General features: G+C 41.1%; 3 protein-coding genes and 1 long non-coding RNA gene across 9 annotated transcripts; 3 read left to right on the forward strand and 1 right to left on the reverse strand.

Moving 5' to 3' along the window:
* The first annotated feature begins 85,067 nt into the window (after positions 1 to 85,067).
* LOC126077479 (uncharacterized) lies at positions 85,068 to 87,721 on the forward strand. Its single transcript, XR_007517760.1, has 3 exons — positions 85,068 to 85,182; positions 85,309 to 85,408; positions 87,608 to 87,721. It is a non-coding gene; the product is annotated as an uncharacterized LOC126077479 (long non-coding RNA).
* A 99,972-nt stretch (positions 87,722 to 187,693) lies between these two features.
* On the forward strand, positions 187,694 to 334,188 carry TBC1D9 (TBC1 domain family member 9). The gene is made up of 21 exons (XM_049885237.1): positions 187,694 to 187,920; positions 251,174 to 251,284; positions 270,550 to 270,668; positions 278,414 to 278,642; positions 279,073 to 279,334; positions 281,523 to 281,730; positions 289,910 to 290,116; positions 291,165 to 291,335; positions 292,099 to 292,249; positions 297,977 to 298,191; positions 300,857 to 300,974; positions 302,984 to 303,269; positions 303,555 to 303,684; positions 313,711 to 313,809; positions 313,987 to 314,055; positions 320,481 to 320,721; positions 323,579 to 323,644; positions 328,337 to 328,423; positions 330,542 to 330,616; positions 330,710 to 330,813; positions 332,041 to 334,188. Exons 1-21 carry the CDS (start codon positions 187,791 to 187,793, stop codon positions 332,749 to 332,751), a joined length of 3,789 nt encoding a protein of 1,262 aa, XP_049741194.1. The 5' UTR covers positions 187,694 to 187,790; the 3' UTR covers positions 332,752 to 334,188.
* Positions 334,189 to 372,658: 38,470 nt separating this feature from the next.
* Positions 372,659 to 390,272, forward strand: UCP1 (uncoupling protein 1). Its single transcript, XM_049887039.1, is given in 9 exon segments — positions 372,659 to 372,714; positions 372,800 to 373,010; positions 373,123 to 373,263; positions 374,031 to 374,229; positions 375,864 to 375,923; positions 375,926 to 376,057; positions 383,643 to 383,742; positions 387,702 to 387,884; positions 390,048 to 390,272. Coding segments are annotated over 9 exon segments (1,197 nt in total). The 3' UTR covers positions 390,163 to 390,272.
* ELMOD2 (ELMO domain containing 2) lies at positions 383,986 to 433,721 on the reverse strand. 6 transcript variants are annotated; one of them, XR_007517580.1, is made up of 11 exons: positions 433,607 to 433,721; positions 432,299 to 432,445; positions 429,992 to 430,020; positions 426,404 to 426,501; positions 421,639 to 421,768; positions 406,963 to 407,096; positions 403,393 to 403,461; positions 402,529 to 402,662; positions 393,090 to 395,123; positions 387,679 to 387,920; positions 383,986 to 384,167 (listed from the first exon to the last, which is right to left on the reverse strand). XR_007517580.1 is itself a non-coding variant. In XM_049885239.1 (9 exons), the coding sequence occupies exons 2-9, from the start codon at positions 432,438 to 432,440 to the stop codon at positions 394,978 to 394,980; spliced, it is 882 nt and encodes a 293-aa protein (XP_049741196.1). In that variant the 5' UTR covers positions 432,441 to 432,445; positions 433,671 to 433,721; the 3' UTR covers positions 391,578 to 394,977. The 6 variants fall into 6 exon arrangements, 2 of the variants coding, with proteins under 2 accessions (XP_049741196.1, XP_049741195.1); XR_007517581.1 differs by lacking the exon at positions 383,986 to 384,167 and having other exon boundaries at positions 384,825 to 387,920; XR_007517582.1 differs by lacking the exons at positions 383,986 to 384,167; positions 387,679 to 387,920 and having other exon boundaries at positions 391,581 to 393,174; positions 394,699 to 395,123.
* Between the last annotated feature and the right edge of the window lie 18,811 nt (positions 433,722 to 452,532).

Raw genomic sequence — 452,532 nt, forward strand, 5'->3', positions numbered from 1 at the left:
GTACTAGTTCAGGCCACTACTTAAGGCAAGAGTACTAGTTAAGGCTACTATTGGATGCAAGTTTACAAGTTGATACTTCTAGTTAAGGCCGGGGTACTACTTAAGGCAACTGGTTAAGGCAAGGGTACTAGTTAAGGCAAGGCTACTAGTTAGGGGTAGTAGTTAAGGCTTGGCTACTAGTTAAGGGTACTAGTAAGGCAAGGGCAGACGTTAAGACGATTACTTAAAGCAAGGCTACTAGTTCAGGGGACTAATTCAGACAAGGCTACTAGTTCAGGCTACTCGTTATGGCCGCTGTACTAGCTAAGAGTACTAGTTAAGGCACAGGTACTAGATAACGATACTAGTTAAGGCAAGGTACAAGTGAAGGCTACTACTGAAGGCAAGACGACTAGTTTAGGTGACCAGTGGATTCAAGGGTAGAAGTCAATACTACTAGTTAAGACCAGGGTACCAGTTAAGGCAGCTGGTTAAGGCCAGGGTAGGACTTATGGGGACTGAGAAGGCCAGGTACTAGTTAAGAGTACTAGCTCATGCTAGGGTGTTAGTTAAGGGTACTAGTTGAGGCAAGGCTACTAGTGAAGGCCAGGGTACTAGTTAAGGCTACTGGTGAAGGCCAGGGTACTAGTTAAGGCAGGGCTACTAGTTCAGGGTACTAGTAAGGCAAGGGTAGACATTAAGACTATTACTTAAGGCAAGGCTACTAGTTAAGGGTACTAGTTCAGACAAGGCTACTAGTTCAGGATACTAGTTAAGGCAAGGGGAGTAGTTCAGATTCAGAATTTAGGGTACTTGTCAAGGCAAGGGTACTCTCCAAGGCTAGTTGTCTAGCCTACTGATCTATACCACTAGTCTGACTAGTCCAGCTGTCTTGTCTAGGCTACTACTCTAGACTTCGCTTGTCTACTCTACTCTAGTCTACTTTCGTCTACCCTAGTCTACCCTATCCAAAACCACCCTACCCTAACCTTTTCGAATCTATTCAATTGGATTCGAGTCAAAGCATTTCAATGTGATTGGACGCGATGATGCTTGAATCGCCTCATTCGGCACCATCAGCTCGATTCAGCTCGATTTGGCTTGAATCGCTTCGATTCAGCTTGTTTCAACTCAATTCGACTTGGTTCAGCCTTATTCGGCTCGATTCGACTCTTTTCTACTCTAGTTTTCTCTATGCAACTCCATTCGACTCGATTCTGCTCTATTCTGTTCTACTCTACCCTACTCTAATCTATTCTAATGGATTCGATTGGACGCTATTCGACGCGATTCATCACGTTTTGTTTCCTTTGGGCTCGATTCGGCTAGAATTGGCTCTATTCAGCTCTATTCTGCACTAGTTCACTCTATTCGACTCTACTCTTCTCTACTTTACTCTGCTCTGCTCTACCGTACTGTGCTATATTCTGTTCCTTCTATTATGTACTGTTCTATTCTGTTCTGTTCTACCCTCCCAGCCGCTCCCCTCCCCTTCTCTAATCTTTGATTCTGTTCGAGTCATCGCATTTTCACGCCATTCGACCCGATTAGGCTTGAATCAGATCAATTCGCTTCGAATCGGTTCGATTGGGCTCCATTTGGCTCCATTCAGCTCCAATGGCATCGATTCTGCTGGATTCTGCTCGATTAGGCCTTCTTTGGCCCTATTCGGCCCAACTATGCTCTATTCGACTCTTTTCTACTCTAGTCGTCTCTAGTCGGCTCCGTTCTAATCCATTCCACACCATTCTGCACTATTCTCCTCTATTCTCGTCTACCCTTCCCTACCCTAATCTATTCGAATGGATTCGATTTGACCCGATTCGAAGCGCTTCAACGCGATTCATCTTGTTTTGTCTCCATTCGCCTCAATTCGGCTATGCTCTGCACTATCTGACTCTTTTCTACTCTATTCTATTCTGCTGGATTCTTTCTGTTCTCTTCTGTTCTCTCCTATTCTGTTGGACTCTGTTCTATCCTACCCTACCCAACCCTACTGCACCCCACCCAAACCCACCCTACTTGAATCGATTTGATTCAATTCGATTCACTTCGACGCGATTGGACAGGATTCGACGGGATTCGACAAGGTCCGAAGGCATTTGACGGGATTCAAAGAGATTAGACGAGATTCCATACGATTCGACGTGATTCAGCAGAATTCTAGGAGATTGGACGCAGTTCGAAGTTATTGGACGTGATGGGGCGTGATTCGTCGTGATTCGACGACATTCGATGCAATCCGATGCGATACGAAGCGATTCGACCCGGTCCGACACAAAACGATGTGATTTGATGCGATTCGACGTGATTCGATGTGATTCGACGCTACTCAGTGACAGTCGGCGTGATTCTGCTTGATTCAGCTCGATGAGGTTCGAATCGGCTCTATATGGCTCCTCTACGTCTCTACTCGGCTCCATTCAGCTCTGTTTTCTCTATTCGTCTCTATTCGACTCTATTCGACCCTACTCTTTTCTACTCTATTCTATTCCTTCTATTCTGTCCTAATCTCTTCTAGTCTACTCTACTCTATTCTATTCCACCCTCCCCTCCCCTCCCCTTCTCTAATCTAGACGTTTGGATTGGATTGGATGCGTTGAACGGGATTCGACGTGATTCGGCTTGAATCAGCTCGATTCGATTCGATTTGGCTCTATTCGGCTCGTTTTGGCTTGAATTGCTTCGATTCTGCTCAATTCGGCCTTTTCGGCCCTATTCTGCTCTATTTGACTCTTCTCTACTCTTTTCGTCTCTATTTGACTCCATTCTACTCCATTCTATTTATTCCACACCATTCTACACTATTCTGCTCTACTCTATCCTACACCACTCTAATTTACTCGAATCCATTAGACGTGATTCCTCTCATTTCGACTCCATTCGGCTCTACTCAGCCGTATTCGAGTCTACCCTATTATACACTAGCCTACTCTATCGTACTCTAGTCTACTCTTCTCTATTTTCTTTATTCTTCCTAGTCTGTTCTGTTCTATTCTACTCTATTCTACCCTACCCTATGCTACCCAACTCTACTCTACTCTAATCCATTGGATTGGATTGGCTTCAACCCATTTGGACACGATTCGGCTCAGTTTGGCTCTATTTAGCTCTGTTCGAATCTATTCTACTCTACTCTGTTTCCCTCTACGCTACTCTAGCCTACTGTTTTCTGTATTCGTTCTGTACTGTTCTGTTCTCTTCTCTTCTGTTTTATTCTATGCTACTCTACTCTATTCCACCCTGCCATACCCGAACCTCCCCTACTCTAATCTGTTCAATTCGATTCCATGAATTTGGACACGATTCAGGTCGAATTGGTTCGATTCATGTCCATTCGGCTCCATTTGGCTCGAAGAGTGTCGATTCAGCTGGATTCGGCTCCATTCGGCTCCATTAGGCTCGATTTGCTGGATTTGGCTCAATTCTGCTCGATTCGGCCCTCTTCGGCCCTCTTCAGCACTATTCGGCTCTTTTCGACTCCATTCGATTGCGTTGCACAGCATTCTACTCCACTCAACGCTATTTTACTCTACCCTACCCTAATTGACTGGAATTGGTTCGAGGGGATTCAACGCGATTTGCCTTGTTTCTTCTCCATTTGGCTCGATTCGACTCTATTCGACTCTGTTCTACTCTACACTATTCTGCTCTGCTCTAACCTTTTGGACTCGATTCTCTTGTATTCTTTTTATTCTCTTTTACTGTGTTCAATTCTCTTCTACTCTATTTTAACCAACCCTACTCTAATCTATTCCACTGGATTCGATTCCACGCATTTCGATGCGATTCGGCTCCAATCGGCTCCGTTGCACTCCATTCATCCCTCTTGGGCTCCAATCGGTTCGATTCAGTTCTAATCGGCTCCATTTCGCCCTGGTCAGCTCTATTCAGCTTGAACAGGCTCTGTTCAACTCTATATGGCTCTACGAGTCTACTCAACTCTATTATCTCTTTTCAACTCCATTCTACACCATTCTACTCCATCCGACTGTATTCTTCTCTAGTCTATTGTCTTGTACTCTACCCTTCTCTAGTCTATTCTAATCGATTCGATTGGATTGGACTCGAATGGATGGGATTCAATGCAATTCAACGGGCTTCGACGCGATCCAGCATGATTCCGCGGGATTCGGCGCCATTCATCTTGATTTCTATCACGTTGGGTCTTTTGGGCTCTATTTTGCTCTAGTCGGCAATATTCAACTCTATTCTTCTAGACTCTGCACTACTCGACCCTATTCTATTCTTTCAGTTCTCTTCGATCCTGTTCTGTTCTACTGCATTTGGTTCTATCCTACTCTACTCTAACTTAGCCTACTGTAATCTGTTCTATTCTATTCAACAGACTTGAACGGGATTCGGCCTGATTCAGGTCCTATCGGCTCGAATCAGCTCCTTTTTGTGCGAATTCAACTCGATTCGGTTGGACTTGGCCCTTTTCCTCTCTATTCGGCTCTTTTCGGCAGGATTTGACTCTATTTGACTCTAGTCTACTCGTCTCTATTCTTTCTGTTCTATTCTAATCTATTCTTTTCTACCCTACCCTACCCTCATCTTACCTGCCCTACACTAAACGATTGGATTGGATTCGACACGTTTCAACGCGATATCGACATGATTCTTCTCGATTCACCTCGAATTTGGTGGATTCGGCTGCATTCAGCTCTGTTTGGCTCTATTCAACTCTATTGGACTCTATTCTACTGTACTCGTCTCTACTTCATTCTATTCGATTCTTTCTCTTGGGTTCTGTTCCCTTCTAGTCTAACCCCTCCTACTCTACCCTCCTCTACTCTAATCGATTCGATTCGATTCAATGCCTTTCAAGGCGATTCCATGGGATTTAGGCTCGAATTGGCTTGATTTAGCTCGATTTGGCTTGAATCGGGTCAATTTGGCTCGATTCTGCTCGATTCAGCATCATTAGGCTCGATCCAAACTTATCCGGCCCTGTTCAGCTCTATTCAACTCTTTTCTACTTTATTCGTCTCTATTTGGCTCCATTCGACTCCATTCCACACCATTCTACTCTGTTCGACTCCATTCTACACTATTCTATTCTCTTCTCCCCCACCCTACTCTACTCTAATCTATTCGATTCATGGAGATTTGTCTCATTTCCTCTCCATTCGACTCGATTCAGCTCGAATTGGATCTATTCATCTCTATTCTGCACTACTCGACTCTGACTATTCTACTCTACTCCACTCTACTCCATTCTACTCTTTGTATTCTCTTCTCTTCTACTCTATGCTTCTCTAGTCTATTCCTCTCTGCCCTACCCTATTGAATCCCAGCCTAACCTACACTACTCTAAGCTGTTCTATTGAATTCGATTGCATTCAATTCGACCCGATTTGACACAATTGGACGGGATTCGGTGAGATTTCATGAGATTCGATGGGTTTTGGTGGGATTGGATGGACTTCGACGAGATTCGATGCCATAGCATGCGATTAGGTGCGATTTGGCTCGATCTAGCTTGGCTCATTTTCTGTGTCTCTATTTGGCTCATTCCAGCTCCATTGGGCTCCATTCAGCTCGAATCTGGTCGATTGGACTTGATTGGGCTCGGTTGGGCTCGATTGGGCTCGACTCAGCCCTAGATGTCCCTATTCGGTGCTATTCGGCTCTATTCAACTCTTTCCTAGTCTATTCATCTCGGTTTGACTGCATTTGACTCCATTCCACACCATTCTACGCTCTTCTATTCGACAGAACCCTATCCCGCCCTAGTCTTTCCTCATCTAGTCTCTTCTTTTCCATTCTGTTGTATTGGATTCTCGTGTTCTCTTTTCTCTATTCCATCCTATGCTACTCTACCACACCCTACACGAAACTAACCTATCCTGACTCATCCTCTTCTATTCTATTGGATTCTGTTTTCTCTGTTCTACCGTATGCTACCCTACCTCATGACACCCTACTGTACCATACCCTACTCCATAGGGGTACTCAAGAAGGGTACTAGTTTGGAAAAGGGACTACCTAAGGCAAGGGGACTAGTTCAGGCTACTAGTTAGGGCCACTGTACTAGTTAAGAGTACTAGTTCATGGACGGGTACTAGTTAAGGCTACTAGGAAGGCAAGGTACAAGTGAAGGCTACGACTTCAGGCAAGCGTATTAGTTTAGGCTACTAGTTGATGCAAGGGTACAAGTTCATACTACTCATTAAGGCCAGGGTACTAGTTAAGGCAACTGGTCAAGGCAAGGGTAGTAGTTATGGGTAGCGATAAGGCCAGGGTACTAGTTAAGACTACTAGTTAAGGCCAGGGTACTAGTTGAGGCAAGGGTACTAGTGACGGCCAGGGTACTAGTTAAGGCTGGGCTACTCGTCCATGCAAGGCTACTACTTCAGGGTACTAGTTAAGGCTTGGCTACTTGTTAAGAGGACTAGTAAGGCAAGGGTAGACGTTAAGACTGTTCCCTAAGGCAAGGCGACTAGTTAAGGGTACTACTTACCACAAGGCTTCTAGTTCAGAATACTAGTTAGGGCCACTGTACTAGTTCAGAGTACTAGTTAAGGCTACTAGTAAGGCAAGGAACGTGTTAAGGCCACTACTTCAGGCAAGAGTCCTACTTAAGTCTACTAGTCGATGCAAGGGTACATGTTAATACTACTGGCTAAGTCCAGGTTGCTAGGTAAGGCAACTGGTTAAGGCAAGGGTAGTAGTTATGGGTACTGACAAGGCCAGGCTACCAGTTAAGACTACTAATTAATGCAAGGGTACTAGTTAAGGGTACTTGTTGAGGCCAGGGTAGCCATTAAGACTATTCCTTAAGGCAAGGCTCCTAGTTAAGGGTACTACTTAGGACAAGGCTACCAGTTCAGGATACTAGTTAGGGGCACTGTACTAGTTAAGAGTATGAGTAAAGGCACGGGTGCTAGTTAAGGCTGCTAGTTAAGGCAAGGTACAAATACAGGCCGCTGCTTAAGGGAAGAGTACTAGTTAAGGCTACTAGTTGATGCAAATATACAAGTGAATACTACTAGTTAAGGCCGGGGTACTAGTTAAGGAAACTGGTTACAGCAAGGGTAGTAGTTCTGGGTACTGATACGGCCAGGGTACTAGTTCAGACTACTAGTTAATGCGAGGGTACTAGTTAAGGGTACTAGTTAAGGCTACCAGTGAAGGCCAGGGTCTTAGTTAAGGCTACTGGAGAAGGCCAGGGTACTAGTGAAGGCAAGGCTACTAGTTAAGGGTACTAGTTTAGAGAAGGCTACTAGTTCAGGATACTAGTTAGAGGCACTGTACTAGTTCAGAGTACTAGCTAAGGCACGAGTACTAGTTCAGGCCACTACTTAAGGCAAGAGTACTAGTTAAGGCTACTATTGGATGCAAGTTTACAAGTTGATACTTCTAGTTAAGGCCGGGGTACTACTTAAGGCAACTGGTTAAGGCAAGGGTACTAGTTAAGGCAAGGCTACTAGTTAGGGGTAGTAGTTAAGGCTTGGCTACTAGTTAAGGGTACTAGTAAGGCAAGGGCAGACGTTAAGACGATTACTTAAAGCAAGGCTACTAGTTCAGGGGACTAATTCAGACAAGGCTACTAGTTCAGGCTACTCGTTATGGCCGCTGTACTAGCTAAGAGTACTAGTTAAGGCACAGGTACTAGATAACGATACTAGTTAAGGCAAGGTACAAGTGAAGGCTACTACTGAAGGCAAGACGACTAGTTTAGGCGACCAGTGGATTCAAGGGTAGAAGTCAATACTACTAGTTAAGACCAGGGTACCAGTTAAGGCAGCTGGTTAAGGCCAGGGTAGGACTTATGGGGACTGAGAAGGCCAGGTACTAGTTAAGAGTACTAGCTCATGCTAGGGTGTTAGTTAAGGGTACTAGTTGAGGCAAGGCTACTAGTGAAGGCCAGGGTACTAGTTAAGGCTACTGGTGAAGGCCAGGGTACTAGTTAAGGCAGGGCTACTAGTTCAGGGTACTAGTAAGGCAAGGGTAGACATTAAGACTATTACTTAAGGCAAGGCTACTAGTTAAGGGTACTAGTTCAGACAAGGCTACTAGTTCAGGATACTAGTTAAGGCAAGGGGAGTAGTTCAGATTCAGAATTTAGGGTACTTGTCAAGGCAAGGGTACTCTCCAAGGCTAGTTGTCTAGCCTACTGATCTATACCACTAGTCTGACTAGTCCAGCTGTCTTGTCTAGGCTACTACTCTAGACTTCGCTTGTCTACTCTACTCTAGTCTACTTTCGTCTACCCTAGTCTACCCTATCCAAAACCACCCTACCCTAACCTTTTCGAATCTATTCAATTGGATTCGAGTCAAAGCATTTCAATGTGATTGGACGCGATGATGCTTGAATCGGCTCATTCGGCACCATCAGCTCGATTCAGCTCGATTTGGCTTGAATCGCTTCGATTCAGCTTGTTCCAACTCAATTCGACTTGGTTCAGCCTTATTCGGCTCGATTCGACTCTTTTCTACTCTAGTTTTCTCTATGCAACTCCATTCGACTCGATTCTGCTCTATTCTGTTCTACTCTACCCTACTCTAATCTATTCTAATGGATTCGATTGGACGCTATTCGACGCGATTCATCACGTTTTGTTTCCTTTGGGCTCGATTCGGCTAGAATTGGCTCTATTCAGCTCTATTCTGCACTAGTTCACTCTATTCGACTCTACTCTTCTCTACTTTACTCTGCTCTGCTCTACCGTACTGTGCTATATTCTGTTCCTTCTATTATGTACTGTTCTATTCTGTTCTGTTCTACCCTCCCAGCCGCTCCCCTCCCCTTCTCTAATCTTTGATTCTGTTCGAGTCATCGCATTTTCACGCCATTCGACCCGATTAGGCTTGAATCAGATCAATTCGCTTCGAATCGGTTCGATTGGGCTCCATTTGGCTCCATTCAGCTCCAATGGCATCGATTCTGCTGGATTCTGCTCGATTAGGCCTTCTTTGGCCCTATTCGGCCCAACTATGCTCTATTCGACTCTTTTCTACTCTAGTCGTCTCTAGTCGGCTCCGTTCTAATCCATTCCACACCATTCTGCACTATTCTCCTCTATTCTCGTCTACCCTTCCCTACCCTAATCTATTCGAATGGATTCGATTTGACCCGATTCGAAGCGCTTCAACGCGATTCATCTTGTTTTGTCTCCATTCGCCTCAATTCGGCTATGCTCTGCACTATCTGACTCTTTTCTACTCTATTCTATTCTGCTGGATTCTTTCTGTTCTCTTCTGTTCTCTCCTATTCTGTTGGACTCTGTTCTATCCTACCCTACCCAACCCTACTGCACCCCACCCAAACCCACCCTACTTGAATCGATTTGATTCAATTCGATTCACTTCGACGCGATTGGACAGGATTCGACGGGATTCGACAAGGTCCGAAGGCATTTGACGGGATTCAAAGAGATTAGACGAGATTCCATACGATTCGACGTGATTCAGCAGAATTCTAGGAGATTGGACGCAGTTCGAAGTTATTGGACGTGATGGGGCGTGATTCGTCGTGATTCGACGACATTCGATGCAATCCGATGCGATACGAAGCGATTCGACCCGGTCCGACACAAAACGATGTGATTTGATGCGATTCGACGTGATTCGATGTGATTCGACGCTACTCAGTGACAGTCGGCGTGATTCTGCTTGATTCAGCTCGATGAGGTTCGAATCGGCTCTATATGGCTCCTCTTCGTCTCTACTTGGCTCCATTCAGCTCTGTTTTCTCTATTCGTCTCTATTCGACTCTATTCGAGTCTATTCGACCCTACTCTTTTCTACTCTATTCTATTCCTTCTATTCTGTCCTAATCTCTTCCAGTCTACTCTACTCTATTCTATTCCACCCTCCCCTCCCCTTCTCTAATCTAGACGTTTGGATTGGATTGGATGCACTGAACGGGATTCGACGTGATTCGGCTTGAATCAGCTCGATTCGATTCGATTTGGCTCTATTCGGCTCGTTTTGGCTTGAATTGCTTCGATTCTGCTCCATTCGGCCTCTTTCGGCCCTATTCTGCTCTATTCGACTCCTCTCTACTCTTTTCGTCTCTATTTGACTCCATTCTACTCCACTCTATTTATTCCACACCATTCTACACTATTCTGCTCTACTCTATCCTACACCACTCTAATTTACTCGAATCGATTAGACGTGATTCCTCTCATTTTGACTCCATTCGGCTCTATCCAGCTGTATTCGAGTCTACCCTATTATACACTAGCCTACTCTATCGTACTCTCATCTACCCTTCTCTATTTTCTTTATTCTTCCTATTCTGTTCTGTTCTATTCTACTCTATTCTACCCTACCCTATGCTACCCAACTCTACTCTATTCTAATCCATTTGATTGCATTGGATTCAACCCATTTGGACACGATTCGGCTCAGTTTGGCTCTATTTAGCTCTGTTCGAATCTATTCTACTCTACTCTGTTTCCCTCTACGCTACTCTAGCCTACTGTTTTCTGTATTCGTTCTGTATTGTTCTGTTCTCTTCTATTCTCTTCTGTTTTATTCTATGCTACTCTACTCTAGTCCACCCTGCCATACCCGAACCTCCCCTACTCTAATCTGTTCAATTCGATTCCATGAATTTGGACACGATTCAGGTCGAATTGGTTCGACTCATGTCCATTCGGCTCCATTTGGCTCGAAGAGTGTCGATTCAGCTGGATGAGGCTCCATTGGGCTCCATTAGGCTCGATTTGCTGGATTTGGCTCAATTCTGCTCGATTCGGCCCTCTTCGGCCCTCTTCAGCACTATTCGGCTCTTTTCGACTCCATTCGATTGCGTTGCACAGCATTCTACTCCACTCAACGCTATTTTACTCTACCCTACCCTAATTGACTGGAATTGGTTCGAGGGGATTCAACGCGATTTGCCTTGTTTCTTCTCCATTTGGCTCGATTCGACTCTATTCGACTCTGTTCTACTCTACACTATTCTGCTCTGCTCTAACCTTTTGGACTCGATTCTCTTGTATTCTTTTTATTCTCTTTTACTGTGTTCAATTCTATTCTACTCTATTTTAACCAACCCTACTCTAATCTATTCCACTGGATTCGATTCCACGCATTTCGATGCGATTCGGCTCCAATCGGCTCCGTTGCACTCCATTCATCCCTCTTGGGCTCCAATCGGCTCGATTCAGTTCTAATCGGCTCCATTTCGCCCTGGTCAGCTCTATTCAGCTTGAACAGGCTCTGTTCAACTCTATATGGCTCTACGAGTCTACTCAACTCTATTATCTCTTTTCAACTCCATTCTACACCATTCTACTCCATCCGACTGTATTCTTCTCTAGTCTATTGTCTTGTACTCTACCCTTCTCTAGTCTATTCTAATCGATTCGATTGGATTGGACTCGAATGGATGGGATTCAATGCAATTCAACGGGCTTCGACGCGATCCAGCATGATTCCGCGGGATTCGGCGCCATTCATCTTGATTTCTATCACGTTGGGTCTTTTGGGCTCTATTTTGCTCTAGTCGGCAATATTCAACTCTATTCTTCTAGACTCTGCACTACTCGACCCTATTCTATTCTTTCAGTTCTCTTCGATCCTGTTCTGTTCTACTGCATTTGGTTCTATCCTACTCTACTCTAACTTAGCCTACTGTAATCTGTTCTATTCTATTCAACAGACTTGAACGGGATTCGGCCTGATTCAGGTCCTATCGGCTCGAATCAGCTCCTTTTTGTGCGAATTCAACTCGATTCGGTTGGACTTGGCCCTTTTCCTCTCTATTCGGCTCTTTTCGGCAGGATTTGACTCTATTTGACTCTAGTCTACTCGTCTCTATTCTTTCTGTTCTATTCTAATCTATTCTTTTCTACCCTACCCTACCCTCATCTTACCTGCCCTACACTAAACGATTGGATTGGATTCGACACGTTTCAACGCGATATCGACATGATTCTTCTCGATTCACCTCGAATTTGGTGGATTCGGCTGCATTCAGCTCTGTTTGGCTCTATTCAACTCTATTGGACTCTATTCTACTGTACTCGTCTCTACTTCATTCTATTCGATTCTTTCTCTTGGGTTCTGTTCCCTTCTAGTCTAACCCCTCCTACTCTACCCTCCTCTACTCTAATCGATTCGATTCGATTCAATGCCTTTCAAGGCGATTCCATGGGATTTAGGCTCGAATTGGCTTGATTTAGCTCGATTTGGCTTGAATCGGGTCAATTTGGCTCGATTCTGCTCGATTCAGCATCATTAGGCTCGATCCAAACTTATCCGGCCCTGTTCAGCTCTATTCAACTCTTTTCTACTTTATTCGTCTCTATTTGGCTCCATTCGACTCCATTCCACACCATTCTACTCTGTTCGACTCCATTCTACACTATTCTATTCTCTTCTCCCCCACCCTACTCTACTCTAATCTATTCGATTCATGGAGATTTGTCTCATTTCCTCTCCATTCGACTCGATTCAGCTCGAATTGGATCTATTCATCTCTATTCTGCACTACTCGACTCTGACTATTCTACTCTACTCCACTCTACTCCATTCTACTCTTTGTATTCTCTTCTCTTCTACTCTATGCTTCTCTAGTCTATTCCTCTCTGCCCTACCCTATTGAATCCCAGCCTAACCTACACTACTCTAAGCTGTTCTATTGAATTCGATTGCATTCAATTCGACCCGATTTGACACAATTGGACGGGATTCGGTGAGATTTCATGAGATTCGATGGGTTTTGGTGGGATTGGATGGACTTCGACGAGATTCGATGCCATAGCATGCGATTAGGTGCGATTTGGCTCGATCTAGCTTGGCTCATTTTCTGTGTCTCTATTTGGCTCATTCCAGCTCCATTGGGCTCCATTCAGCTCGAATCTGGTCGATTGGACTTGATTGGGCTCGGTTGGGCTCGATTGGGCTCGACTCAGCCCTAGATGTCCCTATTCGGTGCTATTCGGCTCTATTCAACTCTTTCCTAGTCTATTCATCTCGGTTTGACTGCATTTGACTCCATTCCACACCATTCTACGCTCTTCTATTCGACAGAACCCTATCCCGCCCTAGTCTTTCCTCATCTAGTCTCTTCTTTTCCATTCTGTTGTATTGGATTCTCGTGTTCTCTTTTCTCTATTCCATCCTATGCTACTCTACCACACCCTACACGAAACTAACCTATCCTGACTCATCCTCTTCTATTCTATTGGATTCTGTTTTCTCTGTTCTACCGTATGCTACCCTACCTCATGACACCCTACTGTACCATACCCTACTCCATAGGGGTACTCAAGAAGGGTACTAGTTTGGAAAAGGGACTACCTAAGGCAAGGGGACTAGTTCAGGCTACTAGTTAGGGCCACTGTACTAGTTAAGAGTACTAGTTCATGGACGGGTACTAGTTAAGGCTACTAGGAAGGCAAGGTACAAGTGAAGGCTACGACTTCAGGCAAGCGTATTAGTTTAGGCTACTAGTTGATGCAAGGGTACAAGTTCATACTACTCATTAAGGCCAGGGTACTAGTTAAGGCAACTGGTCAAGGCAAGGGTAGTAGTTATGGGTAGCGATAAGGCCAGGGTACTAGTTAAGACTACTAGTTAAGGCCAGGGTACTAGTTGAGGCAAGGGTACTAGTGACGGCCAGGGTACTAGTTAAGGCTGGGCTACTCGTCCATGCAAGGCTACTACTTCAGGGTACTAGTTAAGGCTTGGCTACTTGTTAAGAGGACTAGTAAGGCAAGGGTAGACGTTAAGACTGTTCCCTAAGGCAAGGCGACTAGTTAAGGGTACTACTTACCACAAGGCTTCTAGTTCAGAATACTAGTTAGGGCCACTGTACTAGTTCAGAGTACTAGTTAAGGCTACTAGTAAGGCAAGGAACGTGTTAAGGCCACTACTTCAGGCAAGAGTCCTACTTAAGTCTACTAGTCGATGCAAGGGTACATGTTAATACTACTGGCTAAGTCCAGGTTGCTAGGTAAGGCAACTGGTTAAGGCAAGGGTAGTAGTTATGGGTACTGACAAGGCCAGGCTACCAGTTAAGACTACTAATTAATGCAAGGGTACTAGTTAAGGGTACTTGTTGAGGCCAGGGTAGCCATTAAGACTATTCCTTAAGGCAAGGCTCCTAGTTAAGGGTACTACTTAGGACAAGGCTACCAGTTCAGGATACTAGTTAGGGGCACTGTACTAGTTAAGAGTATGAGTAAAGGCACGGGTGCTAGTTAAGGCTGCTAGTTAAGGCAAGGTACAAATACAGGCCGCTGCTTAAGGGAAGAGTACTAGTTAAGGCTACTAGTTGATGCAAATATACAAGTGAATACTACTAGTTAAGGCCGGGGTACTAGTTAAGGAAACTGGTTACGGCAAGGGTAGTAGTTCTGGGCACTGATACGGCCAGGGTACTAGTTCAGACTACTAGTTAATGCGAGGGTACTAGTTAAGGGTACTAGTTAAGGCTACCAGTGAAGGCCAGGGTCTTAGTTAAGGCTACTGGAGAAGGCCAGGGTACTAGTGAAGGCAAGGCTACTAGTTAAGGGTACTAGTTTAGAGAAGGCTACTAGTTCAGGATACTAGTTAGAGGCACTGTACTAGTTCAGAGTACTAGCTAAGGCACGAGTACTAGTTCAGGCCACTACTTAAGGCAAGAGTACTAGTTAAGGCTACTATTGGATGCAAGTTTACAAGTTGATACTTCTAGTTAAGGCCGGGGTACTACTTAAGGCAACTGGTTAAGGCAAGGGTACTAGTTAAGGCAAGGCTACTAGTTAGGGGTAGTAGTTAAGGCTTGGCTACTAGTTAAGGGTACTAGTAAGGCAAGGGCAGACGTTAAGACGATTACTTAAAGCAAGGCTACTAGTTCAGGGGACTAATTCAGACAAGGCTACTAGTTCAGGCTACTCGTTATGGCCGCTGTACTAGCTAAGAGTACTAGTTAAGGCACAGGTACTAGATAACGATACTAGTTAAGGCAAGGTACAAGTGAAGGCTACTACTGAAGGCAAGACGACTAGTTTAGGTGACCAGTGGATTCAAGGGTAGAAGTCAATACTACTAGTTAAGACCAGGGTACCAGTTAAGGCAGCTGGTTAAGGCCAGGGTAGGACTTATGGGGACTGAGAAGGCCAGGTACTAGTTAAGAGTACTAGCTCATGTTAGGGTGTTAGTTAAGGGTACTAGTTGAGGCAAGGCTACTAGTGAAGGCCAGGGTACTAGTTAAGGCTACTGGTGAAGGCCAGGGTACTAGTTAAGGCAGGGCTACTAGTTCAGGGTACTAGTAAGGCAAGGGTAGACATTAAGACTATTACTTAAGGCAAGGCTACTAGTTAAGGGTACTAGTTCAGACAAGGCTACTAGTTCAGGATACTAGTTAAGGCAAGGGGAGTAGTTCAGATTCAGAATTTAGGGTACTTGTCAAGGCAAGGGTACTCTCCAAGGCTAGTTGTCTAGCCTACTGATCTATACCACTAGTCTGACTAGTCCAGCTGTCTTGTCTAGGCTACTACTCTAGACTTCGCTTGTCTACTCTACTCTAGTCTACTTTCGTCTACCCTAGTCTACCCTATCCAAAACCACCCTACCCTAACCTTTTCGAATCTATTCAATTGGATTCGAGTCAAAGCATTTCAATGTGATTGGACGCGATGATGCTTGAATCGCCTCATTCGGCACCATCAGCTCGATTCAGCTCGATTTGGCTTGAATCGCTTCGATTCAGCTTGTTTCAACTCAATTCGACTTGGTTCAGCCTTATTCGGCTCGATTCGACTCTTTTCTACTCTAGTTTTCTCTATGCAACTCCATTCGACTCGATTCTGCTCTATTCTGTTCTACTCTACCCTACTCTAATCTATTCTAATGGATTCGATTGGACGCTATTCGACGCGATTCATCACGTTTTGTTTCCTTTGGGCTCGATTCGGCTAGAATTGGCTCTATTCAGCTCTATTCTGCACTAGTTCACTCTATTCGACTCTACTCTTCTCTACTTTACTCTGCTCTGCTCTACCGTACTGTGCTATATTCTGTTCCTTCTATTATGTACTGTTCTATTCTGTTCTGTTCTACCCTCCCAGCCGCTCCCCTCCCCTTCTCTAATCTTTGATTCTGTTCGAGTCATCGCATTTTCACGCCATTCGACCCGATTAGGCTTGAATCAGATCAATTCGCTTCGAATCGGTTCGATTGGGCTCCATTTGGCTCCATTCAGCTCCAATGGCATCGATTCTGCTGGATTCTGCTCGATTAGGCCTTCTTTGGCCCTATTCGGCCCAACTATGCTCTATTCGACTCTTTTCTACTCTAGTCGTCTCTAGTCGGCTCCGTTCTAATCCATTCCACACCATTCTGCACTATTCTCCTCTATTCTCGTCTACCCTTCCCTACCCTAATCTATTCGAATGGATTCGATTTGACCCGATTCGAAGCGCTTCAACGCGATTCATCTTGTTTTGTCTCCATTCGCCTCAATTCGGCTATGCTCTGCACTATCTGACTCTTTTCTACTCTATTCTATTCTGCTGGATTCTTTCTGTTCTCTTCTGTTCTCTCCTATTCTGTTGGACTCTGTTCTATCCTACCCTACCCAACCCTACTGCACCCCACCCAAACCCACCCTACTTGAATCGATTTGATTCAATTCGATTCACTTCGACGCGATTGGACAGGATTCGACGGGATTCGACAAGGTCCGAAGGCATTTGACGGGATTCAAAGAGATTAGACGAGATTCCATACGATTCGACGTGATTCAGCAGAATTCTAGGAGATTGGACGCAGTTCAAAGTTATTGGACGTGATGGGGCGTGATTCGTCGTGATTCGACGACATTCGATGCAATCCGATGCGATACGAAGCGATTCGACCCGGTCCGACACAAAACGATGTGATTTGATGCGATTCGACGTGATTCGATGTGATTCGACGCTACTCAGTGACAGTCGGCGTGATTCTGCTTGATTCAGCTCGATGAGGTTCGAATCGGCTCTATATGGCTCCTCTACGTCTCTACTCGGCTCCATTCAGCTCTGTTTTCTCTATTCGTCTCTATTCGACTCTATTCGAGTCTATTCGACCCTACTCTTTTCTACTCTATTCTATTCCTTCTATTCTGTCCTAATCTCTTCTAGTCTACTCTACTCTATTCTATTCCACCCTCCCCTCCCCTCCCCTTCTCTAATCTAGACGTTTGGATTGGATTGGATGCGTTGAACGGGATTCGACGTGATTCGGCTTGAATCAGCTCGATTCGATTCGATTTGGCTCTATTCGGCTCGTTTTGGCTTGAATTGCTTCGATTCTGCTCAATTCGGCCTTTTCGGCCCTATTCTGCTCTATTTGACTCTTCTCTACTCTTTTCGTCTCTATTTGACTCCATTCTACTCCATTCTATTTATTCCACACCATTCTACACTATTCTGCTCTACTCTATCCTACACCACTCTAATTTACTCGAATCCATTAGACGTGATTCCTCTCATTTCGACTCCATTCGGCTCTACTCAGCCGTATTCGAGTCTACCCTATTATACACTAGCCTACTCTATCGTACTCTAGTCTACTCTTCTCTATTTTCTTTATTCTTCCTAGTCTGTTCTGTTCTATTCTACTCTATTCTACCCTACCCTATGCTACCCAACTCTACTCTACTCTAATCCATTGGATTGGATTGGCTTCAACCCATTTGGACACGATTCGGCTCAGTTTGGCTCTATTTAGCTCTGTTCGAATCTATTCTACTCTACTCTGTTTCCCTCTACGCTACTCTAGCCTACTGTTTTCTGTATTCGTTCTGTACTGTTCTGTTCTCTTCTCTTCTGTTTTATTCTATGCTACTCTACTCTATTCCACCCTGCCATACCCGAACCTCCCCTACTCTAATCTGTTCAATTCGATTCCATGAATTTGGACACGATTCAGGTCGAATTGGTTCGATTCATGTCCATTCGGCTCCATTTGGCTCGAAGAGTGTCGATTCAGCTGGATTCGGCTCCATTCGGCTCCATTAGGCTCGATTTGCTGGATTTGGCTCAATTCTGCTCGATTCGGCCCTCTTCGGCCCTCTTCAGCACTATTCGGCTCTTTTCGACTCCATTCGATTGCGTTGCACAGCATTCTACTCCACTCAACGCTATTTTACTCTACCCTACCCTAATTGACTGGAATTGGTTCGAGGGGATTCAACGCGATTTGCCTTGTTTCTTCTCCATTTGGCTCGATTCGACTCTATTCGACTCTGTTCTACTCTACACTATTCTGCTCTGCTCTAACCTTTTGGACTCGATTCTCTTGTATTCTTTTTATTCTCTTTTACTGTGTTCAATTCTATTCTACTCTATTTTAACCAACCCTACTCTAATCTATTCCACTGGATTCGATTCCACGCATTTCGATGCGATTCGGCTCCAATCGGCTCCGTTGCACTCCATTCATCCCTCTTGGGCTCCAATCGGTTCGATTCAGTTCTAATCGGCTCCATTTCGCCCTGGTCAGCTCTATTCAGCTTGAACAGGCTCTGTTCAACTCTATATGGCTCTACGAGTCTACTCAACTCTATTATCTCTTTTCAACTCCATTCTACACCATTCTACTCCATCCGACTGTATTCTTCTCTAGTCTATTGTCTTGTACTCTACCCTTCTCTAGTCTATTCTAATCGATTCGATTGGATTGGACTCGAATGGATGGGATTCAATGCAATTCAATGGGCTTCGACGCGATCCAGCATGATTCCGCGGGATTCGGCGCCATTCATCTTGATTTCTATCACGTTGGGTCTTTTGGGCTCTATTTTGCTCTAGTCGGCAATATTCAACTCTATTCTTCTAGACTCTGCACTACTCGACCCTATTCTATTCTTTCAGTTCTCTTCGATCCTGTTCTGTTCTACTGCATTTGGTTCTATCCTACTCTACTCTAACTTAGCCTACTGTAATCTGTTCTATTCTATTCAACAGACTTGAACGGGATTCGGCCTGATTCAGGTCCTATCGGCTCGAATCAGCTCCTTTTTGTGCGAATTCAACTCGATTCGGTTGGACTTGGCCCTTTTCCTCTCTATTCGGCTCTTTTCGGCAGGATTTGACTCTATTTGACTCTAGTCTACTCGTCTCTATTCTTTCTGTTCTATTCTAATCTATTCTTTTCTACCCTACCCTACCCTCATCTTACCTGCCCTACACTAAACGATTGGATTGGATTCGACACGTTTCAACGCGATATCGACATGATTCTTCTCGATTCACCTCGAATTTGGTGGATTCGGCTGCATTCAGCTCTGTTTGGCTCTATTCAACTCTATTGGACTCTATTCTACTGTACTCGTCTCTACTTCATTCTATTCGATTCTTTCTCTTGGGTTCTGTTCCCTTCTAGTCTAACCCCTCCTACTCTACCCTCCTCTGCTCTAATCGATTCGATTCGATTCAATGCCTTTCAAGGCGATTCCATGGGATTTAGGCTCGAATTGGCTTGATTTAGCTCGATTTGGCTTGAATCGGGTCAATTTGGCTCGATTCTGCTCGATTCAGCATCATTAGGCTCGATCCAAACTTATCCGGCCCTGTTCAGCTCTATTCAACTCTTTTCTACTTTATTCGTCTCTATTTGGCTCCATTCGACTCCATTCCACACCATTCTACTCTGTTCGACTCCATTCTACACTATTCTATTCTCTTCTCCCCCACCCTACTCTACTCTAATCTATTCGATTCATGGAGATTTGTCTCATTTCCTCTCCATTCGACTCGATTCAGCTCGAATTGGATCTATTCATCTCTATTCTGCACTACTCGACTCTGACTATTCTACTCTACTCCACTCTACTCCATTCTACTCTTTGTATTCTCTTCTCTTCTACTCTATGCTTCTCTAGTCTATTCCTCTCTGCCCTACCCTATTGAATCCCAGCCTAACCTACACTACTCTAAGCTGTTCTATTGAATTCGATTGCATTCAATTCGACCCGATTTGACACAATTGGACGGGATTCGGTGAGATTTCATGAGATTCGATGGGTTTTGGTGGGATTGGATGGACTTCGACGAGATTCGATGCCATAGCATGCGATTAGGTGCGATTTGGCTCGATCTAGCTTGGCTCATTTTCTGTGTCTCTATTTGGCTCATTCCAGCTCCATTGGGCTCCATTCAGCTCGAATCTGGTCGATTGGACTTGATTGGGCTCGGTTGGGCTCGATTGGGCTCGACTCAGCCCTAGATGTCCCTATTCGGTGCTATTCGGCTCTATTCAACTCTTTCCTAGTCTATTCATCTCGGTTTGACTGCATTTGACTCCATTCCACACCATTCTACGCTCTTCTATTCGACAGAACCCTATCCCGCCCTAGTCTTTCCTCATCTAGTCTCTTCTTTTCGATTCTGTTGTACTGGATTCTCGTTTTCTCTTTTCTCTATTCCATCCTATGCTACTCTACCACACCCTACACGAAACTAACCTATCCTGACTCATCCTCTTCTATTCTATTGGATTCTGTTTTCTCTGTTCTACCGTATGCTACCCTACCTCATGACACCCTACTGTACCATACCCTACTCCATAGGGGTACTCAAGAAGGGTACTAGTTTGGAAAAGGGACTACCTAAGGCAAGGGGACTAGTTCAGGCTACTAGTTAGGGCCACTGTACTAGTTAAGAGTACTAGTTCATGGACGGGTACTAGTTAAGGCTACTAGGAAGGCAAGGTACAAGTGAAGGCTACGACTTCAGGCAAGCGTATTAGTTTAGGCTACTAGTTGATGCAAGGGTACAAGTTCATACTACTCATTAAGGCCAGGGTACTAGTTAAGGCAACTGGTCAAGGCAAGGGTAGTAGTTATGGGTAGCGATAAGGCCAGGGTACTAGTTAAGACTACTAGTTAAGGCCAGGGTACTAGTTGAGGCAAGGGTACTAGTGACGGCCAGGGTACTAGTTAAGGCTGGGCTACTCGTCCATGCAAGGCTACTACTTCAGGGTACTAGTTAAGGCTTGGCTACTTGTTAAGAGGACTAGTAAGGCAAGGGTAGACGTTAAGACTGTTCCCTAAGGCAAGGCGACTAGTTAAGGGTACTAGTTACCACAAGGCTTCTAGTTCAGAATACTAGTTAGGGCCACTGTACTAGTTCAGAGTACTAGTTAAGGCTACTAGTAAGGCAAGGAACGTGTTAAGGCCACTACTTCAGGCAAGAGTCCTACTTAAGTCTACTAGTCGATGCAAGGGTACATGTTAATACTACTGGCTAAGTCCAGGTTGCTAGGTAAGGCAACTGGTTAAGGCAAGGGTAGTAGTTATGGGTACTGACAAGGCCAGGCTACCAGTTAAGACTACTAATTAATGCAAGGGTACTAGTTAAGGGTACTTGTTGAGGCCAGGGTAGCCATTAAGACTATTCCTTAAGGCAAGGCTCCTAGTTAAGGGTACTACTTAGGACAAGGCTACCAGTTCAGGATACTAGTTAGGGGCACTGTACTAGTTAAGAGTATGAGTAAAGGCACGGGTGCTAGTTAAGGCTGCTAGTTAAGGCAAGGTACAAATACAGGCCGCTGCTTAAGGGAAGAGTACTAGTTAAGGCTACTAGTTGATGCAAATATACAAGTGAATACTACTAGTTAAGGCCGGGGTACTAGTTAAGGAAACTGGTTACGGCAAGGGTAGTAGTTCTGGGCACTGATACGGCCAGGGTACTAGTTCAGACTACTAGTTAATGCGAGGGTACTAGTTAAGGGTACTAGTTAAGGCTACCAGTGAAGGCCAGGGTCTTAGTTAAGGCTACTGGAGAAGGCCAGGGTACTAGTGAAGGCAAGGCTACTAGTTAAGGGTACTAGTTTAGAGAAGGCTACTAGTTCAGGATACTAGTTAGAGGCACTGTACTAGTTCAGAGTACTAGCTAAGGCACGAGTACTAGTTCAGGCCACTACTTAAGGCAAGAGTACTAGTTAAGGCTACTATTGGATGCAAGTTTACAAGTTGATACTTCTAGTTAAGGCCGGGGTACTACTTAAGGCAACTGGTTAAGGCAAGGGTACTAGTTAAGGCAAGGCTACTAGTTAGGGGTAGTAGTTAAGGCTTGGCTACTAGTTAAGGGTACTAGTAAGGCAAGGGCAGACGTTAAGACGATTACTTAAAGCAAGGCTACTAGTTCAGGGGACTAATTCAGACAAGGCTACTAGTTCAGGCTACTCGTTATGGCCGCTGTACTAGCTAAGAGTACTAGTTAAGGCACAGGTACTAGATAACGATACTAGTTAAGGCAAGGTACAAGTGAAGGCTACTACTGAAGGCAAGACGACTAGTTTAGGCGACCAGTGGATTCAAGGGTAGAAGTCAATACTACTAGTTAAGACCAGGGTACCAGTTAAGGCAGCTGGTTAAGGCCAGGGTAGGACTTATGGGGACTGAGAAGGCCAGGTACTAGTTAAGAGTACTAGCTCATGCTAGGGTGTTAGTTAAGGGTACTAGTTGAGGCAAGGCTACTAGTGAAGGCCAGGGTACTAGTTAAGGCTACTGGTGAAGGCCAGGGTACTAGTTAAGGCAGGGCTACTAGTTCAGGGTACTAGTAAGGCAAGGGTAGACATTAAGACTATTACTTAAGGCAAGGCTACTAGTTAAGGGTACTAGTTCAGACAAGGCTACTAGTTCAGGATACTAGTTAAGGCAAGGGGAGTAGTTCAGATTCAGAATTTAGGGTACTTGTCAAGGCAAGGGTACTCTCCAAGGCTAGTTGTCTAGCCTACTGATCTATACCACTAGTCTGACTAGTCCAGCTGTCTTGTCTAGGCTACTACTCTAGACTTCGCTTGTCTACTCTACTCTAGTCTACTTTCGTCTACCCTAGTCTACCCTATCCAAAACCACCCTACCCTAACCTTTTCGAATCTATTCAATTGGATTCGAGTCAAAGCATTTCAATGTGATTGGACGCGATGATGCTTGAATCGGCTCATTCGGCACCATCAGCTCGATTCAGCTCGATTTGGCTTGAATCGCTTCGATTCAGCTTGTTTCAACTCAATTCGACTTGGTTCAACCTTATTCGGCTCGATTCGACTCTTTTCTACTCTAGTTTTCTCTATGCAACTCCATTCGACTCGATTCTGCTCTATTCTGTTCTACTCTACCCTACTCTAATCTATTCTAATGGATTCGATTGGACGCTATTCGACGCGATTCATCACGTTTTGTTTCCTTTGGGCTCGATTCGGCTAGAATTGGCTCTATTCAGCTCTATTCTGCACTAGTTCACTCTATTCGACTCTACTCTTCTCTACTTTACTCTGCTCTGCTCTACCGTACTGTGCTATATTCTGTTCCTTCTATTATGTACTGTTCTATTCTGTTCTGTTCTACCCTCCCAGCCGCTCCCCTCCCCTTCTCTAATCTTTGATTCTGTTCGAGTCATCGCATTTTCACGCCATTCGACCCGATTAGGCTTGAATCAGATCAATTCGCTTCGAATCGGTTCGATTGGGCTCCATTTGGCTCCATTCAGCTCCAATGGCATCGATTCTGCTGGATTCTGCTCGATTAGGCCTTCTTTGGCCCTATTCGGCCCAACTATGCTCTATTCGACTCTTTTCTACTCTAGTCGTCTCTAGTCGGCTCCGTTCTAATCCATTCCACACCATTCTGCACTATTCTCCTCTATTCTCGTCTACCCTTCCCTACCCTAATCTATTCGAATGGATTCGATTTGACCCGATTCGAAGCGCTTCAACGCGATTCATCTTGTTTTGTCTCCATTCGCCTCAATTCGGCTATGCTCTGCACTATCTGACTCTTTTCTACTCTATTCTATTCTGCTGGATTCTTTCTGTTCTCTTCTGGTCTCTCCTATTCTGTTGGACTCTGTTCTATCCTACCCTACCCAACCCTACTGCACCCCACCCAAACCCACCCTACTTGAATCGATTTGATTCAATTCGATTCACTTCGACGCGATTGGACAGGATTCGACGGGATTCGACAAGGTCCGAAGGCATTTGACGGGATTCAAAGAGATTAGACGAGATTCCATACGATTCGACGTGATTCAGCAGAATTCTAGGAGATTGGACGCAGTTCGAAGTTATTGGACGTGATGGGGCGTGATTCGTCGTGATTCGACGACATTCGATGCAATCCGATGCGATACGAAGCGATTCGACCCGGTCCGACACAAAACGATGTGATTTGATGCGATTCGACGTGATTCGATGTGATTCGACGCTACTCAGTGACAGTCGGCGTGATTCTGCTTGATTCAGCTCGATGAGGTTCGAATCGGCTCTATATGGCTCCTCTACGTCTCTACTCGGCTCCATTCAGCTCTGTTTTCTCTATTCGTCTCTATTCGAGTCTATTCGACCCTACTCTTTTCTACTCTATTCTATTCCTTCTATTCTGTCCTAATCTCTTCTAGTCTACTCTATTCTATTCCACCCTCCCCTCCCCTCCCCTTCTCTAATCTAGACGTTTGGATTGGATTGGATGCGTTGAACGGGATTCGACGTGATTCGGCTTGAATCAGCTCGATTCGATTCGATTTGGCTCTATTCGGCTCGTTTTGGCTTGAATTGCTTCGATTCTGCTCAATTCGGCCTTTTCGGCCCTATTCTGCTCTATTTGACTCTTCTCTACTCTTTTCGTCTCTATTTGACTCCATTCTACTCCATTCTATTTATTCCACACCATTCTACACTATTCTGCTCTACTCTATCCTACACCACTCTAATTTACTCGAATCCATTAGACGTGATTCCTCTCATTTCGACTCCATTCGGCTCTACTCAGCCGTATTCGAGTCTACCCTATTATACACTAGCCTACTCTATCGTACTCTAGTCTACTCTTCTCTATTTTCTTTATTCTTCCTAGTCTGTTCTGTTCTATTCTACTCTATTCTACCCTACCCTATGCTACCCAACTCTACTCTACTCTAATCCAATGGATTGGATTGGCTTCAACCCATTTGGACACGATTCGGCTCAGTTTGGCTCTATTTAGCTCTGTTCGAATCTATTCTACTCTACTCTGTTTCCCTCTACGCTACTCTAGCCTACTGTTTTCTGTATTCGTTCTGTACTGTTCTGTTCTCTTCTCTTCTGTTTTATTCTATGCTACTCTACTCTATTCCACCCTGCCATACCCGAACCTCCCCTACTCTAATCTGTTCAATTCGATTCCATGAATTTGGACACGATTCAGGTCGAATTGGTTCGATTCATGTCCATTCGGCTCCATTTGGCTCGAAGAGTGTCGATTCAGCTGGATTCGGCTCCATTCGGCTCCATTAGGCTCGATTTGCTGGATTTGGCTCAATTCTGCTCGATTCAGCCCTCTTCGGCCCTCTTCAGCACTATTCGGCTCTTTTCGACTCCATTCGATTGCGTTGCACAGCATTCTACTCCACTCAACGCTATTTTACTCTACCCTACCCTAATTGACTGGAATTGGTTCGAGGGGATTCAACGCGATTTGCCTTGTTTCTTCTCCATTTGGCTCGATTCGACTCTATTCGACTCTGTTCTACTCTACACTATTCTGCTCTGCTCTAACCTTTTGGACTCGATTCTCTTGTATTCTTTTTATTCTCTTTTACTGTGTTCAATTCTATTCTACTCTATTTTAACCAACCCTACTCTAATCTATTCCACTGGATTCGATTCCACGCATTTCGATGCGATTCGGCTCCAATCGGCTCCGTTGCACTCCATTCATCCCTCTTGGGCTCCAATCGGCTCGATTCAGTTCTAATCGGCTCCATTTCGCCCTGGTCAGCTCTATTCAGCTTGAACAGGCTCTGTTCAACTCTATATGGCTCTATGAGTCTACTCAACTCTATTATCTCTTTTCAACTCCATTCTACACCATTCTACTCCATCCGACTGTATTCTTCTCTAGTCTATTGTCTTGTACTCTACCCTTCTCTAGTCTATTCTAATCGATTCGATTGGATTGGACTCGAATGGATGGGATTCAATGCAATTCAACGGGCTTCGACGCGATCCAGCATGATTCCGCGGGATTCGGCGCCATTCATCTTGATTTCTATCACGTTGGGTCTTTTGGGCTCTATTTTGCTCTAGTCGGCAATATTCAACTCTATTCTTCTAGACTCTGCACTACTCGACCCTATTCTATTCTTTCAGTTCTCTTCGATCCTGTTCTGTTCTACTGCATTTGGTTCTATCCTACTCTACTCTAACTTAGCCTACTGTAATCTGTTCTATTCTATTCAACAGACTTGAACGGGATTCGGCCTGATTCAGGTCCTATCGGCTCGAATCAGCTCCTTTTTGTGCGAATTCAACTCGATTCGGTTGGACTTGGCCCTTTTCCTCTCTATTCGGCTCTTTTCGGCAGGATTTGACTCTATTTGACTCTAGTCTACTCGTCTCTATTCTTTCTGTTCTATTCTAATCTATTCTTTTCTACCCTACCCTACCCTCATCTTACCTGCCCTACACTAAACGATTGGATTGGATTCGACACGTTTCAACGCGATATCGACATGATTCTTCTCGATTCACCTCGAATTTGGTGGATTCGGCTGCATTCAGCTCTGTTTGGCTCTATTCAACTCTATTGGACTCTATTCTACTGTACTCGTCTCTACTTCATTCTATTCGATTCTTTCTCTTGGGTTCTGTTCCCTTCTAGTCTAACCCCTCCTACTCTACCCTCCTCTGCTCTAATCGATTCGATTCGATTCAATGCCTTTCAAGGCGATTCCATGGGATTTAGGCTCGAATTGGCTTGATTTAGCTCGATTTGGCTTGAATCGGGTCAATTTGGCTCGATTCTGCTCGATTCAGCATCATTAGGCTCGATCCAAACTTATCCGGCCCTGTTCAGCTCTATTCAACTCTTTTCTACTTTATTCGTCTCTATTTGGCTCCATTCGACTCCATTCCACACCATTCTACTCTGTTCGACTCCATTCTACACTATTCTATTCTCTTCTCCCCCACCCTACTCTACTCTAATCTATTCGATTCATGGAGATTTGTCTCATTTCCTCTCCATTCGACTCGATTCAGCTCGAATTGGATCTATTCATCTCTATTCTGCACTACTCGACTCTGACTATTCTACTCTACTCCACTCTACTCCATTCTACTCTTTGTATTCTCTTCTCTTCTACTCTATGCTTCTCTAGTCTATTCCTCTCTGCCCTACCCTATTGAATCCCAGCCTAACCTACACTACTCTAAGCTGTTCTATTGAATTCGATTGCATTCAATTCGACCCGATTTGACACAATTGGACGGGATTCGGTGAGATTTCATGAGATTCGATGGGTTTTGGTGGGATTGGATGGACTTCGACGAGATTCGATGCCATAGGATGCGATTAGGTGCGATTTGGCTCGATCTAGCTTGGCTCATTTTCTGTGTCTCTATTTGGCTCATTCCAGCTCCATTGGGCTCCATTCAGCTCGAATCTGGTCGATTGGACTTGATTGGGCTCGGTTGGGCTCGATTGGGCTCGACTCAGCCCTAGATGTCCCTATTCGGTGCTATTCGGCTCTATTCAACTCTTTCCTAGTCTATTCATCTCGGTTTGACTGCATTTGACTCCATTCCACACCATTCTACGCTCTTCTATTCGACAGAACCCTATCCCGCCCTAGTCTTTCCTCATCTAGTCTCTTCTTTTCCATTCTGTTGTATTGGATTCTCGTGTTCTCTTTTCTCTATTCCATCCTATGCTACTCTACCACACCCTACACGAAACTAACCTATCCTGACTCATCCTCTTCTATTCTATTGGATTCTGTTTTCTCTGTTCTACCGTATGCTACCCTACCTCATGACACCCTACTGTACCATACCCTACTCCATAGGGGTACTCAAGAAGGGTACTAGTTTGGAAAAGGGACTACCTAAGGCAAGGGGACTAGTTCAGGCTACTAGTTAGGGCCACTGTACTAGTTAAGAGTACTAGTTCATGGACGGGTACTAGTTAAGGCTACTAGGAAGGCAAGGTACAAGTGAAGGCTACGACTTCAGGCAAGCGTATTAGTTTAGGCTACTAGTTGATGCAAGGGTACAAGTTCATACTACTCATTAAGGCCAGGGTACTAGTTAAGGCAACTGGTCAAGGCAAGGGTAGTAGTTATGGGTAGCGATAAGGCCAGGGTACTAGTTAAGACTACTAGTTAAGGCCAGGGTACTAGTTGAGGCAAGGGTACTAGTGACGGCCAGGGTACTAGTTAAGGCTGGGCTACTCGTCCATGCAAGGCTACTACTTCAGGGTACTAGTTAAGGCTTGGCTACTTGTTAAGAGGACTAGTAAGGCAAGGGTAGACGTTAAGACTGTTCCCTAAGGCAAGGCGACTAGTTAAGGGTACTACTTACCACAAGGCTTCTAGTTCAGAATACTAGTTAGGGCCACTGTACTAGTTCAGAGTACTAGTTAAGGCTACTAGTAAGGCAAGGAACGTGTTAAGGCCACTACTTCAGGCAAGAGTCCTACTTAAGTCTACTAGTCGATGCAAGGGTACATGTTAATACTACTGGCTAAGTCCAGGTTGCTAGGTAAGGCAACTGGTTAAGGCAAGGGTAGTAGTTATGGGTACTGACAAGGCCAGGCTACCAGTTAAGACTACTAATTAATGCAAGGGTACTAGTTAAGGGTACTTGTTGAGGCCAGGGTAGCCATTAAGACTATTCCTTAAGGCAAGGCTCCTAGTTAAGGGTACTACTTAGGACAAGGCTACCAGTTCAGGATACTAGTTAGGGGCACTGTACTAGTTAAGAGTATGAGTAAAGGCACGGGTGCTAGTTAAGGCTGTTAGTTAAGGCAAGGTACAAATACAGGCCGCTGCTTAAGGGAAGAGTACTAGTTAAGGCTACTAGTTGATGCAAATATACAAGTGAATACTACTAGTTAAGGCCGGGGTACTAGTTAAGGAAACTGGTTACGGCAAGGGTAGTAGTTCTGGGTACTGATACGGCCAGGGTACTAGTTCAGACTACTAGTTAATGCGAGGGTACTAGTTAAGGGTACTAGTTAAGGCTACCAGTGAAGGCCAGGGTCTTAGTTAAGGCTACTGGAGAAGGCCAGGGTACTAGTGAAGGCAAGGCTACTAGTTAAGGGTACTAGTTTAGAGAAGGCTACTAGTTCAGGATACTAGTTAGAGGCACTGTACTAGTTCAGAGTACTAGCTAAGGCACGAGTACTAGTTCAGGCCACTACTTAAGGCAAGAGTACTAGTTAAGGCTACTATTGGATGCAAGTTTACAAGTTGATACTTCTAGTTAAGGCCGGGGTACTACTTAAGGCAACTGGTTAAGGCAAGGGTACTAGTTAAGGCAAGGCTACTAGTTAGGGGTAGTAGTTAAGGCTTGGCTACTAGTTAAGGGTACTAGTAAGGCAAGGGCAGACGTTAAGACGATTACTTAAAGCAAGGCTACTAGTTCAGGGGACTAATTCAGACAAGGCTACTAGTTCAGGCTACTCGTTATGGCCGCTGTACTAGCTAAGAGTACTAGTTAAGGCACAGGTACTAGATAACGATACTAGTTAAGGCAAGGTACAAGTGAAGGCTACTACTGAAGGCAAGACGACTAGTTTAGGCGACCAGTGGATTCAAGGGTAGAAGTCAATACTACTAGTTAAGACCAGGGTACCAGTTAAGGCAGCTGGTTAAGGCCAGGGTAGGACTTATGGGGACTGAGAAGGCCAGGTACTAGTTAAGAGTACTAGCTCATGCTAGGGTGTTAGTTAAGGGTACTAGTTGAGGCAAGGCTACTAGTGAAGGCCAGGGTACTAGTTAAGGCTACTGGTGAAGGCCAGGGTACTAGTTAAGGCAGGGCTACTAGTTCAGGGTACTAGTAAGGCAAGGGTAGACATTAAGACTATTACTTAAGGCAAGGCTACTAGTTAAGGGTACTAGTTCAGACAAGGCTACTAGTTCAGGATACTAGTTAAGGCAAGGGGAGTAGTTCAGATTCAGAATTTAGGGTACTTGTCAAGGCAAGGGTACTCTCCAAGGCTAGTTGTCTAGCCTACTGATCTATACCACTAGTCTGACTAGTCCAGCTGTCTTGTCTAGGCTACTACTCTAGACTTCGCTTGTCTACTCTACTCTAGTCTACTTTCGTCTACCCTAGTCTACCCTATCCAAAACCACCCTACCCTAACCTTTTCGAATCTATTCAATTGGATTCGAGTCAAAGCATTTCAATGTGATTGGACGCGATGATGCTTGAATCGCCTCATTCGGCACCATCAGCTCGATTCAGCTCGATTTGGCTTGAATCGCTTCGATTCAGCTTGTTTCAACTCAATTCGACTTGGTTCAGCCTTATTCGGCTCGATTCGACTCTTTTCTACTCTAGTTTTCTCTATGCAACTCCATTCGACTCGATTCTGCTCTATTCTGTTCTACTCTACCCTACTCTAATCTATTCTAATGGATTCGATTGGACGCTATTCGACGCGATTCATCACGTTTTGTTTCCTTTGGGCTCGATTCGGCTAGAATTGGCTCTATTCAGCTCTATTCTGCACTAGTTCACTCTATTCGACTCTACTCTTCTCTACTTTACTCTGCTCTGCTCTACCGTACTGTGCTATATTCTGTTCCTTCTATTATGTACTGTTCTATTCTGTTCTGTTCTACCCTCCCAGCCGCTCCCCTCCCCTTCTCTAATCTTTGATTCTGTTCGAGTCATCGCATTTTCACGCCATTCGACCCGATTAGGCTTGAATCAGATCAATTCGCTTCGAATCGGTTCGATTGGGCTCCATTTGGCTCCATTCAGCTCCAATGGCATCGATTCTGCTGGATTCTGCTCGATTAGGCCTTCTTTGGCCCTATTCGGCCCAACTATGCTCTATTCGACTCTTTTCTACTCTAGTCGTCTCTAGTCGGCTCCGTTCTAATCCATTCCACACCATTCTGCACTATTCTCCTCTATTCTCGTCTACCCTTCCCTACCCTAATCTATTCGAATGGATTCGATTTGACCCGATTCGAAGCGCTTCAACGCGATTCATCTTGTTTTGTCTCCATTCGCCTCAATTCGGCTATGCTCTGCACTATCTGACTCTTTTCTACTCTATTCTATTCTGCTGGATTCTTTCTGTTCTCTTCTGTTCTCTCCTATTCTGTTGGACTCTGTTCTATCCTACCCTACCCAACCCTACTGCACCCCACCCAAACCCACCCTACTTGAATCGATTTGATTCAATTCGATTCACTTCGACGCGATTGGACAGGATTCGACGGGATTCGACAAGGTCCGAAGGCATTTGACGGGATTCAAAGAGATTAGACGAGATTCCATACGATTCGACGTGATTCAGCAGAATTCTAGGAGATTGGACGCAGTTCGAAGTTATTGGACGTGATGGGGCGTGATTCGTCGTGATTCGACGACATTCGATGCAATCCGATGCGATACGAAGCGATTCGACCCGGTCCGACACAAAACGATGTGATTTGATGCGATTCGACGTGATTCGATGTGATTCGACGCTACTCAGTGACAGTCGGCGTGATTCTGCTTGATTCAGCTCGATGAGGTTCGAATCGGCTCTATATGGCTCCTCTACGTCTCTACTCGGCTCCATTCAGCTCTGTTTTCTCTATTCGTCTCTATTCGACTCTATTCGAGTCTATTCGACCCTACTCTTTTCTACTCTATTCTATTCCTTCTATTCTGTCCTAATCTCTTCTAGTCTACTCTACTCTATTCTAGTCCACCCTCCCCTCCCCTTCTCTAATCTAGACGTTTGGATTGGATTGGATGCACTGAACGGGATTCGACGTGATTCGGCTTGAATCAGCTCGATTCGATTCGATTTGGCTCTATTCGGCTCGTTTTGGCTTGAATTGCTTCGATTCTGCTCAATTCGGCCTTTTCGGCCCTATTCTGCTCTATTTGACTCTTCTCTACTCTTTTCGTCTCTATTTGACTCCATTCTACTCCATTCTATTTATTCCACACCATTCTACACTATTCTGCTCTACTCTATCCTACACCACTCTAATTTACTCGAATCCATTAGACGTGATTCCTCTCATTTCGACTCCATTCGGCTCTACTCAGCCGTATTCGAGTCTACCCTATTATACACTAGCCTACTCTATCGTACTCTAGTCTACTCTTCTCTATTTTCTTTATTCTTCCTAGTCTGTTCTGTTCTATTCTACTCTATTCTACCCTACCCTATGCTACCCAACTCTACTCTACTCTAATCCATTGGATTGGATTGGCTTCAACCCATTTGGACACGATTCGGCTCAGTTTGGCTCTATTTAGCTCTGTTCGCATCTATTCTACTCTACTCTGTTTCCCTCTACGCTACTCTAGCCTACTGTTTTCTGTATTCGTTCTGTACTGTTCTGTTCTCTTCTCTTCTGTTTTATTCTATGCTACTCTACTCTATTCCACCCTGCCATACCCGAACCTCCCCTACTCTAATCTGTTCAATTCGATTCCATGAATTTGGACACGATTCAGGTCGAATTGGTTCGATTCATGTCCATTCGGCTCCATTTGGCTCGAAGAGTGTCGATTCAGCTGGATTCGGCTCCATTCGGCTCCATTAGGCTCGATTTGCTGGATTTGGCTCAATTCTGCTCGATTCAGCCCTCTTCGGCCCTCTTCAGCACTATTCGGCTCTTTTCGACTCCATTCGATTGCGTTGCACAGCATTCTACTCCACTCAACGCTATTTTACTCTACCCTACCCTAATTGACTGGAATTGGTTCGAGGGGATTCAACGCGATTTGCCTTGTTTCTTCTCCATTTGGCTCGATTCGACTCTATTCGACTCTGTTCTACTCTACACTATTCTGCTCTGCTCTAACCTTTTGGACTCGATTCTCTTGTATTCTTTTTATTCTCTTTTACTGTGTTCAATTCTATTCTACTCTATTTTAACCAACCCTACTCTAATCTATTCCACTGGATTCGATTCCACGCATTTCGATGCGATTCGGCTCCAATCGGCTCCGTTGCACTCCATTCATCCCTCTTGGGCTCCAATCGGCTCGATTCAGTTCTAATCGGCTCCATTTCGCCCTGGTCAGCTCTATTCAGCTTGAACAGGCTCTGTTCAACTCTATATGGCTCTATGAGTCTACTCAACTCTATTATCTCTTTTCAACTCCATTCTACACCATTCTACTCCATCCGACTGTATTCTTCTCTAGTCTATTGTCTTGTACTCTACCCTTCTCTAGTCTATTCTAATCGATTCGATTGGATTGGACTCGAATGGATGGGATTCAATGCAATTCAACGGGGCTTCGACGCGATCCAGCATGATTCCGCGGGATTCGGCGCCATTCATCTTGATTTCTATCACGTTGGGTCTTTTGGGCTCTATTTTGCTCTAGTCGGCAATATTCAACTCTATTCTTCTAGACTCTGCACTACTCGACCCTATTCTATTCTTTCAGTTCTCTTCGATCCTGTTCTGTTCTACTGCATTTGGTTCTATCCTACTCTACTCTAACTTAGCCTACTGTAATCTGTTCTATTCTATTCAACAGACTTGAACGGGATTCGGCCTGATTCAGGTCCTATCGGCTCGAATCAGCTCCTTTTTGTGCGAATTCAACTCGATTCGGTTGGACTTGGCCCTTTTCCTCTCTATTCGGCTCTTTTCGGCAGGATTTGACTCTATTTGACTCTAGTCTACTCGTCTCTATTCTTTCTGTTCTATTCTAATCTATTCTTTTCTACCCTACCCTACCCTCATCTTACCTGCCCTACACTAAACGATTGGATTGGATTCGACACGTTTCAACGCGATTCGACATGATTCTTCTCGATTCACCTCGAATTTGGTGGATTCGGCTGCATTCAGCTCTGTTTGGCTCTATTCAACTCTATTGGACTCTATTCTACTGTACTCGTCTCTACTTCATTCTATTCGATTCTTTCTCTTGGGTTCTGTTCCCTTCTAGTCTAACCCCTCCTACTCTACCCTCCTCTACTCTAATCGATTCGATTCGATTCAATGCCTTTCAAGGCGATTCCATGGGATTTAGGTTTGAATTGGCTTGATTTAGCTCGATTTGGCTTGAATCGGGTCAATTTGGCTCGATTCTGCTCGATTCAGCATCATAAGGCTCGATCCAAACTTATCCGGCCCTGTTCAGCTCTATTCAACTCTTTTCTACTTTATTCGTCTCTATTTGGCTCCATTCGACTCCATTCCACACCATTCTACTCTGTTCGACTCCATTCTACACTATTCTATTCTCTTCTCCCCCACCCTACTCTACTCTAATCTATTCGATTCATGGAGATTTGTCTCATTTCCTCTCCATTCGACTCGATTCAGCTCGAATTGGATCTATTCATCTCTATTCTGCACTACTCGACTCTGACTATTCTACTCTACTCCACTCTACTCCATTCTACTCTTTGTATTCTCTTCTCTTCTACTCTATGCTTCTCTAGTCTATTCCTCTCTGCCCTACCCTGTTGAATCCCAGCCTAACCTACACTACTCTAAGCTGTTCTATTGAATTCGATTGCATTCAATTCGACCCGATTTGACACAATTGGACGGGATTCGGTGAGATTTCATGAGATTCGATGGGTTTTGGTGGGATTGGATGGACTTCGACGAGATTCGATGCCATAGGATGTGATTAGGTGCGATTTGGCTCGATCTAGCTTGGCTCATTTTCTGTGTCTCTATTTGGCTCATTCCAGCTCCATTGGGCTCCATTCAGCTCGAATCTGGTCGATTGGACTTGATTGGGCTCGGTTGGGCTCGATTGGGCTCGACTCAGCCCTAGATGTCCCTATTCGGTGCTATTCGGCTCTATTCAACTCTTTCCTAGTCTATTCATCTCGGTTTGACTGCATTTGACTCCATTCCACACCATTCTACGCTCTTCTATTCGACAGAACCCTATCCCGCCCTAGTCTTTCCTCATCTAGTCTCTTCTTTTCCATTCTGTTGTATTGGATTCTCGTGTTCTCTTTTCTCTATTCCATCCGATGCTACTCTACCACACCCTACACGAAACTAACCTATCCTGACTCATCCTCTTCTATTCTATTGGATTCTGTTTTCTCTGTTCTACCGTATGCTACCCTACCTCATGACACCCTACTGTACCATACCCTACTCCATAGGGGTACTCAAGAAGGGTACTAGTTTGGAAAAGGGACTACCTAAGGCAAGGGGACTAGTTCAGGCTACTAGTTAGGGCCACTGTACTAGTTAAGAGCACTAGTTCATGGACGGGTACTAGTTAAGGCTACTAGGAAGGCAAGGTACAAGTGAAGGCTACGACTTCAGGCAAGCGTATTAGTTTAGGCTACTAGTTGATGCAAGGGTACAAGTTCATACTACTCATTAAGGCCAGGGTACTAGTTAAGGCAACTGGTCAAGGCAAGGGTAGTAGTTATGGGTAGCGATAAGGCCAGGGTACTAGTTAAGACTACTAGTTAATGCCAGGGTACTAGTTGAGGCAAGGGTACTAGTGACGGCCAGGGTACTAGTTAAGGCCGGGCTACTCGTCCATGCAAGGCTACTACTTCAGGGTACTAGTTAAGGCTTGGCTACTTGTTAAGAGGACTAGTAAGGCAAGGGTAGACGTTAAGACTGTTCCCTAAGGCAAGGCGACTAGTTAAGGGTACTAGTTACCACAAGGCTTCTAGTTCAGAATACTAGTTAGGGCCACTGTACTAGTTCAGAGTACTAGTTAAGGCTACTAGTAAGGCAAGGAACGTGTTAAGGCCACTACTTCAGGCAAGAGTCCTACTTAAGTCTACTAGTCGATGCAAGGGTACATGTTAATACTACTGGCTAAGTCCAGGTTGCTAGGTAAGGCAACTGGTTAAGGCAAGGGTAGTAGTTATGGGTACTGACAAGGCCAGGCTACCAGTTAAGACTACTAATTAATGCAAGGGTACTAGTTAAGGGTACTTGTTGAGGCCAGGGTAGCCATTAAGACTATTCCTTAAGGCAAGGCTCCTAGTTAAGGGTACTACTTAGGACAAGGCTACCAGTTCAGGATACTAGTTAGGGGCACTGTACTAGTTAAGAGTATGAGTAAAGGCACGGGTGCTAGTTAAGGCTGCTAGTTAAGGCAAGGTACAAATACAGGCCGCTGCTTAAGGGAAGAGTACTAGTTAAGGCTACTAGTTGATGCAAATATACAAGTGAATACTACTAGTTAAGGCCAGGGTACTAGTTAAGGAAACTGGTTACGGCAAGGGTAGTAGTTCTGGGTACTGATACGGCCAGGGTACTAGTTAATGCGAGGGTACTAGTTAAGGGTACTAGTTGAGGCAAGGCTACTAGTGAAGGCCAGGGTCTTAGTTAAGGCTACTGGAGAAGGCCAGGGTACTAGTGAAGGCAAGGCAACTAGTTAAGGGTACTAATTTAGAGAAGGCTACTCGTTCAAGATACTAGTCAGGGGCACTGTACTAGTTCAGAGTACTAGCTAAGGCACGAGTACTAGTTCAGGCCACTCCTTAAGGCAAGAGTACTAGTTAAGTCTACTAGTTGATGCAAAAATAAAAGTGAATACTACTAGTGAAGGCCGGGGTACTAGTTTAGGCAACTGGTTACCGCAAGGGTAGTAGTTCTGGGCACTGATACGGCCAGGGTACTAGTTCAGATTACTAGTTAATGCGAGGGTACTAGTTAAGGGTACTAGTTAAGGCTACCAGTGAAGGCCAGGGTCTTAGTTAAGGCTACTGGAGAAGGCCAGGGTACTAGTGAAGGCAAGGCTACTAGTTAAGGGTACTAGTTTAGAGAAGGCTACTAGTTCAGGATACTAGTTAGAGGCACTGTACTAGTTCAGAGTACTAGCTAAGGCACGAGTACTAGTTCAGGCCACTACTTAAGGCAAGAGTACTAGTTAAGGCTACTATTGGATGCAAGTTTACAAGTTGATACTTCTAGTTAAGGCCGGGGTACTACTTAAGGCAACTCGTTAAGGCAAGGGTACTAGTTAAGGCAAGGCTACTAGTTAGGGGTAGTAGTTAAGGCTTGGCTACTAGTTAAGGGTACTAGTAAGGCAAGGGCAGACGTTAAGACGATTACTTAAAGCAAGGCTACTAGTTCAGGGGACTAATTCAGACAAGGCTACTAGTTCAGGCTACTCGTTATGGCCGCTGTACTAGCTAAGAGTACTAGTTAAGGCACAGGTACTAGATAACGATACTAGTTAAGGCAAGGTACAAGTGAAGGCTACTACTGAAGGCAAGACGACTAGTTTAGGCGACCAGTGGATTCAAGGGTAGAAGTCAATACTACTAGTTAAGACCAGGGTACCAGTTAAGGCAGCTGGTTAAGGCCAGGGTAGGACTTATGGGGACTGAGAAGGCCAGGTACTAGTTAAGAGTACTAGCTCATGCTAGGGTGTTAGTTAAGGGTACTAGTTGAGGCAAGGCTACTAGTGAAGGCCAGGGTACTAGTTAAGGCTACTGGTGAAGGCCAGGGTACTAGTTAAGGCAGGGCTACTAGTTCAGGGTACTAGTAAGGCAAGGGTAGACATTAAGACTATTACTTAAGGCAAGGCTACTAGTTAAGGGTACTAGTTCAGACAAGGCTACTAGTTCAGGATACTAGTTAAGGCAAGGGGAGTAGTTCAGATTCAGAATTTAGGGTACTTGTCAAGGCAAGGGTACTCTCCAAGGCTAGTTGTCTAGCCTACTGATCTATACCACTAGTCTGACTAGTCCAGCTGTCTTGTCTAGGCTACTACTCTAGACTTCGCTTGTCTACTCTACTCTAGTCTACTTTCGTCTACCCTAGTCTACCCTATCCAAAACCACCCTACCCTAACCTTTTCGAATCTATTCAATTGGATTCGAGTCAAAGCATTTCAATGTGATTGGACGCGATGATGCTTGAATCGGCTCATTCGGCACCATCAGCTCGATTCAGCTCGATTTGGCTTGAATCGCTTCGATTCAGCTTGTTTCAACTCAATTCGACTTGGTTCAACCTTATTCGGCTCGATTCGACTCTTTTCTACTCTAGTTTTCTCTATGCAACTCCATTCGACTCGATTCTGCTCTATTCTGTTCTACTCTACCCTACTCTAATCTATTCTAATGGATTCGATTGGACGCTATTCGACGCGATTCATCACGTTTTGTTTCCTTTGGGCTCGATTCGGCTAGAATTGGCTCTATTCAGCTCTATTCTGCACTAGTTCACTCTATTCGACTCTACTCTTCTCTACTTTACTCTGCTCTGCTCTACCGTACTGTGCTATATTCTGTTCCTTCTATTATGTACTGTTCTATTCTGTTCTGTTCTACCCTCCCAGCCGCTCCCCTCCCCTTCTCTAATCTTTGATTCTGTTCGAGTCATCGCATTTTCACGCCATTCGACCCGATTAGGCTTGAATCAGATCAATTCGCTTCGAATCGGTTCGATTGGGCTCCATTTGGCTCCATTCAGCTCCAATGGCATCGATTCTGCTGGATTCTGCTCGATTAGGCCTTCTTTGGCCCTATTCGGCCCAACTATGCTCTATTCGACTCTTTTCTACTCTAGTCGTCTCTAGTCGGCTCCGTTCTAATCCATTCCACACCATTCTGCACTATTCTCCTCTATTCTCGTCTACCCTTCCCTACCCTAATCTATTCGAATGGATTCGATTTGACCCGATTCGAAGCGCTTCAACGCGATTCATCTTGTTTTGTCTCCATTCGCCTCAATTCGGCTATGCTCTGCACTATCTGACTCTTTTCTACTCTATTCTATTCTGCTGGATTCTTTCTGTTCTCTTCTGTTCTCTCCTATTCTGTTGGACTCTGTTCTATCCTACCCTACCCAACCCTACTGCACCCCACCCAAACCCACCCTACTTGAATCGATTTGATTCAATTCGATTCACTTCGACGCGATTGGACAGGATTCGACGGGATTCGACAAGGTCCGAAGGCATTTGACGGGATTCAAAGAGATTAGACGAGATTCCATACGATTCGACGTGATTCAGCAGAATTCTAGGAGATTGGACGCAGTTCGAAGTTATTGGACGTGATGGGGCGTGATTCGTCGTGATTCGACGACATTCGATGCAATCCGATGCGATACGAAGCGATTCGACCCGGTCCGACACAAAACGATGTGATTTGATGCGATTCGACGTGATTCGATGTGATTCGACGCTACTCAGTGACAGTCGGCGTGATTCTGCTTGATTCAGCTCGATGAGGTTCGAATCGGCTCTATATGGCTCCTCTTCGTCTCTACTTGGCTCCATTCAGCTCTGTTTTCTCTATTCGTCTCTATTCGACTCTATTCGAGTCTATTCGACCCTACTCTTTTCTACTCTATTCTATTCCTTCTATTCTGTCCTAATCTCTTCCAGTCTACTCTACTCTATTCTATTCCACCCTCCCCTCCCCTTCTCTAATCTAGACGTTTGGATTGGATTGGATGCACTGAACGGGATTCGACGTGATTCGGCTTGAATCAGCTCGATTCGATTCGATTTGGCTCTATTCGGCTCGTTTTGGCTTGAATTGCTTCGATTCTGCTCCATTCGGCCTCTTTCGGCCCTATTCTGCTCTATTCGACTCCTCTCTACTCTTTTCGTCTCTATTTGACTCCATTCTACTCCACTCTATTTATTCCACACCATTCTACACTATTCTGCTCTACTCTATCCTACACCACTCTAATTTACTCGAATCGATTAGACGTGATTCCTCTCATTTTGACTCCATTCGGCTCTATCCAGCTGTATTCGAGTCTACCCTATTATACACTAGCCTACTCTATCGTACTCTCGTCTACCCTTCTCTATTTTCTTTATTCTTCCTATTCTGTTCTGTTCTATTCTACTCTATTCTACCCTACCCTATGCTACCCAACTCTACTCTATTCTAATCCATTTGATTGCATTGGATTCAACCCATTTGGACACGATTCGGCTCAGTTTGGCTCTATTTAGCTCTGTTCGAATCTATTCTACTCTACTCTGTTTCCCTCTACGCTACTCTAGCCTACTGTTTTCTGTATTCGTTCTGTATTGTTCTGTTCTCTTCTATTCTCTTCTGTTTTATTCTATGCTACTCTACTCTATTCCACCCTGCCATACCCGAACCTCCCCTACTCTAATCTGTTCAATTCGATTCCATGAATTTGGACACGATTCAGGTCGAATTGGTTCGACTCATGTCCATTCGGCTCCATTTGGCTCGAAGAGTGTCGATTCAGCTGGATGAGGCTCAATTGGGCTCCATTAGGCTCGATTTGCTGGATTTGGCTCAATTCAGCTCGATTCGGCCCTCTTGGGCCCTCTTCAGCACCATTCGGCTCTATTCGGCTCTTTTCGACTCTTTTCGACTCCATTCGATTGCGTTGCACAGCATTCTACTCCACTCAACGCTATTTTACTCTACCCTACCCTAATTGACTGGAATTGGTTCGAGGGGATTCAACGCGATTTGCCTTGTTTCTTCTCCATTTGGCTCGATTCGACTCTATTCGACTCTGTTCTACTCTACACTATTCTGCTCTGCTCTAACCTTTTGGACTCGATTCTCTTGCATTCTTTTTATTCTCTTTTACTGTGTTCAATTCTCTTCTACTCTATTTTAACCAACCCTACTCTAATCTATTCCACTGGATTCGATTCCACGCATTTCGATGCGATTCGGCTCCAATCGGCTCCCTTGCACTCCATTCATCCCTCTTGGGCTCCAATCGGTTCGATTCAGTTCTAATCGGCCCCATTTCGCCCTGGTCAGCTCTATTCAGCTTGAACAGGCTCTATTCAACTCTATATGGCTCTACGAGTCTACTCAACTCTATTATCTCTTTTCAACTCCATTCTACACCATTCTACTCCATCCGACTGTATTCTTCTCTAGTCTATTGTCTTGTACTCTACCCTTCTCTAGTCTATTCTAATCGATTCGATTGGATTGGACTCGAATGGATGGGATTCAATGCAATTCAACGGGCTTCGACGCGATCCAGCATGATTCCGCGGGATTCGGCGCCATTCATCTTGATTTCTATCACGTTGGGTCTTTTGGGCTCTATTTTGCTCTAGTCGGCAATATTCAACTCTATTCTTCTAGACTCTGCACTACTCGACCCTATTCTATTCTTTCAGTTCTCTTCGATCCTGTTCTGTTCTACTGCATTTGGTTCTATCCTACTCTACTCTAACTTAGCCTACTGTAATCTGTTCTATTCTATTCAACAGACTTGAACGGGATTCGGCCTGATTCAGGTCCTATCGGCTCGAATCAGCTCCTTTTTGTGCGAATTCAACTCGATTCGGTTGGACTTGGCCCTTTTCCTCTCTATTCGGCTCTTTTCGGCAGGATTTGACTCTATTTGACTCTAGTCTACTCGTCTCTATTCTTTCTGTTCTATTCTAATCTATTCTTTTCTACCCTACCCTACCCTCATCTTACCTGCCCTACACTAAACGATTGGATTGGATTCGACACGTTTCAACGCGATATCGACATGATTCTTCTCGATTCACCTCGAATTTGGTGGATTCGGCTGCATTCAGCTCTGTTTGGCTCTATTCAACTCTATTGGACTCTATTCTACTGTACTCGTCTCTACTTCATTCTATTCGATTCTTTCTCTTGGGTTCTGTTCCCTTCTAGTCTAACCCCTCCTACTCTACCCTCCTCTACTCTAATCGATTCGATTCGATTCAATGCCTTTCAAGGCGATTCCATGGGATTTAGGTTTGAATTGGCTTGATTTAGCTCGATTTGGCTTGAATCGGGTCAATTTGGCTCGATTCTGCTCGATTCAGCATCATTAGGCTCGATCCAAACTTATCCGGCCCTGTTCAGCTCTATTCAACTCTTTTCTACTTTATTCGTCTCTATTTGGCTCCATTCGACTCCATTCCACACCATTCTACTCTGTTCGACTCCATTCTACACTATTCTATTCTCTTCTCCCCCACCCTACTCTACTCTAATCTATTCGATTCATGGAGATTTGTCCATTTCCTCTCCATTCGACTCGATTCAGCTCGAATTGGATCTATTCATCTCTATTCTGCACTACTCGACTCTGACTATTCTACTCTACTCCACTCTACTCCATTCTACTCTTTGTATTCTCTTCTCTTCTACTCTATGCTTCTCTAGTCTATTCCTCTCTGCCCTACCCTGTTGAATCCCAGCCTAACCTACACTACTCTAAGCTGTTCTATTGAATTCGATTGCATTCAATTCGACCCGATTTGACACAATTGGACGGGATTCGGTGAGATTTCATGAGATTCGATGGGTTTTGGTGGGATTGGATGGACTTCGACGAGATTCGATGCCATAGGATGCGATTAGGTGCGATTTGGCTCGATCTAGCTTGGCTCATTTTCTGTGTCTCTATTTGGCTCATTCCAGCTCCATTGGGCTCCATTCAGCTCGAATCTGGTCGATTGGACTTGATTGGGCTCGGTTGGGCTCGATTGGGCTCGACTCAGCCCTAGATGTCCCTATTCGGTGCTATTCGGCTCTATTCAACTCTTTCCTAGTCTATTCATCTCGGTTTGACTGCATTTGACTCCATTCCACACCATTCTACGCTCTTCTATTCGACAGAACCCTATCCCGCCCTAGTCTTTCCTCATCTAGTCTCTTCTTTTCCATTCTGTTGTATTGGATTCTCGTGTTCTCTTTTCTCTATTCCATCCGATGCTACTCTACCACACCCTACACGAAACTAACCTATCCTGACTCATCCTCTTCTATTCTATTGGATTCTGTTTTCTCTGTTCTACCGTATGCTACCCTACCTCATGACACCCTACTGTACCATACCCTACTCCATAGGGGTACTCAAGAAGGGTACTAGTTTGGAAAAGGGACTACCTAAGGCAAGGGGACTAGTTCAGGCTACTAGTTAGGGCCACTGTACTAGTTAAGAGCACTAGTTCATGGACGGGTACTAGTTAAGGCTACTAGGAAGGCAAGGTACAAGTGAAGGCTACGACTTCAGGCAAGCGTATTAGTTTAGGCTACTAGTTGATGCAAGGGTACAAGTTCATACTACTCATTAAGGCCAGGGTACTAGTTAAGGCAACTGGTCAAGGCAAGGGTAGTAGTTATGGGTAGCGATAAGGCCAGGGTACTAGTTAAGACTACTAGTTAATGCCAGGGTACTAGTTGAGGCAAGGGTACTAGTGACGGCCAGGGTACTAGTTAAGGCTGGGCTACTCGTCCATGCAAGGCTACTACTTCAGGGTACTAGTTAAGGCTTGGCTACTTGTTAAGAGGACTAGTAAGGCAAGGGTAGACGTTAAGACTGTTCCCTAAGGCAAGGCGACTAGTTAAGGGTACTAGTTACCACAAGGCTTCTAGTTCAGAATACTAGTTAGGGCCACTGTACTAGTTCAGAGTACTAGTTAAGGTTACTAGTAAGGCAAGGAACGTGTTAAGGCCACTACTTCAGGCAAGAGTCCTACTTAAGTCTACTAGTCGATGCAAGGGTACATGTTAATACTACTGGCTAAGTCCAGGTTGCTAGGTAAGGCAACTGGTTAAGGCAAGGGTAGTAGTTATGGGTACTGACAAGGCCAGGCTACTAGTTAAGACTACTAATTAATGCAAGGGTACTAGTTAAGGGTACTTGTTGAGGCCAGGGTAGCCATTAAGACTATTCCTTAAGGCAAGGCTCCTAGTTAAGGGTACTACTTAGGACAAGGCTACCAGTTCAGGATACTAGTTAGGGGCACTGTACTAGTTAAGAGTATGAGTAAAGGCACGGGTGCTAGTTAAGGCTGCTAGTTAAGGCAAGGTACAAATACAGGCCGCTGCTTAAGGGAAGAGTACTAGTTAAGGCTACTAGTTGATGCAAATATACAAGTGAATACTACTAGTTAAGGCCAGGGTACTAGTTAAGGAAACTGGTTACGGCAAGGGTAGTAGTTCTGGGTACTGATACGGCCAGGGTACTAGTTCAGACTACTAGTTAATGCGAGGGTACTAGTTAAGGGTACTAGTTGAGGCAAGGCTACTAGTGAAGGCCAGGGTCTTAGTTAAGGCTACTGGAGAAGGCCAGGGTACTAGTGAAGGCAAGGCAACTAGTTAAGGGTACTAGTTTAGAGAAGGCTACTCGTTCAGGATACTAGTTAGGGGCACTGTACTAGTTCAGAGTACTAGCTAAGGCACGAGTACTAGTTCAGGCCACTACTTAAGGCAAGAGTACTAGTTAAGGCTACTAGTTGATGCAAAAATAAAAGTGAATACTACTAGTGAAGGCCGGGGTACTAGTTTAGGCAACTGGTTACCGCAAGGGTAGTAGTTCTGGGCACTGATACGGCCAGGGTACTAGTTCAGATTACTAGTTAATGCGAGGGTACTAGTTAAGGGTACTAGTTAAGGCTACCAGTGAAGGCCAGGGTCTTAGTTAAGGCTACTGGAGAAGGCCAGGGTACTAGTGAAGGCAAGGCTACTAGTTAAGGGTACTAGTTTAGAGAAGGCTACTAGTTCAGGATACTAGTTAGAGGCACTGTACTAGTTCAGAGTACTAGCTAAGGCACGAGTACTAGTTCAGGCCACTACTTAAGGCAAGAGTACTAGTTAAGGCTACTATTGGATGCAAGTTTACAAGTTGATACTTCTAGTTAAGGCCGGGGTACTACTTAAGGCAACTGGTTAAGGCAAGGGTACTAGTTAAGGCAAGGCTACTAGTTAGGGGTAGTAGTTAAGGCTTGGCTACTAGTTAAGGGTACTAGTAAGGCAAGGGCAGACGTTAAGACGATTACTTAAAGCAAGGCTACTAGTTCAGGGGACTAATTCAGACAAGGCTACTAGTTCAGGCTACTCGTTATGGCCGCTGTACTAGCTAAGAGTACTAGTTAAGGCACAGGTACTAGATAACGATACTAGTTAAGGCAAGGTACAAGTGAAGGCTACTACTGAAGGCAAGACGACTAGTTTAGGCGACCAGTGGATTCAAGGGTAGAAGTCAATACTACTAGTTAAGACCAGGGTACCAGTTAAGGCAGCTGGTTAAGGCCAGGGTAGGACTTATGGGGACTGAGAAGGCCAGGTACTAGTTAAGAGTACTAGCTCATGCTAGGGTGTTAGTTAAGGGTACTAGTTGAGGCAAGGCTACTAGTGAAGGCCAGGGTACTAGTTAAGGCTACTGGTGAAGGCCAGGGTACTAGTTAAGGCAGGGCTACTAGTTCAGGGTACTAGTAAGGCAAGGGTAGACATTAAGACTATTACTTAAGGCAAGGCTACTAGTTAAGGGTAGTAGTTCAGACAAGGCTACTAGTTCAGGATACTAGTTAAGGCAAGGGGAGTAGTTCAGATTCAGAATTTAGGGTACTTGTCAAGGCAAGGGTACTCTCCAAGGCTAGTTGTCTAGCCTACTGATCTATACCACTAGTCTGACTAGTCCAGCTGTCTTGTCTAGGCTACTACTCTAGACTTCGCTTGTCTACTCTACTCTAGTCTACTTTCGTCTACCCTAGTCTACCCTATCCAAAACCACCCTACCCTAACCTTTTCGAATCTATTCAATTGGATTCGAGTCAAAGCATTTCAATGTGATTGGACGCGATGATGCTTGAATCGCCTCATTCGGCACCATCAGCTCGATTCAGCTCGATTTGGCTTGAATCGCTTCGATTCAGCTTGTTTCAACTCAATTCGACTTGGTTCAGCCTTATTCGGCTCGATTCGACTCTTTTCTACTCTAGTTTTCTCTATGCAACTCCATTCGACTCGATTCTGCTCTATTCTGTTCTACTCTACCCTACTCTAATCTATTCTAATGGATTCGATTGGACGCTATTCGACGCGATTCATCACGTTTTGTTTCCTTTGGGCTCGATTCGGCTAGAATTGGCTCTATTCAGCTCTATTCTGCACTAGTTCACTCTATTCGACTCTACTCTTCTCTACTTTACTCTGCTCTGCTCTACCGTACTGTGCTATATTCTGTTCCTTCTATTATGTACTGTTCTATTCTGTTCTGTTCTACCCTCCCAGCCGCTCCCCTCCCCTTCTCTAATCTTTGATTCTGTTCGAGTCATCGCATTTTCACGCCATTCGACCCGATTAGGCTTGAATCAGATCAATTCGCTTCGAATCGGTTCGATTGGGCTCCATTTGGCTCCATTCAGCTCCAATGGCATCGATTCTGCTGGATTCTGCTCGATTAGGCCTTCTTTGGCCCTATTCGGCCCAACTATGCTCTATTCGACTCTTTTCTACTCTAGTCGTCTCTAGTCGGCTCCGTTCTAATCCATTCCACACCATTCTGCACTATTCTCCTCTATTCTCGTCTACCCTTCCCTACCCTAATCTATTCGAATGGATTCGATTTGACCCGATTTGAAGCGCTTCAACGCGATTCATCTTGTTTTGTCTCCATTCGCCTCAATTCGGCTATGCTCTGCACTATCTGACTCTTTTCTACTCTATTCTATTCTGCTGGATTCTTTCTGTTCTCTTCTGTTCTCTCCTATTCTGTTGGACTCTGTTCTATCCTACCCTACCCAACCCTACTGCACCCCACCCAAACCCACCCTACTTGAATCGATTTGATTCAATTCGATTCACTTCGACGCGATTGGACAGGATTCGACGGGATTCGACAAGGTCCGAAGGCATTTGACGGGATTCAAAGAGATTAGACGAGATTCCATACGATTCGACGTGATTCAGCAGAATTCTAGGAGATTGGACGCAGTTCGAAGTTATTGGACGTGATGGGGCGTGATTCGTCGTGATTCGACGACATTCGATGCAATCCGATGCGATACGAAGCGATTCGACCCGGTCCGACACAAAACGATATGATTTGATGCGATTCGACGTGATTCGATGTGATTCGACGCTACTCAGTGACAGTCGGCGTGATTCTGCTTGATTCAGCTCGATGAGGTTCGAATCGGCTCTATATGGCTCCTCTACATCTCTACTCGGCTCCATTCAGCTCTGTTTTCTCTATTCGTCTCTATTCGACTCTATTCGAGTCTATTCGACCCTACTCTTTTCTACTCTATTCTATTCCTTCTATTCTGTCCTAATCTCTTCTAGTCTACTCTACTCTATTCTATTCCACCCTCCCCTCCCCTTCTCTAATCTAGACGTTTGGATTGGATTGGATGCACTGAACGGGATTCGACGTGATTCGGCTTGAATCAGCTCGATTCGATTCGATTTGGCTCTATTCGGCTCGTTTTGGCTTGAATTGCTTCGATTCTGCTCCATTCGGCCTCTTTCGGCCCTATTCTGCTCTATTCGACTCCTCTCTACTCTTTTCGTCTCTATTTGACTCCATTCTACTCCATTCTATTTATTCCACACCATTCTACACTATTCTGCTCTACTCTATCCTACACCACTCTAATTTACTCGAATCGATTAGACGTGATTCCTCTCATTTTGACTCCATTCGGCTCTATCCAGCTGTATTCGAGTCTACCCTATTATACACTAGCCTACTCTATCGTACTCTCGTCTACCCTTCTCTATTTTCTTTATTCTTCCTATTTTGTTCTGTTCTATTCTACTCTATTCTACCCTACCCTATGCTACCCAACTCTACTCTATTCTAATCCATTTGATTGCATTGGATTCAACCCATTTGGACACGATTCGGCTCAGTTTGGCTCTATTTAGCTCTGTTCGAATCTATTCTACTCTACTCTGTTTCCCTCTACGCTACTCTAGCCTACTGTTTTCTGTATTCGTTCTGTATTGTTCTGTTCTCTTCTATTCTCTTCTGTTTTATTCTATGCTACTCTACTCTATTCCACCCTGCCATACCCGAACCTCCCCTACTCTAATCTGTTCAATTCGATTCCATGAATTTGGACACGATTCAGGTCGAATTGGTTCGACTCATGTCCATTCGGCTCCATTTGGCTCGAAGAGTGTCGATTCAGCTGGATGAGGCTCAATTGGGCTCCATTAGGCTCGATTTGCTGGATTTGGCTCAATTCAGCTCGATTCGGCCCTCTTGGGCCCTCTTCAGCACCATTCGGCTCTATTCGGCTCTTTTCGACTCTTTTCGACTCCATTCGATTGCGTTGCACAGCATTCTACTCCACTCAACGCTATTTTACTCTACCCTACCCTAATTGACTGGAATTGGTTCGAGGGGATTCAACGCGATTTGCCTTGTTTCTTCTCCATTTGGCTCGATTCGACTCTATTCGACTCTGTTCTACTCTACACTATTCTGCTCTGCTCTAACCTTTTGGACTCGATTCTCTTGTATTCTTTTTATTCTCTTTTACTGTGTTCAATTCTCTTCTACTCTATTTTAACCAACCCTACTCTAATCTATTCCACTGGATTCGATTCCACGCATTTCGATGCGATTCGGCTCCAATCGGCTCCCTTGCACTCCATTCATCCCTCTTGGGCTCCAATCGGTTCGATTCAGTTCTAATCGGCCCCATTCCGCCCTGGTCAGCTCTATTCAGCTTGAACAGGCTCTATTCAACTCTATATGGCTCTACGAGTCTACTCAACTCTATTATCTCTTTTCAACTCCATTCTACACCATTCTACTCCATCCGACTGTATTCTTCTCTATTCTATTGTCTTGTACTCTACCCTTCTCTAGTCTATTCTAATCGATTCGATTCGATTGGACTGGAATTGGTGGGATTCAATGCAATTCAACGGGCTTCGACGCGATCCAGCATGATTCCGCGGGATTCGGCGCCATTCATCTTGATTTCTATCACGTTGGGTCTTTGGGGCTCTATTTTGCTCTAGTCGGCAATATTCAACTCTATTCTTCTAGACTCTGCACTACTCGACCCTATTCTATTCTTTCAGTTCTCTTCGATCCTGTTCTGTTCTACTGCATTTGGTTCTATCCTACCCTACTCTAACTTAGCCTACTGTAATCTGTTCTATTCTTTCAACAGACTTGAACGGGATTCGACCTGATTCAGGTCATATCGGCTCCAATCAGCTCCTTTTTGTGGGAATTCAACTCGATTCGGTTTGACTTGGCCCTTTTCCTCTCTATTCGGCTCTTTTCGGCAGTATTTGACTCTATTTGATGCTAGTCTACTGTTCTCTATTCTTTCTGCTCTATTCTAATCTATTCTTTTCCACCCTACCCTACCCTAATCTTACCTGCCCTACACTAAACTATTTGATTTGATTCGACACATTTCAACGCGATTCGACAGGGTTCTTCTCGATTCACCTCAGATTTGGTTGATTCGGCTGCATTCAGCTCTGTTTGGCTCTATTCAACTCTATTTGACTCTATTCTACTGTATTCGTCTCTACGTAATTCTATTCGATTCTTTCTCTTGTGTTCTTTTCTGTTCGAGTCTAACCCCTCCTGCTCTACGCTCCTCCACTCTGATCGATTCGATTCGATTCAATGCCTTTCAACGCGATTCCATGTCATTAGGCTTGAATTGGCTTGATTTAGCTCTATTTGGCTTGAATCAGGTCAATTTGGCTCGATTCTGCTCGATTCAGCATAATTAGGCTCGATCCAAACTTATCCGGCCCTGTTCAGCTCTATTCAACTCTTTTCTACTTCATTCGTCTCCATCTGGCTCCATTCGACTCCATTCCACACCATTCTACTCTGTTCGACTCCATTCTACACTAGTCTATTCTGTTCTCCCCTACCCTACTCTAATCTATTCGATTCATTGAGATTTGTCTCATTTCCTCTCCATTTGACTCGATTCCGCTCGAATTGGATTTATTCATCTCTATTCTGCACTACTCGACTCTGACTATTCTACTCTACTCCACTCTACTCCATTCTGCTCTTTGTATTCTCTTCTGTTCTACTCTATGCTTCTCTATTCTATTCCTTCTCTGCCCTACCCTATTGAATCCCAACCTAACCTACACTACTCTAAGCTGTTCTATTGAATTCGATTGCATTCAATTCGACCCGGTTTGACACAATTGGACGGGATTCGGTGAGATTCCATGAGATTCGATGGGTTTTGGTGGGATTTGATGAATTCGACGAGATTCGCTGCAATAGGATGCGATTAGGTGCGATTTGGCTCGATCTAGCTTGGCTCATTTTCTTTGTCTCTGTTTGGCTCATTCCAGCTCCAATCGGCTCCATTCAGCTCGAATCTGGTCGATTTGACTTGATCTGGCTCGATTGGGCTTGATTGGGCTCGATTCAGCCCTATATGTCCCTATTCGGTGCTATTGTGCCCTATTCAACTCTTTTCTAGTCTATTCATCTCTGTTTGACTGCATTTGACTCCATTCCACACCATTCTATGCTATTCTATTCTACAGAACCCTATCCCGCCCTAGTCTTTCCTAATCTAGTCTGTTATTTTCTATTCTGCTGTATTTGACTCTCATTTTCTATTTTCTCTCTTCCATCCTATGCTACTCTACCATACCCTACACTCAACTAACCTATCCTGACTTATCCTGTTCTATTCGATTTGATTCTGTTTTCTCTGTTCTACCGTATGCTACCCTACCTTATGACACGCTACTGTACCATACCCTACTACATAGGGGTACTCAATAAGGGTACTAGTTTGGAAAAGGGGACTACCTAAGGCAAGGGTACTAGCTCAGGCTACTAGTTAGGGCCACTGTACTAGTGAAGAGTACTAGTTAAGGCACGGTACAAGTTAAGGCTACTACTTAAGGCAAGAGTACAAGTTCAGACTACTAGTTGATGCAAGGGTACAAGTTAATACTACTAGTTAAGGCCAGGGTACTGGTTAAGGCAACTGGTTAAGGCAAGGGTAGTAGTTATGGGTACTGATACAGCCAGGGTGCTAGTTAAGACTACTAGTTAATGCGAGGGTACTAGTTAAGGGTACTAGTGAAGGCCAGGGTAGTAATTAAGGCTACTGGTTAAGGCCACGGTACTAGTTAATGCAGGGCTGCTAGTTAAGGCAAGGTTACTAGTTAAGGGTACTAGTGAAAGCTTGGCTACTAGTTAAGGGTACTAGTAAGGCATGGGTAGACATTAAGACTATTACTTAAGGGAAGGCTACTAGTTAAAGGTACTAGTTCAGACAAGGCTACTAGTTCAGGATACTAGTTAAGGCAAGGGTAGTAAAGTTAGGGTTAAAGTTAGGTTAGGGTTAGATTTAGGATTAGGTTTAGGGTTAGGTTTAGGGTCAGAGTTATTGTAAGTGTTAGTGTTAAGGTTATATGTGGGCTACGGTTAGCGTTAGGGTATGGTTAGGGTTATGTTTAGTGTTTGGTTTAGGGGTAGGGTTAGATTTAAAGTTAGGGTTAGTTTTAGGGTTAGATATAGGGTGAAGCTTAAGATACGGTGAGGGTTAGCATTAGGGTTATGGCTTGGGTTTGGGTTAGTGTTCAGGTTAGTGTTAAGGTTATGTTTAGGGTTAGGGTTAAGTTTAAGGGGTATGTTTAGTTTTAGGGTTAGGGCTAGATTTTAGGTTAGAATTAAGTTTAGTGTTAAGGTTAGGGTTAGGGTTATTGCTTGTGTTAGGCGTTGTGGTTGGGTTAGGGTTAGGGTTAGGGTCAGGTTGAGGGTTAGGTTTAGTGTTAGGGTTGGGTAGGTTTAGGATTATGGTTAGGGTAAGGTGTTAGGGGTTAGAGGTGTAGTTTAGGGTTAGGGTTTGGGTGAGGGTTCCATTTAGGCATTGTGGTTCTGGTCATGGTTAGGTTTGGTTTAGGGTTAGGGTTAGGTTTGTGATTAGGTTTCGGGTTAGTGTTTGAGTTAGGTTTTTAGTTAGGGTTAAGGTTTGGGTTAGGCTTTGGTGTTAAGGGTTAGGGTTTGGGTTAGGGTTAGGGTTATCATTAGGGCTTAGGGGTTCAGGCCACTGTTAGCGTTAGGTTTAGGGATAGCATTAGGGTTAGGGTTTGGGATGCGGTTAGGGGTTAGGGTGAGGGTTACGGTTAGTTTTACAGTTAAGGTGAGGGTTTAGGGTAAGTGTTATGATTAGGGTTAGAGTTAGAGTTAGGGTTAGGTTTAGGGTTAGGGTTAGGTGTAGCGTAAGATTTAGGTTTAGGTTTAGGTTCAGGTTTAGGGTTAGAGTTAGTGTTCTATTTAGGGTCAACGTTAGAGTTTGGGTTACGGTTAGTATTAGGATTGGGATTAGGTTTAGGGTTAGGTTCAGCGCTATTGTAAGGGTTAGGTTTAGGGTTACAGGTGGACTAGCATATGGTTAGAGTTAGGTTTAAGATTAGGGTTTGGGTTAGGTTTAGGGTTAAAGTTAGGGTTAGGGTTTGGATGAAGTTTAGGATAGGGTGAGGATTAGTTTTAAGTTTAGGGCTAGAATTTGGGTTTGTGTTCAGGTTAGTGTTAAGGTTAGTTTTAGGGTTCGGGTTAGGTTTAGGGTTTATGTTTAGAGTTAGGGTTAGGTTTAGGTTTAGGGTTAGTGTGAAGTTTAGGTTAAGGTTGAGGGTTAGGATAAAGGTTAGGATTATAGTTAGTGTTAGAGGTTAGGTTTAGGATGTTAGGGTTAGGTTTATTGTTAGGGTCAGGTTAATTTTAGCGTTAATGTTAGGGTTAGGGTTAGATTAGGGTTACTGTTCGTGTTAGGGTTAGGGTTAGGGATAATGTGAGGAATAGATTGTGTTAGGTTTAGGGTTGGGGATATGGTTAAGGGTTAGGGTGAGGGTTAGGGTTAGGTTTACATTTAAGGTGAGGGTCTAGGGTAATTGTTATGGTTAGGGTTAGAGTTAGAGTTAGGCTTAGGGTGAGGGTGAAGTTTCAGTTAATAGTCAGGGTTAGGGTTAAGGTTAGAGTAGGGTTAAGGTTAGTGTTAGGGTTAGGTTTAGGATTAGTTTTAAGGTACGGGTAAGGTTAGGTTTAAGGGTAGGTTCACGGTAAAGGGTAGGGCTAGGTTAGGGTTAGGGTTAGGTTTAGAGTTAGAGTTAGTGCTAGGGTTTAGGTTTAGGGTTAGGGTCAGGTTTAGAGTTATTGTTAGGTTTAGGGTTAGAGTAAGGGTTAAGGTTAAGTTTAGGGTTAGGGTAATGGTTAGGTTTAGGTCAGGGTTAGGGTTAGGATTAGGGTTAGGGTTAGGGAAAGGGTTAGGGGTTCGTGTGAGGGTTAGTGTTAGGTTTACAGTTAAGCTGATGTTTTAGGGTGTTATGGTCAGGGTTGGAGTTAGAGTTAGGGTTAAGTTTCGGGTTAGAGCTAGAGTTATTGGATAGTTTACAGTTAGGTTTGGTTTTCGGTTTAGGGTTAGGGTTAGGTTTAGGGTGAAGTTTAGGTTAAGTTTGATGGTGAGGGTTAGGGTTAGGGTTAGTGTTAGGGTTAGGTGTTTGGATTAAGGTTAGGGTTGGGTTAGGGTTAGGTTTAGGGTTAGGGTTAGTGTTAGGGTTTGGGTTAGAGTTAGGTGTTTGGGTTAATGTTAGGGTCAGGTTTAGGGTTAAGTTTAGAGGTAGGGTTTGGTTTAGGGTTAGGGTCACAGTGAAGTTTAAGTTAAGGGTGAGGGTTGAGCTTAGGGTTAGGGTTAAGGTTAGGATTAGGTTTAGGGTTTAGGTTAGGTTTAGGGTTAGGTTTAGGGTAAATGTTAGGTTTAAGTCATGGTTAGGGTTAGGGCTAGGTTAAGGTTAGAGACAGGGTTAGGTTAAGAGCTGTGGTTAGGTTTAGATGTTAGGGCGAGGATGAGTGCTAGGTTTCCATTTAAGCTGAGTGTTTAGGGCAGATTTTAGGATTAGGGTTGGAGTTAGAGTTAGGGTCAGGGTTAGGGTTAAGTTTAGGGTTAGGTTAATGGTTAGGATTATGTTTAGGGTCAGGGCTAGTGGGAGATTTAGTGTTATATTTAGTTTTATGTTTAGGGTTAGGGTGAAGTTTATGTTAAGCATGAGGTTTAGGGTTAAGGGTTAGTGTTCAGGTTAGGGTCAGGGTTAGGTTTAGGTTTAGGGTTAGGGTTATGTTTAGGGTTAGTTTTAGTTTTGTTTAGGGTTAGGGTTTGAATGAAGTTAGGGTAGGTTTAGGGTTATGGTTACGGTGAAATTTTGGTTAAGGGTGAGGGTTCGTTTTAGGGTTATGTTTAGGGTTAGAGTTAGGGTTAGTGCTTAGGGTTACGTTTAGGGTTAAGGTTAGGTTTAGGCTAAGGATTAGAGTTAGAGTTAGGTTTGGGATTAGTGTTTCGGTTAGGTTTAGGGTACGGTTATATTTAGTGTTAAGTTTAGGGCTAGGGTAAGAGTTAGAGTTATGTTTAGAGTTAAGGTGAGGGTTTTGGGTAAGTGTTATGGTTAGGTTTAGGGCTCGGGTTAGGGTTAGAGTTAGGGTTAGGGGTTAGTGTTAGGTTTAAGTTTATGGTAGGGGTAGGGTTTGGGTTAAGTTAGGTTAGGGTTAGGATTAGGTTTAGGGTGAGGGTTAGGGTCAGAGTTATTGTAAGGGTTAGGCTTAGGGTTACAGGTGGGCCAAGGTTAAGGTTAGGGTTAGGTTTAGAGCTAGGGTTAGGGTTAGCTTTAGGTTAGGAATAGGGTGAAGTTTAAGATAGGGTGAGGGTTAGGGTTAGGGTTATTGTATGGTTAGGGTATGTTTAGTTTTCAGGTTAGTGTTAAGGTTATGTTTAGCGTTAGGGTTAAGTTTAAGGGGTTTTGTTTAGTTTTAGGGTTTGGGTTAGATTTTCGGTTAGGGTTAAGTTTAGTGTTGAGGTAGAAGTTAGTGTTAGGGTTAAGGTTACTGTTAGGGTAAGTGTTAGGGTTAGGGGTAGGGTTAGGGATGAGGTAAGGCTTAGGGTTAGGGTTAGGGTGAAGTTTAGGTTAAGGGTGAAGGTTAGGGTTAGGTTTAGGGGCTAGTGTTAGGGTTAAGGGTAGTGTTAGGGTTATGGTTTGGGTTAGAGTTAGTGTAGGGTTAATGTTAGGGTTAGGGTTAGGGTTAGGGTTACGGTTAAGGTTAGGTTTAGGATTAGGGTTAGGGATAGGGTTAGGGTTAGGGCTATGCATAACGTTAGATTCTTTCTGATTTTTAAATTTTGCTTATATGGAAATGAATTTATTTTTCAAGTAATCCCCACCATCTTTGCTCTGCCATTCATAACTATTGAAATGGAATTTAATGATGCATTGAATTTGTCGCCTTTAGTGAAAGCAACACAATTTCATTAAGTCAAAGCTCTCAGAAAATTTGGGATAAAGAGTTACCTCTCTATGGAGAAGTGTCCACCATCTGTGGGACTAAGGCCACTGAGGACAGTCTCTGGTAGCATCTTTAACATTCTGTCACTTAAATTTCTTTCCCTTTTTTTCTGTGTTTCTGCTTCTCTCTAGTTCTGTTTTTCTTTAACTGCCTGCCTCTTGTTCTTCTCATAGTTCCTCTCCTCCTTTTTTTCCTTATTTCTTTATTTTCTCTTCTTGCAAGAAACTCTCAAGTAGCATTCAGGACAAATAAAAAGCGGGTGGCTCTGCGGAGATATTTTCATAATTATGGTGACTGTTGTTTCTCTTGATATTTTTCTTCTTTTTATTGTGTGGCCATTTTTGTAACTCTGGTGAAGAAAACCAGATTAGTATAAAGGAAAATTAAGTTTTCACCCACTTGCATGTCACTATATTTCAGACCACCTATGAGTCTTTTTTTTTTTTAAGTCTTGCCTGTTTTTTTAGTTGTCCTTGCCAGAAAAGTCCCTGAGGCAAAGAATGGCAAAGTAATAATTCCCAATGCTCTATGATTCATCCTGTCCCACCCCCAGTGGTTGTAACGTTCTGAGTTCACCACATATCCCAGGGCTAGGGGTTCTGGAATACCTTGTGGGCCACATGGGACCCCACGTGCATTCAAACTTCTTGACATTGAGCAGAAGAGTTTGCTCTTTGTAAGTATCTAAGAGGCCAGCGGCTTCTTCCTCAAAACTGAACAAGAGGCACAAAGGGTCTGTCCTGTAAGGCACAGCTCCTTGTGCAGTGCTCTGAGCGCAGAAGACCCCTGATGGATATTGTTGCCCCGCTGGAACTGATGAGCACGTTTGATGAGGGCAATTAAAAGTGGGTAGGAACACCACCCTGCAGGAAATCAGAACAGAGATTGGCTGGTGGCCCAGTCAGGGTGCTGGTCCAGCATGGCAGGAAGGCTTCAACGATTAACAGAACACAGATGCTGTTCCTGAGTAAACGCTTATGTCTGAGGTTTAGAACTACCTGGGTTTTTTTTTGTTTTTGCTTTTTGAGGAGTTGAACACTTATGAATGGCACAGCAAAGAAGGTTAGGATTGCCTAAAAAATAAACCCATTCTGAGAAGCAGGAATCAGCTTCTCATCATCGCTTACCTCTTCCCTTTACCTGCTTTTCTCCCCATCTCACACCCCCGGGCTCTTTGCAATAGTAAGTGTCTTTTTGAAAGGCACATAGGTCAGTAGTCACACTCTTCTACTTTGAGCTTTTTGAGGACACTGCATTATCCCCCTGGTAGCATAGTGGTTAAGTGCCATGGCTGCTAACCAAAAGGTCAGCAGTTCAAATCCACCAGGTGCTCCTTGGGAACTCTACCAGGTAGTTTTACCCTGTTGTTGTAGGGTCACTGAGTCAGAATCAACTCAATGGCAATGTTTTTTTTTTTTTTTTTTTGGCATTATCATCCCAAATGAACTGATTCTGTATCCTAGGTGTGGCTTCTTAATTACCAAGCCATTTCATTGCGAAACCAGCTGCTTCTACAAAGAACAGGCTGAGATCAGTCACATGTCTCTTTAGCACCCTCTGAAGGGTGCCTGTCTGAAGTGCTTCATAATCAAGTGGCTTCTTCAGGAATAGCAGTGATCAAAGACCTTCTAATGCTTGTGTTTACTATTGAAGTTTGCCCTTCCTACACAGCCATTTGCTGTATGCCTACTTGATAAATATTTGTTGATGATAATGATAAGGCAAGAATATACATCTCTTAACAGGTCTACTGGACTGAACAGCTTGAGGGGGGAAACCTGTGGAAAGGTAGCTCAACCTGAGTTACCCAGAGTCACTGCTTGGCAGAGTGTCTGTAGCTTAGTCATCCTTACTGAAGTGAAGGGCTTGTAGGAGCAGGGAAAAGATGGAGACCATGTGTGCTATTTAAACCAAAGACCGATCACCGTCCAAGGGGACACATGTTTCTTCCATTGACTAATTTAATTTTCTCCAAATGTTCTCATAAGTGAAAGTGAAGATGGGTGGATGATTTTATGAAGATGTAAAACTTGAGAGGGTTTTCTCTTGCAGGCTGGCCACAGAATGTTACAAAACCCAGAATTCTAAAATGTGCAGCTACCTTAGTGCCATGCCATCTTTAAAGTTTAGTGCTTAGACCCTTTCTCCCTTAAAAGTTCCAGACAAGTCTAGCGCTTTATTGAACTCAGAATATTGTTCTCTTTGAGAATGTGAAAATTGTAAATAGCCAAAGAATTTCTACATGTAAGAGCTAGCTGATTCCGGTATATCCCGCCCTGTTGAAGAAAATACCAAACGGCTGCCTGTAGTGATAGATAGTTGAGCAGTTGAAGAAGGACTAACACATGGACTTTTCAGCCTGAATGTGCGTTGGCAGAGACCGTACTTAGAGTTCAGCGTAGTGTTATTTCAAGGGGAGGGGTGCCCTCTGCTGGAATAATCTCCATTGTCCTTTCAGCAAATTAATTTCCTCAGCAACTGGTTAATTTGCCTTTCATCACGTGGTTTCCTTAGTTGAGAATTTGGTCCCAGTCTATAAAAAGAGGAAAGTATGACGTGGGCTCTGAAAAGCTGAGGGCGATGCCCACAGAAGATTTTGTCACCGTCAGTAGCCCCTTCTTCTGCAAAATGTTGAGCTGTATTATTCCCTCTGTTTTCAAAGAAGACGCATCTGGCTGGAATGTTTGTACAGGGTTGTAAGGCAAGGGCCTGATTCTTTTGTAAGTTATCTCGACTTTATTCTTGTGAAATTGCAAAGAAAAATCAATAAACAGGCTTCTTTCATATGCATGTAAATGGTGTGAAATACTGACGTGTTTTGTACATGTACGTAATAATACATTTCCTTCCAGCTTTCACATTACTAATCTGAGATGGTTGTACAGTTTTATAATTAGATATGTAGGGTTGGGGGAGGGTGGTTATTTTTATAGTGGGATGTCCCTTATATTTAGAAAACTTGGAATAATTTTGTACTTGTGAAAATGTACTTTCCATCCATTTCCTAAAAGAAAAAGGGTATTGTTCTTTAAAATATTTATGAGTTAGAAGGGAGATGATTCTTCTGCTCTCTAAGGAGCCTCCCAAGCAGTACATATGTGACACCCAATTTTGTAGACTGCAAACAATTACCAGCAATTGTCTCTTCTAAAATGTGAAAAAAAAAATTCATATACCTATTTTAACCCCTTTGTATAGCACGTTATTTCTCACTGGAGAACCATCTACTGCAAAGAAGTATATTACGTGGCATCAGTAACTGATGTTTAATACCAAAAGGAAAGGCCAGTGGATTTATTTTTCCTTCCTAACCCCAAATTGTATGCTTCTATAAAATGGATGATGTCACAGGTAGCATTTTAGTGTGCTTCTCCATGGGGTCTTTCTGGCCAGTTCTACAGATCGTACATTTGGTGGTCCCATCACAGCCATTACCTGTCATCTGCAGATCCAGGTCATGAGACAAAGCATCCTTGAATTACCTGCCACATGGCTCAAAAATCACCAAGGTTACTCCTGATGTCATTTGCGTGGGAAGTTTTTAATTTGAACTGGTTAGCTCTCCATTACCAAAATAACATGGTAGTTGATTATGAAGCCATTTTACCCAAAGGTCATTTTTTTGTATAAAGTCACTGGCACTTTAAAATAATTAGCTAAAGTGGTATATAGTTTGTTCTGTTTTTTTTCTGTGTAAATCTCCATCTCTTCTTGCCCACCTCAGACACCTACCCTACTCCTTCCAAAGCACTTTATTTCTCATGAAATACGCAGAAATCAAAAAAAAAAAGGTCCTTAAAGGAATTTGTCTTCTATTAGGAGACGCAGACTTTTATTTTGCTTTTTCTGTTCTCTATGTCCTTGGAAAGCATAAACAGATTGTCTCATACCAGGCTGGTGATGAAATAATATTACAGCTGATCGTTGGAAACATTCAATCATACAGTGTGGCTATTTTTATTATCTAGAAGATTATAATGTAAATAAGTGCAGTTGTGTTATGTACTGGTAAAAAATATATATATTGCAACTATAAAAGTTTTAAGACAAGGATTGTGAAGTCCAGGAAATTTCATTGCAAAATTTGTTTGGTTTTGCTACTGTGTCTGTATCATCCATCTTTCCCGACTCAGCTGCCTAGGACCGAGTTCCAGAGGTGGGGCGTGGATTTGGGAAAGCCGATATTTATTGCTGAATTGTGATCGTGTTAAAAGATAGCAATTTTAATAACGTCTTAGTTCCCTCAAGTAAATCAAGTGCCAGGCAAGAACCCTCTTCTTAGCTCTGTTTTTGTGACTGCATTGATTTAAAAAAAATGAACAATTCAGTTTCAAATGACTGCTAAATTCTCTTGAGGGGACTTTAGGTGGGGACTGAGCACTATTGTATGTGCCTGCCAGGTGGGGCCGACCAAAACTAAAGCCAAATCCATTGCCATCCAGTCGATTTCAACTCATAGTTCTATAGGACAGAGTAGAACTGTTCCATAGGGTTTCCAAGGAGCGCCTAGTGGATTCAAACTGCCAACCTTTGGTTAGCAGCGGAGCTCTTAAGAACTGCGCCACCAGGGCTCTCCAGGTGGGGCAGCCAGGTCTTTTTTATATGTACTTGTAAGTTTCTAAAGCATTTAGTTTAACTTGAACTGTAAACTTTTAGTTAAGCATGATAAATTTTTTTTTTTAATTTAGCATTCCTAAAGAATTGCTAAAAATTTTTCATGGGAAAGCTAAGGAAATGGAAAAGAAAAGGAATGTGGAAAAAGAAGGTAGGGAAGGGGGAGGACCATGCATTGTTATCACCTACTATGAAACAGGCGTGCCCCTTGGTATGGCTTATATAACCCAGAGTGTCCAGCCAGCCACGATTCCTGGAGATGTCCCAGGAAGAGCAGGCACGGTTGGGCATGCCAAGTGTAGTTCAGCCTATGACTAGACCCTTACACCCTGCCAGGTACCACTCAAGGAGCTTTGAGTTCCACAGAACCCACTGGCAAAAAAAATCTACCTGTATTGAGCCCTGTGGTCCCCTGGAGCTCTTCCCTACCTGAATCAACTACTGTATAGATAACAGACAACATTAATGCCTTGGAGGCTTAGCTCTGAGGGGCTAGTTCATGCTTAATTTGTAACCAACCCGTTGCCATAGAGTCATCTCTGACTCATGGCAACCCCATGTGTGTCAAAGTAGAACTGTGCTTCATAGGATTTTCAATGGCTACCTTTTTGGAAATAGATCAGCCAGTCCCTTATTTCAAGCACCTGTGGGTTGCTAAGAAGGAAGATATTCAAAGGGCTGTTTTATTAACAATAATGATTGTGCCACATGATAAAGTACTTTGTTTATGCTTCCATTGTTTCTCTTTTTATCTGCCCAGAAACTGATTGCCAGCAAGGAAGCTGACACCTGGGAGTGTTAAGCTCTTACCCAGGACCTAGAAACCATCCCTCCGACTAACAACCTCTACAGTCTCACTACTAGGCCAGTGGTTTCCAAACTGGAAAATGTGTTCTGTGGGACACATTTTGGGACATACTAGAAAGTATAGTGCAGAGTCCCAGGGGCAACTAGGTTGGGACAAGTCTTCATACAATGTATAAAAAAAATTTTTTTTTATATTAGCTATTAAAAGCTTTTGAGAATGCCTTCATTAAAGTAGCCTATTCAACTTTGTATAACTCAGCTTTTCCTGAACCTGATTGATGATAGAATCCTCTTTTTCAAGTATCATAGTCTTCAACACTGCCCTGAAATAGACCACTGGTGTGGAACATACTGGTACTCAGACCAGAAAAAAGTTGCTAGACTATTTCCCACCTCTCTGTCTCATGTGACCCACCGACTCTGGCCTCTCTTCTTCCATATTCCCAGTTTATTAGGTAAAAGTCAAGTCATGCAAGGTTTGCACAGCCAACCTGGCACCTGTTTCACCGTGAGTGGAAATGTCCCAGGAAATAGGTCCCTCGGCACAGCTCACAGTCACATGCAGTGCTGGGCAGCTTCTTAGCTTAGGTCACATTTTTCCCAGGGAAGTAGAGGCCCTACAGGCCCTGAAAACCCCACTGTGTGCTTTTGCTTGGAGAAGCCATTCAACATACTTGTCTCTTTGAAAATGGAAAAATAAAAACTCCCCAGAGCTTTGTAAAAAGCCAGCTAGGCCAATTTTTCCACTTGATTTCTATAACTGTTCACAGGTGTATTTAGAGTACTCTCGACTAAACCACTAAAAGCTTCCTAGATGGTACAAACAGTTAAGCACTTGACTACTAGCTGAAAGGTTGGTGGGTGCAACCCACTCAGAGGCACTTGGAAGACAGGCCTGGATCTGCTTCTGAAAGGTCACATCCTATGGAGCAGTTCTACTCTGACACGTGCGGTCGCCATGAGTCAGAATCAACCTGAGAACAACTAACAACATCAACAATAAGCTAAACCACTACCCTATTCAAAAAGTTCAAAAATGCCTTCAGTTCTAAGTCTAATAATTCCTTTTGAATTGATGTTTGTATTACAGGCAGTCCCCAGGTTATGAATATCCAACTTTTGGACAACTCATACTTCAGAATGGACTGCCATAGAATCAAATCAAACCCATTGCTGTCAGGGAGAACTGCCCCATGGGGTTTCCAAGGAGCAGCTGGTGGATTTGAACTGCCAACCTTTTGGTTAGCAGCCAAGCTCTTAACCACTGCACCACCAGGCCTCCAGTCATAAATCCTATTATACTAAAAATTTGAATTAAATACATACAGTGCTTCATAAAAACGAATGCACCCACTACTTTGCGATGCCATGAACACTGCACAGTTTGGAAGTGTTTCTAAGTGTTTTATATGCATACTATATACTAAGACAAACATTTAGCTAACTGCTAAATAAGAACCATATGTACCTGTTCCAACTTACCTACAGATTCGACTTAAAGAGATTTGGGAATGGATCTCATTTGTAACCCCAGGGACTTTCCTGGGTGGAGAAATGCTTTTCACCGGATTGGAAATAGGGAGGAAAAGGTGAATTATTTATGCTTTAAGATAGATCATTACTCTCTGTGGCAGAGTGCAACTCACAGTGCAACTCAATTCAGGTGGATTGAGAAAGGTTTCATATTTATGAGGCTTTCCAGAATAATAGCTCCATCTCCCATAGCAACCCAAGAACAGAAATTATTTTCTGTCTTACTTCATCACACTATTTGTATTGAGTCTCTCAAGTCTCACTGTGACTCTTCTTGTCTCTGAGAAGGAAAAGGGACAGTGACTTTCCCGATGGATCATCAGAGACCAGGGAGCCTTCTGCTCACTGTAATTAGATCTCCATGTGCTGATTTCCAGTCCCTGGGCCAAAGCCCAGATGTGGGATACAGCCCCCCATCTCCAGCCGCTGGAGACCTGGATCTACTGGCACAGTGGGAGGTTTAAGTGAGACTTCTCACCCTACTGAGACCTTTCTGTCATGGCAGACATTCCCTACCCTCTCCTGTGGAGACATCAGAAGTTCTGATCATTGTCAGGACCCCTAACCTAATCACTCCCTGTGTGCCTCCATCTCGCATTCCTACCTTCTTCATACTTAAGAATCATTTACTAAATAGTCAAGGGAGAAGCCAGAGCCAGTTTTCATTGGCAAGCAACTGCACTTGGTTGCTATGAGAGCTGTATACACAACACTGCTGTCATTGATATTATAGATCTAATAGGAGCCACGGGTCTCAAATCTCTTAAGAAAAAATAAACACCTCCCCCCCCAAAAAAACCCACATACAATTCAGAGCTTTGGAAATGGCATCAACATATACAAATAAATGTGAGAGCTAAGAAGTAACTATAGAATGTAAGCAAACAATGGAGTTAGACCTAAGAATAAGATTGGATCACACCGGGCCTAGGCCTGATGTTTTTTATCACCAGCAAAACTCCCAGTCAGTCTAATACCAGGGGACCTATGCCTAGGTAAAAAAAAAAAAAAAAAAAAGCCTAGGTAGGGTGTATAATTCCAGGACCTAAATGTATCTCTGACAGACTGTGGTGCAATGAATTACTTAATATGGCCCTTCCAGCCATACTTTCTGTGACTCACACACGATGAGTGGGACTATGCAAATAAGGTGTATGGAACCTGTGATGGTTGGGGTTATGTGTTAATCTGGCTAGGCCATGATTCCCAGTACTGTGTAGTTGTCCTCCATTTTGCAATCAGATGTAATTATCCTAACTATACTCCATTTTACGTGTTGTAAACCTTAACTTCGGTACGTTAATGAGGCAGGAATGGTGTGCGTGTATCTGGAGTCACAGCCTTGCAGGAGGGCATAACTCAAGTCCCACCCTTACTCATGGCACGCCCTTCCCTGGGGTGTGGCCTGCAGCCAAGGTACATATATGGGTGCTTTCTCAGGGCTCTCTCTCTCTGCATCTGGTTCCTACATCCAGTTCGTCACTGTCTGACCTTCATTTCCTGGGACTTGGGCCAGCAGTCTGTCATCTGACCTGCCAATTCTGGGATTCACTGGCATTCGCAGCCCCGTGGGCTGGCAGCCTATCATCTAACCTGATTCCCCAGCTTCTGCAGCCTTGTGAGCCACAGCCTGTGGTCTGATCTGCTGGTTTGGGTTCGTCAGCCCCTGTAGCCACATGGGTAGGGAGAAGCCTATGCCTGATCCACGGATTTGAGACTTACCAGCTTCCACAACCATGTGAGCTATTTCCTTGATATGGTTCATGAGTTCTGTGGAACGTTGCAGTGAATTACGGAACCCAAAGACAGGAGGGAGAGCACTGAAGGGAGAGGGAATAGTTGATGTTAGAGATGATGGAGTGGTACAGCAGTTTGGAAAAGTTGGACATTTGGGACAACTTTAAACTTCACCTCATAAAAATCAGCTTTGTGTTAATCCTGATAAAAGAAATTATTCATTTACAGACTTTTCTTTCAGTATGAAAAATTAAAAAAATGGGTCTTTTGCCTCTTCCTGCTTTCTATTTTCCTTTTCCTTATTCCCTCTGTTTGAAAAGAAGAAAGGAAAGAATGTACCTTAATTAGGGCCAGAACTTGGGTTCCCAGACCCTGATGTCAGAGTTTTTGGGACAGGCATCTCCAGACTGTTTAAATCTCAAGAAGGGAAAGCAAGCAAAACTGAAAGTTGGATTTTATTGTATTGATAGGTAGATAATTTTATAGTCAGGAAACACTCCTTGAGCAGGAACTGTTCAAATGTGGAAGCAGAATCAAATGGATGCAACCATAGTATCTAAGTAGAGACATGTACACATACACACACACCCCCCACATCGCCCACAAGATGAGTCCCAGTGTGTGTTGTTTAATTTTAGCTATGTAAGAAAACTGATTGCTTCAAGATCTCAATGTGTGTTATGACTTTCTTGACTCACCCCTTCAAAATAAAATCAGTCATTACATTGTGCTTTCCAGAACTAACTCACAGGCAACAGCCTGGCCTTCTTACAGCCCCTACTTTGGTACTGAGACTTGCTTGACAGGAAGAGAAGAAAGAGAACTTTTTTCATGCATTATAAGGGACTAGATATCCAGGAGTCCTGGTGGTGCAATTGTTAAGCATTCAGCTTCTAACCAAAGGGTCGGCGGTTCTAACCCACAAGCAGCTCAGAGGGAGAAAACACCTGGTGATCTGCTCCCATAAAGATTACAGCCAAAGAGGGCAGGGAGGGCGGGAAAGGGGGATTCACTAACTACGCCAGGTCTTTGCACATTTGCTCTACGCTTAAGAGCAAGCTTCAGAGTCTCTCCTGATATCCATTTTGGCTCTTCTTTCTTTCCTTTCTTTTTAATGACCTTTTGCTTACTCCTCTGGTCTTTTTCCATTAATATTCAGTGAGTCAAACCTATTCTTGAGATGGTCTCCAAATTCAGGAAACACGTGGAAAAAGACCAGAGGAGTAAGCAAAAGGTCATTAAAAAGAAAGGAAAGAAAGAAGAGCCAAAATGGATATCAGGAGAGACTGAAGCTTGCTCTTAAGCGTAGAGCAGCTAAAGTGAATAGAAGAAATAATGAAGTAAAAGAGCTGAACAGAAGATTGACTCAGGAAGACAAAGTAACGTATTATAATGAAATGTGCAAAGACCTGGCGTTAGAAAAGGGAAGAACATGCTTGGCATTTCTTAAGCTGAAGGAACTGAAGAAAAATTTTAAGCTTTGAGTTGTAATACTGAAAGATTCTGTGGGCAAAATATTGAAAAACACAAGAAGCATTAAAAGAAGATGGAAGAAATACACATACTCACTGTACCAAAAAGAATTGGTCAATGTTCAGTCATTTCAGGAGGTAGCATATGATCAAGAACCAATGGTACTGAAGGAAGAAGTCCAAGCTGCACTGAAGACATTGGCAAAAAACAAGGCTTCAGAAATTGACGGAATACCAATTGAGATGTTTCAACAAATGGATGCAGTGCTAGAAGTGCTCACTTGTCTATGCCAAGAAGTTTGGAAAAGGGCTACCTAGCCAACTGACTGGAAGAGACCCATATTTGTATCCATTCCAAAGAAAGTTATCTCATAGAATGCGGAAATTGTCAAACAATATCATTAATATCACACGCAAGCAAAATTTTGCTGAAGATTATTCAAAATCAACTGCATCAACAGGTAACTGCCATGAACTCAAGCCGGATTCAGAAGAGAACATGGAATGAGAGATGTCATTGCTGATGTCTGATGGATCTTGGCTGAAAGCAAAGGATATCAGAAAGATATTTACCTGTGTTTTATTGACTATTCAAAGACATTTGACTGGGTGGATCATAAAAAATTATGGATAAGAGTTCAAAGAATGGGAATTCCAGGACACTTAATTGTTTTCATGAGGAACCTGTACATATACCAATAGGCAGTTTTTCAAACAGAATAAGGGGATACTGAATGGTTTAAAATCAAGAAAGGTCTGCATCAGTGTGGTATCCTTTTGTCATACTTAATTCGATATGTATGCTGAGCAAATAATCTGAGAAGCTGGAGTACATGAAAAAAAATGAAGCATCAGGATTGGAGGAAAAGTCATTAACAAACTTTGATATGCTGATGACACAACCTTGCTTGCTGAAAGTGAAGAGGACTTGAAGAACTAACTGATGAAGATCAGACTACAGCCTTCTGCGTGGATTACACCTCAACAGAAAGAAAACAAAAACCCTCACAATTGGACCAATAAGCGACATCATGATAAACAGAGAAAAGATTGAAGCTGTCAAGGATTCCATTTTACTTGGATCCACAGTCAACACCCAATACATATTGTATTGGGCAAATCTGCTGCAAAAGACATCTTTAAAGTGTTAAAAAGCAAAAATGTCACTTTGAGGATTAAGGTGCGCATGACCCAAGCCATAGTGTTTTAAATCACCTCATATTCATGCGAAAGTTGGACAATTAATAAGGAAGACCAAAGAAGAATTGACGCCTTTGAATTATGGTGTTGGTGAAGAATATTGAAAATACCATGGGCTGCCAAAAGAACAAACAAATCTGTCTTGGAAGAAGTACAGCCAGAATGCTCCTTAGAAGCAAGGATGGTGAGACTTCATCTCACATACGCTGGACACATTATCAGGAGGTACTAGTCCCTGGGAAAGGACATAATGATTGGTAGAGGGTCAGCAAAAGAGAGAAAGAACCTTAACAAGATAGATTAACACAGCAGCTGCAACGGGCTCAAAGCATAGCAAGGATTGTGAGGATGGCACAGGACTGGCAATGTTTTGTTCTGTTGTACATAGGATTGCTCTGAGTCACAACCAATTCAATGGCACCAAACAAAACAATAATAGCAAACACTTAAGTTCTTGCTATATTTTTTTAGACTAAGTGCTTCATATGGATTGTACCATTTGTTCCTCATAATAACCTTTTTAGCATGTCCATTTTACAAATACTGACACTGAAGCTTAGAAATTAAATCGCCCAAGATCACACAGCTAGTAAGGGTCAAAACTGCTCACAAACCCAAGTCTTTCTGTCTCCTAAGAGCTGTTTCTCTACCACATTACTCTGCCTTCAGTCTTCTGGAAGGAAAGCTGACAACTTATGTCTTTACCTCTGTAGAACAAGAGGAAAGAGATTGAAACTAAAACAAAGTATTATAAAACCAATAACAATAAAAAAAAAAAAAAGTAACTTTACAGTGGACAAAACTGACAAACACTACCCAAGTCAGGAATCAAATTTAACATCAGCGATAACAAGTCATGTTGATAGCATGTATCCTTGGTAGTATGTGATAAAAATGGCACTTTTTTTTTGTGGTCTTCCTCTCCAAAATGCATAACTCCCATCTAACCATAAAAAAAGCATCAGATACACCCGAGTTGAGGGACATGCTACAAAATACCTCAAAACTGTCGAGATCATCAAAAACAAGCAAAGTCAAAGAAACTGTCACAGAGCAGAGGAGCCTAAAGAGACATGAGGACTAAATGTAATGCTGTATCCTGGATGGGATCCTGAAACAGAAAAAGGACTTTAAGGGAAAACTGATGACATTTGAATGAACTCTGGAGTTTAGTTGATAACAAAGTACAAATGTTGGTTCCTTGGTTGTGACAAATGTACCATGGTGATGTTGTTGTTGTTACCTCATAGCTACCTTATGTATAACAGAACGAAATGTTGCCTAATCCTGCACCATCCTCACGATCATTGCTATGTTTGAGCCCATCATTGCAGCCACTGTATCAATCCACCTCATTGAGGGCCTCCCTCTTTTTCACTGACCCTCTACTTTACCGAGTATGATGTCCTTCTTCAGTGATTGCTCTCTCTTGATGATGTGTCCAAATTAAGTGAGACAAAGTCTCGCCATCCTTGCTTCTAAAGAGCATTTCTGACTGTACTTCCTCCAATAGAGATTTGTTCGTTCGTCTGGCAGTTCACAATATATTCAATATTCTTTACCAATACCACAGTTTGAATGTGCCGATTCTTCTTCAGTCTTCCTTTTTTATAGTCCAACTTTTGCATGCATATTAGGTGGTTGAAAAATACCATGACTTGGGTCAGGTGTGCCTTAGTCATCAAAGTGAAATGTTAGATGCTAACAATAGTGGGAACTAAGGGAGGAGTTTACATGAACTCTCTGTACTATCTTTATAACTTTCTGTAAACCTAAAATAATTTTATTTAAAAGACATTTTATCAAATATAAGAACTCATTGAATTACTAGAAACAGAAATTAGTTTTTGCTGATATCACGGAGTGTCCTTCCCTGAAAATTTTAGTAATAGAATAGAAAACTCAGCTGTGAATAGTTTAGATCTTCTTTTCAAAACACTGGACCAAATTATTTCTCAATACCAATTTCAGCTTTTTTTTTAAGCTATATATATTTGTATTAATTGTTAAAATGACTTACCAATCAAGAATAACTGGAAAATTTACTAAATGAGAAAGTAATCATTTTTAATTAAATGTCAAAATTACTGCAAGGGTAGTGGATAGATTTCTTAGCTGGTGCACAGTAATTACACGTAGTATTGAACAGTTAACCCATATACCCACAAAGGTAGTAAATGTTAGAGATCATGCCCTTTATATTGGTATTTATGTCGTTGAGTTATTTCTCCCAGTAGGGAGCGCTGTTGACCATCAAATCAAAAGGCATCGGGGATTAGAGATGGATGAATTCTATTTTGAAGGGAGTTTGTAGAGTAACTTTGAGGAAGAATAAGCGTTCAGAAATCTTCTCCAGTAAACTTGTTCAATAAGAAAGGGGAATTAGACAACGCCAATCAACACGGTTGGGGCGAGGATGTTTCACAGAATGAAAACAGGAAACAGAACCCTTGGGGAAGTTCTTGGGCGGGTGCATTCCTGAAACAGTGTATCTTCAGTTGGAAAGAGTGACAAAATTAGAAGTGCTTTATCTCATGCCAGTCCTGTGTTCCTGAAAAGGAATGTGAGAGTAAACTTGTTTTTATAATGCTCTTAGAGTATCATTTTTCATATACTCTCTTATTAACCACAAGTGTCTTGCTCCACATAGCATTTACTCAGTTCTTTATCTAAATGCAGTGGCAAGAGCAGCCTTTATGCACGCTCACACACGTGCGCAATGACCCAATTAAAATACTTTAATGACCTCCCGTTGCTCTTCAGTCCAAGTACAAAATTCTTAGCATGACTTCTTCATAACTTTCCTTCTTATTGGCCGGAAAATGTGGGCAGGGATGCCAGACCTAGGGCTGCCGATATGCAGGCTAACCTTCTGACGTCTCTGATGGATGTGCCATGGTCTCTTCATTATCACTATGGCAACAGAGACTTCATGCTTTACAGTCCACGTCCCTGGGTTCCAGTCATGCCACTACTTATTACTGCTTTGAATAGGTGGAAATTTGCACCTTGCTCCTAGATTTCCTTACCTCTTGCCTGGATTGAATACTCGCTCCGTTCATCACCTGATTTTATTCCAAAGTATGTCTATATTCTTCTTGTCTGATCAGGCCACAATTGTTATCGATAGTTAAATGATGTATGATTAGATTCTATATATTACTTAAGTTCTGCCAGTCACAACGCTGGAGCCATGACAATGACACGTACCGAATTTACTTAATTCTTTGCCTATTATTAGGCATTTAAGTTGTTTCACATTTTGCATGATTTTGTAAAGGGCCATGTGATAAACATTTTTGAATATAAAGACCATTGTCCTTTCCTAGCTTTTTTCTTAGTTAAATTTGCTAGAATTGGAATTTGATCAAAAATGTCGATATTTGTGAAACTTTATATGTATCATACTTCAGAATCTATAAGGTTCACTTCCATGATAATGCCTCAGCCGTTTTGCTGCTTTGTCCAGCCTCATGCTGTGTGAAATCAAATCTCAAATCTCACAGACCTCTTAGAACAAATAAAACTTAGTCCACTTGGAGTTCCTTGGATAAAATATGATCTGAAGAACTTTTCAAAGAAAAAAATCCAGAAATCTGAAATGTACCAAGGGCAAGACAATCAAGTCGGAGAAGAAAAAATGTCAAAAACTAATAAACTTATGAAAATGTGCTCAGTCTCATAAATAATTATGCAAATTTAAATGATGGCATATAATTTTTTCATCTATCATTTTAACTGAGATTTCAGGTTGATTATATCCAATGTTAATAAGGATGTGGGGCAACACTTTTGACAGAAATATTTAAATGAGTTCAATTTTTCTGGGGGATGATCTGAAAATATCCAAATTTTACATGCATATCCTTGACCTATCAATTTTACTTCTGGAAATTTATTTTAAGGAGATAACCATGTAAGTGTGCAAAAAAAGTATGCATCTACTAGGATATTAATTACAGCAATATTTATCATTGTAAAAACTGGAAGCAATCAAGAGTTCAATAATAGCGGGTTTGTTCAATTTAATTATGCCCACCTTTAGGTTTTTTTTTTTTTTTAGCAGCCGTAGCACTTAACCACTATGCCACTAGGGTGTCCATTTCTTTGCTTTGTTTTGTTTATATGCATACAAAGAAGTACTAAGGATTCCCCTTTTACAATGATGTAGATTCATATTACTAACTTGAAAATATGCCCTATGCATCAAATGTTGAATAAAAAAGAGGTTATAGGACAAAACTTGTATCATTTTCCTTCCTTCCTTTGTATTTCTTTCTTTCTTCTATCTGTGTTTAAAACTCTGAGAGTATAGGCACCGAATTTACTAATGATTATCTCTGGGAAAAGATACTATGTCAGAAATTTCTATACACTGATGAATTTCTGATTTTTTACAATGATCTTGCATGGCTTCATAATTAACAAATGTATCAAAGATTATTTCCATTTATAAAAAGAAAGAGCATTCCTTGATTGATTTATTCATTACTGTATTTTTACACAAATAACGTGTACCTTCTGCTTTTTTTTGCCTGCCTACACCCACCACCCTGGAGGTATTTTCATAAACATGCTAAGCTAATTTTTTTTCTTTTACAGCAACATGTGAAAAAGGCATGGCAGCACTTGTGAGGGTGCGGGGGTGGGGGGAGAGGTGTGGCCTGCAAACAAATGCAGAAAGCATGCATTATTTGTGTAAAAATGCAGTATACATCATTGAGGGCATGCCCTGTGCCAGGCTCCCTCCTAGATAATGAAGGACAAGATGAATAAGAAGTGCTCAGAATCTAGAAGGAAAAACAAAGAATTGCAGTGTTACGTGATCTGGCTGGATTTGTACACATACTAATAAATGAGCTTTGCAAATAAAATGGAAAATCCATTCAGAACCCCATGGATTTCTGAGGGCCTTCACCGGTGGACATAATCTGCTATCCTTGAACAGGCCTGTGTAAGTAAGGGATTGAGCATAGAGAAAGAGAAGAAAGTATGACCGAGGTCATTCTTCTGGTGCACAGGGAACCTGGCGGTCAGACCTCTAGCTTGAGGCAGGGGCAAGCACCCTCACTGTCAGAACTGTGACAGTTTCCCAGGCTGAGGAGGAAGTGCTTAGAGGCATGTGTGATAACTTCCATTGATGTAGGAGCCATCTGTTCTTCTTGGAAGATTTATTATTTTCTGGATACGGTTATGCCAATGTCACATGGAAGGACAAGCATTTTTTTAAAAAAAGGTTTTATCCTTTCCATGAACTCTGTGTAACTGTCACACCATCATGGATTGAATTGTGTCCCCCAAAATATCCATCAACTTGGCTGGGCCATGATTTCCAGTACTGTGTGATTATCTACCATTTTGTCATCTGATGTAATTTTCCTGTATGTTGTAAATCCTGTCTTTCTGATGTTAATGAGATGGGATTAACAGCAATTATGTTAACTGTCTTAAGCCAATCTCTTTTGAGATATAAAAGAGTGAAGCAAGCAGAGAGACATGGGGGACCTCATACCACCAAGAAACAAGAGCCAGGAGAATAGTGCATCCTTTGGACTCAGGGTCCCTGCGCTGAGAAGCTCCTTGACAGGGAAAGATTGATGACAAAGACCTTCCCCCAGAGCCAACAGAAAGGGAAAGCTTTCCCCTGGAGCTGGCGCCCTGAATTCAGTCTTCTAGCCTCCTAGACTGTGAGAGAGTAAATTTGTTTTTTAAAGCCATCCACTCGTGGTATTTCTGTTATAGCAGCACTAGATAACTAAGTCACACACCGATTTCTTTGTATACAGTCAGTTGTATAGAGGAGGGCAGCTCCAGAGCTCAGAAGGCCTGGCTTCAGGCATTGAAAAACACAAGCTCTGGTTTTTGACTTCAGATGACAATCCTCGAGTTTGTTCATTTGAGAAACATGCTACAATCAATAAACCTTCTCAATGCAACTCAGCCAGTTTCATTTTTCAGGCCAAAAGATCAAAAGGAAATTTAGTCATGTTTCTATGATGCTATGTACTATGAGGAAACCCTGGTGGCATAGTGGTTAAGTGCTATGGCTGCTAACCAAAACGTCAGCAGTTCAAATCCACCAGGCACTCTTTGGAAACTCTATGGGGTAGTCTACTTTGTCCTCTAGGGTAGCTATGAGTTGTAATCAACTCGATGGCAATGGCTTTGGTTTCGTTTTTTTATGTACTGTGAGGTATGTGTATGTATGTGCATGTGTGCATTATTTTGCAATACAATGTTTTAAGATGGTAACTAAGGTTTCCTTTCCCAGTCTTTCTCTATGCCCATTCATCCTTGCCCCTCACCCCCACCCCCCCAGCAGCACAGCTTTCTGTACACGCTGCCTGAGGGGGTTGAGAAGTTATAACCAAGGATGAAGAAGTCAACTGAGTTATTAAATAGACTTTTGAAAATTCCATAGCAGATTTTTCAATAGCTTTGCGGGTAAAGTGACAAAGTATTCTTTTGGTCACTTGGTCTGAAAAATGGAACTGGCTGAGTTGTGTGATAACTGAGGGGTGTGTACTGTGTTTGCATGGGGCCCTACATGATATATATCCCAAAACACGTTACTGTCGAGTTGATTCCAACTCATAGTGACCCTATAGGACAAAGTAGAACTGTTCCATAATGCTTCCAGGGAGCAGCTGGTGGATTCGAACTGCTGACCTTTTGTTAGAAGCCGAGCTCTTAACCACTGTGCCACCAGGGCTCCCATGATATGTATAAAACTCACTGCTGTTTACAAATATGTGAGTTCCTTGCAACAGCATTGTGAACAGGCAGAAGGGATACCCACCTTCGTATTATAGATGAGGAAACTGAGTCTTGGAAAATTACTGTCCCACCCAAGTTCACATAGCTACAAAGTGGGAAGAATCGGGACCAGAATCCAGTTGATCTGATTCTTAGCCCTCTACAGCCAGGAATTCTGTTTTCCTCTTCTTTATGGCACAGTTGTGCGTTTTCAACAATTTCCCATTTTTAGAAGGCAATCTACACACAGAGAGAACTTTGTTTTGACTTCTTGTTGTTCTGGCACCAGGAGGGCTTGCTTTCTTCTAGAAACTAATTGATGCTAATTACTATAATTTCTTACGCTCAGCCAGCTTTGCAAGGTAAAAAATGTGCTGCTTACTGCAGATTCTTGCAGAGCTCAGCCTGCCCTGGTTTACACACTGAAAAACTCTCAAAATCCTAAAGGAAACTTAAAATGTAAGCACACCCAGAACGTTGTCTCAACAGGCCTTTCTTCATTATGAAAGTCGTAGCATGAATCAGGACCTTGCTCAGACACAATGTATCAAAATACTATACACGGTGATGGTTGAGCAATGCGAGGAGACCAGCATGTGAAGATTATAGAAATGGCAAATACTTTGTTACCACAATTTTTTAAAAAAAGCTAAAGGGAAAAAATACTATAGATTCCTGTCCTACTATGAGGGTGGTGGTCCCTGTACATCTGTACAACTGGCCAGATGCTGAAACAGCCCTCTACCAGATCCCAGGACTGACTCAGGGGAGCCTGAAAATGATGAGCAGCAGAAAGTCGGCCAACCCCTAGTAGAGAATATGGCTATTGGTAAGTCCTGGGTGGTGCGTATGGTTAACGCCCTTGTCTGCTAACTTAAAGGTGGTGGGTTCAAGTCCACTCAGAGGGACCTTGGAAGAAAGGCCTGGTGACCTACTTTTGAAAAAATCAGTCATTGAAAGCCCCAAGGAGCACAGTCCAATTCTGACACACAAGAGGTTGCCGTGAGTCAGAGTCAACTTGGCAGCAACTGGGGTTGGTAAGCAAGCCGTGTCTCAAATATTTCCTGAACAATTTTGCAGACATTGAAAATAAAGTGCATGAAAAGTTTGTAAAAAATGGGAAAATGTTTCACGGTATGGGAAAACAAGAAAACACAAAATTGTAGGTACCGTATAGTTGCAATTACATGAAGAAAAATATTTTAAAAGGCACTAGAAAGAAGTATAACAAAATGTTAACATTATTTATCTTTGAGTGCTGCAGAATATGCGTGATTTTAATATTTTCCTCTTTCTACTTTTGTATTTTCCCTCAATTTATTTTCATCAGCATATTTCACTTTAAAGCATAAAAATAAATATCAATTTAAAAATTGAAACTAAAAAATGAGCCTACTGTGCCCTAGGTTTTCACATACTCTTGGAGTAAGTGTATGACTCTGTGTCATCACATAACGTCTTCACCAAGTCCTTCCGGCTGCCTAAAGAGAGCTCCTACCCACTACAGTTAAAGATTTTATTTCCATTCAGGTTTACATGGCTGGAGGGGTATTTCTTTTTTTTCACCGTCTTCTTGTAAAAAGGCACAAGACTACCTTCTTTCTGGCCCTGCCCCATTCTTTAAAAAAAAAAAAAAAAAAAGAAAGAAATCCTTGATAAGGCAAAACAAAACAAAAACCAAACCCTTTGCTGTAGAGTCCAACTCCTAGTGACCCTATAAAACAGAGTAAAACTGTCCCATAGGGTTTCCAAGGAGCCCCTGATGGATCCGAACTGCCGAGTCTTTGGTTAGCAGTCATAGCTCTTAACCACTACACCACCGAGGTTTCCTGATGAGGCAAAGGAAAGGCAAAAAGCCTAAAGTTGTGCTAACCCGTTGCTGTTAAGTCAATTCGGACTCACGGGGACCCTATGTGTGTCAGGGTAGAACTGTGCTGCATAGGGTTTTCGGTGACTAATTTTTTAGAAGTTAACCTTCGGGCCTCTCTACCAAGGTGCCTCTGGGTGGACTCCAGTCTTCCGGTTAGCAGCTGAGTACATTCACTGTTTACGCCACCCAGGACCTCTGGAGGTGCGCTTTCTGTTGTTGGTTTCCATGGAGTTACCTCCGACTCAGATCCAAATGAAATGCTGCCCAGTCCCGTGCCACGTGCTAAGGTGTGGTTAATTGTACCAGTGGCAAGTGTGGATATCAAAGGGCCCCTCTCTTTCCATTCCATTTATTATCTGCGTGCGACACGAAGTCACTTCCGAGGGTAAAACCAGATGAATCAAAAAAGATAAATGCAAGCTACATCAGAGATGTAGATCTTGACAGTAGACAGAGAAGAGATGAGGAAACAAAAGCGGATGGCTCCCCTACTTCCTTCTGCAGTGGACTCTATGAGGACTAAAGCTACAGCAGGAGAAAAGCAGAGATCTGTTTTCCACCATCTTCTGAATGTGTGTGTGTGTGGACGCAGTCCAATAAAGAAGTTAAGCTTTGCAACGGCCTCCCACCCTCCAACTGTTAGGGGCTTAGTTAAAGGATTATGCTTAATTCAAAATCTTCAAGCAGAGCAATTAAGACACAAATGAGAACAAAGTTAAACCCAATAGTGAGGTCAGCCAGAGTAACTTCACTTCCTATAATCACTTCCTATTATCTGCAAGGCCTGAAATAATTGCAGAATTTAACATTGTGAACTGCTTGGGAAATGTAATTGTTGCTTCCCAGCATCGCCTCATTCTTGGGGGATAAAGGGTAAGGGATGCTGATTCTGTTCCAATTAGACACAACTCTCTCCAGGTTACCAGGCAACCATAGATTTTCATTGTCCAGCCTGCTCAATTTGTGTGTGCAAAGACCCAATAAGGCAAAGTGAAAACCAGACAGCTGTGGCATTGACTACATGGAGGAAAGTGAGTAGAAGGAAATCATGGGCACACATCCATATTTTTAACAGTTTGGTATTGGTCTAATCACATCTCGTTTTTCAGCCCTATGAACAAATTAAATCTAATTCCCTTTTTTGGAACCAACAAAAGAGAGAAAAAAAAGCCCAAACCTGTTGACATTGAGTTGATTTTGACTCATAGCAACCCTATACAACAGCGTAGAACTGCCCCAGAGGGTTTCCAAGGAGCAGCTGGTGGATTCAAACTACTGACCTTGGGGTTAGAGCTGAACACTTAACCACTGCACCACCAGAGCTCCAACAAAAGAACAGCCAAAACTAAAAGTATTGCAGATTATTTCTACACCTGTTTCTTCATGAAAATGTTCCTAAACTACAAAATGGGGCCTCAAAAGGAAGCCTGACCTTAAGGGACTCAGCTCATTCATTCAACAAATATTTGGTGAGCACCTACTATGTGCCAGGCACTGTTCTAGGCTTCGGGAATACAGCCAGAGAAGAAAATAGATGAAGATTCCTACCCTTGTGGAGTTTAGATTCAAGCAGAGGGGAAATAAAAAAAAAATGGAAATAGGCACCAAATAATAAAGATAACAAGTAAATTTTAAGTGTATTGGAAGGCAATAAGTGATAGGAGAGGATAAGAGGGATTGGGAATGGGTGGATGAAGGATCCCTTTGCATTATTAAATAGGATGATCAGGATAGGCCTCAATTAGTTGGTGAGCCAGGACTTGAAGAAGGTGAGGGAATGAGAAAAGCAGCAGCCCTCCTGTTGACAGCTATTATCTTTTCAGGTATTTCCCCAGGACCTCCATAATAAAACCATGAGGGTACAATAGAGTCTGGGTTCTTTCTCCCACAAACCAATAGAGAAGTTATTTCAAGCCCAAGAAGAAATGAATCCCTACAATGTAGGCTCCACGAGAGCAGGGACATTCTTTTCTTTACTGTATCCATAGGGCCTGGCTCAAATTAGTCTTTGTTGAATGAATAAGTTATCACCTGCTCTATGTCAGAAAGTGCACAGCTCAAGATAGGCAATGGCTGGAAAGACGTTGGAGCAATGTCCTGGATGGGTTGTGTTTCCTTCCTTAGCTGACCCCCACTTTCTGCTCTGCTCATCAGGGGATCAGGGTGCCTAGCATGCAAGTGTGAATCCCTGGCACAGGGAGATAGAAAGGAACTTGGGAAAACTTTCTCCAGGGGCAGCGTTTGTTCTACCTCAGAGGTGACAGCAGCTCTGTTCTATTTAAATCAATTCAATAACCATGTACACTTTGGGCTAAGCCCTATGGGGCATCAAAGTAACACGCTGGGGAAGGCACTCTCTAAGATGGTCGCAATGATCCCTGCCTCCTCATATTCGTGTCCTGTGTAGTCTTCTCCCCTTGAGTGTTGGCTGGACCTAGTGACTTGATGCTAACAGATATAGAATATAGCAAAAATGATGGAGTGTCACTTCTAAGATTAGGTTACAAAAAGACTATAACTTCCATATTGCTCACAGTCTGTACTCTCTCTCTCTCTATGTCTCTCTTTACTTTCTCTCTCAGAGCTCTCACTCTGGGGGAAGCAAGTCACCATGTTATTAGTAGCCCTACGAAGAGCTCCACATGGCAAGAGATTCTGAGAGCTGCCAACAGCTAAGCAAGTGAGATCGGAAGCAGATATTTTCACAGCTGAGCCTTGAGGTGAGTGACCTCAACCCCAACCAACACCTAATTTAAATGTTATATAGACAGCAAGCTTAGAGTTGGAGAATATAAGGTACTTGTAAGAGCCTCAGATAAATGGAGAGTGAAAGAGAATAAAGAAGTATTGAGAGGCCATATGAAAAGTAATGGCTGTACACTCTAAGCAAACAGGGAGACAGAGCTTGTATTTGAGCATCTTCTCCTGGTCCCCAGTCTGTGGCACACATTTTCAGAAGGAATAAATTAATAAAGACCGAAAAAGTATATTACCTACAGACCCTCACTAAATTAACTTTATAAAGACAGTCCCATTGAAACCAAACCTGTTGCTGTCAAGTCGATTCTCATAGTAAAAAAAAAAAAAGACAGTCCCATTGAAACCAAACCTGTTGCTGTCAAGTCGATTCTCATAGTAGAAGTGTGTAAATTGGAAGAGAAGAGATCAAAGTTAAAATGTTCAAAGTTGATTTATTTCAGATAAAAGGAAAAATATGCATTAACTTTATCCTCAGTTAAGATAATTATGTTAAGTTAATTTTGCACAATAAAATTTCGAGGTAATCCTATGATGTCCAAACTTAGACCTCAAGGGGAATTAGACCCAAATACAAGCTCCTCATTTTTCTCTGTTCCTCTTTGTTAATTCTCTGCTTCTCCCTGTAGTTGTTGTTCTTAGTGCTGTCAAGTCAGTTCCAACTCGTATCAACCCAAAGTATGACCGAATGAAACACTGCCCGGTCCTGCACCATCTGCTTCTCCCTAGAACTAGAGAATTCTTAGGCCCATGAGAGCCACTCACTACGTAAGAGGATCGATAACTACATGAAAATAACAACCTCAATAACAACTGCAGATTCAGATTTAGCAGAAACAACATTGGAATTGTCCTCTTAGGCTACCACAAAGTCCTGGAGATGGAGAAGTTTCCTTATGCTCCAACTGCATTGGCCTGCATTCCCTATGCTCCAGCTGCGTTGGTCTACTTGCTATTTCTCTAACACACCATGCTTTTCCATGACTCCATGGCTTTCTCCATGCTGTTCCCTCTAGGGATGCCTTTGCCCTTTACTTACCTGAACACATTCTACTCATTCATCAAAGTCTAGTTCAAACCTGACCCCTGAGAAACTTTCCTCACCCCGAGGCAGAGTTAGTCCTTCCTTCTTTAATATTTCTGTAGTGCCTAATTTATATCACCCTTATAACACTAACCCTATTTCTGGGGTCATGGCTTTCCATCTCTTTTCCAGAAACCATGAGTTCTCAATAGTCAAAGTGGCTGGTACATAATAGGTATAAAAAAACAAATGCTGGAAGTTGGTGGATAGGTGGATGGATGGATGGATGGATGGATGGATGGATGGATGGATGGATGGATGGATGGATGGATGGATGGATGGATGGATGGATGGATGGATGGATGGATGGATGGATGGATGGATGGATGGATGGATGGATGGATGGATGGACTGTAGATGAATGGATGGATGGATGGATGGATGGATGGATGGATGGATGGATGGATGGATGGATGGATGGATGGATGGATGAATGGACTGTAGATGAATGGATAGATGGATGGATAGATAATGGCAGAGAATGGGTAGGTAGTCAACAAACCCATTTTCTCTTTTTCCTGGGCATGCTTTTAGACCGTATTTCCCAGTCCCTTCTGTTTCGAAGAGATCATGTGACTTAGTCATGGCCAATAAAACACAAGCAGAAATGAGTGCCATTTCCAGACTGGTCCTCTAAAATCTCCCACACAACCTTCCACATCTTCTTCCCTTCCTTGTTTACCAGCTAGATGCAGAGGATTCGGTGGAAAACCCTAAGGCCACTGGCAGAGAACCCAAATGGAAGAAGCCTGGGTCACTGAACAACCACACAGAACAAAGGCCCCTGTTCTGCACTGGACAATAACAAAAACAGGAAACAAACCTTGACTGTGTAAATCCACTAGGATTTGGGGGCTGTTTGTTAAAGCAGTAGCCTATCCTGACTGTACATGAATGAATCTAAGAAATAGTATCAATGAGTGGGGCTTCCGGTATTCTAAGAAACATCATTAGCTCCATGACAGTCTAGATGGCCCACGTCTATATTTTGAGATTTCTGGCATTGACATTGCCTTAATTAAACTAAACCCTTGCAGGCAATGGTGAGTTCCAACCTTAGGATTGTGAGGACACATTCTCAACTTTTTACAGAGCTGTCACTAGTATACTGCACACTACAGCAAGTTATGTCACTGAGAACGGTGACTTGGAGAGGACCTCATAAACTAGAGGGAGCTGGCTCTGCCTGCTAGTTCTACAAAAAAAGGATTTGCAGCTCCCAGCCAATCCAGACACCATCCGCATGTCTCCAGTGATTGGTCTGAGGCCGTGGGCACCTAACCAGTCAGGGACAGTCAGAGTCTCCTCATGAAACTGTATACTTTGAGAGTCTACCTTTATATAGGATTGGGACATGCCCATACCTTATAACCCTGGGGTGAAAATCTTCCCACACCTTAGAGGGAGCCCATTGAAGAATGAAGAGTAGACAGAAAAAAAAAAAAAAAAAAAAGAGGTAAGGAATGAAGAGAAACATGCAGCTGTTCTCTAAGCTCCACCTAACTAACACCTTTCAGGACTCTGAACTAGTAAATGCTGTTTTGCTGAAGCCACTTTGAGTTGGTTTTCTGTTGCTCACAATAAAAGGGCTCTGACTGATAGAAATGTATGTGCTCAGAACCCAAAGTCCTGCCTAGGGTTTAATTTCATAACACCACTCCTTTCTTTCTGATAAATGATGTTCAATATGTATTTCTTTAAAAAAAGAGTAATTAAACTTGCTTTTGTTTTGAGAATGTCATGACTTGAGATAATTGTCTATAAAACCTTAAGCACTGCAGACTATCTTAGGAATCACTGTTTTTTATTGGACAGTCTTGGAGAAATCTAGGTGTGTGAGAAAGGAAATAGAGAAGAGTAATATCAATAAAGAGTGAGCTTAAAAAGAGACAGATACAAGTAGTTTTCACTATGAAGAGATATTTTGATATAATGGAGAGAACTGGATTTATAGCCAGAAAACCTCAGTTATCTTTGAGCAAACCACTTACTTGTGATACAGTAAAAAGACCCTGAGATTTGGAGCCAGGTGTTCCTGAGTTTGTCTCCAGATCTGGCACTTTCTAATTATGTAGTTTTGAGGCAAATAAAAACCTAGCAAGCATCAGATTCTTTATGAAATGGGGCTAAAGATACCACTTGGCTGGATTGATATACAAATCAGTAGAGCAGCTGTTACTGGAATAAGGTTCTTGCCTCTCACTGGTCAAGAATGAGCAGGTAAGGTAAGTAGAGTTTTCCACGTGAGCAAAGCATTATTGAAGAGGCTTGCAAATGGAGATGAGGAGGGCCTAAGCAACACCCCCTTCTCACAGAACAAAAGACTTGCCTGGGTTTTTAAAAGTCCTTGGGTGGGAAAAGATTCATGTTTATTCATAGGCATAGGCAGGGATATGTTAACTATGGTGCACGCAGCAGCTTTCTGAGATGGCTCCTGTCCCAGAGGCCTCCGGGATTTGTAGCAGGACTTATTATGGGGTGTCACTCCTGCATGGTCTCTCGCTCCCTGAGTTCGATTCCCCTGCTGCGGCTACAGCACCTCGTTGCCTGTGGTGCAAGGTCACACAGCTGTCACAGGTGGATGCTCTGCGCATGTCCCTGGGACTGGTTTCATCAGGCTGCTTCTGAAAGACAACTTTAAAGAAGTTTGTGGGCTGTTTTCTGATACCCTGCCCGTTGTTCTGGGGAATGGCTTTGTGTCTGTGCCCTGGCCCATTTCCTGTTACTTTATTTACAGATTTGGGGGCCCCTCTGTTCCCTGTCTTACAGCTACTATCACACCTGACACATGGTAGGTACTCAATAGATGGTAGCAGCAAGTCACCTTTTTTCTTGTTGTTATTATTTATTCCTGGGATCCTCAGTTTCTCCATCTGTGAATTCTAGGTAATAACTCTTGCTGATAACGGTATTCTTATGTAGACTGAAAAGAATTATGCAACTTGAAAGTACTTCATAAAATGCATATCAGATACAAATATAAAGAATTGCTATTAATATAAGACAAGTGATTAGAAAGTTCATTGAATTCTTGTGTTTTAGCTTCTTAATGCTGCTATAACAGAAATACCACAAGTGAGTGGCTTTAAAAAACAGAAATTTATTTTCTTACAATTTAGGAGGCTAGAAGCCAGAATTCAGGGCCAGCTCTAGTGGAAGCCTCTCACTCTGTCGGCTCTGGGAAAAAACCCGTGTCTCAGCTTCTGTAGCTGCCGTCCTTGGAATTCCTGGGCTTGGAGACTAGACTGCCTCCATAGTCTTCAGAAAGCACTGGTATTCCCCCTGTGTCTACCTTCTTTGGTGCCTAATCTGCTCTCATTATTTCTCAAAAGTGATTGGTTTAAGACACACCTCACATTGATACAGCCTTGTTAACAAAGAAAATCCTCTTCCCAAATAGAATTACATCCACAGGTATGTCGTTGTGTGACATCAAGTTGATTCTGACTCATAGCATCTCTGTAGGACAGAGTAGAACTGCCCCATAGCATTTCCGTAGGGTCATTATGAGTCAAAATCAACTTGATGGCAACGGGTTTGGTTTGGTTTTTGGTAACCTTCACAGGAGCAGATCACCAGGTCTTTTCTTCCACAGAGCCACTGGTGGGTTTGAACTGCCAAGCACTTAGCCATTAACCCATTGAGCCACCAGGGCTCCTTATCCACAGGTATAGGGGTTAAGATTTATGACACATGTTTTGTGGACACAATTCAATCCAGAACCCCTTATTTTTATGGTTTAATAGTCTCATTAGCACCAGCTTTGTGTGAAGGGACCAGCCCCTCCTAAGAAAGCAGGAAGCAGCTCCAGGGTGAAGACAAGTGTAGGTCCTGCCCATCAGGTCAAAGCCATGGGCAGGGTTCCAGCCTCCAGCTCAATATCAGGCATGCTCTGCACAAACTGGAATCCAATTAGGAGAACTGAGCCAACCACAGTCAGAAACACAGCAGGAGCTCTAAACACGAAACATAAGTTGTTCCTGCTTTTTATGTTGGAAACTGAAAACAGCATCGTCGATACTGAAATGATGTGTGCAGGAAAATTGCACCTAGACTCGCTTGCTAAACGTCTTAAATTATGCCTGGTCACCAACTCCCCCCCCCCCAAAAAAAAAACAACTAACTGGTAGGAAAGTCTCCTCCTTTTCACTGTGCCTTGCTGTTTGTCTCCCAGGAGTTCTCATCTATCACTGAACTGAGAGCCTGAGTCAGCCCTCCAAAAATAGCAAAGGAGAAGTTAGCTTGTGGAAGTTCAGAAGTGATCAGTAACCAGATGCCATGGTATCAAACACTTTAACCCACATTAATCATATGAGCTTTTCACCTTGAGACAAAACAGAGGTCAAGTGGTTATTGTTTTGTTTTCTTAAAACAATTTACTCTAGAAGAAACATGCAAGATCTGTCATCAACCGAGAGAAAAGATATTTGTTTTTGTGTCTAAATGGGGCAAATGAAATCATGTGGCTATGCCTTAACATTTTTAGAGGAGTGACATCTGGCTGAAGTGAACACGCCAAAAGGTGTTGAAGGGAAAAAGAAATCGAAAGAAGCAGAGTTTTGAGGGTGGTTGAGGGTGAGGGGTGGGCCATGCCCTCTTTACCATGTGATGTTTTACAGGGCAATGGCTTGTGATGTTTAACAGTTTCAGGTGTGTGGTTGTTTCCATACCAGATGACCCAGCAACCCTATCTTTGGCTTCCCTGAGCCATGTCCAGATTTCAGATGAGGAGGGGAGGGGCAAAAGAAAACAACCAGGTTATGCCAAGAGGGAGCAAGCCCAATGCTGTGTACTCTACATGGGATATCAGGGCACCAAGGGAGAGAAATGGAGCCTTGGTGGCACAGTGTTAAGAGCTCAGCTGCTAACCAAAAGGTCAGCAGTTTGAAGCCACCAGCCACTCCTTGGACACCCTGTGGGAACAGCTCTACTCTGTCTTATAGGGTTGCTATGAGTTGGAAGAAGAAGAAAGAGGCAGCGGGATTGAAGGAAGACTCATTAATAACCTGTATTGTGCAGATGACACAACCTTGCTTGCTGAAAATGAAGAAGACTTGAAACACTTACTGATGAAGATCAAAGACCACAGCCTTCAGTGTGGATTACACCTCAACATAAAGAAAACAAAAATCCTCACAACTGGACCAATGAGCAACATCATGATAAACAGAGAAAAGATTGAAGTTGTCAAGGATTTCATTTTCCTTGGATCCACAATCAACAGCCATGGAAGCAGCAGTCAAGAAATCAAAAGACGTGTTGCATTGGACAAATCCGCTGGAAAGGACCTCATTAAAGTGTTGAAGAGCAAAGATGTCACCTTGAAGACTAAGGTGCACCTGACCCAAGCCATGATATTTTCAATTGCCTCATATGCATGTGAAAGCTGGACAATGAATAAGGAAGACCAAAGAAGAATTGACACTTTTGAATTGTGGTGTTGAATAAGAATATTGAGTATATCATGTACTGCCAGAAGAACAAACAAATCTGTCTTGGAGGAAGTACAACCAGAAAGCTTCTTAGAAGCAAGGATGGCGAGACTGCATCTTACATACTTTGGACATGTTTTCAGGAGGGATCAGTCCCTGGAGAAGGACATCATGCTTGGCAGAGTACAGGGTCAGCGGAAAAGACGGAGACCCTCGACAAGCTGGATTGACACAGTGGTCACAACAATGGGTTCAAGCATAACAATGATTATAAGGATGGCGCAGCACCAGGCAGTGTTTTGTTCTGTGGTATGCAGGGTCGCTATGAGCTAGAACCAACTCGAAGGCACCTAACAACAACAACGACATGAGTTAGAATCGACTTGATGGCAATGGGATTTTTTTTTAAGCAAGAGAAGGACTGCACACACTACAACATTGTATTGGCAAGCTCAAGTTCCACCTGAGAAACGTACACCAAAATTATAGCCTGGATTTCCTCAGGATCTTTCTTCTTGCTGGCTTCCCTTTGGTCTATTTTCTCAACTACATCAAAGAGAGAGGAAATCTGTATTTTTTTTTTTTTTTTTTTTGGCCAGCTCATCAACTTGGTTGATATAATCTGGGTAAAACTACATTTTAGCAATGATTTGTGAATAAATCTTCCTGGTAGTCCAATATCCTTCCAAATAGTGGAGAGAATGAAGGTTTAAAACCAGAAGGCTCGGGTCTAGGCAGCTTCTGTTCCATTAGCAGCTAGTCCTTGAAGAAGATACTTGAGTCTTGGTTTCCTCATCCATAAAATGTGGCAACACATGCTGACTCCTACCTTCTTGTGAGAAGGAAATACAATAAAGCGTTAGGTCAATGTGCTCTGTGAACTGAAGAGCATTACAAAAATGTACAGTTATTCATAATAGCAAGAAAGAATGCTTGGTAATTTTGGACAGTGATTCCTGAGAAGTCCAGATGACAGCAGATGCACAGCTAAGATACACATAGCTGATCTCAAGGTATGACAGTGACCTTCCTAATAAGGAAAAAAAAAAAAAGTGGACTCTAATAAATCTGAAGTTCCTCTTTTAACAGCTTTGTCTCTGGAAGAACACTCAGGAGAAAAGTAAAATGCGTCTTTGCAGTCTTTTCTAGGAAGAGCAAATTTACAGTGGCATGAGGGAGCTTTGTTGATACCTCACAGGATTATGTCAAATGAAATCTGCAAGCCTACAAATTCAATTGGTAAGAGAACAGCAGTCTCTGAATCATGTAATGACTCTGGATGGCACTAATCGAAGAGTATGTGGGTGTGAGACAAAGAACTTGGTTTGGCCCTTTGACTGTAAAAACAACCCGTTGCTGTTGAGTCAATTCCAACTCACAGCAACACTATAGAACAGAGTAGAACTGCCCCATAGGGTTTCCAAGGAGTGGCTGGTGGATTCGAAGTGCCGACCTTTTGGTTAACTGTCGACCTTTACAGTTAACTGCTGACCTTTTGGTTAGCAGCTGAGCTCTTAACCACTGTGCCACCAGACCCTAGTTTCTGAAAATATTTCAAGAAATCAAGATGCCTCTGTGTTCCAAAATAGCCAAGCAAGTAGGGACTACATAGGTCCCACGCCTGGAGAACTAACTTCAGGAAGAGGGTAGTCCGAATGCAGCCATGTATATTTATTGATCAAATCTATAACTATGCATTAAGGCCCAAGTCATGCATATTCATTGAGGCCCCAATGACTAGGGGACTGGGGGACCAGAGCCTTGGAGCACTCTCTGTGGTTCTTCCTGGATTGGCGAGAAGATCCATGGACAGGGGACAGAGAGGCAAGTCCCTGGGGACAGTGGAGGCCCTGGGCCGGGAACTCTCCCAGGCCTTGCCTGATGCATCTCTAAGTTTGTATCCTTACTGGTTATACTAAATGGGTAAGTATAGGTCATAGTTTCCAGGATATCTCATTCTAGAGAATTATCAAACTCACTGGCGACAGTGAGAACCAGCAGAGAGGCTGGTGTTGCATGTTTGGCGACAACTGAAAGGACAGAGTCCTAACTTGTGGAGCCCCATCTCTGGGTCAGAGAGAGAAAGTGCCATGTGGGTGACTGATAGCAGAATGATGAAGTCGAAAAGTGGGGATATAAGTTATCTTCACATTTTGAAAATTAGCCTTACGTTATTTTATTTATTTATTTTGATCCTAAATACAAATGTATTTGACATAATACATTTTTCTGGTTCACCCTTCACCACTTGGGTCAGACCTCCTGTGGGATCTCTTCCCTGTAGCTTTCTTGGGGGAGGGAGAGAATCCCCAAACAAACACTTTTGCTACCTCTGGACATTTGCTTTTTCCTTTTCTTCTGCTCTGGCTCCTTCCACAATATTGCTATCAAAGCCCAGTTAGGATGTCTCTCCTTCACCACCAGAGCTGGCCATCAAAGTCACAGAGAGCCAGGACAGACCTGCTTTAAAACTGCTCTGCCACCGTGAGTAGAATGATTTCCCAGCATCCTGTATGGTCATGACTCTGAGGAGCCTAGTCATTCGTGTACGCAAAACCACTCTTCGCATCTCTGCTCATCTTTCTTCCCACGCAAGAATCAAACACAAGTCCATGGGACTGACAGGTGAACCAAGCTCTCAGGCAGCACTGTCCTCCAGACCCTCACCCCCTCTATCCTATTCCTCTATCCCATCTGTTTTTTCATACCTTCTGACCAGCTGTACCAAGGCCTTGTTTCCACTTGCTCCATAATCAGCCCGCTCTAATAAGGTTTTGTGTTTCACTATGAAGCTTTCACTACGAAGAGAGTTGCTAAATATTTACTAACACATTCATCCGCTCTAATATGATGGTGCATTAAAGTGGCAGCCTGGCGGACAGAGGACGTGTGTGTTGAGTGATAGGGAGGGTGCCTGCCCGGGTTCTAGCCCTTGTCTTCACTTTCTAGCAAAACTGAGACAATTCCACCATATGTGTAAGATTCACATTACTTGTTGGATTTTCTTCCAGTGTGTCTCCTCCTGGTGCTAACACCCCTAAATGAGCCACGGTTCACTGATGTCTTGAAACATTTCTCTGCATGCTCTTAACCAGAGCTGAGTAAGCACAGCTTTCTCAATTCTCTTTCCTCAACCAAAAATATTAAGTTCTGCAAACCAAAATGCCACTGGCATTAGAATAATGCCCTGAATGGTCTGAGCGAATTCTTTTGTGACAACAATTTAGATGCATGCGTTTCATTATGACCAAAAGATAAAGTAAGTGTTAGGAAAGAGCGCGCCTATGTGGAGAGTTTCCATTGGCCCTGTAGGCAGTTCTGTCATAACCAGATGTCTAAGGAGACTTCACGCGTTTGTAACATAAGCTACTTTCATGATTCCCTGGATATCTGTCAAGTGCTCGATCATCATTTTCTCCTGCTGCTCATCCCCAACAGAGCTGCTCTGTGGGAGCCATCTTCTGCCCAGGTAAATGCTGAGTCTGTTGCCTTCTGGAAGAACTAGTTACTGTCGAGAAGAGGAGAAGCTTATCAGGTGGAAAAAGCAGCAGTATCCAAGGCAAACGAAGGTGGGCACAAAGGATTCGCTTAGTTTGCACTTTCAGAGCTGCCCACTTGCTGCCCCTGGTAGCTGCCAGTGTGGTCTAAGCCCAGCACCAGTCCAGCCTGCTCAAATACTGATTTTAGTAACCCTTTAAAGTAAGCTTCTCAAAGGTAGAGACGAGAGTTATGTTTGGTTTTGTTTTACATTGTTTTCCATTTAGCATAGAGCCTCAGAAAGCCTAGCACGGTAGCTCTTCTAAAAAACTACCAGTTCCCGTCAAGTCCGTTCCAACTCCTGACAACTGCATGTGCTTCAGAGTAGGATTGTACTTCATTGGGTTTTCAAGGCTGTGACTTTTCAGAAGCAGATTGCCAGGTCTTTCCTCCATGGTGACTCTGAGTTGATTTAAACCACCAGCCTTTTGGTTAGTTATTGAGCACTTAACCATCTGCATCACCCAAGGACTCTTGTTGCATGCTGTGGAGTCAATTCTGACTCATAGCAACCCTACAGGACAAAATAGAGCAGCCCTATTGGGTTTCCTAGGCTGTAGTCTTTAAAGGTGAGAGAAAGATGTGGTTTTGTAAAGATTTACAGCCTTGGAAGCCCTATGGGGCAGTTCTACTCTGTTCTATAGGGTGGCTATGGGTCGGAATTGACTGGACAGCAGTGGGTTTGGTTTTGGTTTTTAATCTTTAAGAGAGCAGATCGCCAGCTCTCTTCTCCAGATGAGTGGCTGGTGGGTTTGAACTGCCAACCTTTCGATTAGCAGCCGAGCAATTACCCGTTGTACCACCAGGGCTCTTGGGGCTCTGATAGAGCCTCACTGTTATTGTTAGCTGAAATGATGCATTCCATACCCAGTTCTCGGTTGGAGAAACTGAGGCTCTGTGAGGTAAAGGAGTTTGCCTGAAGTTAAATGGTCAGAACAACAAAGTTTGGATTTGTAAACTCTTCCTAATATCCATAGCCATTTATACTTTCTCTCCAAGGATGATCCAAGGTATGTACCACAATGCAGATCTATCCCTCCAAAAGATATGCTCTGTCAATGAGACAGAAAATGCTGGTCGCTCCTGTCTCCTTACCTTTCACAGCATGTACAAGAATTCTTACATATTACAGGTAGAGGAAACAACACGAAGAAAGATACAGACAGAGGACTTTATAAAGCACTTTGGGGAAATGGCAATAAATGGTTAGACTGTGGGCTGGATAACAGATAATAGTCAGGAATGAGATTTCGAAGAATGAGCCAGAGTGTAATGAATATTAAGTCTCTTGTCTAGGGGTTTACACAGTATCCTAATGGCCATGGAAAGTGATAACATGTTTTTCTAATAGTGAAGTAACAATCTCAGATGTGTGTTTTAGGAAGCAGATGGATAAAGACTATAACCAGTAACATGCTACTGCCAGAAATGATTGAAAAAAAAAAAAAAAAACCTTGTGGTACTGTCTTAGTCTCCTAATGCTACTATAATACAAATACCTTAAAGAAGATACATTTATTATCTCACAGTTCTGGAGGCTAAAAGTCCAAATCAGGGTCTCAGCCATGTCCATTCCTTTCTTGTCAGTAACCCCAGACATTCCTTGGTTCCTTGACTTGTAGATGATCCTCACATGGCATCTGTTTCCCCAGTGTGTACTTGCGTCTCTGTGTCTACTCTGCTCTTTTTAAAATTCAGAAGTGAGTAGATTTAGGACCCACCCTACTTGGGTATGACCTAATCAACATAGCAAAGAAACTCCTCTTTCCAAACAAGATTACATCCACAAGTATAAGGATTAGGATTCCAACACATATTTTGGGGGGACACAATCACTCCATAGCAAGGAGTGATAGAAGGAGTGGAGATGAGGGAATGGAGTCAAAAGACATCGCAGAGTTAGAAATGATAGGCATTGGTAACCAATTTTAGATTCTGGTTAGGAGGAGGATAAGAGTAGGAATGAGTAGACCCAGCTACAAACTCTCTAGCTTGAAGCGTAGTATGGATGATAATGCTCTTAACTGAGACACATAATACAGAAGAAGGAGCAGATTGACAGGTCAGATAACAACCTCAGTTTTAGGCACATTGTGTGGGAGCTATCTGTAGGACCCTCAGGTGGAGATATCTGAAGGGCAAGTGGAAATTTTAAGCTGGAATTCAAGAGCAAGTATGTGTCTGGTATAGAAAATGTGTGAGATTAAAGCCATAACAATGAATGAGACCGCCTAGAAAGAGTGTTTAAAGTAAGAAAAAGAGAAGATGAATGATAAAATGTTGTATACTACTGAAAAATTTTGTTGGGAAACTGAAAAAGGATAGTCAGAGACATAGCTAGAAGCCAGGGACACACAAACACAAGGAGAGCATCTCCTAGTACTGTATTAGGGACAGAAGGAAAATACATGATTAATTTTATTGCTGGCCTACTTTAAAAATAATTTTCTATAAAATATCACTTTTAAAATTTTTACTTATCCTTAAAAAAGAATTAATATTTTTCATATCACGTCCTTTTTTAAAGTGTTTCATAATTCTTAATTTTTCTTTTCTAATCAAATTGGTTTATTCTCTTGGGCACACCTCTCATATTTTATATTGAAATTAAACCAGAAAAATGTTATTTACTTTATAGACAACATAGTTAGAAGGCATCTTTAAAAAAAAAAAAAAAGGATTCCTGAGAAAAGTAGTAATAATGGATACTTGGAGTCCCTAGTGGTGCAAACAGTTAACGCACTCAGCTGCTAAAAAAGGCTGGTGGTTTGAGTCCTCCCAGAAGTGGCTTGGAAGAAAGGCCTGGAGATTTACTTCTGAAAAATCGGCCACTTATACAACTATTGGTCTTTAGTCATTTGGAACAAAAGAGAAAGAAGGAAATCCAAGACTCAGAGAAGAAACCAGTCTACAGGATTGTCTACACAAACTACAGCCTCATCTGCTCTGAGACCAGAACTAGATGGTGCCTGGCTACTGATCATTCTGATCAGGGCCACATTAGATGGACACTTATAGAATGGGAGAAAAGTGTGGAACAAAACCTCAAATTCTGCAAAATCCAAACTTCTTAGACTGGTTAAGACTAGAGGACTCCCCAAGACTACTACCCTGAGAGGCTCTTTAAACCTGAAGTGAAACGATCACCTTTTGGCTAAATAACAGATTGACTCACAAAATAAAGAATTTCACCTGTGAGTACTGCATTCCTATAAAAGTCATCTATATGGGATCAAATCATCAACAATTACTTTAAAACAAAGGTGAGACGGTAAGGGGATAAGGAAACTAAAAAAAAAAAGGAAACTAGATTACTGGAAATGGAACAACCAGAATGGAAATAATGAGAATGTTCACGCATTGTGAAGAATGTAACCAATGTCGCTGAATAATTTGTGTCGCAATTTTGAATGGGAACCTGTGTAAACTTTTACCGATGACACAATATTATTTAAAACAAAAACAAAAAAGTTAGCCACTGAAAACCCTAGGGAGCACCGTTCTCCTCCGACACACATGGGGTCACCAGGAGTTGGAGTTGACTCAGTGGCAACTGGTTACTGGCTTAGAGTATAACAATATTAGCATTATGTTACATGCAGTTAAGTCCAAGTGTTTATTAAACCAACCAGCAAAAATTCACTTATGCCTTGGCTCTTTAGATATGAGAGGAACTGAAGCGATAAGAGACATCTCTGCCTTGAAGGGCCATATAGTATAATTACAGTAGTAAGATAGTGGATGACACAATGGCTTTGTTTTTAAACCACGCAGTGATAATACCAGAGCTACAGTGCCAACTGCTTATTGTTACCACTTCCACCCCACCCCACCCATTCTCTCCTTCTTCCGTGATAACAGAGCTCTGGCTTACAAGAGGTAGACAATCTAGAGACTGTATCCCTCAGCCTCCTGGCAGTTAGGTGTGGCCATGTGATCAAGTTCTTACCAACAAAGAAGGAAATTATATAATAATATCCACATGACTTGTGTAAGTGACAGTCACTTACCCTGGATTTTCTCTTTCTTCTCCTGACAGCTTAGAACATGGACCCTGCAGCAACTCCACTTCACCTGTGCAGATGAGGACAACACCTCAGAATGGCAGAGAGCAAGGGAAAGGACCTGAAATGCCAACTGACCTTGTGACATAGAGCTGCCCCATCAGCCTGAGAGATAAACCTCTTTCTTCTATGAGAAGCCACTGTGTCTTAGGGTACCTTTATTACCCTTTACTCTAACTGACAAAGTTCTCACTCATTGAATGATAAATATGTTTTTCATACATTAGCTCAATAAGTCTTTACACAAGATAGGTATTTTCTAACCCCATTTTACTGATCAAAAAAAAAAAAAAAGAGAGACACAGACAGGCTGATTAAGTAATTTACCCCAGATCAAAAAGTTAGTAGGTGTTGGAGCCAGGAACCTATGCCTGTGTGACTCCAAAACTCATGATTTTAACCCAATATTCTTATTATTAATGTCTTATTTAAAATAAGAATAGTTCTATTTTAATAAACCTTATTAAATTAGAATAATTTTATTTATTAAATTCTTGTTCATAATATTCTTAATAATTATTAAAGTAATCATAAATTAATAGTTGTTATTCACTAAATAACAATGATCACCAAATCTTATTAAAATATTAATAAAAACCAAAAACCAAACCCGTTGCCATCGAGCTGATTCCAACACATAGCAACCTTATACGACAGAGTAGAACTGCCCTGTAGTGTATCCAAGAGGCGCCTGGTAGATTCGAACTGCCAACCTTTGGATTAGCAGCTATACCTCGTAACCACTATGCCACCAGGTTTTCCAAAAATATTAATGCTGTTGTTGTTAGGTGCCGCCGAGTTGGTTCCGACTCATAGCGACCCTATGCACAACAGAACGAAACACTGCCCAGTCCTGCGCCATCCTCACAATTGTTGTTATGCTTAAGCTCATTGTTGCAGCCACTGTGTCAATCCACCTTGTTGAGGGTCTTCCTCTTTTCCGCTGACCCTGTTCTCTGCCAAGCATGATATCCTTCTCCAGGGACTGATCCCTCCTGACAACATGTCCAAAGTATGTAAGATGCAGCCTCACCATCCTTGCCTGTAAGGAGCATTCTGGCCGCACTTCTTCCAAGACAGATTTGTTTGTTCTTTTGGCAGTCCGTGGTATATTCAATATTCTTTGCCAACACCACAATTCAAAGGCGTCAACTCTTCTTCGGTCTTCCTTATTCATTGTCTAGCTTTCACATGCATATGATGTGATTGACAATACCACGGCGTGGATCAGGCGCACCTTAGTCTTCAGGGTGACATCTTTGCTCTTCAACACTTTGAAGAAGTCCTTTGCAGCAGATTTGCCCAATGCAGTGCATCTTTTGATTTCCTGACTGCTGCTTCCACGGCTGTTGATAGTGGATTTCATTTTACTTGGATTCAAAAATATTAATAGCACAAGATTGTTTTAAAATATTATTAAAATATTGATATATTGTTAATTAATTATTAAAATAGTGTTTATTGAACAATAGTTATATTAATCATTCTTCTTATTAAATAAGAATGATTCTTAATTAATATTAATTCTTAATATTGAAATAAAAAAAATTTAAATAAAAAAAAATATTGAAATAGCTACTGCTTATTGAATCAGAGCCCTGGTGCCGAAGTGGTTAAGAGCTCTGCTGCTAATCAAAAAGGTTGGCAGAATCCCCCAGCCAATGCTTGGAAACCCTGTGGGGCAGTTCTACTCTGTCCTATAGGGTTGCTATGAGTTGGAATGGACTTGATGGCAACTTTTTTTTTTTAATTGAATGATTAATATCTGTCAGGCTCTGTGCTAATTGTTGCTAGTTACCAACCAATCAGCTTTGGCTCATGGTGACCTCTGCAACCTAAAAACAGAAGAAAACATTGGCTGGTCCTGCATCCTCTTCATGATTGTTGGTATATTCCAGTTCATTGCTGTGGCTATTGTGTCAATCCATCTCATCGAGGGTTTCCCTCATTTTCACTGACCCTTTACTTTACCAACCATGAAGTCCTTTCCTAGCAATTAATGTTTCCCAAGGATGTGTTCAAAGTAAGTGAGCCAAAGCCTTGCCATCCTCACTTCTAAGAAGCATTCCAGTTGTATTTCTTCTAAGTCTAATTTGTTTGTTCTCTGGCAGTCCATGGTATATTCAGTATTCTTCACCAACACCATAGTTTGAATGAGTCAATTTTTCTGTGTCCTTTTTCACTGTCCAGCTTTTGCATGCATGTGAGGCAACTGAAAAAGACCAAGGCTTGAGGCAGACACCTTAGTCATCAAAATGTCATCTTTGCTTTTTAAGACTTTAAAGAGGTCTTTTGCAGCAGATTTGCCATCATTTGATTTCCTGACTACTGCTTCCGTGGACGTTGATTGTTGATCCAAGTAGAATAAAATAGTTAACAACTTCAATGTTTTCTCCGTTTATCATGATGTTGTTTATTGGTCCAGTTGTAAGACTTTTTACTTCACATTCAAGTGTACAAGGGAAGAACACCATCAGCATTTCTCAAGCTGAAAGAACTGAGAGAATACTCAAGACTCTAGCTGCATTACTGGAGAATTCTATGGGCAAACATTCGATGACAAAAAAAAGCATCAAAAGAAGATGGAAGGAATACACCCAAGAGTCACTGTACCAAAAAGAATCGGTCAACATTCAACTGTTTCAGGAGGTAGCATATGATCAAAAACTGGTGGTACCAAAGGAAGAAGTTAAAGGTGGACTGAAAGCACTGGTAAAAAATGTGGCTCCAGGAATTGATAGAACACCAATTGAAATGCTTCAGCAAACAAATGCAATGACAGAAGTGCTCAATGGTCTATGCCAAGAAATTTGGAAGACAGCTACCTGGCCAAGAGACTAGAATAGATATTGTTCCATATTTGTTCACATCCCAAAGAAAAGCAATAAAACAGGATGTGGTAATTATCCAACAATATCATTGATACCACCTGAGAGCAAAATCTTGCTGAAGGTAATTAAAAAAAAATTGCAGCTGTAGATTGACAGGGAACTGCCAGAAGTTCAAGCTGAATTCAGAAGAGGATGTGGAACAAAAGATTTCCTTTCTGATGTCAGATGGATCTTGGCCAAAGATAGAAAATACTAGAAAGATATCTACCTATGTATTATCAACTACTGGAAGCCATTTAACTGTGTGAATTGCTTTACGTACATTAACTCATTTCATCTTGACGAAAGTATGATGGGATAGTTATTATTATCATTTCCATTTTGCAAGCGAGGAAACTGAGTGGGTTAGTAACTTGATCAAGGTCACACAGTAGGTAGATAAGGTCTGGTGAAGTGAGGCACAGCATAGTTAAAAATAAGTACTGCAATAATTTCAAGGCTTCACTGGATCCCTGGGCTCAGCCCCTAACCAAAAAGTTGGTAGTTTGAGCTCGCCCAGGGGTACCTCAGAAGAACAGCCTGGTGATCTACTTCTATAAGATTGCAGGCACCGAAAACCCCTTGGAGCAGAGTTCGGCTCCAATACACATCGGGTCATTATAAGTCAGAATTGACACAAAGGCCAACTGGTAGAGGCTTTATGGTGAAGGTGGACATTGAGCAGAGCCTTAAAGAAGAGTAAAAATATGCTCCAAGATGAGAATGATCCTGCAAGGGATGGAGAAGGAAAGCCCAGAAAGCACTGTCTCTCAGAGCAATGTGAAGGAGACAGCTGGGGGGCTACAGGGTGCAAGCCAACCCTCTACCCCAAGCCTGCTTCTTTGGTGTGATGCCCATAGGAAGGAGAGCCCTGCCCAAGGGACCTCTTACAGGCCAGCAGCAGGCCACCACAAGAGCTGCCCAGCTGGGGCCGAGGGCACACAGGCGGCTGTAAACAGTCCAGTCATGCGCAGAGCTGCCTTGCCCTCCCTCAGCAGCTGTCTCCGGGAACCTAGGCCTCCAGAGGGAGGTGCCTTATGTTCTCACCAGGCAGTTTTCCCATCTGTTCACCTTCCGGTGAAAATTGACAGCGAGGACCTGCATGGCACCTCCCCCCATTTGACTTTTTCCCATTTAGAGAATTCCGTTTATTTTATTTATTTATTTTCTAGTCTTATAAGGAAGCATTTCTAAGAGGCTTGTCCACTAAAGCCTTTATTTGTCAGTCAATCCAGCAGCTTCCGAAACTCCCCTATTTGAAAGGGAATGTCTTCCCCTCTCCCCTCTCTCTCCTTACCCTCCCCTGTTCCAAATACTCCTCTCTGTTTATAAGGTCTAGAAGGATAACATTTAAGGTCCTGATATGAAAGTTAAAATAAGATCTGAGCCAGCATGGTGTTCAGCCTCTGAATGATTTCTCATCACCCTGGCACAGAGGGATGACGTGAGAGGAAAGGCACTCTCATTCCTGGTGCTTCTTCCCCAATCACCAAGTCATTTTGAGCACCTGGTTGGGGCCCAGCACTGCACTGACACATTACAGAGTGCGGAGTGTAAACTACAGTGAACCTATTTCACTTAAGTCTTCTTGTGGAGACAAGACTTATCACATGAAATGACTGAAAGAAAAAGAATCCCTTTCTCTTGTGTGATAGACGATGGGTGTGGGACAAACTATGAGAGTAATATAGTTCGGAGAAAGGAGGGAAGAAGCCCCCTTGGGCTGGACTGGCAGAGGCCGCTTTCTTAGAAGAGCTGGCACAGAGCTGCGCCTTGAACAATGGGTTGAATTTGTACATGTGGTTAAGAGCCGGGGGGGATCTTTGCTTGGTCAGTGTGAAAAGGGGTGTGGTGTTAACAAGAGCTCTAAAATGCCTACCTGGCAGGCAGCACAAAGTGTCAGGTAGACCTTGTCTTACATTTTATTTGATTTTAAAATTAATTTCTGCTTTGGGGACACTGAGCTTCTTGCAAGAGTGATGGAAAATTCAGGAACAATTAATGGTGATGGCTGAACAACATGATAAACATAATAACATCACTGCACTATAAGTGCGAAGATCATTGAGATAGCAAATGTTTTCTTACCTATATATTTGCCACCATAACAAAAATGGATTCCAATTTCCTATCCTGGAGCTCATGTAAAATAGTGTTCCATTTGCAAACTCAGAGGGAACATTGATCCTAAGTCAAGATGCGTAGCTATATGAAGTCTGCCCACAGTACAAATCCTCCTTAAGAACAAAAAGCAGCTGAATAAAAAGTACCTATCTTCCTATCCTTCTAAGATCACTTTTCTCTTCACAGGCAATCAGAGGTTTAAATAGGCACATTGAAACCATGATAGAAAAGACCTTTAGGTACATCACAGTAGCTTCTTCTCATTTTCCCTTTGAAATGCCATGGTAGTATTATACACTTCTGCCCCGACCCTCTAACCTTAGCCCCCAGCTCTGGCACCTCAGGGCTGGAAAACACCTAAGATTGCCTTTATTTTGTGACCTTCCCTACCGTCCTGCACCATCTCCAGAACCTGAATCCTATAGTATTCCTCTGTCTCCTGGCTTTATTCTCTGACTCCTGGTATTAAATCTGCCTCAAGCCCTTATTTTCTGTCCTACTGGCTTCACTGCCAGTTTTCCCTCCACTCGGTTTGTGACTTTGGGTGCTACTTTAGTTTTTTTGTCCCTGGAGTTCTGAATAAGAGACAGCTACCTTCCAATTAAGAAGCCCCGGTGACAAAGTGGTTAAGCACTCGACTGCTAATCAAAAGCTCATCAGTTTGAACCCACCAGCTGCTCCACGGGGGAAAGATGTGACAGTCTGCTTCTGTAAAGGTTTATAGCCTTGGAAACCCTATGCAGCAGCTCTACTCTGGCCTATAGGTTCTCTCTGAGTCAGAATTGACTCAATGGTGTTTTTTTTTTTTTGATTGGCAAACAGAAGCTGGAAATACCCTACACTTATTTTTAATTCTGTGTACCTTCCCCTCAACCATAGAATTTAAGTTCACCTTCCTGTAAATTTTGAGTCATTCCTATGACAGATGAAGGGAAGGAATAGTGGTGTTTCAGTGACAGAATGATAGAACTCTTGCCTTCCAAGCAGGATAAAAAAAAAAACAAACCTGAGTTCACTTCCTGGTCAATGCACCTTATGTGCACTCACCACTCACCTGCCGGCGGAGGCTTGTAGGTCACTACATGCTGAAATCGACAAAGTTTCCACACAGCGACGGGCTGGGGAGACCGGCCTGGCCATCTGCTGTCAAAAATCAGCCAGTGAAAACCCTAAGGATCACAACAGTTTGATGTGCGACTGAGCGTGGAGATGGTGCAGGACTGGGCAGCATTTCATTTCTGTTCATGGGATAGCCATGAGTCAGGGGCTGACTGAACCGCAGCTAACAAAAACTATGGCAGATAATGAGAAAATCGGAGTTAGGTGCCAAGATGATAGCAATGAAATAAAGTGAATGGTAGAGTTGGAGACATCTGCAGCACAGCTTTGGTTTATATTTGTTTATTTTTATTCTGATTTAGGTGAAAGTTTACAGAGCAAATTAGTTTCTCACTAACCAGTTAATACACAAATTGCTTTGTGACATTGGTTGCCAATCCCAAGATGTGTCAACACTCTCCCCTTCTTCACCCCAGGCTCCCTGTTTCCATTTGTCCAGTTTTCCTGTCACTTCCTGCCTTCTCATCTTTGCTTTTGGGCCGGTGTGCCCATTAGTTTTGTATACATGATTGAACTATGAAGCACAACCCTCACGTATGTTATTGTTGGCCCTATAGATCTGTCTAATCTTTGGCTGAAAGGTGGACCTCAGAAGTGATTTCAATACTAAGTTAAAAGGGTATCCAGGGGCCATATTCTTGGGGTTTCTCCAGTCTCTGTCAGACCAACAAATCTGGTCTTCTTTTGTGTGTGTGTGTGTATGTGTGTGAATTTTGTTCTACATTTTTCTCCCATTCTGTTGGGGACCCTCTATTGTGATTCCTGCCAGAGCAGTCAGTTGTGGTAACTGGGCACCAGCTAGTTGTTCTGGGCTTAATCTGGTGGAGGTTGTGACAGTTGTGGTCCATTAGTCTTTTGAACTAATCTTTCCCTTGTATCTTTGGCCTTCTTCATTGTCCTCTGCTCCTGCTGGAACGGGACCAGTAGAAGTATCTTAGATGGCCACTCATAGGCTTTTAAGACCCCAGTTACTACTCACTACAGTTGAATGCAGAACTTTTTCTTTATAGACTACGTTATGTCAATTGAGCTAAATGTTCCCTAAGACCATGGACCCCAGACCTCAGCCCAGTATCTCGGTCTCTCAGGGCTTTTGGATGTGTCGGTGAAGCTTCTATGACTTTGCCTTGGTCAAGTTGTGCTGACTTCCTGTCTTAGTCACCTGTGCTGCTATAACAGAAATACCACAAGTGGATGGCTTTAACAAAGAGAAATTTATTTTCTCACAGTCTAGTAGGCTAGAAGTCCAAATTCAGGGCATCGGCTCCAAGGGAAGGCTTTCTCTCTCTGTCCACTCTGGAGGAAGGTCCTTCTCCTCAATCTTCCCCTGAAGTAGGAGCTTCTCCACCAAATAACCCCAGATCCAAAAGACACACTCTGCTCCTGGTACTTCTTTTTTGGTGGTATAAAGTCCCCACTCTCTGCTTGCTTCCCTTTCCTTTTATCTCTTGTAAGATAAAAGGTAGTGTAGGGCACACTCCAGGAAAACTCCCTTTACATTTGATCAAGGATGTGTCCTTAGTAAAGGTGTTACAATTCCATCCTAATCCTCTTTAATGTAAAATTACAATCACAAAATGGAGGACAACCACACAATACTGGGAATCATGGCCTAGCCAAGTTGACACATATTTTGGGGGGACACAATTCAATCCATGATACTTCCCCAGTATTGTGTACTGTCTTAGCCTTCACTATAGTTACCACTTATCTACTATCTAGTTAGTGTTTTTCCTTCCCCACTCCTCTCCTCCCTCATAACCATCAAAGATTGTTTCTATGTGGAAACTGTTTCATGTGTTTTTATAATAGTTGTCTCATACAGTATTTGTCCTTTTGTGATTGACTTATTTCACTCGGCATAATGCCCTCTAGATTCATCCAAGTTGTGAGATGTTTCAGATTCATCATTGTTCTTTATTGAGTAATATTCCATTTTGCATAGGTTCTATAGTTTGTACATCCACTCATCTGTTGATGGGCATTTAGGTTGATTCCGTATTTTTGCAATTATGAATAATGCTGCACTGAACATGAGTGTGCATATGTCTATTCATGTGATGGCTCTTATTTCTCTAGGATATATTCCCAGGAGTAGAATAGTTCATATGGTATTTCTATTTCTAGCTTTTTAATGAACTGCCATATTGTTTTCCAAAATTCCCACCAGCAGTGCATAAGAATTCCAATCTCTTCACAGCCTCTTTCAACAAATATTATTTTATGGGTTTTTTTTTATTAGTACCAGTAATGTAGGGATCAGATAATATCTCACTGTAGTTTTGATTTGCATTTCTTTAATGGCCAGAGATCATGAGCTTTTCCTCATGTGTCTGTTAGCCACCTGAATGTCCTCTTTGGTGAAGTGTCTCCTCATATCCTTTGCCCATTTTTTAATTGGATCATTTGTCTTTTTATTGTAGAGGTGTTGCATTTTCCTATAGATTTTACAGATCAGTACTTTGTTAGATATGTCATAACCAAACATTTTTTCCCTGTCCGTAGATTCTCTTTTCACTCTTTCAGAGAAGTTTTTGATGAGTGCAGTACAGCTTTGGGAGACATAACATCACCAAAGTGGAGGCATGCCCTTCCTGCTGGTCCCCTACGGCTCATCCTATTTGTACTTTCTGTGATTTAGTTGTTTCTTCAAAACTCTGAGACACTGACGACTCGTGTCCAACCTCTTCCAGGGATCCTAAACCAGTCAGGTGAAAACAGGGGCATCAGGGGGCACTGAAGGAAACAGAGAAAGAAAGATAAAAGGACAAACCATGGCTTTTAAAGAGGTTTAGCGCTGAGAAATTATCAAGAAGCTGCAGAAGGGAAGGTTGTTTTTTTTTTTTTTTTAACTTTTTTATTGTGGTAAATTCTGTATTATTTTTAACTGATTAATTATCGAGAAATAAAGCACGGCTGGCCCATCAAAATGGAAAATGACTGAAGGACAGTGAGTATTGTGCTGACCAAGTGACACAGATCTGTACAAGCATCAGCAAGAACAACAGCTCCTGTGGGTGAGTGGGGAGAAATGGGGCAGGTAAGGATGGTGCAGCTGAAGTGATATTGTGAAGTAAGTTATACCAGAAGGCATTTTTTTTTAAATAGGCATTTTCCATGTTGTTGACAAAATGTGTACTTTAAAAAAAAATTCTGAAACAGAAGAAATAGTACTGTGACTTGTTTCACACTTTCCATAGCTGACTTCTTACATGACCAGGTCGCCAATAATGGAATCTCCCTTCTCCTGGGAAGTTGTTGTGGAAGATCCCAAAGTTCCTATATTCCTTCCTTTCCTCTCTGGTGATGGTAAGCTTGTGCCAAACCAAACCAAACCCAACCCAGTGCCAATGAGTCAATTCTGACTCATAACAACCCTATAGGACAGAGTAGAACTGCCCCATAGAGTTTCCAAGGAGTGCCTGGCAGATTCGAACTGCCGACCCTTTGGTTAGCAGCCATAGCACTTAACCTCTACACCACCAGGGTTTCCAAGCTTGTGCCAGATTGTATAAATGAACCTGTAGGCAAGTAAACGTGGCCTCAGATCTTGCTGCTTTTTGGAGCAGTGCTTCTGATTTAGGGCCTTTGGGTCAGCCCAACCTGGGTTCAGATCTTCAGCTACCACTGACCTTGAGCAAATGTTCTAGGTTAAGAGTCATTTTCCCCAACTGTGAAATGGTGATAACAATATCTGCCTCCCAGTGTTATTATTGTAAGGATAAATGGCACAATATGGGTAAAACTCTGAGTCCAGTGCTTGACACATAGAAAATGTTCAACAAATGTGTATTGTATTACATTATTATCAGTTATCTGCAGGAGAATAGAACTGAAATCTTTAAGAGGAACTGACAGAGCCAGGTTGCAGTGCTCTGCGATCTGGAAGCTGCATGAAGTTTTCATGACCCTGTGCATAAGGAGAAGGGTTTGAGATTCACTCAGCTACACAAATGTCCCTTCACAAGCAGCCAAGTTACTCTAAGAAGCAGGAAAAAACAACTCCAAAATCAGAAAGAACTGGACACTTGAGGGGAAAGCCAGATCCTAGATCAAAAATGTGTCTTAGAAGGCAAATACACTTTGTCTGCATTGTCTACAAATGAATGTACGGCAATCTCAATGAAACACAGGAGAAGTCCTGCAAAGTGCCTAGTAAGCAGGAGATGGTACCTGGAGATTAATTGTCCAGGCTGAGTTTAATGTCACCAGTAGTCTAGTTAGTTGGTGTGCCCTCCATCAACTGAGTTTAGAAAGTGTAATAATATCCACGAGGTTTTACAAACGTGATTCCTCTGTCCTACTTTTCCAATAAGGTCTTAAGTTACCCAACCACAGAATTTCTTAGGATGGTGTTTTTTGGGAAAATAACCTGTTTTAACTTTGGGGAAGGAATGCTGTTTTATCATTGGTTACTATCAAAGTGATGGTTCATTCCCAGTGTGTTTAATTTGACTGCCATGAGTTACGCTTGAGGAATAAGGGAACTGTTTTCAACCTATAAACTTCCCTTTGATTATATCAAACGATACCTGGTCTTCAGCTTTTGCTGCTATGCTAATGACTCTCAGCTCCACCCTTTGCCTTTAAATACTCAATAGCCCCCCCATTTCTACTTACCTGCTCTAACAGTTGCAGACGGATGGATATTCTCCCTACACGTCAACCACACCATAACCCAAACTGAATCCACCAGTCTCTTTCCTAACCAGCCCATCTTCTATGCTGGCTAATTCTCCAGTTTCCAGGTGGGTAGCCAGGACCACCACCTACAACTGATGGCTGCACAGGGGCATCTGGTAGAGGGGCTGCTTGAGGGCTGTCATCCAGCCTGTGCTCAGCTTGCCGAGCCCTATGTCCAGAAGGGTGACTTTATCCAGTACTCACAAATGCACTGAACGGTTAGCAGAGGGCCTAGTGGATAATCTCAGAGACCTGTATCTATGAAGCCTCTCTTTCCTTCCAGATCAATCAGTTGCGAAGTCCTGTAGGTTATATGTTCTTATTAGTTCCCACATCCATAAAAATCAAACAAACAGAAAACCATGCCCTTTCCTGTCGAGTCGATTCCTACTCATAGCAATTCTATGTGTTACGGAGAAGAACTGCTCCACAGGGTTTTCCTCGGCTGTAATCTTAACAGAAGCAGATTGCCAAGCCTTTGTTCTAAAGAGCCACTGACTGGGTTTGGAATGCCAAACTTCAGGTTAGTAGTCAGTCATAAACCACTTGCACCACCCAGGTGCCTCCCACATCTGTAGTCTCAGCCAAAGCCATATTTAGTTCCCCAGCACTTCCTGCCCTATTTACAGAGTTCTTAATCAAAGGGTATCAAAATCACCTTTGGATGTTATAAAATGCCCACCTTCAAGTCCCACCTCTGGAGATTGTGATTCAGTAGATGGAGATGGGGCCCTAGCATCTACGTATTTAAAGAGCTGTACAGGTGATTCTGATGCACAAAATGACAAAGTCCAGTCTCTGGCCCACCAGCTCTTCTCCCCTTGGTTGACCATTTAAACAATGCTTACGAATTAATCTTCATTCTAGAGATGATACTCATCTCTTGACTTTTAGGATAGAGTTGAGAATCATATCTTCCCCCCACTGACCTTTCTTTTAGACTTCCTTCACATCATATTTTATCATAGGGCTTCTTTAATGCCTTTTTTTCCGATTAGACTGTAAATTTCCTGAGGGCAGGGACTATGCATAGGTTGATCACCATGAGAGCCCCAGCTGGAGCCCTGGTGGTGTTGTGGTTAAAAGCTTAGCTGCTAACCAAAAGGTCAGCAGTTTGAATCCATCAGCCACTTCTTGGAAATCCTATGGGGCAGTTCTACTCTGTCCTATAGGGTTGCTATGAGTCAGAATAGATGCAACGGGTTTGGTTTTTTTGGATAGCCCCAGTGCTTGGCACAAGATTAGTGTTAGATACATATCTACTGAAATAATAAATGCTGAGGCCAGTGGAGCAGTAAAACTATTCTCTATTGAGAAGTAATGAAAGGGAAAGTGTTACATACACTGAGCTATTACTATGTGCCAGACATTTTTCTAGAACCCTGTAAAGCAAAAGAATAAGGTACATCCTCTGATCTCATGGAGTTCACAGACTAACAGAGGAAACTGATGGGTAAATGGATAATTATAATTTAATTCCAGTGTGACTTAGTAGAGGTCATGAAAAGTGTTTATAATTTTAGATATCAACTCTGGAAAAAACAGTGGTCTAAATACTGAAAACAACTCTTCAAATTTGGCCCAAACTATTCCATAGCCTTCCGTTTTTATTCCTTAAGCCCTGCCTGGGTTCCCCTCTGTCTTAAGCTGAGTTTTCCAGAGAAGCAAAACTAGTAAAACATGTACAGAGAGAGAGAGAGATTTATCTCAAGGAAATGGCTCATGCAGTTGTAGAGGCCGGGAAGTCCCAAGTCTGTAGGTCAGGTGTCAGGCTACAGGCTTCTTCTGACTCACACAGCCACAGGTGCTGAAGAACCCAAGATCAGCAGGTAAGTGCTAGCTCAAGTCCCAGGAACCAGAGGTCAGATGATGACTAAACAGACTAACTAGAGGAAGGCCACACCCCCAAAGAAACTCCATTTCAACCAATTGGCTACTCATCATGGAGTTGATTACATCATTACATAACTGCCAAAACACATCGCCACATAACTGCCCAACTACATCATAACTGCCATCCACTGAGAATCCTGGCCTAGCCAAGTTGTCACACAACCCTAACCACCACACCCTCGCAGCTACATTACTTTTTAGGTGTGTAAGTGTGAACAAATTACTTAACTTCTCTGTACCTCAGATTCATAGAGGAGCCCTGGCGGTGCAGTGATTAAAAGCTCAGCTGCTAACCAAAAGGTTAGCACCAGCCACTCCTAAGAAATCCAAGGAGTGGTTCTACTCTGTCCTACAAGGTTGCTATGAGTTGAAATCGACTTGACAGCAAAGGGTTTGGTTTTGGGTTTTTCTCTTTATTAGTATGAGGATAAAGAAATTAATGTGTTAGATGAAAAAAATTGGAAACAGATAATGGTGGTAGTTGTACAACATGATGAACACAATTCATGTCATTGAATCATACATTTGAAAAGGTTGAAACAGCAAGTGTTTCATTAAATATGTATTTATCACAATAAAAAATTAATACTTTAAAGTTTTCACCATAGTACTTGGCGCATAAGGCTCAAAAGGCTTAGAAAATGTGAGTTATTTTTTAAAATGTGGGTTATCATCATCATTACTATTATAACTGGCTAGTGATAGTAAGTCTGCAAGAATTAATAAACTTTGGTTTTTGAAGTGAAATTTTAGCATATTCTAGAGTTGACAAAGGACTGTGATTCCATATTCTATGTAGAAGACGGAGTCCTAAGCAATGCTTGTTAATATTTCAAAATTTCTCATGTACATGCACCCTCGGGCAAGGCTGGAATTCCTGCAGTTTTCAGAAGCACACTTTGTCATGAACGATATGAGATCGCTGTGTTTCCTATGGCTCTTTTTGTTCTTTTTCATATCAATTCAAGTTAGATTAGCTTCACTGTTGTCCACTGAGTCTGTTGTTGGCTGTCTGACTTACTTGCATCGATGCCATTTTTTGGTTTAAAACTCCAATGTAATGAATTACTTAATATGGCCCTTCTAGCCATGGTCTTTGTGACTCATGCACAGTGACTGAGTGGGACTATGCAAATAAAGTATATGGAACCTGTGATGGTTAGGGTTATGTGTCAACTTGGCTAGGCCATGATTCCCAGTATTGTGTGGTTGTCTTCCATTTTATGTGTTGTGGATCCTGATCTCTACATGCTGATGAGGCAGAATTGATGTAGGGTGTGTCTTGGGTCTCAGCCTTAGTCAAGATACACCCTTTCCTGGGGTGTGGACTGCATCTAAGTTATACGTGTGATGACTCAGTGGGGCTCTCTGTCTCTGCTTCTGGATCCCGCATCTAGTTCGTGATAAATTGACCTCTGGTTCTTGGGACTTGAGCCAGAGGCCTGCTGTCTGACCTGCTGATTCTGGGATTCACCAGCCTCCACAGCCCCATGGGCCGGTGGCCTACTGTCTGACCTGATTCACAGCCTTGTGAGCCAGCAGCCAGTGGTCTGAACTACTGGTTTGGATTTGTCAGCCCCGGCAGCCATGTGGGTCTGGAGAAGCCTACACCTGACCCACAGATTTGGAACTTGCCAACATCCACAGTCACGTGAGGTGAGCCATTTACTTCATAAGCTTCGTGAGTTTCGTGAGATGTTGCAGCCAAAGACAGGAGGGAGAGTACTGAGGGGAGAGGAAGTAGTTGATGTTAGAGATGATGGAGTGGTACAGCAGTTTGGAAAAGCTGGACATCTGGAACGTCTGTAACCTTTGCCTCATAGGAACCAGCTTTGTGCTGATCCTCATAATGGAAATATTCATTTAATAACTTTCTACTAATAACATTTTAAGATAGTTGTGCTTTACAGTTTAAATTTAAATTACCATACTCCAATTGGAAACACAAATGGATAGACAATCCTTCCATTTCCCTCTTCACTCTCAATTGCTGTTATAATAACGCATCATAGTTGTTAATGAAACCACTACATTGTTTTACCAGTGGGAAATCGAAGTGAGTGGTACAGGTGGGCCAAAGGGTCTCTTGTACCACCTACATGGACCTGAGTCAAAACTCCTCAGAGTAAAAAGTAAATGATCGAAACACACACATGCAAACATGCTTAATGCAGTGTCTGGGACATAGAATGAACTATGTACGTGTTGTTTTGTTATCATTATCTAGTGTAACCATTTTCAAGCTTTTTTAAAGAAATTTTCTTTCTTTAAATTAAATCCTACTTGAGAGGCTGTTTTAAATTATTATACTTTATTATGTCTTAACAACGACAATCACAAAAATTTTTAAAAATTAATAGAAGCAAGGCTGGGCTGTGGAAAGCTCAGAACAAACTGAACTGAAAGTTCAGTCCCAAACTGGCAAAACTTCTTTCTATTTCTCTATAAAGTTCCTAGAGACCTCCTGGGGATGGGGGAGGGGGAGTTAAATTACAGTCAAATATCTTTGGAGGAATCATGGTGGAGGAGAGCAACGTAACTTCTTACTTCAAGTAACATGCATTTGTCCTTTAGGATTAAATTAGGAAATAAGAATAGTTTACACACCAAAGAAGAACTTACTGGAATATAAGTGTTACTTTCTCTCGTATACTACTTTTGTTTAAATAGAAGTGAAATTTGGAGGGTTAGGGCCATGGTTTCATGGGACATCCCAGTTAATTGGCCTAATAGCATGTTTAGTGCTCCTCTTCTACCTCCTAGTTCCTTGCATACTGCCTGGGGTCTTAAGAGCTTGAAGTAGCCATCCAAGGCACAATGATTAGTCTTTCATCACCTGAAGCACCACAGGAAGAAGCAGAGTCAAGAATAGGAGTAGGTGTTCATTGCAGCATTATTCACAGTAGGAAAAAAATGGAAACAACCTACGTGGGCATCAACAGATGAATGGATAAACAAACTGTAGTACATACACACAATGTAATGCTACGAAAAATACAGACCAATGATGAATCTGTGAAATATCTCACAACATGGATGACTCTGGAGGGCGTTATGCTGAGTGAAATAAGTCAAAAGGACAAATATTTATGAGACCATTACTGTAAAAACTCATGAGAAGGTTTACACACAAAAAGAAACAATCTTTGATGGTAAGGAGGGAGGGGAGGGGTGGGAATGGAAAAACACTCAGCAGACAACAGATAAGTGGTAACTTTGGTGAAGGGTAAAACAGTACACAGTACTGGGGAAGCCAGCACAATTTGTCCAAGACAAGGTCATGGAAGCTCCACAGATACATCCAAAGTCCCTGAGGGGCCGAATTACTGGGCTCAGGGCTGTGGGAACCACGGCCTTGGAGAAGATCTAGCTCAATTGGCATAACGTAGTTTATAAAGAAAATGTTTACATTCTACTTTGGCAAGTAGCTCCTGGAGTCTTACAAGCTTGTAAGCGGCCATCTAAGATACTCCACTGGTCTCACCCCATCTGGAGCAAAAGGGAATGAAGAAAACCAAAGACACAAGGGAAAGATTAGTCCAAAGGACTAACGGACCACATCTACCACAGCCTCCACCAAACTGAGTCCAGCACAATCAGATGGTAAAGCCCAGACTTACTGGCTTGACAGAGACTGGAGAAACCCTGAGAGTATGGCCCCTGGACACCCTTTCAGCTCAGCAATGAAGTCACTCCTGAGGTTCACCCTTCAGCCAAAGATTAGACAAGCCCATAAAACAAAACAAGACTAAATGGGCACACCAGCCCAGGGGCAAGGACTAGAAGGCAGGAGGGGACAGGAAAGCTGGTAATGGGTAAACCAAGGTCGAGGAGGGGAAAGTATTGACATGTCATCGGGTTGGCAACCAATGCCGCAAAACAACATGTATATTAATTGTTTAATGAGAAATTAGTTTGTTCTGTAAACCTTCCTCTAAAGTACAATAAAAAAATTTTTTTTTAAGAAAAAGAAGTCTATCTATATGGAATCAAATTGACAACAATAATTTGAAAGATTAGATAAGAGTTCTTAGGGGCATCATGGAGTTTATGTTAATGGGAAGGAACTATTCAGAAAAGGAGGGTGAGAACAGTTGCACAACGCAAAGAAGGTAATCAATGTCACTGAACTGTACATGTAGCAACTTGAATGGGTGTATGTTTTTGCTGAGTATATTCTCAATGAAAAAAAAAACAAATTATTTTAATAATACAAGTGAAAATGTTATATACTCTACTATCTTTAAAGTTCTAGTGCACCTTGTTCTCTCAGTTGAGCCTCACAACACTGGGCAGAGCATTTGATGCACCTATTTTACAGATAAGGAACCCATTTTTACCAAAAGAAAAAAAAGTGATGTGACTTCCTGCCCTAATCAACCAACATTGCTGTAATGGAAATATTACAAGTGGGTGGTTTTAAAGAACAGAAATTAATTTTCCTACAGTTCCGGAGGCTAAAAGTTTAAGTAGAGTCTAAGTAGAGTTTAAGTAGAGTAGACTCTATCCTTGATGGTAGCCCTGGACGTTCCTTGCTTCCTTCACTTGTAGAGAATTCTCACATTGTGTCTATGCTGCTCTTTATATAACACAAAAGTGATTAGGTTTAGGACCTCCCCTACACTGGTATGACCTTAACTGATTGATTACATTACATTGTATTATGGAAGGTTATTATGTTACATTGGGTAAGATTACATCCACAGGTATAGAGGTTAGGATTCCAAACATAGATTTTGTGGGGAGCACAATTCAATCTCTAACACTTTCCTAGGCTCACAAAACTAGCAAAAGATGTGGCTGGAAGTCTGCTGCTGAAACACTCAAGAAGAACATGCCAAAAAAGAAAAAAAAATGTCCTTCAGCTGAGAATCCTTTCCAGAGAGCAAGAGCACCGGTTCTTACTATAAAGAGGAAGGAAGTAGAAGCCCCTGGGGGAGATGGATTTTCACTTCTACATTCTGATGTTTGATGTAAGTGAGAAAGACAGCCTACAGAGCAAGCACACTGCTCTTCTGTAAAGCAAAATGAAGATGTTCAGCTGGGCCTTGGCAGAAGAGCCACCCACCCCCCAAGACCTTGCCTTCTCTACCTGCAGCCTCAGCTCGAAGCTGAACTAATTTGTGCATTTTCTTTGTCCTAATAGAGAAAAGGGAACTAACCTTTATCGTCTGCACCCTCTGTGACAGGGCATGGCGTGAGTTTTCTTACTTAGTTCCGGAAGGCCAGGCCTCAGCACAGCAGGTATTTGAAAATTCACGTCTGGAATATGAAATACTGGATTTGGTACCCGTTAACATAAAAGAAAAAATAAAGCTATTCAACTTCCTTTAAGAGGAAAAAGCAATCCATTGTTGGTGGGAATGAAAAATGATACAGCCATTGTGGAAATAGTGTGACAGTTCCCCAAAAAACTAAAAATAGAACTACCGTACCAAAAAAACCAAACCTATTGCCGTCGAGTCGATTCCGACTCATAGTCACCCTATAGGACAGAGTAGAACTGCCCCATACAGTTTCCGAGGAGCACCTGGTGGATTCAAACCACTGACCTTTTGGTTAGCAGCTATAGCTCTTAACCACTATGGTTTCCAGAACTACCATATGGCACAGCAATTCCACTCCTAGGTATATACCCAAAAGACTTGAAAGCAGACACTCAAACAGAGACTTGTACACCAGTGTTCACTGCAGCAGTATTCACAACAGCCAAAATGTGGAAACAACCTAAATGCCCATCAACAGATGAATGGATAAACAAAATCTGATACATACATACAATGGAATACTACTCAGTAAGTAGGAGAAATAAAGTCTTGATGTGGATGCAGCTTGAAGAGATTACTCTGAGTGAAATAAGTCAGTCACAGAAGGATAAATATTGTGTGACCTCACTTACATAAAAAGATAAAAACAGACAAACGTATAGAGGCCAAAGTTTATTAGTGGTTACCAATGGCAGAAGGGAGAAAGAAAGGGGACGTTATTGCTTATAGAGTACTGAGTTTTGGTTTATGGTGATGGAAAAATTGCATCGATTAAGGATAGGGTTGCACAGCTGACTATTGTAAGTGTTGTCAGTAAGTTGTAACTCTGTTAAAAAATTGAATCGGCAAAATTTGTGTGATACACATATTTACAACAATGACAAAAACAAGAGTAGTTACTGAGGCTGCTTATGTACAATCAAATACTTAATGGGGTTTGGTTCCTTGGTTTGGAGGTTTGGGGTCATGGTTTCATGGGACATCCAAGTTAACTGGCCTAATAACATGTTTAAATCCACTGTTGTCGAGTCGATTCCAACTCACAGCGACCCTACAGGACAGATTAGGACTACCCCATAGGGTATCCAAGGCTGTAAATCTTTAAAGAACCAAACTGCCACTTTTGTCTCCCATGGAGTGGCCGGTGGTTTCAAACCATTGACCTTTTGGTTAGCAGCTGAACATTTTAACCACTGTACCACCAGGGCTCCATCAATAACATGTTTAGTCCTTTTATTCCACCCTCTAGTTCCTTGCGTGGTGCCTAGGGTCTTAAAAGCTTGCAAAGGGCCGTCTAAGGCACAACAATTAGTCTCTATTCACCTGGAGCAACAGAGGAAGAAGAGTCAGGGTTAGGAGGAGGAAATGGAATGTGTGGCTAACTGCTTCCATGAACAACTGTCTCCTTTGCCATGAGATCAGGAGAACTGGATGATGCCTGGCTACCATTACTGAACATTTTGATCAGATTCTGTAGAAGAATCCGGATTAAAAGGGGGAAGATGCAGAACAGAATTTCAAATCCTCATAGACTCCAGACACTTTGGTTCATTGAGGTTGAACGAACCCCTGAAACTATTGCCTTTATCGCCCTGAGATAGTTTTTAAACCTTAAACCAAAAATATCCCCTGAAGTCTTCTTAAAACCAAGCAAAAGTTTAGCTGAACTAATGAATAATGTCTGCCTTGAACATTAAGCTCTTTTAATAAGAACTATTTATATGGAACGAAACCTGGTAGCACAGCTGTTAAAGCAGACAACTGCTAACCAAAAGGTTGGTGGTTCAAACCCATCACTCACTCCTTGGGAGAGAGATGTGGCAGTCTGCTTCCATGAAGATTTACAGCCTTGGAAACCCTAAAGGGTTGCTATGAGTTGGAATCAACTCAACAGAAGTGGGTATCTACATTGGATTGACAACAGCAACTTGAAAGTTTAGATGAGAACCTTAGGGGGCAGGGAGTTTATGTTAATAGGGGAGTAACAACTCAGAAACATGAGGGTGAGAATGGTTGTACAGTTCGAAGACTGTCATCAATGGCGCTGAATTGTACATGTAGAAACTGTTGAATTAGTGTATGCTTTTGCTGTGTATATTCTCAACAATGATGACAAAATAAATAAAAAAATTTTTTTAAAAGCAGGTAAATATGGTGTCAAATTGCTACCAAAAAACCCAACCAAAATCATTGCCATTGAGTGAATTCTGACCCATACAGACCCTATAGGACAGAGTGAAATTGCCCTGTAGGCTTTTTTACGGAAGTAGATTGCCTCATGTTTCTCCCCAAATTGCTACAGCGCAGCTAAAAAGAAAAAGAAAAAACACAGTGATTGGGAAATCTCAGGGGATTTTGAGTGTATAATGAAATTGTAGGGACCTAAAGTCCATCTTCCCCACATGTCTGACAGTTTGTCATACTGTGGAGGCTTGCATGCTGCTGAGATGCTGGAAGCTATGCCACCGATATTTAAATATCAGCAGGATCATCCATGGTGGACAGAATAGGGAGAAGGATCTGGCAGTCTACTTCTGAAAAGAATTAGCCAGTGAAAACCTTATAATAGTAGTGGAACACTATTCTGATAAAGTGCCAAAAGATGAGCTCAGGTTGGAAGGCACTCAAAAGACGACTGGGGAAGAGCTGCCTCCTCAAAATAGAGTCAACTTTAATGATGTGGACGGAGTCAAGCTTTCGGGACCTTCATTTGCTGATATGGCACGACTCAAAATGAGAAGAAACAGCTGAAAACATCCGCTAAGAATTGAAACATGTAATGTATGAAGTATGAACCTAAGAAAATTGGAAATCGTCAAAAGTGAAATGGAATGCATAAACATCGATATCCTAGGCATTAAAAAAATTAGTGAGCTGAAATGCACTGGTATTGGCCATTTTGATTCAGATAATCACATGGTCTACTATGCCGGGAATGACAAATTAAAGAGGAATGCATTGCAGTCATCGTCGAAAAGGACATTTCAAGGTTTATCCTGAAGTACAAGGCTGTCAGTGATAGAACAATATGCTTGCCTACAAGGAAGACCAGTAAATCTATTATTCGAATTTACACACCAACCACTAAGGCCAAAGAGGAAGAAATTGAAGATTTTTAGCAACTCCTGCAGTCTGAAATTGATCGACCATGCAGTCAGGATGCATTGATAATTACTGGTGATTGAAGTGCAAAAGTTGGAAACAAAGAAGGATCAGTAAGTAGTTGGAAAATATGGCCTTGGTGATAGAAACGATGCTGGAGATTGAATGATACGATTTTGCAAGACCAATGACTTCTTCTTTGCAAATAACTTTTTTCAACAACATGAACAGTGAGTACACATGTGGACCTCGCCGAACGGAGTATACAGGAATCAAATAGTCTACATCTGTGGAAAGAGACGATGGAAAACTCAATATCATCAGTCAGAACAAGGCCAGGGGCCAACTGCAGAACAGGCCTTCAATTGCTCACATGCAAGTTCAAGTTGAAGCTGAAGAAAATCAGAACAAGTCCACAAGAGTTAAAGTATGACTTTGAGTATATTCCACTTGAACTTAGAGACTATCTCAAGAATCGATTTGATGCATTGAACAATGATGACCGAAGACCAGACGAGTTGTGGAATGACATCAAGAATATCAAACATGAAGAAAGCAAGAGGTCATTAAAAAGAAAGAAAAGACCAAAATGGATGTCAAAAGAGACTCTGAAACTTGCTCTTGAAAGTCGAGTAGCAACATGATGATAAACAGATAAAAGATTGAAGTTGTCAAGGATTTCATTTTATTTGTATCCATGATCAATGCCCATGGAAGCAGCAGTCAAAAAATCAAATGACATATTGCATTGGGATAATCTGCTGCAAAAGACCTCTTTAAAGTTTTGAAAAGTAAAGATGTCACTTTAAAGACTAAGGTGTGCCTGACCCAAGCCATGGTGTTTTTGATCATCTTATATGCGTGTGAAAGCTAGGCAAATGGATAAGGAAGACTGAAGAAGGATTGATTCCTTTGAATTATGGTGTTGTCGAAGAATACTGAATATATATCATGGACTGCTAAAAGAACGAACAAATCTCTTTTGGGAGAAGTACACCCAGAATGCTCCTTAGATGCGAGGATGGTGAAACTTCATCTCACATATTTTGGACATGTTATCAGGAGAGGGACCAGTCCCTGAAGAAGGACATCATGCTTGGTAAAGAAGAAGGACAGTGAAAAAGAATAAAACCCTCAATGAGATGGGTTGACACAGTGGCTGCAACAATGGGCTCAAGGATAACAATGATTGTGAGGATGGTGCAGGACCGGGGCATGTTTCTTTCTGTTGTACATAGGGCCTCTATGAGTTGGAACTGACCTGACAGTACGTAACAACAAACAACAATGTCCATCTAATAGTATGGTGTGTAGTGGGTTAAGAACATAGGCTTTGAAGTCAGAAAGTCTGTGTTCGACTATATATTTATTAATTCAATAAGTATTTTTTAGGTACCTATTATATGCCTGTCTCTGTATTCATGGTGCTTACATTCTAGTGGAGAAAGATAGATAATAAATGTATAAATAAATAGATCTATAATAAGTGCCATTGATTGATTCATTCTTTCAATAAACATTGCAATTATCAGTTCCAGCTATCAGGAGATGAGGTCAGAGAATACAGGGTCTGGTAGCTCATTCTGAGGGCTTTAACTTTCACTCTGAGCGAGATAGGAGCCTACTGGAGGATTTTGAGCAGAAGACTGATGTAATGTGAGTAATATGTTATGAAGTTGACTTGAGCTGTTGTGTGGAGAATGAACTGAAGAGACCTGAGCTGAAACAGCATGAGCAGTAAGAAAACTATTGCAATAATCTTGTGCCGAGGTAATGGTGACCATAGACCAGGGCAGTAGCGGTAGAAGTGGTGAGAAGTGATTGGAGTCAGAATCTAGACTGAAAGTCGAGAACATTATTTGCTGATGGATTTGGCGGGAGGTGAGAATAGAAAATGGATCAAGTTTGGATTGGGAGAGAAGAGTTGCCATTAATTGATGTGAAGAAGATTTCAGGTACAAGAGGAGGAGGTGGAGAGGAAAGAGGGACATCTGAAGCTCGCTTTTTGATGGTCACCAGTGAGTCTGAGGAGTCTTATAGACAGCCTAGTGGAGATGTCAGGTTGGCAATTGGTTGTACTAGCCTGGAGTTCAAGGTAGAGGCCCAGGCTGAAAATATAATTGCTAAAAGGAAAAATGAAACCGGGTATTAGAGTAAAGATTGTCAAGTGGAAGCTATCCTAGACTGGAGAGTTAAGAAGACCTTATTGAGGAGGCAATATTTGAACTGAGACTTGCATGGAGTGAGGGAGAAACCCATGTGGTTATCTAAGGAGAGAACAGTCCACACAGAGGAAACGGCATGTGCTCAGGTCTTGAGGCAAAGTGTGCTTGGCCATTAGAGAAAAGCCAGAGGCTGAATGGGGTGAGCAAGAGATATAACATTAGAGAGGTAGGGAAGGGATCAGATGATGAGTTCAAGTCTCTATTCTGCCACTTAAGCCTACGCGCTTAGGTAAATTACTTCTTTCAGCTCCATTTTCTTTATAATAGGGATAATAATGGATGCTAAAAGGAGCTCTGGTGGCACAACAGTTAAGTGTTCAGCTCCTAAATGAAAGGTCGAACCTACCAGTCACTTAGCAGTAGAAAAGACCTGGCAATCAGCTCCTGTAAAGATGACAACTTTAGGAAACCATAGGGGCAGTTCTACTGTGTCACATTGGGTTGCTATGAGTTGGAATTGGGCACACGACAACAACAATGGATGCTATCTATTTAAGAGGTTGAGAGCTTTAAATGGGATAATATTTTCACAAAGCATTTAACAAGTACCTGCACCATAGTTGACCTTTACTGGGTGTTTATTATATACTTTTTGTTGTTGTTGTTGTTGTTGTTGTTGTTGTTAGCTGCCTTAATTAGGCCCCCAAGTCATGGCAAAACCATGCACAGTGGAACGTTTTGATCCATAGGGTTTTCATTGTCTGGTTTTTGAAAGTAGGTCACCAGGCCTTTCTTTCTAGTCTGTCTTAGCCTGGAAGCTCAGCTACAACCTCGTCAGCATCATTGCAACATACAAGCTTCCACTGATAGATGGGTGATGGCTGTACATGAGGTGCATTGGCCAAGAATTCTACCACTGAAACATCGTTGCCTCATAGGCCTTTTTAAATGTCCTAAAGTATTTCTTACTTATGGTTTCTGAATGAAGAATTTTGTCCCCCCTGGAAGTGTAGGTTTCGTTGTTGATGTTACATTCCTTAATCTCTGTTTTACTGGTCCTTGATACCCACAGCTCCTCGTGGGCCCATTAAGGGTCGGCAGGAAAATCTGAAAGATCCACAGTCACTGACTTGAATTTTAGATGGGGTGACTGGATATTCACCCAAACTCTTCAGCTTCTCAGCAATAATACTGGATCCCCATTCTGCAAGAGGCCATTCCAGAATGGGCAAGACATCCAATCAAGTCATCCCACCCCGATACTGTTCTCAATAGTAGCCCAACCACCTCTGGCCTTGACTGACAATACTGATCTTCACCCTGAATCTCAAGTGGAGTGATGTCCACGAAAGTTTCTGCACTGTGCCTTCCTTCAGTTTTCCTGAACTGGTCTGGAAAGAAGAAGATAAGAGCCTAGAAGGATTGCTCTAGTTAGACAGAGCAATATTGGAGAATCCATTTCATTTCATACATTAACTATAATTTTAAAACCCCCAAAGTAAATCCTGGATAAACTCTGAAGCAAAGAGGATGAGCAGGAAGAACAGAAAGGGTTAAGGAAAAAAGAAAAAATAAGAGTATAAAGAAAACGAATTTTTATTAAGTCTTAAAATCTTAACTAGCATTTGAGTCAACAATTCAGAAAATAAAAAATCAGGTAATATGCTAGTAATTGCAACCAAGTGAAGGCGAAGTGCTCAGCACACACGCTCTGTTGTGCTTCGGTGTAAACATGTTTATCCTTTGTCGGGGGAGTCCGACAACTGCACATCCCTTAGTCAATGGAAATGAAATTTGAAAACGTGGGCAAGGGCAAGGGTGAGATCAAGCCAAGGTTCTGTGGAGATCAGGGAAAGCTGCACGTAAACAGTGCTCTGACCCAGTGCAGTTTCCAAAGGCCTTGATTTAATCTCTTCGGGCCTATAATTTTATTCATGAGCTTCAGGTGGAAGACAAATAGCAAAAGGATGGGAAAATAAGAAGTGAGAATAAGAGCAACCAGCAAAAAAGGCCCTAGAATAACAGGCTGGCCCTGCAGTGAGTATGAATTCAGTTCTGACTAAACTATGAAGCCTTGGCTTCTCCCCACAGCCTTTCCAATCGAGTCTGCCTTGGGGCTCTTTCAACCTTTCTCCCTACAAGGGTAAAACAGACTATAAGTCAGACAGATGAGTGGGGGTAAGGGGCGAGGTTCAGTGTCTTCAAGTGACCCCAACACAGATCCTCTGTCTAGGGTGGTCATCAGTGTCCCTCCTAGATAGTTGTAGTTCCTTCTGTTGCTCCCTACTTCCACAGAATAAGAGAACTCCATAAATATCAAATTCCCTTCATGAGCTGACAGAAGATGGGGGCATTGCCCAGGTTAAGGTCCCCAGAAGCCAGGGTGGGATGTGGCAATGAACTGGAGTTTGTCTGAGGCTGATAGATTATAAGAAGGGAGTGAGCAAGAAGCCCACTCAAAAGAAACGTTGGGTAAAGAAAGCAAGTAAGAAAGAATAGGCAGCTTGGGAAAGCTGGAAAGACCCCCCCCGGGATGGCTGTGTTGTAGGAGGAGGCATCTCACCTTCAGTGGGCACAGGGGCTGGGGAGGAAGCTTCTGAAAGTGCCTAAAACCAGTTGCCAAGTGGTTTCCCACTGGTGGTGACCCCATGCTTGACAGAGTAGAACTGTGCTCCATAGGGTTTTTAAAGGCTGATTTTTTTTTTTTTTTTTGGTAAATAGATCACCAGGCCTTTCTTCAAAGGCACCTCTGTGTGGACCTGGACCTCCAAACTTTGAGCCCATTAACAATAAGTACCACTTAGGGTCTGGCCAGTTCTAAAAGTAAGCACAATCACAAAATAAAAACCCAAAGGGGTTGAAAAAGGACAAGTAAAGTATATTACCCAGTAAGCCTTCTGAGTGACACAATTTAGTCCTGCATGATTTTTTTTTTTTTTAACTCTGGGCACAGATTACAGTTTTCATCCTCACTAAAATACATAAAAGGTCAACACAAACCAGTCTAGTCCTTCTGGATCACACTGTTTCTCAAACTGGATTTCATGGAACTCTAGTTAAATTGATCACATCTAGCTACTGCAGGCAGGAGAAAGAAGTGGTAGTCTGCTTCTGTAAAGATTTACAGCCTTGGAAACCCTATGGGGCAGTTCTACTCTGTCCTGTAGGGTCACTAAGAGTTGGAATCAATGCAACGGTAATGGGTTTGGTCTAGGCATGGTGAGCTACCTCCCAGTTACCTCCCCAAATACCATTTATTGGTTTTCTTACTGCTCTGGTTACAAGGTGCTAGATTTCAAATGGTCTGCCCCACCTCAGTGTTTTTTCATAGGCTCTATTATTTTTAGCAATCATTTTTGCAGAAAACGAGATTCCTCAGAAATGCCTGTATCTACTACTACTACTACAGACACAAGAACACACAGATTCCTATCCTACTAAAAGTTTAACTGTATATTGTATATGACCAGTACATCTATTGTTCAGAATCAATCTTTGAAAAATACTCATTTGACCCTTATCCATTGCTAGTGGGAATGCAAAATGGCACAGCCATTGTGGAAAATAGGGTGGCAGTTCCCCCAAAAACTAAAAATAAAACTGCCATATGACCCAGAAATTCCACTCCTAGGTATATACCCAAAAGACTTGAAAGCAGAGGCTCAAACAAAGTCTTGTACACCAGTGTTCATTGCAGCACTGTGCACAACAGCCAAAAGGTGGAAACAACCTAAATGCCCATTAACAAGTGAATGGATAAACAAAATGTGGTATATACCTGCAATGGAATACTACTCAGCCAGTAGAGAAATGAAGTCTTGGTACATGCTACAGTATTGATGGAGCTTGAAGACATTATGCTGAAGGAAATAAGCCAATCACAAAAGGACAAATACTGTATGACCTCACTTACATAAAAAGAAAAGTTAAAAGTATAAAAAAATATATATATAGTATATTAAAAAATATATTAAAATTTTAATATATTAAAATTAAAATTCTATTCAAATTAAAATTAAAAAAATATATAGTATATTAAAAGTATAGAGACCAAAATTTATTAGTGGCTACTGGGGTGGGAGGTGAAGGAAAAACAGGGGTTAATGGTAATGGAAAAATTGCATTGATTTAGTGTTGCACAGCCGAGTTTTTGTAATTGCTGTCAATAAATTGCACAACTGTCAAAAGCTGAATTGGCAAAAGTTGTGTGACAAATATATTTACAACAAAAAGAGAAGCTGCTGAAACTGCTTATGTACAATCAAACCAAACACTGCATAGGATTTGGTTACTTGATTTGGAGGCTTAGGGTCATCGTTTCATGGGACATCCCAGTCAACTGGTGTAACAAAGTGTTTAGTGCTTCTGTCCTACCTTCTAGTTCATTGTGCTGTGCCTTGGGTCTTAAAAGCTTGCAAATGGCCATCCAAGTCACAACAATTGGTCTCTAGTCGCCCAGAGCAACAAAAGTGGAAGGAGAGTCAGGAACTGAAGGAGGATATGGAATGCGTGCCTGATTGTCTCCATGAATAACTGCCTCCTTTGCCATGATATCAGAAGAGCTGGATGATACTCGGCTACCGTTTTTGAACATTTTGATCAAAGATTCCACAGAAGAATCCTGATCAAAGGGGTAAAAATGCAGAACAGAATTTCAAATTCTCCTGGACTCTAAACTTTCTGAACACCTAAAACTATTGCCATTACATAATCTTGAAACCTTAAACCAAAAATACCCCCCTAAAGTCTTCTTAAAACTAAACAATAGTTTAACTAGTAAAAAAGGTTTGCCTTGAGCATTATACTCTTTTAAGAACTATCTATACGGGATCAAATTGACAACATACATATATACATACATACATACATACATACATACATACATACATACATACATACATACATACATATGGACTTGCTGCCGTCAAGTTGATTCTGACTCATAGCGACCCTATAGGACAGAGCAGAACTGTTCCATACAGTTTCCAAGGTGCGCCTGGTGGATTCGAACTGCCATCCTTTTGGTTAGCAGTCGTGGCTCTTAACCACTATGCCACCAGGGTTTCCGAAATTGACAACAGCAACTCAAAACATTAGATAAGAACCTTAGGGGACAGTGAGTTTATGTTAATGAGGGAGGAACAATTCGAAAAAGGAGGGTGGGAATGGTCGCACAACTAGAATATAATCAATGTCACTAAATTGTGTATGTAGAAACTGTTGAATTGATATGTTTCACTGTATATATTCTCAACAACAACAAAAAAAGAAAGAAAGAAAACCCCATGGAGCACAGTTCTACTCTGACACACATGGGGTCGCCGTAAGTCAGAATCAACTTGACAAAAAAAAATACTCCTACGTCTGCATAAAGAGATATGTATAAAAATGGTTATTGGATATTGTTTTAAAGAATGTAAAATAGGGTATCTTAGTTATCAAATGCTGCTATAACAGAAATGCCACAGATGGGGGCTTTAACAAACAGAAGTTTGTTCTCTCACAGTTTAGAAGAAGTCTGAATTCAGGGTGCCAACTCCACTGGAAGACTTTCTGCCTATGTTTGTTCTGGGGGGAAGGTCCTTTCATCAGTCTTCCCCGGTCAGAGACCCCAGGTCCAAAGGATGTGTGTGCTCCTGGCTCTTCTTGCTTGGTGGTAATGAGGCCCTCGCCTCTCTGCTCGCTTCTCTCTTCCTAATCTTGTAGAGTAAATCCTGCCTCATTAACATAACTGCCACTAATTCTGCTTCATTAACATCGTAGAGGTTAGGATTTACAACATATCAGATCACAAAATGGTGGACAACGACACAATACTGGGAATCAAGGCCTAGCCAAGTTGACACACATTTTAGGGGGACACAATTCAATCCATAATAGGGGGAAAAAAACCTAAAGGTAGTGCAATTCCCTTTGGGAATGTTGTAAATACACTTCAGTTTCTTTTTCACCATAGCATGCTGGGGATTTTTTTCTGTCCCAAGAATGAATGGCAGTGGCCTTAAGGGAGCATCTGCAAATGCCCAAGGAAGCAAAAGAATTCAGCACTTTCCCTATCTTTAAGCCTCTGGATCCTCAGGAAGGGGGAGGGAAAGGCAGAGCTCCCTCATGGGCTGCCTACACACACCACAGCTTTATCCCAGGGAGGAGGAAAGGCCGCTCCCTGTGCCTCTTCTCCCACTCAAATCTCAAACCGTCTGGAGGGAGGAGAGAGGGCAGCAGAGAAGGCTTCTCTGTAAGCTGCCATTCACACAGAACTGGAGCTAACCTGTGCTTCTCAAATCCTGCTCTCTCTTCATGTGTTGTGATGTGTGGCCTTTCTCGCCATGGTCTTGCAACTCCCAGGCAATTGTGGCCCAGCAAGGGGATTGGTCAGCTTTGCCATCCCTCTAGGTTTAAAAAGAGAGCCAATTCCAGAACAAAGAGAGCATCTCACCACCACCAAGGAAGAAAGGCCAAGAGAGGACCCGGAATCTCTGCGCTAAGAAACTCCTAGAACCAGGAAGAGACCGAGACAGAAAGAGGAACAGAGAGAGAAGTTTAAAGCTGAAGATAGCAAGAAGCAGTGGCAGAGAAATGGTGGCAAGAAAGACCTGCTGGAGATGGTGTGGTGGGCTTCCCGGCCCACACAGCGAGAAAGATGAGTGCCTTTGGGCAGGAGGCTTGCTGTCAGAATAGGGTGCCTCCAGGCAATTGGTGGAGCTAGGTTTGCTGACCCTTGGGGCTCTGACTTCCTGGCATAGTGGAGTGCCTCTAGGCACTTATCAGCAGAGCTAAAAGAGCTTTGCAGCACTTGCCTGAGCAAGGCATAGGCCTGCCTGACAGCAGAGCTGAGAAGAGCTGTCCTGGGGGAAGAATTGTGTCCTGAGCGTTCCTCAACCTGAATTGTAAACTATTTCTTCCCTAATAAACCCCATAATCTTGAGTATTGTCTGTGAGTTCTGTGTGGCCATTGCAATGAAGTATCAAATTCAGCAGAGAAGTAGAAAGTGCCATGAGAGGGACAGCTGGTATCAGAATTGGTAAAGATGACAGACAGGGGAGGCATATCTGACCTCTGTCTCATCAAAATCAGCCTTGGACTATTGATCTTGATTCTCCCTTCCCCTTGTGAAGTTAGAAGAGGTCAGACACTACCTCATGAGAGGCAGGATGGGATACTGAGACTGAGAGTGGACAGTCATCTGTAGATCCTGCTTCTTCCCTTCTCAGAGCATCCACATGGTGGACAGAAACTAGCCCTTACCAGAAGCCATTTACTTTAATCCTGTATCCTTTTTTTTCCCCCTGACCTTTAGGAATAATCTCACTCTATTAGACATAATTTTCATTTGTTATCTTTAATATCTATAAAAAAAATTTTTTTTAATATTCTTTTAGCTAATTTTGAGTTTAAAAATACTATTAAGTTGATTTTAAGTATTATTTCATTTCCTTTTTACTGGTTATTCTTTCATTTTTGCACACACTATTTGATCATTTTTATTGGCTTATTTAAAATTTTTGTTTATCTGTTGTTATGTTGGAAAAAGAAAGTGATGTCTTTCAAAAGGAGCATATTAATGCCTACACCTCAAACCTGGGGATGGGGGTGTGCCTTCTCTATACTGTTTGGCCTTAAATGAGACTTTTTTTTTTTTTTAGTATCGAAACAAACTACCATACTGACCTCATTGAAGACCTAATTATAATCAGATAGGAGACGCTGAATGCTCCCTCTTGAACCCTTCATGTTACTTAGGAGATGTTCAAATCAAATATTCCTAGAGAAAAGCCATGAAACCATTCAAATGAAGTTGCCATTTTGTTCCCAAGATCATTCAATCTTTGTTTTGGAGATTGTTCTGTGTAACTAGGCCAAACATATCATAACAGGCTAAAGGTTAGAGCAGAAGCAGGGGTGGCTGAGGAACAGAAAGAAATAAGGATGACATCGAGACAGAAACAACAGGATATCCATTCCTGATAATGAGTCTCTAGCAGCATATTGGATTTGGGCTGTGCTGAGCCTCTGCCAAGTCAAAGACCTCACTCCTCAGATTCCTGGGAAATATCTCTAGCATCCACTTCCCATCATAGTTGACAGTGCTCAGACAGCTCCTTCAAAATAAAATAGCCTTTCAAAGAGTAGTGACTCAAAAGGAGAACCATGAATGCATTTCTTTATGTTCCACCAAAGAACAAAAAAGAAAAACTGTCCTTTTACCGGCTGCCTTCTTTTATGAGTCTTCAGTGCTTTGATAATTTAAAAATTAAAGATCATTTTGTTAAAAATCTAAAAACTGGTATTGAAAATGAGCTTAAGAATAAATCCAATTTCTCACTTTATTGGGACCAAAAAATAGAACATAAATTTCTCATTTTAAAAGTGAGAGTTTCATCTTTCCAAACTAGTCTTTTTGGCTTGTTCACAAATCTTGAGTCAAAGATTCCTCTAAGTATTATAAAATAGTGCTGTCTATTTGTTTAACAGATACTATCACTGGAAACCCTGGTGGCATAGTGGTTAAGAGCTACGGCTGCTAACCAAAAGGTCAGCAGTTCGAATCCAGCAGGCACTTCTTGGAAGCCCTATGGGGCAGTTCTACTCTGTCCTATAGGGTCGCCATGAGTCGGAATCGACTCGATGGCGACAGGTTTGGTTATCACTGGCCGTCAAAGTTGTGGAGCACTAATAGAGTCTCCCAAACCGAATTCTGAATTAATGAGGTTTATTTCTGGTTGGATGTGCTACATGTTACAGGCACTCCATTATTAGGATGCTGGTGGCCTTTTGGCTTGGGCATGCCATAGCACTCTATGACATCTATTACTGACATCCTTGACTCACATTTGAGATGGATCACAGGGTGTGGCACCATTCCCCTTTCTTCTCATACTCACCCTAACCTCAAAAGGGAACTGAAAGAGGAACATGTAACCTTGGTGGAGTAGAGACTGAACCAGAGAGGTTATGCACAGTCCTAAGTACTCACATACAAAATACCTGTGTATGCTGCACATGTACTGGCCTCAAACCAGTGGCCAAAGGCATGATATGTGTTTTGTCTCTTGATTATTTAAGACCAAGTTGTAAATGCACTTCACAAATAGGGGTACCTGCTTTTTCAGAGTCGTGATAATAGCTGACATTTACTGAGCTCTTCCTACGTGCCAAGCACTGTTCAAAGTACACTAGGCATGTCTCAAGAAAGATTAAATAATTTGCCTAAGCAGGCACAGCTAATCAGTGATCTACCCGGGATGTGAACACCAGCAGTATTACTCCAGATCACAAATGTTTTTCATCTTTATACATTCCCTCTCCCTCAACTTCTTCCAACATAAAATGAAGATAATAATAGCGCCTTACTTATTGCTAACCAAAAGATTGGCAATCTGCCAGCTGCTCCTTGGAAACCCCATGAGGCAGTTCTACTCTGTCCTATAGGGTGGCTATGAATCAGAATCAACTGGACAGCAATGGGTTTTATAAGAATGTTACGAGCATTTAAAATAAACAAATACATAAAACATTGGCACAGTGCCTAGTACAGGGTAAAAGCTCTATGACTGCTCACAAGTAACCAGTTGCCATCGAGTCGACTCCAACTATGGTGATTCCATGTGTGTCAGAGTAGAACTGTGCTCCGTAGGGTTTTCAATGGCTGATTTTTCAGAAGCAGATTACCAGGATTTTCTTCCCAGGTGCCTCTAGGGAGACTCGAACCTCCAACCATTTGGTTAGCAGCAGAGTGCGTTAACTGCTTACACCACCTAGGGACTCCTAATGAATGTTGGTTGCTATCAATACTTGTCCAAATTAACATTTTTTTAAGTAGCTGAACCACAGCTCAAACCCAGGAAGCCTACTTCCAGAGTCCCACTCTTCACACTCCTCCCTCCTGTTGCTCTGAGTCAGTGGCCCCATGAATAAGGGGCTCAACACAGTGACTGACACAAAATGAGCCCTCAGGAAATGCCAGTCTTGCTCTTCTCCAGTCTCCTTCCTTGTCCACGCTGAGGGACAAATCAAGGCACACTAACCCCTTGCTGTCGAGTCAATTATGACTCATTGTGACACTATAGTACAGAGTAGAACTGCCCCATAGAGTTTCCAAGGAGCAGCTGGTGGATTCAAATTGCCATCCTTCTGGTTAGCAGCCAAACGCTTAACCACGGTGCCACCAGGACCCCCAAGGCATAGTAATGTCTGCTTATTGAAGATAATGACCAACTCTGAAAAGAGAAGCCTGACTCAAATTCTGTCTCATCCTAACACATGAAATAAAAAGTGAAGTCCATGAAATAGAAGACACGGTTTTTTAAAATATATCCTTATTTTTGACTTCATCTTCTTCTGCCATTGTCATCTTGCCCCATCCTATTAAAACTTGCAGTGCGGAATATATTCCTAGTCATGATGCAACATCTGCCTTGTGCCAAACATAATGCCTAGATTACTCACATTCTCACAGTGAGATAGGTTAGCCACACTGCAGATTCAGTTGTGCAATGATAGCATTTGCTGTAAGAATTGGACATTCCAGTTTCAGTTTTGAAGGAAGCTGTCAATCACCTGATTTGCCTCCAGCAATGTAATAGTGCACTTCTAAGTTTTTCTCCTTAAGAAATTCTGTAGTGTACATATTGGGGAAGACAATCACCTGATCTCGACCAGAAACCAGTCGTCCACAGTTTATTTCCTCTCATTTTCTCCACTGCTATGAAGTCATCTTTAAAATCATGAGAAGATCATTCTGGCCCTCTCGGCCTATCTGGAATACGAGTCAAAACTGACATATACCCACAGAAAATTTTTAGAAGCTCACATTCTTTTCAGGGGAAAGATAAATAAAAAAATAATACATGACTCCATTTCTTCACTCTTTATTCTTCCATTGTCACCTTCCTGTGTCAGGCCCAAAACATCTGTGGAGTTGTAACTATCTTCTGGGCGTCCACCATCCCCATTAACCCTGAGCACTCCTTGCTATGAGGAGGATATTTTTAAAACATGGATCTGTTGTAAAACATTTCATCTGGTTTTACATCTTAGTACCCAAAATACTTTGTTTCACTTGTAGCTTATAGATCCATCTCTACTGTAGACTCTGACCTCTTGAGAGTGGAGACCATCTGACACATCTTTCCATACACAGCTGCATACTGGCCTAGCACATGGCAAACATATACGAAGTGTTGCTGAATAAAGAAATGAATTATGTACCCAGAACCCATGTACCTCAGTATTGGAATCAGGTTAAGAAACACAATCCAATTGCTAGAAGTAATTAAAAATAAAATGCATTCTTTACTCAAATATCTTGAAGGACATTAAAACAAATCCAAACACATACTTTACACCAACACCTATTAAAACCTCTTTTCTTCCTATTCACTTTTTTTTTACACCCAGGACTGCTCCAACTCAATCCTTTTTAAACCCCCATTGCAGAAAAAAAAAGAACACCACTTTCTCCACCCTCAATGTGTTAAGCTTGTTTCCTTTTCTTATTCCCTCTTCCTGTCTGTCTCAATAATTTGTTATGTAGATGAACTTAGCTCCTGTCCTAGCTGGAAGAAATCCTTCCTTTTTTGAAGGAGAGGTCAGAGAAATTGAGCTGAAAGTGATATGATTCTCATTAGGGGCCAAGAGAAGACAAGAAGTACGTGAACACACCCACATTCATGGTTTTATCTCATCACGGTTATAACAATAATAACGCATTTGACCATCTAGTAAACCAGTGAAGACCTTGTTTTGTGTTTGCCTGTGAATGTGTTCAACAGCTCCAAATAAATGACTCTTTTAAAAATTTTGTTGATGCGTAATCTATTTTCTTGGAGGACAAACGCTATTTCAATCCTTCCCAAAGGGGACTTTTCTAGAGGTGGGAACGTTCAAGTTGATTCTGGTAAATTGAGTTCCACGTAAACGTTACCAAGAAAAAGAAAATTGCTTTGTTCATCAAGAAATAAGCCATCATCTCCTACTTGCCTACTCTACTCTTTGAGTATTTATTCAACTGGGATCATTACCACAACATCATTATTGGATAGGCCTTTTGGCTAAAATGGAATAAGTTGAAGGGGCTGAGGGGAGCCTAAGAATCTAGAAGCAATTTTTCAGCCTTGGCAGTAGGTGAGGATAGGGAATGTTAGGTCCCCGTGTATTAGAATTGATATATCTGAAATTCCCTCAAAGAAAATACCTTCAAACAGCATAAAAGTAGTCATGCTTATAAGAATTTTCTCTGAGAGAATCTCTTAGATTTTAGTAAATTTATGTCTGAAAATTCCAGTACACTGAGCTAAACCCTTCAACTGAGTTAATGGGAAGTAGAAGAAGGCAATATTTTGCCTCCGTTTGGACCAAGAAGAAAATGAGAAGTGCTGGTATCTGGGGAACTTGTGAGGCCTTGGGTGTAGAGTTAAAAGTGATATATATATAGAGAGACATACACATACAAACACACATACACACACACACAATGAGAGAAAAAGAGAGAAGAAAAATTAGAGAAAAGGTTTTCAAACACCAACTCTCCCCAGAATTTTTCTAGTGAGATGAGCCTTTAGCTCCAACTTTGTTCATTTGCATAAGCCTCAGTCAATGCTCTACTTCTTTATATGAGTTTCCTATTGTTGTCATAGCAAATTACCAGGAATTTCAGGACTTAAAACAACAAAATTATTATTATCTTACATTTCTGGAGGTCAGAAGTTCAAAATGGCTCTCACCGGGCTAAAATCAAGGTGTCACCTTCCTTCTGGAGGGCATAGGAGATAATTCATTCCCTCGCGTTTTCCAGCTTCCACCTGCATTCCTTAGCTTGTGGTCCCTTCCTTTGTCTTCAAAGCCAACATCGTAGTGTCTTCAAATCTCTCTCTGACTCTGACATCTCTGTCTCCCTATTTTACTTTTATAAGGATCCTTGTGATGAGATTAGGTCCAGCTGGATAATGACCCCATCTCACTGTTTTATAGATATGATTAAGTATAATCAGTCTTCTTTCTCCACCAACTTGCCGTGCTTCTGAGCATCAGAACTCTGAGTGAGCACCCTTTCCTGACTACTGCATAATCTCTTCTACTTGCAAATGCTTTTCCTCCTGCCTTGAGCATCTTCCCTTTCCTTTACCCTTCACCTTCATCTTTAGACATCTAATTTTTTCAATCCCAAATCAAATCATATCTCCTCCATGGAAATTTGCCAGATCCTCCTAACCATGAATCAGGAATTCTCTCTCCTTTGAAATCCCACCACATTCTTTTACCATTTAGATACATAAATAACATACATCTTGTATCTATGTATGTTTATGTATATATGTATGAGATCTACACATGTGTATGTTTGATCATATGATAAGTTTTTGTAGGGTTCTCTACATACAATGTTCTTTCATGTGTCTTTTTTTTTTCAATCTTTACAAAGACGTAATGTATTATTAGCCAATTTTAGATATAAACCAAAAAAACCAAATCTGTTGCCTTGGAGTTGATTCTGACTCATAGAGGCCCTATAGGACAGAGTAAAACTGTCCCATAGAGCTTCCAAGGAGCACCTGGTGGATTCAAACTGCTGATCTTTTGGTTAGCAGTGGTAGCTCTTAACCACTATGCCCCACCAGGGTTTCCATTTCAGATACAGAAGTACAAAAATAAAGATAGTAAGTTGGCAAAGCCAAAGTCATATCTTTAATTCCAATGTCCTTTCATCTATACCATAGTACTTGTGGTTTTCTTTTAATTGGTATGCTTGTTTTAACCCTCCCTGCTAAACTGAAAAAGGAGCCCTGGTAGTGGGTGCAGTTGTTAAGTGCTCGGCTGCTAACAGAAAGGTCAGCAGTTCGAACCCATTGTCCACTCTGCAGGAGGAAGATGTGGCATTCTGTTTCCTTAAAGATTACAGCCTTGGAAATATTTCTCGAGTTGTTAAATATAATTAAGCCTCCATGATTTTGTGTGCAATCATGCAGTGTACCTGCCCACTGAAATACTGAATGTACCCTGTTAATTCACTTTGAAGCGGATTAATATCTCTGCAGAAATAGAGAATAGAGTGTTGGAGATGAAAGAGGTCATCTCAGCAAAGAGTTAAGAAAGTTAGTTATGGGCTGCTAGCTGAATAAACCTCTAAAATGTTCTGAATTATTAGTAAAATTGATCGATTTCTTAATTGATGAGAAGTAGCTCCACAATGCCAGAAAAGTATTGGCATTTAATAGATTCTTTAAAAAAACCAAAAGTTGACTTAATTAATGAACTTCTTTAGTTGTGACTACTAAATACCAAAACAAGATTAATTTGGCCAAATGCTTTAAGTAATCATTCAACTCAGTGGAAGATATCAGTCAAGCCAGTTATTCATTTGAATCAATTTGTTGTTAGATTGACAAGAAAGAGTCCATCGGTCAAAACAGCTGATCCAAATATCAACTCAAAAATTGCTCGAAAAAGATTCACTTGTTCACACCAAATTCCATAAGTTGTTGAGAAATTTTCAGGGTAAACATGAGGTTTACTGAAATGTACACGTCAAGCTTTATTGTAAGGCATGAAGTTGACAACATCCAGTTTCGGGAGTAAAATTTTATTTTATAAAGTATTAATTTCTAAAAAAAAAACAAGAAAATCAGATTTACCGTTTGAATTATTCATGGCTCTGACCACCCAGATCGCATTCACTTGGTCAGCCTAACCTTTAGGTTCTACCGAATGCAAAGTCTACCAACAAAGAATGTTTTTAAAGCCAAGAGAGTATATTAGAATGAACTCAGTACTGTACTATCCAAGTTCACAGGATGTTCTAGGGGAAAAACAGCTATGATGGATTTAAATGTAAAGAGTAGAATTTACCAACGCTTGTGCTGCCCTTTCTTATTCTTAAAGTCTGGAAGTATTGCCAGTTCTTGAACACTTAAAATATTACCCTCTCTGAAGAATGCCCACCAGGGTCGGGAATAGTCTGCTTTTTTTTTTTGTTTGTTTGTTTGAGGAGCCCCGATGACACAGCAGTTAAGAGCTGTGCAGTTTGAATCCACCAGCAGCAGCTTGAAAACCCTATGGGGCAGTTCTGTCCTATAGGGTTGCTATGAGTGGGAATCGACTCGGCATCCACAGGTTGGGGTTTTTTGTTTTGTTTTGTTTTGGTTCAGACACAAATTACATTTGTCCAAGAAAAAAAATCTAACTTCCACAATTTAAAATTATGAACGATTTTCTAAATCATTACGACTCAAACTCAATATTTAATTTTCTGTACACTCATAAATTGTCTTGTTGTTCTTAGTTGCCATAGAGTCAGTTCCGATTCATGGCAACCCAACGTATGTAGAGCAGAACTGCTCCATAGGGTCCTTTCTTCAGAGGCGTATCTGGGTGGGTTTGAACTGCTAACCTTTCGGCTGGTAGCCCAGGGCTTAACTCTTTGCAGTACCCAGGGACTTTGTTCTTATGGTGTGGTAGGTCAGAAGGCTTTTTTTTTTTTTCTTAAGGTGAAAAGTAATGCCCTTATCTGTTCTTTATTTAAATAGAAATACTCTCAGTTATGCTTTGCTTAAGGCAAGGTATGTCATTGAAGGTAGAGACTGCTCTGCCCTTGTCATTGAGAAAAATTTTAAACAGAGAAGTCCCTGGAGGATTGGCCCAGGTATCTTCCCCTTAATTTCACTGCTCTCAGCACTGGCTGCCAAGAGACCTATTTTTTTTTTTTTTCTCCAACTGCACCCTGGAGTTTTCCAGGTACTAGAGCCTGCTAGAATAGTCAGGCTGGATTACAATTTTTATTCTTTAGCGTTAAGGATGTGTTTCTTGATGGGGGTATGCCTAGATTTTAGGGCTAGATGGCTAATGTTCACACTCTGAGGAAAAAAGTTCCCTCTTTAAGAGCCAGTGTTTGCAATTCTAAGTCCTGTTAGAAACCTGATCTTCTTAGACAAAGTAGAGGAAAGTTTTTCATGTGGAAAATAGGATCTTTGCTATTTTCTTTATAACACCTTTACTACTGCTCTACTCCTTCCCCACGGACAGCCGAGTTGATTCCAACTCATAGCGACCCTGTAGGGTTTCTGAGGCTGTGAATCTCTGTGGAAGCAGACTGCCACATCTTTCTCTTTCGGAGCCACTGGTGGTTTCCAACCGCCAACCTTTAGGTTAGCAGTCCATCGCTTCAACCACCGCACCAGCAGGGCTCCTTCCTTCTTTTTTTTTTAGAGTAATTATAGAGAGAGGTTCCAAATCTCCTTCGCAAATCCCCAAATTGTTAACAAATTACCATAGAATATATTTTCCTTATGAAAATGCACTATAGTAGAAATTTTAATATACCACTCTCTGGCACTTCTTAAGAGTTACGGCAGTTTCAATTTTGAGAAGAGAATAATAAAGTCGAAGCCAATATAGGCTTAGAAATCAGGCCTTGCTAGCTAAAAGTCTATTACCTCCCACACTGAGGGCTCACAGTGAAGGCCATTCAAATCAGGGACTCGGCAGAAAGACAATTCATACCCACAATGTGCCTCCCGGTCAAAACAGTGAACTTTAAATGCCTGAAGAGAAGGATCAACTGTGTTTGTTTACACATCTATTAGCCCAAACAAGATAGCCAGTTCAAGTGTAGCAAGGTCTTCCTTATTTTCTAAAACCTAACTAGAACCTAACCCCAAGCATCTGTCAGTTTGTCCTACTGTGGGAGCTTCTGTGTTGCTGTGATGCTGGAAGCTATGCCATGGGTATTCAAATACCAGCAGGGTGACCCATGACAGACAGGTTTCAGCTGAGCCTCCAGACTAAGACAGAATAGGAAGAAGGACCTGGCAGTCTACTTCTGAAAAGAATTAGCCAATGAAAACCCTATGAATAGCAGTGAAACATTGTCTGATAGTGCCAGAAGATGAGCCCCTCAGGTTGGAAGGCACTCAAAATATTGCTGGGGAAGACATGCCTCCTGAAAGTAGAGTTAACCTTAATGACATGGATGGAGTCAAGCTTTCAGGACCTTCATTTGCTAATGTGGCACGACCCAAAATGAGAAGAAACAGCTGCAAACATCCATTAATAATCGGAACAGGGAATGTACAAAGTATGAATCTAGGAAAATTGGAAATCATCAAAAATGAAATAGAATGCATAAAGATCAATATCCTAGGCATTTGTGACCAAAAATAGACTAGTTTTGGTCATTTCTAATCAGACAATCATATGGTCTACTATGCTGGAAATGACAACTTGAAGAGGAATGGCGTTGCATTCATTGCCAAAAAGGACATTTCAAGATCTATCCTGAAGTACAATGCTTTCAGTGGTAGGGTAATATCCATATGCCTACAAGGAAGACCAGTTAATACAATTATTATTCAAATTTACCCACTAACCACTAAGGCCAAAGATGAAGATTTTTACCAACTTCTACAGTCTGAAAGTGACCAAACATGCATTCAGGATGCACTGCTAATTTCTGGTGATTGAAATGCAAAAGTTGGAAACAAAGAAGAAAGATTGGTAGCTGGAAAACATGGCCTTGGTGATAGAAATGATGCCGGAGATTGCATGACTGAATTTTGTGAGACCGATGACTTCTTCATTGCAAATACATTTTTTCACCAACATAAACAGTGACTATACATGTGGACCTTATGAGATGGAACACAAAGGAACCAAATCAACTACATCTGTGGAAAAAACAATGGAAAAGCTCAATATCATTAGTCAGAACAAGGCCAGAGGCTGATTGCAGATCAGAGTATCAATTACTCATACTCAAGTTCAAATTGAAACTGAAGAAAACTAGAACAAGTCCAGGAGAGCCAAAGTACGACCTTCAGTATATCCCACCTGAGTTTAGAGACCACCTCAAGAACAGATTTGACTCTTTGAACACTAATGACTAAAGACCAGATGAGTTGTGGAATGACATCAAAAATATCATGCATGAGGAAAGCAAGAGGTCATTAAAAAGACAGGTGAGAAAGAAAAGACCTAAATGGATGCCAGAAGAGACTCTGAAACTTGCCCTTGAACATCAAGTAGCTAAAGTAAAAGGAAAAAATGATGAAGTAGAAGAGCTGAACAGAAGATTTCAAAGGGCAGCTCGAGAAGACAAAGTAAAGTATTATGATAACATGTGCAAAGACCTGGAGATAGAAAACCAAAAGGAAAGAACACACTCGGCACTTCTCAAACTGAAAGAGCTGAAAAAGATTTTGAGCCTCGAGTTGCAATAGTGAATGACTCTACAGGAAAAATATTAAACAACACAGGAAGTATCAAAAGAAGATGGAAGGAATACACAGAGTCACTATACCAAAAAGAATTAGCCGACATTCAATCATTTCAATAGGTAACATATGATCAGGAACCGATAGTACTGAAGGAAGAAGTCCAAGCTGCTCTGAAGGCATTGGTGAAAAACAAGGCTCCAGGAACTGATGAATTACCAATCGAGATGTTTTGACAAACGGATGTAGCAATGGTAGTGCTCACTCTTCTATGCCAAGAACTTTGGAAGACAGTGACCTGGTCAACCGACTGGAAGAGATCCATATTTATGCCTATTCCAAAGAAAGATGATCCAACAGAATGTGGAAATTATCAGACAATAGCAGTAACATCACATGCAAGCAAAATTTTGCTGAAGATCATTCAAAAGCAGCTGCAGCAGTATATCGACAGGGAACCTCCAGAAGTTCAAGCCAGATTTAGAAGAGGACATGGAACCAGGGATACCATTGCTAATGTCAGATGGATCCTAGCTGAAAGCAAAGAATACCAGAAAGATGTCTACCCGTGTTTTATTGACCATGCTAAGGCACTCGACTGTGTGGATCATAACAAATTATGGATAACATTGCAGAGAATGGAAATTCCAGAACACTTAATTGAGTTCATGAGGAATTGGTGCATGGATCAAGAGGAAGCTGTTCAAACAGAACAAGGGGATGCTTCATGGTTTAAAGTCAGGAAAGGTATGCATCAGGATTGTGTATTTCACCACACCTATTCAATCTGTACGCTGAGCAAATAGTCCGAGAAACTGGGCTATGTGAAGAAGAGCATGGCATCAGGATTGGAGGAAGATTCATTAACAACCTGCATTATGCAGATGACACAACCTTGCTTGCTGACATTGAAGAGGACGTGAAGCACTTATTGATGAAGACCAAAGACCACAGCTTTCAGTATGGATTACACGTCAACATAAAGAAAACAAAAATGCTCCCAACTGGACCAATAAGCAACATCTTAACAAACAGAGAAAAGATTGACGTTTTCAAGGATTTCATTTTACTTGAATCCACAATCAACACCCATGGAAACAGCAGTCAAGAAATCAAAAGATGTGTGACATTGGGCAAATTGGCTGCAAGAGATTTCTTTAAAGTGTTAAAAAGCAAAGATGTCATCTTGAGGACTAAGGTGCACCTGACCCAAGCTGTGGTATTTTCAGCCACCTCATGTACATACGAAAGCTGGACAACGAATAAGGAAGACTGAAGAAGAATTGATGCCTTTGAATTGTGGTGTTGGCGAAGAATATTGAATATACCATAGACTGCCAAAAGAACGAACAAATCTGTCTTGAAGGAAGTACAACCAGAGTGCTCCTTGGAAGCAAGCATGGCGAGACTTCATCTCACGTACTTTGGACATGTTATCAGGAGGGATCAGTCCTTGGAGAAGGACATCATGCTTGGTAAAGTAGACGGTCAGCGAAAAGGAGGAAGGCCATCAACAAGATGGATTGACACAGCGCCTGCAAAATAGGCTCAAGCATAGCAAGGATTGTGAGGATGGCGCAGGACCGGGCAGTGTTTCGTTCTGTTGTGCATAGGATCACTATGAGTTGGAACTGACTTGATGGTACCTAACAACAACAACTAGAATGAATGAATGAATGAATAAGCCAGGGTTTGCCCAGATCCTGGGTTAAAGAGATCTTGGCTTTCATTTGTTCTCTTACTGCTTATTTTGTGATGTGTTTCCCTAGTTCTATTTCCAGAAGGCAAGCAGGCAGGTACCTTTGCACACTGAGTTCTTAATGAGAAATAAAGCAATATAGAGAAAATCCCTCTCTAGTTCCAAATCCAGTCTTTTCCAAAAACAGAGTTTAACTCAGAGAAAATTTCTTGATTGCTGTGAGCAGCTATCAGACTCGTTTGGAAATTCATGATTAATGTTGAACTTTTGAAATGATGATATCAATTCAAATGCATTTATTAAATGCCAGGCACTGTGCTGGTTGTTTGGGAGACCAAAGTACATTATATTCATCAGGTAGATAGACAGGTAGACAGATAGATGGTAATTGGTCAAAGCCGAGGAGGCACAGAAGAGAGGTATTCAGCTTGTGGATCTAAAAAACACTTCTCAAAGGTGATAAGGCTTGCACTGAATATAGAGAGGTCCAGGCAAAGAAATGCAGAGGTAATTTTAGGCTGGGGAAACAGCTTGGAAAGAGGCAAGGAATCTTGTGTCAGTATGAAGGATAGCATGAGTGCAGCATCATGTTGTCAGAGCTTGTAGTGTAAAGGTGTTGCTGGGAACTCTAGGTTCTGCTCAGAGCAACTCCATCCAGACCAAAAGACAGAGAGTTGGGGAGAATGAAAGGCAACTTTATTAGCTGGCCAAGCAAGGAGACAGTCAGCGCTTTCTGCCATCCAAGACTGCCTCGAAGACAGCTTGTTAAGACTGGTTTATACGGGCAGGATTAGTTTCAGAATACAAAATGGCGCAAGCACAGGCACAGAGCGTTTTAGAGTGAGTAAACATTTCTAAGGCCCTGATTCGATTCCCCTTCCAGGAGAAAGTTAGCCATTTTTGTTCAATAGCATGTTAGCTTTCCACCCAAGGACGGAGAAATTACCATACGTAAAGCAGTCAATGAGCTAAAGATCATCTGGAGGGCCAAGATGGAAGGCAGGACCTGTTTCTTTTGTCACCTAGTTCAAGGAAGTCCACGCAAAGAAAATAACTTCAGAAAATAGGGTAGAGACAGAGTAGGAGCTATCTTGTGAGCCCTGTCTTAAAGGCATGGGGCTGAGAGAGACACGAGAGCCAGATTGTGGAGGCCCTTGTAGGCCAAGCTAAGACTATGGACTTTATTTGGAGAACTGAGGCGAACTAGTAAAGGACTACAAGCAGGGCAAACCGCGCCCGTCTGGGTGCCAGTGTGGCTGGGGCTCTTCCCAAGCCTCGGAGGACGATCCAGCCTGGCCAAGCTGGTTTTGCATGGAAGGCCTCCAGCCAGTGTGGCCGGGGCTCTTTCCAAGCCTCGGAGGACGATCCAGCCTGGCCAAGCTGGTTTTGCATGGAAGGCCTCCAGCCTGGCTTTTCTGCTGAGTTGGCACTATTGACCTCTGGCTGCACCGTCAGCCTCGGAGTCAGTTACGATTTCTGAGACCTAGGGTGGCCTACACACTGTGACAATGGGTCCTGTTGCCACCGAGTCCACGCCAACCCGTGGTGACCCCGTGAGCGCCAGGGCAGCACTGTGCTCCACAGGGTGTTCAAGGGCTGATTTTTGGGAAGTAGATCACCAGGCCTTTCTTCTGAGGCACCTGTGGGTGGACTTGAATCTCCAACCTTTTGGTTAGTAGTCGAGCGCACTAACTGTTGGCGCTACCCAGGGACTCCTGTTCTCCTATGAGCCCTCAAATGCCAATGATTCATTTCCACTTTCTGAGCTAATTACAGCGAGCTTCCGGTTACAAAAATTCCACATATTTTTCTGGTAACTCGCATCCCCAGCCTGGGTTTTCTGCTGAGCTGTCACGTGACCTCTGGCTCCCCCTTCCACCTCTCTTTGTCCTCGTCCTTCACCTCTGTGCATTTCTCATGCATGCGGGGTGTCCTTTTCCATGCTTTGGAAAGCTTTGTAAGGAAAAACACTACCAGCTTAGGTAAGCAGGTCTTCTTTCTCCCCCAGAGGCTTTTAAAATTATTATATGGGACAAGACCACTGACCAATACATTATGGGACACAGATCCAAATGCTGTGATAAAACTAACGACGTTCAGTCTTCTTGAGCACTGTGCTCTTTGAAAGTTCGATCTTTATGGGATTAAATTGACAATAGCAACCTGAAAGGTTAAATTGGAAGCTTAGTGAGTTTATGTGAATAGGGGAGGAACAACTCACAAAAGGAGGGTGAGAATGGTTGCACAACTTGAAGAATGTAATCAATGTCAAGGAATTGTACATGTAGAAACTGCTGAACTGGTGTATGTTCTGCCGTGTATACTTTCAACAACAAAAAAAGATAAAATAAATTTCTTTTAAAACAGGATATTGAGGTGGAAGACGTTGAAGCCCTCAGCCATTAGATTAAATTTTTATGTCAGACAATTGTCTTAAACCCACTAAGATCCAAAGTGGAGGGAAAAAAAAGGAAGTTCACTCAAGTCAAGAAGTTAGCCCCTTCAGGACACTGATTTTTGTAATCACTTACCTTGTCTTAGATAATCCTGCACATTCTGGAAGAAGTGGAATCAGAGGTGACTTGTGACTATATATCTTCAGGTGATTAACTTTAGACCTATTGGTGATAGAACATGAAGACCACAGCAATATCAGCTGCAGAGTTAGCTGCGAACTCCTTCCCCTCCCTCCCAACTCCTTCCTGCTCCAGTACTTACCTTATCACTTGCTTCTGTTTGTGATAAAAGGAACACAATCTGAGGGCTTTTAGGTATAGTAGAAGACCAGGATGATTTTAAAACATGCTGGTGCTCTGAAAGTCACTCACCAGGGTTATCAGTATGTTTAATGTAACTTCCGCTTTGCAGAATTCATGGCCCTGCCCATGCCGGAGTAGGCCAGTGGTATACACAATCAGGCTGTTTTTCTTTAACGACCGACAAACCAGCAAACCCTTTTTCATTAACAATATAAGAAACATGCATGTGCAGTACTTGTACATGTACACAATACACAAGGCATTTGAGGAAGTTTGTCTCCCTCTCACTCCAGACTCTCACTCCTGCAGTGTTTCTTCCCACAGAGAACCAAGGGCAAGTTTTTTATGACTTTATTAATATATTAGAGTATATGCAGATAAAAAATCTAGTAAGATAGATGGATAAATATAGACAAGCCCCTTTTTATGAGAACATTCTGCATAGACTGTTCTGAACCTTGCTTTTTTGCTTATTAATCTGTCATATAAACTAAACATTAGGTATACGTGTAAAGCAGGCTTATCTCTTTAAAGCTGTCTGCTATCTCATTTGTAAGGACATAGCACAATTTATATAAGCCGTCTTCTATTGAAAGGACGTTTAGGTTTTTTTGATCTTCGCGTTTCAATACAAATGAATTTGCAATAAAATAGATTGACATTCATGTTTGGCACATGTACAAGTATTTGTGCAAGATATATTCTGAAACATGAGGTTTCTGATTTAAGAGGCATTTGTAAATAAAATGTTGCCAAATGCAGGCATCCTTCCAACTTTGAAGGACATCAGAGACCGTTTAGTTGGCTTTGCTATATGGCTACACATCTCCATGGTGTCATTATCAAAAATCTTTCCTAAACAACTTCCATATCTTTCAAGGCCGTATGACTAACCTCTTCCTCAATGTTCTTCTAAGTTGGCCTAGGGAACAATGCTGAAATGCTGGGTCACCAGAGAAGTCATCTGATTCAATGAGCAAACGTTCTTTTCCTCTCTCATTACACATGCTCCTGGAATCCTTTTCCTCTTCCGCCCACTGCCACTGGACCTGTTTCCATACCTCAGAACTGGTTTTGACTCACTTTTTCAAATTCTTCTTAGTTTTTACTTAGGAACACAAGAGGAAAGCAGTAGAAATTAAGGACTGTATATTCCTACCAGACATTAGTGAACGTTTAGATTTCTTTAACAAGCCTTGGGAAAAAGGGATTATTTTCCAGAGGAAAAATGTTCTGTGTCTTCGCTGACACTTTGAACAGGGCTGGACTAATTCAGAGGATGACATCAGCTTTTTCCAGGTGATTCAGTGATACTTTAGCTCATTTTCTTTGGTTCCTTAGTGGAGGGAGGAAGTAATAAGAAACTTTAGCACTCCTAAACTCTGTCAGAGGGCCAGAGAGTATGAAGATTTTCCCAACTCTAGCTGGATATTTTTCCTAACAAAAGAAAATTCACTGGGCAGGTGAGAAATAAACTGTGATCAATTCTCACTAGCTTTATATAAATATTTTAAACTATTGGAGACTTGATTTGGAGGCTCAAAGTAAAGGAGTGTCAGGGGATTAATACATTGCTAGAATACCGTTTATAAGGTTTCATATGAACAGTAGAGTAGCGGGTCAGCGAAAAAGAGAAAGACCCTCAATAAGATGGATTTGCACAGTGGCTGCAACAATGGACTCAAGCATAACAAGGACTGTGAGGATGCAGCAGGACCGGGCAGTGTTTCGTTCTGTTGTACTTAGGGTCACTATGAGTCGGAACCGACTCCTCGGCACCTAACAAGAACAACAATAGAATACCATAGGAGGAGGCGGAGCCAAGATGGCGGACTGGGCAGACGCTACCTCGGATCCCTCTTACAACAAAGACACAGAAAAACAAGTGAATCGATCACATACATAACAATCTACGAACTCTGAACAACAAACACAGATTTAGAGATGGAGAACGAACTAATACGGGGAAGCAGTGATTGTTTCCAGAGCCTGGAGCCAGCGTACCAGTCAGGTACGGCACAAGCACAGAGAGCTGCTCCACCCCCCTGAACTAAACCCCGGGAGGGGGACCAGCCGGTTCCACAGGCGGCGTGGGACGCAGCCGGTAGGAGAAGTCCCCAGGAGACAGTGACTGGTCTTGGAGCAGAAAGAGCAACGTCCGAGCGGGGGAACCGTCCTGCAGGGATTTGGACTGGACGCAGGTACGGCATAAACACGGAGAGTTGCTCCACCCCCCTGAACTAATCCCGGGAAGGGGCCCAGCCGGGTCGCGCCGGCAGCGTGGGACGCAGCCAGTAGAAGTCCCCGGGAGGCAGCGACTGGTATTGGAGCGGGGAGAACAGCGTCCCAGCCAGGACACTCGGTCACGGCACAAGCACGGGGAGCTGCTCCACCCATCTGAACTAACCCCGGGAGGAGGCCGAACTGGTTCTCGGGGGCGGTACGGCCACGTGGCTGGAAGGACGAGAAGTCCCCGGGAGGCAGCGACTGATTTTGGAGTCGAGAGTGCACCGTCCCAGTAGGGGAGCCTTGATGCTGGGTGTGGGGCTGGAAGCGGTGGATCTGATTGTGACTCCAGGGGGCCAGACCCCCCGGGGGCAATCTCCACACAGCCAGCACAGATAGGCGACGCGCCCACGGGAATCTCAGATATAATAGTCATTCCAAGCAAGACAAGCAACTCTGGCTATATTCTGAGGTGCTACTCTCCTATCTCTCTGTTCCCTCCCCCACCCTCCCCAGGCGGCTTCATTAACATCTGAATAGCCTGAGCCAGAGGGAGAACTCTGATAGGGATCTGACTGCATTTTTTTTTTTTAGCGGATTTTCTGGAAAAACTAGTTTCCCAGTGATGGCTCGGAGACAACAATCCATATCAAACCACTTAAAGAAGCAGACCATGACAGCTTCTCCAACCCCCCAAACAAAAGAATCAAAATCTTTCCCAAATGAAGATACAATCTTGGAATTATCAGATACAGAATATAAAAAACTACTTTACAGAATGCTTAATGATATCACAAATGAAATTAGGATAACTGCAGAAAAAGCCAAGGAACACACTGATAAAACTGTTGAAGAACTCAAAAAGATTATTCAAGAACATAGTGGAAAAATTAATAAGTTGCAAGAATCCATAGAGAGACAACATGTAGAAATCCAAAAGATTAACAATAAAATTACAGAATTAGACAACGCAATAGGAAGTCAGAGGAGCAGACTCGAGCAATTAGAATGCAGACTGGGACATCTGGAGGACCAGGGAATCAACTCCAACATAGCTGAAAAAAAATCAGATAAAAGAATTAAAAAAAAATGAAGAAACCCTAAGAATTATGTGGGACTCTATCAAGAAGGATAACCTGCGGATGATTGGAGTCCCAGAACAGGGAGGGGGGACAGAAAACACAGAGAAAATAGTTGAAGAACTCCTGACACAAAACTTCCCTGACATCATGAAAGATGAAAGGATATCTATCCAAGATGCTCATCGAACCCCATTTAAGATTGATCCAAAAAGAAAAACACCAAGACATATTATCATCAAACTCACCAAAACCAAAGATAAACAGAAAATTTTAAAAGCAGCCAGGGAGAAAAGAAAGGTTTCCTTCAAGGGAGAATCAATAAGAATATGTTCTGACTACTCAGCAGAAACCATGCAGGCAAGAAGGGAATGGGACGACATATACAGAACACTGAAGGAGAAAAACTGCCAGCCAAGGATCATATATCCAGCAAAACTCTCTCTGAAATATGAAGGCGAAATTAAGATATTTACAGACAAACACAAGTTTAGAGAATTTGCAAAAACCAAACCAAAGCTACAAGAAATACTAAAGGATATTGTTCGGTCAGAGAACCAATAATATCAGATAGCAGCACAACACAAGGTCACAAAACAGAACGTCCTGATATCAACTCAAATAGGGAAATCACAAAAACAAACAAATTAAGATTAATTAAAAAAAAAATACACATAACAGGGAATCATGGAAGTCAATAGGTAAAAGATCACAATAATCAAAAAGAGGGACTAAATACAGGAGGCATTGAACTGCCATATGGAGAGTGATACAAGGCGATACAGAACAATACAAGTTAGGTTTTTACTTAGAAAAATAGGGGTAAATAATAAGGTAACCACAAAAAGGTATAACAACTCTATAACTCAAGATAAAAGCCAAGAAAAACGTAACGACTCAACTAACATAAAGTCAAGCACTATGAAAATGAGGATCTCACAATTTACTAAGAAAAACGCCTCAGCACAAAAAAGTATGTGGAAAAATGAAATTGTCAACAACACACATAAAAAGGCATCAAAATGGCAGCACTAAAAACTTATTTATCTATAATTACCCTGAATGTAAATGGACTAAATGCACCAACAAAGAGACAGAGAGTCACAGACTGCATAAAGAAACACGATCCATCTATATGCTGCCTACAAGAGACACACCTTAGACTTAGAGACACAAACAAACTAAAACTCAAAGGATGGAAAAAAGTATATCAAGCAAACAATAAGCAAAAAAGAAGAGGAGTAGCAATATTAATTTCTGACAAAATAGACTTTAGACTTAAATCCACCACAAAGGATAAAGAAGGACACTATATAATGATAAAAGGGACAATTGATCAGGAAGACATAACCATATTAAATATTTATGCACCCAATGACAGGGCTGCAAGATACATAAATCAAATTTTAACAGAACTGAAAAGCGAGATAGATACCTCCACAATTATAGTAGGAGACTTCAACACACCACTTTGGGAGAAGGACAGGACATCCAGTAAGAAGCTCAACAGAGACACAGAAGATCTAATTACAACAATCAACCAACTTGACCTCATTGACTTATACAGAACTCTCCACCCAACTGCTGCAAAATATACTTTTTTTTCTAGCGCACATGGAACATTCTCTAGAATAGACCACATATTAGGTCATAAAACAAACCTTTGCAGAGTCCAAAACATCGAAATATTACAAAGCATCTTCTCAGACCACAAGGCAATAAAACTAGAGATCAATAACAGAAAAACTAGGGAAAAGAAATCAAATACTTGGAAACTGAACAATACCCTCCTGAAAAAAGACTGGGTTATAGAAGACATCAAGGAGGGAATAAGAAAATTCATAGAAAGCAACGAGAATGAAAATACTTCCTATCAAAACCTCTGGGACACAGCAAAAGCAGTGCTCAGAGGCCAATTTATATCAATAAATGCACACATACAAAAAGAAGAAAGAGCCAAAATCAGAGAACTGTCCCTACAACTTGAACAAATAGAAAGTGAGCAACAAAAGAATCCATCAGGCACCAGAAGAAAACAAATAATAAAAATTAGAGCTGAACTAAATGAATTAGAGAACAGAAAAACAATTGAAAGAATTAACAAAGCCAAAAGCTGGTTCTTTGAAAAAATTAACAAAATTGATAAACCATTGGCTAGACTGACTAAAGAAATACAGGAAAGGAAACAAATAACCCGAATAAGAAATGAGAAGGACCACATCACAACAGAACCAAATGAAATTAAAAGAATCATTTCAGATTATTATGAAAAATTGTACTCTAACAAATTTGCAAACCTAGAAGAAATGGATGAATTCCTGGAAAAACACTACCTACCTAAACTAACACATTCAGAAGTAGAACAACTAAATAGACCCATAACAAAAAAAGAGATTGAAAAGGTAATCAAAAAACTCCCAATAAAAAAAAGCCCTGGCCCGGACGGCTTCACTGCAGAGTTCTACCAAACTTTCAGAGAAGAGTTAACACCACTACTACTAAAGGTATTCCAAAGCATAGAAAATGATGGAATACTACCCAACTCATTCTATGAAACCACCATCTCCCTGATACCAAAACCAGGTAAAGACATTCCAAAAAAAGAAAATTATAGACCTATACCCCTCATGAACATTGATGCAAAAATCCTCAACAAAATTCTAGCCAATAGAATCCAACAACACATCAAAAAAATAATTCACCCTGATCAAGTGGGATTTATACCAGGTATGCAAGGCTGGTTTAATATCAGAAAAACCATTAATGTAATCCATCACATAAATAAAACAAAAGACAAAAACCACATGATCTTATCAATTGATGCAGAAAAGGCATTTGACAAAGTCCAACACCCATTCATGATAAAAATTCTTACCAAAATAGGAATTGAAGGAAAATTCCTCAACATAATAAAGGGCATCTATGCAAAGCCAACAGCCAGTATCACTCTAAATGGAGAGAACCTGAAAGCATTTCCCTTGAGAACGGGAACCAGACAAGGATGCCCTTTATCACCGCTCTTATTCAACATCGTGCTAGAAGTCCTAGCCAGGGCAATTAGGCTAGACAAAGAAATAAAAGGTATCCGGATTGGCAAGGAAGAAGTAAAGTTATCACTATTTGCAGATGACGTGATTATATACACAGAAAACCCTAAGGAATCCTCCAGAAAACTACTGAAACTAATAGAAGAGTTTGGCAGAGTCTCAGGTTATAAAATAAACATACAAAAATCACTTGGATTCCTCTACATCAACAAAAAGAACACCGAAGAGGAAATAACCAAATCAATACCATTCACAGTAGCCCCCAAGAAAATAAGATACTTAGGAATAAATCTTACCAAGGATGTAAAAGACCTATACAAAGAAAACTACAAAGCTCTACTACAAGAAATTCAAAAGGACATACTTAAGTGGAAAAACATACCCTGCTCATGGATAGGAAGACTTAACATAGTAAAAATGTCTATTCTACCAAAAGCCATCTATACATTTAACGCACTTCCGATCCAAATTCCAATGTCATATTTTAAGGGGATAGAGAAACAAATCACCAATTTCATATGGAAGGGAAAGAAGCCCCGGATAAGCAAAGCACTACTGAAAAAGAAGAAGAAAGTGGGAGGCCTCACCCTACCTGACTTCAGAACCTACTATACAGCCACAGTAGTCAAAACAGCCTGGTATTGGTACAACAACAGACACATAGACCAATGGAACAGAATTGAGAACCCAGACATAGATCCATCCACGTATGAGCAGCTGATATTTGACAAAGGACCAGTGTCAATTAACTGGGGAAAAGATAGCCTTTTTAACAAATGGTGCTGGCATAACTGGATATCCATTTGCAAAAAAATGAAACAGGACCCATACCTCACACCATGCACAAAAACTAACTCCAAGTGGATCAAAGACCTAAACATAAAGACTAAAACGATAAAGATCATGGAAGAAAAAATTGGGACAACACTAGGAGCCCTAATACAAGGTATAAACAGAACACAAAACATTACCAAAAATGATGAAGAGAAACCCGATAACTGGGAGCTCCTAAAAATCAAACACCTATGCTCATCTAAAGACTTCTCCAAAAGAGTAAAAAGACCATCTACAGACTGGGAAAGAATTTTCAGCTATGACATCTCTGACCAGCGCCTGATCTCTAAAATCTACATGATTCTGTCAAAACTCAACCACAAAAAGACAAACAACCCAATCAAGAAGTGGGCAAAGGATATGAACACACATTTCTCTAAAGAAGATATTCAGGCAGCCAACAGATACATGAGAAAATGCTCTCGATCATTAGCCATTAGAGAAATGCAAATTAAAACTACGATGAGATTCCATCTCACACCAGCAAGGCTGGCATTAATCCAAAAAACACAAAATAATAAATGTTGGAGAGGCTGCGGAGAGATTGGAACTCTCATACACTGCTGGTGGGAATGTAAAATGGTACAACCACTTTGGAAATCCATCTGGCGTTATCTTAAACAGTTAGAAATAGAACTACCATACAACCCAGAAATCCCACTCCTGGGAATATACCCTAGAGATACAAGAGCCTCCATACAAACAGATATATGCACACCCATGTTTATTGCAGCTCAGTTTACAATAGCAAAATGTTGGAAGCAACCAAGGTGTCCATCAACGGATGAATGGTTAAATAAATTGTGGTATATTCACACAATGGAATACTACGCATCGATAAAGAACAGGGACGAATCTGTGAAACATTTCATAACATGGAGGAACCTGGAAGGCATTATGCTGAGCGAAATTAGTCAGAGGCAAAAGGACAAATATTGTATAAGACCACTATTATAAGAGATCTTGAGAAATAGTAAACCTGAGAAGAACACATACTTTTGTGGTTACGAGGGGGGGGAGGGAGGGAGGGTGGGAGAGGGTTTTTTATTGATTAATCAGTAGATAAGAACTGCTTTAGGTGAAGGGAAAGACAACACTCAATACATGGAAGGTCAGCTCAATTGGACTGGACCAAAAGCAAAGAAGTTTCCGGGATAAAATGAGTGCTTCAAAGGTCAGCGGAGCAAGTGCGGGGGTCTGGGGAACATGGTTTGCGGGACTTCTAAGTCAATTGGCAAAATAATTCTATTATGAAATCATTCTGCATCCCACTTTGAAATGTGGCGTCTGGGGTCTTAAATGCTAACAAGCGGCCATCTAAGATGCATCAATTGGTCTCAACCCACCTGGAGCAAAGGAAAATGAAGAACACCAAGGCCACACGACAACTAAGAGCCCAAGAGACAGAAAGGGCCACATGAACCAGAGACCTACATCATCCTGAGACCAGAAGAACTAGTTGGTGCCCGGCCACAATCGATGACTGCCCTGACAGGGAGCACAGCAGAGGACCCCTGAGGGAGCAGGAGATCAGTGGGATACAGACCCCAAATTCTCATAAAAAGACCAAACTTAATGGTCTGACTGAGACTGGAGGAATCCCGACGGCCATGCTCCCCAGACCCTCAGTTGACACAGGACAGGAACCATCCCCGAAGACAACTCATCAGAAATGAAAGGGACTGGTTAGCGGGTGGGAGAGAGACGCTGATGAAGAGTGAGCTAATGATATTAGGTGGACACTCGAGATTGTGTTGGCAACTCTTGTCTGGAGGGGGGATGGGAGGATAGAGAGAGAGGGAAGCCGGCAAAATTGTCAAGAAAGGAGAGACTGAAAGGGCTGACTCAAGAGGGGGAGAGCAAGTGGGAGTAGGGAGTGAGATGTATGTAAACTTATATGTGACAGACTGATTGGATTTGTAAACGTTCACTTGAAGCTTAATAAAAGTTATTAAAAAAAAAAAAAAAAAGAATACCATAGGAGCCCTGGTGGTACAGTGGTTAACAGCTTGGCTGCTAACCAAAAGGTCAGCAGTTCCAATCCACTGGCCACTCTTTGGAGACCCTATGGGGCAGCTCTACTTTGCCCTATAGGATCACTATGAATTGGAATCAACTTGACGGTTTGGTTTTTGGTTTGATTTTAGAATACCATACATCCTAGTCCATTCAACAATCCACAGTGACTCTGTGTGCTTTTCGTGCTGTGGCTGAACATTTCTGCTCATGCTAACATTATTTGACAAAAAACAAAACAAAACCCACTGCCTTCAAATCAATTTGAGTTTCCAAGGCTATATAGCTTTACAGAAGCAGACTGTCAGCTGGTGGTTTCAAACCACCAACCTTTCAGTTAGCAGTTGTGTGATTAGCCACTGCTTCACCATGCTATTTGAAATATCTTTTAGGTTTTTTTTTTTTTCTCATCCTTCATCCTTCTCAGCTTAAGTATCACTTCTGGGAAGCATTTCTCTCCTGACCATGACCAAATCAAACCTCCTAGTTTGAGATTGCAGAGTACCATGTCCTTCTCAGCACTTCCTGTAGTTGTTCGCTGCTGTGAGCTGGTCCCAGACTCAGGGCACCCCCACGCACAATGGAACAAAAGGCCGCCTGGTCCTGTACTCTCCCCATGATCACTCACAAGGGTTTCTTTGACTGATTTTTGCAAGTATGTCACCAGGCCTTTCTTCCTAGATTGTCTTAGTCTGGAAGCTTCACTGAAACTCCCTCAGCATCATAACATCACACAAGCCTCCCTGGACAGACAGGTGGTAGCTGCATCTGAGGTGCATTGGCTGGGAATCGAACTCAGGTCTCCTGCATGGAAGGCAAGAATTCTCCCCCGGAACCACCAGTGCCTCTTCTTAGCACTTGTTGTTGTTATTGTTAAGTGCCTTTAAATCAGTTCAGACTCATAACATGTACAACAGAAGGAAACACTGCCTGGTCCTGTGCCATCCTCACAGTTGCTGCTATGTTTGAGCACATTGTTGCAGCCACCATGTCAATCTCTCTTGCAGAGGGCCTTCTTCTTTTTCCCGATCCTCTGCTTTACCAAGCGTGATTTCCTTCTCCAGGAACCAGTTCCTCCTCATAACATGTCCAAAGTACATGAGATGAAGTCTCGCTATCCTTGCTTCTAAGGAACCTTCCGGTTGTACTTCTTTCAAGACAGATTTGTTTGTTTTCCTGGCAGTCCATGGTATAATCAATATTCTTCACCAACACCATAATTCAAATTCATCAACTTTTCTTTAGTCTTCCTTATTCATTGTCCAGCTTTCCCATGCACATGAGGCGACTGAAAATACCATGGCTTAGATCAGGCACACCTGAGTCCTAAAGCGACATCTTTGCTTTTTAACACTTTAAAGAGGTCTTTTGCAGCAGATTTGCCCAATGCAACATGCCATTTGATTTCGTGACTGCTGCTTCCATGGATGTTGAATGGATTCAAGTAAATAAAATCCCTGACAACTTCAATATTTTCTCCATTTATCATGAACTTTGTGAGGATTTGTGTTTTCTTTATGTTGAGATGTAATCAATACTGAAGGCTGTGGTCTTTGATCTTCATCAGTAAGTGCTTTAAAATCCTTTCCTGGGCATTGGCACAGCTACATTTTCTGCCCCTGGAGGTTTAACGGAAGGCATGAGAGCAACTTTTGTACCTTCTGACCTCGTGGTGGGTAATAGTGCAGCTGCCTCAGAAACAAGGAAGTTGGTCTGTGTCACATTTGAATGTTGACAGCCATTTGCACGAGGGGATGTTTCTTGGAGGAGTGATTGTGTGAAACTTTTGTGTCTTTTGGCTTCTGTACAACAAGATAAGTTTTGCAAGTATGTTTACTCTTTCCTTTGTGTTATTGGGAAGGTACTGTTACCAGTATTTGGAAATATTCAAGTAAATGAGTTAATTTGTTGTGAAAAACAGTTTCTGACGTACTTCCTGGGCCATGGTATTGATATGTACCACATGTGTGATGTGCTTCATGACACATGGTACCAATGTGGCCCATTTATATTAGTTACCTCAGTGATGACAACTTTTATAAAGTGCTTACCTCCTTGACGAGGTCTTTTATACACTTCCTGGGCTGTGGTACGGATATGTACCACATTTGTGATATACTTCATGGAACATGGTACCAATATGACCTGCTTGCAATTGTCACCATTATTTTTTTCAAATAATAAAAATTGTCAACAATGATTTAGCATCCATTTCTTTAGTGAAAAAACATGGAATCACCAAAAAATTCCAAAAATAATTGCAATTCACCGATTAAAAATTTGAGTTGTCTTTGCTTTCAGCAAGTAAGGTTGTGTCACCTGCCTATCACAGGTTGTTAATGAATCTTCCTTCAATCCTGATGCTGAGTTCTTCTTCATATAGTCCAGTCCAGTTTCTCAGAGTACTTGTTCAGCATACAGATTAAGTGTGGTGAAAGGATACGACCCTGACACACACTTTTCCCAAGTTTAAACCGCACAGTATCCCTTTATTCTGTTTGAACAAAAGCCTCTTGGTCTATGTACAAGTTCCGCATGATCTTAGCATTCATCAGAGTTGAATTTTACATTTCCTTCATTTGTTGATTAATATTTGACTTCCTACCTGCTATAGGGTTCATGGGTATACAATCACATTTGGTTTTCTACAACAGGGCATCTCCAAGCATCTAACACAGAGCCAGGGATCTAATAGGCATTCACTATTTAATGGGTTAATGTATTGGCTCTCTGTAGAATCCAACAAATGAATACGGCACCCAGTAGTAATTTGATGCCGAATGTAGAACTGAAATGTGAGTTCAGATTATTTGATTATATTAGAGGCTGGAACCATGGGATAAATTAACCCATAGCTGGAGGTCCAAGACCTAGATCTCAGACATATATTTAAGTAAATCCATTATCTAAATAGTACAGTGATCACTAAGGTTGTGGGTCAACTTGGCTGGACCATGATTCTCAATGGTTTGGCAGTTATGATGTAGTTTGGCAGTTGTATGATGATGTGATAACTTCCATGATGAATTTGATACAATGTGATTACCTCCCTGATGGGATCTGCTGTGAGTAGCCAATCAGTTGAAAGGGAGTTTCCTTGGGGGTGTGGCCTATATCCAATACAGGTAAACTTTCTGGCAAGGCTCTCGGGCTGTTGCTCACTCTGGTTCCTGTTCATTTGACCTTCAGTTCTTGGGACTTGAGCTAGAAGCTTACCCTGCCATCTTATCTGCAGATCTTTGGATTCATTGACCTTCACAGCCTTTGAGCAAGAGCAAGAGCCCTTTTGTATGACCTGCCCATCTTGGGTTCACCAGCCCATATGGCTATGTGAATCAGAAGAAGCCTCCAGCCTGACCCACGGACTTGGGACATTCCAGCCTCTACAACTGCATGAGCCTTTTATTTGATATGAACCTCTCTGTTTATTTATATACTTATATGCTTTACTGGTTTTTCTTCTCTAGAGAACCCAGCCTGAGACATATAGCCCTCAGCTGAAGCACTCTTTTTTGACCTACACCAGTCATTCTTTGGAAGTGTAGTTCTTGGATCACCAGCATCAACATCACCTGGAAATCTGTTGAAAATGTACATTCTCAGGCCTCTGCCAAACCTACTGAACTAGAAATTCAGGGAGTGCGATACAGTAATCTGTTTTAACAAGCTTTCCATGTGGCTCTGGTGCACAATAACATTTGAGAATCACTGACCTACACAAACCTTATCACTTTCAAATGATGGAAAAGGAAGACCAATGACAAAAAGGAGTCCAAGGTTCTTTGTGGAAATGTGAATAGAAAATGAAGGAACAATTGCAGGTCAGAGTCTGCACAAGATTTCTTAGCTGTGTTCAGTAAGTTTCTGGCTGAAAGTCCCTTAGAGAGAATAGCCACCTCCTCCAATTGCCATTCTTACAATCATTTCTTTGTTTTTATAGAACCTCATTTAGAGCTACGCTATAGACAAATCTCTAAAAGTCCCTCGTAGACCAAAGATGGTCTGAGGATAATTCCATTACTTAATGAAGTTTATTAAGCAGTAATATTGAGAAGCAATAATACAAAAAATATTAATAGACAACATTTATAGGAAAAAAATAGTATAAGGATTAATGGTGCAGTTCAGGTTTAGGGTACCTGATTTTGAATTTTGACTCTACCACTTCCTAGTTGTATGGCTTTGGGAAAGTTATTTATTTATTTATTTTAACTTAGCTTCCTCATTTATACATGGAGTTCAATAATAGTGTAGTACCTACCTCGTAGGGTTGCTCTGGGGGGTTAAATAAAATGATATATACATATATCCTCTGCACATAGTTCAAGCTCAATAAATATAATCTGCAGAATATGCGTATAATATGCAGAATGTGTCTATATATACATACACACACACATACATAAATCATCTTGACTTAACCCTCCTCAGGCTGAATCCCAGGTCCCAGGAACGGTTGGTGAGTGCAGGAACTCTGTTTAAAGTTTAAGATAGAATGGTAAAGAGGACTTGGGCCCCTCTTGCCTAGGAGAAACCATATAGCTCAAAGAGAAGATCCCCACCCCTGTACACACACACACACACACACCATCATGTTGAGGCAGCTGTAACCTAGAACCGGAGGTGTGTTATACAGGACAGGAGAGGGCTAACCTCCTAACTGGAGAGAGGCAGACATCGGTCCAAAACCTCTGTGTCTTGCCTTTCCCTACTCCACAGTAGGGGGTATAAGTTAGCTGCAGGCCTAGAAGGGTTCTATTGATTGGGAGAAGGGGAAGTCTCATCAGAAGAATGTGGTGTGGCTGACTGGCTAGGATTGGGTATGAATATAGCTACATTTCAGGGGATCGCCAACGCCAAGAAGTCAAGAAGAAGCTGAATTAGCCCTGGAAGAAAGCCTGGCTGCCACTTGAGGGACTTTCCTACATTTCAGGGGTCAAGATGAGAGACGTTACATCTGGAACAGGAAGCCAGTGACCAAGACGAAGACCTAGAAGACAACACATCACCACCACCACCAGGCTGACATTTTAAGAAACCTGCTGTCCATCTCCTTTCACTTGCCATTAATCCTAGGGAAAATAAGGGACCAGTTCTGAATTGCCTGAGATGTAAGCCTGAAATGACTAATAAATCACTGAATTTTACCTGTACGTGACTTCCTTAAGTGTTCTACATCAGACATAATGAGTGATCAGGCACAATGAGTTGGAAATAGAATTGCTTTATAGAAAATAAAGTGTTATTTCCTGCACACTCAATTTTGTCACCAAGAAAATTTTAAACAGGAAATTGAAATACTAATATCCATATTTTGGGAAGAAGATTCTGGTCCGAGTTGAAATGATGAAATAGGGAAGAAGGAATAGATTCAAGGAAAATAAATTATGGTAATAGTCCAGGAAAGAGAAGATGCTCCCTGAGCTAGAGTAATCCATGGGAAATAAAGAGGAAGAGAGCAATTCAGGAGGAAAGCAGAGTCACCTGTACTCAGGAATTGTTTGAATGTTGGGGAAGATGGAGAATTCGGACAGCACCAATGTTTCTAGATGGCTGCATGGTTGACAAATCTATATAGGAAAAGGAGCAAGTCTGGGTAAGTAAAGAAAATGATTTTGGTTTGAGGTAGATAGTTTCAGGTCTTCTGGAAATTAGTTGGAGATCTTCAGTGGGAAATAATGGGTCTTGATTCGGGCAAAGAAGGTGGGGCTGGAGGTAGAATTTGGGAATCTCTGGAATATGGTTGTCAGATTTAGTGAATTAAAATGTAGGATACAGAGTTAAACTTGAATTTTAGGTAAACAATGAATTTTTTTAGTACAATTATGTTTCGTGCAATATCTGTTATTAATTTGAAATTCAAATTTAATTAGGCATCCTGTATTTTATCTGGGTACTCTGTATAAACCTGGAGGTTAGGAGGTTTAACAGATAGGTAGTAATGGAAGTACCTGGGGGATGCAAACGACTAACATGCTCAGTTACTATCTGAAAGCTTGGAGGTTGAATCCACCCAGAGGTGTATCGGAAGAAATGCCTGGCAATTCTCTTTTTAAGACTTCTTTTCAAATCTATGTATAATGCCCACCCTGAAATACATTCTGCAATCTTGTATCTCTTTTCACATTTTCATCCCTACAGAATATTACAGACTTTTGAAGCTTCTATATAACTGTTTAAAGGATTTTGATCAAGTATGTAGTCTGCTGACCTGGAATATTCAAGAGAAATAGGGTACATAATCTAAGAGTGATTGACCACGGCTGGGGCTGAATTTGGCTGTTGAGAATTTCATGTGTGGTACTGAAAGAAAGCAAGAAGAAAAGAATTCAATAAGAAATGTTTCAGAAGCTGTGATTAAACATGATATTGAATATTCAAGGTTCTTGATTACAAACAGAAACTGACTCTATTTAAGTAGGAAAGAAATTTATTATGAGAGTATTGGATAACTCAAAAGAAGTTTCCAAAAACCAGGTTTAGAGGAGTTCTTTGTCAGTGCCAAGATCTTGCCACAAGATCTTGGGATGTCCCATTGGGTACCATCAGTATGAACACCCTCTGCCACACTGCAGAAGTCTTCCACTTCAGCTTATGAATTCTCCCTCCACCTAAGTTGCTCACTCCTCTGAGGTTCAAAGTCCCAGTCAGAAGCCTCTGATTGGATCTACTCAAGTCATGGGCGTATGTTCTAGTTACCAGGTGGCCCAGAGTGGAACTATCCGCCTCTCCTCAACTTTGGTTTTGGTAACGGAAGACACTCACCTATTTTGGGGTTTACAGAGAAGAAGGATATTAAGATGAAGAGCAGCCAAAAATACTAATGTTCACTCTGAATATGGTGTACAGTAATCCCTCGAGAATGGTGGGCAATCAATTCCCACAAAAGTACGATGGTTGGCAAAACCACGTTTGACAAGATAAAGCTATCAGGAAAAAAAAAATTAAAATGGCCTTAAATACCTGTATTTTTAACTGTATAAAGTTCTAGAAGCCAGTTTTCAAAACAAGTTAGATTCATCAAAACATGGTGAAACAGCTGTTCTAGTAGGTGACTCCTTTGCTGAGTGAAACATTCCCCACTGCTTAGAGAACATTGAGTCTTCATTGCAGCTGCTGAGGGGAGCCTACCACAAGTTTTATATAGGCACCCTGCCTCTCTTTTAAAGGGGGAAATTTAGTGTCATTTGCATTTCCCCATTTCCTTTTCAAGTTTGAGGAAGATGCTGAGGTAATCACCAAACTTTTCAAGTATTACCATGATTCTTTACAGGGCCTAGTCTGCACATACAATGAGAAAGTGGAGGGTGAAAAGAAGACACAGCTCTTAGGGACTCTGAGCTTCTGTTAAGCATGACGGAAAAATTCAGGAACAGTTAATGGTAATGGTTGAACAACATAATGAACATATTTATCTCTTTATTTTTATTGTACTTTAGGTGAAGGTTTACAGAGCAAATTAGTTTCTCATTCAGCAATCAATACACATACCATTTTGTGACATTGGTTGCCAACTCCAAGACATGCCAACACTCTCTCCTTCTCAACCTTGGATTCCCCATTACCAGCTTTCCTGCCACCTCCTGCCTTCTCGGCCTTGCCCCTGGGCTAGCGTGCCCATTTAGCCTTGTTTTGTTTTATGTGCCTGTCTAATCTTTGGCTGAAGGGTGAATCTCAGGAGTGACTTCAGTACTGAGTTAAGAGAATGTCTGGGGGACGTACTCTATGGGTTTCTCCACGCTCTGTCAGACAAGTAAATCTGATCTTTGTGTGTGTGTGTGTCTGTGTGAGTTAGAATTTTGTCCACATTTTTCTCCAGCACTGTCTAAGTCCCTCTATTGTGATCCCTGACAGAACAGTCAGTGGTGGTAGCCAGGCACCAACTAGTTGTGCTGGACTCAGTTTGGTGGAGGCTGTGGTGGTTGTGCTCCATTAGTTCTTTGGATTAATCTTGCCCTGTGTCTCTGGTATTCTTCATTCTCCTTTGCCCCAGATGGGGTGAGACAAGTGGAGTATCTTAGATGGCCACTCAAAAGCTTTAAAGACCCAAGACGCTACTCACCAAAGTAGGATGTAGAACATTTTCTTTATAAACTGTGTTATACCAATTGAACTAGACAATCTACTCAACAGCACTGGGTTCTAGGTCTGCGTTCCCTGAGACTATGGTCCCAGTCCTCAGCCCAGTGATTTTGGTCCCTCAGGGAGTTTGGATGTGTCTATGGAGCTTCCATGACCGTGCCTTGGTCAAGTTGTGCTGGTTTCCCCAGTATTGTGTACTGTCTTATCCTTCACCAAAGTTGCCACCGATGTATTGTCTGTTTAGTGTTTTTCCCTCCCTATCCTTCCTCTCCCACATAGCCACCAAAGATTGTTTCTTTTTGAATGTAAAACTTTTCATGAGTTTTTATAACAGTGGTCTCATACAATATTTGTCCTTTTGTGATTGACTTATTTCACTCAGCATAATGTCCTCCAGGTTCATCCATGTTATGAGATGCTTCTCAGATTCATCGTTGTTCTTTATTGTTGCGTAGTACTCCATTGTATGTATCACAGTTTGTTCATTCATCTGTTGATGGGATCTAGGTCGTTTCCATCTTTTTACTTTTGTGAACAATGCTTCAATGACCATGGGTATACTTATGTCTATTTTTGTGACAACTCTTATTTCTCTAAGATATATCCCTAGGAGTGGGATTGTTGGATCATATGGTATTTCTATCTCTAGCTTTTTAAGGAAGACCATATCATTTTCCAAAATGGCTGTACCACCTTGCATTCCCATTAGCAGTGCATAAGAGTTCCAATCTCCTCGCAATCTCTCCAACATTTATTATTTTCTCTTTTTTTTTTTTTGATTCATGCCAGTAATGTCAGAGTGAAGTGGTATCTCATTGTGGTTTTGATATGCATTTCCCTAATGGCTAGTGATCTAGAGCATTTCCTCATGTGTCTGTTGGCAGCTTGAATGTCTTCTTCAGTGAAGTGTCTGTTCATTGCCTTTGCCCATTTTTTAACTGGATTAATTGTCTTTTCATTGTAGGGGTGTTTGGTTTTCCTATAGATTTTAGAGATGAGACTTTCGTCTGATTTGTAACGGCCAAAATTTTTTCCCAGTCTGTAGGTTCTCTTTTTACTCTTTTGGTGAAGTCATTTGATGAGCATAGGTGTTTAATTTTTAGAAGATCCCAGATATCTGGCTTATATTCTGTTGTTTCTGTATTGTTAGTTATGGTGTGTATCTTCTTTATGCCGTGTATTATGGGCTCTAGAGTTAATCCTGTTTTTTCTTCTATGATCTTTATTGTTTTTTATTTTATTTTTAGGTCTTTAATCCATTTTGAATTAGTTTTTGTGTATGGTGTGAGGTATGGGTCCCATTTCATTTTTTTGCAGATGGACATCCAGTTTTGGCAGCACCATTTGTTGAAGACTATCTTCTCCCCATTTGATGGAATTTGGACCTTGTCAAAGATCAGGTGACTGTAGGTGGATGAATTTACATCTGGGTTCTCAATTCTGTTCCATTGGTCAATGTGTGTCTTTGTACCAGTACCAGGCTGTTTTGACTACCATAGCTGTTCTGAGGTCAGGTAGTGCCAGTCCTCCTACTTTGTTCTTCTTCGTCAACAGTGCTGTATTTTTCTGGGGCCTCTTCTTTTTTTCCATATAAAGTTAATGATTAGTTTTTCCATCTCTTTAAAGAATGCTCTTGGTATTTGCATCAGGATTGCATTGAATTTGTTGATTACTTTGGGCAGAATTGACATTTTCACAATGTTCAGTCTATCTGTCCATGTGCATGGTATGTTTTTCCATTTATGTAGATCTCTTTTGGTTTCTTGCAGTAGTGTTTTGTAGTTTTCTTTGAATAGGTCTTTTACATCCTTGGTTAGATTTATTCTTAAGTATTTTAATTTTTTAGGGGCTATTAGAAATGATATTGTTTTCCTGATTTCCTTTTTGTCATTATCTTTATTGGTGTGTAGGAATCCAACTGATTTTTGTACATTTATCTTTTATCCTGCTATTCTGCTGAATCTTTCTATTAGTTCTGGTAGTTTTCTCATGGAATCTTTTGGGTTTTTTATGTATACTGTCATATCATCTGCAAATAGGGACAGTTTTACTTCTTTCTTACCAATTTGGGTGCCCTTTATTTCTGTTTCTTGCCTTATTGCTCTAGCTAGGATTTCCAGCATAATGTTAAATAAGAGTGGTGATAAAGGCCACCCTTGTCTTGTTCTTGTTCTCAAGGGGAATGTTTTTAGCCTCTCTCCATTAAGAATGATGTTGGCTGCTGGTTTTGTAAAGATGCCCTTTACTATGTTGAGGAATTTCCCTTCTATGCCTATTTTATTGAAAGTTTTTATCAGGAATGGGTTTTGGACTTTGTTGAATGCCTTTTCTGAGTTGGTTGAGATGATCAAGTGATTCTTTTATTTATCCATTTATTTTTTATGTGATGGATTACATTGATTGATTTTCTAATGTTGAACCATCCTTGCATACCTGGTATGAATCCCACTTGGTTGTGGGGTTTTTTTTTTTTTAAATATAATGCTGAACTCTATTGGATAGAATTTTGTTGAGAATATTACATCTGTATTCATGAGAGCTATTGGTCTGTAATTTTCTTTTTTTGTGTGTGATGTCTTTGCCTGGTTTTGGTATCAGGGTGATGCTGGCTTCGTAGAATGAATTCAGAAGTATTCCTTCCTTTTCTGTGTTCTGAAATAGCTTGAGCAGTACTGGGATAAGCTCTTCTCTGAATATTTGGTAGAATTCTCCAGTGAATCCATCTGGGCCAGGGATTTTTTTTTTTTTGGTTAGGATTTTTGTTTTTGTTTTTTATTACCTTTTCAATCTCTTCTCTTGTTATGGGTCTGTTCAGATTTTCAATATCATTTTGTGTTAGTTTGAGTAGGTAGTGTGTATCTAGAAATTTGTCCATTTAATCTAGGTTTTCAAATTTATTGGAGTATCGTTTTTCATAGTACTCTGTTATGATGCTTTTTATTTCTGTCGGGTCTGTTGTAATGGCCCCCATTTCATTTCCTATTTGAGTTATTTGCATCTTCTCCTGTTTTTCTTCTGTCATTTTGGCTAATGGTTTGTCAGTTTTGTTGACACTTTTAAAGAACCAACTTTTGGTTTTGTTGACTTTCTATTCTTTTTACATTCTCTATTTCAATTATTTTTGCTCTGATCTTTATTATTTCCTTTCTTCTCATGGCTGTGTGCTTTGCTTGCTGTTCTCTTTCTATTTGTTTGACTTGTGTTGCTAACATTTAGATATTGTCCCTTTCTTCCTTTTTTATGTGAGCACCTATTGCTATAAGTTGACTTCTGAGCACTGCCTCTGCTGTGTCCCATAGGTTTTGGTATGATGTGTCTTTATTCTCATTTGATTTTAGAAAATTTTTTATTCCATCTTTGATTTCTTCTATTATCCAGTGGTTTTTAAGCAGAGTGTCATTCAGTTTCCATGTATTTGATTTTTTTTTTTTTTCTTTGCACTTCCTATTATTAATTTCTACTTTTCTGGCTTTGTGATCAGAGAAGATGCTTTGTATTATCTCAGTGTTTTGCATTTTGTTGAGGGTTGCTTTGTGGCCTAAGATGTGGTTTATTCTGGAGAGTGTTCCATGTGCTTTGGAAAAGAATGTGTACTCTGCAGCTGTTGAGTGGAGTGTTCTATATATGTCTGTGAGGTCGAGTTGGTTGATTGTGGCCTTTAGATCTTCTTTACCTTTGTTGGGTTTCTTTCTAGATGTTCCATCCTTTACCAAGAGTCGTGTGTTGAAGGTTCCTATTATTGTCATGGAACTGTCAGTTTCTCTTCAGTGTTGTTAGAGTTTGTTTTACATGTTTAGGAGCCCTGTCTTTGGGTGCATAGGTACTTATTATGGTTATGTCTTCATGGTGGATTGCTCTTTTAATGATTATATAGTGTCTTTCCTTGTTTTTTATGGTGGATTTTGTTTTACAGTCTGTTTTACCTGAGATTGGTATTGCCACTTCTAGTTGGTTGCTGTTTGCTTGATATAATTTTTTTCCTCCTTTGATTTTTCACGTATTTATGTCTTTGTTTCTAAGGTGTGTCTCTTGTAGACAGCATATGGATGGGTCTTGTCTTTTTATCCAATCTGTCACTCTCTGTCTTTTTATGGATGCATTTAAGCCATTTATGTTCAGCGTGATTATTGATAGGTGTGAATTTATTGCTGTCATTTTGTAATGCTTTTTTTTTGTGGTGCTGACGTTGTCTTCATTCTTCTTACCCTCCTTTGCTGAATTCCTTCTGTTTGTGGATTTCTTTTTCATTTATTGTTTTTGTAGACTTTGTGTTTACTGAGACTTTATGTTTTTCTTCATTTTGATGAGCAGGTTTATTAACTTTCTTTGTGGTTACCTTAAAATTTACCCCCATTTTCCTAAGTTTTAACCAGTCTTTTATTACTTGATATTGCCTTGACTTCCTCTCCATTTGAAATTCTATACCTACACCATTTATTCTCTCTTTTATTATTCTGACATTGCTGTCATTTACAGATTGACCTCTCTGGATCCCTGTTGTAAACCTTTTAGTTTTGTTTTATCCTTGAGAGTTCATTACCTAGACTGTATCTGACTGATGTGGTCTTGCATCCCAGATTCAGGCTGTTGTCTGATGTTGCTGGTTCTCTAATTGAAGGACTCCCTTTAATAAGTAGCTGGTGGGGGACCTCCAAAACCAAACCCGTTGCCATTGAGTCAATTACAACTCATAGCAACACTATAGGACATAGTAGAACTGCCCCAAAGGCTTTCCAAGGAGTGGCTGGTGGATTTGAACTGCTGACTTTTTGGTTAGCAGCTAATCTCTTAACTGCTGCACCACCAGAGTTCTTCACTGCAAATACATAAACATAAGTGGTTACTATACACGGATACCCCTCCAGATGGAATACACAGGAATCAAATGGACTACATCTGTGGAAAGAGACAATGGAGAAGCTCAAAATCATCAGTCAGAACAAGGCCATCATAGCTCATATGCAAGCTCAAGTCAAAACTGAAGAAAATTAGAACAAGTGCATGAAAGCCAAATTATGACCTTAAGTATATCCCACTTGAATTTAGAGACCATCTCAAGAGTAGATTTGATATGTTGAACCCTAATGACCAAAGACCAGACAAGTTGTGGAATGACATCAAGGACATTATGCACGAAGAAAGCAAGATATCATTGGAAAGAAAGAAAAGACCAAAGTGGAAGTCAGAAGAGACTCTGAAACTTGCTTTTGAATGTTGAGTGGCTAAAGCAAAAGGAAGAAATGATGAAGTAACAGAGCTGAACAGGAGATTTCAAAGGGAGCCTCCAGAAGACAAAGTAGAGTCTTATAACAACACATGCAAATGGATTTAGAAAACCAAAAGGGAAGAACACACTCAGCGTTTCTCAAGATGAAAGACCTGAAGAAAAAATTGAAGCCTTGAGTTACAATATTGAAGGATTCTATGGGGGAATATATTAAATGACACAGGAATCATCAAAAGAAGATGGAAAGAATACACAGAGTCACTATAGCAAAAACAATTGGTGGACATTCAACCACTTCAGAAGGCAGCATATGATGAGGAACCAATGGTACAGAAGGAAGTAGTCCAAGCTGCACTGAAGGCATTGGAAAAAAACAAGGCTGTAGGAATTGGCAGAATACCAACTGAGATGTTTCAACAAATGGATGCAGCTCTGGAAGTGCTCACTCATCTATGCCAAGAAATTTGGAAAACAGCTACCTGGCCAACCGATTGGAAGAGATCCATATTTATGCCTATTTCAAAGAAAAGTGATCCAACCTAATGTGGAAATTATTGAATAATATCATTAAAATTATGCACAAGTAAAATTTTGCTGAAGATCATTCAAAAGTGGCTGCAGCAGTGTATTGACATGGAACTGCCAGAAATTCAAGCCAGATTCAGAAGAGGACGTGGAACCAGGGATATTACTGATGATATCTGATGGACCCTGGCTAAAAGCAGAGAATATTGCAATGATGTTTACCTGTGTTTTATTGATTATGCTAAGGTATTGGACTCTACACGTCATAACAACTTATGGATAACATTGCAGAGAACGGGAATTTCCAAACACTTCATTGTGCTCATAAGGAATATGTACATAGATCAAGAGGCAGTAGTTCCAAAAAAGAAAGGGGATATTGTGCAGTTTAAGGTCAGGAAAGGTGCACATCAGGGTTGTATCCTTTCATCACACCTATTCAATCTGTAAGCTGAGCAAACAATTTGAGAAGTTGGACTATATGAAGAACAGGGTATCAGGGTTGGAGGATGCAGATGACACAACCTTGCTTGCTGAAAGTGAAGAGGACTTGAAACACTTACTGATGATGATGAAAGACCACGGGCTTCAGTATGGATTACAACTCAACATAAAGAAAACAAAAATCCTCACAACAAGACCATCTGAAGAATAGATTTGATGCATTGAACACTAATGGCCAAAGACCAGACGAGTTGTCCAAGGACATCATGCACGAAGAAAACAAGAGGTTATTGAAAAGACAGTGAAGAAAGAAAAGACCAAGATTGATTTCAGAGGAGACTCTGAAACTTGCCCTCTAATGGCAAGCAGCTAAAGCAAAAAAGAAGAAATGATGAAGTAAAAGAACTGAACAGAAGATTTCAAAGGGCAGCTCAAAAAGACAAAGTATTATAATGACATGTGCAAAGACCTGGAGATAGAAAAACAAAAGGGAAGAACACGCTCAGCATTTCTCAAGCTGAAAGAACTGAAGAAAAAATTCAAGCCTCAAGTTACAATAGTGAAGGATTCTATAGGGGAAAATAATCAATGATGCAGTAAGCAGCAAAAGAAAATGGAAGGAATACACACAGTCATACCAAAAAGAATTAGTCAATGTTCAACCATTTCAAGAAGTAGCATATGATCAGGAACCAATGGTACTGAACAAAGAAGTCAAGCTACACTGAAGGCATTAGTGAGAAACAAGCCTCCAGGAATTGATGGAATATCAATTGAGATGTTTCAACAAATGGATGCAATGCTGGAAGTACTCATTCATCTATGCCAAGAGATTTGGAAGACAGCTACTTGGCTAACCAACTGGAAGAGGGCCATATTTATGCCTATTCCTAAGAAAGGTGATCCAAACCAATGTAGAAATTATCGAACAATATCCTTAATGTCACATGCAAGCAAAATTTTGCTGAAAATCATTACAAAGCGGCTGCCTCAGTATATCGACAGAGAAATACCCAAAATTCAGGCCGGATTCAGAAGAGGATGTGAAACAAGGGATATCATTGCTGATGTCAGATGGATCCTGGCTGAAAGCAGAGAATAACAGAAGGATGTCTACCAGAAGGATGCCTTTGACTATGCAAAGGCATTGGACTGTGTGGATCATAACAAATTATGGATAACATTGCAAAGAATGGGAATTCCAGAACACTTAATTGTGCTCATGAGGAACCTGTGCATAGATCAAGGGGCAGTTGTTCGAGCAAAACAAGGGGATACTGATTGGTTTAAAGTCAGGAAAGGTGTGCGTCAGGGTTGTATTCTTTCACCATACCTATTCAATCTGTATGCTGAGCAAATAATCTGAGGAGCTGAAATATATGAAGAAGAACAGGGCATCAGGATAGGCGGGAGACTCATTAACAACCTGCTTTATGCGGATGACACAACCTGGCGTCCTAAAAGTGAAGACGACTTGAAGCACTTACTGATGAAGATCAGAGACCACAGCCTTCAGTATGGACTACGCCTCAACATAAAGAAAACAAAAATCCTCCCAACTGGACCAATAAGCCACATCATGATAAAGGAAGAAAAGATTGGAGCTGTCAAGTATTTCATTTTACTTGGATCCACAATGAACAGCCATGGAAGCAGCAGTCAAGAAATCAAAAGACGCATTGCATTGGGCAAATCTGCTGCAAAGGACCTCTTTAAAGTGTTGAACAGCAAAGATTTCACCTTGAAGACTAAGGTGTGCCTGACCCAAGCCATGGTGTTTTCAGTCACTTCATATGTGTGCAAAAGCTGGAGGATGAATAAGGAAACCCAAAGAATTGATGCACTTGAATTGTGGTGTTGGTGAAGAAAATTGAATATACTGTGGACTGCTAAAAGAACAAACAAATCTGTCTGGGAAGAAATACAGCCAAAACGGTCCTTAGAAGCAAGGAGAGTAAGACTTCATCTTATATACTTTGGACATGTTATCAGGAGGGACCAGTCCCTGGAGAAGGACATCATGCTTGGTAAGGTAGACCAGACCAGAACAGATCCATTGCTGTCACATTGATTCTGACTCATAACCACCCTATAGGACAGAGTCGGCAAGGGTTTTTTTTTTTTTTTAGGACAGAGTAGAACTGCCCCATAGGGCTTCCGAGGAGCAGCTGGTGGATATGAACTACCGACCTTTTAGTTACCAGCTAAACTCATAACCACTGTACCACCAGTACTCCACTGATAAGTTAGAGAATCTGAAAAAGAGGAATTCCCTCAATGAGATGGATTGATACAGTGGCTGCAACAAAGGTTTGAAGCATATCAACAATTGTGAGGATGGCGGGACCAGGCAGCGTTTCGTTCAGCAATGAGTTGGAACTGCCTGGATGGCACCTAACCACACAAAAGGGGACCTCCACTCCATAGCTCTCCTCTGTGCTCCGTCAGTTTCGTATTGCATTTGGTGCCTGGTTGAGTTCTTTATCCCTTCATTTGATGCTTAGGGTTCCAGAAATGATGTTTGTATCTATTTTACTTAGTTTTTCAGGCCTTTGCTGTAGAGAGACGACATAGTGCTTTTGTCTATAGCCCCATGTTGGCTCCGCCTCTTGATGAGCATATTTAAGGTCACCGAACTATACATGTAAAGATTGTTTAAATGGCAAATGTTTTTGTTACCTATATATTTACCATGACAATATATATGTATATTATTGTGTTTTAGAAGAAAGTTTATAAATCAAGTTAGTTTTTCATTAAACAAGTAATACACATATTGTTTTGTGTCATCAGTGACCAAGCCCACTACGTGTCAAAACTTTCCCCTTCTCAACCTTGGGTTCCCCATTACCAGCTTTCCTGTCCCCGCCTGCCTTCCTGTCCTTGCCCCTGGGCTGGTGTGTCCATTGAGCCTCGTTTTGTTTTATGGGCCTGTCTAATCCTTGGCTGAAGATAAAAAACATTTTTTAAAAGAAAGTGGAACATAAACAGAATTCCTCCCTCTGCCCAATTCCCATGGATTTGCCCACAAGTGCTATGAGAGGAAGCCGCTGTAATTACAGTCCTTTAACTTTGAACATTCAAAAAAATCAAAGAAATCCTTGAAACACAGATGCAAATCCATATTATCACAAAATAGCACTTAGCAAGAAATAAAGACTCTTTCCATATGTGTTATTATGCACGGGTTGATATTTGGAAGGATAGTCATCAAAAAGCCAGTTGTTATGTCTACATGGTGATATTTTGAGAATATTTTACTTTCTCTCTTATACTTTCCTATCATGTTCATTTTTTATAATAATTGTTATTTATATAATCTAAAAAATGAAGCTCTTTTAATCCTGGAAAAAATATTATTATGTTCATTGAAAGTCCTAAAATGTAATAAAAATGTTGACTCACACTGTCATGTGACTTAAAACAGTGAAAGACATTTTCATGGTAACTTATTAGAGGAGGTTGTGGAGAAATAGGTGCTGTTACATGCGGCAGGAGGAAAGGATTGGTTACAATGTCTCTGGGGGCTAATTTGACAATGTGCATCAAGAAAACCAAACCAAACCCGTTGCCATTGAGTCGATGCCAACCCATAGCAACCCTATAGGGTAGAACTGCCCCACAGTTTCTAAGGAGTGCCTTGTGGATTCAAACTGGTGACCTTTTGGTTAGCAGCCGTAGCACTTAACCACTATGCCACCAGGGTTTCCTCTGTGTCAAGAGCATTAATTAAAAAGATGCTTAGTAGATAGCCCAGCAATTGTACTTTTAGGAGTCTATCCTAAGAAAATAATTAGATAAATGTACAAAGACATGCAGTTAAACATGTTCATCATAGATTCGTTTAAATATTTTAAAGATGCAAGTCATTATGGCAGATGAGTTAAATAAAGGTACATCATACAATTAAACAATAAACAGGCAACACAAATAATGATTTAAGTGTACATTTAAAAAATCTGGAAATGTGTTCACAATGTTGTTATGTAATAAAAACAAGTTAGAAAAGTTTATGGGTCATATGAATTCATTACTGTTTGAAAAGAAACACACACATGTCTATTTGGAATCTTTTCTTTTTGCTTATCTGCTTTTTCTGATTTTTCAACAATCAACATGATTCATTAGTGTGATTAAAAATTAAGCATCAGAACGAATATTAATTGGAATTATTTAAATTTGAAAAATATTTCATATGTCACCCTACCTTCCTACTTCGTGTAATATTAGTGGTTACCTGTTCCCTGTTCTGATAAAGGATATTCTTTGTGTATATGAAAGGCCTGGTGATCTACTTCCAAAAATCAGGCAGTGAAAACCTTATGGATCACAATGGTCTGATCCACAAACTTTGCAACCAATTGTATGAATGGCACCAAAGCTGGGGATGACACAGGACCAGGCAATGTTTTGTTGCATTGTGCATTTGGTTGCCAAGAATCAAGGGTCCAACTCAATGGCAGCTAACAACAATATACATATGTCCTAGCACCAGCTTCAAAGGGTGCCATTGCAGCCTTAAAAGTGGCCACACAGGGCGGGGCCAAGATGGCTGACTAGGTAGAAGCTACCTCGGATCCCTCTTGCAACAAAGACTCAGAAAAACAAGTGAATCGATCACATGCATGACAATCTACAAACCCTGACCATCAAACACAGATCTAAAGAGTTGACCTGAGTGACAGAGACTCAGCCAGCACAAGCAGGCTGCACACTGATGCGGCTAACGAAAGAGCAACCACGGGGAAGCAACGACTGTTTTCAGAGCATGGAGTCAGCATCCCAGTCAGAAAACCTTGGCGCCTGGCTTTGGACTTGGCGCAGGGGAGCTGAGCACGGCTTCCTGAGACGGCCCAACATGGGACGCAGTCCTAGCCCCCAGAAGTGACCTCGGGGGAAGCCCAGCCAGTGCAGGCAGGCAGCGCAGCCACGTGGCTGACAGAAGGAGAAGTCACTGGGAGGCAGTGACTGGTTTTGGAGCCTGGAGTGTGGCGTCCCAGCTGGGGAACCTTGGTTCTGGGCTTTGGACTGGGAGCAGAGGAACTGACCACAGCTTCTGAGTCAGCACAAGCACAGGACACGGGCCTGACCCTCGGGGATAATCTCGACCCAGCCAGCCAACCCACACAGGCTATACACCCCTTGGGAATCTCAGATAAAACAGTCATCACCAAGCAAGATAAGTAACTTTGTCTATATTCCTTGGTGCTACTCTCTCCTATCTATCTGATCTCTCCCTTCCCCTTCCCAGGGCTTCATTAACATTGGAATTTCCTGGACCAGAGAGTTTTTCTTTTTTTGTCTTTTTCTAACCCATTCTCCTGGCCTGAGAGAAGCAGCTACAAAAAACGCGGGGACCAAAAATCCTTCCCTGACTTCCCGAAATTGGACTAAAAATACAGAACCAGCTCCAGCCAAGCATATGAGATCCACAGTCTTGAGCTTTCATCCCTACAGGGAGCAAGGTGGTTATTATAATGCAAAGGCAATTTTGATAGTGATCTGACTGTAATTGTTTTAGGGGATTACTGGAAAGACAAGTTTCCCAGGTCTGATATCTCTACCTATTAAACAGAGCCCTCACTGACCCACAACAAGGAACTGAGGGCTGAAGCTCCACCCAAACCACCTAGCCTCCTGCCATAGGAGTCTGAGGATAGTGACGCCTAACAATCTGTAGAGGTACATGCATTGGTTGCCCAAGGTACACCTGCAGAGCCCACCCACTGAAGTGCTTCAGGAAAAGAGACACACCTATCTCACTGGCACTTGGGGGAAGCCTGTCAGCACCCTGCCTCCCCTGGAGTGTGACCCCCTGCTGCTACTAGAATCTGGTGCACACAACTATCACCATTACTCCTCTAAGTGAATAGGTGACAGTCTACACCACACACTTGGTGACCCGAAATCAGATTCTACTCAAGAATAGTGAATGGACTCTTAGGCTCATATATCTGGTAACAGCCCAAGCCAGCTGGTAATAGGACATAAGTGATTCAAGGGCTGCAACAATCAAGACAGCACAATCTAGTAGCTCATCTATGTATATTGAAAGAAAACAAAACAAAATAAGACTCAGTGAGCAAATATAAAATAAATCATTACAATATCATATAGATGGCCCGGAGACAGCAGTCGATATCAAACCGCATAAAGAATCAGACCATGATTGCTTCTACAACTCCCCAAATTAAAGAATCAAAATCTTTCCCAAATGAAGATACAATCCTGGAATTGCCAGACACAGAATATAAAAAACTAATTTACAGAATGCTTCAAGACATCAGGGATGACCTCAAAAATGAAATAAGGCAATCTACAGAAAAAGCCAAGGAACACACTGATAAAGCAGTTGAAGAAAATGAAAAGACTATTCAAGAACATAGTGGAAAAATTAATAAGCTGCAAGAATCCATAGAGAGACAGCATTCAGAAATCCGAAAGATTGACAGTAAAATTACAGAATTAGACAACTCAACAGGAAGTCAGAGGAGCAGAATCGAGCAATTGGAAAGTAGAGTTGGGGACTTGGAGGATAAGGCAACTGACAGCAATATAGTTGAAGAAAAATCAAATAAAAGAATTAAAAAAAAATGAAGAAACCCTGAGAATCATGTGGGACTCTATCAAGAAGTATAACTTGCGTGTGATTGGAGTTCCAGAACAGGGAGGGATAACAGAAAATACAGAGAGAATAGTTGAAGATCTGTTGGCAGAAAACTTCCCTGACATCCTGAAAGATGAAAGGATATCCATCCAAGATGCTCATCGAACCCCATATAAGATTGATCCAAAAAGAAAATCACCAAGACAAATTATCATCAAACTTGCCAAAACCAAAGATAAAAAGAAAATTTTAAAAGCAGCCAGGGATAAAAGGAAGGTCTCCTACAAAGAAGAATCAATAAGAATAAGTTCAGACTACTCAGCAGAAACCATGCAGTCAAGAAGCAATGGGATGACATATATAGGGCACTAAAGGAGAAAAACTGCCAGGCAAGGGTCATATATCCAGAAAAACTCTCTCTCAAGTATGAAGGTGAAATTAAAACATTTACAGATAAACACAAGCTTAGAGAATTTGCAAAAACCAAACCAAAGCTACAAGAAATACTAAAGAAAATTGGTCAGAAAATCAATAATATCAGATACCAACACAACACAAGGTCACAGAACAGAACATCCTGATATCAACTCAAATAGGGAAACCACAAAAACAAATTAAGACTAATTTTAAAAAGAAAAAATGCTCAAAAGAGGGAATCATTGAAGTCATTATGAAAAAGATCACAATAATCAAAAAGAGGGAGGGAATACAGGAGACATAGAACTACCATACGGAGAAGAAAACAAGGCGATATAGGACAATACAAGTTAGGTTTTTACTTAGAAAAATAGGGGTAAATATTAAGGTAACCACAAAGAGGTCTAACAATTCCATAACTCAAAATAAAAACCAAGAAAAACATAAAGACTCAGCAAACATAAATTCGACTACTATGAAAATGAGGAACACACGGTTTACAAAGAAAAACTTCTCAGCACAAAAAAGTAAGTGGAAAAATGAAATTGTCAACAACACACACAAAAAGGCATCAAAATGACAACACTAAACACATACTTATCTATAATTACGCTGGATGTAAATGGACTAAATGCACCAATAAAGAGACAGAGAGTCTCAGACTGGATAAAGAAACACGATCTGTTTACATGCTGCCTACAAGAGACACACCTTAGACTTAGAGACACAAACTAAAACTCGAAGGATGGAAAAAAAATATATCAAGCAAACAACAAGCAAAAAAGAAGAGGAGTAGCAATATTAATTTCTGACAAAATAGACTTTGAAGTTAAATCCACCACAAAGGATAAAGAAGGACACTACGTAATGATTAAAGAGACAATTGACCAGGAAGATATAACCATATTAAATATTTATGCACCCAATGACAGGGCTGCAAGATACATAAAACAAACTTTAACAGAACTGAAAAGTGAGATAGACACCTCCACAATTATAGTAGGAGACTTCAACACACCACTTTCGGAGAAGGACAGGACATCCAGTAAGAAGCTCAATAGAGACATGGAAGACCTAAATGCTACAATCAAAGACTTATACAGAACACTCCACCCAACAGCTGCAAAGTATACCTTTTTTTCTAGTGCACATGGAACATTCTCTAGAACAGATCACATATTAGGTCATAAAACAAACCTTTGCAGAATCCAAAACATTGAAATATTACAAAGCATCTTCTCAGACCACAAGGCCATAAAAGTGGAAATCAATAACAGAAAATTCAGGGAAAAGGAATCAAATACTTGGAAACTGAACAATACCCTGCTCAAAAAAGACTGGGTTATAGAAGACATTAAGGAGGGAATAAAGAAATCCATAGAATGCAATGAGAATGAAAACACTTCCTATCAAAACCTCTGGGACACAGCAAAAGCAGCGCTCAGAGGTCAATTTATATCGATAAATGCACACATACATAAAGAAGAAAGAGCCAAAATCAGAGAACTGTCCCTACAACTTGAACAAATAGAAAGCCAGCAAACAAAAGAATCCATCAGGCACCAGAAGAAAACAAATAATAAAAATTAGAGCTGAACTAAATGAATTAGAGAACAGAAAAACAATTGAAAGAACTAACAAAGCCAAAGCTGGTTCTTTGAAAAAATTAACAAAATTGATAAACTATTGGCCAGACTGACTAAAGAAATACAGGAAACAACCCGAATAAGAAACAAGATGGGCCGTATCACAACAGACCCAACTGAAATTAAAAGAATCATATCAGATTATTACGAAAAATTGTACTCTAACAAATTTGCAAACCTAGAAAAAATAGATGAATTCCTAGAAAAACAACACCTACCTAAACTAACACAATCAGAAGTGGAACAATTAAGTAGACCCATAGCAAAAAAAGAGATTGAAAAGGTAATCACAAAACTCCCAACAAAAAAAAAAGCCCTGGCCCGGACGGCTTCACTGCAGTGAAGCCCTGGACGGCTTCACTGCTGAGTTCTACCAAACTTTCAGAGAAGAGTTAACACCACTACTACTAAAGGTATTTCAGACCATAGAAAATGATGGAATACTACCTAACTCATTCTACGAAGCCACCATCTCCCTGATACCAAAACCAGGTAAAGACACCACAAAAAAAGAAAATTACAGACCTATATCCCTCATGAACATAGATGCAAAAATCCTCAACAAAATTCTAGCCAATAGAATACAACAATATATCAAAAAAATAATCCACCACGACCAAGTGGGATTTATACCAGGTATGCAAGGTTGGTTTAATATTAGAAAAACCATTAATGTAATCCACCATATAAATAAAACAAAAGACAAAAACCACATGATCTTATCAATTGATGCAGAAAAGGCATTTGACAAAGTCCAACACCTATTCATGATAAAAACTCTCAGCAAAATAGGAATTGAAGGAAAATTCCTCCACATAATAAAGGGCATCTGTACAAAGCCAACAGCCAACATCACTCTAAATGGAGAGAGCCTGAAAGCATTTTCCTTGAGAACGGGAACCAGACAAGGATGCCCTTTATCACCGCTCTTGTTCAACATTGTGCTAGAGGTCCTAGACAGAGCAATTAGGCTAGACAAAGAAATAAAGGGCATCCGGATTGGCAAGGAAGAAGTAAAATTATCTCTATTTGCAGATGACATGATCTTATATGCAGAAAACCCTAAGGAATCCTCCAGAAAACTACTGAAACCAATAGAAAGGTTTGGCAGAGTCTCAGGTTACAAGATAAACATACAAAAATCACTTGGATTCCTCTACATCAACAAAAAGAACATCGAAGAAGAAATAACCAAATCAATACCACTCACAGTAGCCCCCAAGGAGATAAAATACTTAGGAATAAGTCTTACCAAAGATGTAAAAGACCTATGCAAAGAAAACTACAAAGTACTAGTGCAAGAAACTAAAAGGGACTTACATAAGTGGAAAAACATACCTTGCTCATGGATAGGAAGAGTTAACATAATAAAAATGTCTATTCTACCAAAAACCATCTATACATACAACACACTTCCGATCCAAATTCCAATGACATTTTTTAATGTGATGGAGAAACAAATCACCAGCTTCATATGGAAGGGAAAGAAGCCCCGGATAAGTAAAGCATTACTGAAAAAGAAGAAGGAAGTGTGAGGTCTCACTCTACCTGATTTTAGCACATATTATACAGCCACAGCCACAGTAGTCAAAACAGCCTGGGAGTGGTACAACAACGGGCACACAGGCCAATGGAACAGAATTGAGAACCCAGATATAAATCCATCCACATATGAGCAGCTGATATTTGACAAAGGCCCAGTGTCAGTTAATTAGGGAAAAGATAGTCTTTTTAACAAATGGTGCTGGCATAACTGGATATCCATCTGCAAAAAAATGAAACAGGACCCATACCTCACACCATGCACAAAAACTAACTCCAAGTGGATCAAACACCTAAACATAAAGACTAAAACGATAAAGATCATGGAAGAAAAAGTAGGGACAAAGTTAGGAGCCTTAATACAAGGCATAAACAGAATACAAAACATTACCAAAAATGACAAAGAGAAACCAGATAACTGGGAGCTCCTAAAAATCAAACACCTATGCTCATCTAAAGACTTCACCAAAAGAGTAAAAAGACCACGTACACATTGGGAAAGAATTTTCAGCTATGACATCTCCGACCAGCGCCTGATCTCTAAAATCTATATGATTCTGTTAAAACTCAACTACAAAAAAACAAACAACCCAATCAAAAAGTGGGCAAAGGATATGAACATGCACTTCAGTAAAGAAGATACTCAGGCACCTAACAGATACATGAGAAAATGTTCCCGATCATTAGCCATTAGAGAAATGCAAATTAAAACTACAATGAGATTCTATCTCACTTCAACAAGGCTGGCATTAATCCAAAAAACACAAAATAATAAATGTTGGAGAGGCTGCGGAGACATTGGAACTCTTATACACTGCTGGTGGGAGTGTAAAATGGTACAACCACTTTGGAAATCTATCTGGCGTTTTCTTAAAAAGTTAGAAATAGAGCTACCAACCCAGAAATCCCACTCCTCGGAATATACCCTAGAGAAATAAGAGCCTTTACACGAACACATATGCACTGTTTACAATAGCAAAAAGCTGGAAGCAACCAAGGTGTCCATCAACGGATGAATGGGTAAATAAATTGTGGTATATTCACACAATGGAATACTACTCATCGATAAAGAACAGTGACGAATCTGTGAAGCATTTCATAACATGGAGGAACCTGGAAGGCATTGTGCTAAGTGAAATTAGTCAGAGGCAAAAGGACAAATATTGTATAAGACCACTATTATAAGATCTTGAGAAATAGTATAAACTGAGAAGAACACATTCTTTTGTGGTTACGAGACAGGGGAGGGAGGGAGGGTGGGAGAGGGTTATTTACTGATTAGTTAGTAGATAAGAACTACTTTAGGTGAAGGGAAGGACAATACTCAATACACGGAAGGTCAGCTCAACTGGACTGGACCAAAAGCAAAGAAGTTTCCGGGGTAAACTGAAGGTCAGCGGAGCAAGGGCGGGGGTGTGGGGACTATGGCTTAAGGGGACTTCTAAGTCAATTGGCAAAATAAATTCTATTATGAAAACATTCTGCATCCCACTTTGAAGTGTGGCGTCTGGGGTCTTAAACGTTAACAAGCGGCCATCTAAGATGCATCAATTGGTCTCAACCCACCTGGATCAAAGGAGAATGAAGAACACCGAGGTCACACAATAACTATGAGCCTAAGAGACGGAAAGGGCCACATGAGCTAGAGACTTACATCATCCTGAGACCAGAAGAACTAGATGGTGCCTGGCCACAACCGATGACTGCCCTGACAGGGAGCACAACAGAGAACCCCTGTGGGAGCAGGAGATCAGTGGGATGCAGACCCCAAATTCTCATAAAAAGACCAGACTTAACGATCTGACTGAGACTAGAAGAATTCCGGTGGTCATGGTCCCCAGACCTTCTGTTGGCCCAGGACAGGAACCATTCCCGAAGACAACTCATCAGACATGGAAGGGAGTGGACAATGGGCTAGAGAGAGATGCTGATGAAGAGTGAGCTACTTGTATCAGGTGGACACTTGACACTGTGTTTGTATCTCCTGTCTGGAGGGGAGATGGGAGGGTAGAGAGGGTTAGAAATTGGCAAATGGTCACAAAAGGAGAGACTGGAACGAGGGAGTGGGCTGACTCTTTAGGGGGAGAGTAAATGGTAGTATGTAGTAAGGTGCATATAGGCTTATATGTGACAGACTGACTTGATTTGTAAAATTTCACTTAAAGCACAATAAAAATTTAAAAAAATGGCTACACAGAGTTGATTTAATAAAATGTAAGCTCAGCTCTCATACAAGGGGGCACTGGTGGTTCAGTGGTAGAACACTTGCCTTCCATACGGGAACCCCAGTTCGATTCCTGGCCAATGTACGTCAAATGCAGTCACCACTGTCTGTGAGTGCGCGGTTGCATGTTGACATGATGCTGAACAGTTTTCAGCACAGCTTCCAGGCTAATAAGACAGTAGAAAGAAAGGCCTGGAAATCTACTTAGAAAAATCAGCCAATGAAAGCCCTATGAATTTCAAAAGTCCAATATGCTCTACATGGGGACCCCATGAGCGTGGATCCTATTTGATATTAGCTGCTATTTGATAGCAGCTAATACTTTATGCAGTCTCTTTTGTTTAACCACCAATCAGCTATCTTTAAGCATTCTAGAATTCTGTGATCTTCTATTGGCACAGGAGAAATAGATTTTTTTAATTTCTTTCTTAACTGAGATTTCATGTTCAAACTCAAGGGCCATAGTCAATAGAGAAAAATGCATGTAATGGCTATTTATTTTTGTTTTTCAAATGTGCCTTCCTCTTCATTTTGTTTTTCACTTTTTTAAAATTGTATTTTAGATGAGGGTTTACAGAGGAAATTAATTTCTCATTAAACAATTAATATACATTGTTTTGTAACATTTGTTGCTAACCTCTTGCAACATGTCAAAAATCTCCCTTTCTCAACCTTGGATTCCCCATTACCAGCTTTCCTGTTGCCTCCTGTCTTCTCGTCCTTGCTCCTGGGCTGGCGTACCCATTTAGTCTGGTTTTGTTTTATGGGCCTGTCTAATCTTTGGCTGAATTGTGAACATCAGGAGTGACTTTAGTACTGAGTTAAAAGAGAGTCTGCGTGCCATACTCTCCAGGATTTCTCCAGTCTGTGTCAGACTAGCAAGTCTGGTCTTTTTTTAAATTTTTTTTGTGTGAGTTAGAATTTTGTTGTACATTTTTCTCCAGTTCTGTCTGGGACCCTCTATTGTGATCCCTGTCAGGGCAGTCATTGGTGGTAACCAGGCACCATCTAGTTGTGCTGGACATAGTCTGGTTGGAGGCTGTGGTAGCTGTGGTCCATTAGTCCTTTGGACTAATCTGGTATCTTGTGTCTTTGGTTTTCTTCATTCTCCCTTGCTCCAGATGCAGTGAGACCAGTGGAGTATCTTAGATGGCCACTCACAAACTTTTAAGACCCCAGACGCTACTCACCAAGGCAGGGTGTAGAACATTTTCTTTATAAACTATGTTATCAGCATTCTTTAGGTGAGTGAGGGTTGGCTTTTTGTAACGGAAGAAAGAAGTTATGTTTTTAAAAAGTTTCATTCAGTGACGGAATGTCTAAACTTCCAATCTGAATTGACTGAGTCATTGCCACCAAAAGCAAACTGTAATTTTCATTGAAATGGAAATCAGTGTGATTTAACACATTCCCTTTTTATGGAAGATTGCTTTTCACAACCTATAAGAAGATCTCAAGTGACAAAAAAGCAAAATTCTCACCAGTACAATTTTATGATGACAGTGTCTGTTTAGGTCTGTATTTTACAGAAGAAATAAAAGACGTCATCAGAGGGCAATATACTCTATTAAAATTCTGCGATAAATGCCTAAAAAGAGAGTATTGAGGGTTTCAGGGACAAATAAAAACTTGAGTCATTTTTTGTCTTTGTCAATTCTGATATATAAGATAACCCAGCAGGCAATTCTCAGGCTTTTCCTTTGGAAGTTATCTGAACTTTGATATTTCTCCTTTAATGCAGTGAGTAAAATAGTTTTCTCAATTTTTTATATCTAAAGTTTTTCAAAGATTTTGAAGTCTTCAGATCACTTTCTGGTCCACAATCTGTCATCTTGTTTGGAAGCTCCGAGAGGCCGGTAATCAATAGGTAACAGGAGGTAAAGATGATGAATTAGAGGGTTGGGTGGTTTGTGTCGGTATTGATACCTAGATATTCCTCTTCCCTTTGAATCATTTAATCAAAAACAATAAAAGTATTTTAAAATTTGAGATTCAATAAAGGAACTGTCGAGACTGTCATCCTGAGATACCCTTTAAACTTTCAACTGAAACCACTCCCAGAGGTCGTTTCAGTTAAATAACAAATTGGCTCATTAACTCTTTCTCTCTGTATATATGAGTACTGAGCTTCTTTAAAGAAAAAAAATTTTTTTAAATCATCTATACGAGACTAAGTGGTCAACATTTACGCTAAAGCAAAGGCTATTTCACGATTGTCAGAGCCTACAACTCTACACCATATTAAAGATATTTGTCTTTATTGATATGGCTGATTGGCTTGTGTAAAACAGGGTAGACTTCAGACATTTTCCAACTACTAGAGTAGTTGAAGGGCAAGTAATAGGTCAACTATCTGAATGGCTAATTTCATAATAAAAGCTTTTAGTAAGACTTTTTGAAGTATCCGTTTTCAAGCTAAGGTCTTTATACATTATCAATTTAAATTATCACAATCCCATGAAGTAGTTATTATTATTTATAAAGGAATTAAAAACAAAGACCATTGCCATTAAGTCGATTTCAATTCATAGCAACCCTAAGGATAGAGCAGAACTGCACCATAGGGTTTCCAAGGAATGGCTGATGGTTAGAACTGCTGACGTTTTGGTTAGGAGCCCAGCAACCACTGGGCCACCGGGACTCCACAGAGGAATGAGGGAGATTAATACTTTATCCCAAATGCTAGTAGGCACAGGGCTGAGATTCCTACTCAGGTCTTTCCTGCTCCAAAGCCACTTTTCCTAAGTACTCAACATTCACTAATGCTTAACCCAAGACTTTGGTACTATCACACTGATTAGTGAGGACAACAATGTTTAAAAAAGAATATTAAATTTCTTTAAATTAATCCATTGAAAGAAAATTTCTTGCCAAACTTACTGAAGACTAAAATCAGAACCAATACAGTATTTGTGATTCTCACAAGTGTGCTTTAGATTTTTTTATGCATCCTTGACACCTATTCACCTTATGTTAAACAGATAATATATTAAGGCATGGAATGTTGAAAGATAAAACTCATGCAGACTTTATATATTTTGTACTGTATACACAGTTCCTACTTAGGTTCATCCTAGCAGCTTCGCCAACCAGCAGAAGTAAAACCAGTGATGACCAAGAAGGCTGGGGGATAATTTGCAAGATGGTCAGGGAAAGGAAGCAGGACTATTCATATATGTTTCTGCTCTTTGATTGTTGACTGTATTTTTCTACACTTAGTTTAAATTTAAAAATATGTACAGTAAAATTCACTCTTTTTGTGTACAGTTCTCTGAGCTTTGGCAAATGCAGAGTTGCGTAACTATCACAACAATCAAGATACTGAACAGTCCCATCACCACCCCCAAATTGCCTCTTGTGACTATCCCTTCCCCCGCTCTTAATCCCTGGCAACCACCAAGCTGCTTTCTAACCCTTGGATTATTATTATTTTTAAAAATTTTATTGTGTTTTAGGTGAAAGTTTACAGCGCAAATTAGTTTTTCAATCAAAAATTTATACACAAATTGTTTTGTGACATTGGTTGCAATCCCCACATTGTGTCAGCACTCTCCCCTTTCCTTTTCACTCTGGGTTCTGTGTCCATTCATCCAGGTTTCCTGTCCCTTCCTGCCATCTCATCTTTGCTTTTGTGTAGGTGTTAACACACTTGGTCTCGTATCCATGATTGAACTAATAAGCACAGTTCCTCATGTGTGTTATTATTTGTCTTACAGGCCTGTCTAATCTTTGGCTAAAGGTGAACTTCAGGTGTTGCTTCAGCTCTGACTTAGCAGAGTATCGGGGGCCCACAGTCTTGGGGGATGTTCCAGTCTGTCAGACTAGTCTGATCTTTTTTTTTTTATGAGTTTGAATTTTGTTCTACATTTTTCTTCAGCTCTCTCTGGGACCCTCTATTGTGATCCTTGTCAGAGCACTCGGTGGTGGTAGCAGGCACTGTCTAGTTCTTCTGGGCTCAGGCTGGTGGAGGCTGTGGTTCATGTGGTTCATTAGCTCTTTGGACTAATATTTTCCTTTGCTCTGCAAAAAAAAAAAAAAATTTTTTTTTTTTCTGAATGTGATGGGTCCAATAGATTTATCTTAGATGGCTACTCTCAAGCTTTTAAGACCCCAGACACTACTCACCAAAGTTGGATGTAGAACATTTTCCTTATGAACTATGTTATACCAATTGACCTAGATGTCCCATGAGACCATGATCCCCAGCCTTCAGCCCCAGTAACTCAGTCCCTTAATGTGTTCAGATGTGTCTAGGAAGCGTCTACGACTTTGCCTTGGTCAAGCTGTGCTAACTTCCCCTATATTGGGTGTTGTCTTTCGCCTCACCAAGATTGACACTTGCCTACTGTCTAATTAGTGTTTTTCCCTTCCCAGGCCTTTCCTCCCTAGTAACCATCAAAGATTGTTTCTTTCTGTGCATAAACCTTTTCTCGGCTTTTTATAACAGTGGTCTCGGACAGTATTTGTCCTTTTGTGATTGACTTACTTCACTTAGCACTCCCTCTGGATTAATCCATGTGAGATGTTTCTTGGATTCATCATTGTTCTTTACCGTTGCGTATGTACGTGTGTATGTACCACAATTTGTTTCTCCATTCATCTGTTGATGGTCACTTAGGTTGTTTCCATCTTTTTGTTATTGTGAATAATGTTGCAACAACATGGGTATGCATATGTCTATTTGTGTGACAGCTCTTATTTCTCTAGGATATATTCCTAGGCGTGGGATTGCTGGATTTTGTGGTATTTCTATTTCTAGTTTTTTAAGGAGGTGCCATATCGTTTTCCATAGAAGTTGTGCCATTTTACATTCCCACTAGCAGTGCATAAGAATTCCAATTTCCCCGCAGTCTCACCAACATTTGTTATTTTGTTTTTTTTATTCATGCCAGTAATGTTGGCTTGAGATGATATCTCGTTGTAGTTTTGATTTGCATTTCTCTAATGGTTGGGGGCATGGAGTGTGGGGCACAGGCAGGTGGCTCCCCTACCCGCCCCCCCGCCCAAGGCACACCACCAGAATGGCTTCTGGCCAATGGGCGGGATTCCAGGCTCTGCCCCCGCTGAGCCTGCCATGGGAAAACATGGACCCCTTCAGGTCTCTCCACAGTGGTTTTCACCCCACCCTTCATACTATGAGGGCAGCAGAAAACAAGCTGGCCAGAGAGGTTGAGGCCTTGTCACAGGTAGGGGAGGGACTGTCACAGAAGGTCTCCTCAAGCACTGAGCGTCTTCGCACATGGGCATGAGCATTTCCTCATGTGACCCTTGGATTATTTTTGAGATATTAATTTATCTTGCTTCCCCTGTGTTTTCCTCACATGCATGAAGCTAACGAACCAGTTGCCATCAAGTTGATTCCTACTCATGGCAATCCCATGTGTGTCACAGTAGAACTGTGTTTAATAGCGGTTTCAATGGCTCATTTTCTGGAAGTAGATCACCAGGCCTTTCTTCCAAGGTATCGTCCCTTTGTGGACTCAAACCTCCAATCTTTCAGTTAACAGCCAAGTGTTTTAACCATTTATACCTAGACCTTGGATATTTTCTTGACTCATGGATTTTCACCTGGTGGAAGCTGAAACTGCTTGAAGGCACCTTTTCTTCCAGTTTTGCTTTTTTAATAAAATTTGACCTCACTGAAGAGATAAGGCTGAATGTCCTGATCAGAGAGGAGAGAGTGAAAAGGAAGGAGTGACTATCAAGGAAGCAGAGTAGTTTCCTTGTGAAGAAGACACCCAGCCAAAAAAATTCCATTGCCATCCATTTGATTCCACCTCATATCTGCCCTGTAGGACAGAACAGAACTGCACCATAGGGTTTCCAAGGAGCAGCTGGTAGATTCGAGCTGGCAACCTTTTGGTTAACAGTGAAGCTCTTAACCACTGCACGACCAGGGCTCCAGATTACAGTATAAATACCAGATTTTATGAAAATTTACTCTTTTAATTCTCACTGAAAGTTAGTTTTTGTTATAAAATTAGCCATTTAGAGAATTAACCAGTTACTTGGCCTTCAACTACTCTTGTTGCTGTTAGGTGCCCTTGAATGGGTTCCGACTCATACAGACCCTGTACACAACAAAACAAAACACTCCCCGGTCCTGCACCATCCTCACGATCGCTGCTATGCTTGAGTCCATCGTTGTAGCCACTGTGTCAATCCATCTCATTGAGGGTCTTCCTCTTTTTCGCTGATCTTCTATGTTACGAAGCATGATGTCCTTCTCCAGGGACTGGTCCCTCCTGATAACAACTTCAAAGTACGAGAGGCAAAGTCTCACCGTCCTCACTTCTAAGGAGCTGTAACTCTTCCAAGACAGACTTGTTTATTCTTCTGGTAGTCTGTGGTATATTGAATATTCTTTCCCAACACCATAATTCAAAGACATAAATTCTTCTTCGGTCTTCCTTATTCTTTGCCCAGCTTTCACACGTATATGACGTGATTGAAAATATCATGGCTTGGGTCAGGTTTTCCAACTTTAGAGAGGTCTTTTGCAGCAGATTTGCTCAATGCAATACATCATTTCATTTCTTGACTGATGTGATGTTTCCATGGGCGTTGATTGTGGATCCAAGTAAAATGAAATCCTTGACAACTTTAATATTTCTCCATTTATCATGATGTACCTTATTGGTCCAGTCATAAGGATTTTTGTTTTCTTTATGTTGAGGTGTAATCCATAATGAAGTGAAGGCTGTACTCTTTGATCGTCATCAGTAAGCAATTCAAGTCCTCTTCACTTTCAGCAAGCAGGATTGTGCCATCTGCATACCAGAGGTTGTTAATGAGCTTTCCTCCAATCCTGATGCCTTAATCTGAGAAGCTGGACTATATGAAGAAGAATAAGAATTTGCTTATAAAGATTGAATAAATGTGGTGAAATGATGCAACCCTACACACACCTTTCATGATTTTAAACCACAGAGAATCCCCTTGTTCTATTCAAATGACTGTCTTTTGGTCTATGTACAGGTTCCTCATGAGCACAATTAAGTGCTCTGGAATTCCCATTCTTCGAGATGTTATCCATAATTTGTTATGATCCACACAGTCGAATGCCTTAGCACAGTCGATAAAACACAGGTAAACATCTTCATGGTATTCTCTGCTTTTAGCCAAGATCCATGTGACATCAGCAATGATATTCCTCATTCCGTCCTGCTCTGAATCTGGATTGAATTTCTGCGTTCCCTGTTGATGTACAGCTGCAACCACTTTTGAATTATCTGCAGCAAAATTTTACTTGCCTGTGATATTAATGATAATTGTACCATAACTTCCACTTTCTGTTGGATCACCTTTCTTTGGAATGGGCACAGATATGAATCTCTTCCAGTCAGTTGGCCAAGTAGCTCTCTTCCAAATTTCTTGGCAGATGAGTGAGCACTCCCAGTGCTGCATCTGTTTGTTGAAACATTTCAGTTGGTATTCCGTCAATTCCTGGAGCCTTGTTTTTCGCCAGTGCCTTCAACGCAGCTTGGACTTCTTCCTTCAGTACCAGGGGTTCTTGATCATATGCTACTTCCTAAAATGGCTGAACGTTGACCAATTATTTTTGGTACAGTTACTCTGTATTCCTTCCATCTTCTTTTGATGCTTTCTGCATCATTCTCTTCCCCGTGGAATCCTTCAGTATCGCAACTCAAATCTTGAATTTTTCTTCAGTTCTTTCAACTTGAGAAATACTGAGTGTGTTCTTCCCTTTTGGTTTCCTACTCCAGGTCTTTGCACATTTCATTATAATACTTTCCTTAGTCTTCTTGAGCTGCCTTTTGAAATCTTTGGTTCAGCTTTTTCACTTCATCTTTTCTTCCATTCACTTTAGTTGCTCTACGTTCAAGAGCAAGTTTCTGGCATCCAATTTGGTGTTTCCTGTTGTTTTAATGACCTTTTGCTTTCTTCTTGTATATCCTTGATGTCATTCCACAACTCGTCTGGTCTTCAGTCATTAGTGTTTGGTGTGTCAAATCTGTTCTGGAGATGGTCTCTAAATTCAGGTAGGATACACTCAAGTTCATATTTTGGCTCTCATGGACTTATTTTAATTTTCTTCAGCTTCAATTTCCTTAGCACATAAGCAATTGATGGTCCGTCCTGCATTCGGCCCCTTGGCCTTGTTCTGACTAATAATATGGAGTTTCTCCATCATCTCTTTCCACAGACGTAGTCAATTTGACTCCTGTGTATTTTATTTGAGGAGGTCCAGGTGTATAGTCACCATTTATGTTGTTGAAAAAAGGTATTTGCGATGAAGAAGTTGTTGGTCTTGCAAAATTCTATCATGCAATCTCTGGCATCATTTCTATCATCAAGGCTGTATTTTCAACTACTGATCCTCCTTCTTTGTTTCCAACTTTGGAATTCCTATCACCAGTAATTTTCAATGCATCTTGATTGCATGTTTGATCAATTTCAGACTGCAGAAGTTGGTAAAAATCTTCAATTTCTTCATCTTTGGCCTTAGTGGTTGGTGTGTAAATTTGAATAATAGTCATATTAACTATACTTCCTTGCAGGTGTAGGGATATTATCCCATCACTGGCAGTATTGTACTTTAGCATAGATCTTGAAATGTTCTTTTTGAAGATGATTGTGACATCATTTCTCTTCAATTTGTCATTCCTGTCATGGTATAACATATGATTTTCTGATTAAAAATGACCAGTATCAGTCCATTTCAGCTCACTAATGCCTAGGATATCGATCTTTGTGTGCTCCATTTCATTTTTGAAGACTTTCAATTTTCTTAGATTCATACCTTGTACATTACATGTGCCAATTATTAAATGGATGTTTGCAGGTGTTTCTTCTCATTTTGAGTAGTAATGTCATCAGTCAGAACAAGGCCAGGGACTGACTGCAGGACAGACCATCAAGTGCTTATATGCCAGTAAGAAGAGCAAATGACGGGTCCAAAAGCTTTACTCCATCCATGTCATTAAGGTTGAGCCTACTTTGAGGAGGAAGACCTTTCCCAGTCGTATTTTGAGTACCTTCCAACCTGAGGGGCTTATTTTCTGGCACCATATCAGACAATGTTCTCTGTTATTCATAAAGTTTCCACTGACCGACTTTTCAGAAGTAGACAGCCATATCCTTCTTCTTAGTCTGTCTTAGCCTGGATGCTCCGCTGAAACCTGTTCACTATGGGTGATGCTTCTGATATTTGAAATAGCAAAATTCTAGTGGCATAGCTTCCAGCATCACAGCAACATGCAAGCTACCACAATACTACAAACTGACAGATGAGTGCTGGTCAACTACTCTATTAGCTGGGAAATGTCTGAAGTCTGCCCTGATTTACACAAAGCAAATAGCCCTATCTAAAAGGCAAATACTCTGCCCCACTCCACGGCAAGGCCCGAGGAGGTGCCTAGGCACTAGCCCCCAGGCTCATCAGCCTCTCATAAGGTCCCTGTGCCCAAATATGGCAGCAAAGCAGCAGAGACATTTCAGGACCTTGAGGAAATACGCCAAGTGGGCATGTGTGCATGTGACCGATATGACTAGCGGTACCTCTGTCAAATAAGAATTCACACTATAGCATAACCTGGGTGATGGTGGCGGATGAGTCTCAATAAATATGAAGATTAAATTTCTTGCTCTTCTTACAGTAAAGAGGCTTGGGATTTCTTTTTTTTTTAATTAAGAAATGCTAACTTTGCTTTGCTTTCTGAGTTTGTGCATTGAGAATTTACTCACTAAACAACAAACTGCACAATCATTTATGGAGGTCTACTATGTGCTAGAAGCCCTGGTGGCACAGTGGTAAAGTGTTCAGCCACTAACCCAAAAGGTCAGCAGTTCAAATCTACCAGCAGCTCCTTGAAAACCCTATGGAGCAGTGCTTCTCTGTCCTATAGGGTTCCTATGAGTTGGAATCAACTTGGCAGCAATGGTTTTGGGTTTTTTTTTTTTTTTTTTAATATGCGCTAGGGAGTCAGTCCCTGGGTGGTGCAGTTAATAAGCTCAGCTGTTAAAAAAAAAAAATTGTCAGTGATTGGCTGTGAGAGGACCTCTGTTGTGTAGCCTTCCCCAGCAACCCTTTTGCCTCTTCCTGGTAACCAAAAAAAGTCATCAAGTCGATTCCAACTCACAGTGACCCTATAGGGCAGAGTAGAACTGCCACATAGGGTTTCCAAGGAGTGACTGGTGGATTCAAACTGCCAACCTTTTCGTTAGCAGCCCAGCTCTTAACCACTTTGCCACCAGGGCTACTTTTTGGTGATGAAAACCAAAAGCCAAACCCATTGCCGTCAAATTGATTCTGACTCATAGTGACCCTATAGGACACAGTATAACTACCCCTTGGGATTTCTAAGGAGTGGCTGGTGGATTTGAACAGCTGACCTTTTGGTTAGCATCCAAGCTCTTAACCACTATCCCACCAGGGTTCCTTCTTGGTTACAGTTCTCCAATTTTCTTTTGGGAAATTATCCCCCACCCACTGTTAGTATGACAGGGTGAGGTTGACCCCTCCTTTTACCCCAACCTGCTCCAGAGCAGCCATGTAACTCAGATCTGGCCAATCAGTTATCCCAAGCCCAAATCACCTTGAAAGGCTTACATAAATATGAACTATTTTTATTTTTGAGAAGTGTGACAATTACCATATGGAAAAAAAAAGAAAAAGAAAGTTGTAGTTAGGATTTGGGGCCATAACAGTCTTCCAGATAGTAAGATCGATTTTCAACTCTGCTATGAATTATCCAAGTGACCCTAGTCAAGTCCCCTCTCTATTTAGGGCTTTAGTTTCCTAATACATCAAATGAGATCAGTGGTTCTTAAGGCCCTGACTTCCTAAATCCCTAAAGCTAATTTAGGTTTAGAAATTCAGCAATCACTTCTTTGTTCAGGATTTACATTTGCTAAACCTGAGAATACAACAATAACTGAAGAATATCTTGGCCCTTTTGGAACTTGAAGTAGATAACTTTGATGAAGCCAAAGTGTCCTCCGCCCTACCCTGTACTCCAAAGTCTATACCTTATTATAGCCCCTTCCCACTGTTGAAATTTACCTTCTTCAATGACAAATAGTTAATCTGAAAACTAATCTCTGCTAATACTTTGCTTGTTCCCCCCCCCCCCACCCCCGCCTCCCAGGTTGCTGTCTTCTTTTCTTCTTTCATTCCTGAAACACGGATGCAACTGACAGAGATCATCTGGCCACCTGGAGAGAAACCATGATTTATTCATTTTTCTTTTCTGGAGCATCTCAGAATTCAAACGGTGCAGTGACTGAATGAGAGATAAGTGAATGGATGTAAGGTAGTACATTGCAGGTCAGAACTGTTTTGAGGGATCTTTCTCCTCAAATCACATCATACATAAGGATTGTCGAGGCTGCAGATCTATTTAGCCGCTTAAAACTGAAAGAGCCAAATTGTGGCTTCTGTAACATCTATTAGCTTTATTACTTGCAGAGTTGACATGGTGGTGACTGGTAGATCTAGTTTTTCCAGATGTTTTAGCAACTCCATCCACTGTGAACGTCTGTATATCAGATATCAAAACTACTGCAAAGTCTTGGATTTTTAAAACAATATTACTCATCCCTACCCTAATTGGCCACCATTCTTCAACCTCCTTAGACACTGTTGTTGTTGTTAGAGGCCGTCAGGTTGGTTCCAACTTATAGGGACCCTATGCACACCAGATAGAAACATTGCCCTGTCCTGCACCATCCTCACAATCATTGCTATGCTTGAGCCCACAGCTGCAGCAACTGTGTCAATCCATCTTGTTGAGAGTCTTACTATTTTTTGCTGACCCTCTACTTTATCAAGTATGATGTCCTTCTCCAGGGACTGGTCCCTCCTGATAACCCGTCCGAAGTATCTGAGATGAAATCTTTCCATCTTTGCTTCTGAGGAGACAGATGGCTGTACTTAGTTCAAGACAGGTTTGTTTTTTCTCCTGGCAGTCCATGGTATATTCAATATTCTTCACCAACGCCGTAATTCAAAACCTTCAATTGTTCTTCGGTTTTCCTTATTCATCGTCCAGCTTTCACATGCATATGATGTGATTGAAAATACCACACCTTGGGTCAGGTGCACCTTAGTCCTCAAAGTCACATCTTTGCTTTTTAACACTTTAAAGGGGTCTTTTGCAGCAGCAGATTTGCCCAATGGAATACATCATTTGATTTCTTGACTGATGCTTTCATGGGAATTGATTGTAGATCCAAGTAAAATGAAATCCTTGACAACTTCATTATTTTCTCCCTTTATTGTGATGTTGCTTATTGGTCCAGTTGTGATTTTTGTTTTCTTTACGTTGAAGTGTAATCCATGCTGAAGACTATAGTCTTTGATCCTCATCAGTAAGTGCTTCAAGTCTTCACTTTCAGCAAGCAAGGTTGTGTCATCTGCATAATGCGGGTTGTTAATGAGCCTTCCTCCAATCCTGGTGCCCCGTTCTTCTTCATATAGTCCAACTTCTTGGATTATTTGCTCAGCATACAGGTTGAATAAGTATGGTGAAAGGATACAACCCGCACACGCACCTTTCTTGATTTTAAACCACTCAGTATCCCCTTGTTCTTTCTAACAACTGCCTCTTGGTCTATGTACAGCTTCCACATGAGCACAATTAAGTGTTCTGGAATTCTCATTCTTCGCAATGTTTTCCACAATTTGTTATGATCCACACAGTGGAATGCCTTTTCATAGTCAAAAAAGCACAGGTAAACATCTTTCTGGTATTCTCTTCTTTCAGCCAAGATCTATCTGGGAAGAAGGGCTTTTTTTTTTTTTTTTTTTTTTTTGCATTTGGAGCTATCCCCAGGTCTTCTGGGTGTAAAAAGGGGTGAAAAAAGATCATCACATATGTAGGCAGATGAGCTGTGATCCCCATAAGAGACTCACAGAAGAATATGTGTAAAGTAGAGCTGTCTAGGGATAAATCAGGTCTGGTTTGTGATTCTCTGCTTTCACTGATTTTTTTTTAATTAGTATTTAATCCATTTATTAAGTGTGGGTAAGTTCCTGAATTCTGCCATGCCGGTCCTGGAAGCTCCAAATACCTGACATATGAACAGCTGTGGTGTGAATTAGTTGGTCTAAGCTTTTGGGCCGCTTCCAACTACGCTATTGCTTCTGCCCTACAGGTCAAGCAAAGAAGTGACGTAATGCACTTAGCTGGGCCACTTTAATTTCAAGGGAATGGAGAAGGGGGATGGGTCACAGGCGGTGACAAATTTAGCGCATGACTTGCCCTAGGGATGCAGGAAACAAAACATCGGCAACCATTGGCTGCGCGGAACTCAGATCTGGTGTCTAGCTCCAGGTCTGGAACCTTGAAACCTACATTTCCTGGGAAGAGGGGAGGAGCTATTCCACGGAGCGTCAACCTTAAACACACACCCAGCACACACACGCCCACGCAGGCTGGCAACGTCCTCTCTGCTAGGGTGGGCGTGGGGCCCAATGCTTGGCACACGGTCTCCAGAAGGTTTGCGCAAAGCCAGCCAACAACGGCCTGGTTCGGAACGCAGAGCCCGTGGAGGACCTGCGCCCGCGGAAACTGGTGCCACCCAGGCTGGCTCCCAGTGAGCTGAGCTGTCGTCATTCATTCGCAGTGTTCAGAGTGTCCTTCCAGCCCCGAGCCCGGCTTCGTTGCGGGTGCTGGGGCCGGGACGCGGAGTCGTAAAGTGCGGTGAGCTCAGAAGCGCTGAGACTTCAGCGCCCCAGGCGGCTCCGGAACTCCAGCAGGCACCGCGGGCCCAGCCGCGCCCCAGCCCAGCTCGGCCCTGACTGCTGGGCCGAACCAGCTCGCGTCGCCCGCAGCCCTGCCCGCCGCGGATCCGGATCCCGGGACTGAGCCACACACTTCCTCCTCCTCCTCCTCCTCCGGCTTCCTCCTCCCCCTCCTTCTGCTCCTCCCGCCGCGGTGGGACGGGAGCGGGACTGAGGCGCCCCAGGCAGCGGCCTGAGCGTCTGCGGCCGCGGGCTCGCGGTGGGCGCCGGCGCCGCGGGAAGGATGCTCCTCGCCGTGCCCGCGTCCTCGCCGTCCTCCCCGGCCGCCCGCTGGGGCTTTGTTGTGGCCCGGACGCCGCGGGCCGCCCCCTGGTGAAGTCGCTTTCCGCCGCCGCACCTAGCGGGCGGGCGACGAGCGCGCGTGTGCCCGGGAGTGCGCGCCTGTGCGCGCCTGTGTGTGCAAGACCCGAACGGCGGCCCCATTGTGCGTCCGCCGGCGGCGGCAGGGAACATGTGGGTGAACCCCGAAGAGGTGCTGCTGGCCAACGCGCTGTGGATCACCGAGAGGGCCAATCCGTACTTCATTCTGCAGCGGAGGAAGGGACACGCGGGCGATGGAGGCGGCGGCGGCGGACTGGCGGGTAAGGACCAGCGGCTGGTCCCTGCCGAGGGGGCCGGGAGCACTGCGGCGCCGCCCGCGGGCCTTGGGCTTCGGGCACCCGAGACACCGCCCGGTCCCCTGGGGCTGGGCGACCGCCCTGCCTGGGTGCGTGCTGGACTTCGGGGATCGTGATTTTCAGACTAGGAGAGAAAGGCTTCTTTTCTAATCCTGGCGGGGAATGGGGCCCTTCAAGTGTTGGGTGATGTCGACGAGAATGGAGATGAGTGAGTCTGGGATTGGGGGGAATATTAGCCCTTAGGAATTGACTGCGGTAGCTAACCCCGCGCCCCGGTGTGTGTGTGTGTGTTCGTGTGTATGTTTGATTAATCTCTTTCTATACGGGTAGGAGGGATGGAGGAAGGTTAATTTTTACTTCACTCTTACTGGCAATAGCAAATGAGGTATAAAATGCTCTTTTGTTTCCACGGAAGCAATCTGTAAGGAGCTGGTGTGGTCATTTCCCATATTAGTTATGACCCAAGAGAATGAATACGGAAAAAGGAATTCTTGGGTTGTACATAAAACAAAGCAGATTATCTGCCTCTGAATGTAGAAAAGGATTAGCTGTTTAACTGCATTTTAACTATTTTAATTCCATCACTCCATCTCCCTCCTCCTCACAAGGTATTATTAATACGGCAGCTGTCACTGAAGCAGTATCATGTCATTGAGGATTATGGATCAGTGAAACCTATATCCCAGGAAGTGTGACATTACAAACCAAAACAAACCAACGAATGAAAAACCAAACCTGTTGTCGTTGAGTTGGTTGGGACTCAGCGACCCTACAGGGCAGAGCAGAACTGCCCATAGGGTTTCCAAGGAGCAGCTAGTGGATGCGAACCGCCGGCCAGCTGCATTCAGCTGCTTAACCATTGTACTGTGAGGGCTCCAAATTGTTTGCATGATGGGAGGTTACAGATAATCTTGAACTCGTACCATACTGGAGACATTGGACCTTCCTCTCTCCCTGTTAGTTAGTATGTACAGAACAGGAATACTTCTTACGGTGGAAAAGTTAGCAGAAAAAATAGGAGAAGTTTAACCAGGAAAGAGATTGCAGAAGAAATGGACTTTGACCTCTTAAGAGCTCAAAACGTGTCAGCCTTCAGGAGTTTGCATGATAGGGAAATTGTTGCCTTCAAAATGCTCTCCTCTCCAAAAAAAAAAAAAAAAAAATCTGAATGTAGTATGTATTTAGATGTGTGATGATGAATTATAAACTAATTTGATCAAGATTAAAATTCAGGTGTCATGTGTTACATCATACACTGGTATACATTTGAAAGATCTTTCTAGTGCTTGGGACGGTCTGTAGATAAACAGCTTTTCCACACTTTTTCAACCATAAAGGAGCAAGGACTTTGCAGGGCTCCAGACCCTGTCTGGAAATTCTGATTAGTGGCTTGGAATCAGGATTTTCATTTATTTTGGAGGAGTTGTCTAATCATATATGTTAATATGTAGCTTGCATATCTAATTTTGGGATCACAATGTTCTTTTTTAATCCTGGGACAATAATGTTAAATAGATAATTTACTGTGGTAACAAAAAGCAGTCCTGGCCTGGAGTTACCCTCCTGTACCATGTAATACTATTTATTTTCCCAGATCATTTGCAAGAGGTTTTGAGAAATGCAGAGCCTTCCTTTTCTACTTAAGATTTTTATTGTGTTTCTACTGACTCTTAGAGCTCTAAGTGACTAGTCTACTTGGAATCTGAATGTTAGTGGCTTATTTCAGGTTGTAAAGATAGCTTTTTAGCTTAGAAATCATCATTATTGCACTTATTGCTAGAATAATTGAAATTATTCCCATGAGTAAAAATATTTTTGCTAACAAAGGCCGTTTTCAATCAGCAGAAGTAGAATGTTTGCTCTGACAGATCCGTGCCACATCAAACGTAGCAGGAGCATTTTAAGCAATCGTTGCAGTATGTATTAAAAATAAAACTCAGTTGCCACTGAGTGGATTCTGACTTATGGTGACCCCGTATGTGTCAGAGTAGAACTGTGCGCCATAGTGTTTCCATTGGCTGATTCTTTGGAAGTAGACTGCCAGGCCTTTCTTTTGAGGTGCCTCTGGGTAGACTCGAACCTCCAACCTTTCAGTTAGTAGCGGAGCTTGTTGGCTGTTTGAACCACCGTATATTCTAATTTTAATATAAGTTTGTTCATTAACTCACTCAGTCATTTAACAAATATTTATTGACAACTTCCTGAGTTCCAGTGTCATGAAGCTCACAGCCTAGTGGGAGAAGACATGTTGATGAAATAGTCACAAAAATTAATGTAAAATTGCCACTCCCCACAGAGTCCCAGCAGAAAACAGAGTCCAACCTAGTTCAAATGAAGAGAGTTTAATGAAAGGGCTACTTAGATGGAAGCAGGGTTACCAGAACCAATAAGAGATACTGAGACACAGCAGTGGGTCTGAAGACTAAGAGGCAGGAACAATGTTACTGGAGTCCGTGAGAGCTGGAGCCTTGGAGGGAGAGCTCTGGCCTGGAGAGAAGAAACCACTCCTGGAAATGCAGAGAAAGAAGGAGTGGGGAGGGCACACCCTGACCCCTCTCTTCTCCCACGCTCCCATCTTCTGCCATTGCCTCCCATCAGTGGAACCCAATGGAAGCCAACTTCACAGGGAGTCCTGGTGATGTAGTCCTGGGGTCCCAGGGCAGAGGATGGATTTGGGGACCTAGAATTCTTTTCCAAATATTTGTGTTTATTTTACTGCAGTCAGAATTCACATTTTGTGTGATTTCCATGTTTTGAAATTAATTGACTTGTTTTATGCTCTGTCAATGGACAATTTTTGTAAATGTTACACGTGCTTGAGAAGAACATATGTATTACAGGTACTGAATAAATGCTCTCTTTATATTCATATACATGCGGGTACATATGTTGCTTATATTGTTCAAATCTTCCATATCTTAACCGATATATTCTTTTTTTTGGTAATCCTCTGTCAGTTACAGAGAGAGGTGTGTTCAGTTCTTCCACTATAAGGTGGTTTTGACTATTTCTTCTTGCAGCATTTGATTTTTGTTTTATATGTTTTGAGGTTATACCATTAGGTATGTATACATTTGTAATTATAATATATTCCTAGTGAATTGAAACATTTATCATTATTAAATATTTCTCTGTATCTCCAGAATTTCTTTTTGCCTTAGAGTCTACTTTGCTTCATTTTTTATAGTTACAACAAAATTATTTGGCTAGTGTTTGTATGGTATACCTTTTCTCATACTTCCATTTTTATCCTTTCTGTATCCCCATATTTAAATGTGTCTTTTATAAAACATAAAACCAAAACCAAACCCACTGCCGTCGAGTCGATTCCGAATCATAGTGACCCTATAGGACAGAGTAGAACCGCCCCATAGAGTTTCCAAGGAGCACCTGGCAGATTCGAACTGCCGACCTTTTGGTTAGCAGCCATAGCACTTAACCACTATGCCACCAGGGTTTATAAAAAATAGGTAGTTGATTTTTCCCCCTAATTTAGTCTGAAAAATCTTTGCCTCCTAATTGCATTTTTTTTTTTTTTTTTTGGTCAAGGTATATGTGATTTCCTATTTGAATAGTGCTTTCAACTTTTTCTACCTGCCCTATGTTTTTTTTTTTTTTTCCATTCCTTGCCTTTAGGTGAGAAACGGGTTTTTTTTTTTTTTCCACTCTCTACTAGCTAGAAGTTTTATACTCATCTCACCATTCATTTAGTGCTTACACACGTATTCTTGACTAATCAAAGTCTGTTGTTGATTGGTACTTTTATTTTTTAATTTTTTATCAGTACTTTTTTTCTTTTCCCAGGTAACACAAGGACCTCGGAATACTTACCTCCAATTTATATGCAATTGTCGTAACGTATTTTAATTCCTAATGTATTTTTAACCTAAGAACATATAATTTCTACTATATTTTTTAAAGTCTCTTCAGTACACGAGCCCTGGTGGCAGAGTGGATAAGAGCTTGGCTGCTGACCAAAAGGTCACAGTGCAAATCTACCAGCTGCTCCTTGGAAACCCTACAGGACAGTTCTAATCTGTCCTGTAGGGCTGCTATGAGTTGGAATCGACTCTGTGGTAATGGGTTTGGTTTGGTATTCAGCACATATTTTCCATTTTTGTTGTACTTTCTCCCTTCTTCTCTGACCTTTCATCAGGAATTGTTTTTTCACCACCTGGAAAACATCCTTTACTCTTTGCTTTAGTGAGACCATGATGGTGACACATTTTCTCAGCTTTCGAATGCTTGAAAAATTGTCTTCACTTCACCTTCATTCCTGATGGATAATTTTGTTTTGCATGTTTGGCAGTTTATTTTAGCATGGTTCCATCGTTTTCTATTTGTATTATTTCTTTTAAGGAGATGCATTGGCTGAGAATTGAACCCAAGTCTCCTACATGGAAGTCTAGAATTCTACTACTGAACTACCACTGCCCATTCCATTGTAAGATTTGGTGTTATTATCATCCCCATTTTATAGAAAAGGAAACTAAAATTTTAGAGAAATTGAATGACTTGCCATGGATCATGTAACTAATAAGTGGGGATCTGTTTGACTTTATATTTATTTGTTATTCTTTACAAGACTAATTATAACAGCATATCTTAACCTTCTTTTCCTCTTACAACCCCCTTTGAAAATCTAATAAAAGCTATGGATTCTACCTCTAGAAAAATAACCACCCAGAAAGTTGACACACAATTTTAGGAGCTTTATGTACCCCAGGTGAATTAGAACATAGAACAAAGTTAGAGAAAGTCACAATTTCTTATTATGCAAAATCAAAAGCGTGATTTCCTCAGCAACCTGTTCTGTCAGAAATGTACTTGATGACCAACTGTGTTTAGAGTGCTGAATTTTACAAAAAAGTAAAAGAAAGAAAAGACACATTTGTATTGCTGAGCAATTACTAACTTAGTACTCAAACTTGGATTAATACATTTGGTAGAGTCAAGAATGTTGGCATGGAGACAATATGAGCACAGACTAAATTAAGTCTGTATTGAATTGTCTTGAGATAGAACTGTCTAGGAGATTGACTTTTGCACCACACGGAGACCTTCACAACTGGGAGCCTCTCCAATTGATAATCAGATAATCCAAGAATTCCCAATGATGAGAGGGAAATAACAAAGCAATTCTCTTAAAGACCTGATTGGTTAACAGGTGTTTGTTTTAGGGCAAATATTTTCATCTTGTTAACCTGTAAGCATTACCTAAGTTGCTACTAGTTGTACTTAATGGTTAATGTTTTTCTTTGTAGTTTTATTTGTATATAACAGCAGTGGAAATTTGTATAAGTTCCTAACGGAGCTTAGCGTCAAAACTAGTGACTTCTTTGTGTGTTGGGATGGGTGGTATTCTATAGCTGTATATAGGACTGACTTATAATATTTACATATAAGCAAATGCTGCTTGCAAGAAGAGCCTGGTTAGGCAAAAGCAAAATTTCCTTGCTTTTCCATGAATATCTCTCCCTCTGGTTGTAATCATCAGCCTCAGGAGAATTTTGTCCATAGAACGATTTAGTTACCCATCCCAATTTGTCTTGAGACTTTACCTTATTCTACAAAGGAAAGGAAGTATAAATGTATAGAATTTATGTAGGATTTAAGATGGCTCTTGAGGTCTTCTGAGTGTTTGTAAACTGGGCTCAAACAGTAGGCAAGAGAAAATCTACTCCCACTTTTAGAAATTGAGGGTTTGAGGCAGACATCCTGCTCTAAGGGCCACTGCATATATCCTTTTTGCTGTCATCATGTACAGAGAGGACCCGGTTATGAAGAAGTCAGGATGTAAATTGTGGTGTGTTTCCCAGGCCAATACATAAAAACCTGTTTTGTACCAGTGTACTAATCAGGAATTTGGAATTCCTCCAGCTGCTGTTGAGTTGACCATGGCTCATGGTGACCTCCATCCATGCACAGTGGAATGAAATGTCTGGCCCTTCACTATCCCCATGATCAGTTGTGGATTAGACTGTTGCAATCCATAGGGTTTTCATTGAATGATTTTCAGAAGTAGATGGCCAGTCCTTTCTTTCTAGCTCATCTTAGTTTGGAAGCTCTTCTGAAACCTGTTCAGTGTTAGAGCAACACACAAGCCTACACTGACAGGTGGGAGAGCTATGCATGAGGTGCATTGGCTAGATATTGTACCTGGGTCACCCTCATGGAAGGTGAGAACCCTACCTCTGAACCACGAATGCTCCCCACCGTTTGGTACTAGGTATGTTGTAATGCCAACAGCCGTAGTAGGTTCCACTTTGAGTTCTGGGTCTTAGAGCTTTCAGCTTGGAAGAGTGGAGTGGCGTGCAGGGAATGCTGTAGGCAAAATTGGAAAACAAGGAGAGTTGCTATTTGCTCACCCTTTTTGTGTTTTCCATCACCCTCCCAAGGCTTTCCTCTTCCTCAGTCGTTTCATAGTAAGCAGACAACTGGATTCAAATCCCAGCCCCACTTGTTAGCAGACTTGTGATCTGGGAGTTTTCTCAGCATTTCTGAGTTTCATTCTGATATAAAATTATTAATCTTTTAGCGCCCTTGTGAAGATTCTACGAGATGTTATGTAAAATGCAGAAAACATAAAGTACCATTCCTCGACAATGGCCACATCACTGGTTTCTCCTTGCACATGACCTAATGTAGATGTTGGGTGGCAACTGGTTCTAACTGATTCATGCCAGTGTGAGTAACAGATGAATTCTGCAGTTTACAGAGACGGTGCATTTTTTGAAGGATGCTGTTAAAGCAAATGGATATCTGATGTCAGGTATTGAGGCAGTTTAACAAATTTAAGTCAAATATTCAGACTTTTTTGGAGAAGGTAATTTTTGGTCAGTGTAAAAATGGTTTGTTGGTGTCAGACCTCCATCTAACTTCACAAGTGTGAGGAGAGAAAACCAAGATCAGCATCAGCCCAAGGCTGATTCTTATGAGCTGGAGGTCAGACATATCTCCTCTCTCCAAACTTTTTACCAATTCTGACACCAGCTGTCCCTCTCATGGCACTCTCTACTCCTCTGCTGGGTTCGATAATTTCTTGCAGTGACCACACAGAACTCACAGACTATATGCACTGTTATGGGGTTTATTAGGGAAGTTGTTGTCATTGTTAGGGGCCATCAAGTTGGCTCCGACTCATAGCGACCCTGTGTGCAACAGAAGAAAACACTGTCCAGTCCTGCACTGTCCTCACAATCGTTGCTACGCTTCAGCCCACTGTTGCAGCCACTTTGTCAGTCCATCTCATTGAGGGCCCACCTCTTTTTCGGTGACCTTCTGCTTTACCAATAATGATGTCCTTTTCCAGGGACTGGTCCATCCTGACAACATGTCCAAAGTACATGAGAGGAAATCTTACCAGCCTTGCTTCTAATGACTGTTCTTGCTGTACTTCTTCCGAGATAGATTTGTTTGTTCTTCTGGCAGTCCATGGTGTAGTCAGTATTCTTTGCCAACACCACAATTCAAATGCATCAATTCTTCTTTGGTCTTATTTATTCATTGTCCAGCTTTCACATGCATTTGAGGCAATTGAAAATACCATGGGTTGGGTCAGGCACACCTTAGTCCTCAAAGTGACATCTTTGCTTTCTGACACTTTAAAGAGGTCTTTTGCAGCAGATTTGCCCAATGCAATATAAATTGTTTGATTTCTTGACCGCAGCTTCTTTGGGCATTGACTGTGGATCCAAGTAAAATGAAATCCTTGACAACTTCAGTATTTTCTGTATCAGTTAGATAATCTGAATTCAACAGGCCCACCTTGTTCTGGTTCTTGATTTTGATTGTCTTTTGTGCAGTATGTCAGTGTTGTTGTTGGTGTTGAGTGCCAGTCAGTCCATTCCAACTCATGGCAACCCCATGTGTTACAGAATAGAACTTCCGCATAAGGTTTTCTTGGCTGTAATCTTTATGGAAACAGGTCATTAGGACTTTCTTCCATGGAGCTGCTTAGTGGGTTTGAACCACTAGCCTTTAAGTTAATAGTTGAGAGCAAACTGTTTGCACAACAAATCAAATGGAGAGTAGAATTGAGTTAGGGATATTTCAAAATAAGAAATGGACAAGGGAGGTGGAGAATGACTCAGAGATGGATTCAGAGGCTTGAATTTTTTTTTCCTCTGTTCTGTCAGCTAAAAAAATGTGAGTGTGTTCTTCCCTTTTGATTTTCTAAGCCCAGGTCTTTGCACATTTCGTTATTGTACTTTGTCTTGTACTTTGCCGTTTGAAATCTCCTGTTCAGTTCTTTTACCTCATCATATTTCCCTTTCACTTTAACTGCTGTACGTTCAAGAACAATTTCAGAGTCTCTCCCGACATCCATTTTGATCTTTTCTTTCTTCCCTGTCTTTTTAATAACCTTTTGCTTTCTTCACATGTGATATCCTTGATGTCATCCCACAATTTGTCTGGTCTTTGGTCATTTAGTGTACAATGCATCAGATGTATTCTTGAGATGGTCTCCAAATTCAGGTGGGATGTGCTTTGGCTCTCAAGATCCTGCTTTGGCTCTCAAGATCCTACTTTGGCTCCATTGGCTTGTTTAATTTTCTTCAGCCTCAACTTGAACTTGCATATGAAAAATCAATGGTCTAATCCAAAGTTGACCCCTGGCCTTGTTCTGACTGATGATATTGAGCCTTTTCCACCATCTCTTCCCACAGATACAGTTGATTTGATTCCTCTGTATTCCATCTGGTGAGGTCCATGTGTACAGTCTCTGTTTATGTTGTTGAAAAAAAGGTATATTCAATGAAGAAGTCATTGGTCTTGCAAAATTCTGTCATGTAATCCCCTGCATTATTTCTATCACCAAGGCCATATTTTTTAACTACTGATGCTTCTTTGTTTCCAACTTTCAAATTCCAATCACTGGTAATTATCAATCCGTCTTGATTGCATGTTTGATCACTTTCAGAATGCAGAAGTTGGTAAAATCTTCAATTTCTTTATCTTTGGCATTAGTGGTTGGTGTGTAAAATTGAAATAATATTTGTGTTAACTGGTCTTCCTTGTAGGTGTAGGGTTATTTTCCTGTTACTAACAGCATTATACTTCAGGATAGATCTTGAAATGTTCTTTTTGACAATGAATGCAATGCCATTCCTCTTTGAGTTGTCATTCCCGGCATAGTAGACCATATGACTGTCTGAATCAAAATGGCCAATACCAGTCCATTTTTATTATTAGGGAAGTAACAGGTTAAAATTCAGGATGAGAAATGACTCAGAATATAGTTTATTGGCCAGGACAGATTCTCAGCCATGCTTGCAGGGAGGCTCTTCTCTTGGCTTTTGGCCCCTCGCCCCTCAGCGTGGTCTTCTGCCCTGCGTGGGCAAGTGTTACAAAGCTCTTTAGCTCTTCCAGTAAGTGCCTAGAGCTTGTTCTAATTTTCTGCAGTTTCAACTTGAACTTACATATGAGCAATTGATGGCGTGTTCCACAGTCAGTCCCTGGCTTTGTTCTGACTGATGATATCGAGCTTTTCTGTAGTCTGTTCTCACAGATGTATGTAGTCAGTTTGATTCCTGTGTATTCCATCTGGCGAGGTCCATGTGTATAGTTGCTGTTTATGTTGGTGAAGAAAGATATTTGCAAATCATTAGTCTTGAAAAATTCTATCATGCGATCCCTGGCATTGTTCCTGTCAATCACCAATGCCATATTTTCAAACTGCCGACCCTTCTTTGTTCCCAACTTTCGTATTCTAATCACCAGTAATTATCAATGCATCCTGATTGCATCTTCAGTCAACTTCAGACTGCAGAGGTTGGTGAAAATCTTCAGTTTCCTCATCTTTGGCATTAGTGGTTGGTGGGTAGATTTGAATGATAGTCATATTAACTGGTTCTCCTTGGAGGCATATGGATATTTTCCTATCATTGACACGTTGCACTTCAGGATAGATCTTGAAATGTTCTTTTTGACAATGAATGAAACACCATTCCTCTTCAAGTTGTCATTCCTGGCATAGTAGACCTTATGATTGTCCGATTCCAAAATGGGCAGTACCAGTCCGTTTCAGCTCACTAATGCCTAGGATATTGATGTTTATGTGTTCCATTTCATTTTTGATGATTTCCAATTTTCCTAGATTCGTACTTTGTACATTCCATGTTCCGATTATTAATGGATGTTTGCAACTTTTTCTTCTCATTTTGAGTCATACCACACCTGCAAATGAGGCTCCCGAAAGCTTGACTCCATCTGTGTCATTAAGGTTGACTCTACTTTGAGGAGGCAGCTCTTCCCCAGTCGTATTTTGAGTGCCTTCCAACCTGAGAGGCTCATCTTCTGGCACTATATCGGACAGTGTTCTGCTGCTATTCATGAGATTCTCATAGGCTAATTCTTTTCAGAAGTAGGCCGCCGGGTCTTTCTTTCTAGTCTGTTTTAGTCTGGAAGCTCTGTTGAAACCTGTCCACCATGGGACCCTGGTGTTGTTTGAAGTGGCATAGCTTCCACCATCACAGCAACATGAAAGCCCCCACAGTAAGATAAACTGACAGAAATGTTCCAATCCTCTCAGTGGGCCACAAACACCTTATTTGCATAGTCCTACCCAATCATTTTGTGGGAATCACAAACATACCATGACTAGAAGGGCCAGGGACCTATTAGAGTAGTTCACCAAACCGAAGTCAGCAACATTAAATTGTTCTCCCCTTCCTTCCTTCCTGGATATGCACATTTTGAAAGCTCTGCTAGTACACACACAAACATAATGTCTCTCTGTCTGTCTCCCTCCCTTCCCTTCCTCCCTCCCTTATTCCCCTCCCTCCCTCCCTCTTTTTCTCTCTCTTGTATTTCTGAACAGTAGCTCTCCCTGGCAGTGGCAGAAGACCTGGTAGCCCAGTGGTTAGGTGCTCCTCTGCTAACTGAAAGGTTAGTGGTTAAAACCCACCCAGCGGATCTGCAGGAAAAAAGTCCCACTGATCTGCTCCCATAAAGATTTCAGCTTAGGAAACGCTATGGAGTTGTTCCCTTCTGTCTTATAGGGTCTCTCTGAGTCAGAATCAACTCCACAACAGCTGGCAGTGGCAAAGTGCGACTACCAGGGAGAGGGAACTGACGTGGGGAACTAGAAGACCACCTTTTCTCTTCGTACGTAGGATTAATTCCACCACCACAGTTAGTCAATCAGAAATTTGTGACTTGGAAACATGCTTTAATAGTTGAACTAGAGAACTATGAAGAAGTCATTAGCCCATTTCCCCCTTTTCTTTTCTGTCAGGTGCGTATTCCAATGCTCGTGGAGCTCATAAGATTGACCAGTCACTTTTTAAGGTGCTCGATGCTTGCCACTGGCTTCTAGTTTGTTTCAAATGACATTTCGCTGTTAGGTTATTTATACATCTTTTTAGGGAGTGCTGGACTGCTAAGTTTCCTAAACTGGGATTCATTGAGGAGATCCATTCAGGCTCTTCTAACACTCCACTGGAGATCGGGATTGGAAACTTTCATATAGATGAATCAACTCTTCTCCTTTCTATCTGAATCCAGGGAACACAAAGGTGGTGAATAGCTGTCTAGTCCATGAGGTGAGGTCTGTGAAATGCCACCTGTAACTGCACTTCCACTCCTACCTGTCTGTTCCCATTATTCTAAGGCTTGCTTGAGTGAAGGTCAAGCAGAACATTAAAGATTTCATCTCTGTTTACACTTTAAACACAAAGTGAACTCTTTATCTAATTCAGTTTCTTTCTAGATTACTTGCCTGTAATGCTCCTTAATAAGGACAACGCTTTGCTTTTCAGTAGTACAAATTAAAGTTTAAAATCTTCCTGTTAACCAAGGAACCAAGGTCAGTCTTTAATAAAAATAAGTGGGACCAAACAGATTTATATTTGGACTCTTTAATTGAAGCATAAAAAGAAGAAATCATTAATTCATTTATTTTATCATTCTTTTGGCATTTTATAATACTTACATATCTTTTACTAAAATGAATGGGAACCCTGACGGCACAGTGGTTAAGAGCTTGGCCGCTAACCAAAAGTTCTGCGGTTCGAATCCACCAGCCGTTCCTTGGAAACCCTGTGGGGCAGTTCTGCTCTGTCCTGTAGGGTCACCATGAATTGGAATCAGCTCAATGGCGACACATTTGGGTTACGATAATGAATATGTGATATACGTTATTTCTAAAAGACATCTTTGTAATGGGTTTTTAAATCTTTGTAGTCTAAAGCTAATTTTCAAAATGTCATTTATTGTGGTTATATTAATCCTTTATTACATATTTTTATTAATTTTACAATTAGCATGGAGTATAAAGGCAGAACTGTGTTCCATAGGGTTTTCGGTGGCTAATTTTTTGGAAGTAGGCTTTCAAGCCTTCCTTCCAAGGCTCTTCTGGGAGGACTTGAACCTCCCACCTTTTGGTTAGCAGCTGACCATGTAAGTTACAACATGTAAGTTACATAGGGTCACCATGAGTTGGAGTCAACCCGGTGACTTCTGAAATCTTTCTGTAGTTCAGGCATTCTGCTGAGAACTTTTCATACATTTGCCTCTTTTCATAACAACCTTATAGGTTAGATAATACTCTCACTGTTACAGATGACGAAACTGAGTGTTTGCAGAAGTCAAGTGTCATACTTGAGGGGACCGTGAAAGTAACAGGTGGAGCTGGGATTTGTACTCGACTGAATTTGAAAAGAGAAAAGGGATAAAGAGAGAGGGAAAGAAAAAGGAGAGAAGAAGATGATCTTTGAATGAATCCTTTGGAAAGCTAAAAGAAACTGAGGCGAAGTGAGTCCCTGTCTTAGAACTGCATTCTTGAGTCTGGAGATGAGGGAACTAAGAGACCGAGACTGTGCCTTCTCCCATGGTTTGATGGCATTGACTAGCATCCCTCATGGGCCAGTTATATTACTCTGCACTCCAGGAACAGCGGCTGAGAACTATCTCTGGATTTTCCCAGAAAACCTTTCCTGAACTTTCCCCACTTTGAGTCTTCTAGTTAAGCTGTCCTTAGGCCTGCAATATGAATTCAATCCAGTGTCCATTCAACGTGCATTAAAAAGGCATTGAAAGTTTGGATGGCAAACTAGACAAAGGAATAGGCTGTTTGTGTGGCTGTTCAATAAGGAAAACAAATATTTATGTTCATTGTGAGAGAGGTAAATCTTTAAAAGTTTATAGCTATCAAAGGAGGAAAAACATAAATTTGGCATGAAATATTGATTTTTATTAATGTAATTTGTGTCATATGTCTAAAAGATTTTCTGTATTCAGTATCTGCATAGTTCCTCTTTGTGGACCTAAAAATATTATTGAGCTTACTATTATTTTCATTATAACCTTGGCCCCCAAACTAATTTTTCTTTTAGAAATACTTAAGCCTGACTTGATTTCAGGAGGTCCTTGAACAACCTGAAATTGTGGAAAAATTTACAGAATTAATTGTGAATGTATATCTTTCTGGAGCTAAGGCTCCACCACTTTCATCAGCTCCTTAAAGTAGATGGTGAATCAAAAAAATTAAGAACCAATACCCTGAAATCTTATATTCCTCAACACTAAATTTTCTACCAAAGCAGTTTGGTGAGGAAGAACATTAAGAATTTGATCTCCATTTACACTTTAAGGAGAAAAGTGAACTCTTTGTTTATCTATTTCAGTTTTTTTCTAGATTACTTGCTGATAATGCTCCTTGATCCAGAAAACCCTTTGCATATGAGCAGTAGAAATGAATTTCTAAAATCTTTGTTTTAACCTAGGCACCAAGGTCAGTCTCTAATAAAATAAGCAGGACCAAACATATTTACATTTGGACTCTTTAAGTAGAGCATTAATGAATTAAAATTAAAGCATTACATCAATTGGTCTCAACCCACCTGGATCAAAGGAAAATGAAGAACACCAAGGTCACAGGATAACTATGAGCCTGTGACAGAAAGGGCCACATGAACCAGAGACTTACATCACCCTGAGACCAGAAGAACTAGCTAGTGCCCAGCCACAACTGATGACTGCCCTGACAGGGAGCACAACAGAGAACCCCTGAGGGAGCAGGAGAACAGTGGGATGCAGACCTCAAGCTCTCATAAAAAGACCAGACTTAATGGTATGACTGAGACTAGAAGAATCCCGGTGGTCATGGTCCCCAAACCTTCTGTTGGCCCAGGACAGGAACCATTCCTGAAGACTACTCATCAGACATGGAAGGGACCGGACAATGGGTTGGAGAGAGATGCTGACGAAGAGTGAGCTACTTGTATCAGGTGGACACTTGAGACTGTATTGACATCTCCTGTCTGGAGGGGAGATGGGAGGGTAGAGAGGGTTAGAAACTGGCAAAACGGTTACGAAAGGAGAGACTGGAAGAAGGGAGTGGGCTGACTCATTAGGGGGAGAGTAAAAGGGAGTATGTAGTAAGGTGTATATAAGCTTATATGTGACAGACTGACTTGATTTGTAAACTTTCACTTAAAGCACAATAAAAATTATTAAAAAAAAATTAAAGCATTAATTTTCAGGAACATACTGTTGTGCTTTCCTCAGGATTACTATGTTGTTGTTAGGTGCCATCCAGTCAGTTCCGACTCACAGCGACCCTGTGTACAACAGAATGAAACACGGCCTGATCCTGCACCATCTTCCTAATCGTTGCTATGTTTGAGCCCATTTCCAGCCACGGTGTCAGTCTATCTCATTGAGCATCTGTAGGACTACTAGAAAGTGTAACAAATCTTATAGCATTTCCATATAATTCTGTTAGGCTTCCAAACAGTTAAAAATGTTCAGTTTACTATGCATTGTTTAAACAATATCAGCTGTCTTTGAATACAATGATTAAATGCTACTGTATCTCTTTCACTCTTACACTGATACCCAGATGTGCGTCTATTTAATTACAATTCCCAGTTTCTCATTCTGCTGAAGACCCTAGGGATGTTTTGTGTGTGTGTGTGTGTGTGTGTGTGTGTGTAAGAGACAGAGTGAGAGAAGAGGGAGAGGTAGGATGGGAGGAGCAGCACACGGAGCAGTCAAATGGAGGGTCTCTCAGGGTGAGGGGCTGATATTGCCCTGGCTGGGGCCTCCTATCCAGAGCACATGACTCTCACAAGGAACTTCCGTGGCTTCCCCTTGTTAATTCTCTTTTCCAGAGGGGAAATGGACAGAAGAGTAGGGTCCAAATACAGATGAGTGAGTTGGCACTTCCTTTTTGCACGCTAAAATTCTTCCACCAGCCTAATCACTGTGCAGTTCTGATTGGAAAGCGTGGCTAGTAATTATAGACCATACACCCAACTTAGAACTGTTAGGATGCTAATCTTCAGGCTAAGGACTTTAAACCTCCCCTTCTTCCTATTCTCTACTTCTCCTATTCCTAGTCTCCCTCTGCTTCCTGGACCACCTGTAGTTTTCAAATGTCTCCCTGCTTGGGTAACCTGTGGAAAACCTGGTGGCGTAGTGGTTAAGAGCTATGACTGCTAACCAAAAGGTTGGCAGTTCAAATCCACCAGGCACTTCTTAGAAACCCTATGGGGGCAGTTCTACTCTGTTCTTTAGGGTCGCTATGAGTCGAAATCGACTCGACGGCACATGGGTTTGGTTTTTGGGGGGAGGGGGAGGGTAACCTTTCATATTTAGTAAGAAGGTGGCATATACCCTCTGACTTTTGCCTATTTATCTGCTCTCATCTGTTTAGCTGAGTCATGTGTCTCCATCCCCATCACCCTCTCCCTGATACAGCTCAGTTTTCTTCTGACCACCCCCCCCACCCCAGATTCATGGAAAAATCCATGGCATCTTCATGAAGACTTGATTTAGCTTCATTTTTATAAAAAAATCATAAATATCTAGGCCATTCTTTTCAGAAACTGCTAATCTTGTCAGTACATCCCCAGTTTCAGTGTGTGCCTTTGCCCAAGCAAGCACTCCATGACATTTTCACAATGTAAATAACCTAGGTTGTATCCTTAATGGGAATAAGCTATAATGAGTTGTTACCTGTCCCCCTTTCTTAGTGCTGATGTAAACGTTGGTTGGCTAGCAAAGGACACGTCTTATTCTCTCGTTTTTATACTTATTTCAGTTTGTCACAGAGATTGTGTACATTTGGATGTTACAACCGTACAGAACTTTAATCTGTGTTTTTAAAGGTCACTTGCAGATTTTTTTTTTGTCTTCTGTTGTGCTTAGGGTAGCTTTTATGAATGTTTAGAAGAGCACTGGATTTTATAAAGTCATTATGATTTTTTTTTTCCTTGATTCTTACCTACCAACTACAGCTTTGTCTTAGACAGCTGATAATGCTTATGCAGAACGGAAGAAGATTTTTCAGCAAGTTTATCAAATTTAGGTAGTTTCTTTGGGCATAATCACTTTTGAAAGGGCCCTGGGGATGGCCTTCAAACAGAATATAAATGTCAGAGAGAATCTCTCTTTATGATAGGTAGGGAAACCCTGGTGGCGTAGTGGTTAAGTGCTATGGCTGCTAACCAAAAGGTCGGCCGTTCGAATCCACCAGGTGCTCCTTGGAAACTCTATGGGGCAGTTCTGCTCTGTCCTATCGGGTCGCTATGAGTCGGAATCTACTCGACGGCACTGGGTTTTTTGTTTTTTTTTTGATGATAGGTAGAGTTTGATTTAAAGAAATCCTGAATTTATCTTCCATTGTAAATTATATTTACAGTGAAAAAAAGTATGAATATTAGTCCAATTTAATATGGTATTACCCACTGCCATCAAGTGGATTCCGACTCATAGCGACCCTGTAGGGTTTCCAAACCTGTAAATCTTTACGGAAGCAGACTGCCACATCTTTCTCACGAGGAACCACTGATGGTTTTGAACTGCCGACCTTTCAGTTAGCAGTCGAATGCTTTAACCACTGTGCACCACCAGAGCGCCTTCCAATATGGTATTAGAATTCTGTATTCCCAGATGTAGTTTTGTCTTATTAAAGTACCCTCCATCTGCCTCAACAAAGCCAGGAACAATGGCAGTGGCAGTATCAAAAGTCTGCTGAGGAGCTACCAGCTCTGGGTCAGCACTATACCAAATAAGAATAGTGTATAAATAAAACAGCCTTGTTTTATTTAAGGAGGGGAGAGGATGGGAGAGGAGAGGGTTTGGGTATAGTAACTGTCTGGGATGGTAAATTGTCAGGCCATGTGCTTTTTTTTTTTTTTTTAATATAAAGGTTTTTTTTTAATATATAGGGGTTCTCTGTTGTGTTCCCCGTCAGGGCAGTCATCGGTTGTAGCTGGGCACCATCTAGTTCATCTGGTCTCAGGATGATATAGTCTCTGGTTCATGTGGCCCTTTCTGTCTCTTGGGCTCGTAATCGCCTTGTGTCCTTGGTGTTCTTCATTCTCCTTTGATCCAGGTGGGTTGAGACCAACTGATGCATCTTAGATGGCTGCTTGCTAGCGTTTAAGATCCCAGATGCCACTCTTCAAAGTGGGATGCAGAATGTTTTCTTAATAGATTTTATTCTGCCAATTGACTTAGATGTCCCCTGAAACCATGGTCCCCAGACCCCTGCCCCTGCTATGCTGGCCTTCGAAGCATTCAGTTTATTCAGGAAACTTCTTTGCTTTTGGTTTAGTCCAATTGTGCTGACCTGCCCTGTATTGTGTGCTGTCTTTCCCTTTACCTAAAGTAGTTCTTATCTGCTATCTAATTAGTGAATGCCCCTCTCCCACCCTCCCTCCCTCCCCCCCCTCATAACATTCCAGGAAAGAATGTTTTCTTCTCAGTTTAAATTATTTCTCAAGTTCTTATAATAGTGGTCTTATACAATATTTGTCCTTTTGCAACTGACTAATTTCACTCAGCATAATGCCTTCCAGGCCATGTGCTTTTTGAATTAAGGCATAACAAATGACTGTTCCTTATTTCCTTGGAATCAAAGTATAGTGCATTCTTTTTACATCACATACAATGTTAAACAGATGATTTAGGCAGTTCTACGTACCTTTGGAAACCCTGGTGGCGTAGTGGCTAAGTGCTACGGCTACTAACCAAAGGGTCGGCGGTTCGAATCGGCCAGGTGCGCCTTGGGAATTCTATGGGGCAGTTCTACTCTGTCAAATAGGGTCTCTATGAGTCGGAATCGACTTGACGGCATCAGGTTTGGTTTTTTTTTTTTTTTTTTGGTTTACGTACATTTATTAAGATTGCATTCTGGGAGACTCAAAGTAGTAAATAAGGAAGGCAAATCTGAAGTGAGTGTATAAACACACGTAACCAGAACTTAATGTTGTTTGTTTAATGTTGTAAGCTTGTTTGATGAAATTACAGGGAAGATCAGGCATCTGGGAATATCAGACTTCCAGTCCCAAAAAACCTCCGGAGGATCAGAAAACATCTATCAAGGAAAAATACCTTATGAGAAGTTTTCATTTTTTACAGTTTTTTGTTTTCTGGGCAAGTCTGGTCCTGACACCAGCTAAATAAAAGAGGGATTAGTACCTGGATATTTAATAACTCCTGGCATTTAAAAACCAAGCAATTATTTCTGAAGGAAAATGGGAAGGGAGGAAGTGGAAAGAAGAGGGGTATTGTCTACATTGTAAAGGTCAGTTTTTAAAACTGTTAAACATTTAAGAGTATTCTTTACAAAGGAATCTCTGTTCCCAATATTTTAAAACATGTAGTCCTCTCAGTCTGTCTTTCGTTTTTCCACTTTGATGGAGATATTTCTTGTTGTTAGTTGTTGCTGAATTGACTGGAATCGTGATGACCTTATGTATGACAGAATGAAATTTTGCCCAAGCCTGTGTCATCTTCACGATTGTTGGTATGTTTGAGTCCATTGTTGTGGCTATTATGACAATCCGTCTCATTGAGGGTTTCCTTCGTTTTTGCTGACCCCCTAATTTTACCAGACACGATGCCCTTTTCTAGTGATGTAGTTTAAGATTATAGAGATGTATTTCTCTTCTGTGAACAAAATTTCAGTTTTTTAAGAGTACAAGGTGATAAATGGAAACTGATACTCATTGTCTGGGAGACAATATAAAGTGATGGGGACCAGGAAAATTGGTGATTTCATGCCCTTTCTAAAGGGGGCAGCCACTGCTCAGATCTGGGTAGCTAGTCAGAGGTTATTATATTGGCAATTGTTTTATGTGATGTTGCCAGGATGCCTATTAATATAAATTAAAGATTATGCTGTTGGTTGGGTTGTATCAGAAGGTTCATTTACTGTGATGTTCATCAGCGTCTTTGAAATTAGCCCTACAGTGTTACTGATTCAAATAAACTTTCCGCAGAAAACCTGGTCTCCTGATAGCTGTGAGGGAATTCTGTAGCTTCCTGGGTTGTTGTGAACCTTGGTACACATCAGCTCAGGAAGACTTGAGCTCTGTATTGAAACTGGTTTTCACTGGTAGTAGTGTGGCTAATATTACCTCACCAAGACCAGATTTCATTCAGTTAATTAAATAACCACTTAATGGGATGAGATGAGAGCTGAGCAGCATGTTATTTAGGACTTGGAGAACATGGGTGGATAGACAGTAACAATGTCCTAATTAGGAATGGTATTCTGATTTCCTGAGAGTCTTCTTGGAGTTATTTTTGAGACGTCTTACATTACATCTAGCTATTAAGCCAGAACGTGTTCACAGATTTAAATATATTTGCAGCTGCACAAAGATATCTGGTAGTGTTTGGTTTTCTTTTCAAGCAAGACCTATGATGGGTCTCTGACCACGATCTGTCCATGGAGACTTGCTGTCCTGGAAGTCAGCTGAAGAAGGTTAAGGTCTCCTCCGACCCATAGTCCTAAGCCCATTCCCCTTTAATAACTTAGAACTCATTACATATTATACATTATTTGTAAGTTTACTAATACTTTTTTTGAGTGCCTCCTCTAGGGCCAGCAGTCCAGTGTGTACGAGCATAGACGTGTGGTTAAGAGCACGGCTTTGGAGCAGACTACCTCAGCAGGTCCTACACAGAACATTGAGCATTTAGAAAAAGGTGTTCCTTTTGAGCTGTGCCCCTGGGAAGGCACAACCCCCTAGGCCGAGCTGGGGCTGAATGTCAATACCTCCCATCTCTCTCATCCAGGTACCTTTATGCTCAGAGATGCAGAATAGCTTTGACCTGAGTTCAGAACCCACTAACCAGTCCTTCCAGGCTGGTGTGATTTGGGCAGGTTGAGTCTCTCTGCCTCAGTCTCCTCATCTGCAAAATGGAGATAGAAGTAGGAGCCCTAGTGGTGCAGTGGTTAAAAGCTTTGGCTGCCATCCAAAATGGCTGTGGTTCAAACCTGCTAGCCGCACCTTGGAAATCCGATGGGGCAGTTCCGCTTCATCCTCTAGGGTTGCTATGAGTCAAAATCGACTCAAAGGCAACAAGTTTTTCTTTTTTTTTTTTTTGGTTATGTGTAGGGATAGTTTACATCTGTATATGTCAAATGTTTAGAACAGCGCTTGGAACCTACCAAGAGCTCAGTAAGTCATGGCTTTTATTATGAGGAGTTACAGAATAAAAAGAGCGGGACCGTTCATCATGGCATTCAGCTCCATTCATGTTCTGTGATGGTTTCTCTTATCTGAAAAAGAAAATAAGAAGTGGAAAACTGAAGTAGCAACGTTTCTTACTGTATTCAGCACTGATTAAGGAACATGCCTGCTTCATGGTATAGTGAAAAGAGGAAAGGATTTAGAATGAAGTCTGGCTTTGAGTCTCAACTCTACCAGCTTCAGTTTTTTCGTATAGATATCAGGTGAGAAAAGTAATAATACCTGCTCCTCAGGATTTTTGTGAAGATCAAATGAGTGATGAGTCTGAACGCACTGAAGTACTCTGAAAATGTTTAGTTATTGTTTTTAGCGTGGGAAAGCATAGGATTTTAGGCCAGGTATTCATTGCACAAGATGAGTACCAGCTTGCAAACCATTTTCCCCTTTTGTGATTCAGTCATTTGGGTGGCTTCAGAAGCTTTTTTTTTTTTTTTTAATGTGGGTGGTCAGGAACAATTTCTGGATTTTGCAGTGAGATTCTTAATAAGAATTAGTGATCCTAATAATCATATATAACACAAGTTGCACACTTACTGAGAGCCTGTTACCGTGTTGAGTGCCTTCCGTATGCGCCCTCATTCAGTTGTCTCAGCAACCCTAATAAGTAAGCACTTCCCATTATTTCGGCTTTGCAAATGCTCAACCTTGTGGTATGTGAATGCAGGCACTCTCCTTTGAGTCCACCTGCTTAAACACTGCAGCCTGCATCCCTCTCCCCCTTGTTGTAGCTCTTGTTAGGTGCCCTCCAGCCGGCTCCGACTCATAGCGACCCTGTGCAAAACAGAACAAAACACTGCCCAGTCCTGCGCCATCCTTACAATCATTGTTATGCTTGAGCCCATTGTTGCAGCTGCTGTGTCAGTCCACCTCGTTGAGGGTCTCCCTCTTTTCTGCTCACCCTATACTTTGCCAAGCATGATGTCCTTCTCCAGAGACTGATCCCTCCTGCTTCTGAGGAGCATTCTGGTTGTACTTCTTCCAAGAGAGATTTATTCTTTCTTTTGGCAGTCCGTGGTATATTCAATATTCTTCGCCAGCACCACAATTCAAAGGCGTCAACTCTTCTTCGGTCTTCCTTATTCGTTGTCCAGCTTTCACATGAATATGATGCGATTGAAAATACCATGGCTTGGGTCAGGCGCACCTTAGTCTTCAAGGTGACATCTTTGCTCTTCAACACTTTGAAGAGGTCCTTTGCTGCAGATTTACCCAATGCAATGTGTCTTTTGATTTCTTGACTGCTGCTTCCATGCCTGTTGATTGTGGATCCAAGTAAAATGAAATCCTGGACAACTTCAGTCTTTTCTCTGTTTATCATGATGTTGCTCATTGGTCCAGTTGTGAGAATTTTTTTTCTTTATGTTGATGTACAATCCATACTGATGGCTGTGGTCTTTGATCTTCATTAATAAGTACTTCAAGTCCTCTTCACTTTCAGCAAGCGAGGTTGTGTCATCTGCATAACGCAGGTTGTTAATGAGTCTTCCACCAATGCTGATACCCAGTTCTTCTTCATATAGCCCAGCTTCTCGGATTATTTGCTCAGCATACAGATTGAATAGGTGTGGTGAAGGAATACAACCCTGGCGCACACCTTTCCTGACTTTAAACCAATCAGTATCCCCTTGTTCTGTCCGAACAACTGCCTCTTGATCTATGTAAAGGTTCCTCATGAGCACAATTAAGTGTTCTGGAATTCCCATTCTTCGCAGTGTTATCCATAGTTTGTTATGATCCACACAGTCGAGTGCCTTTGCATAGTCAATAAAACACAGGTAAACATCCTTCTGGTATTCTCTGCTTTCAGCCAGGATCCATCTGACATCAGCAATGATATATGTGGTTCCACGTCCTCTTCTGAAACTGGCCTGAATTCCTGGCAGTTTCCTGTCAACATACTGCTGTAGCCGTTTTTGAATGATCTTCAGCAGAATTTTGCTTGTGTGTGATATTAATGATATTGTTCTATAATTTCCACATTCGGTTGGATCACCTTTCTTGGGAATAGGCATAAATATGGATCTCTTCCAGTCAGTTGGCCAGGAAGCTGTCTTCCATATTTCTTGGCATAGACAAGTGAGCACCTCCAGCACTGCATCTATTTGTTGGAACACCTCAATTGATATTCCATCAATTCCTGGAGCCTTGTTTTTCTTCAGTGCCTTCAGAGCAGCTTGGACTTCTTCCTTCGGTATCATCAGTTCCTGATCATATGCTACCTCTTGAAATGATTGAGCATCGACTAATTCTTTTTGGTGTAATGACTCTGTGTATTCCTTCCATCTTCTTTTGATGCTTCCTGCATCGTCTAATATTTTCCCCATTGAATCCTTCACTATTGCAACTCGAAGCTTGAATTTTTTCTTCAGTTCTTTCAGCCTGAGAAACGCCAAGCGTGTTCTTCCCTTTTGGTTTCCCATATCTAGCTCTTTGCACATGTCGTTATAATACTTTACTTTGTCTTCTCGAGAGGCCCTTTGAAATCTTCTGTTCACTTCTTTTACTTCATCAATTCTTCCTTTTGCTTTAGCTGCTCAACGTTCAAGAGCAAGTTTCAGAGTCTCCTCTCACATCCATCTTGGTCTCTTCTTTCCTGTCTTTTCAGTGACCTCTTGCTTTCTTCACGTATGATGTCCTTGATGTCATTCCACAACTTGTCTGGTCTTCGGTCTCCAGTGTTCAATCTGTCAAATCTATCCTTCAGTTGATACAACTGTTATTCAAATATGCTTACCTACCACAAGGGCCAAAGATGAAGAAATAGAAGATTTTTATCAGCTGCTGCAGTCTGAAATTGATGGCACATGCAATCAAGATGCATTGATAATTACTGGTGATTTTAATGTGAAAGTTGGAAACAAAGAAGAAGGATCAATAGTTAGAAAATATGGCCTTGGTGATAGAAACAATGCCAGAGATCGAACGATAGAATTTTATAAGACCAACGACTTCTTCATTGCAAATACCTTCTTTCACCAACATAAATGGCGACTATACACATGGACCTTGCCAGATGGAGCACACAGAAATCAAATTGGCTACATTTGTGGAAAGAGATGATGGAAAAGCTCAATATCATCAGTCAGAACAAGGCCAGGGGCTGACTGTGGAACAGACCATAAATTGCTCATATGCAAGTTCAAGCTGAGACTGAAGGAAATCAGAGCAAGTTCACGAGAGCCAAAATATGACCTTGAGTATATCCACCTCTCCCCCTGACATTTCTGGAATACCGAAAGCAAATTTAAATAACCCCTTGGTTCCTGTGGTCTGAGTAAGAATTCGGCTGCCAATCTTTGGGTGAAGGATAAATATCATTTAACTTGAGTCCATTGAAGACAGGGAAGTGCATTTTGATCATTTGGTTGGAATAACAGAACAGAGCATACTGAGGGTGGACGGTGATTGTTCCAGAAGTAAGAAGTGTTCTCCAGCTTGGTTGGAGAGTACCCATTGTTCTCATTTGCTACCTGTGGTGCTCAGCTCCATCCCAGTGTTGTGCATCCCTTGCTTTGCCTACATGCAAACAGATACATGTCCATTGCTTGTTGATGTCTCAGGTAGACAGTGGCTTCACACCCCTTATGTATTGGAACATCTTTTAAGGTTTTTAGAGGCCATCTGATTACCTCCTGGTTCCAGCAGTTTAAAATGGAAGGCTTTTTCCTGACCAGGTGCCTTTGGTCTCAGAGTTACCACCTTAGCACGCCGGAGTTTAAGACAGGCATTAACTGTTGGAGTGGTCTGATGAGGAAGAGGTACTCACGATGGACCCATGCAGGGTTGCTAATCACGTCAAGGACCAACTTTGAGAAAAAGCTTTTTAGTGCCTTGAGTCAGAGAGTAGGACTCAAGAGTTGATGCTCCATGAAGTTATGGGAAGAGATGAAGTGGGTGAAGTTTTTGACTTCTTCCTACTGTGGGTGAAGGTGATAATCCCTGCCAATCACCAACACTTTGAGATTTTTGGTACCATAGAGGTCATAACAAAATCTGAGCAACTGGGTAGTGATCTCCCTCCATTAAGAGTGCTTGCTCAGATCCAAATGAAATAATTGTTAAAAGGGGATTTTTTCTTCTTTTTATTGTACTTTTGACGAAGGCTTACAGAACAAACTAGCTTCTCATTAAACAGGTAGTACACATACTGTTTTACAAGATTGGTTAACAACCCCACGGCATGTCAACACTCTCCCTTCTCGACCTTGGGTTCCCTGTTGTCAGCTTTCCTGTCCCCTCCTGCCTTCTAGTCCTTGCCCCTGGGCTGGCGTGCCCCTTTAGTCTTGTTTTGTTTTATGGGCCTGTCTAATCTTTGGATGAAGGGTGAACCTCAAGAGAGACTTCATTACTGAGTAAAAAGGGCGCCCAGGGGCCGTACTTCCAGGGTTTCTCCAGGTTGTGTCAGGCAGTAAGTCTGGTCTCTTTTTGTGAGTTAGAGTTTTGTTCTACATTTTTCTCCGGCTCTATCACAGACCCTCTATTGTGATCCCTGTCAGGGCAGTCAGTGGTCGTAGCCGGCACCATCTAGTTGTACCGGACTCAGTCTGGTGGAGGCCGTAGTATTTGTGGTCCATTAGTCCTTTGGACTAATCTTTCCCTTGTATCTTTAGTTTTCTTTATTATTCTCTCTTGCTCCCAAAGGGGTGAGACCAGTGGCATATCCTAGGTGGCTGCTGACAGGCTTTTAAGACCCCAGATACTACTCACCAAAGTAGAATGTAAAACATATTCTTTATAAACTAGTTATGCTGATTGAGCTAGGTGTTCACCGAGACCATGGTCCCATGCCCTCAGCCCAGCAATTCAGTCCCTCATAGAGCTTGGATATGTCTGTGGAGCTTCCATGACCTTGCCTTGTACAAGTTGTTCTGGATTCCCCAGTATTGTGTACCGTTTACCTTTTTAAGGGACTTTTTAAGGGAAAAAATGCCGTTGCATCAGTATTTTTTATTCTATTTTGGAAATGAAGAGGAAGAAGGCGAGCACAGCCTAAGTTATCTGGAGCTGAAGTTATCATCTCCCTAGTGCCTTCATTAGGCTCTTTGCTGTCATGATGGACAAGTTACGAAATATGGTTGAATATAATCTTATTTTCATATCATCAGAAGCTTTTAGCGTTGGTTAACTCATTAAAACTGTGATGATTTGTTCAAACCATGGGTATATATCTCTAACATCTTACAAAAAAACAAATTAGCTAAATTCATCTTTTCCTAAATAGTTGCTGTTGAGTTGATTCTGACTTGCGGAGACCTCATGTGTGTCAGAGTAGAACTGTGCTCCCTACGGTTTTCAATGGCTGGTTTTTGGAAGTAGATTTCCAGGTCTTTCTTCTAGGGTACCTCGGGGTGGACTTGAACCGCCAACATTCTGGTTAGCAGCCAAGTGTGTTAACCATTTGCGTCACCCAGGGACTCCTCTTCTTTACCTATGTTACTTTTATTAGAACTTTATTAGATTTCACATTCTGAAATCCGGTGAAGTGGCTTCATTGTGTTAGTTTGTGAAGCCTGAAATGTTAACTTCAAAAGAGAGTAACCAGTTAATGGCAATTACATAGCTATGGTGAATGAGGACTGTGTGACCTAGAGAAAACCCAAAATGGGTAAAGAGTAAGGACTAAGAATACAAAGGGGAAGAGAGCACAGCTGGAAGGATCCAGCATGGGCCCCAGAGTGGCACAAAACGCTCCTGTTGACCTGCACTGCGTATTTCATCAAAGGAAGTAGATTTCCACCTTACCTAAAACGGCCAACTTAATCCATTGAAAGCTTTGGTAGAACTGTTACTTTTACCTATTTAAAGTAGAAAAAAGAAGCTCTTCAGGTAATCAGAAACCGCTTGAATTTGAGACAGAAGTCTGTTTCTTTTTCCCTTATGTTGGATCACTAACTGATGTTGAACGTGGTATCAAAAGAATGTGCCTGAAGTATGCAGCCAGTGACCTTTATAATCAGTGTACACTTTGCATTTGGTGGAGAAGTGTTTACCACACCACGTTCTTTATTAACTTCAGGCCAGTAGAATCTACTTGTTTTAGCTTTAGCTTTGGCAGCAGGCCAAGTTTCAGAATGACTCCCTGTACTGCCCTGGCAAATGCTTTAAAAATAAATGCACATAAGAGAGAGTGTTGGCATGTCGTGGAGTTGGTAACCAGTATCAGAAAACAATATGTGTACTGATTGTTTAGTGAGAGGCTGGTTTGTTCCGTAAACCTTCATCTAAAGTACAATAATTAAATAAATAAATAAACTGACATGGTGGACTAACTGTGGAAAGAATATTAGATGTGAAGAAAGATTTTAATTATAAAAGGCTAATACTGCTCTGTGCAATCAAAGAGAGAGATTTGAGATACCACGGAGAGACCAGCTGACTTCCTAGGTAGAGTCTGCCAGGTTTCAGTACTTCGATGGGCTCTTTTTTTTTTTTTTTTTTTGGTCTTTTCCTTTTTTTACTCCCTGGCCAATTTATTACTATTCATGCGTTTATTCATTCTCCCACTCACTCACTCACTGACCTATCAAACAGATATTAGGTGTTAGCCACATGTTAGGTGCTGAGGATGCAAAGATGAATGCCATCATCCCTAAACTGGAGAAACGTGATTCAGCAGGAACCTGCGCAGGTGTGGATAATGCTCAGATTAGTTTCTTGGTTTTCCTTAAGGCTTAATGAGAGAGGCTTTGAAATGCACATTGAAATGTCTGTGCCCTCATGGAGAACTGTTATTTCTGCTATATCTGATTACCATTATTATCACAAATTGTCCACCCTCCCATCCTAGGCCATAGGCTGGGTTTTGAGAGCCTGGGAGTGGCTGCAGGAATGGCCGTGTCCTCACAGCTGTGGGCAGTGATGCAGAGAGGGGCTCAAAGTTGAAGGCAGACATGGTCAAAGAATCTGACCAGTTGGTCAGAGGTTTGAAAATCAAGTCCTGTGCAAAAAACCTAAAACTGAGGCAGTGAATAGGAGGCCAAAAAAAGAAAGAAAGGAAAAGCAAACCCATTGCCATCAAGTCGATTCCAACTCATAGCGAGCCTATAGGACTGAGTAGAACTGCCCCATAGGATTTCCAAGGAGCAGCTGGTGGGTTAGAACTGCTGACCCTTTGGTTAGCAGCCAAGCGTTATGACTGACATCCAATTTTAGTGCTCAAGCTAGTGCTTGGATTTATGATTGTTTTGGCTCCAGATTGGTTGTTATGAGGCATTGAGAAAATGGCAGAAGCAGCTTGTATCCCTAAGAGGTCTAATGACTTACACTACACAAACCAAACAAAGCTTCCTGAGTTTCAACAGAGAGAAATGGCGGTACAGTCAGTGCCTTGCATAGAAAATGACGAATTCGAGAGAACTGGGCCAAGCACTCCATACAGTATCCCTGGTCCAAAGTGACACTTTAGTTTCAACAAAGCAACCTCATTTTTCACAGTAAGTAAATGTGGTTAATTCAGACTTTTTTTGGCTTTATAATTGTGCTGTGTTTATGAAGATACTTTGGTTTTATAATTATAAATGAGCTAAAAAAAATTTTTTTTTTTGAGCATAAGAAGTATATACTTGGTTTTTTGTCTGTAGGGAATTAAGTAATGCTATTATTTTTTTAAAAGTTAATACTGGGAGATTTTGTTAGAATTTTTTTGTGTGTGTGGTGTGTGTTTATTTATTTTTAATAATTTTTATTGTGCTTTAAGTGAAAGTTTACCAATCAAGTCAGTCCTTGCTACATACTCCCAGTTACTCTCCCTGTAATGAGACAGCCCGCTCTCTCCCTCCACTCTCTCTTTCCGTGTCCGTTTCGCCAGCTTCTAACCCCCTCTGCCCTCTCATCTCCTCTCCAGGCAGAAGATGCCAACGTAGTCTCAAGTGTCCACCTGATCCAAGAAGCTCACTCCTCACCAGCATCCCTCTCCAACCCACTGTCTAGTCCAATCCATGTCTGAAGAGTTGGCTTTGGGAATGGTTCCTGTCCTGGGCCAACAAAAGGTCTGGGCACCATGACCACGAGGGTCCTTCTAGTCTCAGTCAGACCATTGAGTCTGATCTCATGAGAATTTGGGGTCTGCATCCCACTGCTCTCCTGCTCACTCAGGGGTTCTCTGTTGTGTTCCCTGTCAGGGCAGTCATCGGTTATAGCTGGGCACCATCTAGTTCTTCTGGTTTCAGGATGATGTAGTCTCTGGTTCATGTGGCCCTTTCTGTCTCTTGGGCTCGTAATCGCCTTGTGTCCTTGGTGTTCTTCATTCTCTTTTGATCCAGGTGGGTTGAGACCAATTGATGCATCTTAGATGGCTACTTACTAGCATTTAAGATGCCAGACGCCACTCTTCAAAGTGGGATGCAGAATGTTTTCTTAATAGATTTTATCCTGCCAATTGACTTAGATGTCGCCTGAAACCATGGTCCCCAGACCCCTGCCCCTGCTACGCTGGCCTTTGAAGCATTCAGTTTATTCAGGAAACTTCTTTGCTTTTGGTTTAGTCCAATTGTGCTGACCTGCCCTGTATTGTGTGCTGTCTTCCCCTTCACCTAAAGTAGTTCTTATCTGCTATCTAATTAGTGAATAACACTCTTCCACCCTCCCCCCTCTCGTAACCAGGAAAGAATGTTTTCTTCTCAGCTTAAGCTATTTCTCAATTTCTTATAATAGTGGTCTTATACAATATTTGTCCTTTTGCAACTGATTAATTTCACTCAGCATAATGCCTTCCAGGTTCCTCCATGTTATGAAATGTTTCACAGATCCCTAACTGTTCTTTATTGATGCATAGTATTCCATTGTGTGAATATACCATAATTTATCCATTTATCCTTTGATGGGCACCTTGGTTGCTTCCATCTTTTTGCTATGGTAAACAGCGCTGCAATAAACTTGGGTGTGCATATGTCTGTTCGTGTAAAGGCTCTTATTTCTCTAGGATATATTCCAAGGAGTGGGATTGCTGGATTATATGGTAGTTCTATTTCTAGCTTTTTAAGGAAGCCCCAAATCGATTTCCAAAGTGGTCGTACCATTTTACATTCCCACCAGAAGTGTATGTGTTCCAGTCTCTCCACAGCCTCTCCAACATTTATTCTTTTGTGTTTTTTGGATTAATGCCAGCCTTGGTGGAGTGAGATGAAATTTCATTGTAGTTTTGATCTGCATTTCTCTAATGGCTAACGATCGTGAACATTTCTTCATATATCTGTTAGCTACCTGAATGTCTTCTTTAGTGAAGTGTCTATTCATATCTTGCCCATTTTTTAATTGGGTTATTTGTCTTTTTGCAGTTGAGTTTTTGCAGTATCATGTAGATTTTAGAGATCAGGCGCTGGTCAGAAATGTCATAGCTAAAAACTTTTTCCCAGTCTGTAGGTAGTCTTTTTACTCTTTTGTGAAGTCTTTGGATGAGCATAAGTGTTTGATTTTTAGGAGCTCCCAGTTATCTAGTTTTTCTTCTGCATTCTTTATAATGTTTTGTATACTGTTTATGCCATGTATTAGGACTCTTAACGTCGTCCCTAATTTTTCTTCCATGATCTTTATCGTTTTCGATTTTATATTTAGGTCTTTGATCCATTTTGAGTTGGTTTCTGTGCATGGGGTGAGGTATGGGTCTTGTTTCATTTTTTTTGCAGATGAATATCCAGTTATGCCAGCACCATTTGTTAAAAAGACTGTCTTTTGCGTGTTTAACTGTTTTGGGACCTTTGCCAAATATCAACTGCTCATATGTGGATGGATTTATGTCTGGATTCTCAATTCTGTTCCATTGGTCCATGTATCTGTTGTTGTACCAGTACCAGGCTGTTTTGACTACTGTGGCGGTATAATAGGTTCTAAAATCAGGTAAAGTAAGGCCTCCCACTTTGTTCTCCTTTTTCAGTAATGCCTTGTTTATCCGGGGCCTCTTTCCCTTCCATATGAAATTGGTGATTTGTTTCTCCATCTCGTTAAAGAATGTCATTGGGTTTTGGATCGGGATTGCATTAAATGTATAGATCGCTTTTGGTAGAATGGACATTTTTATAATGTTAAGTCTTCCTATCCACGAGCAAGGTATGTTCTTCCACTTATGTAAGTCTCTTTTGGTTTCTTGCAGAAGTGTACTGTAGTTTTCTTTGTAAAAGTCTTTTACATCTCTGGTAAGATTTATTCCTAAGTATTTTATCTTTTACCTTCTTAGGGGCTACTGTAAATGGCATTGATTTGGTGATTTCCTCTTGGATGTTCTTTTTGTTGGTGTAGAGGAATCCAACTGATTTTTGTATGTTTATCTTGTATCCTGATACTCTGCTGAACTCTTCTATTAGTTTCAGTAGTTTTCTGGAGGATTCCTTAGGGTTTTCTGTGTATGAGATCATGTCATCTGCAAATAGAGATACTTTGACTTCTTCCTTGCCAGTCTGGATGCCCTTTATTTCTTTATCTAGCCTGATTGCTCTGGCTAGGACTTCCAGCACAATGTTGAGTAAGAGTGGTAATAAAGGGCATCCTTGTCTGGTTCCCAATCTCAATGGGAGTGTTTTCAGGCTCTCTCCAATTAGCGTGGTGTTGGCTGTTGACTTTGTATAAATGGCCTTGGTTATGCTGAGAAATTTTCCTTCTATTCCTATTTTGCTGAGAGTTTTTATCATGAATGAGTGTTGAACTTTGTCAAATGCCTTTTCTGCATCAATTGATAAAATCATTTGATTCTTGCCTTTTATTTATGTAGTGGATTACATTAATTGGTTTTCTAATGTTGAACCATCCCTGCATACCTGGTATGAATCCCACTTGGTCATGGTGAATAATTTTTTTGATATGTTGTTGAATTCTACTGGCTACAATTTTGTTGAGGACTTTTGCATCTACATTCATGAGGGATAGAGGTCTATAATTTTCTTTTCTTATGGTGTCTTTACCTCGTTTTGGTATCAGGGATATGGTGGCTTTGTAGAATGAATTTGGTAGTATTCCATCCTTTTCTATGCTCTGAAATACCTTTAGTAGTAGTGGTGTTAACTCTTCTTGGAAACTTTGGTAGAACTCTGCAGTGAAGCAGTCCAGACGAGGGCTTTTTTTTTGATGGGAGTTTTTGATTACGTTTTCAATCTCTTCTTTTGTCATGGGTCTATTTAGTTGTTCTACCTCTGTTTGTGTTAGTTTAGGTAGGTAGTGTGTTTCTAGGAATTCATCCATTTCTTCTAAGGTTTTCAAATTTGTTTGAGTGTAGTTTTTCATAGTAATCTGATATGATTCTTTTGATTTCAGTTGGGTCTCTTGTGATATCGCCCATCTCATTTCTTATTTGGGTTATTTGCTTCTTCTCCTGTTTTTGTCAGTTTGGCCAATGGTTTGTTAATTTTGTTAATTTTTTCAGAGAACCAGCTTTTGGTCCTATTAATTCTTTCAATTGTTTTTCTGTTTTCTATTTCATTTAGTTCAGCTCTAATTTTTATTATTTGTTTTCTTCTGGTGCCTATGGGTTTCTGTTGTTGCTCTCTATTTGTTCAAGTTGTAGGGATAATTCTTTGATTTTGGCCCTTTCTTCTTTTGGGATGTGTGCATTTATTGATATAAATTGGCCTCTGAGCACCGCTTTTGCTGTGTCCCAAAGGTTCTGCTAGGAAGTGTTTTCATTCTCATTGGATTCTCTGAATTTCTTTATTCCATCCTTAATGTCTTCTATAATCCAGTCTTTTTTGAGCAGAGTATTGTTTAGTTTCCAAGTGTTTGATTTCTTTTCCCTGCTTTTCCTGTTATTGGTTTCCACTTTTATGGCCTTATGGTCTGAGAAGATGCTTTGTAATATTTCAGTGTTTTGGATTCTGCTAAGGCTTGCTTTATGACCTAATATGTGGTCTATTCTAGAGAATGTTCCATGTGCACTAGAAAAGAAAGTATAGTTGGTTGCTGTTGGGTGAAGTGTTCTATATGTGTCTACGAGGTCAAGTTGGTTGATCGTGGCATTTAGATCTTCCGTGTCTTTATTGAGCTTCTTTCTAGATGTCCTGTCCTTCACCGAAAGTGGTGTGTTGGAGTCTCCTACTATTATTGTGGAGCTGTCTATCTCACTTTTCAATGCTGAGTTTGTTTTATGTATCTTGCAGCCCTGTCATTGGGTGCATAAATATTTAATACGGTTATATCTTCTTGGTGTATTGTCCCTTTAATCATTATATAGTGTCCTTCCTTATCCTTTCTGATGGATTTAACTTTAAAGTCTGTGTTGTCAGAAATTAATATTGCCACTCTTGCTCTTTTTTGATTGTTGTTTGCCTGATATATTTTTTTCCATCCTTTGAGTTTTAGTTTGTTTGTGTCTCTAAGTCTAAGGTGTGTCTCTTGTAGGCAGCATATAGATATCTTGTTTTTTAGTCCATTCTGCCACTCTCTGTCTCTTCATTGGTGCATTTAGTCCATTGTTAGAATTTTTTTTTACCTTTGAGGTCCATAGTTCATATTTGGAAAATTATACAGGAGAATAAAGTGACCCTTAGCTGCACTCTCTCAAGCCCACTTCAGTCCGTAATTCTTGAGTCATTTTCTCAGCAAGAACCTCTTTGACATGGTCATGAAGAAGGTTTTAAAATTTTAAGTTTGAACAAGTAATACATTCATGTGGCTGAAAACTCCCAAAATATGAAAAGGTGTACAGTGGAAAGTTTGTAAGCCCTGTTACCCATCTGCCCAGTTATCCACTCACTCTAGGAAACTGCTGTATTCATTTTTGCACATACAAACAGACACCAATATATTTAGTCTTATCCCACCCATCTCCCAGCCTCTTTTACAGAAAGATTTTCCTGCACCATGCTTTTTTCTGTGGACAGTACATCTTTCAATATCAGGGTACAAAGTGTCCTCAATCTTTTTAAATTTTTTTTTTTTTTATGTTAGCCTATTATTCTGTTAGGGTCCCTGGGTGGTGCAAACAGTTTGCATTTGTTAACTTACCTAAAGGTTGGTGGTTCAAATCCACCAGCAGTGCCATGGAAGAAAGGCTTGGTAATCTGCTTCCACAAAGATTGTTGGTGTCGCTTCTGACTTGTAAGCATCCTATAGGACAGAGTAGAACTGTCTCCTAGGCTGTAAAGTTTTATAGGGGCAGATCACCAGGTCTTTTCTTCAGTGGAGACCCTGGTGGGTTCAAACTGCCAACCTTTCAGTTGGCAGTCGAGTGATTAATCATTGTACCACCAGGGCTCCTCTGTAAAGATTACAACCAAGTAAACTCTATGGAGCAGTTCTACTCTGTAACTCTTGAGGTTGCTGTGAGTCGGAATTGACTCGACGGCGATGGTTTTTTTTTATTATTCCATTATATGACAGTATTACGATTTATTTAACTATTCCCGTGCTGATGAGCATTTAGTTTATTTTCAATCTTTCAGTATAACAGCTATCACTGCAGGAAATAAATTTGTACATACGTTATTTAGCCAACTGAAATATATCTGTAGAACAAATTCCAAAAAGCAAAATTGCTAAGAACATTGTTGTTGTTAGGTGCCATTGAGTCAACTCTGGCTCACAGAGACGTTTCCAAGGATGGGCTGGTGGGTTCGATTAGCAGCTGAACTCTTAACCACTGTGCCGCCAGGTAGTATCCAAATTGTCTCCCTAGGGGTTTTAATACATCAAGCTCTTAATCAGCAACGTGTGAGGAATGCCTGTTTTTTCAGTCTTGCTAAACAGAATGCGTTATCAAACTTTGGATTTTTGCCATTCCGATAAGTGAAAATGGTATCTCAGTGTACTTTTAATTTACACTTCGCTTATAAGTGATATTGAACGTTTTTTCCTATGTTTTAAGAACAATTTTTATTTCCTTTTCTGTAAACGGTACATGTCCTTTGCCCACTTTTTTACTGGGTGGTTGATCGTTTCCTTACCAATGTTTAGGAGCTGTTTATATATTAAGGAGATGAGCCTTTTGTCTGTGATATGAGTCACACATCTTTTTTTCCCAGTTTGTTGTATGTGTTTTGACTTATGTGTGTTTTTGCCACATCGAAGTTTGGGATTTTTATGTAAATGAATGTGTCTGGTTTTTTAATGACTTCTGTGTTGTGAATCATAGTTAGAAAGACTTCCCACTGCTAGATTCAAAAGAAATTTTGAGAAAAATTGGGAAAAAACTTGTATTCACTGTTATAGATTGAATTATGTCCCTGAAAAATATGTGTTGAAGTCCTAACCTCTGGTTCTTATGACCATGCTCTTGTTTGGAAGTAGGGTCCTTGAAGATGTTATCAGTTAGGTTAACATGAGGTCATAGTGGACTAGGGTAAGTCCTAATCCTATATGATTCATGCCCTTATAAGAGAGATGATCCACAGAGACAGGGAGATGATGGCCATATGCACCTACAAACCAAAGAATTCCAAGGATTGTGGGCCGTCACCAGAAGCTAGGAGAGAGACATGGAACAGGTACCTTTTGAGAGTCCTCAGAAGGAATCGGTATGGTGGACGCCCTGATTTTGTACACCTAGACTCCAAAACTGTGAGACACTAAACTTCTGTTGTTTAAAGCCATTCACCTTACGGTATTTTGTTTTGGCAGCCTTAGGATAGCAATACATTCCCCAGAAAGGACTAGGTTGCTTACCTGGATTGGGTCACAGTGACTTCAGGGGCTAAGCCAGCTGGAGGAGGCTATTTCCACCCCTTAAGTCCTGACAGGAGCCCTTGTGGCGTAATGTTTAAGACTTTGGCTGCTAACCTAACTGCCGGCAGTTTGAATACACCAGCTGCCCTTTGGAAATCCTATGGGGCAGTTTTACTCTGTCCTGTAGGGTCTCTATGAGTCTGAATTGACTCGACAGCAGTAGGTAGGTAGGTAAGGCCTGACTTTCGAAAAATCAGCCACTGGAAACCCTATGGAGCACAATTCTACTCTGACACACATGGGGCCACCATGAATCAGAACCGACTGGACAACAACGGGTATTGGACTAAAAACGACCAATTCTGCTCTTAGCTTATACTCTCTTCCTCCCCCCGACCCCGGTACTTTTTGAGGGGGCGGTAAGAGAAAGAGGCAGAGCAGAAATGGCCAGCTGACCCTGGAAACTGTGCAGTGACTATGCATTAGTCAGGCCTGTTTAGTCTCAGGGCGTAAATAAATGTACCCTCACTTGGTATTTTTGTGACTTCTATTATCTTAAATTTATTCAGAAAGTAATGCTACCTCAAAAGTTGAGAAGCAGCACAATGATCTTTAAACCTGACGTCTTTGTGAAGCTTGTGCATTAAAATTTTCTCGTTTCAATAATTCTTAGAGCTTATCCATATTGGAAGAAAGCTATGTCAAATACAGGGAAGTAATGATGTAAATCTGTTAGTTTGAGGCCAGATTTGTCGGTGATGCCTTCTCGTATTAAACTCCTCAAAGACATTGGCAGTTTGGTAATCCAAGCTGATTATGTTGTTGTTAGCTGCCGTAGGGCCATCTCCAACTCATAGTGATCCCAAGTACAACAGAACAAAATGTTGCCCAGTCCTGTGCCATCCTCAAATCATTGCTATGTTTGAGTCCGTTGTTGCAGCCACTGTATCAATCCATCTCATTGAAGGTCTTCCTTTTTTTCACTGACCCTCTACTTTACCAAGCATGGTGCCCTTCTTCAGAGACTGGTCCCTCCTGGTAACATGTCCAAAATAAGCAAGATGAAGTCTTCACTATCCTTGCTTTTAAGGAGCGTTCTGGCTGTACTTCCCCAACACAAATTTCTTTGTTCTTCTGGTTGTAAGCTGTGGTATATGGATATCCTTGAACCACCCAGGGTCCTGTGAAAAGAAGCTGAGAATGCAGAGCACATAGGGGACAATTACCAAGAGTTATTAGGCTTGTAATACAGGATGCCATCATCACACAGACCATACTAAGGCCTTTCTCAGTTGAAAGGATTCTAATGAGTAGGAACTATGATTTCCAACATGCAATGTAATTTGATAGTCTAAGGAAAAACAAAAAGGCCATCCTCTCCCAAAGGAGCTTGAAAGAAAGAAAGAAGAGGGAGGGAGACATTAAAAAAAGAGAGGTAGTAAGGGATGATGAGAAAGAACCCCAAAGAGTATCAAGTCACAGTTCAATGAAGATGGAGGGGAATTACAGGGAATTCCAGTATCTGAAAAGGAAAAGAAGGAAGGGGAATCAGAAGCAGGAAGGGACAAGGAGGGGACACCCAGGAGGAGATGAGGATAAACCTTCAGACAAAATGGTGATAGAAGTCTTTTCAGAGAAAAAAGAAAAAAATAAGTAAAGAATAGCGTGGGGCAGAAAATAAGCATTTAATAATAATTGAAGAATGAAAGGTAGCTTTGAATGGCATATCACTTTTAAGAATTACGATTAGGCGAGAGTCATAATGTTATCTATCATATGTTATTTACTGGGCTCTTTACTCCCCGAATAAACCAGAGGTTTCTTAAGATCCCCTTGGCATTGCCATGACCCAGCCCAATATCAGAGTCAGACAGTAAGTCACTCAGTGAATATTTGCTGAATGAATAAGTGAAAGAATAGATAAATGAATCGATTTTGGGGGGCATATTTAAGCCTGTAAGCTTGGAGCCCTTGTAGCACAATGGTTAAGAGCTATGGCTGCTAAGCAAAAGGTGGGCAGTTTGAATCTACCAGCCACTCCCTGGAAGCCCTAGGGGGCAGTTCTACTCTGTCCTATAGGGTCACTATGAGTCAGAATCAACTCTATGGCAACGAGTTTGATTTTTGCTTTAATCTAAGTTGAGACTGAATAAAAAGATTCATGTCGTTTATAGATAGTGGTTTACCTATCTGTAGAACCAAATGGAAAGGTGCTATAGATTAAATTGTATCCCCCAAAATACGTGCTGTTAAGTCTAACCTCTATACTTGCGGAGCTCTGGTGGCACAGTGGCTAAGAGCTTGGCTACTAACTTGGAAAGTCTATGGGGCAGTTCTACTCTGTCTTAACAGGGTGGCTATAAGTCAGAATCGACTCGATGGCAGTGAGTTTGGTTTTTATACTTGTGGATGTAATCCCATTTCGGGAATATGATTTTCTTTGTTGTGTTAATAAGGCTGTATTAGTGTAAGGTGTGTTTTAAGCCAATTGATTTTGAGATATAAAAAGAGCAGGTTAGGCACAGAAGCAGGCAAGCAGGAACGGGGAAAGATAGATGTCACGTGGAGATCTCCAAAGAACAGCTAGAACATTAGAGAAGCTGAGACAAGGATTTTCCCCAGAGCAGACAGAGAGCCTTCCCCTAGAGCCAGTGCCCTGAATTCAGACTTCTAGCCTCCCAACTGTGCGGAAATAAATTTGTTTGCTAAAGCCACCCACTCGTGGTATTTCTGTAATGGCAGCACTGAAAACTAAGTCGAAAGGTTAATGGGAAGGATTTCAACAACCATGCTTGGTGTAGTTTGCACTGCTTCTGCTTCTTCTGTGTTTCTGAGCTTTTTCTCTTCTTTTATCAATTATGAGGAACTGAAAAGAGTGATCAGTGAGACTTCGGAGATGAGCAAACATCTTCCCTTAGTTATGACACCTGTGGTGGTCACTTTGATAGAACAGTAATTTGTTTATATGTCCATGAAATATTATGTTCCTTTCTTTTCCTTTAAGCTATTTGGTACAATTCTTAGCTTGGCCCAGTAAACCTTTTCCCATTCCCCAAAGGTCCATGCTTCTACGGACTGGGTAGCAATTATTATTTCCACTGATTGAAAAATAGACTCCCGGCCTTGTGAGAACCACCAGTGGGGAAGGGGATAATTCTTGGGTTGGTGATGGGACAGGCCAGATCCAGGAGAATGAAGCTAGGAATGTAGACCCACTGAGCATCTTGTCAGATAAGGTCTCAGCAGGAGGTAGTTGATAGCGTCCAGGGAGAGGAAGGCAGGAGTTACCAAGTAGAAGGACGATGTGCTCCAGGGAATTGGGGTGCTGGGCAAGATACCAAAACAGACATTCAGCCACTAGAGAATAACTCCAGACACTAGGATAAAACAATTCTGTTATTCATAGGAAGATGAGACTTCCTCAAATGCTCTGTTTTGAAACAGAGCCCATCAAGAAGTGCCAGTGTTTCATACCCCCTACTCTGGGACTTAGGAAGATGAAGAAATAAAGGAGGCAGAGAGGTTCAGTTTGAGCGTTGCAGAATCATGGGCTGGGTGACTAAATCATGGTCAGAAAAAGGTCTACTCAGCTCTGGCCTTCACAGCTAAACAACTAATTTTGTTTATAAGGATCAGCACAAACTTGGTTCCTATGAGGCAGAGATTGAAGATGTCCCAAATGTCTGACTTTTCCAAACTGCTGTACCACTCCGCCATCTCTAACATCAACTACTCCCTCTCCCTTCATTACTCTCCCCCACCTACGAGTTCCATAATTTGCTGCAATGTCTCCCAGAACTTACGAACCATATTTAGGAAATGGTTTAAGCAGTTGTGGAGGCTGGAGAGTCCCAAATCCATGAGTCAGGAGTAGGCTTCTCCTGACCCATATGGCTGCAGGGGCTGAAGAATCCAAACCAGCAGTTCAGACCACAGGCTTCTGGCTGTCAAGGCTGCAGAAGCTGGTGACTCAGGTCAGATGATAGGCTGTCGGCTCATGGGACTGTGGAGGCCTGTGAGTCCCAGAATCAGCAGGTCAGACAGCAGGCCTCTAGCTCAAGTCCCGAGAACCGGAGGTCAATTCACGAACTGGGTGCGGGATCAAGATCCAGAGTGAGAAAGAGCCCTGTCAAGTCATCCACACACATACCGTAGATGCAGGCTACACCCCAGGGTAAGGGCATAACTTGAGTAAGGGTGGAACTTGAGTCATGCCCTCCTGCAAGGCTGCTACTCCAGACACATCCCAACCCTGCCTCATCAACGTGTAGAGGTTAAGACCCATAACACATAAAATGGAGGACAACCATACAATATTGAGAATCACGGCCCAGCCAAGTTGACACATAACCCCAGCCATCACAGATTCCATATACCTTATTCGCATAGTCCCCTTCAATCGTTGTGTGTGAGTCACAAAGACTATGGCTAGAAGGGCCATGTTAAGTAATTCATTGCTCCGCACCAGCTGTTTCAGTTTCTGAGGTAATGCCTGTTGTGAGTGTTTGATCATAACTGTGAAGGATAAGGATAATACTGTAATTGTTATATAGATGTCAGTAAAAAATGGAAATGATATGGGATTTAAAGTAGATAAGGATGAAATCAGGTTCCATTTTCTGAAAGCTAGAGAAAGTCCTTATTCTTTTTATTTGTGTTTACTACGCTGTGCACATTCTCAACTTAAATAAATTCTTCTAGAAGCTGGTACAATAAAATTTCCAACAAATTTGGAGTCCTGCTGCCCTGGGCCTGATGACTGGACTGCCACTTAAGTAGCTATATGCCCACCGGAGATGGTCCTTATCCCTGAACAACAGTGTCCTCGTCTATAAAATAGAGGCAGTAGTTGCATATACGTCATAGACTGTTGTGAGGATTAAACTAGAAAATGCATATAGAGTGACTAAGATAGCACCTGGAGTATGATCACTGTTAGCCATTATTGGTGAAATTTGTTTATAGTTTTAAGGATGAATGTATGCTTTGCACTTGTATTATATTTTTATTTCATTTCTCCCCTTTTGTAATTAAGTGAACCAAGTATGTAAACAAGGCTTCTTCTAGGGGAAATGTGAACTGTGATCCCTAAACCACTCCCAAACTCTCAGAGAGGTGCCCTTAAAGTCTCAGAATGTTCTCATCCTTTGGGTCTAGTTATCTGCTGCCAGTCAGATGTCTGGGTAAGTCTGGAAACTTCCCTTGGTGAGAGAACACCTTCTAGGAACCAGAACAAGCTGTGCTGGCTGATTGGGCCACATCCTCCACTCTGTAGTATGTACAAGGAGGCAGCCTGTGATTCTAGTGACACGATCACATTGTTCCCCTCAGGGGTACAAGCAAAGAATACTAAACTTGATGAGGCTGGAACTTGTCACTTGGGGTAGAAGCTTGTGGGTCACCGTGGAAACCAATTCTTCAAAGGCTAGTCCTCCAGGGAGAGGTCGGATTAAGAAGCCTTCTTTCAAATAGAAATGATAGTAGAGAACTTGACATCTTTCCTAAAGTAGCTAGTATTACAGCTCAAACAATACAGAGGTCTTCGGTTTCCCTTGCATCCCCTGACAGTCCACGCCTTTGTCTCCGTGTGTGGGAAGCAGTGCAGTGGGCTGACTTGTACAGTTAAACAGATCCTGGCAGGAGTCACAGTTCTGCACTCACACAACGTCTCCGAGCCTCCATTTCTTCATCTGTGAAATGGGGATAATACTTTGCTGGGATATTGCAGGGAGTAAAGAAAAGTGTAAGAAAAGTTGCTAGTGTAGAATAAAAAAAAAAAAAAAAAAGAGGCTCAGTAAATACTTCTCCTCTTCCTCCCCCTCCTCTTTAACTGGCCTTCCTCCTTCTGTTTCCCCTTTCCTGACTGCTACACGCGGCTATGAGGGTAAATGTTATGCAACAGTTATGACTCCCCAGCCCAGAAAATTTCATTGGCAGAATAAAGTCCAAATCATTTAGCATGGCGGCCTGCCACAATCTGGTCTCTGTTTTAAATTTATGAACACTCTCATGCTTGAATCCTGCAGCACCTCTTCACCGATGTACTTACTGTCCCTCAGCCATGCGTCTACCTTCCCACCTTGACGGGCTATCCCATGACACTTAAGCAACCACAATACCAAAGCTAATCCAGTTGTCATTAAGTCCATTCCGACTTACGGCAACTCCATGTGTTCCAGAGTAGAATTGTGCTCCTTAGGTTTTTCAGTGACTGATTTTTTTGGAAATAAATCTCCAGGCCTTTCTTCCAAGGCACCTCTGGGTGTACTTGAGCCACCAGTCTTTCAGTGAGCAGCTGAGTGCTTGAACAGTTTGCTCCACACAGGGACTCCAGCAACTGCAGTAAACTAAAAGCACCAAACCCATTGCCGTCAAAGACGATTCGGACTCATAGCAGCCCTGTAGGACAGAGTAGAACTACAACCACATTAAAAACAAACAAACAAACCCAAGCCCATTGCTGTTAAGTTGATCCCGACTCATAGCAGCCCTACAGGACAGAGTAGAACTGCCCCATAGGGTTTCCAAGGAGCGCCTGGTGGATTTGAACTGCATCCATGTCAGATGCTGCTTTTGAGCGCATGATAAGTGCCAGCAGGCACTGTGCAGATGTTTTCTATGCATCATCTCCTTAACCCTCACCCTAACCATATCAGAAAGGTGCTATTATTATCTTGGTGAAATGGGTGAAGAAATTGTAATTTTTGTAAATTATACAGATTACCCCAAGGTCATGACCCTAGAAAAACAGGGGAACTGGGATTCCCCCCACATTCTCTGTGCAAAGCCCATGTTTTTAAATGCTACCTTCTACCAAGGCCAACTAAGGAGCCCAGGTGTCCCAACAGTTAAGTGCTTGACTGGTAACCAGAAGGTTGGTGGTTCAAACCCACCCAACCTCGGAATGGAAGAAGACTTGATGATCTGCTTCCGTAAAGACTACGGCCTAGAAAACCCAATGAGGCAGTTCTGCTCTGTTACATGGGGTCACTGTGAATTGAAAATCAACTCCACAGCAGCCAACCACAACAACAGCCAAGGGCCCGTTCAGCACTGTCTCCTGCATGAGCACTCAGCTCTCGGTAACGTCACTGTGACACCTATTCTGTATTCTACGTGCCCTTGGACTGACATGAGTGCACGATGCTTTTCACTGGTTGCTGTTTATATGTGCTTATTCTGTGTTCTCAACCAGATGCCGCTCTCCTCAAAGACAGGAACGGTGTATTATATTTCCACTGCCCAGCCAAGTGTCCTGTCCACAGGAGCTCAGTGTCAGTGTTTTATGATGATAAGGATGAAAATATGTGACTCCAGGACTGAGACCATGTTTATTCCTTCACCTCTGCTAGGCACCACCGACTGTGGCGACAGCTTACTGAGATTGAAAACATAACCTTGGTGGATACTTTTTCATCTAGTGCTCAGTCTCTTTCTCCGTAGCACAAGGAGATAGAAGTGTATGACCTAAAAAGCTCCTTTCTTGCACTAAAATTAAGCATTATTTCCAGAAGATTCTAGATGCCTTACATCTGGAAGATACTTTACAGTTTACAAAGCACTTCCACATACAGTGGAGCCCTGGTGGCACAGTGGTTAAGAACTTGCCTGCTAACCAAAAGGTCAGCAGTTCAAATCCAGCAGTTGCTTCTGTCCTCTAGGGTCACTATGAGTCAGAATCGACTCAACGGCAATGGGGTTTTCCATACGCAGTATCTCCTGTGATTTCCCCAAACAACCCCAGGAGACAGCAGGGAAGACACCACATTATTCCTAACTTAGTGACAGGAGACTGAAGCTCAGAGAAGTGAATGGTGGGGTGGGAACGGGAATGGTGGGGTGGGAACGGGAATCCATGTCCTCTGATTACTTTGTGCAACATAGGGTTGGCCCTGCCATGTTATATATGTCCCTACTCTCAGCAAAGAAACACTCCAAGTGTTTTACTTGGGTTGCAGGGTACTCTCCAGGATCCAAGTTAAAAGAGCTTAATTTTTCTAGGGGTTTCCTTGGTGATCATTTTGGAAATTATTTGAAAGTAGGCTTATTGGGAATTTTCCCTAGTCACTTGGCTTGCTCGTGAAAGCATCAGTCGTTGTTGTTTTTGGTATTCGCTGTAGCATCTGGGGAGGGCCAAGGAGCCTGAAACACTGGGCATAGATTATGTGAGGTGGCCCTGACTCACCTCTCCTCGAGGTTAGTTCAGAGGAGTGAGCATCAGAGATTCTAAAATTTCTACGAAGTGGGGAATGTTCTGTCTTAACTGAGATTTTCCAAGAACTAACATAAAGAGGACCAAAGATCAGGCAAATGTCATGTGAATCACCTCTCAATGTGTCTGCCTAGATGGATTTTTTCTTAAAAAAAAAAAAGAAGAAGTCATGTATATTGTATTTCTGCCACCCATCTGCCAGTTAGTCATACTGTGGTGGCTTGTGTGTTGCTCCGATGCTGGAAGCTATGCCACTGGTATTTCAAATATCAGCACGATCACTCATGGTAGACAGGTTTCAGTGGAGCTTCCAGGCATTTTATATATATGTGTCTTTAGTGAAGGTTTACACAGCAACAATTTCTACACAAGTTGTTCAGTGACATGGGCTACCTTCTTCAAAATGCGTGAGCATTCTCATTATTTCCATTCTGGTTGTTCCATTTCCATTAATCTAGTTTCCCTGCCCCCTTACATTCTCATCTTTGTTTTAAAGTAATTGACTGTTTGGTCTCATATAGGTTGTTTTTTAAAGAAGCACAGTACTTATGGGAATGTATTATATTTAAAGAAATGAAGCTTATTTCGTGTGACTTTATATGCATAAACATTACATACCCTCAAATGAATGCCAGTATGCATCAAAAGCAAATGTAGAGAAGTTTTGTAATGTGTTGTGCTATTATCTGAAAGGCTTTTTATGCTTTATTTAATCTAACATAGAGCTTTCCACCTACTTTTACCTCATAGCACACTTAGAAAAAGGTAGTATTTCTACCCAGGAGTAAGGCCTCACCAGCTATTTGAAGCCCAAGAGAATCGGTATACTGCCACACTGGTCACTGGGTTTCTGATGCTCCTTTCGGAAATCATGGCCTAATAGACACAGGAGAATTCGGTGATGGGCAGTTGGGAGTGACGCCTGGCGATCTGCTTCAGAAAGGTCACAGCCTTGAAAACCCTGTGGAGCAGTTCTACTTTGCACACATGGGTTCACCATGAGTTGGGATCAACTCAACGACAACTAACAACAGCAAACCTTGGGATGCACGGAACCTGGCTTTCCTGTCTGCCTTTCACAGCCAGGCCTGTGGTGCGCTCAGTGGAATCCCATTAGCGCGTAATGCACACACCTCTCCCAATCGCGTAATCTTCACACTGTGACTGAGCTGTGGACAGAATCTTGTTCCCCTGATCTGTGATCTAGATTTCTCAGAGGTCCTGGCTCTTGACCAGCAAAGAAGAAGTTCTAAACCCAGGAAGTGCTGTGATGTGATGCCCAATGCTGCCTGTACCCATTTTCAGATGAAGGCATTCACCCAGTTAATAGGGCCATATATCATCCTTCCTGTTCGTGGGTATAGCTGACGTGTTGCAGGGAAATTCATTTGATAGCCGTAAGTGAAATACTGATTTTTATCTCTGCTGGGCAATGACATTGAACATCTTTTCATGTTTTTGGTGGCCATTTGAATGTCCTCTTTGGTGAAATTGGATTTTATAATTGGATTATTTGCCTTTTTGTTGCTGTTGAAATTATATTAGTTATTAGATTCTTATTAGATATATGTTTTCAAAGATATTGTCCCAGGCAGTAGCTTGTCTTTTCATGTTTTGGGTAAAGTCTTCTGATGAACAAAAGTTTTTAATTTTTATGAGGTCTCATTTATCTAGTTTGCCTCTTGTTGTTTGTTCTTTTGTTATTGCATTAGATAATCCATTGTTAAAAGGTAGGCCTGACAGCATTGCCTCTGTATTCTAAAAATTTTATGGTTTTAATTTTTACATTTAGGTCCTTAATCCATTTTGAATTTGTTTTTGTGTGTGGTGTGAGGCATAGATCTTGTTTCATTTTTCTGCATGTGGAAATCCAATTTTCCCAATACCATTTATTGCAGACTGTTTTTCCCTCACTGAATGGCCTTAGCACCCTTGTCAAAAATCAGTTGACCATAGATGTGTGAGTTTATTTCTGGACTCTCAATTCTATTCCATTGGTCTCTGAGCCTATTATTATAGCAGTACCAGGCTGTTGTTATTGTTGTTGTTGTTTTTAATTATTCTTTAAGTGAAAGTTTACACATCAAGTTAGTCTCTCATACAAAAACTTGTATACACCTTGTTGTATAACCTTAGCTGTTCTCCCCCTAATGTGACAGCACACTCCTTCTCTCCACCCTGTATTCCCTGTGCCCATTCAGTCAGCTCCTGTCCCCCTCTGTCTTCTCATCTCTCCTCCAGACAGGAGCTGCCCACATAGTCTCATGTGTCTTCTTGAGGCAAGAAGCTCACTCCTTACCAGTACCATTTTTTGTCTTATAGTCCAGTCCAATCCCTGTCTGAAGAGTTGACTTCAGGAATGGTTCTGGTCTTGAGCTAACAGAGGGCCCTGGGGGCCATGACCTCTGAGGTCCCTCCAGTCTGTCAGACCATTAAGTCTGATCTTTTTACAAGAATTTGAGGTCTGCATCCCACTGTTCTCCCACTCCATCAGGGCTTCTCTGTTGTGTTCCCTGTCAGGGCAGTCATTGGTGGTAGCCGGGCACCATCTAGCTCTTCCGGTAGTACCAGGCTGTTAAAAAAAAAAAAATTTTTTTTTAAATCAGAAAGCGTGTTGAGGATTGTTTTTTTCCATTTCTGTAAAGAAGGCTGTTGGAATTTTGACTGGGATTGCACTGAACCTATAGATCACTTTGGGTAGTATTGACATCTTAATGGTATTAAGTCTTCCCATCCATGAACATGGAACATCTTTCCATTTATTTAAGCCTTCTTTAATCTCTTTTGTGAGCCCTGGTGGCGCAGTGGTTAAGCACTTGGCTGCTAACTGGAAGGTCAGCAGTTTGAACCCACTAACTGCTCCATAGGAGAATGATGTGGCTGTCTGCTTCTGTAAAGATTACAGCCTTGGAAACCCTATGGCAGCGGTTCTACTCTGCTCTATACGGTAGCTGTGAGTTGGAATCGACTTGACATAATGGATTTGGTTTGGTTGGTTTTCTTTCAGCAGTGTTTATAATTTTCATTGTGTAAGTCCTTCACATACCTGGTTAGATTTATTCCTAGGAATTTTATTCTTGGCTGGTTTTGTAAGTGGAATTGTTTCCTTAATTTTCCTTTCATATTTCTCATTGCTGGTGTATAGAAACCCAACTGATTTTTGTATGTTGACCTTGTACCTTGCAACTTTGCTAAATTCCCCTATTAGCTCTAGAAGTTTTCTTGCAGACTCTTTCGGACTCATAGGATTTTCTTTGGTTGATTTTTGGAGATAGATTGCCAGGCCTTTTTTCCTAATACCTGAACTACTTTCTTAGGAAATTTCATTTAGATTTAATATATTTAGTAGGGACTCCTCTACATTGACAGGACAGTTACATTTATTAAAAAATACATAACGTTAGTGGTTGACTTGACAAAATGATGATTGTTGACTATATGAGTGTAGAGATATACTGTACACTTGACTTTGCAAAGTCAAACCATTTTTGGCAGGCCTCCTCTTTTGGTTTCTCCAATTTTTTGGTGCCATGATGGTCTTTTTATTTTTAGGTCATCCCAGACAGATTTGTTCTTTAAGGCTTTATCTGGACTCCAGTGAAGCTTGCTCTCACTTGAAATTTTTGTGTGAAATATCTGTCAGTCTTATCTCCAGGTAACTTAAAGCTGAGCCGGAGTGGGATTCTTCTGAAGAGGGAATACAGGTTGAGTTGTATACCCTCAAAATGATAAGATCATATCAAACTCCCCGTAATCAAGCCAAGCTGCTACTGTATCTCTCTCCTGTAAATAACATGATTGTTTTAATTGCAGTTTTATAGCTGCTGTTTTAATCTGTTCTGGAGTATTTAGATGCAAGGCTGGAAAGCGTGTTATTAAATTCTTGGTAATGCCTGCATACCTTGTTATATAATACTTGTCTTGTATAACTTAAGTGGAGCTAAGGTGGTTAGGTACCATTTTAGTTGAGAGATTTTGGTTGCAAGGAACAGAAACTCATTCCAGTTACCCCGTATACCTGGGTTTTGTTGCCAGTCTACATGTGAAACTGGAGCCAGGCCTGGGAAGCTGACAGGAAGCAAGACAACCATAGGGAAGTGGCTACTCTCCTCCCCCCACTGTCTCCCTAGGATCCCATGGTCTGCTTATCTGCTTCTCTCTGCATTTCTGCTCCATTCTGTTGTTGCTGACGACTGACTGTTCTCAACCTCTACTTTATATCTTTTCTTTATCTCAGTGTTTCTGCTTCCTTACACTCTGGTTTGCTTGCTACATTCCCTTTCTCATGGGATCCTTTCAGCTTTGGCTCTTATAGGTACTTGGCTCTTCTCTTAGTATTTCTCAGTTCAAATTCCCTTCGTAGAAAATATGATTGGCGTGCCTCACCTTTTCACTCTAGGCCACATTTTAGCCCTGTGTGTTTACTCTGACTGTAGCCCCTGGTGAAAACTAGCCCTACTCAAGGCTCTGCGATATTGCTCTCCACCCCTACACCCACCAGGCACATTAGGGTTGCCGGTAATCTTCATAGAAAGTAGCAGAAGGGGATTGTTACATAGTTTCACCTTTTTTTTCAATAATTTTTATTGAGCTTTAAGTGAACGTTTACAAGTCAAGTCAGTCTGTCACATATAAGCTTATATACACCTTAGTCCATACTCCCAATTACTCTCCCCCTAATGAGTCAGCCCTTCCAGTCTCTCCTTTCGTGACAATTTTGCCAGTTTCTAACCCTCTCTACCCTCCTATCTCCTCTTCAGACAGGAGATGCCAACACAGTCTCAAGTGTCCACCTGATACAAGTAGCTCACTCTTCATCAGCATCTCTCTCCTACCCTTTGTCCAGTCCCTTCCATGTCTGATGAGTTGTCTTCGGGAATGGTTCCTGTCCTGGGCCAACAGAAGGTCTGGGGACCATGACTGCCGGGATTCCTCTAGTCTCAGTCAGACCATTAAGTCTGGTCTTTTTATGAGAATTTGGGGTCTGCATCCCACTGATCTCCTGCTCCCTCAGGGGTTCTCTGTTGTGCTCCCTGTCAGGGCAGTCATCGGTTGTGGCCGGGCACCATCTAGTTCTTCTGGTCTCAGGATGATGTAAGTCTCTGGTTCATGTGGCCCTTTCTGTCTCTTGGGCTCATAGTTATCATTTGACCTCGGTGTTCTTCATTCTCTTTTGATCCAGGTGGGTTGAGATCAATTGATGCATCTTAGATGACCGCTTGATAGCATTTAAGACCCCAGACGCCACATTTCAAAGTGGGATGCAGAATGTTTTTATAATAGAAATATTTTGCCAATTGACTTAGAAGTCCCCTTAAGCCATAGTCTCCAAACCCCCGCCCTTGCTCCGCTGACCTTTGAAGCATTCAGTTTATCCCGGAAACTTCTTTGCTTTTGGTCCAGTCCAGTTGAGCTGACCGTCCGTGTATTGAGTATTGTCCTTCCCTTCACCTAAAGTAGTTCTTATCTACTAACTAATCAGTAAATAACCCTTTCCCACCCTCCCTCCCTCCTCCCCACCTCGTAACCACAAAAGTATGTGTTCTTCTCGGTTTATACTATTTCTCAAGATCTTATAATAGTGGTCTTATACAATATTTGTCCTTTTGCCTCTGACTAATTTCGCTCAGCATAATGCCTTCCAGGTTCCTCCATGTTATGAAATGCTTCACAGATTCGTCACTGTTCTTTATCGATGAGTAGTATTCCATTGTGTGAATATACCACAATTTATTTACCCATTCATCCGTTGATGGACACCTTGGTTGCTTCCAGCTTTTTGCTATTGTAAGCAGAGCTGCAATAAACATGGGTGTGCATACATCTGTTTGTGTGAAGGCTGTTATTTCTCTAGGGTATATTCCGAGGAGTGGGATTTCTGGGTTGTATGGTAGTTCTATTTCTGACTTTTTAAGAAAACGGCAGATAGATTTCCAAAGTGGTTGTACCATTTTACATTGCCACCAGCAGTGTATAAGAGTTCCAATCTCTCTGCAGCCTCTCCAACATTTATTATTTTGTGTTTTTTGGATTAATGCCAGCCTTGTTGGAGTGAGATGGAATCTCATCGTAGTTTTAATTTGCATTTCTCTAATGGCTAATGATCGAGAGCATTTTCTCATAGTTTCACCCTTTTAAAAATTCTGTAGCAGGATCATCATAATGTTTTGTTATTCTTTTGTTAGTTGTTTATTATTTTATCATAATGCATGCACATTATAAACAATTACAGCTCAGCTGCTAACCAAAAGGTTGGCAATTCAAATCTACCAGCCACTTCTTGGGAATCCTGTGGGGCAGTTCTACTCTGTCCTATAGGATTGCTGTGAGTCCGAATCAACTTGATGGCAGTGGGTTTGGTTTGGTTTTAACCAAAGGTTGCCAGTTTGAATCCACCAGCCACTCCTTGCAAATCCTACAGGGCAGTTCTGCTCTGTCCTGTAGGGTCGCTATGAGTCATAATAGACTCTGTGGCAGTGGGTTTTGGTTTACGAAGTTTTATAAAGTATACTTCGAACAGTATAAAAATTACTTTTCTTTTTTGCATTTCCAACAAAATTCATTTATTATTTTTAGAAAAAAATATATGATTTTACTTTAGATGAAGATTTACAGAACAAACTATTTTCTCATCAAACAGTACACACATTGTTCTATGACACTGGTTAACAACCCCACAACATGTCAACACTCTCCCTTCTTGACCCTGGGTTCCCTATTACCAGCTTTCCTGTTCCCTCCTGCCTTCCAATCCCTGCCCCATGGCTGGTGCACCCCTTTAGTCTTGTTTTGTTCCATGGGCCTGTTCAATCTTTGGCTAAGAGGGGAACCTCAGGAGTGACTTCGTTACTGACCTGAAAAGGTGTCCAGGGGCCATACTCTCAGGGTTTCTCCAGTCTCTGTCAGGCCAGCAAGTCTGGTCTTTCTTTTTGAGTTAGAATTTTGTTCTCCATTTTTCTCCATCTCTGTCCAGGACCCTCTACTGTGATCCCTGTCAGAGCAGTCAGTGGTGGAAGCTGGGCACCATCTCATAGTACTGGACTCAGTCTGGTGGAGGCCGTGGTAGATGTGGTCCATTAGTCCTTTGGACCAGTCTTTCCCTTGTATCTTTAGTTTTCTTCATTCTTCCTTGCTCCCGAAAGGGTGAGGCCAGTAAAGTATCCTAGATAGCCACTCACAGGCTTTTAATACCCCAGACACAACTCACCAAAGTAGAATGTAGAACATATTCTTTGTAAACTATGTTATGCCAATTGAGCTAGATATTCCCCGAGATCATGGTCTCCACAGCCTCCAGCCCAGCAATTTGGTCCCTCAGGGAGTTTGGATGTGTCAATGGAGCTACCAGGACCTTGCCTTGTACAAGCTGTACTGGCTTCCCCAGTGTTGTGTACTGTCTTACCCTTCACCGAAGTTTCCACTTATCTGTTGTCTATTAAGTGTTTTTCTATTCCTGCATAACCATTGAAGATTGTTTCTTTTTGTATGTAAACCTTTTCATGAGTATTTAAAATAGCGGCCTCATGCAATATTTGCCCTTTTGTGATTGGCTTATTTCCCTCAGCATAATGCCCTCGAGATTCATGCATGTTGTGAGATGCTTCGCAGATTCATCGTTGTTCTTTATCATTGAGTAATACTCCCTTGTGTATGTACCACAGTTTGTTTATCCATTCATCTGTTGATGGGCATCTAGGTTGTTTCCATCTTTTTGCTATTGTGTAAAAATTACTTTTCAAAAAATACAGTTGTAACCAACAAAAAAAGCCCCTGATTTCTTTCCTGTGATATGTCTCCCCATATCAATATCATTCCCAAGAGGTAACCATTATTAACAGGTCAGTGTGCACCCTTCCAGACACTTCCCATGTAGACACAAGCATGTATATAGTCTCTTTCTTTGCCTTGCTTGTATATAGAAGAGGGCAGCACCATGGGTACTTACATATTTAATGAATATTTGATGACAAAGATGATTAAGCTAAATTTCATTTAATTTTATAGTTTTCATTTTGAGACTGTTAAAGTTCCTGACTTAAGACAATCTAATTAATATAACCTTAACTGGTTAAGATAACACAGTGCCTGCAAATGCCTTTAGGAATATGGTGTTGTGTATATGAATATGTACAATTTGTAGCATTGATGCCCTTCCTATATCAGAGGAAAAAGACATGAAGTTTTCAAAAATTTTTCCTGTAATGCAGAAACAAGGCTCCTTTCCATTGAAGTATGTTTTGGAGGCTGCCACTCATTTAGACACTGGTTTTTAGCTTTCATGTTGCATCCTAGCAACAAGATCACTAAGCCCTGGTTACCTGAAGTGAAGAAGCAGCTCTGTTATAACCACAGTGACCATCTATTTACTTGATGACGTGATCTGTCATTGAGTAAAGAAAGTCCAAGGTGCAAGGTTGGAAGTAATTATAACATTTTTTCTCTCATCATAAAGGTATTGAATACACATCGGGAGATTTTTGAATACACAGAAGAGTACAAAGAAGAAAGGTAAACTGTTACCTTACCTGCCAGTTGTATTTATTTTTGTAATCTTTAAAAAATATCGTACACATGATAGTTTGTAACGTAGGTGATAATATACTTGTCTTTTTGACAAATTGCGATCGTATTCAAAAAAAATTTCAATTTTGTGTTCTGTCTTTTTTGCACATGATGTTGTGTGCTGTCAAGTTGATTCTGACACATAGCAACCGTATAAGACAGAGTAGAACTGCGCCATAGGGTTTCTTAGACTGTGATCTTTACAGGAGAAGATTGCCAGGTCTTTTCTCCTGTGGAGCAGCTGGTGGGTTCCAACAGCTGACCTTTATGTTAGCAGCCGAGTGCTTAACCATGGTGCCACCAGCATACTAGGTACACTTTACCATGTCATTAAATAATTATTTGAGAGCACAACTTTAAATGGCTAAGTATAGCTCTGTAGATGTACTGTAATTAGACATTCTTGGTCATTTCCTAAATGTAATTTTAAATTCAGAATTGTGTCTGTTTTATAATATTATCTCATTGTGGAGTTTTCCTTAAGCTTATACATGCTTTCAGTTATTTGCGGATATACTGAGGGAGAGGTAACATGGATTAGAAAGGTGGATAGTCATCGTGGGGTTGGAGCCCAATGGAACCCATCTGAGAGAAGAGGGTCCAGGGGCATCATGTCCTGGTTTCCCGGAGGTGGTGGTTGTTGTTAGGTGCCTTCAGGTTGGTTCCGACTCATAATGACCCTATGTACAGTACAGAACACTGCCCCGCCCTGCACCATCCTCACAAATTGTTGTTATGCCTGAGCCCATTGTTGCAGTCACTGTGTCAATCTGTCTCATTGAAGGTATTCCTCTTTTTCACTGACCCTCTACTTTACCAAGCACTATGTCCTTCTCCAGGGACTTGTCCCTTTTGATAACATGTCCAAAGTATGTGAGACGAAGTTTCACCATCCTTGCTTTTAAGGAGCACTGTGTCTGTACTTCCTCCAAGACAAATTTGTTCGTTCTCCTGGCAGTCCATGGTGTGTTCAATATTCTTTGCCAATACCGTAATTCAAAGGCATCCATTCTTTTTCAGTCTTCCTTATTTATTTATTTATTTTTATTTATTGTCCAGCTTTCACATGCATATAAGGTGATTGAAAATACCCTGGCTTTGGTCAGGCACACCTTAGTCCTCAAAGTGACATCTTTGCGTTTTAACAGTTTAAAGAGGTTTTTTGCAGCAGATTTGCCCAGTGTAACACATCTTTTGATTCCCTGACTGCCGCTCCCATGGGCATTGATTGTGGATCCAAGTAAAATAAAATCCTTGACAACTTCAGTATTCTCTCTGTTTATCATGACATTTCTTATTGGTCCAGTTGTGAGGATTTTTACTGAAGGCTATAGTCTTCGATTTTCATCAGTAAGTGCTTCAGGTCCTCTTCACTTTCTGCAAGCAAGGGTGTATCATTTGCATATCACAGGTTGTTAATGGGTCTTCTTCCAGTCCTGATGCTTCATTCTTCTTCATATAGTCCAGCTTCTCAGATTATTTGCTCAGCATGCAGGTTGAATAAATATGGTGAAAAGATACAACCCTGACACACACCTTTCTTGACTTTAGACCAAGCAGTATCCCCTTGTTCTGTTTGAATGACTACCTCTTAGTCTATGTACAGGTTCCTTATGAACACAATTGAGTGTTTTGGAATTCCCATTCTTCACAATGTTATCCATAATTTGTTATGATCCACACAGTCGAATGCCTTTGCATAGTCAATAAAACACAGGTAGACATCTTTCTGGTATTCTTTGCTTTCAACCAAGATCCATCTGACATCAGCAATGATATGTATCCCTTGTTCCACGTCCTCTTCTGAATCCGGCTTGAACTTCTGGCAGTTCCCTGTTAATGTACTGCTGCAGCCACTTTTGCATGGTCTTCAGAGGTGGTGGATGTCATTTGTCTCTTAGAAATTGGAGTGGGCTTCATAACAATGAACTGCTCCCACCAGCACCAAAGAGGTTCCTCTATCCTCTCTCCCAAGGCTGACCTTGACTGGCCCTGAACTATCAGTTTCAGGTTTCCAGACCTACCCCTGCAGACAAAATTAGAATCAGTGCACCTTCCTGTTGGAGAAATAAAAGCAGCTGTAATTAAAAAAAAAAAAGAAGTCTACCTTCCTCCTCCTGGGTTGAAGGCCTGTTTGAGGAATTGGATCACACAGGTGCCTCTAGTGTTTTTGAGTAAATTAAGTCCCATTGTCCTCACTGATCTATATCTGAACAGATTGGAATCTCTGGCAAAAATGTCCGAGAACAACAAGCTTGTCTATGAGGACGAAATCACCACCAAATTGCTGAATTAATGATAATTCTAGTCAGATAGGAAATACATCATCATTGACTCTGACAATTAGGACAGTGTTTCTCAAACTATTTGCGATTAAGGACCGGTTTTGTTTGCTTGCTTCTTCCCATTCTGTTGCAGACTGATACCTTTGTAAAATACAGTATACGCGAAATATTACAAAAACAATAAACCAAAAATCCGTTGCTGTTGAGTTGATTCTGACTCATAGCGACCCTGAAGGACAGAGTAGAACTGCCCCATAGAGTGTCCAAGGAGCTCCTGGTGGATTCGAACTGCCGACCTTTTGGTTAGCAGCTATTGCTCTTAACCACTATGCCACCAGGGTTTCCAAAAAATAATACGATATGAAAAAAGACATACAAAATACAAGCCTCTAATTTATTATTATTAAATAATTCAACAGACAAACTGCTATAGGTTTTCAGAAGATTAATCTCAATTTCTGTTCTTAGCTCATGGCAAGTAGTAACAAATAGTTTGTAAATCAGTACTTTCAATAGCACTAAATTAGGGGATGGGAGGCTCTAGGGCAGTAATTTTCCCGGGAGTGTGTTTATCAGAATCATATGTATAATTTTAAAGAGCACATTCAGTTCTATAACTTTGTACTTGGAAAAAGAAAAAAATATAGGTGTGTGGTAAGACTGGTTCTCGTCCCTCAAGTAAAGTGTAGTCTTTTAAGGCAGCCATGATGCATGTACGTCTGGAATGGTTGAAGTTGAGAGGAATGAGTTGTAACTATCCTACTCAAACCAACAACATTTCTTAGTACTCGTGCTGAGGAACTATTTTTACCTAAAGATGCTGGAGGGGTGGGAGAATAGCCAATGCTTATGAAGATGAAAATGCTGCTAGACTAATCCACACTCAAGGTAGCATCCTAATAATGGATTGATTACATGTCCAGCCATACCGTTTTAGTCTCTCTCCCTTCTGGCCAGTGGTATGCATACTTGAGAATGGCTGTTACGTTCTTTGAGGTTAAGAAACAGAGGACAATACCTTGCCCCCATGTCCAGCCACATCGATATGCTCCCATGCCCCCACCTCCTTACGCAGAGAAGAACCATTGTCATGCTCCTCTCTCATACGTGATGTGGCTGGCCAACATTAGTCCATGTGTACCTTCACATGGTTCATGGTGACACTATGAACTCAGGCTCATTTATGGGTATGGAGCTGACCTTCACCTGGTAGGTCTGGACCTTCTCCTTCACGACTGCTCAAAGGCAGTTTTTTCTGATCTCTCACCTAGTCCCTGGCCAGTATGGCATGCAAACAGAGTTTACTGATCCGTGTGTTGGGTGTAAAGATTTAAATTGGATTTTCATGCTTTTTCGTCAACAACTGCTTATCTCTTTCCAAAGGAAGGAAAATAGATTTGTTCTTTCCCTAAGTATTTCTGCTTTTGAACCAATTTAATTCTAGATAAATCTCAGTGTTGATTTAAAAGAGACAAATTACTTCTGAACTTAGAGAAATTGTTTTCCCAAGGTAAAAAGTCTCACGTATGAGTTTGATTTACATTACTTTACACTCTTTGAGGTGGGATTTCCCAGCCTTCTTTTTCTCCTTGATTGTAAGATTCTTAGACAATTTTAATTATCTAAGGCCTATTTGATAGGTGTTATATTGGGTACAAGGGGCCCTGGTGGTGCAGTTGTTAAATGCTCAGCTACTAATGGAAGGTCAGTGGTTCGAGCTCATCAGCCACTCCGTGGGATCAAGATGTGGCATTCTGCTTCCATAAAGATTTACAGCCTTGGAAAGCGTATGGGGCAGTTCTGCTCTGTCCTATAGGGTCACTAGGAGTCAGAATCAACTCAACGCCAGTGGGTTTGGTGGCTTTTTATACTGGGTACTGTGGTGAAAAAGCTCTGAAAATAGTTTTTGGCTTTTCCCAATGTTCATAAATTGAAAACCCTGTGACCCATTTTATAAATATTCATCACAATATGCTGGGCATTATTCTTGGCTTTGGGAACTCCAAGATAAATAAAACAGCCCCTGCCTTCGAAGAGCTCACAGTCTGATGGGACGATTCGGTACTTCTTTTTTTTTAAGTAGAAAACAATTGTGCAAACTGCCTTAGTATTATAAAGTGCAAGATGGTTGGCAGAGTGCAGAAAAGGGCACAGTTAATTGTCAGGAATTTGGGATGGGGGATTCAGTGTTGAGGGGATAAGGAGAGTGCTGGGAGAAAGCAAATGAGTTAGATGACTCTTGACTTGGATATTGAGGGAAATAGAAGTTTGACAGGAAGAGAAAAGGAAAGCCCATTTCAGATCAAGTAAAACTACTTGTGGAAAACCTTGAAAGGTTTTCTGTCTGTTTTAAACCAAGGCTTATCAGGAGAAATGTAAAAAGTACAGTGTGGCTGTAGTTTGTATAAATGTCAGCAGCTGCTCTTGTATGTTATTGTTTAATTACTTTGTGCCCAATAATATGTAGCCCATGTAGGTGCTAAGACTTGCAGGGAATGTGGCAGTTACATATAGGGAACACCAGGCAGAAGAACAAGGTGGAAGCAGGTGACATGCAGAACCGTCCATCTTCCCAGATAGCCAGACGCGGAGTGATACAGAGTGGCTGCACGTGCAGATCTAAAGTCCTGGCATTCATATGAAATCCATACAGAGAAGCAAATCCAAGCATACTGTCCCTCTGCCTTTAGGAATATCAGTGAATGTTTGCTGAGATGAGCTGAAATCCAGTATATTGTTTAGGAGGCCTCTAACTGGTAAACTCTGCATTTCTGACATGGACTCCTCAGCAGACGTCAACACAGTAGAAAAGGCAGATAACAGAGGAGGAATTTGGAAGCCTGGTGGCATAGTTGTTAAGAGCTATGGCTGTTAACCATAAAGGCCAGCAGTTCGAATCCACCAGGCATTCCTTGGAAACTCTATGGGGCAGTTCTGCTCTGTCCTGTAGGGTCACTATGAGTCTGAATTGACTCGACGGCAATGGGTATGATGAGTAATGAGGATGAAAGCCCTGGTGGCACAGTGGTTAAGTGTTTGGCTGCTAACCAAAAGGTCAGCAGTTTGAATCCACTAGCTGTTCCCTTGGAAACTCTATGGGGTGGTTCTACTCTGTCCTGTAGGGGCGCTATGAGTCGGAGTCAACTCAACAGCAGTGGGTTTGGTTTGGTTTGGGTTTAATGAACATGAAAAGATAAACTCATTAATCATCAGAGAAATGCAAACTCGAACAAATAGATACCATTTCTCATCTTTGAGATAGGAAAGATTAAAAAAATTTGATAATACTAATTCATGGAGAACTTATGGAGAAATAGGCATTCTCATGTACACCTGGTAAGAGTGTAAATTGACACAACCGCTTTAGAACTTTTGTAATTTCTAGTAAGGTTTAAAAATGCACTTGCCCTTTGACCCAACAATTCCGTTCTAAAGAAATGTGCTCAAATGCTTAGGGATTCTTGTATACAGAGTAGAATTACAGGGTCTACTTTGAGAAACAATTAGAGATAAACCCAAATGTTCTCTATTAGGAAAGTGGAAAAGTTACAGTGTATTTATGCAGTGAGATATTTTGTAACGTTTAAAATAAATAGATCAGCTTTATGAGTATAATTTACAAACATAATTGGGTGAAAACAGTAAGTTGCAGAATAATATCTATCTAGTGTTTATCCTTAGTGTAAAGTTTAAAATATACATCAGTGTCAAATCTATTTACATATCCATATTTTTTATATACGGAGGAGCCCTGGTGGCGCATCGGTTACAAGAGCAGCCTCTAACCTAAAGGTCAGCAGTTTGAATCCACCAACCACTCCTTGGAAACCCTACTGGGGCAGTTTTACTCTGTCCCATAGGGTCACTATGAGTCGGAATCAACTCAACCGCAGTGGGTTACATATAGGGAAATAAAAGTGTAAGGGTCTGAGAGGGAAGAATACAAAGCCACTTGAGAATGATGAAGGGAGAAAGGGAAACAGAATTGAGGAGACACAAAGGGGACTTTTACTCTGTCCATTGCATTTTCTTTCTTTTAAAAAACAGATCCGAAGCAGGTAAGACAGAATGTTAAAATCAGAGTGGTGGTAGAACATATGTTTTGTAATTTCCTATACTTTTCGGTGCTTTTGAAATATTTCCTTGAAAAGTAGTGCTTACTGCATATCAGATACTCTGTGGGGTAGGTACTGTTTTAATTTCCATGACAGGAAATGGCTAAGGAATTGGCCAGTTGTTGAGCCAAAGCCTAGTCCACACCCCTGACCACTCTGCCGGACTTTGTGTGAATCTCTGCCTCATCTCCGACTGGCCGGCTTCGTGACTGTGTGAAGGAAGAGAGAGAGACTCATGATCTTTAAGGTCCTGCCCAATTTTAGCACGAAACTATTCCAAGGTGTTCCATTGGTAGATGGATGGATGGCTTTCACAGGCACACTCCCTGGTGCCCCTCACTCTGCTGACATCCTATTCCCAGAGGAGCCATGGGGGACATCCCTCCAGTGCCTCAGGCCCACCAGCCTGCACCACTTACAGCCAGTGTGCCTGGTGTGAGTGGTGACTCTACCCGCTCCGCACACCCTCTAGTGCCCCCAACTGAGTGTTTTACAGTGTTTTCTGAATATCCTTGGAAACAGCACTTTTATGTTACAAGATGCCCCTGAACTAATATAATAAATAGATGCAGAGAAGAGTTATTTTGAGGACCATCATTTGATTTATCTGAGGTGATCAAAGATTGTTTAACATTGGAAATAGCTGACTAGAACAGCTGCTAAAACAGCACTTTGTGTGGGAAATCATGAAAAGCTTCTCAGTGTTTTGACAGCCATTTCAGAGGTATGAGTAATAAGATTTCTAAGGAAAATCCTGATGGCTGTTTTATTTTTTAATTTTTTTTTTTAATACTCTAGATCAGATTTCCTATCTTACAGTATTTTATATGAATAGAAGACACAGGAAGAGTATTTTTCTTCTTCCTTATAGGAGATTCATGACTCCTTATATCAGTAGAGTTTAGGAAACACAGTGATAACTCACTATTTAGGTTTTCAGAAAATACCGAACTTGCCCATTCGTCAAACTTGTGTTCAGCCCTTCCTGTGCTTCAAGCAAAGCATAGGGTCTAAGGGTCCTATAGGACAGAGCAGAACTGCTCCATTGGGTTTCCAAGGCTGGAAATCCTTATGGAAGCAGACACCATGTCTTTCTCCTGTGGAGCAGCTGGTGGGTTTGAACTGCTGACCCCATGGCTAGCAGCTGAGCACTTTAGCCACTGTGCCACCAGAGCAAAATTAGGAGGGAAAACAGAGTTAGAAAGGCTGGCCAAGGAGGTGGCATTAAGTAATTAGGAATTTGTCATTCAGGGTGGTGGTGGGGGCCGGCAAGAGTGAATGGAGAAGCCCAGCATTCCAGATGGAAAGGAAAGCCCTCAGCACTTCACGGTTAATGTGGAAAGAGTGAATTTATCGAGTTGTCTGGCGAACTGCATACCTCATTCACAATATTGCTTTTTGTTTATGTATCCAGTGCCGTAAGATTTAAGACAATTTTCACAAAAATGTTTTCCTTTTACCTAATGCATTTTTGTTGTTGGGTGCCAACGAATCCATTCTGACTCATAGCAGTCCCATGTGACAGTGTAGAGCTGGCCCCATAGGGTTTTCCGGGAACAGGACACCAGGTCTTTCTCCCACAGAGCCACTGGGTAGGTCTGAACTGCCAACCTTTCGGTTAGCAGCTGAGCACTTAACTATTGTGCCACCAGGATACCTAAAATGAGTATCCCAATATTGTAGTGTCTCTAATTCACTTTAAAACATTTCAACATGAGCCTGTGCTAGGTATCTGTTAGTTTCCATCTAAATCTTAGTGGAAGTTGGTGACACGCATTAGGAACGTACAGTCAGCGCTGGTGAAGTGGCGGAGTCCTCACTGCAGCTGCCACCTGGCTGTCGGTTTGTTGTGCTCTGCGGCGTGCATGTTGCTGTGTCGCTGGAAGCTGAGCCGCCGGTATTCATATGCCTCTAGGGTCACCCACGGTGGACAGGTGTCAGCAGAGCTTCCAGACTAAGACAGACAGGAAGAAAGGCCTCGTGATCTACTTCTGAAAATCAGTGAATGAAAATTTTAAGGGTCGTAACAGAGCATTGTCTGATTCACTTGCTTTGGCCACGTCATCAGGAGGGATTAATCACTAGAGGAGACGTCACGTTTGGTGAAGCAGAGAGTCAGCAAGGCCGTGGGAGACCCTCAGTGAGATGGGCTGGCACAATAGCCTCAGTGGTGGACTCGAACATGCTGGAGATGATAAGGATGGTGCAGGACCCGGGAACAGTTCGTTCTATTGTCCCTAAGGTTGCCATGGGGCAGAGTCAACTCAGTGGTAGCTAACAACCACAAACCGCATAGACTAATACTTAAAACTGTTGGTAACTCCCTAACGCCCAACTGAAGTCTGTATGCTTAGAATCAACATGTGTGACGCTCCCAGTTTTTTTTTGTTTTTTAGCATTTTATTTCTTCTTTTGATTCAAGAAAAGAGGAGAGAATGTTGCAGACGTCTAGGTCTCGTGACTGGTGCATTTGTTTTTCCAGTTAACATGTATTTAATAGAAAGCATGTCTAGTTTCCTTATCCAGCACTATTTTCTGCTTTCGCTATTAATATACTCTCCATCAGCACAGAAAATTCAAAAGTAATTTTAGGTCTTTGCAGTAAGTCATGGTCACAGTTAAGTAAACAAAAATGCAAATGTGCATAGCCTTTAGGTGAAATCTACCCCTTGAAAATCTCTGCAGGCTCTAGGAATTTTATTTTTAATGTATTTCACATAAGTCAGAGCAAAGAAAATGAATTAATTTCCACTTCAGGAGAAATATATATTTTTCCAGTTTGTTTAGGTCAGCTAATGGCCACTGTGGTTTGAAGTGAATCTAAATGTGTTCCTTGCCCTTGGACAAAGACCAAGGGCGATGTATAGTACTTCCCCGTGATGTACCTCACTTAGACTTCTGGAGTCATAACCCTCGTTCAGGAAGGCAAGTGCTATTATCGCATTACAACTAAGGAAATCAAAGCCCTGAGATGTGAAATAGCCTCTTCCAGGTCACAGAACTGGTTATAACAGAGACGGAACCAGAACTGGGCTCTTCTAACCCTTGGATCATAGCTTTTTCTATGACCTCCAGACAGCCAGAGCTTTAACATGCAGAGTGGAGCCAAGTGAATTTCAATGGTATTGTGCTTGCAAATATCAAGTTGTTATTCGGATGATCATCGTGAGTCAGAATTGACTAGATGGCGACTGGTGTTGGCGGTGGGTCGCATATGGCCCGTTTAGGCTCAGGAGTAAACTTCAAGTTCTTATTACAGGATAACACATCAAGAGATACTGGGGTGACAATTTCAGGGGACCCTGTGGTTCAGATTCAACAGAGCTTCATGGAAAGGGGGCTTATGTGTTCAGGCACCAAACATGAAGCTTTCCAGTGTGTGATTTCCTTTCACCGGCAGCAGAGCTAGGGAGCCCGGGGCTTTAGCCTCTCCTTACCTCAACCACCATCAGTTCCATCCCAAAGCCATCCTCAATAAATATGTAATCTAGGTAAAATGAAATAAAATGTGCCTTGGCAGGTTCCATACAGGTTGCCTAACACTTCATTCCAGCCACCTCATTGCTCCTAAGTCCTGTTATAATCAGTCTTCAAGAGCAAGCTTGTGAGAGTGATATCTCCATTTTGCAATTGAGAAAACCAAGGCTTTGGGAAGAAAAATGTCTTGCCATAAGATTAGACGGCTAGCCAGACTTTCTAACTGCCTTTCAAGTTCAAGCCCTGCTCTATGTGGGATTCCATCTAGCTTTGGAGTATTTATGGGCATTTAATTTATGTGAATCTTTTGGATTCATGCTGCAAGTAGGGATCTAGTTTTTTAGACCTTGCAGATTTTGTGTGTGTGCGCATGTACTTTCAGATTAAAAAAAAAAAAAAGAAAAATTTTGGCGCCCAATCCCAGCTCAGTGTGGCTGAAGGAGGCACATTTTCCTGGAGGGGAGACCGTTGGATGAAATATTGTTAAAAGAAATTTTCACTGATGGGGCCCCCAGTTTGCACCATTCAGAACCCCTTTTCTATCACTGCTCTACCTAAAAGCTCAGCTTGGAATACTGAAAAAGTATTGCAGAGTGAAAAATAGGGTCAAGCATCTCCTGCAACACTGGAGTAGCATCACCATGTCATCTGACAAGCTCACCTGGTCAGCCTGGGAAGACTTCTCCTTAGAAGCAACTTCCAGCTTTGATCACCAAGCCACCTTCTGCTCTTAATTTCCTTTTCTTTGTCAACAACTTTCCTTCTGGAAAAAGGAGGCACTGACTCTTCTTAAGCGAGTGTTGGTCTACGGAGCATTTGTATTTCTCACAAATAAATTGCTAAGCTCATTTGCAGAACAATCAGGCTTGCCTCGACCTGGACCGTGGGAGCAAATTTGGTTAGAGAGCAATTGCCAGTGCCTGTGAAAGAGCCAGTGGCAGCAGATTTGTTCACCACCATTTTAAATGCAGCACACCACTGCAGATCAAGGGGAAATAAACAATTTTTACTCACTAGGAAGTACTGTGCTAGGATATAACAAGTATTACTTAGCACACCCAAGTATTCCATGTGCTCCTCTTCATTTCCCAGCTTCCCTTGAGGTTAGGCTGGGGCCATGTGACTAGTTCTAGCCAATGGAGTGCTGGGGGTTCAAACCACCAATCTTTTGGTTACTAGCTGAGCGCTTAACTCTTGAGCCACTAGGGCTCCTGGGAGCTTTGTTATGCTTCCGTTATTTTTGAGACCAGAACTGAGATGGATTGTCTCTCAGCTTGTACAGTTTCTCTTGGAGGTTTTTGGAGTATGTGCACTGGTTTTTTTAATATGGAACCGGCATCATTGTGTGTGAGATTAACACTTGCTGAGGTGATATGCAGTGGGAGGTGGAGTTCATAGGAGGTCTAACACAAGGGGTGTGGTCATGCCAACTGTGGGAATTTTGGAGGCACTGAGAAAATCCTTACCTGTCTCTCCCATTTTCCACAGGCCTCCTGGTGGGCACACTCGATGTCGTATTGGACTCCAGTGCCAGGGCTGCTCCCTACCGAATCCTGTACCAGACCCCCGACTCTCTGGTCTATTGGGCCATTGCCTGTGGTAAGTACTGATATTTTGAAATACACGAAATCACAGAGAAATATGATAAACAACTTTCTGTCAGAAGGAAAGTTCACATTTGCTCGTGGAGTGCAATAATTTGGTATACTAGGATAATTCATTTGAACCATTTCAACAGAAATGGCTTAAGACAAAGGTTACAAAGGTTTCTTTCCCGCTGGGAAACATCTGGAACACAAGGCTTCCAAAGTTAATTTACAAGGGAAGAGTGAGAGGGTGCGGGCCCAGAAGTGTCACACATCACTTCCACTCACAGTCCATTGGCTAGAACTAGTCACATGGCCCCAGCCTAACCTCAAGGAAAGCTGGGAAATGAAGAGGAGGACATGGAATACTTGGGTGTGCTAAGTAGTACTTGTTATATCCTAGCACAGTACTTCTTCGTGAATAAAGATTTGTTTATTTCTCCTCGATCCGCAATGCTGTGCTGCATTTAAAGTGGTGGTAAACAAATCCACTACAGTTGGCTCTCTCACAAGCACTTATAATCCAAAGTTGCCAAGTTTTTTTTTCAGTTACTTGTTTGCATGTGTCTTTTAAAATAATCAGAGGAGAAAGCAAGGAACAAAGGTATGGGGTGCTCTATTCTTTTTTTTTTTTTTTTTTTGGTCTCTGCTTATTTATTTAAATAACAGGCTTTATTTTTTAGAACAGCTTTAAAGTTACAGAAAACTCAAACAGATAGTACATAGAGTTCCCGTATACCCCCAATCCCTGCACACCATTTTTCCTATCATTAACATCTTACAATAGTATGGGGAATAATTTGTTATTAACGAACCAATATTGATACAGCATTATTAGGTAAAGCCCAGGTTTATTCAGATTTCTTTAGTTTTTACATAATTACGTTACATTTAGTCACCATGTCTCTTTAGGCTCTTAGCCTGTGGCAACTTCTCAGACTCTCCTTGTTTTTGATGACCTTGACAGTTTAGAGGACTACTGATCAGATATATTGTAAAATGGCCCTCAACTGGGATTTGTCTGATGTTCTTCCTCAGGATTAGACTGGAACGATGGATTTGGGGTAGGAAGAACACAGAAGTAAATTGTGATTTTTCATCACATCATATCAAAGGCACACAGTATCAACGTGGCTTTTGACTGTTGATGTTACCCGCTGATCGCCTGGCCGAAGTGGTGCTTGTCAGATTTCTCCACTGTAAAGTTACCTTCTCCCCTCCTTTCTATACTGTACTCTCTGGAAAGAAGTCACCATGGGTTACCCACACTCAAAGAGTGGGGAGTTTTATACCTTCTCTTTGAGAGGGGAGTATCTATATAATTTATTTGGAATATAGATTTATATTCCAAATAAATTATATAGAATTTGTAATTTGTCTCTTTTCCCCTATTTCTTAATATATTCAATTATTTCTTTATACCAGATATTTATTTTATACTTTGGGTTATAACTCAATACTACTTTTATTTCGTTGCTCAAATTGATATAGCTTTGGCCACTGGGATTTCCTTTAGCTGACTTTATTCATTTAAAAAATTGATCTCCACTTGGTAGGAAGCACTGTGCTAGCATCTAAAGGTATAAAGATAATTCAGTCTCTGCTCTTGAGAAACTCACAGCCTAGTGAGGACACAATAGTCAATTTTAGCCCAGTATGGACAAGTACAGTATAGTTCCATTGATTACTGGGCACCCAACTAAATACAGGAATCTGGACTGGCCTTGTACATAGTAGGGGTAGTTTTTCTGAGTGTGATTTCAGGCTGCTGAAAATCAGTGGTGCTCCTTTGAGGATTTAGTAGTGCCCAAAATTCTAATATTATAGCTATATCCCTTTAAACTTATTCTAGTTAAGGTGCAAACAGCCCCATGGGAGAGAATTGAATATATCAGTCATTTACACATTCATGTGAAAGAATGAATGGCATCAGAGTTTAGGGCATAGAGGAAACCAACTAGGAGTGAAGGATAGGGATTGGGGTGAGAGGAAGGGGAAAAAAGATAAAGGAAGAGGGAAGCTGAGACACTGAAGAAGATAGACTTAACAGTATAAGCCGGGTGTCTTAGTTGTCTAGTGCTGCTCTAACAGAAATTTGTTCTGTAACAGTCTAGGAGGCTAAAAGTCCAAATTCAGGGCACCAACTCCCAGGGAAGCCTTTCTCTTTCTGTCAGTTCTGGGGGGAAGGTCCTTATCAATCTTCCCCTGTTCTAGGAGCTTCTCAGTGCAGGTACCCTGGGTCCAAAGGACATACTCTGCTCCCAGCATTTCTTTCTTGGTGGCATGAGGCCACTATCTCTCTGCTTGCTTTTCTCTTTTTTTATCTCTTGTAAGATAAAAGGTGATACAGGCCACATTCCAGGGAAACCCACACTTTACATTGGATCAGGGCTGTGACCTGAGTAAGGGTGCTACATCCTACCCTAATGCTCTTTAACATAACCTAATCTTGTGTGTTATTAACCACAGGCAGTCATTAGGACTTACAACAAATCGGAAAATTACATCTGATCACAAAATGGAGGACAACCACACAATACTGGAAATCATGACCTAGCCAATTTGACACATATTTTTGGGGGACACTATTGAATCCATCATACTGAGCTAGTATAAAACAGTATTCCAGCTGTCTGCAGATTCATTTAATACAAAGGGAATTGACTTAGTAGCTACTGTAGACGGTTAAGGGGCCTGTGGTAGTTGGTTGAGGGAAAGCGTAATGTTATTTGGCAAACAATCTAGAATAGTGCTGTGAGGTAAAGGACTAAGAAAGGTAGCCTTTGTCCTTCTGCAGAGAAATGATCCTTGGAGTAGTTGGGGTGCCTTGGTCTGAGATGTCCAGGCTATACCTGAGGATTTGTGCTGGTGAGTGGGGCTAGCCAGACCAGAAAACGCTAACCTGGAAGGTTGGTATCAGCTAGGCTCAGAAGGCATAATTTAGCCTATCACACAGGACTGACCAATGAAAGCCCTAAGCACGGAGGCTCAGAGAGCTTCCTGGTTGACAAGAACGTCTGCTCTCAGAAGGGTAGCGTATTCCTGTGGATGCAGAAGGTCCACGTCAGCAACCCTCGCAGATCTCATCATATGCGTCTCTTCATTTGTATCCTTTTTAGCTGTAATAAATCTGTAGTCATAGGTGTTGTAAACCCTCCATGAATTCTGTGAGTCATTCCAGTGGATTGTCCAGCCCAGAGGCGCAGTGAGAGCCAGCAGATCAGAAAGTAAAGGTGCCATGTGGGCCCCCGAACTTGTGGCTGACATCCTGAAGGTGTAGTGGGAAACTATCCCCCAGATTTGTGGCCAGCAGGTCAGAAGGTTGAAGTGTCACGGGGACTCCTCAAACTTGTGCCCGGCATCTGCCTATTTGGCAGTCTGAAGGATGATGTCCTTTTAATGTGAGCTCTGACCTAGCTAGCTTCAGGTGGCTAGGGTCAGAAAGAGAGTGCCATGGGGGCAGTTGGTGATGAAGATGGAGAAGTGGGAATGTGAGGACTGGACCAATCTCCGATCTCCAGTCATTTTGGGGATTAGATTCATGCTGATCCTTACCGTGCAAGTGCTAAGATAGACATTGCGGCCAGCAAGTGAAGAACTCAAAAGGCAGGAAGTTGAAGACCAAGCAGATTCACTAAACCACTCAATTTAATGAGGGTATGGAAAGGACAATTTTGATTCATTCTTCTCACTGACCTTTAGAAATTCCACCACTCGAGTTCTTGGATATCGTTTGGAGGCATGTGTTCTTCCAAGTTCCGGAATCTCTTATTACAGCACTCTGGGCTCCTGGCCTTCTCAGGTAAAGGCAGCTGGTTTGTGCCTTTTTCTAGCTCTCCCACCCTAACTTTTAATGTATTCCATTACGTGGCATTGCTACTTCAGTCTGTTTCTGGGGCTTTAACATTCCACGAAGCAGCGATCCAGCGTGAATACTCGTGTGGGATAGAATTATTCCTAAGTTATTTGCTGAGCCAAAGCTAAGGAAAACTAATCTTTAAATGCTGATGGCATAATTTATACCACAAAGCGTGTACTCTTCTTTCCCCAGCAAGTAATGCCTGTCACAACTGCATGATCTCATTATAATAAACCTAGATTTTTTTTTTTTTTTTTTTGTAGAATGGTTTTAGTGTTTGTATGTATTGATTACCCATTGAGGCAGCTCCAGAATTTCCCCTTGGAAGACTCCTTGTGAAGGTCCCATTCACCCGTTAATTGTGCTTTCTTATCGATATCCATTTAAAATCCAAATTGCTGACTTCCTTTCATGAGAAAATTTTAAGAGCTGAAGCTGCTACTTTAAAAATATTTCTTTTTATCCATTCCTCCACTCTCTGTCTCTTTATAGGTGCATTTAGTCCATTAACATTCAGCGTAATTATGGATAGGTATAAAAAAAAAAATTTTTTTTTTTTTTTTAATGAGTTTAGTGGAAGCCCTGGTGGTGTAGTGGGTGGTTAAGTGCTACAGCTACTAACCAAAAGGTAGGCAGTTCGAATCTGCCAGGCACTCCTTGGAAACTCTATGGGGCAGTTCTGCTCTGTCCTATAGGGTCGCTATGAGTCAGAATTGACTTGATGGCAATGGGTTTGGGTACAGGTTTTTTATGAGTTTAGTGCTGTCATTTTGATGTCTTTTTTTGTGTGTTGTTGACAGTTTCTTTTTCCCACTTAATTTTTTGTGCTGAGTAGTTTAACTTTATATATTGTCTTTTCCTCTTATTCATTGTTCTTGATTTTATTTCTGCTGAATCTCTAATTTTTTACTGTATTTTATTTTGATGAGTAGGATAGTTAGTATCCTCTGTGGTTACCTTAATATTTACCCCTATTTTTCTAAGTTTAAACCTAATTTTTATTTCTTTATATCACCTTGTCTTCCTTTCCATATGAAAGATCTATGACTATGTTTCTTAGTCCCTCTTTACTATTTTAACGTTGTCTTTTACGTAATGACATCGCTGTTGCCCTGTTTTGAGCATTTTTTTATCTTGATTTATGTTTGTGATTTCCCTGTCTGGTTTGACATCTGATTGCCCTGTCCAGTGTTCCAGTCTTGGGTTGATACTTGATATTATCGATTTTCTAGCAAGAGAACTCCCTTCAGTATTTCTTGTAGTTTTGGTTTGGTTTTTACGAATTCCCTAAACTTCTGTTTATCTGGAAATGTCCTATTTTCACCTTCGAATTTGAGAGACAGTTTTGCAGGATATGTGATTCTTGGCTGGGAATTTTTTTCCTTCAGTGCTTTCTATAAGTCATCCCATTGTCTTCTTGCCTGCATGGTTTCTGCCAAGTAGTCAGAGTTTATTCTTATTGACTGTCCTTTGTAGGTGACTTTTTGTCTTTGGTTTTGGCAAGTTTGATTATAATATGTCTTGATGACTTTCCTTTAAAATCTGTCTTATGTGGAGTTCAACGTGCATCTTGGATAGGTATCTTCTCATCTTTCATGGTATCAGGGAAGTTTTCTGACGACAATTCTTCAACAGTTCTCTCTGTATTTTCTGTTATCTCTCCCTGTTCTGATACTCCAATCACTCATAGGTTATTTCTCTTGATAGAGTCCCACATGATTCTTAAGGTTTCTTCATTTTTTTTTAATTCTTTTATCTGATTTTTCTTCAAATATATTCGTGCCAAGTGCTTTATCTTCAAGGTTACCAATTCTGCCTTCCACTTTCTCAATTCTGATCCTCTGACTTTCTATTGAGTTTGTCTTATTCTGTAATTTTGTTGTTAATCTTCTGAATTTCTGATTGCTGTCTCTCTATGGATTCTTGCAGCTTATTAAATTTTTCATTATATTCTTGAATAACCTTTTTAATTGCTTCAACTGTTTTATCTGTGTGTTACTTGGCTTGTTCTGCGTATTGCCTGATCTCCTTCCTGATGTCTTGAAGAGTTCTGTATATTAATCTTTTGAATTCTGCATCTGGTAATTCCAGGAAGGCACCCTCATCCAGTAGATCCTTTGATTCTTTGTTTTGAGAGCTTGTTGAAGCAATCATGGTCTGTTTCTTTATGTGGTTTGATATTGACTGTTGTCTCCGCCATCTGTAAGTTACTGTATTAGTTTATTTTATGTTTGCTTACTGTATCCTAGTTTCTTGCTTTGTTTTGTTTTCATATGCCCGGATGGGTTGCTTGAGTGACCTAGCTTGATTATTTTCGCCTTTGGAGCCGTGACGTCCTGTCACCAGATGGCTAGAGCTGTTATCAGGTATATGAGCTTGTAAGTCCATTCACTTCTCTTGTGTGGATTCAGCTCAGGTGTCCAGGTAGCTGATCATCAAGTGCGTGGTACAGGCTCTGTCCTACAGTCTTAGAGGGGCAGGGGTGTTTGGTGTAGGTACTGGTATCTGGTTGTAGCAGGGGGTCACACACTGAACAAGGCAGGGGGCTGAGAACCATCCCCCAAGTATCTCAGAGGAAAGTGTGTCCCTGTTCCCTACAGGATTGGGTTCTGCAGATGGATCATGGGCACCCAGTGCTTTTGGTCGTAAGGACTGGGAGGTACCAGTTATCCTTGGACCCCTGTTGCAGGTGGCTGGAAGACCTGAGTGGCGCCACCAGTCCTTGGGCCCCTGATGTGGGTAGGTGAGGACCCTTTTTAATAGGCAAAGTGATGTCAAATATCAAACACCCACCTCTCTGCTGCACAGCTTAAATAGTTGCAGTTTGCCAGCAAGGGCCTGTTCTGCTGAAATAGGCCCACACCGGTCCATGGAGGGGGGAAAGGTATTCAAAGTCCATGCATTGTTTATGCCGGGACAGGAGCCATTTCTGTCCTAAGCTCCCCTGGTTAGTGGAGCTGGCGAATTATCTTTTCCCCCTGTTGTGAATTTATTCCTTCTCCAAGGCTGGGAAAATGGCTCCAAGAGCTCAAATGGGCCTACCTCAGGCCCAAGGAAATCAACAACCACTCAAGCTGGCTTGGGGGTGGGAGGCATGCAAAAATATACACAAGTACTTAGCTTTTGCCGAGAACGCCATTCTTCTCTGGTTCCAGAGGTGTGAGTAGGCCGTGTGGCTGACTGCTTCTCCCAGAGGAAACTATGGCCGAATGCCACCACCAGCCCACTGCAGCTGCTCCTAGGAATGGTGCCTGAGGGATCCCAGCGATTTAGGTCCAGCAACTCCTGTCTACTTCTGAACTGTCTCTCTCTCCCCCTGCCACTCAGCCCATTTTCTAACTTTTCCTTTGATGCTCAGGACTCCTAGCTTGTCATAAATATAATCATTTGACTTGATTTTTCGGGTCCTTGTTGTAAGAGGGATCGCCAGAAACATCTGGCTATTCCGCCATTTTGGCCCCGCCTCAAAAGTATTTCTTTGATATGCTGAATTTTCTGTTTATATTTTTAGTGTTATTTTTCATAAAATAACATTTGGTATTTGGTGGGATAATATATTGAAAGCTTTTTAATTTGCTTGAATTTCCGAATTGTTGCTATAAGAAAAACTTCAGCAGAAAATTGTGTGAGTCTAAAACACTGCCCTGTAGAATCCATAGGCTTTATAAGCCTTGCCATATGTCATGTCTTCTGTATGTATATGGGAGTCTTCTGTAAGTATAAATTGAATTAAAGGAAGCATCTACCATCAGTGCCTTGACACAGACCACTTTAAATAGAACATCAGTAAATCCCAGTCATGTGGTTTGCAGTATACTTGAGCCACATGGAACCAGGCATGAGGAATTTTTCTGACCTTGTCTAACTCACTGCCAATATAATAACCACCTGGCTTTTGGTAATTTGAAGAGTTATTTGGTGAGACATTGTTTCCCTACAGAGATAGATAGCTGTTGTAGAGTCAAGTCTGACTCACGGTGACCCTATGTACAACAAAACAAAATGTTGCCCAGCGCTGTGTTACTTTCACAGTTTCTGGCATTTTTGAGTTCATCATTGTGAATATTGTGCCAGTCCACCTCCCTCGCACTTTCTGGCCCTCTACTTTCTCAAATGCTGTGTCCTTCTCTAGCAGTTAATCTCTCCTGATGACATGTCCAAAGCAAGTTAGTTGGGCAATGTTCTGTTGTGATCTATAAAATTTCCATTGGCTAATTTTCTGAAATAGGTCACCAGACCTTTTTTCCTAATCTGTCTTAGTCTAGAAGTTCTACTGAAACGTGTCCACCGTGGGTGAACCTGTTGGTATTTGAAATACCAGTGGCATAGCTTCCAGCATCATAACAACATGCAAGCAGTGTGACAAACTAACAGTTGGGTGGCGGTATTTCCATATACTTTTTATTTCTAATAACTCTGTGTCCAGAAATTGGATTTTTTTTACATTTCCTTGACATCAAGAACTTTAATCGGCAAAGGAAGCTAAAAACCTTAAGTGATGACTCTTTCTTTTTACGAGTACCCAGAATGCAGTCTCCATTCTGTCTGGTTAATATGCCAGTGTGCTAAGAATTCAAGTCTATGGAAATGCACTTTGTTCAGTGACTGGTACAGTTAATCATACTTTTTCTGCCGTCTCTAAGAACATAAAAGTATTTGTCCAGCCAGCTTTGTGGAGCTGGTTATACTCCAATTCTGCCTTTCTCCCACCAATCGACTATTTTGCAGAAAGAGCTCCCAGTAGGGAGCTAAGCAGGTGCAGTTTTGTCCCCAGCTGCTGTGTTTTCGACTTCGTGGCCCTAGATGCAGGAGAGAGCCCAGTCCTTTTTCTTCCATAGCCTTCAGTTGGTGAAGGTAGATGGCAGTCCATTTGGCATCCTCCACATTAGAAGAATTCAGAGAATCATCTAACAGTAAGAAGGAGTATACAGCCTCAGTGGGAATAGGGACACACTGAAAGGCAGATAATTATCTAGTGAGAGGAGTTCTGGGACAGCTGAGGAGAAGAATTAGAAACTGAGAGAGAAAGAAGGAACTGTTAACAGTTTCCTCTAGATACATCTGACCTTCAGACAGGACTGAACAAAGGACATGGGGTGGAGAGTATGTGTTTGATGGACACTCATTGATAACAGCTCTCAACAGTGCCCTTGATTTGGCTGCCCATTGATTTAGTTTCCTTTTTCTTTACCATTCCAGAATCTCCTCCAGGCCTAGATGCTAATTCAGTTTCAGAGTTGGAAGATACATCAGCTATCATCTTGTCTAACTCTCTACTTTAATAGGATATAGAGGCAAAGGGAATTGCCCAGGTTCCCATGGCTAGTTATAGCTAGTTATTGGTTGAGCAGGGACCAAGTTCCCAGGTATCCCGCTCCCAGCCCAGTACTTTTTAAGCAGCATCATGCTGGCTTTTATGATTAAACATTTTTTTAGTCAGCCGCTGGTAAGACCCAGAGTTTAATTAAAGATTGCTAATTTGTTCTGCCCCTGCTGTTTCTCTACCATAGATGGAGAAAATGCTGGGTAATTTAGATGCCTTCCACATGAGGTATGGACACGCTGTGAAAGCTAGTAGATATTTTTATAATCCTTTCTTGGTTTGTGTACCTCAAGAATTACTCTAGTATCCTGGGAACACAGAACTTAAAAAAAAAAAAAAAAGTGCGTCTTTAAGCAATGCGTGTTCATTGCAGAAAATTAGCAAATATATACATACATATACATGTTGTTGTGTGTGCCATTGAGTTGATTTCAACTCACAGTGACCCTATATTCCGGCTCACAGTGACCCTATATGACAAAGTAGAATTGTCCGTAGAGTTTCCTAGGCTGTAATCTTTACAGGAGCAGATTGGCAGGTCTTTTCTCCCATGTAGCCACTGGTGGATTTGAACTACCAACCTTTCAGTTAGCAGCTAAGCACTTAATTGCACCACTAGAGCTCCTTATACACATATATATCCATCTATATATAATACAGAATAAATGATTTATTTATATTTATATCCAAATCATTTATTTATATTTGTTGTTGTTGTTAGGTGCTGTCGAGGTGGTTCTGACTCACAGCAACCCTATGCACAGCAGAACAAAATACTGCTAGGTCCTGCGCCATCCTTACAATCCTTGTTATGCTTGAACCCATTGTTGCAGCCACTGTGTCAATCCATCTCGTTGAGGGTCTTCCTCTTTTCTGCTGACCCTGTAATTTACTAAGCATGATGTCCTTCTCCAGGGACTGATCCTTCCTGACAACATGTCCAAAGTACGTAAGACGCAGCCTCGCCATCCTTGATTCTAAGGAGCATTCTGGCCGCACTTCTTCCAAGACAGATTTGTTCGTTCTTTTGGCATTCCCTGATATATTCAATATTCTTCACCAACACCACAATTCAAAGGCGTCAACTCTTCTTCGGTCTTCTTTATTCATTTTCCAGCTTTCACATGCGTATGATGCGATTAAAAATACCATGGCTTGGGTCAGGCACACCTTAGTCTTCAAGGTGACATCTTCGCTTTTCAACACTTTAAAGAGGTCCTTTGCAGCAGATTTGCCCAATGCAATGCGTCTTTTGATTTCCATGGCTGTTGATTGTGGATCCAAGTAAAATGAAATCCTTGACAACTTCAGTTTTTCTCCATTTTCCATGGCTGTTGATTGTGGATCCAAGTAAAATGAAATCCTTGACAGCTTCAGTTTTTCTCTGTTTATTATGATGTTGCTTACTGGTCCAGTTGTCAGGATTTTTTTTTTTTCTTTATGTTGAGGTGCAACGCATACTGAAGGCTGTGGTCTTTGATCTTCATCAGTAAGTACTTCAAGTCCTCTTCACTTTCAGCAAGCAAGGTTGTGTCATCTGCATAACGCAGGTTGTTAATGAGTCTCCCTCCAATCCTGATGCCCCGTTCTTCTTCATATAGTCCAGCTTCTCGAATTATTTGCTCAGCATACAGATTGAATAGGTGTGGTGAAAGGATACAACCCTGATGCACACCTTTCCTGACTTTAAACCACTCAGTATCCCCTTGTTCTGTCCAAACAGCTGCCTCTTGATTTATGTACAGGTTCCTCACGAGCACAATTCTTTGCAATGTTATATTTAGAAGCAAATAAAAATGGAATTTTTATGTAATATATTTGAAAATACTTTTCCATATCAATAAACTGTAATGCTATAATGTCAGTTTTAATAGTTGAATAATATTTTACTGTGTACGTAACATAATTTATCTAACTGATGTGCTGCTGCTGAAAACCTAGGGTCTTTTAATCTTAGGTGAATATCCTCCAAACAAAATCTTTGCACATTCTGTTAATTATCACCTTACGATAAATTTTTAGAAGTAGATATGCTGAGTCAAAGAATATGCGTGCATTTAAGGTTTTTAGTGCCTCTAACCTGATTGTCTTCCAGAAAGATAGCCATTTATACTCCTACCAGCAGTTTGGGAGGGCGCCAAGGCCCGTTAAAATAAGGACATCAACCACTGATTGTTACTTCCAAGATTAGAGTAGTTATCTGGGTTTCTGTCTTTTCAAAGTGATTATAAAACTATGAACATATTGTTATGCCCTGCCTTAGCTACCTAGTGTTGCTGTAATAGAAATACCACAAGTGGATAGCTTTAACAAAGACAAATTTATTCTCTCATGGTTTAGGAGGCTAGAAGTCTGAATTAAGGGTGCCAGCTCTAGGGGAAGGCCTTCTGTCTCTGTCAGTTCTGGGGGAAGGTCCTTGTCTTCAATCTCCCCCTGGACTAGGAGCTTCTTAGCACAGGAACCTTGGGTCCAAAGGATGTGCCCCGCTCCTGGCATTGCTTCATGAGGTCCCCATGTCTCTCTGCTCACTTCTCTCTTTTATATCCCAAAAGAGATTGGTTTAAGACACACCCTCTTTTTGTAGATTGAGTCCTGCCTTATTAACATAACTGCCCCTAATCCCACCTCATTAACATCACAGAGGTAGGATTTACAGCACATAGGAAAATCACATTAGATGACAAAATGGTGTAAAATCACACAATACCAGGAACCATGAACTAGCCAAGTTGACAGATATTTTTCGGGGGGGACACAATTCAGCCCATGACATGCCCCCTAGGAGAGTATAACCAGAGTCATGTAAGAAGCTTGTCATAGTTACGTAAGGAGTTCTAAGTGTGTCTTAGTTCAGTAACATGTATACTTTGCAACCTAAACATAATGATGCCAGGGCCAGAGAGATTTCTTAGTGTCCTGAACTTTACTAGTTGCTGTCAAGTCGATTCTGATTGATAGTGACCACATGTGTGTCAGAGTAGAGCTGATTTTTTGGAAGTAAATTGATAGACTTTTCTTTGGAAGAGCCTGTGGGTGGACTCAAACCCCCAACCTTTCAGTTACCACCCAGGGACTCCTGGTGGAGTCCCTGGAATTCTAAAACTTAGAAGTATCTTTTGCATCACATTTCAAGATGAGGTCTTTGTGTTCTGCTGTTTATGACGGTAATAGCTAAAGCAACTGTACTGTTTGCTATGTTCCAGGCCTGTGCTGAGGACTTTACATGTATTATTTCATGTCAAGCACAACCCAGTGTGGTAGATACTGTTACCCACATATTACAGATGAAGGATCTGACGCACAAAGACGTTAAGTAACTTGCCCAAGGTCACAGAGCTAGTACATGTCATGGTAGGGATTTTAAACCAGATTTTTTTTTTTTTTTTTAACATCAAATTCTGTTGTCTGAGCCATTAGACCCACCTCCCTAATAACCAAGCTTCTTATTACTCCACATAATCTCACCTCTTTTCATACTAGTCACACTCCTTAAATATGTTTGTTGTTGTGTGCCATCAAGTTGATTCTGACTCATAGCGACCCCGTAGGACAGGGTAGAACTGCCCCATAGGTTTTCCTAGGCTGTAATCATCCAAGAATGAACAAATGTGTCTTGGAAGAAGTACGACCAGAATGCTCCTTAGAAGCGAGAATGGTGAGACTTTGTCCTAGGTACTTTGGACATGTTATCAGGAGGGACCAGTCCCTGGAGAAAGACATCATGCTTGGTAAAGAAGAGGGTCAGTGAAAAAGAGGAAGACCCTTAACTAGATGGATTGGCATGGTGGCTGCAACAATGGGCTCAAACATAGCAAGGATCATGAGGATAGTGCAGGACCGAGCAGTGTTTTATTCTGTTGTTCATAGGGTCACTATGAGTCGGAAGCAACTTGACAGCACCTAACACAATAACAGCAATCTTTATAGCAGCAGATCTCCAGGTCTTCTCTCCCACAGAGGGGCTGGTGGGTTCGAACCACAGACCTTTTGGTCAGTAGGCAAAAGCTTTACCCATTGCGTCACCACGGCACCTTCTTAAATGTGTTAAGAGGCGGTAAAGTATAGCAAGTAAGAGTATAAGCTTTGGAGCCAGACGAATCTGGGTTTGATTTCTCAGAAATATGACTTACACAAACCTCAGTTTCCTCATCTATAAAAGGGAGTATAACTGAACCGAGTTATAGGATTGTCGTGAGATTATGTTAAAGCATGGAGCCTGGCATTTGATAAGCACAATTAAATAATAGATAACTATTACTATGATGTTATTTAACCTGCTTGTAGTTATATCTAGCTTTAATTAGGTGCAGGTTTTTAAAAAGTAGATTTCCCTTTTGTTTCTGAAAATGCTTCAGATCACCATGCTATTTTGGGGTTTTGTTTCTCAGGGTGTAGAGTACAGCAATGGTTTTGAAATAAAGGGACTGGTAGTTGCTGCTTCAATGTACTGGGCACTACTCTTGCTTTCATTTAGTGTTTAACCTTCAATGTTGTCGTCTTTGTGGCTATCACTGCACTTTGTATCAGGCCATAAAATAGATGATTTCTTCTTCTGATCCTCTTTATTTGAGTAACTTCAAGTGCTGTTCATTTAAGGACTGAATTGGCTGGAGGAATCCAAACAGCCAGCTCTGGTGTCGGAAAATACTAGGTCAATTGCTTTGGAATCCTTAGGAGATTTAGGGGTTTGGTTTTGTTTGGTTTTCTGGTGTGTTATGAACAGGTTTTTGTTGTTTGTTTTTGTATGTACATTAAAAAAACAACAATTGCCAAGAGTCGATTCCTCATAGAGACCCTATAGGACACAGCAGAACTGCTCTATAGGGTTTCCAAGGCTGTAATCTTCACAGAAGCTGACTGCCACATCTTTCTCCCACAGAACAGCTGGTAGGTTTGAACCATGACCTTTTTGTTTAGCAACCGAGAGCTCAACCACTGCGTCGCCAGGGCTGCTTTGTATGTACATACAAAAATATTTACGTATGTCCACACATACTTACACACTCACGATCAATGAGAATTGACCATCTTAGTTATTATGGAATTCAAGCTTTTTAAAAATCAGCGCTTTGGTCTCAGAACCAAAATGTATTACTGATCATGCTTTATAAAAGAAGTATCTACTGATTATCTATCAGTGGGGCCTTAAGCCTTGTGTTCTCAATCGTCAGAGGCCACATATGACAGAATCATTTTTTGTGGACTCATCAGGTAGACTTCAAATTAGATGAGAAATTAGACAAGGATGGTTTAGTATTTTTCTTCATCAGATAGCATTTAAAAGTTGTCCAGATATATGCACAGGGGTGTGTGACTGGTATTTAAAAAAAAAAAAACCTACCTGAATGATAAAGATTTTCATTTTTCCAAAATTATTTCTAAATAACTTTAATTCCATCAAGTGTTGGTCTAGTGCTACCAGAGCGGAATGCTTTAACTTGGATTTCCTGAAGCATTCTCGTAGCCGACACCAGCATTCTTTGTTATTCCAGCTGATGACACAGTTGGGTCAGCTTGTTTTTCTTGCTGTATCTACGTAAATTGAGGCCTTTCCAGAAAATCAACAGCCAAGCCCTTCCTTTTTCTCTGAGCGTCTAGCACATGGGCTCAAACTGCTGGGTAAATAGGCCAGTTGCTTTTGAGAGTCAGGGCAAAAGAGTTTCATGTCATCTCACTTTAAACAATACCGAAATAAGTTCCAGGGCCTCAATTATTGCAGCACTGGTACTTATTTACTTGAGAAATGAAAGAGCCATTTATAAGGAGCATTTAGGGTTCAAGCATGTCTCCTTTGGAGCCTCACTAGTTCTTAAAGAGTGGTCCTGAGGCAGTGACAGTGGCTCCCAAGCTGTGAACAGTGTGTTTGCTCTGTCACCTCTGAGAGGTGACCTTGTTCTGGGGTGAAACATGGAAGCGGCCACCTGCTCCCAGAAATACTTTTTTACGAGATTGATATCTTCAGAATTTGTCTCGTCTGTTGGTGAAAGGAGTCAGTCTTGCTTTATAGATGTCTTCGTATGTCTAATCTCCAGAGTCAGGAGCCTGAACACCTACCCTCATTTACTCTTTGATGCGCATTCAGGATAGATGATATATATGATACATATATGTCAGAATTGACTCAACGGCACTGGGTTGGGTTTTATGATGGGATGATATATATCAAAATATATATATGTGATAAAAAATCAAGATTTATATGATAGATTATGTGTGTGTGTATATATATATATATATATATATATATATGAAACCCTGGTGGCATAGTGGTTAAGAGCTATGGCTGCTAACCAAAAGGTCGGCAGTTTGAGTCCACCAGGCGCTCCTTGGAAACTCTACAGGGCAGTTCTACTCTGTCTTGTAGGGTCACTGAGCCAAAATCGACTCGACGGCCATGGGTTTGGTTTTTGGTTTTATATATGCCATGGTTTGAATTATGTCCCCCCCAGAATGTGTGTGTTAACTTGGTTAGGCCATGATTCCCAGTATTCTGTGGTTGTCCTCCATTTTGTGATTGTAATTTTGTATTAAAGAGGATTAGGATGGGATTGTAACACCCTTACCAGGTCACATCCCTGATCCAACATTAAGGGAGTTTCCCTGAGATGTGGCCTGCACCACCTTTTATCTCTCAAGAGATAAAAGGAAAGGGGAGCTAGCAGATAGTTGGGAACCCCATACCACCAAGAAAGCAGCACCAGGAACAGTGTGTGTCCTTTGGACCTGAGGTTCCTGTGCTGAGATGCTCCCCAGACTAAGGGAAGATGGATTACAAGGACCTTCCTCCAGAGCCGACAGAGAAAGAAAGACTTCCTCTGGAGCTGATGCTGTGAATTTGGACTTCTAGCCTACTAAAAATCGTAAGAAAATAAATTTCTCTTTGTTAAAGCCATCCACTTGTGGTATTACTCTTATAGCAGCACTAGATGACTAAGACAATACATATATCGAAGAACATATATGGTACATTTGTACAGTAGAGATTTTATCTTTGGGCACTTTTACTTACATTATTCTCCCTGGAAAGTGGCTGTTGGGTATAGATAGGAATCCATAGTTCAGTTCCAGAAGGCATTTACTTGTTTTTTTCTTTCCCCAAATAGTATATGCTGATAACGGTGCCAGATAATGGCACAAAGTCCTTACTTATCTGGGATCCAATCTTTTGAAACTCTTAAGCTCTTAGGTCTAGATGTAGCCAGAAGAAATCTCGAAAACTTCTTCGGTAGTGCAGAAGCAGGCCCAAAGCACCTAGTAAGCTGAAGGAGTTGAAGACTACCGAGATTTGTAGTCCCAGGACTTCTATAGGTAGGAGTAGGGAGTGGCTGGTGGTAACTTGAAAAGGCCAGCTTTCTCATGTGAAGTTGAGAAGTGCAGGAACAGCAACAGAAGCTGGAGGACAGAAGAGAAACAGCACCATAGAAGCGGGGACCACTGTTGGTAATCGAACAAGGAAATGTGAAGAGCCCAGAGTGAAAATAGTGTTAGATGGTGGAAGGTGGAGATTGTGGAAATGATGGACAGGGGAACAGGGTGAAGAGCAGAGGAGGCAATACGAGGGGAAACAATGGTGAAGTAAATGCGTACTTCAATAGTACAGCCCAAGAATACACAAATGGCTATTTGAAGATGGAAGGGGTGGGGGGTGAATGATACCTCAACCATGTGGACCTTCATGTAATGCCAGTGAAGATGTTGTTAGTTGCCATTAAGTTGGCTCCAACTCATGGTGACTTATATGTAACAGAACAAAACGTTGTCTGGTCCTGCTCCATCTTCATGATGGTATGGTTTGGTATGTTTGAGTCCATCATTCTGGCTGTTGTGTCAATCCAATTAATTTTTGTTGACTCTCATCTTTACCAAACCTGATATCCTTTTGCAGCGATTGGTCTTTCCTAGTGACGTGTCCAAAATAAGGAAGACGAATCTCACCATTCTCGCTTCTAAGGAGCATTCTGGTTGTATTTATTCTAAGACTGATTTGTTTGTTCTTTTGGCAGTCTAAAGTATATTCAATATTCTTCACCAGCACCACAATTTAAAGGCATCAATTCTTCTGTCTTCCTTTTCTTGGTCCAGCTTTCACATGCATATGAGGTGACTGAAAAGACCTTGGCTCTGGCCAGGCACACCTTATTCATCCAAGTGACATGTTTGCTTTTTAAAATTTTAATTTAAGAGGTCTTTTGCAGCAGATTTGCCCAGTGTAATACATTGTTTGATTTCTGGACTGCAGCTTCCATGGACATTGACAGGCATGGATAAATGTTTGTTAAAGAGGATGCTCATGCACACACCGTATCTACTATGGTGTGTATGTGGGGGGAGATGTTTGTATATGTTTGTGTGCATAAAGAACACTTCGCAATGCAGTGTGTGCAATGCTGAAGGCAGACTTGTGCCCCAGGCCTTGTACCTGATGGACTTCTCTATCAATGACAACCCAGCAATGTGAGGGTGAGTTGGATTCTATGACCAGTGTAACAGGGACTTCAAAGTCAACTACCTGGCATGGCTACCTGGTACAGAGCAGAGCACGGGTGAAATGTCAGTCAAGAACCAGAATGCCCTGGCTGAGCCAAGGCCATGTGTGAAAATCAACATCTGGAGGGTACATCTGTGATGACTGTAGGCAGGAGCAGATGTGAGGCAAAATCAGAGGCTGGGAATTGTGCCCAATGTGTCTGCAGAAGCTCAGCTGTCCAGTGTGTCCCTAGGAGTGCCTCTGTGATAAGGTGCATAACTTCTTGGGGACACAGTTCAATCCATAACTAGCCCCAAGCGAGTGACCCATGAAAAATGCCAATGAAGAGATTCAGAGAATCTATTCTGTAGTGTCACTAGGTTGCCTCTCCCGTAACCAATCTGCCCTTCATCCTCTGCTAAGCATTGCATGCAGGCAATTTTGGTGTTTTGTCTTAAAGTAAAAGAAAGTAAACGAGTTTTGTTTTGCCTCTCCTCAAAAAGTGGATCTGGACCTCCTCAAGCAGGCCTGCCATTTTCTAAGAGAATTCTGAGTGTAATTGTAGATACATTTGTGCCTTCTGCCTTTCTTTCCTCATCAGGAATCAGAGTGAGATTCTGAGATACCTGCATCACTGGTGACAAGGAACAGAGAGATAAGATGCTTTTAAGAAATCAATTGAAAGATAAACTTAGAAATCTAAGGAGGTGCTTATAGGCTAAATCAGTGGAATCAAAATTGTTCTTTAATTCTGGAATGAGTAATGCATACAATTTGTATATATGTAGATGATTTATAAAATTTTTTTTTTCTGTGGGAACATTAACAGCCCCAGAGCAAGAAAAAAGGAAGGAATTTATTCCAGTATCTTTACAACCACGTCCTGTTGGCATCCATTATGCCCTGCAGTTGTGAGCAGAACACAGGGTGATGGCAATATCTCCTGCAAGGCTAGGATTGTTTAAATTTGAAGGTTGCCAGGAGAGATGATCTATGCTTATTACTGATCCAAATGTAGCATCTTGGTTGGAGGCTGCAGGGATGACCTCATCCCAGTGTATTTCGAGGCAACGGTGCTTGTGAGAGCTAGGCAGGCTGCTCTTCCCTAGAGACGGTCCATTTTCACATCTCATTCATAATTGAAGTAGGTGAGGATAATTTTTTGCCTGTTACAGGAGGTGGTTACATCAGATCTCCAGTGGCTTACCAAAGCTCTCATATTGTTGCAACTTAACAACTGTAACCTAGCATTGTAACAGATCTAGGTTAGCCTGTAAAGTACAAATTCTAGGAGGGAGGCAAGAGGAGGAGAGCGCTAAACTCCCACCCAATCCAGGAAAGTGAACGTGAGAAGGTGTGCTGCCTTCTCATCTGAAAAAGGGACCTAAAAGTTTCTGGACACACCTGATCAGACTATGACATAGTATTTACCCTTGGGTGTCCACATCCTTATCTGTCTCCTGTGTGTAATAGTTACCTGTTCTCAGAGGGGAAAAGCATGTAAAGGCAGAGCCGTTGGAACAATGGTCGCCTTTGATGGCATAGATTTCTTGGAGCAGTGAGCCTGGTTGTTTAATATCTTTGTCATGATTTCTGATGTGTATTATTACCGTTCTTCTCTGCACGCAGGTGGTTCCAGAAAAGAAATCACAGAGCACTGGGAATGGCTGGAGCAGAATCTGCTGCAGACGCTCTCCATCTTTGAGAACGAGAACGATATCACCACGTTTGTGAGAGGAAAAATACAGGTAGTATTAAAAAAATTTTTTTTAATTGGAAATAATTTTAAATTTACGTAAACCATGCAAAAAAGAAAAAAAAATACAATAGTATAAAATACACCTGTATACCCTTTATGCAGACTCACCTGTTGTTAACATTTTACCTCGTTTGCTCTAACCTTTGTTTGGTCACTCACAGTCTATCTGAGACGCATTTTCCCCTAAATACTTCAGTGTGTATTTCCTAAGAGTAGGGACACCGGTTGTTGCCAAGCTGATTCCGCCTCATGGCGACCCCGTGTGTTCCAGACTAGAACTGCTCTGTAGGGTTTTCTTGGCTGGGATCTTTATGGAAGCAGATTGCTAAGCCTTTTCTCTGAGGTACAGCTGGGTGCGTTTGAGTCTCCAGCCTTTAGGTGAGTAGTCAAGCACAAGGACCTATAAGACTAAGGATGGTCTCCTAAATAACAACACTTGGTAGTTGTCAGTTTCTGTAAATTTAACGTTAATACTATATCTTAATATGTGGTACAGGTACAGATTTCTTAACTGACGCAATACTGTCCCTTATAGAAACATTTTTCACTCCAGTGTATGATCCGGTCTAGGAAGGTATGGGATTTAATTTTATGTCTCTTTAGCCTCCCTCAGTCTGGAATGTTTCCATAACCTTTCTTTGACTTTGATGACATTGATGTTTTTAAAGTATACGGTTCTGTTTTTTCAATAGAACATTCTTCATGTTGAGTTTGTCAGATATTTCCTTTTGATGAACTTCGCATGATGTAATCCTGGATGGAACACCATATGAACTGATCTGTGTCCTTCTCAGAGTATCATTTAGGAAGGCACACAATATCCATCTGGCTTTTATTGGTGATACACGTTTCGATAGCCTGGTTCAGGCGTTACTAATTTTGTCTTTGCAAATAATAAACAATTTGCAATTTTCTGTAAGAAAGCACTTTACGGCTACGCAAATATCCTGCTCCTTATCAAAAGTCCCCCCCGCCCCTTGATTTAACATCCATTTGTAAGTTTTTGCCTGAGCCAGTCTTTGCTGACTTTCCAACTCAAGCACTCTCTCCATTTACCAGTTGGCTCCCAGTGTTGTACGATAAGCAATAGCCCTCGCTTTTGTTTACGTACCTATTTATTACTGATACGGACACAGATTTCTGCATTTTTCAGTGGCTTATATTTAAGTACTGGACTTAACTATTTCTGCACTCACCTTGTCCCAGATTTAGCTGGAAATTTCATGTCCTTGTGACATGCTCCCGTTTTTTTTTTTTTTTTGAGCACTTTGTTCTGATATAACAAGATGTTCTAGATTCACCTTGTACCTTCCCTGCCCCAGCCCTGAATGTTTATTATAGTTTGCTTTCACTTTTTCATTCCTTCCCTTTCCCACCATTGCTCATTTCATTTTTTTGAATACAGAAAATAGTAACATGTTCCCCAAAGTCAAAATTCCTCAGAAAGTATCACTACTCCACTTCTATCCCACTTCTCCAGATGCTTTGTGGATAGCCAACTTCCTGGTTTTCTGGTCGATCTTTCCTGTGTTTCTTTTGTAAAGATAAGCAGATGTATGTGTTGTTCTTATTTCCCTTTAATTCTCACAGAAAAGGCTCCGTGCAGACGCGCTCCTCTGTATTTTGCTTTTTTTTTTTTTTTTACTCACTATCCCCTGGATAACACTCCACATTGGTGCATAGAGATCTTCCACATTCCTTTTGGTGGTTTGTTTTTATAGTGATTTTTGTTTAATCTTAGCTTTTTATTTTGAAATAATTTTAGATTTACAGAAGAACTGCAAAGATAGTAGAGAATTTCCATGAACGCTACACTCAGCTTCCTTTAATATTAACCTGGTACACAACCATAGTGTATTTATCAAGTTAACATTGATCATAGACTAGTAACTAAGCTACCGACTCTATTTGAATTTTACCTGTTGTCCTCACTTCATGTCTTTTTTCTATCCTGTTGATCTGTTCCCATGTTGCATTTGGTTTCTTATCCCTCTTTATAGCTGTATATTATGCCGTTGGGTGTGTATACCCTAGATTATTCAGCCCATCTCCTATGCTCGAACAAATAATGCTACATACGTGTTTTCATACAGATGTATTTTTGTATTGTTGCGGGTATAGCCCTTAGAGTGAGCTCCCAAGAGTGGAATTTCCTGACAGACGGTAAACGCATGGGTAATGTTGTAGAACATTGCCGAGTTCCCCTCCACAGCATTGTGCCATTTTGCATTCCCCAAAACCTTGCCAGCAAAGTGTATTGTCCAGCTTTTCAATTTTTGCCAGTCCGATGGGTAAGAAATGCTATTTTGGTGATGTTTTAATTTGTCTTATTATGAGTGAAGTCGAACATATTTTCATATGTTTAAGGACCATTTCTACATCTCTTTTTTTTGGAACTGGTCTGCTGTTCATACCTTTGCATCTTATTTTTAACTTCTAAAAAATTCTTTGTATATAAGGCCTGTTACCCCTTTATTCATGATATATGTTGCAGATATTCTCTCTGTGTTTGTCATTTGTCTTTGCTTTTGGTGGTTTTTGCCTGGAATATTTTTATTTAATCAAATTTAGCAGTTCTTTATATTATTGCACCTGGATTTCCAGTCATAGTTAGAAAGCCTTTCTCTACACCCAAATTAAAGAGGAGTTCTACATCATGATCTGATATTATGTTTCTCATTAAAATTCCATGGAATGGTCTATTTTTATTTTCCTTTCTTCTGCTTTACTGAACTTTTTACATGAATATGTAGGTAGCACTTTCTTGGTCAGAAAAAGAAGTTAAAATCCATACGAGTGGAATTTCATTGTTCTTTAGAATCTGATGTTTTTGAAGGCGAGAGAGAATTTTAGCTGGACCATATAAAATTCCTGAGGACGAAGCACATATATAAGCACATGTAATAACATCACCTTCTTCCTCTGTTCCTATACTTTAGCCCACAAAACAAATATTTTATCACCACTTCAAGACTGACAACTTAAATTTCTGCTCTGTCCTTATTAGAGTAATTAAAAGTCCTGAAAGGAATAAAAATTAGAGAAGGGGACAAAAGGAGGAGATGGCAGGTTCCAAAGGAAAATTTTATTTTGAGTAACTGAGTTGTTTTGTTGACGAAGCCAATCAGATTTTATAACCCCTTCATTTTATTACAATGTCGTGTATCTGAATTTCTGGGAAGTAGGGTAAATGGAAGGAAAGAAACCCTGGTGGCATAGTGGTTAAGAGCTACAGTTGCTAACCAGAAGATCAGCGATTTGGATCCACCAGGCACTACGTGGAAACCCTATGGGGCAGTTCTACTCTGTTTTATACGGTCATTTTGAGTTGGAACCGACTCAACAGCAAAGAGTTGCTTTTTGGTCATGTAAATGGAGAGGCTCTGAGAATTGCTGATTTGATCATAGAGAAGAGGCTGACAGAAAGTACTAGACTGGTATAAGGCAGACACAAAGACAAGAACCATCATCTCCCTTCAGGAACCATGATTGAGGGTCTCGGTTACCTTTTCATAATTCTCCCTCAGATGTTATCATCTTTGAAAATGTGGCACAGATAAAGAGTTGTAGAAAGAAATGAAAGTTTAGAAGTAAAAATATCAACAGAAACCAAACCAGTTGCAGTCAAGTTGATTCTGACTCATTGTGACCCTATATGTTTTAGAGTAGAACTGTGGTCCATAGGATTTTCAGTGGCTGTGATCTTTTGGAAGCAGATTGCCAGGCCTTTTTTCCCAGGTGTCCCTGGATGGATTCAAACTGACAACATATCAGTTAGTAGCTGAACAATTAACCGTTTGCAACACCCAGGGCCACCAGGAAGAAGAAACAGAAAACAAAACAAGGACCGGTTATGTCAAACAACCACGTTTCTCACCATTTTCATCACACCAAAAATGTTACATTTAATTCCCCTGAAGTCAATTATGAGGAAGGAATTGCTATTAATGCAATTGTATGTGAAAGGATGTCATTCATGTACAAATGGCTTAAGCATTCACGGACTACCCAATAATTAAGGAACTAATAAATTTGTCTTAAGATCTAATTAATGTGTTTATGAATTATAAATATAATAATGTTAACCACAGAGACAACCATAATCTAGCACCATAGAGAGCATTTTTGTGTATTTTTTTCTGGACTTTTCGTATGCATCTTTAACATAATAGTTGTCCTACTGAACATGTATTTTTGTACCACACTGTATTTTCCTTGACAGTATATTTACTATATTGTTACATATTTTTTTAGTTGTTATTTTAATAACTAAATATTATTTTATGTTTGACTTTACCATTCCTCCCTTTTTGGAAGTCCCCTTAGCTCTTTTCCATTTGGGGGAGGGGAAGGGGCAAATACAAAGAATAATATGGTGAATGCTTGGCTCATAAAACTTTTCCCATAAGTTTCATTTTTTTCTTTAGGATGGATTCCAAAATGCAGATCGATGGTTTAAACAGTTTAGACCTTTATAGATATTGTCAGTGTATTAGAACACCTGGGCAATTATCCCATTGCTTACATTCAGCATCAGAGTGGTTTAAATGGGTTTTCTCAAATTTAGTAGGTAAAAATTGGTATCTTATTGTTTTAATTTTCTGTGTGTGTGTTTATGAGCTTGAACATTTTTCTATGTTTTTCCATGTTTGCTAAGTTAATTCAACCCCCCTCCTTTTTTTTTAATTACCAGTTAATGTCCTTTTGCATATTTAAAATTTGATTGGACATCTAACAGTATTACGTTAAGTTTCCAAAATTATGAGGAACTGTTGCCTAGAACTGGGGTAACCTATTTTGTATTATATAGAACCTGTAGAACCTGTGGGAAGAAGATATTCCATCCCTTTGTTCTGTCATCTGGTCCCTCTGGGTGAAAAAATACAGCAAACTCAGAAAAGGTTGTGCATTCTGGCTCCTGTCTTAAAGGTGGGAAAGTTGGGAGCGTAGCTCTATGGGGATTATGATCCTTGTTGTTAAAATTAGTTGGTGAAACCTGACCTATTGATGCTGGCATATGGGGCAGTTTCACTCTGTCCTATAGGGTCTCTAATATAAATTAAGGGAGCCCTGCTGGCATGATGGTTAAGAGCTAGGCTGCTAACCAAAAGGCCACCAGTTTGAATCCACCAGCCACTCCTTGGAAACCCTATACGGCAGTTCTGCTCTGTCCTATAGGGTCGCTGTGAGTCAGAATTGACTGGATGTCAATGGGTTTGTTTTGGTTTGGCTATGTCAATTAAGAGAACACAGAGGTAAGAATGTTGGTTTGTTGTTGTTGGGTGCTAGCTGAGTCAATTTCAACTCCTAGCAACCCCATGGGACAGAGTAGAACTGCCCCGTAGGGATATTTTGGCTATGGTCTTTACGGAAGCAGATTACCAGGTCTTTCTCTTGCAGAGCCACTAGGTGAGTTCCAACTACCAACCTTTCAGTTAGCAGCTGAGGACTTAATCATTGCACTGCCAGGGCTCCTTTAGAATGCTGGGTTAGGGCTGGGTTAGTTTTGTAGAACACGTCACATTTAAGCCAAGTCTGGAAAGATTGATTTGGTCCCAAATCCCATACAATAATGGGATTTTATGGCATGAGCTGCCATTTCGACTTTTTTCCATTTTCACTGAGAGCTTATGGAAGTTGCTAAGGTGGGAATGCTGGTCAGAATTCTGTATGAAAGTAGCTGTATGAAATATCTGTCAGAAAGTAGCTGTATGAAATATCTCAGAGTATGGAAAGACTGTTGATGGGGTGCCAGTGGGAAGTTATTGGCATTAATTCCTGGACTGTGTAGGAGAGGCTTGGGGGTGGTTTCCTGTTAGGAGAATGGGCTGCAGACTTGCCTTGGGGTTGTGTTTGTATAGTAAGCCCACTATTTGCTGTTATGGTCATTATTGTTATCATATATGCTTTTAACTAGAATTGAATGGCGATAGAGATTATGGACAACTAAACCTCGCCATACCTAGCAACAGAGGTGAAAGATCTGGCAGGGAAAATGAAACTCAGGATATAATTTCAATTGATACATAGTGCAGAGAGAATCAGTAACACTTAACGTATGGGAGGAGAATCATAGTTGGGAGAAAGGTCCCAGGGAGGTGGGAATTGAACCAGACATTGGGGGTTGGTAGGATTAACTTAACAGAACACAGGCTGGTTTTAGGCAAGCAGAAAGGCAGGTCGGAGGCAGAATGGCAGAGCCACAGGCGAGGAGGCAGGAAAGCGCCCAGACGACAAACTCAGGGCCTGAGAGTGTCTCAGGGTAGTTGGAGCAGAGTCACTAGTAGGAAGTTTTGATTGGCTGTAATGGAGTCCCTGGCTGGTGCCAATGGTTAAGTGCTCAGCTGTTAACCAAAAGGTTGGAAGTTCAAGTTCACTCTCAGGTGCCTCGGAAGAAAGTTCTGCGAATCTACTTCCAAAAAATCAGCCATTGAAAATCCTATGGAGCACAGTTCCGCTCTGACATGCATGGGCCACCATGAGCCGGCCACCTCAGTGACAGCAGCTTCCCAGTGGTAGTCACAAGGAGAGACAAGGCTGTAGCATTGGTTGAATCTAAAATGTATATCGTATAGAATTTTGGACTTTATACTGATGACAGTGGGGAACCACTGAGGAGATTGATAATAAACTTGCTGTAAACAAAACCAGTTTCGGGAAGATTAATTTGTAGGGAACATTCAGGGTATACTGGAAGTAAGGGTCTCCAGGCAGGAATTCCAGGTATGAGGCAGTTGGGATGTTCTGTGCTCAGGGTGCAGAGGCCCAGGTGAGGAGGCGTCTGCTTCTCCCGTGTCAAGGAGAATTAGAGAGGTGCGCACATTCGCACAGACACACAGCGGTGCTGTCAGAATCTGAACCCGAGGCTTTCATGCTCTGAAGCTCATTCTTTCTAACACTACCTTGAGATCAAAGATCATAAAGATGGGAGTAGGAGGGATTATGGCAATTACAAAGTCAAAGATGAAGTTCAAGGGAACATTTTCTATCAAGCGATATTTGTAGAAGCCAATTTTCAGAGAATTACAGAAAAATTGGGTTGCAATGAAATGGCCTCTCTGGCTATTGTAGGAATGGAATAGTAGATTAAGCCCATTACTTACTATGCAAATATTTCATTACCTTTCCAACTGTCCAAAAACTGTATGTCTAATATAATTTTTGTGCTCATATTCACCACTTTTCTGCTTAAATGTCTGCTTGTGCCTTTTCTCTGGGTTCTTTGATATTATTCATGGCCCTGGGACAGCAGATCTGAAGCCAAGTGTCAGTTAGAGACATGCGTTCTGATCTTTCTTCCCTGTCTTGTCCAGGGTCAAGTTTGCTATTCATGATGGATTTTTGTTGATTTTGAGAAAGGCAGAAGTTGGCCTTTGGGATGACTCTATCATGTTAAAATAGCAAAAGCAAAAATTTTCCATCTCATTTGTAAAATGAAAACATTGGGCTTCATTCCAAGCAAACCTAATAAAATGAATAGCACCACTAAACAGACAATAAAATCTTATACTGTCGTATGAAAATCTTTTAGTTCACAAATGCTACTTGTTAGTTGGCTTAGAATTTGGGTTAGCCTTTCCTCAGAAATCATTGGTTGTTTTCTGTTGTTGTTGTTTTTTTTGATTCAAGCCTTAGGAATTTTTCTTTTGTTTTCAAATATGCACGGCATAAGGGAAAAAGCAACTATGGTTATATTAATTCCAGTTGTATGCTTTGTGTTTTATCCCTGCTCAGGGCATCATTGCAGAGTATAACAAAATCAATGACGTAAAGGAAGATGATGACACCGAGAAGTTTAAGGAAGCCATTGTGAAATTCCACAGGCAGTTTGGGATGCCTGAGGAAGAGAAACTCGTCAACTATTACTCCTGCAGCTACTGGAAGGGCAAGGTCCCCCGACAGGGCTGGATGTATCTCAGTATTAACCACCTTTGCTTTTATTCTTTTCTTATGGGAAGGGAAGGTACGTTGTGTGCCATTTCGGAGAGAGGTTTTGGAAGGTCTACTGAAGGTTTCCCTGGGCACATAAACCACATCAAAATATCAAAATGAAACTTGTAGTTGTAAATGGCTCAGTGTTATTTTTTCACCATTTAACAAGTGAATTGAATTCTCTTCAGTTAAATATTTTTATAGAAATTGAACCTTAAGTAATATACACCAAACATAGTATTAATTTAGTAGATATGGACTTAACATCCATAATATTTATGAACTCACAGCTTATGTGGTTCAAATTTGTCTGTTAAAACTAAAAAACAAGACAACAATAAATAAGGGCTCTCAAATGCAAAGGAGCTTAGTGGGATTGGAGTGTGGGGTAGTGAGATGGCAGGATCTGGAAAGGACTGTCAGCAGTCAAGTGTTGATTCAGCCTTGTTCTCTGTGCTCAGCCAAGCTGGTAATCCGGTGGGTGGACATCACTCAGCTTGAGAAGAATGCCACGCTGCTCCTGCCTGACGTGATTAAAGTGAGCACGAGGTCCAGCGAACTCTTCTTCTCTGTGTTCCTCAACATCAACGAGACCTTCAAGTTAATGGAGCAGCTCGCCAACATTGCCATGAGGCAACTCTTAGACAATGAGGGGTTTGAACAAGATAGATCCCTGCCCAAACTGAAAAAGAAATCTCCTAAGAAAGTATCTGCTCTGAAACGGTGAGTGTTGGAGACTTTGAGTCTTGGAGACTTTAGAAACAAGAAACCCATCTGTTCATCTATTTAGTTTAACCTTTTCTGAATAGCTGCAGGTGTTCTGTACACTTCTGTGTATAGGCACAAAACTGAAAAAGACTGCTTGAGGCAGTCACAATTCCATGAGGTATACATAAACAGCACAGTGTGATAGGAATTCTTTGGCCCTATGAACAGAGCACATGGGTGCACACAGGGGGTGTAGTTAGCTCTGCCCATATGGGACAGAGTGAGTAGGAAAGCCTTCTCTGTGGAGGCTGCTTTGAGCTGAGCTTTGAAGGGTTGGGTAGAAGTTACTCATGCAGGTACAATGGGGTGAATATTTCAGGCCAGGGGAAGAACATGAGGGGAAAACACAGAGGGCAGCAAGTTCTCCCATGGTTGGATGATGGCAGGGCACAGGATGAGGAGAGCCTGCAGAGAAGCCTGGACATTGGGATGTGGGAGTAGAGCTAGAGGGAGGTGAGGAGAAAGTTGATGCTCTCTAAGGTTTCTAGCTACAGCGACTGTACGCATGGAATTGCTGTTAACTGAGATGGGAAATGAGAGAAGGAAGAGCACGTATGTCCAAGGGATATCATCGCTCAGCTCTAATCCTGTTGAGTGGAGTTCCCTGGAGGACATGTAGTCGGAGATCGGTCAAGTAAGATATTCGAGATTTGAAATTGCTGATGTTTAGTTAGTTGTTGAATTCTGAAAAGAATTCACTGCAATTAAGGTGTCTTTGGTGACCTGAGACATGATTCAGCAGAGTGGTGGAGGATACAAGCTGTTACTGCAGTTGATTAAATAGCCAATGAAAGACAAGGCAAGGGAATTAGGCAAGTATAGACTGCTTTTTCAAGAAATTCAGTGGTAAAGGAAGGCGTTCCTGTTTTTAGAATGGAAAAGATTTGAACGTGGTATAGAATGAGATAGGCAAATGGGAAGAGTTTGTTGGTGAGGTAGGTGTGTGGGTGGGAGGGCGCATAGAGAATGAAGCTACAAGGAAACAAATCATTTAAAAGAGTTATGTCTCATTGGGCATAGGAAAGGATGCTTATGTATGCTGATTACTCTCCCTTTTTAATACGTAAGAGTAGCCAAGGATGGGGGTAATTTTGGAGATCTAAGGGAGGGAAGTTGGAGGGACTTCCTGCATCAGGGCCTCCCTTTGTTCTGTACAGCCAGACTCTAGGCTGTCGAAGGGCTGAGATAGGGTAGACACTTCAGGGGAGAGGTTTTAAACAACTCACGTGATGAACAGGAAAAAGAACTCATAAGGGAAAAGATTGTTGTCTACAGAAGACCCAGCTGAGGTTGGAAACCATAGCTGTCCAAGAGATTGAGTTACTCATATTGTACCTTTCCATGCAAAGGTTTGTTGTCTATTTGGAGAGGACAGTGTCTTCCAGCAGATTCATGTAGCTTGCTCCATTCTCATAAGATCTTTCTTTTTGACTTATTTATTTATTTTTGTTGTCGTTATTGAGAATATACATAGGGGAACATACACCAATTCAACAATTTCTCTGTGTACAATTCAGTGACATTGATTACATTCTTTAAGTTGTGCAACAATCCTCACCCTTTTCCAAATTGTTCCTCCACCAATTACATAAATTCACTACATCCTTAAGTTTTTTCCTAACTTCATTAGATCTTTCTTAAAAGATAAGGCTCAAAAAAGTGGCTCTGGTAAATGTGTGTGTAATAATCACTTTAAAGATCGTTACATTCCTTTAGAAAGATAATAAATTTCCTGTTCAGGCCTGACATTTAACAGATATGGACTATAACATGGTAACAACAACAACAAAAAAACCATTGTCATCAAGTTGATTCTGACTCATGGCGACCCCCTGGGTTAGAGAGTAGAACTGCGCTCTGTAGAGTTTTCTTAGCTGTAATCTTCATGGAAACAGACTACCAGACCTTTCTTCCGCAGTGTCACTGGGTGGGTTGCACTTAATAGTTTGTGCCACCCAGGGACCTAAATATGTTAAAATAATTTTATTATGCCTTCAAATTAATAAGTTGGCGTTGACTCCGATATAAAGCTAGCAAGGTGGAGGAGGGGAATGATGGTCTGGAGACCCTTCATTGCTACATCATGTAGAAGGTATTGAAATATTTTTCTTGCATGAGGTGAGTTGTTATTATTGCCTTCCAGCGATCTTGATGCCCGAGCAAAGAGTGAAAGATACCGTGCACTTTTTCGGCTGCCCAAGGATGAAAAATTAGATGGCCACACAGACTGCACCCTCTGGACCCCATTTAACAAAATGCACATTTTGGGGCAGATGTTTGTGTCCACCAATTACATCTGTTTTACCAGCAAGGAGGAGAACTTGTGTAGCCTCATTATCCCACTCCGAGAGGTAAGTATCAGCGGAAATGGATGTTTTAAGAGTTTCATTTGTAATATTTTTCTGTCTGAACCAGGAATATTTTTACGAGCAGTTGGTTGGCTTTTAACCAGCCATGTTCTTTGGTGGCACCTGGAGCCCTTTCGTGTGTTGTCACTGCTCTAAGCAACCATGGGATCTGCGAGATCTTTTCTTCCAGAGGCAGCCTGGTTCACAGCAGGAGGGCCACTTGGTCTAAAGGCAACAGTCCAGGCTGGGAGTCAGAAAGCCCAGTGTTTGTTCAGTCTGGTCCCAGCCCTCTTCCCAGATCGGAATCTGATTCTCTACACATTTTTAAATAAATTCCTCAGCAGATTCTCATGTAAAGTCTAAGAGGCATTGTTCTCATATCTGGGGTGGAGGTGGGTTCTATCACATCTTCATGGTCATAGGTCCCTGTGGTACTTTTCTGAAAGCCTTGCTGTGAGGTTGGGGTTGAGAGGGACTCCAGGTTAAGATGAGGGGAAGGGCTGTGCAGGGGCTGGCATCCTTGCAATTTCTAACTTGACAACTCCCAACCTAAGGTGTTCCTTTTTGAGAGGTTAAGGTGGTCTAAAGCTTTGATCATTCAATCAAAATTGACCCTTTGTTAAGAGCCCCTATAGTAAAGGATTCAAGCTTCCCTCTCCCTTCTTTTTTCTTTAAAAAGAAAAAATTATTTTCTGCTTTCTTCTTGTTTTAAGATAAGGCATCAGTACAGAAAATTTGTAACAGTACAAATGAAAACAAAATTCACCCCAGCCCCACCACTCAGAGATAACCATTTATTCCTATGCATTGTTGTGAATATGTCATTGCATAATTCACGAAAATGATGTCATCAATAGGGACTTTTATTTTCTGGTTATTTCCCTTAAAGGTAAGTATATCTTAAACATTTTCCCATGTCATTAAATATTCTTCTGTAATGTAATTTTTAATGGCTACCCATTATTCCATTAAATGGATATGCTATGCACAATTCAGTTATTCAGTTACCTGTGGTTGGACTTTTTCATTGGTTCCAGTTTATAATTTTACTTAAATAATAAATTTCTAGAAGCTGAATTGGTAGGACAAATAAAATGCAAAATGTTAATCGGCAAATCTAATTCTCCTCCATACAAAGTATTATATGTATTTTCGAGGAAAGGGTGAGTCCTGAGATGTATAAATCCGACTGTACTTGTATTTGGCTCTGGAGGATATTTCATAAATTTTTCCAGCAAATTTCCCTTCTTAGTAGTCTTTGTCATAGGCTGCTGCTACACTTATTTTTCTTCTTGAAGTGTTACCTGAATATAGGAAAGCACAGTTACCTGGAGGGTGCCTGATGGCTGGGGAAACCCGTTCTGGGACTAAGACTATACTGTGGATATGCCATTTATGAACCTGTGTGAGTCATTGCTCTCCCTTTATCCAGAGGGAAATAGGGAGCAGAGACAGGCTGGAAGCAGCTGTCAAGCCATCTGCTGCTCTTCTGTTCACCAAGTCAGGGTCTCAGGTCAAGTTAGCTCTGTTTGCATTTTAATGCAATTTAGAATACAAAGGCAAAAGCATAGGGGAATTGAGAGAAAGATGATTGATATTCTCAGCCCATTTCACACAGGAGCCTTCTGTTGCCCAGTTTTCTCTAGTAGGTAGAGCAGGAATAACTCAGTCACATTCCAGGGTAAATTAGAAGAGGGGCCGTATGTGGAGGCAGCTTTTAAAAATAAAGCACGTTGTGGTTGAAGGATACAGCTTTAAAGAAGTCATAAATGAGAAAACAGTGCCCTTCCCTCTCACTTAATGAATCACTGAGCTATATTAATGGCAGATCCCTAACCCTGACTAATGGAAGAAGCAAAGCACTTAATGTCATTTTTATTACCTTTAGGTAATGACAATGTCAGAAAAGCAATAGGGCAGGGATCCTACTGTTCATCCAGGGTCTGTTTGGGTAGAGAGGGTCTCTCTGTGACTTTCGTACCTCTGTGAATTGACTTAAGCTGAGTGATGGGCAGGAGCCTCCACGCTCTTGTTACATCCCACATGGAATGGCCACTTTCAGGGTTGTAGAGACCAGAAATCAGTGCCTTTATTGAATTATTTATAAATAAGCTGAAATATTGAGTGGAGATCGTTAACATGTGTGGATATGTAGACTTAAAGACAAATAGATAACTGCCATCCAATCAGTTCCAACTCTTTGAGACCTTATGTACAACAGATGAAACTTTGCCTAATCCTGCATCATCTCAGGATTACCGGCATATTTGACTCCATAGTGCAGCTATGGTGCCAGCCCATCTCACCGAGGGTCTCCCTCATCCTTGCGGGCCCTGTACTTCACCAAACATGATGTTTTCCTCCAGGGATTGATCCCACCTGATGACCTGTCCAAAGTAAGCAAGTTGGACAGTGTTCTATTGTGATCCGTAAGGTTTTCATTGGCCAATTTTTGGAAGTAGATTGCCGGGTCTGTCTTTCTAGTCTGCCTTAGTTTGGAAACTCTGCTGAAACCTGTGCACCGTAGGTGATCGTACTGGTGTTTGAAATACCGGTGGTGTAGCTTCCAGCATCATAGGAACATGCAGAGCCACCACAGAGCCACCAGAGTACAGCAAACTGACAGACACAGAGTGGACGCAGAGACTTAAAGTAGGCCAAACTGACAGATGTGAAATGCTTACAGAGAATCGGGGGGGGGGGGATGCATGTTGCTACAGGTTTTGAAGAAATTAGTGAGATATCAAAGCAAAAGGATAAAGTGACCTGATTAGATTCTTCATTAGATATAGATTTCAGATGAAGTTTCTTTTTTTCAATCAAAAGTTCATCTGTATTAAACGCCAAGATTTGATTACATTCCTCTGGGATTCCTTTAAGAAATATGTAACTACTGAAAAAAAAAAGAAATATATATATATATAAATCTTAAGAGAAGTAGCCAGGCCCTGCAGTTTTTTCCCCTTATGGGATCCAGCCCAACCTCTTTTGGCAGTTGAGGACATGCAACATTTTATGCAAATCCAATAGATTTCTTAGCCCTGAGGGGGTGGGAAGAAAGTTTTAAAGTCCTGCTTTGTTTTTTCGTTGTTGTTCTTGCTTAGCAAATTAGTTTCTCATTCAAATATTTATACACAAATTGTTTTGTGACATTGATTGTAATCCTATATTGTGTCAGCACTATACTTTCCCTTTCCACCCAGGTTCCCTGGTTCCATTCATTCAGTTTTTCTGTCCCTTTTCATCTTTGTTTCTGGGCAGGTGTTGCCCGTTTTATTTCATATACTTTATTGATATGAGAAACACGTTCCTCATATGTGTTATCATTTGTTTTATAACCAAACAAAAAACCAAACCCACTGCCATCAAGTCGATTCTGACTCATCGCGACCCTAGGGTTTCCAAGGCTGTAACTCTCTACAGAAGCAGACTGCCACATTTTTCCCGCTTGCAGTTTTGAACTGCTGACTTTTTGGTTAGCAGTCGATCACTTTGTAGACTTGTTTAATCTTTGGTTGAAAAGTGAACTTCAGGAGTGGCTTCAATTCTGAGTTGGGAGGTTCCTCCAGTCTCCGTCAGACCAGTAAACCTTTCTTTGTGAATTTGATCTTTTATTCTACGTTTTTCTGCCCCTCTGCCCGGCACCCACTGTGGTAATCCCAGTCAGAGCGGTCAGTAGTGGTAGCTGGGCACTATCTAATTCTTCTGGTCTCTGGGTCATGTAGGCTGTGGTTCATGTGGTCCATTAGTCCTTTGGACTAATTGCTCCCTTGTGTCTTTAGTTTCACTCTTCTTTGCTCCAGACTAGAAAAGACCAACAGTTTTATCTTGGATGATCACTCAAAAGCTTTTAAGACCTCAGACACTACTCACCAAAGTAGGATGTAGAACATTGTCCTTAAGAACTGTGTTGTGCCAATTGATGTAAATGTCCCCTGAGTCTATGGTCCTTTGCCTTTGAGCTTGGGAACTTCATCCCATGAGGTGTTTAGTTATGTCTGAGAGGTTTCCCTGACTGTGCCATTTTTTTTTTTTATTGTCTATATTAATATATGTATTTAGAAATTTCCACCACCAAACCTGTATCTGCTGGTGGGTGTGCTCCCTTACCTCTTTCTTCGCCTCTTGGCATAGCTATCTATCTGTGTGTCCATTCATAGATTATTGTTTGTTACTTCTATTGCTGCAGAATTTTCTATGCTATAGTGGTGGTTGTTGTTAGGTGCCAGCCCTGGTGACGCAGTTGTTAAGAGCTTGCTGCTAACCAAAAAAAGTCAGCAGTTCGAATCTACCAGGTGCTTCTTGGAAACCCTACGGGGCAGCTGTACTCTGTCCTATAGGGTCACTATGAATTAGAATCGACTTGACAACAGGTTTGGTTTTTTTGGGTTTTTTATGCTATAGTAATTGTCATTTATTCCTGTGTTCTCTCAGTGCCCTCTCTTGCCGTGATCATATTGTGCTGAATTCCCCCATATTGTGTATTGCCTTTCCCTTCACCAATATTAACAAGTGTTTACTATCTCTTTGATAGTTTTTCCTCCCATCCCTGGTAACCATCAGAGAGTTTTTCCCCCTTGTGTGTGAACCTTTTGTTGTTACTTTTTAATAGCAGTCTCATATAGTGTTTGCCTTTTTGCGATTCACTTATTTCACTCAGCATAATGCCCTCCAGATTCATCTATGTTGTGAGATGTTTTGAGGATTCCTCGTTATTCTTTATTGTTGCATAGTATTCCTTTGTGTGTATGTACCACAGTTTGTTTATCCATTCATCTGTTGATGGGCACTTAGGTTGCTTCCACCTTTTTGCTGTTATGAATAATGCTGCAGTGAACATGGGTGTGCACATGTCTATTTGTGTCGTGGCTCTTATTTCTTTAGGGTATATACCTAGGAATGGGATTGCTGGATCATATGGTATTTCTATTTCTAGCTTTTTGAGGAAGTAGCCTACCATTTTCCGTAGTGGTTGTAGCATTTTACATTCCCACCAGCAGTGTATGAGTTCTAATCTCTCCACATCCTTGCCAACATTTCTTATTTTCTGTTTTTTTGATTAGTGCCAGTAATGTCAGGGTGAGATGGTATCTAATTGTAGGTTTGATTTGCATTTCTCTAATTGCTAATGATCTCGAGCATTTCCTCATATGTTCGTTAGCAGCCTGGATGTCTTCTTTGGTGAAGTGTCTGTTCATATCCTTTGCTCATTTTTTAATCAGATTATGTGTCCTTTTTTGTTGTTGTTGAGATAAAGTTTCCTATAAATTTTAGAGATTAGACCCCTGTAGGATATGTCATAACCAAAAATTTTTTCCCATTCCGTAGGTTCTCTTTTTACTCTTTTGGTGAAATCTTTTGTCGAGCATCAGTGTTTAATTTTTAAGAGGTCTCATTTATCTATTTTATCTTCTTCTATGTGTGTATTTCTAGTTATGTTTGGTATTCTATTTATAGGGCCCCTCACATTGTCCCTAATTTTTCTCCATGATCTTTATAGTTTTTAAGTTTTATAGCTTTAGTAACTATAATTACATAGTTTTATATATTTATGTCTTTGATCCATTTTGAGTTAATTTTTGTGTGTGGTGTGAGGTATGGATCCTGTTTCAATTTTCTACAGATAGATACCCAATTTTGCCAGCACCATTTGTTGAAGAGACACTCTCTTCCCCATTCAATACATTTTGGTCCTTTGTCAAAAATCAAGTGTCCATAGGTGGGTGGAGTTATGTCTGTGTTCTCAATTCTGTTCCATTGGTCTATGTGTCTGTTGTTGTACAGGTACCAGGCTATTTTGACTACTGTGGCTGTGTAGTAGGTTCTGAGATCAGGTAATGTGAGGGCTCCTACTTTGTTCTTCTTTCTTAATGAAGCTTTACTTATTTGGGGCCTCTTTCCCTTCCATATAAAGTTAGTGATTTGTTTTTCCATCTAGGTGAAGAATGCTGTTGGGATTTGAATCGGGATTGCATTATAGCTATATGTCACTTTGGATAGTATTGACATTTTCACTATGTTAAGTCTCCCTATCCAAGAGCATAGTATGTTTTTCCATTTATGAAGATCTCTTTTGGTTTCTTGCAGTAGCGTTTTGTAGTTTTCTTTGTATAAATCTTTTACACCCCGGTTAGACTTATTCCTAAGTATTTTATCTTTTGGAGGGCTATTGTAAATGGTATTGTTTTCCTGGTTTCATTTTCACAGCTCTTTTTGTTGATATAGAGGAATCCAATTGATTTTTGTGTGTTGATCTTGTATCCTGTCACTTTGCTGTATGCTTCTGTTAGTTCCAATAGCTTTTTTATGGAGTCTTTTGGATTTTCTATGTATAGGATCATATCATCTGAGAATAGGGATAGTTTTACTTCTTGCTTACCAATGTGGATGCCCTTTATTTTCTTTTCTTGCCTTATTGCCCTTGGTAGGGCTTCCAATACAATGTTGAATAAGAGTGGTGATAAAGGGCATCCTTGTCTGGTTCTGTTCTCAAGGGGAATGCTTTTCAGATTTTCTTCATTGAGGATAATGTTGGCTGTTGGTTTTGTACGAATTCCCTTTATTATGCTGAGAAATTTCCCTTCTATTCCTATTTTGCTGAGAGTTTTTATCAAGAATGAGTGTTGGACATTATCAGATGCATTTTCTGCATCGATTGATGTGATCATGTGATTCTTTTCCTTTGTTTTATTTATGTAATAGACTATGTTGTTTGATTTTCTAATGTTGAACCAACCTCACATAAAAAAAACTAACCTGGTATGAATCCCACTTGGCCGTGATGTTGAATGTTACTGACTAGGATTTTGTTAGGATTTATTGTATCTATATTCATGAGGGATATTGGTCTATAGTTTTCTTTTTAGTGATACCTTTGTCTGGCTTTGGTATTAGGGTTATGATGGCTTCATAGAATGAATTTGAAAGTATTTCTTCACTTTCTACTTCTGAAATAGTTTGAGTAGAATTGGTGACAACTCGTTGACTGGTAGAATTCTACAGTGAGGTTGTCTGGACCAGGACTTTTTTTTGTTAGGATTTTTTTTTTTTTTTTAATGACCTCTTCGATTTCTTCTTTTTATATAGGTCCATTCAAATTTTCTACCTGAGTTTGTGTTAGTTTAGGCAGTGTTCAGGTTTCTAGAAATTTGTCCATTTCCTCTAGGTTTTCAAATTTGCTGGAGTAAAAGTCCTGCTTTGGAGGAAATGTATTTAAAATAAAAATGATGATGAACAGGTTAAAGTTCTAGAGTGCTTGCAGATGAAGATGAAAGTGGAGGTAGAAACTTAGGTTTAAGCCTCTAGTCAGAGCTGCTGTGAATAACTCATTTATCTAGGGGCTGCCTTGAGGGTTTTTTTTCCCCCTCCTAATGTACTGAAGAAAATAGTTTTAATGCATTAATCCTAGTTTCCAGCTGATTAAAATCCCATTATAAACCACCAAATATATCTTCATTTCAGAGCTGAAACACATCTCCTCTTCCTACTTTTCTCCCAACGTTGTAGACTTATGAAGACACACACACACACACGCACACACACACACACACACACACACACAAAGTCTGCCAATCCGGATAGGGCTGCAATTAAGCTGTTTATGTCATGTCTATTCAGAAGTTGAGCCTTTTAATCTTTTTAATTTTGGAATGCTCCTAACAAAAAGCATGGTAAAAGGAACCAGTATCATGGATAGTTTTCTGTCACTTAAAGATGATGCATAAGGTTTTATAGGGTTCTATGAAACTTTAATGAAAATGAAAGGATTCCTTTATCGCAGGGTTTCTCAACCTCAGCACTTTTGACATTTTGGGCTGGACTTTGTTGCGGAGACCATCTGGTGCACTGGAGATGTTTAGCAGCATCTTGGGCCTCTACCTACTAGATGCCAGCAACACCCCTCCATTTATGAGAACAAAAAAGATTGCCAAATGTCTCTTGGGGGGCAAAAATCAGTCTTGATTTAGAACTTGAAACATGACCCCAGTTTCTAGCATAAGTTCCGGTTTGATTTGTTATAAATGGTTTTATTTTATTGGATCGTAGGCAGGAAATTTCAATTTGCCTCAACAAAACATGGGTGGTTCCTACAGAATATAAAAGTCCTTCTTTAGTGCTGCTTATCGACTGCTACTGGGTCATTCCTGGAAAGTCATGCTCTTTGCCTCATGTTTCTTTTCAGGTGACAATTGTGGAAAAGGCAGATAGCTCCAGTGTACTCCCCAGCCCCTTATCCATCAGCACGAGGAACAGAATGACCTTCCTCTTCGCCAATTTAAAAGACAGAGACTTTTTAGTGCAGAGGATCTCTGATTTCCTGCAACAGACAACTTCTAAAATATACTCAGACAAAGAGTTTGCTGGAAGCTACAACAGTTCAGATGACGAGGTGTGTGGAAAAGTTCCGTGGCCAGGGCTTATAACCCAGAGGGTGTTCCTCATCTGTCCTGTTACGCTGCCCAAGACTATTCACTTCCTTGTGCATTTCTTTTGGTCTCCAAGCTTTGCAGGGGTGCTAAGATAAACCCCATATACCCTGATGTTCAGAGCGGTATCTCAGAGCTCTTTTAAATCTCATAGAGTTTATATGGGGTCACAAAGCAGGAAGGGCCCCTATAGATCATCTAGTCTAATCCTCTTATTTTAATTTGTCCTGGTTATATAGCAATAGAATTTGGTCCATATATTGACATTGTTGGGAACAGTGCAAAGGTCACTAAAGTCACAAACTAGAGATACATCACTGTTGTATGAGGCTCTGGACAAACATCTACATTTCAGAGATGAAGGACCTGGAACCCTGGGATGATATGTGACTAGCTAAATGGATAGAGCTCCAAGATTATGTGAACATATTTGAGGCACCAGAACTAGAGAGGAGGCGAAGAAGTTCCATTATCTCCTGATTGAATTGTGGCAAGCTTTGCACACATATAAATAAGAGAGACAAATGGCCAACCACCTTGTTGCAAAAGTACTTCTAAAATATGGAGAAGGCCTATATTCAGCATGGAAGCACTGCAGTCTATGACCCATGGCATGCCCAGGTGTAACCAGTTGCCATTGAGTTGATCCTGACTCATGGCAACTCCATGTCTGCAGAATAGAACTATACTCCATAGAGCTTTCAAAGCTGTAACTTTTTGGAAGCAGATCACCAGGTCTTTCTTCCACGGTGCCTCTGGGTAGACTCCAACTGCCAACCTTTCGGTTAGTAGCTGAGTGCTTAACAGTTTGCACTGCCCAGGGACTCATGCCCAGGTCTGATCTCTGCCAAAATGTTGGCTTACTGCGTTTCTCCTGTGTCTTTACATAGCCAGAAACACCTTGGAAAGCAGAAGGTAGCCACTGGTATCTGTAGAGAGGGTGCTGAAGAAGTAGATTCTATTGCCCATACCCTTCCAATGAGTGTGCCTTGTTCCTCTCTGCATGGACAGGTGTATTCTCGGCCTAGCAGCCTCGTATCCTGCAGCCCCCAGAGAAGTGCAAGTTCAGACATGGACGGAGAGCGCCAGTTCAACCTGAACGGCAACAGTGTCCCCACAGCTACGCAGACCTTGATGACCATGTATCGGCGGCGCTCTCCCGAGGAATTCAACCCTAAACTGGTGAGTGCTTCCTTTTCTCCCCAGAACTTTCTATATTAGAACAATGAGATTAAAAATTTTTTTTCTTTTTTAAGTAAATAAACTTATGTAAATATCTATGTAGAGATTTTCCTGTAAGTAAAGCAGATTTTGTCAAAATATATCATTAGGTTTCACAGTAGCTATGTGGAAAGATACAAGAGTTAGAGAGGGTGGGGGAATTTTTTTTTTTTTGGTCTTGTTTTTGTTTTTAATTATTTAAGTGAACAAAGAAATAAGTACACAATTTCTAAACCCACATTTTAAAGATAAGAACTCACTTTGACTCTGCAGGTGTAGACATAAAGCCGTAAACATAAGCAGCATCTGTCTGATCTGTGTCACGTAAGTGGGGTTCTGACTCTGGGTCAGATGGCCCTTATGGCAGAGCCTCAGGCTATGATAGATGTGGAAATTTGGGCAGAAGCTCCAGAAAATGTGAGTTATTTGTTCTCTCTCTCCTTCTCTCTCCTGAAGTTTTTAGTCTCTTGTTTCCTTTTGAATAAGCGTGCATTTTCCCCTGAGATCTCAATACTAAATTTTACCTTAAGGCCATCCTCACAGAAAACCAGCCTCTTCTGTTCATGAGTAAAATGAGTTCTAAGCACTTAACCACTATGCCACCAGGGTTTCCAGAACTTGCCCACTCCATTCCATAGGGAAAGTCTTCCGGCCTCCCATCCCACCTCTCCTTACCATCCTCAGAGTGCTTTGGGATATAGTAATGTTCTGTTATCTTTTTCAGGCCAAAGAGTTTTTGAAAGAGCAAGCCTGGAAGCTTCACTTTGCTGAGTATGGGCAAGGGATCTGCATGTACCGCACAGAAAAATCCCGGGAGCTGGTGCTGAAGGGCATCCCAGAGAGCATGCGGGGAGAGCTCTGGCTGCTGCTGTCAGGTACACCCCGCAGGGAGTGGAAGCAGCGCGCCCCTTCCACTTTCCATCACCATCAACGGGGTCTTTCAAATATGCAACCCCCCCAATTCAGAGATAAATCTTGTTTGCTCAAAGTGTTGAAGTTTGTGAACTACTCTTCCCTTAATAAAAATACAGGCCCGTGGGTGGTGCACACGGTTTGCACTCAGCTACTAACTGAAAGATTGGCTGAATCCACCCAGACTGTGGAAGAAAGACCTGGCAATCTATGTCCATAAGATTACAGCCAAGAAAACCCTACGGAGCACAGTTGTACTCTGAAACACAAGAGGCTACTGTCTTAGTCATCTAGCGCTGCTATAACAGAAATACCACAAAGGGGTGGCTTTAACGAAGACAAGTTTATTCTTTCACAGTCCAGTAAGCTACAAGTGCAAATTCAGGTCAGTAGCTCCAGTGGAAGCCTTTTGCTCTCTGTTGGCTCTGGAGGAAGGGCCTTGTCATCAGTCTTCCCTTGGTCTGGGAGCATCTCAGCACAGGAACCTCAGGTCCAAAGGACGTGCTCTGCTCCAAGCACTGCTTTCTTGGTGGTATGAGGTCCCCATGTCTCTCTGCTCACTTCTCTCTTTTATATCTCAGGAGAGATTGGCTTAAGACACTATCTAATCTTGTAGACCTCATCAGTATAACTGCCACTAATCCATCTTGTTACATCATAGTGACAGGATTTACAACACATAGGGAAATCACATCAGAAGATAAAATGGTAGATAACTGTACGGTCATATAAGGGAATCACAGCCTAGCCAAGCTGACACATATTTTTTGGGGACACAATTCAATCCATGACAGTTACCATGAGTCAGAATTGACTCAATGGCAATGAGTTTTAAGAATAATACAGGGCACAAATTAAAAAGTACAAATGAAGCTGCCTTCCCTTGAATCCTCATAGTCTCTTCCATGTCCTCACTAAGGCTGTTTACCCATTGCCATCGAGTCGATTCTGACTCACAGAGACCCTATGGAACAGAGTAGAACTGCCCCAAAAGGTTTCCAAGGAGTGGCTGGTAAATGCAAACTGCTGACCTTCTGGTTAGCAGCCGAATGCTTAACCACTGCATCTCCAGGGCTCCTATTTAGGAAAAAAAAGAGAATTTGAAGTAACTGTAACACTTTGTGATTTTGGAGTTCTCTTTTAGTCTCCCAGCTATGTAAACTTTATTGAGATTTTTTTTTCCCAACTTAAGACTCTGCTTTTTTATCATTGTATTGTAAGCATGCTTTTGAATATTTTTTAGAATAATTTTTTATTTTGTTTTCTGTTATTGAGAATATACATAGCAGAACACACACCAATTTAGCAATTTCTTCATGTGCAATTCAGTGACATTGATTATATTCTTCGAGCTGTGCAGCCATTCTCGCCCTCCTTTTCCGAGTTGTTCCTGCCCCATTAACATAAACTCACTGCACCCTAAGCCACCTCTCTAACCTTTCAAGTTGCTGTTGCCAACTCGATCCAATGAAGATAGTTCTTTAAAAGAGCGTAGTGCTGAAGGCAGACGTTCTTTACTAATTATGCTAAATTATTACTTGGTTGGAAACCTTGGAGGCACACTGATTAAGAGCTATGGCAGCTAACCAAAAGGTCAGCAGTTTGAATCCACCAGGCGCTCCTTGGAAACCATATGGGGCAGTTCTACTCTGTCCTATTGGGTTGCTGTGAGTTGGAATCGACTCAACAGCAGTGGGTATTACTTGGTTTAAAGAAGACTTCAGAGGATATTTTTAGTTTAAGGTTTAAAGATTTTCTCAGTAATTTCGAGGGTTCAGCCATCATCAGTGGCTCCAGAAAGTCTGGATCCTATGAGGATTTGAAAGTCAGTTTCACTTCCCTTTTTTTTTTTATTATTATTATTATTATGCTTTAAGTGAAAGTTTACAAATCAAGTTGGACTCTCATACAAAAATTTATACACACCTTGCTATATACTCCTAATCGCTTTCCCTTTAATGAGACAGCACACTCCTTCCTTCCTCTATTTCTTTTCGAGTCCATTTGGCCAGCTTCTGACCCTCTCTACCCTCTCATCTGCCCTTCAGACAGGAGATTCCAACACAGTCTCTTGTGTCTACTTGATCCAAGAAGCTTGTTCTTTACCAGTATCATTGTCTATCCCATAGTCTAGTCCAATCCCTGTCTGAAGGGTAGGCTTTAGGAATGGTCCCTGTCTTGGGCTAACAGAAGGTCTGGAGACCATGGCCTCATTCTAGTCTCAGTCAGAATATCAAGTCTGGTCTTTTTATGAGAATTTGGGGTCTGCATCCCACTACTCTCCTGCTCCCTCAGGGTTCACTTCTCATTTTGATCAGGATTCTTCTGTAGAATCTTTATCAAACACGTTCAGTAATAATTGAGGATTTTTAAAAGTTTGGCACACAGTCAGAGCAGTCCAGGGGGGTGGGGAAGAGGGAAGAAATGGGAGGAATAAGAAAGCCCTGTTTTTGATATTTGTCACCTTCTGAATTCTCTGGTTATCATCGGAGCTGTAGCTGTGAGGCCAGGATCCGGCTGGAACCGACAGCCTACCCAGATCACTCTGTACTACCACTTCAAGTGGGAAATTCCAGGGAGGACAGAAGGGGACATGTCCATGGACCTGTGGGAAAAACACCTCTATCTTCACTGGTCCACAAACTGGACCAGAAGATGGACCTGTCAGATCAAACCTTTGAACCCTGGTATAGAAACCAGAGGTCATTCAGGCGAGGCCTACTACTACTTCCTCCTATCCTGAAGCACCCACTGTATCCCAAGGGATCTGGTCTATCATAAGCAATGGAACATCCCTTTGGGTTTGACCCATCTTTTTAGTATATAAATCTTTTGCTCTGCCTGTTTAAAACCAAAAACAAGTTGTCATCGAGCCAGTTCCGACTCATGGGGAGCCCATGTGTGTCAGAGTAGAACTGCTCCATAGGGTTTTCAGTGGCTGCTATTTTCAGAAGTAGATCATCAGTCCTTTATTCCGAGGCACCTCTGGGTGGACTCAAACCTCCAACCTTTTGGTTAGCTGCCAAGGGCATTAACCATTTCCATCAGTGTCTCTGCCTGTTTAGAGGACTGAAACGTAATCATTGCAAATACACTGATGTAAATGTTTTTATTTGAACCTAAGACGATTGGTCACAAGTGCTATTATAAAACCTTATTACTTAAAAAAAAAAAAATGACAGTGAAGAGAAAAGTTAGCAGACTTACAGGATAGCCTTTAAAAAAAACCAAAAACCCTCAGCTCTTTCTAAAAGTAGAAATAAATGGTAAAGTTGCCAATAATGAGATGTATAAACGTTTCAGAAGTAGGAAAATAGGATCCTGAAAAATAATTGGTTTTGTCTATTTCATGTAAAGCTGCTTTGTTCTCTCATTTACATATCTTGCTTTTCATTTTCCTGAAGTAGACCAGACGTAGCTCCTCATTTAGCAATCCAGATCTGAGTCAACTCGTCTCTAATTACAAATCAAGCCAGTCTTCTCTTGTCTACCTCCCGTTAGATGAGGAACTAGCCACCTAGGCAACCTGATTCAGATTGCTGACAGATCAAATGAATCATTCCATTTTCATCCTCCTTATTCAAATTAGAAGTTTTTTACAGCCACATTTCAGATTACAGTGAAACTCAAAACGAGCACCAGGAAACCAGTGTACAATAGTAACGGTGCTGTCGTGGAGGTTCATTTAAAGGTATACCCGGTGTTCCCTTCAGCAGTGTTGGGTATGTGGGCACAGAGTGTGTCGTGGTCCACATGCTGCCCTCTGCTGGGAGATCACTGAACCATGTTTCCCCACAATTCACTGGTGAGCTTCACGTGAAGAGGAGCTTGTCGTCCGGCAAAGCCCAGCTCCTAGCAGGGAGCCCAGCCTAGGCCCAGCCCTGCTTCCCATGACCTCAGGCCTCTCCTCCAGGACCTGGACCCACTGTACCCATTGAAGTGACATGCAGATCAGATGGCAAGAAATCCTCAAAATCCCCTAGAGAACAGAGCAGAAGCCAGTGTTCCCTTGCTGTCAATCAGGATCCCTTTTCCAGGACAAGTGTGAATCGTAAGGCTGGCTTGCTTGGTGTTCATCAGGGACAAGGGCTAGGCCAGCCTACGGTCTCAGGGCTCTAATTCCCAAACTCTGAAAGTGAATGTTTACCCTGTCCCTAATAAATAAATAAAATATATGTAAATAACATGTGTGCACTGGGTATAGATATATATACACATATATACATATATGTACATATATACCAAACCAAAACTAAGCCCATTGCTGTTGTCAATTGTGACTCATAGCAACCCTATAGGACAGGGTAGAACTGCCCCATAGGACTTCTAAGGCAGACTGCCACATCTGTTTCCCACAGAGCTCCTGGTGGGTTCAAAACGCTGACCTTTCTATTAGCAGCTGAGGACTTTAACCACTTCACCACCAGGGTTCCTCATATACATATATAACATTTACACATATATATACACATATACATATATAGACACACTTACATACAAATGTATATACGCACATACACACATACACACACACATATATATGGAAACCCTGGTGGCATAGTGGTTAAGAGCTATGGCTGCTAACCAAAAGGTTGGCAGTTCAGATCCACCAGGCACTCCTTGGAAACCCTATGGGGCAGTTGTACTTTGTCCTATAGGGTCACTATTAGTTGGAATCGACTCGATATACATATATATATACACACATATACACACACACACACATATAAAAAAAAAAAATTTTTTTTTTTTTTTTATATAAAGGAGCCCTGGTGGCGCAGTTGTTAAAACACTCCTTGAGACAAAGATGTGGCAGTCTGCTTCCATAAAGATTAGTCTTGGAAACCCTATGGAGCAGTTGTACTCTCTCCTATAGGGTCTCTGTGAGTTGGAATTGACTCGATGCTGTGGGTTTGGTTTGGGTTATACAACATGCACGCACATACACACACACTTATATACATATGCGTATGAGTACAAGGGTTTTCTGCCTAAAACAATTTTAAAATGCAAATATCTCAGACTACAGGTTCTGAGCCCAACTCTCCATCCCCACCCCCACCACCTGAGGAATTCCCATCCTGAGTAGTAGCTCATCTCTGCTAGGGGTACTCTCACTAAAAAAAAAAAAAATTTTTTTTTTTTTTTTTTTACTCTCACTACCCCCTGCAATTTTAGAAATCCCTCTTAAAGTTCTAATACATCCTCCTGCTTTTTAAGCCCTTGGGAGCTAACACTTTAACAAGCACTTTTCAAACGTGTTTTGAGAGGAAGAATCTTCTTTTTCAAGTGAAACTTGAAGGAACACCCCAATAAAATAAAAAGCAAAGCTGCACTGATTGAAGGAAGGGGTGGATGAGGACTCAGCTTGGCTTCCCTCTGATTACCTCTCCTTTTCTATTCCTGAGCAGCCCCTTAGGAATGTCTGTGTAAGTTCCTTGGAAACCACGGTCTTAGGAGGTTTTTAAATAGCCTGCTTACTATGGAGCTGAAACATGGAAGGAGCCACAGGTCAATTTACCAGCTTAGCCGTGACTGCAACATACCACATCGTCTATGTAATTTCATTATTATTTTGCAAGTTTCCTTTGAGCGGTAGGGAAGGTGAAGAGGTTTGGTAGCTTGCGTTTACAGACAAAAGGGCAGGGTTTTCACTTTTTGTATATTGTATTCTGTTGGGTACTTACCAGGTGCCATCAATGAGAAGGCCACGCATCCTGGCTACTATGAGGACCTAGTGGAGAAATCCATGGGAAAGTATAATCTTGCCACAGAGGAGATCGAGAGGGACTTACATCGCTCCCTTCCAGAACACCCAGCTTTCCAGAATGAAATGGGCATTGCAGCTCTGAGGAGAGTCTTAACAGCTTATGCTTTTCGGAATCCTAATATAGGATATTGCCAGGTGAATCTTACTGATGGTTTCCACTTTGAAATTTTTAATTTTGTTTTATTAGCTAGTAAATAATGAGAAGTAAGGCACTGTGGTTAACAGAACTATCACTGGATCCGGGTTTCTCAACCTTGACACAATTGACATTTTGGACTGGATAATTCTGCGTTGTGGGAGCTGTCTTACACATTGCAGGATCTTTAGTAGCATCCGTGGCCTCAGCATCCTCTAATTGTGACAATCGAAAGTGTCTTCAGATGTTGACAAAAGTCTCCAGGTGAGTGAGGGATGTCAGAAAAAACCCAGATTGAGAACTACTGCACTGAGCAGAGGAGCTGGTGGACAAGAGTGAAGTTTCTGGATCCACCACCTTCTAGTTTCTGTGACCTTGGGAAGTCACTTTACTCTCTGATCCACCCCTCATTCCACCCTAGAGTAATAGAAACCACACTTGAGCACAAGGCCTTTAATTCTGAATTGCCACAATGCTTCTACTTTGAGTCCTCCTAAGCCATAATGTCCTTGAAAATATAGCTTTTATATGCTATGGCTATATTATAATACACTTTAAAATAACATACCACAGTTTGGGAAGCCCCAAGGTAATGTGACTATTGCACATTATCAGGTGGAAACCCCAAGTTCTACTTGGCGCTACTCATCTCAGCCAATAAACAAAAGACCAAGGTGGGAAAGGTACCTTTATTTTGTTGCACGAGGAAAGGAATAGTTGAGGCTGCTGCCACCAAGACTGCTCAGCCAGGGCAAGAGGGAAAGTTACTTTTGTGGGGTTTACAAGCAGTAAGTTCATACAAGTTACATCAGCAACATTCTTAATCATACTATGCATGGGGTTTACATATGACATCATGCATTGCAAGTTCAGAAAATGGTGGTTAAACTCTACCCAGAGGCAAGGAAGTTACTATCACAAGGTACTTAATGAGCTAAAAGGTTATCCCTAATGTCAACATGGTGCCTAAACTGGTTTCCACGAATTTCCTCTAGTTTTGCACAGGAGTTAAGGAGAGGGGAGCCAGGAAGTAAGCTGCATGTGGCAGTGGAATTTTTCGTAGCCTGGGGACCTCTGTCTTCTGACCTCCAAGGTCTCGATTCAAAAGCCATTCTCAAATTGATTAATTAACCTTTATGTCTTCATTCAGTCTCTCTGACACGAACATTTAAACCTTGTGAGACATGTAACCCCTCTGCCCCCAGTACCCAGTCAGAGCCTGTTATAAATTAGATGCTGGGGGTGGGGAACAAAAATGTATCTTGACTGACTAAGGGCTGACTGTGACCATGATAATGTACTAGAACAAGCACGTTAATAATCAGGTGGGATTTTAATAATGGCTTCACTTGGGAAAATATTGAGTAACACTTTCAAGAAAGAACCTAGTAGACGAAATCCAGTTTTAAAATTTATATTGCAGAAGCCTGGTGAACAATTACGGATTTCTAGAAGATCAGAAGTACAGGAGTTAGTCGACTTCTAATATAACAGAGTTCATGTTTATCTTTCATCTTCTTTTTTTTAATTAAGAGGACTACTATTAAAGTAGTTTAGGTCCTGGTTATGCTCCACTGATAATATCTTTTCATAAGAAATGGTTACTTTAGAATTTAAATCACTGTTATTTATCACTACCATCTTTATCCAGACGGAAATAATGGGCAAGCATTCCAACTTTGAAAGGTTTCATTGTTGTCTGAGAAGAGCCTGGAGCCTTGTGTAATTATAATAGAAGCCATTATGGATAGTTAAAAAGGACATATTTACCTGACTGAATTAAGAATGCTGAGAGATTTTAACAGGTTAAAAGCCTTGGCAAAAAGCCTTTGGGCAAAGTTTTTGAATGAGGGTTTGCCTGTTTGTTTAAAGCTCAGACCTTGGTTAACATTGGAGTTAATGAAAACCATTAACAGTTACTGGCTCTAAGGACTAACGGTTTTTACATTTTTAAAGGATCTTAAACAAAACGGTTTGAGGGTAGTAGTGATTTAGTGGTAGAGTTCTCTTCCATGTGGGAGACCTTTGTATAATCAGAGGCCAGTGCACCTCAGGCACAGCCTCAGCAGCCACCACTCATCTGTCATTGGGGACTTGTGTGTCCCTGTCATGCTGAACAGGTTTCGGGGAGCTTCCAGACCAAGATGGATTAGGAAGAAAGGACTGATGATCTACTTCTGAAAATCAGCCAAAGAAAACCCTGTGGGGTGGTGCAGGAGTGGGTAGTGCTTCCTTCTGTTGTGCATGGAGTCTCCATCAGTTGGGGTCTGACTCAAGGTCAGCTAACAGCAACAACAGAACAGAAGAACACAACGTAGAAGAATATATGGCAGAGACTGCTTGGTCTAAAAATATTTACTGTCTGGCCTTTTACAGAAAAAGTTTGCTGATCCCTGTGAGACTATTTGGAAACCCTGGTGGCGTAGTGGTTAAGCGCTACGGCTGCGAACCAAAGGGTCGGCAGTTCGATTCCGCCAGGTGCTCCTTGGAAACTCTGTGGCGCAGTTCTACTCTGTCCTATAGGGTCACTATGAGTCGGAATCAACTCGACAGCACTGGGTTTTTTTTGGGGGGGTGAGACTATTTCGTTAATTTTCTAGGCTAACAAAATTGCTTATATCTTAACAAAGTAAACTTCAGTGACATCCTCTTTTATCCCTTCAGGCCATGAATATTGTCACATCAGTGCTGCTTCTTTACGCCAAAGAAGAGGAAGCTTTCTGGCTGCTTGTGGCTTTATGTGAACGTATGCTCCCCGATTACTATAACACCAGAGTTGTTGGTATGTATGGATGTATTTTACTTTTTTACCTGTATCTCATCAGAAAGATGTTTCTAGAAGAGTAATGCCAGTTCGAACTATGTTTCTAGTCACCAGTAGCCAAAAAATTTTGGATACTACAGTTTTCCAAAAGGGAAATGAAAGAGTTGAATAAATATAGATTTTACACAAAAAGAGCCACAGGGAATTTAAGAGAATACACGTGTATCACTGTTAGAGAAATTGTTTTAGAAAACATTTGAGGTGGATGTCACTCTGAGTGACAAGTGAGAAGTACCCCAAACACATGAAGCATCAGCACAAGGAATCTTGACAAAAAGTTCTTCAAGGAAAAGAATGGAACCTGTGGAGAGCTGAGGTGGTCAAAAGGGGGCTGTAAGGAATCGAGAAAGCACCTTTTCCAAAGGTGCGTTTCCAACGTGTGTTTCAGACCTGGATTCATTACACAGCAAATAATTATTGTGAGCATTTAAACAAATTATTACAATTCTTCTGTACAGTCACCTAAAGTGTTAGACATTCCTCTGAGCAGGACAAGCCTTTCATTGCTAGTTTAGAAAATTGTGTGCTTTATGCTTCCTTCTTGTGTTCTGCCTTCTTTTTCTAAACCTTTGCGCACTGTTTTGATTCATTGGAGGTGTTCTCTGAAAATGTCAGTAAGTTGACCATGAACATGTACAGCTGAAAAGCTTTTTTTTTTTAAATAATTTTTCTTTCTTTTTGGGGGAATGCTTTTAAGTTTAAAAAACAAGACGCAGTTTACATATGGGAACCAAGCTTCTAGAAGAACAACTTTTTTTAAGCATGGTAAAATACACAAAACATAAAATTTACCGTTTTTAACTATTTTAAAGCATACTGCTGGGCAGCATTAAGGTCATTCACAGTCTCGTGCTACCCTCACTGTATTTAGCTCCAGAACGCTTTCATCATCCCAGATAGAAACTCTCAACCCATTAAGTCATCATTCCCCATTCCTGCCTCTCACAACCCTTGGCAGCCACCAGTCAGCTAATGGTCTCTATGGTTGTACGTATTTTGAATATTTCATATAAATGGAATTATACATGACCTTTTTATTGTGGCTTTCACTTAGCATAATGCTTTCAAGATTCATGCATGTCGTAGCACGTATCTGTACTTTATTCCTTTTTATGGTAGGATAGTATTCCGTTATATGGATAAGACCACATTTTGTTTCTTCATTGGTCTGGCGATGGGCGATTGAGTTGTTTCCACCTTTTGACTATTATGAATAGTGTTGCTGTGAACATTCATGTACGAGTTTCTGTATAAACATATGTTTTCAATTCTCTTGGGCATATACATAGAAGTGGAATTGCTGAGTCATATGGCAACTCTGGAGTCCTTTTGGTGCGGTGGTTAAGAGCTCAACTGCTAATCAAAAGGTCAGCAGTTCAAATCCACCAGCCACTCCTTAGAAACCCTATGGGGCAGTTCTACTCTGTCCTGTAGGGTTGCTGTAAGTTGGAATCAACCCAACAGCGACAGGTGTGGTTTTGGCTTATGGTAACTCTATGTTTAACTTGTTAAGGTGCCACCAAAACAATATTTTTTTGAAATAAGCAATATTTTTTCCAAGTAAGAAATGGTTGGAGCTACTTTGATATACATTACAGGCCTAACCAAATATTATATTGCCAGCACAGTAACTGGATGTATGTGCTAAAAACTTGAACAACTCTTATAGTCTGCAAGTTAGTGCTACTTTATGGTAGGGAAAGCAGGACAGGAAGACCCCAGAGAGAAAGAGAAGATGCAGCCAGGATGAATCTGGAGACTGAGCTGGATAACATAGCTGATAGCTTGGTCTAGTAACATAGATTAATTGCCCAGCAGAGCAGTTAGCAGAAAGGAATGAGAATTCTGTCTCAGCAGAGAAAAACAGTTGGGAACTATAACACTATAGTCACTTCGTTTGGTTGAGTTCATCAGTAAGAAGGCATCACTGGCTAACCTTTACCTCTTTGTGCCCACCTATGATGCAGGTGCTCTGGTGGACCAGGGTGTCTTCGAGGAACTGGCCCGAGACTATGTCCCACAGCTGTACGACTGCATGCAGGATCTGGGGGTGATTTCCACCATCTCCCTGTCTTGGTTCCTCACACTATTTCTCAGTGTGATGCCCTTTGAGAGTGCAGTTGTGGTTGTCGATTGTTTCTTCTATGAAGGAATCAAAGTGATCTTCCAGTTGGCCCTGGCCGTGTTGGATGCAAACGTGGATAAACTGTTGAACTGCAAGGATGATGGGGAGGCCATGACCGTTTTGGGAAGGTACTGCATTAAGCCCAGCTTTGAAAACCACCCTGTGCACATTTCTCACGGGTTTCATGCGTCTTAATTGGTTTGATGGTAGTCATGGTGCCCATTTCGCTCTGTGACTGAGGATTTATTTTCATATGCTTTGTATTTAGAGGTTAAGTGAATTTCATTCTGTTCTTAAGGGAAATTCCAGTCCTTTGTTTTAAAAATGCAGAGTTTTCAGAAAATGAGTGGAGAACTGTGATGGGGAATGCCATATTAGTCTCCCAGTGACTTCTGATTCACTTCTCCTTCCAGGTACTTAGACAGTGTGACCAATAAAGACAGCACGCTGCCTCCCATTCCTCACCTCCACTCCCTGCTCAGTGATGATGTGGAACCTTACCCCCAGGTAGACATCTTCAGACTCATCAGAACTTCCTATGAGGTAGGTGAGGACATCCTGAGAGCACTGTGGGGGGCTCAGCTGGTTGTGCGTCGTGCATTGCTATTGCTAACCCAGGGAACAGGTTCTCCCACGAGTGTACCTACTTCCTCTTAAATTGTGAGGGCCAGTTGCTAGAAGTACGCAGCTACTTGCCAGCTGATGCCCCTGGTCTGGAAATCAGACATGGACACTGAATAGGGCCTAGGATTTCCCGTGGGGCTAATACTGTGATAGCAAGTGGCATGACAAGCCATGGCCCTCCAGTTCCTTGCTGTGTCCACCTTGAAGCCTGATCTAGTACTAGCTCAGATTCAACTCTCAGTGGGCCGAGGAGGGGTTGTTGAGAGCAGGTATGGGGAGTTTGACCTGCACAAATCAGTTTACTTCCCAAGTCTCATCCCAAGTACTTAGGTCTTCTCTGAAGTAGACAAGCCAATCCTGTTCAGTCCAGGATACTCAGAACACCCCGTAACATCCTAGAGCAAAACAAGAGTCCTAGGATTTCTCTAGAACTGCTAGGCCTGGGGCTGGGGTGGAGAGCAGGGGTTGCTTTATGGTCCATGGTTAACCAGGCTCAGCCTGATCTGATGCTGAACCCCAGAATAGAACTGAGGAGCTTCTAAGTGCTTTGTGCTCCAGAGCATGTGGTGGCTTATGGAGCCCCAAGGGCTCAGTACCCATCACACCAGATGGTTTCTTCATTTCCTGATCCTTGGCTAGGCAAGCCTTTGTAGAAACGATCCTTTGGAAAGAGATAAGATGAATATCCTGTTGAGCACACTATGCATAGATGTTTTGGGATTGCATGACTGGTGCTTGTCAGCATTCCAGCCAGCGACACCCCGAATAAGAAAAACGGTGAGGGAGGAGGTAAGGTCAGAAAAAGTCTTTCTTGGAGTCAAAAATTTAGTGCTTTTTTTAAAAAAAAGAAATTGGTATGGATCCAGAATCCTTGTCAGAAAAAAATGTGTATTCTTAACTCAGAATGAAAGAAAGACTGGTAATTTTTTATTTTTTAGTTTTCCATTGAGACTGCATATGCTTTAAAAACAAAACGTTTTGTTAGATTTTTGGATCACAATAGTAATGCATGTTCATTGTAGGAATGTAGAAACTGTAGAAAAATATGAAGAAAAAAGTAAACTGTATCTATGAGCATTTCACCATATTCCTGTCAAGTATGTTTTCATATATGCAATAAAAAAAACCCAGTGCCCTCGAGTCGATTCTGACTCATAGCGACCCTATAGGATGGAGTAGAACTGCCCCATAGAGTTTCTAAGGAGCGCCGCCACACATTTAAAAAATGAAGTCCTAGTAAATACTGCTTTGTAACATTCTATTTTTCACTTAAAATATACCACGAGCATTCTCTAAGATATTAAATATTGTTTGAAGACAGGATTTTGGTAGATTCTTAGTATTCTGCTTTAATGAGGTACCAAAATTTATTTAACTAGTCCCTTTTTGTTGGACATTCTCAGTATCGTCGAATACTTCCGATTTTTCAGTATTATATGGCATTCTGTGATAACCTTGCATGTAAATTTCACATCTCTGGTTATTTTCTGGAAACCATGGTGGCATAATGGTTAAGTGCTACAGCTGCTGACCAAAAGGTCAGCAGTTCAAATCCACCAGGTGCTCCTTGGAAACTCTATGGGGCAGTTCTACTCTGTCCTATACGGTCGCTATGAGTTGAAATTGACTCAACAGCAATGGGTTTGGTTTTGGTTTTGATTATTTTCTTAGAGTTCTAGAAATGGATTTATAGCAATAGATCAAAAATATGAATTATCTCCAGGCTTCTGACACACACTGTTCAATTTCCATAAACGTTGTCTCAATTTGTATTTTCACCAGTAGAGACGAAGAATGGCTGCTTCATTTCATTCTCTCAAAAATGGTTATTATCATAATGCAATTTTTTTTTTTTTTGAATCGTTGTCCCAGGAGTTTTGGTTCATACTCTGTCAGAAATTCTGAATGGTTATTCTTCCTGAAAAAAGAGCCCATGTGGCTGTAGACAATGGTTACTATTATGCCTGTAGGGTTGTTTTTCTAAAGGCATTCTCTAAAACCTTTATTGTTAAGAGAATTCTGGAACGAAGTAATAAAACTTAGTATAAGGAACCTCAGGCTTTATTCTCATCAGTAGATAAGCTAGCATCACCCTAAGGTCAGCACTTTGCCCATTTTAATGAGAGAAGAGATTAGAGATAAGACTGGTTTCCATTTACATCCTATCTAGCTGGTCTTTCCTGATGGCCTTAGGCAGCAGTTTCCTTCTTCTGTCCAGGGACACAGACCCTTTTATTATGTCATCTCCTACATCACTTGGTCTCTCAGTACAGGATAACTCGGTTTTGTTTTTGTTTTCTCTTTTCTGTTAAGCATCACCACCCTGCTCATAAGTTTTCCAGTGACTCTCCATTGCCTTCTTAGATCAACCTACAGTGAACACCACAAACCTCTTACCTGCCTTTTTTCCCCCTCTTAACTCTTACTCATAGTGACCGTAGAGGACAGAGTAGAACTGCCCCATAGGGTTTCCAAGGAGTGCCTGGTGGATTTGAACTGCCAACCTTTTGGTTAGCACTACGCCACCCAGGGTCGCTATGAGTCAGAATCGACTCAACAGCAGTAGGTTTGGTTTTCTTTTTTTGGTCTTAACCCTTAGATGGAGCCCTGGTAGCACAGTGGTTAAGAGCTTGGCTGCTAACCAAAAGGTTGACAGTTCGAACCCACCAGCTGCTCCTTGGACACTATGGGGCAGTTCTGCTCTGTCCTATAGGATCGCTATGAATTGGAATCGACTCAGCGGCAATGGGTTTTTGGGATAACCCTTAGACTGGTGGTTCTCAATCCCGATCGTGCATTAAAATCACCTGCAGAGCTTTGAAAACTATAAATTCCCAGGCTCCATTCCAGAGTAATTATATCCAAATTGCTGGGAATGTAGCCCAAGAATAAGTATCTTAAAGTTCTTCCCCAGGTGGTCTAGTGCCAAAGTCAGAAAAAGTGTGACCATAGCACTAAAGGTCAGCGAGGGCTGCAAGTCACTCCTTAGATGCAGAATGGGACCTCTGACCGCTGAAGCCGATTACAACCTGGATTGGACTAAAGTGTGACCGCTGGCTGTTTTGAGGAGATGCCCAGAGATGTTGATTTGGTATAGCTGGTGAATAGAGATGATAACTTTACTTCCTAAGTGCCTTGAGGGGAAAATTTTTCTTCTTCTAACTTCTCTCAAGCCCATTGAAAGGAATTGTATAGAAATTCCGAGACTACAGTTTCCTTCTGTGTGTGCCCTGTGTGTGAGGCTCTGTGATTTTAACAGAGTTTCACAAGAAGTAGAGAGAGTCCTTGGGTGGTGCAAACACTTAAGCACTTGGCTACTAACCAAAAGGTTGGCAGTTCACATCCACCCAGAGAGGCTGAACAAGCTGTTCAAAGCCACACAGCTAGAAAGTGTTAGTTAGGATCCAAATAAGACTTCCCTAGCTTTAAAGCCAGAGCAAAGGGGCTTGTCTGGAAAGAATGGAGGTGATATTGGAGATGTACATATGAATGTGAGGTCAATTGGTCATTTGAAACCACTAATTGATTGGTAAGCCACCCAACTGCCACTGGAAACTGAGGGGAGTTTTTCTTCAAATACATTATTTCTGCTCCCTGTTCAGTGAATGGATCCCTGGGTGGTTGCTGCTAACGGAAATGTTGGGGGTTGGAGTCCACTCAGAGCGGATCCTTGAACTGGTTCATTCTGGTTTGAACTCCTGGTGAGAATTTGCATTTCTAACAAGTTTCCTGCTGAGAATTTGCATTTCTGTCCCTAGATATACTGAATCAGAGTCTATATTTTAACAAGATCCCTGGGTGATTCTTTATGTGTAACTTCTTGGGAGCTTGTTAGAAATGCAAATTCTCAGAAGGTGTTTAAACCTGTTCAACCCAGAGGTGCCTCAGAAGAAAGGCCTGGTGATTTGCTTCTGAAAAACCAGTCGTTGAAGACCTTTGGAGCACAGTTCTACTCTGACACACATGGGTGACAATGAGTCTGAACCAGCTTGACAGCAGCTGCTGGGACACTGGAGCACAGTTCCACTCTGACATACATGGGTGACAATGAGTCTGAACCGGCTTGACAGCAGCTGCTGGGACACTGGCGCACAGTTCTACTCTGACACACACGGGTGACAATGAGTCTGAACCAGCTTGACAGCAGCTGCTGGGACACTGGAGCACAGTTCCACTCTGACACACACAGGTGACAATGAGTCTGAACCGGCTTGACAGCACCTGCTGGGACACTGGAGCACAGTTCTACTCTGACAAACATGGGTGACAATGAGTCTGAACCGGCTTGAGAGCAGCTGCTGGGACACTGGAGCACAGTTCCACTCTGACACACACGGGTGACAATGAGTCTGAACCGGCTTGACAGCAGCTGCTGGGACACTGGAGCACAGTTCCACTCTGACACACACGGGTGACAATGAGTCTGAACCGGCTTGACAGCAGCTGCTGGGACACTGGAGCACAGTTCCACTCTGACACACACGGGTGACAATGAGTCTGAACCGGCTTGACAGCAGCTGCTGGTACCCTGAATAAATCGGAGTCAGGGATTGTTTGCACCCAGGGATGCTGCTTCTTGTGTGACTCTGTTAAACCACAGAGCCTCACACACGGGGTGCACCCAGAAGACTAGCAAAGAAGGTGCTATGATTGCGTCAGTGGGGAAAACCCAAGAGAGGCAAGAAATGTTTAACTGTTCATTTATTCAGCAAATCTTTATTCGTTGCCCTTCTTATGCCAGAGATCACGCTGGGTCCTGGGGACACATTATTAATATTTGGCATGATTTTTGTTTCTTGATTTATTTTAACCTACAGAAATTTTCAAGCTCAGTACTGGAGGATAATAGAATGCATTTTCATGAACCCACCACCTATTCGCAGTCTTCGCTTTATCTAACTTCCCGTACTTTTTTCCCCCTGAAGTATGTGAAGGCGAATCCCAGACAGCGTATCGTTTCCCTCGTAAGCCCTTCGTGATGTACCTCTGTCAGATAAGGCCAGTTTTGGCATAGCATTTTTTGCTAATTCATAGCTTTGGTCTTCAAGTTTAATTTTTTAAAGTTTATTCATCATTCATCCCACCAAAAAAGAAAAGTGAACCTGTAATTTAGTTATGACCAATTGTTAATAGAACCTTAGTTACAGTATTAGCAAGTTTTGCCTGATGTAAAGATACGTGCTTTTCCCCTCCTCCTCCTTCTTTTGTCGGCGATACTAGGAATAACAAGAGCAACCATGCTAGGAGCCCTAGTGGCTCAATGGTTAAGGATTTGGCTGCTAACTGAAAGATTAGCTGCTCGAACCCACCCTGCAGCTCCATGGGAGAAGGACCGGGTGATCTACTTCATTTAGAGATCACAGCCTAAGAAACCCTATGAGGCAGCTGTACTCTGTCACATGGGGTTGCTATGAGTCAAAAATGGACCCAACGGCTCCTAACAACAACAACCGTACTAGTTGTTTAACGTATGTACTTAGTGCATAAAATTCTTGCACCAACCCAAAGAGGTAGTAATTATTTTCCATATTTTGCTGATGAGGAAGCTGAGGTTCATTGGTTTCTGTGAAACCTGGGCCTTGCCTCCATATCTGGCTATGAAACTGTGCCCTTTCACCATGCCCAGCTGTCAAAAGCATGTCTCCTTTGTAGAGGCTGAACTGCACATTAAATGACGTATATTTAAAGAAAATGCTCTAAGGCAGAGTCACAAATTCATAGGGCTATGGGCCCTGGTGGTGTAGTGGTTAAAAGGTGTGACTGCTAACCAAAAGGTCAGCAATTCGAATCCACCAGCCGCTCCTTGGAAACCCTATGGGGCAGTTCTGCTCTGTCCTATGGGGTTGTTAAGAGTCGGAACCGACTCAGCCGCAGCTAGCAACAACAACATGGGCCATGCGTGTAAGTGAAAAGACAAGGGGTTAAGACACTGGGGAAGGGTGGGCCTCCATACCAGAGAACAAAGACCTGCTACACCTTTGCCACCTGGAATGAGGACCCATTTTGCTAGCACTTTTGATTTTTATTTGAATTGTCCCAATTTTAAAAATACTACTTAGGCCAAGCAAACCGCATCATGGACTGATTAGCCTACTTGCTGCCTGTCTGTGATCTCTTCTTTAGAGTAAACTTTAAAGTGAATTCTAGGCAAAAATGTAATGATACTAGACATCATGCTTAGGGTTTTTCTTGGCTTATCAGATTTAATGATCACAAGCCTGAGAGTTATATGCTGTTATTATGCCTCTTTTATGGGTAGAAGAATGGCAGTGTAGACAGCTTAAGTAACTTGCCCACATTAGCATGTTGAACTGGGATTTAAACCTTAGATCTGTCTACTTTAATGTACTGCTTGTTATTTATTATCTCTTAACCAGCATAGTCAAGCTACTGCTAATACTCTGTCAATTCACATGAGATTATTTTACATTGAAACTGTCTAAAAGAAAAATTTTTTTCTCGTAGCAAGCATATTTACCTTAAGGACATCGTGATTGGTAAAGTAGAGAGTCAGTGAAAAGGAGGGAAACCCTCGAGTAGATGAATTGACACATTAGCTGCAACAGTGGTCTCAAACATAGCAACAATCACAGAGATGGCACAGGAACAGGTGACATTTTGCTCTGTTGTTTATAAGGTTGCTATGAGTCAGAACTGACTTAATGCAACTAACGATAACATCATATTTACCTTATGTGCCAACCGTTTCTCTTAATCCCTTCTCACTAGGCACGGGCATCAGAAGGCATTAGGTCGGAAAATTAGAAATAACCCATAGAAATATTCAGATACAAAGTGAGTTGGAGAAGAGAAGTAAATGAGAATGGATAATTTTGTTTGTTGTTTGAGGTGCATACAATCATAAATACAGGTGCATACAAACTAAAATATAGGCCTGCTTTCTCACAAAGAGTTATGAGAGTGTTCCATGGATGAAAATACTGTCATGAATTGAGACTTCTGTAAAGGTCAGAGTACCATAGAGGGGTCAACTTATTCAGTGAACATGGAGCTCCATGGAGAAAAGCCACGCTGACTTCATATCCTGGTCCCTCTTTGTCTTCTCCTTCCTCCCCTGCCCTCCTCGCCCTACTTCTTCCTCCTGAACATCTACTCCCACCACCAACACACGTACACATGTGCTGACAGATTCTTCTACTGCCATAGGAGCCAGCAGGGTGAGGTTTAGGGAAAATGCTCTTTATTGTATCTGAGATTCCCTCTCCCACCTCTTGGTCTCTGCCTCCCATAACTACGTGTCCAAAGAGTAATATTCTACCCAACTTCTCTCTTCCCCAACCCACTCTTCCAAGGCTGAGCCTCGATACGTTGGATATTTTGTAGATTTTCTGATTAAAGGAAGGAATCTACATTGTGAATGGTGCTCAGTTGTCAGGACAGCAGTAATGAACCCGTGTTGTATGCCAGGAGAATAAGTTCCCCACGAATTAAGAGATATTTAAGAGACATTTTGAGCATAATTTGGGTCATTTAGTCTTATTTAAAAACAGAAATAAATTATGGCTGTTGCATCTTGGAAATGATGCCTTTTTGTTCAGTAAATTTCAGTATGGCGTGCAGACTTGTTCAGAATCATTCCACGGGCCTTATGGTTTAAAATGAGTTTGTTTTTTTGTTTGCTTGCATTCTGGAACAACATTTAAGTATTTAAAGTCTTCCTTGAAGGATTGAGAAAGGAGGAGCCTACTGAACTTGATCGAGCTTGGGCCTCGTGGTCTTTTTTTTAATCTATCTTCTCAGCATCACAAGGGAAAGCTTTGAAAGATAGAGTAAACCACCAAGAGGCTGCCTAGGAGAGCTCTTCCATTCAGGAATGATGGTGGGGCTGTGAGAGGCCAGAGAATATAGATTTGGAATTTGGGGCAGAGTCATCTCCACCTGATCCCTCTATATGAGCCATTTGCTCAATGTCCCAATCTGTGGGGGAGAGAAAGGGAATGTCTGTAAGAAATGAAGGGCTGCATAGTGGGTACCAGTAACTAGGGGAGCAAAGCAGAGAAAGAGGAACTACTACCTGCTTTGAAAATAGCCTCTCTACTCATAAAAGGAAGGTTAGAAATTTACGAGGTAAAAAATTAGACTGGAAAATTAGAAATAACCCACAGAAACATTCAGATACAAAGTGAGTTGGAGAGGAGAATGAGGATGGATAATTTCATTTGTTGTTTAAGGAAGGGGAAATTTTAAAGAAAATTAAAATAATTTTAGACTCCCCACCACTAAATTCTATTTGCTGGAAAAAGTATTGTCATTACATTAGTGAATTAGTCTTTGCGTGGAACTGAAACGTGCAATGGCTGAGAGAAGGGATTATAACCCTGGTGGTGTAGTGGTTAAGTGATACGGCTGTTAACCAAAGGGTTGGCAGTCCAAATCCACCAGGTGCTCCTTGGAAATGCTATGGGGCAGTTCTACTCTGTCCTATATAGTGCTATGAGTCGGAATCAACTCAACAGCAATGGATTTGGTTTTGGCTTTGGCCCTTGTTTTGGATATACAGGCTATACTGAGCCAGCTTTTGTTTGCCCTTTTTTTAGCATTTCATTCAGTCAGAGCCCCTCCAAAAGGGGCTTGCATTACTTCTACTCACAACCTACTGGCCAGAATCTAGTTACCTGGACAATTTGAGTCATTACATGTCTTTCGGTAAAAAATATATATATATACACTTTTCTTTGGTTATATACTTAGGAGTGGAATGTCTGGGTCATAGGTTTATATCTGTTTGGATTTAGTGGATGTTGCCAGACAGATTTCCAAAATGGTTGTACAAATTAATACTCCCCCCAGCAGCCCATGAGATACTGGTTGACCACATCCTTGCCCACCTACTCAACCTCTTCAAAACCTACTTACACCCTCCCCCAAATACCTCTCAACACTATGTCTAGAGCTAGATTTCAAAAGCCACATAATGAAAAAGTCAGCTTTACAAACCTAATTTTGTTGTTGTTTTAAAATCAATTAATGTTAAAAATCAAATCAACTATTTAATTCATGAGGACCTTTCACATTAAAGTTTAACCTTAAGTGTTCAACCACCATGTACTTTTAAAGGAAACATTTCTAGAGATGTCTGGGCTCACTTTTACGTAGTGGTAGCTACTGCCGTTGGATTCGACTTGACGGCAACGGGCACCTACTGCCGTTAACATCTGTGATTTTAAATATTAAACAGCACTGAATGTTGAAATGTACCCTAGAAACTTGGTAACTGTCTGTCAGCTTTTCTTTTATCTTTTAAATATAACCATTCCATTGCTGTCATTGCTTCCAGGGGTTAATTTTCATGCTTTAAACAGAATTTCTTTGTTTTGTTTTGTTTTGTTTTGTTTTTGCATCACTAAAAGAGACTAAGAGCTTACATTCTTTCTCTACCTTCGGATAGGAAGACTCGTTTGGTTTTTGAATTTTAGTTCAACAACTATCTAGGCTGCACCAGGCGTTTTGGAGTTTGAAGGGATAGCTAGCCCACAGTGTCTGCCATCCAGTGACATATACCATCGATTTCTGAACCAGAAGGACAAATGTTTTGAATTAGATATGAGAAGAAGGAATCCTCACACAAACGTTTCTTCCAACCTCCCAGTCTAATATTTAGCCTTAGATACTTCCTTTCTTCTTGTCAAGATACTTCTTCATTTAAAGCTTTTTTTTTCCTCCTGCACAAATGGCCCTTACAGTCTTGTTTAACCCCCTCTCCCTCTTGAAAAAATATTGATTCTAAGAAGACTCACTTGGCTTTTGAAATTTAGTTCAACTGCTAAGATTCAGGAGAAAGTCCTCTTATGTAAATAAGGACATAGTCCAGAGTGCCTGTCATGTGACAGACTCTCTATGTGTCAGGATTGCGTCTCCTTCAACTTTGCGGACACTGTGTGCTTTAGCAGATTTTTCAAAACTACTGATATGGCTTCTTTTCAGAAATTTGGCACTATTCGGGCGGATTTGATTGAGCAGATGAGATTCAAACAGAGACTGAAGGTGATCCAGACACTTGAGGATACTACGAAGCGGAATGTGGTAAGTCCTTTGAGAACTCGCATGTGGCCTTCTTCCTCCATCCTTCTTCATGCTCGTGCTGGCTCATAAATTCCTTTCTGACAGAACTGAAGATGGTTTAAAAGAGGAAAGTTAGGAATTTTCCCAATATGGCATTTTTTAAGTTTGTGAAATTCTTTGTGTTTATTATTTTTGCAGGTGCGCACCATCGTGACAGAAACTTCCTTTACCATCGATGAGCTGGAAGAACTTTATGCTCTTTTCAAGGTAACTTTAAAAATAAACTCATGTACATTCAAGAGGATCAAAGAATTCACTTTAGTAGTTCAGGTTTTTATTTTTCTGTTAAGTTGCTAAGGGTAGCATGAGTCTCAGCATGCACAAGTGTGAAGATAAACTAAAACCAAACTCATCGTCATTGATTTCAGAGTAGAACTGCCCCCATAGGGTTACCAAGGCTGTAATGTTTACGGAAGCAGACTGCCACATCTTTCTCCCATGGAGTGGCTGATGGGTTCGAACTGCCGACCTTTTGGTTACCAGCTGAGCACTTAACCACTGCACCACCAGGGCTCCTCCAATAGAATATAGAGCTGAAAATTTAAAATTGGAGTACTCGCTATGAAAAATAAGCATATTCTTATACATAAAGTTGGTTTTTTTGCTCTCTTCCAATCCATATGAATTTTGTTTCCGTGGACCAAGGAAAATGTGGTATTACTTTATAACACTCATCGGAATGATGGTGATTAAGTTTAAATTCTGCCTAAAATTATTGTAAATTTTAATTTCCTATATTAAGCTTTGGAGCCCTGGTGGCGCAGTGGTTAAGAGCTTGACTACTAACCAAAAGGTCAGCAGTTCGAATTCACCAGCTGCTCCTTGGAAGCCCTATGGGGCAAGTTCTACTCTGAAATCGACTCCATAGCAATGGGCTCAACGGTTTTATATTAAGCTGTATACCAAAATCAAAACCAAGCCCAGTGCCGTCGAGTTGATTCCGACTCATAGCAACCCTATGGGACAGAGTAGAACTGCCCCACAGGGTTTCCAAGGAGCACCTGGAGGATTCGAACTGCCAACCATTTGGTTAGCAGCCGTAGCGCTTAACCACTACACCACAGGGTTTCCGTTAAGCTGTATAACACCCTTAAAAGGAAATAATATGTAGCTAGCTAAATTAAGGGTAAGGCTTTTGGAATGTTTAGGAAAAGCTTAATTGGCTAAGTTTCTGTGCTGTCTATTTTATAATTCAGCCATAGCAACCTTGATCCTTAGTGAGAAAGTATTATATTAGTAAATCAAGCAACATATAATTTTTTTTTCTTTTAGAGAAAGTATCTTTGTCATAACTGTTAACATCATAGGTAAAATATGACAATTGGCAAAAAAAGAGCCTGGAGGATGCCTTTTATGCAGGTACCAATTTTATCACACTCTCTAACTGGGTAGCTTTATGTATATGCTATCTTTTACTGTCAGAACTAAGCTGCTTTGAGCACTGCAAAGATAGTGCAGGAAGAAACATAAATATCCAAGTCAAACACAAATAGATTTGAGAATTAGAGAATGTGATAGCAGGAGTGTTCTCACTAACTCCCTCCTTGCCTGGGAGCTCCTGGAGGGCGCCACCGATTTATTTACTTTTGTTTCCTAGTGTCTACTATTGTGCCTCTCTTCTAGCAGGCATTCCAGTCATGTCTGTTGAATAAATAGATAAATCAGTGATCAGTTATCAAAATTGTACAGCTCCCGCATGCTTCTTACGGGGGAACTGAGGCCCAGAGAGATGGAGATCTTTGAGCTTTCATAGTTAGTAATGCGCTCTCTGTATGTAGCAGCAGCAGCAGCATTGCCAACAGAGTGAACAACAGCGGCCCCACCAGCCTCCATGTGGCACTTGAGGGCGAAGCCTCCAGTGAATCATATCATTAACGTTTTATTCGTACCTGTTGATTAAGCACCTGGAGCCAGTTGCTCATTGTAAATTAGTTATCAGTAAGGAAAGGGTCCCTCTTTAGTTCATAGAAGAAAGATATAATGATCCAACTATGACCAAAATAACCTCGGATTTTAAAGGGCTGCTAAAGACTAGAGGAGATCTGTTTCACAAGTCAGCCAGGAAAGAGGGCAGGATTCTGGGGTAAATGAACTGAACAGGAGTAATAGCTGGAGGCAGCAAGACCATGGGTAGTGTCTTAGGCTGGGTTCTCTAGAGAAGCAAAACCAGTAAAGCATATAAATATATAGAGAGAGATTTATATCAAGGAAATGACTCAGGCAGTTGTAGAGGCTGGAACGGCCTAAGTCCGTGGATCAGGATAGAGGCCTCTCTTGATTCACGTAGCCACAGAGGCTGGTGAACCCAACTTCGGCAGGTCAAAGAGGAGGGCTCTTGCTCACAGACTATGACGATCAACAAATCCCAGGATTGGCAGGCAAGACCACAAGGCTTCTCCTAATTCACGTAGCTGCAGGGGCTGGCAAACCCAAGATCCGCAGGTTGGAGAGCAGGCCTCCCGCTCGCAGGCTGTGAATATCAACCAATTCCAAAATCAGCAGATAAGCTGATAGCTCAAGTCCCACGAACCAGAGGTCAGATGAACAGGAGGTGGCCGCAGGATCCAGTACAAGCAAAAAGCCAAAATGTCTGCTTATATTTGAATGCAGGCCACACGCCCAAGGAAACTCCCTTTCAGCTGATTGGCAGGGCAGGGTTTTTGAGTTTAAGAAAAACTTGCTTTCTTGAGGCATAAAGTTAGTCTCTGAGTACAAACGACATACTTGGTACCTGAAGATGCACATAGCAGAGAGTGCTCTGCCCAGTTAAGTCACAGCTTCAGCAATTTCTGAAGCTGGTACTTCCATACAACCTTCTGGTGTCTTCCAAAGTGTGCCTCCTCTTCCTATGTCATTGCCATCAAGTTGATTCTGACTCTTAGGGACCCTGTAGGACAAATTAGAACTGCCCAAGGGGTGGCTGGTGGATTCTAACTGCTGACCGTTTGGTTAGCAGCTCTTAACCACTGCACAGCAGATCCCATCATGGGAGTGATCACATATAAACGCTAAGAATGATGACCCAGCCAAGATGACACACAATCTTAACTATCTCAGGTAGATAATAGAAAGGGCAATGACATAGGAAGAGGAGGCACACTTTGGAAGACACCAAAAGGTTGTATGGAAGTACCAGCTTCAGAAATTGCTGAAGCTGTGACTTACCTGGGCAGAGCACTATCTGCTGTTTGCTTCTTCAGGTACCAGGTATGTCGTTTGTACTCAGAGACTAACTTTATGCCTCAAGAAAGCAAGTTTTTCTTAAACTCAAAAACCCTGCCCTAAGAGTATGTCAAGAAACATAAGTTCCCCAAGTCTACTGAGCACCCCAAGAAAGAAGCCACGGCCATTGGTTGGTGTCAGGGATGAGAAGGAGTGCCTGGTACTGTAGAACCCAAGATAAAACCTTCAGTTGTGGACTCCTTCCGAAAGCTTGTGGTGAACAATTATTGAGTCATTACTACGTGACAGGAACCCCTCCAGGGTTTTAGCCCTTAATAGAGCCAATCTCTGGGCATCTTCCTTCAGATTCAAAGACAAGGTGCCTTCTGCTTGGACAATAGGGTAAAACTTGGGGGAAAAGGTAAAAGGCTGCCACCCTGAGGCACAATTGGAGTAAATGTGCTTCAGGGTCCCTTTGCCCAAGTTTCTCTTGAGCTCTTCCCAAATTGGTCTTTCTGTTACAGGCTCTGGGTCTCTAGGCCTCATTGAGGAATGGGGGAGGTGGCCTGCACAGCTTGTCTTTTCATAGTCACCGTGAAAGTGTTTCAGGAATAATCTCATTGTTCTGCATAATCAAATAGTCTCATTATTGAGACAAATCAAATATTTTCATTACTGTGTCGGTTTGGGTGATTCAGAGTCCAACAACCAAAACCAAAAAAACAAATAGCTACGGTAATATGTAGAATTATATAGAAAAAAATAAAGAAAGTCGAGGGGATGCGTTTTCACTTTTGAACTGTTTATATGACGTTTAGTTAGGTCAGGATGAAAGGTCTAGGGCTTGACTCCTGAATTTTACTTCCTAGGGTTCCAGTTCACCTACAAGCTGCATACCCTTGGGCAGTTTATTTAACCTGTCAAAGTCTGTTTCCAAAACTGTAAAATGGAGAGAATAATAGTGATAGTATCAAATTCATAAGGTTGTTGAGAAGATTGTATGAGATAATCATGGAAAAGACTTTGAATAAAGAGCTGTCATTGTTATTATTCAAGATATGCCTGAGATATATGAGAGTTCTGGCTGTCTACCAAGCCCACTGCCATCTGTTAGACTGCTGACCTTTTGGTTAACAGCCTGAGCTCTTAACCATTGTGCCACCAGGGCTCCCTGATCGACTACCAAAAAAAAAAAAATCAAACCCGTTGCCATCAAGTTGATTCTGACTCTTAGGGACCCTGTAGGACAAATTAGAACTGCCCAAGGGGTGGCTAGTGGATTCTAACTGCTGACCCTTTGGTTAGCAGCTCTTAACCACTGCACCACCATAGCTGGGGTGGAAATGCAAAGTCTCAGCAGGGAACTTGTTAGACATGCAAATTATCAGGAGGGGTTCAAACCTGAATGAACCTGTTGGAAGCCCTGGGGCAGGTTGGAAGATTACACACTCACAACTGACTTCCCCTGCTCCGTTTTTCGGAACCCCTTCCCCCGCTTGGCAAAGGCAAAGGGAAAGATCTGTTTTTGAAAGTGCTTTTTTTTTTCTATTGCAATAGCTATACATGTATGTAGTAAAATAAACAATACAATAGAGAAAAAAAAAGAGAGAATAAAGTAAAAATAAAGTCTACGTTTTCATGCCCCTCCTATCTCCACCACCTACCACCCAGAGCTAACTCTAGATGTATGTGTGTGTCTGTCTGTCTGTCTGTCTGTCTGTCCTCCCAGACCTTTTTGCTTTATTTTTCAGTCTTCCTAGGGTGGGGCATGTATTTCTACCAGTCAGTATGATCTCATGAATAAAGAGGTGCCTTGTTTCCAAGCACAGAAACAGCAAGCTCTTTGCTGGACCTAAATCTCTGTTCTCCTCACCAAAGTGATTCCTACTAATAATTTTTTTTTTAATTCTGCATTAGATGAAAGTTTACAGAGCAAATTAGATTCCCATTCGATAGTTTGTCCGTGTTTCATTGCTTGTTTCCATTTCCCACAATGCATCAGCACTCTCCCTATTTCCACACTGAGTTTCCACCTTTCCTTTCATCCTGGTTTTTTACCCCTTCCTGCCTTCTTATCTTTGTTTTTGGGCAAATGTTGCCCTTTTGATCTCTTATAATTGATTGTTCTAAGGAGCGTGTTTCTCTCAGGTGTTATTATTTATTTTATGGACTTGTCTATGATTTGGCTAGAAGGTGGTCTCTAAGAGTGGCTTCAGATACAAGTTAGAAGGGTGACTAAGTCTCAGGGGTTCCTCTAGTCTCTGTCAGGTCAGTAAGTCCAGTACTTTTTGTGAATTTGATTTTTCTGTATTTTTCTCCAGCTCTGTCTGGGACACTCTGTTGTGATGCAGTGGTAACTGGGCACCATTTAGTTCTTCTAATCTCGGGATTCTTTGGACTAATTGCTCCCTTGAGTCTTTGGTTTTCTTCATTCTCTTTTGCTCTGGGTGGGAGGAGACCAATAGTTGTATCTTACATGGCTGCTCGAAAGCTTTTAAGACCCCAGACACTACTCACCAAAGTAGAATGCAGAACACTGTCTATATGAACTATGCTGTGCCAGTTGATGTAGATGTTCCCTGAGTCTATGGTCCCTTGCCTTCGAGCCTAGGAACTTCATCCCATGAGGTATTTGGTTATGTCTAAGAGTTTTCCCTGACTGTGCCCCTTGTATGCTCTATTGTCTATATTAATATATATGAGGAGCACCTAAAGTCATGTGTGTAGAATTATCTACCACCAAACCTGTATCTGTCGGTGGGTGTGCTCCCTTACACCCTCCCACACCTCTTGGCATATCTATCTATGTATCTATTCATAACCTACTAATAATTTCTCTAGAACTATATGCAGATGTGTGAACTAGGAAGACCACACATTTGTGGATTGAATACCGTATGGCTATGATAATATGTGGTTTCAGTGACCAAGGAAGGCAGGGTGTTACGTATAAACACAGGACACTAAACTGGGAATCAGGAAACCCAAAATCTCATCATGATTTTTCATTCACTAATTAACTGGCTAGGTGACCTTATATAAGATTACCTAAACTAGAAATCTTTTTCAGGTTAATGTTCTATTTATTTCTTTTAAATTAAAAAAAAAAAAATTGTTTTGTCCCTCTTTATAGGAATTATTTCCTAAAAGTATTTGTGAATATGTGTATAAGGGGGAGAAGAAGGGAGTGTTTTCATTTCTTTCTTCACCTACTTCAGTAAAGGAACAGGATCCTTTATGCTGATATAAACTGCAGAAATTGTTGCCATGGAGTTGGTGGGGGAGTGGTCAGGTGGAGATATATGTACAATGAGAAGACACAGACGGGCCATGAGAACAGAGCACCACTCCAGGGGATGCACACAGGTTGACATAAAGCCGTTCTCCACACTTAGAGATGGGCCTTTTCTTCCTGATATTCGCTGTGAGATAGAGTCCTCAGTAACCATTCTGTTCTTTCATTTTTTCAGGCGGAACATCTAACCAGCTGCTACTGGGGCGGGAGCAGCAATGCACTGGACCGGCATGACCCCAGCCTGCCTTACCTGGAGCAGTATCGCATTGACTTTGAGCAGTTCAAGGGGATGTTTGCTCTCCTCTTCCCCTGGGCATGTGGAACCCACTCCGATGTGCTGGCCTCACGCCTGTTCCAGCTATTAGATGAAAATGGAGACTCTCTGATTAACTTCCGAGAGTTTGTCTCGGGGCTAAGTAAGTACATAGTGTTATTGCAGAGCTGGGGGTTTAGGGGAGGTGGGCAATGGGATGGTAACCCTGGTGGTCATCAGCACTGCCCCCAGGGCCACAGCCTGTACTGCCTCAGAGGATTGGGTTGAGAAGACAGTGAACCACATACCAAGGTTTGCAAACTGATTGTAAAATTTGTTTTTACTTAATAGATCTATTATATGGATAAATCATTGCCTTCCACATTAGCCCTCAATGCTAGTTAAAAGCACATTATCAGAGAATTTGCAAGACCATAAAATGCAAACTTAAACACTGAAAACATTACAAGAACCAAACCCATTGCTGTTGAGTGGAGTGGATTGTAACTCAGGGTGACCCTACAGGACAGAGTAGAACTGCCCTACAGAGTTTCCAAGGAGCAGCTGGTGGATTCAAACTGCCAACCTTTTGGTTAGCAGCTGAGCTCCTAACCACTTGCACCCCCAGGGCTCCATATAAAGCTGCTCCATATATATATATATGTATATGTATATATGTATAGGACTCTATGTATATCTATGTAAATTGTCATAACATTTCATAAAAACATTTCCCAGTGTTTATATCATAGGGCTGAAAAGCCGCAACAGCTCTGCACCCTGAGTAGAAGCCTTTTTCCTCCTTGTTGCCCAGAGGAAGGTCCATCGATCTTGAGACAAGCCTCCTGCGGGTGGCTTCATGTTAGACTCTCATTTGACTTGTTTACTGCCTTAAATTCTTTACTGGATTCTTGTTCCAATTGTGATTTTTCAAAAAAAGCTACATGGTGCTAGAGTTTGTTCTAACCAACGCGAGGTTGTGAATGAAACAAGCATTATGTCAGACTGCCAGAATACACTGGAAAGGAAAGTTGTTTTATTCTAATTGTGGTGCTCTGCAGCCCTGGGCCGTGTACTTAAAAACGACACACCCAAGGAAAGATGAGGGTCAGGCACATCTCCAACCATGACTCCAGAGGGTGCCCTAAACTGCTAATAAAGTCTGGAGGACTTACAGGCCAGAAGAAAATGATGATTTAAAAAAATTACTTCTAGAAAGCTTTCATGTATGTGCTTAAAAGATTGGGGGTTGGGGGGGTTAGCATTTTTTGAGTGCAGGCCCTGTTCTGGATGTTTTAGAACTTGTATTAGATCATTTAATCCAAACAACAACCCTTTGAGGCATTAATAATAATGATAGTTGGCACTTAAACAGCATCTACTCTGTGCCAGGTACTGTCCTAATTCTTTGTGTGAATTTAGCTTACCTAAAGGCACACACAGGAGCCCTGGTGGTGCAGTGGTTCAGAGCGCCACTGCTAACCAAAAGGTCGGGGGTTCGAATCCACTAGCCACTTCTTGGAAACCCTATGGGGCAGTTCTGCTCTGTCCTATAGGGTGGCTATGAGGTGGAATTAACTCAATGGCAATGGGTTTTGTTTTTTTAGAAAGGGACACAAGTACAAAGTGATAGAGCTGGGATTTGTAGTCCAGGCACCCTGCGGGCAGTTTGTGTTATTGTTAACATGCTTTATTACCTCCTTGCTTACTGTTATTATCCCTGGTTTCAGGTAAAGAAATGGAGGCTCAAACAAGTTAAGTGACTTGCTAGGACATTAACGTTTAGCCAGTCAATAAATATCTGTTAACTGAACTGAAAGGCACAGTTTAGTACCTGACAGACCCAGGATTCAGTTGGAGGCTGTTTGTCTTGAAGGCTCATCATTTCCCTGCTGCTTCATGCTGAAGACTGCAAAAGCCAAAAACCAAACCTGTTGCCGTCAAGTTGATTCCAACTCATGGTAACCCTATAGGACAGAGTAGAACTGCCCCACCGGGTTTCAGGTTAGCAGCCGAGCTCTTAACCACTGTGCCAGCAGGGCTCTGAGGACTGAAAAAAGGAATATTTTTTTGGAGGGGTATTAATTTTTACTAATACATTCTCCTTACTAAAAAAATAAAATGAAATGATACTGATAAGGCTAGAGACCCCTGTGACCCTGCTTTAATCTCTTCTGCCCCCAAGGCAATCACTGATATCAAAGAGGGGACTTTTAAAAAAGTTATCTTTGGATAAGAATAAAAAAAAACTGCCATTGGGTCAATAAGAATACAAGTGACAAAAATAAATATGAATATTTAGTTCAGATCACATAGTAAGTACAAAGGATTTGAAACTTGATGTGGTGGTTCAGGAAACCCTAGTGGCATAGTGGTTAAGTGCTACCAAAGGGTCAGCAGTTCAAATCCACCAGGCACTACTTGGAAACTTTATGGGGCAGTTCTACTCTGTCCTATAGGGTCGCTATGAGTCAGAATCAACTCAACAGCAGTGGGTTTGGTCGGGTTTTTTTGTGGTGGTTCAGTGGTAGAATTCTCGCCTGGCATGGGAGAGACCCAGGTTCAATTCCTAGCCAATGCACCTCTTGTGCAGCCACCACCTGTCTGTCAGCAGAGGCTTGTGTGTTGCTATGATGCTGAACAGGTTTCAGCAGAACTTCCAGACTAAGACAGACTAGGAGGAAAGGCCTGGAAATCTACTTCTAAAAAAAAAATCAGCCTGTGAAAACCTATGGATCACAAATGTCTGATCCACAACCGATCATGGGAATGGTGCAAGACCAGGCAGTAATTCCTTCATTGTACATGGGGTCACCATGAGTGAGGGGCTGATTCCATGGCAGCCAAGAACAGCATCCTGGCTCCAGAGCCTGAGCTCCTAATCCAAACATTTTCTGGCCAGACCTTCTGTCACGCTGTTATTTTTTAGTCTATAAAATGTAACCTTTTCAGGGGGAGCTCTAAGCCTGGCGGGGTTACCTACCGACAGTGTTTCATGTTGGTAGTTTTGTGACTTCCAGGTGCTGCATGCCACGGGGACCTCACAGAGAAACTCAAACTTCTGTACAAGATGCACGTCTTACCTGGTAAGTGACACCGAGCAGCATATGTGATGTAACCATGAGCTGACCCGAAACCTCTATTTTTTTTTTGCATTGTTGTTTAGGTGAAAGTTTATAACTCAAGTTAATTTCTCATGCAAAAATTTATGCACATATTGTTATGTGACCCTAGTTGCAATCCCTATAATGTGACAGCACACTCCCCTTTCTACCCCGGGTTTCCCGTGTCCATTCAGCCAGCTCCTGTCCCTCTCTGCCTTCTCATCTCGCCTCCAGACAGGAGCTGTCCATTTAGTCTCCTGTATTTACTTGAACTAAGAAGTATACTCTTCACGAGTATTATTTTATGTTTTATAGTCCAGTCTGATCTTTGTCTGAAGAGTTGGCTTCGGGAATGGTTTTAGTTCTGGGGCCCATGTCTTCTGGGGGTTCCTCCAGTCTCAGACTGACAGTACTAAGTCTGGTCTTTTTACTACAACTTGAGTTCTGCACCCCACTTTTCTCTTGCTCTGTCAGGGACTCTCTGTTGTGTTCCCTGTTAGGGCAATCACTGATGGTAGCCAGGCACCATCTAGTTCTTTTGGTCTCAGGCTGATGACCCTTTCTGTTTCTCGGGCTAATATCTTCCTTGTGTCATTGGTGTTCTTCATTCTTCTTTGCTCCAGGTGAGTTGCAACCAGTTGATGCATCTTACATAGCTGTTCACAAGCTTTAAAACCCAAGACACCACTCCACGAAGTTGGATGCAGAACATTTTCTTAATGAACTTTGTTATGCCAGTTGACCTAGATGTCTCCCAAAACCATGGTCCCCAGGCCCCCACCCCTGCTACTCTGTGCGTCAAAGTGTTTGGTTGTGTTCAGGAAACTTCTTAGCTTTTGGTTTAGCTCAGTTGTGCTGACTTCCCCTGTATTACGTGTTGGCCTTCCCTTCACCTAAGATAATTCTTGTCTACTATCTAGTTACTATCTAGTTAGTGAATTTCCCCCTCCTTCCCTCCCCACCCTCATAACCGTCAAAGAATGTTTTCTTCTTTGTTTAAACCTTTTCTTGAGTTCTTATAATAGTGGTTTCATATGATATTTGCCCTTTTGCAACTGACTAATTTCACTCAGCATAATGCCTTCCAGATTCATCCATGTTGTGAGGTGTTTCGAGGATTCATCACTGTTCTTTGTCATTACATAGTATTCCCTTGTGTGAATATACCATAATTTGTTTATCCGTTCATCTGTTGATTTCGTGTGATGGCTCTTATTTCTCTATGATACATGCCAAGGAGTGGAATTGCTGGATCATGTGGTACAAGTGTTCCAGTCTCTCCCCAACCTCTTCATCATTTATTATTTTGTTTTTTGGATTAATGGTAGCCTTGTTGGGGCGAGATGGTATATCATTGTAGTTTTGATTTGTATTTCTCTAATGGCTAATGATCGTGAGCATTTCTTCATGTATCTGTTAGCCGCCTGAATGTCTTTTTTGGTGAAGTGTCTGTTCATATCCTTTGCTCATTTTTTAATTGGGTTGTCTTTTTATTGTTGAGGTGTTGCAGTATCTTGTAGATTTTAGAGATTAGACCCTGATCAGATACGTCATAGCCAAAAATTTTTGCCTAGTCTGTAGGTTGTCCTTTTTACTCTTTTGGTAAAGTCTTTTGATGAGCATAAGTGTTTGATTTTTAGGAGCTCCCAGTTATCTAGCTTCTCTTCTGGTGTTTGTGCGTTGTTAGTTATGTTTTATATTCTGTTTATGCCATGTTTTAGGGCTCCTAGCATTGTCCCAATTTTTTCATCCATGATCTTTATCATTTCAGATTTTATATTTAGGTCTTGGATCCATTTTGAGTTAGTTTTTGTACATGGTGTGAGGTATGGGTCTTGTTTCATTTTTTTGCAGAGGGATATCCAGTTATGCCAGCACTATTTGTTAAAGAGACTATCTTTTCCCCAATTAACTGACACTGGACCTTTGTCAAATATCAGCTGCTCATATGTGGATGAGTTTACATCTGGATTCTCAGTTCTGTTCCATTGGTCTATGTACCAGCACCAGGCTGTTTTGACTACCATGGTGGTATGATAATTTCTAAAATAAGGTAGTGTGAGGCCTCCCATTTTGTTCTTCTTCTTTGGTAATGCTTTACTTCTCCAGGGCCTCTTCCCTTTCCATATGAAGTTGGTGATTTGTTTCCCCATCTCATTAAAAAATGTCATTGGAATTTGGATTAGGATTGCGTTGTATCTGTAGATCACTTTGGGTAGAATTGATATTGTCACAATGTTGAGCTTTGCCACTTATGTAGGTCTCTTTTGGTTTCTTGCAGTAGCATCTTGTAGTTTTCTTTGTACATCTTTTCCTTCTCTGGTTAGATTTATTCCCAAGTATTTTATCTTCTTAGAGGCTATTCTAAATGGTATTGATTTGGTGATTTCCATTTCGACGTTCTCTTTGTTGGTGTAGAGGAATCCAACTGATTTTTGTATGTTTATCTTGTATCCTGATACTTTGCCAAAATCTGCTATTAGTTCCAGTAGTTTTGTTGTGGACCCTTTGGAGTTTTCTGTGTATAAGATCATATCACCTGCAAATAGGGATACTTATACTTCTCACTTACCAATTTTGCATGCCCTTTATTTCTTTTTCTTGCCTTATTGCTCTGGCTAGGATCTCCAGCACAATGTTGAATAAGAGTGTTGAAGGGCATCCCTGACTGGTTCCCATTCTCAAGGGTAATGCTTTCAGACTCTCTCCATTAAGGATAATGTTGGCTTTTGGCTTTGTATAAGTACCCTTTATTATGTTGAGGAATTTCCCTTCTATCTTATTTTGCTCAGAGTTTTTATCATGAATGGGTGTTGGACTTGTCAAATGCTTTTTCTATATCAATTGATAAGATCATGTGGTTCTTGTCTTTTGTTTTATTTATGTGATGGATTATATTGATTGTTTTTCTAATGTTGAACCATCCCTGCATATCTGATACGAATTCCACTTGGTCATGGTGAATTATTTTTTGACGTGCTGTTGAAGTCTATTGGCTAGAATTTTGTTGGGGATTTTTGCGTCTATATTCATGAGAGATATTGATCTGTAGTTTTCTTTTTTTGTGGTGTCTTTGCCTGGTTTTAGTGTCAGGGTTATGCTGGCTTCATAGGAATGAGTTCGGGAGTATTTGTCTTTTTCTATGCTCTGAAATACCTTTAACAGTACTGGTGTTAACTCTTCTCTGAAGGTTTGGTAGACTTCTCCAGGGAAGCTGTCAGGGCCAGGGCTTTTTTTGTTGTTGTTGGGAGTTTTTTAATTACCCCTTTTTTAATCTCTTCCTTTGTTATAGGTTTATTTAGTTGTTCTCTGTCTGTGTTAGTTTAGGTAGATATTGTGTTTCTAGAGATTTGTCCATTTCCTCTACGTTTTCAAATTTATTGGAGTAAAATTTTTCCTAGTATTCATTAGGATTCTTTTAATTTCAATTGGGTCTGTTTTGATATTGCCTATCTCATTTACTTATTCGGGTTATTTGCTTCCTCTCCTGTTTTTCTTTTGTCAAACTGGCCAGTGGTTTATTGATTTTGTTGATATTTTCAAAGAACCAGCTTTTGGTGTTAGTTCTTTCAAGTGTTTTTCTATTCTCTATTTCATTTATTTCTGCTCTAATTTTTATTATTTACTTTCTTCTGGTGCCTGCGAGCTTGTTTTGCTACTCTCTTTCCATTTGTAGGTGTTGTAGGGTTAATGTTTTGATTTTGACCCTTTCTTCTTTTTGGATGAAACCTCTATTTTGCCATAAGCTGTTTGCCTCTTTTTGATACACCAGATCACTCATTGGCCACTAAGAACAATCTGAATAATGACCATTCACACTGTTTCTCTGAACCAGCATGTGCTTGATTCTCTGGTCATTTACCTGTTTGACGTATGAGCTGTGGTAATAGGAAAGAGCAGACATCTGCAGGTAGAATAATAAGTAGCATTTGGTAACCCATGGACAAACGGATTTTGAGAGAGAGTGAGTCTAGGGGGAGCAGTTCTACCACTGACAGAATAAGTGGGGAGGTAGTGAGGTTTTAGGTAGCAGGTGTTCAATTTTAAACATGGTTGCCATCCATTTAAGCCAGCCAATAAATATCTGTTATTGAATTGAACTGAAGGGCGGGCACAGTTTGGTACATGATAGAAATACATGCTGGTAATACTAGGAAATACTAAAAAATAATAATAAGGGATTAGCACTAAAAATGGAGGTAGAGCAGTTCTATAGATTAAATAGAGATAGAGCTCATACTATAGATTGAGCAGTGCTACTCTGCACACATAAGGTCATCGTGAATGGGAATCAACTCGATGGCAGCTAACAACAGCAACACGCATTTGGGAATTGTATTTATAGCATACAATTTCCTATGATTTGATTTATAAAACATTTTTCTCCATAGGATTTGGAAAATTCCCCCATAAAATGGAAAATTTAAGGGACCCTGTTTTGTGTTGTTATTAAAAAGGGAAGTAGAGTTGGAAATAAAGCAGAAAGTACCCCACCTCTTATGGCTAGGTTTTAGAGCCAGTAGCATTCAGAGACCCCCGTGGTGTGATCCTACCTCACCTCTAGCTTTAGTTTCTCATCCTCTTCTGTGTCATTTTCTTTAATAATTAAAGCACACTTTCATTGAGTCATGGCCCTGCCAATACGAGAAAGAATTCTTTTCCTTCCTTCTCTAGAGCCATCCTCTGATCAAGATGAGCCAGATTCTGCTTTTGAAGCAACTCAGTACTTCTTTGAAGATATCACCCCAGAATGCACACATGGTAAGTGGCTTTTCTCATCATGGGCGCTATGTTCCTTTTCTACACACCCCTTCATGATTAGAAAAAGACTTGCCTCCAATTTTTTTTCCAAAGTTAGCCAATCAAGGACGTATGTGAATACAGCTGCCTCATAGGTCACTTTCCTAAGCCTAAAATGTTTGCTGTCTGACCCTTTACAGGAAAAGTTAACTGACCCCCGCTCTGTGTGATTGTTAGGTCTACACAGACATGATTCACCTCATTGTCTATAGCCACAAATTTATATACTAAGTCGTGCACTATTTTGTGTTTAAGAATCTAAGCAATGTCTCTCAGCTTCCTGCTGCAGGCAGTTATTTACCTTGTGATTAAGGCAGCTTTATTTCTTCATCCAAGTTGGAAAGTAAATGTGGGTTTCTCCTGAGTCTTTCCCGTCTTAAATTTTGTCTTCCCAAAATAATAGAATGAGCTTTTAAACTTGGGTGCTTTAGTGATTGAGTGGAGGGGAGTAAGCCAGACTCAGTCTCCTTATTATTATTGGGACTATGAAGTTGAGGGTAGGAGCCTTGCGCAGAATGCTAGCTCTGTGTGTTATTGTCTAGGTGACCTCGGGCAGGTTCCTTGTGTCTCTCAGCCTCATATTCCTTGTGTGGAAAATGGAGATGACGGGTGTCATACTAGATATTTAAACTACTTGATTTAAAGGAGATAATGCAGGCAGGCTTTGGCGTAGTACCTTATTAGTATGTCCTACAATATTCTTAACATTGTTAGCAGTCAAATTCTGGCTGCAAAATGTTAGACATATATTCCATAGTGGACACTCATTTCAGAAAGTGATTCACATGTTTCAGAATTTTTCAGGAATGGTCACATGCCAATAGCATTTAATATCATTGAAAGGTGCTGTTTAAAAAATATTTTTTAATCCCAAAAGTAGTAATGCTTTGTGTTGAGGTTTTTAAAATACAGGTAAAATATATAAAATAAGCTGAAGACATCTTAAAATCTTGCCCTACTATCTTGAAATATTTCTTTTTATTCATATGACATATATAATTAGACTATACTGTATATAACTGGGATCATACTGCCCAGTTTTATATCCTACTTTTTCCACTTAAAATCCAGGGAGCATGTTCCCATGTCATTAAAAATTCTTTGAAAACATTGTTTTGAAATAGTGTATAATATCCATTTTATGAGTTTACTGTACCTTAAATTTTTTTGAATATTTGTTTCCTAAATCATTTTCAGCATTAAGGGGAGAGGAATCTTTCAGTGACATATAGCACATTTTCCTCACTCTGTCTTACAAGCCACTGAGATTAATTAAACGCTAGGTACAGTAAAGGTCACACATCCCGTAAGCCAGCTGCTTTTTGGGATGGTGGAAGAAGCGCTGGAATGCACTGTGACAGCTGACAAGCTGAATGGGAATCTGAGAACCTTATATATTTTTCTCCCATTGGAAGTCCTTACGTGCCCTTTAAATGTCCTGTCTTAAGAAGAAAAAAGAGAACGGTTATAAGTGGGTTCCTTGAAAGTCATATTTTTGAAATGCCAAATTATGAAGCTGAAGGAATTTTGTAGCATATACCATTTTAGCAAAACTTTCAAAAAGGTTTTTTTTGTTGTTGGTAATGGTGGTTTTTAATCAGCATAGGTTTTAGTTTGTTAAAAGAGTGAGTTCTTGACCCTTTGCAGAGGCTGGCAGATATCCAAGTCATGCGTGCAAAGTAGAGGTGATGATAGAGCAGAGGAAAGGGAAACGAATATTCACTGGGGCAAGCACCACAATTTTAAGCCCTTCACCTAGACGTAGGGTTGCCAGATAAAATACAGGACACCTAGTAAAATTTAAATTTTGGATAAACAGCAAATCATTTTTTAGTAAAACAAGTATGTACCGTGCAACATTTGGACATACTTATACTAAAAAATATTGCATGGGACAGACTTAGACTAAAAAAATTATTTGTTGTTTATCTGAAATTCAAACATAACTTAGTGTCCTGTATTTTTATTTGCTAAATCTGACAACCTGCGTACAGGTTTTTTCTGCTTTCTACTACAACTGCTAAATCAACCGGTATATTATATGACATTCTGTTGTTTCTTTTGAATATCTCTCGGTAGTTGTCGGATTGGATAGCAGAAGCAAACAGAGCGCAGATGATGGCTTTGTTACAGTGAGTCTAAAGCCGGACAAAGGTACCGCTTTCTCTTCTGTATATTTACCTTCTGGCTACTTAAATACTTGTTTCTTGACCTTTGAACACTTATTTTTTAATATTTGGGTTTTAGGAAAGAGGGCAAATTCTCAAGAAAATCATAACTACTTGAGACTTTGGACTCCAGAAAATAAATCTAAGTCAAAGAATGCAAAGGAGTTACCCAAATTGAATCAGGTAAGTGCTTAACAGTCTAATGCATTCATTTCTAACCTTGAAGCTCTGTTTTCCAATCATAGATAAATGTAGCATAAGTACCTTTCAGAGATAATGGCAACCTGGGGCACTTAATATCTGTCTGAATCTATTTTAGTTTGTATCTGTTTGAATCTATTTTGTGCATGTTTTTTGTGCATCAAAAATGTGCTTAGTTGTGAAAAAATGACATATTCTGAGAAAAAGTGAGCCAAGAAATATTCCATTTTGAGAGCACACGTCTCTCATCCCAAGCTGTTAGAAACACTCAGATTTTCAAATAGCAAGCCCGTGCAGTTTACAGATCACTGTGCCCAGTGATAAAGATGTCTGACATGGTTTTCCTTAAAGAGCTGAAGTGTAATGATTTATGCCCTTGGTTGCTAAGGAAAAGGTTGGAAGTTCGAGTCCACTCAGAAGCACCTCAGAAGAAAGGCCGGGTGACCTACTTCTAAAAAATCAGCCACTAAAACTATGGAGCACAATCCTACTCTGGCACACGTGGAGTCGCCATGTGTGTCAGAGTAGGATTATATAAATAATTATAACTCAAGGTAGAAAATGTTAAGTTGCATAACAAGGACATTGTATTGGGGACGATCAGGGATGTGCCCTGGAGGAGAGAGGTTGAACAAACCCTTGAAAAACTGAGTGCATACAACAGGTAAAATGAGATGATATCTGCGATTTCCTTAAAATACTACAATGAAGGGGAAGAAAGCTAATGAATGAAACGTTTAACATATTAATCATTGTCACATCTAGGTGATGGATATGAGAAGGCTTATTGTTTCATTCTTTCTACTATCATGTTTGTTTGAATTTTTTCACACAAAAAATAAAAGACTATCAATAAAGAGACTTTAAACAACAAATGAATCCATCCTCCACATAAGACTTTTTGGAGATCCTTTAACCAGTCGCCATCGAGTCGATTCCAACTCATGGCGACTCCATGTGTGCCAGAGTAGGATTGTGCTCCATAGTTTTAGTGGCTGATTTTTTAGAAGTAGGTCACCCGGCCTTTCTTCTGAGGTGCTTCTGAGTGGACTCAAACTTCCAACCTTTTCCTTAGCAACCAAGGGCATAAATCATTTGCACCACCCAGGGATCCAGAGATCCTTTTACGTGGAGTCGTACTTTTAACCTCTTCAGCTCTGCCTCTATGCACCCCATAAGATTCTTTCGTTTTTGCAAATCATTTTTCAGGGCCAGTTTATTGAGCTGTGCAAGACAATGTATAACATGTTCAGCGAGGACCCCAACGAGCAGGAGCTGTACCACGCCACGGCAGCGGTGACCAGCCTCCTACTGGAGATCGGGGAGGTTGGCAAACTCTTCATCGCCCAGCCTGCAAAGGAGGGCAGGAGCGGGGGCAGCAACCAGGGCATCCCGGGCATGGTCTTCCCCAAGAAAGGGCCCGGCCAGCCTTATGTGGTGGAGTCCATTGAGCCCCTCCCAGCCAACTTGGCAGCCGACAGCGAGGACCAGTCACTGGGAGGGCAGATGGAGGACATTAAGCTGGAGGACTCCTCACCCCGGGACAACGGGGCCTGCTCGTCCATGTTGATCTCCGATGACGACACCAAGGACGACAGCTCCATGTCCTCCTACTCGGTGCTGAGTGCTGGTTCCCACGAGGAGGACAAGCTGCATTGCGAGGACATTGGGGAGGACACAGTCCTGGTGCGCAGCGACCAGGGCACGTCAGAGCTGCCCCGGAGTACCAGCCTGGACCGGGACTGGGCCATCACCTTCGAGCAGTTCCTGGCCTCCCTGTTAACTGAGCCTGCCCTGGTGAAGTACTTTGACAAGCCTGTGTGCATGATGGCCAGGATTACCAGTGCAAAAAACATCCGGATGATGGGCAAGCCTCTCACCTCTGTCAGTGACTACGAGATCTCAGCCATGTCAGGCTGATGTGGGAGCCGTCCCCGGGGAGCCCAGGTGGGGCAGGCGAGGGTCTTTTTTATGTTCTTTTGTGTTGGGCTCTCTTTCTTTTAAATTAACTATTTATTAGTACCTGGCTTGAAGCCCAAGGTTTTCATAATATAATACAATAAAAACTGTGGGAGAAATATTTAAACACCTCAGTGTAGGTACAGTACAACTGTTAACTCTATTGGTCTGGGGTGGGTGGGAAGTGACCAGAATACAATTTATTCCGTGAATTCCAAAAAAGATGAATCTGTCAGTGACGTGTGTATTATAACTTATTAATCTTACTGTTGAACTGTATACATGGTTTAAAAAATAGTGCTCTTTAAAGCTAAATAAGATGGCCGTCATTTGTGTATCTGGGCTTTTAAGTAAAACTAGAGTTGTGAGGAAAATGAAATGCCACAGATATAAGAAAGTTCTTAAAGAGAAAAGGCACTGTCAGCTGGGGTAAGCCCGATACCACACCACTTTAGGAGGCATTAAAAACATTTTTTATGATTTAAAGTATATTTCGTAGAAGTCCTCTATTTGAAATTCACATTCAACTGATGCTCCCCTTCAAGGGGAGACCATCTAAGGATCTACACAATGATGAATGTATAAATGATTTTTACATGATGCCAGAATAGCACTTCCGTCTGGTCAAATTGGAAAAATACCAGACCAATTCTTCCTTTAAAAAAAAAAAAAAAAAAAACCTATTCTGATTATTTGTGTCAGCTGGCTGGAATTCCGTGAAAATGAACAGTCTTTTGCAACAGAGGATTGGAAAGCGGTAGCCAAGATGACAGAGGGTTCAAGTTTTTTTTTTTTTTTTAAGTAAAAGTACTGATACTTCTGATCCTGGATTTTCAGCTTCTTATTCATGGCAAAGAAAGCAAAAAATAAAACATGAAACTTCACCATTTCTGTAATCTCCATAGATTCAAGAAATTATACCATGTATCACACCTAGTAAATCAATGTAAAATAGAGAAAAATGTAAATTGAAAAGAAAAAATCTGCAAGATAACATAACTGAATGTTTTAAAACAGAACTTGTCACTTTATATAAGAGAATAGGATGCTCTATCTTTTTCCTGAATGGACGTGGAAATGAAAACTAGCGCACCTGCACTTTGAATTCTTGCTTCTTTTTTATTACTCTTCTGATTTTGTTTTTTACAGACATTGGAGGTTTGTTTGTTTGTTTTTTCCCTTCTTATTGTCAAATGCGTAATCGCGGTCACATTTTCTTTGCTTATTCAGAATATTTCTTTCTACACATTCCTTTATTTTATTACACATTGTGTCCTTGTTTAGTTTGTTGCTGCTGTTTTCTATTTTGTTTACAGAATGATTTTTAAACTGTCAAATGAAGTAGTGTTAACCTCACATAGGATAAATGTGAACAAATAAAATACATCAGATACTCAGATACAGCTTTTACCTCAGCGCTTGAGTTCCTGCCTACGTTATTAACATTATTCCTTTGACAGCTTAGCAGGGGGAATTTTATTAGGCAAGCCTTTTGACCAAATTTTATAAGCAAATATTTTGAGATAAGAAATATAATATGTAGTGATGCATGTGAATGAGAGTATTTAAAATGAGGAAGAGAACGTATCACTAATTTAAAATCCTTTTCCTACATAAAGAATAACAGACTGAAAACTCTTCTGTTTCACCCTTGTCAGTACACTGAAATGTCATTTGATATGTACTTCATTGGAGTCCGTTGGTGGTACAAATGGCTAATGCACTCTGCTGCTAACGGAAAGGTTGGAGGTTCAAATCCACCCAGAGGTGCCTTGGAAGAAAGGCCTGGCAAGCTCCCTCTACAAGATCTGTCGTTGAAAACCCCATGGAGCACTGTTCTACTCTGACACACACAGGGGTTTCCATGAGTCAGAGTGCAGATGGCAGCTGCTTTAGGTATTTAATCAAGAAACCATTTATCTGATTTGACTTTAAGATTGTTACACATTATTCTATATGCTTGTGTTTTTAAAGGTACTAAAAGATGCCTCAAGAAAGAATTATAAAATCTGGTACTCTCACCCACTGCTACCCCCCAAAAATCAAAGATGTGGTTGGGAGGGAAATAAGCATGAATTTAAAGGTATAGCCTAGACAAATGAGAGAAGCCAGAATTTCCTGTTATCATCAAGAAAGAAACTAATTGAACAGCATGCCATTTTGGAAGCACATGTCTATTGATGCTCGGAGCACTTGGTTGTAATACTCTCATTCTTTCAAGGACATCATAGTGCTTTTCATCACAGCAGCATGTTACTGTACAATGGGAATTTTTAGTCTGTGTTTGCTTCTAAAGGCTATGTATGGAGGAGCCACAGGCCCTTGAGTTATTTCCAGCTTAGCCTATGAGATAAATAGGTTGTCAGCTCACTCACCTAGTCCAGAAGATATCCACTGCTTTCTAAGAAACATCTTCTAAAAGAGGTCAAAATTTCTGTCTAGTGTTCAATGGTCATGTTATGCCTTATAGATTATCCTCTCTGATTTTAATTTATTATGACTTGATGTCTTCTTTTTTACGTGGCCACTCCCTCAAGCTAATAGTTACTGTATAATTACAGATGCTGGGCACAGTGTCTATAGCCTGATGGACTTGAAATGGCATTTCTGTGAGGCTGCAGCTCCAGAGCACTGGCACTGGCCTCAGTGGCACTTTCACATATGAAAACTCCAAAGAGAAAGCAAGTGCTAAGGAGGAGGAATAAGCCATTTGGAGCCTGGGTGCTAGGGAGGGAGTGTGCCAGGGAAAAGGGACTGTGCTGGAGAAACCACAGATCACAGAGCGTCATTCTATCCAGCATCACTTGGAGGCTGATGCTGGGTGGGAGGGGTGGATAAGCTATATGGAAGCTCAACAAAGGGAGCCGTGGGCCATGAGGAGGCTCACATGCTGAATCCTGGCAGCTGGGCAGCTTCCGAAATGTGCTATCTTCACATCAAACTTCTGTGGGGAGACTGGTTAGGCTTCTCCTCCATTTTCTTGTCCCGGGGATTCCACAAGAGCCTCCCAAGCCTGGTGCAATAGCCTTAGCCTAGTCTCTGACTGAAGTTTTGTCAAGGGGGTGCCAAACTTACAGCTACTTTCGTTCCCTGAATCTAACAGTGTGAAACTCTTGGGGAGGCACTGGCAGCTGCCTTAACTCATCTTACCTCTGGGTACAGGGTTCCTCAGAGTGCATTATGCATTTACCCATTCTGTAAGAAGGCCCTTGTTTTGTTTCATTTTGTTTGCTTCAACATCAACTTCTAACCTTACTCTGAAAATAATAGCAATTGATATGGTGGGTACAAAACATTTTACACTATTTTCTGCTTTTGAATGACTTCTTTACATAATGCTTGGGGCCCTGTACCTTTTGTTTAGCATGTTCCTGACAGCCTGATTCTTCATAAGGTAAGTGGTTACCAGTGGTGGGAGGGGAGGGGAAAGAAGGAGTCGTCGCTTAGGCAGCACTCAATTGTACATGTAAAAATTGTTGAATTGGCAAATGTTTTGTTATACTTATTTTTACCACAATTAAATATATACAAAAAAGTAGGGGGCCATAAGAGCTAAAGGAATCTAGTTTGGCACAGGGTATGGCAAGGCTAAGACTAAGACTCTCCCTGTGGGCTTTGATAAAATGATGGCTGCCAGGGGAGGTGGGTCTGCCCAGCAGCTGGAGGCAGATGGCCAAGGGCCAAGCTTTAGTCTCCTAGGGCTTCGTGGGTTCACAACTGTTTCCTTTCCTCACCCTTCATGGTGAGGACAGAAGAACAGGACCGACCAAAATCCTGTAGCGTCTCTCAGAATACTCGAGTGGGAAAGAATCGGACTGATGCCACATCCCCTGGGCTGGAGATAATTTTCTGATCACTAGAGTAGGTGAGCTGAGAGCCCTGTTGGCACAGTGGTTAAGACCTTGGTTGCTAACCAAAAGGTCAGCAGCCTGAATCCACTGGCTGCTCCTCAGAAACCCTATGGGGCAGTCCTACTGTGTTCTATCAGGTTGCTGTGAGTAGGAATCGACTCAGCAGCACTGGGTTTCGGTCTTTTTTGTTTGTTTAGAGTGGGCAAATGAACTTATTTCATAAATATTGACCACCTACTATGTGCTGCACTAGGCACTGAGGGTACAACAGTGAACCATGCAGAAAAATCCCTGCTGTCGGGAAAATTCACGTTCTGATAGGGGACACAGACTATAGGCAAGATAAATACTGTATATGTTATGTTATGTCGGTGATGCATGCAATTAAAAAGAAAAACCAAACAGGGAAGGAAAATTTGAAATTCTGGGGTTGGGGAGGTGGTGAAATTTTAGAAAGGGTGGTCAGGGAAGATTTCCCAGAGAAGGTAGCTTTTGAGGGAGAGAACCATGCAGCTATCTGAGGGAAGAACTTTTCAGGGAGAGGATTGACAAGTGCAAAGGCACTGAGGTGGGAGTGTGCCTGGCAAGTCTGAGGAATAGCAAGGCAGCCAGGATGGATGGAGCAGAGTGAGGGAGAAAATCTTCTAGACGATGAAGGCAGAGGTAACGGGAAGCCAGACAGCACAGGGCCTAGTCAGTCAATGAAAAAAATTTCGCTTTTAGCTCTGGGTGAGATGAAGAGCCACTGAAGGGTTCTAAGCAAAGGAGAGACACAATCTTGACATTTTAACAATAATTCTGGCCCCTATAATGAAAATAGAGGTAGAAGCCCAAGAGTAGAAGCAGGCAGACCAGTGAGGCCAAAGCAGTAATCCAAGAAAGAGAGGTGGTGGGAGTAATGGTGGTGAGAAAGAGCTGCATTCTGAGTGAGTTTTAAAGGTAGTCTTCAGGATTTGCTGACAGAATGTACAAGGCATAGAAGAGAGAATGAGGCAAAAGATAATTGAAGTGGGTCCTCCACAACTCTAAGAATGAAGTTTGCATTTGTGGAAGGGGAGAAACTTCAAAAGGAGTGAGTCTGGCAGAGTTCAACTTTGGACAAGTTGAGTGTGTGATGTCTGTTAGATATTCAAGAGGATTTGTGAAATTGGCGTATAAATAAACTAGTCTGGATATCACGGTAGAGTCCTGGGCTTGAGACATAAAGTCGGGAATCATCTTGAGTCATTACAAACATCTGCCTTCTTCACTCACATCTGGCCCGTTGAGCAGTAGATGCTGCTCAAAACACCCAAACCAAACCCATTGCAGAATCTAATCTGATGTATAGTGACCCCGTAGGATAGAGTAGAACTGCCCCATAGGGTTTCCAAGGAGCACCAGGTAGATTCAAACTGCTGACCTTTTGGCTAGCATCCATAGCTCACTGTAGCTTTTAACCACTGGACCACCATTCCAGGCCACCAGGGCTCCAAAAATGCTGCTGGAGGGGGAAAATTCACATGACGTAGATTTCTGCTGCTCCAATTTTATATTTTTCATCCTCAGATGGGTCCTGAATGCCACTCAATAACCCTTTCCCATGTCCCTGATCCAGTCCCTCTTCTTACCTCCCAAATAGTTATTTTAAATATTTACTACTCACTTCAAACCCCCTAATCCTAATCCTGCTTTCTCTTAGATGATACACTTGATTCTGAGTTCACAGAAATAACTATTGGATTGCAACTTTCAGCCCCTGAACTACAAATTCATCTGCATCTGCAATCTACTTTCTCCTTCCTCCATCTTGGAGAAAAATGTCTTTTATCTTCAGCATTTCCTCACAATGAATTTTTTGGCCTCTGATTGTAAGAATATTTATTCAATCCCTTAATTCTGTTACACACTCTACCTATTTATTGATTTGTTAAACTACATCACAGACGAACATGAAAGAGGAGTCCTCGCATGGTGCAAATGGTTAAGTGCTTGACTACAGACCAAAAAGTTGGCAGTTCAAACCCACCAAGAGGCGCCTTGGAAGAAAGATCTGCAATCTGCCTCCAAAAGGTCACATCCTTCAAAACCCTATGGAATATTATTTAAAAAAAAAAAAAAGGCGAACAAAAAACCATATGGAATACAGCTCTACTCTGCAACACATGGGGTCACCATGAGTCAGAAATGACTTGACAACAACTTTTTTTTTTTTGTTTTTTGGTAATCTGATCTTGCTACTTCCACTTCTTCACTTCCAATCTGACTTCAGTTCATCCATTGTGAATCCTGGTTTCACCATTACACTGAACTGCCTTTGCTGAGGGCATCAATGAATTCCTAATTGCTGGGTCCAATAGATCCTTCCTGGTCCTTATTTCATCTTTCTGTAACATTTAGTTCTGTTAACATTCACCATTAAAATTCTCTCCTCCATCGCATGGTCTCTGTGACACAAGTATCTTCCAGTTTCCTTTTGATCTGTCAGACACATCATCCATCAACTTTCTTGGGCTGCCTTCCTTCACCCACCCCTTACCTGGAAGGAACTACAAGGATCTGTTCAAGGTCCGTTTCTCCCCGTGCTTAACCCATTGCCGTCGAGTCGATTCTGACTCATAGCCACCCTATAGGACAGAGTAGAATGCCCCATATGGTTTCCAAGGAGCACCTGGTGAATTTGAACTGCTGACCGTTTGGTTACCAGCAGTAGCTCTTAACCACTACGTCATCAGGGTTGCCTCCCCATGCTTAGCCTTCATGATTTCAACTCACACTCACACTGTTTACACCCAAATGCTTATCTCCAGCTCCAGCTTCTCTCTTCAACTGTTTCCTTCAACAAATATGTATAGAGTGTCTTGAGTGTTCCAGATTTTGTGCTAGGTACTGATAATATAACAGCAAACAATGAACAAAGGAGACAGTCTAGACTCTCATTTCCTGAACGTACCATGTTGTTGTTAGCTGCTGTTGAGTCAACCCCCCACTCATGGCAACCCCATGTGTTACAGAGTAGAACCGCCCCATAGGGTTTCCTTTACAGAAGCAGTTTGCCAGGACTTTTCTTCTTTGGAGCCATTGGGTGGGTTCAAACCGCCAACTTTTACGGTAGCAGCTATTCACAAACCAATTGCATCACTCAGGATCCTTGAACATAACATATGCAACTCAAAAAACTGAACTCACTATCCCCCCAACCCCATAACATGTTCCCCTTTGTTATGCCTTAATAGTTAGTAAACCAACATCCATAAAGTACCTGAAGCCAGAAATGTGTGAATCATTCTTGGCTCATCCCGATTGCTTATGACTTACACTCGATTACTGAGCCCTATCAACTTTTTCTTCTAAACATTTTTTGAATCTGTGCCACTTTGTCGATTCCCAATGGTATTGTCATAGTTCAACGTTGCATCTATTGGTGGATCTGAGAAGGTTCTGTTTTTTTTTCTTGTTGTTGTTATGTGCCTTCCAGTCAGTTCCAACTCATAGCTATCTTATGTACAACAGAACGAAACGCTTGCCTGGCCCAGCACCATCCTCACAGTCATTGCTGTTTGAGCCCATTGTTGCAGCCTCTGTGTCAATCCATCTTGTTGAGGGTCTTCCTCTCTTTCTGGTTTACCAAGCACAATGTCCTTCTTTAAGGACTGGTCCCTCCGATTAACATGTCCACAGTATGTGAGCCGAAGTCTTGCCATCCGTGCTTCTAAGGAGCATTCTGGCTGTACTTCTTCCAAGAAAGACTCGTTCATTTTTCTGGCACCCCGTGATATATTCAACATTCGTTGCCAACACCATTTATTCAAAGGCATTGATTCTTCTCTGGTCTTCCTTAGTCACTCTCTAGCTTTCACATGCCTATGAGGTGACTGAAAATACCATGGATTGAGTCAGACACACCTTTAGTCCTTAAAGTGACATCTTTGCTTTTTAACACTTTAAAGAGGTCTTTTGCAGCAGATTTGCTCAATACAATACATCATTTGACTGCTGCTTTTATGGGCATAGATTGTGGAGCAAAGTAAAATGAAATCCTTGACAGCATCAATATGTTCTCTGTTTATCATGATGTCGCTTATTGGTCCAGTTGTGAGGATTTTTATTTTCTTTATATTGAGGTGTAATCCATACTGAAGGCTGTGGTCTTCAATCTTCAACAGTAAATGCTTCAAGTCCTCTTCCCTTTCAGAAAGCAAGGTTATGTCATCTGCATATTGAAGGTTGTTAATGAGTCTTCCTCCAATCTTGAAGCTGCATTCTTCTTCATATAGCCAAATTCTTGGATTATTTGCTCAACATACTGATTGAATAAGTATGGTGAAAGAATATAACCCTGACACACACCTTTTCTGATTTTAAACCATGTGGTATCCCCTTGTTCTGGTCAAATTACTGCCTTTTGGTCTCTGTACAGATTTCACCTGAGCAAATTAAGGGTTCTGGAATTCCATTCTTCACAATGTTATCCATAATTTGTTGTGATCCACACAGTCAAATCCCTTTGCATAGTCAATAAAACACAGCAAACACCTTTGTCGTATTCTCTGCTTTTGGCCAAGATTCATCTGACATCAGCAATGGTAATCCCTCATTCCACGTTCTCTTCTGAATCTGGCCTGAGTTTCTGGAAGTTATCTGTTGATGTACTGCTTCAACCACTTTTTAATTATCTTCAGCAAATTTTGCTTGCATGTGACATTAATGATATTATTCAAGAATTTCCACATTCTGTTAGATCACTTTTCTTTGGAATGGGCACAAATATGGATCTCTTTCCGTCATTTGGCCAGGTAGCTATCTTCCAAATTTCTTGGCATACAAGAGTGAGCACTTTCAGTGTTGCATTTGTTTGTTGAAATATCTCAATTGTTATTCCGTCAATTCCCGGAGCCTTGTTTTTTGCCAGTGCCTTTGGTGCAGCTTGGACTTCTTCCTTCATTACCATTGGTTCTTTGTCATATGCTACCTCCTGAAATGGTTGAATGATGACCAATTCTTTTTGGTACAATGACTCTGTATATTCCTGTCATTTCCTTTTCACGCTTCCTGAGTCATTTAATATTTCCCCCGTAAAATTCTTCAACTTGAGGCTTGAATTTTTTCTTCAGTTCTTTCAGTTTGACAAATGCCAAGCATATTCTTCCCTTTTGGTTTTCTAACTCCAGGTCTTCGTACATTTCATTATTATACTTTTTCTTCTCAAGGTGCCTTTTGAAATCTTCTGTTCACCTCTTTTACTTCATCATTTCTTTCATTCACTTTAGCTACTCTATTTTCAAAAGCAAGTTTCAGAGTCTCTTCTCACACCCATTTTGGCTTTTTCTTTCTTTTCTGTCTTTTTAATGACCTTTTGCTTTCTTCACGTATGATGTCCTTGATGTCATCCCACAACTTGTCTGATCTTCAGTCGTTAGTGTTCAATGCATCACATCTTTTCTTGAGATGGTCTCCAAGTTCAGGTGGGATATACTCAAGTTTGTACTTTGGCTCTCTTGGACTTGTTTTAATTTTCTTCAGCTTCAACTTGAACTTGCCTATGAGCAATTGATGGCCTTTTCTGCAGTTGTCTCTTGGCCTTGTTCTGATAAAGATATTGAGCTTCTCCATCATCTCTTCCCATAGATGTAGTCGATTTGATTCCTGTGTATTCCATCTGGTCTACTTGTATAGTCACCACTTATGTTGTTGAAAAAGTTATATGCAACAAAGAAGTCCTTGGTCTTGCAAAATTCTATCATGCAATCTCCGGCATCATTTCTGTCACCAAGTCCACATTTTCCAACTACATATCCTCCTGCTTCATTCCCAACTTTCCCGTTCCAATCACCAGTAATTATCAGTGCATCTTGATTGCATGTTTGATCAATTTCACACTGCAGAAGTTGGTAAAAATCTTCAATTTCTTCATCTTTGACATTAGTGTTTGGTGTATAAATTTGAATAATAGTCACATTAACTGGCCTTCCTTGTAGGCAAAGGGATATTATCCTATCATTGATAGTGTTGTACTTCAAGATAGATCTTGAAATGTTCTTTTTGACAATGAATGTAATGCCATTCCTCTTCAATTTGTCGTTTCCAGCATAGTAGACCATATGATCTTCTGATTCAAAACCACCAATACCAGTCCATTTTAGCTCACTAATGCCTAGGATACCAGTATTTATGCATTCCAATTCATTTTTTATGACTTTCAATTTTCCTAGATTCGTACTTTATACTATCCATGTTCTGATTATTAATGAATGTTTGTAGCTATTTTTTTTTTTTTCTCAGTTTGAGTCATTCCACATCAGCAAATGAAGGTCCTAAAAGCTTTACTCTATGCATGTCATTAAGGTTGACTCCACTTTGAGGAGACAGCTTTTCCCCAGTCTTTTTTTAGTGCCTTCCAACTCGAGGCACTCATCTTCCAGTGCTATAACAGACAATGTTCCACTGCCATTCATAAGGTTTTTAGAAGTCGATAGCCACGTCCTTCTTCCTAGTCTGTCTTAGCCCGGAAGCTCTGTCAAAACCTGTCCACCAGGGGTGACTCCACTGGTATTTGAAATACCAGTGGCATAGTTTCCAGCATCACAGCAACACACAAGCCACCACAGCACAACAAACTGACAGACCAGTGGTAGGAGGTTCTATTAGGTTCATGTATTAGAAGTTGATCTCTTCTCTTCATTCCAGACTGCACTCTTATAGGTTATTCTTAAACAAAAGTAGCAATTTCAACAAACTGTCACATGACAGGAGGAGACTTAATGCTTTTTTTACTTAAAAGAACAAAGCAGATCTCAGCTTGGTGACTGAGCAGACTCCGAGCATCTTGCTTCTTCTTGACACTTTCACACAGTTTCCAGTGGTCCAACACTTATACCCAGTGAGTGACCTAAAAGAGGAACTCAAAGGCTGATGCTCTGATGGAAGGTTGCTTATGGATTTATAGTCCTCAACACTGAAACTACAATGGGCTTGTATTTTGAATCCATTTTTTATAACTGGAAGACAGTCATTCAAAGTGGCCTCTTGACCATTGGTCAGTCTGTGTATGATATAATGACCTATCCATCTGTTGGTGACCTGGTGGTGCAACAGTGAAGGGCTTGACTGACAAGCGAAAGGTTGTTGGTTTCAACTCACCCAGTTGCTCCATGTGAGACCTGGCAATCTGCTCCTGTAATGATTACAGCCTAGAAAACTCAATGGAACAGTTCAACACTGTCATATGGGGTCACAGTGAGTTGAAATCCACTCTGTGGTACCTGAAAACAACAACAACCAATTGTTATCAAGCAAGAAAGAGATGCTCAAATCTGGAAGTTACTGATGCCACACTTTCAATATGTGAATATTTGTGGTAAGAGTTTGAAACAAGCCTTTGGATTACAGCAAAGATTGCTAAATTGCAGCCACTGGACTTTTTCTCTGTCCCTAGTCCCTTTCTTCATAACCTATAGTTACTCTTCCCAGCTGCTGCTTTCATGATATTTCTAAAACTTCAATATAATCATGTTTTCCCCTTCTTAGAACTTCTCAACATCACAACTTCCTGCAGGATAATAAGCAGTCACTTAAGAATGTTGATGATCAGTCACTGCTTCCATCTCTAGATTTATTTCTTAGAACCCTTTGCTGTTGTAAGAGATAAGGAACCAAAATTATCCAAGATATTACAGTGTATTTTCCCACTTGCTGATTTAAGTGCATAATTCTTGGCCTCCTTTGCTATTCCGTCAAAATATATGAGCCAGGTGTGATATTTCAATCACTCCCTCAACTCCTGCCCCAAATTTAGACCTATGAGTGAGAAATAGAGAAGAGTGTTGATTTCTGAGTCTTCAGCAATGAAAGAAAGTTTGGTATAAAATATGTCGTCAATATGAAATTTTATCAAAAGCCGAAAAAGACATCTTAACATCGGATATTTGTTTTGAGGACTTAACATTTGTATTATAGATTCATATCTATATTTTTTATCAAAGTATCAGGTATTTCCAGTGTAATACAACACAGAATCTCTTCACACGAGAAATAAAGAATTGTACATCAGAGCAAGGAAAGAAATAAGGAAGTAACACTTGAATTCTCTGGGTTGTTCTTGAAGAAATAAATCAGGGAAATGGTCATTTAAGCTGAGAAGACATTTGGAAGAGTCCATGAAAACATAAAAGCACGAAATCTTTTGGGATAAGGCACTGGGCTTTTTTTCTCAACAGCTGGTCTTAGAAGATGTATCATGCATTTAGGGGACTTGTAAATGTTTGCTGCAGTAGAGTTTACCTGGGGATATTTATTTTCTAAAAGGGTCTAAAGCCCTAAGAAAACGACTGTATTGGGGCACTCAGACTCTCTATCTGAGTAGCCTGCTTGACGCTCCCTAGTCAAGTGTACTTTCGATACTAACCCTCTACTAGCTAATAAACCTCAGCTCACTTGGCACTATTTGTCTCAGCGTTTGAATTCTTTCCTATACTGAAGACAAGACCTGATGGCATTTTCTCTGGTAACATTTCTAAATAGGGATGAGCAGAAATGACTACCTTAGAATAAATTGTCTCATCGTAGCTGGGCCAGGCTGAGAGTGTGGTGAGCAGGCATGATGGTTGGAGTTCCTTAGGCTGCCCTCCCTGCAACTCTGCCCCCACCCTACCCGTCACAGCTCATCCCAGAGGCCCTGAGTAAACAGCATGACTCTGGGGTTGATAAGGCAAGGGAAGGGTGTGGATTACCTGGGAAATTACAGATCCACTCATTTGCCTAGCAAAATGTTTACCCACTCGCTGATTTTTTTTTTTTTTATTATTAATCACAACCGGTGAAAAACTTATCATTTGGCTAAGCCTTGCTGCTATGCTAAATTTAAACTTTCTAAAATTTATCAAAAAAAAAAAAATTTGGCTTGGAAGAGGTATAACTAGAATGATCCTTAGAAGTGAGGATGGCAAGACTTCATCTCCTGTACTTTCGACACGTCATCAGGAGAGACCAGTCCCTGGAGAAGGCACCATGCTTGGTAATTATTGTGAGGATGGCACAGGACTGGGCAGTGTTTTGTTCTGTTGTACTTTGGGTCGCAATGAGTGGAAACCAACCTAATGGCACCTAACAACAACAACATAATCTGTCCTACAGAGGTCTCCATTTATTAACATTAGTGCATCTGCATGAAGATGTAATTATTTTTGTTTATTCTTTACATACATGTAATACAAAAATCGAACAATAGAAAACAAATACCCATATTCGCCAATAGAAAAATATATAGAAAGAAGTTGGAAAGTCTTCCTTTATTAACACGTCAACTTTTACTCCCTTCCTTTGAGGTAAACACTATTAGCAGACAAGTCCATCCATTTTGGGAATTTATGTAGACATTGATGCACATATACACATGCCTAAAAAAAAAAAAAGAGAGAGATTAAACTAAAAGTCTTTCTGTGATTTGATTTTTTTCACCTAAGGGTCATGTAGATTTTCCACGTGAGTATATATGCCAAACCAAACCCATTGCCGTCAAGTTGATTCCGACGCATAGGGATCCTAGAGGACAGAGTAGAACTGCCCCACAGGGTTTCCAAGGAGTGGTCAATGGATTCGAACTGCCGACTTTTTGGTTAGCAGCCGTAGCTCTTAGCCACTGCCCCACCAGGGCTCCTATATACAGATCTACCTACTTTATTTTAACAGCAGCACAGTACTCCATAGAAAGGGAAAGTTCCATAATTTATTTAACCCTCCTCCCAGTAAAAGATAGGCTTTTACTTTGTACAGTGTTTTCTTATTGTAAGCATTGAGGCAATGAGTATTACTGTAGAGAGAATTGGGAAGAATATTTCTTTGGAACAAATTTGAAGAAGTAAAATTGCTGGAACGAAGCACATGCCCGTTTGAAATCTGAACGGGGACTGCCAGTCAGCCTTCCAAAATATTCCCCTTGTCTACACTCCAATCTACAGCTCGCGATCTCTTCTCCTACACCGTCGCCAACATTTTGAAGTCAACAATCTTTTAAACTTTCCTAATCCAATAAGTGGAAAAAAATGTTACTTTATCTTATTTTTATTTTCTCTCATACTGGAGAGTTGCACCTCATGCACAGCCACCACCCGTCTGTCAGTGGAGGCTCGTGTGTTGCTACGATGCTGAACAGGCTTCACTGGAGCTTCCAGATTAAGACAGACTAGGAGGAAAGGCCTGGCAACTTAATTCTGAAAATCAGCAAATGAAAACCCTGTGGATCACAATGGAACACTGTCTAGTCTGCATCCCATTATGGGTATGGCCAGAACCAGGAAGCCATACCTATGTGCATGGGGTCGCCGTGGGGCTGACTTGATAAAAAAAAAATAAATAATAATAATAACAATAACAGGAACGTTGAATATTTTTTGAAACAGTCATTAGTCATTTAGATTTCTTCTGTAAACTGCCTGTTCTTTGCCCATCTATGGTAGTTGGTACTTTTTCCTCAGTCTCCGGTTTATTTTTTAACGTTTTCTTTTTGTCTTTTAACTTTTGGTGTCATGTGTTATGCAATAGTGTATAATTTTTATGAGATCAAATCTGTCACTCTTTTTATATATGGCTGTTCTTGTTTTGTTTCTCATGTCCTTAAATGCCATTCACTATGGCAACAATGAGAGGATAAAATGAAAGAGAAAGAGGAGTTTATTAACCATAATAAATTGCTCCACCTTCACAGAATTTTTTTTTTTTTTTCACAGAAAGCTAGTGACTTTCCAGCTGGGAGATACATCTTTAAATAATACTCTTAATGGCCCCTTTGTATTTGCCACGGAGCAGACCCAATTCAAAGCCTCCAGTTAATACCCATACAGTTACATCCCACATAACCTAGTTAATTATTCTATTTAATCCCACTAGGGGCTAATGTTGGGCTAACGACCATTCCCTGTGATTGACTTTGAGACTCAAACTCAATATATTCTGCTTGAAGTTTTACGTCTTCATTCAGAACTAAAAGGACACGTTTCTCCCTAATGCTTAAGATAATTAGGGCAGAAAAGGAGGGCCGAGCTTTGAATTCAAGTGTAACTGAAATGACATTTTCAAGAAGGGCCTGACAAAAGCATCTGCTTCAGGCAGCACTCAGTAGAGAGAGACACTTAATTCTGTGCCTTGTAGAGACAGGAAACCAAAGGAACAAAAGAAAACATCGAATGTAAAAAAGATGACTTCCTTTATGACGAAACATTACCTAACATTAAATATTTCCACAGGATTTCATTTCTGTTTAAAATGTAGTTTCCTCCTGGGTTCATGGCCTTAAACTGGAAAAATTTCCCTTCTACAGCCAGCCACAGCCATATTGCAGGAGTGCCAGGCTGCCTCGAAGGTCACAGAACCTTCCACTGAAGGTGTGCCTCTGGGACCCTCCCATGAGGATGCCAGCCTGGGACACAGCAGCTTCCCTGGAGGCCACCCCTGGTGACCATATGCTCGTGGAGAAACACGGTAGAGGCCAGTGTTTCTATACTCACCTCCCCCAATCACCTCCAAAAGCCTGATCCAGGTCAAACCATTCTTCAACCTTCTAAAGATCATCCACCTCTCTAAGGGCACTTTTTATTTTCTCTGCAGAGAATACAACCTCAATTGCTTCTCTAACAGCTCCTTTAAAAACATTAAAGCTCTGAACAGAGAAAATTAAAGCTAAAAATGATCCAAATTAAATGAGAAAATTATTTACGGATTCAAGGGTGCTACTTTTAAAAGAATAAAACCTCAACCTTGACAGAGGAACCCATGCAGGGCGGGCCTTCCACTATGAAAGCTCGCAGACAGCACCACCAGCAGACAACCAAAACCAAACCAAACCTGTTGCCGTCAAGTCAGTTCCAACTCACAGTGACCCTATAGGACAGAGTAGAACTGCCCCCATGGGGTTTCCAAGGCTATAAATCTTTACAAAAGTGGACTGCTACATCCTTCTGCCCCGGAGTGCCTGGTGGGTTCGAACTGCTGACCTTTCAGTTAGCAGCCAAGCACTTAACCACTGAGCCCTTAGACAAACCTGGGTAATTTTCTTCTCTCAAATTAGGTGTGTAAGAGAGTACTTAAGTGAAAGAAAGATACAATGAGCTCACTGAATAAAACAGCTAGGCCAGGTTTCAAAAGCATCAAGGTAAGGTAAGCTAGCCCCCTTAGAAATTTTCACATTCTATTTTCAATTGGTTAAGAGCTACAGAGGCTAACTACCAGGTGCTCTTGGAAGCCCTATGGGGCAGTTCTACTCTGTCGTCTAGGGTCACAATCTAACGGAATCAACTCGATGGCAACAGGTTTGGTTATTTTCAATTGGCCGTGTCTCTGTGTAGTGCAAATGGTTAATGCCCTTGGCTCTTAACCTAGTTGGAGGTTTAGTTCACCCAGAGGCTTCTCAGAAGAAAGGCCTGTTGATCTGCTTCTGAAAAACCAGCCACTAAAAACCCTATGGAGCACAGTTCTACTCCGACACACATGGGGTCGCCGCCAGTCAGAACTGACCCTAAGGCAACCGGTTGACTGGACACGCAAGTCGCTGCCATTTCCAACTTGACGCCTTCTCTCTCTCCTTTCCCTCTTTCCACGTTAACTACAGCTTCCGTTGAACCCCTTGTAAGAAAAAAACAAACGTGAAGATTGTAGTGAATCCTGAAGTTACTAAGAGGAGGAAAGAAAAGCTCAGTAAACCCATTAGGGGAACTAGTAGGCAGACTCTAACCCAAAGTTATCTATTCTTTACCCTTCCTGTATTTAATATTTTTACTTTATAACACAGCCTGAATGCTACCAATGAGGGAGCCTTTTGGGTTCAGCAGTGTCCTCAGACCTGGGCAAGTGCTGTCCTATCTCGGGCCCCAGGCTTTAGTGATGGCTTCCTCTGGCCATGCTGCCTCCTGTGGGGGTCTGAGGGGCCAAGGCGACTGTGGCCACGTGGAGCTATGCCGCCCTCCTGCATCCAGACCACACTCCAGGAGCCAGGAGCCACCTTCCAAGGGCCTGCCTGGGCTTCCTCCTGTCCTGAGAGCAAATCCATCTGTCCTAGGCATGGGCCCCCTTGGGCAGAAGTGTGTGCATAACCTGCATGTTTGGAGGGTGGGTTTTGGAGCTTTGCTGTATAAGCTGGGATGTCATACACATATGCCTAAGGCTCTTCATGATGAACCACGAAACCAGGATGGGAAGAGAAGGGAATGGGCATAGGACCTCTGTATGTATTCTTGCTCCACCTGAAAATGCTTGGGTTGGGTCAGCTTGGGTTAATAACCTTTTTTTATACAGGGGCCACAATAATTTACTCATTAGTATAAAATAGTTGAACTGAAACCAAAACGAACAACAACAACGGCAAAAAAAATCTGTTGCCGTCAAGTCAATTCTGACATATAGCAACCCTACAGGACAGAGTAGAGCTGTCCCATAAGGTTTCTGAAACTGAAAATGCAACAGTGGCAAAACTGGGAGTTCGGGTTTGGAAGAGGTGGGAGTGGGTAGCACTTAGAGAGGGATAGAGCAAGTATGGGTTGAAGACTCCCCGCAACATACAGAGACTGAGTTCGGGGAGGAGGAGGGGAAGGATCAGAAAGATAAAGGAATGCCTGACAAAAAACTGATGCTGAACATATGCTATGGAGTGAATGAGGATGCAAAAAGGGTCAAAAGTAATCTTTGCTTTGCTCAGAAGTTTTCCCAGGGACAGCCTTACTCAGGATTTTCTCCTTCTCCCTCCTACAACAATGGCCATCACTGGTAGGACTCAAGCTCTCAGCACCAAACATCAACCGCTAGTAGCCATATATAGCCTGAAAACAGGACCACTGCTTACAATACGGTTTCAGTAGAAAAGCATGGTTCAAGTGTTTTTTTTTTAAATCAATATATAAATGAATGAATGTAAATTAATATAAACAGAATGTAGAAATTATCAAACAATATCATCAATTTCATGTGCAAGTAAAATTTTAGTAAAGATAATTCAAAAACACTCACAGCAATACATTGACAGGGAACTGCTAGAAATTCAAGTCAGATTCAGAAGTGGATGTGGAACGAGGGATATCATTGCTGACGTCAGATGAATCTTGACCAAAAGCAGAGAATACCAGAAAGATGTTTATCTGTGTTTTATTGACTATGCGAAGACATTCAACTGTGTGAATCATAAGAAATTATGGGTAACATTGTGAAGAATGGAAATTCCAGAACACTTAGTTGTGCTCATGTGGAATCTGTACGTAGATCAAGAGGCAGTCATTCAAACAGAACAAGCGGACACTGTGTGGTTTAAAATCAAGAAAGGTGTGTGTCAGGGTTGTATCCTTTCGCCATGCTTATTCAATCTGCATACTGAGCAAACAGTCTGAGAAACTGGACTATGTGAAGAAGAACATGGCATTGGGATTGATGGAAGACATTAACCTGTGATGTGCAGATGAACCAACCTTGCTTGCTGAAAGTGAAGAGGACTTGAAGCACTTACTAATGAAGATCAAAGACCACAGCCTTCAGTATGGATTACACCTCAACATAAAGAAAACAAAAATCCTCACACCTGGACCAATGAGCAACATCATGATAAACGGAGAAAAGTTTGAAGTTGTCAAGGATTTTGTTTTACTTGGATTCACAATCAGTGCCCATGGAAGCACAGTTAAGAAATCAAATGATGTATTGCATTGGGCAAATCTGCTGCAAAGGACCTCTTTAAAGTGGTGAAAAGCAAAGATGTCACTTTAAGGACTAAGGTGCACATGACCCAAGCTATGGTATTATCAATTGCCTCATATGCCTGCAAAAGCTGGAAAATGAATAAGGAAAACTGAAGAACTGCTTACTTTGAATTATGGCATTGGTGAAGAATATTGAATATACCGTGGACCGTCAGAAGAACGAAAAAATCTGCCTTGAAAGTACAGCCAGAACGCTCCTTAGAAACAAGGATGTAAGACTTCCTTGCGTGTACTTTGGACATGTTATCAGGAGGGACCAGTCCCTGGAGAAGGACATCATGCTTGGTAAAGTAGAGGGTCAGTGAAAAAGAGGAAAACCCTCAATGAGATGGAGCGACACAGTGGCTGCAACGATGGGCTCAAACATTGTGAGGATGGCTCAGGATTGGGCGATGTTTCGTTCTGTTGTATATAGGATCACTATAAGTCAGAACCTACTTGATGGCACCTAACAACAACAAATGAATGATTAAACCAAAGCAAAATACCTTAGCAGGGAAGGATGGAGGAGGGACTCTAGCTTTATGACAGGATCTTGTAATAATGCTGTGTACCATCAGATGTCTAATAAATGATTCCAACCTCTGGGCTGATACTCTTGAAGGCATCACTATTCGCCTGGCGACAAGTGTCCCAGTTGCAAGCCCAACACAAGTGTGGCTGATAAATTTAAATTGTAAGCCAGGTCCTGGTAAGGATCTTAGACATTATTTGGACTCAAGAAAAAAGGGTGCCATTGATCAGTTAGCCAGACCACCAATAGCTGTGGAATGAGAAACAGCAGCACACATGCCAGGCATCTGCTACTGCTGGTTAAAGAGAAATACTAAAAAACAGACAAATATACCAAAAAAATTTAAAAAACTCCCTAAGGCTTAATCCTATTTTAGACTAGAAATGTCTTAGGGAAACTAGAATAGTAAATGACTGGGCTCTGATCTGGAGCACCTGAGTCTTTATTTTCTGGACAGAGTCCCCCTCCCTTCTACTAACCTTAAAGTGAACAGAACAGCTTTGGTCGTGCATTTGTTTTCTGGTCTAGAAACCCTCTTTTTTTGTACTACTATCTCTCTCTCTAGAAGCCTGCCTGTCTGTCCTCATCATGGACGTTGCACATGGCACCCGTTGTTGCTGCAATGGCATCATTTTGCTTTGGAGAGTGACCTCCAGTACTTGAGAAGTACTGGTGGACAAGAAAGTCCCCAAATTCCAGACTGTCCTATTTCAGCCCAAATGGCTGCCAGTAGTTTGCCTAGGACAGCTGGCAGAATTGGGGTAACAGCCAAATGACCAGGAGGCTAAGCTCTGAATGGCTGTTGGTTGGCAATGATGACAAAAATGTTCTTGTTCTACCCACAGCATGACAAAAATGCGTATTTACAGAATAATACTTTAATATTTCAAGGGATCTCAAAGATTATCCAGTCCAAATCCCTCATTTTTCAGGTGAGGAAATTGAGACTCGAAATATTTAAGCTTTACTCAATTTGAACCCTGCAATCTTAGTTTCTAACCTATCTGATTCTCAGATGTTTAAAGAAACTCTGAGAGCTTTGGACACTGCAATTTGTTAAAATTTGTGCTAGGTAAAATAATTTTTTTCATTGTAAAAATACATATAACACAACATTTGCCAATTTAACATTTTTCACGTGTACAATTTGGTGGCATCAACTATATTACTCATGTTGAACGACCATCACAAACTTATGTGTTGCTAGGCACACGTATTAATAGTCAAGTTTTCCCTTTGAGAACTGCAAGTATTCCAAAGTGTTTTCTATACAGCCCTGACAGGAGAGGCCACTTAGACAGCCAGGCAGCCCTTCCTCTCAGGATGTTTATGACCAGGGTACTTTCCCTGGCACACACCTGACAGATGGTGGGAGGGCATGTTGGTTATCTTCTCTCTGTGACCACCCCCAAGAAACATCAGAATTCATTCTGTAATAGAAATTTATACTTCTCTACTGCTCCTTACTTTTTTTTTTTTAATAACTTTTATTAAGCTTCAAGTGAACGTTTACAAATCCGATCACTCTGTCACATATAAGTTTACATACATCTCACTCCCCACTCCCACTTGCTCTCCCCCTTTGAGTCAGCCCTTTCAGTCTCTCCTTTCTTGACAATTTTGCCGGCTTCCCTCTTTCTCTATCCTCCCATCCCCTCTCCAGACAAGAGTTGCCAACACAATCTCAAGTGTCCACCTGATATAATTAGCTCACTCTTCATCAGCGTCACCCTCCCACCCGCTGACCAGTCCCTTTCATGTCTGATGAGTTGTCTTCGGGGATGGTTCCTGTCCTGTGCCAACAGAAGGTCTGGGGAGGATGGCCGCCGGGATTCCTCTAGTCTCAGTCAGACCATTAAGTTTGGTCTTTTTATGAGAATTTGGGGTCTGTATCCCACTGATCTCCTGCTCCCTCAGGGGTCCTCTGCTGTGCTCCCTGTCAGGGCAGTCATCGATTGTGGCCGGGCACCAACTAGTTCTTCTGGTCTCAGGATGATGTAGGTCTCTGGTTCATGTGGCCCTTTCTGTCTCTTGGGCTCTTAGTTGTCGTGTGGCCTTGGTGTTCTTCATTTTCCTGTGCTCCAGGTGGGTTGAGACCAATTGATGCATCTTAGATGGCCGCTTGTTAGCATTTAAGACCCCAGACGCCACATTTCAAAGTGGGATGCAGAATGATTTCGTAATAGAATTATTTTGCCAATTGACTTAGAAGTCCCGCAAACCATGTTCCCCAGACCCCCGCACTTGCTCCGCTGACCTTTGAAGCATTCATTTTATCCCGGAAACTTTTTTGCTTTTGGTCCAGTCCAATTGAGCTGACCTTCCATGTATTGAGTGTTGTCTTTCCCTTCACCTAAAGCAGTTCTTATCTACTGATTAATCAATAAAAAAACCCTCTCCCACCCTCCCTCCCTCCCCCCCTCGTAACCACAAAAGTATGTGTTCTTCTCAGGTTTACTATTTCTCAAGATCTTATAATAGTGGTCTCATACAATATTTGTCCTTTTGCCTCTGACTAATTTCGCTCAGCATAATGCCTTCCAGGTTCCTCCATGTTATGAAATGTTTCACAGATTCGTCACTGTTCTTTATCGATGCGTAGTATTCCATTGTGTGAATATACAACAATTTATTTACCCATTCATCCGTTGATGGACACCTTGGTTGCTTCCAACTTTTTGCTATTGTAAACTGAGCTGCAATAAACATGGGTGTGCATATATCTGTTTGTATGAAGGCTCTTGTATCTCTAGGGTATATTCCTAGGAGTGGGATTTCTGGGTTGTATGGTAGTTCTATTTCTAACTGTTTAAGATAACGCCAGATAGATTTCCAAAGTGGTTGTACCATTTTACATTCCCACCAGCAGTGTATGAGAGTTCCAATCTCTCCACAGCCTCTCCAACATCTATTATTTTGTGTTTTTTGGATTAATGCCAGCCTTGTTGGTGTGAGATGGAATCTCATCGTAGTTTTAATTTGCATTTCTCTAATGGCTAATGATCGAGAGCATTTTCTCATGTATCTGTTGGCTGCCTGAATATCTTCTTTAGTGAAATGTGTGTTCATATCCTTTGCCCACTTCTTGATTGGGTTGTTTGTCTTTTTGTGGTTGAGTTTTGACAGAACCATGTAGATTTTAGAGATCAGGCGCTGGTCGGAGATGTCATAGCTGAAAATTCTTTCCCAATCTGTAGGTGGTCTTTTTACTCTTTTGGAGAAGTCTTTAGATGAGCATAGGTGTTTGATTTTTAGGAGCTCCCAGTTATCGGGTTTTTCTTCATCATTTTTGGTAATGTTTTGTATTCTGTTTATACCTTGTATTAGGGCTCCTAGGGTTGTCCCAATTTTTTCTTCCATGATCTTTATCGTTTTAGTCTTTATGTTTAGGTCTTTGATCCACTTGGAGGTAGTTTTTGTGCATGGTGTGAGGTATGGGTCCTGTTTCATTTTTTTGCAAATGGATATCCAGTTATGCCAGCACCATTTGTTAAAAAGGCTATCTTTTCCCCAATTAATTGACACTGGTCCTTTGTCAAATATCAGCTGCTCATACGTGGATGGATCTATGTCTGGGTTCTCAGTTCTGTTCCATTAGTCTATGTGCCTGTTGTTGTACCAGTACCAAGCTGTTTTGACTACTGTGGCTGTATAATAGGTTCTGAAGTCAGGTAAAGTGAGGCCTCCCACTTTCTTCTTCTTTTTCAGTAGTGCTTTGCTTATCCGGGGCTTCTTTCCCTTCCATATGAAATTGGTGATTTGTTTCTCTATCCCCTTAAAATATGACATTGGAATTTGGATCGGAAGTGCGTTAAATGTATAGATGGCTTTTGGTAGAATAGACATTTTTACTATGTTAAGTCTTCCTATCCATGAGCAAGGTATGTTCTTCCACTTAAGTATGTCCTTTTGAATTTCTTGTAGTAGAGCTTTGTAGTTTTCTTTGCATAGGTCTTTTACATCCTTGGTAAGATTTATTCCTAAGTATCTTATCTTCTTGGGGGCTACTGTGAATGGTATTGATTTGGTTATTTCCTCTTCGATGTTCTTTTTTGTTGATGTAGAGGAATCCAAGTGATTTTTGTATGTTTATTTTATAACCTGAGACTCTGCCAAACTCTTCTATTAGTTTCAGTAGTTTTCTGGAGGATTCCTTAGGGTTCTGTGTATATAATCATGTCATCTGCAAATAGTGATAACTTTACTTCTTCCTTGCCAATCCGGATACCTTTGATTTCTTTGTCTAGCCTAATTGCCCTGGCTAGGACTTCTAGCACGATGTTGAATAAGAGCGGTGATAAAGGGCATCCTTGTCTGGTTCCCGTTCTCAAGGGAAATGCTTTCAGGTTCTCTCCATTTAGAGTGATATTGGCTGTTGGCTTTGCATAGATGCCCTTTATTATGTTGAGGAATTTTCCTTCAATTCCTATTTTGGTAAGAGTTTTTATCATAAATGGGTGTTGGACTTTGTCAAATGCCTTTTCTGCATCAATTGATAAGATCATGTGGTTTTTGTCTTTTGTTTTATTTATGTGATGGATTACATTAATGGTTTTTCTAATATTAAACCAGCCTTGCATACCTGGTATAAATCCCACTTGATCAGGGTGAATTATTTTTTTGATGTGTTGTTGGATTCTATTGGCTAGAATTTTGTTGAGGATTTTTGCATCAATGTTCATGAGGGATATAGGTCTATAATTTTCTTTTTTTGTAAAGTCTTTACCTGGTTTTGGTATCAGGGAGATGGTGGTTTCATAGAATGAGTTGGGTAGTATTCCGTCATTTTCTATGCTTTGGAATACCTTCAGAAGTAGTGGTGTTAACTCTTCTCTGAAAGTTTGGTAGAACTCTGCAGTGAAGCCGTCCGGGCCAGGGCTTTTTTTTGTTGGGAGTTTTTTGATTACCATTTCAATCTCTTTTTTTGTTATGGGTCTATTTAGTTGTTCCACTTCTGAATGTGTTAGTTTAGGTAGGTAGTGTTTTTCCAGGAATTCACCCATTTCTTCTAGGTTTGCAAATTTGTTAGAGTACAATTTTTCATAATAATCTGAAATGATTCTTTTAATTTCATTTGGTTCTGTTGTGATGTGGTCCTTCTCGTTTCTTATTCGGGTTATTTGTTTCCTTTCCTGTATTTCTTTAGTCAGTCTAGCCAATGGTTTATCAATTTTGTTAATTTTTTCAAAGAACCAGCTTTTGGCTTTGTTAATTCTTTCAATTGTTTTTCTGTTCTCTAATTCATTTAGTTCAACTCTAATTTTTATTATTTGTTTTCTTCTGGTGCCTGATGGATTCTTTTGTTGCTCACTTTCTATTTGTTCAAGTTGTAGGGACAGTTCTCTGATTTTGGCTCTTTCTTCTTTTTGTATCTGTGCATTTATCGATATAAATTGGCCTCTGAGCACTGCTTTTGCTGTGTCCCAGAGGTTTTGATAGGAAGTATTTTCATTCTCGTTGCTTTCTATGAATTTCCTTATTCCCTCCTTGATGTCTTCTATAACCCAGTCTTTTTTCAGGAGGGTATTGTTCAGTTTCCAAGTATTTGATTTCTTTTCCCTAGTTTTTCTGTTATTGATCTCTAGTTTTATCGCCTTGTGGTCTGAGAAGATGCTTTGTAATATTTCGATGTTTTGGACTCTGCAAAGGTTTGTTTTATGACCTAATATGTGGTCTATTCTAGAGAATGTTCCATGTGCGCTAGAAAAAAAAGTATATTTTGCAGCAGTTGGGTGGAGAGTTCTGTATAAGTCAATGAGGTCAAGCTGGTTGATTGTTGTAATTAGATCTTCCGTGTCTCTGTTGAGCTTCTTACTGGATGTCCTGTCCTTCTCCTAAAGTGGTGTGTTGAAGTCTCCTACTATAATTGTGGAGGTGTCTATCTCCCTTTTCAATTCTGTTAAAATTTGATTTATGTATCTTGCAGCCCTGTCATTGGGTGCATAAATATTTAATATGGTTATGTCTTCCTGATCAATTGTCCCTTTTATCATTATATAGTGTCCTTCTTTATCCTTTGTGGTGGATTTAAGTCTAAAGTCTATTTTGTCAGAAATTAATATTGCTACTCCTCTTCTTTTTTGCTTATTGTTTGCTTGATATACTTTTTTCCATCCTTTGAGTTTTAATTTGTTTGTGTCTCTAAGTCTAAGGTGTGTCCCTCGTAGGCCGCATATAGATGGATCGTGTTTCTTTATCCAGTCTGTGACTCTCTGTGTCTTTATTGGTGCATTTAGTCCATTTACATTCAGGGTAATTATAGATAAATAAGTTTTTAGTGCTGCCATTTTGATGCCTTTTTATGTGTGTTGTTGACAATTTCATTTTTCCACATACTTTTTTGTGCTGAGGCGTTTTTCTTAGTAAATTGTGAGATCCTCATTTTCATAGTGTTTGACTTTATGTTAGTTGAGTCGTTACGTTTTTCTTGGCTTTTATCTTGAGTTATAGAGTTGTTATACCTTTTTGTGGTTACCTTATTATTTACCCCTGTTTTTCTAAGTAAAAACCTAACTTGTATTGTTCTATATCGCCTTGTATCACTCTCCATATGGCAGTTCAATGCCTCCTGTATTTAGTCCCTCTTTTTGATTATTGTGATCTTTTACCTATTGACTTCCATGATTCCCTGTTATGTGTATTTTTTTTTTTAATTAATCTTAATTTGTTTGTTTTTGTGATTTCCCTATTTGAGTTGATATCAGGACGTTCTGTTTTGTGACCTTGTATTGTGCTGCTATCTGATATTATTGGTTCTCTGACCAAACAATATCCTTTAGTATTTCTTGTAGCTTTGGTTTCGTTTTTGCAAATTCTCTAAACTTGTGTTTGTCTGTAAATATCTTAATTTCGCCTTCATATTTCAGAGAGAGTTTTGCTGGATATATGATCCTTGGCTGGCAGTTTTTCTCCTTCAGTGTTCTGTATATGTCGTCCCATTCCCTTCTTGCCTGCATGGTTTCTGCTGAGTAGTCAGAACTTATTCTTATTGATTCTCCCTTGAAGGAAACCTTTCTTTTCTCCCTGGCTGCTTTTAAAATTTTCTGTTTATCTTTGGTTTTGGTGAGTTTGATGATAATATGTCTTGGTGTTTTTCTTTTTGGATCAATCTTAAATGGGGTTCGATGAGCATCTTGGATAGATATCCTTTCGTCTTTCATGATGTCAGGGAAGTTTTGTGTCAGGAGTTCTTCAACTATTTTCTCTGTGTTTTCTGTCCCCCCTCCCTGTTCTGGGACTCCAATCATCCGCAGGTTATCCTTCTTGATAGAGTCCCACATAATTCTTAGGGTTTCTTCATTTTTTTTAATTCTTTTATCTGATTTTTTTTCAGCTATGTTGGTGTTGATTCCCTGGTCCTCCAGATGTCCCAGTCTGCATTGTAATTGCTCGAGTCTGCTCCTCTGACTTCCTATTGCGTTGTCTAATTCTGTAATTTTATTGTTAATCTTTTGGATTTCTACATGCTGTCTCTCTATGGATTCTTGCAACTTATTAATTTTTCCACTATGTTCTTGAATAATCTTTTTGAGTTCTTCAACAGTTTTATCGGTGTGTTCCTTGGCTTTTTCTGCAGTTATTCTAATTTCATTTGTGATATCTTTAAGCATTCTGTAAATTAGTTTTTTATATTCTGTATCTGATAATTCCAGGATTGTATCTTCATTTGGGAAAGATTTTGATTCTTTTGTTTGGGGGGTTGGAGAAGCTGTCATGGTCTGCTTCTTTAAGTGGTTTGATATGGATTGTTGTCTCCGAGCCATCACTGGGAAACTAGTTTTTCCAGAAAATCCGCTAAAAAAAAAAAATGCAGTCAGATCCCTATCAGAGTTCTCCCTCTGGCTCAGGCTATTCGGATGTTAATGAAGCCGCCTGGGGAGGGTGGGGGAGGGAACAGAGAGATAGGAGAGTAGCACCTCAGAATATAGCCAGAGTTGCTTGTCTTGCTTGGAATGACTATTATATCTGAGATTCCCGTGGGCGCGTCGCCTATCTGTGCTGGCTGTGTGGAGATTGTCCCCGGGGGGTCTGGCCCGCTGGAGTCATGGTCAGATCCTCCGCTTCCAGCCCCACGCCCAGCGTCAAGGCTCCCCTACTGGGACGGTGCACTCTCGAATCCAAAATCAGTCGCTGCCTCCCGGGGACTTCTTGTCCCTCCAGCCGCGTGGCCGTGCCGCCTCCGCGAACCAGGTGGGCCCCCTCCCAGGGTTAGTTCAGGTGGGTAGAGCAGCTCCCCGTGCTTGTGCCGTGACCGAGTGTCCCGGCTGTGATGCTGTTCTCCCCGCTCCAATACCAGTCGCTGCCTCCCGGGGACTTCTCCTATCGGCTGCGTCCCACGCCGCCCGCGTGACCCGGCTGGGCCCCTTCCCGGGGTTAGTTCAGGGGGGTGGAGCAGCTCTCCGTGTTTATGCCATACCTGCATCCAGTCCAAATCCCAGCGAGACGGTTCCCTGACTGGGACGCTGCTCTTCCTGCTCCAAGACCAGTCACTGCCTCTGGGGGACTTCTCCTACCGGCTGCGTCCCACGCCGCCTGCGGAACCGGCTGGTCTCCCTCCCGGGGTTAGTTCAGGGGGGTGGAGCAGCTCTCTGTGCTTGTGCCGTACCTGACTGGTACGCTGGCTCCAGGCTCTGAAAACAATCGCTGCTTCCCCGTATTAGTTCGTTCTCCGTCTCTAAATCTGTGTTTGTTGTTCAGAGTTCGTAGATTGTTATGTATGTGATCGATTCACTTGTTTTTCCGTGTCTTTGTTGTAAGAGGGATCTGAGGTAGCGTCTGCCTAGTCCACCATCTTCCCAAGTATTGCTCCTTACTTTTTACGGTAAAAAGAATCTCATTTGTTTTTAATTGGCAGTAAATGAAATTTCTCTAATTTCCACAAATGGCATTAAAATGGAAGTTTGTGGCTGAAGAGAATGGTATAGTCTAATTGTTCCTTTTTGTATAGAAAAGAATGCCTCATATATGCAAACAAGGAAATTCAGAGAATGTGTGTAAAAGGAGCTGTGTTACCTGTTTCAGAACAGTTGATACTCTTAGGGATTTCCTTTACTGACTCATTTTTTAAAAATCAAAATAAATTATGTTTAAAGGTCCCAGTCTATTTAAATGATTATAATTTCCTAATAACGTCTAATAGCTTAAAATCAACCATCCCCCCAACCCTCTTTACTCTTCTTTAAAAAAGTATACTGTTGTGTTTCTAGGTATGATGGATTACCTTGTTGTATAAGACCGACACTGCCTTAGTTACCTGTTACGCTGCCTTTATGGATTCAGTTGTGTCCCCCCAAAATATATGATGTAAATCCTAAACTCCTATACCTATGAATATAAACCCATTTGGGAATAGGACTTTCTTTGTTATGTTAATGAGCATAGGGTGTGGTTTAAGCCAATCACTTCTGAGGTATAAAAAGAGCAGATTAGGCACAGAGAAGGAAGCACAAACTGAGGGGAGGCACACTCCACATGAAGATCACCAAAGAACTCAAGGAACAGAAGCTGAAAGAGACAAGGCCCTTTCCCTGGACCGGACAGAGAAAGAAAGCCTTCCCCTAGAGCTGGCACCCAAAATTTGGACTTTTAGACTCCTAAATTGTAAGAAAATAGATTTCTGTTTCCTAAAGCCACCCACTGTGGTATATCTGTTAGGACAGCACTAAGAAACTGAGACACTGCCATAGTAGAAATAACACAAGTGGGTGGCTTTAAAGAACAGAATTTTTTTTTTTTTCCTCACAGCTTAGAAGGCTAGAAGTCTGAATTCAGGGCATCAGCTCTAAGGAAGGTTCTTTCTCGGTTGGCTTGGGGGGAAGGTCATTTTTCCTTTCAGTTTATGTAGGCCCAGTGTTCCTTGGCATTTGTCCCCCTCCCCAGTGCTTATCTCTGTGTCCATTCTGCAATTTTTAAACCTCAGAAGTGATTAGATTTAGAACCCACCCTACTTGAGTATGGCCTAATTAACATTTCAAAGGAATCCCTATTTCCAAACAGGATCATATTTATACGTATATGGGCCAGGATTTCAATACATGTTTTGGGGGGACATAATTCAATCCATAACAAACACTAATACAAAGAACAACCAGAGAAGCTGAATAAAATATCAGACAAACTTGCTTGAAGTCATCCGAGAAATAGCAGGGTAATCAGGACTTTTAGGGGCTAAGGTCCTGGAAAGAAGGACAATGAAATAAGATGATCCCAACATTCTGCTCAGCTTTTCCCCTTCAGGAATTTGACAATTTCCTGTCAGTGCACGACCAGGAGGATGAGAAGCCAAGCAAATAGTGGCTGCAAAACGGCGAAGATGCTGAATAGAACATTTGGTAGTCTCTCAAAGCTGGATAGACAAAAATTGGAGTTCAGGAATGGCAAGGCAGCAAGGACATGAGGAAGCCAAGATGCTGGGGGAAGGGAAATCAAAGAGAGGTAAACTTACATATGGTACTCTTCTCCTTTGAGGCATTTGTAGATTTCTAACTAGCATATAGCCAAGAGTTTAATAAGCTGATTAGAACTTAAGGCATTCTCAAAATACAAAGAGACAAAAATGGATTTTCAGGCTTGCCAAGGAGTTGAGGTCCTGGTAAACACTCCAGGATATATCACAAAAGTAAGTGTGACAGCAAAAGCAGTGCTCAGAGGCCAATTTTTATCGATAAATAATGCACACATACAAAAAGAAGAAAGAGCCAAAATCAGAGAACAAATAGAAAGTGAGCAACAAAAGAATCCATCAGGCACCAGAAGAAAACAAATAATAAAAATTAGAGTTGAACTAAATGAATTAGAGAACAGAAAAACAATTGAAAGAATTAACAAAGCCAAAAGCTGGTTCTTTGAAAAAATTAACAAAATTGATAAACCATTGGCCCGACTGACTAAAGAAATACAGGAAAGGAAACAAATAACCCGAATAAGAAACGAGAAGGGCCACATCACAACAGACCCAACTGAAATTAAAAGAATCATATCAGATTATTATGAAAAATTGTACTCTAACAAATTTGCAAACCTAGAAGAAATGGATGAATTCCTGGAAAAACACTACCTACCTAAACTAACACAATCAGAAGTACAACAACTAAATAGACCCATAACAAAAAAAGAGATTGAAACGGTAATCAAAAAACTCCCAACAAAAAAAAGCCCGGTCCTGGATGGCTTTACTGCAGACTTCTACCAAACTTTCAGAGAAGAGTTAACACCACTACTACTAAAGGTATTTCAAAGCATAGAAAATGACGGAATACTACCCAACTCATTCTGTGAAGCCACCATCTCCCTGATACCAAACCCAGGCAAAGACATCACAAAAAAAGAAAATTATAGACCTATATCCCTCATGAACATAGATGCAAAAATCCTCAACAAAATTCTAGCTGATAGAATTCAACAACATATCAAAAAATTAATCCACCATGACCAAGTGGGATTTATACCAGGTATGCAAGGCTGGTTTAATATTAGAAAAACTATTAATGTAACCCACCATATAAATAAAAAAAAAAGACAAAAACCACATGATCTTATCAATTGATGCAGAAAAGGCATTTGACAAAGTCCAACACCCATTTATGATAAAAACTCTCACCAAAATAGGAATTGAAGGAAAATTCCTCAATGTAATAAAGGGCATCTATTTTTATACAAAGCCAACAGCCAACATCACTCTATTGGAGAGAGCCTGAAAGCATTTCCCTTGAGAACGGGAACCAGACAAGGATGCCCTTTATCACCGCTCTTATTCAACATTGTGCTAGAGGTCCTAGCCAGAGCAATTAGGCTAGACAAAGAAATAAAGGGCATCTGGATTGGCAAGGAGGAATTAAAATTATCTCTATTTGCAGATGACATGATCTTATATGCAGAAAACCCTAAGGAATCCTCCAGAAAACTACTGAAACTAATGGAAGAGTTTGGCAGAGTCTCAGGTTATAAGATAAACATACAAAAATCACTTGGATTCCTCTACATCAACAAAAAGAACATCGAAGAGGAAATAACCAAATCAATACCATTCACAGTAGCCACCAAGAAGGTAAAATACTTAGGAATAAATCTTACCAAGGATGTAAAAGACCTATACAAAGCAAACTACAAAGTACTACTATAAGAAACTAAAAAGGACCTACTTAAGTGGAAAAACATACCTTGCTCATGGATAGGAAGACTTAACATAGTAAAACTGTCTATTCTACCAAAAGCCATCTATACATACAATGCACTTCCGATCCAGATTCCAATGTCATTTTTTAATGTGATAGAGAAACAAATCACCAACTTCATATGGAAGGGAAAGAAGCCTTGGATAAGCAAAGCATTACTGAAAAAGAAGACGAAAGTGGGAGGCCTCACTCTACCTGATTTCAGAACCTATTATACAGCCACAGTAGTCAAAACAGCCTGGGAGTGGTACAACAACAGGCACATAGACCAATGGAACAGAATTGAGAACCCAGATATAAATCCATCCACATATGAGCAGCTGATATTTGACAAAGGCCCAGTGTCAGTTAATTGGGGAAAAGATAGTCTTTTTAACAAATGGTGCTGGCATAACTGGATATCCATTTGCAAAAAAAAGAAACAGGACCCATACCTCACACCATGCACAAAAACTACCTCCAAGTGGATCAAAGACCTAAACATAAAGACTGAAACGATAAAGATCATGGAAGAAAAAATAGGGACACCCTTAGGAGCCCTAATACAAGGCATAAACAGAATACAAAACATTACCAAAAATGATGAAGAGAAACCAGATAACTGGGAGCTCCTAAAAATCAAACACCTATGCTCATCTAAAGACTTCACCAAAAAAGTAAAAAGACCACCTACAGACTGGGAAAGAATTTTCAGCTATGACATTTCCGACCAGCGCCTGATCTCTAAAATCTATATGATTCTTTCAAAACTCAACCACAAAAAGACAAACAACCCAATCAAGAAGTGGGCAAAGGATATGAACACGCACCTCACTGAAGAAGATATTCAGGCAGCTAACAGATACATGAGAAAATGCTCTCGATCATTAGCCATTAGAGAAATGCAAATTAAAACTACAGATACATGAGAAAATGCTCTCGATCATTAGCCATTAGAGAAATGCAAATTAAAACTACAATGAGATTCCATCTCACTCCAACAAGGCTGGCATTAATCCAAAAAACACAAAATAATAAATGTTGGAGAGGCTGCGGAGACATTGGAACTCTTATACACTGCTGGTGGGAATGTAAAATGGTACAACCACTTTGGAAATCTATCTGGCATTATCTTAAACAGTTAGAAATAGAACTACCATAAAAAAAAAAAAAAAAACCATACAACCCAGAAATCCCACTCCTCGGAATATACCCTAGAGAAATAAGAGCCTTCACACAAACAGATATATGCACACCCATGTTTATTGCAGCTCTGTTTACAATAGCAAAAAGCTGGAAGCAACCAAGGTGTCCATCAACGGATGAATGGATAAATAAATTGTTGTATATTCACACAATGGAATACTACGCATCGATAAAGAACAGTGATGAATCTGTGAAACATTTCATAACATGGAGGAACCTGGAAGGCATTATGCTGAGCGAAATTAGTCAGAGGCAAAAGGACAAATATTGTATGAGACCACTATTATAAGATCTTGAGAAATAGTATAAACTGAGAAGAACACTTGCTTTTGTGGTTATGGGGCGTGGGGAGGGAGGGAGGGTGGGAAAGGGTTTTTTACTGATTAGTAGATAAGAACTGCTTTAGGTGAAGGGAAGGACAATACTCAATACATGCAAGGTCAGCTCAACTGAACTGGACCAAAAGCAAAGAAGTTTCCAGGATAAACTGAATGCTTCAAAGGTCAGCGGAGCAAGGGCGGGGGTTTGGGGGCCATGGTTTAAGGGGACTTCTAAGCCAATTGGCAAAATAATTCTGTTATGAAAACATTCTGCATCCCACTTTGAAATGTGGCATCTGGGGTCTTAAATGCTATCAAGAGGCCATCTAAGATGCATCAATTGGTCTCAACCCACCTGGATCAAAGGAGAATGAAGAACACCGAGGTCAAATGATAACTATGAGCCCAAGAGACAGAAAGGGCCACATGAACCAGAGACCTACATCATCCTGAGACCAGAAGAACTAGTTGGTGCCCAGCCACAATCGATGACTGCCCTGACAGGGAGCACAGCAGAGGACCCCTGAGGGAGCAGGAGATCAGTGGGATGCAGACCCCAAATTCTCACAAAAAGACCATACTTAATGGTCTGACTGAGACTGGAGGAATCCCGGTGGTCATGGTCCCCAAACCTTATATTGGCCCAGGACAGGAACCATTCCCGAAGACAACTCATCAGACACGGAAAGGACTGGACAATGGGTAGGAGAGAGATGCTGATGAAGAGTGAGCTATTTGTATCAGGTGGACACTTGAGACTGTGTTGGCATCGCCTGTCTGGAGGGGGGATGGGAGGATAGAGAGAGTTGGAAGCTGGCAAAATTGTCACGAAAGGAGAGACTGGAAGGGCTGACTCATTAGGGGGAGAGCAAGTGGGAGTACAGAGCAAGGTGTATATAAACTTATATGTGACAGTTTGACTTGATTTGTAAACGTTCACTTGAAGCTTAATAAAAGTTAATAAAAAAAAAAGTAAGTGTGAACCAAAACAGACCAATCTTTAATATGACTAAAACTCAGAAATAAGCTCAATTTCTGAAATAAATAGAATCATCGTTACTTTCACTGCATGTCTAAAGAAACATACATGTTCTTTGGAGGAAGATAGCATCATCCAGAACCTATATAATTGTTTTATTGTCTGATGTTCAATAAAAAAATTAGCAGGCATACTATGGGACATGACTAAAAGAAAACACAGACAATAGAATCAAACCCACAGATGATCCAGATAGTGAAGTTATCAGACTTTTAAAGATTGTTTATTTAAGAAAACACATGACAACATGGAGCATTTCATGACATAACTGGAATAAAAAATTAAAATTCCAGAACAGAAAAAAATAATGTTGTTGTTGTTAGGTGCCATCTAGTTGGTTCGGATTCATAGGGACCCTACGTGTAACAGAGCAAAACACTGTCCCATCCTGTGTCATTCTCACAATCATTGCTATGTTTGAATCCATTGTTGCACCCACTCTGTCAATCCATCTCATTGAGGGTCTTCCTCTTTTTATAATCCTCTACCTTACCAAGCATCATGTCCTTCCTGAAAGACTGGTCTCTCATGATAACATGTCCAAACTACATAAGATGAAGTCTCACCATCCTTTCTTCTAAGGAGCATTCATTCTGCACTTCTTTCAAGACAGATTTGTTCATTTTCTAGCAGTCCGCAATATATTCAATATTTTTCAACAACACTATAATTTAAAGGCTTCGATTCTTTTTGGTCTTCCTTATTCATCTTTCACTTGCGTATGAGGTGATTGAAAACACCATGGCTTGGGTCAGATGCACCTTAGTCCTCAAAGTCACATCCTTTGCTGTTTAATGCCTTAAAGAGGTCCTTTGCAGCAGATTTTCCCAGTGCAATAATACATCATTTGATTTCTTGACTGCTGCTTCCATGGATGTTGACCATAGATCCAAATAAAATGAAATCCTTGACAACTTTTTGAAGGTAAGTACCTAGGTCACGATAAACCCTATATGAGTGTAAGATATTGCACTTTTAAAAAAAAAATGGTTAGCAGCCAAATTCTTAACCACTACACCATCAGAGTTTCCATTGGAAACATAGTATGTAGTTAATATATAAACAGTTTCATGTTCCTTTAAAAAGTCAACATTGTATTGTGAGCATTTTCCCATGTCTTAAAATTGTCTTTTATAAGTCCATCTCCAGTGTTGTAGCCCTCAAGACTTCAACCCCAAACCACATAAATCTATCCGAAACATAAAATTAACCTTGTCACTTTCCTGTTTAAAAATCCTCTTTAACAAAAAAAAAAAATTTTTTTTTTTTCCTCTTACATGATAATAAGATCGAAGCCTCCAGGATTTTCCCTGCCTCCATAAACTCAAACATAATCTCTTGCCATGTCTTTTATGGTCCAGAAATGCCAGTGAGCTTTCTTATGTACACAAGTTTTCTATGCTATTCCTGGGCTCGTCGTGTATTGGCTTATGCTGTCTCATCTGCCTTGCTCCCCGATTCTCATTTGCCTGACTAACTCCTAGTCACCATTGAAGACTTGACCCTGTCAGTATTTTCTTCAGGAAGCTTCCCTAATCCCCACAGCCTAGGTCAGGTACTTTTCTTCTGTGCTGTCCAATCTCCTGGGTCCATCTCTAACATAATACCACATTACATAAAAATTGTCTGTTAATGTACAGAGTTTGGCCACTAACCAAAAAGTTGGCAGTTTGAATCCACCAGCTGCTCCTTGGAAACCCTATTTGTTCTACTCTGTCCTATAGGGTCACTTTGTCCTACAGGGTCACTATGAGTTCTACTCTGTCCTATAGGATCACTATGAGTTGGAATCAACTCGACAGCAATGGGTTTGGTTTTACGCTCATAGAACAGTATCTGACATGTAGTAGGTGTTCAATACATGTGTATGGAATTAGACATGCATTGAATAAACAACTATTCCCAAGAATGTTATAACAGCTTGGCCAAATGAATCGACATCCCAGATATGGATCCCCTTCACACTCTACCAAGAAATACTGAGCACAAGAGCTTAGGAAACAGTCTTAACAAAGACGGCTCATACCTCGAAAGAGCAAAGACTAAGAAACATGAGTAGAGCATAAGCCAAAGGAAACTTCTACGGTAAACTAAATTCCAACTGAGCTATTTCATCACGAAATGTAGCTGGGCAAAGAAATTCCCCTGGAGAGTAATCAAAAGGTCACTCCACAGGTCATGAGAGAATAAGGGAAAGGACACTTTATTCTCTTGTCAACAAGATTTAAACATTTAAAAATCAGCCACGTATGTTTCCAAATAATCACTTTAACTACATAAGTAAAATGTAAAAAAGAAAGTTTATGGAAGGTTTTGGCCTCTGCTTCTTCTTTGGCCCTTAGTAGCTGTCGTTGTGCCTAGCACAACACAGGTACTCAGTCACCATTGAACTAAACTGATACCTTCCCCTGGAGAAATCTCCTAAATGACCACCTTCAGACCACCTTATATCCCAGAGGCTCATGCTGTCATTCTTCCTTTCAATCTCAAATAAATTAGCCCTTTTATTCTGTCACGGAGCCCTGGTTAGGCATTCAGCTGCTAACTGAAAAGATCAGCAGTTCAAATCCACCTGCCGCTCCTTGAAAGCCCCTCGGGGCAGGTCTACTCTGTCTTATAGGGTCACTATGAGTTGGAATTGATTCGACAGTAACAAGTTTGGTTTGGTTTGCTTTTTTTTTCCTGTCATATGTCTCCTCTCTGCACCCCTTTCCTGTTCTGGACTACAACCTTTCCTGTTTTCTGACAGATTTTTCTCTTGTAGTTCCTTCCTTTCGGTAGCTTTCATTTCACCCTCTTCTCTGGTTTGTCATACTCTACCTTTAAAACATGTGAATATATGCCTTATAGAAACAAAAACAAATTTTATTCCGCCTAGCTTTTCTTTTCGAAATGTACTGTAACTACTTTTTATAGTCTAAATCCAAAAATTCTATCCACCCACAGATCCAGCTCTTCACCGTGAAGGTAGTGTTAATGAAGCAGCAAAGAGCGGGTACATGCCACTGCCAGCTTCTTGAAAAGGTAAGAGTAGCATTCCAGTTATGTATTGCTGGCTTAAAATGGCAAACATTTCATTACACAGTAAAACCTGCAAAATCTGGAACCTGCATAAAGTGGAAACCTGTCAGAGAAGGAAAACTCAAATATTTTCCACTAAATAGAGAGCAATAGAAAAGTGGTAAGGCTGCACCCTCTCAAAGGTGGAAAACTTGGGAGACCTGAAAAAACAAGACAGACATGTTGACTTCCGGCTTTCACTGGTTCTCACCATTTTATGAACAAGGTATTTGGACAGAGCTCAGCTGGGTGAGTCTTCTGTTCTACTGACATTGATGGAGATTACTTGGTGGTGCTCAGCTGGCAGATGGGCTTTATCTAGAGGTTACAATATGGTTCACTCTCATGCCTGGTGCCTTTGTGGGAGCGCCTACGTGAGGCCTCTCCATCATGACAGCCTCGGAGAAGTTGGACTTCTTATTTGATGGCCTGGGTCTCCAAAAGTAAGTGCTCCGGTGAACAAGATGAAAATTGCAAGAACTTTTTTATGCTACAACCTCAAAAGCCACATACATCAGCTCTTTTATATTCTATTGGTTATATCATTCATGAGCCTGCCCAGATGCAAGGGGAGGGGACGTGTCAAAGAATTTGAGATTATGTTTTAAAACTACTACATGTGGGTAGATAAAGAACAACTGGTAAGGATCCAGGGATAGGGTTTGGGTGAGGGTCAAGGATTAAACATTGGTAGCAGAGCTTCACTAGAGCTGGCAAGGAATAATATCCACCCCCATACATTTTATACTACACTTAATGTTCTTCACTGTCTCTTCTTAGCTACCAGCTTTGAACCCTAAAAATGCCACCGTAGTTGTTCTCCATAACATCACCAGTAATGTTACATCCAAACCCAACAGATTTTCTTTATCTGGGTCCTCTTAACATCTCTTCTGAACTTGACGCTGGTTTAAGGGCCAACCTCTTCTTCATCTTCAAATACCGTTGTTCTATGGCTGGATACACTGCTGTTTCTTCTCCTACCTCCACCTTTGACAAACCCATTCCTCCCAGTCTCCACCTTTGAGTAATTCCTTGGTTTGGCCCTTGACCCCATTGTTCTAGTCTCATTGTTCTCACTCCCATGTAAAGTACACCCACCCTCATCACTTCTATATCACCAGTTCCCAAATATCCGCAGCTCTGAGTTCTCACTCTTTTAGCGTATTTTATAGCTCCCTGTGGTAGCGCTCTACCTAGATATCACCAGCATCCCTGCCAAATAATTCCAAGACTTTAAAAGATGCTCTCCTTGTCTTGCCTATAAAATTACCTCCCTTTTTCAACTCTCTTGCGTCATCACTGAGCCTGCTACCCAAGTTCTTAGTTTTAGAATCATCTTTTAAAAACCTTTGACTCCACATCTAATCATTCAGAAAGCTGTGTTGTTTATCAGATTAAATGTGACATTTATATGAGAGAACTTTATACCATGTGAAGTACTGTACAGACATAGGTGGTGACCTGAATTCATACTCAAGCTAGATTGTCAGGGCCTGCTCTCAGCTGACCCCATTTGGCTTCTGTGGCTTCATCTCTTACCAACTTCTTACCCTCGCTCTTCTTTCTCATCAGCCAATTTCTCAGTTAGTCAGACCAACAGAACACATTCTGGTATATTCAACTTGCTATTCCCAACATGTGTTACTTTTAATGCATGCCTTTTAATTGCTTCATTTGCTCTTTATTTCAAAAGTATTTGCTGAGGAGAAAACTCACCGTCTCTTCCTTTTCTGTTGTGTCTATTTAAGCCTACTGTATTTTCAACATTTGCCTCCTCAGGCAAGTCCCTCAAGTCTGACCTCCCCTGGAAGTCTCTCAAGACTGGCTTCTTGCGCAGTACACACAACCCTTGATTACTGAGGGCTTGGAAATTAATCTGTAGGAGCTTCAAGTCTTATTCCCCTAGCCTGTGGAGGAGATGACTCTGTGACTTCCATTGACTCTTTTTTGGATTAAGTTCAGTGCTGGGTTCTAGCAAGTTCTAGCTCCTAATCATGAATACTGGCAACATCCAAAGGATCTTTGGTTTATTTGGAGTTCCTGGAACTTGGGGCCTGATGTTTTCCCCTTCCTTCTTTCTCCTGCTCCCCGTGACTTCCCATTATGTTTCCATAGGGTATTTTAAAATAATAAGTGCAGCCTCAAAGTAAATTTTTCCACAAAGAAGTATGAAAAGCTCCTGACCCCCAAGCTAAACTCACCTCCGCAGTCCACAACACACACATTCCCAAAACCAACCTGTTGCCCTAGAGTCAGACTCATGGAGACCCTAAAGCACAGGGTAGAACTGCCTGGTAGGGTTTCCAAGTAGCGCCTGGTAGATGGCACATAACCACTATGCCACCAGGGCTTACACACACACGTTACATGTTTTATCATTCCAGGTAAGCAGCAGGATTTCAGAGATAGTGACTGTGAAACCATATTTTATACGGGCGGAAACAAAAGCCCGAGTAAAGGCGATTTGCCCAGGGTCACAGGGCCGGTAAGGGGCAGAGTTGCCGCTGGAGCCAAGAGCGACCTGCCAGTGTCCTTTCCACTGCACCCCCTAAGAAATGTAATTGAAAAGACCAAGTGATACCTCACTTTGTATAGCGCTTTAGTAATTTACTACTTGACTTCGTCCTACAAAAATACGTGATCAAACGATAACACTTTCTTTTAAAAGTTCAGAGTGTCCCTGGTTCCTGTCTGGGATTTTTCCGAGTCTGAACTTGGTGGTTGGAAAGAAATCGAGAGGATGAGAAGTCAAAAGGAGAGGAAATGGGAGCAGAGAAGGCTGCGCGTTGCCATCAAGGTTCCAAGGGAGTCAGAGGAATGAGAGGAGGCGCACCCCGCTCTCGCCCCTTCCCGCAGTGCTCTGGCTGGGCGGGATCTTCTATCAGGCTCTCTAAGATCGCGTTTGTTTCGGGGGGGAGCCTCCACCAGCTGCCCATCCCAGCAGAGGGAGCGTAGCCGAAGGTGATAGACTAGGGAGGAACCCGCCGTGAATTCGCCGAGTGCAGGGCGAAGATGGAGAGGCGTAGGTCGAGGGCTTTCGGGCTAGAGGGTGGCGCCCGAGGCACTGAGTGAGGATGGAGGGTGGGAGGACCCGGCGCCCCAGGGCACGTCCCTACCAGGTCCTTTGCCCGGCTCTTTCGAGACCTCCTGCAGTCCAGCCTCCGAGTGGCCGGGCTATATAAGTCACCCTCCTGGGGCAGGGGCGCACGGTGCTCGCCAGCCCTGGGAGCGGTGGGTCCTCCTGGCACGAGGGTGGGGAGGAGGCAGACGTGGCCGGAATCGGCCCCACTACTGCGCTCCGCGTGCAGCCGACTGCTGGCGCACCTGCCACGACTGCAGCCACCGCCTCGTGGACCGTCCCAGAGTTTGCTGCCCTGACAGGACTCCAAGGCCACAGGAGAGGAAGAAACTTCCACCTTCAGGGCTGAAGCCCTTCTCCCGTTACACCAGCGCCTCCCTCCGCTTCCTGAGTGAAGACGGTAGGCCAGACGACCGCAGACGTGCCCCGGACCATGGTGGGGGTCAAGATCTTCTCAGCGGGAGTGGCGGCCTGCTTGGCAGATGTAATTACCTTCCCGCTGATCGCGGCCAAAGTTCGGCTGCAGATAGAGAGCGAAGTGGGACTTCAGGATATGGAGGGAACACCATTTGTGTGGCCCCTTTGATGCCCGGCGTTGGTATACTGGCCATTTCTGTAATTTGGCCTTGTCACAAAAAAGAATGCTTTAGGGTGGAAAACTGGAAATTTTCCCAGGATTAAGGGAAGAACCGCAATAGTCAAAGAGAATGGGTTGACTGCTACATCTCTAAAAAGTTAGGGTGCATTAAGTGTGCTAAGAGCTAGGAATATCAGCCTCTCCTTAGTTTACAAGCCAGGCCCTCTTCCCTCTTCTTTGATTCTTCAGGGATACTTTCCCAACCTAACTTAGGGGCCCTGAAGAGTTTGTTGAGGGGTGTTCAAAGCCCGTTTTGTAGCCAGCCTACAACTACGTGCATGAGTGTGTATGGTGTGGGGAGGGGGCACCGCGAGAATAAAAAAGAATTTAAAATGTGAACATGATGAAAAAAAGATGGACAGCCTGATGCCAGTCTATTCCCCCGCAAAGTACCAGTACCAACTGCCACTGAGTCTACTCGGACTCATGGCATCTTCTCCTGTGTCAGAGTAGAACTGTGCCCCACAGGGTTTTCACTGGCTGAGTTTTCAGAAGTAAACCATCAAGCCTTTCTTCTGAAGTGCCTTTGTTTGTATTTGAACCTCCAACCGTTTGGTTTGCAGCTGAGCGTGTTAACCATTTGTACCACCCACAGATTCTGCTTCAGGAGGTAGGACCCCCTTACTCAATTTTCACTTCCTTCTGACCTGCACCTTTCTTGTTTCCAGATCCAAGGTGAATGCCAGACCTCCAGTGCCATTAGGTATAAAGGTGTCTTGGGAACAATCACTACTCTGGCAAAAAAGGAAGAGCCAATGAAACTCTATAGTGGGCTGCCTGCTGGCCTTCAGAGACAAATAAGCTTTGCCTCTCTTAGGACTGGCCTCTATGATATGGCCCAGGAGTATTCCACTGCAGAGAAAGAAAGTAACAAGTGTTTCCAGGAGGGGCAGAGAGCTAGAGAGGCATACCTTGATCATGGCTGTATTAAAACATGTAACACACAGGGTAGTGGTTTTCACAACACACTGGCAAGTCGGCAGTAATATTTGAAGTTTTTTCCCCAGAATATTAGCTTGGTACTCATTGTTTGTAGAAAGTACAAAATGAATTTTTCAGATGCAGATTTATTTTTGTAAAACTCACCCAGTCATTGAACTAATTCTATGCCCAGCTCCTTGCAAGCATGATAAGAGTAAAATAAAAATACTAATGAAAAGAATTTCTGCAATTTTATCTACTTCTATGTGCCATGGAAACCCTGGTGGCATAGTGGTTAAGTGCTATGGCTGCTAACCAAAAGGTCAGCAGTTCGAATCAGCCAGGCGCTCCTTGGAAACTCTATGGGGCAGTTCTACTCCGTCCTATACGTTCGCTATGAGTCAGAATCGACTCGACGGCAGTGGGTTTTTTTTTTTTTTTTGGTTTTCTGTGTGCCATGCTATGTGCTTTATAGATATTATTTTGCTTAAGTCTCAACTCTATGAGGAAGATGTTATTACTCCTATTTTACAGATGAGAAAACAGAATTAGAGAACCTAAGTCCATGATGAGTCAATGTTATTGAACCATCACTTTAATTACAGGGACTTAGCTTCACTTTGAATGTCATTGTGTGGATAATTTTAAATTTATATAATTGTATAACTATAAATGATTCCATAAAATTGTTATCTAAAGGTTACTCAAAGCAGAAATGATGAAATCTGCCGAGGAAGTCACTTAGATTTGTTTTCCCCTCTGCGTATCTCCTTCGTTCTGGCTGTCTGCTCTACATGAAAGCGCTCTGACATTTACTCGCTGTGCGGTCCGGTGCGTGTGACTCACCCCCTCTGATACTCAGTTTTCCATGGGGAATGAGAATAACAGTTTCTACCTCCACAGTATTTGGTACTGTCTTTTAAAGATGGGGTATCCTAAACTAATTCATGAATTTTCTCAAAAAGGATTACACTAGAGGTCAAACAATGAAATGCTATAGCCCTTTAAAAGTATAAATTTTAATTGTAAATAGTTTCAAGACTATTTGTAGTTTTATCAAATATTGTCTAGAGTGAAATAAGCCAGTTTTTTTTTTTTTTTTAATTTCAAGTCAAAAATCACGTTCTTGGCTTCTTTCTTCTTATTTTTGTCCCCTTGGGAACGGTTTGTCCACTCGGACTTTTCTTAAGGCCACTAGGTCCAATCATTGACATTATCACTGATCAAGAAATACTGGTGACAGAAGCCTCTTCCCTTTTGGGAAATATTGAAAAACAGACCTAAAGAGAGGAAAGAACCAGGCCACTGTATAAATGAGTATTATGTTTTCTTTTTCCTTGAAAGTCTCCTTTTTTTTAATTTCCATCAACTTTGAAGTTTTCTACCCTTGCTGTGGTTTAGTGCCTGATCAACAGGTGGGCAGGCCTTAGGGAAGGAGAAGAAATGGAGGGGTACTGAAATACTGACCACTGAAAATTAAAAAGGCATGTGGAAGCACTTTAGGTCTTTTTGTTTTGTTTTGTTTTTTTAAGCTTCATAAATATCCCCCCCCCCACCCCCCGCCCACCCCATAACTCCAGCTAGTTTAGAAAGCAAGATCGCTGCTGGCTTAAGGACTGGAGGAGTGGCAGTGTTCACTGGCAACCCACAGAGGTCGTGGAGGCTAGACTTCAAGCACAGAGCCATCTACATGGTCTCAAACCGTGCTACACTGGGACTTACAATGCTGACAGAATCATAGCAACAACAGAAGGCTTGACAGGTCTTTGGAAAGGTAACTAACTTCAAAGTAGATTTTTTTATTTTTTTAATTTTTATTGTGCTTTAAGTGAAAGTTTACAAATCAAGTCAGTCTCTCATAGAAAAATTTATATACACCTCGCTATATACTCCTAATGGCTCTCCCCCTAATGAGACAGCACACTCCTTCCCTCCACTCTCTGTTTTCGTGTCCATTTGGCCAGCTTCTGATCCCCTTTGCCCTCTCATCTCCCCTCCAGACAGGAGATGCCAACATAGTCTCATGTGTCCACTTGATCCAAGAAGCTCACTCTTTACCAGTATCATTTTCTATCCCATTGTCTAGTCCAATCCTTGTCTGAAGAGTTGGCTTTAGGAATGGTTCCTGTCTTGGGCTAACAGAAGGTCTGGGGACCATGACCTCCGGGGTCCTTCTAGTCACAGTCAGATCATTAAGTCTGGTCTTTTTACAAGAATTTGGGGTCTGCATCCCACTGCTCTCTTGCTGCCTCAGGGGTTCTCTGTTGTGTTCCCTGTCAGGGCAGTCCTCGGTTGTAGCCAGGCACCATCTAGTTCTTCTGGTCTCAGGCTGATGTAGTCTCTGGTTTATGTGGCCCTTTCTGTCTCTTGGGCTCGTAATTACCTTGTGTCTTTGGTGTTCTTCATTCTCCTTTGATCCAGGTGGGTTGAGACCAATTGATGCATCTTAGATGGCCGCTTGCTAGTGTCTAAGACCCAAGATGCCACGCTCCAAAGTGGGATGCAGAATGTTTTCTTGACAGATTTTATTATGCCAATTCACTTAGATGTCCCCTGAAACTATGGTCCCCAAAGCCCCACCCCTGCTATGCTGGCCTCTGAAGCGTTCAGTTTATTCAGGAAACTACTTAGCTTTTGTTTTAGTCCAGTTGTGCTGACCTCTCCTGTATTGTGTGTTGTCTTTCCTTTCACCTAAAATAGTTATCTACTATCTAATTAGTGAAAACCCTCTCCTTCCCTCCTTTCTTCCCACCTCTTCTAACCATCAAAGAATATTTTCTTCTCTGTTTAAACTATTCCTTGAGTTCTTATAATAGTGGTATTATAAAATATTTTTCCTTTTGCCACTGACTAATTTCACTCAGCACAATGCCTTCCAGATTCCTCCATGTTATGAAATGTTTCACGGATTCATCATTGTTCTTTATCAATGTGTAGTATTCCATTGTGTGAATATACCATAATTTTTTTTATCCATTCTTCTGTTGATGGGCACCTTGGTTGCTTCCATCTTTTTGCTATTAAACAGTGCTGCAATGAACATGGGTATGCATATATCTGTTCACGTAAAGGCTCTTATTTCTCTAGGATATATTCCAAGAAGTGGGATTGCTGGATCGTATGGTAGTTCTATTTTTAGCTTTTTAAGGAAGTGCCAAATCGATTTCCAAAGTGGTTGTACCATTTTACATTCCCACCAGCAATGTGTAAGTATTCCAGACACTCCACAACCTCTCCAACATTTATTATTTTGTGTTTTTTGGATTAATGCCAGCCTTGTTGGAGTGAGATAAAATCTCACTGTAGTTTTGATTTGCACTTCTCTAATTTTTTAATGGCTAATGATCATGAGCATTTCCTCATGTATCTGTTAGCTACCTGAATGTCTTCTTTAGTGAAGTGCCTGTTCATATCTTTTGCCCATTTTTGAATTGAGTTATTTGTCTTTTTATAGTTGAGGATCATGTAGATTTTAGAGATCAGGCGCTGATCAGAAATGTCATAGCTAAAACTTTTTCCCAGTCTGTAGGTGGTCTGTTTTACTCTTTTGGTGAAGTCTTTGGATGAGCATAGGTGTTTGATTTTTAGGAGCTCCCAGTCATCTGATTTCTCTTCTTCACTGTTAGTAATGTTTCATATACTGTTTATGCCATGTATTAGGGCTCCTGATGTTGTCCCTATTTTTTCTTCCATGATCTTTATCGTTTTAGATTTTATATTTATGTCTATGATCCATTTTGAGTTAGTTTTTGTGCATGGTGTGGGGTATGGGTCTTGTTTCATTTTTTTGCAGATGGATATCCAGTTATGCCAGCACCATTTGTAAAAAAGACTGTCTTTTGCCCATTTAACTGACTTTGGGCCTTTGTCAAATATCAACTACTCATATGTGGATGGATTTATGTCCGGATTCTCAATTCTGTTCCATTGGTCTATGTATCTGTTGTTGTACCAGTACCAGGCTGTTTTGACTACTGTGATGGTATAATAGGTTCTGAAATCAGGTAGAATAAGACCTCCCAATTTGTTCTTCTTTTTCAAGTAATGCTTTACTTATCTGGGGCCTCTTTCCCTTGCATATGAAGTTGGTTATTCGTTTCTCCATCTCATTAAAAAAATGTCATTGGAATTTGGATAGGAATTGCACTGTATCTATCTTTCGCTTTTGGTAGAATAGACATTTTTATCATGTTAAGTCTTCCTATCTGTGAGTAAGGTATGTATGTTTTTCCACTTATATAGGTCTCTTTTGGCTTCTTGCAGAAGTATTTTATAGTTTTCTTTGTATAGGTCTTTTAGGTCTCTGGTTAGATTTATTCCTAAGTATTTTATCTTCTTGGGGGCTCCTGTAAATGGTATTGAATTGGTGATTTCCTCTTCGATGTTTTTTGTTGGTGTAGAGGAATCCAACCGATTTTTGTTATGTTTATCTCATATCCTGATACTCTGCTGAACTCTTCTTTCAGTAGTTTTCTTGAGGATTCTTTAGGATTTTCTCCGTGTAAGATCATGTCTTATAGAGATACTTTACTTCTTCGTTGCCAATTTGTATGCCCTTTATTTCTTTATCTAGCCTAATTGCTCTAGCTAGGACCTCCAGCACCATGTTGAATGAGAGTGGTGATACAGGTCATCCTTGTCTGGCTCCCAATCTCAAGAGGAACGCTGTCAGGCTCTCTCCATTTAGGATGATGTTGGCTGTTGGCTTTGTATAAATGCCCTTTATTACGCTGAGGAATTTTCCTTCTATTCCTATTTTGCTGAGAGTTTTTATCACAAATGGGTGTTGAACTTTGTCAAATGCCTTTTCTGCATCAATTGATAAAATCATGTGATTCTTTTGTTTTATTTATATGATGGATTACATTAAATGTTTTTCTAATGTTGAAGCATCCCTGCATACCTGGTATGAATCCCACTTGGTCATGGTGAATTATTTTTTTGATATGTTGTTGAATTCTGTTGGCTAGAATTTTGTTGAGGAGTTTTGCATCTAAGTTTCATGAGGGATATAGGTCTGTAATATTCTTTTTTTGAGGTGTCTTTACCTGGTTTTGGTATCAGGGATATGCTGGCTTCATAGAATGAGTTTGGGAGTATTCTATCCTTTTCTATGCTCTGAAATACCTTTAGTAGTAGTGGTGTTAACTCTTCTCTGAAACTTTGGTAAAACTCTGCAATGAAGCCGTCCGGGCCAGGGCTTTTTTTTGTTAGGAGTTTTTTAATTACCTTTTCAATCTCTTCTGTTATGGGTCTATTTAGTTGTTCTACCTCTGTTTGTGTTAGTTTAGGTAGGTAGTGTGTTTCTAGGAATTCATCCATTTCTTCTAAGGTTTTCAAATTTGTTTGAGTGTAGTTTTTCATAGTAATCTGATATGATTCTTTTAATTTCAGTTGGGTCTCTTGTGATATCACCCATCTCATTTCTTATTTGGGTTATTTGCTTCCTCTCCTGTTTTTGTCAGTTTGGCCAATGGTTTGTCAATTTTGTTAATTTTTTCAGAGAACCAGCTTTTGGTCTTGTTAATTCTTTCAATTGTTTTTCTGTTTTCTATTTCATTTAGTTCAGCTCTAATTTTTATTATTTGTTTTCTTCTGGTGCCTATGGGTTTCTTTTGTTGCTCTCTTTCTATTTGTTCAAGTCGTAGGGATAATTCTTTGATTTTGGCCCTTTCTTCTTTTGGGATGTGTGCACTGATATAAATTGGCCTCTGAGCACCACTTTTGCTGAGTCCCAAAGGTTCTGCTAGGAAGTGTTTTCACTCTCATTGGGTTCTCTGAATTTCTTTATTCCATCCTTAATGTCTTCTATAATCCAGTCTTTTTTGAGTGGGGTATTGTTTAGTTTCCAAGTGTTTTTTTTTCCCCCCTGCTTTTCCTGTTATTGATTTCCACTTTTTTGGTCTTATGGTTAGAGAAGATGCTTTGTAATATTTTAGTGTTTTGGATTCTGCTAAGGCTTGCTTTATGACCTTATATGTGGTCTATTCTAGAGGATGTTCCATGTGCACTAGGAAAGAAAGTATACTTGGTTGCTGTTAGGTGAAGTGTTCTATATGTGTCTACGAGGTCAGGTTGGTAGACTGTAGCATTTAGATCTTCCGTGTCTTTATTGAGCTTCTTTCTGGATGTCCTGTCTTTCACCGAAAGTGGTGTGTTGAAGTCTACTACTGTAACTGTGGAACTTTCTATCTCACTTTTCAGTGCTGTCAGTGTTTGTTTTATGTATCTGTAGCCCTGTCATTGGGTGCATATATATTTAATATGGTTATATCCTCCTGGTGTATTGTCCCTTTAGTCATTATATGGTGTCCTTCCTTATCCTTTGTGGTGGATTTAACTTTAAAGTCTATTTTGTCAGAAATTAATATTGCCACTCCTGCTCTTTTTTGATTGTTGTTTACTTGATATATTTTTTCCATCCTTTGAGTTTAGTTTGTGTCTGTGAATCTAAGGTCTGTCTCCTGTAGGCAACATATAGATGGATCGTGTTTTTTTAAATCCATTCTGCCACTCTCTGTCTCTTTATTGGTGAATTTAGTCCATTTATGTTCAGTGTAATTATGGACAGGTGTGAGTGTAGTGCTGTCATTTTGATGTCTTATTTTCTGTGTTCTTGACAGTTTCTTTTTCCCACTTAATTTTTTGTGCTGAGTAGATTACCTTTATATATTGTCTTTTCCTCTTATTTGTTGTAGTTGACTTTGTTTCTGCTGAGTTTCTAATTTTTTTCCTTGTATTTTATTTTGATGAGTAGGATAGTCTCCTTTGTGGTTACCTTAAAATTTACTCCTATTTTTCTGTTTAAACCTGACTTTTATTTCTTTATATCGCCTTGTCTTCCTCTCCATGTGAAAGATCTATGACTACATTTCTTAGTCCACCTTTGTTGTTTTAATATTGTCTTCTTTTACATAATAATATTGCTGTTTCCCTGTTTTGAGTGTTTTTTTAATCTTGACTTATTTTTGTGATTTCCCTATCTGGGTTAACATCTGATTGCTCCGTCCAGTGTTCTAGTCTTGGACTGATACCTGATATTATTGATTTTGTAACCAAAGAACTCCCTTTAGTATTTCTTGTAGTATTGGTTTGGTTTTTACAAATTCCCTAAATTTCTGTTTATCTGGAAATGTCCTAATTTCACCTTCATATTTGAGAGACAGTTTTGCTGGATATATGATTCTTGGTTGGCAATATTTTTTCCTTCAAGGCTTTATATAAGTCTTCCCATTGCCTTCTTGCCTGCATCATTTCTGCCGAGCAGTCCAAGAATATTCTTATTGACTGTCCTGTGTAGGTGACTTTTTGTTTATCTCTAGCTGCTCTTAAAATTCTCTGTCTTTGGTTTTGTCAAGTTTGCTTACAATGCCTTGGTGACTTTCTTTTAAAATCTACCTTATGTGGAGTTCGATGAGCATCTTGAATAGATATCTTCTCATCTTTCACAATATCAGGGAAGTTTTCTGCCAACAAATCTTCAACAATTCTCTCTGTATTTTCTGTTATCCCTCCTTCTTTTGGTACTCCAGCCACTCGTAGGTTATTCCTCTTGATAGAGTCCCACATGATTCTTAAGGTTTCTTCATTTTTTAAAATTCTTTTATCTGATTTTTCTTCCAATATATTGGTGCCAAGTGCTTTATATTCAAAGTCACCAATTCTGCCTTCCACTTGCTCGATTCTGCTCCTCTGACTTTCTACCGAGTTGCCTAATTTTGTAATTTCATTGTTAATCTTCTGAATTTCTGATTGTTGTTTCTCTACGGATTATTGCAGCTTATTACCTTTTTCATTATGTTCTTGAATAACCTTTTTAATTTCTTCAACTGCTTTATCTGTGCATTCCTTGGCTGCTTTCGTGTATTGCCTGATCTCCTTCCTAATCTCATTCCTGATGTCTTGAAAAGTTCTGTATTATGCATCTGGTAATTCCAGGAAGGCACTTGCATCTAGAAGATCCCTTGATTCTTTGAGAGCTTGTTGAAGCAATCATGGTCTGTTTATGTGATTTGATACTGACTGTTGTCTCTGAGCCATCTATAAGTTATTGTATTGGTTTATTTTATGTTGCTTATTCTATCCTAGCTTCTTGCTTTGTTTTGTTTTGATATGCCCAAATGGGTTGCTTGAGTGAGCTAGCTTGATTATTTTCAGCTTTGAAGCTCTGAAGTCCTGTCACTGGGTGGCTAGAGCTGTTACTAGGATTATCAGTCTAGGAGTCCACTCACTTTTCTTGTATGGGTTCAGGTCAGGTGTCCAGGTAGCTGCTCATCAAGTGTGTGCTACAGGCTCTGTCTTACAGTCTAAGAAGGGCAGGGGCGATTGGTGTAGGTGCTGGTATCTGGTTGCAGCAGGGGGTCACACTCTGAACAAGGCAGGGGGCTGAGAATCGTCCCCTGAGTGTCTCTGAGGAAAGCTCATCCCTCTTCCCTACAGCATACAGGTGGGTGGGTTCTGCAGATGGACCACGGGCACCCAGTTATCCTCGGACCCCTGTTTTGGGTGGCTGGGGGATCCGAGTGGAGCCACCAATCCATAGGCCCCTGATGTGGGTAGGTGAGGACCCTGTTTAACAGGCAAAGTGGTGTCAAACTTCAAGCATGCACCTCTCCACTGCACAGCTGTAACAGTTGCAGTCTGCCAACAAGGGCCTATTCTGCTGAAATAGACCCACACAGTTCCAGCAGGGGGGAAAGGTATTCAGAATCCACGGACCATTTGTGACTGGACAGGAGCTGCTTCTGTCCTGAGCTCCCCAGGTTAGTGGAGCTGGCAAATTATCTTTTCCCCAAATTGCAAATTTATTCCTTCTCCAAGGTCGGGAGAATGGCTCCAGGTGCTCAACAGGACCTAGCTCAGGCCTAGAGAAATCAACAGCTTCTGAAGCTGGCTTGGGGGCAGGGAGTGCGGTAAAATATATGCAAGTACTTAGCATTTGCCAACAGTGCTGTTCTTCTCTGGTTTCGGAGGTGTGAGTAGGCTGTGCAGCTGGCTGCTTCTCCCTGAGGAAACTGTGGCCTAACGCTACTACCAGCATGCTGCAGCCGCTCCCAGGAATGTTGCCTGAGGGTTCCCAGCAATTCAGGTCCAGTAGCTATTCTTTGCTTCTGAACCGTCTCTCCCTCCCCCTGCCACTCAGTCCATTTTCTAACTTTGCTTTTGATGTTCAGGGCTTCTAGCTTGTCATAATTGTTTCACTTGTTTTTTTGGATCTTTTTTGTAAGAGATTGCTGGAAGTGTCTGGCTATTCCGCCGTCTTGGTCCTGCCTCCCAAAGTAGATCTTATAATCACTAAGGTACATGTTTCCAGTAGCATGTCATCATATAAAGGAGTTATTAAACATTTTTTCCCCCAGGGACTACTCTCAGTCTGACAAGAAATATCATCATCAGTTGTACAGAGCTAGTAACATATGACCTGATGAAGGAGACCTTTGTGAAAAACAACCTACTAGCAGCTAACTTCCTATTTTATGTAACAAATAGGTAACTTCCTATTTTATGTAACATTTATGATTTATCTTGGAGCTTCTCCAGGCATATCAGACTGAATCCCTTAATTCTAATAGTTTTCTCTTAAAAAAAAGTAATTTTGAACATTAAGTATAATTTATTCAGGAGGAGAAAAGAGCAAAACCAGAAGTTTGGGGAATTTTGGCTATAACGAAACTACCACTGCATTCTCACGTCAGCATTATTCTCATTTCATACCAATATATAGGACTTCTGTTACAATCTTATTCTTTATACAGCAGAATTCAGTAGGCAAGTCCATCAGGCACTGTATAGAAGAGCTAGTTATATAAGGAGCTCATCCGTGGTTTCATTCAAAAAGTAGGACAGGCATACCTCGGAGATGTTGTGGGTTCGGTTCCAGACCACTGCAATAAAGTGAATATCTCAATAAAGTGAGTGTCTTAGTTATCTAGTGCTGTTGTAACAGAAATATCAGAAGTGGTTGGCTTTAACAAAGAGAAATTTGTTCTCTCACAGTCTAGGAGGCTAGAAGTCTGAATTCAGGGTGCCAGCTCTAGGGGAAGGCTTTTTCTCTCATTGGCTCTGGGGGAAGGCATGTGCCATCAATCTTCCCAGGTCAATGAGCTTCTCAGCACAGGGACCCAGGGCCAAAGGACGCACTATTCTCCTTGCTCTTGGTTTTTGGTGGTTAGAGGCCCCAAGTCTCTCTGCTCACTTCTTTTATATCTCAAAAGAGACGGACTTAAGACACAACCTCATCTTGTAGATTGAGTAATGCCTCATTGACATAACTGCCTCTAATCTTGCATCATTAACATCATAGAGGCAGGATTTACAACATATAGGAAAATCACATAAGATGACAAAATGGTGGGCAATCACACAATACGGGGGGTCATGGCCTAGCCAAGTTGACACATGTTTTGGGGGGACACAATTCAACCCATAACAGCAAGTCACATGAGTTTTTTTTTGTTTGTTTGTTTCCCAGTGCATACAAAAGTTATGTTTACACAATACTAAGTGTACATTACTAAGTGTGCAATAGCACTGTGTCTGAAAAAAACAATGTATGCACCTTACTTAAAAAATACTTTATTACTAAAAAATGCTAACCATCATCTGAGCCTTCAGCGAGTCATCATCTTTTTGCTAGTGGAACGTCTTGCCTCTGTGTCAATGGCTGGTGACTGATCAGGGTGGTGGTTGCTAAAGATTGGGTTACCTGTGGCAATTTCTTAAAATAAGACAACAATGAAGTTCGCCACATTGATTGACGCTTCCTTTCACAAAAGATTCTCTAGAAACTATTCTGTTTGATAGCATTTTACCCACAGTAGAACTGCTTTCGAAATTGGAGTCAATCCTCTCAAACCCTGCCACTGCTTTATCAACTAAGTTTATGTAACATTCTGAGTCCTTTGTCGTCATTTCAATAATGTTCACAGCATCTTCACCAGTAAATTCCAATTCAAGAAACCACTTTCTTTGCTCACGCATAAGAAGCAACTCCTCATCCGTTAAAGTTATCATGAGATTGCAGCAATCAGTCACATCTTCAGGCTCTGCTTCTAATTCTAGTCCTTTTGCTATTTCCACCACATTTGCAATTACTTCCTCCACTGAAGTAAGTCTTCAAACCCTCAAAGTCATCCACGAGAGTTGGAATCAACTTCTTCTAAACTTCCTCTCAAGAATGTTTTTAATGGCATCTAGAGTGGTGAATCCTTTCCAGAAGGTTTTCAATTTATTTTGCCCAGATCCATCAGAGAAATTACTATCCGTGGCAACTACAGCCTTACAAAATATATTTCTTAAATAATAAGACTTCAAAGTTGAAATTACTCCTTGACCCATGGGCTGCAGAATGGATGTTGTATTAGCGGGCATTAAAACAGTATTAATTTCCTCATATATCTCCTTCAGAGCTCTTGGGTGACCAGGTATATTGTCAATGGCCAGTAATATTTTGAAAGGAATCTTTTTTTCTGAGCAGTAGGTATCCATAGAAGGCTTAAAATATTAGTAAACCATGTTGTAAACAGATATGCTGTCATCCAGGCTTTGTTGTTCCATTTACAGAGCACAGCCAGAGTAGATTTAGCATCATTTTTAAGGACCCTAGGATTTTCAAAATGGTAAATGAGCACTGGCTTCAACTTAAAGTCACCAGCTGCATTATCCCCTAATAAGAGAGTCAGCCTGTCATTTGAAGCCTTGAAGCCAGGCATTGACTTCTTCTCTCTAGCAATGAAAGTCCTAGATGGCGTCTTCTTCCAGTATTAGGCTGCGTCATCTGCACGGAAAACCTGCTGTTTAGTGCAGCCCCTTCATCAGTTCTCTGAGCTAGACCTTCTGGATAACTTGCTGCTTCACCTTGCACTTTTAGGTTATAGAGATGGCTTCTTTCCTTTAATATCATGAACCTACCTCTCCTGGCTTCAAACTTTTCTTCTGCAGCTTTCTCACTCCTCTAGCCTTCACGGAATTGAAGAGAGTTAGGGCCTTGCTCTGGATTTTAGGCTTTGGCTTAAGGAAATGTTGGTGGCTAATTTGATCTTCTATCCAGACCACTAAAACTTTCTCCGTATCAGCAATAAGGCTGTTTCACTTTCTTATCCTTCATGTATTCACTGGAGTAGCACTTTCAATTTTCTTCAAGAACTTTTCATTTGCATTCACAACGTGGCTATTTGGTGCAAGAGGCTTAGATTTCGGCCTATATCAGCTTTCCACATGCCTTCCTCACTAAGCTTAACCATTTCTAGATTTTTATTTAAAGTGAGAGATGTGTGACTCTTCCTTTCACTCAAACACTTAGAGGCCACTGTAGGGTTATTAACTGTCCTAATTTTAGTATTGTCCTGTCTCAGGGAATAGGGAGGCCTGAGGACAGGGAGAGAGATGGGAGAATGTTTGGTTGTTGGAGCAGTGAGAACACACACAACATTTATCGATTAAGTTCACCATCTTATATGGGCATGGTTCGTGGTGCCCCAAAACAATTACAGTAGTAACATCAAAGATCACTGATCACAGATCACCATAACAGACATAATGAAATAGTTTGAAATATTGCAGGAATTACTAAAATGTGACACAGAGATACAAAGTGAGCACATGCTGTTGGAAAAATGGCGCCGATAGACTTGCTCAATGCTGCGTTGCCACAAACCTTCAATTTGTAAAAAAATACAGTATCTGCAAAGCCCAGTAAAACAAGGTATGCCTGTACCATAGGATAAACCAAAAAAACCACAAACCCATTGCGGTCCATTCCAACTCATACTGACCCTACAGGGCAGAGTAGAGCTGACCCATAGGGTTTCCAGGGAGCAGCTGGTGGATTCAAACTGCAGGCCTTTCGGTTAGCAGTTGAGCTCTTAACCACTATACCATTAGGGCTCTGTACCAGAGGATAGGTTTCTAAAAATAATATTCTAATAGGTTCTAGAGACCTATTGAAATATTTGACAATGACTTTAGTTCAGTAAAGAAGTATTAGGTGCCTAATATCAGGCATTATTTTAGGCCCTGATGGCACAGAGAAACCTGACAAGTTGTTTTCTGTAAGAGCTTATAATCCACTAAGCCATGTCCTATTTGCCATCTTTTTCAAGTACAAGTATAATCTTTATTGTATTTTATTAATGAGATGTCTACCTTGACCCCCCATTATGAACAAACTGGTTTTCAAGGATCTGACCTAAAAAAAACCCAAAATGTTGCCGTCAAGTTGTTTCTGACTCATAGTGACCCTATAAGACAGAGTAGAAAACTGCCCCACACGGTTTCTAAGGTGCGCCTGGTGGATTTGAATTGCCAATCTTTTGGTTAGCAGCCATGGCTCTTAACTACTATGCCACCAGGGTTTCCAAGGATCTGACGATTAACTGAAAATTGACGAGCTCTCACCTGATGTTTCATTGGTCCATTTTAGATGACGTGCCCTGCCACTTAGTGTCTTCTCTTATCGCTGGATTTTGCACAATGGTTCTGTCCTCTCCAGCAGATGTGGTGAAAACCAGATTTATTAATTCTCCACCAGGATACTACACGAGTGTACCCAAATGCGCAGTGACCATGTTCACCAAGAAAGGACTGCCGGCTTTTTTCAACGGGTAATCTTCTGTATGTGTGCCTGGGAACGCTGTTGCCTAAACAATTGACATTTAGGTTACCAGTCTTAGTATACGCAGTTTACTAGTATCTATCTTTCCTTGCCACAAATATCTCCAACCCACCAATTCCACTGATAAAATGTGTTAGGATAATTTTCTCAGCTCATTCAAAATCAGTGACTTCTGCCCTTGTCCCAACCTAGTGAAAATGTAGACAGGACTTGACCTTCTCTGGCAAGAGAGCTATAAAATGAAGGCAAAGCATAACGGAGGATTATGAGAAAACAAGATTTAATTTTCACATTTTGATTTGATTCGATTTAATATACTTTTTTGAATTATATTAAAGCAAAAAATAAAGACCATTGCCACTGATCTAGAAAATTGATACAGAAAATATTGTTTTGGTAATTACTATACCCTCCTAGAAACTAGTATTCTGCAATAGATATTTTCCCCATAGAAAACAATATTATATTGGAAACTACCTTCCAAATAGCATGAACTAATTCATGAATATGCTGAACAAAGATTACACTAGAGGTAAAACAACAAAACATTGTAACTCTTTAAAATTGTATAACAATGCCTTAAACTTTATAAAGTAGGCATAAATGCATCATACATATTACACAAAAACGTGTCAACTCACCATATTCTCTTACTTATGATACACTGGTGGCGTAGTGGTTAAGGGCTACGGCTGCTAACCAAAGAGTCGGCAGTTCAAATCTGCGAGGTGCTCCTTGGAAACTCTGGGGCGGTTCTACTCTGTCCTATAGGGTTGCTATGAGTCGGAATCGACTTGATGGCACTGGGTTTTTGTTTTTTTTTTTTTTTTTATGATACACTAGTGCAAATATAGTGTATTATAAAATTAATCTAAAATGGATATAACCAAAAAACCAAACCCACTGCCATCGAGTGATTCCGACTCATAGCAACCCTATAGGACAGAATAGAACTGCCCCGTGGAGTTTCCAAGGAGTGCCTGGCGGATTTGAGCCGCCAGCCTTTTGGTTAGCAGCCGTAGCACTTAACCACTACACCACCAGGGTTTCCAAAATGGATATACTAATTATTAATCATTAACCATTTTCTTTGGGGGATGATTTGTATAGGCTCGGTCTCTTAAGCAATCTATCAAAGGACATTTTAACTGATGACATCTTCTACTGGGGTATTTCATGATGGCAGATAAAAACCCGCTGCTGTTGAGTTGATTCCGACTTATAGCAACCCTATAGGACAGAGTAAAATTGCCCCACAGGGTTTCCAAGGAGCGGCTGGCTGGTGGATTCAAACTGCTGACCTTTTGGTTAGCAGCTGAGCTCTTACTCTTACCCACTGTGCCACCAGGGCTCCTTATGGCAAACAGGCACTCAAAATCAAGCATTTGGTCCACAGTTTATCAGAATTCTAGAAAATAACCAAAATAACACATATACCCTTGACAGTCTAAGGACAAGAGTTGCCATAATATACCAAAAGCCAAAACCAACCATTGCTGTTGAGTCGATTCTGAATTATAGGGACCCTATTTTTTATTTATTTATTTTTATAGTAGAGCTGCCCCACTGGGTTTCCAAGGAGCGGCTGGTGGATTTGAACTGCTGACTTTTTGGTTAGCTGCCAAGGTCTTTAGCCACTGTGCCACCACAGCTCCTGCCATAATATAGAGAAAACTAATTTCTTGACTCCAAGCTGGAGTCAACTCGATGACAACTGGTACACTGGTAATTTCTCGACTCTGAAATAGTGTTTGCTTATTCGTTTCTTCTGGTATCTTTTTAGTTCATAATGGTCTCTACCTCTTGTTCAGAAAGGAAAACTCCCCTCCAGCCTCCCCGCCCCCCCAAAAAACTGAAGGCAAGAGTTACTGAAAAGAGCCAGGTCAGAAAGGAGGAGCCAGGCTCTGGTTCGGTGGGAATGAAAAGGGTTTTTCCGGATTTGTATAGATATGATCATCAGGGTTTTGTTGTTTTAAAACTGTATAGGTCATCTAGAGAAAACTATATTTTAGACAGAGAAGAGAAAAATGAAGATAAGGTATTTTAAGCATCTTCCATGTGAAAAGAGTGGCAAAATGAGAAGCATAAACTGTCTGTGCCATATGGCTTGAAAAATGTCTAATTAATGGAATGGCGACATGCACTCTTCTAGGCTTGTGCCTTCCTTCTTGCGACTGGGATCCTGGAACGCCATTATGTTTTTGTGCTCTGAACAGCTGAAACAAGAATTGATGAAGTCAAGGCAGACTATGGGCTGTACCACATAACCGGCTTCAGGAAAAAAATGTAACAATCCCAGTGGGAATCGCTGCTGACTGAATAATCAAAAAAAAAAAAAAGCTATTCATTTTATTTCACCCTAAAAACATAAACAGAATTCTGGTAAATTGAGAGTTTGGGATTTTTTTTTTTTTAAAGCAAAACTAGTATCTATTTTGTGTAACTTTTATTCTTTTCATCTTAAGAAGATGAAAGCAAAACATTCAGTACTCACCCTGGCAATGAAATGTCCAGAAAAATTACTGTATTTTTAAAAAATTTTATGGTCGAATATGAAGAACTTTAACATGTTTTAATTATAACTCAAACTGGTAGAAAAGGTAAACTGAATGAAATGCATTTTATATTTATAAATACTTGAAGTTATCAAAGAAAATATTAGTTTTCTTTTTATTAACCACAGTTGTCAGTTAATATATCCAATAAAATATTGCTAATACCTTTTAAAAGTTTGTCTTTTGGGATTTATACCTAGATAAAAGAGTAGAAATTCACCTAGAATACAAAATTGCCCAATTACAAGTGAAGTCTTTATAACCAGTAGGCATAAGCTTAATTTAAGTTACTGGATTTTTAATTTTCAGAGTCTGTATTTTATGGAAATTGTAACAGTTTCTAATCTAAGACACTATATTCACTTGGCCATGAGTACAGTCATTGTATTTATCCTAGAATCAGAGTTTTAGAGCTGGAAGTTACCCAGGGAAGAGAGAGGACAGCTTGAGTTTTCCTGCTGACATGAAAATCAATCTTCCTGGCATCTTCTCAGCAAAGCCAAGTCCTGTAGTAACCTTTTTCCTAGCCTGCAGATATCCAAAAGTTTGACCACATGCTGTTTAGCCAGGGTGTGCAGAAATAGGTACTACCATACACAGCTTGTGGTAGTGTGTATCGGTAAACCAGTTTGTAAAGCAGTTTGGTATTACCCGGTAAATCTGAACTTGTGTGTACCCTACAAGGTTTTTCCTTCCAGCATTGCTTATAAAAGCAGAAGATTATAAATAAGTAAATATGGGAGAAAAAAAAACAGAAGGAGAAAGCTATATATTAATACGAAGATAGCTTCAAGATACATTGTGAACTTAGGGGGAAAAAACCACGCAGGACAGTATTAATTATTCCTGTCCTTTGTAAAAACGAGGGCGGTCTGGTGGATATAATTTCCAGTGGTTTCTTTTAAAATGAAGCAAGTTTTAGTTTCATAAACAATTGTTCTCACTCAATAACATTTTAAATAGGTAATTAGTGGATGACTTTAAAACAGTCACAAAAAAGAGGAACTTTTTTTTTCTGTCTATTCTGATTTACTCTATAGCAACATGATTAAAAGATGAAATAAGAAAAGCAGTGTTTCATGAACATAAACGACTTGAGTAAGAGACAGAAGAAGGGAAGCAGAAGTATCAATAGAAAGGCTTTTTAACAATTTCAATGTATTTTTTATTTGCTCATTTAAGATTCTGAACAAAATGACATCACATTTCACACTATTGCTTTTATATAAGAAGTCAGCCATCTTAGTCAAAGGAGACACAAATCAATTTAAGTTGCCAACGGGCACTTCCCCCGCTAGGCAGAACTACTACTGACATAGTTTTTGAATACTCTGTTCAACAGAAATGTAGAATTGATAATGTAGTAGTTGGGTTTCACCTGAACACTCAATTTTTCTCAACAAAAGTTGAAGCCAGAAAAACAAAAAGTTCAAGCCATGATTTCTCGCAGATTTTGACAATGCCATTAATCTTCATTTAAAAACTGTATGCAGAGATTCATAAATACGAAAATGGAAATTAGGCCTCCCCAGACTTGTTCACAGAGAAGTGGGGTGGCGCATTTATCCTGAGAAAATAGCTGCTGGGCCCCAACCATAATTTAAAGAAAGATAATAAACATTATTGCCCTCCAAGCCTAACTGCCTTTCTGCTGTGCCAGCCAATGTAACAGTTTAATCTCTTCTGCTCTGGCGATGGGCGGTCCACTTTTCACTCATGTAACACTCCTCCTTTAAGCAAATCTCTCACCAAGTCCTATTTCACTGAAGGATCTCAAAGGGGAGAAAGGAAACATGAATAATTATGGACACTGGATGGAATAAATACGAAGAATACACATATTTTCACATAGAAAAATACATACAAATCCAAGTACCTAGCTCTTAAAATAGAAAGAAATCAGGATGGGGATTTGGAAGAAAAAGATTCTGTTTTCTAAACTGCTTAAGTGGTGCCAGTAAGATACTGATACATAAGTTATCTCATCATTTTCCTATGCAAAAAGAGGTTGGTTTAGGTTCATTGATACCCCCTGATTTCTCTCATTTCTTTAAAGATTGTCCTTCAAAACATATTTGAACTATAACCCTTCTAATGACATATTTAGACTATTCTTGTCACTGGCAAACTTACTCCAGCCTACTACATAAAAAAATTCATTTCAACATTGAATCACTTTTTGATGCTAAAATAAACATATACTTTCCCTGCTACTACAATGTCATAATATTCTATTGCTACTCTGGCATTTTTATTATTATAGAAAAAAGTAAGATTCTAAATACGAATTTTAAGACTACATAAAATTCTAACACACATACGCTAAAAACAAATGGAAGCAGAAAGGCAGACATGACCACTGTATTTTTCTTCTCATGTATGTCACCGTCACATATAAATCAGAAGGCTATTTCACGTTCTAATTTACAACTGGTGACATTTAGTTTGGCTTCCGGATTATCAAGTTTCTGAATTATGTGTGGCTTTTAGACCAATTCACTACAGCACTATCTGAAATGGTTACTGAATATTTTAAATGAAAACAGAAACGTATCTATAATATACAAATGGAGGTGGATTTAAAGAACATATCATCGAGCAAACGTCATAGCAATGATGGTTTCGTAACATTAACCTACTTAAAATGTTTTTCCTTCCATATGCCGACCACTCTTTTCATTACGTACACTGACAAAGGGTTAAATCGGTTCAAGATCCCAGCAGCTGTTGAAAGAGTAAATTATAAAGATAAATACTTTCAACACAAAAATCAGAAGACTAACAACACTGGCTTCCGTGTAATAGTTACCATTCTGGGACAATGAACTCTAATGGTTAACATCTGATCCTTGTCAGGATTTTGCTATGCATCATAGAGCTCTAGCTGGATGGTAAAGTATGAAAACATTAAAAAAAAAACAATAATTAAGATACTCCCAAGGTTGAGAAGCCCCTTCAAGAAAGCACCACTAGTATAAAAATAAAATGAACTAAATTTAAAAAAGTTTTCTCTTGTTTATAAAATAATCGCTTTAATGTGTGCACTTTTAATGTATGTGCTATCCAATGGCGCATCTCTTATATTCCAGTTAGATATTTCCTACCACTCTTCTCTTTGGCAAGTATTAAGAGAGAAGTTTGTCAACAAACATGAACAGATACTTAAAAGTCTCTAGTGCTGCTATTAATGTCTAAGAGCCAGTCCTTAAACACTTAATATATACAATGTTAAAAGATGTGGTAAATATCATCAAGTTTTAGATCAAATTTTGTCTTTTAACAGGTTGGTTTCTGAAGGACTGAAGGGGAATTTAGTAATGAGATGAACTTCTCCACCGTCAAGTTCTTTTGCTGAGTACAAATGTCTAAAACACACTTCCCTCCCATTAGAATCTCATCACTAACTACATCATCCTTGACAGCCTTTGCTGTCCTCCTGAGATTTCAGGAGAATAAAGCCACACAAAACGCATAGTCATCATCCTCAGGCTACTTCAGAATCCTACAGATTGTTAACTCAAGGAATACGTCCATACAACATTATCTAGAAAGACCACGGAGTCAAAACAAAGAGAAGCAAGAGTTAACAGTAAGTCAAATAAACCAATGATGTTTAACAAGATTTTTAAAAAAGCTTTACTTTTTCCTCTTATTTAAGTTTCAGGAACAGTTTCACTGAAATAGAAACTGTCCTCTGAGTACCGTCAAGATTTTCTTAGCAGATACATCTCTTTTCAAAAATACACACATACGGAGAAGCTTCATGAAAGGCCTTCACAGCAAGTGGTAACTACAGTTTTTGCTACCACTGATAAATATCACGTACTAAAAATGAGAAAATGCCTGTAAGCTTCAAAATAACAGTGCAATATTCTAAAGCATGGTATTAAAAAAAAAAAAAAAAATTAGTCACCAGTACTGATATTCTGTCATTATTTTTCATGCCCATTAATCATGGAGAACCAAAAAGAAGGACATGATCCTTAATCGTCTCTGACATCTCTGCTCTTGCTGCTACTAACGAAGCAACATGAAGATGTGTGACTGGGCTGCAAGGATAATCATGAAGAACTACTCTTGCTGTTAATTAACTTAGAAATAAAAACAAGACGCAGAAAACATGCCATTTCCACAATAAAAAACAGTAACCTTAAAAGGGCCTTCAAAAAATGCCAACTCAATCGTTACAACACATAAAAGTAAAAACTAAGTTTTCCACATTTTAATCAACCAGTTTAATACAAGTACCTGATTTATACTTTCACGTGAAATGGGCTAAGTCCCAAGTTCCACACCGTAGTTCACATGAGTCTACAGCAGGGATCTTCGGAAGGGCAAGTACCTTTGGAGTACAGTGTATAAGCAACTGTAAACATACACTGATTGTCCACTAGCTTTTGTAAATAGAATTTCTGAAATGTTTTTGTTAGACATTACATATAAGGAATGTAACTGGTCAGATAATTTCTCTAACACAGATTCTATGGGAGTGCAAAGTGTGGTAGAAACAGAAGTGCTACGGATGGTTTATATTTGTAAAGTAAGTGCTACATTGGAATCCAGTAAGAGTCTTTTAATCTTTTCATGAAACTTCTCTCTATACAGGTTGAAATACATTATGCTCTCTGGCTCTTCTTCAAACCAAAACTTGTCGAATTCGTAGACAAGATAACCTGTAGTTAAAGAAAAATAAAACAAATACAATGTTCAGTAGTGAAATCACAATACAAACCATCTTATTTTTAAAATATGAAACAGCCTTTAAATTCCATATTAGGATATAACAATCCAAAACAATCTTAAACTACTAGAAATCTGATGAGCTTTATATGAAGTATTTTTATATTTTATAACATTAACTGCAATTTCAATATTTCATGTACATTTGCTATTTTTTCAAAAATCAACAAAATCCCTCAAACCTAAGAGATATGGGTACGACTCTCAAAAGATGTGTTAAGAATGGGAAAAAAAAAATTTCCCAGAGACTTCGGAAATACAAAGATGAAACCAACAGAAAATGCTGAGCAAGGATAAAACACAAAAAAGTTATTTTTTACTTGATTTCTGAATCTAAGAATTATTTCTTTTTCACTGAGCTATCAGAATCTTTTCTTTTTAAAAAGAATGCCTAAACTCTACACAGGGTTATGAAGCCGGGGTGGCACGAGTGGTTTAATGATTGGCTGGCAACCTAAAGGTTAGTAGTTTGAACTCACCCAGTGGCTCCGCAGAAGAAAGGCCTGGGTAACTACTTCCGTGAAGACTACAGCCAAGAGAGCCCTGTGGGGCAGTTCTACTCCGCAACACGGGGTCGCCGAGGGAGCCCTATGGAGCAGTTCTACTCCGCAAGACGGCGTCCCCGAGGGAGCCCCGTGGAGCAGTTCTACTCCGCAACACGGGGTCCCCGAGGGAGCCCCGTGGAGCAGTTCTACTCCGCAACACGGGGTCGCCGAGCGAGCCCCGTGGAGCAGCTCTACTCCGCAACACGGGGGTCGCCGAGGGAGCCCTGTGGGGCAGTTGTACTCCGCAACACCGGGGGTCGCCGAGGGAGCCCCGTGGAGCAGTTCTACTCCGCAACACCGGGGGTCGCCGAGGGAGCCCTGTGGAGCAGTTCTACTCCGCAACACCGGGGGTCGCCGAGGGAGCCCTGTGGAGCAGTTCTACTCCGCAACACGGGGTCGCCGAGGGAGCCCTGTGGAGCAGTTCTACTCCGCAACACCGGGGGTCGCCGAGGGAGCCCTGTGGGGCAGCTCTACTCCGCAAGACGGGGGTCGCCGAGGGAGCCCTGTGGAGCAGCTCTACTCCGCAACACGGGGTCGCCGAGGGAGCCCTGTGGGGCAGTTCTACTCCGCAACACGGGGTCGCCGAGGAAGCCCTGTGGAGCAGCTCTACTCCGCAAGACGGGGGTCGCCGAGGGAGCCCTGTGGAGCAGCTCTACTCCGCAACACGGGGTCGCCGAGGGAGCCCTGTGGAGCAGCTCTACTCCGCAAGACGGGGGTCGCCGAGGGAGCCCTGTGGAGCAGCTCTACTCCGCAACACGGGGTCGCCGAGGGAGCCCTGTGGAGCAGCTCTACTCCGCAAGACGGGGGTCGCCGAGGGAGCCCTGTGGAGCAGCTCTACTCCGCAACACGGGGTCGCCGAGGGAGCCCTGTGGAGCAGTTCTACTCCGCAAGACGGGGGTCGCCGAGGGAGCCCTGTGGAGCAGCTCTACTCCGCAACACGGGGTCGCCGAGGGAGCCCTGTGGAGCAGTTCTACTCCGCAAGACGGGGGTCGCCGAGGGAGCCCTGTGGAGCAGCTCTACTCCGCAAGACGGGGGTCGCCGAGGGAGCCCTGTGGAGCAGCTCTACTCCGCAACACGGGGTCGCCGAGGGAGCCCTGTGGAGCAGTTCTACTCCGCAAGACGGGGGTCGCCGAGGGAGCCCTGTGGAGCAGTTCTACTCCGCAAGACGGGGGTCGCCGAGGGAGCCCTGTGGGGCAGTTCTACTCCGCAACACGGGGTCGCTGAGGGAGCCCCGTGGGGCAGTTCTACTCCGCAAAACGGGGTCGCCGAGGGAGCCCCGTGGAGCAGTTCTACTCCGCAAGACGGGGGTCGCCGAGGGAGCCCCGTGGAGCAGTTCTACTCCGCAAAACGGGGTCCCCGAGGGAGCCCTGTGGAGCAGTTCTACTCCGCAACACCGGGGGTCGCCGAGGGAGCCCCGTGGGGCAGCTCTACTCCGCAACACCGGGGGTCGCCGAGGGAGCCCCGTGGAGCAGTTCTACTCCGCAACACCGGGGGTCGCCGAGGGAGCCCCGTGGGGCAGCTCTACTCCGCAACACCGGGGGTCGCCGAGGGAGCCCTGTGGAGCAGTTCTACTCCGCAAAACGGGGTCCCCGAGGGAGCCCTGTGGAGCAGTTCTACTCCGCAACACCGGGGGTCGCCGAGGGAGCCCCGTGGGGCAGCTCTACTCCGCAACACCGGGGGTCGCCGAGGGAGCCCTGTGGAGCAGTTCTACTCCGCAACACGGGGTCGCCGAGGGAGCCCTGTGGAGCAGTTCTACTCCGCAAGACGGGGGTCGCCGAGGGAGCCCCGTGGAGCAGTTCTACTCCGCAACACGGGGGTCGCCGAGGGAGCCCTGCGGGGCAGTTGTACTCCGCAACACGGGGTCGCCGGGAGTTAGGGGCTGACTCGATAGCAAACACCATAAGCATAACATTGTTCCCCAATCTCCTCACTGTACTAATGACATTAACCCCCCAAAACTAAAAGTATTTCATGAAAATAAACACGTTACTGGGTTGTTTATAACCCATGAAAATATATTACTAGATTGTTTATAACAAAAAGGTAAATTAAAAACATCCCTAAACCCTATTTTTGTATTCAAGCAGATGTACTTATTTAATTATTTTACAAAGTGCTCACTGTTTGCTTATCTACTCTCACACCAACCTTCTGATGCAGCTGCTAGGTTATTCTCATTTTACTGAAGAGGAAACCAAGGCACTGAGAGGTTAAATTACTTTCCCAGATCACACAGTTCGCCAGTGGCCTCTACTGTGCTATACTCTGTACTTTGTTTCCACCAGAATTTCATCTCCCCTTCTGAAAGGCTTTTCAAGACAGGACAGAAGTGACTTACTTAAGGATAAATAGGAAAAAAAAGAAAAAGCTAATGACTTTAAGCAAAATTGTGGGTAGACTATCAAAACTGCCTGGTATGAAAAGATGTAAATTCCATTCTTAAGACATTGATCATAAAGCAAACGTAAGTAGTTAAAAACCATCACATTTCAACTTTGAAACATTGCTTCCTAAGAAGGTCAGCTGAGGAAAAATTTCAGATGAATCTCTTGATACGATAAAACCTATTTTATCAAACAAGATATATGAGAAAATCAAAGAATGAGGCCTCTAGAGGAATACCATCTGCTTCTTGTTCCCAAAAGATGAGATGAATTGTAATCTTGTCATTATTTTAAAATACTATTTTTTTAAATCTTCATTTCACTCAAAATTTATTTGTGCATACAATACAATAAACTTATGTGTGCATATACAGTGGCATATGCACAGAAACACTCCTACACACACAAACTGAGTCTGTTCTCTCCCACCCTCCTGATACGCTCATAGGAACGTAGAATAAAAAAAAATCTGGAGATTAATGTTCTGGATCGTGGGAAAAATCAGACAGCTATCCAAATTTTAAGGTAGACTATTTGTTTCAGGGCTTGAGTTACTAGGTTTTAGCTATTTACCATTCTTACAAGTCCTTTAAAATTCCTTTTTCATTACTGTCAGGCAACGTGGCCCATTCAAATGACTATATGGGCCTCGAACAAACTGCTCAAGTATAAGGTACTAGAAATCTCTTGCTTCAGAGTGACACTGTTGGTCTATAATGTAAATCAGTGTCAGAGGAAAGACGAACTCAGAGAACCTTGGCTGCAATGGCTGAGCTGATTTACTGAGACATCAGGAAACTGCAGGAGATGGTACCAAAATTCTAGGAAACTGGCAGTGCTGTTCTTTAGGAGACGTAAGACTACTCAAGGACTAGGCTCTGAGCTGCTCCTACATTTAGTAAGGTAACAAATGGATGAGTTGTCAAAAATGTCTAAGGAAAGACCTGTGGGAAAGGAAAAAAGCCAGAGGAATCTGGCATAAGAAAAAACAGGATAATGTTTCAAGAAAAAAAAAGTGTGGTTATTTATACCCCGTGCTGCTAAAAATGGTCAAATAACATGAAGATTAAAAAGTGGATACTGGATATGGCAACAAGACAATTTGGTGTTTCTGAGAAAATCAGTTTCACCAATCTGTGGGGAGAGAAACTAAGCTGCAATGAGATAAAAACTGAAGGTGAGAAGATGAAAACAATATTCTTGAAAAAGTTTAATGATAAAGGGGAACAGAGAAATGGGGTGGTACCTGCAGTTAGATGGTGCACTAGGGAAAGTTTTTTATTGTTTGTGAGTCTGAAAGCTCCATGAACGTAGGGACTTTATTTTTTGCTATATTCCCAGTGCCTGAAGATGAACCTCTCAGGTTGGAAGGCACTCAGAAGACAACCGGGGGAAGAGCTGCCTTCTCAAAGTAGCAAAAAACAAAAAAAGAGAGTCAACCTTAATGATGTGGATGGAATCAAGCTTTTGGGACCTTCATTTACTAATGTGGCACAACTCAAAATGAGAAGAAACAGCTTCAAACATTCATTAATAATCAGAATGTGGAATGTATAAAGTATGAACCTAGGAAATTGGGAGTTGTCGGAAATAAAAGGGAACGCGTAAACATCAATATCCTAGGCATTAGTGAGCTGAAACGGACTGGCATTGGCCATTTTGAATCGGACAATCATGTGGCCTACTCTGCCAGGAATGACAACTTGAAGAAGAATGGAGTTGCATTCATCATCAAAAAGAACATTTCAAGCTCTGTCCTGAAGTATGATGCTGTCAGTGATAGGATAATATCCATACGCCTACAAGGCAGACCAATTAATACGACTTATTCAAATTTATGCACCAACCATAAAGGCCAAAGATGAAAAAACTAAAGATTTTTACCAACTTCTGCGGTCTGAAATTGATCAAACATGCAATCAGGATGCACTGATAATTACTGGTGATTAGAATGTGAAAGTTGGAAACAAAGATGAATGATTGGTAGTTAGAAAATACGGCCTTGGTGACAGAAATGATGCTGGAGACTACATGATAGAATTTTGCAGCTTCTTCATTGCAAATGCTTTTTTTCAACAACATAAATGGTAACTAACTATACATGTGGACTCCCCAGATGGAATACACAGGAATCGAATCAGCTATATCTGTGGAACAGGCGATGGAAAAGCTCAATATCATCAGTCAGAACAAGTCTACTGTGGAACAGGCCCTCAATTGCTCATATGCAAGTTCAAGCTGAAGCTGAAGAAAATTAGAACAAGTCCACGAGAGCCAAAGTATGACCTTGAGTATATCCAACCTGAATTTAGAGACCGTGTCAAGAACAGATTTAATGCGCTGAACACTAATGACCAGACGAGTTGTGGAATGACATCGAGGACATCATACATAAAAAAGCAAGAGGTCATTAAAAAGACAGGAAAGAAAGAAAAGCCCAAAATGGATGTCAGAAGAGATTCTGAAACTTGCTCTTGAACGTAGAGTAACTAAAGCTAATGGAAGAAATGATGAAGCAAAAGAGCTGAAAGATTTCAAAGGGCAGCTTGAGAAGACAAAACATTACAATGACATGTGCAGAGACCTGGATTTAGAAAACCAAAAGGGAAGAACACACTCAGCATTTCTCAAGCAGAAAGAACTTTAGAAAAAATTCAAGCTTTAAGTTGCAATACTGAAGGATTCTACAGGGAAAATACTAAACGATGCAGAAAGCACCAAAAGAAGATGGAAGGAATACAACAAGTCTCATGCCAAAAAGAACTGGCCGATGTTCAACCATTTCAGGAGGTAGCATATCAGGAACCGATGGTACTGAAGGAAGAGGTTCAAGCTGCACTGAAGGCACTGGCGAAAACAACACTCCAGGAACTGATGGAATACTGTTTCCACAAAGGTATGCAGCGCAGCAAGTGCTCCCTTGTCTATCCCAGAAAATTTGGAAGACAGCTGCCTGGCCAGCCGACTGGAAGAGATCCATATTTATGCCTGTTCCAAAGAAAGGTGTCCAACCAAATGTCGAAATTATTAAACAATATCATTAATATCACACACAAGTAAAATTTTGCTGAAGATCATTTAAAAGTGGCTGCAGCCGTAATTCAACAGGGAACTGCCAGAAATTCAAGGGTGGATTCAGAAGAGGACGTGGAACCAGGGGTATCATTGCTGATGTCAGATGGATCCTGGCTGAAAGTAGAGAATACCAGGAAGATGTTTACCTGTGTTCTACTGACTATGCAAAGGCATTCAACTGTGTGGATCATAACAAATTACGGATCACATTTCGAAGAATGGGAATTTCAGGACACTTAATTGTGCTCACGAGGAACCTGTACATAGATCAAGAGGCAATCAGGGATACTGCATGGTTTAAAGTCAGGAAAAGTGTGCTTCAGGATTATATCCTTTCACCATACCTATTCAATCTGCACGCTAAGCAAATAATCCAAGAAACTAGACTACATGAAGAAGAATGGGGCGTCGGAATTCAAAGGAGACTCATCAACAACCTGTGTTATGCTGATGACATAACCTTGCTTGCTGAAAAGAAAGAGAACTTGAAGGACTCACTGAGATGAAGATCAAAGGCTACAGCATTCAGTATGGATTATTCCTCAACATAAAGAAAACAAAAATCCTCACCAGTGGACCAATAAGCAACAGCATGATAGATGGAAACAAGACTGAAGTTGTCAAGGATTTCATTTTACTTGGATCAATAATCGACACCCTGCAGAGGTTATTAAGGTCTGGATTATGCAGGGCCTTATAACGGGGATTTAGGCAATATAGTCAAATGATTAGATTTTCATTTTGAATACCCAGATGATCTTCAATGTGAAGAAGAATTGGAAGAGGGTTATTATAGAGAGACTAGTTAAAAGGCTATCACAGAAACCTAGTAAGGAAGGCCTGAACTAGTGCAGTTATGATGGCCATAACAAGTGGACGAATATAAGAAAAATTTAGGATGCAGATAAAACTGTAACTAAGGATTAAGTAAATGGGGGGAGTTGTGGGAAAGGGAGTCATGAATAATACCTTCAACAATGAAGTTGGAGAAGTTACAATGTGACCATTTATTTAATGCAAATGACGTTCTAAAGATACAAAAAGATCTACGAAAGCTGAGCATGAAGCTGAAATATAAAATACACCATCTAAAATATAAAATACTCTTGGGGAACCATCTTCCATTATTTTCCTATGTTTTTAATATCCTAAATAGTAAAATGACAAGCATAAATTATATACTTGATAGAGGTGTTAGATTAAACTATCTTTTTATTTTTATTTATTTTTTATTGTTGAGAATATACACAACAAAACTATATATCTTCTTAGTGGTTTAAAAGTTCTCTTAGAAATGTCTGGTTTTAACTCACAGTGTTAGTATTAATACTCACAATAAAACTGATGAAAGTGTTCCATTGTTGGTATACCAGGAACAAAATTGTAGAGATAAAACTTCAAAGCTTCACTCTTCAGCAAGCTATAAGCCATCTCTGTAAGATTGATTCCAACTATTGCATAAGAATACCTATGTCAGAAACATTACCAGTTATACCAGCTAGCCATATGGCTCATAAGATAAATTAAAAATTATGCAAGAAACTAGTGAAATAATACTTTGTTCCATTTCTAACACAGCACTGATTTTATAATAATCTGTACATATTAAGAAAAATACACTAGAATGAATCCAAAAATGTTCTTTAAAAGTTATTTTCAAGGTATAATCTAAGAAATTAAAATCAAGTTCTGTTCACATGAGTATCTGAAACTAAATCCTTTAAAAAAAAATCTAAAATATACTGAATAATCTGCTATTTCCTCCTCCACTGTCAGAGAGTTTATTTTTTATAATCTAACATTACCATCGGAATATAAGAATAAAATAGTAATGATAAAGCTAATAATATGACCTCATTTTGTATTTTACTTCACAGTTCTCAAAGCTATATCCCACTTTCGTATTCCTATTTTCAAATCTATTTCTCACAAAAGATTTTATAAAGGCCCTTATCTCCATTTCATAGATAAACTATGTCTTGTAATAAATGTATATTGAAACACATACAAAACTGGTTCATGATCACATTTAGGGGTAAAAATTATGCATCATGTAACATCCTGTATTAGGTTCTTGTTAATCTCATTTAAAAAAATACCTTGGAAAGTATTCAATTCAAATTATCTAACATCTTAAAGTCAACAAATGCACAGTTTTAAAAAAGTGGCACAGTTTCTTTAGTATATACCCATCTTACCCTAATTTTGGATGATTTGAGCGGGAAAGAATCTGATGAGCTACGGCAGTATAATTTTCACTGAAATACCTAAGAGTTTAAGAAAAATAATGAAAGTGAACATATGCCCTTCAACATTCATGATACCCAGAAGCAGTTTAAAAAAGCTGTGGTCAAAATGGTAGTCCCAGCCTACTGCTACAATGATCCCGGTCTCCATCTAAATCACTTTAGTGACTCACAAATGCTTCTGAATCAAAATTTAATCTAGCTCTATCAGGCCCATCTAGTATAGGACATGGCTCCTGGCAGGACTATAAATTATTTCAATAAATAAGTTACCTATAAAGAGGCTTCCTACCTTTTTGTTGTTGTCGTAAAAATATAGATAATATTTCCCAGTTCAACATTTTTCATGCACACAATTCAGTGAAGATCAATTAAATCAATCATGTTGTACAACCCTCACCAATATCCCTTGCAAAGTTTGCCATTCCCATTAAACAATAACTCAATGCTTCATAAACAATAATTCCCCCTTCCTCCCATCCCTGGTAATCACTATTAAACTCTCATCTCTATATTTGCCTATTTTAGATACTTCATATTAATGAGATCATACAATATTCGTCTTTTTGTGATGGACTTATTTCACTCTGCAGAATGCTTTCAAGGTTCATCCATGTTATGGCATGTACCAGGACTTCATTTCTCCTTATGGCAGAGTGTACACACACACCCCCACATCCCCACATTACACTTTGTTTATCCATTTATCTGTTGATGGACATTGGGGTTGTTTCTACCTTTTGGCCTAATTTATGAATAGTGCTGCAATTAAAAAAAAAAAACTGTACAGTTCTTTTTGTTTGTTTTAAATTTTCTGTAAAATAGTCAATATATACCTGTTGGGAAATACTGCCTTTCACTGAGGCTTATTCCTTTTACTGCAACTTAAGTCTGTGTTGTTTAAAGGCCATTTTCAAAGCATTTAGAAGGTCAATAACCTTTAAGAAAAACCTCCTGATAAGTGATACAACTAAAATAATGGCCATAGTGCAAGTATTAGCAGGTAAGAGAGAAATCTATAAAGCACTATATGAAGGCTCAGACATCCTTTTCGCCTGTACCAAAGCAACTTCATGAGTTCTTAAAGGACAAACTTTTCTGTTCAAATCTCTGGATCACCTAATAATACACATATACATATAAACATACATATATACATATGTAACGACTGACTGAATGTTTATGTGAGGATAAGAGGGCAAATAAAAAATAGATTTCCACTGTTTACTTAAATTTTAGAGGGCATGATCATTAAAACTTCCATAAAGAGTAGAGACTCATAGTAAAGTCTCCCCCTCTATTTTTATTATACATTAATTATACTAAACATTTTCATTTTACAGCTTGCCCCATTCTTAGACTATATTTTTATTTGATCCTAAAGTGTCACAGTTCCATACACAGGACAACAAATACCACTATGGAGAAATCAGAGCTAATCCTATGTTTCCACCATTTCTAGTACAGGTAGTCCCTGACTTACAGCGTATTCAAATGACGACAAACCACACTAATGACTGTCTGCATTTTTTTTAATACCTCTTACCATTAGTAATATGTACTACATACAATGTTGCAGCACGTAATTTGCTAATATCATCACATCTGTAAGTTTATACGTAATGTTCCAACCTCCAAACAAAAAAAGATCAGATTTATAGATACTGATAATAAAAGGCAATAATAACGAAAAAAAAAAACGAGGTATTTGACTTATGTCAGAACTGACGTTCATCGAACGGAACCCTGTCCTAAGTCTGGGACTACCTGTATATCGCTGTCAATCAAATAATTCCTAATGTATTTGAATCTTAAGTCATTTTTTGATACCAGCTCTAAATAGGTGAAAATATCTACAAGTCATTTAAAGGACTATCGGAATCCCCTACCAGAGTCTAGAGTCAGATTCTATTAAATTAGTTAGAGTTTAAGCTAAATTGAATTCTCTTCTGGCAGATACTGAGAAATCTTGATTTCTGAGGCAAAGAGCCAAGAGCAAGCAAGGTTACTCAGTGAAAGTTAAGAAAGTAAACAACAGAATTAGCACGGGTCCAATCAAAGGTGTGTCAGCTCAAACAGCAATGCTTCTTGACAGAAGGTTGTTGCTGAGTGGCTGGTGGATTTGAACTGCCGACCTTCTGGTTAGCAGCCAAGCTCTTAACCACTATGCCACCAGGGCTCCAATAATACACTGCTTTTGATTGGCCCAGGCGCCTCTGGGATTCAAACCCAGGACTGCCTGTTTACTAGGCGGGTGCTTTAACCAGCTAAACCATGGCGCTGATATAAAGTTAGTTTAAAAATGACAAGAAATACGACCTTTAAAGGCTAAGAACAAAAGAAAACATCCATTAATTAAAAAATTTTTTTGTTATTTGTTCAGATAGAAACAAACTGAATTTATACTACTTAAATTCCAAATGCAAGTTTCTGTTTATCAAAGTAGAAAACTGACAGTATCATTTTTTGTAATTACTATTTGTAAAACTTTATCTCTGGAAGGTGGAATTATGGGGAACTCTCATACTCATGGAAACCCGGGTGGCGTAGTGGTGAAGTGCTACAGCTGCTAACCCAAGGCTTGGCAGTTCAAATCTGTCAGGTGCTCCTTGGAAACTCTACAGGGCAGCTCTATTCTGTCCTACAGGGTCGCTATGAGTCGGAATCGACTCGAGAACACTGGGTTTTTTTTGGGGTTTCCATACTCATAAAATTTAGGTATTACAGAAAATTAAATAGTTTTATAATTGGAAAAAAACTTACATATTGAAACCCTACCCTACTGTCTTTTTCTCCCAAAATAGCCTTATTCATATGGACCTAAATATTTTCTCTATTAACCTAATTCAGCTCAATTTAAAGACTAATTTTTTCGCACTAAGAATTATCCACTGTTAATAATCAAATTTTCAAATTCTAGATACTTTTATAGTCTGCAAATTACAATTCAGAGACAGATCCAAACACTAGAATCTGTTCATTTTCATAACTATAGGAGCAAATTAATCTTTCAGTTTATTTTCTAGTCTTGGCTATCAGTTCTGATTTGAGTTACATATTTTGGGATTCTAAATATGTGGTCACACATAGGTATTAGAGAGGAAAAAGCAAAGTTCACAGTCTCTGAAAAGTCAGGGATTCAGATCAGGTGTCACAGATGGCAAATAGTTACGTGAGAAGAGATTTTATTACCATCTTATCTGGTTATATTCCCCAAAATGAAATCGAAGAACCAAGAGAGACGAGGCAAAAGGATAGAAACAGTAAGAAAAAGTATGTATACTTCTTTGGGAGTCATCAGAAGAGAGGTCAGGAACAGAAAGGAAAAGTATTGGTAAGCAAAGAAATCACACACACATATGAAGTGCATTTCCAGTATCTTCATTAGTACTTTTAGTACTGTAGCTACTGAAATTCAGAGACAGTATGAAAAAACTACATTAATTACTATTACCATTTAACCAGATTAAAGAGTACATGTAATTTCATTTAGAAAGGAAAAGAAGGTTTATTTTCACTTACACAAGATGGATTAATCCAAGTATGCCCATGCCTCTGAAGTCTGTTTTGGGATCATCACCCTGGAAACCAATGTCGGCCCACTGCTTGGAGATTCTAGCCTTCAACTTGTTCTTGGGCATTAAAAGATTCCAGAGCTGCACAAACATGCTTCCACATTACAAATAATAGTGATGTTCTTAATTTACCAAGACATTTTCCTTCCCGTAGCTTATACAACTAGTAAGTGGAATGCTTTCAATTAAATTAAACAACATGTGGGGACAAATCATAGGTTCAAAAGACTATATTTAGAGAGCTTTTCAATTATCCTAAAAAGTGTAGCATACTTATTCTAAGTAAAAAAGATCAATATAAAGAACAGTAGTTATGAAACAGTAACAAATAATACACAGATATCCGAAACAATATCTTTATTTCTAATTAATACATATACGCCAAAAGGGGTAAACTGCTAGCTTGAGAACAATACAGTATTATGTACTTGGCCCTTGCCTCAGACGCTGTATAATTAAGTCAGAATCTACTCGATGGCTACTGGTTTGGTTTTTCATTTTTATTATAATGGTGGGTAAAGAAGGAAAACATGCCTAAGTTAGGGAGGGGATCCTGAAGGAAATGATACTGATACTATTCCAACCTATATGATTAATAACTTACAGATTTTTATAGTTTTTAAAGAAAAAAATTACAACTTGGTTTTAGCTAAATATATTTCTTAAGACTGAGGATTTAAAAACAATAGTTATCAAATATTAAATACCAACAAGCTAATGATGCAAAATAAAGTAAAAAAAAATCATTTTCCAAATTCAACACAAGTCATCAAGCAAAACAGACTCATAAAAGTTGACAAGAAAGTTTGTGAAAATTTGCAAAACGGGGGTATTTGCATTTTTTTCCATTTCACTACTATTTCAGGCATTGTTGAGTAAAGGACTCTTAATGAAAGAAGTAGAAGTCCCTGGGTGGTGCAAATAGTTAATGCAATTGGCTACTAAGCGAAAGCCTGAAGGTTTGATCCCTCCCCCAGGCACCTCAGAAGAAAGGCCTGGCAATCTACTTTGAAAAATCAGCCATTAAAAACCCGATGGTGCACAGTTCTGCTCTAACACACATGAAATAATCACCATGAGTCGGAATCAACAGCCACTCGTTTAATGAAAGAAGTATCCTGTTATCTAAAATTAAACGTTAAGACCTATGACCTGCTTTGAAACAGGGTCAAGACTCTCTATCTGAAACTAAATCCAATCATTAGATTGGGTTTCATCTGGTCACTACTTTTATTACCAACACATGCAATTTACTCACATTAGTGTCTTTCCAAGAGTTCTGCAAAGGGTTTGATTATGCCAATGATAAGGCCTTGATGATATGATGAGAGGTGCAGTAAGACCCCCCATGCCATCGAGTCGATTCTGACTCATACTGACCCTATAGGACAGAGCGGAACTGTCCCACAGCGTTTCCAAGGCTATAATCTTTACAGAAGTCGACTGCCATGTCTTCCTCCTGCAGAGCAGGCTTGTGGGTTCAAACTGACAATCTTTCAGTCAGCAGCTCAGCGCTTAGCCACTGCACCACCAGGGCTCCTTGCAGTAAAACCAGTGGTCCTCAAAATTTAGTATGTGTAACTATCAGATTTCTGGGTTCCACCCCTGGAGATTCTGATTTCATAGGACAAAGGTGGAACTGTGGAATCTAAATATTAAACACTGGTTCACTCGAGTGACTCATAAGGAGCTCTGGTGGCAGAGTGGTTAAGCACTAACTGAAATGTCACTGAGTTGGAATCCACTCGACAGCATTTGGTTTGGTTTTGGGTTTAACTCTGGTGAAGGTGGCCCTTGTACTACACTTCGGGCAATACAGATCTACGTGGCTCTCTGCCCACAGAATAAGTTGAGTGATATGTAGTGGCTCGATGAGATCACTGCTACAAGCCCCTCTCCACCTCTGGGAAGTGAGTTTCATAAGGAATCACCAGGGAAAAATTTCCGTTGAGGAGGATGGCAGGACTACGTGTATCTTACACCTTCAGAAAGGCAGGTATTTGTGTAGAAAGGGTTTGAAATTAAGGGAATAATGATGAACATGAGGCTACCAACAGCAGTTAATCCTCAATGAGTGCTAGGCACTATTTTAACACTTTATAAAAACCTTCTTCACGCAACAGCCCTTTGAGGTATGTATTTTCATTATCCTGATTTTATAAAATCAAGTTTTAATTGTAATTTTATAATTAAGTGTATATTTTATACTTCTGCAAAAAAAAAGAAAGTTTTGTTGGTGTTCTTTTCTTTAATTTGTAAGATTTTATTGTGGTAACCTGTCCAAGGCAAGGTCATGGAAGCTCCGTAGATATATCCAAACTCCCTGAGGGACCAAATTATTGGGCTGATGGCTGTGGGGACCATGGTCTCCTGGAACATCTAGCTCAACTGGCATAACAGAGTGTATAAAGAAAATGTTCTACATTCTACTTTGGTGACTAGCGTCTGGAGTCTTAAAAGCTTGTGAGTGGCCATCTAAGATACTCTACTGGTCTCACCCCGTTGGGAACAAGGGAGAATGAAGAAAACCAAAGACACACGGGCATGATAAGTCCTTAGGACTAATGGACCACAACTACCACAGCCTTTGCCAGACTGAGTCCAGCACAACCAGATGGTGCCCGGCTACCACCACTGACTGCTTTGACAGGGATCACAATAGAGGGTCCCAGGCAGAGCTGGAGAAAAATGTAGAACAAAATTCTACTGGCCTGACAGAGACAGGAAAAACCAGGAGAGCATGGCCCCCATATACCCTTTTAGCTCACTAATGAAGTCACTCCTGAGGTTCACCCTTCAGCCAAAGATTAGACAGGCCCATAAAACAAAACGAGACTAAAGGGACACACCAGCTCAGGGGCAAGGACTAGAAGGCAGGAACGGACAGGAAAGCTGGTAATAGGGAACCTGAGGTTTAGAAGGGAGAGTGTTGACATGCCGTGGGGCTGGTAACCAGTGTCACAAAACAATATGTGTACTAATTATCTAATGAGAAGCTAGTTTGTTCTGCAAACCGTCATCTAAAGTACAATTAAAAGAAAAAAAAAACAGCAAAAAAAAAAGCTAGAACAATTTTATCTTGGTAAACTGTGCATAAGAAAACATTTGCCATTTCAACCATTTTTACGTGTACAATTCAGTGACATTAATCACATTCAACATGTAGAGCAACCATCGCCATTTGCTCCCAAATGTTTGCATCATCCTTAAACTCAATGCTCTTAACCCATACCTCCCCTCTTCCATCTCTCTCCACTTCTGATGACCACCAATAAGCTTTGGTCTTTATTTTCCTATTCTAGATACTTCATATAAGTGGGATCATACAATATTTATCCTTTTGTGTTTGACTTTATTTTACTCAGCATCTTTTCAAGGTTCATCCATGTGTTATCATGTATCAGAACTTCATTTCTCTTTGTAGCTGAATAATATTCCATTCTATGTATATACCACATTTTAAAAAAAATCTATTCATCTGTTGATAGATGCCTCAGTTATTTCTACTTTATGGCTATTGTAAATAATGCTACAATGAACACTGGTGTACAAGTATCTGTTTGAGTCCCTGCTTTCAAGTCTTTTGGGTATATAGGTAGCAGATTTGCTGAGTCATATGGTAATTCTGTGTTTAACTTTTTGAGAAAGCACTAAACTGTTTTCCTGAGCAGCCCTACCATTTCATCATCCCACCAGTAGTGAGTGAGGGCTCCAATTTCCCCATATCCTTGCTAATGCTTGTTGTCTGTTTTTCTGATAACATGCATCCTAGTAGAGGGTGAAGTGGTATCTTGCTGTGGTTTTGATTTGCCTTTCTCTAATTAGTAATGACACTGAACATCTTTTCATGTGTGTGACGGTTAAGGCTGTGTGTCATCTTGGCTGGGCCATGACTCTCAGTGGTTTGGCAGTTATGTAATAATGTAGTTTAGCAGTTACGTAACAATGCAATATGGCAGCTATGTAATGATGTAGTCATCTACCATGATCTGATATGATCAGCCAATCAGCTATAAGGGGAGTTTCCTCGGGGCTGTCACCTGTATCCAATATATATGTGGACATTCTATCAAAGCTGGCTTGCTCTGGATCTTGTATCCAGCCTGTCATCATCTGAGCTCTGGTTCTTGGGACTTGGGCCAGCAGCCTGTCATCTGGATGCTGATCTTAGGTTTGTCAACCCCTCCAGGTACATGAGTCAGAGAAGCCTTCAGCCTCACATCTGACCCATGGACTTACTTGGTACGTGCCAGCCTCCACAATCATGTGAGACATTTCCTTGAGAAAAATCTCTCTCTGTATATGTGCTTCACTGGTTTTGCTTGTTTAGAGAACCCAGCCTAAGACAATATACTTACTAGACTGTTATACATCTTCTTTGGTGAAATGCCTAATCAAGCCCTTTGCCTAGTAGTGATTGGGTTGTTTAACTTTTTATTGTTGAGTTATAAAAGTTTCTTATATTCTGGATATTAAACCCTTATCAGATATATAATTCCTAAATATTTTTCACATTCTGTACGTTGTCTCCTCATTTTGTTGATAAAGTCCTTTAACACAAAAGTTTTTAATTTTGGCAAAGTTCCATTTATCTATTTTGTCTTTTATTCTTTGCTCTTTGGTGTCTTATCTAAGAATCCATTGTTGAAAACTAGGTTCCCAAAGCATTACCCCTATGTTTTGTTCTAAGAGGTTTACAGTTTTAGTTCTTACATTTCCAATTTTCTTAGATTCATCCTTCGTACACTGCACTTTCTCGTTACTATGGATGTCTGCAACCGTTTCTTCTCATTTTGAGTCGTGTCACATCAGCAAATGAAGGTCCCAAAAGCTTCACTCCATCCACATCATGAAGGCTGACTCTACTTTGAGGAGACAGCCCTACCCCAGTCATATTTTTAGTGCTTTCCAACCTGAGGGGCTCATCTTCTGGCACTATATCAGAGAATGTTCCACTGCTATTCATAAGGTTTTCACTGGCCAATTTTTTTAGAAGTAGACCACCAGGTCCTTCTTCCTGGTCTGTCTTAGTATGAATCTACTATGAAAAAAAAAAAAAAAAACCATGAGTCTAGTATAAATCTTAGTATAACTCTAGGAAAATTAAAAGTCATCAAAAATGAAATGGACCCCATAAAGATCAATATCCTAGGCATTACTGAGCTGAAATGGATGAGGATCGGCCATTATGAATCAGACAATCCTGTGGTCTACTATGCCAGAATGACAACATGAAGATGAATGGCGTACTCATTGCCAAAAAGATCATTTCAAGATCCATCCTGAAGTACAACACTGTCAGTGATAGGATAATATCCCTACGCCTACAAGGAAGACCAGTTACTATGACTATTATTCAAATTTACACACCAACCACTAAGGCCAAAGATGAAGTTGAAGACTTTTACTAACTTCTGCAGTCTGAGAGTGATCAAACATGCAATCAAGGTGCACTGATAATTATAGGTGATTGAAATGCAAAAGTTGAAAACAAAGAAGAATTAAAAACCAAACCAAACCCAGTGCCGTTGAGTCGATTCTGATTCATAGCGACCCTATATTGGTGGTTGGAAAACATGGCCTTGTTGACAGAAATGACACCAGAGATTGCATGACAGAATTTTGTTAAGACCAAAAACGTCTTTGTTGCAAATACCTTTTTTCAACAAATAAGAGGCAACTATACACATAGGCCTCACCAGATGCAATGTGCAGGAATCAAATCAACTACATCTGTGGAAAGAGATGATGGAGAAAGTCATCAGAACAAGGCCAGGGGAAGAGACCATCAATTGCTCATATGCAAGTAGAAGCTGAAGCTGAAGAAAATTACAGCAAGTCCACGAGAGCCAAATACGACCTTGGTATATACCACCTGAATTTAGAGACCATCTCAAGAATAGATCTGAAGCACTGAACACTAATGACTGAAGAACCAGATGAGTTGTGGAATGACATTACACATGAGAAAAACCAAAGGTCATTAAAAAGACAAGAAAGAAAGATCAAAATGGATGTCAGAAGGGACTCTAAAACTTGCTCTTGAACATTGACTACTTAAAGCAAATGGAAAAAATGAAAAGCTGAACTGAAGGTTTCAAAGGGCAACTCGAGAAGACAAAGTATTATAATGAAACGTACAAAGCCTAGAGTTAGAAAACCAAAAGGGAAGAATACACATGGCATTTCTCAAGCTGAAAGAACTGAAGAAAAAATTCAAGCCTCAAGCTGCAATACTGAAGGCTTCAAGGGGGAAAATACTTAACGATGCAGGAAGCATCAAAAGATAGAAGGAATACACAGAGTCACTATACCAAAAAGATCTGGTTGACATTCAGCCATATCAGAAGGCAGCACATGATCAAGAACTGATGATAATGAAGGAAGAAGTCCAAGCTGCAGTGAAGGCACTGGCAAAAAAAAAAAGTCTCAGGAATTAATGGGATACCAATTGAGATGTTTCAACCAACGGATACAGCACTGGAGGTGCTCACTTGTCTATGTCAAGAAATTTGGAAGACGGTTTCCTGGCCAACCAACTGGAAGAGAACCATACTTGTACCCATTCCAAAGAAAGGTATTCCAACACAATGTGGAAATTATAAAAAATATCATTAATACCACACACAAGTAAAATTTTGACGAAGATCATTCAAAAGCAGTTGCAGCAGTACACTGACAGGCACCTGTCAGAAGTCCAAGCCAGATTTAGAAGAGGACATGGAACGAGGGATATCATTACTGATGTCAGGTGAATCTTGGCTGAATACTAGAGAATACCAGAAAAATGTTTACCTGTGTTTTACTGACTATGCATTCGACCGCGCAGATCATAACAAATTATGGGTAACACTGCGAAGAACGGGGATTCCAGAACACTTAATTGTGCTCATGCAGAAGCTGTACATAGACCAGGAGCCGGTCATTCAAACAGAACAATGGGATACTGTGTTGATCAAAGTCAGGAAAGGTGTGCATCAGGGTTGTATCCTTTCACCATACTTATTTACTCTGTATACTGAGCAAATAATCTGAGAAGCTGGGCTACATGAAGAAGAACGTGGCATCAGGATTGGAGGAAGACTCATTAATAACCTGTGAATACAGATGACACAACCTTGCTTACTGAAATGGAAAAGGACTTGAAGCACTTACTGATGAAGATCAAAGACTACAGTATTTCTGATCTTCATGATAAACAGACATGTTTCATGATCATGATAAACAAACAAAATATTGAAGCTGTCAAGGATTTAATTTTACTTCAATTCATAATCAACAACCCCAGAAGCAGCAGTTAAGAAATCAAAGGATGTATTGCACTGGTCAAATCTGCTGCAAAAGACCTCTTTAAAGTGTTGAAAAGGAAAGATCTGACTTTGAGGACTAAGGTGCACCTGACCTAAGCCATGGTGTTTTCAATCACCTCATATGCATACGAAAGCTGGACAATAAATAAGGAAGACCGAAGAAGAATTCACGCCTTTGGATTAATGGTGCTGGCAAAGCATATTGAATGGACTGCCAGAAGAACGCACAAATCTGTCTTGGAAGAAGTACAGCCAGAATGCTCATTAGAAGCAAGGATGAGGAGACTCCATCTCAGGTACTTTGGATATGTTGTCAGGAGAGACCGGTCCCTGGAGAAAGACATCATGCTTGGTAGAGTAGAGAGGGTCAGTGAAAAAGATCATAACCCTCAATGAGATGGACTGACACACTGGCTGCAACCATGGGCTCAAGCGTAATGATTGTCAGGATGGTGCAGGCCCAGGCAGTATTTTATTCTGTTGTACAGAGTCGCTATCAGTGGGAACCAACCTGATTGCACCTAACAGCTCTTACATTCAGGTTGCTGATCCATTTTGAGTTAATTCTGGGTATGAGATATGGGTCCAGCTTCATTCTTTTGCATGTGGAGATCCAGTTATCCCAGTATCATTTACTGAAGGGAGTATTATTTTCCCATTGTATGGACTTAGTACTCTTGTCAAAAATCAATTGACCATAGATGATATATGGGTTTATTTCTGGACTTTCAATTTTATTCTACCAGTCTATATGTCCATTATTATACTAGTATCAGATTGTTTTGATTACTGAATCTTTATAGGACATTTCGAAATTAGGAAGTGTGAGTCCTCCTGCTTGGTTCTTTTATCAAGGCTGCTCTGGCTATTTGAGGCCTCTTACAATTCCATGTAAATCTGATGACTGGCTTTTCCATTTCTCCAAAGAAGGCTGTTGGCACATTGATGGGGTTGTACTGAACCTACAGATTGCTTTGGGTAGTATTACCATCTTAACAATGCTAAGTCTTCCAATCCATGAACAAATCATCTTTAGATCTTTGATTTCTTTCAGCAATGTTTTTTATAGTTTTCAGTCTTTCAAGTCTTTCACCTCTACGGTTAAATTTATTTCTGGGTACTTTATTCTTTTTGATGCTCCTGTAAATGGAGTTGTTCTCTTAATTTGCTTTTCAGATTGCCTATTGCTGGTGTATAGAAACCCAACCAATTTTTGTGTGTTGACCTTGTGCCCTGCCTCTTGGCTGAATTTATTAGCTCTAGTAGCTTTCCTGTAGATTCTTTGGGATTTCCTACCTATAGGAGATGTCACCTGCAAATAAGATAGCTTTACTTCTTCCTTCTTGATTTGGATACCTTTAATTTCTTTTTCTTGCCCAAATGATCTGGCTAGGACTTCCAGTATGATATTGAACAGCAGCAGTGAGAGCAGGCATCTGTGTCTTGTTCCTAATATTAAAGGGGAAATATCTCAGTCTTTTTCCATGGACTATGAAGTTAACTATGGGTTTTTCATAAATGCCCTTTATCATGTTGAGTAATTTCCTCTGTATTCCTAGTTTGTTGAGTGTTTCTATCAACGAAGGGTGCTGGATTTTGTCAAATTTCTTTTCTATGTCAATTGAGTTGATTATGTGATTCTTTTCCTTTGTTCTTTTAATGTGATGTATTACACTGATTTTCTGATGTTTAAATACCTTTGCATCCTTAGAATAAATGCCACTGGACCATGAGGTATAATCTATTTAATATATTGGATTCAGTTTGCTACTATTTTGTTGAGGATTTCTGCATCTACATTCATAAGGGATACTGATCTGTAGTTTTCTTTTCTTCTGGTGTCTTTGCCTGACTATAGTATCATGGCAATGCTGGCCTAATACAATGAGTCAGGAAGTGTTCCCTTCTCTTCTATTTTTTTTTTGGAAGAACTTAAAGATTGAGGTCACTTCTTCTATAAACGTTTGGTAGAATTCCCCAATGCTATCATATAGTCTAGGATTTCTTTTTGGTTGGGAGGTTTTTGACTACTGATTGAATTTCTTCATTTGTTTTGGGTCTTTTAAGATTTTCTATTTCTTCTTGAGTCAATTTAGGTAGTTTATATGTTTCTAGGAATTTGTCCATTTCATCTAAGTTACCTAATTTTGGGCATACAATTATTTATAGTATTCTCTTACACTATTTCTGTAGGCTCGGTTGTAATATCCCCACTTTACTTTCTGATTTTAGGTATTTGCATCTTTTTTCTCCTGGTCACTCCAGGAAAAGGTTTATTGATTTTCTTAATCTTTAAAAAAAAAAAAAAAAACTCAAATTCTGATTTTGTTGATTCTGTGTTGTTTTCCTGTTCTCTATTTCGTTTATCTCTGTTCTTATTACTTCCTTACTTCTGGAAGCTCTGGACATAGTTTACTTTTCTTTTTCTAAAACCTAATTGTAGTTAGGTATTTTTAAATATATTTTATTTTTGTTGCTGCTATTGAGAATATACACAGAACATATACCAATTCAACAATTTCTACATGTACAATTCAGTGATATTGATTACATTAATTTGCCCAATCAGTTTCATCTTCCTTTTCCAAGTTGTTCCTTTCCCCCTGAGTTTCCTATCTAATCTTTTGAGTTGCTGTTGTCAATTTGATCCCAAATAGATAGATTTTAAAAGAGTTCAATGCTCAAGGCAGACCAAAAACAAAAAACCAGAACAAACCCACTGCCGTTGAGTTGATTCCGACTCATAGCGACCCTATAGGACAGAATAGAACTGCCCCATAGAGTTTCCAAGGAGCACCTGGCGGGTTTGAACTGCTGACCTCTTGGTTAGCAGCCGTAGCACTTAACCACTATGCCACCAGTTTCCTCAAGGCAGACATTCTTTACTAATTATGCTAAACTACTGTTTGGTTTTAAGAAGACTTCAGGGAGTATTTTTTGTTTGAGGTACAAAAGACATCTCAGAGCAAAGGGTTCAGAGGGTTCATCTAGCCTCCATGGCTCCAGAAAGACTGGATTTCATGAGAATTTGAAATTCTGTTCTATATTTTCCCCCTCTTGATCAGGATTCTTCTATGGAATTTTTGAATCGAAATGTTCAGTATGGTAGCCGGGCACCATCCAGTTCTGGTCTCATGGCAAAGGGGGCATACTCTCCTTCTTCCATTGTTGTTCCAGGTGAACAGAGACTAATTGTTGAACCCTGAATGGCTGCCTGCAAACTTTTAAGACCTCAGGCACTACACAACGAACTAGGAGGTAGAACAGAAGCACTAATCACACCATTAGGCCAATAAACTGGGACACCTCATGGAATCATAACCTTAAACCTTCAAACCAAGCAACTAAATCCCATGAGGTGTTGGTTGTACACAAGCAGTCTCAGCAGCTACTCTTTTTGTTTTTGTCATTGTTGTAAATACATCTACCACACAGCTTTTGCCAATCCAAATTTTTACAGGTATATAACTTATTGACAGCAATTACATTAATCAGTTATGCAACCATACCGTTAATCAATGAGATTTTAAAGTTAGGTTATTTATTTGAAATCTTTCTTTATTTAATGTAGGTGTTTATTGCTATACATTTCCCGCTGAGCATGGCCTCTGCTGCATCTCATAAGTTTTGGCATGTTGTGCTTTCATTTTCATTTGACTTTTACTTCATTTCTCTTATTTCTTCAGTGACGTATTGTTTAATAGCGTATTGTTTAATTTCCACATATTTGGGTTCCTTCCAGTTGTCCTTTTGTTAATTTCTAGTTTCATTCCATTGTGGTCACAAAAGATACTTTGTATGATTTCCACCTTTTTTTTTTTTTTAATTGAAACTTGCATCGCGATCTATCCTGGAAAATGAACTATGTGCACTGCAGAAGAATCAATGGGTACTGTATGCCAGGTAGAGTGCTCTACACATGTCCATATAGCTGGTGTAGGTATTCTGGTGTTCAGATCCTCTATTTCCTTACTCATCTTCTTTCTAGATGCCCTGTCCATTATTGAAAGTGGTATAGAACTGTCTATTTCTCACTTGAATTCTGTCAGTATTTGGGGCTCTGGCGTTAAGTGCATTTACAACTGTTATATCTTCTTGATAAACTGACCCTTTTATCATTATATAATGCCCTTACTTGTCTCTTATAATAGATTTTTGACCAAAGGCTATTTTGTTTGAAATCAAAACAGTCACCCCAGCTCTCTTTTAATCACTATTTGCATGGAACTTTTTTTTTCCCCCAATTCTTGCACTTTCAACCTATTTGTCTCTTTGACTCTAAGATGTGTCTCTTATAGAAAGTATATGGAGAGTTTTTTTTTTTTTTTAATCCATCTGCCACTCTCTGCCTTCCGAATGGAAAGTTTAATCCATTTATATATTTAAGGTAATTACCAATAAATAAGGACTTGCTTTTGTCCCTTTGCTATTTGTTTTTGTGCCTTATACCTTCTTTGTCCTTCAACTCCTCCAATACTGCCGTCACTTTTGTTTAGCTCAATTTTTCGGTAGTGAGCCACTTTGATTTCCTTCTCATTTTCTTTTGAGTATATCTTTTGGATCTTGTGTGTGTATGTGTGTGTGGTTACTCTGAGGATTACATTTGACATCTTAAATTCAGAACCTGATTTAAACTGATACCAATTTAACTTCAGAAACACACAAAAACTCTGTTCCTATACTGCTCCTCCCAACCTTTATGCAGTTGTTATCATAAACTAATCTTTATACATTATGTGCCCAGTAACTGAAATTTATATTTTACATATTTGTCTTTTAGAATCATTTAGGAAATAATTACCAAAGTTAAAATGTAAAAATATTCTAAGACCCTAATACCATGGGCCCTTATATCTGCCCATCTGATTTCCTTTATTGGAAATCTTTCTTTTCTTCACACATCAAGTTATCATCTCCTGTCCTTTCAGTTCTATCTGAAGGGCTCCTTTAGCATTTCTTGTAATGCAGGTCTAGTCATGATGAACTCCCTCAGCTTCTGTTTATCTGGGTATCTCTTAATTTTGTCCTCATTCTTAAAGACAGTTTTGCCAGATATAGAAATCTTCATTGACAGTTCTTTTTTTTCAGCACTTTAAATATATCATTCCACTGCCTTCTTGCTCTCAAGTTTTTTGAGGAAAAATTAGCACTTAACTTTACTGAGGATTACTTGTATGTGACACCTCCATTCTCTCTTACTGCTTTCAGGATTTTCTATCTTTGGTTTTTTGAGTATTTGTTATGATGTGTCTCAGTGTGGATCTCTTTTGGTTTATCCTATCTGGAGTTTGTTGAGCTTCTTGGATTTGTCTTTTGCCAAATTTGGAAAGGTTTCTGCCTCTAGTTCTTCAAATATTCATTCTGTTCCTTTCTCTTGCTGCTTCTGGGAATCCCATGAGGCATATGACAGCTCACTTAGTGGTGTCCCACAGTTCCATTAGCCTTTGCTCAGCTGTACTGATGCTGTTTTCTTTTTGCTCTTCAGCCTCAATAATTTCAATTGCCTTATTCTCCAGTTCACTGATTCTTTCCTCTTCTAGCTCAAATCTGCTGCTGAGGCCTTCCACTGAATTTTTCATTTCAGTTGTATTTTTCAGCTCCACTAATTGTTTGGTTCCTTTTTACGCTATCTTATTGATAGTCCCGTTTTGTTTATTTATCATTGTTCTGGTTTCTTTTAGTTCTTTTCTGGTGTTTTCCTTTAGTTCGTTGAACATTTTAATACTGTTGTTTTAACATCTGCTAATCTGTCTACAATCTGGGCTTCCATAGAAACAATTCTTTCCCGTTGTCCTGTTCTTTTGAATGGGCCATCATTTTCAGTTTCTTTGTATGCCTTGTGCTTTTTCTGTTGAAGCTGGGTCTTTAAACTATTACAATGTATTTGCACTGAGCATGAGTGTGACTTTTCAATTCCTCCAAATACACGGTACTTTTGTAAGTACTAATTTCTACAAGAAATTCTCAGGTAGTCACAGCCTTCCATCTTTGCTCACCACTCCCTCCCCCACCTTGTTTGAGTCCAATTCAGGTCAGACTAGAGCTTGCGTCCTTCAGGCAGCTCCCAGACAGATCAGAACAGACACACGGAACAGTCCACCAGCAAAGAATGCCATACTCACTCCAGAGCCAGAGATTGGGGCCTATCTTTGAGAAGGCAAGCCATGGTCCAACTCCACTGCAGCTGCCCATCTGCTGCGCCACGAGGGTAAGGGATGGAAACAGTATAAAAACAAGTTTTCCTACTGTTTAAAAGTCATCTTTTTCTTTTTTCAATGTAGCTGCTGTAATCCTCCACCTACTTTTCAGAGTTCTTACAGGGCTGACATAGCTTTCTAGTTGCTTTTCTTGGTGCTCATGCAGGAACATCAGGATCTTAGACCTGCTCATGTAGTCACCTTCCCAGAAGTTTTTAAACTGTGTCTCTTATTGTGGGTCAACGGCATTCAAAAACCAAAGTTCCACACTTTCCTATCGTATATACTATTAATGTTTCTTTCTACAGTACCTTTAGTTATGGCAACTTCCTACCTCCAAGTGCAATGTGCTATTTTCTCCAGCTTTAACCATTTAAAACTTAAATTAAAGTAGGCATAATGGAAGGGCAAAAGGCTCAGGGTCTAGGCCAGGTTTTACTTTCTAGGACCTAAAGCAAATCACTTCATCTCTGGGCTTTAGATTCCTCATACCTTAGATAAAGAGACTGGACTAGATGATCTCTAATGCTTATTCCAGGTCTAATATTCTTTACTTTCATCACCTCCATGTCCCTATGTATTTATATTTAAGAAATACTGAACAAGACAATTCCAAATAAATTTTACTTTCTTAGTCTTTAAATTTATGTGGCATTACTTGGCAACTAACATTCTATAAATCTCAAAAGATTTGACCTGATAATCTGAAAGGTACATCCATGTTCACAATTTGAGAGTAAGCTGAAAAAAATGCCTTATATGCACAATTTATATAAAAAATAAGTAGAAAACCTGAAGTTTATGGATCCGTTCTTTAAAGATCTCCCTTTATAAGTTATAATTTATTTCAGAATGAAAAGCATTAAAATAAAATCTATTTGAATATATTTTAATGATATCATCATAAAATTATACAAACAGCTAAAAATCTTTCCATATAATGAAACAGATTTTCTAAAAGACAAAGCAATTAAATGGCTGTATAATCAACTCGATGGCAAAAGATCTGGTTTTTATTGGACAAGCCTCTAGAATTTTTACTATGTTTCTATTCAGTTCTAGCCCAATTTATTTTTCTGCGTGCAATAACTCCAAGTAGAGAAAACGAAAACTTACCTTGAGGAGTAGCTTTTCATGTTGCAGGTTATCGGAATCATATGGCTTTTTTCTCTCATTTTCAACATCTGCATAAAGCTGTTTATAACCAGATATCTGCAGTAAGCAAGCCTTCATGCAGATTTTAAAACTGAAAAAGATAAAATATTTTTATAAATCATATCGTATCACAATATAGGAATGCCTTCCACAGCTTGTGGTTTATATGTTCATTTAGAAAGCATTTCCTACCAACGAGCTAAGAGCCTCCTTAAACACAAAGCATTATACTCAGTATTTTATACTAAGGGATAAATCGTATTTTCTAATCACAATACAGCAATGCCTTCCACAGCCTGTGGTTCATGTGTCTATTTAAAAAGCATTTCTGGCCAATAAGCACCAAGAGCCTCCTTAAACACAAGGCATTATACTAATTATTACGTAAGATATGGTAAAACAGGGTCTAGAAAGAAGGCAAGACATGTAAGAATTGCAAACTTTGCAATTACAAGGATTTGTTCTCTTCTATTTTTCATGTTTTCTCTGTATAATTTCATATGCTCCAAATATTTATTGCCTGATATCACCAACAGACCTAATTTTCCAAATATATAATGGACAGCTACACGGCAGGTTATCTAAGTCCTCCCAAACACCACAGCTTATCTTCCCTGCAGAAACCTGCTCTTTCTAAAGACTCAATCTATTAATGACATCACTAATCAAGTCTGAACACCCAGAATTCTAATCCTTCAGACGATAAACTGTATAACAGGGAGCTCCTAAAAATTAAACACCTATGCTCATCAAAAGGTTTCACCAAAAGAGTAAAAAGAGAACCTACAGACTGGGAAAAATTTTTGGCTATGATGCATCCAACAAGGGTCTAATCTCTAAGATCTATAAACTATTTCAACACCTCGACAACAGAAACACAAATAATCCAATTAAGAGATGGGCAAAGGAGACATTCAGATGGCTAACAGACATATGAGGAAATTCTCTCGATTATAGAAATGCAAAACTACAACGAGATACCATTTCACCCTGATATTACTGGTATTATTCCAAAAAAAAAAAAAAAAGCAACAGAAAATAACAAATGTTGGAGAGGTTGTGGGGAGATTAGAACTCTCATGCATTGCTGGTGGGAATATAAAATGGTACAACCACTATGGAAGACGATATGGTGCCTTCTTAAAAAGCCAGAAATAGAAGAACCATATGATTCTGCAATTCCACTCCTAGGAACATATCCTAGAGAAATAAGAGCTATCATATGAATAGACATATGCACACCCATGCTCACTGCAGCATTATTCACAATAGCAAAAAGATGGAAACAACCTAAAAGTCCATCACCACATGAATGGATAAAAAATTATGGTACATACACACAATGGAGTACTGCTGCGATGTGACGGATCCCTTTGGTGTGGCCTTTCTAGCCATGGTCATGTAACTCCTACCCAAGTGATTGGGTGCAACTGTGTAAATAAGGCGACTGTGGCCTACCAAGGGGATTGGTCAGTTTTGCCTTAAAAGACAGCAAATTCGAGAGCAGAGAGAGGATTCCACCACCACCAAAGAAGAAGCGCCAGCGCGTCTTTTGGACCCAGGATCCCTGTGCCAAGAGACTCCTGGAACCAGGGAACTAAGACAAAGAGTTGTAACATGGAAGATGACAAGAAGTGGTGGCAGAGAAACAGCAGCAAGAGAGATCGGCAAGAGACAGCACAGTGGGCTTCCCGGCCCACAAGCAAGAAAGCTGAGTGCCTTTCGGCAGGAGGCTTGCTGAAGGGATGGGATGCTTCTGAGCACTTGGTAGAGCTAGGTCTACTGACCCACAGAGCTAGAGCTGAGTGCCTTTGGGCACTTATCGGCAGAGCTAAAAGGGCTTTGTAACACTTGCCTGAGCAGGGCAGAGGCTGAGGGACAGGGAGAGGCCTGCCTGGAACGGCATCTGGGGAGAGACTGTCCTGATGAAAGAACTGTATCCTGAATGTTCCTGAACCTGAACTGTAACCTGTTTATTTCTCTATTAAGCCCCATAATCACGAGTCTTGTCTGTGAGTTCTCTGTGGAAATTGCAATGAATTATCAAGCCCAGCAGAGAAGCAGGGTGCAGCGGGAGGGATGGCTGGTGTCAGAAATGGTAAAGATGGCTGAGAGAGGAGGCAGGTCTGACCTCTACCTCACAGCAATCAGCCTTGGGCTATTGATCTTGATTGTCCTTCCTCCTTGTGAAGTTAGAGGAGGTCAGATGCTGCCCCAAGGCCGTTTTTACAACTATGCTACGATAAAGAACAATGAGGAATCCGTGAAACATCTCACAACATGGATGAATCTGGACAGCATTATGCTGAGTGAAGTCAGTCAGTCACAAAAGGACAAATATTATGTGAGACCACTACTATAAAAACTCAAGAAAAGGCTTACACACAGAATAAAACAACCTTTGATCGTTATAAGGGTGGGGAGGGGTGAGGAGGAGAAATCACAAACTAGATAGAAACAAGTGTTAACTTTGGTGAAGGAAAAGAAAACACATGATACAAGGGATGTCAGCACAACCTGACCAAGACGTATCATAGCAGCTTCCTAAACACATCTGAACACCTTGAGGGACTAAATCACTGAGGCTGAGGGCTGGGGACCTCTAGGTCAATTGGCATAACATAATTCATATAGAAAATGTTCTACATCCTACATTGGTGAATAGTGTCTGCGGTCTTAAAAGGTTGTGAGCAGCCAGCTAAAATATACCTATTGGTCCTAACCAGACAAGAACAAAGAAGATGGAAGAAAACCGAAGACACAGGGAAAATATTAGTCCAAAGGACTAATGGACCACATGAACTACAGGCTCCAGCAGCCTGAGCCCAGAAGAACTACATGGTGCCCGGCAACCACCACTGACACCTCTGATAGGGATCAAAATAGAAGATCCTAGACAGAGCAGGAGAAAAATGTAGAACAAAATTCAAATTCACACATACATAGAAAAGACCAGTCTTACTGGTATGACAGAGACGGGAGGAACCTCCAAGACTATGGCCCCCAGATACCCTGCTAACTCAGAAGTGAAGTCACTCCCAAAGTCCACTTTTCAAACAACAGGCCTATAAAACAAACAGTAACACATGTAAGCAACATGCTTCTTAGTTTAATCAAGTATACGAGACCAAATGAGCAACACTTGTCCAAAAACAAAGATGTGAAGGCAGGAAGGGACGGGAAAACTGGACGAACGGACATGGGAAACCCGGGGTGGAAGGGGTGAGAGTGCTGACAGATTGTAGGGAATGCCACCAATGTCACAAAACAATCTGTGTATAAACTTTTGAATGAGAAACTAATTTGTACTGTAAACTTTCAACTAAAGCACAATAAATTTTTTTTTTTTTAATTATTTTTTGGGGAAAGGAAGACACAATGCTTATGGACATGGAGCTTCTAAGGGTGATGGAAAAATTCAGGAACAGTCAATGGCGATCGCTGAACAACATGTGGACATATTCAATGTCAATGAACTGTATATGTGAAGATTACTGAAATGGCAAATGTATTGCTACCTATATATTTACCACAATAAAAAAATTTTAAGGGAAAAAAAAGAATTCTAATCCTCTTCTTCCTCCATCAACAATATATCCAGAAGGTCCCCAAGTTCTTATCCAATGTATCTCTGAAATCTCCCTCAAAACAATCCTCGTATCTTCATTTCCCCTGCTGTATACATGGCTTTGTTATCTGTTACCTAAATGGCTCAAGTGCTTAACTGTTCTATCTTTAGTCCCTCTACCAGCATCCCGCATCCCCAAATCCTGCTTCCATCTTCCGAAAATATTAATCCGATAATGTTGGCTTAAATAATGGAGAACATACTCTAAATCCCTCAGTACATCACTCAAGACTCTCTGCAATGTGTCTCCAATTTAACATTCTGTTCACCTCTCCAACCACTCCTCTGCACGTATTCAGTGCTCCAGGCACAAAGGACTCCCTACAGCTCCCAGATATTCATGTACTTCTATTTCTCTGCGCCTTCCTGGCACTGTTCTTCTATATGGAATGTCTTCCCCTATCCAATCACCAACGTCCAGCTCAAATGTCACCTTTTGTGGAACTACCCTTACAGTTCTTTCCCTGTTCCAGCCAAAATAAATTGCTCCTTCCTCTATACTGACAGAGAAAAATGGTGAATGAGAAGAAATAAGTGCTAAATACTGTACTAGTGCTGAGACTACAGATATTAAATGAGTGAACACTCCTCTTCTTAAGGAACTTAAAATTTATTGAGGAAGAACAAGAGTAAATCCAAAGTACGATGTAACAGGTTAAATGCTATGCTACAGCGCTCTAAGTGAGGACAGAGCAAAGGCACCTAACTCAGACTAGAGGAGCCAGGCAGGACCTGCCTGGAGGAGAGAGGAGCTGACTTTTAAAGGACAAGAAGAACATAGTAGCTGAAGCTATTTATGTAATATTTTAATACATTTAATATTTATGTAATTTAATACAATGTTTTAAATTATATTAAAGAAGAGCAGTTGTACACAACTAGATACAGGTTTCAGTCCTGCTTTTATCACTAGTTGTGTAATATTGTACAAGTCACCTCATCTCTCTGGACTTTAATTCCTCACCAAGTGAAATGAGATGACTGAATTAGATGACCTCCACAACCTTTTGTGTTCCAAAGGTTCACAAATCTGTGTGATCTCTATAACTTACGAGGTACAAATGCCTAATAAAAAAGAATACTGTAAAAACAGCATACCTGGCATCCTTCTCAGGGTTGATATTCTTTTCCTTCATTATATCTTCTACACATTTGTCCACCTCGCTCTGCGTGACATGTGTAGCTTCCCGTAAAACCTATTGATGCGAAAGAGAAGTTGAATGAAAAATATCCCTTGTAGCTGAAAAAGAGTAGTCAATTTTGAGGCATGTGATCAACTTTACCATTCAGATATTAAACACAAATTTGTTTCAAATTTTCTCTAGGGCTAAAATTATGTAAATGTAAATATATTTTTTCATAAAAGAGAAGTAGCATGATGTATCTGATAACAACTTCCTTGATGAACAATCAAAAGGCTCTCGGTTAATGAGTTCTCAGCTAATGATCTGCTACACAGTATGATTATGAAGCAGACTTTTTTATAAAATACAAAGATTATATAACAAAAATATCTGTAGAAAAAATTAAAATGCAGAAATCAACAGGGCGCTGGTGGTGCAATGGTTAAGTGCTCGGCTGCTAACCAAAAGGTTTGGTAGTTCAAATCCACCCAGTGACTCCATGGGAGAGAGACCTGGCAATCTACTTCCGTAAAGATGACAGCCGAGAAAACCCTATGAGGTGGTTCTACTAGGTCACATGGGGTCGCTGAGTTGGAACTGACTCACGGCACCCAGCGACAACAATCCTACCACCAGAGATGGCCACTTGCAACAGATGAGTGTCCATTCTTTTGGTCTTTTTTCTATGTACATAAAACACAGAAAAAACATATGTCTATAAAAATCCACTGGATCCTCCCTTTCAACAAACAAGCAAGTTCACGCCTTCCTCACCCTTAAAAACTTTAACTCTTATCCCCCAGTAAGCTACCATCAAAATCCTCTCTGGTATCCTTTGTACTTCAGGCAAATTGAACTACTGTGTTATTTCCAATCACACCTGTAGTTATGCCTCTACTTATTTTGAGCCTTTCATCTGAAATGCTCCTTCACTCAGTCTCTAGACCTAAATCCTCCCCATTTTAAAAATCAGCTTAAAGGTCAGGTCCAAGAAAATTTCACCAATCTCATTTGAGTGGAAGTATCCTTCCTTCTCTTGAAAGCCCCATAATAATTCATCTGTAGCCCTTTTATGACTCTTATCACCATCTATATTATAGTTATTTATATATTAAGTCATAAATTCCTTAAGGACAGAGACTGTATCTGGTTCACCTTTTCCTATCCTGCATGTAATAGATAGTAGTTGACAAATGTTAAATGGATGGAAATATTCAACAGATAAAAATTTTAAGGACAACTTTTTCAGTAAAAGATATATAAAGCAACACATAAAATTATTTAAAAGAAGGAAGGAAAAAGGGAGGCAGGCTCGCTCCTCAGAGAAAACTAAAAGCTAAAAAAAAAACAATCAAAGATTCTAACAATCAGTAAGGGTGCAGATATGGCCAACAAGGTCTAGTTTGTCAAGGCCTGGGATAATCTGGCTACAGGAAATGTCTTGAAGCTTAAACAGCAGCAGAAGTAAAAGGGCTGCCTTCACCATGGGTGGAAATCCAAGAAACACGACTTGGTCAGTTTGGAGAATGCATATACTATTTCCAACAGAAACAAAGTATGGTCCCAGAACGGTCCCCCAAAGCACACTCATCTATTAATACACTGGTTTTCAAAGAGTTGCTCCTGACCAGCAGGAGCAACAGCAGTTATTACTTGGCAATGTGTTAGAAGTGCAACCAGAGCGGAATCAGGAACTGTGGTGGTAGGGCCCAGTCATCTCTGTTTTAACAAGTCTCTGGGGACTCTGATGCATGTTCAAGTTTGAGAACACTGTTGTAATAGATCTGAAATACAGCACTTCTCCAAGTACATCTGCTACAATTTATGATGCTGTTTCTTTGGGAAAATGCATCCCAAGTTCCAGCTAAAGGAATTACGTAGGTAGATAAAATAAAATAAATTTTTAGAGCCAGCAACATGTTAGCTTTCTGGAACTCTGCATTTCATTTAAAATAAAAAGAATATCAGTCACTCTCTAAGTATTCTGAACACGTGAGTAGGACTCTGGATTCCACCCCAATATTCATTCGTGTGTATGAGTTATTCTTACACAGACCGTTTGTAAATAGAGGCTGCAACTAAATCAGTAAAGCAACATTTTTACAGGTGCCCTCTGGAACATAAATGGCATATTTTGTTACTGGTGTAAATCAGTAACTCATATCAACATCACTAGGCAGCAGCAAGTCAATATTCTTTTACCTCGACTCACATTTTGCAACACGACCAGGCACACTCGTATATACATAAGTATACGTGAAATATATAGAGATAGAAGAACACATACGTACATAACTGAGATTAAAACTTCAGAAAACAGTATTTAACCTCATGATGAACAATGTTTTTGAGTTATTTTCCATCCTGATCCTTTTGTTGTGGTTGTCGTTTTATACTGGTTTTGATCCACTACGGGATTTCACACAATGCTCTAGATGACCCACACTGTACCTCCGCCACACCAAACAAGCCATATACACAAAAAATGGTGAACTACTATAAGGAACTGACAGCATGTAGCAGCCTGAGTCACTTGGTCTGAATTTTTCACTCCCCCACAATTAAATTATCTCTCCACATGCCTACTATCATGGCCTTATGGGGGGCCCAGTGTCTTTCTCTACCCCTTGACTTGGGCTTGGCCATGTAACTTACTTTAGCCAATGGGATGTTAATGACTGTGGTGCAAGAAGACTTAAAATATGCCTGTGTGGTTGGGCCTGCCCTCCTTGTTCAGTGATCCACTGCGAGAGAAAAATTCCCCAGGTACCCATTATCCTCCAACCTGGGTCCAAGAATGAGACCACTGGAACAGACCTGAACTTGACCACAGCTTGAAGCAGAGCCCCTCCTGCAGGCCCACAGACACGTGTGCAAGAAATGATGTACTGCTAAATGCTCTTGATATTTTATCACAGTCTATTATTACATAGCAAAAGCTGACCAAAAAAAAAAAAGTGAGGTATGACTTACTTTGATTCAAATGGTACAAGACACAAGGTCCTTAGTAACTCTCCAAACTTATCTTTGTCTCATACAAGAACCTATCCTGAGGATACAGTCTAAGAGAAGGCTTTTCACAAGACCCTGCTTTCCCAAAACCAATCGACCCTTGAGATAAAATAACCAAGTAAAATCTCAGAACAAGACAAATTATTCAAATACCTTCTTTGTGTGAGAGTGGCACACAAATACACACACACACAGAGAGAAAATTTTTAACAGCAATATTACTTCTCTAGAAGGAAAACTTCACTCAATACTCATCACAGCAAAGACTCTTCTATTATTATTGTTGTTGTCAGGTGCCGTCAAGTTGGATTACACTCATAATGAACCTGTAGAACAGAACCGCCCCACAGGATTTCTTCAAGGAGTGCCCGGTGGATTTGAACTGGTAACCTTTCAGTTAGCAGCCAAGCTCTAAACCACTACGCCACCAGGGCTCCAACTCTTCTACTAGGACATTAAAAATAATTCATTCTAAAATTGAGGCATTCTTTTAAAGAAGAACTATCTCCAAATTAAGTTTTCTGGAATTATCATTACTATATAATCCTACCTTGTTCTTGGAAGACGTCAAGGAATTTTCTGAAATAAAAAAAAAAATTATCACTTAAATGTTGTATCTAAATTACTCCATATACAGACAGTAAAAACATCCAAAAAAAACCCAATCATAAATTACTTTAGTAGTTCTAGAAGATATAATTTTTACATAAATAACATAGAATATAATTTAAAATTTTATTCTTATAGTATAGAGAACTAGATATTATTTTATAAACCTCAGTCAAACACAACATACCAGAGCTGAAGAGGTGAAAACCAAACCTGCTGCCATCAAGTCAATCCGGACTCATGGTTGCCCCATATATCATAGCTGAACTGCTCCACAGAGTTTTTTGGCTATAATCTTAATGGAAGAAGATCACCAGGCCTTTCTTCCATAGGTTTGAACCACCAACCTTAGTTGAGGGCAAACCGTTGGCACCACCTAGGGACTTCAAAGAGGTAAAGCCAACCCAACTTCCCCCAGGTCATTGTGCAGACCCCAAACTGTCTACTCACCACCACAAATTCATTCGCGGCTGCCTCAGAATAGTTCAGGTCCCAGAACCTTATCTTAGGACTACAGTGAGAGTAATCTCGGCTACATTTTCTTCATTTGTTAACCTTATAGAGTACGGTAAGCATTTAGATTTGAGATACTAGCAACTAAATTATACAACAAAGGGACTTTAGATTATCTGGCCAATTGTCCTCTACCAGATAAATAATGAAATAACCTCTCCATTTTTGGCTTTCACTTCAAGAATGACAAGAACATTTTCACTGTCTATTTAAAAAATTTTCTGACACATTTACTAAATGTTCTCCTTTTCTTGGAATTTTAAAAAATTCAAGAAAATCCTTTTCCCACACAAAAAAAGCCTTAACATAGGCTCTTCCTCTGCACTACAAAACACCAACCAACACTGAATGCAGAGGCTTCTTATCAAAAGGCACTTTGTTCTGCCCAGTCAAAAGGGCAAATCAAAATATTAGGCAATGATTTGTCACCCACAAAGTTCTGAGAAAACTAGGAAAGTAATTAAACTTCGACCATCCAGCTGCCCTGAGGTTTACTCTCTCTTTATGCCTTACCATCCTTTCAGTATAGAGAACTAGATATTATTCCATAAACCTCAACATACCAGAGCCAAAGAGGTGAAAACCAAACCCACTGCTATTGAATCAATTCTGACTCATGGTGACCCCATATGTTATATGGTAGAACTGCTCCATAGGGCTTTTTTGGCAATAATCTCAACGGAAGCAGTATCAATGTTGTCTTGGAGACATCTTCCGATTGCCAATATTCTACCTTCTAAACCTTAGTTGAAGCACACCTATTCAATGCAAAAAGGAAATCTAGTTAATCTGTGATTTTTCCATCTGAGACACTCAGCATGAGCTAAAGCAGTTGCTTGGTTCCCCTTACATTGTCCAAGAAAAGTGACCTCAAACCACATTTCTCACTCATCTGTGCTCTCATTTAAAGCTGCATTTTTATTTAAGAACTGAGGACATGCTGGATTTTAGAGTAGCATTACTCTCTTACGTGGCTAAAATGTAAGCCACATAGGTACTTAATTTTTTCCTAGTAGCTACCTTAAAGACGATAAAAAAAAACAGATAAAATTAATTTTATATTTAACCCCATGTATCCAAATTATTATCATTTCAACATATTGTGAATATAAACAATTGCTGAGGTATTTTCGCAATCTTTTTTTTCATATAGTCTCTGAAACCCAATGTATATTTTACAATTACATGCGTTTTAATTTAGGTGAGTCACACTTCAAGCGCCCAAAGCATATGGCTAGTGACTCCCATATTGGACTATGTGCACTGAGTCTAATAAGCTTTCCTAGGGACCACTGGATACCTACTGTTCTTCCACAAATAACAGTAAGAAATTAAAAGACTAATGAAGGATCTTGACTATAAAAATGAATCTAAATCCAAACACTCACTCTTTATCATTTGAGTGAAAATTTCAAAGGGATTATACAAGCATAGAGATTTTCTCTAGAAAAGAGCCTGTGATCAAAGCAACAACTGATAAACTTAAGAAGACATAGAAGATAACCATTTGCACATATGGGGAATCAACTACTAATCAGTTTCTTTTTCTATAAATTTATACATTTTTAGAGCTGAAAGGACTCAAAGCTGGATTTCAAAGTTTATGAAACGGAGTTAATGTGACTTCATCAGGATACACAAGAAATACGTATGTCACTGCAATTTTTGAGAAAAAATATTCATTTGGAGCTAAAATTTTATTAGTTTTTAAAATTTCTTTTTCAAATAACATTACCTATCCTGTGTGTCCTCTGTGCACCTACATAGGTATCAAAAATTCGTTGCAATTCACACTTTCCAGTCATCTGTCGTAAAATCCATTTCATCCAATACCGAAAAAAGTTTCCATAGAAGAACTCCCACAAAGAAATAAACATGTTTTCTGGAGAAGGAAATGCATGACAAGCTTAATGATTTTACACTGAATTAAAAAGTCACAACTATTATTATTCCATTGTGTCCATTTTGTGCTAGTGCTTACTTAAGCATCTAAGAAAACAATGACAGTGATAATTTACACCGCATAGATGAGTGAAAATGATGGCTGGCCAGTCAATTTATCATTTAAAAATATTAACTGTAGAAATCAAAACAATTTACTACCTTAGAGTCAATCTACTCGAGTTAAAAGAACGACTGCAGAACGGTCCACACTTTTTGTTAAATAATTGTACTTCATATGTTTCCCACTTTCTCAGTCTTGGAAAACTGGGTCCCAACAGTTCAAAAACAAGAGGACCCCAACTAAGCGATGATTAAATAAAATATACCAAACATCAGAATTGTTTTTATAAAGAAAAAGCTCTTCTCAACCCGTATGGATAATTCCCGTTACATCATTTGTTCCAGTCAAGTGATGCCAGCAAATAACAACCCTACATATGGCTTACGAATTGAAGTTTGCACGTTTAACCCGGAGTAGATCACACCCTGGGCAATTCTTGATTTTTCATTTCAAAAAGTGAAAGGCAGAAATACTAAGTCAAAAATCTGTAACCTCAAAAAAACTGATTCTTTATGTCATACGAAAACCCTTGTTCCCAAAAGAAGAAGGCGGGGGGGGATGGGGGAGGGGAGTGCAAGTGAGGAAAAGAGACTTCAGAACAAACAGAGCTGGCCATCTCCCTCCTGCCTCACACGTGCCCGCTGACACACCGTGTCTGGACTAGGGCCTCAGGGCTGGCCAGTTCGAAACCCCAGCAGATCAGCGCAGAAACAGCGCACCTTAGAGGTGGGCTTTACTGTTTCTTTAAAATGAACCCATCTGGTCCGCGCTCATCGCCACAAAAGCATCAGAACTACCACTCAGAGGCAACGGCTTCCTCGCGGCGCCCGAGCCCCCCGGCCCCCTCCCGGAGCAGGCCAGGCTCGGCCTGGGCAGCGGCTCGCGAGCGGGAGGAAGCGGACGGCACAAAGCTTCGGCTGCCCCGGGGCCCGCCGACGCCCCGCCGGCGCCCGCCGACGCCCCGCCGGACTCCGCCGGGCTCGCGCGGTCGGTACAGAAGCAGCGCAGGCTGAGGGGAGGAAAAAGAAAAGCAGCCACCTCACAAAACGGAAGAACTAGGGGGAGCTGGAGCTGCCTCGGTTTGCTCAATGGGGAATCTTGCCTTTACCGCCAACAGCGGAAGCGAGGATACCCGCGGAGCGCTCCCTGCAAGCACCGCGACCCGGAAGTCAGAGAGCAAAGCCGCAGGACCGCTTTTCCCGGGCCTCTGCCCGCCCCCTGCACCTCCAGCCTCCTCCGATTGGTCCGTGCCCCACCTATCGCTAACGCCAGAAGGAGGTCGGACAAAAGTTGCCCAGGCGCGCGTGCTCGGATTCTAGGGACGCCCGACGGTTTCCCTGGCAACGGCATCCGGGCTGCACACCCGGCCCTAAAGGCTACTGTTTACTGGCGCTGCTCTTGAGACATTTCGCACTGTACACCTCTTACCGTTTAAGTTGAAACCGTCTGCTGCTCCTAGGCTCCAAGTCCAGAAGAAGGAGCGTCCTTTTCGTAATTTTTATAGAGTCAAGGTTACAAAAGCGCTTTCTATGAAGTAATTATTATTAGTTCAACCAGAAACGCAGAAAACTTTGAGAGTATAGTTACGCGTATGACTTACCAAGATGCTCAATCCACGCGGCTAAAATTAAGAGCCTAGCCCAGTCCGTGAAGTTTCTAAAAATAATTTGGGCTAGGCCAGTAGAGGTATTCTACAAACAGTAAAGAATAAATTACTCTCCGTCCAGGATCCTACCAATAAAAAGACGACACAACACCTTGTGGGGTTATTTGGAATCTAGTAAACATATCGTATTTGGGGATCTTATAAATCTAAATACATGAAGCCACTAATAAAAATTTTGATTTCAGTAGAGTCCTGAGCAATAGCAACCTTTGGAAACTACACTGGGCTACAACAAGCTATGAAAAATCCGTAATGGGCAGAGACCCAAGTGTGCTACTGGGACCATATGATTCTAACACATATAGACAAGATTTTAGAAGTTTCTGACACTAGAATTAATGCCAATTTTTTTTTTAGAGGTTTTACTGAAATATAATACTGCCACCTCGTGGCTGCCGCTGGGATTTTTTTTTTTTTTTTTTACTCAAAAACTGGGAACGATGGGGCTGGAGAGCCGGTTTGCCAGCAGGCTATTGGGCTCTAGTGAAAACAGTCCCCATAACTTAAGAGCATCAAATTGTATTAAGACCTGAAATACCTATTATATCATGGTTGTAATAAAGAGGAAGCTGTACAACAAAACTCTCAAAATGGAATTCATGTTATGGGAGCGTTTTGGGGGAGTTACAAAACATGCCTGAGAAGGTAGCATCTTTTGCTTTAGAACTAATTTTAGAACTCCCAAGAAGCAGTTCATTTCTGTTGCTGAACGATCTAAATCTCACGACTTTCTTTCAATCAAAATAAAACAAGTTTCTTGCTTCATCCATGAGAGTTCCCTTGTAGTAGGTTGAGACCCATTGTAACAGTCTGCTGCTTTTCGCCTGTGGACAGTAAAAATGGAGTCATATAAGGTAAGTTCACACAATGGGCTGAGTTGAGAGCAGTACATGTGACGTGGAAGAAGAACTTAGTTCTTTACTTCAAGGTGATGTCTGGATATTTACAAAGTCACAGGCAATAACCAGTGGCCTAACTGTAATCAGGAAAATGAGAACTTTGATAAATGAATATTGAGAATACCCCAGTGCAGAGGATGTAGTTGTAGAGGGTCCTATGGGACCTCCATGGAAGATTATAGATTCTCGCAATGAGAATCAAGTTGACTCAACAGGAGACAAGAATGTGAGGCTGATTTCCTGCCATCCTCTAGAAGTAGCTCCGTGTCTAATTTGAGTGGGTACAGTGGTGCCAAAACTAGAGGATCAGTGAAAAACTACAAGATAGATTGACACTGACTGCAACAATGGGCTCAAACAACAACGATTGTGAGGATGGCGCAGGACCGGACAGTGTTTTGTTCTGTTGTACGTAGGGCTGCTATGAGTTGGAACCGACTCAACAGCACCTAACACAGTGGTGCCAAAGCCATGAAATAATGGGTGCAATAATGATGTATTCCACTTGCCTCTAAGGTAAGCCATTAATATGGTAATAGACTGTTGAATGCTAACAACAAAAAAAAAAGTAGTCATTTAAAGATGGCATTTGGAAGACCCAAGGCTCTCAGGGACTGGTGAAACTTCAGTTAGTCTATATCTTTTGGGCACCAGGGTCAGGACATGTGGGCCAGTGAATGATATCCCTTGTAGCCTCCAAGGGATCTAAATAAGTTTGACAATTATTCCGTCTTGGGCTTTACTTACTCTGTAACTGACGCTAAAGCCACAAATATTATCAGGGCTTAGAATAATTTTTTTTTTTAGAACAATGTGTTATATAACAGTTTGGTTTCCCATTATAAATCTCACTGGACCAAAAAATTCATTATATATGGCTAATGTGCAGACATGAGGCAAAAAAAAAAAAAAACCCAACATGATATAAACAATATTCCTTACCACCTGCATAAACCAAAACCAAACCAAATCCATTGCTGTCGAGTCAATTCTGACTCATAGTGACCCTACAGGACAGAGTAGAACTGCCCCATAGGGTTTCCAAGGAGTGCCTGCTGGATTTGAACTCCTGAGCTCTTAACCACTATGCCACCAGGGTCTCCACCACCTACATAAAAATTAATACTGGGACGGGTATCTGAATGAATAAAATAACTTTCGTATAATATGTATGAAGATAATGGCCAGCTGTAGCCAAACCAAAAACCAAACCCAGTGCCGTCGAGTCGATTCTGACTCATAGTGACCCTATAGGACAAAGTAGAACTGCCCCATAGAGTTTCCAAGGAGTGCCTGGCGGATTCGAACTCCCGACCCTTTGGTTAGCAGCCGTAGCACTTAACACCACCAGGGTTTCCATGGCCAGCTGTACTACTCTTTAATTAGAGACAGAGAAGTAATTGGCTGCAGTTATATTAAGTCCTGTTCAGGTCACCTCGTTGCACTTCAGGACCATTCACGCCCTGTCGTTGTTAAGTGCCATGAAGTCAATTCCAACTCAGCGAAGCCCTGTGACGCAGTAGAACTACTCCGCAGGGTTTCTCGGCTATAATCACAGGTTCCCCACATAGCTACTGGGTGGGCTGGAATCTCCAACCGTTCAGTTAGTAGCTGAGCATTTATCTGTCGCACTACCAGGCTTCCTGTTCACACCATAGTCTAACTGATTTGTGCCCTCTGGAATAAGGCAATTGTCTTAGTTATCTAGTGCTGCTATAACAGAAATAGCACAAGTGGATGGCTTCAAACAAAGAGAAGTTTATTCTCTCACAGTCTAGTAGTCTGGAAGTCCAAATTCAGGGTGTCAGCTGCGGAGGAAGGCTTTCTGTCTCTGTCGGATCTGGAGGAAGGTCCTTGTCATCAATCCTCCCCCGGTGGAGAAGCTTCTCAGTACAGGGGCTCCAGGTCCAAAGGATAAGCTATGCTCCTGGTGCTTCTTTCTTGGTGGCGTGAGGTTCTCATGTCTCTCTGATGGCTTCTCTCTTTTACATCTCAAAAAAATTGGCTTAAGACACAATCTTATCTCGTAGATCCCATCGACATAACCACTGCCGATCCATCTCATTAATGTCATAGTGACAGAATTTACAACAGATAGGAAAATCACACTGGATGACAAAAGGGTGGACAATCACACAATACTGGGAATCATGGCCTAGCCAAGTTGACGGATATTTTGGGGGGACACAATTCAATCCATGACAGCAATGAACAAAGTGCATAGCCTTCTGCAGCAGCTTCAGTCCTGCCTGACACTAGTTACCAAATCTTAACCTTCTTCTTTCTTCACATGTTCCACTTACCTCCTGCTACATGTTGGTGTTGTTAGGTGCCTTCGAATCGGTTCTGACACATAGCTATGTTCAACAGAATAAAACACTGTCCGGCCCTGCACCATCCTCACAATTATTGCTATGTTTGAGGCCATCATTGCAGGCACTGTGTCAATCTGACTCGTTGAAAGTCTTTCTCTTTTTCACTGACCCTTCACCTCACCAAGCATGATGTCCTTCTCCAGGAACTGGTCTTTCTTGATCACATATCCCAAGTATGTGAGACATTCTCACCATCCTCACTTCCAAGGAGCATTCTGGCTGTATTTCTTCCAAGACAGACTTGTTCGTTCTTCTGGTAGTCCATGGTATTTTTGATATTCTTTGCCAACACCATAATTCAAAGGCATCAATTCTTTTTCTGTCTTTTTTATTCATTGTTCAGTTTTTGCATGCATATGAGACAATTGAAAAGACCATGGCTTGGGTCACCCACATCTTAGTCCTCAAAGTGACATCTTTGCTTTTCAACACTTTAAAGAGAACTTTTGCAGCAAATTTGCCCAATACAATACATCATTTGATTTCTTGACAGCTGCTTCCATGGGCGTTGATGGTGGACCCAAGTAAAATGAAATCCTAGGCAACTTCATTGCTACATAAGAGTGACTTAAAACAACAGTAATTTATTTTGCTCCTGAATCTAAAATTTAGGCACAGTCAGCAGAAGCATATACTCTCTGCTCCTTTTCTATTGAAACTTTAATTTGGTAACCTATGCGGCTTCTTAGTTCTCATTAGAACCAGGACTGTGCCCAGATTCGAGCCGCCTGCTGCAAAGCCAATACTGAGACAGGAGGAGGTAAGCAGCAAAAGGGCTTTATTGAATACTGTGTTCAAGAGACAGAGGGTTCCCCAAATTCTGTCTGCCCCAAAAGGGCTAACTGGAGGGTTATATAGGGAGAGGGTCAGGGTTTAGAGATTTCCAGGAATGTTGATTCTTCTTTGAGGTGGACATAATGACCAAGTGGCCTTTTGTTGACGTCTAGCAGGTCTCTTATCGCCATCCTGGTTTTGGTCGCAAGATGGGTCCGGACTTTACTCAGTTATCTCGGGTCCTGAAGGTATTGCTCATTGTCTTGTCCTCTGGTTTAATCAACAACAAAAATCTCGATTACCTTGTTTTTCTACAGAGGAACTTGTTTTTCTACAAAGGAACAATCATGAGACAGGTTCCAGAGCAAGTAATCGAAATTTTCAATGGCTAAATATTTAATCACAGCGAAAATGTATTCTCTTATTTTGATACTGAAACGCTAAAGAAAGTGTATTTACTCTACTTCAACCTTGTCCCATTGCTCCGAGGAACTGCTGAGGCTTCAGCTGACCCACATGATGCTTTTGTGTGAATTAGTAAAAGGTGCACTCCTTACTCTGAGCAGACACCGTCTTGTGCCAGACCGCACTTGGAGCAGTGCTGAGTATCAGCCCCCACCTAAGCCCACGGCAGGGCACCTGTGATAGTAGGACACAATTCACACCCACACTCAGCAATCCTGGGGCCTGGAGCCTTATTTCAGAATAATAATCTTGCTGGTAGTTGTTTTTGTTTATTTGTTTGTTCCTGCACTTACTTGGACCTCCAAGTTGCCTCTTATTTCTAGATTTCTTGTTACTGTCTTCTACTCACCTGCTGAAGCCCTGGTGGCACAGTGGTTAAGAGCTCAGCTGCTAACCAAAGGTCAGCAGTTTGAATCCACCAGGCGATCCTTGGAAACCCTATGGGGCAGTTCTATTCTGTCCTGTGGGGTCACTATGAGTCGGAATTGACTCCACGGCAATGGGTACTCACCTGCTCCAAGGGTACCTGTATTAGTCAGGACTCTTTCAGTTACAAGTGATAAGAACCCCAGGTCAAACAAATTTAATTAAAAGAAATATGTTGTAACTAAAATGACTGGAGATTAATACATTAATAATGACTGGCTTGACTCTATTAGGTAGGTAATTAAATGAAATCCTCTTAGCTCTCCTGTCATATGAATTGGTTTTATTCTTAGGCAAGATTCCCTTGCCTGAGAACTTGCCCAAGAATATTCATCTTTAGCCTGACAATTCCTAATGGCACAATGGCCCTAGGAACTCCAGATCTTGATTAAAATGTCTCATAATTGAGTCTCAGTTCACCAACTCGAGTTGTCAAGTGATGATTCCTGAACTATCCTCTGTGCAGGGTCATAGAACACGACGATTGGTCAGGGCTGTGTCGTATGTAAACCCTTATCACATATCCTAAGAGTTGAGGGGATTGGTTCCTATATCAGCTATCTACTGCTGCAAAGCAAACCATTTCTTATTCTGTGGAGATAATGATTTGTTATTTCTTATGATTCTGTAGGTCAGCTGGGTTCACCTGGGCAGTTCTTCTGGTTTCACTTGGGATGTTTCACACAAGTATATTCAGCTAGGAACTTGGCCAGAGCTGGAATGTCCAAGATGGCTTCTCACCCTAGTGCTCCTCTCCACGCAGCTTCTAATCATTCAGTAGTCTGGCCTCAAGTTCCTTACAACCTGGTGGTTGGCCTCCAAGAGGCAGGAGGCAATAGTTGTCAGTCCCCTTAAAGCCTGGCTCAGAAGTCCTAAAACATTTCTTCTGCTGCTTTCTATTGATCAAAACAAGTTATCAGGCCAGCCCAGAGACTCCACTTCCTCATGTGAGGGAACGGCATGCATAGATGAAAAGAAGTATCAGCTTGCTACCGCAGTTTGCCAAGGGAAATCAAAGTGCCGTTACCCTGAGAAGGACAACTGAAAAAAAATGGTTGTACCCTGTGATGCTTACTACTTGTCTGTACCATACTCCGGTTTCTGCTCATCTAGCTGTTGGATCACATGTTCTGTTTGCGGGAAGGGACACTCGCCTTTTGCCTGAAGCTGGGCTTTTTAATTCAGGGGACAATCTTAGAATATTGATGGCCTGAAGATTACTGTGTCTTTTGTCTAACCTGGCCAGTCTTGGTATATCCAGGGATATGAGGGACAAATTTTTTGCATAGCTTGTCAACTTCTAAAACATAATTGCCAAGGGGCATAATGGAATCCCCATCACTGGTAGCAAGGGGCGTGATATCTTTATTAAATATGTTTTTGGGGATGGTTTAGGCAAAGAGAATGAATTAGGTAATCTACAAATTCTTTTAAGTTTAATCTTCTGAGTCTACGAACTGCTATTATACAGGGATTCTGAAAGTGTGGTTCCTTGGATCAGCAGCATCAATATCACCTGGGACTTGTTAGCAATGCAAATTTTTGGGTTCCAGCCTTAACCTACTGAATCAGAAACCCTGAGGGTGGGCCCAAAAATCTGTGTTTAACAAGGCCTCTAGGCAATTCTTACCCCTGCTAAGGTTTGAGAAGAACAGCTATTATAGACAGAGGTATAGAATGACAGTACTGTCACTCTCAAGAATTGTGCTGAACAGATGGAGCTCACCCTGGGAACACAGGACTTTTTTCTAAGCAAATTGAAACAGATAATAAGTGGCCAGGACCAAAACAAAACCAAAGCTGTTGCCATGGAGCCGATGTCAACTCATAGTGATCCTACAGGGCAGAGTAGAGCTGCCCCACAGCTTTTCCAAGGAATGGCTGGTAGATTCAAACTGCCAACATTTTGGTCAGCAGCTGAGCTCTTAACCACTGCACCACAAGGGCTTCAGAGCTAGGACCACTGATGTTTTATCACCAGTCATTATCTTTCAGATTTTCTCACCTTCGAGACCCTATGCTATATAAGACTAGAAAAATCTGTCCCGCTAAGTGCACTTTTATGTGCTAATAACAATCTTGGGATGACTGTTTAGATTGATGTTAACTAAAGTCTTGATGGCTGTTTGTAAAAACAGTAATATACCTAGAGAATACTAAATCTATTCCTATTATTTTAGCAAATATTTATCTTTAGCCTGACAATTCTGTGCTTCTCATGGCCTGAATGTGACATTAATTTAAAAAAAAAAAGAAACCACAAAAGGGAAGCCTAAAGGCCTTTGAGAATGCCACTGCATTCTCTATCTGCTGGGTTTCCTGGAGTGATACTTATCATCGGCTTAAAAGGTAGTAGATAGTGACTGCAGGTGGTGAATTGTGAATACAGCTCAGTTGTGTTTCATTCAATACCTCCTATCTACAAAACACCCTGAAATGCACAATGGGAAATATGAAAGCATATAAGATATGATCTCTCTCTTCAAGGGCTTATAACATGGTAAACAAAACAAAATACAAAAAAAAACCTGTTGCCATCGAGTAGGTTTTATAACATGGTCACCAAAACCAAACTAAACCCAGTGCCATCGAGTCAATTCCGACTCATAGCAACCCTATAGGACAGAGTAGAACTGCCCCATAGAGTTTCCAAGGAGCATCTGGCGGATTCAAACCGCTGACTCGTTGGTTAGCAGCCCCAGCACTTAACCACCACGCCATCAGGGTTTCCTTAAAACATGGTAGAGGACATAAAATACATGCATAATGATCAAACATGAGGCAGATTGAGTGTCCTGAGAGAGGACGGAAGTGTTACAGGAGTTTAAAGACCATTTTTGTTGTTAGTTGCCCTCTATTTCATTCTGATTCATTGCAACCCCACGTGTGCAGAGTAGAACTGCTCTATAGGGTTTTCAAGACTGACCTTTTAGAAGCAGAGTGCCAAGTCTGTCTTCAAAGGCGTCTTAGAGTAGGTTTGAATTGCCAACCTTTCAGCTAGTAGTCAAGCACTTAACTGTTTGGGCCACCCAAGGATTCCATAAAGTAGAGATTGCTTTATACATAGATGATCATTGGAGGTTGTGCAGAGGAAGTGGCTTTGAGCTGAGTCTTGAATATTTTTGACTGGTAGGAATATGAGTGTATGGGGGGCTCAGTCTATGTATAAGCATGAAAAAGGACCTGGGGCCAAGAACTAGCAGGTGTTTATTTATATTCCTAGCACCTAGTTCAGGGATAAGTAGAGAGCAGGTGCTTAATAAATGTCATGTGTCTGACTCAAAGACACATCATTGATTAGTCTTTTTTTGGTTTTGCTTTGACTTTGAAAAAAGAAGACAAAAGAAGAAATCATATGATGTTAAACGTAAACATCAATTGGAAGACACATTCTGATTCCAAATACAATAAAATGTGACAGCTGAGTGCTGTTTTTGAATCTTTAAAATATGATATTTGGTGAATTTGAGTGGAATAGAACTTCAGAGCACTGGAGCAGAGGCATATACAGCTGGAAAGATAGAATGGAACCAGACTGTGTAAAGTCTTCAATTCTAGGCTAACGAACACTTTTCGTTTTTAAGGGAGTCACTGGCGGATTTTTGAGCAGGTAGTCTGCCCTAGTGGTACAGTTAAGAGCTTGACTCTCAGCCAAAAGTTTGGCGGTTTGAAGACCTGGCTATCTGCTCCTGTAAAGATTACAGCCTAGAAAACCCTATGGGGTAGTTCTACTCTGTCACATGGGGTTGCTATGAATTGAAATCAACTCGACGGCACCTAACAACAGCAACCACAACAGCCTGCTGTAGGAAAAGTAATCACTAGAATCAGTGAGAAAGCACTGCTTAAGGCAAGCTTATGCACTCGTGAGGAAGCACTGCTTTAGACAGAAAATGGAAGAACCAACAGGTATTGAGAACCTACTTAAGACAGGAAAGATGCTAAGTTCTTTTGAAAGTTACTTTATTTCATCTACATAGCAACCTTGGAAAGGTCTTATTCATCCCATTTTACTGATGAGGAGCTCAACCTTAGAGAGGATTAAAAGCCTTGCCTAACACTGCACTGGTAGTGAATTTTGTCATTGCCTACTTGCAAACACACTATTAAAAAGAAGTTGCATATTTAACATGGATCTCATGTTTTCCTCTCTAATAATTCTGTAGTCCTTCTTAGTGATCTAAATTCCTTAAATCTAGAAACTAGTCATTAATGTATCTGGGGAGAGGATTGAAATGTTTTGAGAAACATTTTGATTTGAACTTTGGTTAAGTCAATGTGGCAGAGATGGGTATCTGACTACTGAAGATGTGAAATCTCCTTTCATGTAGAGATGCTGCTGGGAAGCAGCTGCCCAGCCAGGGAGCACATTCCCCATCTCTTTTTACCTAGTTCTCACCGATAGAATTTGAGCGGACTTAAGGTATATCAAATCTGGTCCAAATTCCTTCTCTACACACTTTTCCCCAGTTCCCTGCTGAAATGGGGAAGATTCCAAAGCCCAAGAGGAGTGGGGAGCCAAACGATGGAAGGGGCCGGGGACTCTGAATGATCACGTGGAAAGCTGCCAGCAAACCTACAAAACTGCCATTGAACATGACTTCAGCAAGAAATATTTTATTAACCCACAGAAGTTTAGAGATTTATCTATTACTGGAAATGGTGTTATTTTAACAAATCAGTTGTTAATATGTTTAAATCAAAGTTGTGAATAAATACACACCTTATGTGAAGAAAATGTGTTTACTTGGATTATATAGTTATAAAGATGTGACTTATAACAACATATAGACAACATGGTAAAATGCCAAATAAAAAAGCAATAAGCTTGCCTTTTCACCTTTTGGATCTAAAAGTGTTGATGGCAGTTACAAAGTATTTCTACATTCAAGGAGTTTTGAGTAAATTAATTACTTTTCTGTGCTTTGCATTATGTCCTCTTTGGGTTTCCCAACAGAGATAGACTGTATGAATAAATTAAAGCTCAAGTTGCTCTTTCATTGGATCTCCTGGTTTTCGCCATTGGACACCAATAAAAATCAATTGGTACTCAGAAGCAATTAGAGCTCAGTTTAGAATGGTTTAACATAACAACAAAAAGTTTTCAGTTATGTATATCTGTCCTTCAATCTGTTGTAGTTGTTAGGTGCTGTTAAGTTGATTTTTGACCCTTAGTGACCCCACGTGACAGAGCAGAACTGCCCCACGAGGTTTTCTATTCTGTAATCTTTATGGACTCACTCGTCTATGCCAAGAAATTTGGAAGACAGCTACCTGGCCAACCTACTGGAAGATATCCATATTTATGCATATTCCCAAGAAGGTGATCCAACGAACACAGAAATTATAGAACAGTATCATTAATATCACATGCAAGCAAAATTTTGCTGACGATCATTCGAAAGCAGCTGCAGCAGTATAACAACAGGCAACTTCCAGAAACTCAAGCTGGATTTAGAAGAGGACCCAGGAATATCATTGCTGATGTCAGTTGGATCCTGGCTGAAGGCAGAAAATACCGGAAAGATATAACTTGTGTTTTATTGACTGTGCTAAGTCATTCAACTGTGTGAATCATAACAAATTATGGATAACATCGCAGAGAACGGGAATTCTGGAACACTTAATTGTGCTCATGAGGAATCTGTACATGGACCAAAAGGCAGTCATTGGAACAGAACAAGGGGATACTGCATGGTTTAAAGTCAGGAAAGGTGTGCATCAGGGCTGTATCCTTTCACCATACCTATTCAATCTGTAAACTGAGCAAATAATCCGGGAAGCTGGACTACATGAAGAAGAACAGGGCATCTGGAATGGAGGAAGACTCATTAAAAACCTTCAATATGCAGATGACACAACCTTGCTTGCTGAAAGTGAAGAGGACTTGAAGCACTTACTGATGAAGATCAAAGACCACAGCCTTCAGAATGGATTACACCTCAACATGAAGAAAACAAAAATCCTCGCAACTGAACCAATAAGCAACATCATGATAAATGGAGAAAAGATTGAGGTTGTCCAGGATTTCATTTTACTTGGATCCACAATCAATACCCATGGAAGCAGCAGTCAAGGAATCAAAAGACGCATTGCACTGGGCAAATCAGCTGCAAAAGACCTCTTTAAAAAGTGCTGAAAAATCACAGATGTCAGCTTGAGGACTCAGGTATGTCTGACCCAAGCCATGGTGTTTTCAATCACCTTTTATGCATGCGAAAGCTGGACAATGAATAAAGAAAACAGATGAAGAATTGACACCTTTCAATTGTGGTGTTGGCAAAGAATATGAATATACCATGAACTGCCAAAAGAATGAACAAATCTGTCTTGGAAGAAGTACAACCAGAGTGCTCCTTAGAAGCAAGGATGGTGAGACTATGTCTCACATACTTCGGACATGTTATCAGGAGGGATCAGTCATTGGAGAAGGGCATCATGCTTGGTAAGGTGGAGGGTCAGTGAAAAAGAGGAAAACACTCAGTGAGATGGACTGACACAGTGGCTGCAACAATGGGGTCAAGCATAGCAACAATTGTGAGGATGGCACAGGACCAGGAAGTGTTTCATTCTGTAGTGCACAGGGTTGCTATGAGTCAGAACTGACTCAATGGCACCAAACAACAACAACCTCTGTGGAAGCAGATCACTAGGTCTTTTTCTCCCACAGATCTGGTGGGCAGATTCAAATCACTAACCTTCCAATTAGCAGCAAATGCTTAGCTATTGCATCACCAGGGCTCCTTTCCTTTAATTTAGCTATATCAAAATATTTCCATACCTTTTTTCTGGGCACATGTATTTGTCCTAAGAAACCTATTTTCCCCGAGGTTTTAATTTATATATAGTGCTGTAGCTGTTCACTCGTCTATGCCAACAAATTTGGAAGACAGCTGCCTGGCCAACGGACCTGAAGAGACCCATATATGTGCCTATTCCAAAGAAAGGTGATAAAACCAAATGCAGAAATTATCGAACAATATCATTAATATCATATGCAAGTGAAATTTTGCTGAAGATAATTCAACAGTGGTTGCAGCAGTATACCGACAAGAAACTGCTAGAAATTCAAGCGGGATTCAGAAGAGGATGGGGAATGAGGAATATCATTGCTGATGTCAGATGGATCATGGCTGAAAGCAGAGAATACCAGAAAGATGTTTACTTGTGTTTTATTGACTATGTCAAGGCATTCGACTGTGTGAATCATAACAAATTATGGATAACATCACAAAGAATGAGAATTCCAGAACACTTAGTTCTGTTCATGAGGAACCTGTACAGTGATCAAGAGGCAGCCATTCAAACAGAACAAGGGGATACTGTGTGGTTTAAAATCAGGAAAGATGTGAGTCAGGGTTGTATCCTTTCACCATACGTATTCAATCTGTATGCTAAGCAAATCATCTGAGAAGCTGGACTCTGTGAAGATGAACACGACATCAAGACTGGAGGAAGACTCACTGACAACCTTCAATATGCAGATGACACAACCTTGCTTGCTGAAACTGAAGAGGACTTGAAGCACTAGTGAAGATCAAAGACTATAGTTTTTAGTAAGAATTATACCTAATATAAAGAAAACAAAAATTCTCACAACTGGATCAATAAGCAATATCAGGATAAACAGAGAAAAGATTGAGGTTGTCAAGGGTTTCATTTTACTTGGATCCACAATCAATCCCCTGGAATCGGCAGTTAAGAAACCAAATGATGTGTTGCATTGGGCAAATCTGCTGCAAAAGACCTCTTTAAAGTGTTGAAAAGCAAAGATGTCAATGTGAGGACTAAGGTGCTCCTGACCCAAGACATGGCATTTTCAGTCTGCTCATATGCATGTGAAAGCTGGACAATGAATAAGGAAGATCAAAAAAGAATTGATGCCTTTGAATTATGGTGTTGGTGAAGAATGTTGAATATACCGTGGACTGCCAGAAGAATGAAAACATCTGTCTTGGAAGAAGTACAACCAGAATGCTCCTTAAAAGTGAGGAGGACGAGACTTCATCTCACTTATTTGGACATGTTAACAAGATGGACCAGTCGCGGAAAAGGACATCATGCTCGACAGACGATCAATGAAAAAGAGGAAGATCCTCAAGGAGATGGATTGACGCAGTGGCTGTGACTATGGACTGAAGCACAGTAATGATTGTAAAGATGACACAGGACTGAGCAATATTTCATTCTGTCATACACAGAGTCACTAAGAGTTGGAACTGACTCAATGGCACCTAACAACAATAGTGGCCTTGCAAATTATCAAAGATAATTAAGCCCACTAAAAGTTTAATGGTTGTCATTGTTTGCACTGACCCTACGCATAAGGTTTATGAGTACAAGTTCATTTCGAGACTTTGTTATTTATTTTGAATGATGAAGTTTTTAATTTGGATTTCCTCCCATTTCCCATGGTCCCTTGTGGAAGCAATCTTTCCAGCCTCTGCGCATAGCCAGCTCATCTCAGGACTTGTCTATGTGGCAGGCAAAGGAATAGAGAACCCTCTTTTCCCAGACATCTATCCATCACAAACATTCCTCCTCAGACATGAGCATGTGTAAGTGTATTTCTTGGAAAATCTATCAATAATTTAATCTGCTTTGAATATATTCCTCCTTCAACCACGGGCATAACTTAGGCTCATATTGGGGATCCCTGTCCCAAGTGCATAGGTATGTGTATCAAAATGAAAGGTAGAGACCCTACATACTAAATGAATTCAGAGAAGGAGGAATCAGAGTGGTCTGCAGTAGTCAGGTTTTGATTCCTGAACAGGTAAACTTGAGCAAGACCTTAAGATATGGAAAAGATTTGAACGGTCAGAAAGGAGGCTTGGCATTCTAGACAGAGGGTAGATAGCAAGAGGAAAAGCACAGAAAGGGAGGGGTGAGCACGATATGTTCAAGACAGAATAATAGGGGTCTAACAGGTCCCCAGAGGCATGTAAGAGAGTACTGGGGGATAATCTTGACAGGAAAAGAGGGGCCTGATGGAGTAGAACTTTACCATACAGGAAGAGTGGAGCTAATTACATGAGATAGTTGACAGTGGTGAGCTAGGAAAATGGTCTGGTACTAGAGTGATTGTCTGGTATTGAGCTGCAGAAGGTAGAAACTACAGACAGACAGACTGGTTTGAGTATCATTGTAGTAATCTGGGTATAGAGGTAGTAGACAGCAACATAAATGAAAGTCTGGAAATGAGGCATTTCAAAGGAGGAGTGTAAAGGTTTTGTAAGTGATGGACTATAATAATAGTTGAATCAATCAGACCAACTATGGTGCCATTGATAAAACCAAGGGACTGGGAAGATAGCTAGCTTGATGAGGAAGCCCAGACATCTTGAGTTGGTGTGGGACATCCAAAAAGTGCTCAGAAGGCAGTTAAAAACGTGAAAATGGAGCTCAAGTAAGAAGACAATGGGATATTGATATCTTTGTGTTGGGTACCTTTCTCTTCCTCCCTCTATCTGGTCTACATCTTCCTCCATCCTGCCATATGTCTCAGGAGAGAGGTTTGTATGATCTGGTAGTACATGGAACTGAACTTCCTTACCTTCTGACTTCCAGTGTGGCCTAGCCAATAGGAAGCACCAGCAAGAGACTGAAGGGAGAATAAAGTTGAGGTATTTATTCTCAAAATTAGGTCCCTCTTTTGGGGTCAGAGTGATCTGGCTGCATTCCATGACTGAAGGTCACAACTCCTGGACATTAGGACGTGAGAAAATGTTGTTGCTAGTAGCCGTACAGTCGGCTCTGACTCATGGCGACCAGTCCTGTGCTATCTTCATGGTCACTGGTATGTTTGAGTCCATGGTTGTGGCTATCGTGTCAATCCATCTTATTGACAGTTTCCCCTGTTTTCACTGACCCTCCACTTTACCAAACATGACGTCCTTATCTAGAGGTTGGTCTTCCCTGATGATGTGCCCAAAGTAAGTGACCCACAGTCTCACCATCCTCGCTTCTAAGAAGCATTCTAGTTGTATTTTTTCTAAGACTGATTTGGTTCATTCTTTTGACAGTCCATAGTATATTCAGTATTTACCACCAACACCACAATTCAAATGCATCAATACTTCTGTTTCTCTTGTACACTTTCAAGTTTTCCATGCATATGAGGCAAATGAAAAGACCACGTCTTGGGTCAGGTCGACCTTAGTCATCAAAGTGACATGTTTGTTTTTTTAATAAAACTTTAAATAGGTCTTTTGCAGTAGACTTGATTTCCTGATTGCTGCTTCCATGAACACTGATTTTTGATCCTAGTAGAATGAAATCAGGAAACCCTGGTGGTATAGTGGCTAAGTGCTACGGCTGCTAACCAAAGGGTTGGCAGTTCGAATCCACCAGGCGCTCCGTGGAAACTCTATGGGGCAGTTCTACTCTGTCCCACAGGGTCGCTATGGGTCGGAATCGACTCGACGGCACTGGGTGGGGGTTAGAATGAAATCATTGACAACTTTAATTTTTTCTCCATTTATCATGATGTTATTTACCAGTTGCAAGGATTTTCATTTTCTTCACGTTCAGGCTCAGGCTTACAATGGCATCCTCAGGTATATGTTCAAATCTCTCTCTTCCTTCTCAAGGACCAGAAACTAGCCCAGCCATTGCTAGTTTGAACTAGAAAGTTTATTACCAGGCACTGCCAGTGAGTCCCAAATAATAATGTGCAAAGTGAAGGAACCAAATAGTTCCACAGTTCAAAGAGCCCAAAGAGAGTATTACCCTACTGATTTTCTCCTAGCCCTTTCATGACCTCTGGGACATATAAATCCCACTTACAGTTTTTTGCCTGTTTGGTTTCTTGGGATGTTGTTGCTGCCCTTATAGTACATTCTGCCATCTGGTGGAGACATGTTTAACTGTGTGAAACTGAAAAAACATTCGTTGATGCCAAATCACTGTGTGCAGGTTATTGTACGAGGTGGTGCATCCTGGAGGTGCGATTGTGTAAAACTTTTGTCTCTTTTGGCTTTGGTATAGCGAGATAAACCTTGTAAGTGTATTTATGGTTTCTTGTGTGTTCTTTGCAAGTTATGTTTTTTGTGATTATTTAATTTTCAAGTGAATAACTTATTTTCAGGCACAATACATCATAGGCACATGTGGTAGTGTTCTGGACGTACTGTATGCACGTTTTTTTGCAGGCATCGAGGGCTTCTCTTCTGGTTTATGGGCTGTAGGTAATGAACTCATTGTTGTACTACTTTTCCCATGACACCATTTCCTTTTGATGCTTTTATTTTTACAGGAGGCTGGAATTATGCAATGTTTCTGCTTGTGTATTCTCATATTGGTTTGGAGGTATGGTACTGGTATTATTCTGGTTTTGCTGAACCTGGAATTACTTTTTTCTGAAAAAATTCTCTTCTTCAGAAATGAGCTCTTTGAAGAATGAAGAAAATCTAGATTATTTTCTTTACCTGAGAATGAGGGTGATTCTGAGGAGGAGTGAGATGAAGATGCCTCGGAGGAGCTTACCTGTCTTGTGGAATCTGAAGCTCATTTTGATGGTAACAACAGCGATGCTGACATGATAATAGAGGATTATAAAGCAGTTGATGTTGCAGAAGAAAGGGGCAAACCAGATGATGGTGCCTGTGACGAAAGCAAAGAAAATAAAGGTAAATGGTGCAAAGATATCTCCTACTTTGAAAATGCAAAAAAAAAAAAAAACAACTTGCTTCGGCAATATGCCAAAGTTTACCTGTACTTGACCCATGAAGATAGAGAAGTAGATTATTTTTTCGTCTGTATTTATGGAAGACATATCGGAAACTGTAAAGGGCCAAATGAATCTTTATGTGACCCAAGAACGCACAAAGTGATGTAGAGGGCATGAGATTACAATGCCAAGTAAAAACAGGCAGCCACAACCATAGAGGAAATAAAGATGTTCATTGCTGTGCATGAACTGATGGGTATACGTGTCTTGCTGGAGCTCAGATGTTATTGGGGTGGTGACCTCCTCTTGGGTGTTACTTTGGTGGCAGACTTCATGACTACAAGATTGAAGAAACTGACCAAGAACATACACTAGAATGACCGTTCAAAAGCCATGCACAAACGAGAACATGGCTATGAGCAGCTTCACAACTTGTACCCTATTATCAATGCTCTCAATAGTCACCTGAAAAGAGTGTGTATGCTATCAAGTGTCACGGCAGTTGATGAAAGCATGGTGCCATTCAAGGGCTGTTCATCAATAAAACAACACGTGCTAATGAAGCCTGTCAAGTGCGGGTACAAAGTTTGATGCTGGCTGACTCATGAACTGGCTTTGTAAGTCACTTTAATGTCTATTCTGGAAAAAAAGATGTAGACCATAACTCATCTCTTTCCTCTGGTGAGAGTGTTGGACTACATCATTCATGCAACCATTCTCAAAGCCTCACTGCCTTTGAAAATTTCTTTTCCTCTCATTCTTGATGAAAAGCATGAATGAAAGGGGACTGTACGCTGTAGGTGCAGTGCCAGCAAATACAAAGGGGCAACAAGAAATGATGAAGAGGAAAGATCAATTACAGCAGGGAGAGTTTCTGTTTTGTATGAAAGGATGTGTGTTGGCAGTGAAGTGGCAGAACAATAAACCTGTGACACTTTTGTCCATGTTCCTGAACCCAAAGGATATCAATAGAGTCAAAAGAAAGAATAAAGACATTCCTCCTCAGTAATTCCACGCCCAAGAGCAGTTGCAGAATGCGACACAATCGTGGGAGGGGTGTATGGCTGTGACTGGAGGTGGGAAAGGTACATAGCCAGAGGGTGCCCCCTCTTAAATGGTGGCATGGATTGCTGTATTTCCTTACTGACCTTGCATTGTAAATAGTTTACAATGCGGAACTGTAACTATGGGGGCAAATGTGACCAACTTCCCTTCAGGCTCACTCTCATTAGGCAGCTTGCTGTGGGCCGGGAAATCAAAAGAAGATGAAGACCCTCCTTTCTTGTGAGGAACAAGCCAGGAGTAAGTGGGGTGCTAAATGACAAATGGCTCCAACATTGGGAAGCATTTACCTTTTAAACGATCTAGAAGGCAATGCAGATGGTACGGCACTAAGAACAAGGAGATGTGAACCACAATTATGTGTAGTCACTGCAGGGTGACTTTATGTGTTACCCCGTGTTTTCAAAAGTTTCACACAATAAAATAAAACTGCTAAGATAAAACGATTTTTTTCAGGCCTCATCCCACCTATCCTACCATAAGCGTCAGTGGGACACTTGTGTCCCATATAATGTTTACAAAATCCATCTTGTCTACCAAAAATTTGAAACGACTCAATGATTTAACTTGTATTCCATTACTGAAAAAAACATTATATCATCACTAACTTACTAACAAAAAATAAT

This window comes from Elephas maximus, chromosome 5, assembly GCF_024166365.1.
Source record: "Elephas maximus indicus isolate mEleMax1 chromosome 5, mEleMax1 primary haplotype, whole genome shotgun sequence".
In the NCBI taxonomy this organism is placed as follows: Eukaryota; Metazoa; Chordata; class Mammalia; order Proboscidea; family Elephantidae; genus Elephas; species Elephas maximus.

Excerpts from the sequence above, each read along its gene's own strand:
- TBC1D9 (XM_049885237.1), top strand. The coding sequence starts at position 187,791 with ATGTGGGTGAACCCCGAAGAGGTGCTGCTGGCCAACGCGCTGTGGATC. Across the intron at positions 303,270-303,554 it reads GCCATGACCGTTTTGGGAAG|GTACTTAGACAGTGTGACCA; the intron begins GTACTGCATTAA and ends TTCTCCTTCCAG. Across the intron at positions 313,810-313,986 it reads ATACTACGAAGCGGAATGTG|GTGCGCACCATCGTGACAGA; the intron begins GTAAGTCCTTTG and ends TTATTTTTGCAG.
- ELMOD2 (XM_049885239.1), bottom strand. The coding sequence starts at position 432,440 with ATGTTTATTTCTTTGTGGGAGTTCTTCTATGGAAACTTTTTTCGGTAT. Across the intron at positions 407,097-421,638 it reads ATGAAAAGCTACTCCTCAAG|CTCTGGAATCTTTTAATGCC; the intron begins GTAAGTTTTCGT and ends ATGTTTGTGCAG. Across the intron at positions 403,462-406,962 it reads CTTGGATTAATCCATCTTGT|GTATTTCAGTGAAAATTATA; the intron begins GTAAGTGAAAAT and ends TTAAACTCTTAG.